Genomic DNA, 576716 nt, shown 5'->3' on the forward strand with positions numbered 1-576716 from the left:
AAAGGCCTGTGATACACAAGTGGAAATGCCATCAGGGTCTCTGGAGCTAGGGAGGGAAAAGTGCTAGAAACATATCCTTTAGTGGTGGAAACTGAAGCCATAGGGTAAATGAGAAAGCACATAAAGGTAAGATACAATGCAAAGAGAAGCAATGTAAAGACAGAACTTTATTGAATATTTAAGGAAAAGAGCCCAAAGAAAATCTATCCTGATCTAGTTCAGACTTCCCTGTTGTAGAAAAATACGTGTGATCTGTACAGAAGAGCCATTAAAGGTTTACAGACTAAGTTTTCATAATCATGGTAAGATAAAGAACTGTTTCAAAGATCAAAAGCAAGACCAATTAAATTCATTCTTCTATACTTTACACTCAAGAAATCTAGGCTATCATAATTTGAGAAAATACTTTAAAATTTTTATTAAAATATGCCTACAGAAGTGCACGTATCATAGAAGTACCATTAGATTATTTTTCATAGACTGAGCACACTCATGTAACCGAACCAAGAGGAAGAAATAGTATATCACCAACACCTCAGATGATGTATTTATCAATTTGAATGTCATGGACATTTGAGTAGCTTCTAAGTTTGGGACTACAAAGGACTGCTAGAAATATCCTAGAACTTAGCTTTTGGTAAATATATATAGAAGTGGACTAGTTGGATCACAGTATTTCCTATGTTTAGCTTTAGTTTTTCAAAGTGGCAGTCCCAGCTTCCACTTAAGCAGAAGTGTGTGAGTTCTAGTTGGACCAAAAGTTTTCAAACAGAGGGAAAACTGTTGCAAAGGAGCTCTTCAATGAGCGGAAAATGCCCAACTCTCAACACTGATTAATTTTTTCTCATTTTAATTTTCTATGGGTGAAAAGACTCGTGATGGAAATAGGAATTACTCTAGTTCTACATATATGCATTTTACTTAATAACTAGTAAGCCACAGCCCCCTGGCCTCTCAACTTAAAGCAGACTTTCTCAAAGTCAAACTCAAATGCTACTACTGTCCATACAGCTTTCCTTATCCTCTCAGCTACAAGTGATGTCCCTTATTAATATGTTTTTTCACTTTATGCTATTAACATCCCAACTTGTATTTTGGTCACATTGTCTTATCTCTTCTGATTAGTGGCTTGAAGGTAAGGACTGTATACGTCATCACTATTCCATCTAGGCTTTTTCCATTTACCCATAGACAGTTTTTCATATACTTGTTCACAGAATAGATAATTTTCACATCTATTGTGAAGAGTCCCACTCATTTATTTCCAGTACCACAATGTGTTATATCCCTTGGCTTTAGGGAACAAATGACTAAAAAAAGACTTGATTTCAGAAAATTAAACATTGAAGCTCATCTCTAACTTACGCCAGGGAGCAGGGAGTGGGAAGGAATTTGGAGGGGAGGCAGAAAGTCAAGCAATTTTTACTGTTCAAAGGAATGTGCAATATGTTCTCTTGGAGCTCTGGGGATTTAAATATCAGGGGGATTGTTGGCAGCTTGGGTTTGCATATGCAGCACTGTTTGGGAATGCTCATATGGTGTGTGATTGTGCTGTGCCTAGAACTGACAGCGCCATCTGTTCCTCACTTTATTGAGCAATGGGAATTAGCCTGCCCTCTCCAAATGAGCACATGTGTGAGTGCACACACACACACACGCATAGCCCCAACCCCCACCCCAGCCTAAACAGAATACTTGATCAACTCTCCATTTCAAGCTTTAATCTCAGCAGGCAATTCAGATGAGTCAGGTATCAGTACGGCCATGGCAAGATCCTACTCTTTCATGGAGAACTGTGAGGTCCAAGTGACAAGGAAACCAGTAATCATCACATGCAAAGCTATTCAGCATGGAAGATGAGTTATAATGACAGATGGTACCAGTCAAAAAAATAGCTCTATGGAAAAAAGCATGCTGACAGGGTACCAGTGTACAAGTTAAACATGGGCAATGTAATAAAATAGCAATAAGAGATGACAGAACAATTTTTTGAGAAATGTTCACAAGAACCGTTTTCTTAAGTGCACCTGTATATCTGTTCTCTATTCATCATTTGGAAACAAAAGTCATTTCCTATCATCATCATCATCAAATAAAATAGATCTCAACATCCACAGATATAGCTGTGTTGAAGGAAATCATGTGCCCTGAACAGAAAGGGAGAAGCTATGTGATTAATGTGCTATAGATGTAGAGAACATATGCCCAGGACTTTCCTGTGATTGTCTCAATTTTATGTAATTTTATTCTTAAAACAGAAAGGACAATGATTGACTAAAGGTATGAGAAATTTTTATACAATTGTGTTTTCACACGAAAGAGTTCACAAATCAAGTTTAGAAAACAAATATCACAATGATGGCCTTGAGAAAAGTATGTTGGCGGCAATGTACGCAGGTGGGTAAAGCAATAATCATTTTCAGCAAGTTGTTAGAGTTAATCTGAAAAAAATAATCCCCATTACAAAATGCAGGGGAAATGCTGGATAAAAAATAACAAGCATTCTATTAAGTGTATTAGCTGAGTTTGTAAGACAGTAAGAATATGGGTCTGAAATGGAAAGGAAACTGAAATCTTTCTGGTAAGCCTCTAAGCTGAGCCTGTGGAAGGCATTTATTTTGGGTAAAGTGGGCGAGTGCTTGTTAGTTTAGGTAACCTAAGAACTTCAGTTTTATACCCATAGAAGATTAGGTCTTGGGTAGCCTGATGTAAAAGTTCAAGTCCAAATGGGGCATTTGCATAGTCTCAAAGTATCTCCCTTCAAATATGCAGCAATTACAAATGGAAAAATAGTTAACATTAGAGTGGAGCAACTTGGCAGACATCATCTAAGCCAAGGTATGATTAACATTGTGAGTAATATAGACACTTGACACGTACCCCCGATAGGATGTTTTAAAAAGGGCCCGTAACTTTTCTAGTATCCTTCCCATTTGTGCATAAATTCAGCATAATCATGAGAAAACAATAAACCCAAACTGAGGAACATTCTACAAAATAACTGAGCAGAACTCTAGGTGAGTGTCAAGGTTATGAAAGACAAGAAAAGGAGGAGGACTTGTCCCAGAGGACTAAGGAGTTATGATAACCAAAACCTAATGTGAGATCTTGGGATGGATCCCAGAACAGAAAAAATGACAGTTGAAAACCTGGTGAAATCTAAGTGATCTTAGTTTATTAACTTTAAAAAGCTAATAGTCTTATAACAAGATATACTTCTTTGTTTTGTTTTGATCAATGTATTGTGGCTAGGTAAGATGTTAACACAACACTGTCTACAGTTATAGAAGATATGAACATAATGGAAGGACATATGGAAACTAGTTTCTGCAATTCTTTATGTCAAAAAAATTAACTGTTTAAAACAAAGGTACCAGTGACCTCATTGTGGCTATAAAGGGGATCAAGAATGAAAGAAAAAAAAAGTCATTAAATCATGGCTAGAAAATTTATTAAATTCAACTCTAATAGTTAAAGAAAACTGCCAACTCATTATAAACAGGATGTGTGGGCACTATGCCCATTCACTCCTTTCCACCTGAAGTCACCCAGTAAGTGACAAGCCACTGCTAATGGCAAGGTAAACCCCAAAAAGAAGCTGTCAGAAGCAGGTGGTTTCAATGTCCCAGGTGGCTTTGAATTTCCTGGAGTCAGCTCCTACCTCTTAACTGTGGGCTGAGCGTTGTGACTTTACAGAAACCATAAAAGTAACAAGGCATTCAACAAAAGCCTGACTGAAGAGACTGGAAAAGTGAGAATGTGGGAACATGTGATTTGAATGAATCAATCTCAACTAACGATACATGCAATCACTGTAAATCAGTTACTCCAGGTTTTATGTTCTTTCATGTCCCTAACAATTTCTTACATTCTGAAAAGTTTGAGGGTGAGTGTGGTAGATCACGCCTGTAATCCCAGCACTTTGGGAGGCCGAGGTGAAAGAGTCGCTTGAAGCCAGGAATTTGAGATCAGCCTGGGAAACAAAGCAAGACATCATCCATGAAAAAAAAACTTTTTAATTAGCCTGGTGCAGTGGCATGTGCCTGCAGTCCCAGCTCCTTGGGAGGCTGAGGTGGGAGGATTGCTTGAACCCTTGAGCCCAGGAGCTTGGGGCTGCAGTCAGCTATGATCATGCTACTGCACTCCAGCCTGGACAACAGACCAAGGCCCTGTATCTAAAACAAGTTTGAGAAATGGTGAATAACATTGTCTGATTGTTCTAGAAAGTGCTACTACTTTCCTTGCAATTTAGGAGTGAAAAAAAATGAGGGCTAGGGATGGAATTTGGAAACAATTTGACCTTTGATTACAAATATAAATAAGTTCTTCACAATTTGATGCAATGGTGTTTAACATGGTGGACACAGATGCAAGGACTGGAATATTTTAAATGTGGAAAAATCATAGAACATACCATTTGGAGCTTGACAGAACTTGAGGTTATCTGGTCCAGCTCCCCACTTTTGATATGAGAAAACTGAGGCTCAGAAGGATGATTGGACTTGTTCAAGACAATACAATGGCCTAGCGGGTCACAGTCTAAATGTCCTTCAACCTCTGCTGTGCTTAAAAGCAAAAGATACAAGTTGCCAGGTGAGAATAATGTGTGGAGATCAAATCTGAAACAGGCTTCAAGATGTAAAATGAAGTGAAAATACAAGTAGTACCTTCACTTTGTTAATACTCAATTACAAAGGAAACCCATCATGTTCACAGGGAAACTCAATTTCTTTTTGAAGATTGTAAAGTTAACTTTTAAGAATACACAGAATATGATCCGATTCACCAAGAACCACACAAGAGACACAATGGAAGGAAATATGATCTTGGGACAAAGGCAAATGGGGATTCCTTGCATGGCCTTTGGTGTTTTGATAGTAGCTATACAGAAGCATTAATGTCCATGCTTTAATGTATGTGAGTTTCTTACCCTAATTTTATACTGTATGTAAATAAATCATGGCTTTTTGGTGATGCAGTAAGCTTTTAAATAACTTATACGTAAGACGTGATATTCTGACAGGATACCTAGACTATGTTCTACAAAACAGTCATACATAAAGTGTAACACAGAATGACACTAAAGTATTGATATGGTTTTGGCGGGGTCCTGACCCAAATCTCTTCTTGTAATTTCTTTAATCCCCATGTCATGGGAGGGACCGGCTGGGAGATAATTGAATCATGGGGGCAGTTACCCCCCATGCTGCTGTTCTCATGATAGTGAGTTCTCATGAGAGCTGATGGTTTATAAGGGGCTTTTCCCCACTTTTGCTTGGCACTTCTTGTGGCCACCATGTGAAGAAGGCTGTGTTTGCTTCTCCTTCTGCCATGATTGTAAGTTTCCTGAGGCCTCCCCCAGCCATGCTAAAACTGTAGGACAAACCTCTACCCTTCATAAATTACCCAGTCTTGGGTATGTCTTTATTAGCAGTATAAGAATGGACTAATACAAGTATGTTGGTAAATCAGACAGAGCGCGAGCGCGAGCGAAACAGCTAACATTCAAGAACCCAGGTTGAAAAAAATACGAAGATAGAATAAAATACACCAAATATTTAAAAAAAAAAAAGCTGGCAGAGAGTCTTATTTCGGAAAGCAGAAACTTTAAAGCAAAAAGCATTAAGAATAAAAAGCTTACTATGTGGCCAGAAAAATAATTCACTAACCATAAAAATAACAATCCTAAACTTCTATGTACATGACACAGCCTCAAACTATAAAACAAATTGATAACATTCCAAAGAAAATCAATGAATTCACATTTCTGCCATTAACTCATGGGGAGCAAAATTTTTTAATATAGAAAATTCAGACAGGTAGTTTTAGCTAGTGACAACAATTAAAGACTCATTCTTTTCATGCATAAAATGAGGCATTTCAAAATTGACCATGCACTTTAGTTATAAGGCAAGTTTCAACATACCAGATGGTCTGTATCAAACATACTACCTTCTCTGTCCACTATGCAATTAAGTTAGAAATCAGTAATGCAAATATAATTAATCATAAATTTAGTAACAAACTTCAAAGACAAATTATGGAAATAAAGCATTTGGAGCTGTATTACAATCAAGACACTACACTCAAAACCGGGATGACCTAACTGAAGTGGTACTTAGAAATTTATAAAATTACAAAATAATTTAAAAATAACAAAGCATGTACTTAAGAAGTTAGATAACAGAATAAACCCAAAAAGTAGAAAAAGAACAAAGGCCAAAATTAATAGAAAGCAACAGATCACAGAATCAACAAAGGCCAAACCTAGTTTTTTGAAAAAGACAGATAACCTCTGGCAATATTCATTTTTTTAAATAAGGGAAATAAGTAATATCAGGAATGAAAAAGAGGCCATGAATAGAGTGTAGCACATACTAAAGAACACCAGAATGAACATTGATGAAGTGGCAAGTTCCTATTCTCTTCTCATCTCTACGGCCTTCAGATTTTCCCCCACTAGTTGCTTTTTTGGCTCACTCTTTCATATTTTGTTCTGCAAAGCTGACCATTCCATTTATTGGATTTAAACTTGCCTAAGTCTACAGGGCCTTGTGCTTGTAGAATGTGTACCTTCCCCGTCAACAGGGTAGTAGAAAATGAGAGAGTGAAGTACTCAATCATATAAACTAAACGAAATCAGAGCTCTCACCCAGCCCCAGTGTACCCCTGGTGTCATCAGATGTGCTGCCTTCCTTTCCCCTATTTCTACCCCTAGTCCTCATTGTCCCATCAGCAATTACTTTCACAGCCCGTTCAAGGTTACTTTTTCTCGAGTCTGGCTCTGTTCTAATCTCTAGGATAGAAATAACAATTTTAGCCATTTTGGAGACCTGAGAAAAATACACTTTTTCTGTGGCTTTGAGGGCTCAGGAACTTATAGCTGTGAACCTAAGATAGTTTCCGCAGAAATTCCTGCCCAACAGAAAAGGCCTACCAGCATTTAACAAGTAAGGTTTGCGGGAGCTAAGAAACTTGCCCCGAGACAGTAGGTATCACAGTTGTAAATCTCAATTTAGGTCTGTCTGAGACAAAATACTGCCTTCCCCGCACCCCCCACCCCCACCCATGTAATTTCCACTGAGGTTAAATCTTGGTTTCCTGTGATGAGTCCTTTCTATCATTATATGCTGTTTATATTTCCCATGCTTCGTGTGAATGCCATTACAACCTCAAAAATGAAACCAACAGAGATCTTTCCGAACTGTACACAAAAGGGAAGGTACTATTTTAAAAAATAAAACCCTAAATGCATAGTGCCCTTATCAGACTCTGAAGATGCAAAATATAAAAACATCCACAGTGTGAGCACATTTTCTCCATAATGATCTGTCTCCTCACTTGAAAAATAAAAGATGGAGAATTGGACCAAATATTAACTCCTTTAGCTCTACTTGACTAATGAACTGAATAGTACACGCACAGACGTTTTTCCCCTTTCAGTGTACCTAAATTAATATTTTCAGGCATCGTGGGAGGAGCTCTTTTGTTCAGGAGCTGATCATTGCCATTTTTGCAAAGCAAATCAACAGCAAAACACCTACAGGTGAGTTTTAAGATATTAAAAAGAACAATTGCTTTTGTTTTACCATGTTTTTGAGGTCAAGTTGATGCGATTTCGTGCAGTTTGAGAGGTTTTTACTAATCACCACTAATATTTTTATTTGTGATGTTTTTATGCCATAAAAATCTGTGCCTAGATATACTTATCTTCAAAGTCTTGGTGTGGAAGAAAAGGAATGGGGTTATTTTAACGATTAAGGTGGGAAGGTATGGGAAGCAAATGAGTATTTCCATCTCCTCTCTCATATGCACTTTCTTTCCCAATTCAGTGGGAGCAGCTTACAGCATAATGAAAACTAAAGCAAGCCCCACTCCTCATTCTGTAGACTCTCCCCTTCCTGCGTCAACTATACTTTCTTTCCAATCGTTAAACTCCATCTTCCACTCAGCAAGTTTTGCCATTTCTCTCCAATCTTAAAAGCAGACACATTTGTGCATTCAACCACGCATCCTTTTCTAGTAAGCTGACACCCCATATCTCCTCTTCTACAAACTTGTTGAAAATTATACTCCTTATCTCTCCTTCACGATACATTTCTCAACACACAGAAAGTTGACTTCAATTTTCTTAAAATTACTAAACTGAATTTGCCTTTACCGTAATTACTGAGGACCTCCTCAATGGTTATTTCATTATTTTGTCTTTCAAATGTTTCCATGCTTGCCGCATTTTCTTTTTGAAATTCTTCTTCTGGCTTTGGTAACTTCTATCATGCTTGTCTTTCCCTGGGTTTCCTGCCATTCTCTATGGCTGCCCCTCAGTCTTCTTTGCTAACACTTTCTTTTAACCCTCCTCTTAAAACTTAATGCTTTTAGGCTTAACTTCTCAGTATTGTTACTGTCTCTGCTTTCTGAGACATCTCACCTACTGACTTAACTTCTGACTTCTACCTAAACAAAGATGTTGTTGGGGTGATCAGACCCAACACCAGGTCGTGGGGGTGACAAAGTCCAGCGGAGTCAAAGGATTGAGGAAAAGAGTGAAAGAAAAAGGTGGGACGCCAGAGGGCCATCGCTATTGTAGAAGCTGCGAAGGCCCCAAAGCCCTGGGAGCCCACGGTATTTATGGGTAATCAACAAAGAAACAGGTGGTGAGAACATGGAGGTCAAAAGGACATGTTGCATTAAGTACATGATTTACAGCTGTGATGGTTTAGCATTTATATGGAACATGTTCTGCTACTTGAGATAATGGGAATAGGAGCCTAGGAGCCTAGGAGGGCTATAAGCAAGGAGCCAGCAAGTCTAGACACATTCCAGAGAACATTAAGCAAGCCCTGCCTCAGTTTCCCTCCCAACATTCAGCTTTTTCCCCAACACATGTGTCCCAAATCCCCATCCTCAGCTGAGACCTTCTTCCTAAGCTCCAGGCTGGGATATACAGCTGCCTGCAAGGCATAAAATCTTGAATAAACCACAATCATCAAGTTCTAATCATGTCCCAAGTTGAGTTTGTTGCTTTTCTCCAAACCTCCTGGAACGTATCTCTTTCCTTTTCTAGAAACCCCAGCCAGAATCTAGAATCATTCTAAACTCTTCACTGTTCATCACTTTACTCATCCAGTTTCATGCAACCTGTCTTATGGATTCTGTAGTTATAATGCTATCCATTTCTAGCTCCTCCTTTACACCCCCTACTGACTTAGCTCATATTCTCTTTATACCTGGCTTTAACTACTTCAGTGATTTGAAGAATCCCTGTCATTTGGTCATCTGTGCCCTTTATCTCCCTTCCCAAACATCCTCCCCACAGTGATCAATCTGACCTTTCCAGAGTGTCATTTATTAAATGACATAAAGGTACATTTAACTTTGATGTTTTAAACCCTGTTTAACTCCTGTCAATGTCTCCCCATTTCAGAAGTCCCTAAACATGAGTTTAGGGATTACTGCTGGGCCGTGTTCAGTAAGCTGATTAGAGGGGTGACATAGATGAGAAGAATATGTATTTTTCAAAAGCTCCCACTATAGGATTCTAACATACAGCCAAGTTTGAAATTCTCAGGGCAAAAGGCCAAACCAAAAATCACATATACTAAGGGGATTAATCACTCTAGATGACACATTCATACTAATTGGGATGTGAGCCAAGTGGTATCCTGTATTTCTCAGGACTGTTGAGGACCTCTGACCAAGAGGTCCAAGCCAAAACTCAACAGGTACAGAGGGCTTCCTATCATTGGGTCCTTGACCCAATGTGCTGCATTAATACCCTGCCCCCTCCAAGCATCCTGTGTTCCAACCCTATGAAGCTGTTACAACTCCTGGCTGGGCTCAGTGGCTCACGCCTGTAATCCCAGCACTTTGGGAGGCCAAGGTGAAAGAGTCGCTTGAAGCCTGGAGTTTGAGTTCAGCCTGGGAAACAAAGCAAGACATCATCCATGAAAAATTTTTTAATTAGCCTGGTGCAGTGTCATGTGCCTATAGTCCCAGCTCCTTGGGAGGCTGAGGTGGGAGGATTGCTTGAACCCTTGAGCCCAGGAGTTTGGGGCTGCAGTCAGCTATGATCATGCTATTGCACTCCAGCCTGCACAACAGACCAAGGCCCTGTATCTAAAATAAACAAGTTTGAGATATGGTGAACATTGAGTGCAAGGAAAGTAGTTGCACTTTCTAGAACAATTTAGCGGTGAAGAAATGAGGGTTAGAGATGGAATTTGGAAACAATTTGACCTGATTATAAATATAAATAAGTTCTTCACAATTTGATGCAATGGTGTTTAACATGGTGGACACAGATGCAAGGACTGGAATATTTTAAATGTGGAAAAAATCATAGAACATACCATTTGGAGCTCGACAGAACTTGAGGTTATCTGGTCTAGCTCCCCACTTTTGATGTGAGAAAACAGGCTCAGAAGGATGAATGGACTTGCTCAAGACAACACAATGGCCTAGCGGGTCACAGTGTAAATGTCCTTCAACCTCGCTGTGCTTCTTAAAAGCAAAGATACAAGTTGCCAGGTGAGAATAATATGTAGACATCAAATCTGAAACAGGCTTCAAGATGTAAAAAAGTAAAAATACTAGTACCTTCACTTTGTTAACTCAATTACAAAGGAAACCCATCATGTTCACAGGGAAACTCAATTTCTTTTTGAAGACTGTAAAGTTAACTTCTAAGAATACACAGAATATGATCAGATTCACCAAGAACCACACAAGAGACACAATGAAAGGAAATATGATCTTGGGACAAAGGCAAATGGGGATTCCTTGCATGGCCTTTGGTGTTTTGATAGTAGCTACACAGAAGCATTAATGTCCATGCTTTAATGTGAGTTTCTTACCCTAATTTTATACTGTATGTAAATAAATCATGGCTTTTTGGTGATGCAGTAAGCTTTTAAATAACTTATACGTAAGACGTGATATTCTGACAGGATACCTAGACTTTATGTTCTACAAAACAGTCATACATAAAGTGTAACACAGAATGACACTAAAGTATTGATATGGTTTTGGCGGGGTCCTGACCCAAATCTCTTCTTGTAATTTCTTTAATCCCCATGTCATGGGAGGGACCGGCTGGGAGATAATTGAATCATGGGGGCAGTTATCCCCCATGCTATTCTCATGATAGTGAGTTCTCATGAGATCTGATGGTTTAATAAGGGGGTTTTTCCCCCCCTTTTGCTTGGCACTTCTCCTTGCTGCCACCATGTGAAGAAGGCTGTGTTTGCTTCTCCTTCTGCCATGATTGTAAGTTTCCTGAGGCCTCCTCAGCCATGCTAAACAGACAATTAAACCTCTATCCTTTATAAATTAGCCAGTCTTGGGTATGTATTAGCAGTATAAGAATGGACTAATATAAGTATGTATGTTGGTAAATCAGAAAGAGAAACACCTAACATTCAAGAACCCAGGTTGAAAAATACAGAAGATAGAACAAAATACACCAAAGAATACTTGAAAAACAAAACAAAACCTGGCAGAGAGTCTTATTTTGGAAAGCACAAACTTTAAAGCAAAAAGCATTAAGAATAAAAAGCTTACCATGTGGCCAGAAAAATAATTAACTATAAAAACAACAATCTTAAACTTCTATGTACGTGATGACACAGCTTTAATATATAAAACAAATTGATGACATTCCAAAGAAAATCAATGAATTCACATTTCTGCCATAACTCATGGGGAGCAAAAGTTTTTAAGAATAGACAATTCAGATACAGTTAGGTAGTTTTATCTAGTGACAAAGTCATCCTTTGATCATGCATGAATGAGGCATTTCAAAATTGACCATGCACTTTAGTTATAAGGCAAGTTTCAATATACCAGATGGTCTGTATAAAACATACTACACCTTCTCTGTCCACTATGCAATTAAGTTAGAAATCAGTAATGCAAAATAAATTCATCGTACTTTGTAAATTTAGTAGCAAACTTCAAGGAAATTATGGAAATAGGAAAGTATTTGGAGCTGGATTACAAATTAAGATACTACACTCAAAACCGGGATGACCTAACTAAAGTGATACTTAGAAGTTTATAAAATTACAAAATAATTAAATGAAGCATGTACTTAAGTTAGAAAAACAATAAGCCCAAAAAGAGTAGAAAAAGAACAAAGGCCAAAATTAATAAAATAGAAAGTAACATCACAGAAAGAATCAAAGGCCAAAACTAGTTTTTTGAAAAAGACGAATAAGATAACCTCTGGCAATATTAATTTTTTTAAATAGAGGAAATCACAAATTAGTATTGGGAATGAAAAAGAGGCCATGAATAGAGTGTAGCACATACTAAAGAACACCAGAATGAACATTGATGATGAAGTGGGAAGTTCCCATCTCTGTGGCCTTCAGATTTTTCCCCACTAGTTGCTTTTTTGGCTCACTCTGATATTTTGTTCTGCAAAGCTGACCATTCCATTTATTAGGTTTAAACTTGCCTAAGTCTACAGGGCCTTGTGCTTGTAGAATCTGTGTACCTTTCCCATCAACAGGGTTGTAGAAAATGAGACTGAAGTACTCATAGAAACTAAACAAAATCAGAGCTCTCACCCAGCCCCAGTGTACCCCTGTGTCATCAGATGTACTGCCTTCCTTTCCCCTATTTCTACCCTAGTCCTTATTGTCCCATCAGCAATTACTTTCACAGCCCGTTGAAGGTTACTTTTTCTCGAGTCTGGCTCTATTCTAATCTCTAGGGGAGAAACAACAATTTTGGCAGTTTTGGAGACCTGAGAAAAATACACTTTTTCCTTTCTGTGGCTTATGGTGAGGGCTCAGGAACTACAGCTGTGAACTAACCTAAGATAGTTTCCGCAGAAATTCCTGCCCAACAGAAAAGGCCTACCAGCATTTTACAAGTAAGGTTTGCGGGAGCTAAGAAACTTGCCCCGAGACAGTAGGTATCACAGTTGTAAATCTCAATTTAGGTCTGTCTGAGACAAAATACTGCCTTCCCCGCACCCCCCACCCCCACCCATGTAATTTCCACTGAGGTTAAATCTTGGTTTCCTGTGATGAGTCCTTTCTATCATTATATGCTATTTATGTTTTCCATGCTTCGTGTGAATGCCATTACAACCTCAAAAATGAAACCAGGAGATGTTTCTGAATAACTGCACACTAAGGAAAGGTACTATTTAAAAAATAAAACCCTAAATACATAAGACTCTGAAGACGCATAATATAAACATCCAGTGTGAGCACATTTTCTCCATAATGATCTGTCTCCTCACTTGACAAAAGATGGAGAATTGGACCAAATACTAACTCCTTTAGCTCTACTTGACTAATGAACTCAATAGTACACGCACAGACGTTTTTCCCCTTTCAGTGTACCTAAATTAATATTTTCAGGCATCGTGGGAGGAGCTTTTGCTCAGGAGCTGATAATTGCCATTTTTGCAAAGCAAATCAACAGCAAAACACCTACAGGTGAGTTTTAAGATATTAAAAGAACAATTGCTTTTGTTTTACCATGTTTTTGAGGTCAAGTTGATGTGATTTTGTGCAGTTTGAGAGGTTTTTACTAATCACCACTAGTATTTTTATTTGTGAAGTTTTTATGCCATAAAAATCTCTGCCTAAATATACTTATCTTTAAAGTTTTGGTGTGGTAAAAAAAGGAATGGGGTTATTTTAACGATTAAGGTGGGAAGGTATGGGAAGCAAATGAGTATTTCCATTTCCTCTCTCATATGCACTTTCTTTCCCAATTCAGTGGGAGCAGCTTACAGCATAATGAAAACTAAAGCAAGCCCCACTCCTCATTCTGTAGACTCTCCCCTTCCTGCGTCAACTATACTTTCTTTCCAATCGTTAAACTCCATCTTCCACTCAGCAAGTTTTGCCATTTCTCTCCAATCTTAAAAGCAGACACATTTGTGCATTCAACCACGCATCCTTTTCTAGTAAGCTGACACCCCATATCTCCTCTTCTACAAACTTGTTGAAAATTATACTCCTTATCTCTCCTTCACCACAATACATTTCTCAACACACAGAAAGTTGACTTCAATTTTCTTAAAATTACTAAACTGAATTTGCCTTTACCGTAATTACTGAGGACCTCCTCAATGGTTATTTCATTATTTTGTCTTTCAAATGTTTCCACGCTTGCCGCATTTTCGTTTTGAAATTCTTCTTCTGGCTTTGGTAACTTCTATCATGCTTGTCTTTCCCTGGGTTTCCTGCCATCTCTATGGCTGCCCCTCAGTCTTCTTTGCTAACACTTTCTTTTAACCCTCCTCTTAAAACTTAATGCTTTTAGGCTTAACTTCTCAGTATTGTTACTGTCTCTGCTTTCTGAGACTTCTCACCTACTGACTTAACTTCTGACTTCTACCTAAACAAAGATGTTGTTGGGGTGATCAGACCCAACACCAGGTCGTGGGGGTGACAAAGTCCAGCGGAGTCAAAGGATTGAGGAAAAGAGTGAGAGAAAATGAGAGAAAAAGGTGGGACGCCAGAGGGCCATCGCTATTGTAGAGGCTGCGAAGGCCCCAAGCCCTGGGAGCCCACGGTATTTATGGGTAATCAACAAAGAAACAGGTGGTGAGAACGTGGAGGTCAAAAGGACATGTTGCATTAAGCACACGATTTACAGCTGTGATGGTTTAGCATTTATATGGAACATGTTCTGCTACTTGAGATAATGGGAATAGGAGCCTAGGAGCCTAGGAGGGCTATAAGCAAGGAGCCAGCAAGTCTAGACACATTCCAGAGGACATTAAGCAAGCCCTACCTCAGTTTCCCTCCCAACATTCAGCTTTTTCCCAACACATGTGTCCCAAATCCCCATCCTCAGCTGAGACCTTCTTCCTGAGCTCCAGGCTGGGATATACAGCTGCCTGCAAGGCATAAAATCTTGAATAAACCACAATCGTCAAGTTCTAATCATGTCCCAAGTTGAGTTTGTTGCTTTTCTCCAAACCTCCTGGAACGTATCTCTTTCCTTTTCTAGGAACCACAGCCAGAATCTAGAATCATTCTAAACTCTTCACTGTTCATCACTTTACTCATCCAGTTTCATGCAACCTGTCTTATGGATTCTGTAGTTATAATGCTATCCATTTCTAGCTCCTCCTTTACACCCCCTACTGACTTAGCTCATATTCTCTTTATACCTGGCTTTAACTACTTCAGTGATTTGAAGAATCCCTGTCATTTGGTCATCTGTGCGCTTTATCTCCCTTCCCAAACATCCTCCCCACAGTGAACAATCTGACCTTTCCAGAGTGTCATTTATTAAATGACATAAAGGTACATTTACTTTGATATTTTAACCCTGTTTAACACCTGTCAATGTCTCCCCACTTCAGAAATCCCTAAACATGAGTTTAGGGATTACTGCTGGGCTGTGTTCAGTAACTGATTAGAGGGGTGACATAGATGAGAAGAATATGTATTTTTCAAAAGCTCCCACTAGAGGATTCTAACATACAAGTTTGAAATTCTCAGGGCAAAAGGCCAAACCAAAATCACATATACTAAGGGGATTAATCACTCTGGATGACACATTCATACTAATTGGGATGTGAGCCAAGTGGTATCCTGTATTTCTCAGGACTATTGAGAATCTCTGACCAAGAGGTCCAAGCTAAAATTCAACAGATACAGAGGGCTTCCTATCATCTGGTCCTTGACTCAATGTGCTGCGTCATCCCCTGCCCCCTCCAAGCATCCTGTGTTCCAACCATATGAAGCTGTTACCACTCCTGGCTGGGCTCAGTGGCTCACACCTGTAATCCCAGCACTTTGGGAGGCTGAGGTTGGTGGAGCACGAGGTTAGGCAGCTTGAGACCAGCCTGGCCAACATGGTGAAACCTCGTCTCTAATAAAAATATAAAAATTAGCCGGGTGTGGTGGCAGGCACCTATAATCCCAGCTACTTAGGAGGCTGAGGCAAGAGAATTGCTTGAATCCGGGAGGTGGAGATTGCAGTGAGCCAAGATGGCGCCATTGCATTCCATCCTGGGTGACAAGAGCAAGACTCCGTTTCAAAAAAAAAAAAATCCCTAAGCTTATTGTGCTGTTTTGTACTGACTGGAAAATTCCTACTCATTCTTTAGACCACTTTGAAGCTGCTTTGCTACACCTTCCTAGGCTCAGGAAATAAAAGTGAATAACTTCTCTTTTATGCCCGTATTATTCCTCGGACATGTTTCTATGCACTTGCACTGCACTTTAACTCTGTATACATTACCCATTAGCCTGTGATAGCCTTAAAGACAGAGATAACATCTCAGACATTTTGGAGGCTCTAGAACCTGAAACATTTGACTCATAAATATTCAATCTATTGAATGAATGTATTCCTCCAAAGAAGATCTCCCCAAAAGATTAAATGCTCAAATATTAGAAAATGAGGTAAATGACAAGGATTCATTCAGTCTTTGATCTAAATTAATTCAATAAGTCAAAAGCTTGATTAGTATCATCTACTAGTTATTCTAGTCCCTAATACTTCCTCTTCATTCTGATGTGCTAATTCATGGGCCATTTGGTGAAGGGCACAGATATATATCCAGTGAGACTCTGGAAAGACCAGTGTTTGCAGTGTTTATTTTTTCAGGGACAAAATGAAATAAACTATCTGAGTGATTTCCATCAATGATCAACTATTAGCTGTTGTGGAACCTATTATATGCCAGGCATTATACTTGGCATTGAACATGCAAAGATGACACAAACAGAACTATGCCCCCCAAATCTATTAGGGTTCCAAAGAGATACTTGATGAATTCTGCCTGAAAGACTGCACATGGTCTATGAATTCATGAAATCTTAGTTTGTGAAAGCCAAAAGGTGACATCTTAGATAATAAATGGCTATTATTCACAACATTTACACAAACAAGATGACAATAATGCATTTGTTAATTGTTCTCAATTTATGGACAGGAGCCCAAGCTGTAGATGGCAATAGTGGCTATTGCAGAAGGCAGTGATGAAGTAATCAGCATAGCCAGGCCTATGTGAAGTTATTTATTGAGAGGTTTAATCATTTATTATATCAGGGAGAGCCTTATGCCTTAATTACAGTTGATAATAGAAAAAAGTATCAACTAGGCCTGGATTTCTGTCATGAAAGGAGAGATTACAAGGTACCTTCTTTATCAGTAGACCTTGTTGACTTTAAGAAAGGCAGACTTTCCTTCAATCTTAGTTTTATGGAAAAATGAAAACATTTAATAATATTTTTATAAAAAGGGGAACCAAAACCTCAGAGATATAAATAAATGATTCAGAGTCACACACTGGCAGTCAATTTCACTTAGACCCTAAGCCCACCCTCTTTTCACCACATCCAAGATTGGATGACCATCCAAATTGACTGGATCCACAATACAAGTGTAGAGTGTTACTGATTCCCCTCAACCAACTGATCCGTTCTGTTCTAAATATGCTGTGGTGCAGCAGACAGCACACCAATCAAACATAGTAATGAATGCTACATGTAAAATGGGTGCATTGCATTTACACTTTTACTGTCTGAAGTAAAATATGAATAACTTGGGAAGAATAGTATTTTAAGGACATCAGGAGAGCTATGGTTTAAAATTTCAGGCAGCTTCAAGAGCGGACAAGCAAATGAAATTTCCCATTTTGATTTCTGTCTTCATGTGGTGGAGCTTGTGACTTGAAAGGTGGAGAAAATGTCAAGAATTTTGGTTATAAACTATTAGGCACGTATCAGCCAGTAGTGGGAATTGCCAGGCTCTAGAGGCAGACAGGCCTTGGCTGAAACCCAGCTCAGTCACTTCCTACTCTTGTAATACTGGCACTCAGTTTCCTATATAAGTGATAATACTAATAGCTGCCTTGGAGGGTGGCTGTCAGGAATAAACAAAATAATGTACCAAGAGGAGCCTGGCATGAAATTCTTAGTGAGGCTCCCACCTTTCTCCTTTCTTTTGTGAGGCCCAAACTATTTGTCAGGTTCAGACTGGTTCCCCAGTCTTCACCCTAAAGCCAATGTTAGAATGAAGTGAGTGAGGCACTCAGCTCAGGCACAAAATTTATGAGAATGCCAAAATGCAGTAATCAAGATAAATAATGCAATATTTTAACAATCAAAATGCCAAAAAAAAAAAAAAAACTATGACGAATACAATTTCAGCAGTTTAAAATTAAGATAGGGTCCAGCCCTTCATTTACATGACTCAACCTCACTTGCCTCACCATAACATTGGCCCTGCCAGATCCTATCTTTATTTACAAGTTTGATATTTTGTTCTTCATGGGTTTCTCACATTGTGATTTTAAAAATCACTTCAGTAAATATTATTCAGATTGATGACTGAGTTTTTTGGTGGGCATTACATTTTATGTCTGAGCCAAGTGTATCACTCACCTCCTCTTAATCTTGAACCTGTTTCTTCCTTCTCCCAGGCCCCAGGTCTCAGGAGCCTTTCCTATCTATCCTCCCCCTAGGAAGCTGGCATTCTAGTCTTAGGGCTCCTCAGTGCTAGACTTGCTGCAGTGGGAGGCAGTCTATCAAGGGCAGGTTCTTTTTGTCTTATGAAGCACTTTGAAGATATAAGGATAAGACAAATGTAAATGGAAGAGGGCCATTTTATCCACTAGGAGACACCCACACAGGGCCAGGAACCATTGAGGTAGAGAGGAGAAAAGTGTGGTGCTGAACAACCTAGTAATTCCACCTCTCACTACCTGTGTAACTTCAGGAAGTTACTTAAGCACTGCCCTGTACTAGCTGTGTCATTTTGGGCAAGCTATTTAAGCTTTCTCCTTACTGGTTTTTTCATCTAGGGCAACCTACTTGAGCTCCTTTACTAAAAATTAAAGATAGCTGTTGTACCAGCTAGATTGCAGGTAGCTAGGTAGCTTATGCAGATGTCAGAACTCTGTGTCCCTTTTCCATCTCCTTTTGATGAGAATGGTAAGTCTCCTTACCCTTGTATGTTCACATAGGAAAAAATTAACCTATTTAAGGTTTGATCCCTGATTTAGCAACAGAGGGATCCTTTGGACCTGAACAACTGGCTACTTAGGTTCTAGGGGAACAGTCTTTCCTCTCTGTTTGCTCCAGCCACTTGTGAGAGTCTTGCCCTTGACACAGCACTGCTCCTCTGTGCTCAGCTCTGTGCAGACTAGAAATCCTGCCCTATAGCTTTTCTATTCTCCACCATTGAAGAATCTTTGAATCCAAGTGCAGTCGTATTAGTTGTGTGTTTACTATGTCATAGTACTAGGTGAGGCATTCGAATGACATCAAAATTCTGTTCTCTGTTATTTTACAAATTTGATAAAAGTTAAGGCCTTACAAAAGCAACTGAGAATAATAAATATACTAAGGTTGAAACTAAGGAATAAATAATTAAGAATGGAGAAAAGAAGAGAGACGTTTTCAAGAAAGATTTCAAAAGCTATTAAAAAATAGTCATGGTCTTGATAGTTCATGACATATCAAATGCCCCAAGAGAACTTTCATTTAAAATTTGCCTTTCATATTTTTCTAAATGGGAAAAGTAGTGTTCATTTTCTTTTTGTGATAATTATAAGCTCTTGTTTCTACATAAATATTCATAGGTCTGATATATCCAAACGAGGCAGGTAATGATTTTTATGTGCATTTTTTCAAATTCATTGAAGATTTACTTTAAATATGATTTCCAGCCGTTTCTTGAGAGTCAGCTGCTTTATTGATGATCTGAAACCTCTTTGTCTTCCTTTTCTCCAGTAGAGTCATACATCATCAGCCCTATTAAGGGCCTGAGAGGCTGAAGACATTCTAGCCCATTTTTTTTGTCCACAGTAAAATTGTCTTCTGCCTTGTGGAGTTATACCCTAGAGGATCCTCTGCATTACAGACTGAAAGGTCCATGTTAAACTGGGAGACAAGGCACAAAGTTGTCTTGAAAATAAATTGTCGCTAACAGCCATAAGTTAAGGAGAATATAAAACACTGTCAGAGCTAAAAGTTGATAAGGTTGATGTTTATTGAGTTATTTCCTACAGAAAGGACAGGAACTTTTTCTAAGCCTATGACTGACAGAGGTGTTTTATATTTTCAGCTTTGACTACCTGCCATTGCTAGTAATAGCTTACTAGTTGGTAAGTAGCTTAGTAGCTTGCCAGTAGTGATAGTTTACTAACTTGGTAAGATCGTGTCACATAATATATAACTGATCATAGAAAACTTTTCCTAGTTCAGATTATTCTTATCTATCATCTTTTCCTGTCTTACATACATGCTCAACCTCTTCCTCATGCCAACCAACCTTACCGTTCCTACCTCTTCCCCATCCATTACGTTTTCTGTTCAAATTTTTTAGCCATATCTGCATTGCTTTTCCTAACACTATACATTCCTTGTTAGTCATATGCACTTCTGTAATCCCTAATCCTTAGTAACTTCTGCTCTTCATGTTCTCTGGGCCACAAACCACAGTGAGAGAAAGCAAGGGAAATAAGAACACTGGACACATTCAGTATTCTTGCTCTCTGATTTCAGTTGGCAATCACTTCATTCGTGTTGCATTTTCTATATGCTCTGTGTAACAGATGTTCAAATCCTCTTTACTTTCTCTTACACCCAACTACTTTTCTCACTTAACAGATGTATTATAGGTCAAAGTAATTTTGCAAGTGTTCTCTCACCTACCATTCCTCCACTGAAAAGTCTCTTTTTTGTTGTTTTCATTCTCCATTCTACAACCTTCTGTTTTAGTTTCGTCCCATTCTTTAAATCATTTGATTAAAAATAAATTTTTAGCCGGGCGCGGTGGCTCAAGCCTGTAATCCCAGCACTTTGGGAGGCCGAGACGGGCAGATCACGAGGTCAGGAGATCGAGACCATCCTGGCTAACACCGTGAAACCCCGTCTCTACTAAAAATACAAAAAACTAGCCGGGCGAGGTGGCGGGCGCCTGTAGTCCCAGCTACTCGGGAGGCTGAGGCAGGAGAATGGCGTAAACCCGGGAGGCGGAGCTTGCAGTGAGCTGAGATCCGGCCACTGAACTCCAGCCTGGGCTACAGAGCAAGACTCTGTCTCAAAAAAAATAATAAATAAATTTTTAGGTTTAATTTACATTCAATAAAAAATGCTCATTCAAGTATACAGTTCAGTGAGCTTTAACAGATGTATATACCCATGAAAATATCACTAAAATAAAAATAATTTTTTCATAACCTGAAAAAAGTTGACACATACCACTCATGATTAATCTCTGACACCCACCATAACTCACACACTGATCTGCTTGTGTCATGAGAGATTAGTTCTGCCTTTCTAGAATTTCATATGAATGAAATATTTGGTAATTTTTCAGATGTTATTTTGTTATTGACTTCTAATCTAATTCTAATTAGATTACAAGCATATTCTGAAAGGTTTCAAATATTTTAAATTTATTGAAACTTGTATTATGTCTCAGCATGTGCTCTATCTTAATGACTATTCCATATGCATTTGAAAAGAATATGTATCCTGCAGTTTCATTCTTCTGCAAGTGGTTAGCCAGTTTTCTCAGCACCATTTAATAAATAGGGTGTCCTTTCTCCATTGTTTACTTTTGTCAACTTTGTTCAAAAATCAGCTGATTATAAATGTGTGGCTTTATTTCAGGGGTCTCTATTCTGTTCCATTGCTCTATGTGTCTATATTTGTACCAATACCATGCTGTTTGGTTAAGGAAAGCCTTGTAGTATTGTTTGAAGTTGGGTAATGTGATGCCTCTGGCTTTATGTTTTTGCTTAAAATTGCTTTGGCTATTCAGGCTCTTTTTCAGTTCCATATAAATTTTAGAACAGTTTTCTAATTCTGTGAAGGATTGTCTTGGTAATCTGATAGAAATAGCTTTGAATCTGGAGATTCCATCGTATAGTATGGACATTTTAACAATATTGATGTTTTCAACCCATGAGCATGGGATGTTTTCCCATTTGTTTGTGTCATCTATGATTTCTTTCAGCCGTGTTTACAGTTCTCCTCATAGAGAGCTTTCACCTCTGTGGTTAGATGTAGTCTTAGGTATTTTATTGTGTGTGGCTATTGTAAGTGGGAGTGTGTTTTTGATTTGACTCTCAGCTTGAATGTTATTATACGTAGAAATTCCACTAGTTTTAGTACGTTGATTTTGTATCCTGAGGTTCTACTGAAGTCATTTATCAGGAAAAGGAGTATTTTGGTGGAATCTTTAGGGTTTTCTAGGTATAGAATCATATCATCAATGAAGAGAGATAATATGACTTTCCCTTGGATGTCTTTTATTTTTCTCTCTTGCCTGATTCCTCTGGCTGGGACCTCCTCCAGTACTATGTCAAATAAGAGTGGTGAGAGTGGACATTCTTGTCTTATATCAGTTCTTAGGGGGAATGTTTCTAGCTTTTGCCCCTTCAGTATGATGTTGGCCATGAGTTTGTCACAGATGACTCTTATTATTTTGAGGTATCTTCCTTTAATGCTTAGCTTGTTGATAGCTTTTATTGTGAAAGGATGTTGGATTTTATCAAAAGTTTTTCTGTGTCTATGGAGATGATCGTGTGGTTTTTATTTTTAATTCTATTTGATGAATCACATTTACTGATTTGCCTATGTTGAACCACCTTTGCATTCTGTGAAAAAAAGTTTAATTTATCATGGTACATTAACTTTTTGATGTGCTGCTGGATTTAGTTTGCTGGTATTTTGTTGAGGATTTTTGTGTCTACGTTCATCAGGGTTACTGGCTTGTGGTTTTCTTGTGCCTTTGACAGATTTTTGGCATAAAGATGATACTGGTTTCATAGAATGAGTTAGAGAAGAGTTCCTCCTCCTCAATTTTTTTGAAATAGTTTCAGTAGGACTGGTACCAGCTCATCTTTATATATCTGGAAGAATTTAGCTGTGAATCCATCTGGTCCAGGGCTTTTTTTGGTTGGTAGTTTTTTTTTTTTTATTGTTGATTCAATTTTCAAACCTGATATTTGTCTGCTCAGGGTTTCAGTTTCTTCCTGGCTCAATCTTGAGGGGTTATGTGTTTCCAGAATGTGCCAATTTCCTCTAGATTTTCTAGTCTGTGTGCATAGAGATGTTCTTAGTAGTCTCTGAGGATTTTTATTTCCATGAAATTGGCTGTAATGTCATCTCAGTCATTTCTGATTGTGCTTATTTGGATCTTCTCTCTTTTTCCTTGTTAATCTGTTTATCAGTCTATCAATTTTGTTTATCCTTTCAAAGACCCAACTTTTTATTTCATTTATCCCTTGTATGGATTTTGGATCTCAATTTCATTTGGTTCTGCTCTGAGTTATCTTGTTCCTTTCTCTAGCTTTGGGTTTAATTTGTTGTTTTTCTGGTTTCTTTAGGTAAAAGGTTGTGTTGTTAATTTGGAATATTTCTATATTATTGATGCTATAGTGATGCATTTAGTGCTATAAGCTTTCAAGATTGCTTTTGCCTACAGTTGGGGCACTGTCCACTCTCATTACTCAATTTTCGCTGTTGGGTCCCTTCCCCCGTCCAGAGTCAGCACTCCAATCTCTGGTCATCTTAGAGGTTTTGGTATATTGTGCCTCTATTTTCATTTGTTTTAAATAATTTTTTGACTTCTGCCTTTATTTTGTTGTGTACCTAAAAGTCATATAGGAGCAAGTTGTTCAGTTTCCACATGTTTATGTGGTTTTGAAAGTTCCTCTTGGTGTTGATTTTTATTTTTACTCCACCGTGGTCCAATAATATGCATAGTATAATTTCATTTTTAAAAATTTACTGATACTTTCTTTATGACAAAGCATGTGGTCAATTTTGGAGTATGTTCCCTGTGTAGATGAGAAGAATGTGTTGGGAGAATGTTCTGTAGATATCTATTAGGTCCAATTGGTCAAGTGTCATATTTAAGTTACAAATTTCTCTTAGTTTTCTGCCTCTATTATCTATCTAATGCTGTCAGTGGGGTATTGAAGTTCCCCACTATTATTGTGGGGTTGATAGTCCTTTCTTAAGTCTTGAAGTAAATGGTTTATAAATATGGGCACTCCAATGTTGAGTGTGTATATATTAGGATAGTTAAGTCTTCTTGTTGAATTGAACCTTTTATCATTATGTAATGCCCTTTGTCTTTTTTCTTTTTAAACTATTCTTGGTTTAAAGTCTACTGTATCTGATACCAAATAGTGATACTTGCTCTTTCTCGTGTTCCACTTGCATTTGCATGATAGTTCTTTCTCCATCCCTTCACTTTGAGCCAATGGGCGTCATTACATATGAGATGGGTCTCTTGAAGACAGCAGAAGGGTGTCTTCTCTATGTCTTTTAAGAGGAATGCTTTGGTTATTTACATTCAAGGTTAATATTGATATGTGAAGTTTTATTTTTGTCATAAGATTAGCTAGTTTCTTTGTAGTCTCTATTGTGTAGTTGCCTTATGCACTCTTTGGGCTATGTGCTTGTGCATGCTTTTGTAGTAGCAAGTATTGCTCTTTCATTTCCACATTTAGAACTCCCTTAAGTATCTGTTGTAGGTCTGGTCTGGTGGTGACAAATTCCTATAGCAATTGTCTATCTGGGAAAGACTGTTTCTCTTTCATTCATGAAGCTTAAATTGGCAGGATATGAAATTCTTTGCTGGCATTTCTATAAGAATGCTAAAAATGGGCCCCCAATCTTTGGCTTTTAAGGTTTCTGCTGAGAAGTATGCTGTTGGTCTGAGGGGGTTCCCTTTGTAAGTGACCTGATCCTTTTCTCCAGCTGCCTTTAAGGCTTTTTCTTTTGCATTGACCTGGGATCATCTGATGACTATGTTCCTGGGGATTGTCATCTTGTATAGTATCTCATAGGAGTTCTTTGGATTTTTTTTTTTTTAAATCTGCATGTTAACCTCTTTAGCAACATTGAGGGAAATTTTCCTGAATTATATCCTCTAATATGTTTTCTAAATTGCTTACTGTCTCTTCTCTCTCAGGAATGCCAATAAGTTGTAGACTTGGTGGCTCTATATAATCCCATATTTCTTGAAGGCTTTATTTTCTAAATTCTCTTTTTCATATTTTTGTCTTGAGTGGGTTGATTCAAAGGACTAGTCTGCAAGCTCTGAAATTCTTTATTCTGCTTGGTCCAGTCTGTTGTTAAGGTTTCCTATTATATTTTGAAATTCCTATAGGGAAATTTTCAATTCCAATAGTTCTGTTTGGTTATTTAATATAGCTACTTTGTCTTTCAAATCTTGGTTCATTTTTCTGGCTTCTTTCTGTTCAACTTTCTATTGGATCTCACTAAATTTCTTTTTCATCGATATTGTGAATTCTATATCTATCATTTCACACATTTCATTCAGGTTTATACATTGCTTGGGAGCTAGTAGAATCCTGTGGACGTGACAAAACACTCTAGCTTTTTGTATTGCCAGAGTTTTTGCGCTGCTTCCTTCTCATCTGAGAGAGATGATGTTTCTTTCGTTTTTTAAAATTTGCTATTGTTTGGATGGAGCTTCTTGATTTTTAAATTCTTCTTTCCCTTGGGGTTATGGCTGTTATGTATATTGTGTCTAATCAATTGGCTTCACTTCTGGGTGCTTTTGGGGTGCCAAGGACCTGTAAAGGTTACTTGGTAGCAGATATGTTTATGCAATGACTCTTTCAGATATTGCTTTTTATAATGATGTAAGTTTATTTGGCAGTATATTTTATGCTGTATTCCAATAGATGGTGCTTAAGAATAAAAGCCAGCAGGTAGGGGAAGGGGTGGAGCCAACAAAGAATTGTGAAAAGTGCCCTCTTCTGGCATGTATTCACCTTGAGAGGGAGAGGAGCCACTGGAGAAGCCTGCAAAGCAGAATTTTTCAGCCCATGTTCCCCAGGCCCAAATGGGGAATGTCCCTGCTGAGCCTGCAACAGCACACTGAGAACGGGGCTTGGGGGGCTAGAGATAAACCCCTCCCCACGTCCATTCCTGGACTTTGGTGGTGCTGCCTTCAGTGGCTGACACTGCATTCATGTTTCCTTTGACCCATGGGGGGGACTTTGGTGGGCTGCATTCTGCACTCCCTTAGGGGCAGTCTGTATTGAGGGTTAGCTTTCCAGGGGAATGGGGTCTGCCTCTCTCCTGCTCTTCAGAGCTGGTGGAGCACTGTCCCCCAACTGACCAAGGGAACAGGCTGGGACACCCAGTAATGACACATGGAGACCAGTTCCAGGTCACAAAACTGTTCCTGGCTGCATGTCTTACTGCCCAGGAGAAACCTCGGCTTCAGCAACTCTCCTTCTGTTCTAGTTGTGTGATGGGAGAGATCCTAATTCCAGTGCCTACAGCTGGGGCACTGTCCACACTCATTACTCAATTTTGGCTGTTGGGTCCCTTCCCCTGTCCAGAGCCAGCACTCCAATCTCTGGTCCGAGACTAAAATGCCAGCTGTAACCACCACGGCCAGGTCACCAAACAATGTCTCTAAAGATTATGCCAGCTGTAGACTTGCAACTGCAGAGGTTGGGCCCCTCTCAGACAAGCAGTATGGGCAAGAATCTGTGAGGAGTGTGGTCCACTTGAGTCTCAGTCTCACTCCAGCCTGTAGCAGAGTGTTGGGCATTATCCTAGGCAGGCGTAGGAGAACCTGGCTTCCCTTCCCTTCCTTGGCTGGGTGGCAGCTGAAGCCACATCAGCCAAAACTCAAGCCAAAGGTGGGGCAGGGCTCAGCATTACAATCTCAAAAATGATACTTTGGGCCTGCAACCAGGTAGGATGAGGCACTGTCTGGGCAAGAAGCATGGGCAAGCAGCTGTGGGGAATGCAGTCCAGCTGTATCTGTCTCACAGCAGCTCATTGCAGAATAGTGGGTATTGTCCACTATATGCATAGGATGGCCTGGCCTCTCTGTCCCTCTTTGGCTGGGTGGCAGCTGCAACTGCATCAGCACAAACTTGGGCCAAGGGTGGGGTGAAGTCCAGCATTAGCCTCTCAAAATAGCACCTTAACCTGGGGCCAGAGTTGTGGCACCACCCAGGCACGAAGCATGGGCAAAAATCTATGTGAGGTGCAGTTCACTCATGTCTCGGTCTCAGCAGCAGCCCCTTGCAGGGTAGCAAGTCTCCTCCTAGGTTGTATAGGCAACCTAGGAGGTTCTCACCTTTTCCTTACTGGAGCAACGCAGCAGCTGAAGCTCTGTCTGCAGATTCCCAGTATCTACGTTCTGAAAATAGTGCCCAGCTGAGGACGCTCCAGACTCGGATGCCTGTGGGATTCTGTGTGGATTCCCTTTATGCAGCAACGTCTCTGCAATATTTAGGCAGCTCTGTATGTCAGGCATGAGGCCCTAGTGGGTTGAGGGTTTCTCCTGTAGCAAAGATCATACAAACTCATTTCAGAGCTCTGGGGATTTCTGTCTGTCTCCCTGTGTCAAGGAGCCTCTCTTGGTGCTGTCAGTTTCCAGCTGGGGAAGCTGCCTCAAACCCCCTCCTTATTTACTTCTAGCACTTCCTGTCTCTACTCCGATGAGCCCAAGTGTTCTCTCCTAGATGATCTGTTCAAAATGTATATACTTATTATTCTGGTTCTTCCCTATGGAGAAGGAACACACTACCTGTGTCTACTCAGCCATCTTGATCCCTCTAAATGAAAAAAAATTTTAATGAAAAAATGTATTTTCCATTTAGCTACAAAATTTACCATTTTGGGTCCTTTTTCGTTTTGTAGAGACAAGTTTTCAACTGATATTATATTCTTTCGGCCTAAAGATCTTTCTTTAATATTTCTTATAGTATAGGTTTGATGGGAATGAATATTCTCAGCTTTTGTTTGAAATGTCTTTATTTTCCTTCACTTAAAAAAAGTTTGCTGGATATAAATTTCTAGGTTGACCAATTTATTTTTCTTTCAGCAAATTTCAGACATTATTATACTGTCTCTTATGACTTGCAGGGAAGATTCCATTCCTTGCCTCTTCCAGCTATTGGTAGCTGCTGGCATTCTGTAGCTTTTCACGGTCAAGTTGACTTCTCTGCTGTCCTGCTTTAGGAAGTATCTTGTAAATCCATTATTTAGATTACAACAACTACCTATTTCTTTTCTTCAAGTAAAATATTTCCCGTCCTTTCAGCTTCACAGAATGTTAGTTGGACACACAAAACTCAGAAGTTAGAAAACAGCTTCATCCCCAAGGTGATTTATGGGGACAAACAATAGGAAAGAAAGTTGCAGATAGCTGTGTAAAATGTAATGTAGGATACAGAATATATTTGAAGTTGCTTTGAAAATTCAATGTTTCAATATGAGAAAGGATTCTTGAGTATATTTAGATGAAGAGAAAGTGAGAGGTAGCATGAAAATCATACATTCACAAAGAAAAATGCAACACAAAAAAAGAAGGCAATGCTGAAAATCACCATATGCATCTGGGTATCACAGTGAAGCCTAGGATACTGCAAAAAGAAACAAACCTAGAAATGGGAAAGAAGAGGGTAAAATAGTGATGGGTGAAGAAAGGCAGTAAGAAAGGAAAAAAGAAGAAAGGAACTAGGTCTCAAGAAACCAGGCTAGGACTAGTGCAGGCTGGTGGGCGGATCCTGCCCACAAGTCTGAAATAGAATCTAAGCTGATAAATTACTCAGATCATTTGACCTGAGAAGTTTAAATTGAATTGATTAAATGATATAGTGAACTATTAAAAGACATGAAACTCAACAAAGAAACTAAGTTATGATACAAGGTAATGAGAGTCATTCACTTAGTCACACTTGACAAGTACTTACTGACCACCTACTATGTGCCAGGCACTGCAGTACTGAACAAAGCAAACTCATCTTGCCCTCATAAAGCTTATATTCCATTGAGGGAAATAGGTGATACACAAATAAAAAAATAAATGAGCAGTGTTAGAAAATTATGAGATATAACAAAAATAAGGCAGAATAAGAGAAGAGAGAATGACAGGAGTCGAAATTTATTTATCAATAGAGCAAATGTTCAAGGTGCACCTCTTTGATGAGCTTGTATCTGAGCAGAACCTGAAAGAATAGAGCCATCCTCAGTATCTGCAGGGGACTGGTTTTAGGAACTCCTTAGGCACCAAAATCCATGTCAAGTCTCTGATATAAAACAGCATAGTATTTGCATGTAACCTATGCACATCTCTGATGCTCAAGTCTCTTGATATAAAATTGCAAAGTATTTGCATGTACATATATGCACATCCTCCTGTATACTTTAAATCTTATCTAGATTGCTTATACCTAATACAATGCAAATGCTATGTAAATAGTTGCTATAGTGTATTTTTTATTTGTCCATTTTTGTTGTATTATTTTTCCCTCAAATATTTTCAATTTGCAGATACAGAACCCATGAATATGGAGGGCCACCTGTATGTGGACTGAGTCACAAAGATTTGGAGCAAAGGTGTTCCAGGTAGAGAGAAGAGCAGCTAGGTAAATAAATGGTGGTACTATTTTGAGATGAGGAAAAGAGATCAAATATCTATTTTGCACATGTTATGCTTGAAATAACCATTACATGTGCAAGTGGAAATGTCAAGGAGGTAATTGTCTATCCAAGTCCATAACCCTGAGGAGCACTTTGAACCACAAGTGTTAGTTTGGGAGTCATTTACATTTGGATGGTAATCTATTTCATCAGACTGATGTGGTGGGATGAGTACAGATAGAGGGCAGGAACAAGCACTGAGTCCTGAGGCACTCCACCATTTAAAAGTCAGGATGAAAGAAGCAACCAAAATGTAAATGACGAGTTGATGGGTGCTAAGGAGTTGATGGGTGCAGCACACCAACATGGCACAAGTATACATATGTAACAAACCTGCACGTTATGCACATGTACCCTAGAACTTAATAATAAAAAATAAACTAATTAAAAAAAAAAAAAAAACAAAGACACTAGGAAAGATTCTGTGAGGTAAGAAGTCCAAAGAATGTGAAACCCTGGAAGCCATGTGAAAAGTGTGTTTCAGGGACATGTAATTTGGAAAACCAGTGTCCTAACTTTATAGTCAATTTTGCAATTTTTACCAGTGAAACTCTCATATTCAAAATAATTCTATTCTGAATTATTATGGAGTGCTAAGATGTAGTGGCTTTCAGAGAGGCATGGGAAAGGAAAAAGGAGAAGTTGATGGAAGTAGCCAGTAATTGTCCATTCTTACACTGCTATAAAGACATACACAAGACTGGGCAATCTATAAAGGAAAGAGGTTTAATTGACTCACAGTTCCACAAGGCTGGGAAGGCCTCAGGAACCTTAATATCATGGCATAAGGTGAAAGAGAAGCAAAGACACATCTTACATGGTGGCAGGTGACAGACAGCAAGCGAGTGAAGGGGGAAGAGCCCCTTATAAAACCATCAGGTCTCATGAGAACTCACTCACAATCATGAGAACAGCATGGGAAAAACCACCCCTAAGATCCGATCACCCCCACCATGTCTCTCTCTCTTGACACATGGGAATTACAATTCAAGATGAGATCTGGATGGGAACACACAGTCAAACCATATCATAACCCAAACAAATGTGCCTGGAAGGGTTCCATTCTAGAAGGGTAATTTCCCCCTTTTGCTTTATTGAGTGTGATTGCAAGTGAGGTCAAAATCCTTTTGGGGTACATAGGATGATACCTCTCTCCTGTGATTCTGCCATACAAACAGTACCATTATTATCATTTTGATCTCTCCTGGAATTTGTTGGTGCAATGAATAGAACTTTAGTTCTACATGTACACTCTGAAACTAGATTGCCTGATTTCAAATCCTTGCTCTTCATTTACTGTTGTTAGACTTTGACCTTAGTCTATCTGTAGCCCAATTCCTTCAGATGTAAAATGAGAATAACGATGACAACTACTCACAGGATAATTTCTCTATGATAATTAAGTAATACACAATGCTTAGAACAGCACCTAGTTCAGAGGAAGTACTATGTACATTGTTATTTAGTTATAACCATATTAACATAATGGACATCTTATAGTCTTACATTGATTACTATAAGTCTTTCGCATTTCATGTTGTCATAATCATTTTCCGAGTGGTTCAATACTCTTCATAATCATTTTTAACGCCCACACACATAAGGGTCAATGTAGAATAAACAGACCATACATTATTCATTGCTGTCTTGTAACACCATGACTTCTAAATTTTTGCTACTTAATTAACAAATATCACAGTTTGAGATATTCCTTAATATAGTCACGTTTGTGCACATATCCCTCTGAGAGAAGCAGACTAGCATAATGGTTGAAGCACAGGCGTTACAAACAGACCACAGGTGGTATGACTCCCAACTCCCCTGTTTACCAGCTGGGGCAAGTTGTTTTCCTTGCTGTGATGCAGTTTTCTTGTCTAATAATGCTTACTTACCTCGAGGCCATGGTGAGGATTTAGCTAATACATGTTAAATGCTTACAGCAGTGCCTGCCAAGTAGAAAGTACCTATTCAATAAATGCCAACTATTATTTCACTTGAAATATTTCTCAAAGCAGATCACTTTGTTGAAGTACAATTATTAGCTCAGAAGTTATTAAATGTTTATAGCTTTTAATACATTACTAAACTAAATCATTAAAAGATTGTATTAATTTATACTAGCAATATTATATAAGAGTACCATTTCAACACATCTTAATCAGCATTCACCACCCAAATTACATTAAAAATAATAATTTAACAATAATTCCTTGTGGATTTTTTTGCATGCACTTTATTATGCAAAGAATTTAATTGCATTTAACTGCCAGTGCCTTATTTTTCTAATCCTTTTATTTGAATTTCCAAAATAGTTACTTGATGCTAGTATGTCATTTCATCCTTTGCTTGTCTTAATTCAAGACCCATTTTACTCAACTTTCATTTTTCTACATCTTGAGGTAGCCTTCTTTCATATACATATATGATCATTTTATTCAGATTTAGGTATGTTTCAAAATACACAAAGTGCTTGGGTACAGCGCAACTCTCTAAAAGATAATGAAAATCTACTTAAGTTCTACACCTACTCTGTGTAAAAAAGGATTGCCCAGAACAGGAAGAAATGTGATATATATGATTAATCATTCATGGATCGCAATCAGTACAATCTGGTTTTTTTTTTGAGACAGAGTCTCACTCTATTGCCCAGGCTGGACTGCAGTGGTGTAATCTCAGCTCACTGTGACCTCCGGCTCCCAGATTCAAATGATTCTCCTACCTCAGCCTACCAAGTAGCTGGGATTATCGGCGTGCACCACCCACCTGGCTAATTTTTTGTATTTTTAGTAGAAAAGGGGTTTCAGCATGTTGACCAGGCTGACCTCAGGGGATCCGCCCGCCTTGGCCTCCCAAAGTGCTGAGACTATAGGTGTAAACCACTATGCCTGGCCTACATAATCTTTTAATCAGGAAAAGTATCACTGAACAAGGTAGTAGGGATGATAGACCACCTGAAGTGACAGAACACTGCTGAAGGGATAGATCTGGGATCCACCCTCAGCTTACTCACTAACTCCTGCCTCTCACATTGCTTGTCTGAAAAATAAAGGGGGTTGGACAAAATAAGAGGTATCTTAAAGACTTCTGCTTGGCTTCATGCTCTTCTTCAAAAGTCCAAATTCCACTTATCATTCCATATTGAACTCAGATGTCCCCTTATGCGTGAAGCCTTTCAATATTCTCCACATTCTCATATTTCCTTTTCTTTGTTCTAATATTCTCAGCCCATACCTCTACCTAAGCACTGCTCAACACTGAAACAGAAATATTTGTCCTCCCTTAAATCACCAAAGGTCCTGAGGGAAGGTACCATATCAGTGCCTGCTATTAAATATGGTACTGGAAGTCCTAGTCAGAGCAATTAGGCAAGAAAAAAATAATAAAAGGTATCCATATTAAAAGGAAGAACTAAAATTATCTCTGTTCACAGATGACATAATCTTACATGTAGAAAACCCTAAAGATTACACACACACACACACACACACAGAATAAACAAATTCAGCAAAGTTGCAGGATACAAAATCAACACAAAAAATTCAGTTGTGCTTCTGTATACTAACAACAAACAATCTGAGATGGAAATTAAGAAAACAATCTCATTCACAATAGCATCAAAAAGAATAAAATACTTCAGAATAAACTCAATAAAGAAGGCAAAAAACTTGCACAAACTATACAACATTGCTACATGGAAACACATTCCATGTTCATTGATTGGAAGACCTAATACTGTTAAAATGTGTGTACTACCCAAAGCAATCTACAGATTCAATGCAATTCCTATCAAAAGCCCAATGGCACTTTTTTTTTTTTTTTTTTTTTTGCAGAAATAGAAACAAAATATTTTAACATTCTTATGGACTCTCAAGAAACCCTGTGTTGCCTATACAACCTTAAAAAAGGTTGAAGATTTTGTACTTCTTAATTTCAAAACATTACTAAGCTATAGTAATCAAAACAATGTGGTATGTCCAAGCACAGTGGCTCACAACTGTAATCCCAACACTTTGGGAGGCCAAGATGGGTGGATCACTTGAGGTCAGGAGTTTCAGACCAGCCTGGCCAACATGGTGAAACTCCATTTCTACTAAAATACAAAAATTAGCCAGGTATGGTGGTGCTCACCGGTAGTCCCAGCTACTCAGGAGGCTAAGGCAGGAGAATTGCTTGCACCTGGGAGGCAGAGATTACAGTAAGCTGAGATCGCACCACTGCACTCCAGCCTGGGTGAGAGCTAGACTCCCATCTCAAAAAACATAAAAAACAAACAAACAAACAAAAAACAATGTGGTACTAGTATAAAGACAGACAAATAGACCAATGGAAAAGAACACTGAGTACAGAAATAAACCTTCACGTATACAGCCAAATAATCTTCAACAAGGGTGCCATGAATACACAGTGGGGAAAAGGACAGCTTCACTGACAAATGGTGCTGAGAAACTGTGTCTCCCACATGCAAAAAAAAATAAAACTGGGCCGGGCGCGGTGGCTCAAGCCTGTAATCCCAGCACTTTGGGAGGCCGAGACAGGCAGATCACGAGGTCAGGAGATCGAGACCATCCTGGCTAACACAGTGAAACCCCGTCTCTACTAAAAATACAAAAAACTTAGCCGGGCGAGGTGGCAGGCGCCTGTAGTCCCAGCTACTCGGGAGGCTGAGGCAGGAGAATGGCGTAAACCCGGGAGGCGGAGCTTGCAGTGAGCTGAGATCCAGCCACTGCACTCCAGCCTGGGTGACAGAGCGAGACTCCATCTCAAAAAAAATAATAATAAAATAAAATAAAACTGGACCTTTACCTTACACCATATACAAAAATTAACTCAAAATGGATTAAAAATATAAACATGAAGACCTAAAACCAGGCCAGGCACAGTGGCTTACACCTGTAATCCCACCACTTTGGGAGCTAAGGCAGGCGGATCACTTGAGCTCACAAGTTTGAGACTAGCCTGGGCAACATGGCAAAACACGGTCTCTACAAAAAAATACAAAAGAAAAAAAAAATTAGCAAGGCATAGTTGTATGTGCCTGTAGTCCCAGCTACTGGTAGGGGTGCTGAGGTGGGAGGATCACCTATGTCTGGAAGGCAGAGGTTGTAGTGAACCTAGATCATATCACTACACTCCAGCCTGGGCAACAGAGCCAGACCCTGTCTCAAAACAAAACAAAAAACAAAAAAAGGCCTAAAACCATAAAACTCCAGAAGAAAACACAGGAGAAAAGCTTTATGACATTGGTTTCACAATGATTTTCTGGATATGACACCAAAAGCACAGGCAACGAAAGCAAAAGTAGACAGAAGGTATGGCATCAAATGTAAAAACTTCTGCACATCAAAGGAAACAATTAACAGAATAAAAATAGGCAACCTATGGAATTAGAGAAACTAATGGCAAATCATGTATCTGATGATAAGCAGTGAATATCCAGAATATACAAAGAACTTTCACAACTAACAAAAAAACAAGTAACCTGATTACAAAGTAGACAAAGGACCTTTATAGATATTTCTCCCAAGAAGACATACGAATGGCCAACAAGCACATGAAAAATACTCAACATTACAAATTATTAGAAAAATGTGAAGCAAAACCACAGTGAGATATCAGGTCATACCCATTAGGATGGCCAGTGTCAAAACCCAGAAAATAATAAATGTTGATGAGAAAGCAGAGAACCCTTGTGCACTACTGGTGAGATTTTAAAACAATGGAGCAGCTGCTGTGGAAAACAGGATGGTGGTTCTTCAGAAACTTAAACATAGAATCACCATGTGATCCAGCAATCCCACTTCTGGGGTATAAATCCAAAAGAAGTGAAAGCAGAATCTTGAAGAAATATTTGCACACCCATGTTCACTGCAGCATTATTCACAATAGCCAAGAGGCAAAAGCAGCCCAAATGTCCGTCGACAGATGAATGGATAAAAAAAATTGGCATGCCTGTACAGTAGAATATTATTCATCTTTTTTAAAATAAGAAAATCCTGTTATATTCTACAACATGGATGAAACTTGTATGCTAAGTGAAATAAGCCAGTCACAAAAGGACAAATACTGTATGATTACACTTATATGTAATATCTAGAGTAGTCAAAATCATGGAAAGAGTAGAATTGTGGCTAACAGGGAATGCAGGGAGGGGGAATAGGGAGTTGTTCTACGAATATGGAGTTTCAGTTTTTAAAGATGAAAGAGTTCTAGCTATCTGCTATACAACAGTGTGAATACTGTTAACATTACTGACCTGTATATTTAAAAATGGTTAAGATGGTAAACTATATATTATTTGGTTTTTGCTAAAATTAAAAATGAAAAATAAAGCCAAAAAATCTCACTGCCTGGCATGGGGCAGCTGTTAACAAAAAACATAAAAGGAATAAACTCTTTCCTCCTCAAGGCTGATAACACGGCTTTACAATCAGATATAAGAAGCGACTACAGAAACAAATAAATGTTTTGTAATTACTCAGGAATAAGGAGTCCAATACTAATCATGACAAAACAAAAACTACCGAAAAAGAGGGAGGAGATTTTGTTCTCAAGTTCAAATTAAAAAAAAAAAAAACTGAATAACTCATTCATAGGCCGATTTGTTCAGTTACCTACATTTTTGTGGCTAACTTAGTCTGGGTGTTACTCAAAATTAGGTCACCTTGTAAAAGCAAAGTGTGTAGAAGACACCACCTTCTCCTAATTTTTTTCTTGGTTAAAATTACCTCCATAAGGACTGAGTAGGTAAAGATTTGTGCTGTTTATAGTCTGGCATGTTAGTTCAGAAACTCAGTTTGGTCTGGATCCAAAATGACTTTTTAGAAATTACTGATCTTCTCCATCTGCTGCCATCCCCTTGGGCTCATATCCACACACACACAAATGTAAAATCCAAACACCCCCCACAACTCCAAATTTCTAAGCATGAAGGTCACATTGGATAATACATTATATTAAGGGGTTGCAGAAGGCAAATTACACAAATGAACAGGGGAATTCAGTGAAAACAAATGATTTATCATCATTACGAAAATCTAGTCACCTACTAAGCATCCAATATAGTAGCCAATAGCCACACGAGACAATTTAATTAGAAATATGGTAGAAAATTCAGTTCCTCAGACACACAGCTACATTTCAAGTGTCCAAAAACCACATGAGCTAGAGGCTACCCTATTGAACAGCAGAGATATAGCATATGACATATATGTATAAGATGAAATATATATCATCATCATCACTTCTATTGGATAGTGTTGAAAACTAGGCATCCAGTCCGTGGTGTGCGTGCCAAATATGAATGCTTACTGAGTTACTGATTTAAAGACCTCGTCCCCTTTTCATGTCATTCTTGACTTTTCATCACATAAAAAAACGAACATTTCTTTCTATTATATTTTTGTTTAAGATGTGTTGTTTTGTTTCACTGACAAGGATCCATGCAATGAAAATAGAAAATATTTTGTGGAGGGAGGAGGACAAGATGTCTGACTTGATGCAACTGGGAAGTGCCTCTCCCACCAAGAGAAACCAAAATATCAGGTAAACCATCACGATCTCTTGAGCGGAAAAACTGAGTGCTGATAGAAGGGTGATATAGACATTGAGGTGGAAGAGGAAGTTGGGAACCCTGCATGGAGTTGCCAAGCACTGGGACCAGCTCCAGGCCTTAAATAGGTCGTGAGGAAGGGGTGAGCGAAGGAACTGCAAGGCAACACTCTCCTGCTGTGGACCTCCAAGATCCTAGCTACAAGAGCTCCCACCACCCTCACAGATATTCGGATTGGCAAGGGGAGCTGCCCAGAGAGTAGACAGAGGCAGAGTTTGAACCTGCATGGAGCCCAGAAGGTTTTGCATGGAGGCAGCTGCAGCAAAACACGACTATCAACAACCATTTCCCTGTGGCTCTAACCTCTGCTGACCACCAAGGCCAGGAGAGAGCAGGACTATCTTTCCCATGAGACCAGGGTGACTCTAATCTGCCACGCCTCTTTCTCTGCCAGTCCCTCCCAAGTCTTCTGGCTGGCTGCTCCCATAAAAGCATACACATAGCACAGCTTCCACTGCCCCTCCTGAGTGCTTTGCTGGTGGCCTAGGAGCACTTCAGCCCCCCTGCACAGCCTGTGCTCAACCCCAAGAGGTCAGAGGACAAAGCCATAGGTCTGGTCCGAATCCCCCAGAGTTCGGACACACAGCTGGGGAATATCCAACCGAGATCTGTGGCCAGAGCTAGATTGGGGTAAGAGCCCCTACTCTCCAAACACTGAGAAATATAAGGTGCGGGTTCGTAGGCCGGAGCAGGAGCAGAACATGCTTCCATCTGCAAGACCAGCCAGGGAAAGGTGTAGCCTGTTGGTCGGCCATAGCCTCTGCCAGAAGGAGCCCCACAACCCAGAAGAACCAACAGCTCAGCAATCTGGGTGCAGATGGAATGGGACAAAACTAGCTGGTCAGGCCAGCTACTAGGATAGACACCGTAAGGAGATCCTATTGTGGAAGCACTAGTGGAATGGTCCCCACAGCCATCTGCTAGGGGAAAAAAACCCAGGCTGCAGTCACCACACCAGCAGCATACCCACAGCAACACTGCCCTGCCCAGGGATCCTCACCCTTGACCTACTGCATCAAGGGGCCACCTGTTGACATATCCCGCAACCTGCTCTGACTCTGCCAAGCACAGAGGACCAGTGGGTCCCCAGGGACCTGTGGGTCTCCTGGTAACCTAAACTTTGGCTTGGGTGACACTAAGGGAAGGGAGAACACAACCTACCAGCACCCCACTTTGGGACTAAGAAAACATGAGCATGGCACCAGTGATTGGAGGGGGCTCTCCAAGACCCAGGAATGGATTTGGTGAGGAGGTTATCTCTTGCCCACCCCGTCTAACTCACCCCAGAGTACTGCTGTGAATGCACCAAAATATAAGAGGCATGTGACTGAGAGCCTATCTACCAGCCCTTACTCTTTTTTAAAAATTATTTTTTTTATTTATCAGCCTACATCATGCTTTTTCTTTTTTAACGATTTTTTTAAATTAAAAATTCTTTCTCTTTGCCCTTACTCTTAAGAGCCACGTACTAGGGCCGGGCACGGTGGCTCAGGCCTGTAATCCCAGCACTTTGGGAGGCCGAGGCGGGTGGATCACGAGGTCAGGAGATCGAGACTATCCTGGCTAACATGGTGAAACCCCGTCTCTACTAAAAATACAAAAAAAACTAGCCGGGCGTGGTGGCGGGCGCCTGTAGTCTCAGCTACTCGGGAGGCTGAGGCGGGAGAATGGCGTGAACCCGGGAGGCGGAGCTTGCAGTGAGCCGAGATCACGCCACTGCACTCCAGCCTGGGAGACACAGCGAGACTCCGTCTCAAAAAAAAAAAAAAAAAAAAAAAAAGAGCCACGTACTAGATCACAGCCTTAATTAAACCACCAAACATAAATTCTTTCACCATACATCACCAGTGGAACCCAATGCAGGAATCTAACCACAAAGAAAGATCCTGCACAGAGCCTTGACCCTCTGAAAGCACTCAGGAATGAAGTCAATCGACTATAGGCAGCATACTCCAGTCAAACCCTCAAGGGAAATAAAGAATATAAAAACAAAAAGCCCCATCCAAACAACAGCCATTTCAAAATGATAAGGCAACACCAGCCCTCTCATATGAGAAAGCATCAGCACAAAAACTCCGATGATTAAAAAAGTCAGTGTCTCCTTACCTCTAAATAACTGCACTAGCTCCCCAGCAATGTCTGGTTCCTAACCAGATTGAAATGGCTAAGAGAGATGACAGACATAGAATTCAGAATCTGTATGGCAAAAAAGCTCAATGAGATACAGGAGAAAGTTTAAACTGAATCCAAGGAAGCCAGCAAAATGGTCCTGGAGAGATGACATAGTAATTTTTAAAGAAAGAAACAAACTGAACTTCTGGAATTTAAAAATTCACTACAAAATTTCATAGTACAGTTGGAAGCCTAAAGAACAGAATAGACCATGCTGAGAAAAGAATCTCTGAGCTCGAAGACCGGTCCTTCAAATCAACTCAGTCAGATAAAAATTTAAAAAAAATTTTTTTTTTTAATGAACAAAACCTGAGAGAAACATGAGATTATGTATCAGGGGAACCACCCCCACAATATTTTAACATAAGTTCTTTTCTATTTCCCTAAGTGTCAGCCGGTCTAAGAAATAAAGGGAAAGAGTACAAAAGAGAGAAATTTTAAAGCTGGGTGTCTGGGGGAGACATCATATGTTGGCAGGTTCCGTGATGGCTCCTGAGCCGTAAAACCAGCAAGTTTTCAATAGCAATTTCCAAAGGGGAGGGAGTGTACGAATAGGGTGTGGGTCACAGAAATCACATGCTTCAAGGGCAACAAAAGATCACAAGGCAGAAGGTCAGGGTGAGATCACAAGGTCAGGGCAAAACTAGAATTGCTAAGGAAGGTCCATGTCCCACTGGACACACATTGTCACTGACAAACATCTTAACAGGGTTCAAGAGCAGAGAACTGGTCTGACTACAATTTGCCAGGCTGGAATTTCCTAATCCTATCAAGCCTGGAGGTGCTGCAGGCCAGGGTGTGTTTCATCCCTTATCTGCAACTGCATAAGGCAGACACCCCAGAGCAGCCATTTCAGAGGCGCCCCCGGGAATGCATTCTTTTCCCAGGGCTATTAATTATTAATATTCCTTACTGGGGAAAGAATTCAGTGATATTTCTCTTAGCTGCTTTTTGGTAATAAGAGAAATATGGCTCTGTCCTGTCCAGCCCACAGGCAGCCAGACTTTAAGGTTATCTCCCTTGTTTCCTGAAAATCGCTGTTATCCTATTCTTAAGGTGCCCAGATTTCATATTGTTCAAACACACATGCTTTACGAACAATTTGTGCAGTTAACGCAGTCATCACAGGGTCCTGAGGCGAGATACATCCTCAGCTTCTGAAGATGACGGGATTAAGAGATTAAAGACAAGCATAGGAAATTATAAGAGTATTGATTGGGGAAGTGATAAATGTCCATGAAATCTTCACAATTTATGTTCTTCTGTCACGGCTTCAGCAGGTCCCTCCGTTTGGGGTCCCTGACTTCCCGCAACATCTATATAAAGAGACCAAACCTACAACTCATTGGCATTCCTGAGAGAGGAAAAGAGAGAGTAAGCAACTTGGAAAATATATTTGAGGATATAGTCCACAGAAATTTCCCCAATCTCACTAGAGAGGTAGACATGCAAATTCCAGAAATCTAGAGAACATCTGCAAAATATTATACAAGACAACCATCCCAAAGACACATAGTCATCAGATTCTCCAAAGTCAACAGGAAAAAAAAAAATCATAAAGGTGGTTAGGGAAAAAGGCCAAGTCACTTACAAAGGGAACCCCATTAGGCTAACAGCAGAGTTCTCAGCAGAAACTTTACAAGCCAGGAGAGACTGGGGATGTATATTCAGCATCCTTAAAGAAAAGAAATTACAACCAAGAATTTTATATCTTGCCAAATTATGCTTCACATGGAAAGGAAAATGAAATCCTTTCCAAACACGCAAACACTAACGGAATTCATTACCAGTAGACCTGCCTTACAAGAAGTACTTAAGGAGAGAGTTCTAAATGTGGAAAGGAAAGAACAATATCTGATACCACAAAAACACACTTAAGTACATAAGCTACAGATCCTACAAAGCAATTACATAATTGAGTCTACAAAACAACCAGTTAATAACAAAATGACAGGATCAAATCCTTACATATCAATATTAACCTTGAACATAAATAGTCTAAATGCCCCATTTAAATGGAACAGACTGGCAAGACCCAACCATCTATCTTCAAGAGACCCATCTCACATGTAACACCCATAGTCTCAAAATAAAGAAATGGAGAAAAATCTATCATGCAAACAGAAAGCAAAAGACAGCAAGGTAACTATTCTTACATAAGACAAAATAAGCTTTAAACAACACAGTCAAAAAGAATAAAGAAGGGCATTACATAATGATAAAAGGTTCAATTCAGTACTACTTAACTATCCTAAATAAATACGCACACAACACTAGAGAATTCAGATTGATAAAACAAGTACTTTTAGAAAGATATCAAATTAATAATCAAACATTGCCCCCAGAGGAACTAGAAAAACAAGAACCTCAATGCTAGCAGAAGAAAACTAAAATCAGAGCAGAACTGAATGAAGTTGAGATGCAAAAATACATACGAAAGATCAATGAAACCAAAAGTTGGTTTTTTGAAAGCATAAACAAGATACCCTGCTATCTAGATTAATAAAAAGAGTAACAATACAAATAAGTAGAATCAGAAAAGACAGACATTACAGCTGATCCCACAGAAATACAAAAGATCCTCAGAGACTAACTACTAAAACATTTCCATGCACTCAAACTAGAAAACCTAGAAGACAGCCTGTGCAACACAGTGAGAACCCATCTTGACAAAATATTAGAAAGTTAGCCTGGCATGGTGGCATGCACCTACAATCCCAGCTACTCAGGAGGCCGATGCAGGAGAATCACTTGAACCTAGGAGGCGGAGGTTGCAATGACCCGAGATTGTGCTGCTGCACTCCAGCCTGAGTGACAGAGCGAGGTTCTGTTTCAAAATAAATAAATAAATAAATGAAAGAAAAGGAAGGAGGGTAGGGAGGAAGGGAGGGAAAGAAGGAGAGAGAAAGAAAGAGAGAAAGGGAGAGAGAAAGAAAGAGAGAAAGAAAAGGAAGAAAGGAAAAGAAAAAAATCTGGAAGCAATGGATAAATTTTTCATTGTTCAAGTTCTATTCAATTCTTAAACACAAAAGGAGCATCTACATGTCATTTAGTGTTTAGAGGATTAATTTATAAACTCATGGATTCCACAGAGTAGTTGATAAAGAAATGACTTAAGAGCCTTTATAAAAAACTTATTTTTCTTATTTGTAAAATAGCAACCAGAAGGTGAAATTGTTTTTTTAAACAATAACAATGACGACAACAAAAAACACCTACTAGGGAGAAAAAAGAATAATTCCCCACTAATACAAATTCATTCTCTATTGTACTAAACTTACACATTCAGATTATAGTTTCACCTTCATTTAAAATAAGTTAATTCACTTCTGGCTGTTAGTTTGAATTACTGAAAAGGTTTAAACTTTTCTTTTTAATTGTGGACAAGTCCAATTAACCAGTAAAAAATTTCCAACAATGCTTGGAAAATATTTCACCCATAAACCAATTTCCTCAAGATGTAAGCAAGTTGTGGAAAAAAGAAAAACAATGAAAATATGGTGAACATGGTAGCTTCAAAAAAAAAAAAAAAAGCAAACTATGAAGCTTAGCCCATGTTTGAGTTCAAGAAATGCTTATAAGCAGAACACTACTGACCTCTTGTGTATCAAGAATGTAACATAACGCAAGTGCCAAAAATGGTACCTCCTAAAACTACTGAAAGACAAGGTTTAAGTAGCTTGTTTTCCCATCCAGGTAGGGAACTATTAGAGCAGAGGATACCTGCCTGAGTGCCTTTATATGTTTGTTGTCTCAAAACTTTTTACTGAATCAATAAAGCTGATTAATTTGATTTTTTTATTGTTGCTGAAAATATATAGCAGATAATGCAACAAATTAAAGTAATACATTTAGGACTTTTAAAAACTCTCATTTATTTTGGTGAGCCTAAAAAGCAAAACTTGGAGAGTTTCCATTTTAGTGCTGACCATCCAATCTGTCCTGTCTTCAAATGCAGAAGTGCTTAAAACCAGCAAAGGCAAAACAAGTTAGGACTTGACTGCCTTAGCCTTACACTACATTGCTTGAAGCAGTCTTTTAATCTGTTAAGTGACCTAAGAACATAATCCCAGCAGTTTGGGAGGCCGAAGCAGAACGGATCATGAGGTCAGGAGATCGAGACCATCCTGGCTAACACGGTGAAAAACCGTCTCTACTAAAAATAAAAAATAAAAAAAATTAGGCGGGCGTGGTGGCGGGCACCTATAGTCCCAGCCACTCTGGAGGCTGAGGCAGGAGAATGGCGTGAACCCGGGAGGCGAAGCTTGCAGTGAGATCACGCCACTGCACTCCAGCCTGGGCGACAGAGCGAGACTCTGTCTCAAAATAATAATAATGATAATAATAATAGTTTATGGTAAATCTTTGTTCGCCATCAGATTTCATCCAAGTTTTCTCTGCTTGATAAATATTCCACTTGTAAGACCGAATCTGATGGTACAGGTAAGGAAAGACATAACTAAGTCTACAGTCTTTGGTTTTCTGGTTTAGAACACTTTCTCCCCTCCCCTACTCCAAGAATAGACCTAAAAAGTAGAAGTATAAAGATGTTCCACTTTTAATGCAGAAATGTAGACAATTAGCTAGTTAGTACTGTCAGTTGCACCCGCCCACCACCTCAAAACAAGCTACATTCTTTAAATGTTGTAAGCAACTTCTAGTCATATTTATGCACATCAGCTTACACCCTAATGTGTGAAAAGCAGGATATTCTTTCAGCATCAACTTGTGATTTCATAATTGTTGAAATTCTTTAAATGAATAAAGAGTTATAGACTGCTTTTGTGAAAATAAAATCAAACTTTAATTGTGGAGCCAGATAATATTGCCTTTTCTTGCCAAAATTTTAATTTATACTTTTTAGTAGAAAACATAACACATTTCTCATTCATTTAACTAATTAATCCAAATGAAAAAAGTGAAGTACTATAATCACAGGTATACTAATAAACACTTTTACAAAGATATTCAGAAACATTTGCAGCAGGTTTTATAAGACTCTGATATAAAACAAAGTAAAATAAAACATTTTGAATTGGCAAAATCAGTTTACCTAGCCTAAACTGCTTCAAAGAGGCATTTGCACTTCTTGTCCTGGCTTCATAAAACAAAGTAAAATAAAACATTTCGAAATTTCAAAATCAGTTTACCTAGCCTAAATTACTTCAAAGAGGCACTTGCACTTCTTGTCCTGGCTTAAAAACAAACGCTGAAATTACTTTCTTTTATCCAAATCAATTGACCATATTAGCTAATCTGCATAAAGTCTATGAGGATATGTTTTGATAAATGCTATAAACACAAAATTAAGACAAATCTGATAGCTATTGTCAGATATATAGCACATTTAGAAGGGCCTTTGTTAATAAAATGCCTCTAATGTATCCAGAGGTATAGATTTCAAAGGGTATCTGTTGCACATCTAATTCTCACAGCATTCATGAAAGAGGAGACAATGATGTTCCCATTTCACTGAAAACTAAGGTGACTTGTTTAGGGTCATATAGTCTGATCAGTGGCACAAAGACATTTATCAAAGGCCTTAGAATACAGAGTACAGGGCTTCCTGTTGGTAGATTTACCTTCTTAACCACACGGAGATGTGATCCAAGCATCAAAACAAGTGTGAGTCCCTTCAGGTCTGGAAAATACTCCAGCCGTAACAGGTGAAGAGCAAAGTCAGCTCAAGATCTGTCATATGCTACACAATTTACAGTAAAACACTGGGAAAAGAGGAAGCTGATGCGAGGAAGAGGGAAGAATGATTTGAAAGATTATAAAATGGCAAAGTTCCTCCAAAACCTATAATAAGCTAAAACAAACTGAAAAAAAAAGGTCTTAGTCGGGAAGCCAATATTCAGACCAAAGGAGGGGGTGGGAGGAGAAGATGTAGAAGGAGGAAAGCAGGAAATTATCCATCTTAACAGCTCAAAGGATTTGGCACATATCTATGTTATCTGAATAATCTTGAAATTTCTTTGAGGTAGACAAATGTTAGGAATAAGTTGAGTTCATGTAAAACAAAAAAAGAAAGAAAGAAAAAGAAAAAAAAAAAGAGAAGGAAGCTCTACAATCCTTGGTTATTTGTAAAAACCTCTTTTAGTAAAGTGCTTAGATGCCAGCCATTTTATTCCAACATTTAAAGGCTGATTGACGTTAAGTATCTTATAGGTAATGGACAAAAGCCAAGTTGGGCTTTAAAACAAGCTTAAAGCCTACCAAACTTTACAGTACGTTTCTAACTTTTTATACCTTCTTTACATGGAAATTATTGTTTTCTCCTCCTTGTCCCTTGGTAAGCTCTTCCTGTTTTCAAGTCTGAGCTCAAATTCACTTCTCCTGCGAAGTATCCACGATTCCCTCAGTCAAATGCAGCGCTCCTACTCCAAAAGTCCCACTGCGCTCCAAGGTCGCTTTTGCTGTGTTGTGACTGTTGGCCCACTTGTCTCCCCACTGGACTGGAAGCTACTCAAAAGGCAACCCTGCTTCTTCATTTTTACGTGGTCAAGACACAGCACTCTGTGGGTACTCAAATTAATCAATAGTTCATCCTATTTACAATCTTTCAAGCAACTCATTTTATGTTAGTTGCACGATCTGGAGGTCTGGAGTTCTTCATATGAAATTTAATAAATTATCCTGCAAGCTCATTTTTATTCCCATTTTTTTTACCCAGGGACAATCAGTCTACCCGGGCAAATAATGAGGTTGCGACCTTAGTCCCTCTTCCCAACCTCATTTTTTAGTTACATTCCTTTCATTAACATGTCCTTATACACTTACAAATAAAACTAAGTCCCAAGAGGGCAACAAAATATATGATTCTTAATGATATAAAAACAAATCTTTCTGATACTGGATCTTTTATACTAGAAAAGTAAATTCTTGTGCTTGAACATCATTTTTAAGCACTTAGTGAATTTGAGAATCTTAACTGCCACTTGAAATATTTGCAGGAAAGAAACATTATGAACCAAATGCAGGAACATAGCTATTCAAAGGGACATATTTTTGTACTTGTTTTGCTCCAATTTCTGCTACATAGACCGCTCCAGTCTTTCTGTCGACTTCCAGGAGATGTGGCAAAACTTGATCTGCTAGTTGGATTGTGCTGATCACAGAACACTCCCCAATGCTTCCCACCGGGGGTGCCGCTACAACTGAGAGCCTGCTAAGATTCAGCTGGGCCACAATCAAGTACTTCCCATCAGGAGTAAATCTAAGGAGAAAGACATTTAACATAATAAATGTCTGTGAAATAAACATAAGGGGTTATTTTTTTTCAACATTTTAATCCCCTACTGTGCCAAACAACAGTAGGCATCTACTTGCTGAATGAATCTTTTAAGGAGAATTTTAATTTAATCTAATTCTGTTTATGAGGGAATAAGATGTCCATGATGGTAAGCAAAGCCAAAGATTAGCTTAAAGTTTTCAAAAGTATCAATATCATAGTCCACAAAATGAAACTAATGAAGAACTGACGTTAGGCTGGTTTTGATTTTTGTCCTGTGTTTAAAAATTTACCAAGTAAAGGCTAGAGGAGAGGTCTAGCATGTTATTTCTTGTGTTCACTTTATCTGGGATCTGAAAATCTCGGATATCAACTTTCTCTGTATATTTCTATTTTCCCCTGATTCAAAATTAACAATAAACATTTTAAACTTTCAGCTAGCTATTCAGAGAAGTGAGATATGTACACTAACTAAAACAAGCATTTGGCAATAAAATGAAACAATTACCTGACTGAAGAAGGTCCCTCTTCTGTGAAACAATTATTCCATGCTCCTAACCACTCCCCAGTGTCTTTATCAAATACTTGGATTCTTTTATTTCCTCGGTCAGCAACCCACACCTGAGAAACACACAAAAAAAGTCAATTGAAAAATATCCATAATATGAGAAAAAGAAAGGGAAAAGAACATTTATTTTCATTAGTTTCACATACAATATCTCATTTAAGAGGATTCCAAAGAAGGTAGTATAAGTCCCATTTTCAGATGAGGAAAAACTAAAGTTCAGAAAGGTTACCTTCTCTGAAGTGAGCTTACAAGTGGGAGAGGCACAACTCAAAGCTGTCTTAACCCAAAGCTTATAATACTCTGTCTACTGTTCTAAATGTGTGAATAACTAAAAAGCTGGAGTACTCTACCATAATGCAGGGGATCAGTAGATAATGAAAAGTGACAACATTCATTCATTCCTTTAACAAGCATTCATTTTTCAATGAGTGCTACTGGCTTGTCAGCTCCTGGGCCAGGCAATGTGACAAAGAAAAGCAGCCTTACTTCTCGAGAGCTCAAGATAGCAGGATGTGAGGTATTCATTCATATTGCAGTATCATTAAACCCATATCTGCTATTACCAAGGTATGTACAGAGTGCTGAACCAACTAAAGAAGCTTGAGATATTTTAGCAACACATAAAGAACAGTAATAGGTTTAATTTAGGTTTGTTATACACTGTAATGGGTTATTAAGGAACTTGTTATAAGACAAGAAGTGAGACGCATTCTAAATGATATTTCATGGCTACAGGCATGCAACTTAAAGCATAAAGGGAAATGGTTTTTGATGACTTATGGCCAGGGTTGTAGAGAGGTATGAAATAATGCACTGGGAGTGGGTCAGTCCCATTTACTTCTACCTCCCTGCTTTTGGTCCTTTGGATTTCTTGGGTTTGTGGATTGAGAGATTATTTCTTCACCAGTAACCCTGACTACAACTTCATCAGTGTGTGTGAATTTTGGTAGCCATTGAATTCATCTCCAATCAGAAACAAATCAAAACTCACTACACCATTTAAGAAACTTTATTAATGCCAAAATAAAGCAATTTCTCAAGGTCTTTTCCTGATCTATGATCCTTTACTAAGGATGGGTTTTCTTAAAGATTTTGAGATTAGTATCCCAGACAAATGACCAAGGAAGAAGTACAGTTTACACCCTAGGATGGAATGATACTTTAGATTGTAGTATTATCTTTCCTGCTCAACATTCAGTGAATTTTGATTATGGGAACTCCTGTTTAACACATAACAAGAAGTCTGGAACTGACTAACCTTTCATATATGGTTGTGGTGATGATTAAATGAGTTAATTATGTAAAATACTCAGAACAGAATTGCTATTGTTATAAAACAATTGTGTATAATTGACACTCTTTATCATTCAGGAATGCCAGAGTACCCCCATCAGATGATTTCCAAGGCCTTTTAGAAGGGTGTTCCTCACCATGATGAATTTACCTGGGTCAAGGTTTCCCAGGCTCTGAAATTTGATTTTTTTTTTTCTTAGCACACAATGAGTCACCCAAGCTCAGAAGGATAATGTGCAAAAGTTTAATTTAAACTTTCCAGTTCCCAATTTACATACAAAGTTCACATGGTTGATTAACGTCTTATGGCAGATCAGAAGATTTAATGATCAAAACATTCTCATTTTTGTCAATCAATTATGATTAGGAAGCCAAGTCATAATTAGAAGTTTGTTTGCTGATCACTGAATCTGCTAATCCAGTAGAAATGGATTAAATGCCTAATGGTATGAAGGCAAGCAGCCTAATGTATCCATTGTGTGTCAAGACATTTAGTCATTTAATAAATAAATATGACTACGATATACTAGGCACTAAGAAATAAAGCAAAAGAGATTCAGTAAGCACTCTCAACAGCCTAACATCTATTAGGGGAGACAGACAAATGATTATAATATAGCATGGTAGTTACTATGATAGGAAGTACAGGCTGCTATGGGAAAAGGAGGAGAAATATACAAATTTTTTGGTGGGGGTTTTGTTGTGAAAAGGTAACCTCAAAGAAGTCAGATCTATGCTTAGAAGTTGAGTCAAGGCAAAAGAGATAGTAGTGAGTAGGGCAGAAAAGAGAAAAATTGATTGAAATTTGTTGGCTAAAGCTTTCTGTTCCCTAAACAAAGTGGAGCTAGTGAGAACAAGAGTTTGCCTAGGTGACTCTTTTTCAAACTTCCAAGATTAACCTCTCCCACTCCACTTTAGATCAGCACTTTTTTTCTTGAGAAGTGAAAAGATATGCAAACACTTTTAGCGGAGTCTTCCCAGTAAGCAGGCAACTTTTTCTTTCAGGCAACTTTATGTTCAGATCCATTATTTGTTCCTTCTATCCTTTTAAATGGTACAGGAAATCCATTGTGCTCATTTCTAAATATTTGGGGAACCCCCTCACTATACGACTCAAACATTTGTAAGGAAGTATGTGTGCACACCCAGCCCCAGAGTAATTACCCAGACATACCCACTAACACACGTCTCCACATGCCCAGACACACATGTATACCACAATCTATATATACATGCCCAGACACAGACACATGCACAAACATATTCAGATGCATAGTCCCAGATACAATGACACTGTATTTTTACCCGACCAGCTGAATCAAGTGTAACACTGTGAGGTATGTTGAACTTAGCAGGCCCTGTCCCATTTTCTCCATGCAGCCAAAGGATCATGAAATCTATAAATGATAAAAATATATAGTCAGAACAACATATAGAATGTCTCATGCATTTGCATATTTTATGAAACAGGTTACAAAGAACTATTTAATTACACCGCTGGTTCACTTGACTATGCTTTCTCAGCTTTCCTGTCTATACGCCCACTTGCCCATCTCTTACAATTAATTTTTTTAAAGTTCCTTCTCTGCTTTAGGCAATTAATCTACTTCTTTAATTATTATCTCCACTTGAATTTTTCATGACTGCTTCAAAATCAGTTTAGGGTTTATGTCATCCTCTCCCTAAAACTGGTTCCCCTTCCCAACTTATCTGTTACTTGATATTAGTATTCCACAGACCTTAGAAATTCACATTATGGGCCGGGCGTGGTGGCTCACGCCTGTAATCCCAGCACTTTGGGAGGCCGAAGTGGGTGGATCACGAGGTCAGGAGATCGAGACCATCCTGGCTAACATGGTGAAAACCCAACTCTACTAAAAAAATTCAAAAAATTAGCCGGGCGTGGTGGGGTCGCCTGTAGTCCCAGCTACTCGAGAGGCTGAAGCAGGAGAATGGCCTGAACCCAGGAGGCGGAGCTTGCAGTTAGCCGAGATCACGCCACTGCACTCCAGCCTGGGCAGCAGAGAGAGACTCCGTCTCAAAAAAAAAAAAAAAAAAAAAAATTCACATTATGATTTTACCATCTATCTCCTTTATTATCCACTATGGTGGGTTCAACTGTAGTCCTTTAAAAACATGTCCAAGTCCTAACTCCTGATACCTGGGAATGTGATGCTATTTGGAAATAGTTTTTGCAGATAAAATTAAATTAGGGATCTCACGAGATCACCCTAGATTTAGGGTGGTCCCTAAATCCTTATTCAGAGAAAGAAGGGAAAGACTGGAGGCACAAAACCACACAGAGAAGAAGGGGCTGCCATGTGAATATGGAGACAGACATCAGAGTTATGCTGCCACAAGCCAAGGAATGCTTGGGCCACCAGAAACTAGAAGCGGCAAGGCAGGGCCTTTAGAATGAGCACGGCCTACCAGATTTCTGACTTCTGGATTCCAAAACTGTGAGAATAAATTTATGTTGTTTAAAGCCATGCAGTTTGTGGCAATTTGCTATGGCAACCACAGGAAACTAATATACCCATATTCAATCTGTCTCCTAGATTTTGTTGTTTCTTTCATTGAAATTTTTGGATTCTTGCTTTATCCTTACCCTATACGTCCCTTTTAACTGTTATCAACCAAATTCAGTTACTAAATGATAAATTGACTACACAGCCTCCAAATGACAGAGCTCACTTGAAATAGATCCTAAAAGAATGTCTTATAAAACCTGCTGCTGTAACATCACTTTCCTACTAAGAAAACCTCAAAAACTTTACAGGCAAAAACATGGCTTTAATAATCCTTAAATAAGACTTCAAAAACATCCCAAATTGTATTTTATGCTGCTGAAAAAGTGCATCTTCACCTTCTTTCCTGCTAATAACGGCCTGTAGACCATGCATGATAAACCCTCCATGAATGTTCCATCCATCCTCCCTTCTCCTCCCACCAAAACCAGTTTAGTTCAATAACTACTTCCTTCATGACATCTGGTTCTATTTCTCCAGGCAATTTAGTTTCTCCTCCTAAGTCGATTTTGCTTTAAGAATCAATACCATAAACCACATTGCATCGTTTCATACATAACAGATCTGCACCTCCTTATACTAGAGAGGACAGAGAAAGGGCACTCAATAAAATGCTTGCAGATTAATCAGCCTGTAGGATACCTGACTCTGGACTTCTAGGTTTCTAATTTCTACACACTTATCTCCTGAGCCCACTAGAAATTCTCATACTGTTGCCAGGTACTTTTGGAGGAATCTCCTGGCCTTTGGTGAAGAAAGTCGGCCTGTTATCAGGATCATTTATTGTGGGCAATCATACATCTGTTTTTCAGTTTTCTGGCAGTAATACACTTAGCTCTTTACACACTGCTTCATACACAACACTTAAAACATTATACCAAGTATCAAACAAATTCAATCCAATTTATAATATTTTTATAATACCATAAACAATTAAGTCATGTACCTTGGGACAGTTTGATCAATCTGTTATTCAATCCTCCATCTCCATCCACAATGTAAATATCTCCTGTGTCCTCTACATATAATTCTGCTGGGTTATCAAACTGCAAAGGATTCAAACCAGTGCCTTTTTTGCCTGGAGTACCCAAGACTTGAACAAGATCACCAAAAGAACTGTATTTTTTAACAGTATGACCAAAGAATCCTATAAAGATAGATATGTACATCTCACAAATAAAACCACTATACAAACATTCGATTTTTCAAGTAAGCTAAGAGCAAAAATTTGATAGAATTAAACAGTAATAAATGGTTGATAGACTTAGGAAATTACATATAACTAATAAGCACTATAGCTTCTTTGTAAATTATAGCCACATTTGATCACGAATTAAAATCTCCATTAGTACAAAATAAGCGGATTCTAAACTCAAATAAATAACATCCCCATAATTGACTCATTATACAGGAAACTCAGAATGTTAACAAAGTATTGGGGCAGCATTTTCTTTTTTAATCTTTTGACCTTGAATAAGCATTGCTTATGAAAGGAAATCAAGAAGAAAATGTAAAGGGAACAACTTATATTTGAAACTGTTACTTCAATCATTCACATACAGATCTTAAATTTCAGTCAGTCAACAAAAACATTCTCTATGGTACAGAATTTTTTTTTTTTTTTTAACTGCATTTTCACCTTGTGGAGACATTCAAAATGCAACCCCTCAACTTTTCTTTGCTAAGAAGAAAATAATCTTTGTAAATCATGAGTATCTTATTTTCTCACGTTAAAATTTCTTTAAGTTAAAATTAACAAGCAAGAGCATAAAGCAGACTATCAATAAGGGAATATCATAAAGCAGTTAACAGAAATCAATTTGAAGGTACATATACCCAATTAATTGATAGGTATTCAAAAGACAAACCGGATACATTGAGCTTACCAGAAAGAAAGTGAATCAGCTTACATTACAATTCTATGTTAAATTATTTATTTATTATTATACTTTTGGACAGTTGAGCTAAAGTTTATAGCAATAAAAAACACATAAGCCTCCAAGTTTCTAAAAACTAGCAAAAAAGACTACCAATAAAAATTTTTTTTTAAAAAAAGGCTAATTTGTAGCCATATTTTTCATTAGAGGAAATTTATTCCTTTGGGAAGTAGGAACATAAAACCGTCTTCAGATCTCTGGGTAGAAAATTAGCTGTAATGCTCTGGGAATCAATGAAGTCTTATTTTTAAAAATCACATGAATAAAATGAACTAAAAGTAATGGTCTTTAACAGTGGATCTTCAGGAAAAAAGTGAAAATAGACCCTCATTACAGTATTACAATTCACTCAGTGATAATCTATAGTTTTTTTTGGTTGAACCAGAATCTTACTATGTGAAACACAGCATGAAATAAACAGGCCATCAGCTGAGGCCCAGAAATCTTATGGGTTCTGAAAACAGCTGCGATAATGGCACTACTTACAGAAACTGAGAACTCATTATCTCTAAAAAATGGTATCTGAATCAGCCAGGACTGTAGCACCAGGATGTCCCTGAATTCAAGAACACAACTGAGCCAAGGAATGCCAGAAATAATGTCTTTATAATCCCATTTCTTCCTGAATTCCTAGGGTAATGCCAGGACATCTCAGGTATTGCTTTAAGCTACAGCCACAGGTGAATTGTTTCTCTGAAAACTTTCTCCATAGCTGCCATTCAGCTGTGCTCACTTTATTTTTCAGCTTTTTTGTACTAAAAATATTTGATGGCAGGAAGATTTCAGACATACTTCAGTCAGTAGAATTTCAAAAACATTAACACCAATTTCTGCAATCTTTGCACTTTGAGCAACCAAACAGTTACGATTTCACAATCTTTTATGAAAGAGAACTGGAAAAGGAAAATAAGAGTCAAGGATTCCAGTCATTGCTTTTAGAGACTGCCACTTTATTTGGCTTCAGTTTAGTTATTTAATCTGAGAAGAGCAACTGATGCTTTAAAGAGGAAAAGTCCCTAGACAAGTTCAAGGAAAGATTATATTAACAGGCTCCTTGTCAAATTTCTTAATTCCACAGAAGCATAATATAAAGTTTGTTAAAAACATGTGATTTCGGCCGGGCGCGGTGGCTCAAGCCTGTAATCCCAGCACTTTGGGAGGCCGAGACGGGCGAATCACGAGGTCAGGAGATCGAGACCATCCTGGCTAACACGGTGAAACCCTGTCTCTACTAAAAAATACAAAAACTAGCCGGGCGAGGTGGCGGGCGCCTGTAGTCCCAGCTACTCGGGAGGCTGAGGCAGGAGAATGGCGTAAACCCGGGAGGCGGAGCTTGCAGTGAGCTGAGATCCGGCCACTGCACTCCAGCCTGGACGACAGAGCCAGACTCCGTCTCAAAAAAAAAAAAAAAAAAAAAAAAATGTGATTTCATGAATCGTTAAAGAAATTACAATTAGATTCAGCAACTCTGATTTTAAACAACACAAACAAGGACATGTGCAAAGATGCGATTTCCAGTAAGATAATTTAATAGATATTAGTATACATACCACTTCCTACATCCGTGATCCAGATGGATTGTTCATATAGAGTACTGGCTGCAAATATACCATGAGGTGTGTCAACTGTATAATTCCAGGCTCGTAGAAAATATCCATCCTCTGTGAACACTAATATCTTTGGGATGTTATCCCCTCTCTGAAGGTATACAAAAAATAACTAGGATCAGTTTTAAGGAAAGGTAATCTGTATCTTGGCGAAGAAAAAAAAAATAACTGAGAATTTTACTAATATTTCAAAAACCACTTTCAAAATCTAACATATCTTTCACATTCGAAACCAAAATACTTGAAACCAACTCAAAAATAAATTGCACAATTAGCATATAAACGCATATGGTCAGTTACTACAGCAAGAGAGGAAGGTTGTTGTTTCGTGTTCCTAATTTTTTTAACTCTCTATTTTACTTACTTGACCTATGTAAACCAATCCGTTGAGGGAGTCAACTGCAACACAAAATGTTGTTCCGGTAAAATATTCTGGGTGCTTAGGCCAATCCACATCCAGCCGGTAAAGACTTTTCTCAGTTCTCCAGGAAACTGCAAAAGTAAAGTTCCTCAAAACCTTAAATAAAATCAGACAATTCAGATTTAGTTTACCCTCTAGGGAAGAAAAAAGGCGGGGGGGGACAGATGGTAACAGGGCTTATTGTTAAGCATGCCTTGACAACTAGAAGTTTGCTGGACTGAAATAATTCCAAAGAAATGGGCTTATGTGCCTGAAGACCAACACGACCACAATAGAAGTCTGCAAATTATTTGAGGGTGTAGTAGGAGTTAGGAAAGAGGAAAATGGCGATGTAAGATACACAGATTTTTAAACTCAAATTTTATAACAGTCAAGGCAGTTCGGACCCAGGTGCAAGCTTTGAGACAAGCTACTGAGGGAACCAGGGCCTGCCACCTCCATCCCACGACCGTGGCGACGCCTCCCAACAGGGCTATCCGCACACCCGACAGTCATTTCCTCACTACCCAACTCACTGGAGAGCCACAAAAACGCGAATGCAAAACCAGAAATGCAAGAAAGACGCCAGCACCGGCTACGCAGACCCAGAATCTCGCCATGACCAGACGGGAAGCCAGGCGAGGGAGGGTCCGCAGGTGTCTGGGGGAGGACCTGACAGCCTCAGGCCCGAACGGTGTGTAGCGGCACAGAGGGTCTGCCCGGGGCCCGAAGACCCTATCTCCGGTTTCCCCTCCCTGGAGGCACGAGCTTTGAGTACGAAAGGGAACAGAGACTAGGGCGAATGAAAATCAAAGAAGACCAGTTCCGGACTTCGTGTGCATTTCGGGGTCCCCGCCCTTATGTCAGGTGCTTCGGGCTCACCCAGTGACCACCCTTTCCCGCCCTCAGGCCAGTCCTCGCCGGTGACTTCCCGTGGCCACCAAAGTATGGGCGCCCGTAGATATGCCTTAATCGCTCGCCTTTTATTCTTTTTAATTCAGACGGCAAAATCAAAAGGTCGCACACTCAAACACGAGGTATAGTGGGGATAACATTCAAAATAATGACAGCTAGGCTTCGGGAAGGATTTTTGCCACATCCTATTCCTACCATCCAGGCATCCGCTATGGATGCCTATGTTCCCACACCAGGACCCCACCTCTGGCTTTCAGGAAAGAGGGGCCCAAGCTGGCGGCGCAGTGTTGAGTTTACTTGGGCGCGACTGGCTTTATAGTAGGTCCCCATGAGCTGGTGGGGGCTGTAGGGGTACCCAGGCAGGGCGCCTGGCGCTGCTGGGGCTGCGTTTTTCCGGAGTCCCCCTATGCGAGGCCGTGCCCCTCTTCGCCCGGCTCCCGGTGCTCTCCAGCCGCCGGCCCGCTCCCGGAAGCCGCAGCAGCTGGTAACAAAGAGCCTGCCGGCCCGCCTGCTGCCAGGGCCGAGGTACCCAGGAGTCGAGCGCAGCGGCTGGGGATGAGCGCGAGCCGGACCATGCGTCCGGGTTCGCGGCGGTGAGGGTCGCGGCCGGCGGCCGAGGCGCAGGTGCGGGTCGAGAGACCGGCGCCTCCCTCCCCGCCGCCCGTGGACTCCGAGTGCAGGTGTTTCTGCTCTGCCGGCCGCTCCACCTGGGCAAGCGGCTTCAAGAGCTACCTGTGGCTGCACCTGGCCCTCAGCTGCAGGGAAACGGCACTCAGCCCCGCCGCGGAGCCCGGGTTTTTCTGCAGAACTCAGGGGACCTGGCTCTTGCCCGAGGTGCCCTGAAGCATTGTGTGAATAAGCTGGGGAAGCCTGACTGGAGTGTTTTTTCTTTTTAATAAAAAAAGTTTTTCTGAATCTCAGTTTTTAGAATTTTTTTTTTGCGAAGTTTGCAATACTCTCTACCTCTTCGCATCCTCTCTTGCTCGTGGAGTCTTTTTCCTCCTCAGCTATAAATATTTTTACTATCGGCGGAGCTGACCAGGGATGAACGTCTTGTAATTGCAAGTATAACTGTTAAAACCACGTCGGGGTAGTAGTCAAGATGGATAAAAAGTCCTTTGAAATGGTGCTGGATGAAATTAGAAAGGTAATTACACTCGATTCCAGGAATTATTTTATGAGATGACTTCTCGTGGTTTAGACTCTCTTTGAGGTACTGTGTGCAGATTGTGCAGCATGAGGATACTAGGATTGCCAAATTGGTTTGAATTCTCACGTGTAATGGAGGAGTTTGTATCTTGATACGTTTCCAATACAGATAGAAATTAAGTTACGTTAACGCCGAATTTGAGACTCAGCGCGGTGTCTCGGGAATGATACTCAGACGGCCCTCCGTTCCAAAGCCTGCTTTACAAATCCTTAATAGCTCTGTACTTTGGGGCAAGTGGCTTAGTATTTTTGAGTTTATTGCCTAATCTTTCAGTAACACACGAGTGACTGAAAACTAGAGGTAATACGCAGAAAGTTTCTTTTATGGTAGTTATTATGATGGGGTTTTCAAATCTAAGCATAAGGTAGAGTGTATTTGTTGCGTTGGCCATGCAAAATTCGTGTCCTGATGTTAAGTGTGGCATTAAGTTTAGAGTCACGTTCTTAGGAACTGGCCGTCAATAACTTGAGGTTCAAATTTTTTTTCTCCCGCTTTCCAAGTTTTTGCTGCTTTTTGAGGCTGTTGTGTGGATCCCATCTCCCAGAGTGAACCAGACAGCAATAATTCTGGAAGGTAGTCTTGAGCCTAACAATATCTCAAGCACAAAAATACCGAAAAGTTACTTATTTTAAAATGTAAGGACTTGGTGCACCATTGTTACATCAACACACGGTGCTTTCCTTCGGCCTTCCGGGCAATTATTCTTCCTCACCTGCATACCTTTACGACCCTTGACTGAAACGGAAGAAATTGTTCCCAGGTGCTCTGGGGCTTATTTCAGTTTACAAAGGTGTTATTAAAATTGTCTCTGGTCTTGCACTTTTACTTTGGTTTTATACAGCTTTTTTCTTTTTTCAAACTGACGTGTTTGAGTTTTCATATTTGATAATACTGAACGTTCTTTTTTGAACAAATTCTGCTTTTGCAAATCCAATGTGTCCAATTAATTTTTGAAACAAAATGTTGGTTTGCTAACTATATGCCTAGGAATTTGTCAGAATTTGTTCGTGAGCTGATTTTTAATTACTTTCCATGAGAAAATAATTGGTGAGTCCAAGTAGACCGGCAGATTTTTACTTTTGGAAGATACAGGGTCTCAGTGTGCATATTCTCTTCCTAGTGTCATAAAAATGTCACAGTAAATTCTAAAGAGGGGAATAGGGAAATTTTCCAGATATGAAAGTCCTGTTCACATGAGATGGCAACTTAAGTCTATATTTCTGGTCAGCAGTTAAAACATGTCTTCTGCTGGCTTTGCGGAATGATTAGATACATCAGCGTTGTCATGGTCTATTAAAATGGAATAAACTATTGGCGTATCTAAATATGAGCATTACTATTGATTTTTTTAAAAATTGCTCTTTGTAAATGTAAGTCAGTTTAAACCAGGTCATCCCTTGGGTATCACAGTGAGTTTATATAACAGATAATACTGGTTGTCATTACTGTCATTTGAAACTAGTGGCATTTAAGAAGCCACTAGCTAGAAGAACTGGGAAAGGGAGTAGAAAGGGGGAAAAAGCAATGCTTAATTGATTACTCAAAAAGGAGGGAGTAATGCTATTACTTAGTGAGCACTTACTTTGTGAGCCTGTTTTTAAGCACTTCTCCAGTCATGATTTATTTTGATTCTCTTTACAATCCACGAGGTGTAGGCACTGTACTTCTTACTTAAAGCTGGCGGCCTACTCTCTGTGAGGTTAACTAGTCAGCTCAAGACTCCCCAGGTGGTAAGTTGGGGGCAGTGGCCGTATTCAAACTATGCTTGCAGAGCACCATGCTGCCCTGCCTGGGTTTACAGCTGGGTCTCTCAGGCATTGATGGAAGAATTGAGATATGACTTGGCATCAGTACAATCCAAGACCTTGTTCAGAAACTTGTATTTGACTGTGTCCGATTATTATATTGATAGTAAAACTCCTAGGAGTACATTATTTAGAATGCCTTTTTCTCCCTTTTCAGTGAATATTGAACTACTGAGCACCCAGGATACTTCAGCTGACTGGTCATAATACTTTTTCCTAGCAGAATGATATATGTGAAAAATATGATTATAATTATTTTGTAGTACAAGCAAAGGGATTCGTTCATTTTTAATGATTAGTGGCTACCGACTTAAGACAGCTGTTTCCATCGCTAAGATGAGCAGATAGCTGCAAGGGGAGCCTATGTGATTTAATGGGCTCTAGATAGTGCTGCATCAAAGCCACCAACTTCTCCCTCACCCACTGACAGATTCCATAAAGGAAAGGAACCATCACTTATTGATTACCTATTACGTGTCACATCTAATGTCTGCTATTATAGTTTTCATGGTAACTCTTTGGGGTTAGTGAATGGTGTTCCCTGTATGAGTGAGGAAACTCAAAGGGAATTCAAATACCTCTCAAAGTCTACACTGCCAGTTTAGTAGCAGGCACAGACTTTGAATTCAGGGCTTCTTGCATTCTTATATCCCTGTAGAAATACTGAGAGCCTCAACTAGACCTTGTCTTATTCTTCCTGTCACTTAGCACATAGATATTCAATAATTGATGAATAACAACATCTGATATGTTTAATCTTAAAAATGACAATGTGATTGGATTTGGAATGTTTTGAAACTCTTTAATTATTTAAGTATTTAGGAATTCTAAATGTAACGCGTACTAATGTTGAATCATGTCTATTACAATTGTATTCCCTTTCCTTGTAGAAGCGGGTAGGGAAGCCCAGCAGATCTTCCTGCTTGCTCAGTGTGTCCCTCACAGTAGGGAACCTGGAAAGGTGGAAGGAAGGGCCTCTCACCACAGTGACCTTAGTTCCTCTGCATGACAGGGCTGAAGTAGACCTGCCCCTGTTGAGTTGCTTAGGCAGTTTTGATAGATACTTATTACTGTGCTGTTTACGTATATTAATGCTGTTTTACTGTGTGTGTGTGTTTTTTTTTTAGGCTGTTTTGACAGAATACAAATTAAAAGCAATTGAATATGTGCATGGATACTTTTCTAGTGAACAGGTATTCCTCATTATTTGTTTAAACAAAGCCTTCTTTTTATACCAATGTTCTGGTTAATGTCTGTCTGCTGGCCGAATTCAGAATTGCTTTTACCTTTTTGCTGTATTTATTCAGGAACTCGAGAAGCTCCCAGTTTTGGCAGAAAACTTCACAGAATTTATAATTCAGGGACTAAGCACCTCTCCACTTTCACCCCAATTCCTATTTTAAAATGATTTTAAATATAGGGTCTTAAAGCAATTCAAAGCGTTTATGGTTCTGGGCACAATATCAAAGATTTAGAAAGTTGTAATGGTAAATTTACCCAAATTTTTATAGTTATATGTAAGACAATTACAAAATTCATCATGTAATATAAAAGAAAATGTGAACAAATAATGAAATGTTTTTATATGAAGCCACTAGATAAAAATTTCAACAGTAAGAAAAATACACAGTGTTATTAATAAATAGTTGCTGTAACTGCCAGAATATTAACATTTTAAGCATGATGGTTTAGTGAAAACTTCATTCCATCTTAGGGGCAGTTTGCTAATTAAAATAAATGTGTGTCACACACACAAGGGGGCATGTTTCTGAGGGATAGTTAGAAAATTCTTGATAGGGAAATCAGGTATAAATATTAATAAGAATGTCTGGAGAACAGCTCGGGGAAAGGATGGACAATAAATTACATATTGAGTTAATAAATGCTCCAATTGAGTTAGTAAATGGTCCAACTTTTCATTGATTTCTCAAGAACTTCAAAACTTGAAAGCATGAATGACCTTAAGCCTGTAGAAGTTCTGCCCACTAAATTCTCAAAAGCTACTTTATGATTTGCATTTATGGTCTTTATGTCAGTTTTTCAGCTTTCCCATTGCTTTACAAAGTTACTTTATGATCTTAAAAATTTAAATGTTTTGGCCAGGCACGGTGGCTCACACCTGTAGTCCCAGCACTTTGGGAGGCCGAGGCAGGCGGATCTCTTGAAGTCAGGAGTTCAAGACCAGACTGGTCAACATGGTGAAACCCCATCTCTACAAAAATACCAAAATGAGCCGGGCGTGATGACTGGTGCCTATAATCGAGAATCACTTGAACCCGGGAGGCAGAGCTTGCAGTGTGCCAAAACCGCACCCTTGCGCTCCAGCCTGGGTGACAGAGCAAAACTCTGTCTCAAAAAAAAAAATTTAAATGTTTTAAAAAGATTTATAATTTCTTACAGCTAATAGCATTTTTTTCTTGTGTGTATGTGATGTACCACCCCGAGTGATGTTTCCACTTTGCTAAAGTCATTGCAAAGTTTATTAAGCCTACTTTCTAAATGAGCTTATTGTATTAAAGATTTTTCTTTGTATCTTAGATGTGGTGGCTTGTAAAATTTTATGGTTGGTAAAATACAGCATTTATTAGATATTAAGAACATTGTTCCCGTCAAAGTTTGAAGGACTTATACTTTTATCAAATTAACTGGAAAGTATACATAATACTTACTTGCTATATATGTCTCTCTTTATAAGGAGTAAAAAAAAATTTTTTTTTTAAGCATATTTTCAGGAACTGTCTTCTTGTATCACTTTTTTCCCCCTTTGGAACGTCTTTGGAGGCAGTGAAACAGGGTGGTGGTGATCATGCTGAGACCTCAGTGTCCTGATCTTTATGCCCTGTGCTCACCTCTTATTGGCTATCTCATAATGCTTCCCTCATTTGTTTGAAGTTCTTAGGTGGTAGTGGGAGCTGGTCTGAGCTGCACAGTCTGAGCTCTCAAGTGATGTATCATTTAGGGGCTGCTGGAGTAATTCATGTTGATTCCTGACATTTTTAAGGGACTAGATTTATGATTTGAGTTTATGCCCTCCAGATTCAAGTTAAAAGACCTACTAGGACTAAAGTTAGTGGACCTACACTAAAACATACCACTGTGCCCTTGTGAATGCTCTTCTCCCCTCACATTGAAAAGTTTTCCATTCACAGCCCATCTTTATATTCCTAAGCCGACATTTGATCTCTGTCTAGTACTTTGAACCATCCTTTTCTTATTAGGATACTTTGTTTTTTCTGTATTGTATATTTTTCTTTCTTTCTAGACCAGTGCTGTCTAGTAGAACTTTTTGTGATGGTAGAAATGTTCTCTCCTGCAGTGTGCATTATTGTAATTATCAGCCTCACGTAGCTCTTGAGCACTTGAAATGTGGCTTGTGTCACTAAGGAACTGAATTTTTAAATTTTATTTGATTGTAAGTGATTTAAGGTTATGTAACCGCATGTCGCTATTCTATTAGCACAGTTTTCAGACTTTAATGCCACCTGTATCACCTGGGCCTGGGCTGCACACATTTAATTATAATGTCAAGTACTGAAATAAATCTTATAGAAATGTTTGCAAACATGCTGTCATTAGAGCTGTTCTTTGTTTTCAGGTGGTTGATTTGCTGAGATATTTTTCCTGGGCCGAGCCCCAGTTGAAGGCAATGAAAGCATTACAGCATGTAAGTAACTTATTTGTTCCTTTAGAACGTAGAATTTAAGTATTTTTAATTCTCCCAGTTGTCTATAGTTGATTTCAGTTGTAATTTATTTGCATTAGAAAAGCAAACTCTAAGCGTTATTGTACTTTGATTGAAAATAGCTATGTTAAAAAATTAACATTTTCCAAACTGTACATTTGAATTGTATGCCACAGTGTCCTGATTGGCAAGTTAGAGGAAAACTTCACCGGCAAGCAAAATATGGGATTTGAATTCTTATTGGTTTTGCACTTCTGTTTTTTTAATATCCATCTTCACCATCTTTCTATTTAGTCTTAGAAAAGTTAGTACTGTCCAAATAAATTTTCAGTGATGATGGAAATTTTTATATCAGCACTGTCCATTATGGTAGCCACTTGAATGTGCCTCATCTGAGGAACTATATTTAATTTTATTTCATTGTAATTAGTTCAAATAGGTACATGTGCTTAGTGGCTACTATATTGGATAGCACAGCTCTAGAACCTAGGTCAGCAGGAGCATCTAGATCACACAGGAGTATCTGCCTGTGTAGGAAGATTTTTGAAGCAATATCAGGCCTGGGTATCTTCAGTGAAATCGATTTACAGATCCTTGACTTTCTAAACTGATGAGCCTAGGAAAGTATCTGGGTCTGTTAGTGCTACTTTGTGACCTCCTCTTTAATATTTGCTTTTTTACTGCTTTACTAAAGAAAGAGTTTCCGCTCCTGTTCTCTGGGGTTGAAGATGTTTCTCCAGGTTCCAAAAGGACAGTGCTTTGCTCTTGAGAGGGAGAGCAAAGCAAAGAGGCTCTATAAGAAATACTGATAAGGGGCTCAGGGTGGTGGCCAAGCCTGTAATCCCAGCACTTTGGGAGGCTGAGGGAGGAGGATCGCTTGAGGCCAGGAGTTCTAGACCAGCCTGGGCAACATAGCGAGACCCTGTCTCTACAAAAATATAAAACTTTAAATTAGCTGGGTGTGGTGGTATGCTCCTGTAGTCCTAATTACCCAGGAGGCTGAGGGAGGGGGAATATTGATGAGGGCTTTGCTTTATTTTATCAGGACAACAAACTCATGACAAAACTCTGAGGCCTGCTTGCCTGTCTCCCTGCCTTAGACTTAAAATTCAGAGGTGAGAAGGGTATCACAGGGACAACTCAATACACTTACTTGAATTAAATTAAGTCTGACCTTTTCTAACAAAGTCAGTCTGATTTGATTGTTTTCTCACTGAAGACTGATTTCACCAATTAGTTTACATGGTAAATATTTCCATAAATTAAATGAGCTGAATTAGTAGTTTCAAAGTTCTCACAGATACATAAATGTATTTAAGAAAATCGACCTTTTATGAGTATTTAAACTTCTGATAAAATTGTTAGGTATCAATTTAAAAATATGCAAAGGGGCATATAGTTTTATCAATTCTTCTGGTAGTGCATAAATAATAGTATGTGAAAACCACTGTTCCAAATTTTAGGAACTCTTGGATATTGATTCTAGCCAGTCTTACTTCTTATGTTGATGTTGCTTTTAATTTTCCTTCACTGTTAACATAAATCTCCAAATTGGCCACATCTTCTGGATGTTCTTCAAAAATAAAGGTACCCTAGTCAAATAATCATGTAACTTTCCACACAATCTTTTTGCATCACAATGCACATTAAATTAAAATAAGACTTAAAGTTCTGCAGTAGAGAAACCTGTTTAACCCAGCTTTTCCCCTACCTTATGTGGCTAGTGTAACCTTTTTTTGAAATACGTTTAACACCATGGAATCACTGATCTGTGGCATACTTAGCCCCCTGAGGAGCATAATAATGTTTTTCTAACCTTTGAAAAATTTAATCTCCCATATGTATGAGTATAACCTTTTTATATAACCTTTCTGAGGAAAGTAATACTTCTAATTTTTTTAATTATGTAAGTGAACACATCGAGAAATGTGGATTAAAAAGAGCTTGTAGGAGAACTTAGATCTTCATTAGATCTTCAGCTGAAATGGTTACATTGATAGGATATGAGTATAATTCATTTATTTTTAGAACTTTCTTTTGAGTAAGTGGTTTTCACCTAAAATGTGATATATTTTATCTAAAATGTTTATATTAAGAGCATTTAACTATACTTCCAGAAAAAGGTAATTTCTGGCATGAAAATTTCACGTGTTAAAAATAAAATTATTTTTTATATTAACAGAAAATGGTGGCTGTCCAGCCGACAGAAGTGGTCAATATACTCAACTGTTTCACTTTCAGTAAAGACAAACTAGTTGCTCTTGAACTGTTAGCCTCGTAAGTATTTCTTTTTCTTTTTACTTCATTGGGAAAAAATGTGGAAGCCTTTTAAGTGTCTAAGTAGTGTGTGTTAATGTGTCAAAATTCTGGTGGTAAAAGGAACTCTAACAAAATACAGTCAGAAGCATAGGGATACATTCTGATTTCCTCATGAGAAAAAGTATCTAGTGTACTTATTACACACATGGTTATAACTTATAAAACGAAGGGGCTTAACAAGATTGTTTGATTTGATTTTTTGTATTTCAGTTATTTGCTTTGCCTTCCTACTCTGAAAAGACAGGAATTTAAGAATTAGAGATTCTTTCACTTACTGACACAATAATTTTTTTTTTTTTTTTTCTGGCAAAGTGCTTATTTTTTCTGAGCCTTATTTGCCTCACTTGTAAAAATAAGACTCTTACCCACTTAATAGGGTAATGAACTCTAAATATCAGAAAGTCTGTGAAAGCACCTACCACAGCATTTGACAGATGACCCTAATGAATGTAAGCTCAAAAAGACAAGGAAAGAACCTACTCCTTTGCGTAACTGAAGAGTGGATAAGTTATTTATTTGTAACACATACATTTTTAAGTCCTTTTTATATTCATAGGTGTCCATGAAGGCACAAAATTAAAATAAAGCACAAGATAAAACTTTATACATTTAGCATAAAATGACTCTTACGCATTTTGCACGTGGGTGGTTTCTCTTGCCATGGCTCTCCTATCACTGAAGAGAGTATATTTTGAAAAAACTCAAAATAGTGATTTTTATTTACAGTATTACTGTTTCACTTTTCAGTAATCAGATAAACCTGTTGTTATATTTATATGTAAACATATTATTTAAATTGAGCTATTAAAAGTAAATAGTCACACTTTTCTGCCTATGTCACGGGGAAAGCTTACTCAGATATGTTTGTGCAGTAAACAAAGATTGCTTACCTCTACGTATGGTCAGGTTTTTAAGCAAAAAGCTAAATTGTGTTTTCTTGGTAGGAACATTATTGATGCACAGAATTCTCGTCCTATTGAAGATTTATTCAGGATAAATATGTCTGAGAAGAAACGATGCAAGAGAATACTTGAACAGGTAGTTTTCTGAAGATTGCCATGTACTTGGTATGCTGGTTTTTCTGAACGTTGAAGGCGAAAAAGCACCTTTCTTCTTACTAACTTTGGTGAATAACTTGAATGCTGTTGTACAATGGGTTAAAAATGAACATCCCTGTGGTCTATGGAGTGGAAATAGAGCTGGTTGACAGGGACAGTCAAGGGGGAAGAGATGGCTTGAGAGTGAGAAGTTGGTTGGCCACTCAGCTTGAACCTCATGGAAATGTTTATGTCTTGGTCCCTTGGTACCTTTGTCATGGCTTCAAGTTTTTGCTTTAAACTTTATTTAGGAACTTAACTTTTCAAAGTTGCTTTGTTATCCAGTTTATTTTAAATCAGATTCATAAGAGATGAATATTAAAGCAAGTTTATTAGTTAAAACTACAGTTTATTAGTTAAAAATCTATAAGAATTGGAGCAATAGTACTTGTCCAACCTTGGAAAACTTGATTTGTCATCTAAGATAGTTACTTCTAAGGTAGGATTTTGATGGCTGGAAGCTGAATTAATTAATTATTATGAGCCTGGCAGTTCGGTTGTATTTAATACTCACAGACTCCTTTAAGCCCAGGGATGGTTTGTGAGCAAATTTGCCTTAGTCATACATTGTTGTAGAAGTGTTAAGATCTGAGCCATGTTTCTTTACTTTAGTAACTTCCTTATCAGTTTTCTTGACTAAAACCTTTAAGGCAACATGGGTATTACTGCTGTAGTTTTCTTTCTTATGAAGTGTTCCGAGCATGTCACTTTCCTTCTCAGAAATTTTCTGGGCCTGAGTGTTATGTGGAATAGGCCCTCTGGTCAATGTAAGTTAGTACAGCTTTTCTACAAGGTAAACTTGAAGAGCCTTTAAAATACTTATACTTTTTGGCCCCAAATTTCTACTTCTAGGAATTTATCTGAAGGAAATGTTGAAATATACAAATTTATATATAAGGGCATTCACCCCGGTATTCTTTATTATAGCCAAAAATTCAGATGATTTCAGGATTGGGGTATTCAGTAGAGGGGCTGAGTTATATAGCTAATTTACATATATGTATTGTGAATGGATTTATACAGCCAATATGTAATACATATAACATTGTACATACTTGGGAATATATATATATACACACACACGCACACAGCTGGATATTTCTATAACATAATACAGATACATTGGAATATGTGTTGCCTAATACAGTGTTTTTTCATTTATGAGTATGTATTGAGCACCAACTCAGTATGTGTTTGGCATCATTTAGAAGCTGAGGATGCAGTAATAAACAGACCTAAATCCCTTCCCTTACTATTTCTCATAAATACGTAACAGTATGTTGAACATTATTACTTGGTTTTTGAACGGTGTTTAGCTCTTTGGACCACCCAATGTCATGTTATTTGTTTATGTTGTCCTCCACTGGGTTGTAAAGAGCAGGGACCATGTTTCTTTCATCTCTGTGTCCTCCTTTCCTCAAATGTAACATGACCTTGGCGTTTGTAGATTTGAACTGTTATTTCTTGATAGTTGAAGAAATGGGACATATTAGATAATAAAGACTTTTTTACACCATTTACAAAATCTGTTGTGAAGACATTCCTTGAGTCTGTTAGTTGCAACATTATTATGTTACCATTTTAATTGTTCCGTTTAAATAAAGTGATTTTACTTATTACTTTTGGTCATATTCACCACTGTAAGTGCTGAATGATGTATGAGCAGATTGCATGTAGTGCTGTTCCTTAACTCATTTTTTTTTTTAGCTGAGCTTCCCAATGTTCAGAATACTTGACTTTAAGAATTTTTTTCTACCCCTCTTCTTTGTTATATTACAGGCTTTTAAGGGGGGCTGCAAAGCTCCTCATGCTATGATATCTTCTTGTGGAACGATCCCAGGAAATCCATATCCCAAAGGAAGACCTAGCCGCATAAATGGCATTTTCCCAGTAAGCATACTTCTATAGCTATATATGAAACTTCCCATGGGTAAGTATGAAGTGTAGAATAAGTTAATAGTATTTAAAGGAAAGGAATTTTATGTCAGTAACTTAATTCCTAGGCCCACCACTGATCAAAAGTTCATGTCTAAACTTCATTAAAGCATTAAAGATATTTATATAAAATCTATAGAACAAGACAAATAGAAGAGAGGATGATTTTGTTTTATTTTTCAAAGTACTTTAGAAGCACTGATTTACATTTAGTAAAGGAACAGTTCTCAAATTCTCAGTATTGTTACAATCTCAGTTTCATTCAGTGAATTGTGTTTGGGAAACTTTGCATGCAGCGTTTCCTTCCTGGAGAATCACACTGCATATAAAGGCTCTGAGAAGTATATAAAAAAGAAACTTGTTTTTATATCATCTAATGTTCCTCGAACCTCTTTGTAAAACAACTTTCTCAAAGAATGTTATATTTCTGTTGCTGCATAACAATCCCACAGCTTAGTGAATTGAAGTAATAAACGTTTATCACCTCCCATGGTTTTTGTGGGTCAGGAATACTGGAGCGCTTAGCTGGGTAGTTCTGGTTCAGGTCTTTTCATGAGGTTACATTCATCTGAAAGTTTGATTGGAGCCCAAGAATAGCGCCTCAAGGTGACTCGTTTGCATGCTTGGCAAGGGAGTGTTGGTGGTTGGCAGGAGTCCTTTGTTGTCCACCACAAGGACTTTTTTGTAATGCTGCTTGGGTGTCCTCATGACATGGCAGCTGGCTTCTACCAGAGCAAGTAATCCAAGCAAGAGAGGACAAATGGAAGCTGCCTGGAAGTCAGATGCCATCCTTTCTGCAATATCCCATGTGTTACACAGGTCAGCCCCATTCACTCTGGGAGGGAATCTGCAAGGGCAGGTAGGAGATGAGGATCGGTCGGGGACATCTTGGGAGTTGGCTCCCACACTAGTATATACCATTTAGCCACACACACTGTTAGGGTGATGGCACACTGCAATAATCTATCGACTTATTCCGATCTGTAAATTTTAGCAGTCTTAAATAAGGTCTCATTTACCCTTGACAATATAAATAATCACACTTAATCTTTATAGAGAACACCATTTTTTCTTATCCACTTTCAACTGTAACATAGGTACTCTTATTCTTTGAGGATTATGCATACTGTGGCATTGGAAGTTAATTTCTGATTGCTCCTTTTTGTGAAGGAAAAAAATTAGAACATACTGTATTCCAAAAAAAAGCAGTAATATAGTAAAACAATGCAGCAGAACAACTATTTACATAGCATCCACATTGTGTTCAGTATTGTAAGTAATCTAGAGATTATTTAAAGTAGATGGGTGGATATGTTTAGGTTATATGCAAATACTGTGCCGTTTTATATAAGAGACTTGAGCATCATGTATTTTGGTATCTATGGGGGAGGCCCTAGAACCAGTCCCTCTGGATACTTGATCTTTTCCTGTCATTCTGTGTTTTTCATGTTCACTTCTGAGTACCTTTGCATGTGATACGAGAGTTCCATAGCATAGGAGGACTGAGGACCTTATCAGGGTCATGCCACCAGGCGGTGCAGAATTGAAATGGGAATGCAAGTCTTTACCCTCTTACCAAGTCCTTTTCTTCAGTGTAATCCAGTGAGGTTGGTTATTGTTATTGGTTTGAGGGGGTTTGTTCTTAATTTTGAATTATCTTTTTTTTTTTTAAATAGGGAACTCCTTTGAAAAAAGATGGTGAAGAATGTACTAATGAAGGCAAAGGAATAGCTGCACGAATTCTTGGACCATCCAAACCAGTATGTTTAGAAAAGGATGAAACAAGCCCCAACTCCTTCCTACTTAGTTTTCTTTTTACTCAAAGCATAAGTTTTATTTTTGTGTTGCAAAGTTTGAAGTATTCTAGAAATTGTAGGAGAGTGAGAGAGTGAATGGTTGAGGGAAATATAAATATTTAACAGTATTAAGAGCCCCTTTGAGGTTAAGCTTTTTATTTTAAAGTAAAATCAGTCAAATTGCTTTCAGTTTTTTCTCAAGACGCGTTCAACTGTTCAGTTGCAGATATGGAGTGTGAAGAGTTTGTTTTAACTCAGTTTGTAGTTTAGCTGAATCAGTGTTAGTGAAACCACAGTGAAGCCAGGAGGTTGAAAGTATTTGCAAGATGGTGATTATAATGATTGCACTGTAAACAGGACAGGAGAAGACAACCCCATGGGTTGAAGGATCTTTGGAGTTGAAGTACTAGAGGCCTGCATACAACCACCTTGCAAAACCTGCCCGTCCACATGACAAGAACTCCAGTGGAGTAGTTTATGGCAGAATAGTCACACATCGTGGTTCTTGCACAAGATTTCAGATAGGGCCACAATTATGGGAGCTGAAAATAATCTGGCTACCTTACCACCAGGAGACCCTTTCCCCTGCCTCGCAGGCATGCACAGGCTCTCTCTGTAGGTAAAAAGTAGAGCATTTATTTAGCTTAGCTTCAGGTACTTCCAGTTTTCTAAAGACCAGTTCTTTGAATGCTTTTTGTTACTTAGATAAGCTCCATCAACTGTAAAATAAGTACTGGTGGATTTATGGATTTCAAAGGGCGGAACAACTAACATCCTGAATTCCTGATTCCAGTCTACATTCTACTAGAGGTGTCAGAATGCCAAATGCTAAAGCAAACAGTGCTTTTTGTCTTCCAAAAGGAGAAAAGAGGGTGGGAATGAGGATGAATTCCTCTCACTGTAGGAGGATGTTGCCACTGGGAGTTCTTGCGTCATTTGAGATTGTAAAACCTAGAAGACTTCTTGTCTTTGTTATGGAGGAGGAAACAGGAATTCTTGGTGTAACTTAGTCTGGGCCTGGGAGGAGTTTGCTGTTTACGATGAGGTCTAACCCCTTATTGGAGATGATTTTTAAAAATAAACACCTTTGTGACCATCTTTGGCAAGATCTACGTTTGGAATTTAATAGCAACCACATTGATTAAAGCAAAGAAATTTCCGTCATTTGTCGTCGCATGTAGTCCAGTAGTTGGTATGCTGGGACATTTTTAGCGTATTGGGACTAAATATTTTGAAAGACAAGTTGCCAAGGAGACGGCTTACTTGGTTTTCTTCTAACTGCTGTGTTTTCCCCCATCTTTTAGCCTCCTTCAACATATAATCCACATAAACCTGTTCCTTACCCAATACCTCCATGCCGACCACATGCAACTATTGCACCAAGTAAGGAGTTCCCTTATTTTTTACTTGTTTTTCTTTTTTGCTGTTTATTTATTAAATTGAAAGTAAGTGCTGGTCTATGTGCTTGGGAAATCTGTAGCACCTCTGATATGCTACTGTGAGCTTAATTATGCCCATAGTTAGCTAGTAGTGTCCTGGCCTCCAACACTGTAGCAGACAGTTTATTTAGGATATTTTCTTTATGATAAATTACAGATTATTTTTAGTCATTCATTATTTATGGGTTTTCACTTTGGTAAATCATCTTGAATTCCTTTTTTGGTAGTTGGTGTTCGGAGGAGTCATTAATGCATTTAACTTAAAAAAGTCAAGTATATGTGTTTGGCAGGAAAGACAAATAATTTAAGTATAGCAGGTTCTGCCTGCCATGCCATTCACTGAGCTTATCCCTGCAATGAGCATGCAGTGGGAAATAGGAATCTCTGGTTGTTTCATTTGGTGTCAGTTTTCACGTAACTCTAGACCTAGACCTCTATCTAAAATCAACTCTATTAAATAGGAGTTTTTATAATGCATAGCTGCATTAATATAGTTTGAACTCCTAGTCACAGAACAATACTAGTCACAGAACAGTGCTAACTTATATTTATTTCTGTTGTGTTTTTATTTTAGGTGCTTATAACCATGCAGGTCTGGTACCATTAGCCAGTGTCATAGCTCCAGGTACGCCCCCTCCACCTCCATATACTCCTAATCCTGTAGGAACAGGTAAAGTCATGTTATTTGGGAGTGTTTAAGTAACTTATTCGTACACAAATGTATACTTGGAAGGGACAGTTGTTTGGCATGACGTAATATTCTGACAGAGGGAACATAAGCTCAGGAGTCTGAAGGATCTGGAAGTGAATCCTTGGTAATATTGGATAGTTTTCGTAGTCTTGATGGACTTCACTTTCTCTATTTGTAGTATAGGATAACATTTTAATAGCATTTATTCAGTAACATATTTAATGAATATTAGATGATCCTATCATGTGCTGTGTGCTGTGGATACAGAGGTGCACAAAGAGTCATGTTTGCAAAGAGTCTAGTGAAAAAATACAGATGAGGAAAGAGAAGGCCATTTCAATATAGTCCACATTATTGGTTCTGAATTGCACATTTTTTATAGTTTAATTTCTCTGAAATTAGAATGTGATTTATAGCAAGTGGCATCTTAGATTCAAAGAGAGAAGTTGGAATGATCAGTGCTGTGATAGGGTTAGAATGCTATAGAAGCTCATAGGAGAGGCATCCAAACCAGCCCTACTAAGGTAAGTGTGAGCTGCTTGCTTAACATACTGCTAAAGGTTGTTGACCCAATAATGAAGCTGCCATTTAATTGAATTAAGTTGAGGAGGAAACGGGTAAAAACAGACTGATAATCAAATATGAGGAATGACAAAGCAACAATGAGGTGGTTTCTCTGTAGTCAGGAACTACCTGGGGCACTTTAAAAATATATCCTTAGTTCCCCACTTGTAGAGATTCTATTCAGTGTATTGTGGTGGGGTTGCCTGGTATTTTTATTTTTTATTTTTAATGATCTGGTGCTTCTTTAAGCAAGTTTGGGAAATGCTAGAATTTGTGCATAGAGAACCCAGAAGAGATCAAAGTATCAACTTTTTTTTAAGGATCTTTATTAAGTGCTAGATTGAAGAGAGCTGGAGGACTTCCTGCCTCCAAACTTTTATTAAGAATCTTTGGACACTAGGGTAGGCACCTTTCTGACTCCGCAAAGGAATTGTCAGAAACTGAAATTGATGGATGAATATGTATGGAGTTGACAGCGAGGTAGCAAAGAGTACTCTGCGCAAAGGCAGTGTGTCACATGCAGATTAGAAGGGTAATTACTTGGGGAGGGGGTGAATTGGGCACCCCGTGCCTGGCAGAGATAGGGCAGGAGCTGGAATTCAGCCCGCTGTAGCCTAAGTTCCACTGCCAGTTGGCATGATTGTCTCCCCATTCACTTTGCTAATGACATAAAGACTCCATTTGAGTGGCCTTGGGCCACCTATGTAAACACCAGCTAGTTATGGGAAAAAGAACTGTTTCTCATGAGTGGTAAAACTTTGACATGCTATGGAGAAGTATCATTGACTTAATGAATGCCACCATTTGGGTAAATTACTCCTACCATGGAGAGGAAGGGGTCATAAAAAACCAGTGAGAAAGGACTGAGAAAGGACTAAAACACTCCAACACTTGCCAGGCCAACCTTTTTCTTTGGGTGTTTTGGTGGTACGGGATATGAAGAATAAATGGTTTCCCGTATGTTGTCAAACTATTCTCCAAAAACCCTATACCAGTTTATACCTGTCCGTAAGAGTATGTGAGAATACAGTTTCTTCACACCCTTTCAACATGGAAGATTTTCAGTTTTTTAACTTTGCCAATCTGGTAGACTAATTTAGCTTACATTTTTGTTTGTGTTTTTTAACAAAAAATTAATTTTTATTTATATCAGTTGTTGTTTTACTCATGAGTTTGTATCTTGCTTAGGAAATTCTTCCTTACCCCAACAATATGAAAATATCATGTATATTCTCTAATTAGTTTTATAGTGATCCTTTTAAATGTATAGCTTTTAGTTCGACCACCCTTCATATTTTTATATGTGTGTGGGGTAGGAATAGAGCTTAATTATCTTCTTGTCCTTCCTAGAGACTTTTATAGTCGCTCGATAGTATATAATTATTTTTTTCTTTACTAGCCAGGAGTGGATTCTGTTGAGTACACTGATGAAAGTTGCAAAACATTTTTTCCAAAATTTATCATTTTAGTTCTTGCCCTTTCTTGTGGTGGTACCTTTTGCCCTTAGAGTTTTGAGTTTTACACTTTTGCCTAGACAAAAACAGGCTGTGAAAGCAAAGCTCCAACCAAGTTGCGTTGGTTAAGATCTTCTTATCCCAAGTAGTTCAGATATTCTAGCTCCTAGAAGATACCTACTCCATCTGGAACTTCATTTCATATAGAGGATGAAATAGAAGTTCATCTTAATTTTCCCCAAATGGTGGCCAGTTGTGCCAGCACCATTGATTAATCTGTCTTCCCCACTAATTTGAAATACCACATTTATCTTAAGTTTCATACACACATAGATATGAGTTCTTTATTAAAATTCCACTGTAGTTTATTTTATGATTATATCATACTAATTTTACTAGCAGATCTGTAGTGTGTTCTAATGTTTCATAAGGCAGGCTCCCCCTTACTTCTTTTTGTATTTTTCTTATCATTAGAAATCTTGCATCTTAACCTTAAAGATCATTTTCTGCAACTTAAAACAACTCTGTGTGTGTGTGTGTGTGTGTGTGTGTGTACAGAGAAAGAGAGAGATACAGTGATTTCAGAAGAACTGGCATTTTTATGATAGTATTACCTTTCAGTTATGTGTGTATATCTTTATATCATGTCAAGCTGGTAGGGTTTTCTTCCCCAGGGTTTATTTTATTCCTTTCAAGAGGATATTGTAGTTTCCTACATGCAGGTTCTATGCCTTAAATTTGTCTATAGAATTTAGAGATATTTTTGGTTACAATTATAAATAGAATGTTTAATTTCTAGGTGCTTATTACTAATTACCCTCTCTAGTTTTTTTTTCTTTTATCTCTTGAGTTTATAAAATAAATATATAAAATAAACTTGTTTATAAAATAAATTATAAAATAATATCAGCTGAGTTATAGTCTTACTATAAAATATTTCTTTGTTTCCTAGGCCTTATTGAGTGATAATATTGTCCTTATTTTTATTTTTACTTCATAAAAAATATTTTGCCTGTACCTTTATTTTAAACTTTTTTCCCCTATGATTTTATTTGGTAGATTGGCTTGGTTTGTAAATTATATATAGCTGAATTTTTATTTTTAAGCCTGTTAGACTTTTAATAGGAATTTGTAATGATAATAAATATTACACGTTTGTTCTTATTTCTTCTATTTTTATTTTCATTATTCTTTTATTCCAGTTTTGTTTTTCTTACCTTTGCTAAATTGTATTCGTCAAATTGCCATTTTTTTTAACAACTGTTTTCTCCTTGACCCCACCTAAACTTAGAAATTTTCTTTAATATTGCCAGCTATTACCTTCTTATTCTTAATGGTTGTCAGTATACACAAACTTAAAACTGTTCTGTATATCATTTTACTTCCATATTCTTTTTGTTTTTGTTTTGTTTTGTTTTGTTTTGTTGAGATGGAGTTTCGCTCTTGTTGCCCAGGCTGGAGTGCAGTGGCACAATCTTGGCTCACCACAATCTCCGCCTCCCAGGTTCAAGCAATTCTCCTGCCTCAGCCTCCTGAGTAGCTGGGATTACAGGCATGTGCCACCATGCCTGGCTAATTTTGTGTGTGTGTGTTTTTAGTAGAGACGGGGTTTCTCCACGTTGGTCAGGCTGGTCCTGAACTCCTGACCTCAGGTGATCCGCCCACCTTAGCCTCCCAAAGTTCTGGGATTACAGGCATGAGCCACCACGCCCAGCCTCTCCTTTCTAAAATAAATTTGTGTGTTTTGTTGGGATACTAGACATTTTTGCTTCTGATACCTAATTTCTTTAAAATTGCTTTTGATCATGACTTGTTACTGTTTCTTCTGTTTGTTTTATTCCTTGTCTTGATATGCCTGTTCTAATTTTCTTTTGGTAGAAAATGACGTTAAGAAATTTTTTCAGAAAGGACACATGTATAGAGTTGGGGATGGAAAATTCAATTCCAGATAATTTTCTTTATTGGGAACTTGGTCTCTTTCTGTAAGCTTACAAAGAATTTTTTTAATCTTTGGATTTCAGAAATTTTACCAGTATGTTGAGGTGTGTATCTTGTCATTAATCTTTTCTGGCACTCTAAGTTCTTTTGATGTGAAAACTCAAGTCTTTAAAGCTTAGGAAAATTTTGTTTTTATTCCTTTAATTGTTGCATTTGCCTTGCTCTTTTCCCCCTCCTCCTGCTACTCTTATTTTACATTTTCTGTATTTGCCTTCTAAGCCTATTACCTATTCATTTATGACATCTTTTCCATTAAAATTTTTTTTTGGCATTCTAAGTGATATTTGTTTCTTATTTCCAACCATTATTTAACTTTTAGTCATTTTATTTCTAATCTTTATTATTCTTTCCATTTATTAATTTGGAATCAGATTTTTATATGTAAAAGGCTTCTCTGCTAATTTCCCAGTAGTTGTGTGTGTGTGTGTGTGTGTGTGTGTGTGTGTGTGTGTGTGTGTGTGTCAGGTTTTAAAGTCCTTTTTCTTTCATTAAATCTCCATTGTTCTGGTGGTTATTCGTTGTCAGCTCAGTCAAGCTCATGAATTCCTTAAACAAGCTGTGGTTTTACTTTGCTCATTATACCAGGACATGGAGGTTTCCTATACACTGTATGCCTGTCACAATATTGGTTTCTTGGGCAGTTTTTGTCAAGCCAGAAGATGGTACATTTTTCTCCCTTTGTATCCTTGGCTAATGGGCTGTTTGGATAGATCCTTTCCCTTGAGGGGTGTGCTTTAGGTTGTCAGTCTCACAGGCTTCAAGTCAGCCTCAACTAGGCTAGTTCCCCATGGCAGTTCCTAATATAGGGCCTTTCCCAGAGCTGAGTACAGCAAATGGGCAGGACAGTTTCTTTCTGTTGGCTTGGGCAATCCACAGTGAATGGCAGTGAATTCTACACTCATTCATCCAGCTGCCACCTTTCCCTTCTCAGCCTTCCCACTCCTGTAGGCACTGGTACTCAGAGGATCTGTCTGTCAGCTCAGCCAATGATAGTGGTCCTCGCTGCACTACAGCTGCAGGGTACACTTTCTCCTGGGTGGCACCCTTAGGCCAGCGTCTTTCCAGAAAGTGTTCTTGAACACTGAGTGTATATGTAAAATTAACAGTGTGTATTTAAAACCTGACAAGCTCAGGTGGAGGTGCTAGGGGAGAAAAGAGCAGTTGCTCAGCTGGTAATCCTCTTACTCTTCAGATAGAGTAGTAAAGTATTAGTAGTAATAATAGTAGAGTTACCACTATTTTTATTTCCTTTCTTTTTCCATATGTATACATTTTTTTCCTAACACGGTATACATATATTTATATCCTGTGTTTTTCTTTGTATCCAAATATCTGTTTATTATGGTGGCAACTATTTGATTAAAGTTTAAAATGAACTTTTATTTATTTTTATATAGAGAATGAAGACCTTTCCAATCAGTCAAAACCTATACAGAATCAAAGTAAGTAACAAATTTGATCCAGAGATAACACATATCTGTCATGATTTGCTCTGTTATTCACTGAGAATAATTTGAGTATATTTGGAATTGTTACGTTTTAGGGAAAGTTTCTGGTTAAAGAATATAATTCATACTTGTTAAAAGTGGTTTACTAGTGTTACATATTATATATATAACATGAAATGCATGTATTAACTGGACTTAAAATTAATCTTAGGACTTTTATACAATTTGCAAAACTTGCAGTGTAATGTAAGTACTACGTAGCATTGCATTCACATTCACTTTACATTCTGTGATACTGGAAACCTCATTTGTTTTTTGATATAAACACATGGGATGATAAAAATCCTTTTTGACAAATGCTAGTTGGATGCTACTTTTAGAGTTCATTATTTCAATAAGTATTATTAAGCATATCTTAATATAGAAAAGAACAAGGGGCACCAAAGCAGAAAATGGAATTGAAAAATGAAAATGAAGTGTGTCCTACATAGTGCCTCCAGATGGCAGCAATGCTGCCGTGTATTTTTTCCCCTAGGTTAGGATCCGTGTGGTCAGGCAGGAGAGACTTTCTTGTATGAGACAAAAACTGACATCAGTTCTTGTGCAGCAAAGTATCACAATAGCCTGACCGTTGTAGTACATAGTTAGGAGTCTCAGTGGGAGAATTCCATTCCCTGAGAACAGTGCCTAGCAGGTGCTTCTCAGCTGGTGGTTTCTAAAGGAGGTCGCAGAGTGGGGTGTAAAGAACACTAAGTGAAACGTCAGGACATCCAGTTTCTTATCCTGCCTCTGCCACCACCTAGTTTTGTGGCCTTGAACAGGAAATTTAACTCCTGTGAAAAGGAGATTGAGGAAACTTCAGCTGTTATGTTCAACTTTATTATTTTATGTTCAGTTGTTTTTGAAGGGAGTAATCAGGTTAGTTGTTGTAAGTACCATTGGCAGGAATAGCATATTTTGTTTTCCTATGTTATATGATGTTAGCATGATTAAGATTTTATTTTTTCCTTTTGGAACTGTATTAAGAAACAGAAATTGGCGCTGTGGCTCATGCCTGTAATCCCAGCACTTTGGGAGGCCGAGGTGGGTGGATCACGAGGTCAGGAGATCGAGACGATGCTGGCTAACACGGTGAAACACCATCTCTACTAAAAATACAAAAAATTAGCCAGGTGTGGTGGCGGGCTCCCATAGTCCCAGCTACTTGGGAGGCTGAGGCAGGAGAATGGCGTGAACCTGGGAGGCGGAGCTTGCAGTAAGCCGAGATCGCGCCACTGCTCTCCGGCCTGGGTGAACAGAGCGAGACGCTGTCTCAAAAAAAAAAAAAAAAAGAAAGAAACTAAGACAAACTAGTATAGCAGGTAAAGATGTGGGTCTGAAAGACCCAGGCTCAAGTCTTGTCAAGTCTTGGCTCCACCATGTAGTATCTGCATGATCTTTTATCCGGTTGCTTAGTCATAGCAAGCCTCAGATAGCCCATCTATAAAATGAGGGTGTTAGTTTCTATCTCAGAGAGTTATTGTGAGGACAAGTGAAATGATGGGCCTAACTTAGCACAGGGCTTGACAGATCGTGTTTTATGGTTAATAACCAAATTAGATGATTGGAAAGTGCTGTTTATTATGGTATGTGGTTGGGATTTTTAAAATTTTTGTTCGTTACATTTTTACCTGCAAGTGCTATGATTAATAATGCATAGCTTTTGCTTTATTAAATAAAAAGATATCCAACAGAGGCTGCTATAAAGAATACTCTAGGATAGCTTGGTTTTACCTTCAGATTTGTCATTAGCTACATGGTCTTCAGCATATAGTTTAATAAATAAGATAGTGAATTCTCAAATGGTACCCAACACCTACAGACTTAAATACCTTTTTGGTACATTTTTTACAAACATTAAGATTAGGATTATTTTCCTTATGCTTCTAGTTCTTAGAAATTAAGTACAAAAAAAGGTACAAATCCATTTTTATAGGTACTGTAAGTTTAAAATGATAGCTAGTCTTATTTTATTGCAACCAAATCACTGCTTACAACCATTAATATGGTGAAGACTTAAGAACTTTGGAGTTTCAGTTTATATACTTAAATATGACTGTCAATTTTCCAATCATATTTTTTTTCTAAGACAACTACAAAATTTGTTCAGCCCAATGTGACGCCCCTTGGCCTTCACGTAGTGCAAATGAATTATGTGTGTGTCATTTACTTCCATTTTCTTCCTAATGTCCCTTCCCATCTATGAGTAGCATAGTGTACTCGTTGACCATGTCAGCTTGCTTATGTCAAAAGAATCTTAATTATACATAAATTTTAAAATGTGTTAATCCGTGAAAATATTTCTCAGTTGGTTATCACTGCAACAGGAACATTCTCTGTTTACAACTGAAACAGAATTTGATGTGGGTACAGTATCAGATGATGGTTGTCTTCAGGACATTAGCTACCTAAGTCATGGTTTCCTTTGACACCAAGATTATCACAGGTGGGGATAGCCATTGAATACATTCAGAGGGGAGCCCACATCATCCCCCAAAATGCTTATTATTTTAGAGTTTATCAGAATAAAAATACTAGAGCAAACTAGAAATAGTGTTGGGAATAGTCCTTGAGTGGGTTTGGGAACTGTAGTTTGGGGGAATTATGATATATCCAGCTCAGCAGACACTCATTAAGTATGCAGGTGCTGTATTCTGTGCTAGGTAATAGGACTATAAAGATGAATTAGACATAGCTTTTGCCCCTAAAGGAGTTGCCAGGTAAAGGTTGGGGTTTAATGTAGTGCAGAGTGGTCAGTATGAGCAACTGTTTGGGGGTTGGGCGGGACCACTGTACAGATTAACAATCTGGAATATTAAATTCAACTCACAGAATGGCAACAGACAGTACTGGAGAGATGGGCATGAATCCTGGAAAGCCTTGTATGGCCCTGCAAGGGAAGCCATGTTCTGAAAGCTCCTATGAGGGGGACTGACTTGTGGTTATTACTCTAGATAAGTAGATTGAATTAGAGGTAAAGTCAGTGCAGCAGCACTAATCACAATGAAAAGAAATGCTTTAATTTTTAAAAAGTGGAAAAATATGAAAGGACACTTTGTAAGCTTCTCAAAACTTCCTGTGATTTGGAGAGCTATTTTGAGCAGAGTCTAGACAACAACTGAATCTGGTTCCAGAGTAAAGATCTGAGAAATGGAACCCAGCAATTTAGACATTACAAGAGCCTATTGTACCTGTCATTTTTTATTTGGTATTTGTTAAATATTACAAAGATGGTTATGCTTTTTAATTTAAAATTTGACGTTTCAGCATGATGATACATTCTTGCCTTTTTTCCCCTTTCCATATAGCATTTTCCACCCCAGCAAGTCAACTCTTTTCTCCTCATGGTTCTAATCCTTCAACACCTGCTGCAACTCCTGTTCCTACTGCATCCCCAGTCAAGGCAATCAATCATCCATCAGCATCAGCAGCTGCCACCGTTTCTGGAATGAACCTGCCGAATACTGTCCTTCCTGTGTTCCCAGGGCAGGTCTCCTCAGCCGTTCACACACCTCAGCCATCAACGCCAAACCCAACAGTTATCAGAACCCCTTCATTGCCTACTGCACCTGTTACATCCATCCACAGTACAACCACCACTCCTGTTCCTTCCATTTTTTCTGGCCTAGTGTCACTGCCAGGTCCTTCTGCCACTCCTACCCCAGGACCTACACCACGGTCCACTCTTGGTTCCAGTGAAACATTTGCTTCTACTTCTGCCCCTTTCACTAGCCTCCCTTTTTCCATCAGCTCTACTGCTGCTTCTACCAGCAACCCAAATTCTGCTTCATTGTCATCAGTTTTTGCAGGGCTCCCTTTGCCCTTACCACCAACATCCCAAGGCCTATCCAACCCAACTCCTGTAATTGCTGGTGGCTCTACTCCCAGCGTTGCCGGTCCACTTGGTGTGAACAGTCCTCTTCTGTCTGCGTTAAAAGGCTTTCTGACATCCAGTGACACCAGTTTAATCAGCTCCTCTGCTTTATCCTCTGCTGTCACAAGTGGGCTGGCTTCACTGTCTTCTCTTACTCTTCAGAACTCTGACTCTTCTGCTTCAGCCCCTAGTAAGTGCTATGCCCCATCGGCCATCCCTCCCCCACAGAGGACTTCCACTCCAGGGTTGGCCCTGTTCCCAGGCCTGCCGTCTCCTGTGGCTAACTCTACTTCCACTCCCCTGACTTTGCCTGTACAGTCTCCTTTAGCCACTGTTGCATCAGCTTCCACATCAGCGCCAGTTAGCTGTGGCTCCTCAGCCCCCCTTTTGCATGGCCCCCACCCAGGTACCTCAGATCTGCATATTTCATCTACCCCTGCTGTAACAACTCTTCCTGTTATGATCAAAACTGAGCCCACGAGTCCTACTCCCTCGGCCTTCAAAGGCCCATCTCATTCTGGGAATCCCTCTCATGGCACTTTAGGTTTGTCAGGGACATTGGGCCGTGCATATACTTCAACATCCGTGCCCATCAGTTTATCTACTTGCCTTAATCCTGCATTGTCAGGTCTCTCCAGCTTGAGTACTCATTTAAATGGTTCAAATACCCTTTCCTCTATTTCCCTTCCACCACATGGTTCCTCCACTCCCATCGCACCAGTATTCACTGCTCTTCCTCCTTTTACTTCTTTGACCAACAATTTTCCTTTAACTGGCAACCCATCTCTTAATCCATCAGTATCTCTCCCAGGGTCATTAATAGCCACCTCATCTACTGCTGCCACCTCCACATCTCTCCCTCATCCCAGCTCAACGGCAGCTGTTCTCTCAGGGCTTTCTGCTTCCGCACCAGTCTCAGCAGCGCCTTTCCCCCTCAACCTGTCTACTGCTGTTCCCTCACTTTTCTCAGTTACTCAAGGACCTCTGTCATCTTCAAATCCCTCCTACCCAGGCTTTTCTGTCTCTAATACCCCAAGCGTTACCCCTGCTCTTCCCTCATTCCCGGGGCTGCAGGCACCATCTACGGTCGCAGCTGTCACACCACTACCTGTGGCTGCCACAGTCCCATCCCCGGCTCCAGTCCTCCCAGGATTCGCCTCAGCATTCAGTTCCAATTTCAACTCCGCTCTTGTTGCACAAGCCGGGTATGTGGATAGTTTGGAAATAGGATAAAATTATTCTTCACCTAACTTGTAGTTCACATTTCATTTCAAGTCATCCAAATGAATGTCAAAATCTAAACGATGTTTTCCTGGGCGGAAACTTTAGCACTCAAAAAAATGTTTTATGAGCCACGTTAAGATAAATATATAAAATATTAATGCCTGTTGACATAGTTTTGGGATTTGTATTTGGTAGTTTTATTAGACAGCAGAAAGGATTATATGCAAAACAGACTTACTGAATTTTGAATAATATACTTCACAGAAAGTAAGTTTCATATCGGTGAATGGCTGATTTTTATGGTCCTTCCAACAGAGGAATAAATTATAATGTTTTTGTTTTGTTTTTAACATTTTAAGATTGTATTTGACAAATATGAAAGCAGTAGCTTTTATGTCTTGTCTGCAGTTAACTTGTTTTTCTGTCAATTGTTTTAGTTTATCATCTGGACTTCAAGCTGCAGGCAGTTCTGTTTTTCCAGGCCTTTTGTCCCTCCCGGGTATCCCTGGGTTTTCTCAGAATCCTTCACAATCATCCTTGCAAGAATTACAGCATAATGCGGCCGCACAGTCAGCATTGTTACAGCAGGTAAGCAGCAATGGCTGGCGTAAATAAAATGGTAACATGTATAACTAACTTCTGTAGTGAGAATGTTGCAGTATCATTTGCGATATCCCAACATCGGCCAAAAAATGGCTGTTAGGGGAATGCATGGAGATTTGATAATTAGTTCTCCCCAAATTTGCAAATTATGCTTGTCTTCTTTCAGGAGAGTTACAAAGGTGGTAGGATATAGACATCTGTATGAATTGTTTTTCCTTTCTGCTTATAGATTTTACTTGATAAAATTTAAGAATCTATTCATGACAGTTAAATGTTAACTTGTCTTCTATAATTTAAGCTAAATAATTGACCATTAAGCACATTATCTGTAGAAAACCTATTGACTTTTGAGAGAATATTAAATATTTTAATGGTGATTCTATGCATCTCCTTCACCTGAAGAAATTTGAACATTTTATTAAAAATTTTAGGTGACTGAGCAGACTTGATTTTGCCTCAGAGTTTTGTCTGTCTTTCCTATCCTGAATATCTCTGTGTGGCATGGGTAGAAGCAAGCGTAGGCTTGAATGAACTTGGCACTCTGCTAAACCACATGCTCTTCTTCCATCAGGTCCATTCAGCTTCGGCTCTGGAAAGCTATCCAGCTCAGCCTGATGGGTTTCCTAGTTATCCTTCGGCGCCAGGAACACCATTTTCTTTGCAACCAAGCCTGTCCCAAAGTGGGTGGCAGTGAATACTTTTAACTTTTATTCTCCTTCAGAGAAACATCAGAATTGCCTAAGAACTGCAGTGAACAATCTGACAAATGTGAAGCTGGCCAAAAGTCAGAAAATGAGAATGAGGATAATCCTGGAGAAATTATGACAACAATTTGAAAATTGTGGTTGCATTTTAAAAAATGGTTTTAAGTATGAACACTCCCCTATGTAAATATGCTGACAATAAATTGTATGGAGAATGGTATTTAAAAAGTGTTTGGAGACTTTTCACCTGTCCTATAAAATTTTGGATTGTGTATGTGATCTACATAGAAAAAGTATTAAAGAGTAGATTGAACTCTTTATAGCCGAATACAGCCTTAAATATGCTTGTATAGCATCCACTGGCAGAAGTAATAGTTGTGCCTCAGACTTAGGGGTTGCATGTGGCCCTGGGGGAGTTACTACCCTTGGTATGCATGAGCGGTTCCTATTAGCATCAGTGGGAACTCAGTACTCTATCTGTATCCACAAAAGGGAACTTGAGACCCACAGTTATTCTTAATTTCTGATATTAACAACCATACATACTGCTGAATTTAACTCAATATATTCAGGTAAGTGGAAGTGGTGCTTAATGTAGTCTTCAGAATGACTTTCAGGTGTTTTCAACTAAAAGTATATATCCAGAACTACATCCTTATCAGAAATACAAGTAAGACTTAGGATAATTTGCCTTCAAAACAGTTCTCCTAATCTCAGCAGTATCCAATGAGTGAAGAACACTTGACTGACTCTTGGGCCACCTCTATTACTTACTGCACTATGGAAGCTCCTGGTGAATGTTTACAATTATGGGATGTAGTATTTCTACTTGTACTTTAAGTCAAATGCTTATATGAAATATGTGACAACAAATAGAGAAGACTGGCTCTGTTAGTAATTATGCAGTATGTACTCTAAGGATTGTGGTAGTATAACGAGCGAATGTCATTAATTTTGGAGTAATAACTGCCACATGTGGGGAGTAGGGGAGTAAGGAGAGTGAATTCCAAACCTGTGATTAAAAGTGTAAACTATAGACTCTACTGTAGTACATTTCAGGATCTAGAAGTTTTACTTTTATAAAGATGGTGTCTGGAAGATGTTGCTAATGTATTTTACTTCAACATAGGGAACAAACTTTTTAAGTATATTAATAAACCTGTATGGTTAGTTTTTAACAATTTTTTAAAATAAACTTTATGGATATGACAAATACTCTGTGTTTTGCTAAGTGCTTGGATAGGCTTTCTAATTTTGTATACGTGCTAGAGTTAATATATTGAACATTTTTATCCAAATTTAGTTTAACTCAGTTTATACTACTGATTGCTCATTCGTTTAAATGATACCCTAATGTAAACGTCATAACCAACACATGAACAGACTGATTTATGTCTTTAAACACACAATGTAAGCTATAGTTTAATCTGATAACGGTTGCTAGAAGTTGCCATTTGTTTTTCTTAAATCTCTACCCATAAAACTTTTTTAAAGATTATATTGTGTTTTTTTATGTGTTGACCATTCATTCAGAAAATATTGAATGAGTAGTCTTGATACAATATGATGCCACTACAAGGTGTATTTCTGCTATCCTATGAGTCCCTTGAGAAGAGGAGCTATATCCTGTTCATCTTATATAGATCCCTGGCCTCACACATAATTGGTCATTCAAAGGTGTATTTAAAGTGAATGTTTTTAGAATCCTCGCACTATTTCCTGGAGGCTAGTTTTATGTGTATGTTTCCCAACTATATGGGATAAGTAACCTAATTCACTTACATCCAAGATGTAAGTCATAATAAGTGGTAAATCTGAATCAAGCATCTACTAGGAATGCTTCTACTACCAAGTGCTAAGAAAACATGAGACATGAGGGGAGTATCTTACTACCTGAGGGAGTCTAGAAAGATTTATCAGTGGCATTAAAGTCTTAAAGAATGAGTAAGAACGTGATTTATAAAGGCACAAAGTATGACAATAGCATAGCAATATAATATATTTGGATGGAGCATAGTAGTTTAAGGATGAAAAGCAAGAGAGGTACCTGATTATGAAAGACCTTTAAACCATGCCAAAACCTGGGGATTTGTTCTGTGGATAGTTTGGAAATGTATTGGAGTGCTTTAGAAAAATCACTTAGGCTGCAGCATGGAGGTTGGATTAGAGGTTATCGGAGAAACCCAAAAATGAAGACTCTGAAGACTGTTCCTCTCCTTTATGTGAAGGCCAGTAGTGTGTTTAAGATTTGCAAAAGCTGTTAGTTAACTCATAAAATTGGTGAACTTTAAGCCTCACCATTTGATTTGCCAGATTAGTTGTATATTTACAAAATATAGTTGGTGTCAGAATTGTAGAAAAGACTTAACTCCAAATTTAATGAGGACTTCAAATTTCTATTGTTTTTAGAGGTGACACAACATATTGGCAAACTGGTCAGTTACAAGGCTAAATATTGAACATTAGCAAGTAAGTTGGGAAGGGTGATCTAAATTGTCCCTGATAAAAACTCCAGCCAAATTAAATTTAAAGGCGTTTAATTGAGCAATGAATGATTTGCAAATTGGGCAGCCCCCAGAATCACAGAACATTCACAGAAACTCAAGTGCAGCCACGTGGTGGAAGAAGATTTATAGACCAAAAAAGGAAACGATGTACAGAAATCGGCAGTGAGATACAGAAACAGCTGGATTGCTTACAGGTTGGTGCCATATTTGAACACAATTCGAACACTCAGCAGTGGTTGAAGTATGGCCGCTGAGGTTGGCCAAGATTCAGTTCCTGTTACAGGCACATACATCTAAATTAGGTTTCCAATTTTGTCTGACTGTTAAGCTAGATTACAGTTCATTCAGAAGGACTCAAATATAGAAGTACGGAGTCCTTCTCAGGCCATATTTAGTTTGCGCTAACATCCCCAAGGTCTTTTCAGTCAGATAAGGCATGATAGTAAGTTTTTAAGTATCTCTGACAAAATTTTATGGTAAGAGCTAGAAGTCAGTGGTGTTTATCACTCCTAATTTGTAGAGAGGGTAATTGGAATAAAACATCCAAAAGACATGAAGAAAGGCACAGACACGTGTAAGAAATAAGTACACGGTAAGACTTTGGTTAGGCTTTCCTGTACAGTAAGTCTTCATTTGGGTCATCAATTGGTTTTTTGGAAACCGACTTTAAGAGAAACAGTGTAACGCAACCAATTTTACCAGAGGCTAATCGATGTAAGCAAAATTAAGTTCCTATGGAATGTTTCTGGTCACAAAAACTGCACCAAATGTCTAAAGACTCACAACAATTCTAATTAGACGTTGAAATAAATATGAGCTAAACATACATTTAAGAAAGAGTAATAAAAACTAGATACCCAATTTTTCGTCAGTGACTGGTGGTGGTCAAGGTGGTGGACTAAGTCAAGGTATAGGCACACCTATCCTTTACAAAGCAAAAATTGTCAGGAACACCTCCTACCACTGCGGAGTTCAAAAACAATCAGAAACACGGCAGGCTCGCTGAGCCCGCTTAGGCACTGCATCATTTATTGTCATGCACTTGCATGATTATCGTGGACTTTACAAACCTTTATTTCACAATTTGTATTCATTGATTTTCCTACGTACTTATTCCAGTTCAGGGTCACTGGTGGCTGGAGCAGATCCCTGCAGCTCAGGATGCAAGGCAGGGACCCATCCTGCACAGGACACCATCCCATCCCAGGGCACACACGCACCCATGCTCACTCAAACTGGGGCAATCTAGACACACGAGTAAACCTAACAGGCACTTTGGGATGTGAAAGAAACCGGAGTATGTGGAGACAGAGATATGTGGAGAATGCAAAACATGCAGACAGAGGCCTCAGCCACTCATAATGAAACAATGTCTAACAAAAGGATGTTATCTGGGGACCTCCTATATTAGTAATCTCAACACTTGTAAATGGAAAGGAAGCTTCCATTTGAATGAATGTTTACAATTATGGGATGTAGTATTTCTATTTGTATTTCACGTCAAATGCTTATATGAAATATGTGACAACAAAGAGAGAAGACTGGCTCTGTTAGTAATTATGCAGTATGTACTCTATTTAAGGATCTGTGGTAGTATAACGAGCGAATGTCATTAACTTTGGAGTAATAACTGCCACATGTGGGGAGTAGGGGAGTAAGGAGAATGAATTCCAAACATGTGATTAAAAGTGTAAACTATAGACTCTACTGTAGTACATTTCAGTAGAAAGTACTAAAGACTTTTCTGAGTCCGGAACTTTCAGGGATGAGTCGTTTTAAGGACACACAAACTCTTCCAATAGAAAGAGAGAGCACTCCTCACGTCTTTCTTAAAGACCAGCTTAACCATGATACCAAAACTCAGATGAAGATAGTAGGAAAAACAGAAAATACATATCAAATTTACTCAAGAGGATAGTACAAAATCACAAATTATTAGCAATACAAGTAGAGCATTTTTTTAAAAAAAGATGACACACTGTGATCAAGTCATGTTTATTTCAGGAGTGCAAGGGTAAAACAACATTAGGAAATCTAAAAGTGCAATTTGCCACATAGAGAAAAAACATTCTCGGTCTATGCATCAAAAACATTAAACATTTGATAAAATTCAACCACCATGATGGCTAAAAACTAAATTAAAAAAAAAAAAAAAAACCCTTAGCAAACTAGGCTAAAAATAACTACCAAGTGAAATAAATCTATAAAAGTATTGATGGCATACTTTATTTTTAATTATGAAGTGCTAGAAATACCCCCTTTAAAATCAGATATCAAGGAAAATAATTGAGCATTGTATTAGACATCCTAGCTAGTAGTAAGGTACAAAAAAATTAATAAAAAGTACAAGGATTGGAAAGGAAGACATAAAGCAGACAATATTCAGAGGCGACAAATTATTTGAATTCATAAAACTTAGTGAGATTCAGATACACTATATTCAAAGGTCAGTTGCATTTTCAAACATGAGCAACAGCATCAATAGCATGTTCTTTTGTTTTTGTTTTTTGAGGCAGAGTCTCACTCTGTCACCTAGGCTGGAGTGTAGTGAAGTGATCAACAGCTCACTGTAGCCTGGACCTCCCTGGGTCAGGTAATCTTCCCACCTCAGCCTCCTGAGCAGCTGGCACTACAGATGCACACCACCATGGCTGGCAAAATTTTTTTTTTTTTTTTTGTAGAGAAGGGGTTTTACCATGTTGCCCAGGCTGGTCTTGAACTCCTGGGCTCAGGCAATCCACTCGCCTTGTCCTTCCAAACTGCTGAGATTACAGGCATGAGCCACCATGCCTGGCCAGTATGTTCTGTTCAAAAAAAGAAAACAGGGACATGTCATTAGTAATAGATCCGACAAAAGATGAGTAACAACTTTTTGGCGAATTTGTTTTTAAACTTTATAAGCATCATTAAAGAAAACCTACTTAAATGGAGAATACACAATGATCATGTTTATGAATCATAACCTTAGAACATAAAATCTCTCAGTCTCCAAATTCCACACAATTCCAATCAAAATCCCAACAATGTTTTAAGAAAGTTTTACAAATTTATCCTAAAATGTATGGGTGACCAAAGGATGAAAAATAGCCAAAATTCTTCTGAAGAGAATGAATGAAGCAGAAGGACTTTCTCTACTAATTATCAAGGCTTGATATTTCAGTCTTTAAGACCTTAGGAAGGGAAGAATTTTTAAACAAGGCACACCAAGCATTAAATATATTGAAATTGTATATATTTGATATCAAGCGCATCATTAAAAAGGTGAAAAAATAAGTGACAACTGGAAAAATATATGTGCCACTTATGTGCTGTCAAGTATCAAGTATTCATAAGTACATACAATGTATAAAGTGTATATATACACCCACACATTGTATAGGTGTGCATATATTTATATACAGGTTGAATATCCCTAATCCAAAAATCAGAAAATCTGAAATCTGAGACATTCCAAAATCCAAAACTTTGAGCACCAACATGACACCACAAGTGCTGATCTCATGGACAGGTCACAGTCAAAATCCAGGCACACAATGCAGTTTATTCAGCATTGGCAAGGGGAAAAAGACCTTCCCAGCTTTTTTTCAGCTACGATGTATCTCTTCCATGCATCCTGAGTCCACACTCAAACAAACCCACAAAGGGTAACAAAAATAGCACACGTGCAGGCCAGACACACTGAAGGCAGGCTCTCCATGATGCCAAAGTCCTATAGACGAAACCAAGTCCTATAGACATGGCTCACTTATTCTCTGCTCTGTGGTGTAAAGGTATCGTTGAAAAGGTCAAAAAGCCCCGTAGACACCCGTATAAGTAATAAGAAAATAAGGAAGCACTTATGTTTATGTATAGTTTGATAGAAAGCCAAGCTGTTGGAGGAACTGGACAGTTGCGATAAGTGTGGGACATCTTTCAGAAGAGTATGTCATTGGAATGACCACCATATATGACTTGAAGAAACAAAAGGATAAACTGTTGAAGTTCTACGCTAAAGGTGATGAACAGAAGTTAATGAAAAATAGAAAAACACTACATACAGCTAAAAATGAAGATCTCAGTTGTGTATTGGAAGAGTTGATTCATCAGTGTTACAGTGAACATATGCTGCTTAATGGTATGCTGATCATGAAATAAGCCAAGATTGATCACGATAAACTGAAAATTGACAGGAACCACGAATACGCAACAGGCTGGTTGCAGAAATTTAACAGAAGACGCGGCATTCCATTTTTAAACCTTTGTGGTGATAAGGCATCTGCTGGTCACAGGTCAGTAAAGAAATTCATTAATGAGTTTGTCAGGGTCATCACCGATGAAAATCTGATGCCAAAACAAGCCTATACTGTTGACGAACATCACTGTTTTGTCCTTACTGCCCTGGAAAGACACTGACTACAGCTGATGAGGCAGCCCCTACAGGCATTAAGGATGCCAAGGACAGAATAGCTGTGCTGGGGTGTGCTAATGCAGCAGACACACATAAGGGTACACATGCTGTGACAGGCAAAAGCCTGCATCCCTGGCTGTTTCCAAGAAATGAATTTCTTACCAGTCCATTATTCTGACAAAAAAAAAAAAAAGGCATGGACAATCAGGGACTGCTTTTCTGACTAGCTTCACAGACATTTCATATCAGCAGCTCTTGTTCACTGCATCCCGCTCATTCTCCAAATGAAATTCTCATCAACAACGTTTATGCCATGTACTTACCCCCAAATGTGACTTCATTAACTCATTAGCCATGTGACCAGAGCATCCTTAGATAAACGAAGAGTGAAAATGGAAACGCTTTCTTGACCAATATGCTAGCAGTAGTGAATGGAGGCATGCGTGTGGAAGGTTTCCAACATGGTTTTGTCATGACAGATATCATATATGCTGTTGCGTTCTCTTGAAACACAGAACTAAGGCCACAGTGGTGCATGCCTGGCACAGCCTCTGGCCTGTGACTCTGTTCAGTGAAGGTGACGAACAAGATGGAGACTTTGAAGGATTCCATATGTCAAATGAGAAAAAAAGTCTGATCTCCTTATATATGCAAAAGAAAAATTCTTTCAGAGTCTATCAACAAACTGGAAGAAATTGATATTAAAGAAGTTTGTACCTTCAATAACGAGGCTCCCGTTTTTTATTCATTGATAGATTGTGAAATAGCCAAAATGGTTTTGAATCAAGGTGATCGTGATACTAGTGATGATGAAGATGATGTTGTTAACACTGCAAAAAAGTGCCTCTAGACAACATGATGAAAATGTGTGATGGGCTTATTGAAGGAGTAGAGCAGCATGCATTCATAACAGCAGGAAATAATGTAAGCTTATAAAATCCAAGAGAGACGTCTAAGACAAAAACCATTGTTTAATGAGGCAGATGACTCTGGAGGAAACAGTTTAAAAGACCTTCCAGCAGGACGCCTCTTCATCCCTAGAGGACCCACTTCCTTGTCCTTCAACTGCTTCTGATGTTTCTTCCCACCAAAAAAAAAAAAAAATACAGTGTATTGTAACCTTTTAATCAAAACACAGAACACAGCATCACAGCTAGAGGCCGAAAGCCTGCCGTTGTTTGTTGTTGCTGCCGTTTAACAGCTGACCCAGGTATTCTGGTGATGCTACTGTGCTGCTGAACACATTGTTTTCACCGTGTTAATGGGTATCATAGTTTTTATTGTTAAGTACTTACGTGTGAATAAGCATAAGAAAATGATCACTTATTGGTAGCAAAGAAATTCAGTTGGGAATGATGATGATGCCAAATAACCACAGTACTGTCCACATGGCTTCAATGTACACTAACTTTGTTCCATATAAAATTATTAAGTCTTGTATCGTTGCCTTCAGGCTATGTGTATAAGGCATACACGAAACATAAATGAATTTAATGCTTAGATTTGGGTGGTGCCAACCCCAAGATATCTCATGTATAAGCAAATATTCTAAAATCCAAAATCTGAAACACTTCTAAGTCCCAAGCATTTTGGATAAGAAGTACTCGACGTGTATATAACAAGCATATATAAGTATATATAAAGGCTACCTATTAAATTAGCAAGAAGAAGTCCAAAATAAGAGCAAAGGACATGTATGTGCAACTCACAAAGGAGAAAACACAAATTTTAAATAACCATGTGAAACTTGTTCTGCCTTATTAAAACTCAGGGAAATCTAAAGTCAGATTATAATGAAATACTATTTTACACTGACCAGATAGTCAAGTATTAACAAGTGCAATCAACAATTTGGAACAAAGGGAATACTTGTACACTACTGGTAAGATTAAATTGATATAAACCAGTTTGGAAAACAATTTTACAAAGTCATTTACAATAATCTTGTAAAGTCAAATATAAAGTATAACAGTTTCATTTCTGGATGTATATATCTGGATTTCAGGGCCTTAGAGAAACTCTTGCATGTATACGCAACCAGAAGGTATGTACAAAACATTCATGATATTATCATTTCTAATAACGAAAACCTAAAAGTATCCTAATAAGTAAGTGAACTGTGGCACATTTACACTTTGATGTATTAAATTGCACTAAAAATTAAAGAGCAACAGCTTCCTGGAACATAATATGGAATGTCAAAAGAAATTGCACAGCACTCATTTTTTTTTTTTTTTTTTTGAAATGAAGTCTCGCTCTGTTGCCAGGCTGGAGTGCTGAGGCATGATCTCAGCTCACTGCAACCTCCGCTTCCTGGATTCAGGTGATTCTCCTGCCTTAGACTCCTGAGTAGCTGGGATTACAGGCACACACCAGCATGCCCAGCTAATTTTTGGATTTTTAGTAGAGACAGGGTGTCACCTTGTTGGCCAGGATGGTCTCGATCTCCTGACCTCGTGATCTGCCCACCTCGGCCTCCCAAAGTGCTTGGATTACAGGCGTGAGCCACCGCACCTGGCCTACATGGGTATTTTTAAACAAGGCAAAAGCAAAACTAAATCATATGTGTTTTAGAAATGTATATATAAAAATTTAAAAGTTCTATTTTAAAAACAAGTGAATAAACAATAAAATTATAAATTGTAGTTTTAGAGAGGTGAGGATGAGACCTAGGAGGAATACGCAAGTAGCTTCAATGGTATTGGTAATATTCTAGTGGTGCTGTTGTGTGGCAACTTGATGCTTATTTACTTTATTCAATAAATACATACCTTTTAAATGTATCAACAGCATTCCATAATACAAATGACTTAATTCAACAGATTTCATTTTAATATATAGAATATTTAATTGGGGGGCGTCCAGGTAGAGATGTTTCATCAGCTGATAGTTAAAAATATTTATTATTCTGAAGCGAGGTCTAAGCCAGAGTTGCAGCTTGGGGAGTTATCACTATAAATAGCTTTACAGATTTAGAGACCGAATTTCTCACTTAAAAATGTGAGAATTTGGCAGGGGGTGGTGGCTCACGCCTGTAATCCCAGCACTTTGGGAGGCTGAGGTGGGTGGATGGCCTGAGGTCAGGAGTTCAAGACCAGTCTGGCCAACATGATGAAACCCCATCTCTACTAAAAATACATAAAAATTAGCCGGGCGTGGTGGCATGCGCCTGTAATCCCAGCTACTTGGGAAGCTGAGGCAGGGGAATTGCTTGAACCAGGAAGGCAGAGGTTTCAGTGAGCCGAGATTGAGCCACTGCACTCCAGTCTGGGGAACGAGACTCCATCTCAAAAAAAAAAAAAAAAAAACTGGGAATTCAAGAATTGAATAAATGAGAATAGATAAGTTAGAATGTATGATGTAGGCCGGGCGTGGTGGCTCAAGCCTGTAATCCCAGCACTTTGGGAGGCCGAGACGGGCGGATCACGAGGTCAGGAGATCGAGACCATCCTGGCTAACCCGGTGAAACCCCGTCTCTACTAAAAAATACAAAAAACTAGCCGGGCGAGGTGGCGGGCGCCTGTAGTCCTAGCTACTCTGGAGGCTGAGGCAGGAGAATGGTCTAAACCCGAGAGGCGGAGCTTGTAGTGAGCTGAGATCTGGCCACTGCACCCCAGCCTGGGCGACAGAGCAAGACTCTGTCTCAAAAAAAAAAAAAAAAAAAAAGAATGTATGATGTATATTAGTAAAAAAAAAAAAAAGTTAATGAGATCAGAGAACTTCAATTTAAAGAAAAGGGCATGTTTTCTTAGGAGATCAGCCACTGTCTTGGAACACCTGGATACATCTTAGCAAGAAAGGATGGTGGGTGATGACTGAAATAAGAAGCTTAGGAAAGGAAACAGGTGGAAGTTTAGAAAAGATTGTCTCAAGAGAGGGTTTGTGCTATAAGATGAACAATCGGGGAAAAGCAAATATGCATACTCAAGGACGGATGTCCTGTATGTCAAGAGTGGGAATAGAATTAGGACTTTTAAAAACATAGCTGTCTTCAGCCAGGGTCATTGGCTCATGCCTGTAATCCCAGCACTTTCGATGGCTGAGTTGGGCGGATCGTTTGAGGCCTGGAGTTCAAGACGAGACTGGGCAACATGGCAAAACCCCGTCTCTACTAAAAACACAAAACTTAGCTGGGCGTGGTGGCGCATGCCTGTAATCCCAGCTACTTGGGAGGCTGAGGCATCAGAGAATCGCTTGACCCCCGGACTGGGGGAGTGGAGGTTGCAGTGAGCCGAGACTGAACCACTGCACTCCAGCCTGGAAGACAGAGTGAGACTCCATCGTAAAAAAAAAAAAAAAAAAAAAAAAAAAGGCCGTCCTCGTCTCAGTACTTTCACTAGTGCAGAAATTGATAGAATGAAAGTGTACAAACACTAAAAAGTCTTCATCCGGAGCATCTTCCAGAAATTCTCGTATCCTCCTTTCCCATGATAAGTGAAAGAACATCCACAGATGATAAGAATTCATCCACTGTGCTTACTAATTTATATTTTACAGTCAAAGAGGGAGGAAACTTGAAAATGAGCTCATGTTTCATTTCCTGAGGCCCTGCTATGAGGATTCAGTTTGTCCGAGGTGCTCCTTGCTTGCTGAAACACTTCTTGCTTTCTAGGCTGAGACCTTTGAAACTTTCTTTAGGAAAAAGAAAAACAGTTGCTTAGTCATCTTCCAAAGGGATGGGCCGTAGTAAGCACTCTTGAGGCTCTTTGTAGCAGCTCCCAGGGAATAATTACTGTTTCTATTGTTTTGAACCTTGCATCTCAGTGACTGGCAGTGCTAGCATAAGTGGGTATTTGGCTAATATGTAGAGAAAATGTATTTAGAAATAAGCTAAACTAGCACCTCCAGAACTCTTTGCTGCAGACTATGGAGAAGCCTCTGATTCAAAGGGAAAGGGGCGTTTAGTTCCAGGCGAAGACTGTCTTTGGCTTAAGTCAGGAGAAATGATGGAGACAGGAAGTTTTTCTGTTGCTCTTTCCATGAGAGGTTAGTTACAAAGTGATGATGTCGTGGTGATAAAGTAGAGGCCAGGAAGAAACAGGATGGAAATTGACTAAATAGAGACCAGGAATGGGCCTTGAGTTTTCAAGTTTGTGGAAAATTATGGTAGCATTAGATCAGAGAGGGAAGAGAGTTGATAAATGTATTGACATACCAAATCAATCTCTCTCAGTCTTCTTTTCACTTGAAATGAGGGGAAAAGGGAGACATTGTGAAAATTAACCCAATATTGCCATTGTAGAGAGAAGTTAACTCAGTCCTTAGAAGTACAGTCCAGCTTCCATTCATGGTAATAATAGTTACCATTTATTCATGTTAGTCATTATTCTGACTATTTTACATGTAATTTTCATAGGATTATCATACAGGCAACTCTGCTTGGTAAATATTATATTACCATCCGCATTTTACAGATGAGAAAAATAAAACACAGAGGTTAAATAGGTTACCCAGCATCACACACTGGTTCATGACAGAGCAAGGTTTTCTTTATATCTAGGCAGTATGAACCCAGAGCCTCTCTCCTGCCCGCTGTGCCTCCGGCAACATTTCTACTTGGAGTTGTAAGCGAGGATATTTAAGGGAGATGCAGAGGAAACTATCCTAGAGCAGACAGTTGCTGACTCTGTGCACACATTACGCGTGTCTGTTTTAATCTGTGTTCTGGTCTCCTTCCCTAAATTTCTAATACTCTGTATTAATTATTGTAATTACAAACTGTGGATGACAGCCATAGTAGTTATTCCAGCAATTTGAGTTTGTGGAGAAGGCAATTAAGATTATCAAGTAGTTGGTATAAATAACCCATAATCTGGAAAATTTTTTTACTTTTGTTTTTTTCTTTTTTGAGTTAGAGTCTCGCTGCGCCACCCAGGCTGGAGTGCAGTGGCGCCGTCTTGACTCACCGCAACCTCTGCCTCCCAAGCTCAATCAATCTTCCCACTTCAACCTCCAGTGTAGCTAGGACTATAGGTGCACACCACCATGCCTGGTTAATTTTTGTATTTTTAGTAGAGACGGGGTTTTACCATGTTGCCCAGGCTGGAAACTGAGACAACTTTTAAGATGAAGTTGCTAAGAAGGAAATAACTAGGTGGTTGGCAAAAGAAAAACTAGAAAAGACAAGATTTGGCCAGGGAGAGATTAGAGTTTTTTACTATTGTTTTGTTTTCACAAAATAATACAATGTAATATAATAAATGCTGTACAATAAATATAATGGTATACAAAAGAAAAACAAGATATATTTGGGATATTGATATGAGAGAAATGAACATCAGAAAATTAGAAAATTGATGTTCTTAGTATTGGAATAACCACAAAATGTTCTGTGGTTCTATGTGGTCTGATGAAAGAAGGAATCCTACTACAGGATCCTGAGGATCTGGATTTGAGAAAGAGCTTTGCCATTTGAGAGCTGTTTTCATTTGTGATTTATATATTCATTCATTCAACAAGTATTGTTGAATATCAGCCATATGCCCACATTGTTCTAATTGTTGCAGGTGCAATGGGAAAGGTTAGACCATGTCACTCTCCTCATGGAAATATATAGTGTAAGGCAGGGGTCAGCAAACTTTTTTTTGTGAAGGAACAAATGTAAATATTTTAGGCCTTACAGCTTTTATGGTCTGTGTCACAACTACTCAAATCCACAGGTGCAATGCAAAAGTGACCACAGACAATACAAAAACGAAAGAGCCGGGCATGGTGGCTCATAGCTACAATCCCGGCAGTTTGGGAGGCCAAGGGTGAAGGATCACTTGAGCCCAGAGTTTGAGGCCAACCTCGGCAACATAGTGAGACCCCATCTCTACAAAAATAAAAAATAAAAATTTGCCAGGTGTGGTGGTGTGCACCTGGAGTCCCACCTATCGAAGAGGCTGAGGTAGGAAGACTGCTTGAGCTCTGCAGGTCGAGGTTGCAGTGAGCTGGGATTATGCCACTACACTCCAGCCTGGGCAACAGAGTGAAACCCTATCTCAAAAAAAAAAAAAAAAAAAAGCAACAAAAGGACATGCTGTGTTCCAATAACACTTTATTTATTTATTTTTTTATTATTGTACTTTAAGTTCACACTTTATGTTTTAAAAACAAGTGGTAGGCCGGGTGCGGTGGCTCAAGCCTGTAATCCCAGCACTTTGGGAGGCCGAGACGGGCGGATCACGAGGTCAGGAGATCGAGACCATCCTGGCGAACACGGTGAAACCCCGTCTCTACTAAAAAATACAAAAAACTAGCCGGGCAAGGTGGCGGGCGCCTGTAGTCCCACCTACTCGGGAGGCTGAGGCAGGAGAATGGCGTAAACCCGGGGGGCGGAGCTTGCAGTGAGCTGAGATCCGGCTACTGCACTCCAGCCCGGGCGACAGAGCCAGACTCCGTCTCAAAAAAAAAAAAAAAAAAAAAAAAAAAACAAGTGGTAGATCAAATTTAGCCAGTAAGCTACAGTTTGTCAATTCTTGGTCTAGAAGAAGAAACAGACACAAGCCAAATAATTAAGCATATGATAACACGTGCAAAGATCCGGTGGCAAGAAGACACATCAAGCTTTGGAGGGACTGATAGGAGACCAATGGAGCTGCTTCAGGGAGAGGCACGTGAGTGAGGCTGGAAAGGGAGGAAGGGGCAGACCAGCAGGGTCTTGTAGGACACTTAGGAGTTTGGTCTTTACAATATTGACAGCTGGCAATCTTGGATTATTTTAAGCAGGATGATGACATGATCAGATTTGAGTTTCAAAAGATCATTCACTGCAGTGTTGAATCGAGAGTTGTGTTAAATTTTCTCATCTGAAACATAAAGATGGATATACTTGCCGTGTGTATTGAACAGGTCATTGTGTAATCAGGGATCACACAAGATTACACAAGGTGCACAGAAGTGTTTTATGAAATATAAATGCTATAGAAAATTACACAGTCATATTTTACAGGAAGCAATACCACCAGATGGTCGTATTCTTTCAAGTTTTCTCTATGAACAAAGGCAATCTGAACTCATAAAAGAAATCTTTTTGTTTATGTTATCAGGCTTCCCTCACCAGGGAAACTACTCCTTAGGGAGTTCACTAAAGAGAAGGAATGTCTTTCACTCTCTCATATTTTCTCCTCTCCCCTCTCCCAAGCACATCTGAGTTGCTGCCTGGACTTCACACTTAGCTCCAAACCCATGAAAACTTGCCAAGTATAAAAGCTCCTCAAGAATCAGATGGATTCTAGGGTGTCTTCACCCGAGAAGCAGGATAAAGAGAACTTCGTGGGTAAGTTCCTTTTTCCTGTCTTAGGCTTGTTTTTCACATCTATGGCAAAGCAGGAGTTGTAGCATTATGGAGAGGTATAGAGTATGAGACATATTTGCAGAAATTGACTTCAATTTCATCTATAGCCCAGGATTTTGAATTCATTGCTTGTGCTGATTCATTTGCTTCTGGAACAGCAGCCTATAACTTGCTTTATTTTTCATTCAATTTTTGATAAAATTGTTGTTTATCTTTGCATTTCTTCTTCTTGTATTAAATAGCAAAGATATGTTGAAGAGGCTGACTTTTCTCCAACTTCAAATATTTTCTGATGATGCTGAGATTAAAAAGAAAAGTTGGTTTGAGCTGCATCATGTTTGATAAATAGAGAGAAGTTGAGAAAAATAAAACTTAACTTATAAGTACCAACTACTATCCTTAATACTAATGACTATTATGTGTTACAAAGCATTTTGCTTGCATTATCTCTTTAAATTTTACAATAATCCTGAGGTAGATCCTCTTAGAATCTCATTTTACAAATGAGAAAACTGAGCCTTGGAAAGTTTAAAAAGTTGCCCAGAAAGTGATTATGATGATGGTGTGTGTGTGTGATGATGGTGTGCGTGTGCATGTGTGTGTGTATGACCTAACCTGTGCTCTATACCTTAAGTTGCCAAAAAGCCATAGTACATGTTAGAAATAGAGAACACATTTGGCATTATTAAAACATAAAAGAAAAAACTAGGCTGCGTGCCCTGGTGCATGCCTGTAACACCAGCACGTTAGGAGGCCAAGGCAGGCAGCTCACTTGAGCTCAGGAGTTCGAGACCAGCCTGGGCAACATGGCAAAACTCCATCTCTACAAAAAATACAAAATTTAGTCAGGTGTGGTGGCACATGTCTGTGGCTAAGTGGGAGACTGAGATGGGAGGATTACTTGAGCCCAGGAGGTTTTGGCTTCAGTGAGCTGAGATTGCACCACTGCATTCCAGCCTGAGTGACAGAGCGAGACCCTGCCTTAAAAAGAAGAAAAATAAAAAGGAATAAAGAAAGAAAGAAAAAGGAAAAAGTATACATTTAGAGACATTTACGTGAATTGGAAACGAAAGTTTTCTTTTGAAGTAGGCATGGAAACCTTGATAAGCTTGAAGGCAGTAAATAACATCTGGAAATGCAAGCGGGAGGTCTCGCTTCCCCTTATTTATCTTTCATGAGACATTTAGTTTCCATTTTAACAGGTCAAGACATCAACTCGGTGGATGGCGTGACTGAAGCTGTATCATCAGTGAGATACTTGAAAGTACTCATGAGTTTTCTTGGTTTCGATTTTTGAATATGAAAAACTGGCACTATCACAGAATGAACAGAATGGGGCTTATATTTTGCAATGTCTGATTTCCTGTGCTTTTGTAGTTTCTTAGGAGAGATGCAGTGTGGACCATTCTCCAAGATTTGTGGACTAAGTTTGCCCTTGCAACTCAGATATATATAAAATATATATATTATACAATATAACATATATTATATAAGATGTATCTTATATAATATATAATACACATGTAATATAGTATATATAATTGTATATTATATACTATTTTATATATAATATAAATATAATATATAATATAATTATATATGCTATAATATAAATAAAATATAAATAAAATATAATAAATATATTTAATAAAATATATACATAATTATATTATATATTAAATAAAATATAATATATAATATATAATATATAATACATAAATAAATAAAATATAATACATAATTATATTATATATTATATATTAAATAAAATATAATACATAATTATATTATATATTAAATAAAATATAATATATAATTATATATTATATATTATATAAATAATTTATATTATATTATATATAATTTATAATATGTACTTATGAATACTTGATACTTGACAGCACATAATGACAAATATATTTTTCCAGTTGTCACTTATTTTTTACCTTTTTAATGATACGTTTGATACTAAATATATAAAATTTCAATATATAATATATAAAATATACGCTATATAATATAGTATATGTAATATATATATTTAAAATCTTTATATATATATTGAGCCAGTGTTATTCAGTCCTGTAAGCATTATAGACATTTCCCTTCACAAATGGTGAGGAAATTATTTAATATGTAAATAACTGAGCCCTTGTTGTCCTTTCCAGCAGGAGCGTTATGTGAGAGTGTGCTGCTGGCACACTTTCTTTCTTTTATGTTTAGAGATGGAGTCTTTCTCTGTCTCTCAGGCTAGAGTGGAGTGGTGCAATCTCAACTCACTGCAACCTCAGCCTCCTGAGTAGCTGGGACTACAGGTACGCACCACCATGCCTGGCTAATTTTTGTATTTTTTTAATAGAAATCTGGTTTCGTCATATTGCCCAGGCTGGTCTCGAACTTTTGGGCTTAAGCGACCCTCCAGCCTCAGCCTCTCAAAGTGCTAGGATTACAGGCATGAGCCACTGGGCCAGGCCTGGACCAGCTTTTGAAAGCCACTTGTGTGCCTCTGTTTCTAACTCCAAGCTCATGACGCCACAAGGGTAGATTAGAATCACCTGAATGGGTAGGTGATATTTACACTGTGGAAATGCTATAAGTTAAGACTTTCTTCCTTTCTCAAGGGCCCAATTTTTAGACATTTATTATCACATCACTACTTAATAGCTTCTGACATTCTCTTCTGCCTCCCCTTTATTCTTTTTTGATTTGTTTTGTTTTCTAAGAGTTAAAGTGAATTGGAATTTAAATCACAGAAATCTTAGAAGTTCTTCTCAAAATTAACATGCAAAAGAATCTTCCTGGGGAGCTCCTTAAAATACAGATTCCTAGTCTCTATCCCCAGAAGTTCTAGTACTTAGTCTATGTCTGTGCTGGGTTTAAGATTTGCACCCACACCAGCTCTTGTGAGCTGGCTTGGCTGCCAGGCTAAGAGAGCATTTTTTGTAGGACTATATTCCTTCTCAGCAATTCTGCACTTTCCTTAAAAGTGTTCCTTAATGCCAGCTGTGTGCATAGAGAAAAAGGAAGGAGGGAAGATGAATTACAGGGGATGAAAAGATAATGTTTACCCCTCGTGTTTTACTTTAGATTTCATCTTTGATAATCAAAGTCCTTCATTCTCTAGAGAGAGAACCAGAAAGCTGCTGAAGTTCTATTTTGCTGACTGTGTCTTCACAGGATTGGAAATGAACACCGAAAGGGAGATAGAATGGTTAACACTCATCCCCAAGCTCAGGAAAGGTGATTGTTCTCATTCCACATACTTTTAATTTTTCCTCTGGGAAGCATTTGGTCTTCCCTGCTCTGATAATGCAAAGCACTTCCTTTTTGTAAAATTTGACATGATTATTTATTTTAAATTTTACTTTTAAAAATGGTAAATATAGGCTGGGTATAGTGGCTTATGCCTGCAATCTCAGCACTTTGGGAGGCCAAGGCAAATGGATCACCTGAAGTCAGGAGTTCGAGACCAGCCTGGCCAATACGGTGAAACCTTGTTTCTACCAAAAGTAAAAAAATTAGCCGGGTGTGGTGGTGCCCGTCTGTTATCCCCGCTAATGGGAGGGAGGAGAATCACTTGAATCCGGGAGGCAGAGATGGCAGTGAGTCAAGATCATGTCCAGGGGCAACAGAGTGAGACTCCATTTCAAAAAAACAAACAAACCAAAAAACAAACAAACAAAAAAACAGGTAAATATATCAAAAACAAAGAAAACTCAGAACAATGAAAAGCACTTATATTTCCATTATTTAGAAATAGATGCTGGGGGATAGAGCGAGACCCTGTTGAAAGAAAGAAAGAAGGAAGGAAGGAAGGAAGGAAAGAAAGGAAGAAAGGAAGGAAGGAAAGAAAGGAAGGAAGGAAAGAAAGGAAGAAAGGAAGAAAGAAAGGAAGGAAAGAAGGGAGGAAGAAAGGAAGGAAGGAAGGAAAAGAAGGAGGAAGGAAGGAAGGAAGGAGGGAGCCATTGATAATATTTTGGTTAATTTTTTTCCAATATTTTTTCTATTCTATACATATACTTCTATATAATTGTGATTCTACTGTCCCTATAATTTTGCATTTTACTATTTGTTTTTTTAACATCATACCATAATTATTTTCTCATGCTTTTATAAACTTAAAAATATATACATAATATGACATTGTGTAGATGTATCATAGTTTGCTTAATTATTCCTCCACTGTTATATTTTCAGGGTAGTTTTCATTTACCACTGTAATAAATAACATTGTAATGGGACTTTGGACATAAACCTCAAGGATGAAGTATTTTTATTTGTTGTTGTTGGCAGTGCTGTTATTTCAAACAGAGAGAACTGAAAGCATGGGAGAATTGGGAGAAAGAAGAATGATGCAAGGAAAACATTTCCCCTTCTCCTTCTCCTTCTTCTTTTTAGACAAAGTCTCGCTCGGTTTCCCAGGTTGGAGTGCAGTAGCACAATCTTGGCTCATTGCAAACTCTGCCTCCCGGTTTCAAGCGATTGTCCCACCTCAGCCTTTTGAGCAGCTGGGATTACAGGCGTGTGCCACCACACCCAGCTAATTTTTGTATTGTTAGTAGAGATGGGGTTTCACCATGTTGGCCAGGCCGGTCTCAGACTCCTGACCTCAGGTAATCCACCTGCCTTGGCCTCCCAAAGTGCTGGGATTACAGGCGTGAGCCACCGTGCCCAGCCCTGTTTTCTTCTAGAAATGATGTGTGAGTGAAGGTACAGTCAGGTAGAATGTATGGAGAAAAATGCAAGGACATATGGTTCTTTGGTTTATTGACTTTTTTGAGAGAAAATGGAATCTTGTCTGATGAACCATGGTTTCTATACAAGGACTTTCCAACAGATCAGGAATTCTCTTATGTTGCTGAACATCGCCCCGATCCTGTACTTCAAAGCACTTAAAAGTATGCCCTGCATCCATTCAGCATCCTCTGTGAAGCAGGAGGTGGAGACAAAAAATAAAATACCTGCTCTCAGAGCACTAAAAAATTATGGGGAAGACACAAAAGTTACTAAAAATTACAAGGTCCTATAAAAAAAGTTATGATAGAGGGTGTACAATCGTGTGCCGCTTAACAATGAGGATCCACTCCGAGAAATACGTTGTCAGGTGATTTCGTCATTGTGAGAACATCATAGAGTGTACCTACACAAACCTCAGTGGTACAGCCTACTGTACTCCTGGGCTATAGGGTACAGCCTATGGCTCCTAGCCTACACACCTGTACAGCATGTCGCTGTACTGAATACTGTAAGCAGTTGTGACACTGTGGTATTTGTATATCTAAACATAGAAAAGGTACAATAAAAATAAGAACACACTATGATAATCTTATGGGACCACCATCGTATATGTGGTCCATCATGGACTGAAACATCATTACGTGGTATGTGACTGTATTACAAACTCAAAAGAGGAGCACCCAAAGGTGAGGGTGACAGAGAAAAATCTTCCTGGAAAAGAAGGGGATGTTTGAGCTGAGCCCTGCTGAGGAAAATGTGGGATGCAGAAGGGGGCTGAGGAACACAAAGACCTGTGCGAAGGGACAAGATGTGTGAGGACCTAGGTTACTTTCTCTACTGCAGCGGGTATTCATGTGATGTTAGCACATAGCTTGACTCCCTCATCTGGATCACCTAGACCCATACTGAAAGACCATCAAAAGTCCTGCTACTTGAAAAACAAATTACGAATGTGCAAAGAGCCCATGTGTGAAGCCTGGGCTCTGAGTGGCAGCCTTGCGGTTGCTCCTGCTTTGGGGTGATGGCGATGGGATTCAGCATCCCATCGCCATCATTGTAGGGGACAATGCCTCCAGGGCATGAAGAGGGACACTCAATGGGGCTTTGATTGTGTTGGCAAGGTGTATATTCTTAAGTCAAATAGTGGGTTTAAGCCTAATAGTGGGTTTAAGCCTTTCTCTGAAGATGATTTTGAGGGCTCCGAATTTAAAGAGGAAAGAGTGGGGTGTTGAGAAGTACACAATTTTCATGTAAGAGAGGAGTAGGGGGGAAATAATCAGTCACTCATGCCTGTGTCTGGCTCAGTGAATCTGAATTTTTATATAAGGTAACAGACAGATAGGGGAAAATTCAGGGAATCTGCTTTTTTTTTTTTTTTTTCCGAGCTGGAGTGCAGTGGCCGGATCTCAGCTCACTGCAAGCTCCGCCTCCCGGGTTCACGCCATTCTCCTGCCTCAGCCTCTGAGTAGCTGGGACTACAGGCGCCCGCCACCACGCCTGGCTAGTTTTCTGTATTTTTAGTAGAGACGGGGTTTCACCGTGTTAGCCAGGATGGTCTCGATTTCCTGACCTCGTGATCCACCCGCCTCGGCCTCCCAAAGTGCTGGAATTACAGGCTTGAGCCACCGCGCCCGGCCAGGGAATCTGCATTTTACATAAGGTAACAAAGATAAATGGGACAGGGGAACAATCAGATATGCATTTGTGCCAGGTGGACAGAGGGGTGATGCATCTGTAAAGATAAGCTATCCATTTACATTGCTATGGTGAATTTTAACAGAAATGCTTTAGGGTAAACATCTTGGAGCTCAGTAGGAATTTCCTTGAGGGCAAAAATATGGGGGAGGGGTGTAGCTTTTCATCTTGTAACCATCTTACTCAGGAACCAAAAAGAGGAGGCAGATTTTTGTGACTCAGTTCCCAGCTTGACGTTTCACTTTGGCTTAAGGAGTTTGGGGTCCCAATATTTATTTTCTTTTCACAAGGTAGTTTCACAACTCAGAGAAAGGTGCCCACTGAAGTTAGACTTTTACTTCCCACAGAAACAGATAGGGGTGCTACTTTCTTTGATGTTTATATTCCAAAGGCTAGCTCCTGAGACCTTGAGAAATTTAGTCGTGGGTTGTGAAACTGGCAAGAGGCTTTTCAAAAGATTTAAATCACAAAGAGGCAGAGAAAGAGTTTATATAAGCTAGTATATCCCATTAATGAAACAATACAAAATAAACATATTTTAAAAACAAAGAAAAAAGAATTTATAATGACAATTTTGTTTTTGTTGTTTTTGTTTTATTTAATTTTTTATTTAAGAAAATGCCCTAAGAAAAGGGAGATTAGGGGCCTAGAGTCAGGAAGAAGCCCATCTAAAGTTTAGTCAAGCTGAGATTCGCTTTAAGGTTTTTTGCCCACTATTATATCTCTGAGATTCATCCATATTTTACATACAGCAGTAGTTTTGTCTTTTTTTCTTGCTAAGTAATATTCCTTTGAATATGAATATACCACAACTTCATTTATCCATTCTACTGTTGATGGATTTGGGCGAACTTCATATCTTGGCTTCTGTGAATAAAATGGCAATGAACATTGTTGAACATATTTTTCACTATCATCAGTAGTCATTGCTCTCAGGTGTTAGTTGGAAATTGAATACTGAGTCATAAAGTAGGTACCTGTTTAGCTTTAGTAGACACTTCCAAATAGTTTTTGAGGTGATTGTATCAACTTAACTTCCAACAGCACATCTGAGCACTCCAGTTGCTCCTCAACTTTGCTAAACATGGTTTTGCCAGTCTTTAATGTTTGCTATTCTGGTAGCTGTGTACTGGAATCTAATGGTGGTTTTGACTTTCATTTTTGTGATGTGTAATGTACATCATCCTATTTTGATTGTTTAAAATCATGTCATAATACTTAAACAGTTATTTCTGCTAAGAAACTAAGACTGTGATAACACAGACTTGAGATAAAATATTGTAGGTAGTATTAATCTAATATTTAAATACTGTTGACCAAGCTGAAGTTGAGAAATAAACAACCAAGTCACCTAGCCTGTTTTATTGAGTATAATTCATTCCTGTTTCTAGTATCATTTAAGTGGGGGTAGTGATACAGAACATTCTCTCCTACTTCCCGGCTCACACACGTAGCCAATCTCGCCTTGAGTGTTTGGCCCTGGTTCTAAAGGGTATTTAAGCCTCCCCTGGTGGAAAGAGCTGTATCTAAGCACCAGGAATAATGCCCTGAGGATGTGCCTCTACCAGTGAACCTTGGCTTTGCCTCACTCCCTAAGTCAGTAAAGGTAGACACCACCACTGTCAGTTTGTGGAATTTGTGGGTGTCACCTTACCTAATGAGAGATTAAGATGATGGAGGCAACACTAAATAAACCATGAAGTTCTCTGGTTGCAAAATGAAGGGTTGGCCTTGGTTACATCTTAAGTCCTTCCAGCTGAAGTTAATGGGTGCCTCTCCTCTTGTCAGTGGCTCTGGGCCTCAGCTTTCATAGCTTATGGCTCTACCTTTTTCTTTGCAGATTGAAAGGAAGGTATTGATGAAATATTTTGCTGCTGTTGTCACAGCTGCACACAGGGGGCAGTCTCCACACGTTTCACCAGCTGCAGACTTCCTAGAAGTAAGTGCAGCAGAGTAATTAACCTGGTATCATATCTGTTTCTGTTGTTTCCGTAACCGCCTGAGGGAAAAAATCCTGCCCTCTGCATAAAGAAACACCACAGCATTGTAGTAGAAAAAGAGTTTAATAGATTGGAACTCTTGGAGGCATGTTTCCCATTTTATTCTCCAGCACAGCCTTCGGCATAGAATTGATAAAATATTTGTTAAATGAATGAAAAAACCAGGGGCAACGTGTTGGGGGCAGCAAAATCCATTTCTCTACTAGGAAGTAGGCATATGATGGTGGCTTTATGGTTATGTGACAGTTGTCCAGAGAATACACACGTTTGTGGATTGGGTTCAAACAGACGATCAAATGTGGTCGTCACTTAGTGACCAACAAAGGTGTTGTGCAGCCCCTTTTTCTTCCATCATCCCCTCAGGGCCTTGTATAGCTTGAAGTAGGGCGATTTCTGAAGATCTTTGTATTTAATAATACAATCCCAGCATATCCCTTCAGTCAGAATTGTGATCTTCAAACACTGTTCTCAGTATAGCATCCTAGTTTCAACTGTGGGAGCGAGTGGGGAGAGAGACAGGCTGCCAGGAAGAGTTGCTCTGTGTGGTCTCATTCCCGGCTGTGCATGCTCCCAAGGCTGAGCTGGGAGCCTGCAGGGAAGGTGACAGCAGCACTCACAGCTCCACTTTAACTGGCAGCTAATGAGACCGCAGGCTCCACCAATTCTGCCAGAAGCCACGGCCTGGGTGATTCTAATGCTCCCGTGTAACTCTTGGAAGAATGGTCACATTCTCTTCTCTTGTCTCTGGCAGCATGTCTATTACCTAATGGAGCTGAGCCTCATGTGCACATGTAATGATGCAAGGGCTTGATGGAACTCTAGAGGCGAGCTTGTAGGTCAGTGCGATTTTCTCCGTGACGAACACTTGCTTATGCAGCTGGTGTTAAAGCTGTGTCTACTTTGGAAATGTCCAGGGCTTGGCTCCGGGCATTAAGCACAGTTGGTGTCCTGTTGGAGCCCCAGCTGCCAGTGCATGCTGTGCTGCTAGTCATAGCCCCAGAACACCCCAAGGTTTCTGAATACCAAATATTGCAGTGCCAGGAGGGAGGAAATACCCCAAACGTGGCAGGAACTGTGCTGCCTTCACAATAGTTTTACCAAGATTTTATAAAGGTGCATATTAGCCCAGTGAGATATGTATAAGCACAGCTATTACAGCTGTGTCTGTATAGGCAAAATTGCAAATAACCTTAATGATAAATAGGAGAATGGTAAGTAAACTGAGACACAGGTGTAAGATGGAATAGTATGCAACAATAAAGAAGAATGAGGTAGATGAGTAGGTAATGCCATAGAAATCTATACATGATATAAAGTAGAAATGTGGGTACAGTGTAATGCCATTTATCACAAAATAAAATTTATAAATCAAAGCCAATATTTTCTGAATGTAGATATATGTATGTAAATACATAGGAGTGGGTCTGTGGAGAATACACACCAAACCAGTAACTATAGAACTTCTCTAGATAAAAGCGGGACTGAGGGAGAGGATGGTTTCGGGGAACTTTAGTTGTGTTGCTTAAATTTTTTTTTTCAATGAGAATGTACATCTGTAGGCTCTGTCATGAATACTAAAAAAGCACTAATAAAATTTGACAAAGATTCTATGAGAATGCATAAAGTGTCTTTCCATCTTGTGTAATGATAGTTTGATTCACCTCCATGTGGGTCCAAAGTTTTGGGAGGTGATATTTTAGAAATTTAAATTTCAGAGTATTCAGGCAAGCCCTTATTGTTCAGAATATATATTTATATGCATTTGGAGCCTATAAAAGGCCATTTGTACTCAAAAGTTTTTAATACGAAATATGTAGCTAAAATGTAGTGATTTTCACCTATCAGAATGTAACGACTGAGAAGGTTGGAATGATTTAAGGAGAACAGGACATGTGTGAATATGCACGTCTATGCTGTTGGTGAGAGTGGAGGTTGGTACAAACTTTTTGAAAGGCATTTATCATCTATCAAAATTGTATGACCTAACACTTCTACTACTAGGGATTTATCCTACACAAGTGCCCCAAAACACACATTTAAAAACATTCATCAAAGCGTTGTTTATAAGAGCAAAAGCCCAGAATTCTCCTAAATATTCATGAATTTGGCTCAGGTCTCAAAAAATTAGTAGCAGTAAAATGGGTAACGGGGGATGGATTTGAGGTAGTGTCATTTAGGTTTAGTGACTTTCTGCAATTGGATAGGGAAGAGGAAATGATGACCTGCCTAACTTGGGCAACAGGGTGGATGGTGAAGGCATTGACTGAGATAGAGACAGTATATGGCGTTTGTGGAATGAGCTGGCTGGGGATATCTAGTCCTAGTGCTTGTGTATGGAGAATATAAATCAGCTGGAGGAGATAATGGGGATGAAAATGGGGGTGGTTGTCAAGCAGAACGGAATAAGGAGGAACAAGGATTTAAAATTAGGTAAAATGGGCCGGGTGCAGTGGCTCATGCCTGTAATCCCACCACTTTGGGAGACCAAGGCAGGAGGATGACTTGAGGTCAGGAGTTCGACACCAGCCTGGCCAACATGGCAAAACCCCTTCTCTACTAAAAATACAAAAATTAGCCACGCGTGATGGCAGGTGCCTGTAATCCCAGCTACTCAGGAGACTGAGGCAGGATAATTGCTTGAACCTGGGAGGTGGAGGTTGCAGTGAGCCGAGATTGCGCCACTGCACTCCAGCCTGGGCGACAGAATGAGACTCTGTCTCAAAAAAATAAAAATAATTAAAGGAGGTAAAATGGTGACTATAAAGAATGCTAAATTAAGAGTCAGCCAGACCTGCTTATTTTACAAACAAGAATCCCTGGCCGGGCGCAGTGGCTCACGCCTGTAATCCCAGCATTTTGGGAGGCCGAGGTGGGTAGATCACGAGGTCAGGAGATCAAGACGATCCTGGCTAACATGGTGAAACCCCGTCTCTACTAAAAAATACAAAAAATTAGCCGGTTGTGGTGGCGGGCGCCTGTAGTCCCAGCTACTTGGGAGGCTGAGGCAGGAGAATGGAGTGAACCTGGGAGGCAGAGCTTGCAGTGAGCCCAGATTGTGCCACTGCACTCCTGCCTGGGTGACAGAGCAAGACTCCGTCTCAGAAAAAAAAAAAAAAAAATCCAGAGACATCAGAAATTATATAATTGATGTAATTAATGCTACAGAGTTTTAGGTGGTTGAAGTAGGATTTTAACTCAGTCTCATCCTATTGCAAAGCAATATTCATAAAGCCAAAATGCACCTGCTGTCATTATGTGTGATTAGCAAGCAGAGATCTTATGTGACGAGCCAATATAACAAAACTTTTATGAAAAGTTAGAAATGGCAAATATCAACATCTGACAACAAGTCCCTGGAATACATATTCATCTGTAAATGGGAATAATAGTAGAATACCTGTTTAAAACTGTAGATGTTAATGTATGCCCCAGGAGCCATATAAAAGTAATCTTATTTAATCCTCATCAAATTCTCTACGGTGGGTAACTTCTAACCCCATTCTACAGATGAAGAAACAGAAACCCGGAGACTGAGTGGTCTTCCATCCTAATGCTTTAGAATTGGTAAGTGACAGAGCTCACATAAAAACTCATACCTCGGGACTTTTCAGGATATTTTTCCATGTGCCACACTGTGTCCCTCTGGGTATAATAGTACCTACCTACCTGCCTTAGAGGGTGCTTTGAATTTTACCTCGAGAATTCACAGGACCCAGACATCTGATGATTCTGGTGTGGATGGTCCAGAGATTATATTTTGAGAACTACGGTTTATGTGTTTTGAGAATAATAAACTATAGCAACCCTATAAAATGTAATAATAATTGTTTCTGCTTATTGTTACGAGATTTTTTCTTGGAAGGAATAAGTTCATTTTAATTTTTAAAAACCTGAATAAACATTTGAGTGTGTGTGTGTGTGTGTGTGTGTAACTACATTCATGGTGTAAATGGATTTAGGTTTCCTATTCAGCCACATCAGGCTTGGCCAGTTGTCTGGATAGGTTCCACACCCATGCAGCTGGGTGGCTTTTTAAAGAACCACATTGATTACAGATTTGCTTCCTTCTCATTTCCTAGGTGTCAACAATAAACGGCTTGGTGTATGCGGCTGGCTCCTGTTTTCCCTCTCTTTCCTGTTGGTGATCATTACCTTCCCCATCTCCATATGGATGTGCTTAAAGGTAACACCCTGGGACATAAACTGGGCTCTCTATATGAACTGACAAACCATTAGGACTAAACGTTCTCCCTTAATCTCCTAGATCATTAAGGAGTATGAACGTGCTGTTGTATTCCGTCTGGGACGCATCCAAGCTGACAAAGCCAAGGGGCCAGGTATGAATGACGCTGTGGCTGCCTCTGACAAAGATCAGGGACACCTAATGCTACTGCTACCACCTTCAATATTTTTCCTGGTGGTGCCTATGAAGAGTCAAAGAACAATTGCTGGAAGCTGGCTCTCTTGCCTTTTGGTACAACAGAAGAATGCCACCTTTTTATGCAAGTTGGTGGGAATAACCACCAGTTTGAGAGTCTGGAAATCTGGCCTGGCTTCCTAATTCTCCCTCTGAGAGATTCAATGAATGTGAGCAAAGGGTGGCTCTGGTTACATTGGCTGAATGTCACTTATTACCAGGACCACCAGGAGAATGTGAGAAGAATAAGAGGGAAAGTAAATGGCCAACGTAGACCATTAAGTTACTCAACGAGAGTATATTGAGAGCTGGTGTTTGATGCTCACTCTTTGAAAAGGACTAAGTGAAAAGCAAAAGGTAATTTCCTCTCATGGCAAGTAGATGCATAGAAAGATAGAGCTGGAAACCATTGTACGATGCCTTTTGCCACATCCCTTGGTTTTGAAATAAAAAACATGAGGCCCACATAAGTTTGATGAATGATCTAAGATTATCCTTGTAGTTAGAAATAAAGATGAGCTTTCAGGCCTTCTAACATCTAGTATAGTATAGTGTTTATTTCCATCCTTTCTTTACCATCTTGAAAAAGAAAATATTCCAAATAGTCATGTTATAAAAGAAGGTGGTTTTATTTGTTGTTTCTTATTTTTGCCAGCGGTTGGGGTGTATACTAAAACTATAAGGTACTAAAACTCCCTGAAGTAAGATATTGATTTAATGCTCGTAACTTCTCTGAGCATATATGTAGTTGAACTATAGGAAATTGCTGACTTTGTTTTGACTCCCAAACATGGCAATTTCATAGGATTAATTCTAATACTCTGGAAATGAGGGGCTACCAAAAGCACTGTCTTAGAAGGCACAGGAAAAGCAATTGTTACTAGCTATATTTCTCTGATAACATTTGCTTTCTGCCCCCATTATGGCTTGTTTGAATAAATTGTTCTCTCTGCCACTGGGAGGTCTCTGGGGTAGGAACTTTCCTAAGCATCGCGATGCTCTGTGTGCTTTGCCCTTGGCCATAAGCCATGGATCTGTTAATATATAAAAAAGTATGGGAAACTTCAAGAGGAGAAACTTGTGAAGGAGGCTTCTTGGCCTTTTTTTTTTTTTTTTTTTTTGAGATGGAGTCTCGCTCTGTTGCCCAGGCTGGAGTGCAGTGGTGTGATCTCAGCTCACTGCAACCTCTGCCTTCCAGGTTCAAGTGATTTTCTCGCCTCAGCCTCCCGAGCAGCTGGGATTACAGGCACCCACTATCATGCCCGGCTAATTTTTGTATTTTTGTAGAGATGGGGTTTCACCATGTTGGCCTGACTGGTCTTGAACTCCTGATTTCAGTTGATCTGCCCATCTCGGCCTCTCAAAGTGCCTGGATTACCGGCATGAGCCACCACACCCAACAACCATTTCAAGCATAATCTTACTTGTCTAATTTCATAAAGGACCTAAAGAAAAAGAAGGTAAAAACTACTTACAGATGTTCTCGTGAGTTTGGCAAAGCAAGAATCATTCAACTGAGTTATAACAGCCCAAGATTAACTTCTTCCTGGTTCTGTTCCACCTGGTGGGGCTAAGATTATAAGTTAAAATAAATTTTGGATCCAAGAGAAGCAGAACAGCCAGAACTTGGAGGCCTCTAGAGAAAAATATGTCACTTTTAAATGAATTTTCCCTGAAGATTTCACCATTAAATGTCTCAGGATAACAACTCTCGTCATACCTGTCTCTGGGGTAATGAGTTACCTCAGAATGTCATAAGGACAAGAGGGAAACAAGCCAAATTGCTAATGGAAAACCTTTCCACTTTTATAAATTGTAAATTATTCTTGAATAATAGCTGATACTTCATGAGCATTTAACACATACCTGGCGCTGTGGTTAGTACTTTATTTCATTATCATGTTGAATCAGGCTTAATCTTCACTACCAGCTTATATCTATTAGGTAACCAAAGTGTTAGGTGAGTTTTCCCTAGTCACAAGGCTACTAGGTAGTAGGGTTGGGACTTAACTCTGTCTAGTTCTCAGGTCCATGATTTTAACCACAGTGACCTGGCACCAAAAATGGCAGTAAGGTTTAGAGGCCAAAAGAAATAAAGCACTTTAGCAGCGTATTTTGCGGACACTGCCACCCCTTTGCGTGGTGTTTGGCTCCAGAACTGGTTTCTGCTGTGAAAACAAACCAATAGTGCAAAGCCTTCTTGATTAATGGAAACAGATTAGTGTCCCCATCTTGCCGACATGCCTTGTGGTTCTAATCTTTGTAACTCTCACAGTAAAGAATGACATTCACCAGGGTAATGTTAAGAGTTCCCAGGGTCCTCTAATGAGCTTTCTTATGCCCATCCTTCCCTGACCCAGCCCCAACTTAATGCCCCACAAATCAGAAAGAAGTAGATGTGTTTACAGCTGGAGAATGCTATTGTACATGAATCAGATCAGGGCTGTGGAGAAACTATTAATTCTGGAATACATTGATTTAGAGGAATGTGAGACCCTGGGAAGATTTTAATTCAATAATCCTTCATTACTATTTAAATTGACTGAGAATGTTGGTAGTCACTGATATTCAAAGTCAAAAGTCTATTACTTGAATCTGTTACGTGAGTATCTTTATTATAAGGAAACTACTTCCCAAAATATTTTTTTGGTGGAGTACTTTAGAGCAAATACAAAATACCAGATCATGTCATTTTACCTGTAAACACTTTAGTCTATGCATCTAGCTGATAAGGACTTTATTAACACCGTGCTGCTGTGGTCTGAGTATTTGTGTCCTCCCAAAATTCATAGGTTGAAGCTAATCACCAGTGTAATGATATTAGGAGATGGGGCCCCTGGGAGGGGTATTAGATCATAAGGGAGTCATCCTCACGAGCGGCCTTGTAAAGGAAGTCTAAGAGACCTGCCTTGTCCCTTTCAGGATACCACATGACCATCTATACACCTGGAAATGAGCCCTCACAAGGCACTGTATCTATATGCACCTTGATCTTGGACTTTCCAGGCTCCAGAACTATATGAAATAAGCTTCTGTTGTTTCTAAGCCACCCAGTTTATGGTATTTTGTTGCAGAAGCCTGAACAGACTAAGACACATGCCATTATCACAACCAGGACAGTGAACTAGAACACCTTAATATCTTCTTCTTTTTTTTTTGAGACAGAATTTCACTCTTGTTGCCCAGGCTGGAGTGCAGTGGCACGATCTCAGCTCACTTCAACGTCTGCCTCCTGGGTTCAAGCGAATCTCCTTCCTCAGCCTCCCGAGTAGCTGGGATTACAGGCACGCATGACCGTGCCCAGCTGATTTTTTAAATTTTTTTTAAAATTTTTAGTAGAGATGGGGTTTTGCCATGTTGGCCAGGCTAGTCTTGAACTCCTGACCTCAGATGATCCACCCGCCCTGGGCTCCCAAAGTGCTGGGATTACAGGCATGAGCCACCATGCCCGGCCTTAACAAATCTTTTAATCTGCATTCTGTGTTCAAATTTCCCACTTGTCCCAAAGGTGCTTTTCACAATTGGTCAGAATATTATTTTCAATTAATGTCAAAGTAAACACTTGGGTAGAAGCAGATTGTTTTAAAAACAAAAACCAAAATTAAATGTCAGGGATCTTTAGCTTCTTACCAAAAGACTTTACTTCCCAGGAAATTACTTTTCCTTAGTCACTGACTTAGAGGATGAAATCATTTTTCTCAGAGTTTCACGTGTTCATACTGAAGATCATCTGAGAAACATGTATCGCCCCATGTAAGTGATGCACCACACTGCTATGAGACTACTTGTAGTTATTTGCAATAGAGCAACATTTTAAACTGATTTTTTTTTTTCTCATAGGTTTGATCCTGGTTCTGCCATGCATAGATGTGTTTGTCAAAGTTGACCTCCGAACAATTACTTGCAACATTCCTCCACAAGAGGTAGTACTGATTAAGGATATGTCGCTCGAAATTAAAGGTGTATTTTCCCTATTGTACGGACAATTACAACTTTATAGTACACTTTTAAACTACAGGAGAGGAGGTGAGCTGAGTACCCCCAGAGACCTACTTGAATTGCCCGTGGTGGTTCCTGAAACTACCAAGAATTTGTTTTGCCAAATGAGAATGAAGCCAAGAGCAAGGAGACTTAGAATTGGCCTGGTGTGAGAAAGCCTGACAGCAGAGAACTAGTCAGCAGGAAAGCTGAGATGGAGAATGACAGAGCAGAAGCTTGAAAGAGACAGACAGACACTGTATAAAACAGCTGAATAGAATCTGACAGAGGGCAGATGGATGGCAGTGGCTGTTTTTGATTCCACTCTCTCTATCACCCTCTCCGAACAATTTTTCATAATATCCACATGAGTACCATTTGCTTTTGACTTTAAATTATTTCTGTGTTTGGGTGCGATAGAGGGGCAGGCATAAGGACAGAGGAGAGGCTGTCAGGGCCCACTCGTGTTTGTATTTCACATAAGTCTTTTTTTTTTTTTTTTTTTTTTGAGACAGAGTTTCATCCTTGTCGCCCAGGCTAGAGTGCAGTGGTGCAATCTCGGCTCATTGCAACCTCCCGGGTTCAAGCGATTCTCCCAAGTAGCTGGGATTATAGATGCCTGTGACCGCACCCAGCTAAGTTTTGTATTTTTAGTGGAGACAGGGTTTCACCAACTTAGCCAGACGGGTCTCTCGAACTCCTGACCTCAGGTAATCCTCCCGCTTCGGCCTCCCAAAGTGCAGTGATAACAGGCCTGAGCCACTGCACCCAGCCCACATAAGTCTTTTAATTCTTGAAGTACTACAAGTAAATGACCAGAACAGTAACTCAGCAATAGGGAAGAGGAACAGAGTTACTAATTATCATGTCACCCTCTCATAACCAAAGTGGTTCAGGTTAGAGGAAAAGAAATGCAGGACCTAGGATATGGGAGGGCAATGGTGATAAGAAGACAGAAAATCCACATTTATAAATATATGTTAGTTTTCTTCTGTCTGGTTCAGGAAACTCAACCAGGACTCAAACATGGTGTCTTCATGTCACTTAGGAACTGCAGAATACTTTTGAATTCAGCCCCGGGTCAGACGTGGTGGCTCAGGCCTGTAATCCCAGCACTTTGGGAGGCTGAGGCAGGCGGATTACTTAAGGTCAGGAGTTCAAGACCAGCCTGGCCAACATGGTGAAGCACCGACTCTACTAAAAATACAAAAATTAGCTGGGCATGGTGGCATGCACCTGTAATCCCAGCTACTCAGGAGACCGAGGCAGGAGAATCAGTTGAATCTGGGAGACGGAGGTTGCAGTGAGCAGAGATTGTGCCACTGCTCCAGTCTGGGTGACGAAGCCAGACTCCGTCTCAAAAAAAAAAAAAAAAAAAAGAGAATTCAGCTGTAGTCAGGAGAGGTTGGGATGCTTAGTGACCTTTAATAGGGACTTTTCTGGCTCTGTAATGGACAGTTCTAGGTTCTGCTTCCCTAGTATACCCAGAAATCTCTCACTTGCTCCAAAACATTCTGTCACATTATTCAGAATGATTGATGCTGAACCTCTCCATAGAGCTGAATCGATTTTTCTTTACATGGTCTCTGGTGCCATCTATGTTTTCTAAGATACACTGCTTCAAGTCTGATAAAAACTGAAAACCAAAGAGTACAGGTATCAGGGAAACAAGTGTTCTACCTCTGCTTAGAAAATTGAAGATAATAGAATGACAGAAGGGCTGTACTGTTACATTTAAAATGGAAGGGCCTGTTCTTAGGATGTCAAGTCAAGGGTTTCTGCCTATAGGATGTAAAGCTTCTTAAAGATGAAGTCACAGGGGTAAGTATAATGACAGCTTTAGAGGAATTGCGTATCAGCTGGGAAGATATTCTGTCCAAGTCAGAACAGGTTTTAGGTGACTATAGCATGAGTTGTCGTTACTGCTCTCCTTCTGTGGAGGATGGCTCTTGGGCTGGCTGTCACTTTGTCAGCAGTGGTGAAAGTCATAAATAAGTGATTTTGCCCTGTTCTTACTCGACAGATCCTCACCAGAGACTCCGTGACTACTCAGGTAGATGGAGTTGTCTATTACAGAGTCTATAGTGCTGTCTCGGCAGTGGCTAATGTCAACAATGTCCATCAAGCAACATTTCTGCTGGCTCAAACCACTCTGAGGAATGTCTTAGGGACACAGACCTTGTCCCAGATTTTAGCTGGACGAGAAGAGATCGCCCATAGCATCCAGGTGAAGATACCATGAGCTAATAGCCTATATCTTTAACTCATTGATTTTAATTATTAGTGATGATGAAATATCAGCAGTTCAAAACATCCCCACCACATGCATGCTTGCACACACTCACACACAGACAACTGCTCTAGAGGTGAGCTTCCGTTGTGATTTCACTCACCTGTTACCACAAGAAATATATTTAAATATCTGAGTGCAAGAAGGCAGTTGCTGAAATTGTGCCCCTTATCCATTTTCTTTGGAATTCAAAATTACGAATTAACATCTTACCAGTAGTCTTTTCTGAAGAAGTTAGAGATCAGATTTATTTTTAGCTTAGATTACTCCAGGAGTGCAGCCATTTCTCAGGTAGCCTATATATTTAAATAGTGTGAAAGTTAAATTCAATTGAGACACCATAGACCTGTCATCTCTAGAAATTCTTACACCATACCATCAATATCACTAACAACATTAATAGTAATGATAATTATAATATCAATGAAGATGTAACAGCTATCGATCTCATCTCTTACACACATGAGTTTATGAACAAGAATACTTCTGTATTTTCTTTTTTTGAGATGGAGTCTCGCTCTGTCGCCCAGGCTGGAGTGCAGTGGCCAGATCTCAGCTCACTGCAAGCTCCGCCTCCTGGGTTTTACGCCATTCTCCTGCCTCAGCCTCCCGAGTAGCTGGGACTACAGGCGCCGGCCACCTCGCCCGGCTAGTTTTTTGTATTTTTTAGTAGAGACGGGGTTTCACCGGGTTAGCCAGGATGGTCTCGATCTCCTGACCTCGTGATCCGCCCGTCTCGGCCTCCCAAAGTGCTGGGATGACAGGCTTGAGCCACCGCGCCCGGCCTATTTTCTTAGATCAATTGGATTCTGAGCTTCTTTTCTGTAAGTTAATTATATAAAGACATTCAACTTTGGTTCTTCTTGGCCTCTCCTCTAGTCCCTGAGGTAGAGGAAAGATCCCAAGCTTTTATGAGGCCGTATGAGTTCTGCATGATAATTCTCCATATTGTTTATATGTGACCCATGAATTTAACAACTCAAAGGTATCCCATCCACAGCCAGGTCACTGACTTCTTGTGAGGTGTCACTATCTCTCAGTGTCCTGCAGGGATCCCAGAAAGGCAAGGGAGGGATCTCTTGCTGTTTGGTAGCAGAGATCTCTGCCCCCACCCCTTTAGGGGAGCTATCCTTCTGATCCTACCATTTCTCAAGACATTCATCTTCTCCAGGATGACCAGCAAGATATCTTCAATGGTTTTAAGCTTTTACAAAGACAAGCGTATCTTTGCATTTATTGCTTCTGCCTCGAAAAATATGCCTTGCTTCTTCTTTAAAGCTGGCCATAGAGCAGAAGTTAAACAGCGTGAGATAAATAATATCTTGAAAAGGACCCAATAATAGTATGCACTGAATCATTGTTAGGTACTGAGAGAGATCTTATATGCATTGTCTCCAAATCTAATAACAGTCCTGAAAGAAAACCTTTTATAGGTAAGAAAACTGAGAGCCAGATAAGTTCAGAAACTGTCCTGATGATTCACAACTGCAAATGGCAGAGCCAAGGCAAAATCCAGGTCTGTCTAAGAAACCCATTCATTGCTGTCTGCTTGATACCAGTGACAAGCAAATTTGGGATATTTGCTCAAATCTAGACGGATCTCATATACCTCCTTGGGAATGGTTTTGGGGTAGATCCTGCTGATGGACACCCACTAAAAGGTCTGCCATGAGATTCACTTTAAAGTCCAGAAAATGATCAATAAGGTTAACTCTTATTCTCTTCCCAAATTGTCTCACTCCAAATGCTGTAAATGCAACAACAACAAAAAAAAGAAAAATGTATCTTGCAAGTATAAAACATAACAGAAACGTACATCATATCACCTGTCTTTCTTATTAGTCTTTTCTTTTGATTTGGAAACAGACTTTACTTGATGATGCCACTGACCTGTGGGGGATCCGGGTGGCCCGAGTGGAAATCAAAGATGTTCGGATTCCCGTGCAGTTGCAGAGATCCATGGCAGCTGAGGCTGAGGCCGCCCGGGAAGCCAGAGCCAAGGTGAGGGCTGTGCAGTTCACACATGGAGGGAGAACCGCCTAGCATTGGGGCCAACAAGGATAGGACTTGAACCGAAGATTGGGTCTCTCAATTATCTTCATAAGAAAGGGGTTTCTTTTCCCAGTTTTACTGAGAATTTTCCCTGAATTAAAAGGTAACCAGCAGCTTACTGCACCTTGAGGAAGTTTGGTAGCAGGTCTTGCGTTAAGAGGACGCTCAGTAACATACTGAGTGACTTAGCCAAGTAGGTCCCAACTCCAGCCGCATGTCAGTGTTCCCTGGGGAGAATTTAACAAAACAAAACAGAATACCAATTTCCAAGCCTTATTCAAACCCAGGCTTGAAGCAGTCTCGTGTGGGCTAAGAAACCTATATTTTCATAAAGCTGGTGACTTAAATGTAGCCAACATGGAACCTGTCTTTTGCGCATCGTTGTTCTTATATATTAAATGTTGCTGGAATAAAAGGGGGCAATTAAATACAATCCAGGTAAGAATTACAAAAGGGAAGTGTACCCTGGCTCTGAATGTCCTTGAATCTGTTGAGATTCTGGCTTTCAGGCCTGTGTGGATGGCTTTCCTGAAGTATCAGAAACCAACTGGGCTTTCAAGCCTGTGGGTATCCTCTTTGGAAACTTACCTGTTAGCTGATGAAGGCGTTTCTTTGACTCATTTCTGACTCATCTCTGGTTTATCTGCTAAGCTCCAGCAGCTTCCAAGAAGGGACTCGGCAACGAGAGAAGAGAGATCACTTTTTCACCTGGGTAGATGGCCACAGATAGGGCAGCTGAATCACTCTTGGACAGTCTGAGAGCTCGAAAGAGTGATGTACTTAAGAGATTGCCAGTGTTACAAGGCTGGCACTTATTGCTACTTGTAATCCAGAGCCAAGAGAACTAGAAACAATTCTCGGTTTGTAAGAATGACACCAAAGTGGCAACAGAATGAACTTAAAAACATCTAAGATAAGTAAAAATGATAAAAACGTCAGTTAGAGGCCTTAAATTTCAGACGTCTCTGAAAATGAACACAGCAAGTAGTGAGGCTCCAAAGTGCTTCAAGGCATTAGTAGGGTAGGTGCCAAGTATTCACTTGTATTCAAGAGAGTACTTTTATTTTTGTTTGACAATAAAATCTAGGGACCTGTCATTTGTAAAATATAACTCCTTGCTTCCTGCAACCTCGTTGAATTTCTCTAATTACGTTAGGAAGTGAAACTCTTATCCTGGCCAAAGAAGTAGATGAAACACATGTGGCAACATGGGGACTGGGGAGAGGGGTATCAATACAGACCCAGAAAAAGAAAGCACTAGTTACAGTGTAAAGTTTTATTTCTGAACGATTTTTTTCTGTCATTTCAGGTCCTTGCAGCTGAAGGAGAAATGAATGCTTCCAAATCTCTGAAGTCAGCCTCCATGGTGCTAGCTGAGTCTCCCATAGCTCTCCAGCTGCGCTACCTGCAGACCTTGAGCACGGTAGCCACCGAGAAGAATTCTACAATTGTGTTTCCTCTGCCCATGAATATACTAGAGGGCATTGGTGGGATCAGCTATGATAATCACAAGAAGCTTCCAAATAAAGCCTGAGGTCCTCTTGCGGTAGCCAGTTATTGCATAGAGAGTGGTGTCTATTCCTATGGAGAAGCCAGCAGTTAGAAACGGAGAGAATTGCAACACTGTTCATGTAACAGTAACTCCACAGATGGAAGAGTATTGGCAGGAAAAAGCTCTAGAGGCTATATGGAGAAAAAAAAAAAAGCAAAAATGAGACCTGTATATTACTTTTATTTTTAAGACCATAATCAACTTTATAATATTCTTATATAATTAATTAGTGGTGGTCTCTGACTTTATAGCAGGAACTTTCTGGTAATATGAGAAGAAATCATTGGGTGACTGTGACTAATGTTTCAGAATTACTTTTTAACTGTTGTATGAAGCGCTCCAGATAATTTATAAAGTAACATAGGCCTCATATTTACACTGTATATTTGCTTTATAACTCCGAAGTAGTTATTTGCTAAAACTCCAATGGTTGCAATCAAACCCCACAATGCTGAAAACAGATTGATTTTGATGTTAAGAACAAAAGAAGTATGGAAACTTCTAGGCTCAGACCTGTCCCCTGTGCCACAAGGCAAACTGCGTTCAGCCCACAGTCCAGGTCTCTTGCCGCATGTCCTACAGGGAGTGGCCAACTCTCCACCTCCCTGCACCATTGTCAGAGGGTGGGACAGGGCACATGAAAGCGGCCAGCTCCTGTCAACTTATTTACTTACAAGGGAGAATGCTTGGAAAGGTTGTGTTGGTTGAAACCACTGAGGAGCCCCACCCTGGGGATTGCATGTTTTCACTCTGTTCTTAGTCCCAGGAGCCACAGGTAATCGAGAATGTTTGTGAACTCTATCCACATCCCCTCCCCCACCTGCCAAATAACCTGTTAAAAACAAAGAAGGCATAGAATAGAAATGAATTGCAAAAGTTACATTGTGGGAGGTTATTTCGTTGCCATGGTGCAATTTCCTTTTGGGATCAGTTTTGAGAAATGGGCTAGAATTTTTAAAAGTTATTATTTTTGGACAGTCTTTGTATTACACTGTGCTCAGCCCTTTAGGGATGCCAAGAAATATCTTTATTTTACAGGTAAGGAAGTGATGTTATGAGGCTAAATCACATGGCCAAGGTTCCTCAGCTAGCGAGTGCTGGGTTAGGATTGAAAACCATGTTTCAATCTAAACTCCTTGCTCCTAAACATCATCAAGTTTTATTTTGAGGAAGTGTGAGCCAAAGGGAGAGAGCACTCTAGTTCCTTTTTGCTTTCAACACCAAACTTTTAGGTTCTGGAAGTCCAGGCACCTACTGTAGTGTCCGGGACTACACGTGCATGCACACATATGTGTATGTGTATGCACACCATTCCTACACGCTTCATGCTCCTTTTCACACTCCACACACACCCTCCATATAACCTCACCATCCTCACATCCTCCACCTCTGCTCCCATCCCTCCCTGTCCTTATCACACACATCCTTTCGACACATAGGCATCAACTACATAGTGCAAAATGGGAATAATGCTCTACCTTTGCTTTTATAACCTTCCCCCAGCCCCCATGAAACCATATGAGTGTTGGACAATCCACAGCTTCTGAATCTAGTACTTGATCCTACTGACTTGATGACTCCAGCACTCATGTTTAACCCACTAAGGCTTATACATTTTCATTATATACTAAGAACTTGCCTTTTAACAGGAACTGAGGACTTAGGAACATCGGCAGAAACCTATAAGACAGGTCATCCACATCAGCTAGAATCTGAGTCCACAAAGTTATGCCATTTAGACACTTAACTGATAGCCCTTACATCTTCAGAACAATGACACAGGTTCAACCCACGCCAGGGCACCTCCTACACTGAGAACCACAGGAGAAGGAGGCCCTGCTTATACAAGGGCAAAAGTCTCTTTTTAGCCTTGTTCCAGAAGTCTAGAGCTGTTCCTTGTTTTGGTTTCAGTGATTAGCCTTAAAAATGCAAATCTTTCCTGGCAATGTACATCAAATTGTAAACTAGTGGTTCTTGCTGAAAGTAAACATCGTCTCACTCATTTAGAACCTCTTTTTTTGAAATGCACAACCTGGTTGCATCCTTGTGGATTGGCAATGGGGGTATGAGAGCGGTATCAGAATATTTGAGGCTGTGGGAGATGCAGTTTGAAAACTTCCAGGAAATTCAAATTATTCCACCCCCTCCAGTACAAAGCTTCATTAATTCTTTAGCATTATAATATATCTTACTGCATTAGTTACTAAAGGCTGACTAAAGAAGGCTCCTGTGAAGGTGAGTATATTTTGGGGCCAATGGTCTGGAGAAGAATCAAGAAATGGTCAGAGTTCTTCTGGAACGAGGATGCCAAGGCTAATATTCAAAACACAGTCATATGCACCTCTAGAATAAGACTAAAGATTTTGTTTGTTTGTTTGTTTTTGTCTGTTTGTTTTCTGGGGGAGGGAAGTTGGAAGGCAAGGTGAGGCCAGAAGGGGGAAAGAGTAGACAACCTCCCTTGCAGAGAGAAGTGTCCATTCTCCTTGTAATGCAGCTCCAGGGCTCACAGTCATCACCATCAATATTGAAGCCGGTGCAGATAATCCCAATCAGGTGGTTTTCCTGTTTTAACAACAGGAATGGTTTGGCATGGCCATAGTGCTGAAGCAGGGTTTGAAGTCCCCAGTCATCACAGACATTGTGCCTTTGTTGCTGGGCCTAGAGGTAATACCAGTGATTCTGGTGCTATTTTAGTGAGTTCAGGCTATAGTAACAAAATCCCATAAATTGGGTAGCTTATAAACTGTCAATTGAAATTTATTTCTCACAGTTCTGGGGACTGGGAAGTCCAAGAATAAAGGTGCAAGCAGATTTGGTGTCCGGTGAGAGACCACTTCATAGACGGGGCCCTCTCCCTGTGTCCTCACTTGGTGGAAGGGGTGAGGGATCTCTCTGTCTCTATGTTATAAAGTCACTAATCCCAATCAGGACAACTCTGCCCTCATGACCTAATCACCTTCCAAAGGCCTTACTTCCTAATATCATCACATTGGGGGTTAGGATTTCAACATATAAATTTTGGGGTGACACAGATGTTCAGACCATAGCAGATGCTTGCAGGTGGAACGCCAGTTGTGGTAAATGCTCATTCCAAGAGCTTCTGAGCTGCCAGAGGACAATGGAAAGGCACTGAGGGATTGAAGAATGGGGGAGATGCTGCAAAGGAAGTCTGGACTGGGGGAAGTGAAACCTGGAGAAGACTTTGAAGGTCATCTACTCCAGTGGTTTCTAACCATTGTGTTAAAAATTAAATAAATATTATTAAATTTATTATTAAACAGCCTTGAAATATTCTTTAAATAAAAATTTAAAGTGAAACCCAATAGTTATATGTCGTATAATACTGTTTTCGGCAATGAAAAACCACAGAAACAATAGCGGTCCCATAAGGTTACAATACTGTAATTTTACTGTACCTTTTCTATGTTTAGATACACAAATACTTACTATTGTGTTACAGCCACATACAGTAACATGCTGTACAGGTTTGTACCTAGGAGCAATAGGCTATGCCATATAGCCTGGGTGTGTAATAGGCAATACCATCTAGGTTTATGTAAGTACATTCTGTGATGTTTGCAGAACAGATTGCCTAATGATGTATTTTTCAGATTGTAACCTGGTCATAAAGGGATACATGAATGTATATACAGTTGACAAAAGGGAGCTCCTCTGGTTGCAGTAGTGAAGGAGAGCATGAGGCTCTATCTGCTGACCTCTTTCTTCCCGCTACTCCCAATTCCCCTTCACAGTGGTCCCTTTTAAAAACTTCTTGGAATCGTTGCATGTAACAGACTAGGAAACAGAGACTCAAAGAAATGAAGCGGCCTGTCTAAGGTCACAGAACCAAGATATGACAGAGTTTTGACCAGTATGGCTCTCAAATCTAAAGCAATGGAGTGGTGGGGAAGACTATTGTTTCCTACTTCACATTGAATGTTGGGTCAATCCAATTTCTAGTGGTTGTTGGCATCACACACACACAGTTCACTAAGTGTATTTGGCTGTTCCCTACTTGGAGGAGGGATCCCCTGATAGGTGATCACTTTCCAGGTCCTAAGTGGGAAATGAGAGAGTGAGGGCCAAGATCCCCCTTCAGCTCTGCTCTTGCAGTTAGCTTTACTTACCTAATGTAGTCTTTGCTCTTTCTCTCCTTCCATCCCTCTCTTAACCCTTCTTTCACAGGATTCCCTGACATTAGAATAGACAAACTTTCACCTCTTTCAAGTCTAGCCCTTAATGTTCTAAAGAGGAAAATAAAGTAATTTAGACAGTCCTTTATAATGGCAATTGCCTGGCTTGGAATGTTATTGTCTTGCTATAAAATCCTGTTTTTTGAATGTCAGATGCACTTTATATTCCTTCCAGAGCATCCTAGTTATGCCTTACTCCCAATTCCATAAAAAATAAATAACTCAAGCATCATATACTCAGAAAGGCAGAAAAGAAATTTTAAATAATTTTAGGATATTTTTCATTCCTAAAAATACTTAACTGTATTATTTTCATTTTTGGGACATAAGCAAGGTAGCCATTATCTTTTGAGCCATATTCATTTTTTTTCCTCAAATGAGGTAAAGAAATGGCCTGTTTTTGCTTCCTTTGGATTGGGTGGATATAGAGATGATATTGATTCTATTTACAAAATTGACCTCTCTCTCTGGCAGGTTTCTTAGAACTCTGTTGCTTATTCGCATGGGATTTTTTTTCTCTTTAAGGACCATTATTTAATATCTAACATAGAATTCAGAGATGAAAGTTGGTTCTCTGTCAGGAAGTACAGCCAGAGAAGACCCCAGGCAGAGACACAGGAATCTTTTGGTATTTTTGAGAAGCCAGCTGGGTCTGAGAGTGGAAGCAAGATGGCTCATATCTTGCCAATCCATCCCCTGTAGTCAACACAATTGAAAAAATAAAGGGGGTTTAGATTTTTTTTTCAGAATACAATATGCCACTTTTCCTTGTCAGAGCTGCGGCCTAGGAAATACACTTCTCCATGTTAATGTACAGTTTCCTCATCTTGGGTCTGTGGATGGATATTATGACCTTCCACTCCCAGGCTGGACATGTTGGTGGAAGTGGGTAAAGTAGCAGCAGAAGCAGCAAATGTCCAAACAAACTAGTTAACTAGTTATTATTGGAACACCTGTGAGCTCTGCAAGTCTGCACACTGACCTCAGAGTTCCCAGGATGCCAGCATACACAGACAGACAAGCTTAGTATTCCCTTGAGTTAACTGTTTTTTTTAAATGCTCTTCATTAGGAAATGATGCTGATCAGCTGGGGCAACCTTCTGGAAGGTGGTGGTGGTGGTGGTGGTGGTGGTGGTGATGGAGGATGTGGAGAGGGGAGGAATGGGTGGAGCCTATCATGGAACTTCTCATTTCTTATATGCTGAGAGTGGGTTCTGAAGATAAAAACCTCTTTCAATCTGTGGGCAGTGTCTTAAGTTCACGAACTGGGTATCTGTATTAGTTTGGGCTCCTTGCAGATCAGACCATGAGCCAAGGATTAGGTCTAAGTTTATTTGAAATGCTATGCCAGGAAGTACTCTGAGGGAATGGGCAAGTGAGCTGGGAAAGGCAGGAAAGTCAAAGAATTTTGTTGTTGAATTTACTGCTATGAACTGATGGGTCTCAATCTCATTGAGGACACTCTGAGAAGCTGTGTGGAACACATCTCAGAATTATCTCATGAAGGGACAAGGAAGCTGTGACATATAGCCACCAAATTCTATTCTTCATTCTCCTGATGGTTGAGAACATCAGGAGAAATTGTGAATGAGTTTGAAATGGGCACCAAAAGATGAATGGAGGTCTCACCTAGCTCATCTAGCCAGGTGAGTTCCACCTTTCATTGTCCTTGAGTTATTTTACAACTCTTTGAGTTGTAGAAAATAGATAGCAATGTAAATGATTTTTGCCCATAGGAATGTAGTGAATACGACTGACTGTTATCCAGTGGATAGTGACCAGTTTTGTACCTGTTATGGTATCAAAACTCATTTTGAGTCTTGGTCCCCAGTGTAATGGCATTGAAGGGTGGTAGGGAACTTTAAGAGGCATTTGGGTCATGAGGGATCAGTTGTTAAGAAGAGATTAATGCAGTTCTTCGGAGGTGAGTTCTTACTATCATGAGACTGAATTAGTTACTGCAAGAGTGGGTTGTTACAAAGAGAGATCGCCCCTTGTGTTTTCTTTCTCTTTTGCAAGCACCTGCTCACCACTCTCACATGTGATCCCACCATGTTATGACACAGCACGTGGCCCTTGTCAGATACAACTGCCCAATCTTGAACTTCACAGCTTCCAGAACTGTAAGAAATAAATTCCTTTTCTTTACAAATTAGCCAGTATCAAGTATTCTGTTATAGCAACATAAAATAGACCAAGATAGCATTTATTTATAAATTCATGCCAGGATTCTCCTTCTAGATATATGTGTGCTATTTTGAGTTCTCCTTTGAGCCAGTTGTAACATCTTAATAGTAGTTCCCTCATCAAGCAATGAGTTAAATAAATATGTAAATACTCATTCATTTTATTTTTGTATGAAAGTCATCATTTTACCTTTTGGGAGAAAATTATCTTTTAACAAGGGTATACTCTTAGGGTTGGTTCTCTGTCAGGAAATGCAGTCAGATAAGACCCCAGGCAGAGATACAGGAATCTTGTGGTGTTTATGAGCAACATCTGCAAGTGACCTTTTGAATATGCCAAGGGGATATGAGTGGGAACCAACAACGTCTGCTATGGAGTCTTAGCAAAACTTCTCAAGAGAGCACCTCCTCCACCTCCCCAGACCCAGATTCATACCTGCTGTGCACCTCCTCTCAACTGTCACTTTTCAGTTAAGTTACCTTGGATCGTGAAATAAAATATTATGATTTTTCAGATGTCTTTCTTAGCCACATACATTTGTGTTGTCAAAAGTAGCAAACCTTTTATGATAGAAAGGCTCCAGAAGGTAAAGGCCATATAAACCAGGTTGTTGTCTGCTCATTGCTGTGCTCCTAATAGCTATAGTGGGTGCTTAATAAGTATTTTTCTAAACACTGTGGCGTGAGGTGATCTCTATCGAGGACAACTGGAAAATTTTGGCTTTTTCTATAAAAAAAGGGAAGTAGAACTCTTCAAAACTGGTGAGTAATATTAAATGGTACATTAGAAGCCCCATGCTAGGTGTGCCTTCTGGAGATATTAAAATTGACTGATGAATTTAGTAAGGATACTGGTAACGCTATTTTCCAGAAATCTTCTGTATCACACATAATCTCATGATAGCAGAATTGCAGTCCACTGAATATTCAGACAAAAACAATCTGATTGGTACTATGACAGGAATGTTTAAAAAGGGACTGGATGGTTAATATAAACAGTGAGTTTCATAGCCATCACTACTGGAAGGGAAAGATGCTGGGAGACAACTTCTCTGGGTTTCCCATGGTTTCCACATGATTAGGGGGAATCGTGTGAGAGTAGAACAGTCCCGAATCAATTGCATAGTCTCCCTAGAAAAGCCCAGCACATCCCTAATCTGTTCCAATCCTTGGGTTGCTGAAGCCAAAAACCACATTTCCTAGATGCCCTTTCAGCTGCCATTACAGATGTTTATCAAATTCATCCAATCAGATGCACAGATGTATGGCCTGAGTTTGGAAGTGAATTAATTGGGAGAATCAGAAGCAGATGACACATCCATTTTACTTGTGACGATCTAGCAGGTGCAGTGTGGCTCTGCATCTGGTAATTTTGGTGGTCTTTTCTTGATTCCTGGATAGAAGCTCAGGTATCATATTGCTGCAGCCAAAAGATGCAGTAGCAGCAACTGTATAGGTTAGTGGTAGGCGAGGGTAAGCTGCTGTAACAAATGAATTTCAGAGGCTTAACACATAAAGATTTTATTCCATTTTTACATAACAGTCCTATGTGGAGGGGCTCAGAAGGGTGGCTCTCCTTGGTCTTTCAGGGACACACATCAGCACATAAAAGGCTTTCCCACCTCTGTGCTCTTTCCCAGTTGGATTTCTATGCCTGAGGTTAATTTGGAAGTCACACGTTTGCCTTTCCTTCTATTTTCTTCTCTTGTCTTCTATTTTTACATGGACATGATTTCAATGATATCTTCTACATATATGATTTATCATTCTTTATATCTTTTAAACTCCAGACGTACATTTGTCACTTTTTGTAACTGAACTCTGTATCTTCCTTTGAAACAGCTTATTCTTTTATATGACACTGCCCTGATTGGAGAATGGGTGCATTTTACTAACCTGGGAACACAATGTATCTCATTTTTTTCTGTACTACTCAGGATAATTAATGCTAACTGGTGCAACTGTAAAACCCCATTATCTCAGTGACCTAAAACAGGAAAGGCTTATTCCTCACCCTTGTGAAGTCTGATTTGGGCCAGGTGGCCCTCCTCTGTTGCAGCAACTCCACCTGGAGCAAATAATCCCCAAAGCTGTTGTGCTGGGAAGAGAGCCGTCGAGGAGCACACGTCACATCCATTCACGGTCCGTTCCCCAGAACCACTGACATGGCTCTACTCTAACTGCAAGAAGGTCTGGGGAGTGGAGGGGACCACACGAAATACTTGGTAAGCACTGACTTTCTGCATCACACTTACTTCTTTAAATCAGATTTATCTAGTCTGGTGGGAAACCTAATCTCAGCCATTATGGGAGAATATTATGTAGAGAACATTATGTTAGTAAGCTATCCGTAAGCCATTTCTTCCATAGGTTCAGTCTGAACTTCCGGGTGTCAAAAAGTGGGGTGGCTTAGTCCCTGTTGTCACAATGTTTCCCACGCTCTTCTGGCAATTTCATGTTGTTGCTGAACACGAGTTGCCAGGATGTGACTGCTGGGCTGGCTGGTGCTCATGGGCTCTAACCCATCTCAAAAGTCCTCCCATGGCTGCTCTCAGCATCCTGTGGCTGTTCTCTGACACAAGGCTATGCATGCAGGCAGGTCCCCAGTCTTTGCCCTGTGCATTCTACTTCTGCAGAAAGCTCAGAATTGCAGTCAGATGCCACATTTCTGCTTTCCTCTAATAGAGCACTCCTCTCCACCCCCCTCTCTCTCTTTCATGGATCAGTCAGACTGATTCCTTTCAGTGAGCTTGTGGGGTTGAGAAAAGATGTGAATAACAATTGCTATATTCCTAAACACTCACCTATCTAGTTTTATTAATGGCTTTGTTTACCCAGCCGCCTAGGCTTCACATGGTATCTATCTTTGATATTTTCCTTTTCCTAGCTTTCCATTCATAATGTCACATCAATTTGGTCTCCAAAACGTCTCTTATTGCTTTTTGCTCGTTCTTTGAAATTGTTTTCTCACCTCTATTACCTCATGTTCCAATGCCCAGCTGTGTGGCAGACACACCTGAATGTGTTTAGAGTTCCAAGCGTGGCCAACCAGGAGATTCATTCCTTACCTATTAGAAATATCTGAGCTCCTGTCTAATCCTATAGGAACACAGGACATACAGGGGATGGAGGTCCTCTGTTTTGGGTTAGATAAAGGTTGCTAGGTGAAAGTTGTTAGGGGGAGACAGCGAGTGGAGATGCTATATAAAATGCATGCTTTTTGCAAGCAGTTGCAGTTCTGCCTAGCCTGTCACTACTGGACCTCCCTGTTAGTAAGCTATCCGTATCCCATGTCTTGTTCGCTGGCTCTGGGTCTCTGGCCTCTTGAACCTGGTGCCTTCCCTACTGAGGTGAAGAGGGGTTCAGCACCACACCACCTAACTGATTTTTCTGACTTCATGCTCTCCTTTTCCAAACTATTTTACACATTATTTCTGGTTATAAAGGTACTATTGTCTTTTAGCATTGTCAGCCATACCTCAATAATTTGGAAAAATACTATTTTATTATATTTTGAACTTGTAAAAGTATGCAAGTGTACCTAAATGTAGAACACCAAAATAAACTCCCATGATCCCATTACCTAGCTCCAACAGTTACCAAATATTGCCTATTTTGTTCTATCTACTCTTCCCCCTTTATTCTGGGGTATTTATAGAAGAGTTTCAGATACTATATTGTTTAACCCACTATGTAACTCTAACCAACAAGAACTAGGTGTTATATATAGTCATATATAATATATAATAGTCATATATAATATATAATATATAAGTCATATATAATATATATTATATATAATGTATATTATATATAGTATATATAATGTATATTATGTATAGTATATATAGTATGTATATTATATATAACTATATAATATATAACTATATAGTTATATAACTATATATAATATGTATTTATCCGATTTAAAACTATTTTTTAATATATATATATATATTTTTTTCCCTGTAGGTTGTTTGAATAAGGATCCAAAATCCTTACAAACAGGATATTTGACAGGCTTAAGTTTCACAACCTATAACATTTTCACATTCCACATTTCTTCCTATGCTGTATGTTTGTTGAAGAAACCACATCTTAGCCCTCTAGAATTCCCTTTTTCTGAACTTGGTTAATGTTGTTTAACATGTTTCTGTATCCTTCCACGTTTCCTGCAAGCTGGTTACTTAGATCTATAAGCTTGCTTTGATGTAGGTTTGATTTTTGGCAAGAGCTTGTATTACTGAGTAGGTCCTCGTGGTGTCACATTGGGGCACACGCATCCGGCTGTCTCACTATGTGATGTTTATTGAGTCTTCAGTTATAAAGTTCCCCTTCATTATTTCTCATAACACTTTAAGCATCTATTTTGCCAGGATATATTATCCTGAGTTGCAAGTTGCTTTTTAAAATTCAGTTTCTGCATTAGCTGAAAATGTTTTATGAAGAAAACTTCTTATCAACTATTTGGTCACTCAACAAAAATTTAAGGGTCTACAATATGTACAATTACTACCAAGCTCAAAAAACCATTTTAAAAACATTGGCCATACCTTATAGCCTGTGATTTTTATTTTTTTAAATTTTTTAAATTTTTTGAGACAGAGTCTGCCTCTGTCACCCAGGCTGGAGTGCAGTGGCATGACCTCGACCCACTGCAACCTCTGCCCCCCGGATTCAAGCAATTCTCCTGCCTCAGCCTCCTGAGTACCTGGGATTACAGTTGCCCACCACTATGCCTGGCTAATTTTTGTATTTTTAGTAGAGATAGGATTTCACCATGTTGGCCGTGGTTGGCCAGGTTGGTTTTGAACTCCTGACCTCAAGTGATCCACCAGCCTTGGCCTCCCAGAGTGCTGGGATTACAGGCATGAGCCACTGGGCCTGGCCAGCCTGTGATTTTTTAAAGCTATTCATAGTCCAGCCACAAACTTCCTTTCTGTCTCATCCCTGATTTCTAAATACACACCTAGTTGATAAGCTGCTCAACACTGATTCTACAGCTTTTAAATTAAGGGCATTATCCAAGCTCTCTTCGTGCAGTCCCAACCTGTTCTTCATTCTCCCCATGATGTCTTGCTTGGTACACCTGCAGCCTCCTCCTCTTTCTCCATGGCCCTGGTGCGGGCTCTGTTTATTAACGACATCTCACACAGCTGTATCTAACTGATACCACTTGAGATCTTACAGAGATTTTCCAATGCTTACCTCTCGTTTCTTTAATTGGACTCTAAGCTCTTTGGAGCCTCAGCGGCCTCTGTCTTACTTATTTCACTATGTGTTCTTCTTTACTATTTCTAGTAGCTTAATATCTCCTGACTGATATCAGCAATGCGGCTGACTGGTGGCAAAAGCAAAACTGGAGAACTGAAGGGCAGGAATCATTTACGTGTGATAATTTCTCTTATAAGATGAATTGGGTTCCTCCTAAATTCATGTTGAAATCTTAATCCCTAGTACCCCAGAATGTGACTGTATTTGGGGATAGGGTTTTTAAATAGGTAATTAAACTAAAATGAGGTCGTACGGACCTTATACAATATGACTGTTGGACCTTCATCCAACATGACTGGTGTCCTTAGAAGAAGAGTAAATCTGAACACTGAGCACAAACCATGGGGCAACCATGTGAGCACATAGCAAGATGGTGGCCATTTGCAAGCCAGGGAGAGGCCTCAGAAGAAATCAAGCCTGCTGACATCTTGGTCTTAGACTTTTACTCTTCGGAATAGTGAGAAAATAAATTTCCACTGTTTATGTTGCCCAGTCTGTGACACGTTGTAATGGTAGCCCCAGCAAACTAATATATTTCCCTTTTAGTGAGTCTAGGCCCAGAGTCTGACAGTGTTCCCTTAGTGCTAATGAGGGAGAGAGGTTTAATAAATACTGATACTTGGGTCCCATTCCTACAGTTTCTGATTTAATCAATATGAGGTGTGACCTGGCACTCCCTAGGTAAGGTTAATAAGCAACCGATGTAGAGAACAATAGCTTTAGAATGATTTTACTGTTTTGCTTCATGTTTAGTGTTTCACAGACTGATGGAAATCTTGCTTTCTTTCCCTCATATGTAGAATTTAGGCAACATGGTTCTTGTAAATTCAGTGTTGAGCCAATGTGATAGGTTGCCAACACGTGGAATCCAACGATGCTACTCAACATCCTGAAATGTGAGAAAGACAGTGAGGCACTAGGCAGGCAAACAACAGAAGGACCATCTCATAGTTAATTTTTTTTCTTTGACATAAGAGGCACAGGTTGTAGTAACAGGAAAAAAAAGTAATTTACAACGAACGTGACAATGTAGTGTCTCATCTGGAGAATTTTCATGCAAATTTACTTCTTCGAATTCAGCCTAATCAAGGGCGCACGCTAGTTGCAAACTATCACTCTGGATTTTCTGGTGTCATTAAAATAGCTTACATTTCTGTATAACAGAATTTCTTGATCTTCTCTAGGTCCTCCAAGACTGTCAAAATGGAATCTATTTCCTTGATCAAACACCATTATAATGTCATTTACTCCCTCTTTTCTATATCTGTTCAAAACCTAAGAAATAAAAGTTTTATTTCTGAAATCAGCTCACAAAATAGTTGAGCCAACCCTGTGGCTTTTTAAAAACTGAGTTGTTAGCTGGGTGCAGTGGCTCACGCCTGTAATCCCAGCACTTTGGGAGGCCAAGGCGGGTGAATCACCTAAGATAAGGAGTTTGAGACCACCCTGGCCAAAATGGCGAAACCCTGTCTCTACTGAAAATACAAAAATTATCCAGGTCTGCACTCCCAGCTACTCAGGAGGCTGAGGCAGGAGAATCACTTGAACCTGGGAGGCGGAGGTTGCAGTGAGCTGAGATCACACCATTGCACTCCAGCCTGGGCAACAAAGCAAGCCTCTGTCTCAAAAAAAACAAGAGTTGTTTGAGGAAATCAAAATATCTCCAGACATATTTGTTTATTCAGTAAAAAACCAGGACTGCTTGACTGTTGCTGGGGAGATTGGAATCTTGGAGAACATGAGAGAAGACTCCAGGTGCTCCACTAGCCAGTGCTACAGAAGAGCATAAACTAACCCCAATACCCTTGCAAAGGTGGGAGACTTCAGTCTTCCCATCTGAACCTGTGGACTTTCTCAATTTTTACTTGAAAGACATGGCACTCAAGTCTTAGGCTGCTCTAGTCCAAGAAAGAGAATACCAATACAAAATATTTCCAGAAGTTTTTCTATCATTTTTGAAAACTGCCAGGATAGAAATTTCTCTGCCAACATAATTTTTGCTTGCTTGCAACTTTGTAATATCTCTATTAGAGAAAGAAAAAAACCTTCCTCAGTGCTCCAAACCATAAGGAAAAATGCTGATTGGATGATATCCCTGCCAATCATCTTAGGTATACATCTTAGGTATACAAGGCAGGCATGCCAAGGGAGAGAAGCAGAGAACAAGTCATGTTGAGAGGGTCTGCCTCTGTGTGTATGTCTATTTGTCTGTCCCTCCAGGTGGTTGTGGGGACAGGGTAGAAGATAGTGGGGTGGTCTGTATTCTGCTGGACCTGTAAATTAAAGAAAACCAACTCACTAGCAGATTGTTGGGGAAAAAAATATTGATTGCAAGAAACATGATTGGTACGTAATGTTGTTTTGGATATGAATTCAAATTGTTTAAAATTCCTCTGTCTCTTGGATGTCTGAACCTTTTATTCTTTGCCTTATGAAAAGAATCTATTAATTAATTAGAGACTTTGGCAAGAAGAGGATCTTTACTGTTCTTTGGCCAAAAATTCATTCATCCAGATTTTCCCCCAAAACATTTGAAAGACCCATCCAGACACCTGTATCTCCTTTGTTCTCCTGAGTCTTGTTTTTATGCTCACAACTCCTAGAGGATCTGTCATGGCCAGACCAATGGGCAAGAGGACTGGACATTGCTGGAACAGATGACTCATTGTTATTCATATACTTTTCCTTTTATCCTTTTCTGAGGGACTTGAGTCCTACTTGAGAGAAGGGAAGAAAGAGTCTAAAATTTGACTGATTTGATTTTGGCTGTGAAAGTCTTTGTTTTTACTACTTTGGTTCTGAGTATAACAAAGTATCTTGGAGTTGACCTAATGGGTCCTAGACATTCTTCTAGAGTCCACTTAACTCTGTCCCCAAGACAGATTGAAAGAGACACAACCATAGGAGTGGAGGATAGAGGTGTCCTGGGTGCAGGTAGCAGAGCTGTGATTCTAGTGGCAGACAGAGAGAGATACACTTTTCTGATTCTCTTCCACCCCTTCAGTCTTGGTTTGATCACATTATAATTCACTCTAAGGCATCCCTCATAGTACAATAGTAACTTAATACAATAGGATAAGTATTTGTATAATTCTGACATAAAGTCTTTCTCCTTCACACTGTAAGCTCATAAGGATAATGGGTACCTGGCTTAATCACCAATGTATCCTAGTACTTAACATAGTGCCTTGTACATAGTAGGTAGCTAGTAAAATACTCATTAAATAAATTTACAAATGCAAAAATTTATAAGCCATTGCAAAGGAATAGTCAGACTAGCAGTTACAACTGTTACAAGTGGTTTCTGACCCCTGCTGCTCTCTCCTGCCGTCAGCCGACGGTGCTGTCTTGGCGGTTATGGTCTTTGCTGTACTTCTTACAAGTTGTGGGCATCTTGTGGTTGTCTAGTGGTGCCCTGCACCACTACTTTTCATCAGGCTGGCTTCAGTAAAATCTATAGGTGTCATTTGAATTCACAAAAATTGATTTCACTTCGAATCACAGAGCAGTTCCAGCATGAACATACAATTTGCTACTGAGAGCCACAGAAACTCAAGTTCTCATGTAACATGTTGGCTTTACATGGATATTGTGTGTTTACTCCTACATTATAAACTGAAGCTGCTATGATGACTACCGATCCTTTTATCTTTTCTAATGTCATATATATATTTTCTTTAGTCATGCAGTTAGACATTTTTGTATTATTGATTTTATTTTGCTACATACCACTCCCCATTTATCCATGAGGGATGTATTCTAAGACAACAGTGGATGCCTGAAATCATGGCTAGTACCAAATCCTATATATACTATGTTTTTTCTTAAACATACATACCTATGATAAATTTTAATTTATAAACTAGGTAAATTTTTATAAATTAAAATTATGGTTAACAGATTAATTATAATAACTAAGAATAAAGTAGAACAATCATAACACTGTTCTAAAATAAAAGTTATGTGAATGTGGTCTTTCTCCCAAAACATATCATTTTACTGTACTCACCCTGCTTTTTGGGATCTGTCAATCTGATAACTGAGATGGCTACTCAGTGACTCATGGGCAGGTAGAGTCTACAGAATAGATATGTTGAACAAAGGAATGATTCATGTCCCAGGTGGGACAGAGCAGGACAGCATATTTCATCATGCTCCCAGAAAGGCATGCAATTTAAAACACGTACATTATTTATTTCTAAAATTTTGCATCTCATATTTTTGGACATTTATTGACCACGTGTAACTGAAGTTGCACAATGCAAAACCTCAAGTAAGGGGTAAGTACTGTATTACAATTGGCTTAAACCAAACTCTGTCCATTTCTTGATGGGTTGGGCAGATGGGAAAAGGGAGCAGGTATCCATGTAGGAGTGTGTTCTCCCAGATCAGCACCATGGGTGAAACTGTGTGAGCTTGGTTCATATTTATGCAGCTTACAGATGTATTTGAAGCTCAATCATACGAATAATGTCAAATCCAACTGCAGTGGCAATTAATACTTTGTCCTCTTTTTGTCAGTATTGATTTTATCTCATTGTATTGGCCTTATTGTAAATGTTTTTGTTATTGTAAGATTTAATCAGTTTTTGGAGGGTGAGAGGTGGGGGCAGTGGAGCATAAAGATATATGAGTACCATACAATAGTTAATCATAAGTCATCAGCAAAGTCATTCCCAATTCCAACCCCTCTAAATGTCGGAGCATTAACGTATGTGTGCAGAAATGGCATCGGACTAGATACTGATTGGCGTACAGCTTGCCAAGGTAAAGGCAGTGCACTTTAAAAAACAGTTAGAGTAACACTTATTGAAGAGAAGAACACCATTTTACAGCAGATTAAGCACACTTAAGAAAGGATCCTAGTTAGAAAAACAATCTCTACACTAAAACAGGATTTGGTCAGCAGCTAACAGAGAGCCCAGCAGACAACGACCAGATGCAACTTGAGCTGCTCTCACTGAGCCATTGTTTGTCAGCGAGTGTGAGCTTTTCTTTACTTCGGTGAGATTCTCTACCTTAGATGAGTGTTCAGCGGAGCATGGTTTCTTTTCTTTTCTTTTTTTTTTCTGACTTCCTTAAACAGAAACTGTGAAAAAAGAGGGCGTACAATCTCTACAGACTGTAGGAACAATTAATTTCAAACAAATAGAAAAAAAAGAACAGAAAAGAATGGCCGTGTTTTCTGGAGGTAACAGAGTTGAAAATAATGCCGTGATAATGAAACAAAAGAACTGTTGAAAGAAGAAAGCTTAAATCTCCATTCTTGGTTTGATATTGATTCACATTTCTTCTTCATCACGTTCATTTATTTGCGTCATTTCTGCCGTGATGAACTCAGTCTTTTCCTTTCTACCACATCAGTTCCTTCCTGAATCTTTGCCAACGGGCCACTGCCCAGTGATAAAAGTTTTATTGCTCAACTCTCATAAACAAGTCATAAAAAACCTCATTTCCATGATTAGCTCTGGAAAATCAGTTGAACCCTAGCCTTCAACTTCACAGGGGTTATGTGTGTCTATTTTATTTCTATAAAGGGGTGGGGGAAATTTAATCCTTGAAAATAGTAATTGAGTAATTTCAACCTAAGATTGTGATCAAATCAGGCCTTCAGGAATGGAGAATAGATACCTGTTTTACTCTTTTCACCAACTGTTACCATGCAAAAGTATCTCATACTTTAGTTGTCTGAGTATTTAAATCCATCCATTAAGCTTAGTTGTTTCTTTTAAATGAAATGAGCAGCTTTAAGGACGGATGTAACTCAGGGTCTAGAAATCTTTTTTTCTTTTTATCCTCCACTTAGGACCAAATCTATGACTTAAGTTGGAATCTTTCTAGATAAAAAGTTAATTCTAAATGTAGCATTAACAGAAGGTCAGAGGCAGTTGGTAGTGTTGATGTGATGTGGGAGTTGAAAAGGTGAAAGTAGTGTTGATTGTGATGGAAATGGTGAAGGGATGTGGTGGGAAGCAGTGTCCATTTGAGGGAGGTGAGGAAGGAGGAAGCTTGGGTCTTCCGATGACAAATTCTATACTCTGCTGTCTTAAAACTTCACTTTGAGTTATTGAATGTTTTAGTCCATTCAGGCTGCTATAGCAGAATATCACAGACTGAATAGATTATAAACTATAGAAATGTATTTCTCACAGTTCTAGAGGCTGGGAAGTGTGAGATCAAGATGCTGGAAGATTCACTGTCTGGTGAACACTCACTTTCTTGCTTCTAGACAGCCATCATTTCACCGCTTCTTCACATGGTAGAAGGGTAAGAAAACTTTCTGGGGTCTCTTTTATAAGGACACTGATCCCATGTATAACGGCTACACCCTCATGACGTAATCACCTCCAAAGAGCCTGCCTCCTAATACCATCACCGTGGGGCTGAGAGTTTCAACATATGAATTTCAGAAAGACACAAATATTGAATCTTTGACATTTAGCTCCTGGCCTCCAAGGATGTACTTTGAAACTACTTTTGCAAAAATTGTAACAGTGAGAAAATTATGACAGTGACAGTGATTTGACCTAACTGACTCCATCTTGCATCCAACCTCCAAGCTATCCTTGTTCATTCTTGGGCATAGGCCAAACTAGCTTTGGGAGAAACTTAGTTTATAGTTTACCTTTGAAACAAAGATAATAACAGCCCTTTCTTGAGACAAACCCCCTTCTTGCCTGCAGACCAGACTGCCTTTGTTGGGATAACAAATTTGCCAGAAGGTTAGAAATTATGATTTAGGAGTCATGCAGCTAGAGGCCACAAGATGCTAAACCTCCCCAATTGCTCCTGGGGATAGCATCATTATTATGTTAAAACCTCAGCTTAGTGCTCAAGATATTTTTCAGATCCTGCACTCAGTGGATCAGCTGGCACCACCCAGATTGATAACCTGACTCATCTGGTCTTGTGGCCCCCCACCCAGGAGCTGGCTCAGCAAAAGAGGACAGCTTTGACTCCCATGATTTCATTTCCAACCCTACCATTCAGAACTCCCCATTCCTGGGCCCTCTACCTGCCAAATTATCATTAAAAGACCTGAGTCCTCAAATTTTCAGGGAGACTGATTTAAGTAATAATAAAACTCCAGTCTCCCATTCCGCTATCTCTGTGAAAATTAAACTCTTTCTCTATTGCAGTTCCTCTGTCTTGATAAGTTGGCTCTATCCAGGCAGCAGGCAAAATGAACCTGTTGGGAGATTACAGTGTCCTTCTAAACATACCAAGTATATTGATTACGTCTCAATTGCCTCAACAGTCTCAACTCCTAGCATCAACTCTAAAATCTGAGATCCAAAGTCTCATATAAATATCTAAATCAGACATGGGTAAGACTCAAGATTCACCTTGAGACAAATCACTCTCCAGCTGCAAATCTATGAAGCAAAATAAGTTTTGCTTTTAAAGTAAAATGGTGATACAGGCACAGGATAGACATTTCTCCTAACATGAAAAACTAGGAAAGAAGAAAGGGGTAATGAATCTCAATGAATCTCAATCAAATTCAAACTACAAGGCAAACTCCATGAGATCATAGGATTGAGAATAATAATAATTTGGTTCAATGCTCTGATATCTAGGCTCACTGGGACAGACATCTCACCTTCTGGATCTACTCTGTGTCTTTCCAAAATTCATATGTTAAAATCTAACCTGAGAAGGAATGAACAAAGGCTGACAGACTTCTTGGATTTCACAGGACAGGCTCACAGAGCTATTTGGCTAGAAACACGTGCTTTTCTTCAAGACAAGGGAAGAATTACCTTGAAGGCAATTCAGAGACCATCACAGCTGCCTCTTTGATTTTAAAAGAGGAGACATTGCCTTACTTTCAACAGGCGAGATGCCTCCACCTGCACATGGGTGCATGCACGCGCGTGTACACACACACACACACACAACCTGTAAAGTTAAAGGCTAGGATTTGATTTTTCCAGTGCTGCAGGTGAGCGAGGAGAGATCTATCCAGCAGGGCTCATGCACCCAGGGAACTGCTGGATGGCGCTGCCTCCACAGCTCTTAACAGAGGTATCTGGCTTGTTGAAAGCAGGTGAGGGCCCCACTTCAGCAGCCAGGCCCAGCCAGACTCGGCTTTGCCCACAAACCCAGCCCAACCTCATGCACCAGAGCCAGACTGCACAAGTCCCTGATGCTTCTCCATGGAGATGGTCTTTGCTTCATTTATGGAATAAGGTGACTCACTTGAGAGTGAGTAGACTCCGAATGCCTCTGAAAGGTGAAACGCTTCAGCCTGGGCCAGGCTGGAAGGCACGAGGGTGTTGAGGAAAGGGGGTGTGTGGTCAGTCCCTCACCTCTGCCGGTTTCCTGGTGCTTGGAGTTAGGTAACAGACGGAGCTGACTGCCTCTGTGGGCTTCGAACCTGGGCTCCCTAAGGACAGGGGTGTTTTGGGGTAGGTTGCATCCAGCAACTCAGGTTAGTCTGGTCTCATTAAGAAATCACTTCAGGGCACAAATACTTCCATGAACCTACTGAGGGCTGCATTCAGCCGTCTGCTCTGCTCTCTGTGAGACAATGAATGTCTGTCTTTCTCTTTCTGGAGAGTGTGAAGTGGGTGAATGGGCTACAGGAGGAGGGAACAAAGCGGTGGACTGAGGACCTGGACAGTGGGCTTCAGGGCACTATACTTGGGAATGGTTTAGTTTTTGGGAAGACGACCTGCTCTGGTTAAAGCCAGCATGGTTCTGAGTTGACATCCTGCCTTCCTATGTTTCATCTTCACTGCCACCTGCCACCTGCCACCTGCCACAGCCCAGCCCAGTGGCCTCCATACTCTGGGGCAAGATCAGCTTGCCCTGAGCACTTGCTGAGATCGGATTCTTCTGCCAAGGGCCCCAGGTTCTCAGCAGATATTTGAAGTGATGGTCTTTGCAGGGATTTGATTAGCTTTGATAGAAATTTAGGGAAGGGAAGTAACAAAGTTCTGAAGCCATGTTATCCCAATTCAGATCCTCCCTTCTCAGTCGGAAGCAAAGAGAGAGTATAAAGAACGGGTTTCCATCTTCCGCATTTCTGGTTCTCTGCCCACCAGGGGTCTCAGGGCAGCTCTGCACAGCCAGGGAGGAGGAAGAATCTCCGACTGCTCTGCCGTCTGTCAGACAATGTAAGCCCGGTGCACACTGGCGGACAGACAACACTACAGTGGGAATGGGGTGATCGGCCTCCCTGGAAACAGCCTCTCTCCCACCCCCCCTCACTCTTTCATGCTTGACGCCTTTGCTTCTACTTCTTTGTGGATCTGCTTAGTGTACAGCCGCGTAAATTCACATAGTGCTGAGTAAGATTGAGATCAGTCAGCTTAACCTGGCCAACTTTTCTCAGGATCTCTCAGAAACTCCCACCCTGGGATGAGAGCTCAGAATGTAAACTGAGTCATTATGGGGGATGAAGATCTGATAGAAACTGTATTTTCCAGGCACGTGTCGGCTCAGGGAGGGAGGCAGCCTCAAAGGAGCCTGCGATGCTACGCAGCCAAGGCCTGCAGAAGATCACACGACGTTATTAAACATGTTGATAAATTCAGTCACACGGCCATTTACACAACCTCTGTGAATTACAGCAGTTCATGAATCAACTTCGTGAAGCTAACCTGGACGTAAAGGAGGAGGCTGTCTATTCTTAATGGAGTGGCAGCCTCCTGGAATAACATTTCAAGTAAATAGCCAGGAACAGAAGCTCCCTTGATGTCATGACAAGACCACTTTATGAGGAGTAATGTATTTGCATTGCAGGGATTCTAGGTGACACACTAAGTGTGCCTCAGACAAGGGTATTGATCACGGGCCTCGGAGGATTGCAGTCCAGTACAAGGACAGCCTGGGAGAAGGGAATCCTCTGCAGACATGTGCTGTGAGTGAGTCAGCAGACACCTAACTATACATTGTTGGAGCTGCCCTGGAGACGAGGACAGCATGCTGTAAGTGGGTGCAGGGAATTCTCTTCCAACATGAGGGTGGTCTATGGTAGGAGGCAGCCAGGTGAGGACGGGGATGGAGAGCATCCCAGGAGTGAAGACATATGTGAAAAGCAAAGTGCAGATAGGCAAAAACTAACAGAAACCCCTGTTTCATTATCATAAAAAAATACCCGAGGCTGGTAATTCAAAAAGAGCCTTATTTGGCTCACTATTCTGAAAGCTGTACTAGCATGGCACCAGCACCGGCCCAGCTTCTGGTGAGGCCCTGGCAACTTGCCACTAACTCCCCAGAATTTCTTCTTAAGCTTCTCTCTGAATAAGTGGTACGGTTCAGAGTAGAGAAGCTCTTAACGAAGTGATCTTTCCAGTGGTCCTTTTCATGGGAGGTAATTCGACAGGTGAATTTGAGCCTCGTTTACACCATACATGGGGCAGAGAAAATAGCCAGAATTAAATAAACTTAACAGCGTCTTCCCCAAAAGAGGATTCATGACAGTAAGTACGTTGATCTCTCTTGAGCTCTTCTCCACTGGCAGCTGGAAAGTCTTTGTAAGGATCCTTCTCCCTGGGCTTCCTTTTGTGTTTTTCCATGCTTCAAGATATGGTGCCCATAGACCTAGCTTCTTGTGATAGGGTGTTTTGTCTTAAACTAAACAGTTTCAACTGTAGTGCAGAGGAAGCTGTGTTGTGTCATAAAAAAATAAGTACAGTAATTTCCCCTTATCCATGGGGGATACTTTCCAAGACCACAGTGAATGCCTGAAACCATGGCTAGTACTGAACCAGAAATATACTGTTTTTTCCTAAACATATATATCTATGATAAAGTTTAATTTATACAGTAGGCACAGAAAGAGATGAACAATAATAACTAATAATGAAATAGAAAAATTGTAACAATATACTGTAATAAAAGTTATATGAATATGGGGTCTCATAATCTCTTATGCTGTAATCTCCCTTCTTGTGATGATGTGAGGTGATACAACGCCTATATGATGAAATGCAGTGAGATGAATGAAGTAGGCGGAGTGATATAGTGTTAGGTTACTACTGACCTTCTGACGTATAGTAACCTGCTTTGGGTGATTGTGGATCATGGAGTCATGATGTTGATGGTTGGATGTCAGGAACAGAGCGGGAGTACAGCATATAAAGTGAGAATACACCGGACAGAGGGAAGATTCACATTCTGGGTGGCATGGAGCAGAATAGCTCAAGATTTCATCAGCTTCTCAGAATGGCACACTATTTAAAATGTATGAATTATTTATTTCTGGAATTTTCCATTTAATATTTTTGGACTGTGGTTGACTGTAACTAAAACCACACAAATCAAAACTGCTGATGTAATACTGTGAAATACATGTTTGTTCTTCAACGCCGTTTCCTGGCATAAAACTCATAAAAACCTTAGAATCTCCAAAATGATGTCTTTTGTATGCTAATTATTGAACGACGGCTGGCAGCACCAGGGTGGGGGTTGGTCACCAGGAAGAAGACCAAGGCATGATTAGAGGGCTGGGACTTTCAGCCTCACCTTCCAGCCTCCTGGGAGGCGAGAAGGGCTGAAGGTTAAGTGGATCACTGATGGCCAGTGATTTAATCAGTCATACGTATATATTGAAGTTTTCATAAAAACCCAAAGGACTGGGTTCAGAAAGCTTCCAGATAGCTGTACACATAGAGATTCCTGGAGGGTGGAGCGCTCAGAGCGGGCATGGAAGCTCCGTGGCTCTTCTCCCATACCTCGTCCTACAGTCTCTTCATCTGTAGTCTTTGTTTTTTGTTATCGTTAGTTTTGTTTTGTTTGTTTTGTTTTGTTTTGTTTTGTTTTGTTTTGTTTTGTTTTAGAAGGAGTTTCACTCTTGTTGCCCAGACTGGAGTGAAATGGTGTGATCTTGGCTCATTGCAACCTCTGCCTCCTGGGTTCAAGTGATTTTTTTGTATTTTTAGTAGAGACGGTGTTTCAGTATGTTAGCCAGGCTGGTCTCAAACTCCTGACCTCAGGTCATCCACCCGCTTCGGCCTCCCAAAGTGCTGGGTTTACAGGCGTGAGCCACCAGGCTTGGCCATCTGTAGTCTTTGTAATTTCCTTTATGATACGCTGGTAAACATGTTTCCCTGAGTTCTCTGAGCTGCTATAGGAAGTTAATCAAACCCAAAGATGGGGTCATAGGAACCCTAACTTGAAGCCAGTCAATCAGAAGCTTTGGAGGCCCCGACTTCAACTGATGGTTGCAGAAGAAGTCATATGAGACTGAGCCTTCAGCCTTTGGGATCTGATGCTGTCTCCAGGTAGATAGCATTGGAATTGAATTGGAGGTCACTCCGTTGCTGTCAGCTGCAGAAATTATTACTTGCTTGTTGGTGGGGAAATACCCCACACCTTTGGTCATAGAAAAGTTTTGAGTTGATGATTGTTGCTGCGCTGTGAGGGCATAGGAAAAACATGTTGAGTGTTTTTTCTACACATGTAGTGGATAAGGGGGGGACTACTGTATACTCTGTCCTAACTGCTCCTAGTTTATTTGTTCAGAAATCATGATCCTTAAGTTTGACATTCTTTGCTTATGATACTGATCCTGCTAATGATAACATTTTCTGTCAGTCTGATATGATTTTGTTAGGATTATGGCTACTGTACAGCCCAGTTCACTGGTAGGTATCACATTTTGATAAATGGTATTTATTAAATAAATAAATACATTTGATAAAGACAAAGAAGGGGAAATAAGCGCTCTTAGTGCATTAATTCCCTACCAATAGTATAGTTAGTAGTAATCCTAGTATAATCTGCAGGTATATCCCAAGGGAATGCTTTGTAAAAAATTGTCAGAGTCCAAAGTTACTAAGTTGTATCTTATCTTTCTTATGAGCAGCAGGGCTAGATAGAAGTTAATCATTGTTATTAATCTCCTCAAAGTGTTTGGTGTTGTTGATTTTTCTATTTTTTGTTTTAATTGGTTTCATCTTTGATGTCTGATATGGTTTGGATGTGTGTCCCCACTCAAATCTCATGTCGATCTATAATCCACAGTGTTAGAGGTGGGGCCTGGAGGGAGGCGATTGGATCTTGGGGGTAGATTTTCCCCTTAGTTCTGCGTCTCTGTGAGTGAGTTCTCACGAGATCTGGTTGTTTTAAAAGTGTGTGGCACCTCCCCACCCCCTGCCTCCTGCTCCAGCCATGTGAAGTGCTGGTGACTCCTTTACCTTCCGCCATGATTATAAGCTTCCTGAGGCCTCCCAGAAGCTGAGTAGATGCCAGCATCACGCTTCCTGTATAGCTTGCAGAACCATGAACCAATTAAACCTTTTTTCTTTATAAATTACCCAGTCTCAGGTATTTCCCTTATCGGTGCAAGAACAGACTAATACAATGTCGTAGTCCTTTTGCCCTGCTGTAAGAAAATACTATAGACTGGGTAGCTTAAAAACAACAGAAATTGATTTCTCACAATTCTGGAAGCTGTGAAGTCCAAGATCAAGGTGCTGTCAAATTTGGTGTCTGGTGAGGGAAACTTCCTGGTTCATAGATGTGTTCTTTTTCCCTATGTTCTCACATGGCAGAAGACATGAAGAAGCTCTCTGGGAATTCTTATATAAGGGCACTAATTCCATTCATGAATGAGGGCTTGGTCCCCATGACCTAGTCACCTCCAAAAACCCTCATCTAGCAATAACATCACCTCCGTGATTAGGTTTTAACACATAAATTTTGGCGGGACACAAACATTCAGACCACGGCAGATGTTAACTATTTTCTTTCCTCTGCTTCCTTTGCATTTCATTTCCTCTTCTTTTTTCTAGTTTCTTAAGGTAGCAGTCCAAGTAATTGATTTGATACTCCTCTAATGCAGGACATTCAGTGATAAACATTTTTATTTAAGTACTGTGTAGTTGCACTCTATGACTTATGATATATTGTGTTTTCAGCATATCGAATGTTCAAAATACTTTCTAATTTCACTTTTTATTACCTCTTCAACCCAGAGTTATTTGGATGTGCATGACTTCGTTTCCAAATAATTAAGTTTTTCCAGGGATGTTTTTGTTATTGATTTCTAATTTGATTGCTTTTCAGTCAGGAACATACTTTGTATAGCTTAAATCCTTTTGACTTCATTCTTTTATTAACATTTATTGTATGATCTAGAATGTGGTCTCTTTTGGTAACTGTTCCATGGGTACTTGAGAAGAATAGCGCTGTTCAAGTCTACTCTGTCTTACTGATTTTCTGCCTCCTTGTTCTATCAGTTCACTAAGGAGTATTGAAATCCTAGACTATACTTGTGAATTTCTTTTTCCAGTTCCGTTCATTCTTTCCTCCCCTATTTTGAAGCTGTCATGTTATTGTATGAATAAACATTTAGAACTGTTATGTTTTTGTTATTATGAAATGACCTTGTTAGTGCTGAAAATGTTTTTGCTATGAAATCTCCTTTGGTACCAATACAGCCACTTCTCCTCCATCTTCTTTTGTTAAGTGTTAGCATGGTATATCTTGTTCCATTCTTTGAACCAATTTGTATCTTTACATTTAAAGTGCATTTTTTATAGGCAGCATATTGTTGGGTCTTGCTTTTTTATCCAGCCTGAGATTCTGCCTTTAATTGAGATTTTTAGAACAGTTTCATTTGTAGTGTGATTACAAGTTAGATTTGTCTGTCATCATGCTGTTCGATTTCTATTAGTGCCAGCATTATCAAATTAGATTTGTCTGTCATCATGCTGTTTGATTTCTATTAGTGCCAGCTCTTTTTTGTTTCCTTTTTCTACGTTCTCTGCTTTTTTCTAGATTAGTCAAGTAATTTTTATGATTTAGTTTTATATTTCTTTTTTGGCTTATAATCTATAGCTCTTTGTGTTTTTTTATTTTATTTTATTTTATTTAAGTACTGCTGTAGCTGCATTCCATAACTTCTGATATGTTGTGTTTTCAGCACATTGGATGTTCAAAATACGTTTTTTTTTTTGGTTTTTTTTTTTTTTTTTTTTTTTTTTTTTTGAGACAGAGTCTCGCTCTATTGCCCAGACTGGAGTGCAGTTGTGTAATCTCGGCTCACTGCAACCTCCACCTCCTGGGTTCAAGTGATTCTCCTGCCTCAACCTCCCGGGTAGCTGGGATTACAGGCATGCACCATCATGCCCAGGTAATTTTTTGTATTTTTAGTAGAGACGGGGTTTCACCATGCTGGCCAGGCTGGTCTCGAACTCCTGACCTTGTGATCTGCCTGCCTTGGCCTCCCAAAGTGCTGGGATTACAGGTGTGAGCCACCATGCCCGACCATTCAAAATGCTTTCTAATTATACTTTTTATTAACTCTTTGACCCCGGGTTATCTGGATGTCTGTTACTTAGTTTGGCTGTCTTAGTGGTTGCTTCATGATTTATAGTATATGATTTTAACTTATCATAGTTCACCTTCAAATACTATTATACCGCATCCTACATAGTATAAGAAAATTACAATAGAATACTTTTACTGCTTCTCTCCCAGCCACCTTGTTTGTGGATCTGTAAAGTTTATAAAGCTTTCGATTGTTTCTTCCTCAATTTTTTTTTTTTTTTTTTCTTCTCTTCCTTTCTGGGGGCTTATAGATTAGCTGCTTGAAGTTTTCTCACAGTTCACTAATGTCTCAACTTTATGAATCTTTTCTTTTGTGATGTCTAATCTGTGCTTATATTTATCCAGTGTAATTTTCATCTCTGACATTGGAGCTTGCATCTCTACAAGTGCAGTTTGATTTTTAAAAGTATATTTTATGGCTCCACTTACCTCATTGAGATTTACTGAGGGATACAGTTGAGTTATTTACAAACAGCTTGATCCTGTCCATTCTTGCTTTTACTATTTGGGCTAATTCCTCGTTCCTGAGGCAAGATCTTTCTGATGATTTATTGTCCTGTGATTTAGGAGTTTTTCCAGCCTGCTCTTGTGAATGGACACCCTTCCTCACATTATGTGAGCACCAGGCACAGTTTCCTTTAGTATTTTTAGATTTTTTTCCCTTGGTGTTGGATAGTTTCCTAGTGCACATGCCGTGTTCAATATTCTGCCAAATACCCAGGAGGGCATCTCTGCATCTCCAGGGTTCTCTCTCTGTACAGACCTCTGTTTTCTCTGCAGCGTTCTGACCTGTGGTTTCTGTCTGCTTTGGTTTGACCAGGCTCTCAGCTTCATCACTGCAACTCAGGGAGACTGCACCTCAGTTTGTTAATTTCTGTGCCATGGTCTGGAAATGTTGTCAAGGCAGAGAGCTGGAGCAATCATAATGCTTCCTTCGTATTTTTTTCCTGTCTTCTGGGGATTATTGTCTTCTTTGCCTGAAACCCACTGCCTTGAAAATTATTTTAAAATATTTTTGTTAGTTTGTTTTTGGTTATTTTAGCTAAGAAGAAAAATCAGTACGTGTTGCTGCATCTCGGCTAGAAGCAAATTGTAATAGATTTTCAGCACATGCCATAGATTGGCTAGAGTCTTTTTTCCCCCTTTGCTTAGTGGCTTTCATCTTATTCTTTACTTCTCAGTGTAGCCATCTCCCTCAGGGAAATCTTTCCAGGGTCCAGCATTGATTAAATTCTCTTATGTCAGCACAGAACTCTGTTATCTTTTTCTGTCTTTGTTCTTCACTACACTATAAGCTAACCAAGAGCAGAAGTTTTGTGTGTTTTAACTGCAGAGCTTAGTATAGAGTCTTTTACATTGTAGGCACTCAATATATATTTGTTCAGTGTATGAAGGAGTGAAAGTTAAAACATGCAGTCCTTCATATTTAAAAAACACTTATACATTTTATTTATTTCTTATAACACTTAAAAAACACTTATACATTTATTTCTACCTTGTTTTCTCCCTGATACAGGCTCTGCTAGCCTGGATGCAGTTTGCCTGTGTGAAAGGTCAGTAGAACTTAAAAATGATCACAGTGAATAATTTACAGTAGAAACTGAAAAAATGATAAATGAGTTTAGTGTACTACAAAAGGAATTATTTGAAACAAAGGAAATTAAATCATAGTTAGAGAGCCAAACTTGAATGGGAACAAAATCTCAGCAATTTGAGGTATGATGTTCTAGTTTAAAAGAAATTTTTGAACTACTTACTTTATAACAACATACATAGGAAAATTTTTGTAATTACTGACTTACCTTTTGGGGTGTAACAGTGGAGAATATCTTTTGGTCTTCTGGAGTGTGAAACTCTTCAAAATAATATAACAAGTTCTTTTTAAAAATTATTATTCTTATTTCTATTTTGTAGAGATGGTGTCTTGCTATGTTGCCTAGGCTGGTCTTGAACTCCTGGGCTCAAGTGATCCTCCTGCCTCAGCCTCCCAAAGTTCTGGGATTATAGTTGGGAGCACCACACCCAGGCCAAATTAATATGATAGGTCTTTAACTGTGAATACCTCTACTATTGTAATTATAATTAATAATATATTATAGTATAATAATTATATTAATATAATGAATTATATTGTAATCATTAAATTCATATTCTTTTAAATCATAATTTTAATGGCTTTATAGAAGTCCATCATATGGAAACCTCATTATTTCTGTAATAAATTCTATGTTTAATTTTTAAATATTTTTGCATTATAATAAGTACTGCGAGGAATATCTGTTATGAAAATCTTTTTCTACATTTCTAGTTATTTACTTTAAATAAATTCTTCAACATGGAATTATTTGGTTAAAGTATAGAAATTTTTAAAAGTGGTCTTTGCTCAATATTTCTAAATTGTTCTTAAGAAGACTTACATTAATTTGTAACTCAACCAGCAGAGTAATCAAAAAAGAAACAAAATGTGTGGGGTAACAGGTATTAGAGCCTTTGGCCTAGTCTTTGGTTATAATAATTTACAGATAAATGTTGGGTGAAAGACATCTGAAGGTGCTATTTATATTACACTGTAAATCATTTTTAGGGGTACCTGCAATATTTCATAAAGATGATAATTTATAAAATTGCTTTTAAACAGTAACTTCTTTTTAGTTCGTTAACTATAAATAATCTGTCCTAATTATAAATGTGTGATAAAAAGGAAATTTTTAATATATAAATTTATAGAATAATAAATTTATCACTTTTCAATAATATTAACTGAAGTTACTAGTAAGGGAAACTCACCAACGGCCTGAATATTCTTTGCTCACCACCTTTCAAGATAGACATCCTTTGGAAGAGGTCGAAGTGAACAATTAGATATCTGAGAACTAGAAAGGAAAAAGATTTAAGAACATAGAAATTTTATTAGGATAATGAGTTAACTGATGAAGTGGCAGATCACAAAATGAACTTTTTATTTTCTCACAAAATGAATTGTAAGATAAGCATATTTAACTGCAGATTTACTTTAAAATAAGAGGAGAAGAAATGCTGATATGTTATATGAAAAAACTAGGGAAGATTTGGGCAGAAAAGAAGAGGAATATAGGGAAGAAGTTGAAGTGAAACAACTTGAACTCAGTCTCAAATGACACTAGACATGGAACGGGAGACTGCAAGAAATAATTCACATCACATACATTAATATTTGTTAAAAATTTCCTATTTCTAACTTTATTTCATCAATATCACTTATAGTATCTTTTTGATTCAATACATATTGTTTAGGTCTAAAACAAACCAAAAATGTTATCTCATCTTAAAAATGAACTATGATATTTATAGCTATAGTTATTTGTTATAAATCTTGGCATCCAAGTAGTGTCTTATTTCAGTACAAAGAACTTCTGAAAATAATGATATCATATTATACACTTACTGACAATTTATTGATACGTATTTCATTCTTAGTGAAATAGTTTAGTGTATTTTCCTCTATCACTGTTTCAAACATGAAGAGGAAACAAAAGTTATTGCAATAGAAAATAATTGCATGATTTTCTAAAAAGAGCTCTACAGATGTCATCTCATTTACCACTGGTGCTTTGAAATAAAAGGCTACTTTTGTTATTTGTATATATATATATATATATATATATTTTTTTTTTTTTTTTTTTTTTTTTTTTTGAGGCGGAGTCTCGCTCTGTCGCCCAGGCTGGAGTGCAGTGGCGCGATCTCGGCTCACTGCAAGCTCCGCCTCCCGGGTTCCCGCCATTCTCCTGCCTCAGCCTCCCGAGTAGCTGGGACTACAGGCGCCGCCACCACGCCCGGCTAATTTTTTTTTGTATTTTTAGTGGAGACGGGGTTTCATTGTGTTAGCCAGGATGGTCTCCATCTCCTGACCTCGTGATCCACCCGTCTCGGCCTCCCAAAGTGTTGGGATTACAGGCTTGAGCCACCGCGCCCGGCCTGTTATTTGTATATTTATTCCACAGAAATAACTTTGATTTGGTGGAGGAACACTACACTAGAGGCAGAGTCAGAAGACTTGGGGAAAATCCTGTAGCTTGCTTACATTTTTAACCTCCTCTTTTCAGAATTGTGATAACTAATGTGATGTATGTATGTAGAAGTACTTGGTAAGATGCCTGGATTTATCATTCATTAATGAATGCAATTATTATGACTGACTATAAAAACATTAGAAAAGTAGAATGTCTATAAAAGCTACTCAGGAAAAAGAAACTTAAATAACTTTGGGAAATTTAACCTGTCCAAATATATGCAGTGCGAGAGCTTTTATTATGGGGTCATGTATAAGTTAGCCATCGGGGTGTAAACCCTGTTTATTTATTTATTTATTTATTTATTTAGAGACAGAGTCTTGCTCTGTTGCCCAGGCTGGAGTGCAGTGGTGCGATCTCGGCTCACTGCAACCTCCACATCCCGGGTTCAAGCGATTCTCCTGCCTCAACTTCCCGAGTAGCTGGGATTACAGGCACCCGCCACCATGCCCAGCTCATTTTTGTATTTTTAGTGGAGACAGGGTTTTGCCACGTTAGCCAAGCTAGTCTTGAACTCCTGACCTCAGGTGATCCGCCCGCCTCGGCCTCCTAAAGTTCTGGTATTACAGGTGTGAGCCACTGTGCCTGACCGGTGTAAACAAATTTTTTTTTTTTTTTTTTTTTTTTTTTTTTTTTTTTTTTTTTTGAGACGAGTCTCACTCTGTCGCCCAGGCTGGAGTGCAGTGGCGTGATCTCGGCTGACTGCAACCTCTGCTGCCTGAGTTCAAGCAATTCTCCTGCCTCAGCCTCCTGAGTAGCTGGGATTACAGGCACCTGCCACCATGCCCGGCTAATTTTTGTAGTTTTTTTTTTTTATTAGAGACGGATTTCACCATGTTGGTCAGGCTGGTGTCGAACTCCTGGCTTCATGACCCACCTGCCTCGGCCTCCCAAAGTACTGGGATTACAGGCGTGAGCCACCGTGCCTGGCCCCAATTTTGTAACATAGTCAAAGTTTTTAATTTTTCATTTGATGCCTTTGGATTTGTTTTAATTCAGGGAGGGGCTTATCCAATTTTGAGATTCTTAACTTCTCTAGTGGTTTCTTTTTTACTTTCACGGATTCATTGTCTTCAAATAAATTTTTGAACTTTTGGTAGTCTATGGTCTATAAGGTTTGAGGTTTTGACCTGACTTTTTCTCCAGTTGGATATCCACTTACGGCAACCCTTTCATTGTATAATTGCACAGGTTATTTTTTAATTTTAGAGGAAATTGTGATATGTTATTTTATTGAGTGCTAGATAAAAGTTTCCTTTGCTTTACTTAGATTTCTCATAGACATGAAGATACGTTGCACGAAAATTGCATGTTGAAGGGAGAAATTGCCACTCTAAGATGTGAAACAGATACGACAAAAACCCAGGAAACAGTAACAAAAACAGTATCCGAGTATAATGGAGAGTGAATGTTTTAACTGGTAAGAGTATATTGCTCAGTTCTGAACTGAAGAAAGAAAAAGAAAACAAGGAAAGACTGGAAACAGAAGTTGAATCCTATCGTTCTACACTGGCTGCTGCTACACCTGATCTTGATAAAGGCAAGATACCAAGAAAACACCTCGAATTTGCTCTCCAGAGTGCAAGAGATGCTTGTTTACAAGGAAAAATAAATTTCCACATGTCTAACCTAAAAAGTAACAATGAAATTCTTTCTCAACAACTTTCTGAAGCTCAAAGTAAATTCAATAACCTAACACTTGAGTTCCATAACATATTCTAATAGCTTTGGTTTCAGAATATCTACAAAGAGATCTACGCCAAACACAGTGTCAGATGAAGGACACCGAACAAATGTATGAAAATGAGCAAGATAAAGTGAGTAATACACTGCAAGCAGGAAGCTGTGGAGGAGAGATTAGCCCAGCTACAAAATGAAAATATGTTGCTTCAACAACAACTAGATGAGGATCACAAGATGCAGATAAGAAAGAAAAGATAATTAATGCTCAAGACCAATTTCTTGGGAATGAAAAGCAACGTTCAACAACAACTAGATGAGGATCACAAGATGCAGATAAGAAAGAAAAGATAATTAATGCTCAAGACCAATTTCTTGGGAACGAAAAGCAACGTTGTTAACTAGAAGATAAATATAAGGAGTTATTAAATGAGTGTGACTATTTAAAAGAAAGACTATATCAATATGATGAAGAGAAAGCAGAAAGAGAACTAAGCATTAAGAAAGATAAATATTTTTCAAACTTCCTGAAGGAAAATTTACAGTCATATTTGCTGGTAGATAAATGTTTAATCTAGTTGAATGTAAAAATAGATGATTAATTTATTGACTGTATTAGCTTAGAAATGCCTTATTTTCAGGAAATAATAGTTAAAGCTGAGAAATTCTTTTGTTTGTTTATTTGTTTTAGACGGAGTCTCACTCGGTCGCCCGGGCTGGAGTGCAGTGGCGTAATCTCGGCTCACTGCAACCTCCGTCTCCTGGGTTCAAGCAATTCTCCTGCCTCAGCCTCCCGAGTAGCTGGGACTACAGGCGCACGCTGCCAGGCCCAGTTAATTTTTTGTATTTTAGTAGAGATGAGGTTTCGCCGTGTTGCCTAGACTGGTCTCAAACTCCTGAGCTCAAGCAATCCACACGCCTCAGTCTCCCAAAGTGCTAGGATTATAGGCGTGAGCCACCGCAACTGGCCCTAAAGCTGAGAGATTCTTTACTTTGAGTAATGACATTATGTCACTTATACAATTTTAAGAGTTTGTTACAAATTATTAATAGGTATAGACTAATATTAGTAATGTAGTCTTATACTGCTAGAATAATTTTAATGCCGTTATGTTGCCACATTTTAAGACTGTAATGTAGTAAATGGAAATGCTCATAATTGAAATGAGTGTTTTGAAATTAAGATTTGATTAAGTGAGTTACTTTGACAGTTAATTCTAGATTTCCCAGATGAACTGAAGTGTATTGTTGTATCTTGTAATACTTTTTCTTCAGTAGCTATTCATACATTTTAGTTGGTATGATTTTATTTTTATTCATGTCAATTTGACTTAAATCTGAAAATATTTCAATCTCAAATTACATGTTGTTATGACCACTCACCTTTTAAAAGGCATCTACTTTTTATTAAGTAACAATTTGGGACAAGTGTGGTGAATTTTAGCAAAACCATATTTGATTTACTTTTCCCACTGGTTTATATAATTTAATATTATTGGAAATAATTTGCTTATCATTTTTATTTTAAGGCTCAATGATCATCATTTGGATATAATTTTGTCCAACAACGGTAAGTGTAGTTATCTGTGATCTTTTGGTTTGGCAGTAGACCCCCCCAGTTTCAGACTAATGAGGGGTGGTGGGATTCACATATAGTAGAAATGCTGTAAGTAGGGGAGAGTCATGGCAGCTGAGGCCAGGGAGGTTACCTAAAGGGCCCCAAAGGCCATTAGAATTTTTCTTTCACTCTATTGGAAGGATTTGGGCAGGCAGTTGAATACGCGAGGACCCCTGAGGTTGATTTGAGCTTCTAATAAAAAAAAGAGGAAAACGTTCCACAGTATAGAATTTACCACCGCCAGTCTTACCCACATATCCGTTTTTCTTTTCTGAGACTTCAGTAGGTTGTTAAGCATTGCTTAATTTAGAATCTAAATTGGAGAGGGAAAGAGGGGGTCAACGTGTGAGAAACTAACTTTTGGGTGCTCTGCTCAGTACCTAGGTATCAGTCACAATCCAAACCTCAGCATCATGCAATATAGCCAAGTAACAAAACTGTACATGTGCCCCTGAATCTAAAATACAAGTTGAAATTATTAAAAAATATTGTCTTCCAATATACAAACATGTACTCTCTCTCCGTTTATTTAAATTTTCTTTGTTTCCTTTCATCTGGGTTTTGTAGTTTTTCCACATATATATCCTGTACATACTTTGTTAGATGTATAATTGTAAGTATTTCATTATTTTTGATGCTGTTGTAAATTGTATTTTTAAAAATTTCACATTCTAATTGCTCTTTACTGATATATATATGAGTAAAATAGACTTTTGCATATTACCTTTGTATTTTGAGACCCTGCCAAACTCACTTATTAGTTCCAGAAGTTTGTATTGTTCTTGTTGCTAGGATTTTCTAGTTGTTGGATAATGTAATCTGTGAATAAAGACAGTTTTATTTTTTAAAAGTCAAGTACGGCAGGGCGCGGTGGCTCACGCCTGTCGTCCTAGCACTTTGGGAGGCCGAGGCGGGCGGATTGCCTGAGCTCAGGAGTTCGAGACCAGTCTGGGCAACACGGCGAAGCCCCGGCTCTACTAAAAATACAAAAAATTAGCGGTGGTGGCGGGCTCCTGCAGTCCCAGTTACTCGGGAGGCTGAGGCAGGAGAATCGCTTGAACCCGGGAGACGGAAGTTGCAATGAGCCGAGATCGCGCCACTGCACTCCAGCCTGGGCGACAAAGCGAGACTCTGTCTCCAAAAAACAAAAACAAAAGAAGAAAAGTACTATTACTCTTGGCACATTCCGGCAGTGGGTAAATTAACTTTCTTTGATTGTGATCTTTGTGTTATCACTAGAGGGCGCCATGAGACAAACTATCCCGTATGGTTTTTTCATTACAAAAGGGGCATCCTTGTGAAATAGGGAATGATTAATGTAAGGATGAAGGGAATTATAATTCACAAACTAGCTAAAAATAACTATGCCCCTTGCTCAGCCTGAAGGGGATGTGTGCAAGACAGAGGGCAGGCCCCACCTCTGATGCCGTGGTTACAATGCTAGGAGCATAATTGCCTTTAAAGTTGGCTTGAGTTCTTTTTAATCACCAACTCAGCTCTCTTGTTCTTCCCTAGAATTGTTGCTCTGAATTTTTCCTCAATGCCAAATGCTTAATTTTTCCCAGGTAATGAGTGAATTGTACAAGGGTGCTGAAAGAAAATGCTTGAAAATATCTTTGAGGGCTAATTTTTAAAATCTCTAAATTGGTTTCCTAAACACAATTATTTTTGGCTTTTTAAAAAAGCTTTAGTTTATTAATTACATATATTTAAGGAGTACAACATGATATATTGACATATTTATACATAATGAAATAATTGTTGTAGTTAAGCAAATTCATCATCTCACATACTGTTTAAATACAAGTATTTTTAAATGACATCCTCAAGAATCTTATAAGCAGAGCCATCCCAGAAGGCATTAAGTGCTACCTGTTAAGACTCAGGCAAGAGAAAAACGTGGGCAAGGTGAGGGGACTGGGAGAAAAGATTGAGGAATTTATTGAGTCAAGACCGGCTCTGAATCAGTTAGTTTTCAGAGTTTTGAAATGCATCTAGAAGATGCCTATGAAACAGTCTTAAAACAGGCAATTCTAGTTCAGTATGGTATTGCATTGAATAGAGATGTATGAGATGCATGGAGTAAGGGGAATTGGGGAGTCATCTGTATGGCTTCTGGAGGAACCTCTGAGTCATGGCCCTGGAAGTGTTAGAGGTAGGTCCTGAGAGTATGTGGGCATTTGCCATGGAAGGTGCCTAGCCCACCATGACTGACTGGGGAAAGCATGGCTAAAGTACCTAGGCATGGGAGAATGCATTCGGAGCACTGAAAGCCATTGGTATGGCTAGAATTTAGGGCAATTCTAACTAAGAGAAAATGGCCAAAATCTCAGTCAAGGTGGCATGTCCATGACTCTTGTGGGGAAACCCAAACAAGGGAGAAAGGGGGTGGTAAGCAGAGGTCCCTGATAGCCCTTCCTTTTTCAGAATACCTAATGATGATTCCACCCTTTAATTGAACACCTGTAAAATTAGAAACCCCAAATTCTGTTGTGCATGACTCATTGTCATGGCACACCTGTCGTCTTCTCCTGTGTGTACTTTCACTTTGCAATAAAAGTTTCTTGAGCCTTTCACTTCATTTTGATTAGTCCCTGAATTCTTACTAGTGATGTTGTCAAGAATCTGTATGCCAGTTGGGGCTGGGGTCTCACAGGTATCTGGAGACCCTCCTGAGCACTCTGGCAACATAATTTCCTGGCTTTGTTATATTTAATTTAGTTTAATTTAATTTTTTTTTTCAGATGGAGTTTCACTCTTATTGCCCAGGCTGGAGTGCAATGGCACAGTCTCGGCTCACTGCAACCACCACCTCCCAGGTTCAAGTGATTCTCCTGCCTCAGCCTCCCAAATAGCTGGGATTGCAGGCGTACGCCACCACACCTGGCTAATTTTGTATTTTTAGTAGAGGTGGGGTTTCTCCATGTTGGTCAGGCTGGTCTCGAACTCCCGACCTCAGGTGATCCGCCTGCCTTGGCCTCCCAGTGTGCTGGGATTATAGACATAAGCCATCATGCCCGGTCTATTTAATTTTTTTTTTTAAAAAGTATAAACAAAGTTGTGGATGTGCTTTCTTTATTAACGTTGGACTTCAAGCTACCTCCACCATCTGAAACATAATCTCAAGCTGGAAATAAACAGGCCATGGAGAAAGCAGCAGCGTTTTTATTTAAAATGTTTAAGTATTTTACTCCATACAGAACTAACAGAACTTTTGTTTTAGTATTATGCATAACATAAAATTAGCAGTTTATTAAGCTTTTCTATTTCCTCTGGCAATATTTATATTCTACTAGGTTATTATTCTACACACTTCAAAAGCCATTAATGGCACCCTTTTCTAACCAAACAGGACAATGATTAATGTCACTAAGACATTTTTCTCTCCTTTTCCTTTCCATAATCTGTGCCAGGTACTGTATTAAGTCACTCAGTAAAAATTCCGAGGATAAAAGTTCTGAATTTCTATTCAGAGAAATGTGAGGAAAATGTGTGATTTAATGGGAAGGTAAGAATAAAATAAAAGAGAATTTTAAAAAGTCATTTAAGCTGGGTGTGGTGGCTCATGCCTCTAATCCCAGCACTTTGGGAAGCCCAGGCAGGCGGATCACGAGGTCAGGAGTTAGAGACCAGCTTGGCCAACGTGGTGAAACTCTGTCTCTACTAAAAATACAAAAATTAGCCAGGCATGATTTTACAGGTGGAGGGCACCTGTAATGCCAGCTACTCGGGAGGCTGAGGCAGGAGAATCGCTTGAACCCAGGAGGCGGAGGTTGTAGTGAGCCGAGATTGCGCCCTTGCCCTCTAGCTTGGGCAACAAGAGCGAAACTCCATCTCAAAAAGAAAAAAAGGTTATATAATAGTTTTAATTTCCCCTTCGTGAATATGGGGAAAACCACCCCAGCCTCCCAACAGCCAGGACAACACTGGAATCATCATCACTCAAGACCCTTTTCCAAAGTTTTTGGGTGCCCCTTCTCAGAGCACCGCCTGTGTTCTGAGTCTGTTTCTTTACCCTCTGAGCTTTTATATCTGATCTGGTGTCTCTTACCCAAAGGCAGTTGCCCTCAGCAACTGGTAAAGTGTTCAAGGGTCAGTGAAAGGTTAAAAAAAAAATGTATGTAGGAGGAGCCCACTCCGGGGTTGGGCAACTACTTCTACCAAAAGAGAAAAAAAAGTCCCCTACTAAAATTTCTTATATAAAAAATATTCTTTATCTAGAGAGTTATTTCTTTAGTATAAAAACAAGCAAGCTGATGAGAAAGGTATTTCATTTTTATCTAGTAAAATGTATGTACTATGAATGCATTTGTGAATGAGGTAAAAGGAAATTAATACAATCTATTACAGATAGGAAGTATAAGAAGAGCTTTTGGGGAAAAGATAACATTACATTAAGAATTTTTAAATTCAAGTTATTTAAAAATGTACATTTTACATAATGTTCATTAATGGTAATGTAAAATTCTTTCAATAAAGGCTTCTCCCTTTATCTAGTATTGAGTTATTACTTTTATAAAATTTTTCTAGTAATGCTATTGTCATGTCACTAATTTTATAAGGCCTGTCTATAATGTTATGATCACAGAAAGATTATGGAAAACTGTCTCTTAAAATATTGCAAAAGCTATTGGCCAAAAAATTGGTAAAGGCATTGTATATCATATTGTCATTATCACCAAAAAGTACTATGTTTAGTAAAGAATTTTAGAACCTTTTCTGGACATTCAGTGAGAGAACACCTTTTGCATAAAAGATTTAAATAAAAACAATCTAGATGGGAACACTTGCAATAGAGTTTGAAGTATCCCCATACAATTTCATAATTAAGTAGAGAACTATAGTTAATCAGATGTTTCAAAAAATGCTGCTACTTTTTGAAAAGCATAAAAGTTACAATTAAAAGGCTATATATTGTTTTCTGTGTTTCTGATTCTAGAAGGTCACGAAACAAAGAAACTAAGTTGGTAAACTGGTTTTAATCTATATTCCTTTTTTCAAGTACATTTTCAAAATCTTTGTTTTCCATATGGAGACAAAGTTTTTTTATTCATATGTAAAAATATTAGTTGTAACGCAGATATAGTAATATTTTTACTTAATATTTTGCCAGTAGACTTTTCACATATTATGTGGCAGTACCACTTTCTTCAGGTACATATTTAAGATTCTATCCTGAAAAGTTCATAACAGGGAATGTATTTAATATCTTAATTTTCCAAAAGAGGAAAATGGAAAGTTTATTTTAAGGAGAAATCTACTAAAGTGGAAAAACTGATTGAACCCTTATAAAGGTCAGAGTTTTGCTAAGAATGAGAAAATAATGCATTTGCTGCAAAATACGACTTGAATTGTGTAACCTTTGTAACTAGTAAAAGAAAACATCACCCTTCTGAAAGATATATATCCCATATTTTTATTAGACTAATGTCAAGAGCATTACACATATATATTCTCTTTTATCTAAACTTAAAATAAGTAGGAATTTTATTTTATTTATGTAGTTAATTTTTCTATTTACGCAATCCTCAAGTTAGGTCTTGTCTCTAAAAGTAAGAAAGATCACATTTTATAAGTGATATATCATTTCCATGATAATTTCTCTTGTTAAACATTATGAATAGTTGGCTTATTTCAGATGCAGCAAGAGTTGACAGAAAATATAACTAGAGAAGTAGAAGAACGTATGTTGCCAAAATTTATTAATTAAATTTAGATTAATTGATTCCTGAAATAAACTATAAATAGCAAGTGGCTTTCCTCTCTATTGTTGTATTACAGTAAGCGTTTTTTCTCATATAAATTTCGTGAAGGACAGGAACACATAAATACTCATAATGGAGAGTATACTTACGCTTCATTAATTCCTCATGTTCCATAGCTTTAAAAAGTCTCAAGAAGTCTATCTCTTTTGTTCTGACTCTACACCGTCTTCCTTTCTGCCATCCCTGGGGAACTGTGAGCTAGCACAGTGAAACTGCACTCCAGAAACAAAGCCTTCATCAACTTCTGAAAGTCATGGTAGTAATTTAAGGCCAAAAGACCAGAGTCATCTAGTAATACTTAGCCAAACAATTAGAGTTCAAAAAAAACAGTTCCTTGACAGGTGATGTTTAAAATCTCCAATTATTTATTTTGTCATTGGTTTACTTTTGCCCTCAGAAAATGCTCTAAGCTGCTTGGCATGCAATGAAAACTCGTACATCAATGTGGTTCTTGTCACATACCCTACTCTACCCCTTTGCTCTAGCATTCAGCCAAACTAGACTGCAAAGAATTCCACAGTGCTCTTTCTCATCTCTCTGCATTTGCTTCTTCCCTCTATGTGCCATATTTTTTCCTTCTCCTTCAGATATCAACCTACATATTGCCTCCATCAAAATGCTGCAATATTGACACGAAACTGGGATAGGTGTCCCTTCTGTGTGTTCCGATAGTGTCCTGTTTTATGCCTGTCATGGTATCTATGATTCTGTAAAGAAATTGCCTGTTTGGCTTTTCAGGTTATAGCATATGATTTTTGAGGAGTGAACTGTTCATCTTCATCTTGTAATTCCAGTGCTTATTGTCACATGGTTGCTGAATACAGGAATGAAGAGTGAGAAAACCAAAAGCTCTGATACTTAACCGCAATGACAATTAATTCAATGCACAACTATGGGCAGATTATATTTAATATTAAACAGTAATTTTGTGTTGTGGTCATACATACATATTTTTCCTTCTCATTAACACAGATAAAGTTCTCTCTTTTACTGACTTACACTTAGTTAACTATGAAATATTTTAGGTAAGGTGCATCATTCTTTTATTCTCTTTCCAGGTGCTGCTGAATTTGAATCTGAGCCTCTATATGAAATGATACTATCCTCTTCTGTAGGATCTACTAATGAGTTACATCTAAATCAAAAGCTAGTTTGAAAAGCATCATGAGAATATGTGCTGATTTTAAGAAAAATTGCATAATCCATTGAGACCCATGGATTGCCTTTAGTTCTTGTGTCTCTCAGACTCCGTCTGGAGCAGCTCCTCAGTTTTCCCTTGACCTTATTACCTTGAATCTTTCAAAGAGTAAAGTCCAGTCATGTAGAATGTTCGTCAATTGGGTGTTTCTGATGTTTCATGGTGATTACATTTAGATCACACTTTAAAAAAAATTCAGCTTTTAGTTCCAGGGAGTCCACGTGTAGCTTTGTTACATGGGATATTGTGTCGTGCTGAGGTATGGGGAACAAAGAGACTTTACATCTTTGGTCAAGTATATCCTGTACAGAAGTGATCCTGTAACAGTCTCATTGCATCTTATCATGTGACCTACAATTTTGATTTGTCCTGTTACTTAGTATCTTGTGGGGAGGTCATTTGAGACTGTGTAAATATCTCTCTTCCTCCTAAAACTTTCACTTTATTCATTTACTTGTATCAATATGGATTCATGGTTTATTTTCTTCAATGGTTTATAATTTGTTAATTGTAAGAAAGCATAGTTTTCTTTTCAGAAATGTTCTATTTTAACAATGTCAGACTTTTTAATACAGTGTCATGACCTCTACTTCTTGGGAGCACTTCCAGCATCAATGGTGGCACTTTGTATGGGTTCCATGGTGTTATTTGAGTTTCACAGTATTGCATTAAAAACAGTGGAAAAGGCCAGGCGTGATAGCTCACGCCTGTAATCCCAGCACTCTCGGAGGCTGAGGCGGGTGGATCACTTGAGGTCAGGAGTTCGAGACGAGCCTGGCCAACAGGGTAAAACCCCGTTTCCACTAAAAATACAAAAAATTAGCTGGGTGTGGTGGCGGGCGCCTGTAATCTGAGCTCCTCAGAAGGCTGAGGCAGGAGAATCACTTGAACCCGGGAGGTAGAGGTTGCAGTTAGCAGATATCACTCTGTTGTACCCCAGCTTGGGTAACAGGAGCAAAACTCAGTCTCAAATACAAAACTAAACAAAAAAATGAAAAATATGCAAGAACCATAAGTCATCACTTTTTACTGTGAAATACAATTTCCTGGACAGATGAACCGCTTCTGTGGAGACGATTAGCATCACAAGGCATTTTAAGGGAATACCTGCAACACTTCAGCTCACTGCAGATGCAATAGGTGGCTATGAAATCGTTCCAATAGTACAGTGCATACTATAGTTAATTTTATGCAGTTATGATTTAATGCTTCATCTTAACATTTGTTTACATTTCTCTCAGCTGTGAATGGTACCATGTACCATATGTGTGTAAATTTTGATAAATTTTAACTTTTTATAATAGATTGTATATATTTTATGGTAGTAATAATAAAATAGATGAGTATCTACATATATTTTTTATGCATTCGTGACATACCTTTTTCTTAATTTGTTTATTTCTAGGCCATGCAGATTCATCTATAAGCTGTTTCAAATGGTCATAAATCTCCAAAAAAATTTCAGTCTATTTATTGAAATAAAAAACTGCTTATAAGTAGACCCATACAGTTCAAACCATGTTGTTCAAGGGTCAACTATATTTGCAAGTTACTTTTCTGAGACAACTTGGCTCCCTTCATCCTTAGAATACAGTAAATCCTCACTTAACATGATCAATAGGTCTTCTTGGGAACTGTCTGACTTTAAGTGAAAGATGTGAAACAAAACCAATTTTACTGTAGGCTAATTGATACAAGCAAGAGATCTGTTCCTATGACATATTTCTGGCCACAAAAATATCACCAAATGTAAATAAAGACCAAAACCACTTGTAATGTTGAACATTAAAATAAATGTTAGCTCCACATACATATAAGGAAGAGTAATAAAAAGATATTATTTACCCGATGATTGGTGAATCAGCGAGTGATGGCAATTGTAGTGGTGGTGAGTGAAATCAAGAAATGAATGTTGGCAAAGTGCAATTTGGAAGGATCACCTCCTACTTCCATACAGTTAAAACCAATTACAAATATGGTAGGCTCATAGAGCACTTTTGTACCACATCATTGTGTATTGCAGCATTTGTAAGGTTATCATAAACTTTACAAATTTTTATTTTACAGTAATTTGCATTCATTTATTTGTTCCTTGTCCAACATGCTTATTCCATTTCAGGGTGGCAGATGACTGGAACCTATCCAGCGACTCAGGGCCCCAGGTGCGAACCGGCTCTGGACACGCTATTGCATGGCACACTCACACACACCCACACTCACTCAGACTGGGACATGTAGACACATCAGTTAACGTAATGTGCCCAGATATGGGATGTGGGAGGAAACAAGGGAACCTGGAGAAAACACACACAGACATGGGGAAAACATGTAAACTCCATACATACAGTGGCTTTGGCTAGGATTTCTTTTTCTCATCAATGTTGTAACAAAATGGCATTATTCCAGGATTTTCTGTATTTAGTTATTTGTTTAACCCCGAGTGTGTAAACAGCCTCTTGTGTCCCTGCCCCTATGCAGGTGCACTCTTGATTCCCAGTTGGGACTATTTTACCTTTCATTGGTTGCCTCTGCCATTTTTCCTCCCAAGTAGATGCCATCTTCACCCGATCCTTCCTCAGACACCCTGTGCCAGGCTGCCCTCTTACGCAGATGACCTACCCTCACCTCCCTTAGGTGCTGAAGACCCATGCTCCATCTGTGTGTGGATGCCTCCTGACATTGTTCAGTCTTTCATACCTCATTTCTTTTGTCCACCTTACAGCCATGCTCTCAATTGACCTCCAGCACTGTGCAGGGTGACACTCTGCCACTAGGGCCCTTCTTATTTCATTCAGGCCCCAATCCCTCACTCTGGATCAACACAACTGCCTGTTTTGTCCCCATACTTGTGAGCTGAAATGTTCAGGAAGAGAAAGGAGGAAAAAACTTCATATACTTTTTATAATCAAAATGTCAAGGTTTACAAAGCAAGGATTTTGATTGGAATTGAATTGAATATATAATTTAGAGAGAAAAGGCTATATTGAGTTTCCCCAAACTATTAATATTTTAATAGTCTATCTTATTAACTCTCAAAGTTAAAAAAATTTCTCATAGAGGTCTTGCATATGTATTTTAGATCCCTAAATATTTGATACATTTTATCCAATTACAAATTTTATCTTTTAATTAATTTATTTTCTGTTTGTTTCTTGCTTATAGAAATAACATTGATATTTTGTATATTGATCTTGAATACTTTAGCTATATTGCTACACTTAGTTATATTTCTTCTTATTTGACTATTTTAGCTATAGATTCTTTTGGATTTTCTATGTACACAGACATATCATCTATAAATTGTAAGTCTTGTATCCTTTCTAATTCCTAGAGTTTTTGTTTCTTTTTATTTTCTACTGCAAGAATACTGTTAACTAAATATAGAGATGGTAGGCATTCATATCTTGTTGAAATGGCAATGGGAAAATAATATTTTTCAGTAAGTATGGAGATGGTGGCCTTTTGTTTTCATGGTAGATATCGTTACTATATTCATTTTCTGTTGCTGCATAACAGATTGCCACAAACATAGCATCTTTAAACAACAAACATTTATTATCTCACAGCTTCCGTAGGTCAGGAGTCTGGGCAGGTCTTCACTTGATCTTTTCCTCAGAATCTTACAAGGTTGTAACCAAGGTGTCAGCTGGGCTGCATTTTCATTTGGAGGCTTGACTGCAGGAGAATCTGCTTCCAAGTTTATTCAGTTTGTTGACAAAATATGTTTCCTTGTGATGGAATGACTGAGGTCCCCAGCCATCTGCTGACCCTTGGCTGACTATCCTAAAGTCCTAGAGGTTGCCTAAAATTCCTAGAAGCTGGTTACAGTTCTTGGCCATGTGGAATTCCTCAACAATTCCTCATCAAGCCAGCAAGAAAAGGCTGTCACCTTAGGGCTTAAATCAGGTTAATCAGGTTCACTCAGGATAATCTTCCTTTTGATTAACTCATAGATTAACTGATTTGGGACCTTAACTACATCTGCAAAATTCTAATAGCCAGAGGCAGTCACAATCAAGAGAGGAGGATTCTATAAGGTGAAAATGCTGAGGGGCAAAACTCATGGATGTTACTATTAAAATTGTAATAATGAAGTTCTCTTCTAATACTAGTTTTCTAGAGTTATTATTATGAATAAATGTTGTGTTTTATCAGGTAGTTATTTTGCATCTAGCAAGATAATCATTTAAAAATTAACTTTTTTTTTTTTTTTTTTTTTTGATGCAAGGTTTTACCCTGTCGTCCAGTCTAAATTGCAGTGGCAGGATCATGGCACACTGCTGCTTCAACCTCCTGGGCTCAAGCAGTTCTCCCATCTTAGCCTCCTGAGTAGCTGGTAAAGTGTGTCTGGGGTAATACCCGAGGTTCATTGTCTCACACCAAGGAAATCAAGGATGTGGACACACAAGGAGTGAGGTTAAGAGTGGATGATTAATAGGCAAAAGAAAGAGAAAAGCTCTCTCCTGTGGAGAGAGGGGTCCTGAGTGGGTCTTCCAGTCTGTGGCAAAATGCAAGAGGTTATGTAGATGAGCTTGAGGAGGCCAGGTGTCTGATTTACATAGGGCACAAATGATTGGTTGGACCAGGTGTGCTATTTGCATAAGGTGTGAAAAACTGGGTAGGGCTAGGTGTGCCATTTGCATAGCATGCAAAAAAGCTGGCTGCCCCACCCTAATATTTTATCATGCAGATGGGTTCTCTATCTAGCTGGTGCCATGTTGCTTGCTTCTTTACTGTACATGTGGTGACAAAAAGGGAAGATGGAGCCTCCATGTTGAACATACCTGACCCTGAGGTAGTACTTCTCTTTTGGCACAGCTGCTGACATTCACCTGTGTAAGCTTCCAGCTTGCTTATCTATGTCTGCAGCTTGATTTTTTAGGCTGCTCTTTGTTAGAAAAGAAATTACTTCGGGGCTGCTTTTTGTTAAAAGGGAAGCCTTGCTGAGGACTCCTTTACCCTTACTATCTCCCTAAATAATTTATTTCTAGCTCCTATATCACTGGGATTATAGGTGTGTGCCACCACACTCAGCTAGTATTTTTGTAGAGACAGGATTTTGCCATGTTGCTCAGGCTGGGAAATCAAGTTGTTAAATGTGCTGAATTGCATTACATTATTTGCTTATGTTAAACCAACTTTGCATTTGTCAGATAAACTGACCTGGATTTGTGATATTATTTTGGTTTTATATACTGCTACTTCTAGTATGTTAATATTCTAGTTAGAACTTTTAAAAAGTCTCTCTTTTTATATAATTATACAAAGAATTTTCAATACTTCAGTTCCATTTGCATTCCTCCAAAATTATATATATTGTTACTCTGTGTTGTAATTCTGTCTTGTAACTTATAAAAACACTAGACATTTTATAATTTTTATATAATATTGTCAATGTTCCCCTAAATTTACCTGTAACACTGGTAATATATACATATTTACAATGTAATACATAATATATATGCTATACTATATATAATATAATATGTAATATATAATATAAAATGTGTAATACATATTTAATCCTGGTAATGAATCTCTGTTTAAAAATCCTTTATTTCTCCTTTCCTTGACACATATTTTCATTAGATGATTCTAGGTTGGTAGCTATTGTCTTTCATCACATGAAAGATACCATTCTACTGATTTTTGGCTTTCATATTAATAATTGCTGTTGAGAAATCAACTTTCTGTATAACTGTTCCTCTGGTAAATGTAACATATTTCCTGCTCTGTCCCTGTGAACCACAATCTTAACTTGGTTAGGGTTCATTTGGCTTCTTGAATCTACTGTTTGGTGTCTCCAGACATACCTAGACTATGTTGATCTCGCCGCCACATTTCTTAACCTCTCATGTTTTCCATGGTTTTGGGCAGCCTATTTTTGTATTCTGAATTATATTTCATTAACTTTCTCTTCTACTGTGCCCAATCTGCTGCCTGACCTGTCCACAGAATTTTAAATTTAGGTTGCATTTTTTTCAAGAACAATTTTTATTAAGACCACTATTAGTAAAAGGTTTCAGTCTTTAAAAATAATCCCAAAATCTGTAAGTAAGAGCAAGTGCTAGGAAATAAACATTAAAGTATAACAGCAAGTAGTGCTCTGATGTGTGTTCTGTTTAACTTTTTATTTCATTAAATCCAGCTTTTCTCCAATTTAGACATTTTTTACAGAGACTGGACCTCACTGTGTTGCCCAGGCTGGTCTCACTCCTGGGCTAAAGTGATTCTCCTGCCTCACCATTGGAATGTGTGGGGATTACAGGTGTGAGCCACTGCATTCAATTGACTTTTTTTATGTTAGTCATTCATAAAATAAGAGTGGCTGTCCCTCTGATTTTTGTTCACGTCACCTTTTAGGCATATTGCATAACATGTCAATATCCCTAAGAGATTACCAGTTGATGGATCCATTTTTACAAAGCAAACAGACGTGGAAATGTTCCTGTCATTAACAGAACTATGACTTAGTTATCTGCTCAGTGGGTTATAGAGAAACAGCACTATTATGTGTAATTAAAACAGAAAAAAAAGAGTCAGATCTTTCCAGGCATGAGTGTGTATTTATAATTTCATGGTAAACACATATACTTCTAAGTGAAGACTTCCCCATATTTATAGTGTTAAAAGTTCTTAAAATAATCCTTTCACAAAAATAAGGCATTATGCTGAAAAAGCATTATTTCTGTGTCAACAGTTATGCCCTTCTGTTTTCATCTACTGTCACCAACTGTCAGCTACTTCTTTAAAGACCAAATATTTGTCAGCAATACCTATACGGGACTCATTGGCTGTCTAGGGGTGGTTTACAGTCTAAACGTCTAACACTGTCAAACAAGAGCTGCATTGTTGTTTCACAAGCCTGAACATGCTGAGCCAGTCCTAGTGTTTTCTGCATATTTTGGCAGATGTTAGAGAGGCAATAATACTGGAACTTCTCTTCCCAGTTGTTCTTGCTTTTGCCACCAGTCTCATAGCACCTGTTATGGTAGTTGCAGCGGTCAGTCAGGGAAGCAATGCCAATGTTAAGATGAACTCCAGATAGCGAAGAGCCCCGTCCATTCAGCAGGAGGGTTTATAATTGCAATGTGGGAAAGGCACTCATGCTGGCAGAACCCATCCTTGCTTCCCAGAGGTCCAAGGTGGCACTTGGGTATGTGTCTATCTGGTGAATACCATTCCTGTGGTCTTCAGGGTGGCCCTGCAATCAGTGGTCTGGGCCTGCTTCTTGCACCTGAAAGCAGAGGCCAGGAAGAGAAGCAGGATGGCAAGTACAGACTACAAGTAGGACCATCTGTGAAGCATGGGGTCCTACTGGGCCCCACTGCTCCCTGGAGCCCTGGGTTGGATTTGTTATCCCAAAGCCCCCAGCACTCTCTAGGCAGCAGCATGGAACTGGGGCTTGGGAGCCACTGCTGTCTCCATTCATGCTTTAGAAGCACTCAAGCTCTACTTCATTCTGCTGTATTTTGTAACAGGAATGCTGTTATTTTTCAAGACTACTACTGAGCTGGGGGAAAGGGGAATGCAAGTTAAAACACAATAAAGTGTGCTGTTCTTCTGGAGAGCTAGCCTTTCATTTATTTATTTATTTATTTTTTGAACACATGTTTCCAGATTACTGTAAGCCTTTGGTTAATTTCCAAAGTTCTGAAAAAGCTGATTCTATCACATTATTTGTCAGATTTTTGTTGCTTTTATGGAGAGGTGAATTTTCAAAGGTTCTTACTCTACTATTTTTACTAATGTCACTCCTCTCTGGTTATTTTAATAGAAATAACATAACTTAATAACTTAATATGCCATGTTTAATGGGTCCCTAAAAGTAATTCTGTGATATATAGAGTTGTTCCATATGGGAAGATACTGAGACAAGATACGAGAAAAAAATTAGAATAAAAATATTGTTATATTAAAATTGTTTCAAATTGTTAAAAGATAATTGTTAAGAGGAAAAATGATTTTATTGTGCTTACGATTCCTGAAGTCCAACATGTTTAATGATGGTGGATGGAGACAGACTAAAATTTTTCATGGCCCCATTCAGTGGAGGATTTGACATTTATCGAAACTGAGAAGTTGCTAACACAGAAAAAACAGAGATGATCTTGGAAAGGAGGAACCATGAAGATCAGCCTTATTCCCTTATAGGTGGCCAATGATCTCTCCACTTTAGTCACGAATCAATATTCCAGTGGCACCCCAAATGAGTTGCTCATCATTTTATCATCTCCACTCCTTGGGATCCAGACACATGTTCACTTTCTCTCCCACTGCCTACAATGCTGTGCCAGCTTCATTTCAGTTTTCACATCAACACTTACTTTAGGGGATGACAGTGGATGAGGTCTGTACATTCATGGTGATCAATAAATAAAGAATGGGATTAGTTTAGAGACAGAGTAATTACAGTGATTGGAAAGATGGAGTCAGTCCTAAATTTAATACATATAATTTGTTTAACAGGTATTGAAGGACTGGCAAAGGTAAAAAGAAATACTAAAACAGCAAAAAATAATCTCAAGTTTCTTCTCTCTATTAGAAACAAGGCTACTGTAAGAGTTAAAGAAAGAGGAAAGAAACATGAAAAGTGGCTCAACAGTCAAAGACAGGTTTATTTTGGAGAATAAACCTGAGGGGCTTCTGGCTGATTTTTGGTCAGGAGTGTTCTCTCTTACAGAGTAAGAGTATTTATTGGTTTTAGGGTGAGAGAGCTTATCACAGGTTTGGAATGTTTTCTGTGTGGGGGAGAAGTTTATGGCAGGGTTGGAATGTCTGGCTGGAGGGGCAGTTATCTTGGGGCTGACATCTTTCCAACCAGAGGGGAAGTTATCTCAAGGCTGGCATGTCTCTGGTAGGGGAGGGGTTTATCTTAGAGTTGGAGTGTTTCTGGTTGGAGATGTCATTTGTGGTTTATGGTCATGCTGATCTTAGCCATTAGGCTGATGCCCTTTGGATTTAGGCAGTTTTTGATTGAGGGGAACTTCAGAATGGCGGTGTTTGTCCAAGATGGCAATGCTCCTGCTCTGTCAGCTACTTCTTAGGATCATCATAAAGATCCAATGAGATAACATGTAGAGCAACTAGCAATGAGATATCACAAAAATATTTACCAAAAAAGGACCATTTTCTCTTCCCAGCATGAATAGATATATATTGCTGTAAATGTATTACTAATTGTTTCTAAATATAGAATACAGTGTCTCACCTGGTCTCCTTACCCTGGGCTGCTCCAGCCAAGAACTATTCTTCTGGTATGAGAAATGCTGCCTTTGTTTACCACTGTGTTCACTAAGCCATGGTATTCTGTAGACTTCCACTTCCACTCCTATTATATTGTGGTGGGAGTAGCAAGTCTCCAGAGATGCAGGAGAGTATTACGTGAGGTAGGTGCTGAGATCTCTTACTTAGAGGGCTGGTTGATGTCACTAGAGCTCAAATTGCTCCTCAATTTTTTCCCATCTCTGTTGTGTATGGTTATTTTAGAGGAAGAATTATAGAGCCAGTAGACATGAGTACGTGGTGAGTCTGAAATCAGGTTCATATGTAGGTTTTTGTTCATATTTTAATTATTTTCACAACAAAATCATCTCTAGGCCCACACATCTCCTAAGTCTAATGAGATTTTATTCAGTTCTATCTGAAAAGGAACTTAGCCTCAGTGTTTTTCTTTTGCTCCCTGTACTTATAACACATAATCTTTCAATAATTCTAGGAAAGTATTAATACTTGAACAATATTCATTACTATCTTAAAGCCTCAGATCATGTTAATCAATTCTCATTTCAGTTTTAAAGCCCTTCAAACAATAGATGCTGCCACTAATTTTGGCCAAAATTTTCCTTCCTTAGTGACAGAAACAGCCCTCACCTAAAACACGGGACTCACCCAAGAAACCTGACTTGAGACATTGGGCTAAACTTTTAAAGATTACCCTTTTACAGACATCAATTCTTTGGTCTTTAGAGATGGCTGTTGTAATCATATTTTGTTCACCAATTACTTTGGGTTTATAAACCGCTGCTTCACAAAAAATTTGTGTCCTCTGCCTGTGATATTGTAGTTTGTGTAGTGCACAAAGATTCAAGACAGAGGATGCACATAAGGACTGAAACAAAAACTTTGAGTGATGTGCTGAAGTGTACATGTTTTGGCTGGTAAGAGTCAATTGTTACATTTCCAGGAATTTTGCAACTAGCTGATGTCACATTGATAACTTGGAATTGATGACGATGGGAGCATTTGCATTAGGAAATCAGCAAAAGCTTATTTTGGACTCTGCTTTCTTCAAAGAGCTGATTGTTAAAATATCCCAGCACAACACTGGCTTGACTTACCAATATGCATTCCCTGTGAAAAGTCCTCTTCCACTTACTAAGTGTGTTAACTGTGTTTCTGATGCTCTGACATCTGGGGCCCTGCTGACCCAGGAGATACTGCCTCTCCCAGGACTAGCCAATTCCTAGAGACAGTAGATGACTAGCCTGTGTGTATGGCTTTCACATGCAAACCAACCCATCCACAGCCCACACTCTAAGCCATTATTCACATGTCCTAATCACCCCAGAACTAGGTACCAAACAGTTAGAGACAGTCCCTATGCCTTAAGGACTGCTGAAATTATTTAAACTAGCCAGTCCTAAGTCTGTTTATCCTGCCTCACGACTCCTGCCTAAGACACCACAATGAAAGGTTTACCCATGCTTTCCCCAGCTCCTCCTGCCACCTGACCAATCCTGAGGCTTCTCCATATGGCCCTCCATGGTGCAGTGTGCCTCCTCCTCTTGCGATCTGTGAGTGTAACATGTTGTGTTTTTAATGGCGATCTTCTCCTCATCTGCTGGCATTGTCATACTCATATAATAATACAATCTACATTTAAAAACACCAAATTATGAGCCTGGGGTCTTCATCTCCATGGATGGGGCTACTTTTTTCCAATTATCTACACAGACGAGGCACCTGTTTTAATGTACACACAAGTGTCTGTAAAAATAACACAGTATGTGGATCATACCAACAGAAAATCATAATGTTATAAAGAAATCTTCTTTGATTCTGGTCACTGCCTTTGGGGTCTTCTTTTATGACACTAGGGAATTACCAGTACCTCCCAATTTAGTGGTCTCTCTTTAAGCCAAGTGGTGGTAGTGGTGGTGTGGAGGGACATGGGAGTCCCATCCTCATCAAACACGTTTGAATCATATCAGGCCATAGCCATGGTGTGTTCTCACGGAGCCTAGATGTGTCTAACTCACTGTCTTTGGAATGGTATCAACTCTGTGGAACACTTGAGGAAATATGCTCACTTCTTTTTTGCGTATAGCCCTTTCAAACATTTTTCCCTGATAGCCACTATGAATGCTTCTGACCTGCCCCAATTTCCTTTAGATTTAATCATGCGCTGTTCAATAACTTTCTCCACCACCCTTTGCCACTTTGCAGTTAGTCACATTTAAATTACTAGGATGCCATCTGAACACCCTGGAATGCTCTTTGGGTTGTTGGGAGTAAGACTTTCAAAGATGACTGTCAAGGTTTTTAGAGGGAAGTTTACTGGCTTGGTTGAAGGGTAGGGAGGAATCAATAGGGTGTAGTCCCAGATCGCCCTGCCTCTGTTCCTGATGAGTCTGTTTTCCTAGTCAGGTTTACCTTGACCAAGTCTGGTTTGTGGGTTTTCCCTTAAATTGGGTGCCTCTGGGTGTGGCTTTGTCTCTCACTGTCAATATTCTTAGGGACTAAATCATGACTCTTGCCTTCTCTGGTTCCCTTCCTCAGACTTCCTGAAGGCCAGGCCCTGTCCCTAGCAGCTTGGACATTTCTTCACCACACCAGCTAATCACCCCAGAACTAGGTACAAGACAACTAGAGACTGTCCCTATGCCCTAGAGACTGCTGAAAGTATTCAAACTAGCCAATCTTAAACCAGTTTATCCTGCCTCATGACTCCTGCCTCAGACACCACAATGAAAGGTCTACCCATGTGTTTTTCTTCCATGGTGAAGATTGGTTGAGCTGCACTTTTCTGTTACAGTGTCAAACTTGCTCTTACAACATAGATGTTTTTCTCTCCCCAGTCTTGAAAGTTCTGGAAGATCTTTGACATAGCAATTATTTTTCTTCCACTTCACCTTCTTTTTTGTATTTTGTACTTTTCTTGGGATATTCTTCAATGTCTTAAACAAGCTGTCTTGGCATTTCCTTTTGGTATTAAACAATGGTGGCCTCATGTTAAAAATCTGACCTCATAACAAATCCATTGATAATTAACTTTGGTGACAAGACTACGTTGGTAGTAAAGACCAGATTAGTTAATTCATCCTCATCAGTGCACTGGGCAGGATTTCCTAAGTATAGCAAGGTCTAGTCACACTGCTTTCTGGGACAAAGAATTGGTCAGTCCAAATATGTTGTTTCCTTAAAATACGCATTGCCCCTGGTGAGCCTCTGGCTACACTCTTTATAACTAGTGGGCAGGTGCCAGGACCCTGAAGGTGGATTCTACTGGGGAGAGGCAAAGTTTTATCATCAGTAGGAGTGGCAGTGGGAGCACAGGTACCAGTCCAGAGAGCTAAGTTCAAGGCTCCAGAACCAGAATGAAAATAACTGACATTCATTGCAGACTATGGAATCTGTGATTTTAGCATAAGAAATTAAGTTATAGAATGCACCAGAATAACTTGGCCATTTGAACATTTATATTCATATGGGCTTTATTTATATTAAACACTTGATATATTTTGAAGGAAAGCAAGTATAGTTATGAAACACAAGTGGCAGCAAGACTTATTGTTGACATGAATTTATGACTGAATAGCTCCAAATTGTTTGCAAAATTAGATTCCCAGGAATAAACGTCAATGTCCACCAATATGTAGTAACTTAGTAAATATATGATAAAACTAGACCTTGAGAGTTTTTGAAAAATTCTCATGGGAAAATAAGAAAGGCTATTAAGTTCTGCAAATAATTCCATTACACACAGATATGTCACTCAGAGGCTAGATAAACATAAATTCACTTAGTGTTATGCAGGGCACTTGGGAAGGAAGCAGGCATGTAATACAATTATAAAACACAAAGCTCCTTGTCCAGGATAGAGTTTTCTTTTGTAGACAAACAGGCTTTAAAAATATCTTGACCAGCCAGGTGTGGTGGCTCACGCCACTGTAATTCCAGCACTTTGGGAGGTGGAGGTGGGTGGATCACCTGAGGTTGGGAATTTGAGATCAACCTGACCAACATGGAGAAACCCCGTCTCTACTAAAAATATAAAAATTAGCTGGGCGTGGTAGCGGGCACCTGTAATCCCAGCTCCTCAGGAGATTGAGGCAGGAGAATCACTTGAACCCGGGAGGCGGAGGTTGTGGTGAACTGAGATTGTGCCATTGCACTCCAGCCTGGGCAACAAGAGCGAAACTCTGTCTCAAAAAAAAAAAAAATATATATATATGTATGTATGTATATGTGTATATATATGTGTGTGTATATATGTGTGTGTATATATATGTATGTGTATATTCATGTGTGTGTGTGTATATATATCTTGCCAACAACTTGAATTTCAATTCCTGAAGTCACAGTGAAAGACTGATTTCTACTACTTTTTGTAATGTGCATAAATGTAGCTTTTACAGAAATTATCTTTTCTTCTTACTCAGTAGTTGCCTTTCTCTATTTTAAGTGATTTTTATTGTAATGCTCTTTACTTTTAATGCTAGCTTTAAAAATTTACATTCTTATTTTTCTTCTTTCTGGAGGTGCAATACTGATAATTCTTTTCTGAGAGGATGATCCAAACATTGGGAAAAATAAATATCCATAGTAGAAATTCACTTAAACTGTGACAATCATGTAATCAGTGTAGGCAACATTTGGCATAGTAAAAGAACATTGTGCATTGAATAATTATAATTTTAAAAACTTCAATACTGTTAACATTTTAACAATTTATTTCAGTTATTTAGTTCATTTTAAGGTATTCAGTCATCCAAAAGAACTGCATACATGTGATCTTTGACTTTTTATTCTTAATTAAACCATCAAAGTAACTTTTTTTACATCTTAAATGTCAACGTTGAACCTCCACTGAGAGAAAAATCAAGGCACAGATTGTCATCATTTTATTCAGTATGATGCTTTTGATCTTTTGCAGGAAGTTCTTTTCTCTTTCATCTGAAAGCCTTAAAATTTTACACAGAAGGGATACTGCACAAATGCTGTGTGGACTTACCAGCTTTCTGATGAATGAGGATGTTAATTACATGTTGAAAGTGGTAATGGTTTTGAAATGAAAAAGGGAGCATTATTGGAAGAATGAAAAATACATCTCAGAGAAAGAAACCTATAGTTCAACAAATAGAAAGAAAGAAAGAAAGAAAGAGAGAGAAAGAAAAGCAAAAGTAGGTGTCCTGGCTGGACCAGCTTTGTTGTTGTCAATTGGTCTTTAGCAAAACAAAATATTGAAAAAACACAGAGCAAACAAATACCAGGGGAAAGAAATTAAATGTGCTTGAAAGATAGGGAAGAAAGATGCTGAACATCTAAGGAACTATTACTGCTGTTTAAAAGTTTGCAAATTTAATGTTCTGATTTTTCTCCTAATAAAATAAATGGAGACATTACTATATTTTATCAACATTAGTTCAGAGAGAGTCAGTTTTCTTTCCTTACAAAGTTTTTGATGTACTCTTCCTGGTGGAAACTACAGAAAAATATCATGTCCTTCTATTTTAAAATGTTTTATCAAAATAGTTACCAAAATCTCAAAGCGTTTTGTTTCTTAGTATCAAAATTTATGGAAAAGGGGAGAAATCGACATTAAGGGATAATTTGAACCTATATATAATGTTTCCTTAAAAATTAAATGTTATTACCATGCAATACTGCAATCAATTCTAGGAAAATACCTCCGGGAAATATATTAACCTCGGAACTAATGTTAAAGAAGCTCCCATGTTTTCACAAATGAGCTTTCTGCTGATCTTTTTGTAAAACTTCATAGAAACTATTTCAGTTAAAATTATGCCTTTAGTGTTATCTCTTTCCTAGAAATGAGAGGTTTGGTTATTTTATATCTGTGTGTGTGCATGTGTGGCTGGGATAGCACTGGGATTTACAGTTTCCTGCTAAATTACATATTTCTGAACCTTGGTAAATTGAACGGGTTGAACATGTGGGTCCCATTTATTTGCCATACTTTAGTGAAGACACTTGTTTTCACCCTTTCATTACTGCTGTCATGTCTAGAAACATGAGTTTCAAAGAATGGCAATGTGCTTGTTTTCTGATTAATACAATTATGAAAATTTCAAATTTGTAAAACATTTACATTTTAAAACATATTATTTTCTTTACTTACTAAAGGACCGAATTGGATTCCAAGTTAATACTAAATAAGTATTTTCAAAAAGCAGAAATAAAATATCCAACTTTTAAAATCTAAATGTCATTATATTTAGCTCTATTATCGGTACTTTAAATAATTTTTAACCTGTGAATATTTTAACTCTCAGCATTGAGATGTATAAGGAAAAGCTCTCTGTGATATTTATAGAGGTCCATTTACATTTTTAATGTTGACTTTGGAGTTGGTACACTGGAAAAGAATTAGAGGTAAGATGACTTGATAAAGACACTTTTTTGCTGCTTATAGAACTAAATCCCTTCATATTGAGCCTAGCGTTGGTCCTTCTTATCATAAATGCTATGCAGTGACTTTGCAGCAGGATGTTAGCTGACCTTCATGCATATTGTTCAAACATTGTGGATTCTTCTGAGAGGGTGGACTTCAGAAGGTGCTAATGCTGCTAACGAGTTGGAAGAAGAGTTTATGTGCTATCTGTTATTCTTGGAATAAAGTGGGCCTATCTTTTACTAAGAGGAAAAGAATATGCAGGGCCACCCACAGCTCTCCAAGTCACTCCCCCAGTGAGGCTTTGCGAAGGTCAATTTTGTTCAGTTACTGGTTTGAATCATTTTGTATAAATCTGTCATCAGAATGACCCATAACATGTAGGGCTCTTTTAGATAAACAAGAGTGGAGTCTGCTGTTGTTATTCTAGAAAGATTTTTTAATTGTGGTTCACGGATATGACTGTTGTGGTTTCGGTTCAGGAGAGAATCTAATGCAAATCCTGCCACGTTAGTCCAAATAAAGAGCTGCATTCAGTTATAGCCTTCCCAAGGACAGAAAGTGGAGCTTGGTTTCTATGCATTCTCTCAGAATAGCCAATCCTAGGTGAGCATCAGTAAATGTTAACTAAGGGGCAAAAATGGGAATAAATAAGATCATCATTAAAATATATATTTCAGTGCTTCATGATTCATATGCTTAGGAGAGCCGCTAGTATAATATTTATTTTTGGTTTTATTTTTACTATATAGCATCAACAAGACCTTGATTGGAGTCAGAAGCCACTGAGTATCTGAGGAGCTATTACTGCTATATCCTGTTCTCTGTGGGAAGTTATTTTATGTGTTTGTTCTGATAGTACCAGGAAAGTTCTCCAAAAACAAAATGCAAACATAAGGTCTATTTTATTTAACAAAAAATTTACCATATTCTTCCCACTAAAAAGAGTTTCAAAAAACAATTAATGTATATTAAATTACATATTTAGTAAATAGATATTAAGAAAAATAATGCAAAATCCCAAGTACTTTGTATTTTAAAAAGCTGTATCTGCCTATTTCCCACAGACTCTCTCTTTTCAAGGGAATAAAGGGAAGGAAAAAGGGAGAGAGGAGAGTAAGAGAATAGAGGACAGAGAAGGATAAATATTTGGTAGGATAGGATAGAAATGTTCTGTATTTTATAAGCTCTCCAATTTATATACAGTAGCCTCATTAGAATATGCATTGTAGAGTCAAATTTGGTATAAAACCAGCCTGACCCAAAGGCTCAAAACAAACATCTTACAGTAACGCTTCACCGATTGCTGTATTCATTGACAGACTCCAAAATTGCACAACAGGCTCGGAAGCTGCTAACTACTAAAATATCAGCAAGTCGATTGAGTATACTTGCTCTAACAGTCTACATCAATTGAACCCAATGGTAAGTTGTGAAAAGTCCACGCACCATTTGAAGTTCCCTAATTCACATTCATTCCCATAAAAATTACGAGGTAACCAAAGAAGTAGCTAAGCATCTGCCAGAAGGTAAAGCAAAGGAAAGGGGAATGATTAAGAAATTACCACTATTTATCTTGCTAAATAAACTCCTGGGCTACACAGAACTTTCTGTTTGTATAAGCCGTTAGTGGGACTTTTGAGATGTAGGTGATATTTTTGTAAATTCCCCAATGAAAGGATACTACAGTCTATTTTTAAAAGACTGAATATGAAGTGCAGAGCTGCCTAAAAGAAAGGCAACTATTGGACACATTACCTCTCTCTCAGTATCAGTGTTGCTTCCTTATCTTGATCAAGAAATGGTTGATACTACAGACACCAAATTAAGATGTGCACATCTGATCTGAGAAGTTTGCCTTTTAAAAATCTGCAGTGACCAAGATGTCCAGTGTGGCCAGCTTATGGCTAGAAGTGAAAGGGGATTCTAACCAGCAATTGAAGGATAATCTGTAGGCATTATTCTTTTTTCCTGACCTTACTTTTCTTTGAAACATGTTTACTAGCTCTTGGAAAGCTGAAGTTTTCCTTTTCTAAGCAAAATGTCTGCCATTTGGTAACAAACACATTGATGCAGAAAGGCAATGAGAGGCTTGCCAAGGAAGCTCACTCAAGTTCCTTGGATTTGTGAGGTGAATGGTAAGCACTGTTACAAATGATATTTTTAAACACTCAGAGGGACCACATTGTACCAGTTCACTGAACTGGGGATGCCAGAGTGATGCCTTCTGGAATCAAAGAAAAATATGATCAATGATTCTGGCCACCTCCAAGACCACTTCTGGAATGACAGTTGCAGAGAGTCCCATCGTTTGGACCAGACGCTGAAGAGAAAGTTAATTAAATGTCCTATAGTCAATTTAAGTTCTAAATGTTATTGTGTGATTATGCTACTCTGAGGGATAACCTCATCTGTCATCTGTCAAAATGTTCTTTTCTTCTATAAAGTATGTATAAGAGGCACTCTGACTATACACATTATATTAATCCATACCACTTTCTCCCTTCAATATTTGTAATCATGTCTCTCATGATCATTTATGGGTTCAATACTGCAAACATCTAGGTTCAGTTCTTAGAGAACATTGTCTTGTAGTGACTCTAATGCTATGGCATTTATTCATCACCAAAATGTCACCAACCTTCTAATTTCCCACAAATGTTGAGCACCAATAAGGTATATTACCATGCAAGAGCTCTGCCATTACTCACTATATGCCCAAACAGAGCAGTATCTCTTAAAAATCTCTTCCAGAATTAACATATTCTTTGGTTTAATTTAAAATTAAATACGCAAACAAAACAAGGAGAGTCTGATGAGAATGAGAAGCTATTCAAATTCAAGTGAGTGAACTTCCTTCCCTCGATCTTTCCTTCCACTGTCTCCCAAGTAGTGGATCAGTTGATTTGTGGGTTGAGCCACCCCTGGTCACAATGCTACGCTGTCTTCACCTATTTGAAAACTTGTCATAATAAACAGTGTGTTCACCAGTTTTCCAGACTAGCAAGGAAAACCTTTCTAGTAATAATCTGTTATACAATGAATAAACAATGTGATAATTGCACCTTCAATATTCACACTGAAATAGCAACAGTAGACTCCTCTTATACTTGTAAGAGAGTCTGTTAGCACCTTTTAATACATTTATCTCCACTGCATAGAGAATATGTCTAAAATGAGGAGTACATTCCTCACCATCTATCCATGGCTCTGTGTACATGTGAGTACATTGTTGCTGCCTTCGGGGCAAGAGAAAAGATGTCTTAATTTGTCCTTTGATGCATAAAAGAGTATGGAGAATTCAAATCAAAGTACATTAGTACAGTCATATTCTCTGAGCAGCTTCATCACAGACATCCTCCATCCTCTATGGTTTACCAGAAGCAGTTAGGGTTCCATGGTGATCTTTTCCGACGCACTTAAGGAAAAGGTGAATTCTACCTGCGGTCATCAAACTTCTGAGCTGTCATTGTGATGGCTCTGTGGGGGCACCATGGGCTCGCTGCTGCTGGAGCCCTTCGGGGCCTCCTTCCCCCTGAAACTTTCCTTGCCCCTGCACATCAGCACTGCAATGACAGTGAAGCAGATGGTGAGTAACCCTACCACGGCGCCTCCCACCACAGTGGCCAGGCTGACTGCAGAGCTGGGGCTGTCGAGCTCCCGGGGGAGGATGCCATCCGGAGGTACTCTCCCCTGGGGGATCTGCCTCTTGGTGCGGTCCAGGGCAATGTGCTGGATGTTTGTTCCCCGATTGTTTTCAGCACCAATCTCCCACGCCAGTGAGGGTGTGCTCCTGATCTCTCTCTTCTTCCGGCTGTTGGTGGTGGCTTGGGGCTTTCCTTGACTCACCAGAGAATGGTACTCCACGCTTCTTTTGCCAATACCTCGATTGGCATTGTCTTTTGATCTCACTGTATAGATCGTATGTATATACCATTCTCGGCCCAGAGCGACCTAGAAAGCACAACTCTATTTGTTAGGAGATACTAGATACCATATCAACCTAATTCACCACTCTTTGCAAGAGAAATTAATGGCAGAGATATTAATCAATGATGATTTATTTTAGTCTGCAGAATTAACTTACTTAATAATTTTGAATGAGTACTAGGTGCAAGGCTCTGTGCAAAGCACTGTATGATACATTCCATGCAACTCTTAAGGGAGTGAATATTTGGTACTTGTTGTCATAGAATGGGAGAGTTCTAAAGACCTATTAATAGGTTATAGAGTCTAGTGTATTCATTAAAAAAAATGAGTAAATAAGAATATACAGCAGCTAACTGAGTTGCCCAATGTTACTCAACTAGTTAGTGGCAGAGGCAGGACTATAGCTCAAATCTTCTGAACCTCGGGACTCCTTTCAACGTGTCTTGCTGCTTATTGCATAAAAGACCATAGGGGAAAAAAAATCAATTTTCAAGCTTTTCTGGGGCTTTGGAAAAGGATGAATTTCCTGATGAGTCTTTGAAGCATGAAGGATTTAGAGAGGTCAGATGCTTTGAGATTTAATGGCAAGAATAAAAATAAAACATATCATACTTCAACTTCTTGTTTGAAAAGATTTGGAATAACAAACACGCTTTCTTAAGATTCCTTCCTCAGGTTGAATGAAAACAACACATTTCTCCAGGCCGTCCTGTCGGGTTAATTTTCAGTAAATATCCTAAAGGGTGCACTTGCTCTGACAGAGATTTACAGCGTAAGCACATCTTGAAATTTGTGGCATTTGTCTGCTCAGTGTTGTGGTGGCTGACTGTGTCCCCATCCACCTTTGATCCCTGAGTTAGGAGTTTGTATCTTGGTTTCTGAAATCCTTGAGAGTGGAGCTGTACACAATTGCTTTCCTGAGTTCAGCAGTTCACACAAGATCACTCTAATTAAGATGTGCGTGAAAAGTTAGCAAGAAGGATGTTTTGAATAAGAAGAGCAGATTACTCAACTGTCAGACACAGATTTACATTCTGGGCTAAATAAGACTCTTCATTACACATAGTCTTAAAATAATATTAATACATTAATAAAAGTGATAAAAGCTATGAAAGCCAGATCTATTGCTAACAAAAATAATAAAAGCTGGGTTTATGGAGTACTCACCATATGCCCAGTAAGTGGCTATGTAGTTTCTATGCCATATCTTGTTCAATGTTCCTGTTAACTGTATGCAATATTACCATTACTGCTATTTACATATGAGACATCTGAGGCATATAAATGTTCCGTAACTTGCATGTGGGTACATAGCCATTACAAATGAGTTTGTTTTTGGCCTACCTGAAAGAGTGGTGTTGAGTCGACTTTAAATCCATCAGATCCAGGCTGATTCACTAAGAGAATGGCTTCGGGGTCATCCACTGCTAGTTTGGCATTAAATAGGACATTTCCAAAACTGGTCGCTTGTGTCTCTGGCTGAGCTTTGTCCTTTAAGCAGTAAGGAAAGTGGTGATTGCTGTAGATAATGCCAGCTTTTGCCAGGACAGCATGTTTCCCTATTTGTTTTGTGCAAGTACAAATTACTATAAAATGTCACCATTTGGTTTACAAAAAATGATCATTTTGTTTGTTTTTCTATTTTTTTTTTTTTTAAGAGATGGGAACCTTCTCTGTCACCCAGGCCAGAGTGCAGTAGCATGATCATAGATTGAACTTCCTGACTTAAGCAAGCTTCCCACCTCAGCCTCCCAAGTAACTGGGACTCCAGGCATGTGCCACGATGCCCGGCTTTTTAAACATTTTTTGTAGAGATGGGGTCTCACTATGTTGTCCAGGCTGGTCTTGAAATCCTGGCTTCAAGTGATCCTTCCATCTTGGCCTCCCAAAGTGCTGAGACTGTAGTATGGCTGCTGTGCCCAGCCTGGTTTTTAAATATAAGACAAGGAGGCTGAACTTTGAAAAATCTGTCTAGCTCATTGTTTGGGTCAAAGCACTTACCACAATTTTAAATCTATATAAGAGTGAAGGAGAGTCGGCTAAGCAGCCATATTCTGCATTAGTTGGATTATATTTGGGAACATAGCCATCAGCTCCAGTGCACAGAAACACCTTCTCAATGCTGCAGTAAAAGGAGTCACCCAGGTTCTGGACAGGATCCACCATGACACGACCGTAAATTATATCACCTGAATTAGAGATGTGGAAATGTTATTTCTGTTATGTGGTAAGGTGTATCAATGTGACACTGTAAACAGGTTATGACAATGAGGACACAGAGATTATTTACTTGCCACTCTCATCTATTATCAAATGTTGAAGGCCTGTTTGTATGAGCTTCAAGATCTGGTGCATTCCCAGGCCTCAGGTAAGACCACTTTGCAGACTAACCACAAGTGACTAAAGATTTGTTGAGTCTCAGATGCTCAGCCGTGAGTGGGAATAATTTCAAAGGTCTGGCCTATAATTTGACATTAATAATACCCCACTGTGATTCAAGTCCAGTTTACAAAAATAAGTTGATAAGATATATACTGATACAATATGGAATAACACTAAGAAAGAAAGTATCAATAAAAAGTCTAATTAACTTTATTTGTTTCTGAAAGAGAGTTTAATGAAACCCCCTGGTGTTCGGTTATTTATTTCCTAACTATTATTGAACCCCTACCAGGCATGCCAGGTGTTTTTGCTAGGTATGTGTGCTAGGTGCTGAATATACACCTTTGAGCAAGGCAGGCACAATCTTCACTTAAGAGGCATTTACAATCTCCTGTAGCTGCAGCATTTAAGTTTATGCAGGTTGAAAAAAACATTCAAGAAAATCATCTAGACTTGTGCCAAAAGTCACTTAGGTAAGACAGCTAGAGATTAGCTTCCTCAGAATAAAAAGATACCCAGTAACATATACCCAATTGCAATGACTTCCCACATCAGCTAGCATGAGTAAAGACTCAGTTACATTCTCAAAACCATGAAAGAAGCTATAATTTCCCCCCTCAAACACAATCCCCAAAAAGCAAAGTGCAAAAGATATACATGACAAATAGAGTATCCCTTTCATTTGTAAAGTGATACCTTCTGCAAAAGCAATATCACTCTCTTGCCCGAATCCCATGGATCCATCAGACAACCAGAGACTCTTCTTAGAGAGCAGGTACATTTGGGTGTTCAAGCTAAACTCAGCAGCCACTGGATCACTGACCTAAAACCAAAGGCAAAAGTCCTTTCATGCATGGGTGGTTCTGATGGTGCGCTAACATACTGTTCACAGATTACACACATTCACTGTACACTGACTGTAGAACACGAAGCACTGCACTGCAATTTTCACAAGCCACCTTAAAGAGCTGTAACATTGCTTTTGTCCTTGAGACGGCGAAACTGGTGGGGTCAAGTCATTTTTTGAATGGGACTAAATAGCATTGCTTGAGCTCATTTCCACTGGTTTATTGGGTATATAAAGGACTTGTAAATATCATTGTCAGTAGAAGGTCAATAGTATAAATTCTTGAAAAGAAGATGCCATCACATTTCTTATAGTACATAATGGCAATGAGGTACTTTGAGGTGGTTTGAGCTACAGGATTTCATTCTCTTTAGAGAAGAACAAGAAAAGAAAGGCAGAAGTGTGGGGAAAATTCTCAAATCTCCAAGACAGCAAACTTCGGGAAGAGACAAGATAAGATCAGATAAGAAAAAAATAACCATTGCATACATTTAAACTCTGAATTTTACATCCTGTGCTAACAACAGATAAAGAGCAAATCTTTCCTCATTCTTTTATCCCTTGCTTCCTTAACTGTCTGATTTCTTTTCTTTTCAGCATGCAAGAATTAAAGTTATTCATGTGTGGATACTTCTTTTTTTAACTATTAAATGAAAAACAAAGTGGGATTCTGCAAGTCATGAGATGATAATTCTATAAGCCACACCTGTTGGAATCGGATGTCAAGGTCAAAGGTGACAGGCTCTCTGGGGTTGCAGGTGACTGGCAGGCGGTATTCCTGATGTGATGGGGCGGTGCATGGCACCAGCTTCACAGTATAGGTGCCTGAGTAGTCACGTACCTTTGAGGAGAAGACATTGATATATTATATTTAAAAATCCGAGGTGTAATCAGACAGCAGCAGCAGAAGAAAATCAATGAAGAGTCTTAGTCACTTACGGCAAAGTCAGAGACAAAGCTCCACTGCTGTACTGGCTGGTTATACGTTGGTTCACTCCTTATGAGGTGGAGGGAAAATGTCAGGCCTGGATGATCAGCTGACATGATCACTGAGTTTGTAAAGGATGCTAGGAAAGTGCCAGTAATGAAAATAATGACATAGTGGTTCAATGAAGAGAGCATAACAGTTTAGAGTTTTTCAAAATACACTATCATACATTATTTGCTTCTGTTCTTATAAGAAGGCTGCAAAGCAGTCGTGGTTGGTATAATTATCCTCCTCTGGCAGATGAAGAAACTGGGCTGTGAGTGACTATGTGACTTTCCAAAGATCACACAGCTAGGATGGGACTTTCTGGTTCCCACGTCAGTGCTGTTTCTGCTCTATGGTTCTGTCAAAAGATAATTGCACAGAAACGCTCAGATTGTTCACAGCTACTTTCTGGGGAGTCAGAGCAGCACAATAAAGGGTGATGTGAAAGCATTTATTGTGCACCGAAGCTATGAGCTGAACTTAAAATAGTCTGTTAGTATCCACACAGCTGGGCAAACCCAATTTATGAATGGAGTCTAATTTTACTTAGATTGCCTGCCATCACGGCTACACAAAGATCCAGTTTATTAGAAAGGTAGGCACGTAGAAGAAAACTGTATAGACCAGAAAATCCTCATTTTCCAGAACTGTCAAATACAATAAAGCAAAACGATTTTTTTGGATTATTTCTTTCTTGTAGCTCAGTTCCATAAAAATACAAAGAAGCCTCTTTCTCTTCCTAATTTTTTTAGCTCTATTCTCTTTTGTTAGAGTTCAAGCCCAGAAAAAGAAAGGATATAAAGATGTTAAGTGAACTATTTTCCCTTTCCCAATCTAACATAAGCTGGCAGAAAAATAGCTTATTTTTTATTTGACTCTCCATATTACTAACATGGAGACAGTCAAATAAAAAATAAGCTCTTTCTAGTGAAATGTCCCTTATTAAAAAAAAAAAAAAAACAAATGAAGTTAGACGTGGCATTTTACCGACTGCTGCTTTATCTGCCTTATTGATATTCAAAGCACGGTGCATCACAGTTAGTAAAATTGCATAGCCAATACTTATTAAACATGATTAACATGTCCAAAACGTAAATATGAAAGTGAAGTACCTCTTCTGACCCTATTAAAAGGGTTTCTCACAGTACCTAGGAAAAAGCTGTGAAAAGAGAACTGCCTGCTGAATGAATCATCTGCAATTCAATTTGCACAATGGAAGCAAAGCAGAGAAAGAAATCATTATTCGTATGCTCTTTAAGGAAAACTTTACTTCAAATGAACTCAATAGGGTTTCCTTTTAATTTTACTCTTATTATTTTGCATTTTCTCTGAGAGTCTGCATAATGATAATTTTGTGGACTATAAGATGAAGCTGAACAATTATCAAGCCCTCATGGGGACAATCGAACATGTACAATTCATTTGAGATTAAGGGCTTCAGTGGTAACAGGGAAGCACGCTGAAATGTGTGAAGATGGAAAGTCTACCTCATTTTTGCGTGATGAGTGGTTGTTAAAAGATAACGGGGCTTACCGGGATGTGACAGCACAAATAAGCCATGGAACTGAGCCTCTGTCTTGAAGTGCACGGCCAAGCGCCCCTCATCACCGATGCGCATGCTGGTTGGATAGAGAGAGCCTATAACGGAAAGAGTACCAAGAATGACAATATATGTAGCCAGACACCTCTTATATACAGATTCCTTCCAAAAAGTAATTCACGTTTGACTTGTCTTTAAGCATTCTGGGCAAAGCGTATTATCAGAAGAATTCTGAATAATGGAGGCAGAAGTATCTTCATTTTCTTTTCTAAGCAGAAAAGGGAGCCAAAATGAATTGTTAAGTAACGTGAGTGAAGTCACTATGAAATACACAGATTAATTAAAATATATCAAGTTTTTTTTAATCTGAATTTACAAAAATGAAGCTGTAAATTGAGAGGCATTACAAAATTGTCAAAATGATGAAGATTCGGACATGTAAATAGAAATAGGTTTGAGTTATCCAGAATTCTTCCTAATTTTATAGACTTAAAGAAAGCTCTGAAGCTTTCCCAAGAAACTTCGCAGTTTGATAAAATTTGGCTCCAGAAATGAGAAGCAAACAAGAGATCCTATGTGGAGGCTGGGAACCACAGAAAAATCCTCATTAAGATTAACTTAAATATACATCTTCTAAAACAAGACATGGACTTAAAACATTTGAAATAATTTGGAATCATAACTCAGGGTGATCATATTACCTGTCACATAGCTCTAAAACAGACACTATTCAAAATGAAACAGGGAGAAAAAAAGACAACAACAAAATGAACAGAGCATAAACAGGTTTTAATCCGCTTAAGAGAGTAGATTTACATTTGAGGTGTACGATTAACTCTGTTTTCCTGCTGGCTGATAAAATGTAGTACTGGCATGACACTGCGGAGGTTTGTGGAATCAGAACAGTAATATATGTCTGAAAAACAAAAAGCATGCATCCTACTAATGGATTTATTAGATTGATGCTTGTGGACTTTGAACTGTGAGCCCAACATGGAGATTGAAACCAAGTTTTGCAAATGCTTGCAAACTCGAGCTAGTGGCATTCACAGAGTTTGCAGATGTTCGGCTAAAGTATCCCAGAGTAACCGAATTTTAAATCAGAAGGAGGTATTAGAAGTTTTGTCTATCATTCAGAAAAAATTAAGTCCCAGAAAGATTAAGCGATACGCTTGAGATCTCACAGCTAGTTAGTTGTAGAGTCATGACTAGAATCCAGGCCACAATTTGTATTTAATTTAAATGCACCTTTTTTTTTCTGAAATAAAAATGTGTAACTTTTTCCCTTGGTCATTTCTTGTTTTCGTCGGAGCTTCCTCTATCCATTTTCTAGAATCCAGAAAAATATATATGTTGCGTTATGTAACACATAAATAATTAATCACTTAAAATAGATCGCAAGGACAAAATATGCATGAAATATATAAAGTTATATTTAATAATTCCATATTACACACAATTTAAAGCCCTAATATGATTTAAAGTTTTTTTGATGAAAAAGGTGAAATTATCTTATTATAGAATAGAAAAAGAAAATCTATTGAAAGTTGTTTGTACTACTTTTAGCAATGGCAAAAAAAAAATCCTCTTAAATAATTTAAATAGGTTACAAAACTATAGAGTGTTCCAAGTCTTCGGAACTCACCTTGAAGTTCAGCCTCTGGGGGGCTGCCAATTCCATCATTCCACAAGATGGCAGTGTCGTACACAAAAGTTAGACGAAGCTCTGACTTCAAGTCAAAATGCTGCCAGCCTCCTACCCCCACTGGGGAATGGAACACGTAGGAAACATACAGAGGGACTCGAAGGGTCACATAGGACTGCACTAGGTTTAGGACCTAAAACAATAAAATTACATCTATCAACACAACTCAGTGTTAACTAAATGAGCCTAATTTTGTACAAGCCATTTTCTCCTTTCGCTTAACTGAAGATTTTGAGTAATCACTGAGAAGAGGAAATGACAGCATTTTATAACACGGGTTTCCCCTCACTTAATTTTGGATCGATTAAATAGTTACTAACTACCTTCATTGGCAACAAAGGATATGTACCAGAAATCCTCAAGACAGTGCATTATTTTGAGCATACTATACTTACAAAATCCTCTTCACTTTAGAGCAGTTTTATGAAGATAGTTTACATACCATATAATTCACCTATTTAAAGTAAACAATTCAATGGTTCTTAGTATATTCAAGGAGTTGTGCAACCAACACAATCAATTTTAGAAGATTTTCATCGCTTCCAAAAGGAAGCTTGTACTTATTGGCAGTCACCTCCTAATCCCTCCTCCCCGCCAGTCCCTGGAAACCACTAGGTCTTTATGTATTTGTCTATCCTGGACATTTCATATAAATGGAATCATACAAAATGTGGTCTTTTGTGATAGATTTCTTTCATTTAGCGTAATGTTTTCAAGGTGCATCCATGTTGGAGCACGTTTCAATACTTCATTCCCCTGTTACTGAATTGCATCCCATTGCATGCACGTATTACATTTCATTTATCTATTTATCACTTCATGGCCATTTGGGTTGTTTCCAGTTTTTGGCTATTATAAAAAATGCTGCTATGAGCTACTTTTTTATTAAGGGACTATGAAACATAGATCTGGAAGCAAATATATTTACTAATGATGTATAACATTTATAATATCTCAAGAGTAATTAGTTGAAATGAAGTGTCTTGCCTTGAATTTTATGTTTTCCTGTTTCTGGTATTTAGTAGATGGGTTGGGAATAGTGGAGGATAAACTAATACTTATTTATTGAGTACTTACCATATTTCAGAAACTGTACTAGTTTCTCAATAAACACTATTTAATATTTTCACTCTTCACCATAATTATATTTATATGTATGGATGGATAGTTGGATGGTCAGTGGATGACAGACAGAAAGAGAAGAAGATAAAATTAAGACTCAAAGGAAAAAGGCAAACGTCCCACAGTATTCTCGAAGCCTCCTGAATGGCTCGGACAAGATCAGAACTCAGCTTCTGGCCCATGTTTTTTCCTATTCTGTCATACTTCATCGTATTCCTAACAAAGATGAAGGCAGTCCTAAGGTCATCTAACAAAGGTTATCATATTTAATTCTCAAAATAGCTCTGCACGATAGTAGGACAAATACAACCAGCCTCTTCTACACAAGAGGAAAGGACTTAGGTCAGATCACACTCTATAGAAGTTTCAGTCAGGCTGTCTGATAATGGTCTAGTTCTTCCACACTGAGCTCACAACAAGAATCACAGGCGTAAGTTAGCAAATAATGTAAACCATGAGAACTATCATTTAGAACATTCTTATGAAGTTAAAAGTAAACTGCTCATGTCACAAAAATGATGACCTGAATCCCTAATAAAAATACATAGAAAAGAACCATCAACCAAACAAGTGATTTTATTTTTAACTGTATAGTATAGTAGCTAGCATTCCCTACTACCTGCTAGCCTGGCCAGCAGGAGAGGTGCTTTGCATTAAAAGTCCTCTGAGACAGTAGTTTCTATGGGCGGCTGTTATTACTTCATTGAACCATTGATTTTGAAGTGCAGTGAAATGGACAGTGATTAAGTCAATCCATAGGCCACTAGTCCTTAAGATTAATATTTTACCTTGCAATTTTAATAAACCATGATTTTAAAAAATAATTAGGCTTTAGGCATAGATTCCCAATTAAACTTTATAGGTGCTAAGAAGAATCTTTTCCAATATTATATTCTATCCATCAAATGTTACTGAGTATGCTATTTTGGAAGGAATTAGTAATATTCACTTCCTATGAATAAGTTACTTGGAGTACAGCTCCCCAACTAATTCTTGTTTGATTTTATTTGGTGTTGTGGTAAACTAGAGTTTGATCATTTTTGGACACAGAATCAGCCTTCCATTGCATTTTCTTCGTACCCAAGGCTAGGTCTTCTTTCTGTCTACTTAGAATCTCTACCTAGAGGAACTGGAGCCTAAATGAAGCTACCTTGACCATCTAGATCACCTACCTTCTTTAAAAGTGAAGAGTGCAAGGCAATCATTCTAACTTTTAGATGTCAACTTAAAAAGCACTTAATTTTCTTTCAGCCTATACCACAGGACTTTTCAAGGCATTTGTTTATACTGAAAGAAATATCTGTCAAATCTTAACGAAACTGAGACACAATGAGTGATTTCATATGTCCTTATTGCTGTTTGAAGTTTCTTCATCAAAAGCAAGCAATACTTTAAATTCCATATTTAAAAGGAAAGTGTAAAATGCAAATATCATGGAAAAAGTAACACACTGTCAAATTTATTTTACTACACACTAGGGTAAGTATATATCTTGCAAAATAATTTAGAGTGGCTTACATGTAAAAGAAAATCAGTGTACAAAGTATAAAACAGTGGGATGGAAAAATGACCTCTTAAGTATATTCCAGCCTCAAAGTTTCATATTCCTAAATCAAATACACAGTAAAAAAGAGGCATAATTATTCCTCAAAGCAACCAAGAAAAAAAATGTGTTCACTTTTCCAAAATTATGCTATGTCTTCTCATAAGTACATTATAATTTCATGTTTTAAGTGAAAACTATGATTGGGGTTGCGTTTCTATAGCTTATTCATGCACATTGAACAATGTTATCAGTCACTGTTTACCTTACAAATGGGAGAGTTAAGATTCTACGTTGCAAAACAGCAAGCCAGGACAATAAAAGGTCAAATGATCTGCAGTTTTCAATTATTTTAAAAAATTGGTTTCAAGAGAAAAGCTACCAAACTATTCGATAGTTCTAAGAACTTAATTTACCTTTAATAACCATTTTGCCTCTAAAGTGTTTTTTATTGTGTAAACAAACAACTTTAAATTTTGTTTATAAAATATGTGTCACACATAAAGGTAGAGTGCAATCATTAATTCATCTCTATTTTGCTTTTCTTGCTATTTATCTGTGTTTATATTTTAGAAACTAATAAAATCATTTTAGAGTCAACTATCATTAGAGAAATTCCAAACTTGTTTTTCTTGGCAAGTAAAATTCTTCACTTTTATGAGTGATGATCTGACTCCTTTGTTGCTCTGTAAGCTTCTTGTCCGGTGTCCTCATGAGTACTTGGTATATTCCCTGGCACAGAGTAGGTGTTCACTGAATATTTCTTTAATGAATGAACATACAAATAAATGAGATGGCAAAATCAGATATAGTTTTAATAACAGCTGAAGCTAGATGTAGTGTAGCTGCATAAAAGTTAATCACACTTCATTGCTGTTAACAGATAACTATCCTGTTAACCAATAAGGTAAATAATCTGAATTGGGAGGTTGGAGAAGGCAGAAAACCCTTACAGAGTGTGTTAGATTTTCATTTACAAAGAAAAATGCAGGAACTTGACAACATTTTATGGTAGTAGCTTTAGCTACTGAGAACACATTTAAAAAATCAATTATCTATCATGTTGTTCCTAGCAAAAGCAATTACCAGTTGATAAAATGTGTTTGCACAGTGATTACCTTGAGCTAAGATGCCAAATTTGGGAAGGACTAGAGGAAGGCAAGTAATGTCTGCTAGGCGCTTGGCCTGGGCTCTGTGGGATTGTTGAGGACAAACAGACCTGGGTCAGTACCGGCTTGCTGTGGGGGCTGTTTACTGAGGTGGTCAATAAAACCACGAAGCCTCTCTGAAGCACATGGAGTCTGTGCTGATGGTTTGCTTTTTATTTTTCTCCATTTTTCCATCCTTAAGGCTGAAATGCAAAAGTTTGGAAGGCCCTCATGACATTCTAAAATAGAGTGTAAAGTAGAATTTACCAAGCATTTACTTTGCTTTCCTTCAGTTGCCATCTCATGAAATATGCTTGCATTCAGCACTGATCTGCCTGTATTCAGACGAAGCTGTAGACCACTGTTGTTAGGACACGGATTTGCACCGTTTTACAAACAGTGGGTGTGGATGTAATCTGGCGTGTATTTTCATGAACGCTGTCAGGCGGCATATTTGTACCAAGAACAAAGGAAAAAGTTCATCTGGGTTTCTTGCAATTGAATCTGTGACCATATCCATTCCTCACATTCACTTTAATGCCCAGATAAGCATTATGATGTGTTTAACAGCATAAGTTTATAAGCTACATGAACCTGGGCTGGTTATTTGAATTCTCTTTGCTTCAGCTTCCTAATCTGTAAACAAACAACAACAACAACAACAAAACAAAGAAAAAAGGCAAAAATAGTACTTATCTCAAAGGGTTGTTCTGAGGCTAGAATGAGTTAAAATATACAAAGTATTTAGAAGAATGGCAGGCACGTAGTAAACGATAAATAAATGTAAGCTATTACAATTATCATTGTCGTTGCTGTTATTGTTAGTACTATTATTAGATATTTTGTTCTCCTCATTATAAGCCAAAGCTAATGGAGGAAAATTAGGGCAATATCTCAGAGGGTTGAATTTCTTCTACTTTAATTTTTATTTCCTTCTCCCTCACCTATGTGTAAATCATATATGTGTGTATGTTGAGGTGAGGGTGTAGGAGAATATCAACAGCAAGGGGAAAAGTAGAAGCTTAACCTCAAGGAAGAAGGTAGAAGAAAATGGGATGGCCATCTGTGATGGTTAATTTTTGGTTTCAGCTTTACCAGATTAAGGGATACTCAGAGAGTGGGTAAAGCATTATTTCTGGGTGTCTCCAAGAGAGTGTTTCCAGAAAAGATTGGCATTTGAATCTGTGGACTGAATAAGGAAGACCCATCCTCACTCAGTGTGGGTGGGCACCACCAAATTGGCTGAGGCCTAGACAGACAAAAAAGGAAAAGAAAAGGACAAAAACAGTACTTATCTCAAAGTATTGCTGTGAATTCTCTCTCTCTCCTGGAGCTGGGACACTCTTCTTTTCCTTCTCTTGCATATCAGAACTCCAAGTTCTCTGGTGTTTAGACTTGGGGACTTTACCTGGGTTCTTAGGCCTTTGGCATCTTGGAGTGGGCCACACCACTGGCTTCCCTGGTTCTCCATCTTGCAGATGGCCTGCCATGGAACTGTTCAGTCTCTACGATCTCTAGAGCTAATTCTCACAAGGAACCCCTTCTCATCTACCTATTCTGTCTCTGGGGAGAACCCTGACTAACACAATATCTCAAGCTTCACTCCAAGAGAGTAAGCAACATGTTTTATTAAATTGTATTACCATTTAATTTACAATAAGGATTTTAGAATTTTATAACAAGATCCTAAAATCGCAATGATTTACTCTGAATCTGGTGATCACTCTGATATTGATCATCATGGTTATGCTATTAAATTTATGTTTAACAATGAAAAGTAGAAGAAGTCTTTCAGAAGGAACTCAAACAAGTTAGCCATCTTCCTTAAGAAAGTAGCGCAAACTATCAAGAACCGAATTATGTTGTAATTCTTATATTGTACTCTCTCCTAATATTATGGAACGTAAGCTTTTCTAACAGGCAAAACTTAACTGAAAACCTACAATTGCTGATTTTCACCTAATGGAGTAGAATCGTTGTCAGCTCCAATAGAGAAGCAGAGTAATGACTTTTCTAGCTGGCAGAAGTCACAGGAAGAAAAAAAAATACTGAACACAAATAATTTGATACAGGAACTGGAATTTTAAAAACTTAGCAAAGTATAGTCACTTTAGCTAATCTAAATTTTATAGTAAGATTTGATTTGAAGAATGAACACAGTAGAGGGCATGCTTTGCCTTCAAAATAAAACAGCCTTGCTACCTTAAAAAAGTGGACAGATATCATAGGATAAAGCTTAGGCAGGCAAGTGCAGGGTTTTTGTTATTGATAGGAAAGGCTACCTGGGTAACAAGTACAAAAGATGGGGAAGTGCTGCCACTTTGTGGAGAAGATAGAAAACATTGTTAAGGGTAAAAACAGACTATGAACTAGATGAGATCCACAGAGAAGCTCAATAGCATGAAGTGATTTTTTTTTTTAATTTTTTAAAAAATTTTTTGAGATGAAGTTTCACTCTTATTGCCCAGGCTGGAGTGCAATAGCGCGATCTCGGCTCACCACAACCTCTGCCTCCCGGTTCAAGCTATTCTCCTTCCTCAGCCTTCTGAACAGCTGGGATTACAGGCATACGCCACCATGCCCAGCTAATGTTTTTTTTTTTTTTTTTTCTTATTTTTTGTTGACAGAGTCTCGTTCTGTAGCCTAGGCTGGAATGCAGTGGTGCAATCTCGGCTCACTGCAACCTCCACCTCTCGGGTTCAAGTGATTCTCCTGCCTCAGCCTCCTGAGTAGCTGGGGTTACAGGCGCCTGCCACCACACCCGGCTAATTTTTGTGTGTTTTTTTAGTAGAGACGGGGTTTCTCCATGTTGGTCAGGCTGCTCTTGAACACCTGACCTCAGGTGATCCGCCGGCCTCGGCCTCCCAAAGTGCTCTGATTACACGCGTGAGCCACCGCGCCTGGTGTATGAAGTGATTTTAAAAGGAATGAGAACTATAATGTAATCCTATTTCTATATCCAATTTTGTTTATGCCAATAGATGCTGTGATGTAAGCAAGAATCTGAGAGAAAAACAACCAGAAAGGAAATAGAAATAATTTAGTAAAGGATTGGAAGCAGCTTTGAAAGGAAGACCTGAAGGAGCTAGAGATACCTGATCTGTAAAGAAAAAGGCTAAGGTAGATTTGTTAACATGAGCCTTTATTTTTCTTATGTGGATTGAATCTTTATTTTTCCATGTTTCTTTCAGGTGGCAAAAACAGGTTAGGAAAGAGGAATCTACAGAATAAACACTTATAAGTGTTTAAGTAACTTGCTCAAAGACATATAACTAGAAAATATCAGAGCCAAATTTTGGTCAGCATTTGCTTGATTCTAATATCCAGATTCCACCATCTTATACTGCCTCTCTATTGCTATTTCTATTGGCATTTTTAGCAATCCCTGCAAGTTACTAAATATTGCTGCTTTTTGACAAGCTGGCCATGGTCATGTCTTACCACCTCTGAGTCCAACTCAACATCAACACCAGCTGAGCTTGTCGAAGTCCACAGCTTTACTCTGGGATTACCTCATACTAGTTATCTAGTTTTTCCTTGCTACTGGTTGTTGTAAATTTCAACACCTTATAAATATAGCACAAAAAATGCAGCGTCACTTTAGCTCAATCTGGAAGGGCATTATATAGTCTGTATACCATTCAACACTTCAATGCATAAACCTACTTATGTAACTCCTTGTTTAGTTCAGGCAAGTTACAGCATTGCTTTTAGTTCAAACACTCAAAACAATTTTAAATCATGCCCTACATATTTTAGGTTCTCTATTGTAACCCTGAAGAAGATCTTGCTTCCTTATCATTTTAACAACTTTGTTGCTGATGATGGGGTAGGGGTGAGGATTGTGTGTGTGTATGAGTATTTTTTGTGTGAATGTCTGTGTAGTATGAAGAAGAATCAGTAACTGTAGAGTGAAAATAAAAACAAGCTTTTAATAAAAACACTTTCGACTATGTTAATAATAGATAAATGAATCAAAAAGCGAGAAAGAGGAGAAAAGCAGAAAGAAAAGAAAGGAGAGTGAAAAAGGAGGCTAGAAGAAGAGAAAATTTTATAAAAGTAAGAGAAGAAGAAAGTTAGAAAAGAGGGAGAAAAATTAGACTGACTCCCAGGATTGCAAAACCTCACTTTAGGTGGCTCATGATACAACATCACAGGCATCTACACATAAACACAAAAAACAGATAGTGTATACTTTGAAGAGAAGTCAGTATTTGTATTTTTATAATATCAGAGTAGATTTTGAGCTTAAGGCAATAATTATACAGCATCCTTTTGACATAGATATAATATCTCTAACCCATTGTCCAAAACGACATATATTCTGGTCCATTGTTCAGAAATAGACATGGATTTTGACACCATGTCAGTTGGCGGTCCCCTGTTGTCAGTAATGACCTACACCACCAAGATGGAAAACTGGAGTTGGGACTTAGTACAAATCTATGTGACAAAACAAACCAATTGGTTTGTCCAGTGACCAAACTCAGGTGTTATAAATCTGTACCTGTCCATCCGTTCCAATGGTGCCACCACAGTCAGCAAGGAGTTCTGACATGTCATAGTAGCTAACGAACTCCCATAAACAGGCCTCTAGGTTCAGGTTCCGGTAGAAGCGTAAGGTATTGGAACCTCTGATAGACAAGCTGTACTGGTAAGGATATGTCTCTCCAATTATTTCCGGATTTTTGGTAGCATCAGTCAAGAAACCATAATGAGTCTTCACTTCAGTATAATCCAGGAGGTTGGAGCACTTGTGGTTTCCAACTCTTGTGCCGTCAGGGCTGAGGGTGAGCTCAAAGTTGGAAAGCTCTCTAGTGGAGATCACAGGGAGCATGCCTATGGTAAATCGAAATCACTGTTAACATTCTTTCAGGTAGCCAAGAACTTTGAACACTTTAAAACTTCTTTATCTCTTGAGAAAACAACTGTCATAAAATACCATCCAGCAGTGATGACCACAGTGGTGTCTAGGCCCAGTGATGTGGCTCACACCTGCAATCCCAGCACTTTGGGAGGTCGAGGTAGATGGATCACCTGAGGTCAGGAGTTCAAGACCAGCCTGGCCAACATGATGAAACCCTGTCTCTACCAAAATTACAATAGCTGGGTGTGGTGGTGGGTGCCTGTAATCCCAGCTACTTGGGAGGCCGAGGCAGGAGAATTGCTTGAACCTGGAAGGCGGAGGTTGCAGTGAGCTGAGATCGTACTACTGAACTCCAGCCTGGACAGCAAGAGTGAAACTCCATCTCAAAAAAACCCCCACAAAAAACAAAAAAATAAAAAAAGTGGTATACTAAGAACCCTGGGGTTCCCCAGGAAAAATTTCAAGAGATCCACGACTTAAAAGCTATTTTCATAATGATACTAAGTTATTATGCGACTTTGCCACTCATATTCTCTCACAAGTGCGGTTTTTCGGAGACTACAAGATATGATAAATTGCAACAGATTGAATGCAGAGGCAGAGAATCCAGTTATCTTCTATTAAGTCAGACATTAATGATATCTTCAAGAATATAAAAGTACCACTCATTATTTTTTTTATAACACAGTTTTTTTAAAGGATGTATTTCATGTTAATATGTAATGTATTTCTTTTTGTTATTTTTAAATAAGTGAATAAATATTTAACAATTCCTCAGTTTTAATTTAAAATCCAATAAATATTTATAGATATCACCCACATAAACAAAATCTCTTTGAGATCTTCAATAATTTCTAAGATGTCCTGGATCATGTTGAAAACTGGCCATGCATGGGGGCTCACGTCTGTAATCCCAGCACTTTGGGAGGCCAAGGCGGGCGGATCACTTGAGTTCAGGAGTTCGAGACCAGCCTGACCAACATGACGAAACCCCATCTCTACTCAAAATACAAAAATTAGCCAGGCATGGTGATGCACGCCTGTAATTCCAGCTACTCAGGAGACTGAGGCACGAGAATCGCTTGAACCCAAGAGGTGGAGGCTGCAGTGAGCTGAGGTCATGCTACTGCACTCTAGCCTGGGTAACAGAGTGAGACTCTGTCTCAAAAAAAAAAAAAAAAAAAAAAAAGGTTGAAAACTACCACCATTATATAAGTACAGGCTAAAGACTGAAAATTTGTTCTGTAAAGGGTCAAATAGTAAATATTTTAGCATTGTGGTCCCTGAGGTCTCTGTTGACTGTTCAGTGCTGCCATCAGAGTGAAAGCCACTACCATGTGAAGGAAAAAACCTAACTGTGTGCAATAAAACTTTATTACGGGCCATGGATTCGAATTTCATACCATCTTTATGTTTCAAAAGTAGACTTCTTGTTTTTCCTTTTTTCCCCCAAACATTTAAAAATATAAAATATATTCCTAGCTTGCAGACCATGTGAAAACAGGGAGCAGACTGTATGTGGCCACAGGCCATAGTGTGCAGAGCCCTGGAATGAGCAATACAGCAAAAGACTATGAACCAGTTCTTCTCTTTGAGCCTTTCCCACCTGTTCCTCTCAGATTCACTCGGAGCAAAACTCCGGCCCCACAGAAGAAGTGGTCAGCCTCAACAGAACACACTTCTGGCAGAGCTGTGGCTACTGAACATTGAACACTGCATTCAGAAAATGCAAAGCCAAGTCCTAGGAGTGGTAGAAGAGACCACTCTTTCTTTTAGGAAATAACTCTTACTGGTCTGTGTTTCCCTGATGGGTCCCTACTCAGCCCTTTGCAGCTCAAGTCACACCTCCACATGGACCTAGAGATTGGGTGGTTCAGGGACCAACATTGTGCTGTAAAGGAAGGAATGCAGATTATTGACCACCTGCCCTTCCAATCCCCAGAAAAATCTCAGGTTGTGATAGGCAGACATAGCAGATGTTCTTGTTCTGGGGGAATAGATTCTACCTTGCAGCTCCTAATCATATTTCCTCTCCCTTAGCTACATAAAATATAACTAACATACCAAGTAATAAAATTAATATGAACAATTTGCTACAAGTGTAAAGTGAATTGAGTGGAAAATAACATGAAAATGCCTTCTGCACATGGTAAAATATTCATGAAGTATGATAAAGTTATTGATACACACATTCTGGTCACAGCTCCCTAGCCAGAGAAAATAAACACAATATATAATACCTGTTAGTTTCATTTTTAAATTGTATTTACATATCTAGGAAATGTCTTAGTTACATGATAAATATTGAGAGAGACATAAAACTCCAGCTATAAAATTGCAACACATGTTGAAGGTAGGCACTAAGATATCAAATATTTTACTGTAACTTCAAGTTTACAATTGAAGATGCATTTGTACTCTTTCATAAAAGCTAGACTACGTACCAGTTTTGTTTTATCATGTCTGGATATGTATTACATCTATCTAATTTTAAAGAACGCTTACATTGCCATAGTTATAAAAACTGTGTAGAACAAAGCTAAAAAAGTTGAAAGAAGCAGAAGGACTTGAAGCTCAAGTTGCAAAGTGAACATTTGTTGAAGCTTGGTTATTTAGAAAATGAAGGAAAATGCACCAGGTAATGAGGAGTCCGAAACAATTCCACAGATTTGCTTACCCAGGTCACCTACCATCTATGTGTGGCATTGTGACAGTGAGCTTGATAAGGCTTGTGTAGTCTGGGTCCTCAGCGCCTGTGTAGCGCAATTTAGCTGAGAACGGCTCTGCCCCAACTACCCCAGGTACATGGGGCTGACAAAGACCTTGAAAAAAAAAAACCATATTTATGCGAAAAGAAGGTAATCAATAATACCTAAAGAATGTTTTAAAAATAGGAGCTATTATTTTTCTATGTACTTTAAACTTCTCTGTGGAGTAGGGCATGGCTAAGAGTTTACATCACGTCATAAGAAATTAGAAGGCCACAGGGTGAGAAGTAATCACAGCAGACAGTTTAGTGGCCACTTGACAATTTAGGGATTGTTCAAACTTTGAGAAAAAATAGTTACCATTCAATGTAACTTAATGTGTGCTGGTTATTCTAAGTCCTGGTCATATTCACAAAACCATTTAAATATAAAGTATCAACAGATACAATAAAAATGATTGAAAGTCAGTAGGATAAAAGTAAATGTAGTTAAACCAAGTAAATTTTACTTTTACTGTAGAATAATATACTTATCATTAGTTATGTTTACATTACTTATAAGTGAACAAAACTAAAACTGCTCATTTTAGAAACAAAAACTAAAGTCTCCTTAAAAATCAGAGAGCAAACTGTGAACAGTAGAGTTTTCTCTATATATGTAATTTTTTACAGTACGTGTATTATACATTATACTCCATTTTATATTCATCTCTCTTTCTCTCTCATATTTCCCAGTGACCTTCAAGAATTTCGACATGAAACTCTTTCTCCAGCATTTCCTTTAAGAAAACAGTGGGTTTTTTATTTGAACATCATGAAAGGGACCAAGATGCTGAATTATAATTTGAAGAGAACTTGGAAAGATACAATTGCTTATCTATTAGTATAAAACAGAGAAAATAGACAAATATTTACTAGGATAGCAATGAAATCAGAGGCAGGCCCCAGCATAGAGGCTGTCTGATTTATGAAAAGAGAGAATCATTTTAAGGCATTATTTAAATATTTGATCCTGAATATACAGTAGTCGCAGATGGGACATATGACCTCTCTTTCTGCAGCAAATTTACTTTTGAATGCAGTATGCAAATGGATGATTTAGAAATAGAATCATATATATGCAACCGTTTTTAAGAAAAATCTCATTAAAAAAATAGTCTGCAGTGAAGGATTTATTTATACAGTGGATTTCCTGTCTTTCCAATGTCGTCCCCAGCCACATCCTATTCTCCATCCCCAATGTGCCTTTGCTCCAGCCTTAAATACAGTCTCTCTTGTAATACCACGGTGTTCATTTGCACATACCCTTCTACCTGGATTGCCCTTTATCTCCCGTCCCCAGCAAAATCCTACTCACCCAACAACCAGCTGAGCTCCCTGCACGGCATGAGCTCTGTTCAGATCTGAGCCTTGTACACCATTTTGCCTTGTCTCCTGCTTTTTCCTCCTCTCCCTCTCGGAAGCTTCCCCATTTCTCTGCTTGCCATTCCCAGAATATCTCACATTCTTTCTTGTTTTTATGAGTTGTTGCTCATGCTTGGTTTCCTCTACTCTTTCCAGATTCAGCTTGAGCCTCCCCTCTTTGATGAGCCTTTCCTGACCCACTCGGGGTAAAACTAATCACTTCTACCTGTGCATTCCTGTGCCCTGTCTAGACTAAAATGTGTCTGCATCTTCAACTGGACCAAGAAATCCTCAAAAGCGGGGATCCTGTCTTCTTTATTTTATTGCCGGCACAAAGCATTGTGTCTGGCATATAATAGGTACTTAAAGGTGGAATGAATATTTTGTTTTGTAATACATAATTTTGTAAAAATGGATTTTAACTTTTAACTACATACAAAATACACGGAATATGTGGGACATTTGGAAGTCTTAATAACCAGAAAGTTGACATTTGTAATATTCCACAGTATTCCAGTGATCTTCAGGGGAAAATGGTAATGACTGACCTTCTTCTCTGCTGATGGTTACAATAGGGCTCATGAGCTCCAGGCCTTCATCCCCGTTGGTGTTCACAGCACGAGCAGCGCACTGCACCCGGGAGCCAGGCTGAAAGTATATAGAGTCCAGCGTGACCATCTTGGATGATGTAAAAAAGGTGTCGAAGTCCACTTCTCTCATCGGGCTGGTCACACCATCAGGGCCCGCAGGTGCACTAGTCAGCCACCGGTACCGGGTCAAAGTGTCATTGATGTTCTCACTTGCACAGATAGAGCCTGTTTTATCGTAGTCTGAATATTTGGGGTTGCAAGCCTGTGGAAAACAAATGACTGTGTTAGGAACAGAGTGTAGAACAGTGTGGAACACATTCTTCTCCCGTTCTCTGTCATCGAGTTTTCACTGCGGATTTCCCCAGTTTCCACATGCTGTTCATACAACTTCCGAATTTTGATTCCCAGCCATGATAGCGTTTATAAATGCTAATCTTGCATTTCAAACAGCTTATTGGATGTCTCTATTTCTAACTTAATACGTGTAAAATTTTTATTTATGCCATAATCTCTTGAATTATCAGGTTTGCCAATTAACCTTATTCTCTCTTTTTTCCTCCCTCCCTTCCTGTCTCTCATCTTACCCCCCTTATCCAGTGAGTCAGGAACTCGGCTGATTATTCTTTTGCAATATTGCTTAAGTTGATGCCTTCCTTTCCATTCCCAGCAGCACTTCTCTGTCTAATTCAGGGTCTTTTCTTCCACTCCGCTGACACACGACTGCCCTGTTAACCTGCCAGCTTAACCCCTCTGATCATTCTTCTGCGTAAGAACTCTTCGCTACCCAACAAATGAAGTCCAAATTTCTTAATATGACATTGAAAACTCCCTATCCTTTGACACCAACTTATCTCTGCCTTGTTGACTCAATTAACATGCATTGTGTACCTTTTATATATAAGTGATTATAGAAGTGCTATTGTGATATAAAAATAAGTAAGTCATAATTTTAGCTCACAAGGAGCTTATAATTTAGAGTCAAGAAAAGGTAAATTTTAGAAGTAGTGATAATTTGCTATTTCTTATGCTATCTGTTTCTAACTGTAGCTCATGTTGCAATCCCTTCTTCCTAGAATGACCTTCCCTTATCAGACTTGCATCCTAAATGATCAGAATTCCACCTGACCATCCCAAATCTCCCCTCATATATGGAGCTGCAGCTCTGACCTCCAATTTGTATCATTTTCATGATAGTGGTTATATCTTGCCTTATATTAGAGTTACCAATTCCTATATTCTTTTCTTCATCTATAAATATCTTGAATGCAGACCTCATATCTTATTTATTTTTCTATTGGTGACAGACTGAGATAACACACTATGTACACACCAGTTAATGAAACTTTGCTGGGTGAAGAAAGAAAAATGGGAGCTTTATTTGATTAGTGTTACATCTGCAAAGTTCAAGGCTTAAACCATGTAGTATTTTTCTACTTTCATTTCTTCATAACAAAGCCGATGCTATATTGATTACACTTTATAATTATTTGAAATAATTATCTCACAATTTTCCTCAATTTTGTGAATCGCCTACTCACTGTGATACAGATGACAGGATAGCCCGACACGGGTCCAGCACTCTCCTTAGCTTTAGAAGTGTCATCATACATCAACAGGGACACAATTTGAGGGACAGAAGGAAAAGTGACATCTGCCATACTGCTCATTTCTTCTATATACACAATGGCTTTGGTCACCTAGAAGGAAAAGATAATTATCACTGATTAGTGAAATATTAAACTTTTGATGCTTCTACCATACAGGACAATACTCATAATCCCTGGCAAACCCATGGCCTCATTATGATGCAAATTGTCATACTCAGAGCCCCTGGAGAGCAACTGGCCCTAAGTGGCCTGATGCACAAGACCTTGGCACCTTGTTCACATCTTATGGTTCCAGGGAGGGCAGCTGAGCCCAGGGCAGTCAATCCAAAGGTTGGCCAGAGGCCCACGAGGTGTTTGGGCTCTAATTTTTCTTTTCTCCAGTTGTGATGACAGTAGCTAAACCTGTCTTGGGGTTGTGAAGGGAAATTTCATGAAGGAGTCAATTCTTTGACAGTGGGAGTAGAGCTGGAGGACATTCTGAAGGAAGGATGATCAGAGAGGTCATGGGATAGTGTGAGCCTGGATGAAGCAGATGCCAGTAATAAGAAATTCTTTAAAGCAGTCAAGGACAGAAGGCACCGCCTGAAACCCAGGCAGGGGAGAATTTGAGTTCCAGACAGACGAGGAATCTATGAACATCTGCTGCTGGGCAAGGTGACAAGAATACCTTGTTGTGAACTTGCCCTGGCTCCCAAATAACCTTCCAATATCTGACTACATAGCATAGTTTCCCAAACTATCTTTACATGTATATTTTTGAAAGAAGCTTTCATCACTGGAAGTAACTTGAGTGAATATTCTTTTTACCCAAAAGAATTTCATACGCTACTACATAAAAGTAATAATAAAAGATTCATCTTATGTGATGAAGACACAAAACTATATTTGATAAAGATTGCCCATACTTGAATTTTAAATAACTTGATAAAAAGCAAGGCACTGTAGTAGAAAAACCATCAAGCAGTCATGATTACAAAATGATAAAAAAAAATTTAAAGAAAAAAGTTTCCCAGCTTGAACTCATACTAAAGTGAAAGAAAAAAGTAATACAGTAAATTTAAGCAAAGACATAAAAAATTAATACATTCCAAAAAGACATGTAGTTTTAAAAATTATTTCCCATGTAAAGGTCAACATTCTGTGGTATTATGTTTATTTTGAGGAAAATCTGGTTAATGAGACAATATAAATTAAGTAAGTATAGACAACAAGATTTAGGACTGAAACATTTTGATCATGAGGCTGTGGACATCAAATTCTGATAAAGCCAGGGGTAACAGATCTTGATTTGGAGGGTTAGCAAACTGCTTTGTGGGTTTGAATATGTTTTATGAGTTGTGGCACTGAATTAATAGTTCCCTCTTTACTCTGAGATGCTACTTTCTCTCTGATGGTTAATCCCAAGGTCAATCAATTGTTACAGACTGACATGGGGAAGGGAAGTGCGCTGGTTTGGAGCTCAGTGACTTCAGTCCTTGAGTTTCAACACACATTTTTCAAAGAAAAAGATAGGAATTTCTTGACTATGATCTAATCAGAAGAAAACATATTTAGGTGGTAAAAAAGGTTATGCATATCTCTTTCATGTAAGGCTTGTACAAAGTCTCCTCATTTTATTGTACACTATGTGATTGCTTTTATGCATTTTCTCTGACAAACTGCTGGCCATGAATTTACATACACATTACATTACTTACCTGAGTCTCTGCTATCATATTTTCATCAGGTTTTAGGTGAACAGTGAAGGCTTCTCTCATCTCTCTCACTCCATCAAAGATAACTTCGATTTCAACCACATGCTGGGTTTCCCCTTCCTTAAACTCAATTTCTACAAATGCAAAATCACAGATTTAAATCGTTTGCATGTGAATATTAGAAATTTTCTATCAAGTCTTTTTTTTTTTGGGGGGTCTGTGGCCTGCAATGAGAAATACATTTTACACTGTGGTCCAGTATTTTTGGGTGTGTGTGTGAAATGAAATCAAATGTTTAACAAACATCACTAATTCTTACTCTATGCATTTTACTTTAATATTTTCTTGTTTCCCAAGACTTTAATTTTTCAATTTTTTTACTTCCATAGGATTTTGGGGGAACAGGTCGTGTTTGGTTGCGTGAATAAGTTCTTGAGTGGTGATTTCTGAGATTTTGTCTCACCCATCACTCGAGCAGTATACACTGTACCCAATTTGCAGTCTTGTACCCCTCACCTCCCTCCCACCCTTTCCCTGGAGTCCCAAAGGTTCATTATATCATTGTTATGCCTTTGCATCCTCATAGCTTAGCTCTCACTTATGAGTGAGAATATACAATGATTGGTTTTCCATTGCTGAGTTACTTCACTTAGAATAACGGTCTCCAGTTCCATCCAGGTTGCTGTGAATGCCTATTTTATCTGAAGGAAAATTTTAATAATAAGACATTGGTTTTTGGCCCACAGTTTGAAAATATGCTGAATTATGGGAGGGACAATCAGTAGTTCTAATATTGGGACATAATCAGAAAAATTAACATCTTATTCTCCAGAATTTCTAAACCAATAGGACTCAAGACAAATGAATATGATCACAGGTATAATAGAGTGTGAATGGGATTTACATTATGTATATATGTAGAAGAGCCAGATAAATAACTGTTGAGTTTTTTATACAATATCAAATTATATTTCAAAAAAACTTCTTTGTGTTTTCAGGGAAACGTAGACAAGTCATTTTAGATAAATGCTAGTGATTGTTTTCCCTTCACCCTGTCCTTTCTCACTAAGAAAGAATTGCTTCATTGTCATGAAAGTTAAATCTAGAATCCTAAAAAAAATCAGAATAATTTTCTTAACCACTCATTTCAAAATTACTAAAAATCATGAAAATTATCAGATTTTATTGAAGTCATAATTAAGCAGTTGATCATACTGTAAAGCATGGATAAACTACTTTGTTGGTTTTACTATACCTTTTGAGATACTGTTTCAAAAGAGAAAATATAAAGCTTATAAAGTATAATTATCCCAATTAGAAGAGTCAACAGATGCCAGTTTCCGATGTAGCTGCAGTTCAGTTATTATAATTCTAAATTACAAATCCTTTAGCGTCTGGAAGAAGAAAATGAATTACCAGTGCATTTTCTTTTTCCTGCTTCAATTTTTAAATTATCAGGTATGAGGAGCAATTTTCTTCCCTTTATCTTTAAATAATTTTCTTTTTCTTTGTAACATTAGTTCTCTGTTTCTAGATACAGCAATTATTTCTACTAGCCTTCACATATTATTTGAGCCCATCAGTCCCAGATTTCTTATACCCTGAGAGAACTTACAGTTCTTGTTCCAGAGAAGAAAATAGCTAATCATTTGCTTGATTTGACCTGTATGATGTGACATTAAAAAATTGGTTTCTAACATTTAAATATCTGGGAATTTCATAGGAAAACAGAGATTTTTGTGTTTTTTTGGCACCTTCCTGCATGGCAGGAGACTATGACCACTAGGCGGAGATAATACAGGCTTTTCTCGGCAAGGAATGGGCTTGCTAGCTTAATCACATTACAATCACTCCATTTTCTCTCATATTTTCCTTGCTTTACTCGTTTTCATTGCTTATCTTAGATGTGTAAACATTCAAGGTTTTGTAATGCCTTGAGTTATACAAACCAAATTTCTTAGAATTTAAAAAATTAAACATTTATTTTAAATATCTGTTATTGTTTTCTGATAGTATACTTGCTGGATGGTGGGCAAGTTTTCTCACTCACATTTATCTTCTTCTGTCACTTTAGACTATTTTAGTACACAAAAAATTTCAACTTTTGTCCTATATCTAATTTTTTTCTGTTTTTTGCAAAGAACTCACTTCAGTTTGAACCTTTACAGGAGAAATTAGAAAACGTTTCAGAAAAATATTCCTTAAATTTTTAGTATAAACATTATAAAACACATGTTGACATTTATTGGATAAAAGAGACCAACAGGTTTATTTAATATTTTAACTTTTTTCTGACTTTACTTTTCAGTTTACTACATAGCTATAATTTTGTTTCTGTTTAGCAAAAGGAATCATTTTACTTTCAAGAAAAACATTTTTTGTTAAAGATCATATTATCAATATTTAGAAGATTCTTCTTTCATGTAAAATCTGCTCATTATAGAAATACATTTTATATTTTATAATTCAGTAGCTAATCAGTTTTGTTTTCTCTTCTCTGGGATTATGTGTGACTTATTTCAAATATATATTATGTTTTACATAGAGAATAATCTGGGGATAACTTTGAAGCTTGTATATTCTTTCCATATAATGGTTACAATTTGATACAAGCTCCTCTGTAGAAGACACCATTTTTTATATTGCCTCACTAACTTTGTTACTGATTCAGGGATACCTATCAGTTGTTTTCTCAGCTTTGTTTGTAAATTAGATAAAGATGAACGCCTGAAGGGCTAAGATCATCAAGAACGAATGACTCTTGATAGGGAGAGGTGGGAAAGTAGAAAACACAGTGAATACTTAGACTCCAAATAATTCATAAATGTAATTTTTGACATAAAGTTACTTTTATTTGCTAAGCAAATAATTCAGAGAGAGAGCAACTGAGAGAGAAGAACTGAGTTTTTTGTTTGTTTGTTTTCTGAGACGGAGTTTTGCTCTTGTCTCTCAGGCTGGAGTGCAATGGTGTGATCTCAGCTCACTACAGTCTCCGCCTCCCAGGTTCAAGCCATTATCCTGCCTCAGGCTCCCAAGTAGCTGGGATTACAGGCACCACCACACCCAGCTAATTTTTGTATTTTTAGTAGAAACAGGGTTTCGTCATGTTGGTCAGGTTGGTCTTGAACTCCTGACCTCAGGAGATCCACCCTCCTCAGCCTCCCAAAGTGCTGGGATTACAGGTGTGAGCCAACGTGCCCAGCTAGAACTGATTTGTTTTAATTACTGATAAAAGTAAATGGCAGGCCGAGTTTGGTGGTTCACGCCTTCAATCCAAGCACTTTGGGAGGCCAAGGTGGGCAGATCACTTGAGACTAGGAGTTTGAGGCCAGCCTGGCCAACATGGTAAAACCCCATCTCTACCAAAAATACAAAAAAATTAGCTGGGCATGGTGGCACATGCCTGTAGTCCCAGCTTCTTGGGAGGCTAAGGTGGGAGGATCGCTTGAACCTAAGACATGAAGATAGCAGTGAGCTGCAAATATGCCACTGCACACTAGCCTGGCCAACAGAGTGAGACTCTGTCTCCAAACAAAAAGAAAAAAAAAAAAGATGGTGACATGGCTCAACATTTGCAAAAAGAGAGGGATGAAAGACATCTGTAAGTGGCTCCTTTTTTGGTTTAGATTTAGATTGCTGGTGTTCTCTAAACCAAAAGAGATTATTATCACCGTTATTATGACACAGAAAAATAAGGGAATTATTATTTAATCTGGTAACCACAATGAAGGTAAAACCAACAGAAAGTCAACTCAAAACAGAAGGTTATCTAGCACATTTACTCAAAATTTCCCTAAGTCCTAACACATATACCCTGTAAGTCAAAAAGAAAAAATCTTGGAAATAAATCCCATTGTGTTTGTTTTACTAAACGATAGAAATTTAAGAGTATGTTTATATTTTAATTGAAACAGCTCAGAAACAGAAAGTCAAATACTGCTCGTTCTCACTTCTAAGTGGTAGCTAAACAATGTGTACATGTGGACATAGAGTGTGGAATGATAAACACTGAAGACCTGGGGAGGGTGGGGGAGTGGCAGGGGGTGCTTACTGAGAAATTACTTAATGGGTACAATGTACATTATTCGGGGGACGGATATACTAAAAGACTAGACTTCACTATGACACAGTATAACCGTGTAACAAAATTGCACTTGTACCCCTTAAAATTACACCCCCCAAAAAAGAGTGTCCTATTTTTATTTCAATTGGATGTTTCCCTTCTTTTCCTTAAGGGCACTGGCACTGGCACACAGAGTTGGCATGATCCATCCATGAGGAGACAGGCCCTGGGAGCCCCGTACCTTCTGACACCGGGTGGTAGTCTTCTCCAGAGGTGGCTGAGCCATCCTTGGTGTGGACTCTCACAATGGAAACCTTCGAAGTGTCTCCTTGGCGAATCACTGGAATTCTTATAACCACCGACTCTCCAGGTTCTTTGGGTTCAGTGACACTAAATTTGGTTTCTCCAAATTTAATAACAGTCTCTAAAATTGCGGGAAACACAGACAAATGACATTATTAGTAAGGGGAATGCTTTTCCTCCATTTCTAATGTTAGTTTCCATGTGGGAGGGGCTTAAGGACTCTTACGCTCCTGGTTTCTCTCTGTCCCCTCACTCAAAATTAGTGATGTGTGTGGAAGGAAAAGCTGGCATATGTTGTCCAACTCCTTCCTGGGATTTAACCAGCCCCCAGAGAGCATGTGCTGCCAGCTGTCTATGTGCCATAAATTACACATGAGCAGGCCAGAAGGTGGCGGGGGAAGGGAGGAAACTGTTGGTCCCCCTGTACCCAAGGGTGTGTATAGAGTAGAGGGCCGGCATGGATGTTTGGGAATTAGTGTTTGGATGTAAGCCATATTCTCCAGCGTCAAAATGATCAGTTTTAATTGTTTATTTTGTTCCCCATTTGTTTGTCTTTTTGCTATTTCTCAACAGATTAAAAATCCTAGTCTGAAAGTAGAGGAGGCGGGGGGATTTTTCTGAGTCACTTAAAACCTTGACTTGGATGGATTTTAGTTCCCAATTTACAGTTGAACACAAAAAAAGATTTCTTACTATCAGCATCATCTCGGATCCTTACGAGAGTTTCGTTTTGTTCACCAACTGCAGCCCCAAAGGGAGAGTTGCTTTGTGGAGTGCCGAGTACCAGGCGGAGTTCCTCCACCTCCTCATAGAGCACGTCGTCCATCAGCTCAAGGATGCAAGGCTTTTCAGTCTCACCTGGAACAACAGTGTCAGCAGGTCAATCACGTCCCATAGGAATGTATCTACAACTAGAATGTGAGCACCATAAGGGCAAGAATGTGGATTTTTCCCGCCATCTCAGTGCAACAAATAGTGTTTGGCAAGTAATAAGCCTTCAGTAGATATTTGCTGAATCAGTGAATACATATTTAAGTATATGCAATGACCAGCCCTTATATGTATGGGGAATTTCTTTGCTTTCTGTCTTTAAGCTCTGCCACTCATCTTAGAAAACAAAGGAAACAGCACAAATGCCACTTTTGTTTATGAATTTTTAGCATTACATTCAGAAAGCAAGATTAGCAGCCTTGTACTGGTTGATCATTGTTAATCTGACCTCAACACCAGTTTGTAGTATTATTAACTTCTGACTTACTAAACAAATCATTGAGCTAAGTTTAATTCCTAGCATTGTAAAATCTGTACATTTCATATGCGTTTGTCCACTGAATAAGTTTTGAAGAAACCATATATCACATCACTGGGAATCAATAAGTTAATGCAGATACAAAAAGGGCATTCATTCAACCTGTTAAAAATTAAGGGCATTCATTCAACCTGTTAAAAATTGATTTCACTTTCCTCATTTAGTGCACATAAAACCATGCCATACGCTTGTTGATATCAAGGAACTTGTATTTCCCTGATACCTATTTCTGAGTAAAAATTCAGCTTCTTCAAATTTCACGAAAAAAGTTTAAGCTCAAGCTTACCAGGGAGGAATGTGATGATGGAGATGTCAGTGTTTGGGCGTTCTTCAAAGTCCATCATCACCTGTGCAGACCCCTGCCGGGTGTAGCATCTCACTGAAGATCTGTACTGGACATCCCCGCTCCTATGGATCATTGTAACTATCTGCCCATCACTTTCGCTGCCAGTATATGTTCGTTCTTTGAATTGCATCTTAGGCACTGCAAAAACAAAGGATCAAAGTGAACGGAAATTTCCTTGTGGAAACTGGCATTTCAGAAGATGTGGTTTAGTGGAAAGAATAATGGAAAATAAGTGAGAAGAACTGGATTCTGTCTCCATTCAGTCACTTGCCAATGTTTTGACCTTGAGCAAATCACTTAAGAGTTTTGATTTCCTTACCTTTGACATTTTGCTCTGCCTGTTTGGTAAAGGAAGGGTATGCAATGAAATGCTAAAAAGTAGATAAAACCACAAACCTTAGATATTTGTATCTACATGTTTCTTAGTCATGAGGCTTTCAGAATTTCCTGATATGAAGAACACTAAATATTGTGCAGATAATTATAAGCATAATTTACTCAGATCATGTGGGAAAGTTGACTGTGTGTGTGTGTGTGTGTGTGTGTGTGTGTGTGTGATTTTTAGGTGACACCTATGCTAGGTTAATTGCGTATAGGCCTCATTGACAATAGGTAAGACTCCTCCAAGCACGGTTGAAATCCTCATGATTGAAGAGTGTTCAGAATTCCCTTGTGATGATGTGCCATGTGTTCAGCAGAGAGTTGTCCCAGAACAGCATTTTTGGCACATTATCAGAGAAACTGTATGAGTGTCTAGGGGAAGGAGATGACAGAAAGTGTCCTGTGCTGTGAAGTGGGGAAAGATCACTGACACTCAGGAGTCTATGCAGTTCCACGTGGTTCCACCCATCTGCCGTGAGGGGAATTCTTGAGGCACAATCAAGATACTGATGATATCACTTTTTTTTTCTTTCAGGTTTGAGAGAAAGAATAAAAGTTTTATTCTGAGACTGTCTAATTCTATCAGAATCATCAGGAGGAGAAAGGTGTGGTCAGTTAGGGTATTTGTATGAGTTGGACTGTGTCCCCCTTAAATTCATATGTTGAAATCCCAACCCCAACACCTGAGGATGTGACCTTATTGGTAAGTTGGGTCTTGACAGACGTAATTAAGTTACAGTGAGGTCTTTAGGGTGGGCTCTAATCCAATATGACTGGTGTTTCATAAAAAGAGGAAAATTAGACAGAGACACATACAGGGAACATGATGTGAAGAGACACAGGGACAACATGGCCATCTTCAAGCCAAGGAGAGAGGCCTGGAACCTCCGTCCCTGACAGTGCTCAGAAGGAAGCGAGCCTGCCAACACCTTAGTTTTGGACTTCTCGTCAACAACTATGAGATAATCAATTTCTGTTATTTAAGCCACCCAGACAGTGGTACTTTGTTATGGAAGCTCTAGCAAACAAACATATATATACACACACACACACACACAAACATGTATATATATATATATATAAAATATATAGTTTATCATCTTGCTTATCATATATATATATAAACCTTAGCTTATGATTTCACTTATCATTGTAAAATTAATAAACACTCACAATCGGAGACAGAGTCATTTATGGAGACTGTGGCTTTGCTGGGCTCGCCAAGGGCTGCCTTCACAGGCATACGAAGCACCAGTTCAAATTTCTCAATTCCCTCCAGCACTGGTTCTCCAAGGTCATCCAGAATGACGACACGAACAGGTTGCATGTTGACTCCAGGTGCAAAATCTAAATTACGGCTGATGCCCACGTAGTCTGTTCCAGCTATGACAGTAACAAAAAAATATTCAGTTGGGGACTAATTAAATTTCAAAAAATTATAAGACATAAATAATGTAATTATATTTATAATTCTTCTTTTAAAAAACAGAGACCAGCATAACCCTACAGAAAAGTACATTTAATACAATGCAAATAGATATCCAGATAGCTACTGTGGTGACAGATCAAAGACCAGCTGCTGAACTTTATCCACGTTTCATGGTTAGCCTTTGGATTAGTTATGTTGGCTTTCTGTGTCATAGTTCCTCTAACTTTAGTTTGAAAATTATCTCATAAAGGTAATAAAAATCAGGCTTAGAAAAATCAGCATATCAATCAAATATATGATCCTCATAAATTACATATGAAATATAGACATTTACAATTTTGTTCACATTGATTAAGTATTTACGTATCTTTGCTGGAGCTGCTGTAGAACATCCTACTTAGGTGTATGGCTGCCTGTCAGTTAAAGCAACACATTTAAGTGGAACCAGCTCTGCCCACACTCCATCCACCTTTGTTCCAGGCAATGAGAGAAGCTTCTACAATTTGATCTTTAATTTAATATTTTTCAGACAAAAGGGGCTATATCTAGTGTTGATACCTCCATTTATATCTAAAGTAGTTAAAAACAAAACTGCCTTTTAATCTGTAGCCACTACATCCTCAAAGACTGACAGTGGTGGGCAATAGGTCGATAATATTGCTTCTTTCTTTGTTTTCATATCTTCCGCTCTTCTGACTCTCATTTTGTATCTACTTTACCTCCAAATGTGCAACTTTACTTGAGCATATCTGTCTTTAATTCATTTTGTAGAATGTCCGTATCTCCTTGTGGTTCTTTTTATATTTTTTTCTTTTCCTCTGCTTCTTCCCCTTTGCTCTTATTTCTCTCTCTCCCTCCCATCATCTCTGATTTGAATATTTCTCTTTAAAATGATTAATTTAGTTAAACAAATGTTTACTGGGCACCTGCTACATGCAAAGCACTATACTGCTTCCACTACATTAAAAAAGTTAAAACCTAAGGGTGACTTTTCAAATGGTATAACCTGTGCTTGCTTTGTGTGATGAATATCTGATGTGTGTATGACATGCGTGTGTGTTCTCATGTGTGTGTACATGAGAAAGTTTGTATTGTTGGTCATTTAGGGAAAAAAAAGGAAATTTTGAATTCTATGCTTGCTGTAAACTTTAAAACCAACTTTTTGGAGATGTAGATCCCGGAATAAAATGCAGATATGTGCTAGTTAGTACATTTTTTATAATGAAGTGTGGAAAAAACCTTTTGGATCTGAAGTATTTATAGGGACTCATGGTTAAAATAAGGAGACAGCCAACTGAAGACACATGCCTGCACAGTACCTAAATGTCATAGGTTTCTGTGGGGATAGATTATGTGCAGCAAGATGATTTTCCTGCCTATAATGCCACAGCATTCAGCAATACTAGTTTTGCTGAGAGTAGAGAACCACTTCATGGAAATATAGGCCTTAGTATATAGATCCTTTGAGTCTTAACGTTTGTAACCTAGCTTCTGATTCATGGCCCTTAAATGTACTTTCCCAAAGTGGTAAATAAAGCCTAGATTTACCTCCTAGAGTAATAATTTCAGCAAAAGCAATACACCCAGCCAAACTGCTTTAATAGAAGTGAGGTATTTCAGCTTTAAACAAATTTGTGCCATGGTCATTGAAAATTGTCTAAAGAGCCGAGCGGGAAACTGCTCACCATCTGCGGAGGGAGGATCCGTTTTCCGAGACCTCACTGTGACACTAGAAGACTTGGACAGGTCCGTGCCTGTTCTCCACACCCGAACTTCCACGTAGCCAGCGCTCTCATCCACGGAGTACTCCACATCGCCGAAGTAGAAGATGGGTTCTGTTAAGAAAGGAACAGAAATCATTTCTGTTATTTTTATTTTTTCCCATCAAACTCTATTGACATGATTCCAAAGAAGAGTGTGCTTACTCTTAGGGACTTCCTTATCATACATTTTTCCTTTTAGTGAGATAACATCTCTTCGATCTGTACTTTTCAGGTCAAAATATTACTGCTTACAATCGAACATACACACAGTAAAGTGTCTAATAAAACATTCTCATCTTGAGGCATAAGTTTGTTTGTCCTTCGTATGTGGGATTATAAGTGTCTTTGGAAGCTTAGTTGGAAAAATAGAACTAAATGAAACAAAGCACATACCTGATATTTTTTTTTTTTTTTTTTTTTTTTTTTTTTTTGAGACGGAGTCTCGCTCTGTCACCCAGGCTGGAGTGCAGTGGCCGGATCTCAGCTCACTGCAAGCTCCGCCTCCCGGGTTTACGCCATTCTCCTGCCTCAGCCCCCTGTGTAGCTGGGACTACAGGCGCCCGCCACCTCGCCCGGCTAGTTTTTTGTATTTTTTTAGTAGAGACGGGGGTTTCACCGTGTTCGCCAGGATGGTCTCGATCTCCTGACCTCGTGATCCGCCCGTCTCGGCCTCCCAAAGTGCTGGGATTACAGGCTTGAGCCACCGCGCCCGGCCTTTTTTTTTTTTTAGTTTGGCCTAGCCACTCATTTTATTATCTCCTACCAAGTTTCCACTCTGGAACAGAGCTATAACTTTTTGCATTATGCCATTTTCTGGCCCATTAGATTTGGGCTTAATTCGGTGTATGTGGGCGTGTTATAATCACAAGTGTTAGAACCTACTGTCATAACTAGACTGAATATATGATTGCTAGTCCTGAAGACTGCAGGGCCTGACTGCAGGTTGCCTGTAGAGTATTGGAGATGCTCTATATTAAGTGAGACTTTACTAAAGAAATAATCTCATATGAAGGGGTTAATATTAATTCTAAACACACATGAAAATGAGGCAGATTCAGTCACTAAACTAGGGCACATGTTTTGGGGTCTTCGTATTTTTTTCCAATACTGGTGATACATTTCAATTGATCTAATCAGTTTCTGTCTGACTCAGCCTGTGACCAATGGTTTACCTTGTGACAGAGCTGCTAGAAGTCCAAAGTTTAGCAGTCAGCTGACCAATGAAAAAACAGAGATTTAATTTGTGATCTTACTGTAAAAAAAATTTATTTTGAATTATATAGAGGCTCACAGGAAGTTGTAAAAGTAGTATATACTTCACTCATTGTGAGCTTATTTTTATAAGCAATTATTAAGAAAGATAAATTATATCACCCAGAATAAAGGTTAATGATAATAGTTACCATGCATGAACAGACACAGGTGAATGTACACACATAAGGTGAACAACTCTTTGACTTGACACATTCTAGTCACCTGGCTCTAGTTTTACAAGATTCAAAAGGACTGCATCTAAAAGAACATGCAACTCACATTACTGTTCCTTAAGAAGGAAGGCCACTAAAAACATGATATCATGTTTCAGAGCAACTAATTGAATTCCCACACATACCAAATTAAGCAAAACTCTACAACAATGGCTCACAAAGCTACTTGGAAAGGCAAAGAAAATTCATTTTGTGCATTGTTCACATTCACTATGATTTATTTTCTTGCCCCAAATAAATTACCCTTTATTTAAACTGGAAAAGTTTGTTTTCTTTGTTTCTTCACATTGTGGGCATGATAAAAATCATACAGCCCCTTCAAATTCTTGAATAGTTCAAAACCAACCTTAGAAATTTTGTTCACATATTTTGGTTCGGAGGGTGATAAATGTCGCTGCAGCATAGTTAACCTCCTTCTTATCCTTTCAACTTGGACGGTGCTAGGGCACATGAGTGTACGTGTACAGACGAAGGTGTTATCTGTTAACCTCTGTCAAAGCAGAACTCGACTACAAGCCAGTACATTCCTGACATTTCCCACACTGAGGCAGGGCACAAAGGTGAAGACAGAGAACTCTGAAAATGCATCTTCTGACCAGATGGCCAAACCGGGCACATCTGTAAGTCTTTTAAAAGGCTTCCATAATTATCACAGAGGCTTGATCACCTGCATCCAACAAGTGATCTCTGTTAGTCTCTTCACATTCCTGACAAACCACATCATCACCCAAATTAGGTTTCTGAGTTATGGGAGAGAGCTGTGAAATGCAGTTAAGGGAGGACCTTTTATTTGACAATGATGCCTCCCCATCTTCCCACCTCCCGAGTCCTCGCAGACACATAACAAAAAAGCAACGTCATAAAATCAGGTGAGTGAATACACAACTGCTAAACACCAAATAAGTTACACATTGGGGACCAAATGGTGTGTTGCATGTTTCAGACTCATTCTGTCAACTCCAAAACACGTAGTTTTCCTTTATAGCTTAATGTGTAGTTTTTATAAGAAAAAATATGGAAGTCTTATGTATGTAGTACTCTGAAAACTTCTAAGTTGTCATTTGAAATGAAGATGAATGAGTTACCATATATGTACAAACACATGTGTTTTATATGTATGTGGGTGTATTTGTGTGAATGTGTATGTGAGCAAGACAGAAAGAGAGAAAGAGGTGGGGGTGGCATGGCACATGTGACAACGTTATGAAAATAAAACGGATATGAATGATGCAAACCACATGATTATGTTGCCTATTGCATAATATATTGTTATCTCCTGGAGAAAGAAAGAGGGAGAATGGAAATGGGATTTTAACCCTAAATCCTTCAACTTTAATACAGTGCTAATAAAAGGAGTTAGAAAAGTTAATCACTTCCTTAAAGCTTTTGATTATGAGTAGATTTATGTATACGATTTTTCTCCCTCTTTGTGCTCCACTCATCATGACTGAAAAACTGAATAATCTGAAAAACTCAAATAATCAATTACAATTACTGAAGTTAAAGTTTGATGTGATTATTATGAGATTAAAACACATTCAATAGTTTCTATAGGAAAAAAACCTCTATCTAGTTTCTTATGCCATTAATTAAAAAGATGTTTAAACATCAGTATATTTTTTCAGTGTTAGATGAGTGAGAACGAAAAAGAAGTAACGATTATGTTTATTTCAATTTCTCAGCATCTTTTCAAAATACCTAAAATTTGAATATTGTTTATAATAATTACCACTGGGAGAAAACCTTATGTAATATGAATGAGTTAAAGACACATTAAGCAGTAAGTTGAGTTATAGATGTCACTTAAGAAAAATAGCAAGATATTCCTGGAACATTTTAATGAGTACTAAGCAAGAGGAAGGAATAAAATAACAAATGGATGTGACTGTCATGCCTTTGAAAGGTATCTATGCAAAATCCAGAATAATTGCTTGTCTCCCAAAAATTACTATGTATGAGTAAGATTTTTAACTCACCTCTTTCTTTGGTAAACTTTTTTCTTTTTTATGGCCTGGAAACTTGGTTTCTTTTAAGAAAATAAATAAACTGAAGATCTTTCTAGATCAGTTATGGAAATACCCCTACCCCATTACAATTTAAAGTAAACTAGAAGTCTATTCAATTCTTTAATTCAGCTCCTAAATACACACTGTGCCTTGTACCATGTTTAAATTCACAGACTTCATGGATAAAACAATCAGTGGAGGATATTATTATCTGGAATAAGAGGATGATCAAAGAAAGCCACACATCTCATAGCCTACACCCACCTAAGACCATAAAACAGTCCTTGTTCATCACTCCACCACCCTCAGATGACACTCCAGAATGCAGAGGAAAGATAAATTTATCCAAATTGACTGTGAGCAGTGCAAGGGAGGTTTTGAATTGGCCTAGTGAGTGTGAAATTCATAAGGGAAGCCAAATTCTACACTCTATCCCTTGAGGTCTTTATACTTTTAAATAAAGGACATAGATCAAGGCATTGACTACAGAAAAGTCTATTTTAGCTCATTAAATATTAATGTGCTTCTCAAGGTTGGGGATACTTTCACTACCTACAGCACAGATAGGATCACATTTATTTCCTACAAATGTAGAAGAGGTGGCCAGGTGAGCCATACAGCACAGATACCTGCAACAAAGACAAAGAGAAACAATTTAAGTTTCTTTCCCTGAGGGAAAAATTTTCCCAGTGTCTAGATGGATGTTTACAATTACATTGTGTCTCCTGAGATGAAACGAAGAGGTGCCAGTAGTAATTGCTATCTGGAGCCAAATCTTATTTACTCACGTGCACATAGACCATCATTCAAGTAAGCTTTGTAGATCTAACCAATGTGTTTGCTTAGAACTGAATGAAGTAAAAGCTTTAATGCTGCCTTTCTGTCGGGTGCTGAAAATAATGCAAAGGAATGGTTTCCAAATGAGATCTTTCTTCTGAGCTGTAATGCCTAATCAATCCACGTGCCCTGGGCACCTCAAGGTGGACTTCTCCATAACGGAATCCACAGGGTCACCTCCACTCCCCTTCCCCGGGTTTCTCTTTGTCTCATTGCCACTAATCTAGCTGCAGGCAGATTAGTAACACCTTCCTTTTGAGTTTTCCCAGCAGCCACTTAACCAGGCTCTTAAGGAAAGTGGTCATCCCTCAAAGCAAATCTCATCATAGTACTCCCTTTGCTGAAAGCCTCTCAACTTTCCTTACTGTTCTTGGGATTATTCACAAGCTACTTAACATGGTTTATAAGACACTGAAACATTTGATCTTGGTTTGCCTTTTCAATCTCATATTAGCCCCTTTTCTAGTAAACAATCCGGTCTTCAATGTGCCCCTCCCAGCCTTTGCTCTATGGCTGCTGCTGCTGCTTTGAATACTCCTCCCTCCTCATCCGGATACCTCCTGCTCTGCTCATCTTCCAGGCTTCTGTTGAGAAGTCACTTCTGCGGGGAGCACCCTGCTTTCCCCTACCAAACAAAGCCCTGGTTCAACTTCCGCTGTCACTGTGAGTATGTCCCCCATGGTCTCTGAGCTCTCTAAGGGGAGGAATCAAGCTTCCTCTATTCAGTGGTACTTCCCTAACACGTAGCTTAATCAATGTAATAGGTGTGCAATCAATATGTGTAGAATGAATTAACATCAGAGTAGAATTATTTATTTGCTACAGCAAATGAATAACTACGTCTGTCTTTGTGGTGGGTGAGTCAGAAGAGGACACTCTTAGCATCAGGCAGTAGCAGTTAAGAAGCCTAAGGAGGAGCCGGTGCTTTTCTTTGCAGTAAAATGACTTTGTAAGGCTGCCCTTTGAATCTGTAAGAAATTCACGGGGAAGGAAAAGTGAATTAAAATGAACTCAAAGAGAAGAGGCTTTTTTTTTTTTTCTTTTCTTTTGAAATACTTTGCCTTCACTGGTTCCCAAATGGGAAGTATACTAGAATTATCCTAGAGAATTTAAAAATACAGATGCTAGGGCCTTATCTCCAACTTTCCAAATCAGAATCTCCAACAGGCACTTCCAGGCACCTGTGTTTGTTTGTTAATAGGTTTTAGTTTTTAGAGCAGTTTTGGGTTCATGGCAAAACTGAGCAGAAGATGCAGAGACCTGCACATGGCCCTTGCCTCCACACAGGCACAGCACTGTTTTTAAAAACCTTCACAGGCAGCTAACTTGCAGTCAGCAATGTGCGTATTGTTTTAGCTCATTTCAGCATCTTTAAAACTAGTCACTTAATTGCTAGATACCACAGTAGTAGTTGTTTTACATTCAGTACCTTACTTCATCCTCACAACCACCCACTGAGGTGTGTACTATATTAATCCCATTTTCACAGATAAGGAAATCAAGAATTGGGGAGATTAAGAGATCTGCCCAAAGTTGTGCTGTACATCAGGGAAATAGTGGAACTAGGATGCATATCTAGATAAAGCCTGTGCCTTTGACTACTATTAAGGCAGGAAAGGAGTCATAAAAGGTTTTCACAAGATTCTTATGGACAAAATTTTTACCTAGAAATTCAATATATGGGGATATGTCATATAGAAATGCTAACCTAAGTGTTCAAAGATGCATACAAAGGATTGCTCATTGTATTTCATTCATCTGTGTTACAGTGCAACTGGAAACAAGCCCAAACTCTATCAGAAAGGGATTAAATTCAGTTCTTTCACAAAATGGACTACCAGACTATAAAGCATACATGTATGTGTGTGTGTGTGTGTATATATATGCGCATATATATACACACATATGTACACATATATATACATATATAGATATAGATATTTATTTTAGTTTTACCCCCCAGGTTAAAAAATATTTGAGATATTGATGCTGTGCGATTCTGTATCTTATGCTCTCTACTCGGCTTCATCAGCAGCAGTGATAGATTAAAATTTAAAGGTAATTTGGGTTGCAGTGAGCCAATATCGCCAATGTGCTCCTTTATTGTGAGATCCTTCTTCCTCGGTTATCCTTGTGTTACTCTATGTTAGCAGCCAACGCTGTTGCACTGCTTCCTTGTGTTGTACATGGAAAAAAAAAAATCATTGTTCTGCAAGCCAGGAGTGCCACTCCCCTCTCAGTCACTTATGAAGTGCCTGACACTGGGGAAATCAACTTCTTTGGTTCTCAGATTTCTGGACTGCAATATCCAATTTGATCTATGTGAAGTCAGATCTCTAAGCTTTCAGGTCCAAGATATTCTTCTTGCCCTTCTCGGACGTTTGTGTTTTTCTTGTTGATATGATACTAGTTGGCAGCTATTTCTTTCATTCAACATTTAATCCAATTGATTCATGCTTACTTCCTGCAGTCTTTACTGGAAGGATAATAGGTGCTTCCTCTCAAGGAAAAATAGGAGTTAGAAAACCATTCTTGTCTTTAAAATGGTTTGTGTTTAAGGAGTAACCAAGAAGATGAAAACATAAGCATTGTGATTTTTATATGACGTCTTATATCAGATAATATTTACTCAGTAACATCCTTGGCTTTAAAGAGAACAACTTGTTTAATCATTTAAATGTGTATTTTCATTTATAGAGAATAAAAACTTGTCTAATATCTTTTTAAAATACGATTTAAAAATAAAGCAAGGCCACCTTCTAGAGTGAAAGGAGCGCAGCCCTGAATCAGGGTGATATGAGTGATGGTCATGGCAGAGCCTGTGAGTGATGGGGTAAAAGGTAGCTCAGAGAGGAGCCTGGGTAATAGAACTGGATAGCTAAATAAATGGTTGACACGGGGAAATGCCAATTTAAGGCTACTGGTGTTCAGGTAAATGTAATGTCACTAAGGAACTGTTCATCATTTTCATTCTAATAGCTGAATGTAAACTGCAGTAGCCAGAACTTTCTAGGGCAATGACAATGCCTCACTGCAGCCTTTAGGTGGAAGGTTAACCACTGCTTTTCAGAGAAGGACCTAGGAAAATTCAAGCAAGCTACAAAGCACTTGTTTTGTTCTTAGATGTTTGACATTCTGTGAATATACTACATGCGGGTTTTTAAAAAATAAATAAGGCTTTATTCTTTGGGGTTAATTTTTTGTATATTATAAAAACAACTAGTGATAGGAAGAATATCAAGAAAGGTAGTCCTGGCCAACCCTCCTGCCTGCATACGTTTAACCATCCATTTATTATCTATTTTTTGAACACCTATTATGGATCAGGCACTGTGCTCCCTACTGGGGATATGATACAGCCCTTGTTTTCGAAGAGTTCTTAGTCTAGTAGTTAAAACAGAAAACAAACACACCATTGCACAATTGTCTTGACAATAATAGTAATGACAGCTAAACACATATTCTAAGTGCTTTACATATATTAACTTATTTATTCTTTATAACAACCCTATGAGGTAGATACTATTATTGAAACCACATTTGAAAAAATTATATCAGTGAGAAAATTATGGCAGTGAGCGAGATCTGATCTAGCCCACGCCCCCCGACCCCCCCGACCTTTTCTTTAGCTTTCAAGCTGCCTGGGTTTAGGCTGGCTAACTTCGGAAGACATTTAGTTTATAGTTTAAATGAAAACAGCCCGTCCCTAAAACTCAGTTCCTTTATGAAGCTAATGCGAGACCACCAGCCTACAGGAGGAGAGGAGCCTGAATTCTGCTAAGGTGCAACTTCCCCAATTACTCCTGCAAATAACATCACTCTTCTATTGTAGATGGGCATTTTGAGATATCCTTTCAGGTTCTGTGCGTATCTAACACCATGGCTCCACCTGGAGCTGTTAACTGGTGGCTCCTATGGCCCCATCCAGAACCAACTCAGCTCAAGAGGACAGCTTCAATTCCCTATCATTTAATCTCTGACCCAACCAATCAGCAGCAAGCGCCCATTGCATAGCCACTCCCACCTTTTCCCTCAAAATACCTTTGGAAAACCCCTAACCTATGAGCCTTTGATGAGATTGATTTGAGTAAGAACTCTGTCTCCTGCATGGCATGGCTGACCTCATGTCAATTAAACTCTTTCTTTACTAAAATGCCATGGTCTTTATTTGTGTACCGAGCAGGAATAATCCATCAGGCTGTTACATTATGAGGACATTGGGGCAGAGAAGGGTTAGATAATTATGCCAAGAATATATATCTTATAAGACAGAGCCAGGATTAGATGTGGGGCAATATGGCTTCATAAGCATATCATGCCTCTCCATGTATGATGTAATTCTAATTGCTTAGATTATGCTACCCAATTTTACTACTTTATGTGACAAAACTCTCTCTTTCTCCTCAATCTTTCTTCCCTACATAAAATCATCATAACATATCTTTCCCACAATATCACCACTCCGTCCACTGCCACAAGCACAAGTATTTGATCTTAAAGTTTCTTTCTTCCTTTCACTTGAATAATAACTTGAAATGCTCTATCCATTATTTTCATATTCTCAGCTCTCAATTAATTTTAAGCTCATTGAAATACAGCCTCATTCTCCAAAACACTCAAGAAATACTTTCTCCAAATTGGCCAGTGCCCTTCTTTTTGCAAAATCCAACTGCATATTACAAATCTTTGTCTTTATCTTTGAAGAATTTAATATTGTGGGCCACACCTTTTTTCTTGCATCTTCATCCTTTTCTTTCCATATTACTACTGTCCCCTGGCTCTTCTCTCATCTCTTATCTGTTGCTCGATTGTGAACGTTTTCTTTTAAAGGAAGAATAAGATGACCATAAAGTTATTACTTTACCTGCACATAGAAAGTGCTCAGTCACCATAAGTTATTATTATCATTTTAATGGTTGGTAGCTGAATTTTGAGGCATTAATATGAGTTAGCCAGCTGATGAATGAGGAGGTAGAGAGGGAGAATTTTTCAAGTAGAAGCAGAAATAGAAACTAAAGATATGTAGATAGCCTCATGTGTTTGGGGGCTGCAGAGTTTGGTGTGTGTATTGTATGCTGCTTGGAATGAGGAGATGGGGCGAACAAGCAAAGCAGGAAGCCATGGCCAGGCCATGCAGGACCTTGTGGTGGGAGCCTTGTCCTAGAAATTAGCAGGTGAGAGGTATGCTCAGTGTTAAAAAAGGGGGGAACATGATGATGAAATATGCATTTAGGGGTCTGGAGGATGAATGGGCTGGCGGAAAGGGGTGGGATTTGAGCAAACTGGAAGCAGGCAGTCTAGTTAGCAAGTGCAAGAATCTAGGCAAGATATGAAGTTCGTTTGGACCAGGTGGTGGCAGTTCAGACAGGGAAAAATAACAAGGGTATAATGTTTAGAGAGATGAAGGAGGTAGAATCAAGGAGTTGGGGTAAGGAGTGAGAGGAAGGAATCCAGTACTGATAGAACCATTCACCAAGATAAGGGATATGGGAGAATAAAACAGGGCAGGGCAAGGACTGAGTGCTCTAATCTATTGAGTTTTTCTCCTGATTTGTTTTGATGCTTTTCAGAATCTAAGGCATTAACTCTGGTAAGATGTGCGTCCACATTACTTTTCTTGCACTGTTTAAGAAGAAGAAGAAAAAAAGAGTTTTCACACATGACACAATCACTGTGTCTTCCATAATTATATCACAGGGTTTGATGAAGCTTCCTTCTTCACAGAGATGTCAAGGGATGTGTTGAACAGAGTCACGAAATTTTCCTCAGAGTGCTAAACTGACATCTTCTACTGCAAAGAGTTTATTTGTCCTCTCAGTATACTGAATTAGATCGAATACATATTACTATTTAGATGTACTGTCATTTTAAAAACTTCAAAATATATGTTGAGGACCAACATCACAGAAAACAGGCATGCTAGGTTTGTTGGGAGGGTAGCGATCCCCTGGAAAGACTTACAAAACTGTACTGCTTTCAACCCGCTATTTAGCGCAGACAGCATTCCACCAGTTTATGAGATGCAGACCATCACGCTAGACCCACAGGCGTAAAGCAACACCTAGACCACTTCTAATTTTATCTTGTATTTATAGGATCATCTTGCAGCACTGAGACTATGAAAGACTGTGTCTTTGGCTTTTTAAAGCCTTCTCTTGCAGGGAGTGTGCTCTCAAAAATTACCCTTCTGAATAAGTGTGATTCTTAAAAACAAAGAAAAAGAAAAAGAAAAAGGAAAGAATGGGCTCCTTGTTGGCATTTTGACCACAGAGCTTCAGCCCTGTAGTGTACTTCCTGGGCCTGTGAAACCCATTGTTTGTGAAACACCCTCAGGGAAATTGAAACTGAGATATAGTTCAGCTCTATAAGGTGTAAAAAGAAAGCTATTTTTTTCCTCTCACAATACCTATATTCTTGCTTTTTGAAAAGATACTCACGAGTAAAGATCTATCAGCTGTTTTATTTCTTTTCACGGGAATGCATTTAAACTCAGGAACTGCTGAATTGTACTGTAACTTGGCTCATCCCAAATAGTGCAGTTGTCTTCACAATAGAGAGACAGTCACAGCCTAAAAAGACATGTGACTCTCAGCATCAGTTTACTGGCTGCCCACTCAATGATTCAGGCTCCTCCATTCTTTGTGCGGAAGAGAACTGGGCTTCCAGGAGCCTGAGGCCAAGCGAGAGAACCTTCTGAAAGCTGTCACTGCATGTGGAGCCTGGACTTATCCTTTGCCTTATTGGAGCTATTTGTCCATTTCCTTCTCGAAGTCTCTATAGATTGGGCTAGTATCTTTCACCACTGTGTCCTTAATGTCCTGGAGACTGCCGGCCACTTAGCAGGGTCCTATAAACAAGTTAAGTGAGGCCAGGACTAATCCTTGTTCCCTCTACCCTCGCACAGCATCTGGAAACATGAGAGATGTTAAGTGTGTGTTTTAAATGAATAAATGTGTGGATTCAATTTATTTCAAATGTCTGTTTCAGAGAGACAGAAAAAAGACCTGTTTCATAGAAAAAAGAGAAAAAAAGATGATTTATTTCTCCAGTAGTATGAAGGAAACGCTTCATCCATAATTTTAAGTGCTTCAAATTGTTACAAATGGCCTAGAGAAAGAAGGCATTTTTAGTTTTAGCTATATGTTTAAAATTTCAGTATAAATTATTATTGTGATTATTTATCACATACTTTACTGGTTTATCAAATAATAGTAGCACTATATTTCACTGGGCAATCTTGTATCTTTCTACGTCAGTATAAGGTTTGGTACATAATTTTAAGGAAGATTTAAGGCCAATTGCAAAAAAAATATGTATACAATTTACAACATAGGAATAAATGAGGGAAAAGAAGATCGGATGTTCAGTCAGATAGGATGAAGACCTATTTCTCAGGGAAAACATAATAGCTATCTGTTCCCTCTGAAAGGTAACATTTATCTACAAAGAGAAGGACGGTTCCCAGAGAACATAGGGACACCAGAAGGACTCCTAATGAGACAACTACTTCTGGCTTTATAAGGAAGCAAACTAACAAGTTTCACATCTTTACAGTGACCACTGGTATATCTATCAATGTCAGAAAATAGTACATCTATTCCAAAATGTTTTCTCAATATTTCATTCTAATACCATACATGGAAATGCTGCCATCTGTGTAGTAATGGAGGTACATGTTTTCAACAGTAGACTATAGGTGCACAGTGTGTTTTCCAGACTTAAAATAGATAAACATAGCCCGGCAAGTCCATGGCAGCATTTCACAGATGCTGGCCTCCCTTTACATCACTGAGGCATGCAGGCCAAGACTTTGAAGGGCTCTGCTTTCAGCCAAGTTGCCATGTTTGGCTTTTCAGCATTTTCTGTACATTTTATGATTTCAATAAAAAGATATGCCAGTCCTGTGTGACCAGCAAATAATTAGGACTTTCTGATCGTAACAATAGTATTTAGTAAGAGATCTTTTCCATGTAATCAACTTTTTATGTCCTTTATTGGTTTTTATTATAAAATTCATTTTAATAGTTTTAAACTTACAAATTCCGAAGCCTAGTATCTGAGAAGTTGCTTCTCAGATTTATGTGATTTTTAACATAACTAAAATGGAATTTTCTATGACTGAGATCTTGAGGTTCCTATAAATGTTTAGTGAACTGCTTCCAGGGTTTTGGTGGTGGTGATAAATCAGAAATATTTATTCCTTGATGTCTATAAGATAGTAATGCATGGCCAGCATTCACTTTTCTGTTTGGAAGAGATGGGAACCAGACAGATAGTGTTACTGGGAAAAAGACAAAACAAACTCAAGACAGTATTTATCCACGAGGACTTGACAAGAGAGCCAAAATGCAATCTTTCAGAAGGACAACCATTTTCACTGGGTGGTTTGCTAGATGATGTGGAAAAAGCAGTCCTATTCCTTGTCCAATTGAAGTACCAGATTGAGACTGCACTATTTAGCTTTCCTAAAGATCTAAGGGGAATTACAATTGACAAAATATCAACAAGGATAATTCATTTACAAGTTATCCTAATATCTATGACATTTCAATGATCAATATTCAGGTGCTGTATGTCTATAAAAGTATATGTAGCTTGTTTCATCTTGTAAACTTTCCTATTAGGATACCTAATAATATCTTTGAGTATTACATTGTAGAATCAGAAGGTCATTGTGTATATTAAATATACATACTGATAGTATAATATGAGGTGCGCTGCATAGTTGTTAATGTCATAGTTTCTTTAGTCAGGCTGGCTAAATGCTTACCGGCTGTTTGACTTTGGGCAAGTTATCTAACCACTCACAGATGCTAAAACCCAGGCATAATACAACTTGGCTCATAATTTGTGTATGTGCCTATGTGTGTTAAATAGTTCAGGTAAAAGATTTAGCACATCTAAGAAGGTGTTCATGTTAGCTATGATTATATAAAAATATATGATATCTATGAAGCCCTAAAAAATAAAGACATGAGTTAATTTAATATTGTGAACAGCATGATCCTAATTGGTATCACAACCTTGATATCCTAAAACCACTCTAGCAGACTACATACTTGTAAATGTACACTCCATGAATTTAAGGGCTCATTTCTGGGTGAACCAGGCCTACGTCCTGGCACAGCTGCCTGTGCTCACTTTCTTGCGGGCAGAAAGGTCATTCTTCAGTGTAAATTAACACAAAATGGTTAGCTTTTCTCATAAAGAAGTTTGGAGTCTTTGCCTTTTCTGGTAATGGTGGTGAAATGTTTTTATGTGACTAGCAGGAGAAATTCAAGTGGCTGCTTGCCAAGCTTGTGTGTGTGCAGTGGAACAAAACTCTTTAACGCTTTTCCTGCAGTGAACAGTGCATTGTATCAACAGTTTCAAAAAGACCAGGCGAGCACACAGCAGCATAGCAGCCAGGGCCTCTGGAGGTTCTGGCCATAACAGGTCGAGTCAAATGGACTCCTATTGCTAACAAACCCACTCGAGCAGTCTCTGATCTTTGCTCATTTGCCTTTTTCTTTGTTTTTAAAATTTGCTTTTTAATTGACACACTGTAATTTCCCATATTTATGAGGTACAATTTGATGTTTTGATATATTTCTGCGTTGTATAATGACCCAATAAGGGTAGTTAGTATATCCAGCACATCATGTATGTCCTCTTTTTGATGAGAACACTGAAAAGCCTTTCTTCCAGCAATTTTTTTTTTTTTTGAGACAGAGCCTTGCTCTGTTACCCAGACTAGAGTGTAGTGGCACTATCTCGGCTCACTGCAACCACCGCCCAGCTAATTTTTGTATTTTTAGTAGACACGGGGTTTTACCATGTTGGCCAGGCTGGTCTCGAACTCCTGACCTCAGATGATCCACCTGCCTTGACCTCCCAAAGTGCTGGGATTACAGGCATGAGCTGCCATGCCTAGTCAGCTTTTTTATAATACATAATATTTTACTGTTAACCATAGTCACCCTACTGTGCAATAGAACACTAGAATTTATTCTTTCTATGTAATTGTAACACGTACCTATGAATCAACCTTTCCCCATCATCCTCTCCTTTCTCCTTTTCCCAATCTCTGATAACCACAGTTCTATTCTCTGCTTCAATGATACCAACTTTTTTTCGTTTGTAGATTCCACATATGAGTGACATCATGTGGTATTTGTCTTTCTGTGTCTGGCTTATTTCACTTAACATGGTGTCCTCGCCGGGCGCGGTGGCTCAAGCCTGTAATCCCAGCACTTTGGGAGGCCGAGACGGGCGGATCATGAGGTCAGGAGATCGAGACCATCCTGGCTAATATGGTGAAACCCCGTCTCTACTAAAAAATACAAAAAACTAGCCGGGCGAAGTGGCGGGTGCCTGTAGTCCCAGCTACTCGGGAGGCTGAGGCAGGAGAATGGCGTGAACCCGAGAGGAGGAGCTTGCAGTGAGCTGAGATCCAGCCACTGCACTCCAGCCTGGGTGACAGAGCGAGACTCCGTCTCAAAAAAAAAAAAAAAAAAAAAAAAAAAAAATGGTGTCCTCCAGGTTCACCCATGTTGTCTCAAATGACAGGATTTCATTATTTTTATGGCTGTATAGTATTCTGTTGGCTATTTATACCACAGTTTTTCATCTATTCATCTTTTGGATACTTAGGTTGAGTCCATATCTTAGCTATAGTAAATAGTGCTGCCATAAACATGGGCATGCAGATACCTCTTCAACATATGGATTTCAAATCTTTTCAGTAAATACTCAACTGTGGGATTGCTGAATAATATGGTAATCCTGTTTCTAGTTAATTGAGGAACTGCCATACTGTATTCCATAATGGCTGTACTAGTTTACAACCCCACCAACAGTATGTCAGCGTTCTCTTTTCTCCACATTCTCATCACATTCTCACATTCTCACATTCTCTTGTCTTTTTTTATAATAGCCATTCTAACTGAAGTGAGATGGTATCTTATTTTGGTTTCGGTTTGTGTTTCTCTGACAGTTAGCAACGTTGAACAGTTTTTTACATACCTGTTTGTCATTTGTATGCATTCTTTTGAAATGGCCTTTTGCCCATTTTTGATTAATATTAACATTATTATTGTTGTTTTGCTGTTAAGTCCCTTATATATTCTAGATATTAACCCGTTGTCACATCTACAGTTTGCAAATATTTTCTCCCATTCTGTAGGTTGTCTCTTCCCTCTCTTAACAGTTTCCATTGCTATGGAAAAGCTTTCTAGTTTGATATAATCCTATTTGCCTATTTTTTCTTTTGTTGACTATCCTTTTGAAGTTTTATCTAAAAAGTCCTTGCCCAGCCCAATGCCCTGATGTATTTCTTCTATGTTTTCTTCTATTAGAGTCAGGTTTTACATTAAGAACTTTAATCCATTTTGAGTTGATTTTTATATATAGTGAGAGATAGGGATCTAGTTTCATTCTTCTGCATGTAGATAAACTAATTTTCCCAGTACCACTTATTGAAGAGACTATCTTTTCCCCAACATGTATTTTTGGTACATTTGTTGAAAATCAGTTGGTTGTAGGTGTGTAAATTTACTTCTGGGTTCTATATTCTGTTCCATTGGTCTATGTGTCTGTTTTTCATGCCAGCACCATGTTGTTTTGTAGTTACTATAGCTTTGTAGTATATTTTGAAGTGAGGTAGTATGAAGCTTCCAGCTTTGTTCTTTTTGCACAGGATTGCTTTGGTTGTTTTGGGGTCTTTTGTACTAGATAAATTTTAGAATTGTTTATTTCTATTTTTGTGAAGAATGTCATTGGTATTTTGATAGGAACTGCATTAAATCTGTACATCACTTTGGGTCGTTTGGCCATTTTATGACGTTAATTCTTACAATCCACAAATATGGGACACCTTTCCACGTATTTGTATTATTTTACATTTCTTTCATCAAAGTTTTATAGTTTCCGTAAAAAGATTTTTCGATTTTTCACCTCCTTAACTAAGTTTATTACTAGGTATCTTTTTTTTGTAGTTGTTGTAAATGAAACTGTTTTCTTGATTTCTTTTTCAGATAGTTGACTATGGGCATATAGAAATGCTACTGATTTTTTATGTTTACTTTGTATACTGCAACTTTACTAAATTTGTTTATTAGTTCTAACAGTTTTTCAATGGAGTCTTCAAGGTTTTCTATATATGAGATCATGTCATCTGCAAACAGTGGCACTTAGCTTCCTCCTTTCAAATTTGAATGCCTTTTATTTCTTTCTCTTGCCTAATTGCTCTGGCTAGGGCTTCATGTAGTACATTAAATAGAAATGGTAAAAGTGGACATCTTTGTCTAGTTCCTGACCTTACAGGATAAGCTTACAATTTTTCCTCATTCTGTATGATGTTAGCTGTGTGTTTGTCATATATGGCTGTTACTGCATTGAGGCAAGTACCATGTGAATCTAATTTGTTGAGCGTTTTAATCATGATAGTAAATTTTATCAAATGTTCTTTCTGCCTCTATTGAAATTATATTTTAAAAAATCATTCTTTCTGTTAATGTGCATATCACATTTATTGGTTTGCAAATGTTAAACCATACATGCATCTCCGGAATAAACTCCACTTGATCATAGTGAATGATTTGTTTAATGTGCTGTTGGATTCAGTTTGCTGGCATCTCATTAAGAATTTTCACATTTATGTTCATTGGTGATCCTAGCCTGTACTTTTTTCTTTGTTGTTGTGTGATTGTTTGATTTTGAAATCAGGGTAATGCTGGCCTCGTAAGATCACTTTTGAAGTATTCCTTCCTCTTCAACTTTTCGGAATAGTTTGAGAAGAACTAGTATTAGCTCTTCATTAAATGTTTGGTAGAATTCAGCTGGGAATCCGTCCAGTCCTGAGCTCTTCTTTGATGGAGGACTTTTTATTACTGATTCAACGTCCTCAGTCATTACTGACCTGCTCAGATTTTCTATTTCTTCACGGTTCAATCTTGACAGGTTGTATGTGTCCAGGAATTTATCCATTTCTTCTACTATAGTTTGGATATGGTTTGTTTGTCCCCACCAAATCTCATGTTGAATTTTGGTTTCAATATCAGAGCTGGGGTCTATGGGAAGTGTTTGGGTTATGGGTACAGATCTCTCATAAATAGATTAATGTCCTCCCTTGGTGAATGTAAGTGAGTTCTCATTTTATTAGTTCCCACCAAAGCTGGTTGTTAAAAAGCTTGGGATCTCTCACTATGGGATCTTGCACATTCTGGCTCCTCTTTACTTTCTGCCATGAGTGAAAGCAGCCTGAGTCCCTCATCAAAAACTGAATAGGTGCTGGCACCATGCTTTTCGTACCTGCAGAACTGTGCATCAAATAGTCCTCATATCCTTATAAATTACCCAGCCTCCAGTAATCCCTTATGGTAGCACAAAATGGACTATGTTATCAAATTTGTTGGCATATAGTTGTTACGGCAGCATCTCATCATCCTTTGTATTTCTGTGGTATCAGCTGTAATATCTCTTGTTTAATATCTGATTTTATTTGTCTTCTTTTATTTCTTAGTCTAGCTAAAGGTTTTTCAAGTTTGTTATTGTTTCAAGAAATTAACTCTTCATTTTGTTGATCTCCTGAAATTTTTTAGCCTCCTTTTTTTTTTTTTTTCCTATTCTGAGATTTGTTTCTTGTCTTCTACAAGGGAACAAAACATTTCTCTAGTAACAGAAACCAAAGAAAAAGGCATGTACCAAATGCCTGAAAAATTCAAAATAATGATCTTAAGGAAACAGCCAGATACAAGGAACCCAGAAAAACAACACAATGAAATAAAAACAATTCATGGGAAGTACAGCAAGATGGTGGAATAGAAGGCTACACTCTTTGTTCCCCCAACCTAGAAACACCAAATTTTAACAACCATGTGTACACAGAAAAGCACCACCACAAGAGCCAAAAGTCAGGCACCAGCTCTGCCGCAACGGGGTAGAAGAACAAGCAGGCCCCTAGGGTCCCTGAGTCAAGGTCTAGGTTCTTGCACAGCACTTCAGGACCTTCCCTAGGCCAGAGGGGAGCCCATTGTCCTGACAGCTGAGTCCTGTGCCTGTCAGCATTCACCACAAGCTAAGAGAAAAGCACTTGGGCTTTATGCGAACATTGGTGGTGGCCTGGTAGAGCTCCCCACTATCAGTGGTGGTGGTGGTCTCAGGGAGAGGCCCCTCTGCCTGTGAAAAGGGGAGAGAAGAGCAGCAAGCACTTTGTATTGTGGTTTGAATATCAGCTTAACTGCAGTAGAATAGAACATCAGGTAAGTTGCTAAGGTTTTTTATTCTAATCCCTGGCTCCCAGACAGCATCCCTGGGGACACATTTGGGGTCTGGGGAAACTTGTCATTCTGAAGTGAAGGGCCTTGGGCAAGGCTCAGTACTGTGTAGGCTTCAGGTCTAACCCAGCATAGTTTCAACAGTGGTGGCCACAGGTGTGCTTGCCTCACCACACCTCCGGTTCCAGGTGGCTCAGCACAGAGACAGAGACTCTATATGTTTGGGAGAAAGTAAGGGAGAAGAACAAGGCCTCTGCCTTGTAATCCATAGAACTGCTCTGGATCTCAACCAAGACCACCAAGGTGCTACCTCCATGAGTCTGCAAAAATCACAGTGTCTTGGGCTTGAGGCCCAAGTGCCTTCGAATGCTTGGAAAGACTTCCAAAGAAGGACAAGCACAAATAAGCCCAGACTGTGAAAACCACAATAAATATCTAACTCTTCAATGCCCAGACACGGACGAGTATCTACAAGCATCAACACCATCCGGGAAAACATGACCTCACCAAATGAACTATATAAAGCACCAGGGACCAATCCTGGAGAAACAGAGATATAAGTCCTCTCAGATAGAAAATTCAAAATAGCTATTTTGAGAAGACTCAAAGAAATTTAAGACAATTTAATTGATAAATGATGCATGTCTTCTGAGTGTTTCGCCAGTCAGCTGTTCTCCCATTAGTTTCCCTTTCCTTGGGCCTCTGTATTCCCAAAGACACAACAATACTGAAGTTAAGCCAATTAATAAGCTTACAATGGCTTCTAAGTATTCAAGCGAAAAGAAGAGTTTCATGTCTCTCACTTTAAATCAAAAGCTAAAAATGATTAACCTTAGTGAGGAAGGCATGTCAAAAACTGAAACCAGCCTCTTGTGCCAAACAGTTATCCAAGTTGTGAATGGAAAGGAATAGTTCTTGAAGGACATTTAAAACGCTATTCCAGTGAACACACAAATGATAAGAAAGTGAAATAGCCATTCTGATGATATGGAGAAAGTTTGAGTGGTTGAGATAGAGTAGGAAACCACCCAAAACATTCCCTTAAGTCAAAGCCTAATTCAGAGCAAGGCCTTAACTCTCTTCAATTCTGAGAGGGGTGAAGAAGCTTCAGAAGAAAAGCTGGGAACTAACAGAGGTTCGTTCACGAGGTTTAGGGAAAGAAGCCGTCTTTAAACCATTAATGTGCAAGGTAAAGCAGCAAGTGCTGATATAGAAGCTGCAGCAAGTTATCCAGAAGATCTCACTAAGATGAAGGATGAAGAGGGCTACACTAAATAACATATTTCCAATGAAGAAAAAAACAGCCTTGTATTTGAAGAAGCAGCCATCTAGGACTTTCACTGCTAAAGAAGAGAATTCAATGGCCGGCTTCAAAGCTTCAATGGAAAGGCTGACTCTCTTGTTCGGGGCTAATGCAGCTGTTAACTTTAGGTTGAAGCCAATGGTTATTTAATCAATCAGAAAATCCTAGGTAATTTAAGAATTATTCTAAATTTACTCTGTGCTCTGTAAATGGAGCAACAAAGCCTGGATGACAGTACATCTGTTTACAGTATAGTTTAATGAATATTTTAAGCCCACCATTGAGACTTACTGCTCAGAAAAAAAGACTGCTTTAAAAATATTACTTCTCATTACGCACTTAGTTACCCAATAGCTCTGATAGAGATATACAATAATATTAATGTTGTTTTCAAATGTGCTAATCCATTCTTCAGCCCATGGATTAAGGAGTCATTTCAACTTTGATGTCTTATTTAAAAAACACATTTTGTAAGGCTATAACTGCCATAGACAGTGATTTCTCTGATAGATCTGGTCAAAATAAGTAGAAAACCCTCTGGAAAAATTCACCATTCTAGATGTCATTAAGAATATATGTAATTTGCTGGGTATGGTGGCTCATGCCTATAATCCCAGCTATAATCCCAGTACTTTGGGAGGCTGAGGTCAGAGGATTGCTTGAGCCCAGGAGTTTGAGAGCAGACTGGGCAACAGAGTGAGATCTTGTCTCTGCAAAGAACCAAACAAACAAACCAAAAACAAAACCAAACCAAACCATATATCTATATGTAAAAAGGTCAAAATATCAACATGAGCAGTAAGTTGAAAAAAGTTTATTCAAACCCTCATGGATGACATTAAGGGTTCAAGACTTCAGTGGAGGAAGTAACTACAGATGTGGTAAAAATAGCAAGAGAACTAGAATTGGAGACTGACAATGTGACTGAATCACTGCAATCTTATCATAAAACTTGAATGGATGAGAAGTTGCTTCCAATGAACAAGCAAAGAAAGTGGTTTCTTGAGATGAAATCTACTCTTGGTAAGGATGCTGTAAACATTGTGCGAATGACAATAAAGCATTTAGTTTATTATATATACTTAGCTGATAAAGCAGTGGCAGAGTTTGAAAGAATTTACTACAATTTTGAATGAAGTTCTACTGTGGGTAAAATGCTATCAAACAGTATCACGAGGTGCAGAGACTTCATTGTTGTCTTATTTTAAGTAATTACCACAACCATCCCAACCTTCTGCAACCCTGATCCATAAGCAGCCATCAACATTGAGACAAGAACCTACACCAGCAAAAAGATAACAAATTACTGAAGGCTCCGACAATCATTAGCATTTTTTGGCAACAAAGTAATTTAAGTAGTTTTTTATTTAAGGTATGAACACTTTTAGACATAATATTATTGCATACTTAATAGACTATTGCATAGTGTAAGCATAACTTTTATATGCCAGGGGAAACCAAAAAGTTTGTGTGACTTGCTTTATTGCAATAGTTGCTTTATTGCAGTAGTCTGGAACCAAACTCTCAACATCTCTGAGGTATTACAGACATAGCAGAAAACTTCCCAAGTTCTAGGAGAGATATGGGTATCCGGCTTCAGGAAGCTCAAATTTGCCTTTATTTTCATCTGTGCACTGCACACTTCCTCCCTTATAAACTGTTCTCCATAAACAGCTGGCCTGGTGGGTTCTGAATCAAAGTTTATAATTAAGTAGAAAGGGCTAAAAATTGGGATTCATGGGGCTGCAGGTCCTCCCACAGGTGAAACACGGAGAAGTGTCTTCTCTGGACCCTCCTACTTGTATTTAGTGAATGACTCACTCACCCTCACAATGCTCATTTTTTTCCTACCCTCTCCCACTCATGTGCTTGTTAAAAGTGAGTGAATCCTGTAATTTTGCAACCTCTCTCCAGAAACTATTACCAAAAAAAAAAAAAAAGATGTGAAATGACTATCAAAAAAGTGGTTTAAATTTACCTGAAAGGAGTTACAAAATGGTGGAATGAAACCACACAACAGTATTTTAATTTCTAGTTATTTTTTAATAGTCAAGATTTAATAACAGTTTATTTAAAAGGGCCTAAAGGTATATTTATTATTTGACAATTCCATTAATGTACTTAATACTGCACATTTCCACAATTTTCTTAATATATACCAAGTGATAATTACTATTTGTAGCTAACAGCCAAAAAATCTATACATTAATATTTAGTAGAAATATAGTCTGGTAACCTTTCATTATTCCTTTTCACATACTCAATTTATTATAACTATAGATAAAATTTTACTGCACAGTAATTGACTCTCTTCACCCTTTCTCCTCTCTCTTGTAGATATCATCTACCCTCCTTATTTCAACTACCATCATCAGACATATGACTTATAAATCTCAGACTTCAGCTTAGTTAGTTCTGTATTTTACTGGCCTATTGCCTGGTTTCACCTGCATGCCCTACAGATAGCTCTATCTTAGTATGTTTAAATAGAATCTCGTCTTCTTCCAACTTTCTTTCCCTAGACTAATTCCCTCTGCTAACCTATGATGGTACCTCAATTTTTTGGACCTTCCACACACGGTCTTTTTTGATCATAGATTTTTTTTGCAATCCCCCTCCTCCTTCCTCCCTCTGTGATGTCCTAGTTATGTCAGGCTTTTCTTAGCAGTGATTCCTTTCCTTTCTAGCCTCACCTCCTTACCCTACATTTGTTTTCACTTACACTGCTACATCATTAATAACCTTGAAACACCACTCCGATTATTTCATTCCCTTGTTCAAAAACATCCAGGTGCTTCCTATCAAATAAATGTGTTTCAACCTTGTTTATCCAGACTCTACTGCCAATGACTCTTATTTTTCTTTTGCTTAGTTTTTAAAGTGCTTTTATACAGATTATATTATTTGATACTAACAAAAAATCCATAAGGTAAGAAATTCAGGTAAAAATATGCTCATGCTTCAAATGAGGAAAATTGGCTAGAGAAGAAAGCTGGATTGGTTAAGAAGAAAGGTTGTTTGATTAGAAATTATTGACTGGAAAATTGCAAAAATTTGTCTACAGCCCAAGACTCTTAATTCACAATTCAAGGAGCTGGGCACTAAACCTTCCTCATAAAAAGGCAGCCTGGCCAAACTGGATGCTCACTGTTCCCAAAAGCCTTTCCCTCCCTCATGCTTTCTCTCATGCAATCTGACAATACTTAGCCTTATTCTCCATTCATCTACATCCTTTTCATCTTTTAAAGGCTTCATCTGTTCTTCCTCTGACTCATAGAATGATTCATACAATTGCTTTTAATCACACTCTGCTCTCTTGGTCTCCTTTTTACTGTTTCAACTTCTTACTAAAATAAATTATTCTTGCTTAGCTTTTTACATACTTAGCTTTTCCTTTCAAACAGATTTTCATTATTGTGAGGTCTTGGCCTATATTTTAAATGTCTTCGTATTCCCCACATATTGTATTTAGTATGTGCAGAGCAAAGATTTGCCACATGCATGTAGTTTTTGACATTGGATTTTTTTTAATGGCAAGATATTTTACATATACTGTTTGATTTGTTTTGATTTTTGTTTTCAGACTATAATATCGACATCATTCTATCTAGGATCCTTCTCGTGTGGAAAAACTGGTAGCATTTTTACTATACAGCGAATCCCTGGAATGCTTTCCACAAAGTTGGCACTTGCTAAACATCGACTGACTTTCACTGAATTGTTAGAATCATCAACTGTATTAAATAGGCTACTAATGGCTACATCGCATTAATATTCTGAGAAATTAAAAACTCATTTTTCTACTTTTTGGTTTTTCATTTCGTTCTAACTCAAGTATACTAAACACAGAATATGACTTTATCAAGTTGTTACTTTAAAGGAATCTGGCCATTTCTTATAATAACTGTTCTGCCGTTACTTTTTGGGAGCTTGCACTAATGCAAATAATTGTATTCAAAACAAAAATGGATAGTGATTAGGTCTTTCAGCTAAGCACAAAGGAATAAAAATATTTCATTCCTTCACCCACCATACCATGATGTATTTTTCTAGCACTAGAAATGTTTTCTTCTCTAAGGTGCTCCTGCTGTTGAGAAAGCTTTTCTGATGTCAGTAAGCTTTTGAACAGCACTGAACTGAGTTACATTTACCATGGAGCTCGCCATGTTGCCTTTTACATGTCCCTGGCTTATATCTCGTATGGTAATTTTTCCAGGGTGGTCCAGGAAGCGAGCCACTTTAGCTAAAACCCCTGCGGGCTGACACACAAAGGCAGAGAATAGATTCAGTTTGAATGTTCCTTAATTACCTTCCTAAGACTGACAGTAAAGATGAGTGAAACATTGTTAACACTGACTTAATACTGACCCTAGTGAACCAATACTGCAGTACTGAATTGTAACATTACCAAAGTACTGAGGATCAAAGACATCTATGTAAGATGTTTAAGGGTATCTGCACAAAATGAGAGCATTGTTCTTAACATCAGTTGTGTTGCTCGTGTGTAAACATCCTGCAGTATAAAAATTTTAGCTGTGTCTTAAAGATGCGACACAGGTTTCATCAAGACATGTTCCTGTACTTCTAGCACCCCTACCCTACTTGTACACAGTTAAGAGTCAGCACAGAGAAAAGCTTTGGCCCCAGCCGGACTTTCCAGACACTGCAGCTAAGAGAATTCACTAGTAATCCAGGGCTTGGTCTTCCACTCTGCAAGCACAAAAACATAATTTCATAATTTTATTGGGAGGTAATACAGCTTTAGAGAACCAATTCACATGTAAAATTTCAGATTTGCCCTGAGTTACAAAGGTATAAGGAGGTCCAGAGTTCAAGAGGGCTGACTAGATGCAGCTAGTACCTGCCTCATCTACGGAAAGGAACCAAAATAGCAAATACTCACACTTTGAATAGACAATCTAAGAGAGCATATTGGGATTCAATAAAGAAGCAATGGGAAGCACCAAAAGCAAAGAAGGAGAGGGAAGCAAGCAACCTGCTCAGCTGGGATTGGCTGGGAGCTGGGAGAACCTCCCACAAGTGGGGAAAGGGTAAGTGACAGACCCCCAGGGCTCCATATTCCCTCTACAGACTTTCATAATCTCAGCTACAGGAGAGCCCCTTGACTTATACGGGGCTTGTGATTGTCATCGGGAGCTGCCTACAGGCTGCACAGGGGCACTGCTCTACAGAGGAAACTCAAGCTGAGTACCACAGGCTTCTGAGCCTTCAGCAGCTACAGCTTGGTGCCATTCTGAGAGCCAAACCCCCAAAGGACTGTGTCTCGCTGGTGCTGCCACTGCTGTTACTGTGCCCAAGATGGGACGGGAGAGGCTGAGCATCTTCACATACCTCCGGGAAAAATCTTACTGCCATTGCTGTGGGCTGTTGTGGGACTGAGGTGCTTTCAAAGTGCACTCCCCACAGCGACCTATCTATTCTGTTCCCACTAAGTATAGCCCTGCCTTCTTGGTGGCAGGCCCACAGGTGGGGATATCCTGAAAGCCCAGCCTCCAAAGGTCTGCCTTATGCCCTGGAGCTGGGGCTGATGTTGCCATTGCTGCTGCTGGACCAAAAAAGGGGAGGAGAGGCTGAGCAGGTAATTGTCACTGTTGCAGGCTGCTGTGGGACTGAGGAGCAAGGAAACCATGTATCCCACAGCTACCTCCTTACTCTGTTCCCACTGAGAGTGGCCCCACTTGCCCTGGTGGCAGGCCCACGATAATGTGCTGCTTCCCACACCTGAGCACTCCTCTGGTGGCGGGGGGACAACCCCACCTCTGTTTATCAAAACTAGCACCTGAACACACTACCAGGGGTCCTGAAGATAAGTCTACCAGCTTGGTCCTGTTCTCTGCATATGTGAATACACCATCCAGGGGTCTGGAAACCATCCAGCCCAGTTTGCCACTGTTGGAGGCTGAATACTCTTGGGATCTGAGGTTGGGGCAAACCAACCTGCCGATATGACCACAGATGACATCTACCCATATGGGTCTGCCCAATCTGTTGCAGCCACCACAACAGACCTCTTGGGTTCCCACATTATATCCAAGGTCCAGAAAACCAAGAACCCTCCCACATGCCTGGCTTACCACTGCCACTGATAGCATCTGAGCAAGCCACATGAAAGTCAATGAACTGGCCCACCATGACCCACTAATACTGATGCCAGCATATACTACCTTGGGGCCCACATACAGGCATGCTAAGCTTACCACTGCCACCACTGGGGCCCAAAGACTGGCCAACCTAGCATCTTAGTTCCCAGAACATCTTCAACACAGCTTCTACTAATAATGATACCCTAGGCCACAGAGAAAATCACAGATACCACTGATGCTATTTACAGTCAGTAAAATCATATGAATATCACACTACTGCATGGACCTAAAATCAAAGGTAATGCACCCTCTCCAACCCAACTCATTTATACATCTTCAAGAAAAAGTCATCGCCTACAAAAGCAAATTCAAAAAATTAGGACCAATAGTTACACCAGATGCACAGATATCAATATAAGGACACAGGAAACATGAAAGAGCAAGGAAAGAAACTTTCAAATAAGCATGATAATTCTCCAATAACAGACCTTAATCAAAACAAAATTCACAAAATCCCAAAGAATTAAAAATGCTAATTTTAATGAAGCTCTGTGAGATACAATATAATTCTGAAAAACAATAGAGAGAAATCAACAAAACAATTCAGGATATAAATGATAATTTTACCAAATAAATAATTTTTTAGATAACCAAACAAATTCTGAAACTGAATAATTCACTGAATGAAATACAAAATACATTCACAAGTTTCAACAATAGAGTAGATCAAGTGGAAGAATCTCAGAACTTGAAGACAGGTCTTTCAAAATAATCCAGTCAGACAAAAAGAAAGAGAATGATCAATGCCTTCATGACATTTAGTACCAAATAAAGCAACCACATATTCAAATTATTGCTGTCTCTGCAGGAAAAGAGAGAATGAAAGGGTTAAAAAACCTACTTAATTGCTGGGTGCGGTGGCTTACGCCTATAATTCCAGCATCTTAGGAGGCTGAGATGGGCAGATCACCTGAGGTCAGGAGTTCGACACTAGGCTGGCCAATATGGTGAAACCTCATTTCTACTAAAAATACAAAAATTAGCTGGGCATGGTGGTGTGCACCTGTAATCCCAGCTACTCGGGAGGCTGAGGCAGGAGAATCATTTCAACCAGGAGGTGGAGTTTGCAGTGAGCCAAGATTGTACCATTGTATTCCAGCCTGGGTAACAAAGTGAGACTCTGTTTCAAAAAACCTACTTAACAGAATAATAGATGAAAATTTCCCAAGTCTAGCAAGAGACCTAGACATTCAGATATAGGAGACCCATATATCCCCAAACAGATATAATGCAGAAAGGTGTTCTCCATAGCACATTATACTCAAAGTGTCTAAAGTCAAAGCAAAAGAGGATCCTAAAAGCAGAAAGAGAAAAGCATCTAGTCATCTATAAGCGAACTCCCATCAGACTAACAATGGATTTCTCAGCAGAAACTTTATGTGCCAGGAGATAATGGTATATTCAAAGTGTTGAAAGAGGAAAAAAAAAAAAAAAAAACTGCCATTCAAGGATACTGTATCTAACTAAATTATCCTTCATAAATGAAGAAGATATAATGTCTTTCCTAGATAAGCAAATGATGGTTAAATTCATAACCACTAGATTGGCCCTACAAGAAATGTTCAAGAGAGCCCTAAACTTGGAAGTGAAAAGATGACATTCACAATCATGAAAACACACAAAACTGTAAAACTCATTGGTAAACTAAACTTACAAATGAGGAGAAGAAAGGACTCAAATGATACCACTACAGTAAAATACCAAACCACAATGACAAACAATAAGAGGGAAAGAAAGTAACAAAGAATATATAAAATAACCAGAAAACAATGAACAATATGACAGTAACAAAGTCTCATATATCAATAATAATTCTGAAAGAAAATTGATTAAATTCTCCACTTGAAAGATACAGACTGGCTGAATGAATAAAGAAAAACAATTCAAATATATGCTGCCTATAAGAAATTAACTTTATCTACAAAGACACAAATAGATTAAAAATACAGTGAGGAAAAAGATATTCCAAGCAAATGGAAACCAAAATAAAATAAGAGTAGCTATATTTTTATTAGATAAAGCAGACTTTAAGTCTAAAACAGTAAAAAAGAAAGAAAAAGAAAATCACTATATACTGATAAAGGGATTAATTCAGTAAGAGAATATAACAATCCAAAATACACATGCACCCAAAACTAGAGCACCAAGATTCATAAAATAAATATTACTAGGCCTAAAGAAAAACAGACAGCAATACAATAATAGCAAGGGACTTCAACACCCCACTCACTAAACAGATCATTGAGACAGAAAATCAACAAAGAAATACTAGTTTTAAACTAGACTACAGAACAAATGATCCTAACAGTTTTTTAAATAACATTTTATCTCACAACTGCAGAATATACATTATTCTCATCATTACGTGAAACATTCTTCAGGATAGACCATATGTTAGGCCACAAAACAAGTCTCAACAAATTTTTTAAAAGAAAAATTTCATCAAGTATCTGCTTGGAATAAAATGAGAAATCAACAAACAAGGGACTTTGGAACCTATACAAATACATGAAAATCAAACAACATGCTTCTGAATGACCATTGCAAGGAAATAATTAAGACAAGAAAAACAATTTCTTGAAACAAATAAAAATGAAAATACATAAACTGTGATACAGCAAAAGCAGCGCTAAGAGGGAAGTTCATAACAATAAATGCCTACATCAAAAATGTAGCAATACTTCAAATAAACAACATAATGATGCACCTCGGGAAACCAAAAAGCAAGAACAAACCAAACCTCAAATTCGTAGAAGGAAAGAAATAATAAAGATCAGAACAGAACTGAAGAAAACAGAGACTAAACACACACACACACACACACACACACACACACACGATCTGTGAAACAAAAAATTGGTTCTTTGAAAAGCTAAACCAAATTGATAAACCTCTAGATAGATTAACCAACAACAGATAGAAGACCCAAATAAACAAAATCAGAAAGGAAGAAGGAAACATTGCAACTGACATGACAGAAATACAAATGACCATCAGAGACTATTATGAACAACTACAGACTAACAAACAAACTGGAAAACCTAGAGGAAATGGATAAATTCCTGAAAACATACAACCTACCAGGATTAAGTCAGAAAGAAATAGAAAATCTGAACAGTTCAATAATGTGTGGCAAGATTGAATCAGTAATAAAAAGTCTCCCAACAAAGAAAAGTTTAGGACTTAATAAATTCACTGCAGAATTCTACCAAATGTAAAAAGAAGAACTTAATAGTAATTCTTCTAAAACTAGTATGGAATATTGATAAAGAAGGAATTCTTCCAAAATCACTATCAGGACAGTATTACCCTGATTTCAAAACCAAACAAGGACACAACGACAACAATAACAACAAAACTACAGGACAATATCCTTGATAAACATAGATGCAAAAATTCTCATACTAGCACGTCAAACCGCACATCAAAAAGATAATACACCGTGATCAAGTGAGATTTAAAACAAGGTTGCAAGGATGGTTCAACATATGCAGATCAATAATCATGATACATCACATCAACAGAATGAAAGACATAAACCATATAATCATCTCAATAGACACAGAAAAGGCATTCGAGAAAATTAAGCTTCCCATCATAATAAAAATGCTCAACAGACTAGGAATGGAAGAAACTTACTTCAAAGTAATAAAGGCCATATATGAAAAACCCACAGCTAGCATCATGTTCAACAGGAAGAAGCTGAAAGCCTTTCCTCTAAGATAAAGATCAAGATAAGGATGCCTGCTTTCACCACTCCTATTCAACAAACTACTGAAAGTCCTACCCAGAGCAATCAGGCAAGAGAAAGAAAGAAAAGGAATTCAAATGCGAAGAAAAGTAAGTCACATTGTCCCTATATTCTTTTTTTTTTTTTTGAGGTGGAGTCTCGCTCTGTCGCCCAGGCTGGAGTGCAGTGGCACGATATCGGCTCACTGCAAGCTCCACCTCTCGGGTTCACGCCATTCTCCCGCCTCAGCCTCCGAGTAGCTGGGACTACAGGCGCCCGCCACCACGCCCGGCTAGTTTTTTGTATTTTTAGTAGAGACGGGGTTTCATCATGTTAGCCAGGATGGTCTCGATCTCCTGACCTCGTGATCCACCCGCCTCGGCCTCCCAAAGTGCTGGGATTACAGGCTTGAGCCACCGCGCCCGGCCAAATTGTCCCTATATTCTGATGACGTTATTTTATATCTAGAAAACCCAAAGACTAATGTTGCTGGCTAAATTGGATATCTATATGCAGAAGAATGAAACTGGACCCCTATCTCTCACCATATACAAAAATCAACTCAAGATGGATTAAAGAATAAAATATAAGACTACTATAAAACTATAAAAACTAAAAACTACTATGAAACTGTAAAACTACTAGGAAAAATGGGGTAAAACTTGGGAACATTTGTCTAGGCAAAGATTTTACAGCTAAAACTTCAAAAGCACAGACAGTGAAATGAAAATAGACAAATGAGGCTAAATTAAATGAAAAAGCCTCTGCACATCAAAGGAAATGATCGACAGAGTGAAGGGATAAACTATTGAATGGGAGAAAATATTTGCAAACTATTTATCTGACAAGGAAGTAAAATTTAAAATATACATGATGTTCAAACAACTCAGCAGTTTAAAAAAAAATACAAATAATCCCATTAAAAACCAGGATAAGGAGATGATAGACATTTCTCAAAAAAAGACATAGATAGCCAATAGGTATATGAAAAAATGCCCAACATCACTAAGCATCAGGGAAATATAAACCAGAATCACAATGAGACAGCATCTTACCCCAGTTAGACTGGCTAATATTAAAAAGACAAAAAATAACAGAAACAGGTGAGGATTCAGACAAAAGAAAACTCACCCCCCTCTTTGTGAAAATGTAAATTAGTACAATCACCATAAAAAACAGTGTGGTAAGCTGGGTGAGGTGGCTTACACCTTTAATACCAGTGCTTTTGAAGGTAAGGTGGGAGGACTGCTTGAGTTAGGAGTTCTAGATCAGCCTGGGCAACATAGAGAGACCTCCATCTCTACAAAAAATTTAAAGAAAACAGCCAGGTGTGGTAGTGTGCACCTGTAGTCCTAACTACTCTGGAGGCTGAGGCAGGAAGATTGCTTGAGTCCAAGAGTTCAAGACTGCAGCTATCATCGCACAACTGCACCCCAGCTTGTGAAACATAGCAAAACTCTACCTCAAAAAAACAAAACAAAAAAAACAAAAACAGAAACAACAAAAAACCCAGAAAAAAACAGTATAGAAATTTTTCAAAAAACTAAAAATAGAACTACCATACTATCCAGCAATCCTAGCACTAGGTATTTATCAAAAGGAAAAGAAACCTATATATCAAAGGAATACCTGCACTTGTGTGTTCATTGCAGAACTATTTATAATAGCAAATATATGGAATCATCCTAAGTGTCCAATGACAGATGAATAAAGAAACTATCATGTATACACACAATGGAATACTATCTGGCCACCAAAAAGAACGAAATCACGTCATTTTTCAGCAACATGGTTGGAACTGGAGGTTATTATGTTAAGTGACATAAGCCAGGCATGGAAAGACAGATGCTGTATGTCCTCCCTTGTAAGTGGGAGCTGAAGAAATCGATCCCCATTGAGATAGAGAATAGAATGACAGACACCAGAGGCTGGGAAGGGTATGTGGATGGGAGTGGGGATAAAGAGAGGTGTGTTTGTGAGTACAAACGTGCAATTATAGAACAAATTAGCCCCAATATTTGATTGTAGACTTGGGTGACTATAGTTAGCAATGATGTATTGTATATTTCAAAGTAGCTGAAAGAGGGGACTAGAGATGTTACCAACACACAGAAATGATAAATACTCAAGGTGATGAATACCCCCCAAATATCCTGATCTGATCATTGCACATTCTATGCATGTAACAAATATTCACATGTACCTTATAAATATGCACATTTTTTGTATCAGTAAAAAAAAAAATTTTTTTTTAAAGTTACAAGGGATTCATTTATCTTTAGTCAGGGAATAGTTGTTTGGTTGATTCCTCATCTAGTATACCTATTACCACAGAACAGAACACAGCAATCAGAAAAAAAAAAAAAATGTTGGAAATCCATATGGGACACTTCATCCAGGGTGTACAAAAGGCTTGAACATTTTCCCTACTCCAACTGTATAATTTTTAGTGACCGAAATATTGGCTACCCTCAGAAACATCTCCTTTTTGACCAGTGTTGATCTATATTTGTTTGGACCATTTTTTTCTAGATTCTAGAAGGGAGACTGATTTCCTCCCTTCAGTGAGGTCATTAGATAATACTTATATTTTAATCCCTTTGAGGAGATTCAGGATTCATTACAGCCTAGTGGTAACGCACATGTTATCTGAGGTAAACAGACCTAAATTTAGGACACATATTCAACACTTCACATTTGTGTGATCTTAAGCAATTTTCTCCAAGTCTCAATTTTTCCATCCATCAAATGGAGATGATACTTACACCTATATCATAAAGTTGCTCTGAGGTTTAACTGGATTATTCATGTAAAGTCCTTAGTACATAGTAAAGTGGTCAAAAGTGGCAGCTGTTAGTATTGTGTGTGTATTATTGCATATGAATGAAATTTGACTTTCTCCCCACTGAACTTGGCATTCTTCTCTCCATGTTGAACTGATGAAACTGCACAGACAGTACTGTATAGCTGGCAAAGTTTTTACCACGTGTAAACAATGTGCATGACAGGCAAAACATCAAGATGTCAATTTCTAAAAAAAAAATGAAGAAAACACAGGTAAAACTAGTATCCCCATTTTAAACCCATGGAAACTGAAGCTTAGACATTAATAAAATTTGACCAAAAAGCTAGTAAGATATGAAGTATACCAACAAAGGTGGTCAAAAAGCAAATTCCTCTAAAATAAAGTTCATCTTTCTTATTATTTCAAAAATTGGTGAAATATTTGCACGTGGGAAAGAAAAATACACCAAATAAGCTGGTTAAAATCTTTTAGTAAGCAACAGTAATAAACAATGACATAGCTTGTCACATGCTGAATAGTGCAGATTTAGGCATGTTTTATAAAACTCAGACACTGAGATGTGTTTGGTTCTTAGATTCTTTTTAGCACCTTCTTTGCTGGGATGGTCATACCCTTAATACTGACTATTCTATTCATCATTTCTCATTTTCTGCTCAGCATACAAGAAGTCTATCACTTTCTTTTAAATGAGAATTGGTGTAAATCCATCCATATTATAAATCATACGAGGTCCACTTTTGCATGTCTCTTAATTTTATCTTTTCCTAAGATTTTTGTCATTATCCAAAGAGAGAACTTGTCACAATGCCTCTAGCACAGAACTGTCTACTGCAGAATTCCTAATCAGGCCTATATCTTCAGTTGCCTATTTGATATCCCACACTTTGAAGTCAAGCAGGCATTTCTTTCATACTAGCATGCCTTAAATAATTTCATTGTTCTTTATTCCTAAGCCCACTCTACCCTTATTCTCCCCATCTCAGTGAACTGTACCACTCTTAACCCAAGAGCTCTAATTAGAAAACAAAGCATCATCCTTCAGTCTTTCCTGTCCAATCAATTACCACGGCATGCCCATTCTTCCTCAGCACTATCTCTCAGATGCCATCTGGTCTCTGCATCCTCCTACAACCACCCTGTTCAGGCCACTGTAACTGATCATCTGTGTTGCTCCAACAGCCACCTGAGCTCTTCAATCTTTTCTTTGCATTGCAGCGAGAGCAGAATGATATTTCCAAAATAGAAATCTAATTTTGTCATTTTACCTAAAACTTTTTAGGTGTCACCTATTTCTATTGCAAGAATGAAACACAACTCCTTTATATGGCCACAGGGCCCTATAAGATTGACTCCTTGCCCTCCTCTCCAAACTCTTGTTATTCACTCATTTGAGCTCTAGTTTTTTGCTGTATCCAAGCTTTCAGTTCCATGGAGGCATCCCATCCACTTAGCCAGCGCACTTGTGAATTTCTCACTTACTTCACACTTTCCTTGCCTCTTCACTGGGATACCTTGGTATCACCTGCAAAGTTCAGCTAGAACATAATATTTTTAAAGAAGTTTTTTCTGAACCTGGTTTGGGAAGGATGTTCTTGTCTTAGTAGAGCACTTATCACATTTATTTTATGCTTGTCTGTTCACTTATCTGTGTACCCCCAAAGTCTGAAAGGTCCATGAATTAAGAGGCCATGGTTCTCTTGTTTGCTGTTGTGTCCTCAGCACCTAGCCAAGTGCAGGCACACAGGTGCTCAATTCACAGTTTTTGCATGAATGAGTGATATAAAATTATCAAAAAATATTTATTGTGAAATAAATCTTTATTAAACTGCAATTCAACATTATCTAGATTCCATCTCATGATTTACTCCAACTAGGAAATCTTTCAAGTGGCAGGTTTCTTCTTTCAAAGAAAAATTTATGCTGTACATTATGAAGTCAAAAACTTCACAGTGTGAATTTATTTCAAATGGAGGGCACCGCTGTATTTGCTTATATTTAATCATTTGATTTCAGCCAAATTTATCGTCTACTTTGCTTTATCGTATCCTTAAAAACCTTGCTATAGTGCCTCCTACATTACAGGACTGCAATGAAAATGGAATGATTAAAAAAAATCCCAAATCAAAGTGTTTTGCATAAATGCATGAATATTAGCTGCCTATAGTTGCAAATGTTGTAGTTTCCCCTTATCTGTGGAGGATACATTTCAAGACGCCCCAGTGGATGACTGAGGACACAGATAGTACCAAACCCTGTAAATACTAATAAATACATACATATAATAAGGTTTAATTTATAAATTTGGCATAGTAAGAGATTAACAACAATTAATAATAAATAACATAGAATAATTAACAACATATTAAAATAAAAGTTATGGAAATGTGGTCTCTCTCTCTCAAAATATCTTATTGTTCTCTACTGTAGTAACTAATAGCATGAAAAGGAAACTGCTGACAAGGAGGGGACAACTGTAAACACTCCAGAGACATTTTGATTCATGGAAAAATTGAAGGGACTTTTTTTTATATATTTTTTGAGACCGAGTCTTGGTCTGTCGCCCAGGCTGGAATGTGGTGGCGTGATCTCAGCTCACTGCAACCTCTGCCTCCCAGGTTCAAGCAATTCTCCTGCCTCAGCCTCCTGAGTAGCTGGGATTACAGGCACCCGCCACCACACCTGGCTAAGTTTTTTGCGTTTTTAGTAGAGATGCAGTTTCACCATGTTGGACAGGCTGGTCTCAAACTCCTGACCTCCAGTGATCTGTCTGCCTCGGCCTCCCAAAGTACTGGGATTACAGGTGTGAGTCACTGTGTCTGGCCTGAAGGGACATTTTTGTTTTCATGGTTCTCTTTGTATTATTTGTGTTAAGTATATGGTAGATGTGGTGATTTCCAACGACAAACAATAAGGACTTCCCATTAAATGACAAAAAATAGGTTTTGCTACAGAATGATAAAAAGTAGATGAAGACATGAGGGAAGAAAGATACTACTGGCAAAGTGCACTCACTCTTTACTTGAAGATACTTTCTGGCATTGAAAGTCCAAGAAAGTGGTAAGATAGAAGCCAAATGAAATAAATATGTTGCTTTTAGCTTTCTGTGCTTGATAGGGCTTGGCTCTGTGTCCCTACCCAAATCTCATCTTGAATTGTACTAATCCCCATGTGACAAGGGCAGGACCAGGTGGAGACAATTGAATCAAGGGGACAGTTTCCCCGTACTGTTCTTGTGAGAGTGAATGAGTTCTCAGGAGATCTGATGGTTTTATAAGGGATTTCCCCCTTCGCTTGGCTCTCACCCTCTCCTGCTGCCCTGGGAGGAGCTGCCTTCTGCCATGATTGTCCTCCCCAGCCATGTGGAACTGTGAGTCAATTAAACTTCTTTTCTTTATAAATTACCCAGTTTCAGTTATTTCTTCATAGCAGTGTGAGAACTGACTAATACAATGCTTTTTGTACTTTTGCATTTATTCTTCATACATGCACTTTTAGGGAAGGTGGCCAAGGTAAGAAAGGGGTGAATAATCAAGATACATGAGAGGTTTTTAAGAAGCAAATTCACATGTGGAAACTGAGTTCCTTGATCTCTCACTTGACCCAATCCTGGCCTAGATTCTTTTTACCTTAGACACCAAAATAGCATATTGACGAGGAGAGCGTTTTTCAGATGCTTTCTATTAAAACATATATTTTTAAACGTGTTGTTGAAGAAGTACTGGATCTATTTTATTCACTGGTTCCAAATTAAATGTGTTGCCTTTCCCCCTTCATTTAATCTCAGTCACTAGCAATCCTTGATGATATATGAGAAAAAACTCTTTCAGTCATCACCCAGTTTTTCCTGCTTTGCCAAGTGCTCTTGTCCTTTTCACATGGGAGCTTGGTTTACAATGGTAATTTTCTGTGCCCCCGACACCTTAATGATAAGATTTCATCTATATGAATGATGCATTGTGGGAAACAATACAATGGGATTAATTAAAATAAGACTTCAAATAATCTATTTTGGGCTTGACTTGGATATGTTTCAGTACAATAAAAGAAAAATGAGATTTGCATAATAATTAAATCATTTTGCCAAAAAGGTCATGTCTAGAAATTAAAGTTTTTAAGAGCAACTTATCTCACAAAATATTAGCTTGGTGCAAAAGTAATTGCTGTTTTTGCCATTACTTTCAATGTATTGAAATTATTTGTATTATTTGTGTTAAGTATATGGTAGATGTCGTGATTTCCAGTGACATTGAAAGTAATGGCAAAAACAGCAATTACTTTTGTACCAACCTAATAAAAAGTGTAGGTGCCCCATCTTTGACTCACCGTGGTATTCCTGACATGAGAACTGATTGTGCAAATGGTAATCTAGTTTAGAAAAGAGTAGTCCATAAGCACCACTGCAGAAAACACTTCTGGACACATGTTATCTTCACTCAATAAAAGCTTTTCTAGTGAATTACAACAGCAGTATTTTGAAGGGCATACTTGAAAACCTTCCTTTCACAAACTCTGCAAATATAACAGAAACTCTTTAAATGGAGGTTTTATAATAAAGAAAGAAATACTCTTACAAGACAGAATTGAAAAAAAACCCAGAGTACTAGTTAAATGAACTAATACTGAGTGGGTTACATTTGATTGCCCATCCAGGGACAGGTGATACAAAGTGGAAATTTGAAACTGAAACCCCAAGAATCAAGTCTGGACACCAGAGGACATGTGTGAGTTAGAATAAAAATCCGTCCTCTTATGGAGCTTGTTGTTTCTGCCTACATTCTGAATGGGGAAAAATGTCTCAATAGGCCTCTCTAATATACAGGTTGGGGGTCCTAATTCATATTATTTGGCATTGGAGCTCCTCAAATAAAAAAAAAATTATATAGAAATTGACCCTAGCAAATATAAAAGCAAAACTGCTCTCAGGGTTTAATCCCTGAACTAGGATTGTATAGGCTTTCTGCATATAAAGTCCCATTGAAAGACAATTCATAAGACAAAATTATTATATGCATGGAAATGTTATACCATAAGCAAGAAGCAGTTGAAGCAAAAAACATAAGATCTGGACCTTAGATCTTCGGTAATAAAACTGTGCAACAAAGATTATAAAATAAGTATCTAAATTATTAAATATGTAAAAAAGAAACTATATGAAGAAAAAAAATAAAGCATGATAGAAAGCCAAAGATAAATATATGGAAAAACTCCACACAGATCTTCTCAAAATGCAAGTATAGTTATCAAAATAAATCTCAGTGGATGAGTTAAGTAGCAAATACATATAGAGAGAGAATTAGCCAACTAGAAGATGAGTCTGAGGGAAGAACAGAAATTAATAAAATAGGAAATAAAAAGAATAGAAGTTTCCAAAAGAAAAGTCAGAACCAAACATAGCTTAAAAAAAATCATATAAAATATACAAACTTCTGGAAAGATAAATTGAAAGAGAAAAGGAAAAGAGAGACAGAGAGGATAGAAGAACATCATTAGTAATAAAATGGAGACATAAAAAGACATGCAATAAAGACTTTTAAGAATTTTATGATAATTATAATAAATTTACACTATTATTTTGAAAATATAGATAATACATACAACTTTCTTAGGAAAAAAATACAGTAATAAAACTTAAGAAGAAATAACCATTTAAGAAAGCCAAACGGCCAAAATCTAGCTACATATATACAGGCAGATTTATAATTTTACCAAACCTACAAAATTAAATTATCTCAATCTTATTTGAAGTTTACAGATTAAAGAAACAAGAAAGATAGTACCTCAACTCAATTAATGAAGTCATTATAAACTTGATTCTATAAACAAACACATTTAAAGCCCCATATACATGCAAAAATACTAAAATGAAACCTGCTTTTTTTTTTGAGACGGAGTCTCGCTCTGTCGCCCAGGCTGGAGTGCAGTGGCCGGATCTCGGCTCACTGCAAGCTCCGCCTCCCGGGTTCACGCCATTCTCCTGTCTCAGCCTCCCAAGTAGCCGGGACTACAGGCGCCCACCACCGCGCCTGGCTAATTTTTTTGTATTTTTTTAGTAGAGACGGGGTTTCACTGTGGTCTGGATCTCCTGACCTCGTGATCTGCCTGCCTTGGCCTCCCAAAGTGCTGGGATTACAGGCGTGAGCCACCGCGCCCGGCCCTAAAATTAAATATTCTGAAATTTAATCCAGCAATTTATAAAATTATGTCATGAACAAGTAAGTTTCTTCAAGCATATATGAGTGGCTTAACACTAGTAAATCTAAAAATGCAATTAATTACACTAACAGATTGAAGGAAAAGATTATGTAATATGTTCAATAAATGCAGAAATTTTTATAATGTTTAATACTTATTCCTGATAAAATCTCTTCTCAAACTAAATGTTTTCTTAACCTGATAAAATGTTACTAGAATCTTATAGTATATATTATTTTAAACGGGGGACCATTATAAGATTTTCCTTTTCAATGAGAAAAAGACAAAAATGCCTGCTCTACTGCTTCCATCCAACATTATACTAATGGGCACAATATGACAAAATAAATATGAAAAATGATGTTAAGAATTGTCAAAGAAAAGACAAACTGTGATGAGTGAATGAAAAGAAATGATTGAGCTCTAAGTGCAGGGCAGGTCCTAGGGACTGTAAGTCAATATTGTCAATTCTATAAAGGGTTGACATTCGATATCGTAGCCATTTCTTAAGTAACAGAAGATCTTCTGAGAGTATTTTTCACTAAAGTGCTATAAATCATCATTTAGTCAGGTAGTCTCTGAAACACTCAACCAACAGGATTCTTTGGGGACGCAACAGTGCATAAGGTACAGTATTAATAGATAAACCACCCCAAACTTATGTCTTACTAAATTTCTTATTGAATGGAATACTAAACTGGGTAACTGCAACTTTAATCTCAGAGTGAAGATTAAGCCTCAAGGTGAGCTTGTGCCATCTGCTATGTTAAGCAGTCCAAGGAAGAATTCCTTCTGGTAGGTCATAATGATCTCACTGCAAGCTTCTGAAGACTTGAAAATATAGCACTCAAAGAGCTGTAAACTGGGTTTATTTTGCTAGTGCTATTTCAAGTAACTGTAAAGAAAGAAAATAACCCTCTAAATGAGTGCCAGCATATGAAAGATGTGGTTTATCCACAGTAGAGGCCCTAATGGGCTTGTCTCATCTCCTCTTTTCAGTACTGTCCTTTTCTTTCTTCTTTAGATATGATGCGCCTTCATTTTCTCTCTTAATTGCTTGGTTTGTCCTGTTCTTACTCCTCAGTCTGTCTTTGATTTGCTCTCATGAGACCCACCCTCCCTGTGTGCCATCTCCTTTGTTCCTCCTCTTTTCTTTCTCCTTTTCGTTACCCTGTGACTGGAATGACCGTTGCATTTTTAAGAAAATAATTGCAATATTTGTTGAATAACATGACTAAATATTGCTCTTAATTAGGAAATAACTTTAATCTTTCTAGACTTCTTAATCATTACACTACCAGAAGAGATTAAACCACACTTACTTATTTTTTTCTTTTTAGTGCATTACTGGCTTTTGATTGGGTAAAGTGGAAAGTGCCTATCTTCCTGATGATGGTAAAGTTTGCTGTCAACACTTTTGGGTTTTGTGCTGAGAAAAGGTGTGGTAGGAGGTTAGGAAAGGTTAAACTGGTGGCAATGGAAACCAAGGTATGGGTAGGATGAGATATGAGGCTGCGGGACCTGTGAGAAGTTTATTATAATCTACATCTGAGATGAAAAGGGTCTGTCTAAACTATAGTAGTGATGTTAGAAGTGGAAGGTAAATGACAGATGGGAGAAAGCAGAGCAGTATGCACAGGACTTTTGATTTACTGAATAGTGGTTGAGTGAATGAAGAAGGAGTGGCAATAATCACCAAAACCATTCCTGACAAACTGCTGGTCTAATGTCTGCATGGTACTCAGTAGCCTCAAAATCAAAGTCCATGGCACCCAGATTTACCAGCCCTGTGTTCTGGGGTAAATAATTTTCTGGGCTTTCACTACCCCACTTATAATGCCACTTGCCCTGTCTACATCAGTGAACTGTGAAGCTCTGATAAGACACTGACAATAGTAAAATGTTCTATGAATATTATATGATGGGATCGTACCAATGGTTCCTCAACTTCATTACCACTAGAGACACGTTTTAAAGGCTGAGTGATAGCATGGAAAGGTTGTGATTTGGGGGCCATGATACTGACTTTGCTGTGGACTAGCTTCATAAGTTCAAGTTAATCAACAAGTCTCTCTAAGTCTCAGTCTTGGCATCTGTAAAATAGGGATAATGGCATCATCCTTCATTTTGCAGATTTAGAGATACATTTGTGAAAATGCCTGGCACTTAATAAATAAGTGTTTTTTTTTCTGTACTTTTATGTTTTTTTTCTGCATGTGCATCCCATATCAATCCATACAGGAAAGATTTTATTTTTTGCCAACAAAACAAACTGAACTAAAGTAAACATGAATTGCGTTTTATATTTTTAAATTAGACCTACCTCTTTCTACCTGTAACAATTGATGGATTATCTAAAGAGCAGATAGGCATTTAGCATGGACTATTAGATTTTTTGGACTGTATTCAAAATATTGGCTCTTTCTTTAAGATAAAATAAAATTTCTGTACTTTAAATACAGAATAGAACTTTTTATTATACTGATAAATTAAGGCAGCAGTTACAAATATTAGAGCAGCTTATACTTACAGGGTATTATATAAATTTAAGGTAGAATCAAGACTTTCAATACCTCTTGATAAAATAATTCCTAATTTTTAGTGTTTTCAAACATTTTCAGTAAATACACAGATGTTGTTATATATTTTACAGAATTGTTAGGATGATAAAGCACAATGATATACAAAGGTAGCAGAAGCTGGGAAGGGAGGAGAGATGGGGGGTCAGGGAAGAGATTAGGTAAAGGACACAAAATGACAGCTAGATAAGAGGAGCAAGTTCTGGTTTTCTACACCCCTGTAGGATGACTCTAGTTCACAATAATACATTATATAGCTTCAACTAGCTACAAGGATATTGAAAGTTCCCAACACAAAGAAATGATACATGTTTAACATGATGGACATGCTAATTATGTTGATCTGATCACTATTTTATATGTCTAAACATCAATATGTGCCCCATGAATATACATAATTATTTGTCAATTCAGAAAACAAAATAAAATAAACCAAAAACAATTTAAAAACCAAAATAAGCTAAACCAAACACAAATGGCAGAAACTAGAAGAAATTTTAACAACATACAGTAAAAGGTATAATATCTATTATTCTCACAGCTACTATAAATCAGTAAGAAAATCAATTTGTATATAGACAATTCAAAGAAATACGAAGATCCAATAAACCTATGCAAAGGTCTTTTTAAAAAAATGTACAGAGGAGCCAGTACCCGTGCCTGGCACAGAGTATAGGCTCATAAGACACATTACCACGTTCACCTGTCACGTGCTTTGCCATTAAACTATCAAAGACCTTTTCTGGTAGATTATTTTCAACTTCCTAAGTTTGATCTTTTGACTGTCTTCCAGCTTCTTTCCAAACTGAAAGAATCATCCCCCAGTGTCTTCCTCTTTCACCTACCAGGAGGAAAATTTCAAGGGGGAAAGAAAACCAGCCCAGGGTTAGGGAGTCCCATCTCTCAGTTTACTGCTCTCTGCTTTACTTACAACAGTACTCGCAATCTTTCCTTTTGCTCTCTCTATCCACATAAAAAAGTACAAACTGTTTCTTGAACTGGGGAGATTAAGATCCTTTTGCTCCCTTCTCTATTTCTACTTCACAACAATTTAGTTTCTCTGGGGAAGAATGATCTAGGATATTCCCTCCCTCCTATTTTGGGGCAGAGTGGCTTGTAGGACTTAATTTTCCATGTGTTTACTAGTTATTCATTCAACAGCCTTGTCCAACAGGTTTCTTTGAAAAAACAGTTTCAAACACTGAGATTCAAGTTACAAAATATAAGCTTTTAAAAGCAAAACAAAACAAAAAACCAAGAAGGAAATAAATTAGATTTCAATTCTTCACCACGAAATGTCAAAAGTTTAATCACCTGATGGTAAATGGCATGGTGAAAGAAACTGCACAGGGGAAAAAAACACACACATAGTTGTGACTTTTGCCCTTTAGAAACATTAAATCAAGGAAGACAAACCGACAGATGCAGCCAACTTTGAAACCTAATCGGATGAAAAAACCAAACATAAAATAAATGTGTATATTATCATTGTTTTAAATTCCCATTTTTTCTGTCTAGAAAGTTGTTCCTCATGTTGTTCTTCCTGGCAAGAAGAATTTTCAAGTAAATTAGTACTCACCATCATCTTTGTCAGGAACGATTGTAACCTGAGCCCCTGGGAACTCTGATCCGATTCTCCCCCCCATGGGCATACTCAGAAGGACATGGAAGGTTTCCTCCTCCTCGTACAAGGAGTCATCAATTACGACTATCCGACACAGTTTCTCCCGTTCATCTTTGTCAAAGTGGACAACACTGGTGTGGTCCTCAGGCCTGGATATGTAATCAGAGTAAGACAACACGGAAGTCGGCACAGTTCCAGTTGCTGTTCCTGGAAGCAGAGAGAATTCAAAAGATTTTTCTGCTGAACATAAGACAAAGATATTTTCATACACAGCATTTTAATGGTCAGTTGTAGACATGAACACCCCTAGAATTGCAATAGTAACTACATACTGTTATGTATGTAGTAACTACATACTGTTCTAGTATCATGAGTTAACTTGAGAGTGACCTCAAACCTATATACCTATAAGGAATATTACATTTCAAGTGTTCTCTCCTGTCTTTCCTGTCAGTGGACTTTAGATCAACACAGTGTTACAGATTAATAGCCCCTACTATTCAAAAGCTTACTATGCACAGGCAAAGTGCCAAGTGCTTCACATACTTGTCTCCTTAATCCTCTCAACCACTCTACCCGGCTTTACACATTTGGTAACTGAGGTTTTCAGAAGTTGAACCACTTGGTCTGGGACCCAGAGTCCAAGGCTGGTCCTGAAGTTGGTTTTTTTTTTTTTTTTTTTGAGTCGGATTTTCGCTCTGTTGCTCAGGCTGGAATGCAATGGCGTGATCTTCGCTCACTGCAACCTCCACCTCCCAGGTTCAAGCAATTCTTCTGCCTTAGCCTCCTGAGTAGCTGGGATTACAGGCGCATGCGCGCCACCATGCCCAGTTAATTTTTGTATTTTTAGTAGAGGCGGGGTTTCACCATGTCGATCAGACTGGTTGTGAACTCCAGACCTTGTGGTCCACCTGACTTGGCCTCCCAAAGCGCTGGGATTACAGGCATGAGCCACCGAGCCCGGACTCTGAAGTTGGCTTTTAATCACTCTTCTGTACTGCCTTTCAAATCATATATCCACGAATGAAAATTTTAGCAAAAGTCTACTCTGATATCAGTATATATAACCATTGGTTTTGCATTTTTAGAAAATCTGCTTATTTCCTAGAAAGGTATTTAGTATATTAGTGAATATTATGTATTAATTTTAATTTTGTATTATATAAAATCACCTTCCATAGGATATTTGCTCATGAGCTAAACAAACATTTTGATATTTCTTTGAAATGAGTTTCAAACTGGTTTTAATTAGTTTCTTTTCCTTGGGCATGCATCATTTTGGCTCTTTTTTTTTTTTTTTTTTAATAGTAACCCATTTCTACTTGAGCAGGCTTGGGTGGGCTTTAGTTCCTTATAATCCAAAAAGCCTTGAGTATTGCGGTAAGTGACCAAGTGAAATCAGAAAGAGGACTCCTCAAAGGAGAAATCCTGAAGAAAGACTTCTAAATAAATCCTTTTCTGTATCTATGGAAAATTGATAAAGTATACCCTTCATGGCAAAGTGTTATGGTTCCAATATGTTAAAAAGGCTTATTTATATCTCTTGGGAGTTATCTTAGTTTTTTGGCAAATCGAGCTACCTTGTTGGGTATAACAGACCACCATTAGCTCCTGGCTCACATCTCCGCTCCTCCGGATGGGAACGAACAGCTCACCAACATCTTCTTCAATGGAGTATTTGGACTGGGGAATAAATACAGTTGATTCTAAAGAGAAAACACAATTGCAGGCATTATTTTTGTCTGAGCTTCTTACCTCTGAAACAATCATACAGAATTAAAATTTATCTAATGATTGATTTTCCCCCCCTTGAATATTCTTTAGAATAATATAGTGAGAGGAAAGGGAGGAAGGAGAGGGGAAAAGAAGTGGGTATAAAGGGTATAGGATCTGGACCAGTGAATTCTGAAATCTAAAAACAAAACCCAACATGGCTTTTATCTCCAGTCATTGCTTGCTTCTAAATGAATAAGTCATGCTGACACAGTTTTTATCTAACTTTGTTCTCTTGGCACACATTAACAGCTTCCAGTGGAGTACAATTTGAGAGTTAGAAATGACCTCAAACATCATCTTGTCCCATCTCCCACTTTGCAGATGAGGAAACTGAGGTTCATGCAGTTGAACTTATTTGCCAATAGCTGGCCAAGGCAGGATTAGAACTCAGATCTTGAAACATCTGTTCTGTTGTTCTTTTCATCCACAGTGTGTTCTTTTTGGACAATTCATGATTAAAATTACAATAATGCATTGTTCAACATTTTAAAAAACGCTGTTCCCTTAGAATTGATAAATCCATTTATCAGCTATAAGGAATATTTCTGTGGCTCCCTTTTACTCCTGGCAGAATAACATATACAACATTACCAATTATTCTTTTTTAACACAGTCAAAGGGCATGCTAAATAATAAAAATGGCATAATTAATTTGTTTTAAAAAATGCAGTTATCATGTAAAATAATAACTACCATTTAGTGCAATGGTTTGACATTGTAAACCCCAAACAGATACTCTGGGATTTGACTGGGAGTCTGTTTCACTGAGAGTCTCATACCCCCACAGAAAACACTTCATGATTATTTTTAAAACAGTTAACCTTATGACTTTTAATGATTATGAAAGATTGCTGGAACGGTAGATACAGCCTTGGAGGTCCCATGCTCCACCCTGCTTCACCCTGTGCTGTGCCCCAGGAGCTGACAAATGAGAACAACACCTAATGTTTCCCTTACATTCCGGCTCCTGGTTGGGTCAGCCAATGGGGAATACAGGAAGGAACTTGGAGGGCAAAAGCAGAGTGGGCCAGGTGTTTATTCCCTTGGTTTCCCTCAGGGTTTCCAGAGCTGGCTGCACACCCTCCACAAAAGGTTAGAGTGCCTGTAGAGGCCTAGCTTGCTCTCTGGCCTCGGCTAGCCTCTCCTGTCCTGTGCCTAGATGTAGTGATAGGGCTGCTCTCATTAGCCTCAAAGCACTTTATCATGCCTAGGTGTTAACGGATCTTTGCCCTCTCCTTTCTAAAAGAGTCATGTGATTCAATTCTTTTTAAATTACTCATTTTGCGTGTGCCATTTGTTTTCTCCTGGGGTTGTGACTGATCTACTAATTTTTAAAATATTCCCATTTTAAGAAATCTGTGAATATAAGATTTTGTAGCTAATTATTTATTTATCAAATATTGATTGAGTGACATTGACTTGCCAGACACTGTGCAGGGGATACAGAAGTAACAAAATCCTTGGCCTCATGGGGTTTTTATTATAGTTGAGGGGTGGGAAGGAGGAAGAAAATATGTATACAAGAAAATAGTATATTAGGGGCAACAAATTACATGAATAAAATAAAATATGCTGAGGGTGACAGGGAAGGCTGTGGCTGGATATGGTGTCTAAGATACACAGGAAAGTTGCAAAAAAAAGTCTCTGGTAGAATTAGAATCTCACTGGAGCTGAGAGTGGAAGGTAGTAATAAAATGTCCTATATGAACAACTTAAGATAATTCCAGGTAAATGGATGGACAAATGAAAAAGGCCTCGGGGCAGGTTGTGCCAAGTGTGTACAAGTAACAGCCAGGAGGCCACTGTGCTTGAAGCAAATTGGGCAAGGAAGAGAGCCTAACATATGAGGCTAGAGAGGTAGTGAAGAAGTGGGTGGTGGGCAGGTCACATGAGCCCTTCAGGACTATTGGAAGATCTTTGGTTTTTACTCAGAGTAAGATACGGAAATAAACAAAGACCAGATGGGAAGAGAACAAGCAAATGCTGTTTATTCAGAACTTCCTTTAGCAGTGGAATCAGCCACTGTCACCTGTGTTTTGATAAAGACTCAAAGACAGGCAGAGAAGCAGGAATGCCTAATAGTGGAAAAAAGGGAAGGCTTCAGGTGTGCCCTCACTGGAGGTTGTTGGCGTGGCGAAGCTCTAGTGGATTAACTAGAAGTTGGGTATCCTATGGTTAGAGGTGCATATTTGGCTCTGTCTGGTTGTTCCAAAATTTGAAGTGGAGACAAAAATTAGGAAAGCCATCATCAGATCCTGACCACTGGGGGCTGATTGCCAAAAAAAGTTGTCTTTGGCTTTCCGGTTGCTGGAGGCTGTGCTGCAGAGTTGTATTTTAATGTGTGGTCTGGCATATGAGACTGAATGTGAGAGACTGAATATGTCTCTAATATTCAGTCCCTCAATATGAAATCATAAGAAGGCTTTGGAGATGGGGTGAAGGGTTCCATAATCTGACATACTTTAAGAACATAAGCTGTGGCTGCTGTAAGATAAAGAGACAGCAGGTCCAAGAGTTGAAGTAAAGAGCCTGATCAGGAGATTTTGCAACCATGCAGGCAAGGGATCAGGGAAGCTTGGACCAGGCAGTGGCAGTGGAGGTGGAATGACAGGGCTGCATGACAGAATATAAAGGTTGAGCCATTTGAGTTTTCTGACGGACCAGGTGTGGTATGTGCAAGAAACAAGAATCAAGGATGACTCCAAGTTTTGTTATCTTAACCAACTGGAAAGACGAAATTGCTGTGTATAGAGGTGAGGAAGATGGTAGGAGAATCAGATTTAGAAGCGGAAATCCACAGTTCCATTCTGAACATATTAAAATTGAGGTTCTTTTTAAATATCCAAGCTGAGATGTCAAATTAGCCATTTGAGTATAGAATCACAGATGTCAGTGGAGAGGTCCGAATGGAAATCTAAACTGAACATGTTGATGGTATGTAGAGCCACGAGTCAGAATAAAATCACACAGAGGAAGATAACAGATAAATAAGAGAATGGATCTAGGGATTCACCATGGGGCACTCAGAAGTCAAGGAGATAAAGAAAACCAAGCAAATGAGGCTGAGAAAAAGTCCTAGCAATGAGGACAACCAGAGGAGTGTGGGCCCCAGAGGCCGGTTACAAAAAGCATATCAAGGAAAGGGGAAGGATCAGTTGTTTCAAAAGCTGCTAACATGTCACATGAGTGAAGAACTGAGAGGGGATCATCAGATTTAGCAAATAAATCTGTCACCAGAAGTTGGTTATTTTCACCAGAACTGTTCCAGTGAAGTAGAGGGTGAATAAACCTTGAACAAGTAGGTTTAAGAGATGTGTGAGGAGAGGAACAGGTGACACCAGGTATAGGCATTTATTTCAAGAAGTTTTGCTTTAAATGGAAACAAGTGACATGGAGAGAAATGTCTATGCTGGTTTTTACTTTTTATTTTTTTTACTCGTGTGTCAGCAATCTTGGTAGCTAGGGACGTCCTCACCATCACTCAGACATAAAAAATATGAACGCTTCACAGATTTGCTTGTCATCCTTGCACAGGGGCCGTGCTAACTCCAATTTCAGTATGTGACCTGCCCAAGTGAATACTTGTTTGTTTTTTTAAAATATTCTTTTTTTTTTTTAGATTTTACTTTAAGTTCTGGGATACATGTGCAGAACGTGTAGGTTTGTTACATAGGTATACATATGCCATGGTGGTTTGCTGCACCCATCAACGCATCATTAGGTTTTAAGCTCCGCATGCATTAGGTATTTGTCCTAATGCTCTCCCTCCCCTTGCCCCCCACCCCCCAACAGGCCCCAGTGTGTGATGTTCCCCTCCCTGTGTCCATGTGTTCTCATTGTCCAACTCCCACTTATGAGTGAGAACGTGCAGTCTTTGGTTTTCTGTTCCTGTGTTAGTTTGCTGAGAATGCTGATTTATTTTTAAGATGAGTTTTAGTAAGAGCAAGAATTACACCTATTATTATGAACTAAGGTTTTTACCGAATACAAAATTTCAGTGTAGAAATTATCATAAGACTTGAGTACAAATAATACACCAAGTATCACTGAAAATTCAAGTCAAATATTCAATTAGTTTCAGTGAGTTTGTTTTCATTAACTTATGGAAATGTGCTCTAGTATCACCTAGATTTTGGTAGTCTTCAGGTCATGGACTCTGTGGCATTAGTATGAAATACTACATAAAGTTTGATTTATTAGGGTTTTTGTTAACTTTTATTTTTTTTAAGTTCAGGGGTACAAGTGCAGGTTTGCTACACAGATAAATGTGTGCCATGATGCCTTGCTGGACAGATGTTAAGCCTAGTACCCATTGGTTATCTTTCCTGATCTTCTCCCTCTGCCCACCCTCCACCCTCTGAAAGGCCCAGCGTATGTTGTTTCCTGATATGTGTCCATCTATTCTCATCCTTTAGGGTTTGTTATGGGCTGAATGTTTGTGTTTGTCCTGTATTATATGTTGAAGCCCTAATCCCCAAGGCAGAGGTATTAGGAGATGCAGCCTTTGGGAGGTACTTTGGTGAGGTCATGAGGGTGGGGCCTTCAGGATGGGATTAGTGTCCTTATAAGAAGAGGAAGACAGAGGTATTTTTCTCTCCAAGAGCATGCGCCAAGGAAATGTCTTATGAAGACTCAGAGAGAAGGTAGCCATTTCCAAGCCAGAAAGAGGCCCCTTACCAGGAAGCAAATCTACCGGTACCTCGGTCTTGGATTCTCCAGCCTCCAGAACTGTGAGAAAGAAATGTCTGTTGTTTAAGCCACCTCAGTCTGTGGCATTTTGTTATAGCAGCCTGAGCTGACTAACACAGCGCTGATTATTCATAAGATTCATTCTATACTTCTAATCTATACTGGCCAGGGTTTTCTTTTCAAATAAGTTATTCAGAAGTGGTCCATGTATGGGATTTTAATTTAATAAGCTTTTTAAATGTTTAAAGCTCAAGCACCTGAGTTTTGATTCTTCCTATACCTTATGACCCACGCAGGTTTGATTAAACAATCCAGGACTTCTTGCCAGTGCCAGTAAGTTTGAATTAGGAATAAAAAAGAAAAGCGAGTGTCTGGGCTGTGCCCTTCGCTCTGGAATTCACTCCTACAGTCAATCTGACAGAGAGTAAATAGGCCCAGTATCAAGTTTAGGTCTTCTGTTGACCTAACTTCTAACAGAAATATGTAGGCTGTGGGAAAAACTGGAAAAGGGTCATCACAGAGACAAAGAAAGGCTTCCCTGATAGACTTTTCAGTTAACATTCCTTTCCAACTTCACATTATAAATACAATGGAAGTGTCTAGGCAGACTGCTTTAAGTAAGCACAGCACTTTAAGTGCAAAATCCCTAAAAGTGGCATTTGTAGACTACCCTTAAAAATTATTAGTTAGTAGGCATGGAGTTCTTATTATTTGCTAAGCTCTATTCTAAACACTTCACATGACTGGCTAGTTTTATCCTTGCAACAACCTTTGAGGTGAGAATTATTATGACTCACTTTACCTCTGAGGACACGGTGTTAAGTGAATAGCTGAAAGTTAGGTTGGTAGGTGGCGATGCTGGGATTTCAACCCAGAAACTCCGTGTCAGAGCCCACCCAGGCTCATAACCACTACACGCTACTGCCTAAGAGAAGACTGCTCAGGGTAGCTAGGTGTGGGAACCTCACTTACACCAGAGAAAATCAAAAGGTTAAATTGAGATGAAAAAGAGCAATACAAAGTACTACTAAGGCAGAGAGATGGCCATTGCAGTAGAATCAGAAAAAAATGAAATTAGAAACAAATATTGTGAGAATTCTTTTTTAAGATCCAGTATTTTCATAGAAATTATATATATACACGATTATATACATACACAATTATGAAAGTATATATAATTTTATAACATATGTCCAATATGCATATTAATAAATCTTCACAAGTACGAAAAAGTATATAATGTATATAGTATATTAGTATGTATACAGAGTATAATGTATGTATATCATAATATAAAAGTACACATGTCAAATCCCATTAACACACTGGATTGGAACTGCAGCTGTCTTTGCGAAGATGTTCACTGAGAGACAAAGTAAGGGCTACATTATAGAAATAGTCAACTCTCAAAGAAGAAAGATGACTGCAGGGTTGTCCTCTCAAATGTTAACAATGGTTACTCCCAAGGGGTAAGGTTGCAAATGACTTTTTGAAATTAAGGGAATAGACCTCTGTTTTTTTTTTCTTTTTAGCAGTTTTAGATTCAGAGATCAACGAATGGACAGTGCATATGGTTCCCATATATCCCTTCACTCTCTCTCATTTTCCACCATTATTAACATCTTGTATTTGTTTTTGACAATGAACATGTGTTACTTTTATACTTTCAGATCGATTTAATTACCCTTTATTTTGAAAGAAAGAGTAAAGTGGATGCATTCTTTATTAGTCCACGTGACTATACTGTAATGAGTACTGCCATTTGTAACTGCAGTTTTTATTTTTAGGTTTTGACTGTGCTACAGCATAGGCAAAACTGATTTCTGTTCTCAGACATAAAGTAGTTGTAGCTTCATTTGAAAGAGAATGTACATTTTGTCCCTTCTCTCAATTATATTTTACAGAGGATAAAAAAATAAACAGACTCTGCTAAATAATGATAGAACAAAATATCTTCTAAAAATCTGCTATAATAGAACAAGAAAGGAAAAGAAAATAGAGTACATGGATGAAGGCATTGATTGTTCCTTGCCTTTAAGAAATTTGTCACATTCAAAAACAACTCAGCAGATATTCCATATTCCAGTGCATTTTCAGGCCACTATGGCGCCCTCAGACTGGCCAACAAGTGGTACTGAATACAGCAGAGTCTGTCATTGATATATTTGAACTTGGACAGCTTTCTTATATTTCTATAGTCTGTTTGTTTTACTCGAAAACAGACATAGTAATACAGACTAATTTTCACAGGAGCTTGAAAAAGAAATACATCAAAGTAATGTAAACATACCCAAACCACATGATAATAAGTGCTATGAGTTCACATCAAGATATCATGAGGTCCAAAAGTTATCCTTTGGTACTATACAAATGTGTTGGTTAAAGTGAATCTTCGGGGTCGGGAGTGGTGGCTTATGCCTATAGTCCCAGCACTTTGGGAGGCCGAGGCAGGCAGATCACTTGAGGTCAGGAGTTCGAGACCAGCCTGGCCAACATGGTGAAACCCCGTTTCTACTAAAAATACAAAAATTAGCTGGGTATGGTGGTGCACACCTGTAATCCCAGCTATTTGGGTGGCTGAGGCAGGAGAATCACTTGAACTGGGGAGGTGGAGGCTGCAGTGAGCCAAGATTGTGCCACTGCATTCCAGCCTGGGTGACAGAGTGAGACTCTATCTCTAAATAAATAAGTAAATGAAGTGAATCTTTTGATAATCTTCGTTTGAATTATTAAATGTTTTTATTTTGTAAATGGAAAAACTTTCAGAAAGTTTTTCATGACTCAAGTTTTATTTTGCACCTTTTTTTTTCGTATCCACTACTCAGTGTCAGAAACTAAGCGCTATACTTTTACCAAGTGTTTGAAATTTTTTGTTTGCCTTAAGATGATGACCCATGCTTCACACTGATAGTTTCTTTTTAAAAAATGGTTGACTCACTAAAGTTGAAGCTCTCACATGCCTGCTTTATCATTTCTCTGTCATCACCTGCAGTGTACTATCATTTCACTAATTCTGGATCTTGAATTTTGGCACATTCATCTAAAAATATCAGCTAGCCAGTGACCTCCTTATGTCAACATTGACAGTGTGTAGAATTTCAAAAATAAGAATGAATGTTTGGGTTTCATATTGTAGTCAGCCTATGTCACCTGAATTCTATCGTATGAAATGGATTTGGCTCATTCAGAATACACATTTTTGCCTTTTCTTTGTACCCATAAATATTAGGTTTTTAACCTTTAATGTTAAGTTCTACATTCCTTTAAAAATGTGTTTATTCTCTATTAAATATTATATAGCATTAACCTGCCATGGGCCCACCAGAAATGATTACAGAGATCAAATATTTAATCTACTAGTTCCTGGCCATATTTTGGTACCATGGAAATATCAGTATGACTCAGTTTCTATCAGAAGTTGGCAGACATTTCAAGTGTACAAACTAAATAATTACACACACTGTTACAGGCTCTAGATACCTTTGCTAAGTATTTGTATTCAAATACCTCTATATTTGAGGTTGTTTTCTCCCAATAAATGTACATAAAACTCCATTTACTCTGACTAGAAATTACAAAGTCAAAAGAGAATGGGATCTTTATATAAAATAAGACGTTTTGGGTCTTGCATATTTTCCCTTAACAAAAATGGAAATGTTTCACATTAACTAATATCTATATGCTTTAAAGAGCAAGGAAAGATAGTGTAATTTCTGACAGCTAGGGAACTTAATACACAGAGTTTAAGAAACTCTATCTTAGAAGCCTTTCCTTCTCTCTCAAGACTGGATACTCCATAGATACTCCTTCTATGGGCTCTAGTTGCTCTTTTATGAGAGGACATAGCATTCTATATTGTTAATTGTAACAATCTAGGGGAATGCAATCACCTAATTATATGATTAACTTCAAGGGTTAGTATGCCTTCTTCTCTACTACCTAGATCCTAGCAGCATTCCTGGCATAGAGTAGATGTTTAATAAGCATTTGTCAAATATACAGATACATAATGCAGGGGCTGACTTGGTCTTAATTATTTTCTTAGAATGCTTAGTTTTATTCACCTATATAATAAATTCGAGGCTTAATATATAATAGAAAGAGAAAAGAGAAGAGCATAAGAAGGGAAGAAGTTACTTTGTTGTTTTCATACACAAGATAAGTAAAACAATGTCACGGTGATAAGTTCACTGATTAATTATGATTTGGGATATTACTTCTTTTCTAACCATGTAAAACGATAGAAGACCATAACTCAGGGGAAAGAAGAGCTCTAGAAGGTGAAACAATATATATATTTGAATATACATTGTTTAGTTTTATTTTATATATATATATATATTTTAAATACTGCCTCTGGCACTTATTAGCTGGGTGACTTGGGGAAAGTAAATTCCTTGACCCTCAGAGATCTTTGTAAATTGATATATAAATCACAGTTATAAACATAAGGTTTAAATGAGATAAGTTTTCAAAGCTCTATTTCTCAGCTTCCTCATCCAGAAAATGAGTTGTGTTTCATGAACTTTAAACCCTTCCCAGTTGGAACTTTCTATGTGCATATTGAAAGAAAGAAGAAGCTGTGTGTGGTGACTGATGCCTGTAATCTCAACATTTTGGGAGGCCAAGGAGGACCACTTGAGGCCAGGAATTCAAGACCAGCCTGGGCAACATAGTGAGACTCCTGTCTCTGCAAAAAAAACAACCAACTAAAAAAAAAAAGAAACAAAACAAAACAAAGAAACACTTATCTGGGCATGGTGGTGTGTACCTCTATTACTAGGTGCTTGGAAGGCTGAGGTGGGAGCATTGCTTGAGCCCAGGAGTTTGGGGATGCAGCGAGCTATGATAGTTCCACTGCACTCAAGCCTAGGCGACAGAGTGAGATACTGTGTCGAAAAAAAGGGGGTGTGGGGTGACTGTAGAATCAATCTCAATGAGTGACTGAACTCACTCTTTACATGAGGGTCAGTTCTATTGATCGCAGAGCCATGGTTCCCAACCAGAGAGCCACAGACACTTGGAGGCATGGGGGCGGGGGGTGGGGTATTACAGTACATCTATGAGGGCACTGAGTATCAGACCAGGTTAGATAAATAAGCAAGCATATAACTGTAGTGGTATTTTTTCAGTGATGTAGATGCTGGCATATTAAATAAAATACAGTCATTTAAAATCTTCACATATATAACAACTATATAATTTTAAAAATATATGGATAGACGGCATTGGAAGAGCATAATTATAAAATGTGAGAAGCCAATACATGTATATGTGTTTGTGTGTGTGTTAAAAAGTTCTGGACTCGGCGCGGTGGCTCATATCTGTAATCCCAGCACTTTGAGAGGCCAAGGCGGGTGGATCACCTGAGATCAGGAGTTCCAGACCAGACTGGCCAACATGGTGAAACCCCGTTTCTACTAAAAATACAAAAATTAGCCAGGCATGGTGGCAAGTGCCTGTAATCCAGGCTACTTGGGAGGATGAGACAGGAGAATCGCTTGAACCCCGGAGGTGGAGGTTGCAGTGAGCCCAGATCGTGCCATTGCACTCCAGCCTGGGCCACGAGAGTGAAACTCCATCAAAAAAAAAAAAAAGTTATTTTTGTCATATAATTTTGGAACTAATGCTCTAAAACTTGCCAAATATAAAATTGAAAGCCTCCAGCTAATAAGTGCCAGAGGCAGTATTTAAAAAATACATATATATGAAAATGTATAATAAAACTAAACAATATATATTCAAATATGTATATTGTTTCCCCCTCTAGAGCTCTTCTTTCCCCTGAGTTTTGGTCTTCTGTCATTTTACATGGTTAGAAAAGAAGTAATTTCCCAAATCATAATTAATCAGTGAACTTATCACCATGACATTGTTTTACTTATCTTGTATATGAAAACAAGTAAAATGCCTAAAATGGTTCATATGTCTACAAGGGACTGAATGAGAGAACATATATAATGTGCTAAACACAGTCTCTATTGCATAGTAACTGCTCAATGGATTTCAGTCGTTACCATTATAAAGTACTGAGGAAAGCATAGACTTACATGTGTTTACATAAACTTGCTAATAAGTAAAACCAGTTCCCAGCCTAAAATAAAGCAGAGTTGGTTATTCCCTCTTCTAAATTTCACAATACTGTTCATACCTTGTTTTATCACATCACATTCTGCTGTGACAAGTTAAAGGGCTCTCTGTCCCATCCCCTGTGGTCTTTGACAGCAGAGATTCTATGCTATTATCTTTGCATTCCCAATATATAGTGCTGAACCCAGCACAAATATGAGCTGGACAAATTTTTAATGCATGAAAACAAAACATCATAACATGTCCTAGAATGAATATGCAGAGGGAGAGCTTGTAGGCATAATGGCTCCTGGGGCAGGTGAATTTATATGCAAAGAGCTGGAGAGACAGTACAAAAGGAAACAAAGTTTTTAAATGGTGGGGAAAGTGATCCTTTGTTAGGAAAAAATATTACTCAATTTCTTAAAATGAAATCTAACATTAGATTTATGATATTAGAAATAAGAATATTTGCATTCTGCTTTATGTTTTATAGAACTCTTTCATAGGAATGCTGTAACATGATAATTATTACTTTTTCAGATTTTGTGCATTAGGAAACTTTATTAAAAGCTATTTTATTTTAGGTCATACAACTAGAAATAGAGTTGGGAAGCAATTTCAGGTCTTACAGTTTCAAGACCCATGGTCTTCAACAAGGCACGGAGCATACCAAGCATTATGGAAGACTTGTCAGTTATCCAAGGATTATCATGACTTGAAATAAACAGGGCTGAATTTTATCTCCAAAATTCTGAAACAACTTAGATGATCAATAAATGAAATGAAATTATGGCAAAGTTTCATTTGGCATAGCCTACACTAAGAAAAGATTATATAAGTGGGGGGCTGTGTATGTGTTTTGTTTCGTTTTTAATATTCTACTGCTTAGATCTATCATGGGTGCTGAGCGTCACTCTGAGCTTATAAATAGGAAGGCAGAAACGAATTCAAGTGTCTTATTTCTTCAAGTAATATGGCAATTGTACTAGTTAGGAAATAAAATATCAAAAAATGGCTTCCAGTTTTAACTAATGAATCCGTTTGTATTAAAGCTGACCTGGGCTTGTTTAAAAGAGAAAAGCTTTATTTTTCAAGCATATGTGCAAAGTTCAAGACCAAAAGAAAGTTTCATTATTTATCTCTGGATAATGTAGATAAAATTAAGTAAATGCTAACTGTTCTTTAATGAAAATTACAAACATAATTGAACTTCATATTTAACTAAAGGCAGAGTTGTTAGTTAAACAAATGATGTCAGAGCTCCAGTTTTCTTATTCACTTTCTTTAATTACGCTTAGTCTTTTAACACAGGGATTTCCACACAGGTCTCTATTTCATGTACTCTGTAGATTGTATCTTTGCAAACCATTTAAGAGTTTTCTGATTGACAAAATAAAGTAGGCTGGAAGTTTAAAAGAAAGTCATGTCTGGCTTCTGACAGGATATTAGCTTTAGATGTTTTGCAGGGTTTGTATAAATGCCAGCCCTCAAAAAGCTATTCAATCTTTTTTTTTTTCTTTTTCTTTTTTTTTTCTTTTTAAAATTTTCTGACTAGATCAAGACAAGCCAGGACTGTAGAAGTATGACAGGGGGAAGAAAAAGGTCAAATTACACACAAAAGCATTAAGGTTCACTTTTGCCAGCATCAGCCAAGGTGTGCATTGACAAGAAAATGTAATCTGACAGAAATTAACAGCAATGATTCAAAACACTGTGTTCACTACAAAATGGGGGTGGGTGGGGTGGGTATTATGCAACAAATGTGGAAACATATGGCCAAATAAAAATTTTTGGCTGGTAAATATATAAAGAAATCTTGAATAATTAAAAGTAATATGGGGAACACATTAATTCAAGAATGATCTCATACTCAAGCCGTTTGTTTCAAAGATACATTAAGACATTTAAAGGACTCCAAAAAGTGATGAATTAATTTAAGAAAAATGACATGAGCAGTATTAAATGATAGAATTATAATAACAGGAAGAACATGTTGGTAATTCTATGGGTAGTTCATTTACTTGGAAAAATATAGCATCCCTGGCTGGGCACAGGGGCTCATACCTGTAATCCCAGTGCTTTGGGAGGCTGAATTGGGAGGATAGCTTGAGGCCAGAAGTTTGACACTAGCCTGGGCAACATAATAAGACCCTGTCTTTACAAACGATTATATATATATACATATATATATAAAATATATAAATAAAATTAAATATAAACATGTAATTATATATATAATAAAATATTTTCTGGTAATATGAAAATTATACTAGCTGGAAAATATATATAATTATATTTATATATACATAAAATCTAGTAATACAATTTATATATAAATATATACTTATATATTATACATATTTTATATATATATAGCATTCTTTCATTACTTTTTAGTTTCCGTCTTCCTGTCAGCATATCTGAGAATAATGAATCATTCATCTAGAAGATTCTCTCTATGGAAATTTCAAACATTGAATTTAAAACTATAAGCTATACCCCTATAAGGTATTTTGTCATAGCAGCCCAACAGCAACAACATAAACCAGTTGACAATGGCTCTTACCATCTCCCGGATCCATGATCTCGACAGTGGCGACTGTGGGGAATTCCAGGGCAGCCAGCACAGGCTCTGAGAGGACCACCTGAAAGGTTTCAGACCGCTCATGCTCCCCATCACTCAGGATCCGCACTCGCCACGTGGCCCTGGTCTGGCCCGGGTTGAACTGCACTTGTTTCTGTGCTTTGCCCTTGAAGTCTCTGTCTTTTTCTGCAGTCCCATCTCTCGTGCCAATACCTTTACAGAAACACAGTATCATTTCCTTAGTTTCATTTCCCCTTGGGTTATTAAGATTTTCCTTGTTAATTTTTTGCATGTCGTTTTATCCTGAAAAGCAAAGTTGATCCTGCTTTGACCTCATGAAATGGAAAACTGGGAATGGGTCTGATGATGAAAGTGTTTCACTGCAGGTGTTGGGTAGTTTGTGATTCTGTTCTGCTTTTGCCTCAATTATGGTTTTGCTATATATGCTTTGGGCTACATTTGGATTAGAACTTCTTGTCAGGCCGGGCGCGGTGGCTCAAGCCTGTAATCCCAGCACTTTGGGAGGCCGAGACGGGCGGATCACGAGGTCAGGAGATCGAGACCATCCTGGCTAACACGGTGAAACCCCGTCTCTACTAAAAAATACAAAAAACTAGCCGGGTGAGGTGGCGGGCGCCTGTAGTCCCAGCTACTCGGGAGGCTGAGGCAGGAGAATGGCGTAAACCCGGGAGGCGGAGCTTGCAGTGAGCCTAGATCTGGCCACTGCACTCCAGCCTGGGCGACAGAGCAAGACTCCGTCTCAAAAAAAAAAAAAAAAAAAAAAAAGAACTTCTTGTCAAACAAGACCAAGTAAATGTATATTCACATTGTACGATATCCTTACTCCTACAAGTTTATGCAATCGTAAAACTCTTCACATTTACTTTTGCATGTGTTGCTGGATATTATATATTAAAAAAAAAAAGAAACATTCTTTAACTATAAAATATAAGCCAATAAGAAACTCCTCCATGAAAGAATTCTCTGACTCACAATCTGTCATAAATGGTCAAGTGGAATAATAAAAAGTGATAGTATTCTCTAAGCACTTAATAGAACTAGGGTCCTTTAAAAAATGTAATTCACTGTTTTTCAACATGGTCACTGACAATTTTTTCTTTCTGGAACACCCAAGAATTCCATGAAATTAAATAAACAGAATTGGAGAGCTAAATATATATGGTTATTATGAGCAGTATGCTTGGCTTACTCTGGTAGTTCATTTCAGTTAGCTGGGAAGGTTGAAGGATCTCTGGGTCTCTAACTACATTGCAAGATGATCTTCATTATTCCCATGCCAGGTACTCGAACTATAGGGTACATTATCCAAAAGCAGTGAAAACATTTAATGTCATAGAAAAATTATAAAATGGCAATGGTACTTGGACTTCTGTATCCTTAAATACAGAACAAGAGCCTCTTAATGAGTCAAGTGAATACAATAATTTTCAAATATATTTCTCTAAACCTGGGCATTTTCAGAGAAGACAGACAGATATAAAAGAGGGAAAAATAAGGCTGGGCATGGTGGCTCAGGATTGTCATCCCAACAGTTTGGAAGGGCGAGGTGGATGGATCACTTGAGCCCAGGAGTTCCAGACCATCCTGGGAAACATGGTGAAACCCCATCTCTACAAAAAAGACAAAAATTAGCTGGGTGTGGTGGCACATGCCTGTAGTCCTCGCTACTGGGGAGGCTGAGGTGGAAGGATCACCTGAGCCCTAGGAGGTCAAGACTGTAGTGAGTTGTGATTATGCCACTGTGCTCCAGCCTGGGTGAGTGAGACCCTGCTTCAAAAATTAAAAATACATGAATACATAAATAAATAAATAAAAGAGGGAAAAATAAAGTCTTGTGACTTAGATTTGTTAAATCTTGAAAATAAGTTATTTGGAAGATTTTGCATTTAATCAAAAATTATATTTTTAAAAACAATTCCTTTTGTTTTTCAAACTAGAAATGAAACTGGACTAAATAAGATCCATTCAACCACAAGTATTCATTGAGTTCTTATTCCATGCCAGCCTCTGTTCTGTGTGCTGGGGCTGTATCAGAGAACAAAACAGACAGAAACCCTTGCCTTCATAATGCTTATATAAGAGTCATTTGAATATGTATCTATATATAGGAATATATCAATAACTGCTATTTTAATCTTAAAATGAAGATGAAAACAAAGATTTTATTAAAAATGTTTCTGTCTTACAGATCTCAGAAAAATAACTGACATAAATATTGCATCATATTTTTCTTTTACAGTAGCAGGTAAAATACAATTTATGTAATGGCAAGAGAAAAAAAGGGCACAGAACCAGGAATTGCAGGGCTGCGTATCTTGCTGAATGCTGTAGACTTCCTGATAGCTCTCTGGTTCCTCGTGCACGCAGAGTTGGTTGTCAACACCTCTTGGATCCACTACAATTCACTGCCAAGATGCTGATGAAAGGAATCATTCTCTCTGAGGTTCCAGAACACATTCTGCTCACTGACCCATCTATCCCCAGTGGCATGACCAGCAAAAATCTGTTAGTCTGCCTCTGATAGCTACTGCTCACTTTTCTGTTTTGTTTTCTTTCATCAGCAATGCATTATTATTATTATTTTTTGAGTTTCAAAAGGGAGTTACAAACAAAAATTGAGTAAGTATGATACAAGGAATGTCTGCTAGTTCCAACTAGTCCTCCTTCCTACATGATAGTCAAGCCATCTAATATTAAATGAGTTGCAATACCATCTGATATTAAATGAGTTGCAATACCATATCCCAATTGTTGCTGCTAAAAACACCTATATTTTTTTTACTTTTGTTATTAAATGAAACTGCAATTGGATCTTTTCCTCTGACATAGAAAAATAACAAAGTGGTTAAACAGGGTATTTGTGGAATGAGAGAATAGATTTTATATCCCATCTCGGCCACAAAACAGTTGTGGGATTGCAGGCAAGTTATTAACTTATCTTAGTGAAGGATTTATGAAGCACTATGGTGCAGTGGTTAAGAACATGGGCCTTTTGCCAAATCTCAGCTCTGCCCCTTACTAGTTGGCTAACTTTGGACATATCACAGCCTCTCTATTTTCTCATCTCATGGTACTCTTCTCATGGAGTTGACCTGGGTAGGGTATTGGGAAGTAGGCCCAGCAAATAACCCAGTAAACATTAGCTATCATTGTTTCTTCATAGTTCACTACCTAACAAAGTCCCTGGTATATAATGAGTACTCAGTAAAACATTTGTTGAGTCAGGGAATAAAGAATTGATACAGGGTGTAAAAGAGATAGATAAAGTGCTTAAGGTACGTATGAAGTACCTTGCCTTTAATAAATACTCAATAACTGGTAGCAATAAGAGCTTTGAAATGCAAATACTAATGTGGAATATAAATACACATTTAGTTTATTAGTGATTATAAAATGAATAATAATCTTTGAGAATATACATCTACAAATTTCATGTAATTCATGATTTCTTAGCTGTACCCAAGTGATACTCTGTCTTTTGCTATAATGCAATCTATGTCATTCTAAACGTCCATAAATAAAAGTAGAGGTTGTATGGGAACAGTTATAAGCAATGTATTCACTGTAGAACTTGTATGAGGCTACCCTTCATTTTAATCTGATTTCCACTCCAGGTCCTAGCATGAATTCTGTTACCATCTTCAATGAATGAGGATATGGGCCACACACAGAAAGCTTCCCAACTTTCTGTCATCCAGGTCACTAAGTAACCATGTGAAGTAAACCAAGTAAAGCCTATGAGTCTTTGTAGAACTGCTGGTATTCCCATATTCATAGAAAATAATAGTTCATTGAAAAAAACACAACAAAAAGAGCTCTTGTTTGACATTTTAGCATCCAGCTTAAGAAAAAAGAGGCGGTGGAGAAAAAAAAATGCAAAAAAAAATTTTTTTTGAAATCTTTTTCTATTGTTAACTTTCCCAGTGCTATCCAGGGGCCTGTTGTGAGTGAAAAATTAAATAAACTCACCAGGAGTGGGAACTCAGGTAAAAAATAGATAAACCTATTCTTAATAATTGGTAAGGTGCTCTGCTTTTTAGTTATGATTTTCCCTATGATTTATTTGCTATATGTTCAGGTACAAAGCAGAGTTAAGACCAACTGGTTCCTGATGATAAGACGGGATGTGTACATGTGCGCAGACAATGTGTTCCTAAACAAGAGCGCACTGAGAGCACTCAGAATATCCTAGGCTAAATACAAAGCATGAGAAGCCAGCCAGGTGGAGGCTCATGCAAAATGAAGATGGAAGCAGAGGCTGAGGGTGAGGCTGTGGGGAGACCAGCCCCCCCTGCAGCCAGAGCAACCTCAAAGACAGGGAGAGTGTCTTGTGAAAACCCGGTCTTCTAAAGTTAAGAGGAAAAAAAAAAGAATTTTTAAAGTGAGGGATAATTAATATTCAGATTCAAAACATGTCAGGGGAAATCAAAAAGAGTGGTGGGGTGTTGGCTGCAGCAAAAGTACAGCAGGGTTGTGGGTGTTGGGGAGGGATGTTGGGGGTGGCAGGATGTGTATTTCTGTGCATAGAGGTCTACTGTTTAAGGCTCTTTAAGTTCATGGACCCGGTAAAATTTCAAAATAGTCATTTGGAGACAAGTATAGGTTTACTAACTTTTTACTTTGCCAACATTTTCCTAGATTCCTACCTTAGTTGATAATCTCACTCATTGAAATCTTCTTTTTTTTTTTTTTTTTTTTGAGACGGAGTCTGGCTCTGTCGCCCAGGCTGGAGCACTGCCAGCTCCGCCTCCCGGGTTTAGGCCATTCTCCTGCCTCAGCCTCCCGAGAATCTGGGACTACAGGCGCCCGTCACCACGCCCGGCTAGTTTTTTGTATTTTTTTTTTTTAGTAGAGACGGGGTTTCACTGTGTTAGCCAGGAGAAATCTTTTTTTATCCCATGCAAATTCCATTGGCCTAGATGTCTATAAAATATATGGTACCAAAACCAATATAATTGCTTCAGGTGCTGCCATTTTTATCAACATATTAAATATTTTATGCCAACCATATTGCTGCTTAAAAGTACCAATATACTGCCAACTTTATTTTATGCTTCTATGAAAATCAAATATGAACTTGGAGTTGAAAAAAGGTTTCATTCGTTTGCTTTTGACTCTCGGTTTTATTTAAACGAAGTAAAGCAGAGGAAAATGATTAGTATTTAACAATTTACTGCTGGTTACAAAGAGAGGACACGACACTCATGTTTCAGAAGACTTTTATCTTATGGATAAATTACAGATTTGCCGAAGCTCATTCTAAGATCCAGTGACGTTTATTTTTATTTCATAACTTATTGTTCCTGCTGATTTTTACATCAGAAAAAGATCACATGTACATAGAAGGGTTGAAGAGATAAGTACCTTGACACAAACCTGTTGCTTGTTTCTTTAGCAGTTAGATAACTTTTAAATCTTTAAGCTTGAAAACGAGATCAGTGAACTAAACTGATATTTTAATCACTGTAGAAGAATTATAAACGTTTGCTAGAAAAATAAAATTTTGAGACAGAAACAAAAAATTAAACTTACTTATAAAAGAAGTTTCTCCCAAGTAGCCTCTACGTTTAAGAACAACATCTAGAAATTTGGAGTCCTCATTGATCAGGTAATATTCCTTTTCAAAGGAGATCCATGCCCAATTCAGACGAAAATGCTGGTTGGTTACCTTGTTTCCACCTTGAAAATAAAAAATTAAAGCCATAAATTAGTGCTTTCTTGAATGAGTGATCTTAAAAATTCCACAGATTAATGAAGCAACATTAACAATCAATACAGCTACTTAGTTTGATGCACAACCCTGGAATATGTACATGGAAATACAGCTTACAGTCTAGGGACTGTTACACATAAATTCTATCGCTGACATAATTCTTCACAAATTCCTTGCTGTTTTAGGAGGGGAAGTAGGTAACGGGTAGGAAGTGCACAACTACCAGAGGCTATTCAGTTTAATCCTAAAACTAAACATCCAACTTGCAGGATAACTCACTTCCCACAAGGTGCCGCTGGAGAGCAAGTTTTCTAATCAGAGGGCTGCAAGGCTCCTTTGTGATGTTCTAAAAAAACACACACTTCACAAATACCTTTTTCTGGTTCACGGAGCAATTGGGTGGAAGGTTTTAATTATAACCACCTAAGGAAAAACAAATATCCCTTCTCCGCCTCCCTTCCCCGCTATATTCCACTCCATTCCTTAGAGCAAACAGACAGTGCTTTTCATTGATTGCCATTCCACTCTGAAGATAAGGTTTTCCCCTCCCATCTTCCCACCAAAATGGAGCTGGCTGCCTATCAGGAGAAAATAAACCTTGTGTGTGATCTTTCTAATGTGAAAGCGACTATGTTGGCTAAATGAAAGGAAAAATAGTTATCAGCTGATCGATCACTCTGCACGCATCCCTCTACTTCTTTTGATCTACACCAATTATTTCAGAGTAAGGTGAGGTTTACAAACAAAGGCATCAGTAATGCCTTTTAAGTCTTTCTGAAAGTGGCTGTGGAAAAAAAAAAAAAAAAAAAAAGCCCAAGTAACAAACACAGCTAGAGGCACAATTTTCATTCTAGTTTCTTCTCTTTGCAGTTCACAAAGAGCTTCACTACAGAAAAGGAAATGAAAGAGGAAAATCTCAAAACTTTAATAGATGCCAAAAAAAATCTACACAAGGGAAAACGTTGAATGAGTGAAGACATGGAAATATGTACATCTTTGCTCGAACTTTTAAAAAATAAAAACTGCAGCTACTTTCAGCTATCAACGTAACGTGTACTAAAGATTAAAGAGAATACCCTGTACAACTGAGATTATGTAGGGAAATTGTTTTCTTGTTTACTGTTGTTTGACTTTCAAATTAGCACAAGCCTTTTGGACAGCTATGTGCCAATGTGTGCAAGGGGCAAAAGATGGTTATATCATTCAATCTTGTAGGTCCTTCTGTGGGATTTTTGCTTTAAAAGAAGCAGAAATGTATTTGCAAGGAACTATTCATTGCAATATTTTCTATAATAACCCCAAACCTTAAAAACCATCTTATAGTATATCAAATCAATAAAATGTTATTCAACTCTTAAACAATAAATATTATTGGAACACCAAAAACACTTAAAAACACCACAACAAATCGTACTGATGCTGTGATCGTAGCTTTGTAAAATGAGGCATGACACAGGTGTAGCTGCTTGGTGTTTTAAATGATGGGATTATGGACTTTCCTATTTTTAGTTAATTTATCAACTATAAAATATAAAGAGATTGGGGTCGGGCATGGTGGCTCACGCCTGTAATCCCAGCACTTTGGGAGGCTGAGGTGGGTAGATCACCTGAGGTCGGGAGATCGAGACCAGCCTGACCAACATGGAGAAACCCCGTCTCTACTAAAAATGCGAAACTAGCCAGGCATGGTGGTGCATGCCTGTAATCCCAGCTGCTTGAGATGCTGAGGCAGGAGAATCGCTTGTACCCGGGAGGCGGAGGTTGGGTGAACCGAGATCTCACTATTGCACTCTAGCCTGGGCAACAAGAGTGAAACTCTGTCTCAAAAAAAAAAAAAAAAAAAAAAAAAAAAAAAAAAAAAAAAAGATTGGAGAGCCGGAATTTTGTGTAAGTTTGTCAGTTTAACAAGGAAACTCATTCCACATTTTGCCCTGATGAAAATTACTATGCCTAACGTCTGCCGCACCCTGAGTGCTGTTCTGGAGAGGAGAGGCCATGGGCTAGGAGGCTCCTCAGAACTGGAGTCCAAGGCCCACCCACATCACTTCTAGCTGCAGTCTGACTCTGACCAAGTTACTTCTCTAGATCTCTCTGTTTCCTTTTCTGGAGAGTCAAGTGAGGGTGATGCTAATTAGCACCTGTGATTTCTTCGACGATTGGCTCAGATAACCCATATACACACACAGTACTCTGAGGTCAATAGTATCATTCAACAAATGCAAGCTCACTCTGCCCTGCCACACCACGCATGCCCAAGCCCACCCTGCAGGCCCACTGCTGGACTACTATTCGTCTGCCTGACACCCACCTGTGCTCATTTCTCCTTTGCCCCGCGTCTTGCCTACAGTTTTGCCCATATCAAGTGGACTTTTCTGTTTTTTTTTTTTTTTTTTTTTTTGAGACAGAGTCTCGCTCTGTCTCCCGGGCTGGAGTACAGTGGCCGGATCTCAGCTCACTGCAAGCTCCGCCTCCCGGGTTCACGCCATTCTCCTGCCTCAGCCTCCCGAGTAGCTGGGACTACAGGCGCCGCCACCTCGCCCGGCTAGTTTTTGTATTTTTTAGTACAGACGGAGTTTCACCGTGTTCGCCAGGATGGTCTCGATCTCCTGACCTCGTGATCTGCCCACCTAAGCCTCCCAAAGTGCTGGGATTACAGGCTTGAGCCACCGCGACCGGCCCAAGTGGACTTTGCAGATTTCCAGGTTCATCCTGACCTACCCTGATTGTTCCCCTTGCGCTCTAATCTGCCCATTTGGAGGTCAAGCCAAGATTCTTGCAGCTCCTGGGATGTGCCACCCTCACTCTTTCCCTCATCCCTGTCCTCTTGCCTAACATGAGGACTGGTATTCTTCCTTGGCTGACACTTCCCACTCCTTATCGCTGCTCTATCCCCCTCCTGCGTGAAGCAGCTGCAGCTGCTCCAGCCCTCTCATCTCTTTGTGATTCTGCAGCTGTTCTCTTATTGATTACTCTGTATAGTTGTGCACTTTAGTGGGTATCCTCTCATATTTAATTGTATGAGTTTACTAATTGTACTAAATTGCACTAATTTACGTCAGGAATTGAGAGTACCCATTCTTTCGTTGTTGCCAATACTTGTTCTCATTGTTTTTAAAAATATTTTTAAGAATTATTGTGCTTATGTTCCATTACTTGGAACATCATCTAGAAAGTAATAGAAAAGATAGAATAATATGCAATTGACTAAATTAGTACATAAACCAGCTCTGATTTCAAAACAAATTATTAGATGAAAACACCTTTATACCACACTCCTGTCCACTTTAAATTGCGGTCCCAGCAAGCCTAGGTTTCATTCCAAACTTCTTGTCATGCTCTCCCAAGCCTTTTCTTGTCCATTCTAACACCCATGTCTTCACATCCCATCACTTCCCCCTAAAGAGAAATATCCAGCATCTCACATCCAACCTCTCACTCTTTTCTGGACAAAGGTGGCTGTTTTTGTATGTGCTGTGTCTTCTGCTCAGGACATCCTCCGTTTTCCTACTCTTCCTGGGAATCCCTCTTCCTCTACATTTTAACAACTCTTAGCTAATTTTAAGATTTGATTCTACCCTTTCCTGAGATATTCCAGAAAATATAATTCTCTTCTAAATATGGCACATTTTAAGAGTATCGAGTCACTGAGGGCTTCTCTCTTCAGTTTTTATAAAACAGCAAGCCTAATGCAAACTCCAGCACTCTCTACCCCTTTATTCTGATGAATTTTTCTCTACAGTACTTTCCAAAATCTTATATCCTATATATATTTACTTTTTTTTTTTTTTTTTGGTCATTTTCTGTGTTCTCCCACTGCAACACGTGATCCAGGAGGTCAGGGAGCTCATTTTACTTATTGTTAGAAAAATGCCTATTGCATCAATTAGAAACTCTAATGTCTGGGTTGAAAGTTCTGTGGTCCTTCATTTATTGAGCAATATAAATTTTCTATGTAAATGTAACATATCTCTTTCATTATTGAATCTTTTTATTTAAAAAACAGTAATTGGTTTAATGATACCCTTTCTAAAATGTTGCATACTTCTTGAAAGACTTTAAGTGATACATAAATGTGAATTATTGGAATTTGTGTTTCTCTAAATGACACTTTCAGGGATTACTGATGACTAATGGGCTATTTAACCCTTCCATTCCCTTTGTGGATGGTTTTAGAGATACCTAATTTCGTCTCTACTTAAACATCTGTAAAAATTATTTCCAGGGTTGTACCTATGTTCTGAAAGGACGAAGGTGCCAGGTTGCTGGTTAATCAGAGGTTTTGAATGACACATAGCTGAACAGTTTGCTAGTATTTCATATGTACAACCACCACCTTGAGATTTTATTTCAAAATACAATGCAGAAAAAATATAAAGAAGCTTTGATTTGTAAGAAAGGGAGATGGTCCAAAGTAACTATTATAGAAAATTTGGAATTCCCACTAAAACTGGAATTTTAAACCAGAGCATATAAATAGATATTTAACTAGAAAATATGAAGTCTATAAAGCTTAACCCTGAATGGAATGAAATACTACGTAACTCTTCTGAACCTTACACATGTGAATCAGATTTGGTTTCAGAATTCATAAAAGCTTAGGTACTCACTTCTTATGCAGGAGGGATATAGAGATTCGAGGAACCAGGCTGTAACTTATTGTAACTCCCTTTACTAAAACTGTGACCTTGTATAATTGAACTCTGTATTTTATTGAAAGAATAGAAAGATACTTTATTGACTAATTTGTTACCTATCACGTAAACTCCTCTAAAACCTCAATTAATGGAAATAATAAACGTTGACACTTAAAAGCTACAGCTTACTGAATGTGAAATTATAGATGAAGTTAAATAATGTTGAAAACTGACACATTTTTACTTAAACAAAATTCGTTGCCTTTCTAAAATAGGTTCTGTCATTTATGATGCACAAGGAGCTAGTCTCAGCACCTCATTTGAAAAAAATTAAAGTCCATGACTCATGTCATAAATCCACACAACAGGTGCCTGACAGCTGATAACCACACTCCCAAATGCCCTGTCTTCAAATCCTGACACCAAAGCCATTAAGGTGTTGATGAAAAGACCTCTTTTGAACTTATCCAGCTGGTCTTCAGACTTCTTCATTTTCTTCAATTCTAACTCAGTAGTTTTTCTTTTTTTAGAATAACAAAGAATATCAAACTCCAATTAGCCCTCCCTAAAAGCTCAGGGCTGCCTGATCTCTCTAAAGACAAAGCATTTCATCTTCAATAATATGAAACTAGTGCCACAATTTTGACTTGTATTTGATAAAGGGGACATGTCCATTTAGCTTTGACAACACATTTCTTCTTGGAGAATCGTTACAAATAGAAAATATTGTTGGTAATTTCTAGCTTGGTAAAATCTCATTTGCCCAGAATAAAGCTCAGCTTCAAAGCTGAACTGAAAATCAACTATATAGAAATTTTTAAAAGCTGGATGTAGTCCTTTAAATCAGCAATAGATATAGATATTTATATGAGAAAAGGTTAAGATAATAATACTATTACCTACTTTACTGGGGAAATCAGATCATTTGATTTTCGTTATTGTTTTAGAGACATGGTCTCATTCTGCTGACCAGGCTCGGGGGCAGTGACACTGTCACAGCTCTCTGCAGCCTCAAACTCCTGGGCTCAAGTGATCCTCCTACCTCAGGCCCCTGAGTAGTTGGGACTATAGGTGCACGGGGCAGATAATTTGATTTTTAAGCAGATTTTTAAGAAGTCTTGTTCTCTTAGACAGTAAGGACAGTGATTAGCAACCACGCAGCTACCATCCGAATCAATGCTAGTAATGATGGTGCAAATCTAAAATCAAAGTTAAAATAAGGGATTAATTTCACTGCCATTTCTGTGATAGGATGATCTTCTCTTGAACTTTGCATTGCCTTAGAATCTTCCATAGGGGAATATCCTTGAGCTTGTGGAATCCTGTTCTCTGGCCCCTAAAGTCAGACTGACTTCACTCTGCTGAAAAGCACCTGGTGCACAGCTGAAGCCGACTTGGCTCTTACCCTGCCCCCAGGGGCTGGCATTCAACCGCAGGAGATGGCACGGGCACCTAGATAATGTGCACAAACTAGAGCCTGGCAAATGCTGTGAGAGGCACTGATAATGAGCTGTGGGAGTTCACAAGAGTGAGGGATTACTGTAGCCCGTGGGGATCAAAGACAAATTCATGGAAGAGATAGTGTTTAAATGGGGGCTTAAGTACAGGGTGGTATTTAGACATTTAGAGAGATGGAGGGGAAGGCGTTCCTGGAAGATTAGGTATAAGAAGAGAGATAAGAAATCCGGTGGAAAAAAAAAGGAACTTCAAAGAATTCAATGTGGTAGGCACTCAGGGCATTTACTCAATATTTATTTCCTTCTCCTCCTATTTAAGAGATTGGATATTAGAGACAAAGAAGGCGAGGTCAAGATACATCTGCAGCCCGCCCTGGATCATCCAGAGGTGACTCAGGCACTGAGGGATGTCAAGCTTTAGACTACTTGATAATTTCAGTATTGATTAGTCCAATAGTAAGGTATTCAAGAATTGCTGCTTATGATAATTGTTATATCGTTTTCTCCCTTCATTCTGAACACTCCCTCCTCACCATTTCCATTGCCTAACACATTCTGAAAATGAGGCAGCACAGCACAGGGGTCAGATCCACAAAGAAATACGGAGATTTGGTAGAGAAATGTAGAGAAAGAGGAATGGGGCCAGGTGTGGTGGCTGGCACTTGTAACCCCAGCACTTTGGGAGGCCTAGGAAGGCAGATCACCTGAGGTCGGGAGTTTGAGAGCCTGAACAGCATGGTGAAACCCTGTCTCTACTAAAAATACAAAAGTTAGCTGGGTTTGGTGGCAGGTGTAATCCCAGCTAATCAGGAGGTTGAGACAGGAGAATTGCTTGAACTTGGGAGGTGGAGGTTGCAGTGAGCCAAGATCACGCCACTGCAATCCAGATTGGGCAACAGAGCGAGACACCATCTCAAAAAAAAAAAAAAAAAAAGAAAAGAAAAAAAAAAAGAGGAGTGGCATGACAAAGACCCAGGAGGTAGAGGGAAATAGGCACAGCACCACGACACACGTTGGTTTCCATTGGACACACACGGCTTGTAGTGATCTTTTGGGCCATTTTTAGGATAGGTATGTACAAACACAAAAGAACAAATGGAGCTATGATATCTTAGAAACTGTCACACAAACTACACTGAATTGAGATCAAGTATGGATTATTTCATACTCTACTCAATATTCTTCTGTAGACAGATAAGAAATGGCCAGACTATATGGAGGTGGAGATGGATGCTGACAAATATATCAATGTTCACCTTACAAGCCAATAGTATCACAATCCACATTACTATGTGTAATTTTATTTCCTGAGGACATGATATGGTTACATATATACCCACCCCAGGTGGGTATCAGCTGATTTTCTCGGGCTATAAAGGAGCCTGTGGAGAGAGAACTCCTGGTAATGAAAATGGATGTCAGGCAAAACAATGGACTCTATACAAAAGTTTAATCATCTGAGTGTAGGGATTCAAAATGTAGTGTAAGTTTTCTCATCTCTAATTCTTGCCCAGGCTCCTGGATGTATTTTTGGATTCCAGGGAAAGAAAGCAGCTGTGGAAATCTAAAGGGATGCTTAATTAGTCTCTTTTTTCACACCAGGGGCCAAGCAGCACACTTTTGGATACCCTTTTCCTTCAATAGAGAATAACAGAAAAGATCACCACACAGCTATGTGGTCCACCCCTGGGGGTTCCTGGGGCCACAGGGAGGGTTCCTCCTATGGAGGAGCTGGGCATAGCTGTGATAGGATTACTAGTAGAGCTGTGCAGATGTTGCTGTGCAGATGTTGAGCAAATGAGCTTACTATGGAGAACACCTATCCTTGGGGCAGAAGTGATATTAAAAATAATCTTGACTGGACGGACGTGGTGGCGGCTTATGCCTGTAATCCCAGCGCTTTGGGGGGCCAAGGTGGGGGGATCACAATGTCAGGAGTTCAAGAGCAGCCTGACCAACATGGTGAAACCCCATCTCTACTAAAAATACAAAAGTTAGCGGGTGTGATGGCGCGTGCCTGTAACCCAGCTACTCAGGAGGCTGAGGCAGAATCACTTGAACCCGGGAGGCGGAGGTTGCAGTGAGCTGAGATCGTACCACTGCATTCCAGCCTGGGTGACAGAGTGAGGCTCCATCTCAAATCATCATCATCATCATCATCATCATCATCATCATCTTGGCCAACCAGTGGCATGGGCTTTGGCCAATCAGAACTGGCATAATATAGGCATTGGACAATCAAAACACACAAAAGAGAAACCATAACACTCACCAAAAACAAGTGGAACTCAAGTGTAGGTATAAGCTGGCTGAATTCAGCTCAGCCTTGGGGACTCTGAAAATGCCTGCAGAGGAGAGCTGGACAGATTGAGGACCATGGTCAGGGTGATTTTGATAATATGCACATTATCTCAATGCATCTCACAGCAACCCTGCAACTTAGGTATTTCCACATTCTATGCATGAGGTAAATCAGTGTCAGATTAAACTAGCCACTTTACGTTCCCAGGGGTGTAGTATGTGGTAGATGTAGCATTCAAGTGCAGCCTGCTAATATTCTTCCTATACTTCCTCTGAGTCTTCAGATGACGACCTTTAGGTGACTATCCTATTTGCAGGCTACTCTAGCTTAATTCTAATTTGCTTAACTTAATTTATAAATTAGTGCTACTGGAAAGAAGCAAAACTGTCATCCGAGTAAGTTTCCCTCTACTATCAGCTCTGATTCTAGTGAATAGTGAGGCCCTCAAATGAGGAGTATTACATGATGAAGCAAAGGGTATGAAAGTTGGTTAACAAATATTTGAGACGGATTTATAAAAAATTAACACAAGCTAGGATTTAAGACCCTCTGGTTTGATGAATGAATTTGGAGCCAAAGTCAAAATCCAGGGAAGTCAGAAGGAAAATCCTCCTTCTAGGCTGAATAATGTGCCTCATCAGGCCACAGCCAGGTTGGAATGGGAATCTGCAAGCCTGAGCCTGCAGGGATCCTCTGCATTTCTCTAAGCACAGCCCCCCTCCCCCAGCTCCATTCAAAAATAAAAATAATAAAATAAAATAAAACAAAAACGATGTGTTTATTTTCATCCCCTGCAATGGAAAGGGAGGAAAAGGAAGGACGAAACATGAATTTACATCCCCTTACCTAGGGTTTAAGCGTATTTCCTTCATCAAACCTGATTTAATTAAGTAACACTGCTTTCTTAATTAGAAGCTTACACTTAGTGGAATGAATGTCTGTACTGTTGATAGGCATGCTTAGGATAAGGAATTCAGGTGTATATCTACAGAGGACAAAGGACAAAGCAAATGCATAATTGCAAGATGAATTCTCATTTACAACATTCAGGTTATTAGATTATCATTTGGGGTCTAAATTTCAAGCTAATTTTGTCATTTTAACACTGTGATGTGAGTGGCTGAGAATTATTTTTTCCTGAACATGCAAGTATAACACTGTATTTTAAATAAGAACACAAACTAACTCAAGAAATTATTATGTGGGTGAATAATACAAACAGATGCCAAGCATTTTAGAGCAGAATGAATGCTGGATTCCATCTTTTCTCACTGCTCCATTTTACCAAGATTCAGAAAGGTTGGGATGTGAATAAGATTACAAAGCATTTTGAATCCCCAGAGATTTCACTCCTGGTTTAGTGATCTTTCCATTTAACAGGCTGTAATCTCAAATACGGTTCTTAAGCATAAGATTATTTTAAAATGTGTTTAAAATTAAATAAAATTATATGTGTATATATAATTTGGGAGGACTTACTTTATTTTCTTTAAAGCAGCCCAGAGACAATTTTTTAAATTATTTTTCACTTGTATAGAAGTTAAAAAAATGTTTTAAATACTATACTGTTACAGAAAAAATTACCGCTTTACTAAGAGTTAAGTTCGTCAAGAAGATCCACACCCTCTTCTTCCTCTGGGGAAGAGAAAAAAATACAAAACAAAACACCTGGTGCAGCAAGATTTCATGCATGCACTGCCTGAAGCTACAAATAAATTTATTAGATCTCTGGCAACACATTCTTAAAATAAACTTAATAGCCTTCAGGTCTCTGTTCAAACCAGAGCATAATTCCTTTTGTGGCGCCAGACTTCTCCCCCCACCCCAAAGGAGACTGAGCTAAAGGAAAGCAGTGGTTCTCTACACTTCTCCACCTTTTTGAGTAACCGGTTTAGCACCATTTAGTTAATTCTCTGTGAAGTGAGGCTGTTTTCTAATTCCTATTTGTATAACAGTACCATACACAGACACTGTCATTACAATTAACATGGATTACAGTCTGAACTGTATCTTGGATTATCTTTTGAAAATGTGGTATATCCACATTAGGAGACAAAAATATATAAAGGGAAAATACAAGTACCTTCGTCTGACAGTTAATAAGAAAACATTTTTTTAATCTGACTTCTTTCCATTATGACCAAAATTTAAATCTGATGGTTAGTATGAAGAGATTGGAGTGGGGTGGGAGAAGAAAAGCCATTCTATGAATTAAAATACTGTGAGTGAATCGTAACTCAGAATCCCAGAAAATTAGATTGAAAATTAGAAATAGGAACTTCCTGAAGATAATTTTAGTTTAATTTGTTATTATTGCTTTTAAAATCTAAGTTAGGAACATGTTCTTAGTTCTATTTGTTTTCAGCAGCAAAATCAAGATTTGGAAGTTTTAAACTACTAGACTTAAAAAGACGTATATTGCATTATACCTGGTTACTTAGATACTGCTCCTGTGAGAAGCTAAACGAGATGTGTCACTGATCTCTGTCAAAAAGGAAGGAGAGAAGGAGGGAAAGAGAAAGCAGGGTGGGAAGTGACAGTGTGGGGGAGACAGACAGAGACAGAGACAAAGAGAGGATGGAGTAAAATAGCATCAATGTCATACATTTGTTTTTCACATTTTCTTTTCATTTATTTCAGATTAGTTTTGCAAAGCTAACTTTGGTGCTTAGCTTTGGTGTAGTATTATTTAATTAGTTGAACCCCTTGGTGATTGCTCTGATCCCTTTAGAACTGTGCCAGAGCTACAAAAGCAGCCCTTCTCATTAATTTCACTATCTCAGATTAATACAAAAGCTGTTCATTTTGTATATTTGGCTGCATAAAGGAAAACACACACACATACACACATACACACAAAGTAAGTAGAAAAACAAGTTGGTGTGGTCTTAGAGCTCCAGTCCTTGTTAGAAAATAAAAGTTAGACAATGTACAGTTTTATTTAATTGATATTTTGGAACGATTTCCATGAAAAGCACATATGTTAGGAAGTATAAAGTTGGTTCACATATAGTCCTTTCTGTGAAATGTAGACTCTAGTAAGGAGGGTAAACCAAATGCTATACATACATTAAATACAACATGTAAGGTGAAAAGCTAAACAGAAATCTCCTGCAGCTCAGAGGAGGGAGGGGAGCACACTGGGTTGGAAAGACCCAATTAAAGGGTTGGCGCAAGGGTTGGTGGATGGAGGATGGGCCCCTCCCACAGGAAGGAACTGCAAGAAAATTGATTCAGGGAAGGACAGGGCAGCATGTGTGTGGGCAGGAATAAGAGTTGAGCTCTGCAGGGTTTGTGAAAGGAAAAGGGGAGGAGGAGATAAGCTGGAAAATCAGGCTGCTCACAAAGGAAACTTGGGGCATAGAGAGACATAATTCGCACCATGCTTTCAGAAATACAGATTTGGAGACAGCAAGTGTTGGCAAAGATGTGGAGTAAAGAGAATTCCTGTACACTGTTGATGGGAATGTAAATCGGTACAGCCATTATGAAAAACAATACAGAAGTTCCTCAAAAAAAAAAAAAAAAAAGATAGAACTGTCATATGATCCAGCAATCCCACTTCTGAGTATATATTCAAAGAATATGAAATCAGGATATTGAAGGAATATCTACATTCCCATGTTCACAGCAGCGTTATTCACAATGGCCAAGACATGGAATCAACCTCAGTGCCTATCCATGGATGAAAAACAAAACAAAACAAAACAAAACTGTGGTAGAATTGTTAGTGGAAATGTAAAGTATAGTGCAGCCACTACAGAAAACAGGATGGCTTTGGGAGGCTCAAAGGCGGGCAGATCGCCTAAGAGTCAGGAGTTCAAGATCGGTCTGGCCAATATGGCAAAATCCCATCTACACTGAAGAGTACAAAAATCAGTCAGGTGTGGTTGTGGGTGCCTGTAATACCAGCTACTTGGGAGGCTGAGGCAGGAGAACAGCTTGAATCTCCGAGGTGGAGGTTGCAGTGAGCTGAGATTGCACCACTGCACTCCAGCCTAGGTGACAGATACTTCATCTCAAAAAAAAAAAAAAGGAAAAAGAAAACAGCGTGGCTAAAAACAGAACTACCATATGACCCCAATTATCCCACTGGTAGGTATATACCCAAAAGAAAGGAAATCAGTGTATTGAAGAGATAGCTGCACTCCCAAGTCTATTGCAGCAATATTCACAATAGCCAAGATAGGGAATCAATTTAAGTGTTCATCTATGGATGAATGGATAAAGAAAACGTGTTCTATATACATAGTAGAGTATCATTCAGCCATAAAAAAGAATGAACTCTTGCCATTTGCAGCAATATGGTTGGTACTGGAAGTCATTATGTTAAGTAAAATAAGCTAGGCACAGAAAAACACATAACACATGAATCTCACTCATAGGTAAGTCTCACTCCCGTTTTTAAAACCATCCTCGTGAGATCCATTCGCTGTCACAAGAACAGCATGGGAAAGACCCGCCCTCAAGATTCAGGTACCTCCCACCTGGTCCCCTCAACAACACGTGGGAATTATGGGAGCTACAAGATGAGGTTTGGGTGGGGACACAAAGCCAAACCATATCAGAGGTACTCAAAGAGTCCATTATTTTGATTAGTAAAAATAAATGATGAATAAATTTTTTGGAGGAGTTTTGGTCCTAAGCCACTATTTAGCCAAAATCCAAATGCATACTATGTACAGGTTAAAGTTAGGCCCTACCCATTTCCTTCTCTCTCTTTCAACTTAGGAAGAAAATGAGGATCAGTGTGACAAAATTTTTCTCCTAGGCCAAGATAAACTACCTTTTGCTGCACTTGGTTAATATATGATGCAGGTGGCATTTTTGAATATGCTGAGGATTTGAGACAATGGTTACTACAGAGAATTCGTATTAATTGCACGCAGAAACTTTTTAAAGAGCAGACTTGGAAAGCGAATACATTGACTTCACAATTATTAATAAGGTCTAAACCAGTAGTTATTGGAAAAAGGGCAATAATTTTGCCCTTTGAGGAATGTCTGGCAATGTCTGGAGACAGTTTTGGTTGTCACAAGTTGGGGGGGAGGGGCAAGGCAGGGGGTGTTACTGACATCTAATGGGTAGGGGTCAGGGAGCTACAGATCCCACAACGCACAGGAGAGTCAGACCCTCCCGCTCAACACACACACAAAGCATTAGAATTATCTGGCCCCAAATGTCAATAGCGCTGGTGTTGAGAAACCGTGGTCTGTACTTGTTATATTGTGGTATATCAACATTTATAACCTAACATGAACATATGATCTGACTTTTCTTGGTAATTCATATTTTCCTATAAATTGAATTGAGAATATATATGATCAAATGATAAAACTGCCTCCTCTTCTTACATAAGTATGCAGAAATTTTCAAGTCCATCATTGATGTGGAAAAGTTGCCTGTAGGAAGTGTTTATTCTCTTGTTGCAGAAAGTAGTTGAGCCAGTAATTTTCCTACTGTCAAAATTTATGGCTAATCCTTTGGGAAGTTAGAGGTGAGGAGGGATCTTGAGCAATGCACCAAACTGTGTCAAAGTTTGATATTGTATGCATGATTTGGATTTCAGTATGAAATCAAATATGTGGGCAATGATTTCCATGTTAGATGTTTTAAGCAGATTAGGCTTCACCAAACCATGTTAGAGCTGAGAGCACAAAACAGAAAGGCTTCCTAAGGTAACTGCAGATAGACAAGGCTGGGCACTGAACACAAATTATCCAGACTTCCGTGTCTTTATTGTAGCTCAAAAGAGAAATACTACATGTTCCCAATGCACACTTGCTTGTGAGTACACACACATGCACCTGCACACACATGCATGCACAGCCTTACCTTGTTCTTACAAAGAACAAAAATGCCTTCCTCTCCAAAAACATAGAACACACAGCATCTTTTACATGTTTCTCCATTGAACAATTTGGGAAAGCACTTCCCCAAATAATTTTTTTTGAATCGTATTTCTCCTGGTAGTTAATAGGTATTACATTTATAAAAAATCACTCTATGTTAACTAAGGGAGAAATAAACTGGATTAAGCTATGTAAACAAAATTCTTACCTGCAGTAATTCCTAGGGACTTTAATATGTGAATATGCACTGAGCAAGTCTAAGGAAGGGATTGGAGCACACAGCATTTCTCAATCTCCTTTCAGCAGGGAACCTGTGTCTCAAGGCATCATGTTAAGACTCTGATCTACAGCACATATTTTGGGACAAGTTAGCTTTGAGTACAAACCATTCAAAACACAGATATGAGCAGAGAGCCTGTGTAGTATCAATCACATGCAGGTCACATAATTTTCATTTGTCATATTTGACAGTAATAGTTAGAAATGCATGTCATGATCTTGAGGAACAAATCCAAATAAAATTTAAAAATTTATTCCCTACCAGCAATACAAATTCTGGTTCATGTCATTTCCATTTCCTAATCCAAATGGCAAAATAAACATGTTAGTTTGTAGAATGCCAAGAAAAATACAAGTTCAGGTAAACACAACTGACTGCTGGTATATTCGTTCCACAGACAGACCACATTTATTGTTGGAACACACGCTTTGCTTTTCTTGCAGCTTAACAGTATAGTGCCCCAGCCCTTTTTTTTAATTAGTCAAATGCGGGATCAGATCTCAGAAGAGACAAAGGTTAGGATTTTGACCAGTTCCAAAAAACACAGCTAAAATCACCAACAATGTACAACAGGCTATGTCGGCCTCCTGTTTTCAGTTGGATCTTACTCCCTGTGGATATTTGAACCCTACGATCTGGCCAGCTCTGATAAGGGATTTAAAGGCTTACTAAGAAGAATGCTTCTGAAGCTATTAAAACAACCAGTATGGGAAGCATGGACTAAGCTGGGTTTTGGAAAGAGGATAATGCTGCAACATAAACTTTAAGGCTGATAAACAGATAAAAATTCTGAAAGCACATTGTTCCCTAGTCTGAACTTCTTCCTCACCCTGATCAGTAACTACTTCCCATGAGAATATCAATAAATACAACAGCTCTGTACTCATCAATTTTAGAAGAAAGTTGATAGACAATTCTGAGTCATTGATTTGCATCTCAACTGATTATGGTAATAATATTAATAAGTTGTATTGGAAAATACCTTTATTGACTGGAGAACCAAACGAGTTAGAAAATGAAAACTAACTAAACTTACTTCTATGTTATTTGTATAGACAAGAAAAAAACACATAAATGTGTGTGTGTGTATATATGTGTGTGTGTATTTGTATGTATATATTATACATATACACACTCACCAGGCACTCTGGAGATTTAGGGCAACAGATAAATACACACACACACACAGACACACACACACACACACACACATATATATATAAAATATACATATCAGCTTTATGCCCTCAAGAAACTGAAACCGAAAATTTGTATAAGAAGAGGAAATGCACACACAGAGAAAACCAGACCATGAGTACCCTTCAAAGAATAATAGAATAACTATTTTTTGGGAATATATAAAATTCTCAGAATGAATTCTTAAGACAGGAAAATCTCATAAATATCTTTTAATACCTTAATGATAACAAAGTGAGTCAGACTGTGGGGAACATCTATATTTCTTCTGTTTCTTACTCTCTTGCCTCCCTTTTGCCAATATAGGGGGCAAGGTAGGCAGCGATTGGGACCTTTTGCCAATATAGGGGGCAAGGTAGGTAGGGATTGGGACTCAAACAAGGAAATACCTGATAGAATGTACAGACGCTGGACTAAATATATTGAAACAAGGGAAACTGGGCTGACCTGCCCAGGCTTGTAAGCAAAGTCTGCACTAGAATATCTGGATGGCTTCGGAAGCTCCAACCCGGCCAGTGTTTGGAACTCTGCACCAGTTTCTACCAAGGACCCAGGAAATGCTGCCAAATTGCCAAAGGTGGTTTCTGTGCACCTTGTGTCTTGGTAAAATCTTCTTCCACACCTTCATTTGTTCCCTGGAAGAGTTAAATCTTCTTTTGGTCATTTAAAGCCCTTACTCCCTACATGGCAGCCATTCAACTCAGCGATTTTACTTCTTCCCTCCTGACTTAAACGACATATCCCCTCACCTGAATGCCATTGGCCAGGTACAGAGCAGCTTGTCTTAATTAGTTATTCAGCCTAAAAAATGCATAAGCTTATCTTTTCAAGGTTTCCTATAAATGAGGCTCTTTGAGACATAAAATATTCTTCTAGTAGAAGAGAAAATTTTAATCATGAGTACTTCAATAATCTTTGCCTACTTTAGACCTTTCCTCTTAGGTAATTTACCCCACAGTCAATTCATAAAATCATATGGTTGGTTCTCTTCCACTCTCTGCCTCCCACCCACTGGCCCTGTCACTTCTAGGGAGAGAGTTTCAGCTTCGAAAAGTGCTTTGGATATTGTGAGTAGGAATGTGGCCATTTTTATGTCTTATGGCAAAATCTTGAGCAGAACCTTACTGCACTTTACACTCAACACACCTATACATCATTACAAATCTTTCATTGGGAAAGGCCAGAGACATATTAATAGTAGCCTCATTGTGTACAGGTTTTCCCTACTTACGAACTTTTTTGCAAGCCTTATCAAAAGGTAAAGTAGGATTGAGATGTTATTATGCAGAAAAAGAGTTCCCGGTTATTGAGCCTATCTTTAGAGTTCCTACTTAGCATAAGTGGTCTAAAGACCAATTTAGGACAGATGAATAGAGACGAATACAACTATAAGATTTCTATAAAAAATGTGCACTTGCAAATCCAATAATGAGTATTTTTCACTGAGTTCCCTGAGGCAGGATTCCCTAATTTATATAATACAGAAATCATAAAAGTAAGAAATGGGATCAAATCCCTCAAATAGAGAAATTACATGCACTAGAAAGGGTATGACATTGGAATGTGAATTTAGCACAGGGAATAAAACAGAGGCTTGGCTGTGAGGAGCTGGGGAAGAAGCAAGGAGAGATGAGGAAGTCAAATACACACAGGGAGAAAATTCCTAACCTTGTCCCTAACAGGCAGGATATTGATAATTACCCAGCACTGACTCTGAGATTTCTGGTTTCAATCAGATTGAAAACCAGAAAGCAGAAGCCAGATTAAAACCAGAAAGCTCACAGAATCAGTGAGCTTGAGATGCTGGAAAAAACAACAACAACAAATGAATGATAGAAGCCAACTGTTTTCTATGGAAAATCTATGGTGATCCCTGAAAATAGTGGATTAGGGTGCCAACCTAGACTTCTTAGGTCAACAGAGGGGGAAAAGGAGGGCATTTTAATAGAAAAGACAAAACCATATAGGAAAAACTGTAATAAACCTGATGTTTTTAGGGAACTAATTAAACAGAACCTCTTTATCTTTATTAGCAATTATACCACAATGAAAAATAAAGAGGCATATGATGAGATGTTACTGAATATACCCATAGCTTTTATTAAGTATGGGATAGAAGTTCAAGTAAAATTTATTTAAAGAAAATGTGTCTCAGGATGGGTTTTGCAGCCTAGCTTGGAACTTCTTTATGAAGACATTTCACAAAATATAAACAGCATGCTCAGCAAAGTTTTTCTTTTTTAGTATATTTATATTATTAAAAAACATACTTCAAAATAATTTTACAATAATTGAATCAGATTAGAATCTGGTTAATTTGTAAATATCCTCAATTTATTTCAGATTCTATTCTATATACTACTTGTGTGTTCCTTACAGTTCTATTTTCCAGTTAGACATTATCTTAATATTTGAGGATTATTGGATCATTCTTCCTAATTAATACTTTAATGTGAAAGAATTCATTTGCTTTAGAGAAAACAAGAACAAGAATGTACATTGTTTGACTTCTAGTGCAAAACAGGTGATTCAGTGAGCTTCAATGTCATGTTAGTTTATAAACCACATAAATAATGGCTTCAATTACTTGTTATTGCATCATGGCCTCTGTGAGTGAAATTACTGTTGAAAAATCTGCCTAATTGCCTGGGTAGGAAAGTGGTACTATTCTCACTAAAGTGTTCACTGTTTTCCATAAAATAACTGGAGCTGGCTGGGCGCGGTGGCTCACACCTGTAATACCAGCACTTTGGGAGGCCACGGCGGGTGGATCACCTGAGGTCAGGAGTTCAAGACCAGCCTGGCCAACATGGTGAAACCCTGTCTCTACTACAAATATAAAACTTGGCCAAGAGTGGTGGCAGGCACCTGTAATCCCAGCTACTCGGGAGACTGAGGCAGGAAAATTGCTTGAACACGGGAGGTAGAGGTTGCAGTGAGCTCACATTGTGCCACTGCATTCCAGCCTGGATTGACAAGAACAAAACTCCATCTCAAAATAATAATAATAATAATAATAATAATAATAATAATAATAATTGGTGCTTTTAAAGTTAAGTAACAAGTTGGAATCATTAAAGGAAAAGCTAAGATTTGCAACCAGCCTGGTCAACATAGTGAGACACCGTCTCTACAAAAAAATTAACTGGGTGTGGTAATGTACACCAGTAGTCCCAACTACTAGGGAGGCTGAGCCAGGAGGATCACTTGAGCTCAGGAGTTGGAGGCTGCTGTGAGCTATGATCCCACCAGTGCATACCAGCCTGGGGGGAAGAACAAGACCCTGTCTCAAAAACAAAACAAAACAAAACAAAGATTTACCAAAAATCTGTAAACTAGAGTAATAACAACAGAATATTTTAGATGCTTTTCTTCTGACTTAACAAATGTTAGTTGTTCATAATCTTAGCTGACACTTTTTAAATTCAAAAATATCTTTGTGTTTATTCATTTTATCTTTTTTCCACCTCTCTCCATTCATTCCCATGAGAATTAGGGGGCTTTGTTTTTATTTATTTCGTTTCAGAAATAGTTTACTGATTCTCATCAATATTTATCTGTAATTATTTCTATAAAACATATATACTTATGAATGTACTTACATATATAATGTACACATAGTCATCTCATTAATCCATTCACCCTACAAATCACTGAGAGTAGATATTATAGGCTTGGAGCTATGCTGATGCTGGGGATGCAGACATAGAAGGCAAGCACATGATAGAGTGGGAGAAATGACAAAGAAAGAGAGCTTTATTGTTCTGTTCAGTAAGGATTAGGCTAGTGGAGAGCAAAGGCTGCTGTAGTGGTTTAGGGGTGGGACACACAGGCTTGATGACTCCAGAACACAATTATCAACAGCTGTTATTATACTGCTCTGTGATCAAGTGATGCCTCTTGGCTTATTGAGAAGTACAAGACTTTCTGTACTTGCACTAAGTAGTCTCCCTCATACCATTTAAGATTCTAGGCTTGTTTTAAAGTAGATTTTTTTCTTTCATCCATTGCTGTGAACTGTTAGCTGTCATGTCTGTTGTTAGTGATCCCTCTTTTGGGAAGCTCTCTATTCCCATCCTAATATTAATCTTGAAATTTGCTGGGGGCCTGAAATAATGAGACAAACTAAATTCTATAGGCTCAGAGTAAGGCAAATACAAGAAATCTTGCCACATACTATACATATATATACATATATATGTGTATGTGTGTGTATGTATATATCTAGCTATATATATTTTAAAATAGCATAATGGTAAGGAATGTACTATACAGAATGAGAAAAACCTGGGTAGAAAACTTACTCAAATATGCCAAGCATAAAGTTGACTTGAGCATCCCTGAGTTGTATATCTCAAGTGTATATTTGGATGCCAGGAGACCCTCACATAGGGGTATGCATGTCAGAAAGGTGGATGAGCTGGAGCATAGATTTAGTTACATCAATTTTGTCCATCAGGAGTTTGTTTTGCTTACATGCGCCTTCTTACCAGTGATCCATATAGAACAGTTTGCCAGGTATGTTGAGTTTTAGACCCATAAAGTGCTAACAGTATTATTGTCCTAGTTCAATGCCTAAATTATTGCAGAAATTCTGGTTCAGACCTTGCTATTGAGCCATCCCAAGCAACAATGGGATTGCTCAATTTGATGATTATTTAATGACTGCAATAATTCAAACATGTTGTTCGTTCTGTAGAATATAGGGAACCAAGTTAACTCCTAATTTAAGTCTCAAAATTTATTGAGAGGACTATTGTAGTGCAGTAAAGACAAGGTTTGAGGCTCATGATTAGAAAAGTACACAAAGGTTACCATTGATAGTTCTACCCCATTTGGAAGCCCCACCAAAAATTACAGTCCAGTAAACAATACAATAGCATAATTCTTCAAGAATAAAGAAAACAGGAAAGAGGACAAATGCGATGTGACATTTGAAATCTGGAAAGCAAATAGACACGTGTAAAAGGTTAAGAATATCAGAGACCGTCACATTTGAAATTATCATTGGGAAAAACCCAGCTACAACCTGATTTGTACCTAAGGACCATAGAAGACCCCAAAATCGATAGTGCCAGGGAGCTCCTCACAGCTAGCTGTTATTTGCCCCCTGTGCCAAATTCACATTCCCTTATGTTTTCTAGTCCATATAATTTCTCTATATGGGGAATCTGATCTCATTCTCACTTTCATAATCCCTGGACCATATAAATTAGGGAATTCTGCCTCACAAAATACAGCAGTAATACTCATTATTAGATATTGCAAGTGCATATTTTTACAGAACCCTTGTAGTTGCATACATCTTTATTCATCTTTTCTAAATTGTTCTTTAAACTATTTTTGATAAATAGGACCTGTAAAGATAGTCTCAATACCTGGTAGAGATACGTAAAACTTGAATAGTTGAAGAACAGTGTAAGGAAGAAATGTTGACAGATGGGAAAATGACTGTCTAATTATTATTGTAATTTAGATGCTACTTTGCCTTCAATAATTTAGATGCTACTTTGCCTTCAGTCATTCAAAACACATGTTCCGTTGTTTACTCATAGTGCTTTTCCAGCCTCTGCTCGACATGTATTTTTTTCATTGTCAATATTTATCAGATGAACGACAAAAAAGTACATGGAAAAGCCTCAGTGCCTCCTTTTTCTCCAGACAAGCATATTACACTTAAGCCACAGATTTACACACTTAGGCTTTGGAAAGTTTTCCACAGGTGTACTGATTAAATGATTCCCACTTTCACACCCTCATAAAAATGCACACCTAGAGCCACAGATTCATAAGGATTACTTTCTATGACTGATGAGAACAGCTGCTTCAACTCAAGTAAGGGAATGAAAACAACACTTTCAAACAGGTAAGAGTCCGGGAGCCCATTAACTAAAGTGCTATTAAAGTTATAACTATCTGCGATTTGTGATGTGTCCGGAAAAAGCTAAAACTAAGTGTCTCTAGCACCTTAATTCGCTCCTTACGATGACTTGCTGGAGTCAACAGCAGTCCACACCTTGAGTTGAGGGCTGTTCTCAATTGTCCCTGTTCATGGCTTTTTGAGAAAAATTTATCGAGCACCCATTTTGTGGTCATTCAGTGACTCACATTAGCTACATACGAAGGTCTTCATTAGGGAGAAATTCTGGTGGTTTGTGACTTGCTGGATATACTGATTTCTTCCATATTTGAAAATATGTTAAGAGAGCACAGGGTACTCCCGGTATCTACTTAACTTCATATTTCTGAATGTCTAACACTGGTTCCCTCACTGACCCCTTCTCGTGCTGAATCGGGCACGCATGAACCTCACTTGCTTCTTGTAGTCATATTGTCTTAAGAGGCAGTGTGTTTCAGTGGAAGAAACATGTGTTTTGCAGGGTTTGAATTCCAGCTCTGCCAATTACTCTGTCTGATGTGAGATATTTATTCTTTGTGCCTTAGTTTCCCACATTGTAACATGGTGATAAATACCTTACAAGGTAAGGATTTAAAATCAATGAGTATAAGGCAAAAGTATACATACTCTAATATTACTATGGACGTTGGTGTGTGGGTCTGTGATCTGCACCTACACAGAGGGCTGCATTGTTGAATAGTCAAACTTATTCTTCACTTTCCAGAAAAAACTATCTTCCTCATCATTATCTGTGAAGAAAAGGAGTCAAGAGTAGTGAGCAAGTCCTGATTCTTATCTTCTTCTAACAGTAACCACTAATAAAAGGGCAAGCTTCCAAATTATTGTTATGAATAAAAGTTTCCTGCAACTTTAATAAACAAGCACACAATTATTTTTTTTAAAGTGATAACATACACTATATTTCTATTTGCAATTAAAATTTTAATTATGATCAACATTAAGTGATGCCCACAGGGCCAACAGCACTGTAGTAAATTTTTCATCATGACAGGTGCTATAATGAAATCAGAGAACAGAATACAGAATGATTTATTTCTTTTCTGATGAGAAATAATGATTGCAAATAATTTCCTTTGTCTCTTTTGTTCTTCCAATGAAGAATATAACAGAGAGAGCAACATGATCATTAAATTCATCTACTAGCTGCAATTAATCACCTCAACAATTAATGTATGTTAAACTTCATTTCAGAAGCTAGAGCTCCTAATAGTGTACATATTGCTAAAGTACTGCTGAAAATGTGCCTGTTCAAAATCTCAGTTTACTATCACTTTCTCATTTTTTCCCTCACTACAAGTCTTTAATGTTTATAAATTGAAGTAACATATACCTCAAACATGAAAATACAGTATAAAATGAAATGTTTTACTAAATAACTTTTTCTCCGCAGCCTATTTGAGCAAACTTATTCTACCACTTACATTACTTATTTATTTAATACAAAACATATTGAGAATATCCTAAAATAGATTATTATGATTCATAACTCAATGTTTCTTTAGAACTTATAAAACACAATGAAAAGTTCTTCTAAAACTATGAAATTTTTGGTTTTGAATGGTTATACAATTTCAAATGGTTGTATTTATTTTAAAGAAACTTAAATGCAAGCCACTCTAAATTAAAAGAAATTATTTTGCTAGCATCAGTAGGCAGTGCTGTTCTCTGAAGGCTCTCATGCCTTAGCTATGTATGTAAATGTGAGGTTCTGATATCAATATCACATGTTCTAAGTTAATGAAAAAAGCAACTTTAAATTATGCCATGTGAGGCCGGGCACAGTGGCTCACGCCTATGATCCCAGCACTTTGGGAGGCCAAGGCAGGTGGATCACCTTGGAGTTCAAGGTCAGGAGTTCAAGACCATCCTGGCTAACACAGTGAAACCCCGTCTCTACTAAAGATACAAAAAATTAGCTGGGCATGGTGGCGGTTGCCTGCCTGTAGTCCCAGCTACTCAGGAGGCTGAGGCAGGAGAATGGTGTGAACCTGGGAGGCAGAGGCTGCAGTGAGCCGAGATCATGCCACTGCACTCCAGCCTGGGCGACAGAGCAAGACTCTGTTTCAAAAAATAAATAAATAAATAAATAAATAAATAAATAAATAAATAAATAAACAAATAAATAAATAAAATAAATTATGCCATGTGTTCTAACTACTTTATCATTATCAGTAAAACAAATTCCAATCATTCACTATAAAACCAAATAATACCGGAAAGGAATCCTCGCTCTTAGAACCATCGTGTAAAATCTCTCTGGGAAGCAGATGATTACTTTTAAGGCTCTCCGTACTGGGTGATGTGAGGGTGGCTCAGGGGCACGTGCTAAAGGAGTGACCACGGAAGAGCCAGTGAAAAAGGGGGAGTTGAGAGGAGACTTCCTGGAGAAGCTGGCAGTTTGGTTGAGTCTTAGAGAGAAGGATGATCACGGTGAGCTCATACTTTCTAGGAAGAACAGTATGGACAAAGGAAGTCAACTATAGGTGGAATGATTGGGCTTCATGAAGAGCCATGTTGGAATGAGGCAGGAACATGCTGAGCATGATACACTGAACTGTTGCTATAGTTTTCTCCTTCCCATGCAAGTCAAAAGGGGACTCTTGGTTCCTTAACACTTTATTGGTATGCCAGTAGGTCTCCTGTCCCATTAAAATTGGGTTTATCGAGGCCACCAAACAAATGTAAGTTATTAAATCCATGGAGCAGTTTCAGGCACTTGTCTTCCTTTATCTTTTTCCAGTATTTTCCTGTTTTTAAAATTATATTCAATCATTTTAAAACTTTCTTAACAAAATAGTGATGATGATGATGATGATGATGATTGCTGCTACTACTCTACCATTTCTGTTTCTACTGATACTGCCTCCACCAACAGCAATTATTGTGTACTTACTGTGGACTGGACATTGCCAAGCATTCTGTATATATGATATTACTTACTTCCCACGTGAATATTCTGAGATAGATACTGTTATCATGCCTATTTTGAAATCAGGAAACGAGGCATTAGGAAAGTTAGTTACCTTCTCGAGTGCAATACAGCTAGTATTTCTGGACCTGAAGTTAAAAACTTCATCTGTCTCACCCCAGAATCTATTATCTTAACAGTGTGACTTTACACTTTTGGGCTTTCCGGATGTTTCATTTCTGTTTCCTTCATGGGCTTCTCTTTCTCAAGGAATCCCTTTGTTATTGTTGGCCTCCAGAGCTCTGCGCTCAGAGATAGGCTGGTCTCATACGCTGCATCTGACTGAATTTATCTATTCTCACGCTCCCGCACCCTCTTGTACATAGATCACTCTAAAATCTGTAGACTCATCCAGACCATTTTTCTCATCTCTAAACCAAGATCAACCCCTTTCCTTTTTTTTTTCTTTTTTTTTTTTTTTTTGAGATGGAGTCTCACTCTGTCGCCCAGGCTGGAATGCAGTGGCATGATCTCAGCTCACTGCAACCTCTACCTCCCAGGTTCAAGCGATTCTCCTGCCTCAACCTCCCAAGTAGCTGGGACCACAGGTGTGTGCCACTATGCCTGGCTAATTTTGTATGTTTTAGTGAGGTGGGGTTTCACCATGTTGCCCAGCCTGCTCTTGAACTCCTGACCTCAAGTGATCCACCCACCTCGGCCTCGCAAAGTGCTGAGATTACAGGTGTGAGCCACTGCTCCCAGCCCCATCATCCCCTTTTCCATTGCACATGTCTGTCTAGATGTCTCGCCAGCACCTGAAAATTACATATGTCCAAAGCTGATCTCCTCATTAGTTTTTCCTGCAAAGCTGTTTCTCCTTTTGTGTTCCACACTGCAGAAAACTGTTTTCTTCCTTTCAGCTACCAGAGCAGAACATGAGGAGTCAAACCTGCTTCTGTCATTCAGTCACTCCCATATCTAATCAGCCACCAAGTCCTCAGCATCTCTGGAATTCACACCCTCTTTTCTTCGCCACAACAGCATCCTTATCTTTCTTCAATGGCTTTCTACCTGGTGTATCTGCCTCCCATTTCATATTCTTCTCTTCACCCCCATCCAACCTCCGATTAACTCCCCAGCAATCTTCCTAAAACTTCCTAAGCTTACATCATACCATTTCCATTTGAAAACCCTTAACTAACTCCATATTGACTTGAGGATAAAGTCTAAAACCTTAGAACACCACATGAAAACCTCATCACTTATTTCTTTACATTCCCAGTCTCATTCCCCTTGGGTGTCTCCACACCAGCCCTTCACTTGAATCACACCAGTCTGTGTATTAGTCCAGATACATGAGGCAGTCTCTCAGGCTTCCATTCAACTCTAATAAGTATTCAATGAAGACCTCATCTATCACATACCGAGCACTGATCGAGGCTGTTTCCTTCACTGCTGTATCCTATTATCTTGTAACATTCTTGACAGTCACTTAGTTTTAATTTACTATTAGTTTCAGCTTACAAGTAATACTTTAGAACTGGTATGTACGTCACAGCTCAAAACAAAGTTTTCCGGTAGTTTTATGGATGGTGGATAATGTCTAGCAACATTCACTTTGCCATCGATTTTAGAGAAATATACTGACATTGTTTTGTTCTTTCCTTTGGATGTCTCAGATGCTATTTGTAATTAAAAGAATCTAAATAATAAAAACATGTGCACTCCATCTATCTAGCATTAAAATAACAAAAGCTTAGAGACCTTCTTGGGTTCCTGATTGTCCAAAAGCTAAATCCGTTGATTGATTTATTCAATTCAACAAACCTTGAAAATTTGCCACATTCAAGGGTCTGTATTAGGGGTGGCAGACACAAAAATGAAGGTGACATAGTCCCTAAAGGGAAGACAGGCCAGAACACACTGCTGAAATCCCCACACATGATACCCTCACAGGATTCTTATGGGTAGGGGCGCATGAAGTCACTTCCCATTAGTCAGTAATGGTTCCCATGATGACAATGTGCTGAATTCGAGTCTCCAAACAGGGAGAAATTCGTTTAAGTAGGGAAAGGGGGTAGGAACATTTGAGCCAGGGAGACTACCAAATGCAAGGCCACTCAAAGTGAGCTTTAAAGAAGAAAACAGAAAGAAAAAAGAAGAAAGCAGAAACAAAAACAAACAGTTTGCACTGGAGTTATGTATCTGTGCATCTTTCACCAAAAGTTAACCCTGTCTGTTGGTTAATTTAAATTTCCATCAAAGGGAAATGTTTACTTTTTAGCATCAATATACATTTCTTTACATGGTGATTTTCACTATTTATTTCAACTAGGACTACCCGTTAATTTTTTCTTTATTTTTCTAATAGATGAGGTTTAACCATGAACTGTGGGTCTGCTTCTTCCACAATCCTCACGTTCAAAACAGTCGTACTATATAAGATCATGCTGCATACCTGACAGTGGATACAGAGAAAATGCCATATTAAATAAACATTTGTGTGTAAAAATAGAAACATTTGGTTGTAAACCATCAAAAAGGTTTCACATGTTAAAATGACATAAAATCTTGTAATGAAATATAAGTACTTTTTTTCTTTTTAAAAATGACACCTATTCCATGGTTACAGAGAGGTTTCGATGATGTGTGGGTTAATAAAATCATGGCACTTTTAAACAAGTTCCCTTCACACGTAAGCCTCTCAACCACGATGACCAGTCATTTGTTTTTAGGTCCATTTGTTTCCTCTTGAAACAATTTTGTAGCTCCCTAAGGCCAGAAAACACATGCCAGTTAGAACCACTTGCTAAAAATCATTCTTACGAATAGGTTACTTTCTAGTTAAAAATTATCTTTCAAGGTTTGAGATACCTTGTATCATTAAGTGAACCTCTGAGGCAAAGAAAAGCTGGTCTGGGCCGGGCGCGGTGGCTCATGCCTGTGATCCCAGCACTTTGGGAGGCCAAGGCGGGCAGATTACGAGGTCAGGAGATCGAGACCATCCTGGCTAACACGGTGAAACCGTCTCTATTAAAAATACAAAAAATAGCCGGGTGAGGTGGCGGGCGCCTGTAGTCCCAGCTACTCAGGGGGCTGAGGCAGGAGAATGGCGTGAACCCGGGAGGCGGTGCTTGCAGTAAGCTGAGATCCTGCCACTGCACTCCAGACTGGGCAACAGAGCGAGATTCCGTCTCAAAAAAAAAGAAAAAAACCCAGAAAAGCTGGTCTGAATAAACAGTGCAATCTAGTCTAGTACTGTGCTACTAGGTCTTAGGGTGGTTAAGATACACTGAAGCCCTTTCACACAGCCTAAACTGGCCTCCCTCCTGGAAGATTATGCTCCTTCTTCTGTCATTGAAGGCTCTTCTGTTTCCTAGAGAAACAGGGATGTCAGCTTTTACGTTAACAGCACCTCTGGGGCTGTGAGGAGTCGTTTGTACTAACTCCTGCTCATTCCCACACTAATTGCCTGGAAATACTGATGGCGATGGCTCCACAGATAGGGGGGCAGGGGAAACAGTCATTATTATTATCTAATCTTGCAGGTACTCCTAACTCCTCCCAAGCTTACCGCCTGGAGCAGATTTCAGACAACAGAACCTCAGGTGCTAGGCCTACTTGAAAAGCCACTCTGTTTTAGGAGTTACAAAAACATTTTTGGACTCCGCATTATTGTATCTTAAGCTTTCAGCAAAAACTAAGTTTTTCTAAGTAGTTCCTGAGTATGCATGTTTTTTTTTTTCAAGTTCTTGCTATAATTTCCTGCTGTGATGATAACAAGTAATTACTATTTCAATAAATGATTTTTTTTTTTTTACTAAGAATAAAAATTGAAACTGAAATGACAAAGGAGTGATTATCTTTTTCACAGATATAATCAGAGAGAACCATAAAAGAGAGCAAATAATTCCTTTCTTTAATGAACTTCACTTTCAAATACAGACATTACTGGCTGTGCATGCTTCTGTCATAGGCTTCTATGTATCTAAACTCAATCACATAATTTCTAACCTAAAAGGGTACATTTATAATTTGGAGTATGAGGATTGTTATAAATGGGATGATTTTAATATTTTCTATATAAGGGTGAAATTCAATTTCTAATCATTAAATACAGCAGGATGATAAAATTCTTCATAAAAGGGACAGTGTCTTGAGGCTGAGGTTTCTTTATATAAATCAACCAAAATGATGTATCACCCCAGATTGAATGCAGAATCAGATATCAGAATTCAGCTGTCCTTTATTACGCCAAACATTAAAGAGATTTCTAAAAATGTAGAGCACTGGTTGGGCGCGGTGGCTCACGCCTGTAGTGCCAGCACTTTGGGAGGCCGAGGTGGGCGGATCAAGAGGTCAGGAGTTTGAGACCAGCCTGGCCAATATGGTGAAACCCCATCTCGAAAAACTAAAAATATAAAAAGTTAGCCGGGTGTGGCATGGTGGTGCAGGCCTCTAGTCCCAGCTACTCGGGAGGTTGAGGCTGGAGAATCAGTTGAACCCAGGAGGTAGAGGTTGCAGTGAGCTGAGATCTTGCCACTGCACTCCAGCCTGGGCAACAGAGTGAGACTCTGTCTCAAAAAAAAAAAAAAAAAAAAAAAAGTATAGCACTGCAATTCTTCTCACTAATATTTTCATTTAGGAACATATAGTTACTGCTAATTAAAATGTTATTTAATATGTCGTGAGCTTGCTGTTATTATATTTAAATGAATCAATGAATGAATGCTTTAAATTTCTTCAGTTTAGATTATGGTATATATCAGCAGATACTTTCCAAATGGAATATCTTTGAGGCCCTCAACAAATTTTTTTAAGAATAGAAAGAGGTTCTAGGTCCAAAAGTCTGAGAACTGCTGCTGTACAATATGTACAAGTAATAATTTATCACAAAAGGGCGCAGGGTTAAGGAAGAAGTCTTTTAACTAGTTATATAGAAAGTATTTCAGAGCTGAAAAAGAAAGAAATACATTTCTTCTGAAAGACTCCTCTGGGCCTTTTCTTTCTTATATTGTCCTATGCTTCCAGACAGGCTTAAAATGTATGTGGAACATGTAAATCTTAGCAAACATGTGATTTTTTTGGGGGGAGGAATGAGATAGGGTAACATGTTATTTTGTTATGTTTCTTTGCTTTTTTTTAAATTTTCCTTTTTCTTTTCCTTTTATTCTTTCTGTGTGTGTGTGTGCAAATCAAAGCCTCTTTAAGACTGGTTCATTTTACCAGTTTTGTCCACTTAACTTTTTTTTTTAAATAAGAATACAGTTAATCATAAGCTGATCTAGTTTATAATGTAAACAATTGCTTTCCTTTCATTAACTTATACCACCTATTAATTGGGCTTCCTAAATATTTGTTTAAGTGAAGTATTTTTTTCTGGCTTATGCTAGAAGATTTATTTTATCATTAATAGGGCATTAAAGACAGTTCTATCTAACACATTTTGTCAAATGCAGGCAGCTTATGTTTCTGTAAAATAAATATCGGCAGTATTTTGCTCAATAGTTTTTGAATAATTGTTTAAAACAGTAAGACAGGCTGGATGTGGTGGCTTATGAATGTAATCCCAGCACTTTGGGAGGCCAAAGCAAGAGGATTGCTTGAGGCCAGGAGTTCAAGACCAGCCTGGGCAATATAGCAAGACCCTGTTCTCAAAATAAAATAAAATATAAAATAAAACAGTAAGACAAAGGAAAGGAATTTGAACTGCTTGCTGTAAATATATATAAAGTTTCTTGACAACGTTTTTAATTGCAAAAACCAAAATCCTCTAGTGCATGTTTTTTCCTAAAATATTCCATTAGTGGTTACTGAGATCTTGTGGGTAAGTTGTAACCAACATTTTAGCCAAAGGAATAAAATAGAAAATGTCAGTTTATGGTCGATAGTCAGGGGAGGTATCATCTCAGGAAACACTGTGTTCTTTTCATTGCTGTTCAATTCTACTTCTATGCACTTGAGCTTTTCTGTGACCCCTCACTTCTCTGCCTTCACTGAATCTTCCCATCATTAGAAACAAAACAAAACAAAACAAAACAAAACAAAACAAAACACTGACTCCGAAGTCAACAGAGGCTGCTCTGTTCCTACTATCTACTTCCCACAAGATGAGTGGTAGGGGCTGGTCTATTTCTTTATTTCTTACTCCTCAGTGCCTCTTAGAAACTGGTGGTTTCATTGCCATCTCTTCAAAAACCTTCACCTCTTTAGATGCCACAGTTTAGTACAGATCTGCAAAATATCCTTCCTTTTTACTTGACGACTCTAGCCGATGGTTTGCAGTTTTCCTCTCACCATCATCTGCTACCGTCCCCTAAGTAACTAAAAAACAACAAACCTCCACAATAAAGTCTCCTTCCCATTATCCATATCAAAGATTATCTTCCGGTATCATTTCCACCCCATCAGTTCTTTCACCATTGTCAGTTACTGAAACAATACCCCAAGAATACAGTAAAATTTCTCACTATTTACCAAGCCAGTGAGACCATGGGCTCCTCCAGGCTCCTAAGCTCTGCAAGAGGTTCCCAGAACCATATAAAATAGTGTTCTCTGCAGATTCTCTATGTAGTCAACATGGAATCTTCACTGGGATTTGGCAATTCTTTTACTAATTTCTTCTTAATTCCCCTTACTACTCTTGTTCGAATGATTTCTTTGAGAACTTAGTCTTCATCAGTTTCTCCTGTGTGCTTCAGTGATGTTCAGAAGGACTGCACAGCTCAGTACACCACACGTAAGCAGTGAAATTTCAACCCAGTTCTCTCTGACTTGTCAATTTTCCCCCCTTACACACCACTTCTGCGTAGGGGCTACACCTTGCTGATTCTGAATCACATATGGAGCTAGTAAAACCCACACAGAACAAGAGTTCAACAGACACTTGAACTGGCATTTAGTATGCTTTGAAAATAATGGCTGTCATAGCTAAAGTAGTTTATTAAGTAAAAATAAATCACAAAATGTAATGAATACACAGCCATGATATTTTACTATTAGCAGCAATTTCTGTTCAATTAGCAACACCCATAGACTAGCGAAGTCCACCCAGAAATTTGGCAAACTCTGACATGAAACCTGAATTGACAAGTTCTGATTTAGATGCAGCCTTAGCATTAAAAATCTAGGAGTGAATAATATTCAAGATTTCAACTTTAAAAGTCTACTAAGACATGACATTTTGTCAGACATAGTTGTATTATTTTAAGAGTATTTTAATGAAGCTTAGACATTATGCATCTTTACTATTAACGTTCTTCCAAATGTAAAGAGAATGTATACTCCTATATTTCATATTTCTCTTGCAAGTTACCAATTTAACTGAACACAAAGTAACTGGTGGTATGGATATTCATTTCCAAGCTCTACGTGACACAACTCAAGGTGAAAATTCAGAATCATCTTTTTTATACCAGGTATCAAATGCTGTTCATTCATGGGATTTCTTTTCACTAGTGGATTTTCTTCTGCTGTGGTTATTTGCTTGGTTTCTGCTGTACACTGATGATAATTATTTTACAGACACCAACAGTGGCAGTTTGACTGAGGCCATTTAACATAAATCATTCTACTTGGGGCAAATATTTGTTTTGTAGCTGGTGCCTACAAAACAAGTTCTAGGAGCACAGGCCTGCCTTTCTCTTCATTTCCAAGTTATTTCTCAGTTGTTTCAAGATGCCGAGTGCAGCATCTTGAAAGCAATACTAATAATGATCTGTGATTATTGAAGAGTTTTACTTTTGTGAAAATCCATAATCCATAGATTGACCAGTCTTTCTTACTTTTCTAGAGCTGTCCCAGTTGATGCTGGTTGTTTTCATGTCCAGTGTGGTTGGTGTCCTGCTTTCTCCCTCAAAACTATCCTAGTTAGATAATAAATTATATTGTCACCTAATGTCTTCAGATAATAAAACAAAAAGCCCATTTATCAAGCTAATGCATTCAACAGAAAACTTGCCTCTTGGCCAAACTTCACTGGTATCTTCTAAATTAAGGAATCCCCAAATAACATCTCTATGCTTTTTTAAAAGCCAATTTATCTAAGAATAACTTTTATTCATTTACTTTGTATGTTTTTGTCATTTTCATTTTCTTGATTGAAAAATAAAGTAGTTTCTAAATAAGACAAAGTCAGTTAATTGGATATTTTATATCTATTTCCTCACAGGCTACATTTTCTAGAAGTTCACATAGACTTCTCAATGTCTGAAGTGTTTTCTTGCCACGGTTACCGGAGAATTTTCAGGTATAAAATTGGGAATGGAGCACTGTTATTTTAAAAGGGCAGACAGAAATTGAACAATGAGCATTAGGCTTTGCCAAAGTGTTTAAATCCAAAATAATTATGAGTTCTTCAGTTTAGATAATATCCATAAGAGCATTAATATTTCTCAGCAAAGAGGACGGTAAGAACTGTGGTGGAAAAAAAAAAAAACTTACAGAAAACAAGGTTCCATAAGAAATTTTTATAGCCTTTTTGATGTAGGTGAGTAAGGCTTTACACTTCAAAAACTTAAAGAATAATACTGTCTTTGAACCTTTTCTTTAATATACAAACAATAATATTTCTGCTGTTTCATTTTATTTTTCACTTATAAAATGAAGGCAATGAGCCTTGTCTAAATGACAAATCACAGTTCAATAAAAGCATGTTAGTCTTGTAAAAATAAAGCTGTGAACACATATCTCAAAACACATAGGTGCAAATAATAGGTTTGGAGGAAGGTGGGAGTGAGGGTGAGCTGCCTGAGGAGGAGGTCAGGTATAATTTTTATTTTCTTGTTGCAAGTCTTTCCAAGAAAGTGCCAAGTCTTAATGAGAATCTCCAGCAATCCAGCATTCCTTCCTAACAGAATGGGACACTGATTCACACTGATAGAACAGCGAAAGCTCTCAGCTCCCTCTATCAAGCGTGTAAGTACTTTAGTAACTGCCATGGTGCCATGTTTGCCTTCCCTGTACATCTTCCATATGGTACGTTCTCAAATTCCATTTGCATTTTTATCACTGAATGATGGTGAACAGACAGAATCACTTTATAAACAAAAAGAAATATAATTTATAAAGAAGCTAAATGTATGACAAATCCCCATACTCTGCTTCTCCTTTTTTAAACAAATGTATCATAAACGTACTGACAGTACAGTGGAAAATAAGAACATTTCAGTTACAGCAAAGGCCGCTTCACATTGCAACTAGACACGGTGCTACCGTGAGATGTGTGTGACAATCGAATTTTTGTTTGTTTAACACTAGCTGAAGGCTGTGCTCTAATTCTGTTTCTAAATTATTGGCCATCATGGGTTCACTCCCATTAGGCACTCCTATACAATTATCCAAATAATTATACAAAAAAGAGAAAATACTCCTCAAATGAAGAATTGTTTTCTCTACTTCATAGAGTGTAGCTTTATTCTGACTATTGTTTCTGTCTTCTTTTTAAAAAATATGGATGAAACCAAGTTAGCCAACATAACATTACTTTATATTTACTGCCAGACCACAGATAAGACTATCATTTCTCCTGATGTTACTAACTTACTCTATGGAACCCACATTTAAATACTCTAATTATGCACCTTAGAAAAGGATATATTTGCTGGGCGCGGTGGCTCACGCCTGTAATCCCAGCACTTTGGGAGGCCGAGGCGGGTGGATCACGAGGTCAGGAGAACGAGACCATCCTGGTTGACACGGTGAAACCCCGTCTCTACTAAAAATGCAAAAAATTAGCCGGGCGTTGTGGCGGGAGCCTGTAGTCCCAGCTACTGGGGAGGCTGAGGCAGGAGAATGGCGTGAACCCGGGAGGAGGAGCTTGCGTGTGAGCCGTACCACACATGCGGTATTTGTTGTACTGCATCACTCACAAACAAATATCATGTCTTTAAAGAAGTATTCTTGGGTTTAAAAAAAGCCGAATGAGAGTTAAATTCAAGTCCTTTTGTAAGACTAAAGATGACAGAAATAAAATTAGCACAAATTCCTAGTTAGATCAAGAATTTAGTGATAATTATGAAAATAAAGAAATCACAATCCTAATGCTATTGCAATAACGAAGATCATATGCTAGTATACCCTTGAGACTATTCCAAATTTACATTCTTTTTAGACAGCAGTGGGGCATTACATCTCAAGAATAACTAAAAGTTCTTATTGATGTTATCGCATAAATAAAACCATTCAGCAAAAGAAAAGCATCATATGCCATAGACACACACAAAAAATCATCATTCTGTCCCATACAGTGAACCACGAGCTATGTTCTTTGAAAGACAAGTTCTATGGGACATTAATTGACATTATTTGAAAAAAAAAATGCTTGTGATCAAATGAGTATGAGAAATGCTGAGTTCAGGATTTCTTTTCTTTGAGACTCTCTGACTACTGTGACTCTCTAGGAGAAGGATAGGAGGCCGAGGTGGGCAGATCACCTGAGGTCAGGAGTTCGAGACCAGCCTGACTAACACGGAGAAACCCCGTTTCTACTAAAAATGCAAAATTAGCTGGGTGTGGGGGCGCATGCCTGTAATCCCAGCTACTTGGGAGGCTGAGGCAGGAGAATGGCTTGCACCCAGGAGGCAGAGGTTGTGGTGAGCCAAGATTGTGTTATTGTACTCCAGCCTGGGCAACAAGAGCAAAACTCCATCTCAGAAAAAAGAGAGAGAGAGAGAGAGAGAAGGGTAAGGTAGGCAGCATTTCCCAACATATTTGACTACGAAATTCTTACTTCATGCAATATTTCATGAGCCTGGTCTTTTGTAGGATATATTCATAAAAATAATAGTGTGGCAGCCAGGTGCGGGTGGCCTACACATATAATCCTAGCACTTTGGGAGGTCGAGGTGGGCAGCTCGCTTAAGCCCATAGTTCTAGACCAGGCTAGGCAACATGGTGCAACACTGTCTCTATAAAAAAAAATACCAAAAATAAAAAAATAGCTGGACATGGTGGTGCACACCTATAGTCCCAGCTACTCTGGTGGCTGAGGTTAGAGGATCAAATGATCCATGATCCATGAGAAGTGGAAGCTGCAGTGAGCCCTGATCACACCACTGCACTCCAGCCTGGGTGACAAGAAAGACCCCATTTAAAAAAGAATAATAATAGTGTGGGGTTCCCTATTGGATGTTTCATTTGTTCCCTGTTCTGAGACCTTCTGAATAACTCAAATGGAGACCAACAAAACTCACACTCATTGTATACTCAGCCCTAGAGTTTTAATCCTGCTCAGTAAAAAATGGTAACACTAGTAGTCCTGTCAATGACAATGCGTGACCTAGTCCTTATCAGAGATTCAGAAAATTACTAGATAGGAAAAAATAAAAGAATGTAAAATACTCTACATTGTTTTTGATATTGGTGTTGTGTGTTGAACAGGGCAAAGCTTAAAACCAAAGACTCTTGTCTTTAATGTACCATTAACTAACTGCATTGATCTAAGTATATCCTAAACCTCTACTTGCCTTATGTTCTTCGTCCAAGAAATGGGCCAACCCATGTCCAGTGTGTACTTGTGAGGTTAAATATAGCTTACCTGAAAGTTCTGGCAATATTAGTGTAGTGTAACTGCCTGCCATCTAAGCCATGCTCAGATTATAAGCTTGGATTAACTTGTAATTATAATCAAAGAGGAATGTAATTCATTTTATGGTTCCGATTTGTTCAATTTTTGCCATTACTAGTATCATATAAGAAAATGATGAAATATTATTGCTAGAAGCAAAACAGAAAAAAAAGCTGAAGAAAGCAAGTTACTGAGAGGCTACACAGCACACAAAGCATGAAGAGATGGCAACACTTATTGGGCAGATACTTGCTACCATTATAATGTACTTGGTGCACATTTATTCACTAGGTGTGTATTGAGAGTTTACTTTGTGTCAAGTGCTATGCCAGGCACTCAATAAAATGAACAATGATAGTCTCTGCCTTCATGCAGCTTGTAATGTTTTATCTATGAAATAAAAATTTTGAAATACATTTGAAGAGCAGAATGTTAATCTAGTTTTTGTTTTGTTTTGTTTTTTGAGATGGAGTCTCACTCTCTCTCATCCAGGTTGGAGTGCAGTGGCACGATCTCAGCTCACTGCAAATTCCACCTCCCATGTTCAAGTGATTCTCCTGCCTCAGCCTCCCAAGTATCTGGGATTACAGGCCTGTGCTACCACACTGTATTTTTGTATTTTTAGTAGAGATGGGGTTTCACCATGTAGATCTGTATTTTAATAGCATTTAAAATAAATAAATAAAACAGTATTGTACCCAGAATTATTCTTTCAGAATTACTTTTATGATGAAATAGTAGCCGGGCGCGGTGGCTCAAGCCTGTAATCCCAGCACTTTGGGAGGCCGAGACGGGTGGATCACGAGGTCAGGAGATCGAGACCATCCTGGCTAACACGATGAAACCCCGTCTCTACTAAAAAATACAAAAAACTAGCCGGGCGAGGTGGCAGGCGCCTGTAGTCCCAGCTACTCGGGAGGCTGAGGTAGGAGAATGGTGTGAACCTGGGAGGCGGAGCTTGCAGTGAGCTGAGATCCGGCCACTGCACTCCAGCCTGGGCGACAGAGCGAGACTCCGTCTCAAAAAAAAAAAAAAAAAAAAGAAATAGTAAAATTTCTACATCCTAGATTCAAATGTAAAAGTTAAATACCTATGAGTTAGAGGCGTTTTGTTGAAATAGATGAGAATCTTTGCTTGAGTGCAACTGAAACTCTACCAACGTTATCAAAAACTACATCCAACAAGCTCTGAAGAATTAAAACAATACTTTCTTTGCACCCTAATTAAATTCAATAAAGAATTTTAGTTTGTCAGACTTGACAATCACCACCCTTCATTTCAACCAATTTAATTAAAGTACCTAGCAACTTGGCAGTTTTACCGATTAACTGAACTACCACTTAACTCTTTTAGAAACAACTATCAGATTCCAAATTAAGGTGCAGCAACAGCTGTAAGTACATTATATTCATAATGGGTAAACATTTTTATTTCCTCCACCCACAATCATATGTCTATGTGAAAATAGCATATAAGAGCAGTTTGGGCACCAGGACCGGGTTGGGGAGACAGCAGCTGCAACTTCTTTGTCTATGCTCCTCCCTGTGCCATAATCATTAGTAGTGAAGGAAACAAACACAATAAAAAGAAATAATATTTTCTGGCCTCCCCTTTGAATGCACTTTTCAACATTTTTCCAAGGGTATCTGGAAGAGTGACAGAGTAGTTCTCAACCTGCCCTCACTCCTACACTCTTCCCCTAAGCCACACGCAGGATAGACTCCATTTACAAATTTGTGCTTCTGGCCTCGTATTAATTATATTTTCATATTTTCTGTATTTCTGATGCTCTGGCATCTGCAGCCTTGCTGACTCAAGAGGAACTGCTCTTCTTAACGCTAGCTAATTCCTAGAGATTAGCAAGCTGCTTCTCTAGGAGCATGCCCTCCACAGGCAAACTATCTGTTCTAGAGCACATATTCCAAACCGCCTCCTCTATCTGGCTCTGACATTCCAGGAGGCAATACATTCCTCTGCCCTAATCATCTCAGGGCCCGGTACCAGATAATTACAGATAGGGCCTCTACCCAGGAGCCTGCTGAAATTACTAAAAACGAGCCAGTCATCGGTCTGCTTACCCTGCCTCACTTCACACAGAAACCACAATAAAAGTTACTGTCCAGGCTTTTCTCTCGCCCCCTTCTTCCGAACCAACTCCAGTGCCTCTCCATGGAGCCCTGCACGGCACAGTGTACCCCCTCACCTTGGGAACTCTGAGTAACAAACATCTTTTCAATGGCAATTTGTCCTGATCTGTTGGCTTCAAGATACCCGAATAATAAAACCTCCACTTTAAAACAGGCTCAGATTTTTTGAGTCCTACATCTCCATCTGAAATTGCATCGTTGCCACCTCACTTACAGACATCACCACCTTGACATGCCTAAAGCAAAACTTTTCATTTCCCCAAAATCACATCCCCCATGTCAGTAAAAATGCTTGCATTCATCCAATCACTTGAACTTGAAAACTTTCCAATCCAGATCTGCAAAAGTACATTACATTATCTCTTCCCTTGCTTGAAAACTTTAAGTGGAGCCACAGTCCTGAGGAGGAACAAATGAGTCTGAATGATGGGCTTCCACTCAGTTCCTCCACTTTCTCTCCAGGTTACTTTACTTCAGCCGCACTGGATTTTTCTCAGCTCTGAATCAGTAAAGCTCTTTCCTACCTCAGACCTTGGCACAAAGAACCTACATTGTTCCTTTCAGGTGCCCACTTTCTCCCTGGTCTTTCCAGGGTAAACTGTTTTTCATTCATCAGGGCTCAGCTTGAACACGGTGCAACTGGCGCTTTCTTTGGCCATGCTTTGGGTAGGTTAAGCCTCCTCTACATGTACTCATTTTTCCATTATTAGCAACCAACTTGTTTGTTTCCTTTTGTGTTTTAAACCACTCATTATGGCTGATAACCACCTAAAAACTTACCTGTTTACTTGTCTACTACTTGTTTTCCCATGTATGTAAAGTATTATGAAGGCAGAGAGGCCACTTTTTCTTCATTGTTCTAAATCCTGCACCTAGCACTGCACTTGACACAAAATTGGCAGATAATGAGCAATGAATGAATAAATGAATGATGAATAAATTTCTGTGTATGCACTCCTATTTGCACATACAGATTACTGGCTATGGCCTATACAGCATAGGCCGGGAATTATGTACAATTCTTCAAAGTCCTACCTCTAGCTTTACCTCTTTCTTTCCTTCCCTAAAAGGCAAGTTTCAAAACAAATATAATTTACATTTAAAATATTCCATTCCAGGACATATTTTCTTTTTCCCTAGCAACATCCCTGGCTATGGGTATAAAGTCTGTTACCCAAGTATGTTTATCATACAACTTCCTGGTTCCTGGATGGACACATGATCTTAGCTACTATAATTAAGGTAAATCTCAGAATTTTCTGAGAGCTACTGCAGCAAAAGTCTGGCTCTTCCCACTAGACTTGACTGTAACTGACGTGGGGCTAGCATGTTACAGTTATAGCTAACCATACTTCTTGCTACCATACTGCTCTAGAGAATGACACTAATGAACAAAGTGGAACCAAACAAAGAAACAGAAAGGCCCCAGGTTCTCATAATGGTAGTTCTAACCACCCCTGAAATCAGCATCCTTGGCTTCCAGTAAATTTACTTTTTCGCTTAAACAAATTTCAATTTTTTTATATAACTTTCACAGAAAGAACCCTAGTTGACATCAATGAGTGCTAATGTTACTAATGCTACTATTACCAAGATAGTTTGTATTTTACATAAGAATTGCTTTAAAATCTTTAGTTCCTTAAATAATATCTTACAAATGATAGTGATAAGCATATCTACATTTTGGGCTTTGAAATCCAATACCACATCCCTGGTGTGAATTCTAATTCTGTCATATACTTGCTGTGAAATATTGTTTAAGTTACCTCATCTTTCCAAATTTCTGTGTCTTTAAACTACAAAATATTTCACCTTAAAATGTACTAATTTTATATCAGAATGAAGTGAGAAAACGCATTAGGCTCCTGGCAGACATTAAACCAGGGTTAGTTTCCCACTATTCTCAGATCTGACTTTCTGTCCGCTGCCCATTCCTCCTTGCTGTACCAAGGTACGTTGCCATCCCCAACTAGTTTTAGATGCAAGAAAACACATAGGATAGAAGGAGTAACAATCTGAGGGACCATCCGAGAGCCTGGATGTGCTGGGTCACCTGACTCGCAAAGGACTGAATCTAAAGGCAATACAAGTCTAACTCCAGAACGCTTGCATTGTAGTGAACCCACTGTAGCAGAGCCAGGAAGAACACGGGCTGCAGAGTCAGGGCACTCTTAGCTTGCATCCTTCCTCTGCTACTTACTGTATGACCCTGGGCCAGTTATTTAGTTGTGCCTGTTTCCTAACCTGTAAGAATGAGGATAAATGACAGAATCTCCTCTTAGGAGAGTAATGACAACTAAATAAGCTATAAACCATAAAGCTCTTGGAGCAGTGCCTAGATTCCACGTTTAAAGGAAGCGATTTCAGTGATTATTTTATAAATGGTAAATAGCTAGTACCATTCTTGACGTATAGTCATGAAGTAAATTTGTTTCATACAGTGCATGCTTTAGGACATTAGGAATTAGTTCTCTCATGGAGGTTCAGAAGGAATAGATATAGAGATAACTCAATAAATATTAGCAATTATTGGAGTTCTCTCATGGAGATAATGAAGAGACAATTACATCATGCCCCCGCAACAGCAAGGAGCCTAAAAATCTTTTCCACACATTTCTCAACCAAAAGTTCTTGTTCCCCATGCAGCCCTAGTTTAAAAGCCCAGTTGCTAGCTTAGCTAACAAAGGGAACTTTCTGCATATAAGCAGGGGCAAGGGAAAGTGTACACATACTCTTAAAATACTGTTAATTGTGTATTTTAAAAATTAATCTTATCATATTTGACAAAATGAAAAACCGATGTACATACTAACATGTTTAAGATGAATAAACAAATTAACATAGACATATTCCCACAGACATCTCCGCTGGTTTATTTATTTATTTATTTTTTAAGATGGCGCATGCTCTGTTGCACAGGCTGGAGTGCAGTGGCCCAATCTCAGCTCACTGCAACCTCCACCTCCCAGGTTCAAGTGATTCTCCAGCCTCAGCCTCCCAAGTAGCTGGGATTACAGGCATGCACCACCACACGCAGCTAATTTTTGTATTTGTTTTTAGTAGAGATGGGGTTTCACCATGTTGACCAGGCTGTCCTCGAACTCCTTACTTCAAGTGATCCTCCTGCCTCAGCTATCCAAAGTGCTGGGATTATAGGCAGGAGCCACTGCACCTGGCTGCCAGCTGGGTTTTGAATACCTCAAGGTTTGAATATTGAACACTTTGACCAAAAATTTTTCTGCAAAACTCTTCAACAGGTTATCAGACATGAGTAATATAAAGTACTTAAAATCTTATATTTGATATTAACTCTGGGCCATAGATTGAATCTCTGAGGTCAGGTGGACAGGCAGTAGGATGAAAAAAAAAAGTTACCAGCTACACACTGTGCTGGATTATTTTTATCTTTATACCATCTTGTTAGAACAGTGGTTCTCAAAATATGCCTCCAACGTAAATAGCATTGACATGGCCTGAATCCCATCCAGACGTACTGAATTAGATACTCTGGGGTGGGGCCCCTCAATCTGTGTTATAAGACGCCATCCAGGTTATTCTGATGCATGCTAAAATTTGATAACCACTGTTCGAGAAAGGTAGATTTAGCTTAGTCAGTGAAATCTGTACAAAAAAAAAAAAAAAAAAAAAAAAAAAGAGGTCAGACGTCCAGGCAGGATTAAGGATTTACTCTCTTAAATCCAGTGTTTTTCAGTCTTGCCTGCAAATTAAAATTACTTGAGTTTGTTTAAAATATATATATATGTATATATATGTGTGTGTATATATATGTGTATGTGTATATATGTGTGTGTGTGTGTATATATGTATTGGGCTGGACGAAATAGCTCATGCCTATAATCCCAGCACTTTGGGAAACCGAGGCAGGAGAATTGCTTGAGTCCAGGAGTTCCAGACTAGCCTGGGCAACAGAGGGAGACCCCATCTCTATATTAATTTTTTTGTTTTTTAAAAAGGAAGGGCTAACGGAGACCTCATCTCTATAAATAATTGAAAAGGTTAATCAGGTATGGTGTTGCACGCCTGGCTACTGGCGTTCAGCTACTAGGGAGGCGGAGGCAGGAAGATCTCTTGAGCCCAGGAGTTCAAGGTTACAGGGAGCTATGATTGTGCCACTGCACTCCAGCCTGGGCAACAGAGTGAGACACTAGCTCTAAAAAGAAATAACAACAAGAATCAATGTTTGTGTCCCAGCACCAGAGATTCAGATTACTGGGGCTGTCTTGGGCTTTGAGATTTTTAAAAACTCTGCAGGGACTCTGATATCTGACCAGGGCTGAGAACTTATTCTCTTTAAGCAGTAAGTAGTATACAGGAAGGACAGAAGCAGCCATCATCTCCAAATACTATATTATCAGGAGTTTAATTTCTGGGATTAGTAGATTTTAGCACTATCAAGAGTTAATGAACCTATTTTCTCCCATTACAATGCAAGGGTAAATATTACTTAATTGGCTCATCAAAAAGAAATTTGGCAAATTTCATTGAATTGGATTCATCCGTGCTTAAACATAGCCTCAGAAACAAGACCTATGAAATAGCTAGCGTATGCCTAGCCCGGCCAACTGCTCTTTCTCATAAAACTCATTATTAAACTGCCTTTTGGGTCAGTATCAACAGGGGATCATGGATATACCCAGCTGTGGTCTGTACAGGTTCTGGAACTATTCGGCATTGAGGGTCAGCTTGCTACTGTTGTAAAACAAATGCGCCCACTGACTGCAGCTACATGTCTGGCGCTGTGTCCCCCTCCCTGGGTGGCTGCCTCTGCCACTGCTGTGCTACCTCTGCTCTGCTGTCCTCACTCATGGCTGCCTCTTTGACTCTCTCTCTGTTCCTGACCCTACCTATGTTCTCTATGACTGTCCTGTCTCTGATGTCTTGTCGGTTTACATCACTCTCCTCAAGTTCCAGGGACATCTGGACTTAGTTTCAATGTCACTGCCAGCTGACAATAATTTTTTTTTCTGGCCCTACCAAATACACAATTTCTTTTTTAAAAATTTCAATTATTTATTTTTTATATTTTATTTTGAGTTTGAGGGTACGTGTGCAGGATGTGTAGGTTTGTTACATACGTAAACGTGTGCCACGGTGGTTTGCTGCACCTATCAACCCATCACCTAGGTATTAAGCCCAGCAAGCATTAGCTATTTTTCCTGATGCGCTCTCCCTCCCCCAACCAAATACACAATTTCTTTAATCTTCATAGTGTCTCTTTTCATCAAACTCATGCTCAGAAATAGCCATCTATTTCCACTTCTGATAATATCCTGAACAATATAAAATCCATGTTGAGGAGAGTAAAAATACATCTTAGAAATAGAACTTGTTGTTTTGAACTCCAACCCTCTGGACATCCTGACATCTCCCTCCTCACCAGTGAGGTTGAGAGGACGCATCCTGTCTAGATTCAGTCTTTCCCCCTCCCTTTTGAGCCTGGTTGCTGTGTTCTGGTTTCTTTAGACTCTGCCATTTTGCCTCATAATGTACTTGTAAAACGCTTCTCAGCATCTTCAATTGACCACTCAGTTGGACCAAGGAGTTTAGCTTTCTGCCCCTTCTCTGTGGACCAGAAACATGCCCTTGCCCTGGTCCAGCTCTAGGCTCTCAGGAATCCTGCCTGATACCTGATTTTATAAGGGTGTGTGATTCCTGCTACGTTACCTTTAGTTCATTTAGATCACTCTGGTCTGAGTTTGTAAACCCAGGCTTTTGTATGTCAGAATGTATCCAGAGTCAGAGATGCAATTAGAATCTGTCTGCCCATGTGTGAGTTCTATAGCTTTAAGTAATGTGGCTGGCATATTCTATGAAGTCAATAAAAATGTGTAAAATTGAACTGGCTACATTTAGTGTCAGTCTCTGTAGATAAACCTCTATCCCATTCTAGTTTCTATCCCATTCTAGTTGATACAGTACTAACTGATTTTCTTTAAACTCTCAAGTAACAACAAGATAGTAGTAAATAAGGATTAGTAATTCAGAAAACAGATAAAAGGAAAGTTACAGTGCCATTTGTTGTACGCCTAAATTAGAGGGAAATCCCACAGCTTAGACTAGCTCTGGGCCAAATGACATAGTAGGCTAGAAGGAAAATTGGCACTGTTACACTTCCCTTTCAATGACCTTCTTTGCTATCCTCTTCCCTCATTTCCTTTCCCTGAAATGTTCTTTGTGTACTTAATATGCTGTGGGTAAACCTTCTCCAGAGGACCTGTAATGTCAGAATTTTACTTAGGGATTCTTGAAGACTTTTGCATATGAACCTCAAAGAAACTAACCAATGATGGAATATATTGTGATAGGCAGCAGGTTAGATATTTTTGCAAAGAAGAACCTGTCTTTTCACAGAAGAACCTGTCTGTAAATTTCACCAACAGGTAGACAAACCTAGAATTGACTCAAAATTTGAATCATATCCAACAAGTAGGGTGACTCTGGTTGGTAGAATAACGGCTTCCCCAAAATGTACATGTTCTGACCCATGGAATATGTGAATATGTTAGTTTACACAGCAAAAAGTAATTAAGCTTGAAAATGGAATTAAGTTTGCTAATCAACTGACCTCAAGATGAAACGATTATCCTAGGCTCTCTGGGTAAGCCCAACAGAATCACAAGGATCCTTTTAAGGGGAAGAAGGAGAAAGTCAGCATAGAGAAAGACTTAAAGATGATATGCTGCTGGCCAGGTGCGGTGGCTCACGCCTGTAATCCCAGCACTTTGGGAGGCCAAGGCGGGTGGATCACCTGAGGTAAGGGGTTCGGGACCAGCCTGGACAACATGGCAAAATCCTGTCTCTATTAAAAGTACAAAAATTAGCCAGGTATGGTGGTTCATGCCTGTCATCCCAGCTACTCGAGAGGCTGAGGCAGGAGAATTGCTTGAATCTAGCAGGCAGAGGTTTCAGTGAGCAGAGACTGTGCCATTGTACTCCATCATAGGCAACAAAAGCGGAATTCCATCTCAAAAAATAAAATATAAAATAAAATAAAATAAATATGAGATGCTGCTGGCTTTGAAGCTGGAGGAAGGGGCTATGAGCCAAGGAAAGCAGCCAGCCTCTAAGAGCTGGGAAAGCCAAGAAAACAGATTCTCCTCTTGGGCTTCCAGACAAACACAGCCCTGACTACAACCTGACTTAAGCTTAGACTCAGTTGGAACTTCTGACCTCCAAACTGTAAGATAATAAGTTTGTGTTGTTTTAAGTCAGTAAATTTGTGATAATTTGTTATAGCAGCAATAGGAAATTAATATAGTAACTCTGAGAAATTTAATTCTTTAAGACTCAATTTCTTCCTAAGTAAAATGAGAATACCAGAAACCACTGACTGTTCCTATAATAATCAAATGACTGACCTGGGTAAAGTTTGTGTCACATATGAAGTATTTAATACACGTTGTTTCCTATCTCTGCCCTCTGTTTTCTGGCCCACCTACTAACCTGCCACCATAAATCTTGCTGTGATGTCCACATTCAAAACCGGAGGTATGTAATTAAGAGATAATTGTTTAATAAATATTACAGAATTATCTCTTAAAATATTAGAGTAATTTTTTATAGTGAAAGACAAAGAGAGAGGGAGAAACTGGTAGAATGAGAGCCATTAGTAAATACTACAGAAACATTGTTTACATACAGCTTATTGCTGGAGGATGTAAATTGACTTCTGAGCTAGTAAATGCTCTGAATAAGGATTCCAGGAATTCCAAGTTCAAAAGATCAGGCCAAACCACGCTTTATTTTCATTAATAATAAAAGGAAGAAGGAATTGTAAAGGGGGTCTTAGTCCCATCAATTCTTAAAAGCAGCAAGAATGCAGCTTGATTTCACCTGTTCACAGTAGAAGAAGGCAAATGGATGGGTCCAGAAACACCTTTTCACCCCTGGAGTAGGGTTGTCATAATTAATAATGCTAACCAGATAAGATTCATTTAATAGCTCATCTCTTAAACGTACAGACTTTTTTTTTAAATACTGCAGTTTTAAAAATAAGTTATAGAATGTAGTCATACAGTGGAATACAAAGCAATCATTAGAAACAACTGTAGATCTATATTCTTTGATCTAGAAAGGTGTTCAGAACATGCTATGAAATGTGAAAGCCAGGCTTCAGATGAGTATATGTTAAATGATGTGTTTTTGGGTAAAACACATCATATGAAAAAAGACACAGCTAATGGCTAATTGTGATTCTCTCTAGTTGGTTATTTTTAGTTTTGTACTTGCTATTTCTCTTATAATGAGCATGTATACTTGTGTAAAAAGAAAACCTGAAATAAACCTCGTTGGTGAAAACTCACCGTAATAGTCTTTCGGGTATGAAACGGCAATGTTTTCTAGGAAAACATTCATGTTTATCAAGATGAGGACTTCACCATCTGTATCTGAAAGTCATTTTGTCAAGTGAACCTTGAATCATGGAAACTTAGAACAAATATGTAGCCAAGCCTCTTACCTCTTGTGCATTTGCTTTGTTATTTTCAATTAAAACCGCGAATGGTGGCTCATGCCTGTAATCCCAGCACTTCGGGAGGCCAAGGTGGGCGGATCACTTGAGATCAAGAGTTCAAGACCAGCCTGGCCAACATGGTGAAACCCTGACTCTACTAAAAACACAAAAATTAGCTTGGGCATGGTGATGTGTGCCTGTAATCCCAGCTACTTGGGAGGCTGAGCCAAGAGAATCACTTGAACGTGGGAGGTAGAGGTTTTAGTGAGCTGAGTTTGTGCCACTGCACTCCAGCCTGGGCAACAGAGCAAAACATAGTCTCAAAAAAAAAAAAAAAAAAAAAAAGTACTTAAGCAAAATTCTAATCAGCCTGCATCCAGCTTTCCCACAGGCCAAAACATTTACTGCATATCTTGGCGGTTCCACAGCATTAGCACTGCATATTCTCAACTTTAACCTTCTGTACCTTTCCATGTGGAAAGAACCTTTTTCTGTTTTTCTAGGGACTCATTCATCCCAGTGGGGCAGGACATGGGAAGAGGAAAGAGTAACATCTCCCTATTGTTCCCCTAAACTATTTTAAAACAAAATAAATCGGTTTTGAAGCCCTTAACCATGGTTATTCAGTCTTGACTTGAATACTTCTAGTGACAGGAAGATTCTTATCACATGGCAGCTCACTCAGTGTCAGACAGCACTTGTTAGAGTTTCTGCTTCATGGTTAGTCAAATCATCTCTTTCTCTTTCTTCCAGTCAGTGATCTTGGTTCCAAATGAAGGTATTTATAAGCATTTATAGCATAAGCTTTCTATACCTGGATGCACAGCATTGGGAAAAAATAAAAAGGACATCTCACTCAAATTTTTGTCTAATGTGTGTACACATACACACCTATGTAAAGTGTGTGTGCCTGTGCACATGTGTGTTTTGGGAAGATAAGAAAGAGCAGGCCAGGCGCGGTGGCTCATGTCTTTAATCCCAGCACTTTGGGAGGCCAAAGCGGGCAGATTACCTGAGGTCAGGAGTTCGAGACCAACCTGACCAACATGGTAAAACCCAGTCTCTCCTAAAACTACAAAACTTAGCTGGGTGTGGTGGCACACACCTGTAATCCCAGCTACTTGGGAGGTTGAGGGAGGAGACTTGCTTGAGCCACGGAGACAGAGGTTGCAGTGAGCTGAGATCGTGCCACTGCACTCCAGCCTGGCCAACAGAGCAAGACTCTGTCTCAGAAATATAAAGAAAGAAAGAAAAAAAGAGCAGAGGTAATTACTGAGCCAACAAGGTGGTGGTAGGTATGAGGAAAGGGAATGGGAAAGAAAGATATAGAAGAAGGTTTAAGCTGAGAATATGCTGTGCTGATGCTAAGGAACCACCAATATATGCAGTAAAGGTTCTGGGGTGTGGGAAAGCTGGATGCAGGCTGATTAGAATTTTGCATAAGTACCTATTTTGAAATGAAAATAGCAAAGCACACTGCAGGAACTGGTAGCAGGACAGACCACAGGAAAACAGTGAAAATCAGCAGTGAAGAAAAGGTAGTAGACCTCTGTAAAGATCTTTGTCTTGGGTGAGAAAAGAAAGCTTCTAAATAGCTGATCTATGTAGAAAGAGCTCTCTTCTAGGTTTTTTTAGGGACTGATTCATCCCAGTGAGGCAGGACATGGAAGGGGAAGAGTCACATCTCCCTAGTGTTCCCTTTAACTGTTTTAAAGTAAAATAAATCATTTGCCTTCTTGCTTATACTCTGTCTTAAATCAACTCTTCATTTACTAGGCAACTTTGGAACTCAAAAAATTCTAAGTACAAATTATTTCAAGAAATAATTTATATTCATATAGCACTTTATAATTTATGGCAAATTTTCATTTATGTTATTTCATTTAAGCTTAGACTGAGGTTAAATTAATTTTCTTTCACAAAAAGGCATTCTTATTCATACATGGAATACTGGAGACCAGAAAAATTAACAGATTTGACCAAAGTGACAGCAAATAAATGGCCGAGGCAGGATTTCTATCATTCCCTGATAAAACGATCATTCTAGATCCTGAATTCTCTCCATCAATCTTTAAATACAAATCTCTCTAAGACAATTAATAGGGCCATTATATACATCTATATAGCACTATTTTGTAAAAAGCATTGCCTTCTAAATTTAAAAAAAAAAACCAACTGGGTGCATTAGAAGTGATTGTTGGATAGATTAAAAATCTGATTAGGATCTACAAACAGATCAGGTCTGATAGGCCTTGTATGTAGAGCTCTGTATCAGCCAGCAAAGGCCATGTGCGTCTCCTTCTGCTCCTCGGCACTATCGGTCAAGCCTTCCAACATTATCTGGGGAGACAGTCCACTTTTCATTTATTTGGGAAGGGCAAAGGAATCCTTTCTGCATCTCATCCACCCTTCCCTATTTTTTGAATTATTTCCTTTGGTACGTAGTGACTATTTAAATGATCGAAATGTGATGGGATTTCCGGTGTACAGGGTTTTTTTTCCCTCTATTGCATTGGTTATCTATGTCTCTTATAGAAGCCACTTGACAAAACACATTTAAATAAATATGATGTCAAAATTTTACAAATGAGGCCATAAAATCTACAAAAATAATTTTTAAGTTTTTTTTTTTTTTTTTTTTGAGACAGAGTCTCACTCTTGTCACCCAGGCTGGAGTGCAATGGCACGATCTTGGCTCACTGTAACCTCCACCTCCCAGGTTAAAGAGATTCTCTTGCCTTAGCCTCCTGGGTAGCTGGGATTACAGGTGCCCACTACCACGCCCAGCTAATTTTTAAATTTTTTTTATTTTTAGTAGAGAGGGGGTTTCACCATGTTGGCGAGGCTGGTCTCTAACTCCTGACCTCAGGTGATCTGCCTGCCTTGGCCTCCCAAAAGTGCTGAGATTACAGGTTTCAGCTACCGCGCTGGGCCAATTTTTAAGTAATTTTTTAAAAATTAAGTTTTTTTAAACCAAAAGCTATATAAATATATCATGTACAACATGATATGTACATATATATACATTGTGAAATGACCAAATTTGTGTATGTTGAAGCATATATACATTATGGAATAATAAAATCTAGCTGATTAACATTTGCATTGCCTCACATAATTATCATTTCTGTGGTCAGAACAGCTTACATACACTCTCTTAGTAATCTTTAAGAATACAATATATGTCACTAACTATAGTCACCATGTCATATAGTTTTAAACTTACTCTTCTATCTAAAATTTTGTATCCTTTCGCCAACATCCCCCTCCCCCAACCTTTGCTCAGTCTCATGACTTTTGTACATTTGAAAGGAATACGTTAAATTTGACAGGATACAATTGAATGTTTTTGATCAACAAATTATAACTTCACTTTCAGAAGTATTTGATGTCTATACATTTGATGTCATTTTAAATGGGTTCTTGTAGCCCCATGCCCTGTGGTCACATCCCTTAACTCAAGATTCTAATTTCATTTCAACCACTGATTAATAACAGGCTTAATACAGCATTCACACAGATATCTTTAGTGAGCAAGTTCACTCATTTGAATATGTGACTGATCAGCCACCACGTGCATGGCACGGTGCTTTACACTGCTCAGCACACAAATACGACTGTGACAAGGCTTCTGTCCCTAAACAGTTTATCGCTAGAACCACAATGCCAACAACTCAAAGCTGGTCGGGTTATAATCAATTCAATTAGAGTACCATGGATCCTGGCTTCCAAGCAGTAGTATTATTGATGCTATAGCCTCCACAGTTCTTTGATGTTGGAGGCTGTCTCCTGCATTGTGAGATGCTCAGAGGCATCTCTGGCTTCTCTACCTACTGGATATCAGTAGCATTCTATCCTTTTCCCCCAAGTGGGTAAGTCAAAAATGCCTCCAGTCATTGTCAAATATCTTGGGAGGGACAGCTGAGAACCATTGGTTTAGATACAGAAGAAAATAAAGCTTGCTTTGGGATAAAAAAATACAACAAGATTTCATGGAATTTAATGTGTATGAGTGGTGTTTTAAAAGTAAGTAGAGGAACATGAAATTGTACTTTGGAGAAGGGATAGCATGAATATGTATGTTGACTTGTGAAATAAGCACCATAGGTGAAATCCATTTGAGAGAGAATATGGATAATTCACAGGAGATAAAAATGGAGCAAACTGTTAAGGCCATAGAATGGCTGATCTTAAATGCATGAGCTAGAGTAATAAATACATAACACAATCTAGTCAGTAGGTAAAGCAAGAAAATCAAAGCTTTTTCAGTAGGTGATGAAAAATGATGCCATAGAATAATATATCCATAATAAGAGTATGCATTATAGATTCATTAGGTTATGTGTATATGTTCACATTCTTGTGCCATATAGTCCTTGTCACATTCCTGAGACACTGCTACATTATGTTTTCAGGTTTACAGATGAGGAAACAAAAGCTCTGGGAGGCTAAGTGACCTGCCTGATGTCACTCTGTTGATAAGTGGCAAAAACTGAGCATTAGACTTATTTTCTCAGTTTAAATCCAGGGTTCTCATTCTCTCAACTGCAAAGACTCCTCTGTGAAGCACTGTGGAGGAATCTGAGGCTGGGGAGACAGGAGAGAGAACAATACTTAGAAAAGTACTGGATTAATAATTCAGTAACTCAAGCTACTAGGGTGATGCCCAGAAAAGTTAGGTAAAAGAAGATCAAATTAGATATAAATGAAAAATAGCAGGTTGTGAGGACTATTTGGACAGAGGATGGGGGAGGAGGATTACAAGATGTTTAGACGGTTGAACGAACAGACATACCACTGAAAGAAATGGGGATGACAGAAGAATCACATCTGATACAGGCACTTAATTGCTATGAGAATTAAATGCTGAATCATGTTACTATCTAGGAGTAAGTCAGAATGTAATAAAATATTTTCAGCCTTTTTAAATATTATTTCCTAAGAGGCTAATTTTGGCACTAGTACCAGGAAAATTTTATTGACTTATTAAAGTATGAAACTGGTTCCCAAATAGTAATACACTGGAATCCCACGGGAAAAGTTTGTGTGTGTATTTGTGTGTGTGAGAGAGAAAGAAAGAAAAAGAACAAGAAAGACAGAAAGAAAGAAGAAAAGAAAAAGAAAAAAAGAGAGGAAGGAAGGAAGAAAGAGGAAGAAAGAAAGGAAGGAAGGAAAGAAGGAAGGAAGGAAGGAAGGAAAGAAGAAAGAAAGAAAGAAAGAAAGAAAGAAGGAAAGAAAAAAGAGAAAGAAAGAAAGAAAATGTGTACGTATATCTGCCCGCCTTAGGGCAACTGACAGGAAAAAAATTGAAATGTATACAAAATGCTTTCTATATTCTAACTAATAAATATATTAAATGATCATTAAAATACTTGAAGGGTCTATGTAATATATTGTCCTTGAGGAAGAAAGAAGAATATAGCAAAACTTGTATTTAGCTATTTTGGTAGATTCTAAGGCAGCCTAATCAGTTAGATCTACTGCTTATATTAAGGAAACTTGGGCTTGGTGATACAATCACTATGAAATAAGCAACTACCTAACAAGGCGGAATCATATTTTTCTAGAATATTGCAGAAGAGCCCTTAGCCACATCCAGTGTATACACCACATGCTTCCGCTCTGTTCTGTTGCATCTAGTTCTTCAACTCTCAGGTGCCGGGCGCGGAGGTTTACGCCTGTAATCCCAACACTTTGGTAGGCCGAGGCGGGCGGATCACCAGGAACACGGTGAAACCCCGTCTCTACTAAAATTACAAAAATTAGCTAGGCACGGCAGAAGGCGCCTGTAATCCCAGCTACTAGAGATGCTGAGGCAGGAGAATCACTTGAACCCGGGAGCGGAGGTTGCAGTGAGCCGGGATCGCTCCACTGCACTCCAGCCTGGGCAACAGAGCGAGACTCCCTCTCAAAAAAAAAAAAAAAAAAAAAAATTATCAGTCTCAGAAACCCACAAGATAAGCCACTGCATTTAAAACGGTTTGTGGTCACTCTCAATGCTTGAGGATATTAATAACAAAGTGTTGAACACATTTTTAATCCAGGTTTTTAAATTTACATAAACTCAGTTCACTTCAGTTTTTCCATAGAAAAAATTTCTTTAAAAATCCTACAATGCTTTGAAATTTTTTGGGAAGTAGTAAGACTATTTTAAAAACTATCTATGCATGAATATAATACACTTATGATCAAAGACATTAAAACTTGAGGAATCTTCTATTTGTAAAAAAAATCCCATTCCCTGAAATATCAAAAATCAAATGCTGTATGGTATCTAGAATTCTAAAGACTCTATAACACATGGTTTTCACTATATTCACTATGTGTGTTCATACAGTGAATATTTAAACAACATGGTAAAAAATATAGACCCCTAAGACAGCATCTTAAAACAAGCGATTCAGTAATATTTCCAGATAGGTTTACTTTACGACATCATTTAGTAACATCACTTATTTTTTTAATCTAGTATAAAATGCTTTGCTAGTCCACTTTATCTCTTAGTGCTACCTTTGTCTTACATTAAATGAAACAGACATGAATTGCCATTTAACTGACTCTCTAATGTTTACTTTTACTACATACATACTGGCTGGAGGTGAAGATGGGGAAGGGAAGGGAAAGGGAACTGGTGGTTGTCTCAGTTTTATCAAAGTGATGCGGAGACATGGGAGAGTAAAGTGAGTCCATTACGACGAGGGTATAAACTCACTCCATTCTCAACAGCATCCAGAACATAAATCAAGAAGGTACAATATGCTTACTACATGAACCAAGTCAAAGAAATGGCAGCATCTACAAATGCTAGAATATCTGGAAGTGAAATCTCTATGCTAGAAACATACCTAGGGGTGTACAAATAAGGAGAGCAACTTCATTTACAAAGAGGAAGAGTTTGATGTCATCATAAAAGTATATGCAAACAACTGCAGGAAAGTATATGTCCATATACACCTATGTGTCCTTGAAAGATATAGAAAGTAAGCACAAGCTTCCATTTATTTTTACACTATTTTTAACTGGTAAGCCTATTCCGTTTTTCTTTAGATCCTTCTCTTGACTTCTGAAGTTACTCCACGTGCAACTTTAAGAGAAAATAGAAATCAACAATTCACCTGTGCTTTACATTTATTTATGACTCACTCCACACATATTTATTGACCTCCCACTAAGTGCCATGTGGTGACTAAGGCGACTCAGCACTGAAGAAGAAACACAAATATGAATGAAACAGCTCTTGCAGTTGGAAAGCTTTGTAAACACGAATGTATATAAGGAGTTCCAGTACAGAGTTTCAGTACACCAACTGTTAAAGTGAAATGCATCTCGACTGGTTAATAGATAAGCAGAAAGTTTAATCAAAACTTGGCAGAGCCAGGGTTCAAGGCCAAACTGCCTACAGCTCACTTCTCATTGGTCCTGAAGTACATAGATTCACCTGCTTAAAATTTGCATTCCAGTGAATAATTTTTGTGACTTCATCTATAAATAGAGATACTGAATATATAAGTCTCATATATTTTTTAAGTCTTAGAAATAGTTTGAATGTAATTGCTTTCATTCAGGAAAAGCTGAGTAGATTTAGCACCATGACCAGTATCACTGATGCTTTTTGTGTTTTTGTTTTGTTTTGTTTTGTGACAGAGTCTCACTCACTCTTGTCACCCAGGCTGGAGTGCAGTGGCACGACCTCAGCTCACTGCAACCTCTGCCTCCTGGGTTCAAGTCATTCTCCTGCCTCAGCCTCCTGAGTAGCTGGGATTACAGGTGTGTGCCATCATGCCTGGCTAATCTGTGTGTGTGTGTGTGTGTGTGTGTGTGTATGTATTTTTAGTAGAGCAATGTTTTCACCATTTGGCCAGGCTGGTCTCGAACTCCTGACCACAAGTGATCCACCCACCTCAACCTCCCAAAGTACTGGGATTATAAGCATGAGCCACCGCGCCCGGCCATCACTGATGTTAACAGCAATTTTCTACCAATTGGGACTATAAGTCACTTAATAATAACCAGTTTAAAGGTAAAGTCATTAGAAGGGTTTGGTACAGTACTTGTGCCAAATCATAGCCCTATGAAACTATCCTTCAGCTTGTGAAAGCCACTTTAAACAAAAGATGACATCAGAATAAAAGATTTTTAAATTATCAGTGTGATTTGAGGAGCAATTTGTACCATGATATAGCACTTATAAGCATTTTCATATAACATAGGGATATGTACCTATGTAGTATATTCTACTGCATAATATTCTAACAACCTTTTACATTATATTATATATGATTAAATATTTGTTCTGCCCTGTACATCACTTGGTAAGCAATCATGTATTTGTGTACATGTATGTATCTATATATTTACATAGTTTTATGTACATATATAATATTTTACAATTGGCATAATGATTTACATTATTATATAAATCAATATACATCAACGTTCTGAATCTAGCTTTGAGATCAAAATATGAGTAGTTATGGGAAACACAGAGGAGGTGTCTGACCCTGAGGATAGGGGTAGAAGGCATCAGGAAGAAAATGTGCTATATCTACTGAATCTCATGCAGAGGCAGGGGATTGAGGAAGACAGGAAAGTGTGCATGAAGTAGCATGGCATGTGCAGGAATCCTGAGTAGGCAGCGTGATTGCACTGGGTCAGACCTGCACAGTTTGTACAATATGAGAAGAGTCTGTGTGTTAGTCCTGTGTCTAACACACAAGAGACTGGGTGCGGTGGCTCACGCCTATAATCCCAGCACTTTGGGAGGCAGAGGCAGGTGGATCACCTGAGGTCAGGAGTTCAAGACGAGCCTGGCCAATATGATGAAATCCTGACTGTACTAAAACTACAAAAATTATCTGGGTGTGGTGGCGAGCACCTGTAATCCCAGCTACTCAGGAGGTTGAGGCAGGAGAATTGCTTGGACCTGGGAGGCGGAGTTTGCAGTGAGCTGAGATAGCACCATTGCATTCCAGCCTGGGCAACAAAAGAGAAATTCTGTCTCAAAAACAAAACAAAACAAAACAAAACAAAACATTGAGAGTTATAAAGTAGAGACAACATCAAATTTGCACTTTAGAAAATTATGGCAGAAGAAGGGAGGAAAGACTTTTTTTAAAGGTTATTTATTTATTTATTTATTTATTGAGACAGAGTCTCACTCTGTCACCCAGGCTGGGGTGCAGTGGCACAATCTCAGCTCACTGCAACCTCCACCTCCTGGGTTCAGGCGATTCTCCTGCCTCAGCCTCCCAAGTAGCTGGGATTACAGGCATACGCTACCAGGCCCGCTAATTTTTGTATTTTTAGTAGAGATAGGGTTTTACCATGTTGTCCAGGCTGGTCTCGAACCCCTGACCTCACATGATCTGCCCTCCTTGGCCTTCCAAGGCACTGGGATCGTAGGCATGAGCCACTGCGCCCGGTCTAAAATCACATTTGTATTTTCAGGTAATTTTGGAAACAGGCTGTATCCAGGTCAGAGGGGAAGGCAACAAGAGACAAAGAGATCCATTATAATAGCATTGGAAGAATTTTTTTCCCTCACTCAATAAATATTTATTGTGCTCAGGCACTGAGGGTACATCAACGAGAAACAGATAAAAATCCTGGCTCTCATGGACAGCATATGATATTATAGTGGGGGTAAATGGCTAACATGAATATAGCACTTACTTTGTGTCTATGATTATTTTAAGCAGTTTACATCTGTTACGTCATTTAAGATAAACTTCAATATGGTTCTGAAGGAACCAATGGCTATGGAGAATGGGTAGGAATCTTACTCAACAGAAATTCAGGAACCAGGGAAAGCTGGCTGGATTTAGCACCTGGGAGGACATGGATGGTGAAACAAAATGACCCTGAGGTTTAGGTGGCAAGAAGAAATTAAGAAAACAATTTCCTAAAGGATTAAATGTAGCCTACCTTTCTTAATTTTATAGCAGTGATGCAATGCACTTAATTTTTGGCTATTTCTGCATAAAATCAAGTAAAGCAAGAGAAGAATTACGGGGACACGAAATGGTTCTTTTCTTTCTTGGGGATTTCTAAAGTCTACCAACCAGTTTCACAAGTTTATTTTCAATTTCTGAAGTGGCACTCTTGAACTATGCTTAAAAACACTGTTTTTAGTGTTCTCAACTCGTGCCTCTAACAGCTGGATAAGTAGAGTTAAAGGTAGTAGGTGGCACATTACCAAGATGAAATGATTAAACCTTCCTGTGCTAAAGAATCCAGCAGAGGAATGGAGAGCAGGCGCTTCTTCTCTCTCAGCCTGCAATAATGTAGTCAGAGCTCCCTGGGAACAGAAAGAGGACAATTGTGTCCTCACTTCCTTCATCAAAAGCTACTGTGAAGGCTGCTATTTTCTAAGCTTAGCATGAAATTAACATGAAGAAAAAGATGTTCTAAGTTGAAAACCAAATATAGCTATATAATTTTATTCCCTAATCTTTTTCTTTTAATTTATTTGTTCCAAGAATACTAATACTCTGCAAAAAATGAATCCTATCTAATGGTAATTAGCTATAACTGAATAATTCATTCTGGAAACTTCTCTCCTAAAAATGTAAGAATTCTAAGTGTAAAACTTATGAAGGTACACTGTTTCTTTAACATTATATTTCCTCGATGAAACATTGCTTATATGCAGCTACTTGGCAATTTTTTTTTAATTATAAAGGGGCAGAACCAGACTAACAAATTAATAATCTTAGTAAACTTGCACTAACTGTTCTGAAACAGAATTTTAAGGAAAACGTTTTCTTCTCATTTATACAAACATTTTTGCTCTTAGAAAATGTACATTATGAAATCAATCCACATTTGTGAAGCAAGAACAAAAGTACCTATACTTTATTCATGTGTGTGATTCATGCATTCATCACTGTGTCACAAAGTTAAACTTCAATGAATCTTACTTTTCCTTATTTGCAATGAGGATTAAGTATGACATTTGTCCCTTTGAACTCATTGGGATATTGCAGAAAGGTACAAGGCTTTAATACTTATCAGGTAGAAAGTTTGTGATTGTAGCTGTGAAATAACATGTATTCATTACCCAATCATTACTTACAAAAATATTAAAATTACAAGATTCTGAAAAGCACATAGTTTTCCTCTAATCTCAGGAAAAGTAGGAGTTTACATTTTCATAAAATAAAATCAAGAAGTACTCTTTTACTACAAATTGTTTCCATAAGCAACTTTGAGCTTCTGAAGGAACTTGTTAGGAGTATCTACATACACACAACACTCATTTTCCAATGACCCCAATAAGGAATTTCAAGTTCCTTAATGCCTAAATTTACTAGTTTTACAAGCTCTTCTCAGTGCCTAAATTTACTAGTTTTCTCAAAGGTACGTTTATTTAGTTGCTTTTTTCTCTATGTTATTGACTAAATGGGGCATCTGGCCACTGGGGTGACTATGTCATTCTCTATATAGCAAAGCACATTTAGGCAATTCCAATACCTGAATAAACATGGCACTTAGTCAATCTCTCCAACCATTTATGGCTCAGTGTCTTAGAGATCTGCAATCAAAACTATCCTTTGAACCTCATGTTTGCTAAACCCAGATGTTTCGAAGGGTTATAGTTTGATCAAATCAACATACTGTATTAACCTTCAAGCCTATGAAGTTTACACTTCAACCCTTAAAAAGGAGAAATATAACATGCAGGCGGAGCTTCAGAAATACAGTGGGTTTTAAAAATGTTCTGTTATTTGGCCATAGCGAAAACTCCTTTGTTAGTATTTTCGTAATGAAAGTATTTGTTAAACTCCTTACAACCTGTGAAATGGCTTTGGAAGCCTCCTTAGCATTGAAACGCTGCACTACAGAAGGGCGCACCAGGTTTTGACTTTCCATCCCTGTGTATTTCCCCATCTCTCTACCAACACCAAATGAACAGTCTAACTGTATAGACAGCCACTGTGAGAAAGACGGGGGAAAGGAAGAAGAAAGGAAGAAAAGAAGAATGGGAGGGAGGGGAAATAAACAAAGACAAAGAACAGAATAACTCCGGAAGCCCTCAGAGTAGTAGCTACAGTAGCAGCAGCTACCTGCACAGTTGTTACTATGTGACAGGAACTGTGCTGCATGAATGACCTTATTTTCGTGAATTATCTACTTAATCTTTAAAAGCACCCTATTAGCTAGGTACTATTATTATCCCAACTTTATAAATGAAACGGAGGCTCAGAAAGTCTCAGTCCCTTGGCTCAGAGTCACATCACCAATTATGGTAAGAGGCACAACCGGTATTTGTTCCAGCTCTCACTCCTAAAGCTGTGCTTCTAACTGTGATGGAAGAAAAGATAAGCAAGATCAAAAGGCCGGCCTTCCTGTATACACATTTCAAAGAAGTAAGAGGTCTCATAATTAATATGTTTCTAATGTCCTCTTAATTTCCTCCCTTGAACCTAGCCCATGCCCCTCTAGTCTATTTCATCTCCATAAATGGCAGCACCATTCTCTGCTGGCTATAAAACCCAGAATCATGCTTACGGTCTCCTTTTTTCTTACCCTATACTCCAACCCACCAGGAAGTCTTACAGATTTGGATCCAACATTATATTCCTTATTCTTCCCATATGACATCTGTCTTTCTGCATCAGTCTCATGTCAATCTTCCTGTTTCCCCTTGCTGCCCTCCTATAGATCCTCTACAGCTGCAAGAATCATTTTCCTAAAACACAAATTGGAACACAATGCTCCCTTGCTTTAAAATGATTTAGTTGGTGATATGGTGATATGGTTTGGCTCTGTGTCCCCACCCAAATCTCATTTCGAATTGGAATTCCCACGTGTCGAGGGAGAAGCCTGGTGAGAGGTGATTGGATCATGGGGGCAGTTTCCCCCATGCGGTTCACATAATAGTTAATGAGTTCTCATGAGATCTAATGGTTTAAAAGTGTGGCACCTCCCTTCACTCACTCTCTCGCCTGCTTTGAAGAACGTACTTGCTTCTCTTTCATCTTCTGCCATGATTGTAAGTTTCCTGAGGCCTCCCCAGTCATGCATAACTGTGGGTCCATTAAACCTTTTTTTTCATAAATTAGTCAATCTCAGGTAGTTCTTTAGACCAGTGTGAAAACTGATTAATACAGGTGGGTTCTCTTTTCTTTAGCACAAAATACTTCCCTGGGAATACAAGGCTCTGCATCATTGGGCTTTGATCTAGCTCTCCAGCCTCATCTTGTTACCCTCTCTGGTTTGTTCATGGAGCTGCAGCATGCTGGTGCTCTTCTGGTGACTTGAACACACAAAGTTCAGTCCCTTTACACATGCTTCTGCTGCCACCTGGAAAGTTTCTTCTTCCCTTCTTCTAGTGGCAGCTTCATCCTGTCCTAAGTCTATACTTAAATACCACCTTACAGGTGCCTTTCCTGACAGCTGTACCTCTATCTGTGGCTTAATTATAACTGTCAGAATGCTTTAAACAAAGTTTAACTCATTTGTCTACTGTTTTATCCTAAGGATGAATCTCAGGTCAAAGATCATGACTGTAATATTCATCATTGTTTTCCCAGATCCCAATGGACACCTGAAACATGGTGAGTGGGTGCTCCAAAAATATTTGTTGCGTAATTCAATAAATAAATGTACAGGGAATCTTGTTTTAGCAAATAGGAGTCATCATAGAAACTTTGACCCTTCTTTTACATTGCATTCTGGTTATCTGTTGCATTATCTTAGGTTCTAGCAAATACAGAATAATTACAATTACCACTGTGTGCTTCTCCTTTGAAAGCAACTTTCCATTTCTCCCAGCCATCAGAGCAAATGTAAAGAGATAGACAGAGATACTATCAAATTATTAACGTATACCACAAATAAATATTTGATTTGAGATTATGGTACTTTAATCACCTATGAAAGATTTGCTTAGTGTTTAAAGGGTGACTATCTTTTGTTCTGAGTAATATGAAATCATGTGAAATGTCTAGAAATGTTCCTAACAAGAACTCATTGTCACCCAAAGGTTTAACAATTTAAAAAAATGTCCTCTGAACTAAAACCAATGAAAACAGTATATTCATATTATGTATAATTTTGGAATGAATCTAAAGAATAATAATAAATAAAATTGAGTTTTACTTTTCTATCTAAAAGGTATAAAAACTTGACTTTATACTTTCCTGTCTACAAGGTTTAACTTCGTTCTTGCACACAGTACAGGTACCTTAATAGAATCATGCTTTTAAAGGTAGGGATCTGGCCTAGAAACACCCTGATGACTTGATCTGTTGTGAACTGCTCAATGAAGAGTGAAAGGCTTACAGACGTTCAGCCACAGTAGCCAACACTCCTTCCCAAGATCTGTATTCTAGTAGACCTTGTGCTCTCTTACAAATTAAAAATATTTGTATCAGTGCCTGACATTACTTCACCATCTTATTATAACTCCCTGAGGCACTAGCATCTTTCCTCTGGTTCTCATGTCACTAGCAATTAATTTTATTGCCAAGAATGCTTGCTTTTTTCTCTGAGCTGAATATGTCTGTATAATCTTTTAATGCTTGTACTCAGACCTCTCTTTTCTACTTACTCTGTTTCTATTTTTCCAGCCCTTGATTTACCTTCCAGCTAATTATCAGTAATTATTTTGCCTTCAACCCCAAAGTTGTTGGTCATTTTCAAGCAAAAACTTGTACTCCTTCTATTAAAAATGAAAGGCTTCTGGTAGTCTCTTTGTGTTTGAGGAGTCAATCATCAAATATGGCACAATTCAAAAGCCTTGACCTTAAATGACATTTCATATATAGAAATGACTTTGCAGCTTCTACTATGTCAAGATACTATTTATAATATCCTTCAATAGCATATGAATCAAGGATCTTGGGGGATGGAAAATTGGGCACCAAAGGCATAATCAAAGACAGCAGCAAAAATATGTCTGGCTGTGGCCCAGATAACACTATAAGGGCCAACACAGATATTATGTCTGCCGCCCCAGTTTCAATGCCAAACTCAGCAGGCAGAACTCACTGAGACTGCGTGCCTATGTCATATGAGAGGTTTCAAATAAGGAAGCAGCAAGCTGGTTTTCATAATGAATACAAATGTAAGACTCCTCCTACCCAATATGTCCAGCCAGATGATCATGTATTCTAATTTTTTCTTAAGCCCATCAAGAAACAAGCTGGATCTGATGCTGAGGCTTTGAGACTTAAAACAAAGAAATAAAAAGTTTACACGAGGACTTTTTAATGAAAACTAGAGGTACTTTTTGCTAATATTGTCTTCTGCTTCTCCATCTGTCCTAATGTTATCTCATACCACACAAGAAAATACTGGGGTAACTGAAAATACAGTAGTGGTGCTGCTGGCTTGAAAATTTTAGTGACTTATAGGAAATCCTATTTCCTTTTAGATTTTAAATTGTATAATTATTTAATCATAAACTGACAAGTTTTTTTTTTTTTTTTCTGAAAAGGCTTCTTTAAGAATAATACAAGCTCTGAACTGGTGGTTAATACTTCAATCTTAAGTACATTTCACTGAAGATTTCAAAGGAATTTTCACAGCAGTTGATTTAGTTAATTTCATGCATTTAAAAATGTGAAAGCTTCACTAAAAAACTTTCCTGGTGCCGTAGGGATTTAAATTAATGCTAGGATAGGACAACGTTCTAAAGGAATGCAAAGGGTCTACCGGGAATTGTTTATAGGAGTTTTTCTTATAATACTATTTAATTGATCTTTATATCAAAAGAGAGCAATTGTTTTTCTCCTGTTTATCCATTCATTTATTTTAATATTTGGTAAGTATTTACACCTTGTGCTCAACCTTGGCACTGAGGTACAAAGATTAATGATACCTTTTTTGATATGAAGGAATTTCTTCCTTACTAGTGGAGGTTTTCACATTAGCAAATAATCATAATATGAATTTTTACTGTAAATAAAGTTGGGGATAAAAGCATAAAAAAGAGTGAGGCTAATTTTGTCACTGTGATGTTGGGAGCAACTTTGGAGAGGAAATGATATTTGAGCCTAGTGTTGAAGAGTGATTAACAATCATTAGGGTTGAGGGTGGGGCGTGCCTGGAATAGTTATGGGAGACTAGCTTTCACATCACAATAAGGTGCTAGAAGGGCCTGACAACGCACTTTCATGCTAGAATACTTTATAGAAAAATTACAGAGAGTTGAACACTGAGAAAGAATCAGATAAAAATGTTTGACTACAAAAAGGATAAAAGAATAAATGTTTTATTTCCCCCCAACAAAATTCCAGAGTACTAGATCTGGAATTAGAATTCAAAGAGGTAATCAACAAAGGAAAATGGATTTCCCAGGTCTGTATTATTATAAGTTACCTTCAGGAGGATATAAAGCGTGAAAACCGAAAGAAATGGAAGACAGTTAGCTAAATCCATAGGCAGGTGCTACACATATATACACCAGCGCATTAGATGAAGCCACAGATAGCGGGAATATATTCTTGAACTTCAGAGTTTGACCTTATACTTTGTAACGATGCATTCACTTATGGTGACTGGCCCAGAACACCTGGGTGAGTGCCTTATTCTGATATCACACTTTCATGCTCTTTACTAGTATTCCAATAAACATACTGCATCATAAAATAATCATTTTAAGAATTACACTATGAAAATAACTATTGGGTACTAGACTTAGTACCTGGGTCACAAAATAACCCACACAACAACCCCCGCTTGACATGACTTTATGTATATAACAAACCTCCACATGTACCTCTGAACCTAAAACAAAGGTTTTTAAAAAGAGAATTATACTATGATACCAAGAAAGAGTACTACAAAGTTTAGGGCTCTACAACTTTTAAAGCATTTTAAAATAAAAATGCACACTTTAGAAAACACAAAGCTCTTTGTCTATCCCAAAAGCAGATCCCACTCAGACTTCACTCACATCTATTAAACATTCCTAGAAAGTTGGTCAAGTTTCTAGACAAAGTTCAAGAGTCCCCCCCTCTTATCCCTATCCTGAATAAGTGTGGAAGTTATCGCTTATTATTGTTTGAGGAAAGAATTTGAGATTGAAAGCAGCCTCTAGTTGCCCAGCTGTGTAGCTTGAAGGAGGACAGTTACTTATTTTGCTGACTCAGTTTCCTCATCTGCCAAATAGAAATCATACTAAGTGTTTTTTTGCTGTGTTTTTGTTGCTCACAGAGATGTTACGAAGGCAAAATCGCATAAGTAACAATAAATAACATAGAAGGTTTAAAATCTAATTGAAAGAACCCTAAGATACAAGGATCTGTGTATGTGTGCGGACATGTGCTATATCAACCAACATGTATTAACTTCAAATACAGTAGACTTCCCCTGAGGTAAAGACCCTGATGTTATCTATTGCTCAGATAGTGCTCTCTTCTTTCATTTGGTAAAAGTCCCAAAGCACTCCAAAACTTCAAAGGTAGTAACTCTTTCCCAAGCATAGTCCTTTTAGGAATGGGTAGTAACTAATCCATTACTACATCGTAACGGAAGAATCCTGTGGCAAGCCAGATTCCCATGGTAACACAATTAAATCTGAAACAGGAGGTCTCAGCCTTCTGTTCTTCTCAATCTCTTCTCCTACTCTAAATCCCTTACATTGAATTATGTTTTATTTTTAAGGTTATTCAAGGATTATGGTTGCCCCACTAATTTCCTTAGATAGTTACTGTTATAAAACCAATCACGTTGATTTGAAGAAGATGCATTTATCAGATTGGAAAGCAAGCTGGACATACAGAGTCCTCAATTTTATGCCATTGTGCCCTGACTTGCTTCCCAGGGGTGAAATACTCACAATTTTCATATTTTATCGGGATGACTTATAGATATGCCTACTATCACTGTATAGAGTAGACGACAATAAATCACTACAGCTAATTAGGTTTAAACAGTATTGCACTTCTATTCAAGCATTAGAACATTTATAAGGCAATGCAAAAATCCTAAAAAACATTTAAGAATCAGATTAAAACAATTTAGAGATATGAATGTGACTTTTTAATCTTGCAGGTCTCTGTGTTTATTCTGTCAAAGGACAGTTTTCTTATATCAGGGGAATTAAAGTAAATTCTATTCAACAGCTTGCCAAAATCTGCCTGAGCTCCATAGGTAATGTTATGCCAGTAAAGAGGAAGAGTGTAAGAAAGAAAATCTGAAATTTTTATCTCTCACGTGAAACTGTCTCTCTAAAAAGACTCCTAAAATGATACGTTCCTACTTCCATAAAGACAATCTTTAGAGGCCTTGCCACATTTTCAGCAAATTCAAACATAAACCCAGCCTCTTCAGCTAGGCATTCTTCACTTAATATTTTGCATTTAATATTTTGAAATATGATACTATAGAATGTTTTCCAAAATTGGAATAGAGACCAAAATTTTAAAGTAAAGGCTACCATTCCACCCAGCTAAGGTAAAATAATGTGTGTGTGTGTTTGTGTATGAGCAAAAAAAAGCAAAATATTTTACTAAAAAGTACAGGATATTTTAGTGTAATCACAGCCATTGAATTTGAAACTTTTTTTGGTAATTTTACAGAAAGTCACACTTTCGCTACTGAGGTTTATTGTCATCTTAAGAGATAAACTTGGTGTTTTAAACCAATAATTTAAAATTGGTGTTTTAAACCAATAATTTCATCCTTAAATTTTGATATAAGTTACACAGATTTGGATTATTTCAAGGTCTCAACAGTTAGTTACAATAGAATTTCCCATTTGAGCAGCAAGGTTCAAGAAGTTTTTTTTTTCAGAACTTTGTTTTATGCTAGGATCCCTTTCATCAACATATAGAATACTAAACTATGATTTGGTTACTCAAAAAAATGAAGGCACTCACATGATTGACTCTCTGATTTATAGTAGGAATCAAACATTTGAACCCAACTTAACACATTTTTTTTGCCTCTCTGGCACACACTCAACAGTTGACATTTTTCAGAACTGTGATCATGTTGTGTCCAGTGATATTTGAAACAAATCATATGTAATGCTTCAAAAAACATGGAGAGTAAGGATGCAGTCTTTTTGAGATAGACGACATAATAGTGTGCCATTTTTAAAAAGCATCATAGGGAAACATAACAGAGTATGAATTATTTTTCTCCTCCCTCTTTCTTCTTTCTCACATATCCCCTCAGTTCTGGTGTCCTGTTCACACAACACGTGTACTTGGGGAGGTTATTTTGCTTCCCAAGAAAACATGCAAGAACAAAAACATCTTTATTAGCAATTTGAAAGTGACCAGTTTTTCTACTCATCCACAGGGTTAGGAAGACAAGAGATCCAAAGCTGAATGAAGTATAAGTGGCAGGCAGTTCTGGGGGAGTAATGAGAATAATATCGCCCAAGAGACTTAGCTCAAAAGTCATATCCTATACTCTGAAGTATTTTTTGCACTTAACCAAGAAAAATTTTTGGCTGGACTAGGTCACAAAATCCCTCAAACTAAGAAAATCATTATAAGTCCTGAGATTGGTGAGATAAAACAGACATTAATTTACTACTGATTTCTTGGTGAATGCAACACGTTATTCATCAGTATTAGCCCACACAGAACCCATGAGCAAATTAGGAAAAAACAGCTCCTTTGGGCAGCTATACCTGGGTGAGCATATGGCCATGAGTGGAACCACAGCTGAATTCCAACATCCTCTTACTGACTCAAGTAGGCGAACTCATGCAGGGTGTAACCTAAACAACTAGACATGGAGATCCTATTTATACAGATTTCTTTCTTCAGTGCTTTACAAATAGTAAGACAAAAGTAATATAACTAGAACTTCTATCTATAGCCATCACATAGTAGGGTTGTGTCATAGTGAGACTGTAAAATTGTCTACAGCAAATACCAGGTTAAATTTAGGTGATCATGAAATGCTCCTTGATAAAGACTTCTTGTAATAATGTCATCAAAGAGCAACCAAGAAAAGTCTCTCTCCTTGCTGTCACTCCCAGGAGAGGGGAATACTTACCACCATCTTCAACTGCAAAATAGAACATATCACTTGTGGCATTAGCCCCTTCTCTTAAGACATAGCATATTTTCATGTCATCAATGTCAGCTAGAAAATAACCAAAAAACAAGATGATTAATTACCAGAGTAAAATTGATGATTCATTATGGTAAATTGTATTGACTATTAGTTTTCCTATAAACATGTTTAAATTCCTTTTTCCTCAGAAACAGTGCTGTTTCATTTCTCAGATCTCTAAGCCCCTAGATTTCAGCTGTCCCATGGAAACCTGATCCCTTACACAGATAAATAGAGTGGAAGAGTTAGTTTACAATAATAGCAAGGTGTTGCCCCTCCCAGTGGTATTTGCATGTTCATGCACCAAAGGAATGACTATCTAAATATGGAATGTCAGGCACCATGACAGGTGGAAAGCAAGATATTTTGAGGCATGGCAGATTTCCTGGCACTCTTGAAATCACATCCTTTGCCTCCCTGTAGGGAACTGGCCCGCAGAGGACAGAGCTTTGCTCCCTGACTCTGGCTAACTTTTCTCACTTTTTGTGCTGTAGCAGGCTATTTTTTAGCTCTCCAAAGTTTGAGAGAAAAAAATAGGATGATATTTTCAAAACATCACATACATTGAAATAACTGATGACTCCCCGTTGAGAACAAAAAACATCTAATAAAAGTGGAAACAGGCCAGACACGGTGGCTCATGCCTGTAATCCCAGCACTTTGGGATGCTGAGGTGGGTGGATCATATGAGGTCAGGGTTCGAGACCAGCCTGGCCAACATGGTGAAACCCTGTCTCTATTAAAAATTAGCCGGGCAGTAGTGGTGCATGTCTGTAATCCCAGCTACTCATGAGGCTGAGGCAGGAGAATCGCTTGAGCCTGGGAGGTGGAGGTTGCAGTGAGCTGAGATTGCACCACTGCACTGTAGTCTGGGCAAGAGAGTGAGACCCTGTCTCAAAAAAAAAAAAAAAAAGTGGAAACCTTTTTTCATAGCAGAAAGTTATATCGCCTCAGAAATGTTCCTTATGTTACTTCCTACTCTATCAAATTCACGTGCATACGTTTGTTTTCATTACGAAGACACAATTTTTAAACTTATTCATCCATCTCACCAGTTCCTTTCCTTAATGATGCCACACATACAACATAATAAAAAAATATCATTTTGTTCTGTGATACTTGTAATAGATCATTAATTGATCTGGACTTTTCTAAGACTACATAAAGTCAAGATCATGGCTAAAAATAGCTATGACAATGATAGGTAATATTTATCTGTCTAGTGTGCGTTCTATGGTTTTCCATCTCCTAAAAGCTCTAGTAAGTTCATGCTATGGAATTCAAAGGCTTATATAGAAGACAATGGCTTTACGAAATGTTAATCTCAAGTAAGGCAAGGCATTACTTGAGATTAACGCCACAAATTTCTATAGCTCCACTTTACAGATGTAAAATGTGTGCTCTACCCTGGCTCATAAAGTTTTGAAAGGTAAGTCATTATTAGGAATACTTGCAGAAGGGAAAATCTGATTTTATAGTTAATGGTACCTTCCTGCTAATAGAGGTATTTGGAGGTAAAACATGCCTAAGACGTTTGATTTCCCTTAGCACTTCATTTCTCTTTTAAAACAAAATAGTTAATATAGAGATGGGGGCTCACTATGTTGTCCAGGCTGGCCTCAAGCAATCCTCTCACATCGGCCTCCCAAAGTGCTAGGACTATAGGTGTGAGCCACCGAGCCGGGTCCCACCTTTCTAACTCTACTGTAACTTTCCACACTTTCTGCCTAGCTTCACTTTTATCTTTCTGTATGGTTATCTTTTCCAGTAGACTAAAAACCTCTGGGATTTTTTTTTTTTTCCTATCTTAACTTCCCACAGTTCTTTGCTTAGGATATTACAGTAGCAAAGGCACAAATGTTTCTCAATTTAAAATGAAAGGGCTGAGTGGTAGATCACACTTGTATCTCTACCTTTGTATGTATGATGTTTCTGCCAGGGTAAGGACTGAAGCCTCTGCACAATTCTTTGCCTATTTACTCCTATAATTCTTAATTTTATAACCTTCACTTTATCAGTAAAAAAAAAAAAAAAGCAGTAAACTCTGCCGACAACACATTTTTACCACAAGAACCACGACCTCTGGCCATGTGGAGAAGACCCTCTTCCAATGTTCCCACCCCTTCAAATTGCATAAGAAAATCTAAAGTCTCTACCAGGAGAAAAGGCTCTGTTTAGCATGCCCAGCATCTGTATCAATGTTTTCTTAAGCAAAATTTTAATCGTTAAGGAATAGTTTCAAAGAAATAAATCCTCACTTTGAAACAGAATTTTAAGAACTTTTTAAAACTTTTTTCAGATAAAGAGAACATAAATGCAACTATATGGCACTCTGGTACCCAAATTTCCCTCCAAGCAGGGCATGTGTTATTGATTAGTTGGAACATACTAAAACCTTTTATATTTTTCATATAACTAATTAATAATTCATGGTTCAAAAAGGAGCCTCTAAAAAAAGTAAGTAAAGACTTTCATTAGCATATTGGTATTCCAAAAGCACCTCTACAAATAACATAAACATACCATAAATGTATATAATGCCTAGCTTTCTTAAGACACAAAAGTAGTAGACAGATAATCTGATAGCCAAAATGTAATCTTTTTGAAGCAAATATCTACGAATTATCTAGGTTTTCTTCTAGTTGCTAAATATACATTAAATTTATTTCAGTTTATCTACAAAACTATTCCGTGAGTTTTTTGTTTGTTTGTTTTTAATTCTAAGTTCATTAACATGTCAGGCAACCACATCTGGTTCAAACTCTTTGAAGACATTTCCGCTTTCCTGAAACTGATTTATAAATTATCCCACAGAATATATCACTATATACTCATTGTAGGGAAGAAAAATCGAGGTACTCGAGACATGCAATTTAGATCTGGATTGGGGGAAACAGGGGCAACTTGGGAAAGAGGTGAAGTTTGAAATAAATAAATGATATCCATAATTTACCTCATCATACGTTGTTAACTTTTCATCAATTTGATAACTTTTAGAAAGGAATTAATTTTTTTCTTCTGGGAACCATTTAGTCATTCAATTTAGGGATAACCTTCTCTGGCCACCTGTGCTAAATTGACCTAATTCGATGCATTGAAAATCCATCAAAATATAGGTTTACCTTATCCCTTCATGATAAAGTAAAAACAAAAACAAATAAAAGGACTGCATAGTCTTCACTCTAAGCACTGCTTTCATTTGTCCTACTGGAAGAAGAGCCATGGTAGCTTTCTGATGGCGCTTTCTCCATTTTTTAAATCACTTATCTAATCTCCATAAATAACAGCTATGAATCAAACTCTAGCCTTGACTTGTTCGAATGAGTGCTGTGTGATTAAATACCAACAGCTTCCCTAGTCAATATTTTGGTTTGTATTGGAATGTGCTAATTTTCCTTAAAAATTCTTAAAAAGTCACATCACATAATAAGCATAACTTCTCTACATTTACAAAGATGATAAAAATTAATCATGGTGACTCAAAGTCAGTAAGAGACAGAACAACTGCCTATAATGAAATAGCATAATTTTTAGAGTTCAAAATTTCAGAAATAATATTCTAATATTGTGAGCTGTTGGACTGAGTCCACAGAATTTAAATTAATTCATTTGCCTGTCTCCATCAAAATAGTTCTTTTAAAAAATCTCTAAATCAGATTTCTTTTTCAGGTCAGAGGAGTAATTTGAAGAACCATTTTCTATTATCTAATATATTCCTTTCATTCTCTTCCCTTTCCATGAAAATAAACCAGTGTAAGATGGCATGGCATCGCTAGCCTCAGAAAGCCTTCACATAAAAGTTTCCTACTGGTCTGGCATGACACTTGGCACTTTGAGGTTTTCCTGTCCCTGCAGGCCCTGGGATACATTCAGGCTTTTAGCCAAGAATCAGGAGGTTGGAGTGTGGAGCTATTTGCCAGCACCTAAAAGAGAGAAGCAGTTCACTTTAACACTGCATTTTGCTACATCCATGTTTATTAAAGCATTTGTTATCTATGAGTACAACACAGTTGCAGGAAAAGAACACCCCCATTGGGATGCCCTGGGGTTAAGCTCCATCTCTACCCATGGATCCCACATAGGAAAGATCTAGTGTCCATTCTGACATTGTGAGATTTTCATGAAAGCAACCCAAATCCCGCTGTAATGAAAGTTGCACGTTCTACAGAACAGAGTCCCGACTCCCAAGCCAGTATAGTGAATGGGCTTCTCCCTTCCCCCATTAAATGCATAGGACACTTGTCCTTTCTGCCCCAGATTGTGTCCACCCACAAAGGAAATTCAGATTAGAAACACCCTGTTGCCTAAAGACCACAGGTGCCGGAGGCAACTGTTTTTTGTTACTGTGTTTGTAACGGGTCGGAGAGGGGTTCACAATGATGAAATAATTTCCCCCTTCTACTGTTAATCTTGTTTACATATCTTCATGTTCCCAATAATGAATTAGATGTATATTTTGGTGATGAATATATTGTTATTTTATACATCTTTAAGTATACTTTCCTTTTCCATGTATAGCCTAGTAGCATGCCCTGTACATATATGTCACTGTTATAACTCTAGATAGGTGTTTATCACTTATGTCTCCGGATGAGTATTTGCCTGAGTCATGAAATATTATTAAAAATTTTAAAAATCGAAAAAGTAAATAAATGTAAACAAATCTTTTAGTTACAAAGTTCCTAACAACCAAAACTGTGTCAGAGCAATGCCCTTAAAATTTAATCAAAGTAACCTAAGTTTGAAGGCTTCTTTGGAATAGTAATTGATAATGACAGCACTGTGAATAAACAGTATTTAGAATGCACATCCTTCATTAAGGTACCAAAATGCTTCATGAACCACCTGCAGGATACAACACAGAGGATGCTCAGAGGATAGATATGGCAAATGGAACAGAATTGGAAAGCCTGCTTCAATTTTAATTCACCAAAGTTCGCCCCCTGCTTCAGCAGCATATTCTTGCCACTTTCAAAATACATCAGTACTCCCTCTAATGAAGGTCACTGCGATGGGAGGTAGGACAAGAAGGGAGCCGTCCTCCCAGGGAAGTGAGTCCCTGTATTCTCCCCATCCCCTTTGTTTCCTTCCCTTCTCTTGGACTCTAATTTGATGCTCTGTTTGTGAGGCTTTCAGGGAAGCCATATTCTCAGGAAGCAAGACCTGGAATGTCCTTTGATAACCAAGAAAAGAAACATGAAACATACCTTGTGTGAACTGTGCAATGCTGTGGTTGCCTTTGTCCAGGTTGAGGAGATATCCATGTTGAGGGGCCTCTGTCACAATAAACCTAAGAGAAATGTGTAGGCTGTCTCTGTCCTCCACTTTCAATATTTTGCTTGTGATCATGAACCCCAAGTGACCAGTGGCTAGAGTGCGAAGTGTAGAGGCCCCCTTATTCACTGCGATTTGGGGGACACTGTTGTCAACAGCCAAGACCTGGATCTTCATCACTTGGGGTCTCCTTGTTTCAAATACTGTATCGGGAAAAACAAAGAAGTCTGTATGTGTGCCATCAGTCACTGTGAAGGAGAAGCTATCTTCGCTTGACTCGGTGCCATCATGTTTGTAGCTGATTAAGTTTTCATTCAAGTCTTGCTTGGTAAAAACCATGACAGGTCTGGTATTGTTGAATAGGAGATGGCCATGAATAGGCACCTGGGTGATAGTGAATTTCAGGAGTTTGTCAGGAGTATCTCTGTCTTCGACAGTGAGCTCAAAAGGAGTAATCAGCTTGTTTTCACTTTCACTGACGACCAGGTTGTGGATGGTGACCACTGGCTTTTTATTATCCACATCGCTAATGGAGATACGGAATGTCCGAAAGACAGGGTTACGTCCATCGGTGACTTGAAACTCGAAACTGTCCATTTTCACTTCATCATCAGCTGTGTGGATGTAGTAGATTTTGTTTCCAGCCAGTTGCAGCTGAGTGAAAGATGTGATGGACACTCCAGGCTGATCTGTGCACTCCAGGTGACCTCGCATGGGGGCCCTGGTGATGGTAAAAACCAAGTTTTCATCAGGACTGTTCAAGTCACTAGTGCTTAGTAGGTCTGTTGTGAGAGTGACCTTGCCACCTTCTTTCAAGGACACTCCCTTACTTATCACATCAGGGAAGACAATGTCAATGCTCCCTATGGACACATAAAAGTAACGATCTATGAGGGGATTTATTCCATCAGTCACGTCAAATTTAATTAGGTCCCGAATGCCCTCTCGCCCCAAATGGACATACTGAATTAAATTTCTGTCTACTTCATCCTGGGTAAAATTCATGCCCAGTGTGATATTTTCAAAGGCACCAGTAGGTTTTCGTCTCTGTAATAAGCCATGTCGTGGCCCATAACGAATAATATAAACCAAAGATTTGTCTTCTGAATCTAAATCTGTTGCCATTAATATTTTGTTGTTGATAATCTTGGTATCCCCAATTTCTATTTCTAGTCCATTATTGATAGTCATTCTGGGCGTCTCATCATCAACAGGGATAACTATAATGAGGACCATCTTTTCCACAGAGTGCTTCCCATCTGTTAGTTTAATCATAAAACTGTCTTCCTGGGTCTCAGAGTCATCATGCTCGTAAATAATGCTGGAACTCTCTATGATCTGGTCCAAGGTGAAGCTTTCGACCAAAACCGTGCCATTAATTAGCTGATTCATGATGTGACCATGAGTGGGGAATTGGGTAATAGTGAAAGTTAAATCATCCAGGGGAACATCAGCATCAGCAGCATTGAGAATGGGTGTATCAATTACCAGACTCATGCCTTCCATCACCATAAATTCTCTCATAAACATCTCTGGCTGTTCGTCATTGGTGGGAATGATTACAATGGGGAAGAACTGTCTCTCTGAAAAGTTAATGCCATCAGAACAACGAAAGATAAATCGGTCCTCCACAGGTTCCACCCCCTTATGGACACTCTGGACATAGTTTATGTGGCCCTGCCTGAGATCTTTCAAATTGAAAGCACTTATGGCAATCCCTGCTCTTGACTTCTCAGAGCCTGGTGCTGGAGAAATGTTTTCAACATAACCTGAAGTAGGTTGAATAACTATAGTACACAAGATGTCATCATTCAGGGAATCTATATCTTCAGCACTTATATGCATTGACGTTATAACACTTTTATCACCTTCCATTACTATCAACTGTTCACCTACAGAGATTTCCGGGGCCTGGCTATCAACAGGCAGGATGGTCACCCACATAGTAACTCCTTGGATAGTATTGCCACCAATTCTCCATTCTTGAGACATATCTGACAGACTCAGGTTAAAAGAATCCGCTTTAGGCAATAGGCCTATCTCTCCACTGGTGTGGGTATATACAACAGAGCCCTCCAAGATGTCCCTTTGAGTAAACTGCTCTGCTGGAATGCCATTGACCAAGATTTCCCCATACAAAGGTGGATCTTCCAAGAGGAAAGTCAACATCAAGTCATCACTTTCCTCATTGGTCCCCTTAATAACATTGGCGGTGACTTCAGTAGCCCCATTTTCTAAGACATCTAGATAGGACTCCAGAGTGCCAGTAGGATGACTCAGTACAGGCACTTCATCGTCCACTGGCCGGACATTCACTCTGAGAGTGATGGGCACCACATGATGTCTGTCGCTGACTTCCAAGGAGCAGCTATCAGTCAGGGACTTGTCCCCATTATGGGCATAGGAAACTCGGCCCTGTTTTATGTCCTCCAAGTGGAAGAGACCTCCTACGTGCAGGATCTGTCCAGACACTCTCATGTGGCCGTGTTTGGGTGCCTGCGTGAGGGTGAAAGAGATATGGGCAACGTCAGTGTCTACATCATTCACGTGCAACTCTGTCTCACTCAGGATGTGGTGACCCTTCTCCTGAATAGTGAAGCCGGTGTTGAGGATCTCAGGTGGCTGGTTGTCCACGGGCTGCAAGTAAAGAGTAAAGGTGCCTGGAGCCACATTCCCAGCTCGGTCTTCCACCTGGAACTGGAACTGGGCCACTCGAGTAGCCACACCTAATTCTTGACCTGGGGGTCTGTAAGCAATTTTATGATGATTGATCTGGGCTTGGGTAAAATGGGTCACCACGACTGAGGGGTTGTCAGTCAGGACCAAGGTACCCAGTGGGGCTGGTGAGTGGTTTTCATCTGTGTCTGTGGGGGGCTGAGTCACTGTGTAACGCAGTTCTCGGTCATCTGTGTCTAGGTCAGTGTAGCGCAGCCACTTCTTCCTCAGTGGTGTGAGCTGGGATTCCTGTACCACCATACGAAGGGGACAGCCACTGCCCAGCTCTGGAGGCAGGCGATCTACAGGATGGATACGTATCACAAACCGCTGTAGCCCGGACTGATTAGGAGGGTCATGGTTATCCTGGACTCTAAATGTGAACTGGTCTGTGACTGGCCCAGTACTATGGGGCCCGGAGTGTCTATAGAACAGCCTGCCCTCTGTTATGTCCTGCTGCTGCCACTCTGTCACTGTTCGCTCATAAAATGCTCCCTCCTTCCTCCAAAGGCCCCTGAGAAGCTCCTGCTTCTCATGGGGAGGGTGAGCTTGGCGGAGAAGCAGATGTCCCGTAGTTAAGAAGGGTGACTCCAGCACAAAAAGCAGCAGAGAATCATCTGAATCCATGTCAGTTGCACTCAGGGAAAGGGGCAGGATGGGCACTGTTTCACCCTCTGCCAGTGTCAGCCCCGTGTTGGCATTGAGAACAGGTGGCTGGTCATCCACAGGCACTAAGGTGATGGGGAACAGAAACTGTACCTGGTGCCTGCCTCCTCCATCCACCATGCGAAGCACCAGGTTGTCGCTAAGTGAGCCGTCTTTGTCATCATGCTGGTAGACCACCTGGCCAGCTGCCAGCTCAGCCACTGTAAAGCTCTTGGGAGCAGAGCTGCCACTGGGAGCACCCAGAAGGACAAGGTGACCATGCCGGAGCCCAGCCACCACCTCTAGCCGCACTGCTTCTAGGTCATCCTCATCGCTGATGACCAAGTTTTGGGGACCACTGCCTGCAGGGCCTGTGAGGGGCCGAGACTGACCCTCATAGAGAATAAGACCAGTATTCCGGGTGACCACCGGAGCCATTGTGTTCATGGGCTTCACCACTACCATAAAGGCAAAAGGGTCTGAAGCTGCTCCTTCTAGATCCACTACCTCCAATTCCAGTTCAAAGAGACGCTCCTGGTCAGAGTCTTCAGAGGGGGGCTGGTAGGCAATCTTCAGGAGCCGCAGATCCCTCTGAGTGAAGGAGGAAAGGGGCAGGCTGCGATCATCGGTGCTCACCAAGTAGCCCTGGCCAGGCTGGAATGGAGAAGTAAGGTTGAAGATCAACAGGTCAGGGGGAGACTCAGCATCCTCGGCTGCCAGCATGTCTGGGGTCAGGGCCGTCAGCACAAACTGATCCACCTCCATCATCATCATGGCCACGAAACTGGGCTTGGGTGCCGTGTTCTCGGCCCCTCCTCGGATCCTCACCAGAACCTGGAAGTGCTCGCGTTTCAAAGCAGGGCTGCCCACAGGAGCCCCTCGTGAACGAAGCTCCACCACCATGGGCATCCAGTCCCTGTTTGGTGAGCGACTGGCGGCTGTGTGGCGATAGCGCACGCCTAGTTCCTGGAAAGCTTTGCAGTCCATCAGGAGAGGCTCCGGAGCGCCTCCCTCTCTGGCTCCTCCGGGGACCTGCGGGTAGTGGAGGAGCTCTCCATAGCGAGGCAGCGCGCCCAAGCCGGACAGGATGCCTACGCGGCACTCCTCTGTCTCAGGCTGGTAGGCGAACTCCAGGCTCCGCGCGTCCAAGGCATTGCTGGTCCCCAGCAGTTCTTCCACTACCAGAGGCAAATTCCGAGTCACAACCTCCAGCTGGGTGAAGACCACCTCCACCTCCAGTACCAGTGGTAGCACTACCGCCCCTCCGGGCGCGTCGTAGCGCAGCTGCAGCCGGACGCGGTCCCGAGACGGGCTGCGCGCGCCCAGGTGAGAGTAGCGCACCTCGCCAGGGCCGAAGTCGCACGGGAAGCGCTTGGGACTCAGGCGGCCCGGTCGCTGGGCCAGTGCGTCGTTGTCTAGTACCGAAACCGCGCAGCGGTCCCCGGGCTGCACCTGCAACACCAGGTCATGCAGGGGATCCAGCCAGACTTCACGGCCGAAAGGCACCCGGAGTCCGCGGTTCGCCAGCACTATGGCCTCCTCAGCAGGGACCCCTGCAGCCCCCGCGAGACCAGGGGACAGCAGCGCCCTGCCAAAGGCAGCGGGCTGTGCCGGGACGCGGCTTACCAGTGACAGGAGAAGCAGCAGCAGCAGCAGCAGCAGCCTGGGCGGCGGTGGCGGTCCTGGCTGTAAGCTGGTGGAGTTGCCTGTCCGGCGTGAGGATAACCCGGGAGTCCCGGCTGCGTGCATGGTCCGGGTGTTGGGGCTTGGACAGGTCAGCCTGAGAGCATGCGAAGTCAGTCCCCGGGCAGACAACAAGAGACACCGCCGGGAAGTGCCAGGAACTCCGCGCGCTGCCTACGGGGTCCTCCTGTAGCCGGGGCTGGGCCAGAAGGATGGCAAAGTTGCGCGGCGCCGTCCGGGCTGGAGCCGCAGCCGAGGAGCCTAAGTCTTCCTAGCCGGTCCAGTTCCGCCGCTCGCGACTCTGTCGCGCGGAGTACTGAATTCCTCCACTTCTACTTTCCAGGTCCCGGGACCCTGGGCTTTGAGGGAAATCCCTCCCCTCGCACCCCCTTGCTCCAGTCCTCCCAGGAGGCCAATCGTTGGTCGGGGGAGGAGGCGCGGAGCTGAGGGTTGGGTAGTAATTTCTGCCAATCAGGTCTTAGAGGCCAAGGCGGGGAAACTGCCTGGAGGGGAGGAGATAGAGGCGCAACAGGTTGTCTTGGAAGTGAGGGGAGAAGTGGTCCGGAGTTGCCCACCCCTGCTTGCGTTTCGCTCTGGGCTGCTATTAATAGATCTGGTACTCCAGCAGAGAAGCCGGAACACACTGCTCTCCTGCATTCACTTCATCTGCCGGCGACCAAGGGTTACCCATTTTAGCCACCCCCCACTCCTCAGCCCTATTCAGTGAAATACCGCGCAGGGCATGGCCATTTCTCGAGGAAACTTGCACAACCAGGGGAAAGTTAGACGCAATGCTTTTTGAGTTTGAAGCGAAACCCAGAACGTCTGAGAAGAAATTCTGGGGCATATTTGCAAAAGAATAGCTGGAATTAAAAGCCATAGCTAGACCAGGTTGCACTCCAGCCCAGCCCCCTTCGGGGCGCCCCCACGCTGCCTTCTCCTCGTAAATTACAATGGGCACAGTCCTCCGATTGGTGAGTTTTTAACAAGCCCCTCCTTTGCAACCAAGGTTCACAGAGTAAAAGGAAAAAAGAGGATTTGGAATGCGTGAGAAATGCAGTCTGATCAGAATCGCTAGTCTTGCACCAAAGAATAAATTCTAGGGAATGTGGCCCCAGGCTTTCCCAAATCCGACTCTGTTAGGGTAGCTGTCATTAAAGACGTTCCTGTTCTCTTCGCAGTAATTAGACCAAGCACAAACTAAACCTACTTGTCAGCATCACATTTCTTTGCATGCCACGAAAATTGATAAATATCCGGAGGGCACACTAAACTAGTTTAGCTCCCATTTCAGCCAGCAGGTTTTGAAGTCAGAGCTTGAGCTCTTCCTGCCCCCTTGTGTTTGTTTGGTTTCAGTAGTGTGTAGATTCCCTTTCTAACAGGTTTTCTATCAACTCCCCTCCCCCCTCAAAAAAGACTCCTTATAATTTAAACTTAACCATTTTCGGATTGGCTCCTCAGCAATCATAGTCAGAATGTTTTATTTAGGATAGTATTATTTTTTTCTCCACTAATGCAAATCTGATTGCTAACAGGAGCATAGAATTGGAGTAATAGTCATAATTGCCCTTTTCCTGCTCCAAGGGATTTTGAACTTGGAAAAGAGAGAAATATAAGAAACTCTCAATGCCTTTTTACTTTTCAGTCTAAATTGAAGCTAGAAGGTGCCTATGGGAGTAATTTCTGTAAGAAATGCCTATCCTTTTAACCCTTTGTGTTTTCAGCTTGAGCTCCTTCAGATCAGGATTTTGATCCTTGCTTGACATAGTTGCAGCTATTTTCCAGGCTGCAGCACAAACTCTGTACGTAAGTATGGCTGGGAGATGCCAGATTCCTCTCCATGAAACCTACTGAGTGGTGTCTGTCTCCAGGAGTCAAAGACAGGAAGTTCTGAAATCTTTCAAAAAGAAGCAAGAGATCAATTTAAAGGAGTCACTCATCCAAGCAAATGTGCAAGCAAGCAAACAGGTAACATTTAGTTAATTAAATATTAATTAAGATTATTCTGTGTGCTCTGCATTGTTGGAGGGGCTTTTAACTACTACTTAGAAATTGATGGATACGTTTCACAATTTATTACAAAATGAGCATCCAGGAACATAGAAGGGATGTGGCCTTTACTTTAAATACATCAGAAAATCCGCCATATAACTCTTTACCAATTTCCTGTTTGCTTTGTCCTTATTATTTTATAATTTATTATGATTATTTATTATTGCATACAGAATTCAAATTACGGAAACATGGGGGGAAATTCTGCTATTCCCTGTTCCAAATTAGAACAAATAAGATGCCAATTAAACTAGAAAACCAATTTCAGAACACGGCTGTTTTTATAGTATATTTCAAATTCTGGTGGTGTGTTTGTATGGAAAAATGTCGTCTGGAAGCAAAGTGGCCCTTACCCAGCCATTGTGACCCTGGGTAAATTCTGAGCAGAACCAGACTAACAGCTTGACCCTTGATGCTTCTTAGTGGCTCCAGGGTTTTCCTTTCTTCCTTTTAAAGTCCAGCTCTGTTTGACTTGCAAGCAATGATAAGATCAGCATTTGAAGTATGGTAGTGTGCCTCAAGGGCAGAGTTCAATATTTTGTTTCATGGTAAGAAAAATACAGGACCACATTTATTTTTACATAGCCTAAGGAAATCAATAAACTATAATCTTTCTGACTTTTTAATTTAGTCTGCCTTGATTGAAGTGATAGAATGATTCTTTAGAGATCATTATTATTTTTTGGTAAATGTCTTAGTTATTTGTTTTGTAAATCAAATAGAAGGTAACACAGACTATCATTTGCCTAAATATATTTTGCATTGATGATCATTGATAAAACAGTGAGATGTCAAATTTTCATTTGTGAGCAAGCATTATTGATGAAGATCATCTCTGTTTAGGGTCATAGCTCAGTGTTAAAACATATGAACGCTTAAAATAGCAAGAATTATTATTTTACAGTCAGCATTCTCAATATCACTCAATATCATGACGAATAAGTTAGCAAATGTGATTTTTTTTTTTTAACAAAATTTGAGCTTTTCACTTCTTACTTTCTTAAACCTTATAATGCTTCCAATACATACCATGGGCAAAACATTCCTGAAAATGCATTCTTAAATTTGTTTACTACTTTAAAGTCACACCAAAATGTTTTCTCATATCAACTTAAAGTTAAAATTATTGATTGCTAAAACTCACAGACTAACATTAAGCACTAGAGAACTTGTTTTCTAAAATAAAGGAAGCAATGTAATTAATTTGTGATTCAGGCAAGATATTTAGGTGGAAATACGATGGTAGGTCTAGGACTGGAGATCAGACTGGAACTAAAAACACATCTAGTTAAATTTTGAGAATTATAGTTTTCATTATATAGTTTATTTCATTTTCCTTATGCTTCTCCACTGGATCATAATTTTCTAATAGAGAAGATTGCCTCATAGACACTTTAAAAATACTTACAGATGAATTATTGAAGCTTCTTGTGAAACATCCTTATTCATTCTCAACAAATGTTTATTCTTCAATGGCATCAAAACCATAGTTTGACTATAAGCACAAAACTTCACCGATTTCAGAGCAGCACTGAGGGATGAGGACAAACAGATACGGACTCCTTAACCAAGAGCTGCGTTCCAGTAGTGGTTCCGACATCCACTAAACTGTGACTTGTAGCAACCCTCTTTATGTTTTCCAACTATAGTCTTCTCAACTGTAGAACAAGAGAATCAGTCTTTGTGGACAAATTCCCTTTTGGTTTTAATACGCTTGTGGCATAAGACCAAATTTATGGACGACCTGCTATTTTGCTTCCTCATGTCCCTTGGCCATTGACTATAGGTCTCATTCTTGCCAGAAAGACTATTAATAAAAATATGTCACTGCTACTAGGTCAGAAAATGTAGAACTCAATTTCATGCCCCTTGCCAATGGCTCAATTGTTTCTGCCTAAAATATACAGAACAACATTTGTATTAATTGACATAAACAGCTTAAATACAACATCTCTAAGTAATTATTTTTAAATGAAAAATAAAATTGAAATAAAAGTCTAGAAATGCAAAACTTAATTAAACTCATCATAAGTATAGGTGAATTTTCAAAGTGGATTTATTATTGAGTGACACATGGCTTTACAAGTGCCCAGACTTTCCAGACAAAGCTATGTTCAGATGGGAGTCTATCTGGGTAAGAAGAAAGAGCACTGGACTAGAAACCAGAAAATCTGTTTTGAAACTGGCCATTCCGTTTGCTTGCTTGAAGCTCAGGACCAATTACTATAATCATCTCTGAAAATGTGTAATTGAGGAGAAGGTCATTTATATGCAAATATAAAATGTATATGTATTTATGTTGAGGTATATATGCAAAGTGGAAATGAGGAGAAAGGATCATTGTTTTCAAACATGTTTCTCTCTTTTCTCTCTCTCTTTCTCTGTGTGTGTATTTTCTAGATTTATTTCTTATTATTTAAATTAAAGATTAGAATGTTTCATTATAATAAATGATAATATACCTATCAATTATATCTATTAGTTGTTATTAGTTTTCATTTCTTATCTGTATTTCCATTCTTTCTAGTTGCTTCATCTTTGATTACAATTATGCTTAATTTTTCTCATCTGTAGAATAGCAATCTCCCTTAACAAAGATAGCCCCTCAATCTTTGCACACATCTCTGTTTGTCAGAATCCTGTGAATAATCTATATCTGCTTCTTCAACTTTTTCATCAAACTGACTCATGAACCTTCTATAAGGTGATGCTCACGTCACAAGTTACCTTGACCACAACTCCTATCTCTCTCTCCAGTCCATCAAGTTTGGGAAAATCTGTTTCCACAGTGTATCTTACAACTGTCTTGTCTTTCCACTACTGTCTGTCATTATCCTAGCTCAGTTCACCATTATTTTTCATCCAAGTTTCTTTGAATTATAGCCTCTCATTGCTTATTGAATGAAACTCATTCTCTTCATCTTTACATTCCATAACTCATTCTCTTCATCTTTGCATTCCATACTAAACTACAGATTTTTTTTGTGAACACACTGACTGTCTTGCTTCTAGACCTTTCCTCATCTCACATGTTTTTACCTTTAATTTTTGGTTCACTCTGCTCTTCTATTTTTTTTTTTTCTGTAACATGATCCCTGTCTGTCCTTGGGAATCAGTCAGCCTTACAGACCATTTATTACTTCCTTATTTCATATTAGAGGAAACAGAGACAAGGAGGTTAAGACCTGGGAATTGAGCTGGAAAGAATGAGAGATTCCTGATTCCAAGGACTGGTGTCTATATCCTTCATTATGGACAGTTTGACCTGCAAGGATGATGTCGGATCCTTCCTTTTCCATGGAATCTTTGTCATCTATGCACTTTAACACAAACTGTGCAACTTTTAATTGTTTCTCACCACCTTCTTCCTTTTGCACCAACTCCATTGTATATTTCTCATGTGAGGCCACTCTCTGCTACCATAAGCTGTGTTACACTTGCCTGTGTTCTTGTGCCCTTTACTACTTTGAAAGCATCTTGAGCTTACAGACTGCATCTTGCTCATCCTTTAACTCCATAAAATCCTTAATAAATACAGGTCACATTAAATTCGATTACAGTTTATTCTTTCTCCAGTACTTTCAGTTTAAATAAAACTCAGTCAGATCTCACAACAGCTTTGTGAGGGAACCAAGCATATTATTCAGTTTTCTTAGTAACAATCAACAGAAACTGACTTTGGCTGAATTAAGCAATAGAGAAATGAAAATATATTGAATAGTTCCCATAATTCCTGGAAAGACTCAGGATCTGGGAAGATTGAGCATAAAGATCAAAACAAATGAACAGGAACCAAAAGCTGAGGCCACTCCAAGTAATGGCCTGGTGGGTACTGCACTGTGGTCTCTGCTGGACACTGGGCCCTACAGTGACACCCCTACTCTGGCCAGCACCTGATAGGAGTCAGCAGCCCTGAAGCCTCTGTCTGTCTCTGTTGCTCTTGGACTCTGTATGTCACTGCAGCCACTGACCAAATAAACCTTTCTCTGTCACTGGGTATTCAAAAGTCTAAGTAGGATGGTATTATTCAAGCTTAAGTCATAGGCCTATGCCCTGGTTGCCCAAGACACAGGGGAATGAGGAGTGAGTGTTGGCCTGTTAGACTCCTAGTGTTGAGTGGCTCCCCTACCACTAAGAATCCTGCTATGGCAGTTTCTCACCTCATGGTGGAGGAGAGGTTTACATTCAGGGGAGCTCAACAAAACCAAGGCTCATTGTAACAGGACAGGTATAAGCATTAGCATTTTATATTTGAGGAAACTGAGACATCACAGTGTTCAGTAATTTTTACAAGTTTGCATAAGTGTGGATGAAGTTAGAATTAAATAAATTAGTTAGATAAAATTAAAGGAATTGGAATTTAAGTAATCTAACTACTACTACTTTGCTGCTGGTCTATTCTTTCTTTTCCAAAATTATATGACAAAAATAACTTTTTCTTTTTTTGAGATGAAGTCCCGCTCTGTCGCCAGGCTGGAGTGCAGTGGTGCAATCTCAGCTCACTGCAACCTCCGCTTCTTGGGTTCAAGCAATTCTCCTGCCTCAGCCTCCCGAGTAGCTGGGACTACAGGCACACGCCACCATGCCCAGCTAATTTTGGTATTTTTAGTAGAGACAGTGTTTCACCATGTTGACCATGATGGTCTCGATTTCTTGACCTTGTGATCCACCCACCTTGGTCTCCCAAATTGCTGGGATTACAGATGTAAGCCACCGCACCTGGCCTGTTCTTTCTTTTACATCCTGAAATATACCAGTTTTTACTTTCAAGAAAATTTGGCGAATCCTTCCTACTCTTTTCTTATGCAGAGAAGGGGTGACTGAGGACTTGGGCAAGGAGAAAGGTTCCTTGTAGCCTTATCTTCTGACAGGCTTTGGAGGTGAGAATTACAGGATGTGCACAATTGGGAACCTACTCTATCTACACAGTTGTGAAAACCCTTCATATTGAGGAAAGTCATAAAGGGAAGAGGGAAGAGAGGAAGGCCGGGTCATCATGGCTGCAGAGATCTGAGCTGAGCCAGCAATAAACACTCAGTTGGCCCGAGTTTCAGCATGAAAGACTTGACTTGCTTCCCTTTAAAATAGTTAAGTTTTCCCAAACGTCTGACGATGCCATTTGTTAAGATCTTTTTGAAGCCAATGATCCTGGGGCATTAATATTCCTGGATTTTTCACCTGTAAGTTTTCAAACAAAACTTAGTACAAAGGAAAATTTAAACACAGTTTAAACAAGAGACCACCACTCAGCTGAGCCCAGAAAAACTAAACAAAGAACAAATAAGGAAAAAAAGTCATCTTACCGAAATTTACATTACAAATTTTTTAAATGATGAGATAATTTCTGTGGGTTCCTTGCAGCAATCCTATTTTTGAGTCTTATTAACAGGCCTCCACTGTAATACCCATAATGTCCTTGGGAAATGCAATGTGGAATTTGACAAAAGACCCTCTGAGGTAGAATGTTCTCTCCTTTCTACTTCTAACTTCAATGAAGTTTTGTAAAGCAGAGTAATCTAAGGGATATGACTTACATTTAGAAAGGAAATTGAATTTTAATATGAGGCTAATAGTGCACATACTTTTAGAGAGAAAAAACTCTTATTTTACAGTTTCAGAAGATAATTATAAAGCTCTAACACAAAGAAACAATTGCAGATTTATTGTCAAATTATGGTTTAAGACGAATCAGTTATTGAAGATAACTTCATTGGTAAATTACTGAAAAAGTCCCCAAAATATTATTTTTTCCATTTTTTTGTTTATGAATTAACCTCTAGATTATCAGTAATTTTCCAGCCCTCTCCCAGAAAGATGCCTCTATATATATAACTATATATAGTACATATTTTATATATAGTATATATTTTTATATATAGCATATATTTTATACTACACATAGTACATATAGTATATATATTATATAGTATATATTTTATATATACTATATATAGTTTTTTGAGACAGAGTTTCATTGTGTTATACTCTATATAGTATATACTGTATATATATAGTGTACATATATAGTATATATAGGTTTTTCTGTCTCAAAATCTATATATAATATATGTATATATATTCATTATATTGGTATGTATATATTTAAGATGATAATTATGTGAGAAAAAAACACAGAAAATTTATATTAAGTATATATTCCTATGATTACAATATATGAATTATGAGATATAAACAAGAAAGGGAAGAATAGGCAAAAAGAAAAAAAATCATTGGCCTGTACTAATGGTTTTGTGCATAACTTTTTTTTCTTTTTAGTTACCACATTTGTTAGATTTATAACAAAACATGTTTTAAAATTAAAGAGTTAAAAGTCATATGCTGATAAGGGCATTATGCTGGTAAGTCCACAATGGACTGCATATATGATGGTAGTCCCATAAGATTATAATACCTTATTTTTATTGCACCTTTTCTGTGGTTAGATGTGTTTACATACACAAATACTTTCATTGTGTTATAATTACCTATAGTATTCAGTACGGTAACATGCTATACAGGTTTGTAGCCTAGGAACAATGGGCTATACCATATAGCACAGGTGTGGAGTAGGCTATAACACCTGGGTTTATGTGAATACAGTATAATATTTGCACAATGATGAAATCGCCTATCAATGCATTTATTAGAACGTATTCTCGTCATTAAGGAATGCATGACTATATTTAGATTTGTCTTAAAAAGCTGCACAAAATGCTCTTGAAAGGTGAGTGGAAGACCCACCCTAGAACTGAATTCGTATAGTTCAACAGATTTAAACACGATTGCTTAAGACAGATATTGATCATGCTACAAACTATTTCTTTCTCTCCCTTCTTTTAAGACATTGGGTCCCACTTTAAGAGCAATAGTTATGATAAAACCTCATATGCAATGTGCTTTATCAATGAGCTAGGTTTTGATACTTTGTTGCCAGAAAAGTACACATTTTCTCGCCTATTATAAAGCATTAGGTGGGCTACTTCTATCACATTTATAAACCTTTAGTGTTAGGAGAGTAAATAACTTGTCATTGAGGGCACAAAATAAAACATCATTAGTATTGCTTCATAGCAAATATCAATGTTTGTGCATCTTTATTCAATGGATATATTTATATGAATAAGATTTTTCAATCAAAAGTACATTCAAAATAATGTTATTTATTGGGATTTAAAAAACTCCAGAGAATAATATATATGTGGCACACTATCTTAGCTGGGCATGGTGGCGGGTACCTGTAATTCCAGCTACTAGGGAGCCTGAGGCAAGAGAATTGCTTGAACCCGGGAGGTGGAGGTTGCAGTGAGCCAAGATTGTGCCATTGCACTCCAGCCTGGGCAACAAGAGTGAAACTCTGTCTCAAAAAAAAAAAAATTAAATAAATAAATAAATAAATAAATAAAAAGAGGTATTGGAAATAATTTTCAGATTGCTAATACAATTATTTGGTGATATCTAAAAATAAGTACAAGAAGGGTTTACTACATTTCCTTTCTCTTCCTTGCTTTATATGCATTTATTGGATGTGTGACCTTAGGAAAGTTACTTAATTTCTGACCTTCATATTCCTGGATTTTTAAAAATGATTTTTAATAGAACAAGATATGTAATCATAACCCTATGTTAAGAATTAATATGTTCAGGCCGGGCGCGGTGGCTCAAGCCTGTAATCCCAGCACTTTGGGAGGCCGAGATGGGCGGATTACGAGGTCAGGAGATCGAGAGACCATCCTGGCTAACACGGTGAAACCCCGTCTGTATTAAAAAAAATATAAAAAACTAGCCGGGCGAGGTGGCGGGCGCCTGTAGTCCCAGCTACTCCGGAGGCTGAGGCAGGAGAATGGCGCAAACCCGGGAGGTGGAGCTTGCAGTGAGCTGAGATCCGGCCACTGCCCTCCAGCCTGGGCGACAGAGGGAGAATCTATCTCAAAAAAAAAAAAAAAAAAAAAAAAGAATTAATATGTTCATGTTTATATTTTGTTTTCAAATGTGAGCTATAAAACATAACATAAATATCCCAAGATTTTGAATAAATATCTGTCTTTTTTCCAAAAAATTCATACTGAATTTGAATTATTTAATAAATTAACAACCAATTTGCAATATTTAAATGTGTAGATTACAATGCACTATTAAGTTTTTTTTTTTTTTTTTTTTGAGACGGAGTCTCGCTCTGTCGCCCAGGCTGGAGTGCAGTGGCCGGATCTCAGCTCACTGCAAGCTCCGCCTCCCAGGTTTACGCCATTCTCCTGCCTCAGCCTCCCGAGTAGCTGGGACTACAGGCGCCCGCCACCTCGCCCGGCTAGTTTTTTGTATTTTTAGTAGAGACGGGGTTTCACCATGTTAGCCAGGATGGTCTCAATCTCCTGACCTTGTGATCCGCCCGTCTCGGCCTCCCAAAGTGCTGGGATTACAGGCTTGAGCCACCGCGCCCGGCCTTAAGTTTTTAATTAAAATTGTTCCATGAAGATTTGTTATTGAAAATTTTAAACTCTGGTTTAATTCAGCTTTGTCAAAATATGCGGATATATTGGTCACAGTTCTCTAGAGTGACAGAACCAACAGATCGTTCGATGGATCTATCTATCTATCTATCTATCTATCTATCTATCTATCTATCATCTATCTATCTATCTATCTATCTATCTATCTATCATCTATCTATCTAAATACAGGTATTTATATCTTCTGTGTCTGAATGCCTGAGAACCAAAAGAGCCAATGGTATGCGTTTCCTTTGAAGTGCAGGAAAAAAAATATTATCTTAGCTCAAAAACAGGAAGAGAGTGAATTCTCCCTTATTCCACTTTTTGTTCTATTCAGACCTTCAATGAATTGGATAAAGCCCACTCATACTAGAGAGGGCAATTTCCTCCACTCAGTCTACTGATTTCGTTATTAATCTCTTCTAGAAACACTCTCACAAGCACATCTATAATAATTTTCAAACAAATATCTGGGTACCTCATGGCTTAGCCAAGATGACACATAAAATTAACTATTACAAGCCCACCCTTTGTCATCTTGGTATCCATTCACATCTCCTTAAACCATATATAATCTCCAAATGAAGAAAATAACAAGACTATAATTCTACTTAACATGGTACATGTATCCTGTGTACAACCAAAAACTCATTAACCCTTTCCTTAGAAGAGGTGGTAAAGTCCATGAATGATGTAAAATTAACAATACTTAAATATTATGATATAAAATCGAGCTATCTTATATTACATGGTGAGGAAATAAGAGAGGAAAGAAAAAGAGACTTGCTACGTATAAACACATTCAGACATATTTATAACAAAATAAGGAAGAAATACCAGTGACAATCCTGACTTCTGTAATTGGTCACATGGTCATAGATGGTATTGACACCTGTCTTTTTTTTTAACTATCTATTTTGTATTCCTCAGCCAGTCATGATTCTTTGCCTGATGGAATAACTCAAACTTTCATTCTAAAGCATCTGGGTCATTAGTAATCCTGTGTGGATTGGTGGTTGTAGTTTTCCATTGACCTCAATCATAGGGTATAGTAATAATAACAGATGCCCTAAGGGATCTTCTGTATTCCAGACATACTCTTCCTTAACTCCGTTGTGAAGTGGTAGTCCAATTTCCCTTCGGTAGTCAAGATCAGTCATCCCATCAACACAGTAATTTCTACTTTGCCTGTTGATTCAGAGGCATGAGAAGTTCAAAGTGGCCAGGTGGCAGTCTTTTTTTTTTTTTTTTTTTTTTTTTTGAGACGGAGTCTGGCTCTGTCACCCAGGCTGGAGTGCAGTGGCGCGATCTCGGCTCACTGCAAGCTCCGCCTCCCGGGTTTACGCCATTCTCCTGCCTCAGCCTCCCGAGTAGCTGGGACTACAGGCGCCCGCCACCTCGCCCGGCTAGGTTTTTTTTTTGTATTTTTTAGTAGAGACGGGGTTTCACCATGTTAGCCAGGATGGTCTCGATCTCCTGACCTCGTGATCCGCCCGTCTCGGCCTCCCAAAGTGCTGGGATTACAGGCTTGAGCCACCGCGCCCGGCCTTGGTGGCAGTCTTAATTTCCTCTTCAATGGGATCATTATCTCTCCCAGTGGAAGCTTCTTCCAATCAGAACTAAGACCTCTAGGCCAGCAGAGCCTAAGATCCTGGGAACAAAGAGCAAAAATTTGACTAGTGGGTCACTAGTTTCAATAGTGAGTGATACCACTTTTATTTCTATCCTTTGATTCCTGGACTTGAATTCTTGAATCTTGACTATCACAGAGCTCTTCAAGGATGCTGGAGCACCACTCACAGACTTATTTCTCACATTATTGGTTAAAGGTATGACTTTGTCAGTGTGGGTGAGTAGCTCTTAAATGACCAATCCACTCTAATAGTGTGATCTCCTGATGTTTTTGAATCACTTCCTCTGTGTTAAACCAAGGCACATCAAGCATTTTTAGTTTACTCACTGTGGGCTGCCTTTTGGTTCATGTTTCAGCCACTCAACCAAACGAACTGTTAGAGCCCTTTCTAGCTTCCTAGTATGCAACATTAAATGCAGAATCTCTACTTAGTGAGCCATTATCAACACATTTGGCTTGATCCAACTTCATATTCCTTCCACCGTTATCTGACACCATTTTTATGCATTCCCACACATGTTCCCTGGATTTCTGTCTGTATAAAATGGAAAATCCACTTAGTTATTTTGGAGTGCAGCGCATCTCCTCATGGGTCACACTTTGTACTTCACCTTTAGGGCAGAAAATAGATTTCACAAGGAATAGAAGTGGAACTAGTAGGGCTTTAGTATACAGGAACCATAAGTCCAAATACATGAAACTCAACATGACCATAAGCAAGAAACTTTGACCCCAATTTTTTCCCAAAGAGCACACATTCATATAAATGTATACACACCCACATCTACTGAACTGTCATTAAAGGAAGGCAGGCTATAATTTTATAATTTTATAAAAAGGCTGTTAAGTTTCTTTGATCTATTCCTGGTAAAAAGCTATTACCCTGAAAGACATTCATACGGAATTCTGGTTATAGATCATAGCTGTAATGTCTTAAACACCAATGAACATTTTTTCCAACTTTTACACTGTTATTTTAGATTTTGAAATAAAATAACGTTTTTAAATGTGTACCTTGCCACTTAAATCATAAAAGCAACCTTCTTCTTTTAATTATGTAGCTAAACAAATATTTTTTGACATAGTGATGCTTACTCTTTCTAATTCCTCAAGATTTCTTCTTGTTGATGTCTATCTGGCTGTGTATTTGAGTATAGCTTTAGAGTGTGGGTGGATGGATTTTGTAAAAATATCCATTTAAGTTAGATGAATCTTAACTCAGGAAAAAATAACATATCATTGGGTTGTGTATTCTATCTAGAAAAACATGGCTTTTATTGGGTATGCTGTTAGAGGTATATGATGTAAAAGAAATTGCCATTTTACCTTCAGCCATGATGGGATATTTGACTCCAGCTACTTACTGTCTGTGTTCCCCAGAGCATGTAGCTTACGATATTCACATTATTATTATATTCCCAGACATGCTACTGGGGGTGCTTCAAAATAATGCCTTAGATGCTGGGTCTGCTACAATGGTCCCTGTAGGAGAGCATTACAAAAATAATAGAAAAAGATACATATGTGCATATAAAATCTATAAACATATTATACAATAGAAATAGTAAAACGTTAATAAAACCTTTCTTACTTTGAGATGGTATTACTCTGATGTCACCTGGGAATTTATGTGACTGAAAGTGCTTGTGTGTTATAACTATAAATATCAACATATTTTGGGAAGTGTTCTGGATAATATTAGATAGGGGGAAACCAGACTATTAAAAGAGCTAATTAATGTCTCTAAATAAAAATTTATTCTAAATATGGCTTCTTTCTTGAAGTATGTTACAAGTCCTAAGACTGGTGATGTGAATTTAAAAAACGATTGAGATATCAGAATTCATTTGACTCCTCCAATATAACACAATTATTATTTTTCCAATGTCACTGAAAAGCCATATTAGGTTTCAGTAATACAAAAATCTGGAGAAGTGGTGGCTCTGATTTACTAACTTTTTACAAACTAGAAACAAAAATCAGGCAATCCAGCAGAGGCATATAAAATGCGATATTCCACTTTGCTGATCGCATTCTGCATCGGTGACTCATTGGCAGAATCATACATTACACGTATAACGCTAATCAGCTAGAGCAGGGATTCTGTGCTCCAGGCTTATTCCTTCAGAGGCTGACTTGAGTTATAGGCAGTGCCCAGGGCACACTGACTTTATGAGACACTGAATGCATCACAGTGCGGTGGCTTCTTCTGGGAGAATAAGAGGCATTGAGATCCTTAGGTAAAAAGGTGACTGATCCTTCTTAAAGGAATGAGAAACCAATAGCGAAAAAACAATGTGGTAAATATTATTAAAAGGCTATGTCCTGGGTGCAGTGGATGAACAGTAGAGGGAAACATCCTCTCTACCTGTAGGGAGAGCCAGAGAAGGTTTCACAGGGAAGACAAAAACTCAACTGAGCCTTAAGGAAGGGAATCATACACAGTCATCAAGGAGATAGATAGGAAGGGCATCTCATTGCTGAACCTGAGGTCTCCCTGACCAATTCACATACTTGGTGCTGGAGCTTAGCTGGATACCTGCCCCGCTGAGCCTCTGCTCACAGAAATACCTTAGAGTATGTTCTCAGTGTCCCCTTAAATCAATGCAGCTGGTGCCTTCTCTCTCCCTTCTCCTTTATTGACATTCTGCTTTAAGCTTTGTTCACTCTACCCAAGCTTTTTTGCTTAGTGTTGCTCATGTTCTGTCTAGCCTGATCCCCCGCCTATGAGCTATTTTTGACAATGGATTTCTTTTCACTTTTCCAGTCTCAAGAATAAGAGTTTGTGATAATTGTCACTGTCAGAAAAACCCATGGTGACAGGTACATTGTGACTTGAAAAAACACTATAATATATAGGGAGAAATGTGTTACATTGAGGTAGAAGTATTTATGCATTCAATAAAATTAATAGGTACAGACTTCTGTACTCTAACAGAGTGCAATTGTTGAAACAGTCTTTACTACAGAGTCAACTGTGAATTCTTTCTTTGAAAATACCTTTTTCATCCCCCACAGTTTGGAATATTGTTCAAAAGCTCTAATGAGTGACTCTTCTGTGTCAGACACTGTTCTTTCTGCAAAAGTATAAAGTTACTTAATTGACTCCCTCCTTTGCTTCTTGCACTAACTCAGTTGTTCTCAACCAGGGCAATTTTGGCCTCCAACAGATATTTGGCAAGGTTTGGAGATATTTCTGGTTCTCACAATTGGTGGGGGAATGCTACTGCTCTCTAGTGGGTAGAACCCAGGGATGCGACAAACCTCCTCCAATGCACAGGGTATCTCCTGAATAACCAGGAATTTTCTAATCCTAAATGGCAGTACTGGCACAGTTGAGAAACTCTGTCCTAACTTTGTATAGAGAATGCTGCTTTTGCTTTGTACAGATCTCCAAGGCACACCCATCTCCCAGCTGTTGTGAGCATTGGCTGATAAACATTCACACCTTCTCCTTTCTCAGAGAATTACCCCTATCCAGTCAGGATCCCCCTTGATAGAGTGGTTAAGACTCTCAACAGACCAAAGCCACCATCAGACCAAAGCCAATGAGATCAACTCTGTGGGGTAATTCATACTTCAGAGCTTTCCTGTGGGATCACATCGAAGCCAGTCTCTATTTGAGACTATATTCTTGCTTAATACTCCCCCTGAACTTTGCTGCTTCTGTCGCTTCCAATTTTCTGAGCTCTTCCTCAATAAATTGCCTGAGCAAGGATCCCGATCTTGGGCTCTGCTTCCATGAAACCCAATCTGAGACAACTTGACTTGAATAAATTAAATGCTAAAACATGGCTTCCTCACTCTCCACTCCACATTGCGGGGTGATGGATTCCAGACCTTGACAGTAGCCTGATTTTCTTCAGGTCCCACCTGATGAAGGGTAAAAATTAGATTATTTTGCATTGAGACACTATTGTCTCTGAATCAGTTCCTCTCTCATAAACCTGTCCACATCCTCTAGAAAGCCAGAAAAGGATCCCATTAAAATTTATCACTATTTTGAGAATCTTTGCCAGTGTCTCATGTATAATCCCAATCTCTGTGTAATGGATCTTTTCGTGACATTTGCTATCAGAGTACCATTGCCTAGAACCTTTAGACGCCAATATGATTCTGTCTTTTACCGAGCCACTCACCTATCCACCCATTCACCCATTCACCCATTCAGCCTCCCACTCACCCATCTGTGTATCCATATATCCATCCATCCATCCCTGCATGCACTCACGTATTTATTCAGCAAATGTGATGAGTGTATTTTCTGTGTAAGGCAGCAGGAATGCAACAGTAGCAAAGACAAAGTCGGCCTCTGCCTTCCTGAAGCCTATTGCTCTGTGGTAGACACTGATTTAAAAAAAGACGTCACTGTAACATAGACTGTCAAAGGATTTTGAGGTGACCACTTAGTAAATGAAACAAAACCCAGAAAGAAAAGTTTATTGTTTACTGTGATAAAGGAGAACTACCTTGGTCAGGTTCAGTCTCTCTCTGAGGAACAGATGTTTGTACCATTTCAGGGAAGAAGGGAGGGAGTTAAGAGTTTGACAGATTTTCAGAAGTGGGTTGACATCATCTGTCGAGACATAGTTATCCAGATGAGGCTACCTTGGATGGGTTGACACGCAGAGGCAAGTTTAAGAGACTGAGTCTGAGTCTGTTCCTGCCTGGCTGATTCCTGGTACGTAAGGAGCTCTTACTGACTGCTGACTTGCAAAATAAAGTGTGTTCCCTGGGGCGAGTTGTCATTGATTAAACTGAATTTAAAGGAGTTCTGGTGGCTACTCTTTCCATGGCTACAGAACAACCAATCTCTTCCTAGGAATATAGATTGTTTAAATAGTTGTCAAATAAGATTTACCCATGATGGGCTATTTTTTCCGCCCTGGCTTTTGTGCTTCCTGTGTCTTGGTTACTAATACAGAATTAACACAAACATTTGAGAAGAATCTACTTTTGATTTCCTCTAAAATCTCTCTGTACAATCAGCTTAAGAAATCAGTTTTTAGACTAGATTAATCAGTTTTTAGTAGAAGATTATTGTAATCTAAATGTGCTGGATTTTAGATGGATTGTATATGAATACCTTTTCTAAAATTGGGCATTTTTCCCCCAGGCAGCTTTATTAAGATATCATTCACTAATACAAATTATACACATTTAAGGTTTACCACATGATGTTTTGATACATGTATACATTGTAAAATGATTAAATCAAGTAAATTAACATATCCATCACCTCATACTTTTTGGTAGTGAGAACATTCATTTTATTTCATTTTTTTCCTTTCATATCTAGTGCTGCAGATGTAGTGAGAACATTTAAAATCTACTCTTGGCCAGGCTTGGTGGTGCGTGCCTGTAATCCCAGGTACTCAAGAGGCTGAGGCAGGAGAATTGCTTGAACCCGGGAGGTGGAGGTCGCAGTGAGCTGAGATGGCACCACTGCACTCCAGCCTGGGCAACAGTGCAAGACTCCACACCCCACCACCCTCCCCCCACCAAAAAAAAAAAAACTACTCTCCTAGCAACCTTCACATTATTAACTATAGTCACCATGCTGTACAAGCGACCTCCAGAACTTCTTCCTTTTGTTTAGCTGAAACTTTGGCCCTTTGACCAACATCTCCACAACTCTCCCAGTGTCTCCTAACCCCCATATCAGTCTCTGGTACTCTGGTAACCACCATTCTGCTCTCTGTTTCTACAAATTTGACTTTTTTAGGTTATACATATAAATGAGATCCTGCAGGATTTGTCTTTCTATGCCTGATTTTTTTCACTTAGCATAGTATCCCCCAGGTATATTCATGTTGTTGCAAATGACATGATTGTATTGTTTTGTGTGGCTGAATAGTACTCTCTCTCTCTCTTTGTCTCCATCTATCTATATGTCATCTATCTATCTACCTATCTATCTATCTGCCACATTTTCTTAATCCATTCATTCACTGATAGACACTTAGGCTGATTCCGCATCTTGGCTATTGTGAATAATGCTGCAATAAAAATGGGAATGAAGATACCTCTTTGACATACTGGTTTTATATTATTTGGATGTATGCCCAGAAACGGGATTGCTGAATCATATAGTAGTTGTATTTTCAATTCTTTGAGAAATCTTTATACCGTATTCCCTAATGGCTAGACCAATTTCCATTCCCATCAGCAGTGTACAAGAATTCTCTTTTATGCACATCATTACCAACACTTTTTTTTTTTTTAAGTAATAACCATTCTCAACAGGTGCGAGATGGTATTTCATTGTGGTTTTAATTTGCATTTCCCTGATGAATAGCATTGTTGAGCATTTTTTCATATATATGTTGGCCATTTGTATGTCTTCTTATGAGAAATGTCTGTTCAGGTGCTTTGTCCATTTTTAAATGGGGTTTTTTTGGGGGGGCTATTTAGTTGTTTGAGTTCCTTATATGTTTTGGTTATTAACTCCTTATCATCTGGATGTATGGCTTCCAAATATTTTCTCCCATTGTGTAAGTTGACTCTTCACTCTGTTGAGTTTTTTGTTGTTGTTGTTAGTTAGTTATTTTTCTGTGCAGGAGATTTAAGTTTGATGTAATCCCACTTCTCTATTTTCGCTTCTGTTGCCTGTACTTTTGGGGTCATATCTGAAAATATTATTGCCTAGAACTTTCTCCTTATATTTTCCACTGGTAGTTTTACAATTTTAGGCTTTACATGTAAGTCTTTAATCCATTTTGAGTTGAGTTCTGTATATGGTGTGAGATAAGGTTTCAGTTTAATTCTTCTGCATGTAAATATTCAGTTTTTTCAACACCATTTATTGAAGAGACTGCTCTTTTCCCCATTGTGTGTTTTTGGCAGCTTTATCAAAGATTAATTGACCTTGAATGTGTGAGTTTATCTTTGAACTTTTTATTCTGTTCCATTGGTCTACAGGCTTGTTATTATGCCAATACCATGAAGTTTTGGCTACTACAGCGTTGTACTATATTTTCAAATAAGGCAGTGTGATACCTCCAGCTTTGCTATTTTTGCTTAAGATTGCTTTGGCTATTTGGCCTCTTTTGTGATTTCATATAAACTTTAGGATTGATTTCTCTATTTCTGTGAAAAATACCATTGGCATTTTTATAGGGATTGCATTGAATCTACAAATCACTTTGGGTAGAATGAACATTTTAACAATATAATTATTCTAATCCATTAACATGAGATATCTTTCCATTATTTGTAACTTCTTCTATTTTTTTCATCAATGTTTTATAGTTTTAAGTATATGGATCTTTTACTTCATTGGTTAAATTTATTCCCAAGTATTTTTTTTCTTGATGCTATTGTAGATGGGACAATTTCTTCATTTCTTTTTTGGACCATTCTTTGCTAGTGTGTAGAAATGCTACTGATTTTTGTATTTTGATTTTGTATCCTGCAACTTTACTAAATTTATGTATTAGCTTTACAGTTTTTCTGACACAGTTTGTAGGTTTTTATATACAACACCATGTCATCAGCAAATAGGTATAATTTTACTTTTATCTATTTGGATACCTTTTTCTTTGTTTTTTTTTTTTTTCTTGCCTAAATGTTCTGGCTAGAACTTCCAGGACTATAGTGAATAGAAGTGGCAAGAGTGGACATCCTCGTCTTCTTCTTGATGTTAGAGAAATGGTTTCCAACTTTTTGCACTGAATTTGAAGTTTGCTGTGGACTTGTCACATATGGACTTTATTATGTGGAGGTAGATTCCATGTATAAGTAGATTGTTGGGAGTGTTTATCATGAAAGAATGTTAAATTGTGTTAAATGCTTTTTCTGCATCTCTTGAGAGGATCATGCGTTTTTATTCTTCATTTGATTAATGTGGTATATCACATTTATAGATTTGCATTATGTTGAACCATCCTTGTATCACAGTTATAAATATCACTTGATCATGGTGTGTGATTTTTTTAATGTGCTGTTGAATTTAGTTTGCTAGTATTTTGTTGAAAATTTTTGCATCTATGTTCATCAGTAATATTGGTCTGTAATTTTCTTTTTTTGTAGCGTCAATATCTTCTCTGGCTTCGATATCAGGGTAATGCTGGGTTTGTAAAATGAGTTTGAAAGTGTTCCCTCCTCTTTAATTTTTTGGAAAGAGTTTAAGAAGGATTGACACTAATTCTTCTTTAAATATTTAGTAGAATTCACCAATGAAGCCATGGGGTCCTAGACTTTTCTTTGTTTGGAGGTTTTTATTTTTTATTGAGATGAAGTCTCACTCTGTCGCCCAGTCTGGAGTGCCTCTCAAGTAGCTGGGATTACAAGCATGTGACAGCATGCTTGGCTAAATTTTGTACTTTTAGTAGAGGCAGGGTTTCACCATGTTGGCCAGGTTGTTCTTGAATTCCTGACCTGAGGTGATCTGCCTGCTTTAGCCTTTCAAAGTGCTGGGATTACAAGCATGAGCCACCATGCTAGGCCTTGTTTGGAGGTTTTTGATTGCTTATTTAATATTCTTACTTGTTATTGGTCTGTCTGGATTTTCTATTTATTCATGATTCAGTCTCAGTAGGTTGTATGTCTTTAAGAATGTACTCATTTCTTCTATATTATCCAATGTGTTGGTGTAGAATTGTTCATAGTAGTCTATTATGGTCCTTTGTATTCTATGGTGACAGTCGTAGTATCTCCTTTTTCATATTTAATTTTATTTATTTGTCTTCTCTCCTTTTTTATTATTTAGCTAAAAGTTTGTTGATTTCATTTGTCTTTTCAAAAAGCCAACTGTTAGTTTCATTGATCTTTTTAATTTTTTCTAGTCTTAAGATATTAAGCTCATCATTGAATATAAACTATTATGATTCAGTTTGCAAACTTACATAATGCATCGTCATTCAGGATGCAAATATACATAATAGAAACTTGACTATATAGGTAATGTCACTGAAAATAGAGAGTCACAGTCATGTACTGTTAGATACACTACCAGAGAAGGAGAGAAATCCAGGAGTTTTTTAGAAGAAAATATTTTATAAAATATTGTGAGCAAAGCTTTGACTTCTACAAAACAAGAGCTGAAGATACAGGAAAGGAAAGGGTAAGGTGCCTATCAATGAAAATAAATTTGTTCCTCTTCCTGAAAAATTGGCAAATATTTAGTGATAATATGGTGTTGCCCAGAGCTAACTCATTGCCATTTTTATTCTATTTGCATGCACAATGATTTGTATATGATAAGTATCCTTATTTAAAAGCTCTGAGTGTTTTTAAAGTACCATAGACTTGAAAAGGCAATTGCTATTTTTATTTATGTTTTAGTTCATGGAAAGACAATGCTATCATAAGACAAGAGGTGGAAATTATCATTTTGCCGTGCATTTTGCTGCTGCCTGCTTGCTAGTCATCCTCCCTCTCTTTTTCTCTCCATTTTTAATGCCTATCTCTGTCTCTTTGTCTTCTTGTCTGTCAGACTCTTAACATTTCCACGCCATTCTTTTCCAAAAGCAGAACAAGGCCAGAGAGTAGTGCTTAGCTATTCAGTGTTTTGATTTTTTTTTCTTTTCATAGTTCTAATAAGTTTACTTATTTGGATAACATGATTGAAGTGTGTATGATCAGCTTTCTATTCAAGAGAACCTACTGCAGGGAGAAGAGGTGGTTCACAGCTTCCTGCTGCCATCCCTCTGGACCTACCCCATGCCAGGCCATGCTGCCTGGGGCTGCTCCCAGCCGATAACTCAGTTAATTCCTGCCAGATTTGGGATTCCTCTTACAGACAACGTTTTGCTAAGGGACTCTTCATTGGCCTGGTTAAAATTTTTTTTAGAACTTTGCTGTGATCTGAACTTCTTCCTACCCAATCTTTCTGTACTGGCTTTCATATCTGATGGAACTGCATTGAGGTCTGAAAGCCCTCTGCCATTTTTTGGCTCTCCCAAAATCCTTAATAGGTTTCCCCTACTGTGTCTTTTGTTTGTCTAATGCTGTCTTGTCATTTCTTGGAAGACCTGAGGTAATGTGTGTTCCCCAGTTGTAGCTACAGTGATGTGTAGCTACATTATCAGCAAACCCAAACCCTGATTATGTTCTGTATTAGTGAGTTTTTATGCTGCTGATAAAGACATACTGAAACTGGGTAATTTATACAGGAAAAGGGGCTTATTGGACTTACAGATCCATGTGGCTGGGGAAGCCTCACAATCTTGGAGGAAGGCAAGGAGGAGCAAATCATTTCTTATGTGGATGGCAGCTGGCAAAGAGAGAGATTGTGCAGGAAATCTCCACCTTATAAAGACATCAGATCTCCTGAGACTTAGTCACTATCTCAAGAACAGCACAGAAAAGACCTACTCCCATGATTCAATTACCTCCCACAGCACGTGGGAATGCAAGATGAGGTTTGAGGGGAGGACACAGCCAGACCATATCATTCCACTCTTGGACCCTCCCAAATCTCCACAGTCCACAGTTCAAAGTCTCACCTGAGAAAAGGCAAGTCCCTTCTGCCTTGAGCCTGTACAATCAAAAGCAAGTTAATTACTTCCTAGATACAATGGGGGTACAGGCATTGGGTAAATACAGGCATTGCAAATAGGAGGAATTGGCCAAAACAGAGGGGTACAGGCCACCTGAAAGTCCAAAATCCAGCAGGGCAGTCAAATCTTAAAAGTCCAAAATGACCTCCTTTGACTCTATGTCTCACATCCAGGTAATGCTGATGCAAGAGGAGGGCTCCCACAGTTTTGGGCAGCTCCACCCCTGAGGCTTTGCAGGGTACAGCCTCCTTCCTGGCTACTTTCATGGGCTGGTGATGAGTGTCTGTGCCTTTTCCAGGTGCATGGTGAAAGCTGTTCGTGGATCTATCATTCTGGGGTTTGGAAGACCCCTCTTCTCACAGCTCCACTAGGTGTTGCCCCAGTAGGGGCTCTGTGTAGGAGCTCCAACCAGACATTTCCCTCCTGCACTGCCCTAGCAGAGGTTCTCCATGAGGGCCCCACCCCTGCAGCAAACTTCTGCCTGGGCATCCAGGCATTTCCATACGTCCTCTGAAATCTGGGAGGAGATTCCCAAATCCCAGATCTTGACTTTTGTGTAGTCACAGGCTCAACATCACATGGAAGCTGCCAAGGCTTAGGGCTTGAGGCTTGAGTCTTGCACCCTCTGAAACCACAGCCTGAGCTCTACACTGGCCCCTTTCAGCCATGGCTGGAGTGGCTGGGACACGGGGCACCAAATCCTCAGCATGGGGACCCTGGGTCTAGCCCATGAAACCTTTTTTTGCTCCTAGGCCTCCCACCTTGTGATGGGAGGGGCTGCCATGAAGATCTCTAACATGTCCTGGAGACATTTTCCCCATTGTCTTGGGGATTAAAATTTGGCTCATTACATATGCAAATTTCTGCAGCTGGCTTGGATTTCTCCTCAGAAAATGGGATTTTCTTTTCTATCACATTGTCAGGCTGCAAATTTTTCAAACTCTTATGCTCTGTTTCCCTTTTAAAATGAATGACTTTAACACACCCAAGTCACCTCTTGAATGCTGTGCTGCCTAGAAATTTCTTCCACCAGATACCCTAAATCATCTCTCAAGTTCAGAGTTACACAAATCTCCAGGGCAGGGCCAAAAATGCTGCCAGTCTCTTTGCTAAAACATAACAAGTTCTCTCTTTGCCTGCTGCCATCCAAGTAAGATGTAACTTGCACTTTCTTGTCTTTCACTGTGATTGTGAGGCTTCCCCAGCCACGTGGAACCGTACATCCAACAAACCCTTTTTCCTGTATGAATTACCTAGTGTCAGGTATGTCTTTATCAGCAGCATGAAAACGGACCAATACAGTGAATTGGTATCAGTAGAGTGGAGCAATGGTGAAAAGATACCTGAAAATGTTGAAGCAACTTTGGAACTGGGTAACAGGCAGAGATTGGAAGAGTTTGGAGGGCTTAGAAGAAGATAGGAAATGTGGGAAAGTTTGGAACTCCCTAGAAATTTGATGACTTATTTTGAACAAAATGCTGATAATTATATGGACAATGGCAGCAGGCAAAGAGAGAACTTGTGCAGGGAAACTCCACCCTATAAAGTCATCAGATCTCATGAGACTTATTCACTATTATGAGAACAGCATGGGAAAGACCTCCCCTCATGATTCAATTACCTCCTACTGGACCCCTCCCACAACATGTGGGAATTTAAGATGAGATTTCAGTGGGGACATAGCCAAATTGTATCATGTGCTTACCATTTTTACTGCTGCTCTAAGGATATGCTGAAGATGGCAACACTACTCCTCCTGTCCCCTTGGTATCTACAGTCTAAGTTCTGCTAAAATCCAAATCTATTCATCCAATATGGGGACATGGGAGGGCCACCTGGGGCTGAGCCATCAACCCCAAGTGAGATGTCATAAAGGAAGCATCAGCAGTTAGTGGACGCCAGTACAACCATCACGGGGAGTGGGGAGAAGGACTCACTCTTTGACATATCAAGCAACAGTGACAGTGGAGGGTGTCTGCAAATTTGGGGTGGTGACTTTTTTGGGGGAGAGGAAAGGTTACTGTTCTGTAATTCTACGTGATCCCCTAGGTCAGCATGGCAGTAACACAATTTATAATTATATGATCCTTTGACTCTATACTTGCCTTGCCAATATTTATACACCTAATACTTTCCTCATATTTCTAAACAAAATAAACATTTAAAAATTTCTGAATAGACCTTGTTGTGATAACCTGGTTATTAATTTTTATGGCAGAAATTAATGGCTATTTTTATGTAGTGTTAACCTCTGTGACAATTTTATCAAGGCTATTAGCTCCTTTATAGTAAACTGCATGTCTGCATGTTCATCCAAATTTTGTTTTCAGTTCTAGGGACTTGAGGGATACGAACTTTGCAGGTTCATCCAATCATTCCAGGAGTTCGTGGATCTAAGATTGAGAACACCTGTTCTGCAAAAATTAAAAAAATTAACATTATTTTTATTTCAACTGATTCTCTTCTGTTTCTGTACAGAAAATTTTGAATTTTAATACTATTAAACCAAGGTTGATCAAGCTCAGACCATTTTTTACTAAACAGCATTTGATTCTGTGGGTGGTACTCAATGCCAAATCTGTTTGCCCTGTCATTCAGCTTTAGTTGATCTGATGTAAACATTCAAATAGAAATTAAAAGTGTGAAAATAGTGTGTGGAAATAACATAGGCTTCTTTGACAAAAAGTACTTTTTTTTTTTTTTGCTCAACTTGTGTTAACTTGGTGTTTTCACTGATTTACTCCGTGACTGTGGGCAAATCAGTTCACTTCAGGCCTGCTGCTTTTCCTATGAAATGGGAAAACCTTCCCTCTCTATAACCCAGTGATTGGCACTGTGTGTCTGTCTTTGGCTCTCAAGGGTTTGAAGATTCTAAGATTTCTGGGACTACTGCAGGCAAAATACCAATCACACATATTTGACATAATTCACTCTTAGGCCGATTTTATTATGCAAACACTAAAATAACACAACATCAAGTTTGAACATGTAGAGTGTAGTTACTGTCTCTCTACTCCTGCATGTCTCCTTTAATCTGAAGAAAAGCAGTACTGACAGTTTGAAAAGCAGATATATGTTTCTAGAGACAGACAAAATGCAGTTGTCCCACACGCTGTGTGAGGTACAGTAGATGCTTGATTAATTTTGGGTTTGTGGCTGGTTAGCTAGTTGCAAAACCAGTTCTTGGTTCCCGGGATCAATCTTTAGTTTGTGTCATTCATTCATTCATTCATTCATTCATTCGTTCAGGTGTGTTAGGCTCTGAGCTCATATTGTTGAATTAAAATAAAACAAAACCAAACAAAGCAAAGCAAATAGGCTCTGCCACAGTAGACCTTCCAATTTAGTGCAAGACAAATAATAAACAAGCACATTGCAAATTTTATCAGCATCATGAAAGAAACAAGATGCCCACAGTAACCTAATGTTCATGACTTTACTAAAATTTCTCCTATTTGTAGTGTTAAAGTGCAATGACACATTGAGATTTAATAACAGACTCTATAATCCAAATAGAAAAAAAAAAACGTTTATTTTGCACAGTGGTCATTTCATGGAATTAACAAAGACAGGATCGTTTTTGCTGCTGTTTGGGGAACCAGCACTTTAGAAAAATTGTAGACTCTATATAGCATCACAGGAAGTGACAACTTTGATATTAGTGACTAGAGGGAGGAGTGGCTGGAGCTCAAGGAATGCAGTGAGGAGAGGTCAACATTTCCGAGGAGAAATTGCAAGTTGACTAAATAAGGGAAGGGTCATAATAAGAAGAGGATTTTGGGAAAAGGCATTTATGTGAAAAGATTTGAGAGAAATTGGGTAGCTGAATTATTGTGCACTTTAAGTAACTGAGAAAAGTTACTGATTACCTTTAAATTTCTCAGTGTTGGTTTTGGTTGGCATTACTTATGGGAAAACTGAAACATGAAAACAGAGGGTGGCAGGTAAGGGAAGAAATTCCAATGTATTGAGCACTGCTTGTTTAATGTTCATATGATAGTCCGTATGCTAGTCCAAACTTTATTATGTAAAAGGTTAGTCTGATCATTTCAAAAGATGTTCTTTAGTTCACCAGCGCATTATATAGTTAACATAACAGCCATGCTGCCTGTGCTGGCAATGTGTGTAGAAGTATGTGTGTGTGTTTCTGTGTGTATGTGTGCATGTTTCACACATTTAAACTCTTCCCGAGAGAGGATTTTCGTCTGTTTGTTTTGCTTTGTCTTTTTTTTTTTTCCAGAAAAGTGATTGGCATTTAGTAGATGCTCAATAAATATTTGTTGAATTAAAGAACCATGTTCAGCTTTATTACCAAATTTTTTAAATTGACTTCATGATGTCCTGAGTTAACACAAAATACAAAAAACCAAAATAAAACCTTATTGGTATAATTAGTGAGAAGTACCAATATAATCCCATTCCCACCTAGAGCAGCTAAATCCTGATATTCTGGAAAACTAAACAGCTTTCCTAACAGAACAGTGCTGAAATACAGCTTATTCCTAATTGTGCCTTCCAGGTGGTACATGGACTGCAGGGAAATTCAGCATCTTTTTTCAGAAAGGAAGGGAATATAAGGTGTATATAGTGGAAGTATATGGGTAGAAGGCAAGTAAGGGAGTGTGTAATGTGCTATATATATAAAGGCTACCGCTTCCAAAGGGTATAGGGCAGCGTGAGATGAAGGGATCATTTACAGTCAGTCCTGCCATTCTATCTACTGGCCATACGCACATCTGGGAAACAGGGCAATTGTTTCTCAGAACCTTATTCTATTTTGGGCAGTGGAAATGTTTTGCATGCTTTTAGAAGCTAAAATCCCATCTACCTCCTCCTGACTCCTATTCTTACCTTGCACGCTCATTCAGAGCTGGGACACCTCAGGGGAAGGTGACGTTGTCTCAATGTCTTATTAAAAAACGTGCACTCTGGATTTCTTTAGGAAAAGAAGGGAATACTCTTTAGAGTAGGGAAACTACCTCTCAGGGCTTGCATCACGGGAACTAAATATTAAATCGATAGAAAAGACACAAAAATCCTATACATCATTAAGGCAAAAACTAAGTTTCCCTCATCCCTCTTGTTCAACTTTTTGTTCCTAGAACCTAAAATAGTGTTAGATACGTGATGTGTGCTCAAAAGTTTGTGAATGAAGAATTTTACTCCATAGTTTCCACTCAAGTCCTTGAGTGCTGGTGGGGATGGGGGTTAGGTACATAATATTGAACATTTCTCATGTAAAATGGCCAGCAAATGCTGAAAAACAATATCATGTGCCTTAAAAAAGGCCTCTAAAATGGCAAGTCACATATAAATGTTAGAATTTTAATCCAGACTTGATGCTTACAATAAAAAATGTATTTTCTGTATGTCCCTTTTGGGAGAAAAGCTTCCCACCTAGTTTTAACATGAAGACAGAATTGGCTCAATGGTTACTTCCAGAGAGGAAAGGGTTAAAATTGCTTCTGTCTGAGTTTTTCTGTGTCAGCTTTCTTTTTATCTCTACTGGAAGAGTTACTGCCTATAAGCAGCTGGGGTCCTGCCCAAGTCTTCAGTTCAATGATTCATATGAACTCTCATAGTAAGAAGAGGGTTTGGAACTGATTTTGTAATCAGGCTTTTTTCTTTACTAAGCATGGTTGGCAGATAGAACACAGCGCTTAGAATAAAAGGACAGTGGAAACTTCTGCCCCCTGTTTTCTTCTTCCAAAGAGAAAAGAAAGAAAAATATTGCATGCCTATTTTTTAAAGCATATTTTCAGAGCCCCTTACAGAAGAGGTCAGAACATGTGAGGCTATTTTATTTTATTTTAAAAGTCTCTTCTGTAATCTATTCACTGATGAAAAGCATAGCTCAGGAAAAGATGCTGAGAGTTTCCAGACTTGGAAAGTCTGGATGAATGAAGATTTAAAAGAGGGCAATTAGTGTGCTTGTTAGTGCATATTTTTTCCAGTTGCCACCTCCATCCTCACCTGGTTTTCATGTTTCGTGAAGGTCATAAAACATGATAAAACCTCAATTTTTTTTATTATTGTTAAAATTCTAGATAGCTCTGCAGATAAGTTTTTAGGAAAAGGAGAATCTGTATTCTTGGATAATCCTGCTTTTCTTTAGGGTGTATTCTAAGGACACACAAAATGGACTTTTATCCCAAGTTTGAGTTTAAATGTCTAGGTTCTGTGTGAGTCTCAAATACCTTGGATTATATATATGTGTGTGTGTGTATATATATATATATATATTCTTCTGGCTTCCTGGAGACAAAATAATGAGTACACAAAGAGAATGATTTAAGTTGTTTTATATTATTATATGTTGTCTTTCTCTTTTCAAACATAATTTATTTTTTATGTTCATATTGATTTCTATATTCTTCATTTTATTATAGTAATATCATCTATGGATGCAAAAGTACAGTATTATGGTGACTTCTGAAATCTCACAAAAAACAAAGATTACTTAAAATATTCCATTTTCAAAGATAAATATTCAGTCCTTTTAAGTTTCTCTTTTGTCTCTAGCTAGCCTTGCCTTTCAAAGACTTTTGAATGAAACCAATTATAGTGCTATGTCATATCCATGGCAGCCTGGCTCTGAAGCACGCTGTAACTTCAGCAGCTGCCAGCCAGGGCAAGAATTCAATCATATGCAGGTCTAGAGACAGTGGGAATATGAATATTGTAGGTTTCTCTACTACTTTAGTTCCAATTAAAGCTCTTACAGGGATAGGGAGACTTTAGATTCAAGTTTAACAAGAGCAAAGATGGATAGTAGGTTCTAAGTGTAGTAAGTTAGATTTCAGCCCAGGGCTTCAACCCAGAGTGGGAAATGGACAGACGATTAAGCAGAAGCTCAGACATATAAGCAGGGTGCATATGGAAGGGTTGTGTGTGTATGTGTGTGTGTGCGTGTGTGTCGTAGCAGGGGAGCAGATTGGAGAGGAAGGTTGTAGGTGAGAGACACACACATGTTTAGGCAGCAAAATTTAATTATAACCTGCTACTATACAGTAATGTACCTGAGCCTATTGGAATGCAGACTGCCATGGCGAGGACTGGCTCAGTATCTGAGCTGAGCAAAGCCTGAAGGTTTAATAAAGGTAATAGCTGCAGATGAGAGGAGCTGAAGAAGTTAGGCACAACTGGCCCATCTTGGAAGCAACCCACGTCAAAGCCTATGACCTAAGAGTGTGTGTCTTCAATGCATATGAAAATGACCTTTCTCCACTCATCATCAGTTTTAATAGCCTTCAACCCACCCCACACAATCAAGTCATATATAAATATTGTAACTGTTCCTAGTGTAATAGAACATAAAACATGCTAGTGCGTGAAACAGAGAAACCCACATTTGGTTGTATTAGTTTTGTGACAGTGTAAAGGGCACAGGATTTTCATCAGTATAGAAGCTAAGTCATTATATACCACGAATGCCATCTCATAGAGATGCTACTGTTACTTCGGCTCATGTTCTGCTAATTATGAAGACTCCTTTATGTATATTGGATATTGTTGTTTATACTTTTTGATACTCCTGACAAATCCAGTATGCTCCAAAGAAAACAGAGCTCTACTTTTTGACAGAGACTTCTGATTGTCACAAATTCCATTTTCTCTTCTTGGTCTGGTAGAGAAAACACATTTCATCGCATCCCTTGAAGTTATGTTGGTGCAGTGTGACCGACTTTGGCTAAAGGATGTGGGCAGAAGTGGTGTACATAATTTCCAACCCGGGAATAAGACCCCATATGAGACCCTCCTCATTTTCTCCCATGTGTGAATGTCAAAAAATGAAAGAGACTTGGGTCACTGAGCCAATATAACTACTATGTGGTTAAGAAATAGACTTTTGTGGGATAAACTACTCGGATTTGGTTGGCTTAGCCTATCCTAGAGTCAAGAGGGGTAACCTCACCTTTTAATGGGGAGATATGCAAATTTTTCAGAGATCCACACATAAGAAAAACCATGACAGAGAAGGGGCAGTTATACATTATTCTTTGAGATTAACTGGAAAACAAGAGATCTGAATCTTAAAACCAAATGCTAATAGCTTCCATTTCCCTAGTTCATTATTTATTTATTTTTGCACAACATATTACCCCAAACATAGTGGCTATAAATAACAAACATTTGGTATTACTAGTTTCCTCTTTTTTTTTTTTGAGGAGGAGTCTCGCACTGTCACCCGGGCTGTAGTGCAATGGCGTGATCTTGGCTCACTGCAACCTCCACCTCCTGGGTTCAAGTGATTCTCCTGCCTCAGCCTCTCGAGCAGCTGGGATTACAGGAGCCCGCCACCACACCCGGCTAATTTTTTGTATTTTTAGTAGAGACGGGGTTTCACTGTGTTGGCCAAGCTGGTCTCTAACTCCTTACCTTGTGATCTGCTCACCTTGGCCTCCCAAAGTGCTGGGATTATAGGCATGAGCCACCAGCTATTACTAGTTTCTGTGAGTCAGTATCTGGCAATGGGTTAGCTAGATAGTTTCAGCTCAGGGTCTCAAATGGAATTACAATTTAAATGCCAGTCAGGGCTGCAGTCACCTAGGGGGCTTCACTGAGGCTAGAGGATCCGATTTCACAGAAGGTTCACTTACATGGCTGCTGGATGGAGGTCCTAGTTTATCACCAATGGAACCTAGGACCATTACATCATTGCAGCGAATTTCATCCACAGTGGGAAGCCACCATGTCTTTTATAAACTACTCTTAGAAGTGACATATCATACACCATACAATTCTGACTCTAACTTCCTTGAGTTTGGTTGAATTTCACAGGTTAAGGGCAGAGTCTTTTACAAGGCTGTCCTCAACTTCAGATACCAGCTGTAAGCTTCAGGGAATCCCAGGCCATCTGTACCTCTGATCAACCGCCTACCAATTTGTGGGTTCTCACTATTTCCTCAAGTTCAGTTATTTGCTAGAAGGACTCGCAGAGCTCAGGACAGCACTTTACTTGTGATCACAGTTTTATTATAAAAAATACAACTTGGAATCAATCAAATGAAGAGACAGATAGGGCAACATGTGGAAGAGTCCAAAATGCAAAGCTCCCAAGTCCTCAGGACATGTCACTCTACAGCACATCATTGTGTATCCCTAACCAGCAAGCTCACCTGAGTTTTCTTGGTCTCCAGGGTTTTAATTACTAGGGTTTCATTATAAAGGTTTGGTTGATTGAATCATTAATGACTAAATTACATCTCAACCTTCCTTTTCCTCCCAGGAGTTCAGATTGATATTGTATGACTTATAGTCCCAACTCTCTAATCACATGGTTGGTTTTTCTGGCATAGTCATCCCTCATCATGAACCTATCTAGGAGCCTACCATGAGATACCTTGTGAGTGTAGGCTCCGGTGTGGTCTGAATGAATAGCAGGCACTCCAATCACTTGGGAATTTCCAAGGGTTTAGAACTCCTTCCAAGGAACCAGAGATAAAGGCCAGAGAAGTTCTTTATTATACAATACCATACTTCTGCCATATTCTGTTTTCATACAGACCAACTCTGATACAACTGGGGGAGGCAACTATACAAGAGTGCAAACACAAAAAGTCAGGGGTCATTGGAGCCATCTTAGTGGCTGCCTACTATGCTTATATAAACAAAATCAAAATATCCAGAGATTAAACATGGATTTCTTACATAGTACTATTGGAATTATTAAATCATTTCCACATAGTAGCTATTCAATAAATAATTTGGGGTGTAACTTGCAATATTAATACAAAATTAAAATATAATTATTTTCATTTTGAGAAATGAATTATAATATTTAGTTGAAAATTATCATTAAATCCACTTAGTTCAAAAATGCCAGTACTTAGGAAAGAATTAAAGGAAATGTGAATTTCTACTGATTGGGCAAATTTTTAAAACTAATATTTCATTGAATACAAATCAGAGAAAAAAGTACTTAGCAAGAAAACTTTGTAATCCATTCCAAGATAATGACAGGGAAACAAAGACTATAATTGATAAGAACGCAAAACAAAAATAAAATAACACAAATAAACCAGAATCTTTACTTTCATTTGCCCTATTTTTAGATCAATATTACTAAGTTAAGGAAAATTATTCTGCTTAATGCCATCAATTTTCTTTCCTTTCTAATTTGGCAGAGAAATTAACTTTAAGTATAATCTTTGCACTTAATTGCAAAGTAAAAAAAAAAAAAAGTTAAAGAAAGTTTAAGAACAACTAGAACTAATCTTTAACCAAAGTTAAAATAGCAACTCAGTCATGTGGCTCAATAATTAATGAATGCAGTACATTTAAATAACTGTGTTATCTATTTCTTAATCATGAATTTAAACCAAATGACCTTGGATGCTATCATATCACATACTTAGAAAATTTAACTAAGTGAATTTAAACCAAATGACCTTGGATGCTATCATATCACATACTTAGAAAATTTAACTAAGTATGTCTTGTCTGAAAATTAAACATGCAGATTTAACATACTTTATTCCATATTCACATTTTTTTTAGTCATCTGAACTAAATCTTTTCTCACTGGAGCTTAATGGTACAAACCTTTGTTTAATTCTGTTGACTCGTTTTCTTTTTTTTTTTTTTTTTTTTGAGACGGAGTCTCACGCTGTTGCCCAGGCTGGAGTGCAGTGGCGCGATCTCGGCTCACTGCAAGCTCCGCCTCCCGGGTTCCCGCCATTCTCCTGCCTCAGCCTCCTGAGTAGCTGGGACTACAGGCGCCCGCCACCGCGCCCGGCTAATTTTTTGTATTTTTAGTAGAGACGGGGTTTCACCGTGGTCTCGATCTCCTGACCTTGTGATCCGCCCGCCTCGGCCTCCCAAAGTGCTGGGATTACAGGACTCGTTTTCAATAAATAGCCTTTAAAAATGTCCTAAAGAACCGGAAAAGAGTATGCTCTTTTGCAGAAGTTATTTCTTACATTTACCTTTTTAAACGAATAGCAGAAGTATTTTAAAGTGAAAACAGCATTTTTTTGCTTTTTGCTTGGTTCAGTAAAAGAAAATACACAACAAAATAGGAATTTCTCAAGAAGTACAACTTTATGATTTTGGGTTTCTTTTTTAAGAGAGTTATTTAAAAACATAACCTAGCTTGTTTTTAAATCAGCTTGGATTGAATCTTGGCAATTACATGGCACCACAGATGAAACATGGATAGAGAACCTTAGGGGACCAGTGGGGCTTATAAGAATCATTTTTATTTATCTATAAGAAGACAAAGACCAAGGGTATGTTAAAGTAAATCAAGCAGACAGTGGGAAAAAAAAAAAAAAGGCTATTATGACTTGATGACAAAGAGTCATTTTCTTGCTTGGATATTCAGATAACAGATTATGAGGTCCCATGAAAACAGGATTCATGAATCAAAGCTTCTCAGTTTAACTGTAGTCACTGAGCTGTTTGGATTTAGTAGATTCTGAGATATATTGCTATACATCTCTCCAATATTTTATTGCTAGAGATATACAGAAATTCAAGTCTAGTCCAAGAATTTTAAAATCTGTGAAAAAAATCTCTGAATCTTTCATCAGTTTCCATTCTGATGAAATCTAAGAGTCTGCCTTGAAGATAGATTGGTGTACAAGTGCATGATCTCACAAATAGCAGTAGTGTTGATAGGAAGTAGAGCAGATCTGAAAACTTCTTTAAAAGACATCTCATCTCTGGGCAGGAGGGTTACGTTCAGAAGGGTGATTTAAAGGAAGGTTTCTGGGCCAGAGCTCAGACAGATCATTTAAAAAAATTATAATAAGCAGCAGCAACCATATTTTGATCACCTACTATGGATAAGGCTGTATGCTCTGCTTAATAAAGAAATAAAATACATCATTTTTTACTTTCAAGATATTTAAACAGTATGTGGAAGGATGTCTCATTAGTAAGAATATTTAAAAGTGAAGTGAAGGACAGTGGGCATGTCAGTAGACTGTGTGAGATTAAAGTTTGTGTAAGTCTACAAGCAGAGGGATTTCTGAAGTAAGGAAGGAGAGTTCTCTAAATAAAGAGGGGACAGACAGATAATGTTTATGCCAGTTTGATTGGAACAGAGAACTCTGAAGATGAGTAGGGCCAAGACTGCAAAGGTAGATTTAGGGGCCAATTGTATAAGATGTGAACAAAAAGTGAAGGAAAAGTCTTGTTAACTTTAGACTGGAGTTCTCAAAGGTGAGTATTTCAGAAAGATTAATAAGTTGTGAACTTCAGAACCAACTGCAAGCAGAGAAATAGAAGTGCAGAAAACAGGAGGTTACTGAAGTACCAAAAGAATCTGAAATTTTAAGAAGGAAATCATAGGAAATTGCTGATATTTGACCATTTTTGACCCATGTACATAGACATTTCATATGGTTCTATCTAATAAGGTGAAGGATCACTAAAATTTAATATCTAAAGAAAATATATGTAGGTAACTTGGAAAAAGATGTTACCACAAACAGAGATAAGAAAAATTAGGGCCAGGCACGATGGCTCACGCCTGTAATTCCAGCACTTTGGGAGGTCAAGGTGGGGAGAGGATCTCTGAAGTGTAGAAGTTTGAGATGAGCCTGGGTAACATGCGAAGACCCCTGTCAAAAAAAAAAAAAAAGAAAGAAAGATAGGAAGGAAGGAAGGAAGAAAGGAAGGAAGGAAGGAAGGAAGGAAGGAAGGAAGGAAGGAAGGAAAGAAGAAAACATTAGCCGGGCGTAGTTGTGTGTGCCTGTAGTCCCAGCTACTCAGGAGCCTGAGGTGGGAGGATTGCTTGAGCCTGGGAGGCAGAGGTTACAGTGAGCCAAGATTGCACCACTGCCCTCAAGCCTGAGCAACAGAGTGAGATCCTGTCTCCCCTGCCCCTCTTCCCCTCTCCCCCCAAAAAAGGAAAGGAAACAAAAGTTAGGGAAGGAAAGCCGAGTGGTAGATGAGACCAAGTTGAAGAGTTCAATTTTAAATATATTGTATTTTAAGAGACAAGTAGAAATGTCTGTTAGTGGCTAAAGATGCAGGACTGGAGTTCAGGCAAAGTCAAGAACGAAAATGTGGACTTGCAAATTCACCCTACAGGAAGGAGCCTGTGAAGTCAGGAGAAGGAACAGGATCTCTGAGTAAGGGAGAATAGGGTGAGAAAATAATAAGCCAAAATTGACAAATGGGATCTAATTAAACTAAAGAGCTTCTGCACAGCAAAAGAAACTACCATCAGAGTGAACAGGCAACCTACAGAATGGGAGAAAATTTTTGCAATCTATTCATCTGACAAAGGGCTAACATCCAGAACCTACAAAGAACTCAAACAAATTTACAAGAAAAAAACAAACAACCCCATCAAAAAGTGGGCAAAGGATATGAACAGACACTTCTCAAAAGAAGACATTTATGTAGCCAGCATGACATTTGGCTGATATTTATGCAGACACATGAAAAAATGCTCATCATCACTCGCCATCAGAGAAATGCAAATCAAAACCACAATGAGATACCATCTCACACCAGTTAGAATGACAATCATTAAAAAATCAAGAAACAACAGGTGCTGGAGAGGATATGGAGAAATAGGAACACTTTTACACTGTTGGTGGGATTGTAAACTGGTTCAACCATTGTGGAAAACAGTGTGGTGATTCCTCAAGGATCTAGAACTAGAAATACAATTTGACTCAGCCATCTCATTACTGGGTATATACCCAAAGGATTATAAATCATGCTGCTATAAAGACACATGCACATGTATGTTTATTGTGGCACTATTCACAATAGCAAAGACTTGGAATCAACCCAAATGTCCATCAGTGACAGACTGGATTAAGAAAATATGGCACATATACACCATGGAATACTATGTAGCCATAAAAAAGGATGAGTTTGTGTCCTTTGTAGGGATATGGATGCAACTGGAAACCATCATTCTCAGCAAACTATCGCAAGAACAGAAAACCAAACACCACATGTTCTCACTCATAGGTGGGAATTGAACAATGAGATCACTTGGACACAGGAAGGGGAACATCACATACTGGGGCTTATTGTGGGGAGCGGGGAGTGGGGAGGGATAGCATTAGGAGATATACCTAATGTAAATGACGAGTTAATGGGTGCAGCACACCAACATGGCACATGTATACATATGTAACAAACCTGCACTTGTTGTGCACATGTACCCTAGAACTTGAAGTATTAAAAAAGAAAAAAAAGATCAATGGAACTCATTTAAAAGTGAGGGGGCAGACGGTGTAGTCTCAGGAAATGGAAGAGGAAATGGAGTAATTCAGTGGATACACATAGTGTGGAGTGAACACCAGCCATTGGACTGAATGATCGGGAGATGATTCATAATCTGGAGAAGCCAGTTCAGTGGTACAGAGAGGGTGAAGCCAGACTGTTTAGGAGAAAGGAGGCCATGGATAAAGATTTTCGTGGCTTTCTTCATAGAAGAAGAGGACAATACTGTGCTCTAAGTTTGTCCAGTTAATAGAAGTAAAGTGCAGTGCACTTCATGACTTCCATTCCCAAAGAAGGATGAGGGATTATCTCTTTAGTTTTGTGCATGTTTAGACTTCTCCATGACACCCAAAGTCTTTTCCCTTATATTCCCTTACATTCCCTTAGAATGTAAATATATAAAACTGTCTTAAAGAGGTTTCAACTACAATTAAGAATAAGAGCCATGTTTATCATTTTGGTGTTCACTGTGTTCCTGTGAATTCCCACCCTAACCTGAGCGCCAGGCTTGATGCGTTCACACCCACACACAGGGCCTGTGGGGCGGTTTGCATGGGGTGAGACTGCCAGCGACCTTGATCAACGGTGGAGATAAGTCAGCTAGGGGCTGGCACATGCAGCTGTGGCCTGCAGGGAGCTCCTTCTTGTTCCAGGTTTTTCTTTAACCAGAGCAGCAGAACTTTAGTCAAATGCCATCCATTGCAGTAACTGATAGCTTAAAAAAAAATGGTAATTGTTAGCTTAAAAAAAACTTTCATAAATCTGGAGAGGAGAAAAGGAAACTTTATTTTTTATAAAGGATTACAATCTGTAAGGTGGCCATTCTGCAGGCTGGTAAGTGTGTCTCCAGAGGAAACTAGAGATAGGCATTTTGAAGGAGGGGGAGTTGGGGGTAGGAGTTTTATGTTGAAGGGGTTGACTAAACATATTTAAACGGTCATCAAAAGAGTTATGAATATTTATGAATGTGGCCTTGACACACGTTTATTGAATAAATATGTAACATATGACCTATGTTTTCTTTGGGATGGAGACCTATTATCTAAATGTGTTATAATTGGGTTCTAGATATTAAAAGGTCTTTTTAGGACACGAAGGCACACAAGTGTGTAATCTCTGTAAACCAGCCAGAACTAGTCTACAGTTGCTGCATTTGTTATTAGGAGAAAGTTATTGAAATGAGTCTCTTGTGTAATTAGAACTGTAGTTACAGCTAATAGAACAGGGGTTTAGTTAGTATCTTGAGGAGCTATAAATTGCTTAAAATTGCTTATTTTGAGGCTAATGTTTAGTTATTAGAGAAAAAGAAAATTTTTGGCAGTTAGAACATAGTTTATTTTTTAAGTGTAGGGAATATATGACTTAATCCTTGCCTAGCCTGGCCTTCAGTTTTGTCTATAATTTAGTATTTTATTGTCACAAAGAGTCTGTTTTGTTAGTTTATGATTTTCATTTTAACACTAATGTTGGTTGTGTCTAAACTATAAAGGGAAAGGGGTACAACAAGGCTTGTCTGATCTCTTATCTCATTATGGTTGGGAACTACGTTTGAAGGTTTGGGGGCGTCTGTTTGGCCAAGGGGTATCTGTTTAATTGATTGGGGGCTCAGGATTTTATTTTAAGTTTACACTACCATGACTCAATAAATGGTCTTATTAATTCCAATTTATACAATTTCTTTTGAAGTCATTCTCGTATTTTTGTTTCCATGGTTGTTATTTCCATTTTTATCTTATATATATTTTTTTATTGGGTTGAGTTGTTGAAAACTACTTTGAAAAGATTCATCACAGGAGAAACTACATCAGCACCATGTGAAAATTACAAATAAAACTTACCGTAATCTGAAGAATGTAATAAGAAGACATTTTTTATGAGAAAAAAGTTAATCAGATCACATTCACATTGTCATATTCAACTGCACATTGAATCTTGATTTGAGTCATTGAAATATTTCAGAGATTATAATGCTAAAGAACATTTTCCTAAATTATTTTCTTCTTAACTTTGATATGGTTACATTTGTAGCTGTAGTATTGAACTAGACTTTTAATTTAGACTCAAATTAAACTTTAATATTGCATTAGTAGAGAAGTTTTCTCTAGCAGACAGCATACAGAAATAGGATTCTATATACTTTTGCTATTTTATGTGTAATGCCCATTGTTAAACCTATACACTAGATGTCTATACACCCTGCCTGCTGTGATGTACACTGTCAGGGAAGTGTCTTAGGAAAAGCATGCACCAGAGCTGGGAGGAGTGGAAGAAAGACAGAAGAACATTCTACTAAGTGCTTATATTAATTCCTTTTTGTTTTTTTAGACGGAGTCTCTCTCGCCAGGCTGGAGTGCAGTGGCACGATCCTGGCTCACTGCAACCTCCAACTCCCCAGTTCAAGTGATTCTCCTGCCTCAGCCTCCCGAGTAGCTAGGATTACAGGCACGCACTGCCACGCCCAGCTAATTTTTGTATTTTTAGTAGAGACGGGGTTTCACCATGTTGGCCAGGATGGTCTCGATCCCCTGACCTTGTGATCTACTTGCCTTGGCCTCCCAAAGTGCTGGGATTACAGGCATGATTAATTGCATTTTTAAAGACAGTTTGTTTTCAAAGTTCTTTGTAGTTATTTCTGATTTTCCAGGAAGTTACTGCTAATCCCTCAATATTGCCAGCATTTCTTATTCCCAATAGGTTTATTCATTTGTTAGCTTCATTGATGAATGCAGAAAGTGCTGCATGAAGAACACAGATTGAACATTTTCTTCACATAAAAATGAAAGAATTAAGGACATGACATTTTACCATGAATAAAAGCGTTAGAGTCTACTGTTGTGAAGAGAAATAGGGAAGCAGAGTTCAGACATGAAAAAATTGCCTCTGGTCCTCGAAGAATTAATCTGATGGCCTACCCAGGACACGTCAGTATACCCCAAAGTCACAGTAATATATATCCAGAAAAATGCAGTTTAAAATGAACAGAAAACGAACATAGTTTCTATACCTTTCAATAGCAGAATATATGGTCTCTAATCATAACTGTGCCATTCAGCCAGTAGAATCCACTGAGTGCCAGACGCTGTTCTGGGCACTGAGGATGTGGAAGTGGGAAGTCTCTGTTCTTATGGGATGTAACATATGTACCTCTATCGCTCCTGCTCTGTGCCAAGCTCTGTGCAAAGACTGTGGTATGGAGTGGCATGGTTTTTAGCCTTAACATGAAAGCCTCAGAAGAAGACAGACCCTTAAATCCTCAAATACAAACAACAATACAATGTACTAAGTAGAAAATCCCTTTGTCAGATAATAAGTTATTGGAGGGTGAGATTTATTATAGGAAGAGTACTGACTTAGGTAAAGCTAGTGAAAATGCTTTAGCTAAAAGCATGGATGCTCAGAAAATATACATGGCACAAGAAATTAAACTTAACTCTTTTTGTTGCCTCAGTCTGGGGGTTGACAAAGCCAAGAACAGTGGGTGGCAAGTACCCTTGCATAGTAAAAACCTTGTTAAAGCATCTATGCAGGACTTTAATTTATACTTCCCATTGGATAGTGTTGGTCCAGCCATTCTGAATCAATCCATTCTTTTATTTATTTGTTCTGTGTTTAAAGAAGCCCTTTAGAATAACGAATAGAGAACTTAGTTTTACAGCCCTTGATTGTAGAAATATTTTTCTGCTCATGGTGCAAATGTCAAGTAAATAGTGTCTTTTAACAGTATTGCTGTGACAATGATTAGTTTCACTTCATTGTTTTGTACATAACCAAGGTGCTACTTATTGCCAGAAAAGAGGTTGGTAAACCATGTAGTCTACTCTTTATTACTAGGTCATGCTGTTTTGTTCATGTAGTCATTCACCAATCTCTTTAGCTGGGCATAAACGTCTCCCAGAGTTTTTGCAGTGTGTATCAAAGAGGAGGCCTAGCATCATAAAACTGTTTCTCCGACCTTTCCTTCAGCATACTTCAAACAATTCCTTTAAACCACGTTTGATGTATTATTTTGGTAAAGTTTCACAAACCAAATAAAAATACAACTATGCTAATTTTACAAAGGCATTCGTAGTCATTACTTAGTCCTCACAATTATTTTAGAAAACAAAACATGTGTCTTAGTTACAAGAAACAGCTGCCACCCAAAAAGGGGAGGTGCTGCTTTGAGCTCTTGGCATGAGATCAAGGTTTTCATTTTTTTTTCCCCAGCTTTCCTCATGGAATTAAAACAACAGGATGAAAAGTATTGTAAAATAAATATTTTTCATTACATTTGAAATTGATGTACTAGTACAAATCCACAGACAAATGTTTATTTGGTCAGTGTTACCTTTGGTTTTTTATTTTGTACAAGGTGCTTTTGACTGGGATTGCTTCTAATGTACAATATCTGGTCTAGGTGAGGGATAGTCGAGTCTGCAAGGTTAAAGGAGAGCCATTCATAACCTAAGACAACTCAAAAAGTAGTCTTTGTACTCTCTAGAATGGAAGTTCTCAAGCTGTGGTTCATGTACCACTGAGGTTCCTTGACACTGTTCCAAAGGGTATGCAAGGTCAAAGCTATTTTCATAACAACACTAGGATGTTATTTGCCTCCTGCAATGTGTTGGCATTTGTACTGAGGGGGCAAAAGTAATGGAGGGCGAAACCCCTGGTGCCTTAGCATAGATCAACACAGTGCAGCAAATTATACTAGTAGTCATTATATAGATATATATTTTCACCACAATCACATTTGCAGTTAAGAATATTATTAATGAAGCAGTATAAAATATTAATTTTGCTAAGTCTCAATGTTTCAGATTATTTATCATGTAGGGCAAATGTGAAGTATGCAGAAAGCATTTTGCTCCATACTAAACTGTGAAGGGTGTCTTGAGAAAAAGTATTTGTGCAGTTCTTTGAGTTGCAAGCTTATTTCATGAAACATCATTTTTTTAATTGAAAGAATGACTGGCAGGCAAACTATGGTTATTCAGACTTGAATATTTTATAGATATTTTCTTGAAAATAAAGAAAATGAGACTATCACTTTATACAAAACAACTGGCAGTATTTGTTGTCAACGATAGAATTTGAGATTTCAAAAAAAATGGCATTTTGAAAAGTTTGTAAATAACAAATGTAATTGTTTGATGTTGAATAATGAAATGCGTTTTGTAATTGTTTGATGTTGAATAATGAAATTAGTTGCTCATTGCAACTAATCTTTAAGAGGCTACACCTTACTGCATTTTGGTGTTATATTGAAGATCATTTGCAATTAAGCTACTAAAATACTCTTACCTTTTCCAACTACAAATCTATTTGAGGCCTGATTTTCTTCATATGCTTTAACCCAACAACAGACCACAATAGATTGAATGTAGAAGCAAATGTAAAATTCAGCTGTCTTCTATTATACTAGACATTGAAATATTTGACAGAAATGTAAAATCATGCCAGTTTTCTCACTGTTTTTTGTTTTGGAAAATACAGTTATTTTTCACGGAACATGTTACTTATGTTAACATTAATGGGTTATTTTTGTTATTTTTAAGGGAATAGATATATCTTTAAAATTTGTCATATTTAACTTCTAATATGGTATTAAAAAAAAAACTACATATACAAAAGATCTTTGAGGTCCTCTTTAAGAGCATGAAGAGGCCATGGGGCAAAAACATCAGAGAACTGCTGTTTTTTGTTTTTTTTTTAACAGTATTATGTGGGAACAACCAGGAGTAAAATTAAAAATGGAACAACACAAAACAAATAATGCAATGGAAAAAATTGGGAGGAATCATTGTCTGGTGACATGTCAAGTTTGTGTAAGTGACTGGAGCATTTACTAATACATCGTTTTGGCTTTTGTGAAGGGAATTACTGACATCTTAAGGTAAAATTTAGATTGTAGAGATATTAGTGTATTTTTCAGGGGCATAATTTAAGTGAGCCACTGTAGCATAGCATGATATTGTGGAATTTGGAGTAGGAGAGCCTGAATTTGCATGCCTGCTTCACCATACAACAGCTGTGCTGTCACTGGACAAATTACATTATTTTTCCATGTCTCAGTTTCTTTATTTGTAAAACAGGAATAAGAATATTACTTAAATTACTTCTTATCTGACTAAATTGTTATATGGATTGAATGAGATGAGTAAGTAGAAGTATGACTGTATCATAGTCATTATTTATAAAATATGAAATAAATATAAAATATTTTTGACATTTATGAAATCCATTATTCTGCTTCTTCCCATCTCATGTCTTTTCCCACTTCCAGTATTCCCCTGCCTATTTTCAGTACCTAATATTTTAGTTGATCACTTAACTGACAACATTGATCCCTTCTCCTAAAATGCTGAAACATTTCTTTTCTAATGCATCCTAAGCGGGCAGGTAAGTGCAGCATAGGACGTGTTTTGTATGTCAGTAACTAATGGGAGTGTCCAACATGCTGATTTCAATAAAGCAACACCATGTGAAATATGCCTAAGAAAATAACATACACATCAAACTAATAAGCAGGGAGAACATACTTAATACTTAAATCTTTAATTTTTTGTAATGTTCCTAAATCTTTACAAATAGGTTAGGGCCTTGAGACATTTTTCTTGGGTTAGAGAATTTTTGGAAATGTTCCAGGATTTATAATACTAGAAGAGGAAAATTCTTCAGCAGTGGCAAGGATGAAGAGATTAACATAACAAATAGGGATTTTGTAATGAAGGTTTTTCATGGTAGGGTTTACATTAAAGTAACTTGGTGCGTGTTTACCATTTTTGTGTCTTTACTCAGTGTTATTTTAGCAGGCCTTGAAGGGATTAAGGGTCTTGATTGGAAGAAATAAACACATTGCTTTCTTTTACACCAGGGAAGGTATTAGGAGAGAAAATAATCAGAGGAAAGAATCTTTATAAAATTGACCTTTTGACATCAGTCTGTCAATTTGTCTAGATTCACAGAATTTGTCTGAAACTAACCTTTCATGCCCAACATCTTCTGCTACTTTACAGAAAGGAAGAAAGAATGAGATTCTAAACATTGTGAGAAGAACATAACTGACTTCGGAGATTGATAGTAGAATCTGGGTCAGTTCATTCCACAGGCAGGTCGCATTAACACCCATTCAATCCCATAAAGACAAAAAGAGTCTTTAATAAAGTATGGTAGCCACACAGATCTTGTTGGCTAAATGCAGATGCAGATAAACATTTATTATTTTATGCTAGTAATACATCAAAAGTCATAGGCCTATTTCAAAGAGTTCTGTGTCCCCAACACATAATTCTGTCAAGGGAACATTTTCTTAGATGTTAGACCACTCCTAGATTTCTAAGTAGGAAAACATTAGTATATTCCAATGCCCATTATTTAATCATATCTGAATTCTGGAGAATCAACAATCTTGCCTTAGGTTTAACAACAGTTTAGTTAATTTTCCCACTGTCCAGTTGATAAAAGAATGAGACAAAATTGTATGAGATTTATTATCTAACTTTTTCTCTAAGGATTCTAAAATATTTTATTGTTAATTGATTATTCTACAGAAGCATGGAGTTTTAAATTCCTTTTGCTTGAGTTTTACTCCTTACCTTCATTTTCCTATTTTAATTCTCATCTCTCCTTTGTTTCTTATTCCTTTTTCTTGTATAATTTTCTTTGTTAATTTCCCTCTTCTCTCTTTATATTCATTATTTAAACTTCTCCAATTTTACCCTCTATTTTTGTACCAAATTGCTAGCCAATTTTTTTCTTTCTTTTCCTCTAATCTACCCATTATAAAAGTACAAGTGGTAGTTAGTTTAGGTACAGAAATACATTACAAAGACAATTTAGGATGTCTTCCTCTATATTACAAATGAGAGAGACATGTTTTAAGTTTGGGAGAATATTATAAGAAGTTTCATTTGAGAGTCAATGGAAGAAAATTTCTTTCAGGATATGAATAAAGGTAATTTTTAAAATTTTTCTAACATTTCTCAATAGCATAAGCATTTGAATGCTGATATTCATTTTGTATTTGAGAATTTAATAAGCAAATAGTCAAAACTTAGTCATAGGGTATTTATATTCCTAGCAACTAATGAGTATTCAATAAATGTTTGAACTGAATTGTTTGTTGAAGTAAGAAAAGAAATTCCACATTGGCAGTTCTCAAGTACGCTGCTATATTGAGGCTCTAGTTGAAGTTCAAATGCAGATACTGAAGCTCAAATGGAATGACTAATGGCTCTCATTGTATAAATAAATAAGCTAGGAATGCCAAACTATTACTTTAGGTACATGCCTAGAAACCTATGAAGGTAATAGCCTGAAAAGGCTCTATTGCTATTTTCTTGGCTGTTGTTTGTATGTTACATCAGATGAGTTAAAGAGCATTTTCCCGGTTATAATTTTCTGATGACAAAACATTCGTTTAAAATGTTTCATTTCATTTAAAATATTTAAAATGTTTGAATATGTATTTTTATCTCCTTGCTAATGACAGCTCTTTGTAGCTGTTTTAAGTAAGTTTATTTTTAAAAATTTCCATTTTCTCAGGCCATTTCTGCTCTAGGATGGGATTATAGCAAACTATTTGCCACTGAAAATGATGGGCTGAGATAGAAGTTTTATAAAACAGCAAGTTGACATTAACATTTGTAATATATGTATGGCATCAGAAACAGTTCAATCAGAGAAACAGAATCAGAGAATCAGTAGGAGATATATATTAAGATGTTTGTCATAAGGAACTGGCTATGTGACTGTAGGTGGTTGGTTAGGCAAGTCCAACATCCATTGGGCAGGCTGCCAGGAAGTGCAGACTGGAACTTGGGAGTTGAAGCTGCCATCCATAGCTTCAAGTGGAATTTCTTCTTTAGGGAAGCCTCAGCTTTGCTTTTATCGACTTTCAACTGATTGACTCAGGGCCACCCAAGTTATTTAGGATTATGTCCCTTACTTAAAGTCAACTAATTATGGACTTTAATCGCATCTACAAAATATCTTCATAGCAATGACTAGATTGTTGTTTGATTGATAGCTAGGAATGGTAGCCTAGTCAAGTAGACATATCAAAGGACCATTACACCCAGACACACTTCAGATTACATTTAGTAATTTCTCTCCCCCAATTGTTTAGTGCCTTTTAGTGTTTTGTTTTGCTCTGTTTTTCTATGTTGAGTTGATTTAAATAAAACACAGGCCTCTTTTCCAGAAAAGCTTATTTTTTCCAGTTAAAGACAATTGTTGAAAGCCTGATTATTCCACTCGTAATACAGTTAGATAACATGATCATTAGTTTAGAACATCATTAACTCCCTACTGAAGCCTTATATCCTATTAGGCATTTTCAAGTTGAGCTGAATAGAGAGTCATGTCCTTCTTGGGCCTTATAATCTAAGAAAAAAGTATAAATAAATACCTAAAGTTAATAAAGAAATAAAATATATCTCATGTTTTTATAAAAGGCCTATGTAGTTTTTTGAAGCATAAAGACTTGTATTTATTATACATTCCTAGGAAGCATCTTGATTTTACATTATAAGTGACCATTTAAAATCAATCAGTCCTCAAGCTACCTTTAGTGAAGATTTATAATGTACAGAACTTGCCTCAAGACATTTGGGAATTTACAGACTAACTGGGAGAGACAGATCATATTCATTTGAAAGAGAAATAAGAACGAATTCAAAGGCATATGCATGCAAACAAATACAAGAACAGGTTTCCTGTGTCAGTATGAGGTAGTATTTGCAGCACTGTGGTAAGAGTTGAATGGCATGACACTAAGTAATGCAAATAGACTCAGAGGTTTTTTGTTTGTTTTCTTCTATAAAGCATGTCATCCTCATTGCAACCCTGGAAGGGTTTATCATAAACATTATTACATCCATTAGTGGCAAGAACTATGCAAGAGCAGAAGCCCAAAACACTCATCCACGATCAATGTCAGCTAATCATATACAAAATCAGCACAAAAACCTTCTACACCAGTAGCATTTGCACCACATTTTATTTGAAATGAGAATATGAGACAGTCTTATTCAGCAGTTACACAATGGATCCATAGTCTATTTCAATTCAAGTAAACACCTTTTATTAGCGCAATTACTAATGCCCAATGCTTCACAAATTACACTCTGTTTAGTATTTAATTTGCTCTCAACAGCCTCAATACACACACACACACACACACACACAAACACACACGCTCCTTTGACCATATCTTTCATGTCTTCCCAATGTTTTCTATATCTTCTTTCTTCCTCAGGACTCTGTTGAAAACTCATTTTTTTTTTCATGAAGTATATATAATGAAGTCTGTGTATACCTTTGCTGTATTTTGTACTTTTTTTTTTTTTTTTTTTTTGGAGAGGGTCTTGCTCTGTAACCCAGGCTCTAAGGCAGTGGATAGATCTTGGCTCACTGCAATCTTCACCTCCTGGGCTCAAGCAATCCCCTCACCTCAGCCTCCTGAGTAGCTGGGACCACAGGCATGTTCTGTCAAGCCTGCCTATTGATTATTATTATTATCTTTTATAGAGACAACGTTTTGCCATGTTGTCTAGGCTTGTCTTCAACTCCTAGGCTCAAGCGATGCGCCTACCTTGGCCTCCCAAGTGCTGGAATTACAGGCGTGAGCCACAGCACTCAGCCGACACTGTTTTATGATTTTCATATTTGGTATTGATTCTACTTTGGATTTTTGCTTCATTCACATAAATACAGTTATATAAATTCTTCCTCCAATAAAAATGCTTAATGATGTTTTCAGTGATGATAATGTTTTGGCATCTATTTATTGCTAAAATTACTACTCTATATGCAGGAAAACTGTTACAGAATTTAAATTGTTAGCTTATGTATTGCATGTATATGTATCTAAACACCATTCTCTTTGGGTGGGGACTGGACTTCCTGTCTACTTGGGAATGCAGGTTATAAAATTAAAGTATAGAAATGAAGACAGCAGTAATGATGAATACCAGTTTCTATACATGGAGGGAAAAGAAAAGTTTTCGGAGTGATCAAAATATTTGATTGTTTTCAGTGTGGGTCACATGTATGTATTATTAATCAAAACTCATCAAACACTACATTTGGAATTTTCTATTTCACAACGTGTAAATTATATCTTATAAAAATTTGCAAGTAAAGAAGAGTGGGATGCTGGAAGAGCTCAATAGGAAAGGAGGAAAATCTTACACAAATGTGTATTGTTGAGCTGTTCCCAGTCTTGCTGTGGACTAAATTTAGAGAAACACTAGAGAGGGATTTTGAGATCATAGTGGTATGACTTCTCTGTCTTCAGCCTACCATGCTAGCAGGATTTTTGTTCTGCCCTAAATTTTGTCTCACTCTTGTCAATAGCAGTATTAAGAAGAGTTATTTCAGTAGAAGAAATATAGCCAGAATATAATGGAGGACTAAAAACTGGGTCCAGTTTTGATTTTAGGAATATGTTTATTTCATAAACAATATTTTTCCAAAGTATGATATCTACTTAACCCCATATAAATTTAATGAAACATACATTTATAGTCAGAAAGTATCTTTATACAATATGCTTTTCTTAAATTTGAAAATGTTTTTATTAATTTTTGAAACTAGGTCAGAGAAATGTTTGCCAGGAATTCCTATAGCTAGAAGATATCATTATTCTTTATTCTTCTGCCTAGAATACCCTTCTCACTTGTCTTTTTGGTGAACTCTTAATCATTCTTAAAAACACATAAAATATTACTTTTTCTATAAATATTCTACATTTTCTCTGAGGTAGTCACATCTTCTTTGCTCCTAAATAATTCACCCATCTTTCCAACAGTACACATGTCATATTGTAGTGCAATTACCTTGGCCACCTTTGCTTCCCCAGTTAAACAACAAATTCTCAAATGTAGACTCTATTTTGCTTACCTTTTGGATTACTACAAATCCATGTATTATGCTAGGCAGAGGATAGACACTTTAAAATATTTGTTGAATACGTGAATTATTCAGTGAAAAACGTATTAAGAATAATTTTTATACTCTCCATTAGCGTATTGGCCAAAATAGAATTCCTTAAAATAATACATGTTTGTGATAAAGCATGGTATAAAAGCAGGAAGTAGATGTTTGGCTCTTGATTCAGATTATAAATGAGCTATTGATAGATGATTCAGCCCAAACATATTCATTTCTCATGGTATAAATATATCCTTGAACAATTTTTCATCCTGTTTTCCTGCCATTCTCCTCCCTGAATTTTGTGCTCTAAATCACCAGACTCCATTCAGCAGGCTCCTGTTTATTTCCAATTTTTGGCTTGCTTTTTTGCACTTAGGAAACTCCCATCTACTCTTTAACACTAAGTCAAATGTCTTCTGTTTTATAAATCCTTCCTAGTCTTCCCTTTAATAGTTATCTTCCTCTTACTCTATTATCCAATAGTTTTGAATGTATTTCTTTTTAGTTTATTTTTATTTTTTTGAAACAGAGTCCCGCTCTGTCGCCCAGGCTGGAGTGCAGTAGCATGATCTCGGCTCACTGCAACCTCCGCCTCCCAGGTTCAAGCGATTCTCCTGCCTCAGCTTCCTGGGTAGCTGGATCTACAGGTGTGTGCCACCATACCAGGCTAATTTTTTGTATTTTTAGTAGAGATGGGGTTTCACCATGTTAGCCAGGATGGTCTCAATCTCCTGACTTTCTGATCTGCCTACATTGGCCTCCCAAAGTGCTGGGATTACAGGCTTGAGCCACCGCGCCCAGCCTACACTCTTATGATTGAGTTAAAGAAAGACATTTACTCAGTGGCAAGTTTACATTCAGCATTTCAAAGAACTCTTCCCCCACCCCACTTTTGTTTTCAAATAATAACCCCCCAAATCAGAAACGTTACCTTTATCATGAATGTTTTGGACTTTCCTCTAATGTAGACGTCATGTTTGAGTATTGTCTACAACTCTTATAGGTATATATGTTCTTTTAAAAAACTTCTCTTGCCAACTTTTTAAAAATTAGCCTTTGTTAGAAAAAAATTGGGTTCTGGTCAGGTGCAGTGGCTCATGCCTGTAATCAAGCACTTTGGGAGTCGAGGAGGGTGGATCACCTGAGGCCAGGAATTCGAGATGCACCATCATGCCTGGCCAATGTGGCAAAACCTCGTCTCTACTAAAAAAATACAAAAATTAGCTGGGTGTTGTACCAGGCGCCTGTAATCCCAGCTACTTGGGGGGCTGAGGCTTCAGCCTGGGAAGCAGAGGTTGCCTTGAGCAGAGATTGTGCCATTGCACTCCAGCCTAGCAAGACTCCATCTCAAAAACAAAACAAAACAAAACAAACAAACAGGAAAATAAGTGAGTTCTATTCTCTCTCTCTCTCTCTCTGAATCTCAGGAAGAAAGGAAAGCATACCATGGTTTTATCTTGTAAGTTCACAACACAGAACTGTGTTGAAAATAATTTAATATATCTGCCACGACATGGTCTTTTTTTTGAGACAGAGTCTTGCTCTGTCACCCAGGTGAGAGTGCAGCTCACTGCAGCCTCCACCTCCCAGGTTCAAGTGATTTGCCTCCCTCAGCCTCCCGAGTAGCTGGGATTACAGGCATACATCATCAAGCCTGGCTACTTTTTGTATTTTTAGTAGAGACGAGGCTTTATCATGTTGGCCAGGCTGGTCTTGAATTCTCGACCTCAAGTGATCCTCCCACCTTGACCTCCCAAAGTGCTGAGACTACAGGCATCAGCCACCACGCCTGGCAGCCACCACAAGGCCTTTGAACGCTTGGAGTGATGAAATCTGTTGGATTTAAAGAAAAAAAATTTATCTAAAAAAAGGTGAGGTTAACTTTTGTATGAAAAGCTCAAGAACAGTTAGCTTTTGATTCTGTAAATCTTGGATGCTGAGAGTAGAATCAAGAGTTTTGGGATGGCGTTGGCTAATCTGTTGTCAATAGGTTAATTCCTTTAGGTTAAATAAGTTCATGTCTCCATGTTCCATAATGTACACGTTAGTCTGGATAAACATTTGTCCAATACAGATTTCCATGATGATGGAAATGTTCTATGTCAGAGCTGTCAATAGCTACACGAGATTATTGAGCATTTGATATGTTGCCAGTGTGACTGAGGAACTGAATTTTCCATTTATTTTTTATTAATTTAAATTTAAATAGCCATATGTGATTGGTGGTTACCATATTGGACAGCATAACTGTTGAAAGGCCATTATTAAGGAAAAGGCCCAGTGCATCCGTGAAAATTAGTGTATGCTATGCATCCACTAGAGGGTAGTAATAGCAAAAAACAGGCTTCTATATTTGCACAAACAAATAATTTACAGAAATAGTACCTTCATTCTTTCTACAGTCAGGAATGTAGCAGTTTGAAATAGCAAAAATTGCCATAAAGTAAAGAAATTAAATGGGATTTCTTATTACTTACTTGGAGCAAAATATTAAGAAATATCAAAATGTGCCTAGGATTTCAATTTGCTTTAAAGTGATTGAGGACCCTTGCGAATAAAAACTGTGGATTACCATTCATGGGAGTATGGTGAAGTAGTGGTTAACTTGAAAGAATCTACCTTATTGATACCAAACTTGCAACATATTTACCTGTTTATCACTTGTGAACTGTGATCATTCAAGGTGACACATGAAAGTGAAAGAGCTCATACCTACTTTCCATGCCTTTGAATATTTCATCTGTTTGTCATTCTGTGAAAGATACACAATGTGAAAGCGGCAGCAACCTATATGATGGTTATATAATTTCTTGTTAAAACTCTTAGCAAATCATGCGGAGTAGGTGGTCAAGACTTTAAGTTAGGTGTCTAGTTTAGCCAGTTTGCTCATAAGAAAAGCAAATCAGAGCCCAAACACTCTCCTGTAAAGGTATTAAAGATCAGGATCAGAACAGAAGTGAGTGTGGAGAGGATGCAGTGAAAAGTGCTACCCTTTTGCAAAAAGTGACCCATAGAATCTGCGACAGATTTTTCTTTTTTAATGAAAATAGCATTGTTGGCCATGTGCAGTGGCTCACGCCTGTAATCCCAGCACTTTGGGAGGCCTAGGTGGGTGGATCACCTGAGGTCAGGAGTTCAAGACCAGCCTGGACAACATGGCAAAACCCTGTCTCTACTAAAAATACAAAAATTAGCCAGGCATAGTGGCATGTGCCTGTAATCCCAGCTACTCAGGGGACTGAGGCAGGAGGATTGCTTGAACCCAGGAGGCAGAGCAGAGGTTGCAGTGAGCCGAGATGGCACCACTGCACTCCAGCCTGAGTGACAGAGCGAGACTCTGTCTCAAAAAAAAAAAAAAAAAAAAACAGAAAACTTTCTGTTTTTGTAGCTCATAAAATGAGGGTGGTAGTAGTACCTATCTCACAGTGATCTTCAAGCAATTCAGTGAGTTAATACATGTATGTGCTTACAATAGTGTCTGGCACATAGTAGGCAAGGACTCGACAGGTATTTACTACTGTTAGTGTTGTTCTTTTCCTCCTTACATTTAAGGACTATGCAGACCATTCTCTATTATCCAGGAATTGGTGGGAATATTTTTGACTCTTCTCTTCGCTGTCTCTATCCAATTGTTCATCAAGCCCTGCCCTTTAATCCTCTGCAATTTATAAGTTTTCTTAGATTCTAGGATTATTTCTAAATTGAAAATGTACTTTCTTTACATATTATGATTAAGAATGTTGATAACCCATGTACGGTAATACCCCTTCTCCTTTTCTCTTTTGTTCTTAAATCTGTTCATATGTTTTCAAATTAATCCTGCCTGGAGTGCAGATGAATTCTCACCTCCCTGTGATTCATTGTCATTGCTCCATCCTGAGACTCCAGCATACACTGTTGACATATGGATATCTTCAGTTTACAAAGAATCCCAGAACATAAGATAATATACAAATTGCAGAGGATAAATCTCCAGCATTTTTTCAACAAAACCACTCACTTTATTTCAAAACATTAAAAATAGAAATAACTTGGTTAGAAATTAAAATAAGATAACAAGTACACAATTAAAAGTAAATCCCCCGTTGTAACTTGAAGTTTCTTTTTAAGGACAATTATTGTTATCAGCTTCCTCCTCTTCTTTAGAAATAGTCTGTCCATGTACAGGCATGTGTAACTCTGTTCTTTTGTATTCCAGTGAGAGCAACCTGTATATAATATTTTGCACCTTAATTTTAATTGTTTATTTTGTATTTTAAAGTAATTTTTATTGTAACCAATACTGTAAAGGTAAATGGCTTTAAAAGTCAATTAGTTCTACAAGAGGTAAAACTAAAATAGTAATTAACTCCCCTGCTTCTGATTCTTAATGCCCAGGGGCAGGTGGCTTTTTAAAAAATTTACCTCCATGTTTATGAATATAATGTTTCTATTGTTATTTCTAAGTTTTCAGTTTCAAGTGTAAATTGTACATTTTTTGAGACATTGCATATCTGAAAAGTCCTTAATTGTGCTTTCCTAGTGGAGTGACAATTGTGATGGTTGGAAATAATTTTCTGTCTGATATTTTAAAGCCTTGCTCCATTGTCTTCCAGCTTCCAATTGTTCCGAAACCTGGTGGCGCTTTGATCCTCCACTCTTTGATTTCGATCATTATTTTTCTGTCAGTAATTTTTGTAATTATCTCTTTGTGAACAGAGTTCTGGAATTTTTCTGATGCTGTGATTTCATGAAGGTCTTTTATTGTTTTGGAAAATCGGTTTTTTCTGGTCTGGAAACTCATGCTTAGGCCTGGGAAATCGTATCATCTCTCTACTTGTGTTCTTTGTTTTTCTGGCAGTCTCTTAGGTAAATATTGATCTCCAATCTTCTTCAGTACTTTATATATTTTTCTTTTTGTATTTTCTTCTACTTTCGGAAAAAGTTCTTCAATTTTATGTTCCAGCTCCTTTTTTTTTTTTTTTTTTTTTTTTTGTGTGTGTGTGTGTGTGGCATTTTCTGTTCCTGCTATAATATGTTCAAATTCTTTGAGTTCTTTTATGTTATCAAAATGCTTCTTTTAAAAATACCATTCTATTTTAGGTTCAGAATGCATTTTTTTTTTTACATCTTTGAAGGACTAATTAGAGTTTTGAGAAGTTTGCTTCTATGACTTGCCTTTTCTCTGTTCTTTCCTTGATTATTTTGGCCTTTGTATTTCATGTTAGAAACTGATTAGAAGCTCTGTGTGTGTGTGCGCGTGCGCGCACATGCGCATGTTGGTGGGGGTTGAGGGGGTTTCTCAGGTGGTAGTTCTCACTGTAGGATAATCTGGCTAGGTTATTTTGTTGCAGAAGCCCTCAAGAGTCAGTATGTGTATATCTTTTCTCTTGGCTTGGTTGGTTTCCCCAGAAAGGAACTCTTTATTCTTCCTGGAAAGATATGGAGTATGAGGCAGATAGTGTTTTCTCCGTTGACTTGGTAACATAGTAGGAGATTTTCCTTGTCATTATGTAGGTTTTCACTGACTCTCCAACTGTCAGCAAGCTAACTCCATGGCCAGCTGAGCCTGGGATTCGGCAGCATGTTGCTCCTAACTCAGTCTTTCTGGAAGGCCATGGAATCTTCTGCCTGGGGTGATGTGAGGCAGTTACCTGGCGGGGTGGGGTAAGATACAGGATTTGGGAGGTGAATTGCTGCTAACATGAACATTTAGCCCAAATGCTACCTCATTTTCAAAGGTACATGGTAGTTTCCATTTCTGTCCTTTGTGGGGTTTCAACAACTCAGATGGTTTTGCTGCTGGCTTTTCTGTGCAGCTGGCTCAAGTCCTGGCTTCCTCTAGTTTGTCAGGTTAGTTACCTCCATTTATCTGCTTTCCAGCTTCCAAAATCTGGCTGTAGCCACATCTTTGTCTATATTTCCTTGGGTATATTTATGCTTAAAAAAATCCCTTGACTGCCATTTTAGTGCAGTTTCAGGAGGGAATAGAGGGAAGCACAGGTGCAATCTCCTACCTTTCTCTCCCATACTGGCCATAGTCATTCAGTTACCCCCATAGATTATCTCATCTGACCCCTGTCTGGGCTTTAACTGCATTGAGTCTGTATTTTTGTCATCATTTCTCAGCTCCCTGCTTACAATTTTGTTTATTTGTTTCATTGTTTACATGATCCTTCCTCAAGTGTTGTTGGAAATATGCTGTTTCTTTTAGGATGTCTCTAGGGGCTGCTAATTAACTTAAAAAGTAAAATTCTACCTAGTGAGCTCAAACTGTATAATCCATGCTTCTTCTGTGTACTTTGGCTTCTTGTCATAAAACAAACAAACAAAAACCAAGGTGATTAATTGCAATATCCTAGAGGGAAAGGCTGTGATGTCAGAGTATACTTCTCCTCTCATCATCTGTTCTGTATAGTATTTGTGCTCAGACACATGAACTTTTGTAATTCTGTCACCTAAATTATGTTTAGGTGACACAAATGGCTAACCAAAACTTAAATTGGTTTAAATGTTCATTTTGCATTTTGGAAATCACAGTTGCAGAATAATTTCCATTGACTATTTTTATGCCTTGAATAGAAATTAAACAAATTTATTAACATCCAAGAACCTTAAAGAAACTAAAATTTGGTTAAATTTTTACCTTTTAAAGTATTTTATATTTATTTAGAGACTAATAAATCCATATCAGATGTGTAATATCTAACTGTAGTTGTGAGAATAATTTAATAACAATGTACAGATTAAAGGCTTCCTCAACTCCAAATTTAATACACTAAAATTATTTTTTACAGGCAGTATGTTCACAGTAGCAATATGTATTAAAATAAGTGATATTTTTATACGTATAGGTTTTGCTTCATGTGAAATTACACTTAAACTTTTCCAAAATAAAAATAACCGGTGAATCTATGAAACGTATGTTCACTCAGTCTTGTCAGAGTACACACAAATATTATTTACCAAATACCTGGTAGTAACTATTCTGAAAATGGATTTCCTGTATTACAAATGCCTTCAGCATTCTCAACCACAAAAGTCTACAATGGTCTCCTAGTGGGAAGTTAAAGTTTAATCAGTCTTTGTTGATAACATGCATTGATGGAGAGTGGTCTGACCTGCTCAACTTGTTTTAAATGACATACGTTTCAGAACAGACTCAGTTCAGCCAGACATCACCGGTTTCCCAAAGTGCTGGATGCACACTGGCAGGTTCTCCTATTCACTAGCCACCTGTGCTTTCAAGGGGACCCATCTGAACAATGTTTAAGTCCTTTTAACAAAGTTTATGTTGATATCTGTGAAGTTTAAATGTATTATAAAGTTTAAGGTCAGAAAATTGTACAATTATAAATCCTTATACATCCTGGGCTTTTGGATTTTAAATGATTTCCAGAGCTTTATTTTAACAATTACACTTATGAAAAAAATTAGTTTTGTCTGATTCTCTTTATGTTTCTGACATAGCACCATTTAGACAGCCTTGTAAATTAGGGAGAGGGGAAATTCTGACTAATAAATGCTGAAAAAACAATAAAAACAAGAGCAGTGGGGCATGTCACTATAGAACAAACATAAATGAGCTCAAAGATCTTGGCTATCAGTTCATCATATATTGTTGCTTGTTCTGCACATTATAAAGTGGCTTTTGTCAAGGTTGTTTAAACAAGGAGCTATTGATCTCTTCGGCCGAATTAACATTTAAAAGAATTTAATTGAGCAATGAAGGATTTGTGAATCAGGCAGTCCCCCAGAATCACAGCAGATTCACAGAGACTCCAGGGCAGCCACATGGTGGAAGGAAATGTATAGACAAGGAAAGGGAAATGATGGGAAGAAATTGGCAGTGAGGTTCAGAAACAGTTGGATTGGTTACAGACTGGCACTTGCCTTATTTGAACACAGTTTGAACACTTAGCAGTCTATAAGGGGTTGAAGTATGGCTGCTGGGATTGGCCAAGACTCAGTTGTTGTTACAGGCATACTCCTAAGTTAAGTTTTCAATCTCGTCTGACTATTAAGCTAGGTTACACTTTATCCACAAGGACTCAAATATAGAAGTATGGAATTCTTCTTGGGCCATATGTAGCTTGCTTTAACAATTACTAATTTTTGCACAAGATTATGTCTAAATTTTTAAAAGAATTCATATAACGTACACAATTTTAAAAGATTCTATAGAAGCTTATGGCAAAACTTCCATAATGATTCCCCGAGAATGCTGAGATGCACAAGAGATTTACTTAATGTCAGGACACGTGCACATCAACGAATCACTGCAAAAGACAACAGATACTGAGCACCACTTTGTATTAAGTGGTGGAGATCTCTAAGGGGAATGAAGAAGTAGCTCTTTCCTTGTCAAGTCTACACAAAGCAAGACTTAGACATAAGAGAAAGAATAAGGTTGCCCTTATTTCTAGATCACATCTTGCTTCCAGGTTTGCTCCCAAGAGGAAGAGGCATGGCATGCCTGATTTATTCTTACTAAATGTATCAATCTGATAAGTCACTGCACTTGTATGTGACTGAGCAATGGCATGTAGAAAACCCAGAAGTCCTTAGGATACTTTCCCTAACACCAGGCATTATGGGTGCCACACTCTCCCAACTCTAGCTCCACCTTAATTATTTATAATGAGCATCCACTGCATGCTTGTTTGGGCTCTTTCTAGGGGACCAGTAAAGAGCCATCCACTTAGTGTTTCTAAAGCTTTGCCACACATATAGTATTGGGATTGAAAATATCCTGACGTATGTGTGTTGTCTTTCTCATCCATAACCAGAAATGTGCAATAATCTTGAGAGGGTCCTACACCTTCCTTAGATCCTCTAAGGGGTATGTGATCCAACAGGTTAGGAACCACTGCCCTCTAGAGAATGCAGTAGATTCCTGACCTCTTGCTTGATGTTTAAACACAGCTGTCTGCTGTCTCTAAGAATGCTGATTGATTTGCTGCAATCATTTCACATGAGTGTCCTGGAATGATTCTAGCTCAGTCCACTTTCATCACTCAGATGGCCCCACAGATCTCTTATGTCTGCAGAGAAAAATTGATAAATCTACTACTGTGTCCTGGTTGGGTCTTGTCTCAGATTGATTTTTCATCTGGGGAATGTATGTGGAGGGGCTTCTCCAAGTTTTTGGCAACTTTCTGTGAAATTCTTCTTTTAAGGTGTTATGTCCTTGATCCCATGCCCAGTCTACATATTTGGATTCTTCAGTCTAATGGGATTGAGGGTAGGGGGTGGGAATGTGGGAGAAAAGATGACCTACTAGATGAGGCACTTTTACATGAGTTTTATATTCAACAAATATTTCTTGGGCACCTGCTATGTGCCAGACACTGCCCCAGGCCATAGGGGCTTTAAGGTGATTAAGACATGAAGCTGGCATTCAATTTCATAAGGGAGTAGATTATAGACATTATCTAATTTTTCATGTTCTCATATGGGGCAAAACCAAGTCCATCATATATTCCCACTAAATGCAGACTCCAACAGAAAGAAAAAGAAAGAAAAAACTGAAATATTTCAACATTTAGGAAATGATTTTATCTATAAATGCTCAACATGGATAAAATCTTTCAAACTAGAGTCTGAAAATCTTATTTCCCTTCAGAGGAACCACTGTATGGGTAACAAATAGAACTAAACTGAAACAAGTGTTCTCAGAATTATAGGGGCTGGTTCAAATGATATCCATTTTTGAAAACAGCATGAACAAGACACTCCCCCTTCTGAATCTGCTTGACATATTTTGCTTGAGCAAGGGGAACTCCAGACACCATAAAATTCCCATCTTGTTTCCCAACATATCTTCCTGAGTTGGGACCCAAACCAATGCCCATTTTGTCGTCCCTCCTACCATTCTTTCATCTAAAATAAAATAATTTTCAACTTCTTTAAGTCTTTTGCTTTCTGTGTCACCATCTGGGAACCTTAAACATTGGCCATCCTTAAGTCTCCATCATGTTAATATCTCCCTCCCTTTGCACTTTTTAGCCTTTCTACAGTTTGAAGGCTTTAAGTGACACTAAATGGTCTCTATAAGTGAAATAAATCAAATTTATTCCAGAATCACTTTGGGGCAAGTCATGTTTGCCATGAAAAGTGCAAGGTGGTGGGAACAGGCAGTGAATCAAGGAAACATGGCCCCTGTGGTTGTGGAACTTCATCTAGTGGAATAGACAGTAAACACTGAAAAGCATACACGCATGGCCATAGTGACAAGCCCAATAAAGGAAATGCACAGAGTACTACAAGAATGCAACACTATGTGAACAAATTCAGGTTGGAGAATCAGGCACGCTCCTTCTGCAGAAACGATGCTTCAGTTAGGATCTGAAAGATAGCAAAAGACCATCTGCCTTGATGAGGTATTAATAACATGACAAGGGTCGGCAAAGCCTGAGTCCTGTCGTCTCGCCTTCCTCCCATACAGCATGAGCTTCACCACTCGCTCCACCTTCTCTACCAACTACCGGTCCCTGGGCTCTGTCCAGGCGCCCAGCTACGGCGCCTGGCCGGTCAGCAGCGCGGCCAGTGTCTATGCAGGCGCTGGTGGTTCTGGTTCCCGGATCTCCGTGTCCCGCTCCACCAGCTTCCGGGGCGGCATGGGGTCCGGGGGCCTGGCCTCAGGGATGGCCGGGGGTCTGGCAGGAATGGGAGGCATCCAGAACGAGAAGGAGACCATGCAAAGCCTGAACGACCGCCTGGCCTCTTACCTGGACGGAGTGAGGAGCCTGGAGACCGAGAACCGGAGGCTGGAGAGCAAAATCCGGGAGCACTTGGAGAAGAAGGGACCCCAGGTCAGAGACTGGAGCCATTACTTCAAGATCATCGAGGACCTGAGGGCTCAGATCTTCGCAAATACTGTGGACAATGCCCGCATCGTTCTGCAGATTGACAATGCCCGTCTTGCTGCTGATGACTTTAGAGTCAAGTATGAGACAGAGCTGGCCATGCGCCAGTCTGTGGAGAACGACATCCATGGGCTCCGCAAGGTCAGTGATGACACCAATGTCACTCGACTGCAGCTGGAGACAGAGATTGAGGCTCTCAAGGAGGAGCTGCTTTTCATGAAGAAGAACCACGAAGAGGAAGTAAAAGGCCTACAAGCCCAGATTGCCAGCTCTGGGTTGACCGTGGAGGTAGATGCCCCCAAATCTCAGGACCTCGCCAAGATCATGGCAGACATCCGGGCCCAATATGACGAGCTGGCTCGGAAGAACCGAGAGGAGCTAGACAAGTACTGGTCTCAGCAGATTGAGGAGAGCACCACAGTGGTCACCACACAGTCCGCCGAGGTTGGAGCTGCTGAGACGATGCTCACAGAGCTGAGACGTACAGTCCAGTCCTTGGAGATCGACCTGGACTCCATGAGAAATCTGAAGGCCAGCTTGGAGAACAGCCTGAGGGAGGTGGAGGCCCACTACGCCCTACAGATGGAGCAGCTCAATGGGATCCTGCTGCACCTGGAGTCAGAGCTGGCACAGACCCGGGCAGAGGGACAGCGACAGGCCCAGGAGTATGAGGCCCTGTTGAATATCAAGGTCAAGCTGGAAGCTGAGATCGCCACCTACCGCCGCCTGCTGGAAGATGGCGAGGAATTCAATCTTGGTGATGCCTTGGACAGCAGCAACTCCATGCAAACCATCCAAAAGACCACCACCCACCGGATAGTGGATGGCAAAGTGGTGTCTGAGACCAACGGCACCAAAGTTCTGAGGCATTAAGCCAGCAGAAGCAGGGTACCCTTTGGGGAGCAGGAGGCCAATAAAAAGTTCAGAGTTAAAAAAAAAAAAAATGACAAGAAGTGTGCATTATGAGTACATTAATGAGTACATTGTACTCATGGAACATTTTATCTTCATAGGAAGCCAAGTATTAAAATAATGTTTTTGATGCAGACCTTCTTTAAAATTACGTGAAAAAATTCGACTTCAATTAAAGTGACAATAGGACGATTAGTAATCACTTGAATTTTCTGATTAAAATAATGTCATCTGCCACTATCATGAGCCTCACTGCTCACGTCATCTGAACATATCAGTTCAGATAGTATTATAAATAAGGAAAGCATTTCTCTGTTACACTGATGATGCCTGATTTAAGCTCAGTGTTTCTGGTGGTGTGCATGGCCTTTACAGTGCACGTGCCTTAGTCTTATTTCTGCCAGAAACATCCTTGTATTGTCCTCCACTGTGGCACAGCCTGTATATTTTATGTTGAGGATAAAATACAACAGGTGGCCTATTTGAACATTCTGATTATGTCCCCATTACAAAATAGTTCACGACAACCTAAAAAATTAGTAGCAGTGAGGCAGCGACCAGATATCTGATGTCCCAGGGATAATGGGACCATAACCGGGGGTGGTTTGAGCTGACTACCAGCATTTTGGGATGCAAGTTAGGAAGCACTTAGGATGACTCTAGGATGGCACAAAGAATAGGTGCAATGTGCTTCACAAATAAATTCTCATTCCGAGGTCTGCTCTTTCTTGCTTTCCATTCAAAAGCCATCAACCATGGCATTCCCACCTTCTAGTTTACATCTGCCTTAAATTTCTATCTTCCATTTGGTCTCATTTATTCTCCATTTTTCTTCCAGCATCTTCATGGCTTTAAAAGCAGATTCCTTTACCTTGATTTTGATTTTCTGAAATATCTGTCAAAAAATGTATCATTCCTCGAAAATAATGCGTGGAATAATATTTATAGCATAGCATGTAATTATAAATGTCTTAAATAGAATATATTAATTTGGATTTAATTTGGAGAATGTTAAATCTTACTTTTTGAGTTTAGTAGCACTTGGAAAATATAAGTTCCTGACTTGAACTGCTAAATTAGATACTATGTTTTAAAAACAACATTTTGCTTATTTACTTATTTATTTACCCCTGAAAACAGGTGAAAGGCAGTAAATTGTAGTTCTTAGCAACATTAAATTTGGAATCAGATGGACCTTGGCTCAAATAAAAGAGGATAAGGATCTTTACCTTATGAGTTTATCGTGGTGACCAAATCATATGACACTCCCAGCATTTATAGGGCTTTGGGGTCAGGGCACAAATGGAGACCCACATCTTATTGTCTAGATATTTAAAAGTTAGATATAACACTAACCACTATTAAATTAAAATGTGCTCTACCCTCTGCCTTCACAAATACATCTTCATAATGACAATATTAACAAAAATACATAAACCTATGTTTTGTACATGACTAAAAATTGCCAAAATGTTAGACAGCTGAGTTTATCATTATATATCTGGAAGTTTTACTGATGGACCAGTGAGGTTTAGGTGAATAATAAGACAAATAAGACAAACACACACATAATTTATAGTGATTGTTTATTCTATATATATATAGAGAGAGAATATATATATAGAATAAATAATATATATAGAATAAATAATAAATATATATATTTGAGATGGAGTCTTGCTCTGTCACGCAGGCTGGAGTGCAATGGCATGATCTCGGCTCACTGCTATCTCTGCCTCCTGGGTTCAAGCGATTCTCCTGCCTCAGCCTCCCCAGTAGCTGGGATTACAGACACTAACCACCATGCCCAGCTAATTTTTATATTTTTAGTAGAGACGGGGTTTCATCATGTTGGCCAGGCTGGTTTCGAACTCCTGACCTTGTGATCTGCCTCCCTCGGCCTCCCAAAGTGCTGGGATTGCAGGCTTGAGCCACCACACCCAGCCTAGAATTTAGTTTTGGTGCCACTTTAGCAAAATCACTATGTTGTAATCAACTTTTTCATTCACTGTACATTGTGTTCTATTATCAGTAATGATTTAAGGAGTTAAAAAAACCATATTTCTAGCCAAACAATAAATATTTATGTAGTTTTTTTTTTCTTACTAAAATGTAAGTTTTATTTAGGTTTTGAGAGAGGTTATTTTTCTTTTAAAAGTCAGCACTATTGGCTGAACACAGTGGCTCATGCCTGTCACCCCAGCAATTTGGGAGGCTGAGGTGGGCGGATCACTTGAAGCCAGGAGTTCGAGACCAGCCTGGTCAACATGGTGAAACTCCATCTCTACTAAAAAAAAAAAAAAAATACAAAATACAAAAATTAGCCGGACGTGGTGGTGCATGCCTCTAATTCCAGCTACTTGGGAGGCTGAGGTATGAGAATTACCTGAACCCCAGAGGCAGAGGTTGCAGTGAGCTGAGATCTGGCCATTGCACCCCAGCCGGGGTGACGGAGTGAAACTCTGTCTAAAATATATATATATGTGTGTGTGTGTGTGTATATATATATGTGTGTGTATATATATGTATATCTATAAAGTCAACATTATTTCATAAAATTCAAAGATAAATTTCAAAGGTAAATACAAACTACAGTTAATAAATATCAAGTACTTAAGTAAAAATTATTAAGTGTAGCTAAAGTTAAAATATTTTTGAATATGTAATTACATCTTATTAGAATTTTCTTTGCAATTCCAGTGTTCAGTGGTGTCCAGATGACAATTCGTAGAGTAAGTGGTGTGTTGGACTGTTTGTGTATATTTCTTACCCTGCTTAGCCATGTTACACTGGCAGCTTGAAATCAGTCATGGCAGAAGTATTTAAACTACGAAAATTGGTCAACACTACAGTTCAGACTTTTCCCCCCAGAGAATTGGCTTTTAAATATTTGCCAACACACTACTGAGTATTATGTTTCACCCAAGAGAAGCCTATGATGTGATCAGAACTTTTCAGAGAGAAGAAATTATCAATTGAATCAAATGCTGCCGGAAGGTTGAATGTGATGAGGGAAAGAACCATATCTATAAATGTGTTAACAGGGAAATTATTGGTTCTTTGTCAAGAGAGTTTAAATGGGGAGGTGACAAGGAAAGGCAGACTGGTCTGTTTGAAGACCAATGGGAAGTAAAGAAGTGTAAATCTGAGGTATAAGTATTTTAAGAAGTGTGGCTCCAAGGGTAGCAGAAAATTGGGATGGTAAATGGAGAACAGTTACAGTTCATTTAAGGTGACTCATCATTGACAAGATATATTATTTCCCCTTAATGAGAATTAAGGACTTAGGTTATTTAAAAGTGTTCATTAAAATCAATGTTACAAAATCTTCTTATGGGAATAGCTTTCTATAGCATACATAACATTGTGTTACTTCGATCCAGAAGACCTAGAAGGTGGGGATTATATTCAAAATATTTATATAACATTAAAAATTGTTTGAAAGTACAAAGAATAATTTTGCTTTAGCTGAAATTGAGTTACATAGCTCTTTAATTATACATTCATGATGATCGGCATTAGAGAGATGGGTTTGGAATTAAACTGTGCCAAATTAACAAGCAGCTGTGTCTATTAAAACTAAAAACTGAGCCAGTATCTTTGCAATATTGTTAAATAATAATCATATTGTATCTGAAGGTTTAAAATAATTAATAACATTTTGAAGATAATAGTTAATATTTATTGGGTCTTACTATTGCCCGATCTGTGACAAGCACATGTATCATCTCAGTTTCTCTTCACAGAATCATCTCCAAGGTGTTATGAAGTAGGAACTGTTACCTCTCCCCACTTTATGGGTGATTAGATAATTTAAGTAACTTGATTAGGTTTATAGAGATGAAGTTTGAACTCCAGCAGTTTTACTGGTTCCAGGTGGTTCAGAAAACAGCATTTCTTTTTTAGGTCAAGGAATTGGCTATAAATTTCCCCCTGCTATAGATCATGAGGTTCCTCAGTATAGAAATGGATTCTTTTTCTTCCTGGCACTGTGTCACTTAGCAGCACAGCGTCTATACACAGCATGTGCTTAACAAACATATATCGCACTGGAGAGTTAGTTCAGTGATAGAAACTGCCTCGATTTTAAAAATTATTTCCACAGAAAATATAGGATTTAGATAGTATTAATCTTAAACAGCAAAGTCAACATTCAGAAAAATCTGAATGAAGTTCTAAATCTTCAAGAATGTTGTTATTGTAGCCTACCTGGGAACTTGGCCTAAAATCTCAGTTCTACCCCTATCACTCTTGTCTGAATATTACTGCCTTGTTGCAAAGGTGCGTTGCTGGAGATTTGTCTTCTCATATGTAATCCATTGGCAAGTGAGATTTTTTTTTAAAGACTCAGCATTACTTGAAATCAAAGACAAAAGGGTGACAGTAATGAGTTTAAGAGAACGACTATGTATACTCATGCATTCATGGCATCTGTGTGCATTAATTTTCAGTACGATTTATCTTAAGTGAAAAAAAGATAAGTATCATATTTGATCCAAAATATTTTCTTTGAGTAAAAAGAAAGACTCTAAGATTAATTTTTAAAAACTGTGGTAGATGAATAGAAAATATGAAGCGAGAAATCAGTTAGATGGGCTCCATTTATTCATCAGTTAAGTTTGATACATCATTTATTACAGTATTTACTCCTGACATCAAGGAAATTTTAGTGATGACTTAGATTGCCATGCATCCTTGTGTTAACAGGATGACTTGGGGCTTCTGTGATAATTATAAAGTGAGGGTAGTACCTATGAAACCTACAAGGGAAGTCTGGGACTACGTCAGAGAAAGTAGCATTTGTGGAACTTTTGAGCCAGATACCACTAACATAAACTGTTCCTTTTCATTTTATTTAAGAGTGTTTCAAAAAGTCCATAGATTTAGCACTTGGCACAAATATGGATGTTCATTTTGGTTGCAAGGACTAACAAATCTCTGTGGCTAACAGGAGAAAGGGTTCTTAGGAATGCAAGAATAATAACTGTTTTATGAGACCCTTCTCAACAGTTTCTATGTCATCTCTCCTTCTGCCTTAAACATGACTCAGCTTTGTTAGATTCTGCATCTCTGGGGTCATGTCATTTCCTCTCAGCTGTCAGAGCAAAGAGATCATTCTCTGCTCCATCCATATTTTCTCTACCTATAGCATCTCTTCTTAATAATTCAGCTCATTCATAATTATTACATAACATAACCTTTCTTTCCTCATAATTCTTTAGTTTCTCTTCTAGTTACTAATGGCCCAATTCTTTTAGTATGTCTCTATCTGAATTTCCAAGAGGAAACAATCTCACTGACCTAGCTCTTTCTTACTTGCGTAGGGTGTTTTGAACTCAGGTCACTTCGTTATCATTGGCAAGCCTGTAGATTAACCGTTTTATGTTAGATATCTAACCCTGATTTAATAGTTATAATAGAACCTTGAGAGGGTGCCAAAATTTTAACTGGGAAACAATAATCTTTATTTATTTTAATTAATTAATTTATTTTTAGGACGGTGTTGCTCTGTGGTCCAGGCTGGAGTGCAGTAGTGTCGTCTCAGCTCACTGCAACTTCCACCTCCCGGGTTCAAGTGATTCTCCTGCCTCAGCCTCCTGAATAGCTGGGATTACAAGTGCATGCCCCTATAGCCGGCTACTTTTTGTATTTTTAGTGTAGACAGGGTTTTGCTTTGTTGGCCAGGTTGGTCTGGAACTCAAGAGGTCTGTCTGCCTCAAGCGATCTGCCCACCTTGGCCTCCCAAAGAGCTGGGATTACAAGTATAAACCACCACGCCTGGCTGAAAGCAACAGTCTTTTAGTAAATGGTTCTAGGAAAACTGGGCTACTACATGCAAAAGAATAGAGTTGGACCCTTACCTCATATCATCTATAAAAATTAACTCAAAATGAATTAAAGGCTCAAGTGTACAAGATAAGATGATAAAACTCTTAGAAGAAAATAGAGGCATAGATATTTGTGACCCTGGATTAAACAATTGTTTCTTACATATGACGCTGAAAGTATAAGCCAAAAAAAGATATACTGAACACTATGAATATTAAAATCTATATATCTATATAAAATGTATATATCTGTATAAAATATCTATATATAAAATATATACTATAAACTCTAAAAATAAAATATAAAATATAAATCCTCCTAGTATGCCCATAATAAAAAAGTGTCAGTGAGGATGTGGAGCTATTGGAGCCTTCACGCACTGCTGGTGGGAGTGTAAAATGATGCTGCAACCATTTTTTTTTTTTTTTTTTTGAGACAGGGTCTCACTCTGTCACCCAAGCTGGAGTACAGTGGCACGACCTCGGCTCACTGCAACCTCCGCCTCCCAGGTTCAAGCGATTCTCATGTGTCAGCCTCCTGAGTAATTCTGAGCTGGAATTACAGGTGCACGTCACCGCATCTGGCTCATTTTTTTTTGTATTTTCATAGAGATAGGATTTCACCATGTTGACCAGGCTGGTCTTGGACTCCTGACCTCATATGATCCATCTGCCTCGGCCTCCCAAAGTGGTGGCAGCCACCAGCCTTACAGGTGTAAGCCACTGTGCCCGGCCTGATGCAGCCACTTTGGAAAAAATTTCGGCAATTTCACAGATGTTAAATATAAAGGTACCGTATGATCCAGCAACACCCGTTGTAGATATATATCCAAGAGAAAGGAAAACAACTTCCACACAAAAATTTGTACATGAGTGTTCATAGTAGCAATAATCATAATAGCCTAAAAGTGGAAACAATCCAAATGTCCATCAACTGGTTAATGGATAAGTAAAAGGTGGCATATTTATACAAAGGAATATTTTTCAGCAATAAAAGCAAGTGAAAAACTGACACATCCTACAGCATGGACAGACCTTGAAAACATCATTCTAAGTGAAAGAAGCCAGTCACCAAGGATGATATAATTGTATAATTCCACTTACATAAAATGTCCCAAATAGGCCAACATATAAAGATGGGAAAAAGAATAGTGGTTGCCTAGTCCTGGAGGAGATGGGAAGGTGTATTGAGAGTGACAACTTAAGGGTGTGGTGTTTCCTTTTGGGGTAATGAAAACAGTCTAAATTTGGCCAGGTGCGGTGGCTCATGCCTGTAATCCCAGCACTTTGAGAGACTGAGGTGGGTGGATTACTTGAGGTCAGGAGTTTGAGACCAGCCTGGCCAACATGGTAAAACCCCATCTCTACTAAAAGTACAAAAATTAATCAGGTGTGGTAGCAGGTGCCTGTAATCCCAGCTACTTGGGAGGCTGAGCCAGGAGAATTGCTTGAACCTGGGAGGTGAAGGTTGCAGTGAGTCAAGATCAAGCCACTGAATTCCAGCCTGGACAACAGAGTTAGTGTGATGGTTAATACTGAGTGTCAACTTGATTGGATTGAAGGATACAAAGTATTGATCCTGGGTGTGTCTGTGAGGGTGTTGCCAAAGGAGATTAACGTTTGGTTTAGTGAGCTGGGAAAGGCAGACCCACCCTCAATCTGGGTGGACACAATCTAATCAGCTGCCAGCACAACTAGAATATAAGCAGGCAGAAAAATGTGAAAGGAGAGACTGGCTTAGCCTCCCAGCCTACATCTTTCTCCTGTGCTGGATGCTTCCTTCCCTGGAATATTGGACTCCAAATTCTTCAGTTTTGGAAGTTGGTCTAGCTCTCCTTGCTCCTCAGCCTACAGATGACCTATTGTGGGACCTCATGAGCATATGAGTTAATACTTAATAAACTTCCCTATATATATCTAGGACTAATGGAATAGATATATATATATATTCCATTAGTTCTGTCCCTCTAGAAAACCCTGACTAATACAGTAAGACTCTGTCTTAAAAAAAAAAAAAAAAGATTTAAAAAAATAGTCTAAATTTGATTGTGGTGATGGTTGCATACCGCTGTGAACATGCTAAAAACCATTGATGTATATACTTCAAATGAGTAAAACATATGGTATACATGTTATATCTCAATGAAACTGTTTTTTAATCACAATCAATAATATATTTACTAATGATTATCTTTAAATCTGTGTTTCCTCTAGTTGCCAACACAAATTCAGTCACACAGGCTAGAAACTTGAAGTGTATCTTAATGCATTTTCTCTCATACATCCTCCACTTCGATTTAGACACATCTATTTGATTTCTTCTTTTATTTTATATTTCCCTAACATCACTAAATTATTTATCTATTTTTTTTCCTACTGCTTGAATTCAAGCTGTGATATATTCTTTCCCTCTGGATTGCTGCCTCCTTCTTCAGTCTGTTTTCTATGTCTCTAATCTGGGCCTCCTCCACGCTACAGCAATGATAATCTTTCTAAATCAGCATGGTTATGTCTGTAGTAACTGTTTAACATGTGTCAGTGATGCTTTTTAGCTTTCCGTACAAAGTTCAAAATTCCTGAGCTTAGCGTGCATGACTCTTCAAGAACTGGCAATGCCAATCTCCCCACTTCCCCAAGCCAACCCATTTCTCCAGCCAGATGAATCTACTTAAGGTATCTTGAACTTGCAATTCTATTTTAAATCTACAGCTCCTGGCATATTTACAAAATCAGTACATCTCTGTTGAATAAATAGGTAAAATAAATAAGAATTCATTACAAATATAAATATTACTATGTTCACTCAACTATTCATTCATTAGCAACTCTTCTATTAGTTATTTGATGTCTAGAGACTGTAGGTTCCAGCTCCAGAAAGAACAAAATCAAGCATCATGTGGTTTAAGCATATAACAAAATCAAGCATTGAGTGAGTTGCTTGTGTGCATTTATGTGTGTTTTGTGTGTGTGTGTGTCATCATGAGGTAGGCATATATGGGTTCCGGGAAGAAAAAGGAAGAGTTATTGAGAACACAAATGTAAGCAGGATTAACAGTTGTCATGGGTGGAAGAGGGAAACTATGTACCACCCAGAAGCCATTCCTCTCTGAGCTTCAAACAGAGCCCAGGGTATTGTCAATAGTCTGCAAATATTCAATGCCCAAGGAAAAAATTATTATCACACTAAGATAATTTGCATTGTACTAGAACATTTTTCAGTTGCTTGGGGTGGTGCCTTGTGAAACTAATCCTTCTAATCTCCTAGGTGTTTCTATTATCAGCAACACAGATCTTTAGCTTATGTAATAACCGGTTCGTTTGAGCCATATCTGGAGCAATGTCCAGATTTACTTTCTGTTCATTGATTCAGTTTTATTCCTTTAAGCTATAGTAATAACTAATCCTTGAGTAGTTCCAGGAGTGACTCATTCTGGTTAGGCCACCGAGATTGGTACTGATTTTTGATAAATGGAATTTCAGATTATGACAATCTCAGTATGTATAAAACCCCAAGTCATTTCAGAAGTGTCATTTAAATATTTCCATGAATTTAACTGAAACGGAAGGTTGTTAATTATCTCCTGCTTTTGATGAGGGGCAGATGATCACAAAGTTGTAGTGATCACTCTGTTTATTTTGTATAGTTGTATACACTTTTCTTGAAGGCTTATAAATCTCTGAAATTGAGAGACATCTGGTAAAACGTAGTTATACAATGTAAACACAGAAATAATATAAAAAACTAGGCAATTGAATAGGAGAAAATGTTATTCTAGGCACTCAATTTGCCTTTTCTACAATTATCAGAAATTGAGACAAAAGGTATTCTTTTGCACAATTCCCTGAAGGCCAAAAAAACAGGGATTCTCCTGTAGCATTATAGTAAGAAAACAAATGTTAGAGCTAAAGCCTCCCCACCCTATTTCTTGCGGTCCTCATGCATTAATACATGACTTCAAGGCAAATTAAAAACAAAATAGAACACTTGAGCAACTGTCTTTCTTTTCAATGGGAGTGTTTTCGAGTGTCTAAAGAGAGAATCACCCTGAGACACTGAGCCTCTATAATTAGGATGGATATGTCAACAGCAAGTATCTAATAATCTCTACTCCTATCACATGAGAGTAAGGTTTTTCCAAAACATTCCAGAGCTTTTATGTTATCTTAGTGCTCTCAGCATGAAAACACATATAGGTACACACACACACGTAAGCAAACACACACTTTCTGACACATACAACTTGTGCACACACACAGTCACACACGATGCTTCCGTTATAAAGTAATACTTTTTTCTCCTAGCAAGTTCACAGAAGTAAGATAAAGTAATATTTCTTGAAGCCACATTTGAAAGAACTGTCCCTGCCTTTCCTCTCTCTGGATGTCTTAGGAAAGTCCAAAGAAACTATGACATCAAGAAACAATCATGACCTGATTTGACTGTTTTGAAAAAGTAAACTCTTCAAAAATTTGTAATGGTTTATTTAATTTTCATCATTCAAATCTACTGAATACCTTGAAATATACTGAATATGAAATTGTGGTATGGGAGTTTCCTGTTTTAAAAATTTTTAATTAAATTTTAAATTCAACATATTATTACTCCTGGACACATCACTTTAATTATTTATTAAACATAGATATAATTAGCTTGAGAAAGTACTTTCCCTTTTTTTTTTCCTTTGGCAGGGAACCAATGGAGAAAAATCCATGTACTCAGTCCAACTTAAAAATTAGGGCAGTTTTTATACTATGTAAAACTGGTACTTCCAGATTCCAGCTGCATAGATGAGTTGCAAAGCAATAAACCAAATGATTAAAAGAAATGATCTGATTCAGTCCCAGCAACAGAAATTTGTCCTATTCATAACATTTTAAATTTTCACTGATTTTTTTTTCTTTTTGTGTCTTGATGCTCTCTGTTAAAATGAGCCTTTAAATATCAATCATTTTTAACTTTCTCATTTATTTCTCTCCTGAATTTCACAATTGTGAAATTGATGCACATTTTCCTAATATTTTTAAATGCTCTTATAGTTATCTTTGTGTATCACTTTCTACATAGAGATATCAAACTACTAACAAATGTCATCCACTCATCCTTCCACCATTCCACTGTCATCCAGCATTCACTGCGTGCCACTCACTGTTGTGTGCTGGAGACAGAAGGAAGTATGAGATCCCTTGTGGGGGCTAATGTAAACACAGTCCCGCATAATGCTATTTGTAAATGGTAACAGATTTATGGGTAAAGTATAATGTAACACAGAAATGACAACATATTCTTGCCATTCTCAACACATTCAAATTTATTTTTGTTTCTTATAGCTTGCATCACTGTTTAACATAATGATTATTAAAACATTTTAATTGTCTCTCCCGTAGTAAAATAGTAACTAACTCCATGAGAGTAGAATGAAGTCTCTTTTTATGTTAATAATTGTTACAGCCTCAGTTCCTAGAAGAATGCCTATCATACAGTGGTTGTACAACAAAGACTTGTTGGATAAGCGAACTAATTATAACTATCTGTCGCTTGGCACATAAGCCACAGCTGGTCAGGTCGCTTATAGATGCCATGAAATACACATAAGTATCAAGCATCTGATCCCATTCAGGAGCAACTGTGTCACACGTCATGGATCAGGTGTGAGTGGATTAGAGACACCATCCACGGCAGTTTAGAAAATAGGGTTTCTACCGCCGGGCGCGGTGGCTCACGCCTGTAATCCCAGCACTTTGGGAGGCCGAGGCGGGCGGATCACGAGGTCAGGAGATCGAGACCATCCTGGCTAACACGGTGAAACCCCGTCTCTACTAAAAATGCAAAAAATTAGCCGGGCGAGGCGGCGGGCGCCTGTAGTCCCAGCTACTCGGGAGGCTGAGGCAGGAGAATGGCGTGAACCCGGGAGGCGGAGCTTGCAGTGAGCCGAGATCGCGCCATTGCACTCCAGCCTGGGCGACTAAGCGAGACTCTGTCTCAAAAAAAAAAAAAAAAAAAAAAAGAAAATAGGGTTTCTTCTCAAGTCCTGTGCAACAAGAAAAGCCATGAAAATAAATAACCATGAAGTTATTCACATAAAATAGAAGCTATAACTGTATATGGTGATAGCACTGTATTGTAGTTAATGCTTTCAATTGCTTTAGTCAGTGAATACCATATAAATGGAGAGAAAAATGTTTCTTTATGTATCTTATAAAATAATAAATATACTGTGCATTCAAAACTGGAAACAGCCTACTCCTATTTATTAATTACTATTCCTAAATGTATTACTTTCACCCCCGACTAAAGAATCAAAAACACTATGAGAGGCCTAGTCGTTTTTCTTTTTTTTTTTTTTTTTTTTTTTTTTTTTTTTTGAGACGGAGTCTCGCTGTGTCGCCCAGGCTGGAGTGCAGTGGCGCGATCTCGGCTCACTGCAAGCTCCGCCTCCCGGGTTCACGCCATTCTCCTGCCTCAGCCTCCCGAGTAGCTGGGACTACAGGCGCCCACAACCGCACCCGGCTAATTTTTTGTATTTTTAGTAGAGACGGGGTTTCACCGTGGTCTCGATCTCCTGACCTTGTGATCCGCCCGCCTCGGCCTCCCAAAGTGCTGGGATTACAGGCGTGAGCCACCGCGCCCGGCCGAGGCCTAGTCGTTTTTCAAAGTACAGATGAAAAGAGAGAGAAAGAGACAGACAGGGGGAGAGGGAGAGAGAGAGAGAGAGAGAGAGAGAGAGAGAGAGAGAGAGAAACTGAGAGAGAGACTCAGAGAGCCAAAGGTCCAAGCATGCCTCAGTAAAGAGAAAGTTCAGATGAAGTCACGAAAGTTTTTAAACTGCTGAGACATGTATACAGCCAGAATCTATGTACTACTGGCACCGATGCGCAGGAGATTATACACACCTTCCCTGTATCCAGACCCTCAGTGCCTATCAGGAACGTCTCTGTGACCATGAATCAAAACCACTGGCTCAGGAAAATGACTATCATATATATATATTGGCCAGCACACTTACAAATATGAATATTAATCACAAAGAGCATAGGACTCACGGTTACACCAAGCATACGTAAACATAAACTAGTTCAAAACAGTTCTCTAAATTAACATGACATTCTTCAACTAAAATTAGGCCTGTGGGCATTTAGAGGAATTTAGAGTAAGATGATAGATCAAGTACCTCAAGGAAATTCACAAGGAAGTGCATTACATACAATGAATGAGCCCTTGTTGAGTGACACATGATCATTTTTAAGTTTTATACACTGGTACGCAAATGACTGTTTGCAATCACTCAAATTATTTGAAAAAAATTAAATTGAAACTTTGATACAAGTAGATTGGGGAGTCTTTTGGGGACTTAAATTGAACACATTTCTAAATTATCACAGAGTCAGTGAATATTATATATGTGAAACATTTAACATGGAAAATGATACATAAATATAATTACATAAATATAAATTGTAAGATATATAGACATGCATGAATACACAAATACGCATAGTTCTGTATCTATATCCATTAAATGAGTATTTTTTAAAGAATTTTTTTTTGTTCTTGTTAGGCACAGTGGCTCCTACCTGTAATCCCAGCACTTTGGGAGGCTGAGGCAGGAGGATCCCTTGAGCCCAGGAGTTTGAGACTAGTCTGGGCAACAAAGCAAGACCCCGTCTCTACAAAAAAATGAAAACATTAGCCAGGCTAATTTTGTGATGATATGTGCCTGCAGCCCCAGCTACTCAGGAGGCTGAGATAGGAGGATTACTAGACTCCAGGAATTTGAGGCTCTGATGAGCCGTGATCATGCCACTGCATTCCAGCCTGGGTGACAGAACAAGATTCTGCCTCTAAAGAAAAAAAAAAAAAATCTGTGACAAGTGCTGTATAACGTACTAGAGAAACACTGATAAACAAGATAGACAGTTCTTGTATTATATGAAATTTTTCATACAATAAAATTTCAGACTATATTGCATATCATAGTTCAGTGTATGTATACACATACATGTACATATATGTGTACATATATGTATATATGAAATGTGTATATGCATATGTATGTACATATACATATATGTATACATGTATATGTATGTATATGTATTTGTATGTATACTTTTAGTTTAGCATAATTTCAGATTTAGAGAAAAATTATGAAGATAGAGTGTCTATGTATTCCCACTCAACTTCCCCTATTATTAACATTTAACATGAGTTTGGTGTATTTGTTACAATTAATGAACCAATATTGACACACTATTATAAACTAAATTCAACACTGTACTTTATTCAGGCTCCCATCCAGGATAGCACATTACATTAGTTGTCATGTCTTCTTTGGCTCCTATTGGCTCTGACAGTTTCTCAGAATTATCTTATTTTTGACAATCTTGCTTGTTTTCAGGAGTACGGCTCAGAAGCTTTGTATAATGTCCCTCAACTGGACTTTGTGTGATGTTTTTCTTGTGATTAGACCTGACTTATGTGTTCTTGGGAGAAAGACCACTGAGGTAAAGTGCCATTCGCATCACATCATATCAAGTGTACATACAATTAAGGTGACTTACCACTGTTGATGTTAACCTTGATTACCTGACTGAGATAGTTTTTGGTCACGTTTCTCCCCTGGAAAGTTATTCTTTTTCCTCTTTTCACACTCTATTCTTTGAAAGGAAATCACTATGCTTAGCCTACCCATAAGGAGTGGGGAATTATGTTCCACCACTTTAAGAGCAGACTGTCTGTAAGATTCTTTTGCATAGTACATTTGTCTATTCTTCCCCCACTTATTTATTCTTAATCATTTATATTACTGTGAACTCATGGGTATTTATTTATTTCATACTTTGGGTTATAGTTCAATGCTACTTAATTTTTCTGCTCCAATTGTTCCAGCTTTGGTCATTGATAGATCTTTCAGCTGACTTCTGTGCCCCTTTGTCATACCTCCATAATTTTTTGTTAACACTTCCTTCTAACACTACTCCGGCCTGATCTTGTGTACTTTTGCCCCAATCCTCAAATCAGCATCACTCTAAGAAACCCTGGTTCCTTTTTTTGGAGAATAATGTAAGAAACTTGGAGCCAGACATAGGTATGCTCTTTGCTACCGAAGTATCATTAATTTTAGGGCTGATGAAAAATGAAAATATATGTGTGCATACCAACCTCTCTCTCTCTCTGTGTGTGTGTATGTGGGTATATATATATGTCATCATCATATCCCCAGAAATCTCAAATGTTGTTGTCTAGCTAGTTCCTATACAGAAGAGAAGATTTTGAACGTCCTCACTACAACAAATGATACATGTTTAAGGTAATAAATTTATAATTTTTTAAAAGAAAATTTAAATTTTAAAAATTTACTGAGCATACATTTGTCTTAGTATGTCTCAAAATGAATTGTTTCTTCATTATTCTGAATTATCAGGAAATATCTTCGTGACACAGAGTATGGCATTTAATATTCCACACATTTTGTCAGGACATAGTACACATTGTGAAGACGAGCAATGCATGTAGTAGCTGTCTCCTTCAATGTTTCTTCTTTAAGAAAGGAAAGTGGTTGCAAGTTTGCTTTGCTCTCCACTATCTACTTAGTATAACTCTGTTCAGAACAAAAGACAACAGGAACAAACACTTTACATTACTTAAAATCTTTTTTTTCTACACAAAGCTGGCACAGTGAAGGTTCTCAATTCACATTTGCTGTATTCTTCAATTGCACGAGTGAATGAATGAATAAGTTCCTCAGAAACCTACTATTGTAAGTATATTGCCATTGCCAGGGAAGAGTTCAAAGAACTAAGCCTTGACTTTAGGCTTGACTTAAAAAAGTATTTCATGCTCTTCTCTTATCCTTTGCCATTCACCTTTGTGTGTCCTACAGAAATTATTGCTTTGAGTGAGACAGCCAATGCATTTCATACTGTGAACTGTGAAGTTGTTGCAGTTTCAGTGGATTTTCATTATAACCATCACGTCTAGATACATACACCAAAGAAAGCCAGTTTGGGCCATACGAGCACTGTACTCTTGTCAGACTTAAATAAATAGATTTCCTGAGACTATGATGTGCCGGTAGGAGGTCCTGACCTTCCACTAACGGGTCTTTTCATAATAGAACCCCAGTGGAAATCATCAAGTATATGAGTGTCAATGATCTCCCAATGGCTGAAGCATGGAAGAGACTGTCTTCTTCGTGAAGGCATGCCAGTTGGTGGAGCTCCACAGAGAAGTCTGCCTGGCAAATAGATATTGAGTTCTTCTACAACCAAGCCAAATCCCACTGCTTCCAAAAAATACTTTGAGAAGAAAAGTCAGTAGATCATCTCATATGCACCTGCAACTTCTCGTGTCAGAAAAGAACTACAGGTGGAACCCACTTTTATCATTTCAAAGATGAATATTTATAGAAGGTGATAAATCTAATACATTGGTATTCACAAATATTATTATAAATGTATATTGCACAGCCTAGTAAATCTAGTAAACAATAATATAGTACATTTCAAAATTGCAAAGAAATTAAATTTCAAATGTTTTCACCACAAAAATGATGTATGTGAGATGATTGTTATGTTAATTCACTTGATTTAATTATTCTATATTGCATTCTTAGATTATATGATTATATCTTCTACCCCTTAAGTATATGCAAATATAATTTGTCAATTATAATTATATAACTAAAGACATTTTCAAAAATTTAAAAGTATTACTCTAAATGTTTTGTTTTTGTAGTATTGGCTAAGGCTTTTCAAATTTGGTTTGTTGCTAATATATGAGAGTCATGTACTGGTAAAATGTTGTTGTCTAGCTAGTTCCTATATAGAAGAGAGGATTTTGAAAGTTCTCACTACAACAAATGATAAATGTTTAAGGTAACAAATTTTCTAATTACACCGATTTGATCATTGCACAAGGTATACACACATGGAAACACCACATTGTGCTCCATAAATATGTACAATTATTTTTGTCAATTAAAAATAAAATAAAACTTAAACAGACGAATAACTCACTTGAGTACTTCTAAGATCCTGTCTTCAGTAGAAAACGGAAACATTCTTCCTTCTGAGTCTTAGTGGAACTTTTATGTATACCAAAGTAGTATCACAAGCATTGAAAGTGTCTGACCAATGGTCCTAAAATATTCCTCTTGAATTCCTAGTACTAAAGGACGTTGTCTTTTAAGGTAACAAAGATTGTAGTTCTAGATTATTAGCATCAGCAGTCTAAGTTAACTCTTGCGGTGGATGTTTGTGTGCTTGAAACAAAGGGTAATCATGTTTTAAAATATCACTGCCAGTGGCAAAATGACTTAACTGATTGTGAATGATCCTTGTCCCTGAGATTTGTAGTTTATGTAGTTATTGTGCTCTCAAATTCAATATCAATTTATTCAATATAACAATTTTTAAACATATTTTTAAAACTTCATCTCTTCCCTTGCTCCTGGGACAGCTCAGTACAGGAAGGTAAGGGCCCTGCTCTTCCTTGTCTTCATCCAGGAACACAGACTGCCCCTTCCTGTGACTCTGCACTCTCCAGACCCTCAAATCCTTACTGGTTATCTGGAGGATGGGGAAAAGATGTAGAGGCTCTCACCAAGGTTTTAGAGCCATGTGATTGTCATCATCATATCCCTAGAAATCTAATCACGTGATTCATACTTTCTAAAATTTGAGAACAGTCCTCATTTAGTATTGGATAGAATTATGCCCCCCAAAGTTCATATGTTGAAGGCCTAACCCCAATGTGACTCTATTTGGAAATAGAGCCCTTAAGGAGGTATTTAAGGTTAAATCACATGAGAAGGATGTGACTCTAATCCAATAGGATCGGTGCCCTTGTAAGAAGAGAAAGAGATGCCAGGGGTGTGCACAGAAGAAACACCATGGGAGGACACAGCGAGAATGCAACCATCCAAAAGCCAGGGAGAAAAACTTCAGGAAAAACAAAAACTAGCTGATGCCTTGGTCTTGGACGTCCAGGCTCCAGAACTTTGAGAGACAAACTTCTGTTGGTTAAGTCACTCAGTCTGTATATTTTGTTATGGCAGCCCGCGTTTGCTAATATATTTTGTTATACTTGGAAACATGTTGGAAAACTCTTTGAGATTTCCCTTACCTATTTTGTAAATTCACCTCTTTCCTTTTATTCCCACTATCACTATCTTATTTATGATGCTTATGCCATATCTGTCCTATCTCCAACCTGGTACCCTCCCAATCAATGCAAGGCTGCCAGAAGCACCTGTCTAAAATGTGTATGCAAGCATGTGACCTTACAGTATGAAATCTTTCAGAGGCTAACCAAGCCTTTAAACAAAATCCAAATAACCAAGCATAGGTACGATGAACTTATTGTGAAATATTTGCCTATCCAGCTATCATCTCTTACCATCTGCCACCCAATTTCCGCAAAAGGCCGTGTGCCAGCCCCGTAGATTGCCTAAAATTCTCTGAACGCAGTCACTATTTCTGACCTTCCAGATTTCACCTTCGTCATGGAAAACTCTCACCACTTAACTAGCTTCTACTGGTCCCAAGGCTCAACTTAGCTTAAATCTCCTGGCCTATTATCCCTGATTTTCCTATATCCCAAGATTCTCCTTTCTTTGTGATTCAGTAGCAAACTCTCCCTGCAAACTCTTCTCTAACACTGGCCATATTTCTGTAGTGATTTTAGCTGCTTTTCTCATGAGATATGGCCTTTATAAAAGCAAGGATTCTGTCTTTCAGAATAAACATCGAATACATGTTTTTTTGCCCGTATGCATGAATGAATCCAAGATCCAATTTATTTCTGCATTCATGGCTTTCAATCAAATGACAGAAATTCACTACAGAAATGGAAATATAACTTCACTACATTGTCAGGATAAATTCATTCAAATGTCCAGCAGTTTTTTTTCAGGTGTCTTTAGTTGGATTTCAGAACCACAAAAAGAGATTTATCACGGCCTGCTTTCCTTGGAGCATGAAAGTTCATGTTTATGTTGAAAGTTGCTATATCATTTTCTTTGAAGAAGCAACCCTAATGTTTGCATCTTTTAGCCAACTCTGTGAATGGGAAAAGTAGGACTGTGTGGTCTCTGTCTTTAAAGAAGGTGGGTGGTGTGTTTTGTTAAACAACGTATCCACCCCCACCCACTGGGGTCAACCACAATTCAACAGTGATGGAGATTTCTAGACCACCTGGGTTTAGTAGTCATGCCCTATTCTTTTTGACTAGGGAGACCTAGAAAGGAGAAATCAGTGAACCAAGTGCATGGAAATAGTCCAAAGGAACAAATAAATATTAGAAACAGGTGTGAGATATTTCCTGGGGAAAATGATGCATTAATTTATTCTGACTGGCAGTGAACCATGCCATATTTCCTGAAGAATTAGCTACCTGAAAACATTTTCACAAAGGAGTTAAGTATAAACATGTTTTTTCTTTTTTCATTTCAAGCCAAGTTCTTCAAAGCTCATACATCTGCATAAAAAAACTTTTAGGCAATTATGAAACTGCCAAAAATGTTTTATTCCTCCTCTATTTCCCACTGATAATGTATCCTTTAAGCATAACTAAATATATGAAGCACGTTTTTATCATAAGGAAAGCTTATAATCTGTGTTTTATACTTGTCCCATATTCTAGTCTTATAGCAAAATGTCACGGCATCTTGATGTTTAGTTTTATGTATTTTTATGTCCTGCCTCTTTCACAGAAGGATTAGAGGTTTTGGCATTGAGGATGTTACTTGTTGAATACCTTAGTTTGAATGGCATCACGTTTTACCAAAAAAAAAGTTACTTGACTTCCTGAGGTTATCGGGATGTTTGATATTATCTATAGGAAATTGGGTTGCTACTATAGAATGGTTTGAACAAGAGAGCAGCACATAAAGATTGAAATTTATATCTGCGTCCAGACTCTGCACCAAATTCCATATGGATATATCCAAATGCTCATTTGGCATCTCTACTTACGTGTCTAATGTGTCTAGAGCAAAACTATTTCTCCCACCATTCCTTTCTGCTCCCTTTGCTGAAGCCACAGTGGCCTCCATGCTGTCTCCTGGACCTGCCAAGCAACTTCTTAACTCAGGGCCTGGAATGCTCTTCTCAAGTCTATCAGCTAGAGTTGAATGAGAGAGAACCTATAGGACATAAAACTATTTATTACCAGGGATTGGCACTTGAGGGGCTTGGCTAAGCCAATCTGAACATTGTAGGGCAGGCAGGTGGCCAGGGAAGGAGCATGATAAGCGTGGTGGAATTCCACTGGCATGGGCTGAAGAGCTGTTGTTTATGGGCAGAATTTTTTTTCTCTCTCTGGGAAGTCTCAGTCCTACTTTGAAGGCCTTTCAACTAATTAAGTTGAGCCCACCATTATTTTCCAGGATAATATGCCTTATTAAAATCAACTAACTAGGGAGTTTAATTAATGTGCAAAGTAACTTCACAGCAACACCTAGATTGGCGTTTGAGTAACTGGGAACTGGAGCTTTGCCAAACTGACACCTCAAAAAAGCCATCGCAGTCAGATATCCCTGTGGCCTTTTCTCTTACTTCCTTCAAATTATGGGTCACATCTTACCTTAGAGGAATCTCCCCTGACCATAGTCTGCTGATATCACATCACTCTCCCACAGGGAGCTTAGGGGCAACTCCCACCCCATTCTCATTATCCTACCGTTTTCTTTCTCAATCCCTACCTTTCATTTTATATACTTGTTTATTCTTTTTATACCCTTATAGAATGCAAACTCCATCAGAATTCTTTTTAATATTTTCCCTGTTTTATTTTATTGCTCTATCCTCTGTGTTCAGAGCCTGGGGCAGGGTAGGTATTTGATAAAAATAAAGTGGATAAACTACAGTTATGAATGATATATAGAAAAGGACACTCATTTAAAAGTGTGAATTTTGAAGATGGTTATTGCTTCCTTCAAATCTCCCTATTCCTTTGGGAAATCAGAATCAGAAAGTTCAAAATACAATGACATTAACAAAAATAATTTTCTCCTATTGATAAACACACACACAGACACACACACACACACAGAGACACACGCACACTCTCTCTCTCTCTCTTTTTCTCTCTGTCTCTCTCTCTTTCACTGATGCCCCAAAAGACCTGGATTAAGAATGTTGTGGATATTTGGTTTTATGCAGAAATATCCATGACACTACAGTAGGTAATAGTTGCCCCCCAGCATATAATCTGGACTTTACTAAGACTAAGTAAGTTTAGTTATTTTAAACCAGGAAGAGTAATGTTAGTAGTTTTTTCCCTTTTATTTCTGACATTTTGCCCAACGACACATTTTTGTGAATCCCTGTAGGTCAAAGGGGTTCTTTCACTCCAGCTGTGTCTTAAAACTTCTCTGAGGTTTCCTGAAATCAAATCTCCATTCCACTCACCAGACATCTACGGCCCATTTGCTTGTTAGTATCCTGACTGCATCCCCAAACTTCCAAATTGTATATAAATTCTTCTCAAGTTCTGAGATATGTAAAGGCAGCAGGGCTTCTTTTTCTTTGCTTCTCTTGGCTATTTTTTTTTTTTTACTTCCCGAGAGCATCATTGGTAGCCTTTTCCTACAGGTCGTCTTCCAACTGCTATGATGCTTTCATGACCCTGGCTATTAAGGGCAGCTATGAAAGGAGTCAATGTTATTCTGATCATTTGTCTAATCATTCCGTTTACTAGACTCTGAATCGTTCTGAAGATGAGCACCCATGTCTGTACAGCTAAGTGGAGGTCAGGTGCAGTTTCTCATGTAATCATTACGATAGTATTTTATGCAATATGCCAAAGCATTCCGTGTACACTTTACTTTCTTGAGCATTCTTAACTGTACTGTGTTCTGGAAGAGGGCAAAGATTTACTTTCGTTGAAAGCTGACTAGTAATGCTGATTAGGAGAATGGTAGAGGAGACTCTGACTCTGCTTGTGACCCTGGAAATAAACGCTGCTTCATTCATCTATGCAGTCACCTATTACACTGCTCCAAACGAATACACATTTAAAGGAATGGCAGAGACACACAAAGATTTCAAACAGTCTGTGTCTTCATCCTCTGGCCTGTGTTTTCAAATGTCAGACTGGCGTCTCTCACACAAGAAAGCTCAAATACAAGAGTGAAAACTGGTCAGACACCCTCCCCCTGTCTACTTTCCAAAGTATATGAAATGACTTATTTGCTGATGAAATTTTTATTTTATTTTCATGTGTGGTTTGACATTCATAAAGAGGCTTTTAGAACATTGCTGTAGTGACAAGAAATAAAAATTAACTGCTGAGTATGTATCAACTTTCTTACATCTGAGTCTTGTTCATGTCGGTAGCAAAGTAAAAAGCAAGATGGTAACTGCTCCATTTTAGTTAACTATTATAGACACCAAACCTTGTTTAAGTAGGATTACTTTTTTAAATTTACAACTATCTCTATGCCTTCTAAAATGTAATATAGTGAATTAACTAACCTAACTAACCACTATGGTTTGAATGTGTCCTCCAAAGTTCAGGTGTTGGAAACTTAGTCCATGTATTAGGCCATTCTTGGATTGTTATAAAAAAATACCTGAGATTGGGTAATTTTTTAGTTTTTATTTATTTATTTATTTATTTATTTATTTATTTATTTTGAGATGGAATCTGTCACCCAGGCTGGAGTGCAGTTGCATGATCTCGGCTCACTACAACCTCTGCCTCCCAGGTTCAAGCAATTCTCCTGCCTTGGCCTCCTGAGTAGCTGGGATAATAGGTGCCCACCACCACGCCTGGCTAATTCTTGTGTATTTAGTTAAAATGGGGTTTTACCATGTTGGCCAGGCTGGGTCGAGCACAGTAGCTCCTGCCTATAATCCCAGCACTTTGAAAGGCCAAGGTGGGTGGATCATTTGAGATCAGGAGTTCTAGATTGGGTAATTTATAAAGACAAGAAATTTAATTGGCTCAAGGTTCTGCAGACTTTATAGCGAGCATGGCACTGGCATCTGCTCAACTTCTGGGGCGGCCTTGGGAAGCTTCTGACTATGGTGGAAGGCAAAGGGGGAGCAGGCACATCACATGGCATAAAGCAGGAGTGGGATCGGGGGCAGGTGCCATACACTTTAAACAACGGGGTCTCTTGAGAGCTCTCTTACTACTGGGAGGACAGCATCAAGCTATGGGGATCTTCCCTCATGACCCAAATGCTCCCTACCAAGCCCCACTTCCCAAATTGGGGATAACGTTTTAATATGACATTTGGGTGGGGACAAATAAACTGTGTCAGTCTCCAGTACAGCAGTGTTCAGCGTTGGGACATATAAGAGGTGGTTAGGCCATGAGGCCTCTGCCTTCGTAACTGAATTACTGCCATTAACAAGGGAGTAAGTGCCTGATAAAAAGGATGAGTTTGGCTCTATTTCCACTCTGTCCCATGCTCTCACTTCTGCCTTCTGTCAGATGCCGGTGCCGTGCTTGCACTTCCCAGCCTTCAGAGCTATGAACCAAATAAACCTTAATTCTTCGTTATTTGCCAGTCTGTGGTATTATGTTATAGCAACAGAAAATGGACTAACACTCTGACTATCTTGGTTTTGATGATTTAGGGACCAGGTTCATGTTTCTGAATTTCGAATATTCTCTTTAACTACATTGCAAGATTATTTTAGTGTAAAATTAAAGATAAAGCTCTACTAGAAAGAAAATTATAGCATCTCTGCTGGCTAGTAGACATGATTATTCAAATAGGTGACCTGTTAAGACTACTAATTTTTGATTTTCTTGTTTTCATGACTTAGACAAAATTGTTAAAATAAATTATTGTTTTTTTAACTGCGATTCAAAATAACCAGGCAGGAGATATCCACATTGCAGCATCATTAAATTGCCCATTGTTTGCAAATTTTGCCACATGGCCATCGTTATCTCATTAGGGAATCCTTTTACCCCTTCCTCCAAGGTCAGTGATTTCTCTGGCAGTGTCTCCACAGACATTTACGTATTCTACTTTTGAATTAGATCACTCCAAATGTCTACAGCCACACCTATACAATGTTTATTTGCTGTGTCCGATCTGCTTTCAAACCCCAAATTGTATACAGATCTTTCTTGGGTTGTGAGAGGTAGAAGGGAATTAGTTTTTTTTCTCCATGATTCCTATCTTCTCTCTTAGGACTTGATTTTCTCTCTCCGCTTGGAACAGTCTCATCCTAGGTTCCTCTCTTATCTTCTTCAGCCTTTGTCCGAATATCACCTTACCAGTGAAACTGTCACCTTCCATTCTATTTTAAATTTTAAACCCTTCCTAATTTATAAAGTTCAAAAATTAAAAAAAAACAAAAACAAATTTCATTATGGCTTGGATGCAAATAAAAATAAACCTGTATCAAAGATTCATTAAGTGCACTAATTAATGGGGTATGCTAGTTAATTAACAAGATCTTATTAATCAATAAGATGTTCTGAGCAGTTCAAAAGGGAATCTCAAAAATCTGAATATATGTGTAAATGTGTGTTTGTATGTATAGACATACGTATATACATACAGTTAGTAGGGCCAAAATGAAATAAGTAATGGATGCAAAACTAGTACATATTCTCTAGGGCAATAAAATGTTTGGGGTGGTCTTTTCTACAAGAGAGGAATCAATTGGAACTCTACCAGATAAAATTCATTTGCACTTTAAATAACACTAATTATTTTCACTACTATGATTTTTCTATAAGTTAATTTCTAGGGGCCAGGTACGGTGGCTCACGCCTGTAATCCCAGCACTTCGGGAGGCCAAGGCAGGTAGATCACCTGAGGTCAGGAGTTCGAGACCAGCCTAGTCAACATGGTGAAACCCCGTCTCTACTAAAACTACAAAAATTAGGTGGGCGTGGTGACACATGCTTATAATCCCAGCTACTTGGGAGGCTGAGACAGGAGAATCACTTGAACACAGGAGGCAGAGATTACGGTGAGCCAAGATCACCCCATTGCACTTCAGCCTGGGCAATAAGAGTGAAACTTCATCTCAAAAAAAAAAAAAAAAGAAAAAAAGAAAAAGAAAAAAAAAGTTAATTTCTAGCCCTACAGAGATATAAAATGTCCATTCAATTAAAAAAACCCAGAAGTTCACATTCTGATATTTTCAGGGCTTGGGGCTAGCATACAAAGGAAAACCTAAGCCTCTAGTGCTTCTTACTTCAGTTTCCTCGGATCGTATTACAGAGATAGATGCCTGCAGAAACCCCAGTCTTTGGGCCTCCACATGGGCACATACCTTTGATTCTGCAGACTACTTGCCCAGACAGGAGGTGCATGGCCAGTGACAGAACAGGTGTTTCTAAAATGGAGAGTCCAGAGCAGGAACCCAGTTGGCCAGGTCTAGTAACTGTAATGGCCCTCTAACATGTGGCATGTTTACTTATTTATTTGTTCACTGTCATCCCTCACTACCTGTGGTCAAGAATTGTGTTTTCTGTTTCATTTACAACTACAATTCCAGCTTCTGGAAAAATATTTTACACAAAGCAAGTATCAATAAATATGGTTGAATTAAATAGTGCCTGTTACACAGATCATATTCACAAACAGAAAATGCAGGGAAGAATGATAGTTTGAACATCACCACAGTCAATTTTAGAACAATATAAATGTTTTTAAATAGGTTTTTAAAAAAAAACTGAAAAACATATCTTCAATAGTTCTGCTACTGAACATATTGATAGAAAAATTACCATTTTGTAAAATAAACTTTGTGTCGGTATAATAATTGCCAAAAGCCTAAAGTTTGTGACTTATCTTATTCATAAATTTTCTGAGAAATGAAAATTACATGAAAAAAAAGAAACATCTAAAGCTTCAGATGACCCAGTTTGAGGTATTTTGCGGTCTATTGTATCTTCACAGTCCTAAGGCAATCATTCCTATGTGGCTCCCTTAGATGCTGTTTCAAGGGCTGTGAGATAATGTCATGGAGTTATTACTTTACATTTTCTTGAACACTTTTATGATTTTTAAGTCATACCAAATAAAAAATAAAAACTATATTTAATAAATTTGAATTTTTATTAAACATTTTAAATTATGCTTTTAAAAATGGACAAGGAAATTCCAGAATATCAGGATACAATTTTTGATAATATCCACCCAATGTCCTTATTTCCTGTAGCTATGCTTTTTGTCCCTTGATTATCCTGTGCCTCTCCCCCCACTGAAAGTGCAGTATTCATTCTTTCAGAAAACCCTAGACAAAAAGAGAAATTCCTTTGAGTTTTAAAATAAGTACAATGTTTTTAGCTCTTTAGAAAATCATAGTCCAAAAACAAGCGCTTTTGATTTGTAAAATTCTGACTTTGTTGAGTGAGGAAATGATCATTTTCTTTAAAATCTTGAAAGCCAAGCTTAGAACACCAGAGGGCAGATGTTTTTACTAAGAACCACGGAGTAAGTTGGACGAGTCACTAAGTCAATTGCTTTCTGAAAGGCAGAGGGGAGCCCTTCTTAAGACTAGGGGAGGAATTGGGAGGGACAGTAGAGCCAAAGACTTGAATCTTCTGTCTCAGATTTGAAATTGCGGGAAGTAGGGTTGGGACACTGGGATAGATTCTGGTGGGTGGGTTAAGAGTCACAAGCTTGTGCCACTCCTGCCAGAATGCTGCTCTGAAAGTGTGCAAGCCTTTCAGACAATGACATAGCATTCATTGGAACGGGGATGGGGACCCCAAGGCACTGAGGCACAATTCAGAGGAAGGGTGCGTATGTGGCTGAGTGTGTGGGGCAGAGCAGCTGAACATCTGCTTTCTGAAGTGCAGAGGCTATTAGAGGCCCAGTGTGTTGGAAGAGGCCCCAGGGGTGGGAAGCTACTGCTGAGGAGAATGGCCATCTCCACACTCATGAGCATGACGTCCCCACCTAGTGTTCACAAAAGCTGCAGGGCTGCCAGACCCTCAGTTGCATGCATGTGGGACTTAGAAGAAATGTGTTCAAAATGTTGGTGAGGCTATAATTTCTGGCAATAAGCTCATTATTTAAATTCTCTAAACATACCTCTTTTAACTTCAAATATGGGGCTAAACTGTCTTCCTTATAGGATTGTTTGGAGGCTTAAGTGTGGAGTGTGTGTGTGTGTGTGTGTGTGTGTGTGTGTGTGAAAGTGTTTAGCACTGTGCTAGATGCATAATAGGCACATCATAATTAGAATCCAGGTCTACACCTATGGTTTGCTCCAACCACATCACAGTGAGAAAAGGCAAATGTGGTTTAAAACACACAAAAATTAAGCCATCCAATACGTTCTTTACCACAGACGTGAAAAGAAGCATCATGCATGCATTTAACCCTTCTTTTCTCTTTCCCTTTCCTTTTCCCTCTTCCTGTGGTGAAAGTGAAAATGAAATCTACAGTGGCTATAATTTAGTGAATGCTTAGATCTTTGATTTCACAGAAATGGGCAATTGAGCCTTGAAATAGGTATGAGTGGCTATAAAAAATCAGACAAAGGATTATCTTTTATTAAAAAGCAATAAAAGTAAAAAAAGTAATAAAAGTGTAAGGGTCATTATTAATGCATGCAGTTGCCTATTCTGTCATCAAAAACATCTTTACATCATAGATATAGAAATTAGAATAGTCTACTGCGTAGCTGCAGTGGCAGCTGTCCTGTTGTGGCCTCCTTTGTTTCAAATGCAAGTTTGAGAAAAGTGTATTTTTGACAAGACGTTTTAACAGTGTGCCTAAGAACCACTAATCCATCATCTGGGTGCCTAAGACCAAATAACACAAAACTCTCCTCATAGCTAAACTACAGCAGTCATTAGCAAATCAAAACCAAATGACTTGGAAATGGAGATGGAGGAAATGAATTTTTTTTAAATCAATGATATGATTTAATAATGAAGAGAATGGTAGAGGAGGAGTCATACAATTTATAATTAATCTTACTTTGTTATTAGTTTATTTTTTAAAAACTTGCAATAACATCCCTACCTCATTTAGAAAATTTTTTTTTATGTAACCTCACCTAATTTTAACCCTATCTTTATTCAGGATTTTAAAAAAACATTTATGTGCATAGTTTATAATATTATCTACGGAACCTCACTCTGTTACTATGTTGCTTGGCAAATATGCCCTTTAGTTATTTCATAGATGTATTTCTTTTCAGTTCTTTTTCACTGTAAGCTTCATGAAGACAGGAATAGTACATTACTTTCCCTTTTTCATTTCTTTGGTGTGTATTTATACTTAATCGACATTTTATTCACAGTATAATCCAAAATTAAGTCATATGTAAGGTATAATTCTATTCAAAAGGGTATGAATATATTTTGAATATATTATACTTTTATAATAAGCCTCATTCATATTTATTGAGTACTGAAGATGTATAGGTCATCTGTTAGCTTTACTTAAAAATTATTTTAATGTACCTTCAAAGAATAATGCAAAGTCATTGGGACAAATTTCAAATATTATGAACAAATAAGAAAAAAGTTAAAATTGCTTCTCCAATACCACTTTTTGCTTCGTAGTTGGGTGTACATTCAGACTTGTTTTCTTTTCTCTTTTCTTATATCGACCTAAAACTCTTCAATGTCCTCCCATGTGCTTTTTCAACTTGCTCTGTAAAAACTCACTGGATGACATCCTCATTTCCAGGACCTCTTTTAGTTCAGTTTCATAAAGCATTGACAAAACTGGAATTAAATTCAAACATAATTGTGTAGTATTGTATTCCTAACCATTTGTCTACTTAACATTTTCCTTTGACCCTTTTAGATGACAGTAAAATCAGTTGAAATCATCTGTTTAAAGAGAATGGGAAAATGAATGTCATTTTATAATTGTAGCAACAGTAATTTATTTATTTCTATGCTTGAAATGCATTGTTTGGAAGCTGCTTCTCACTTTTCTAATAACTCTGTCTTTATTATCAGAACAAGGGCAACAATAGAGTCACTAGTTGCAAATAAGCCCAGTAGCCATCTGGCCTTCTCAGTCATCCAATGTTGGAATCCATTTTACAGAACTGGCCACTGGGTTATTGTAAACCTTCTTTGAACTTCTGTAGTAAGGGGGAATTACCTTCTACAGCAACCCTTCCTTTTTCAGAGAAATCCAACATTTAATTTGTCAGGTTTAAATAATTTTTTTTATACTTAGTGTTCTTTTACTTAGAACTTTTATCCATTGAGTTTATTTTAAATCCAATGGGTAAAGTTTAAGTATTAGACAAATATAATCTTCCTTTTTGAGTGACACTTTAACATAATCATCTTCTCTCTCCTGAATATTCATTTTTTCCAACATAAACCTCCCCAGTTACTTCAACACTTCTCTATTTCATATAGTTTCATATTTCTTCACCAACCTGGTGATTTGCTTCTGGTTATATTTCGATTTGATCAGTTTCTTCTTAAATATAATGCCTGGAACTGAAGATAATAGTCCTGATAAATTGAAATAGAACAAAAATTTCCTTTGCATGTTTTACTTGAAACTCCTAATTCATTACAGAATAATTTTATCATAGATATTTAAGATTTAGATTTAATTCACTTCACATAATGTGGGTACCTTCCTTTAATCATTCATTTCAGACATTACTTTGTGACAATAGAGTCTTTCTCATTTAGAAAGATCCTATAATCCAGGTAAGGTGATCACATTGAGAGATAGTTAAAGTAAAAGTAAAAATGCGCGGCTCCCTATCTGGCTTTCCCATGTAGAGGCATCTGCTTCTCTTACAACATCAAAGGAAACACTGAAATGTGAGGGTTAGATATGAAGCTGCCAAATGTTTGATGAGTTGCATTTCTTTAATTTCAATGGAAGGAATAACGTGGGAGTGTGAGAGTTCGTGCTCCAAAGCTGGATTGTAGCACCACACAGCAGAATGAGTGGGGAAGCGGGTTCTGATAATGTGAGAATTTTAGTGTCAGTGCCTTTTGTCTCATGCATCCTGAGATACCACATTTCTCTATAAGAAGATAGTGAAATAACACTGATAACGATTGAGCCAGAGACACTGTGGACAAAATAGATTAAAAAAAAAAAAAAAAACCTCAGCTATTACTGAAGGCTATGGAATCTTTACTAATTCATGTTGAACTTGAGTTGCACATTCCTCTTTCCTTCTACTTTTCAATAATTTGTAGGTAAATATTCAGGACTCCTAGTGTCAAAATTGTGATTAGTACTGAAATCCTAATTTTTTTTCTAATTGAAAGTATAGTTTAACAGAGATCATATTTGGTATTTGGAATTAGCAGTTAACACTTTGAATCCTTCATCACCATAGTTTCCAAGTTAAATAGATTATTATAGATCATGGTATTTGAGTTAATGGTCTTTTATTGTGGGGTAAACGTTCTTGGTAGAATTACGTGTTTGTCCTGCACTGTGAGATTTTAAAGACTTTTAGATCCAGGGAATAAAAGTGAAGATTGTTTGTTAAAACTGAGTTATCACTTTGAGACTCTGTGTCAGAAGCAGACTGAAAGCACACCGTTCCTTAAGCGGAGACACAATGTATGAGATAGGCAGGTTTGATTCAAGGCTGAGTGCCTCTGTTTATTTAAATTCATTCAAAGGGATGAAGTGACCTCAGCTAAAAAGAGAGGCAGATGTGGAGAAGGAATTTAAGCAGGAGCTTCATTAATTCAATAAATCTGCATTGAGATGTACTGCGTCCCAGGAAGTAAGTGAGGTTTGGGCTCCTGCCATTGAGGAACCCAGAGTGAAATAAGGAAAGCAGGACAATAAGACTGATCTGAAATATAAGTTCCATATTTGAGCATGAGCACAGCACTGGCGGAGAGCTAAAGGACTGTGAAACTGGGGTATGACCCCTAAACTGTCTGCATTTGTTTCCTCATCTGGCTTCCTACACTCACATCGAAGTTGTGTGTGGAGTTGGTTAAAAGTGTGTGTATTAGGAGTTGGTGAAAGTGCTTTGCAAAACGTATAATATCATTATATAAACAAAATAGAATGCCTGGTAGAAATTTAATAATCAAAAGACATAAATATTCAAAATAAGGCATATATAATAATTATGATGGAGACATTTGGAAAGGCTTAAGAGAAGCTGAACTTGGAAGATTAAATACAATTTTGGAGGAAGATAAGATAATTCATGCAGAATGAACTCTGGGATCAGGAAATGAAAGTGGAGGGTGTATTCCAGAAAAGGCAGGTGTGACTAGAGTCTTTGTTGTGTAGAAGACAGGAGATATAGAAATAAGTCTGGGAGTTGAGGTTGATATCTGATTACAAGAGTCTGGATATCCACACTAATGAGTCATACATCACTTTGTAACAAACAAAGGACTATTTCTGAGCCAAGACCATGACAGCATCAGGTCTGTGCTTTACTGGTAGTGTGGATGGTGGCTGGGACAGGGTAGAGAGCCCGTCCTGAGAGACAGGCAAATCTTAATAAAGTAGTAACAAATAGCTAAAGCGTAGCGTGTAACAATGTGGATTAAAGAATAAGACAGGGCCAGTGTGGTGGCTCACGCCCGTAATCCCTGCGGTGGCTCACGCCTGTAATCCCAGCACTTTGGGAGGCTGAAGAGGGTGGATCACTAAGGTCAGGAGTACAACACCAGCCTGACCAACATGGTGAAACCCTGCCTCCACTAAAAACACAAAGAATTAGCTGGGCGTGGTGACAGGTGCCTGTAATCCCAGCTGCTTGGGAAGCTGGGGCAGGAGAATGGCCTGAACTCGGGTGGTGGAGGTTGCAGTGAGTCGAGATCACGCCACTGCACTCCAGCCTGGGCTACAAGAGTGAGACTCCATCGCAAACAAACAAACAAACAAAGAATAAGACAGGTAGAACTGATTGACTGGGTTTTTGGTTCAAATGAAGACAGAAGAGAAGGAATTAAAGATGATTTGGTAGTTCTCTGCTTGATGGGAGTGGAGTATGGAAGTGTCATGAGTTGACATAGGACACCCTGTGGGGTGAGGAGAAGGGTTGAGGATGAGAGAGAAAGTTTCTGAAGTGCAGGGATTGTATTTTATTCATCATTCTATCATCAACATAGTCCAGTGCCTGGCGTATATGTAGTACTATAATTTCCTTGAAGATAGCCGTAAATAAATGCATGAGGGAGGAAGGAGATCAGCATAGTTTGGTACATGTTGAGTTTGGGCTTCCATCCATGTGAAATTCTCTCTCCTCTTAACTTCCTCAAACTCCCATAATGTATATTTTTAATATCTTTCTCAAGCATTTACCTTAGCTATCTCAGCTTTATAGCTACTAGTAATTGGCCTTATCCCTTTGACAAGACTATAAATACCCGGGGGTCAGGGTCTATTCTGATTTACGGCTATATGCAGTATAGTGTTTTATAAATAAGTGTCTAGAAAATAGATGACAGATTGAGTATGAAGCTTAGAGAGAGATGTTTTACATCTTTGATTTCTCCATGTGTTCCTTAAACTTAGCAGTGCTTTAATAATAGTTGATGATTTATTTGGTGTGGTTCACACCGACCTTACTAACCAATTTAGCAAGCAGTCTTACAATTTATTGTTAATCTGTACAGGAATATGTATAAGAACTACTCTGCTAATTACTGCTAATTCATAGGAGTTAATGCCCTATATGCCCTCCTAAAATCTCTGAGCAGGTTATTAGTGGGCGTTATTAAAAAAATGTTTTTAAGAACATTTCTTGTTTAAAACTCAGCTCATAATTAGGAGACTTCAGAAAGGAGACAAACACAAACCAAAATGAATTCTGCCTGAATTTCATGTTATGTTATTATCTTTGGAGCTGACCTCATCTTGACACCTTCAGAGAAGCTGGTACTGCCAGATTCTGTTAAACAAGGTGACTTTGATAAAGGCCATTCCTCCCTTTACGCCTCAAAATTGACCTGAGCAAAGAAATCATCCAGAAATACGATGACAAAAAGCTTAGCTCGTAAATCTAATAGACATTTTGTCATGAACGCGAAGTCCATACTGAAAACGACTTCTTCTCAAATCCTAAAAACAAAATTACTCATTCATTTAGTGATTTAAACTTATAATTCTCATAGTAAGAGGTGATGTCAATTCAAAATCACTTGTTTTTCACTGTATAAATTTACATTTTTAAAGTGGTTTGTAAACTAGAAACTTCTACGATTCAGATTGCTGCAGTAGTCTGTAGGTTTGTGATATCAATTACGTCAACACCATAAAAGCAAACTTATGCCAGGGAATGATGTTTTAAGGTGATCCTAGTGATCATCCTTCCACACAGGCCCTCATCTTGCCCTTATTTAAGTGGGAGGAGTCTGGGTGAAGCAGTTTAGACAAGTTGCCCAAGCTGAAATTTAGCAACGGGGCTGAGGTTTAGAACAACAAGTTTCTCTCGTTGGAGATTATGTATTTATCTCATAGAATCATAATATTTGAGACAGTGAAGATTTTTATTTAATTAATTAATTAATTTTTTTTTTTTTTTGAGATGGAGTTTCACTCTTGTTGCCCAGGCTGGAGTGCAATGGCATGATCTCGGCTCACTGCAACCTCTGCCTCCAGTGTTCAAGCGATTCTCCTGCCTCAGCCACCCGAGTAGTTGAGATTACAGGCATATGCCACCACACCAGGCTAATTTTGTATTTCTAGTAGAGACAGAGTCTCTCTATATTGATCAGGCTAGTCTCGAACTCCCGACCTCAGGTGATCTGCCTTCCTCAGTCTCCCAAATTACTGGGATTACAGGCATGAGGCATGGCACACAGCCTGATTTTTATTTAAATATTGAAAATATTATATAAATTGACATACTTTATTTGGTTTTCTAAAAAAGTATACCTTTTTTTTTCTTTCTACTTTTAGGTTGAGGGGTACATGTGCAAGTTTGTCACATGAGCAAATTACATGCTGCTGATGCATATTAATGATCTCATTACCCACATAGTGAGCCTAGTACTGCATAAGAATCCTTCCAACCCATGCCTCCACTCCACCCTCCTCTCTCAAACAGTCCCCAGTGGCTATTGTTCCCAGCTTTGTGTCCATGTGTTTTCTATGTTTAACTCCCACTTATGAATGAGAACATGTGGTATTAGGTTTTCTGTTCCTACCTTAGTTAGCTTAGGATAATGGCCTCTAGCTGCATTCATGTGGCTGCAAAGGACATGATTTCATTCTTTTTTATGGGTGCATAGTATTCCATGGTGTATATGACAACATTTTCTTTATTCAGTCCACCATTGATGGGCATCTTGGTTGATTCCATGTCTTTGCTATTGTGAATAGTGCTGCAATGAACATATGTGTGCATGCCTTTTTGGTAGAATGACTTATTTTCCTTTGGGTATATACTCAGGCATGGGATTGCTGGGTCTAATGGTAGTTGTTTTAAGTTTTTTGAGAAATCTCCACACTGATTGCTGCAGTGACTGAGCTAATTTACATTCCCACCCACAGTGCATAAATGTTCCCTTTTCTCTGCAACTTCGCCAGTATTTGTTGTTTCTTGACCTTTTAATAATAGCCATTCTTGCTGGTGTGAGATGGTATCTCATGTGGTTTTGATTTGCATTTCTTGAATGATTAGTAATAATGAGCATTTTAAAATATGTTTGTTGGTGCGTGTATGCCTTCTTTTGAGAAGTGTCTGTTCCTGTCCTTTCCTTATTTTTTAATGGGGTTATTTGATTTTTGTTTGTTGAATTAAGTTACTTCTAGATTTTGGATACTAGATCTTTATTGGATGCATAGTTTGTGAATATTTTCTCCCATTCTGTAGGTTGTCTGTTCACCTTGTTGATAGTTTCTTTGCTGTACAAAAGCTCTTTAATTTAATTAAGTCTCACTTGACAATTTTTGTTTTGTTGCAATTGTTTTTGGGGACTTAGTCATAAATTATTTGCCAAGACTGATGTCCAGAATGGTATTTCCTAGGTTTTCTTCTAGGGTGTTTTAGTGTTTCAGATCTTACAGCTAAGTGTTTAAACCATCTTGAGTTAATTTTATATATGGTGAAAGAAAGAAGTCCAGAGTTAAGTAAAAGGCTTCCTTCATACCTTCCCTGTGCAGACCTGCAATGAGTTATTTCTCCAAGGAACCTTGGTTTATTTCAAGGAGTGGTGTAATAGCTATGGAAATGGATCATTCAGATCTTCTTCTGTGGAAAGCATAATTGACTGACAGCACCAGAAGCTGCTTTTCTGTATCCACCATCAAACTCATGCAGAGCCTACAGTTCCTATGGTTGCATGCAGCCATAACTGAGCATAGCGAGGCTATAAAGAGAGGCTCATTCTAGAAAGATGCAGGACTTCTACATCCGGGCTCTCATTTGGCCCAGCTGAACTTTTCTCAGAAATGTTCAGCAGCCTGACACACTTTCTCCCTACCCTCTTTTCTTCTCTTCCTTCCTCCTTCCACAGATGTCAGGTTTGCACCTTCATCTGAGGACTCTCTCTACCTTCTTCTGCTCCTTCTCCTAACAAACCTCTTGCACATGGAATCCAGTTTCGGTGTCTGCTTCACAGTGGACTTGAACTAATGCAGATAACAATTACAAACAAAAATCTGGGTGCTAGGGATACTCATTGCCACTGATGTGTCACTGCTTCCAGGATCTTTCTGTGGATGGAGCCAAGAGATCTACTTTTCAAAAAATATGAGCTTATATTGCTATTTTCAATTAAAATTTAACAATACAGTTTTACTTCTAAACTTCTTTGAATCTTCTTTCTCTTAACACTGGAAATCAAGATTTCTAATAATATTAAGATATTTACTTATTTCCTTTATTCTATACTATGCTGCAACTATAATTTTTTAAAAAATCACAATACCAATAGCACCACTATCGCTAAATAGACAGAGTCAAGTTTAGGACTTCTTTGCAATTATTATTGTGCTCAGAATATTTTCCCCTAGAGACCTGCAGGGTACTATGTTCAAAAGTTTCCTATAATTCTTTTCTCTGCATTAATGTTAACAATGCTATATACAGATAGGCTCATTTCTTTTCATTTGTATTGTTTTAGAGTTTTTCTTTTTGATTTAATATAAATGTTTTAATATATAAATCATATAAATAGTTAAAAAGTCCAAATTATACTACATTAAAAAGTATATCAAAAGGTATACTTTAAAAAGATTTTATTTCATTCCTTATTTTCTCTATCAGGTTCCTATCTACATCCTATAGTTAACCATTTTCATTAATTTCTATGTTTGCTACCTGTGCTTCCTTTAACAAAATGAAGCAAACTTTATATGTACATATAGGCATATGCTTGCATTTAATAAATATAAAATTTTTATTTCCCTTTCAGTCTCACATGAAATGAAGCCTACTAAATATAATTAATAATGTCTTCCTAAAAATGCTCCATTATCTCTCTTAGAGACTCTCCCTTTTCTTTCATATGGCTGCATACAACTTTGCTCCTGTATGTATGATAATTTATTCAAACCACACTGCTCTCATAATGATCCTTAATAAATGAACTTATACATAAGTGTTTCAGGTTTGTAAAGTTCAAGGTAGACTCCCAAAAATGGTATTACTTGGCTAATGGGTATATGTATATATAATTTTCTTAAACTATTACAAAAATCCCCTCCGTAGGGTTTGTATCATTTTGTATCTCCCGTTGCATATAGTAATTCTAATGCCTCATCACCGAGTCTATTATCAAGTTTCTCAATATTTGTAATCTAATAGGTGAGAGTATCATAGTATAGTGGTATTAGCAATTTCCTGATTACTAGATAGGTACTTTTTCCCCATATGTACAGGGATTTTTGCTTTTATTTTTCCATGAACCATCTGTCCATTTCTTTTGCCCATTTACTAAAAATTGTAATATTCTTTTCTATTTTTTATTTAGTTGTGTGCCACATAGCAATGTTTGGTCAGTGATGGACTATATAAATGAAAGTGATTTCATAAGATTATAATGGAGCTGAAAAATTCCTAGCACTTAGCGATGTAAAGTTATAGTAAAACACATTACCTTTTCTATGTGAAGATCTGTTTAGACACACAAATACTTACCATCCTGTTACAATTGCCTACAGTATTCAGCATAATAACATGCCCTACAGGTTTGTAGCCCAGGAGCAATAGGCTATACCATACAGCCTAGCTGTGAAGTAGGCCATACCATAGGTTTGCACAAGTATACCCTATGATGTTCACACAATGATGAAATCACCTTATGATGCGTTTCTTAGAATATACCCCTGTCATTAAGCATTAAGGGACACATGACTACAGTTATTTCTCTCATTTAATCTCAGGTATATTAGCCCCTTTTTCTTCCTAATGAAAACTGCAAAAAAAAAAAAAAAAAAAAAAAAACCCTGAAAATATAGACTTAATTTGTCAATTACATTTTCACATTTTATCATAAAGTCAAATGCGTTTTTTTTTATGTTTTCTCATTTTTTAGGTATGTATATATATGATTTCACTTTTTTACACTTACAGCTCTAAGGTAAGGAGTTTATTCTTGTGAATAGTGTGAGATAGAAATATAATTTAGCTTTCTCCAAATGGCTCTTTAGTTGATCCAACATCAGTTATTAATAAATCATTTTTTTCCCAGTGATTTGTGATTACATATATAGTAAAAGACTATCCTAAATTATCTGGATGTGCCCAATCATATCACAGGAATTCTTAAAAGCGGAGAACCCTTTCTGGCTATAGTCAGAGAAAGATGTGATGATAGAATAAGGGTCAAGGAGATGCTGTGTTGCTGGCTTAAAGATGGAGAAAGAGGTCCATGAGCCAAGGAATATAGCAGCCTCCAGAGGCTGGAAAGGACAAGGAAATGTGTCCTTCCGTAGAGCCTCCAGGAAGAGATGCAGCCGTGGCTAGACCTTCATTTGGTCCAGTGAGATGTGTGTTGGACTTCCTGATCTACAGAGCTGTATGATAATACATTTGTGTTGGTGTAAGCCACTAGGTTTGTGGTAATTTGTTAGAGCAGCAATCGGAAACCAACAGTGTCTACGTATATTTTGAGAATTTTTGGTTTTTCTCCATTGGTCTATCTGTTTATTCATGTGTAGTACCTTACTATTTTAATGGTAGACTTTGTGGCATGTTGTTATATGTGACTTAATTCTTTAAACCTAAGACAATATTTTAGTTCAACTAGAATTTATTATAACAACAGTGAACTCTAGTGTAGGTTGACTTCATGTTATTGATTCATAATATCATGGTCAACTGAAATATTTTGAAGTTAATAATGTGTATGTCTAACACTAAACCTGAGAGAGCAATTGTTTAATGTCTGAGCACCAAATATGTAACCTACATCTTTGAGAAATGTTATGGGAGAATAGAGTATCAAGGAAAGTCAGAGTTAGGTACAGGAAAAAGACACAAATGTCCAGAATTCACGAATTAAATAAATTTAAAGAAGTTGAACATCTGTTTCAGATCCTATGTTGAAGATGAAATGGTACATGCCTCATAACCCTTGCTTTTAAGAAGTTCACCGTCCAGTGGGGACACAGGCAATTTCAGTGCAGTGTGATTAGTGACTGGATGGGGAGGAGGCTTAGAGAAGGCAATGTCTGTGACTGAATAGGCATTGCCAGACAATAGTAGAAAGGGAAGGTACTGGGAAGAAGGAAAAGTGAAACTTTATGTGTTATAATAAAGAGATCAGGAGCCCCTGGGAAAAGGAAAAGGTAAAACTTGAAGGGCTGGTTTGGCAGGTTAGTGGATGTGGACTTAAACCTGAAGACAAAGGGAAGAAAGAATAAGGAACCCACCAAGAAGATATCTAAGAGGATAAAAAGAAAACCAAAGTACCAGGTGGCTCTGACATCAAGGGAGAGAGAATGGTCAAGAGTGTCACACATTTCAGAAAGGCAAAGTAAACTAAAGAGCATTTATTTATTTATTTATTTATTTATTTATTTATTTAGTCTATTGGCTAAAGCAACAAGAGAGCCCTGGAAATCTTGGTGTATAATGACATAATAGAGTGGTGGGAAGGGAAGCACACAAGGCTGAGAAGTAAATGGGAGGTGAGAAAGTGGATTAAAAAGAAAAGATACTCACTGGAATGGAAAGTACAGCCAGAGAGGTTTTTTTGTTTGTACTGAGAGAAATTGAGAATGTTTTCATGCTTGTTAAATGGAACCAGTGGGAAGCAAGAGGTTGAGAGTAAAGGAGAGAGCAGTCTGGAAGAAATTGCAAAGCCAAGCACTAGTGGAAACATAGAAGCATCTTCAGTAGGGTGGGGGTGCGAATCCTTTCCTCTAGAAGAAAGAAAGAAAAGATGGGTAGTTTGTATATCTTACATGGCAAAAAATGTGAAGAATTATCTCTGTAATGAGTTTCCTTTTCTTTGAGATTAGGATTTGAGGCCATGTGCTTAGATTGGGATCTGGCAAATAGTAGGTGTTCAATAAATATTTATCAAATAAATAAATAAAATGTGGGAGAGGAGAAGATGGTTAGCTAGTAAGTTCTAGAAAGTTAAACAACATTGGGGGAACATTTCTAGAGAAAAGAAGAACTTCCTGGGAGAGGAAAGGATGGTAACTAAAGGCCTGGGTCAGATAAGTACCCTACCCCCACGGATAAGGAGAAAAACTCTCCTGAGAGGACATTGTGTGATTATTTTCCAGGCTGTTCCTGGGAGGCTTGAGATTGGCAGTGGGGGTCTCACAAGCATCTATGAATGGGAGTAGGGCAAGAGAGTTGGAGAAAGTGGCAAGCCAGTGAAAAAAGTAATTGCTCTAGAATCCAGGTTGAATTGAAGAAAGTAAAGATAGGATATTAGAACTTTTCAGAGAGGTAGCTTGCAAAAATTTTCTCCCATCCTAAAGGGAACTTAAAGAAATTTACAAGAAAAAAAAAAAAAACCAAAAAACAAAACAAACAACCCCATAAAAGAGTGGGCGAAGGATCTGAAAAGACACTTCTCAAAAGAAGACATTTATGTGGCCAACAACATATGATATAAAAGCTCATCATCACTGGTCATTAGAGAAATGCAAATAAAAACCACAATGAGATACATCTCATGCCAGTTAGAATGGCGATTCTTAAAAAGTCAGGAAACAACAGATGCTGGCGAGGCTGTGGAGAAATAGGAACAACTTTACACTGTTGATAAATTAGTTCAACCATTGTGGAAGACAGTGTGGTGATTCCTCAAGGATGTAGAACCAGAAATACTATTTGACCCGGCAATCCCGTTACTGGGTATATACCCAAAGGATTATAAATCATTCTACTATAAAGACACATGTACATGTATGTTTATTGCAGCACTATTTATAATAGCAAAGACTTGGAACCAACCCAAATGCCCATCACTGATAGAGTGGATAAAGAAAATGTGGCACATATATACCATGGAACCATGGAATACTATGCAGCCATAAAAAAGAATGAGTTAATATCCTTTGCAGGGACCTGGATGAAGCTGTAAGCCATCATTCTCAGCAAATTAATACAGGAACAGAAAACCAAACACCGCATGTTCTCACTCATAAGTGGGAGTTGAACAATGAGAACACATGGACACAGGGAGGGGAACATCACACACCAGGGCCTGTTGGGGGGTGGGGGACAAGGGGAGAGAGAGCATTAGGACAAATACCTAATGCATGCAGGGCTTAAAACTCGATGACCAGTTGATAGGTGCAGTAAACCATCATGGCACATGTATACCTATGTAACAAACCTGAACATTCTGCACATGTATCCCAGAGCTTAAAGTAAAATTTAAAAAAAATAAAAGAAAGTAAAGATGGGTACCTACTCTTAGGTTTGGAGATAGCAAAATCAGAGGCGTTGAAGTGGTGGAAGAATTGGTATAGTGTGAATACTTGAGTCGAGATAGTCATGATTGTAGCAGGTTGTCATTAGTCTGGATTTGAGAATTATGAAGAGCCATTCTGGAAGATAAGTCAGCTGGCTTAGGGCTGTGATCAGTGATACCTGTAATGGAATGGGGGACGGAGGTGATGACTCTTGGAGGTCAAAAGACTGGCTTTCTGGGACCATATGGGTTGCCACTGATGATGTCATTGGCCAGATGATAACAGGGGTTGGGTAGAAAGACAATACAGCAGGTATAGGAGTCTTGAATGAAGTGCTGCGTGTGGAGGGGTGTGAGGAGGTGGTAGTGAGACTGATTGGCTAATAGAAATACTTAGTCCAATTACAAACATTTGTGGCTTATCTTTAATCTAAAATCCAAAAGCCTGAAATTTCAAGTCTTGGCACATATCTGAAAATAAATGATCTCATATAACTGACATATAATTAGAAAACGTTTCCCGAAATTTAAAACCTTGCCACCAATTTGTTCTCTAGTTGCTATCGCTCATTTGTCTGAAAAATAAAATCAGAAAAAAACGTCCTCTGAAAGTTGAGTGAAGTATTTGCTTTCTGCACAAAACCAGGGCTAACTGGTTTTGTCTGGGTACAAGGTGGAGTTTTAACTTTTTATGCATGAATGTAAGCAAAATATAACAAAGACACATTTGCATCCATTGGTAATTGTGAGAGCTTCTTTTAACTGCTCTTTCCAATGAAGCAGCCATCACAAAGTTCAGTGCTTTTTATTTTTTTCTGCGTCCATTTGAAACATGGTTGATTTGCTTAGTTTGGAAACTGAGTTTCTTGTATAAGAAAGTGTTCGTTTATCAGAAAATAGGAATCTAGAATTTATCTGAACCTGGTTGAAGTTTTTAAAAGTTATGGACAAAATCTTGGGAAATATGTAATGAAGAATGATTATTTTTCTTAAGGTTTTAGAAAGTGTAAGGGCAAAGGCCATAGAAAGAAGTATATACAGAAGACAGAAAGAAAAATATAAAAAGCAGTTGGGGGGGGAGCGGGTACAAGACAAAGAAATATTGAGGCCTTGAGTAAAGTTGAGGCATGTTTGTTGTTATGGAATGGAAATTAGATTTTGTTGAGTGCAAATGTTGGCTTTGATACTTTCTCACCATGAGATATTGAAAAAAAATTGTATAACTTCTCTGAGCCTCACTTTCCTAATCTGTGAAGTAGGTATAACAATACAAATGACTAGAATTATTGCGAAAATTAAAGCAGATGCCTTTACATAAAGGGCCTAGTGTTGAGTCTGATATATTGGAGAAGCTCAGTAGTGGTTTCTTTCCCTCTAGGAAAGTTTTATTTAAGGTCATCAGAAGGCTGTTAGTTTTTCACTGGCATCTAGCTATCTGTTCATTTTTAATTGTTATTCTAATTTATGTTAAATTTGGTCAATTTTCTGTGAAGAGAGACCATAATGATCACATCAGGTGTAGCAAACTGAGTCTCATTCCTTCTTATTTTCAAATGCTGTATATACAACAGCCCTGGCTTGAACCAGCCCCACACTATCACTGTGCTAGTGATAGGCAGGTGGAGCCCAGTGCCCGGCCGAAGTGCTTTGCTTTCGCATTTTGCTGATATCCTGATTAGTCAGCACACATTCCTGCCCAATCTCGTTGGAGATTTGAATTACACATTGTTTGTTAAACCTGACGCTTGGCCAAAGAGGTACTTAATGGCACCTATGAAAGAACTAACGATCAAATGACACAACCTTGCCAAAGCATCTTTATCTTTTTGGTGAGTGATATTTTAAGCCTAGATATGCTTCTGGTTCCTTTGAAGAACTTGTACTCCATATAGAGTTTGCCTAAAATGACCATGTTTGAAGACTATGAATACTAGCTGGAAAGCTGAGGTTGCTTCATGTTGCTACCTTCCAGCCGAAGGGGAAGGGGGCTTACTTTGAAGTTGGGAATAAGTGCTGGTTGTTGATAGCTGGTCTCTGCACAGAGTGTTCCAGAAAAACCCTACTTCAAATTCCATTTCTTAAGATGTCAGTGAAACATATACTTTTATACTCTGCTATACTTATTTTATACTTAACAAAAAATCCAATTATGTATTTTTAAAGTGTCATAGAGAGAAACTATAATTAGGTATATGATATCATTTGTATTTTTCCAGTTTATTACATTCTCAGAAATGCATCACTAGGGGATTTGGTCTTTGTGAGAACATCACGGAGTGTACTTACACAAACCTAGGTGGTATAGCCTACTACACACCTAGGCTATGTGGAATAGCCTATTGCTTCTAAGGAGCAAATCTGTAGTGCATGTTACTTTACTGAACACCGTAGGCAATCGTAACGCAGTGTAAAAATTTTTATATCTAAACATAGAAAAGGTACAGTTAAAATATAAAAGGTAAAACATGGCACACCTGCGTAGAGCACTTACCATGAATGGAGCTTCCAGGAGAGTGGGGGTTGCTCTGGGTGAGTCAGTGAGTAAGGAGTGAAGAGTGTGAAGACCTAGGCCATTACGTACACTACCGTAGGCTCTATGAACACTGTTCACTTAGGCTACCTGAAATTTATTCAACACAAAAATATTTTTCTTTCTCCAAAAGTAAATTAGCTTGAGCTTACTATAACGTTTTAACCTGATGAGCTTTTGAATTTTTAAAGAATGTTTAAACTTTTCTGTCGTAATGCTTAGCTTAAAACACACATACAGTTGTATAAAAATTCTTTCTTTATATTCTCGTCCTATACATTTTCTTCTATTTTTAAGCCTTTATGATTGTTTACTTCTTAAACTTTTCTTACTAAACACCGAAACACAAATGCACGCATAAGCCTAGGCCTATACAGGGTCAGGGCCGTCAATCTCACTGTCTTCCGCCTCTACACCTTGTCCCACTGGAAGTTCTGCAGGGGCAGTGACACCCATGGAGCTGTCATCGCCTATGGTAACAATGCCTTCTTCTGGATACCTCCTGAAAGAACTGCCTGAAGCCATTTGATGCTTTTTTTATAATTAGAAGGAGTACATGCTAAAATAATGACTAAAAAGCATAATACAGGAAATACATAAACCATTAACATAGTCATTTATCAGCATTATCAAGTATCATGTATTGTGCATAGTTGTATGAGCTATGCTTTTATACCATTGACAGCACAATAGGTTTGTTTACACCAGTAACACCACAAACACATGAGTAATGTATTATGCCACTACATTAGAACAGCTACTACGTCACTAAGCGATAGGAGTTTTTCAGTCTTGTAGGGCCACTGTCATACATGCGGTAGCTTTTATTTATTTATTTATTTATTTATTTATTATTTATTATTATTATTTGAGTCTGAGTCTCACTCTGTCACCAGACTGGAGTGCAGTGGTGCAATCTCGACTCACTGCAACCTCTGCCTCCTGGGTTCAAGTGATTCTGCTGCCTCAGCCTCCTGAGTAGCTGGGACAACAGGCGCATACCACCACGCCCAGCTAATTTTTGTATTTTTGGTAGAGACGAGGTTTCACCATTTTGGCCAGGATGGTGTCAATCTCCTGACCTTGTGATCTGCCTGTCTCGGCCTCCTAAAATGCTGGGATTACAGGTGTGAGCCACAGCGCCCGGCCCGTGGTTCTTGTTTGACCAAAACGTCATTATGCCACACATGGCTGTGTATTAAAATGCATGCAGGAGAAAATTCAACTTCAATAATGTTGATGAAGTAAGTAGTCCACATACTTCAAAGAAAAAATAGACAAGCAAACAAACAAATACAAAAATAAATAGGCAAGAGCCCCGATCTCCTAGTTTATAGTCTGGTGAGGGAACAAAGACGTGCAGGAACACAAAACAAAATTCAAGAAGAAATGTCTCCGAGCTATATAGGTAGCATTAAAGACAGATGATTAAGTTCTTAATTTCCCCTGTGGGAACCAAGGAAAGCAAGCAGGAAGAGGTGAAATGTAAAGGAAAAGTTCGGTTTCATATATAGGAGGTCATGCGTCATATGGGCAGTGAAGAGGGGACAATATTCTAGGTAGAGGGGGGAAAAGTCCAAAGAACATGTGGTCTTGAGAATATCAAGTAGTTAAGCAAGGCTGTGAATAATGAAGGTTAATTGAGACAGAGAAATGGAAGATAAGTACTATATAAATATTAAGATAAGATTGACAAATCATTTTTTAAGGTCTTAATTTCTAAATGGCTGATCTTTTATGACGACCAGTAGAGGGGCTTCTCTGAGTAGACAGTGTTAGGGGAAGGCCTCTGTGGTTAAAGGACATATGCTTTCTATACTGTAAATATGTAGGCGGCTGCCCCCACCCACCTTTTTTTTAAGAGAAATTGATGTGAAGGTTGCCCTACTTAAAATCCTTGTAAACTTGCTTGTGTGCTTTTATTTTTGCTTTTAAGTAATGAACTAGGGCATTCCCTAGGTTAAGAATTAATGAGCCACTGTATTTCTTATAAATATACTTTTTAGCTTTACAGCTTGATCTTGAGATCAATTGGGAATATAAAATGTATGTTGTGTGTACATATGTGATATTGTTGGAATGCTGTTGTAATCACATCAATGCCAAATTAGCATTGGGCTGCACTGTTTTTGAGTCCCATAGCATGCAGTGCTATCCCTTAGGCCACAATTTAATCCAAAAAAAGAGTTAACTTTTAAAAATATTTTAGTCTGCCCAATAATATGCTAAGAATTTTATATGCAGTGTTGCATTCAAGTCTCACAATTATCCTCTCATTTAAAATTGTTGTTATATAAGTATTATGTATTCTTCTCACTTTACAAATGGAGAAATTAAAGCATTGACAGGTTGAGTATATGGCCAATGTCACACAGCTGGGATGAAACACAGCTGGGATTAAAACTCAAGTTTTTCTAACTCTAAAAGCATAGTCTTAACTATTATGTAGTGTGAAATTTTACTGTAACTTTTAGATGAAAAGATAGCCACAAGAGGTGATTCTTTTCCCCGTTACAACATCATAACCAGTGGTCAGAACTGAAACTCACTTCCAGGCTGCCTGACTCCAGACGCCACGTTCTTTACATGATGTGCCACATAAATGCATGGACAGCACAAGGAATAAACAAACCCATAATTCAACAAGCAAAAGCTATACAAAATATGTTTCTTTTATCCTGAGTTCTCTCAATGGATGGACCTAGTCATAAATAAACTCTAAGATAATTATATTAGTCAGTGATACTCTTTATGAATGTGATAATATACTAAAATTATTCATAATCCCCCCATTTTCTATTTAGAAATTGTATTCTCAGAAAATCACCTGTATTTTAATCAATATGTACATTCAAGTGATTCCAAGTAAAGTTGCAAAAAATATTTTCAAAAAAATCGACAGCTATAATATTTATATGGAGCCAGGCATGGTAGTGCACTCCTCTAGTCTCAGCTACTCAAGAGGCTGTGGCAAGAGGATTGTTTGACGCCAGTAGTTTGAAATCAGCCTTGGGCAACATAGCAAGCCCTCAACTCAAAAAAATAAAAAAAAAATGAAATTTCAAAGGACCATAAAGAAAAAGATGAATACACTAAATAAGTATAAAATGTGAATATATGTTATAATAATCAAGACATAATAAAATATGATATGTAAAATAGTGTAATTTTATTCTGATTAAACAAATAAACTGGAAGACTTACTATGAAATCCACAAAATTTTTCAAACTTAACAGATGACAAAACTGGATTTCAATTTTGTATCATTTTACTTTCGTTTCTTTTTTTTTTTTTTTTTTCGGTTTAAAAAACAAACACCTATGATAGAATGTCCATTGCTGGTAGTGTTAAGACTAGCTTGTTACAGACCATTTCTTTCCACTGGGAAAAACTAGAAAACCTCAGTAAAATATATTTTTCAAAATCTTGTGCAGCTATCTGATCCTACAGGGAGCAAATATGTTGCCTTAGGCAATTAAGGCATGAATCCTCAGTCAAATCTTCCACGGCCAAAAATGCAAGTTTTATTTTGGATAATCTAAAACCCAGCCATTTTGGCAGAGTAGAAACCATTTGAGCTTCTTTTTGAAGTTGGCTTTTTAAAATTTTAGAGACTCTTCCTGAAGTACAATCAGCACTTGGTTAAAGTCAAGGAAACACAAATACGCTATTTTCATTCTCATTCAAAACTTCTGTATAACTAAAAATATTTTATTTGGTTTGGCTCTGTGTTCCCATTCAAATCTCACCTTCAATTGTAATAATCCCCACATGTCAAGGGCCAGACCAGGTGGAGATAATTAAATCACGAGGGTGTTTTTCCCCCTACTGTTCTTGTGATAGTGAGTGAGTTCTTACGAGATCTGATGGTTTTATAAAGGGCTTTTCTTTTTGCTCGACTCTCATTCTTTCTCCTGCTGCCCTGTGAAGAAGTGCCTTCCGTCATGATTGTAAGTTTCCTGAGGCCTCTCAGTCGTGTGGAACTGTGAGTCAATTAAACCTCTTTTCTTTATTAAAAAAAAAAAAAGAAATTGTATTCTCAATGATTTCTCTTTTAATCTTGTGTTGCATTCTCATTGAGAAAGCTTGTAAGATGAAAACTTGAAAAGCAAATCGTTAGTGTAGATATCAGAGATATAAAATATATTTAATGATTGGATAATGTATTTGTACATTCTTTAATGGGGATTGTTTCTGTAAATATCAGAATAAGGAAGCAATATGACACCTCAACTATTCCAGGCATTGGAAAAGCAGCAAGATAAAAATAAAGAAGAATAGTCAATCATGTTTGGAGGCTTATAAATTTAATATCATTGATATATCACTGTTGTTCCATAGAGCTAATTTAAGTGGGTAATACTGATCACTGGTGATTATACTTGTTATTCAAGACCCTAGTCTGTTTATGTTTTAAAAAGATCTTTTGAATAAGAGACATCCGTAAAGATATATTAACAATAGCTACAACTTAATGTAGAGTTTAATATATGCCAGGCACTACTGCAAGCCCTTTTATAATAATATATCGAATCCATTTAAGAACTGCATGAGGTAGGTATTATTATTTCTGTTTTACAAATGGAGAAACTGAAACAAAGAGAAATTAGCTTCACCAAAATCACATCTATAGAAAAATGGAGGTGCTAGGATTTTTGGAGGATTCCAAAATGGAGGACACACAGAATTTGGCTCTAGACTACAGGTTCTTAATCATTTTGTGTTTTTCCAGTAAATGGCAGTGTGGTTAAAAAAGTCAGATTCAAGTTTGACAACTTGTTCAAACCAAACTAAAAAACAAATTAAATAATGTCTTGTTTCTAAATAGAATTTATATGAAAGCACAATAACATATTACCTTGCTGAAGTATTACTAAACACACACACACACACTACTCTCAATGTATGATTTTATTATAAAATATTTATTTGAGTACTACCCATTCTCGGTGGTATTATAGAACAGTTTTCTTTCTATTACTTCTTATAAAAAGATACCATAGATAAGAAGTCAATGTAAAATTTACACAGCAACTCAAGTGTTTAACTCAGAAATTTAACATTCTCATGAGTTAAATTTGCACAGATGGCAGAAAAAGGCCATCTGGTCACTTAAATACATCTTTTTCTACTTAAAACCATTTTTCACGTACTTTGTCAATAACTCGGGACTCTCTTCTCAAGGGCTTTCCTTTCTCCTTTCTGTGGAAGGAAAAAATGTTGGGAAGCACTGTGGTAGCTGCTGTGAAGTGTCTGTGTCATCATTTCTCTTACTACTGAGATGTATCTCTCACGTGGGCTTTTCTGTTGGTCTGTGTTCTGACAGCATGTGCTGCCGCTCTCCTAGGACTCACATGTCCTTGGGAACTGCATCACTCTCTGGTAGCTCTGGTCCCATTCTTAGCCCCTCATGTTGGTCCTGACTTCCGTACCTTTCTTGCCTGCAATCCACCTTCTCTCAATCAAAGGCCACTGTTATCTCTTTCATGGCTCCTGCCGTAGCATGCAGGCGGCTCTGGATCTCTTCCCTGTCCTATAGGCAGGCAAACTAAGAGCACCACCTCCAGCCCTCTCTCTACTGGCCTCTTGAAAGGATGCAACTAGGTAACTTCTAATTGTAGTATGGGCATGGCCCCATACAAATCACCATGGGAATTTGAGGGTCGTATTAAAGCAGGACAGAAGAACTCCCAAGATCACTGGATATTTGTAGAAAATAGTTTTACAAGTTTGTCATTTGTCTATCTTTGCTTGTGTCAATCTCTATTCCCTCTACTATTTCATGTTTTTTCTTTATTCAAGTACACTTCTTGCCTTTCTTAGAAACATGTCATCTGTTGTATTTCAGAATCTGTTACTAAGGTAAAATTACATATGGGTTATAACAGAAACTCTGAATCCAAGCTGCCAGTGTGCAAATCCCAGTTCCATGACAATAATTCCATACACTTGGGTTAATTCCTTAATATGTCTGAGCCTCAGTTTCTTCCTATATAAAATGAAACTAGTAATGGTTATAAGGTTGTTGTGAAGATGAAATAAGTTAATCTATGAAGCACACTGAGCAGAACCTGGCACACTATCAAATGTATCAGAAATGTTAACATCATTGAATATAATGTTCCCTCTTTTTGGAGTGGTATTTTCCTTTTTTCTTTCTGTCTTTAAGATACACTTCAGTCTCTTTCAGTCTCTCTCTCTCTCTCTTTTTTTTTTTAGACAAAGTCTTGCTCTGTCACCCAGGCTGGAGTGCAGTGGTGCGATCTCAGTTCACTGCAACCACCACCACCCAAGTTCAAGCGACTCTTTTGCCTCAGCCTTCCGAGTAGAGAGGATTACAGGTGCACACCACCATGCCCTGCTAATTTTTATATTGGTAGAGACAGGGTTTCACCATTGTGGCCAGGCTGGTCTCAAACTCCTGACCTCCAGCAATCTTCCCGCCTCTGCCTCCCATAGTGCTGGGATTACAGGCATGAGTCACTGTGCCCGGCACACCTCAGTCTTTAAGATACATCTTAATCTCATATTTTTTCAGAAGACTGTCATGAATTATACCTAAAGTTATTATATTATGGCCCCATAAATATATAGCCCATAATATTATCTGGTATTTGTCATAGTTTATTCTAGTTGTTATTTTACTTATCTCCTTCATTAAGCTGACATAGTTGAAAACATCATATTTATCTACATGTTTTCAGCATTCTGCACAAAGAATAGCAAATAATAGGCACTCATGAATATTTACTTCTTAATGTATAAATGAGGTGAATTTCTCTGGCCTTCCTTCAGTTGAAAGTAATAAGCACTCTCTTCTGTGGGTTCTACACATGCATTCTTGGAGGCATTGTCTCTGGGATGGGTAAGCAATGTGCCAACAGCTGGATATAATCTATCCTGTCCCCTCCTCCAACCTCTCCTAATACGAGCCTTCCCCTCGCCCACTCTGCCCTACCAGAGTCACCTGTTCCTTGAAAATCCAGGCACCTTTCTCAGAGCCTTGGCGTTTTTTTCTTCTTCCTGCTTGAGATGCTTTTCTCTCAGGTATCTTCATGGTTTGCTCTTACGTTTGACCCAGTTAGCTACTTGAGTGTCACAAAATTAGAGAGGTCTTCCCTGGCCACTTTACAGGAGATAGCACCTCTTCTCTACCCTTGCCAGAGACAACCCTCAAGTGTCATACTCTGCTTAATTATTTCTCCAGAGCATTTAACCTATCACTTGATACGCTGGTTTATAGTCTATCTGCTTCCACCAGAATGTACGCTTCCTGATGCCAAGAATGTTGTCTGCTTTATTCATAGCTGTATCCTCAGCACTTAGAATGGTGCCCAGCAGATAGATGTTAAATGAACAGAGAGATGAAAGAATGAATGAAAAGTGAATGAATGAAACAAGAGATGTAGATTGAGAGGATCCGACCATTTCTCCTATCTGAGATACCTTCGTGAGCACCTGGCTTGCTACAGTCCTGCAGCAAGCCCTTAACTGTCTCCTTAGCACTGTGTCCTTATTCACAACTGAAATTTGAGGGCTAAACATTGGGTACATATAGACATAAAGATGGAAACAACAGATACTTGGAAATATAAGAAGGAGGAGGAAGGGGGGTGGGCAAGAGTTGATAAACTGACGTTGGGTACTATGTTCACTGCCTGGGTGACGCATTCATTTGTACTCCAAACCTCAGCAACAGGCAATATACCTTTGTAACAAACCTGCACATGCACCCCCGATTCTAAAATAAAAACTGAAAAAAGATTATAGTAAAGGAGGGACACCTTATCTCTGCTTTGTGTGTCTGAGCTTGTCTTCTCCCCAGCGCCCTTCTGTGATCTGTGGGGACACTGTGCTTCGTATCGCTCCTCTAATTCTTTCTCCCACCAGATGGCACTATGCCTTCAATATTTAAAGCTACAGATACGGTGAACTCAGTTTTCTTTATTCTTCTCCAAGCAATGTGGACCTCTGTACTTAATAAATGGGTTCCAGTTCCAAGATACGAAAATGTTAATGACATATGCTGAACTAACGGTCCCAACTGCCACTCCTCTAAAATAAAAAGCAGCTGAGCTATATTATGTCTTATGAAATATTTATAACTGCCGAACACAAAAGCAGTACGAACATTGGTTTATACAGCAAAAGCCCAAAGAAACTCTATTTAAGTGAAGATTAACGTGGAAATGTTATCACATTCTCACACTGCAAAATGAAAGTGATATAGAGGTGATAAATGTGTATAGACGTGGTGTACACATATGCACATGTTATACATTTTACATGATAAAATATACCAGCTGAATTTGTCTAAGGAAGCTGCTAAAGTAGGATTTGATGCGAACGATTTGTGGAACTTACATTGTGGAGCAGCCCAACTGTTAGAACATTTCATGGAAGTTCTATATTGATGGAAGAGAAATTTCTAATTATTTCTCCTAAATAAGGAGAGAGGCGCATTAGGTGTGGGATTTTGCTGTTCCCGTTCAAGTTTGTACAGATATACAGAAGGTATATAGAAATCAACATGATTATTTTCCTTTATTCACATATAATTGTAAATAACATGGGTAAGTTTCTGAATCTTTTATTTACTTAAAAATGTTTTTAAAGTAGTTGGAATGGTTACTAGGTTTTAATATAATAACATATTCTGCAGTCAGCAATTTGAAAATCTTTGAGAAGTTTAAAAAATATCTGGCTTACAATCTTCTCATTGAGGTATAAAATCAGCGCTTCTTGGAACCTTTAAGTTGTGTTTTATCTGATTGTTATTCTCAGATCTACAGTGTTTTAAAAGGCAAGACTTTGGTTCCTTATATATCTCTCTATCAGCTTCCCTCCGTGCATATTTGGCTCATGAATGTATGAAATACTTTGGACATATTTCTATTAAATATGATTGCTTTCCTGGGGAAAAATACATTATAGTTCTCTTTTATTTAGATTAATAAGAGTTTTAGGTTAATCTGTTGTGAATCCTCTGCAAATCAGATTCTTGATAGTTAATAATATTTCATCCTTGTATATTTAAAATCAATTCACATATTAACTTAAAGATGAGAAAGAGAACTAAATCAGCAATACTGTTATGAAATAATGCGTAAATGTGCATGTATGGCTGCTTTAAGTTTAGTTTATAAAGTTTTAAAAAATGAAAATTGGCATTTTTTTACAAAGAATAATGGATTTTTTTTCACATGTAAAAACATTTATTATTATTATTTTTTTCATTCCAACTTTTACTTTAGGATCAAGGGGTACCTGTGCAGTGTTGTTACAGGGGTAAATTGCATGTCTCAGGGATTTGGTATACAAATAATTGTGTCACCCAGGAAATCGACATAATACCCAATAGGTCATTTTCAATCCTCACCATCCTCTCAGTCTTTGCCTCAAATAGACTCCAGTGTCTATTGTTCCCTTCTTTGTGTCCATGTGTGATGGTTAATACTGAGTGTCAACTTGATAGGATTAAAGGATACAGAGTATTGATCCTGGGTGTGTCTGTGAGGGTGTTACCAAAGGAGAGTAACATTTGAGTCAGTGGGCTGGGGAAGGCAGACCCACCCCTAATCTAGTGGGTACAGTCTAATCAGCTCTCCGAGAATATAAAGCAAGCAGAAAAACGTGAAAGGCGAGACTGGCCTAGCCTCCCAGCCTACATCTTTCTCCTGTGCTGGATGCTTCCTGGCCTCCAACATAGGACTCCAAGTTCTCTGGTTTTGAGACTCGGACTGAGTCTCCTTGCTCCTCAGCTTGCAGACAGTCTATTGTGGGACCTCATTTTTGTGTAAGTTAATACTTAATAAACCCCCTTTATCTATCTATCTATCTATCTATCTATCTATCTATCTATCTATCTATCTCCTATTAGTTCTGTCCCTCTAGAGAACCCTGACACACCATGTATACTCAATGTTTATCTCCCACTTACAAGTGAGAACATGTGGTATTTTGTTTTCTTTTCATGTGTTAGTTCGCTTAGGATTATGGTCTCCAGTTCCATCCATGTTGCTGCAAAGGCCATGCAGAAAATAATGTTAATGACATTTAACCTCCCAACATGTATCTCTTCTCTTTCTTTTTCTTTGGAAAAATGTTTGTTTGTTTTTGAGAGACAGGGTCTCTGTCATCTAGGCTGAAGTGATAACTCCCTGAAGCCTAGAACTTCTTGGGCTCAAGTCATCCTCCCACCTCTGCCTCTGGAGTAGCTGGGACTTCAGGCATGCGCCACCATGCACAGCTTGTTCTCTTTGATAGCACTTATTGTGTAAGCCATGCATGCTGGCCCTTGATTATTCTATATTATCATTGCATTTTACAATAAGGCTTTACCCATGATATTATATTATGTGTGGATATACTTACATATCACTTTTTTAATGCTGAGCATTTTGTCTTAGTCCATTTAGTGTTGCTATAACCTAAATACCTGCAACTGGGTAATTTATAAAGGTCAGAGGTCTATTTGGCTTATGATTCTGCTGGCTAGAAGATTGGGCATTTGATGAAAGCTCCAGGCTGCTTCCATGGCATGACAGGAAGCAAGAGAGAGGGGAGGTGCCAAGCTCTTTTTTAACTACCAGCTCTCGAGGGAACTGATAGATCGAGAACCCACTCCTGTTTATGAGGGATCCACCTCCATGACCTAAACACCTCCATGTAGGCCTCACCTCCAACCCTGGGGATCAAATTTCAACATGAGGTATGAAGACGTCAAATATCCAAACCATAACAGAATCACTATTATTTGTAGATTATGAAGCATTCCTATTAGGAATAATTAGAAAGGAGAAAGCTGTACATTGAGAGAGTAAAAAGAAAGTAAAGAAGATGGCAGGGGGCTAGGTGCAGTGTGACTCACCTCTGTCTGTTACCCTAGCACTTTGGGAAGCTGAGGCGGGCAGATAATTTGAGGTCAGAAGTTTGAGACCAGCGTGTCCAACATGGTGAAACCCTGTCTCTAGTAAGAATACCAAACAAACAAACAAAACATTTAGCTGGCTATGGTGGTGCATGCCTGCAATCCCAGCTACTCAGGAGACTGAGGTGGGAGGATTGCTTGAACCCTGGAGGCGGAGGTTGCAGTGAGCCGAGATCATGCCACTGCATGCCAGCCTGGGCGACAGAGTGAGACTCCGTCTTCAACAACAACAACAACAACAACAACACAATGGTAGGGAACAAGTAGAGGATTTAGCAATGAAGCCTTGTGGATATTAAATAACAAAATACAGAACAGATGAGACCTTTGGGTCCAGGTCTTAAGAATAAACTCTGTTGGTGTCTAGAGGAGAGAAGGAGCTGAGGAAATATATATCAAAAAGGCTCACCCAGGCAGATTCTGACAAGAGTGTTTTGGAGAAACGCGCTCAGCCTTTTGGCTAAGATCAAGTGAAGAGTAGTTTGGCTAAGATCAAGTGAAGAGTAGTAGTGCAAACGTAGGAAATTTAGCTCCTATGCTATAAAATAGGAAACACATTGAACATATGTATAGACAATTATCCAAATAGTGTATTAGCAACAATAAAAGAAAATTAATTTACAATCACCTGAACAGTTAAGGGGTAAGAGCAATTAGCTTTGATTAATTAGAAACCTACTAAGCTCAGTGTTTTTGCCAAGTCTATAAACTCTACTTGAAATAAACAACTTGTAACCTTTGGTTCAATTTAGAATCATACATGTTAGGCACAAGAAGTTGAGTGGAAATCCTCAAGGAGAAAAATTTAAAACGGCATGAAGACTGTCTCACGATGATACAGTGCAGCCTAATGCAACCCTAATGCATGGTCAGAAGACCCCCTCGCAAGGACATTTAATTGACTGATCCTTTGATAGGAGATTAGTTTTCCTTGAACCAATAGAAATCTGATGGATTCTCAAACCTGGTCTCACGGACATAGTAAGAAAACAGCTTATTACTACATTATATTCATGCAGTGAAAAAGATTACCATAATATAATAAAATTTAAAATTCTTCCATTTAGAACTGAACTTGGTGTTGCTGGAGCAGCAATTTATAAAAATGATAATTGACTTTTGTCAGCTTTGGAAAATGGGATAGTTACACTAAAAACTTGGGGTCGAAATACTCTAAAGGAGCTTCAAGTGTTCCAGTGTCAGAAAATAAATCTATTTTTAAGAACATTTTTAATTTTTCAGGGTGAAAAATTTTGGGGAGATTTTAAATTCTCTGTAGGACAGAAATACACTTAATCACTGGAGAGTATTTGTGCTGATAACTTATTAAAGAATGGTGAACGTTTTTCTTCTGTGTCATGTTGCTGGCACTGTAGCATATGGGTTCAACTCTGATGTAATGGCCATTATAAAATTACGTTCTGTGAACTTAGCTGAACGTTATAAAAGAACGTAGGTACTACAACATGACAATTAGAATAGGAACAACTCAGCATTCTCTGTTACATGAGGAATCAAAGAGAAGTTAGAATTCTGCAACCCAGAAGACGACCCTCACCAGAAGCTGACTGTGCTGACACTCTGATCTAGGACTTCCAGCCTCCAGAACTGCAGAACATCACCCCCTGTTATTCATGCACCATCTCCACTTTATTGGAAATGTGCTTGACCAGCAATGGAAAAGAAAGAACGTAGTGTGGTTTTGTTTGTTGTGGGACTCAGGCTTTCTCTGAGCACTGCATAAGTACATGGGTCATGGGAAGAGGGTCTGATAGAGAATGTGACTCAGTTGAATCAGTTTGGCTGAAGAGATGTAACAAATCATAGACATAAAGTCAACACCCTTCCTATTTTACAAAGGAGAAAACCAAAGTTCTGTAAGTGCTATTGGGTCTGAGGACCCGATAGCCATGGCAAAGTCTAGTTTCAACTCTGCTAGTATTGGACAGCTCTGGTGAGCCCGCTTCAGTAACGGCTGTCATGCCACTTTATTTCTAAAGCTTTGACCTCTCCATGCCCCTTAGTTCTTATGAAGATTGAAGTCAACAGAAAAAGAAAGGGAATAAAAGAATATTGTTCCTTGACCCTTTGGATTATCTTTCAGGTGAAATAATTAAGAGTCATTCATAACAGTTGGTGAAGATGTCTGTATGTCTGTATCTTACTAGTCCCAAGAAGATATATAGACAGAAAGAGAAAGTGACAGAAAGTTTTCAGTGAGACTTCTCTAGTACTATATTCCATTGATCTAACTTGAGTAGAATAGCTGTGTTCCTAGTTGACCATGTACAAACAACATCCCAGAGAATATTGGTTTCTAGGAAAGGAACTCTATACACCTTTCTCCTCACTTAACCTCAACCTCTTTTGTCTTCCTACCTGCCTAATTTCACTAGGAAGAGATCTAGATGTCAGAACATGGGCTGATTGGATATATTTTCTAAGAATAAAATTTTAGGAGGAGAATTATTAATATATCTATGCTAATTAAACACATCCACTTACTTGTTTTTCTGGTGCTCTTGAGTATAGTCTTTTATAGACTTTGAGCTGTGAATAGACAAAGAAGATCATTTGTCCAGCTTTGGTTTTAGTTTTTCTAGGATTGCATTGCACAAGGCTTTTCCCAGGGTGCATCCTAGCAGCTTAGCTCTTCAAACCTCAGCTTGGTATGTGGGGCTGCTGTTCAGCACATAATAAAAATTTAGTTGTTTTGTCATCTGGACCTGCATCGTTCTTGAGTGAATGGTTGTCTAGGTGGTTCTGAAACTCTTGACTTCCCTATGATCTTGCCACTGTCATAATAACACATCTTTATTCTACCCTCATTTAATTGTTTGCAATGATAAGGCCAATTGATACGTTTCTTGATATCTGGTAGGCACCTGAGAATACACTCAAATACGTACAAAGCTTCTTACCTGGAATGAGGCCTTTTGGGGGTAATAATATTACACTATGATTCAACACTTTAGAGCCCTGATAATCTTTCTGTCTGAATATTAGTGTGGACCCCAACAATATTTGAGGACAATCCTGGCTTTGCCTCTGAATGCTCTCCCATCCCAAAATTTGCATGGGTGGCTTTCGAATCAGATGCGTGCCTTTGTTAGACTGTTTCAACCCTTGCAAAAGAATGTCAATGCTATACGCAGCTTTTCTGGCTCTTTAAGCATGCATTATATGCTTAGCCAGCAATTTAAATAGTTGTATTTGGGCCAGTTTTTCTAGCGATCAATGCTTAATATGTCCTTAATTAATACCAAAGGCTCAACTAAGAGAATTAGTATTTATGGGAGACTAAAGAAAAAGCAGACCTCCAATTACACTAAAATAAAATTTTAAAGACTTAATATTGTATTTAATTAAAAATTGTTTTCAAGCAAACTTCAAGCAGGCCTCTGAGGATTAAAAGTTGGTTGCTTTCTGCCTGGAAGCCAAGATCCTCCACTAGAACACATTTTGAAAACCATTGCTGTAGTGACTCTCAATTTTCTCGTTGGGTTGTTCAGAACAACAGACTGCTACGAAGCTGGACAAAATTGTTCTGGCTTCCTGTTGAACAGCTTTTATTGAACTACACATTGCCAAGATTATATTGGTTTACACTGAGAGATAAGAAACAGTCTTGTTTTTGTTGTTGAAATTCCTATGCTTTATATTGCATGGCTTGTTATGCATTAGGACCTCAGGTTTAGATTTCTTTCCATTCTTGTTACAGGAAAGAGTTTGTTTATATCGTATGGATTCTGTAGATTACATCACTGATTATATCTCTGGAAGGCGTAGAGGCATATTTCCGATGCTTCTGCAAAACCTAAGTAGGACTTGATGGTTTGTAGTAACCTCACTTTTGACTATAATATGTCCTTGATGTTTTCCTTTTGTTTCTGTAGGTTTTTCAATTTTTGCTGAGCTACTTTTTAATGCAGTCATGAACTGCATGATGATATTTGATAAGTGATGGTAGTCCCATTATAATACTATATTTTCACTGTAGTATTTTAATTTTAGATATGTTTAGATACACAAATGCTTAGCATGCTGTTACAATTATCTATAGTGTTCAGTAACATGCTTTATGTATACAGTAACCTGTATACAGTAACATGCTATACAGGTTTATAGCCAGGGAGCATCGGCTGTATCATATAACCTAAGGGTGTAGTGGACTATACCTTCTAGATTTGTGTGAACATACTCTATAATGTTCACACAACAACAAAATCCCCTAACCACACATTTATTGGAAGGTATCCTCATCATTAAGTGATGCATGACTTTTTTATGTGTTAGAGTCGGTTTCCAGTGTTTTCAGTCATACTACCCTGAATCATACAATATGATCTGAGTATGTGTGTGTTTATACATATACATATGTTTGCACACACATATGTATGTTATACACATTGACTAAATATACACATGTATTATATACACAGTACATTCATTTATATAAATCTATACAGATGTTTATATACAAAGAAAAGTTCAAAACATTAATCATTGTAACCTCTGGTAATAACATTATAGATATGCTTGGTACACTGTTTTATGTTTCCTAAATTGCATTCAATGACATATTTTATTTTAAATCAGAAAAAGTTAAAATTATATAAATTTAAATAATACATAATTTAAAGTTTTGTATACTATAGGGAAAGAGTAAACAGCATTTTTCTAGATAGTTATCCAATCTCTCAGAATTATTTTTGAAAAAATCCATCATTTCTCTATTAATATAAAATGCCACTTTTATTACAGACTAATTTCCTATCATTTGTCAGATGCTAGGCATTATCTAGTCCAGCATTGATTCCCTGTTTCCTTCTTAGAAATATAACTGTTTTTAGCTAGGCAAATATGTAAAATGAAACTATGATTTCCCTGCCTTCCTTACAGCAAGATGTGGTCACATGTCTAGGTTCTGGCCAATGAAATGCTATCAGGATTACCAAGTGGGTCACAGGGGAAGGCTGATTAAAGGGAACTCATTCATTGAAGAGGAATTCCTTTTTTACTCCTTTGGCTTTCATTTTCCTTCTGCCCTGCAGTGTGGAAGTGATACATGGATTCCAGCAAATATATCAGACTAAAACATAACCCAGAGGATAGAAACCACACTTAGGATGGAACTATGCACCAAAAATATCCAGGTGAAAAGCCTCAGTTATTGATGAACTTGAAGCTGTCTTGCCAGCCCTAAACTATCCGCCTCCATCTACTCATACCTTTGTTCTTTGGAATTTTTCTTTTATTTCCAGCCTTTGAACTTCTTCCAATCAGTTTGGACTATCTTATTTTAATTATTGAAGCACGTTAATGCATCTTAATAATTGGAAGTGTACGTTCCTTTAAATTTATTTTGAAGGTTTAAGCCCTATTTTTTTCAATTAAACAAGCTTCAATAACGTTTTTGTATTCACAAGACATTTTCCAGCGATTTTTATTATAATTATATTACATTTAGGCCGTATTCATTACAGAGGACAAGTATGTTTACACCATTAAGTTCTGCTCCAGTGTTACAGTATGTGTCTTCATTTGCTAGTCTTTTTTTAATGCTCCAAAAAACTTTTTGTAGTTTACTTTGTCTGGATTCTTTTTCAAACGTTATTATCGGTACATAGGACACTGTGAAGTTTGGAAATCGGATGTTTTTCTGAGTTCATTTTTGAGTTTTAATCATGTTTTTGTTGGTTTTCTTAGGTTTCCTTAGTAGACAATAACATAATGTGAAAATTATGATAATTTTACCACTTTTTCTGCTATTTATTTGCCTGGATTATTTATTATTATTGCATGGATTATAATGTCTTGATAATACACATTTAATAAGACTGGTAAAAGAAATATACTCCTAATGTTTCTGACTTTAAAAGCAGTTGTAGTTTTTCACCATCAAGCTTTATCTTGGTTTTGATAAAATTTTTATTATGTTGGAGATTGTTCTGTACTATACTACCATGTCTTCATTTGTGTTGATATTAAAAGAAAAATATTCTATAATACGATCATTAGCATTCTCATGGAACTTCTATTAGATGGATTTTTTTGAGAATTAAAAAAATATATTTATGAAGTAAAGATCTGGCCCATTCAGATATCTATCTTTTTTTTCACCTTTTATTTTAGTTTCAGGGGGTAGATGTGAAGGTTTGTTACATGGGTAATTATATATTGGTGGGATTTGGTGTACAAATGATCCTGTCACACAGGTAGTAAGCATGGGACCCAACAGGAAACTTTTCAACCCTTACCACCACCTCACCCTCCCCCATCCGGTGGTCTCTAGTGTTTATTGTTCCCATCTCTATATCCTTGTGCACTGAATTTTTAGCTCCCACTTATAAGTCAGAATATGTGATATTTGGTTTTCCATTCCTGTGTTAATTTGCTTAGGATAATGACCTCCAGCTGCATCCATATTACTGTAAAGAACATGATTTCATTCTTTTTATGGCTGCATAGTATTCCATGGTGTATATGACCACATTTTCTTTATCCAGTCCACCACTGATGGGCATCTCGGTTGATTCCATGTGTTTGCTATTGTAAATAGTGCTGTGATGAACGTACACATGCATGTGTCTTTTTGGTAGAACAATTTATTTTCCTTTTGGCTCTATACCCAGTATTGGCATTGCTGGGTCAAATGTTAGCTCTGCTTCAACATTTTTCTTGAGAAATCTCCATACTACTTTTCACAGTGGTTGAAGTAATTTATATCTCCACCAACCAAAGCACCACCTTTTTATATCTCCACCACCAAAAGTAGTAGATATAAATTATATCCATTACCAGAAGTAATTTATAAATTACCAGAATATAAGTAATTTATAAATTACCAGTATATAAATTACCAGAAGTAATTTATATCTCCACCACCAAAGCATTCCCTTTTCTCCACAACCTTGCCAACATCTGTTATTTTCTGACATTTAAATACTAGCCTTTCTGACTCGTGCGATATGGTATCTCTTTGAGCTTTTGATTTGCATTTCTCTGATGATTAGTGATGTTGAGCATTTTTTCATATATTTTTTGGACACATGTATATTTCCTTTTGAGAAATTTCTGTTCATGCTCTTTGCCTATTTTTTAAAGGGGTTACTTGTTTATTCTTGATGAATTAAGTTCCTTTTAGATTCTATATGTTAGACCTTTGTTGAATGCACAGTTTGAAAATATCTTCTCCCATTCTGTAGGATGTCTGTTTAATCTGTTGATAATTTTTTTTTTTTTTTTTTGCGGTGCAGAAGCTCTTTAGTTTAATTAGGTCCCAGTTGTCAATTTTTGTTGTTGCAATTGCTTTTGGGGACTTTGTCATAAATTCTTTGCCAAGTCTCATGTCCAGAATGATATTTACTAGTTTTTTTCTATGACTTTTATGATTTTGGGTATTACATGTAAGTCTTTAATCCATCTTGATTTAATTTCTGCATAGATCTAGTCAGTTTTTCCAACACAATTTATTGAATAGGGAGTCCTTTCCCCATTGCTTCTTATTGTTGACTTTGTCAAAGATCAGATGGTTTTAGGTGTTCACCTTTATTTCTCAGTTCTCTAATTTGTTCCATTGGTCTATGTTGTCTGTTTTTGTACCAGTACCGTGCTATATTGGTTACTGTATCCTTGTAGTGTAGTTTGAAGTTTGGTAGTGTGACACCTCTAGCTTTGTTCTTTTACATAGGCATGTTTTTGATATTCAGGCCTTTTTTCGGTTTCATATACATTTTGGAATAGTATTTTAAAATCATGTGAAAAATGTAATTGGCAGTTTGATAGGAATAGCATTGAATCTGTAGATTGCGTTGGGCAATATGGCAATTTTAACAATATTGATTCTTCCAATGTATGAGCATAAGATTACTTTCCATTTGTTTTTATCATCTGTGATTTCTTCAGCAGTTTTATAGTTCACCATGTAGAGATCTTTCACCTCCTTGGTTAGATGTATTCCTAGTTTTTTTTTTTTTTTTTCTGATTATTTTAAATGGGATTGAATTCCTGATTTGGCTCTCAGATTGAATGTTATTGGCGTGTCAAGATACTACTGATTTTTGTACATCAATTTTGTATCCTGAAACTTTACTGAAAATGTGTATACATTCTAGGAACATTTTGTAGGAGTCTTTAGGATTTTGTAGATATGGTATAGAATCATATCATCAGTGAAGAGTGATAATTTGACTTCTTCTTTTCCTATTTGGGTGCCTTTTATTTCTTATTTCTTTCTCTTGCCTGATTGCTTTGGCTAGGACTTCCAGTACTACATTAAATAGGAATGGTGAGAGTGGGCATCATTGTCTTGTTCTAGTTCTTAAGAGAAATGGTTCCAGCTTTTTCCTGTTCAGTATGATGTTGGCTAGATAACTCATTATTTTGGGGTATGTTTCTTCCTTGCCTATTGTGTTGAGGGTTTTTATTATGAAAGAATGTTGGATTTTATCAAAAACTTTTTCAGCAGCTTTTGAGATTATCAGCTGGTTTTGTTTTTAATTCTGTTGATATCATGAATCACATTTATTGATTTATGTATGTTGGACCAGCCCATCATCCCAGGAATAAAGCCTACTTGATTGTTGTGAATAAACTTTTTGATATGCTGCTGGATTTGGTTTGTTAATATTTTGTTGAGGATTTTTGCATCTTTGGTCATTAGGGATATTGGCCTGTAGTTTCATTTTATTCATTGTGTCTTTGCCAGATTTTTGTATCACAACGATGACGTCTTTGTAGAATGTGTTAAGGAGGAGTCTCTCCTCCTATATATTTTGGGACTGTTTTAGTAGCATTGTGACCAGCTCTTCTTCGTATGTCTTACAGAATTCAGCTGTGAATCCATCTGATCCAGGGCTTTTTTTGATTGGTACATTTTTTATTATGGATTCAATTATGAAATTTAATATTGATGTGTTCAGGGCTTTGATTTCTTTCTGACTCAGATTTGGGAGGTTGTGTGTTTCTGGAAATTTATCCATTTCCTCTAAATTTTCCAATTTGTGTGCACAGGGGTCTTCATAATTGTCTCTTAGGGTTTTTTGTATTTCTGTGGGGTCAGCTGTAAATTGTTTGTCATTCCTGAGTGCACTTATTTGGATTTTCTTCTTCTTTGTTAATCTAGCTAGCAGTCTATCAATCTTGTTTATGCTTTCAAACTACCAGCTATTGGCTTTGCCAATTCTTTTTATGAATTTTTTGCTCATAGTTTTGTTCAGTTATGCTCTGATTTGGTTATTTCTTTCCTTCTTCTAGCTTTGGGGTTACTTTTTTGTTTTTCTCATTCTTCTAGGTGTGATGTTAGATTGTTAATTTGAGATCTTTCTAATGGCTTGACATAGGCATTTAGCACTATAAACTTTCTTCTTAAAACTGCTTTAGCCGTATACCAGAGATTTTGGTATGTTGTGTCTGTTTTCATTTATTTCAAAGACTTTTAAAATTGCTGTCTTAATTTTATTGTTTATATCGAAGTCATTCAGAAGCAAATGTTTAATTGCCATGTAATTGTGTGGTTTTTCAGAGATCTTCTTGGTATTGATTAGCAGTTGTGTGTGTGTGTGTGTGTGTGTGTGTGTGTGTGTGTGTGTGTGTGTGTTTGGTAGGACAGGGTTTTGCTATGTTGGCCAGGCTGGTCTCAAACTCCTGACCTTAAGTGATCTGCTCACCTTGGCCTACCAAAGTGTTGGGATTACAGACATGAGCCACCGTGCCTGACCTTGATTTGTATTTTTATTCCACTGTGGTCCGAAAGTATGGTTGGTATGATTTTGATTTCTTTAAATTTATTGAGACTTGCTTCATGGCCAAGCATGTGGTCAATCTTAGAGTATGTTTTGTGTGCCGATGAGAAGAACATATATTCTGTGGTTGATGGGTAGAGTGTTCTGTAGATATCTGTTAGGTCCAATTGGTCAAGTATCCAACTTAAGTCCAGAATCCCTTTGTTAGTTTTCTGCCTGAGTAATCTAACACTGTCGGTGGGGCATTGAAATCCCCCACTATTATTGTGTGGATGTCTACAATTTTTTGTAGTTGTAGAAGTATTTGTTTTGTGTATCTGGTTGCTTCAATGTTGAGTGTTTTTATATTTAGGATAGTTAGGTCATCTTGTAGGACTTAACCCTTCATCATTATGTAGTGCCATTCTTTGTTCTTTTTTTACTCTTGTTAGTTTAAAGTCAATTCTATCTGACATGAGAATAACTACCCTCACTCCTTTATTTTCTGTTTGTATGACAGATCTTCCTCCAACCTTTACCTTGAGTCTATGGTTGTCATTACATGTGACATGGATCTCTTAAAAATTGGACATGAATGGGTCTTTTTTTTTTTTTTTAATTTACCTTACCATCCTACGCCTTTTAAGTAAGGCATTTAGACTGTTTACATTCAAAAAATTTGACGCTATCATGAAGTTTTTTGTTGGTTGTTTTGCAGTCTGTATTGTGCAGTTGCTTTAAAGGGTCTGTGGGCTGTGTACTTAGGTGTGGTTTTGTGGTAACAGGTATTGTTTTTCATCTCCATATTCATAACTCTTCTAAGGATCTCTTGTGAGACTGTTTTAGTGGTGATGAATTCCCTTAGCAATTCTTTGGCTGAAAAAGATTGTATTTCTCCTTCACGTATGAAGCTTAGTATGACGGGGTGTGAAATTCTCAGTCAGAGTTTCTTTTCTTTGAGATGCTGAAAATAGACCCCTAATCTCTTCTAGCAGGTAGGGTTTCTGAAGGGTAGTTTTTCTTAGCCTGTTGGGGTTCCTTTTCTATGTGATCTGACCTTTTTCTATAGCTGCATTTAAGATTTTTTTCTTTAGCATTAACATTTAACTTGAGGTTCATCATTCAAGCACAATAAACCATCACTAAATATTCTTGAACACTGGCTCCATTGGGTAACAATCTATGCTGCCATTCTTTAATTGTGTAGCATGTATGATATCTAAATCTCTAGGCCCTTGCAGAATGATGATATTGTTTACTGGAAACACTAATAACAAATAACTTTAATTTTATTTTGTATTTTTCATTGTAAAAATTGATTAACATATGTAGTAATCTCAGACTCTTTTACTCAAACTTTTTAAAACGATTGATGCAATTGTATTCTCATAAGTTTTGGAGGCTTCTGTTGCCAAAAGACAAAAACCAAAGGCATAGGAATGTTAAATAATATATATTTATTTTCATATGCTGGTCCAAATAACTGGATCAAATCCTTTCTAAAATAGTAGTTATGCAGCATTTCAATCTTTATAATACATACATTTATAGTATTAAAAAATCCCTATAGTATTATTCCATTTCAACGCTCTGCTACAAATCTTTTTCCATTTATTTGGTATATAATTTTTGGATAATAGACCTATTCTTTCCTGATTATTTTTGTTCAGACTATAGTTTTAATGCATATAATTCTGCATGTCTTCATCATAATCATTATTTCTAGCATTGGTATTCACTCACTGGCATGTCATGTCTATGTAAAGGCTAAACCATTTCTCATTTTTCTCCTGGAAAATATTCTTTTTTTCTTATTTCTTTGTTTAAAGTAGAAGTTTTAATTGTGTCTGGGTAAATTGCCACAGTTCCAGTGACAGCTTTGGAGCCTCTGATTAACAGTCATTTACTTACAGAGAAGCTCTGTTCTCTCTAAACCAGTTTAGGTGCCTGAGGCCTTTTGGTATTAATGGTCTCTACTGCTGCAGCCACAGAAATGCCTGTGATTAAAGTAATTACTAGTTCTTTAGCTGTTCATTAAAGCAATCCTGTAAAAAATTTGTTTGAATTACTAGGTAGTGACTTATCTATGCATTACACAAGCTCAAGACAATATGACTTATTCATATCAGCACAAAAGAGATAGGAGAGACAGAACACAGCCCCAGAGTACAGCACCTAAACAGGGCAGAGGCAGAGAAAATGTACTAGTGTCACAGTTGACACTAGGTTCTAAGACCTAGAAGGGTAGCCACTGGCCAAAGACTAAGGGTAGTAATGGAATTTTCAGTCAGGCATTTTGTTATTTACTGAATATTTTTCAAAGTCCATTATGTCCCATACTCTATTCTGTAGGTCATAGACGAAAAATCAGTCTCCTGGGGAAGCTCACAGTCTGATTGGGAAAGGAGACCTATAAAGAAACAATTACAATACAGCACTCAAAATGCTACAGGGGGCAGAGCTTCTATAGAAAGTGGAAGAGAATGTCTAAATTCAGTGGCCAAAAGTCAGCAATCTCCTGAGTATTTATCTCCTAGTTAATCTGTCATGACCCATTATGTTAATAGTCAGACTATAGTTGGGAGATTGACTTCAATTCTGGAAAAGACGCAGGTGTGAAGAGTCTGACAAGTATTTCACATAAATTGAATCATATCATTGCTTTAATTTTAATATTGAGTGAGAAAAAATACCAAATCGACTAATACAAGTTTGCTATTCCCACAGAATGTTTGGGCACAATAGACCCACCAAAAGTTTTCCCAAGAATGAATGAGTCCTAAGATTCCTTAAGATCCCAGTTGCAACATTCTTCAAACAATAGTTATTGATTAGTGTAAACAACTCCTCATCTGCACTCTGAATTATAAGGGATTCTGATTTGAACCATTCAGATTGAGCCTATAGATTTGCTGTAAAACATGAGACTGTGCTCTAAAGATGTTTCATCATAGCTTATATATCATTTTTTTCTTTGTCAGAAGTGAAGGCAAGGCTGAATAATTATCATGTTTATATTTAAATTCAGAAATATTACTTTCTCTATCATTATGAAACTGCTGGTTTAACATATTTATTAATGATTTCACCCCAAAGACACTTCAAAACAAATTATTGCCATTTGGTTAGTTTTAATCTTCCAAGATAATGACATATATGTTCTGCCATAATTTTTCTTTAAAAGTTGCCAATCTGACTCTTATTTTGTATGAAACTGAAGCGTAGAACATTGCATAGTTTTCACAAAATATTCAAAAATAATTAACTGGCTAAGTATAGAGAATATTATTTCTTTTTATATAAAAGTTTATCAACTTTGACACTATTAACATTTTGGACAGGAGATCTCTTTGTTGTTGGGGACCTTCCTGTGCCTTGTAGAATGTTTACAGGCATCCCTGGCTTCTACAAACTAGATGCCAGTAGCAGGTCCCCCTTCCCAACACACCCCTGAAGTCAGTACAATAAAAATATTTCCAAACACTGCTTCATATTTTAGAATTTTAATAGTTATATAACATTATATTATTTGCTCCATACATACATTTCCTAAAATATTTCTCAGCTCCTTTTCTAAAGCACGACTCGATTTCCTTGAGATGAAGGACATTTAAAGATGTCATCAAACCTCATCAGTGGGGGATATTTTAAGAACAGCGACCAATATTATTACCCTGGAGACACTTAATTCTATCACCCTTCACTAACCACCACAAAAATAAACAACATAATTAAAAACAAATCCAGACCTATTGAGAAGACTCATTGCTTTTATAGAATTATTACTAAAGCTTGATTTCTTTTTCCAAAATGAACAAATCAATCAATCAAATGCATTGGAGATATTGTTGTGTTCACCAAAGGGACTGTTTTTTGTTTTTTGTTTTTTAAATGAACAAATCAATCAACCAATACATTGGAGATATTGTTATGTTCACCAAAGGAACTGTAAATGACAAATCCACCTGAAACCCCTGAGAAGCACTGAATATACTAACTTGCCTCTTTTCATCAGCAATATGTTTAAGATAAGCAATCAATGTATAGAATACATTTCATGGTATCACATCTCATTTTTATTCTTCCTCATAGGGTTGATTTTGTTATGACAAAATAACATCATTCTTCATGTACATAAGTGCACTGCTCAGCTTCCAGAATAGTGCTTGGCACTCAGTAAATATTTGTTAACTTAATGACTGCATGGTCACAAGATGCCGTGGCATTACCAAGTTCTCTTTAACAGCAAAATTTAAGTCTTTTATTGACTAATTTGAATATAAATGATTTGCAAGATTTTCTATTTCAGTCTTTGTAGTAGATGTCTTGGTGCACAGCCTTTGTGAAGTATTCATTTCCCCAGGAGCCAGTAATTCTGACTGCTGAGGGCTCATAGCTGAAAACTTCCTAGGAATTACCCTCCGTCAATAGAAGCTGGAGGCAGCCTGTCTCCAATGGTGGTTGATTTAGTAATACATTTTGGACATCTCTGAAGGGTTATCCTAGCTCCAGTGTTCTCTGTGGGAAAGATGAAAAGTTGTTTCAATTGCATAACAGTTCAACTTCTTCCTCTGCCCACTCCCCAACAGATGCTCTTCCCCTAGCAGTCCCCAGAAAGCTTTCTGTATACAAACATCCATCCCAAGGTCTGCTCCCCTGGAGACCTGATACACAGCAGTTGGTGCCAGGGGCACTCCACAAAAGAATAATCTAAAAAGGGAATTTGAACAGAGTAACCCATGACCTATTGAGAATGATCGTTGATAATAGGTGGAGTGAGGACAGGGCCTGGTGTGTGCTGTGGCAATGCAGTTGATAAAATTCTCACCAATGCTGAACTGGGATGAGCTAGTGTTGTTCTCAGTGGTGCGATACTGCTCCCCTCTCTGGGAACACTTGTCAAAGCCTGAGACAATTCTGATAGAGATGATGTATGTGTGTTGAGGGAGAGGGGATGATGATGTTACTGGCATCTAGCAGGTCGTATCCAGGGATGGTGCTAAACAGAACGGACCCCTGCCCCTGACAAGAAAAAAAATAACCTGTCAAAATGGCAGTAGGGTTGAGGATACAAACAAAACACAAACAAGTTATGGTGAAGGGAATACACTAGCTGATGCAGTCTTTCAGGTGTTGGAGAGGCTAGGGGAGATTAGTAAGTATGAAAACAATTGAATGAGATGGTTCTTACTGTGAAAGATAGAGGGTAACTAATCACCAATTTAAAACAGAGTGTGAAAGTCAAGGGCCCCTTGGTGGCACATCCCTACAGAAAATCCTGGGCATGAGGCCCAATGCTTAATTATAAGAGTAGTTGAACTGCAGTGAAGTTTGAATCCTCAACCTAAACAAGACGATTCTGTCAAGATTAGAGCTGAGATTGGGAGGAGTGAAACCTCAAACTTGGGATGTGACATTTCAGTCGACTCACTTGAAAACCTTGCAACCCAGGTTAACCTCTACCGCTTCTCGTCTGCATAACTTTCCCCATCCCCAACCCTGCTTGAAGATAATACAGAATACTCTGCCTTTCCAGACCAGGTGTGCTGCCCCTAGAGGATTGACTTCTACCTCCCCTCTTGACAACCAGACCAATGGCTAGGGCCAAGTAACAGTAGAACCCATTCAACCAAGTGCTGGGCTTGGCGAGAGGGAAAAGGAACTCTATCTCAAACGTGAACGGAGGAGTATATGTGGATTTAATCCAGAGGGTGCTGAAGCAAGGGGGATAGAATATGAAGTTGGGTAAGGGAAAGTTTATAGAAATAAAATTACTCTAAATGCTCTAAAAAGGACCTCAGGAACGGTACTAATCCAATACTAGGTTGTCTCTTGGAAACTTGGAAAGTGAAGGCCCATGCTAAGTAAAGCAGGAATGCTAGAACTGCCGTTGTAGATGATGGATGAAGGGACCAAAAGGCTCAGAGAACTGGAAGGGCCAGAGTAGATACACTGCATGAGGCCTCCATCAATGTGGGCTCCTATCATCTCAATTTTACTGGGAAGTCCAGTTCTATAATAACATCTCTGATCATCAGCCCTGTCCTAGAGGAGACCACTGCCACTGAGCTCTTCCACAATGTTGAGACCCCTTCCACCTTATTACTTCTTAAGTAGTGTCTTCTGGGCTGGCTGTGTTTCCTGACCTAACGTACTCGGATCCCAAATCTCATATTTTTTCCTCTACACTTAGCTGCTCCTTAAGTAATAACAACAACAAAAAAACCAAACACACACACACACACACACACACACACACATCAATGAGTTTCTCATCCTATGTTGCCTAAAGGAGCCTAACCCTGAGGCCATCATGGTACCCAGAGCACAGGAATTCCTACCCCAAGTAGATCCAGGCCTCCTCTCCATTGCTACATCAATAGAGAAACATGCTCCTGTAGTTTCCATTTTGAGGGGGAAAATCTTCCCCTTGCTCTCACATTCTTTCTTAGATACCCAAATTTCTCGGTACCCCATATTTCTGGGTGCTCACCTGACCTACTTTGCTTAACTTCTAAGATCAAATAAGAGTGAACACTTCAGGATGTTAATCTTTTATACATATTTGAAATGTCATGTTATTGAATTGATCCCAATATACTGACACAAGCTATTAGAAATTAAACTTGGGGGTTAAACATTATAAAAAGTTATAGCAACATAACTGGCTTTTATTGGAAAACAACCATACCATAACTTTCAGTATATTTGTAAGTCTTTGAATTCTTGTTTTATACTTTTGTTGTAGAAGGTCATCTCTATATGGATTTTTAAGGGAGTTTCTTACAGCTTATTAGAAAATGTTTTTATTTGATATGGCCTTATTGAAATTTGAGATGACATCTCTTGACAACACCACATAGCACTCTGCTCTTCCTCCTTTTTTCCCCCTAAAGCCCACCAAAAATGAATAGAATTCACACATTTCCCTTAAGTAAACATATTTGAGCCAGAAAATATTTTGCATGTCAGGTGAAAGATGTATTTTATCTGATTCTATTTCTTTTCAGTAGAGCTTCATGAGTGTCTGGAACAAAATGTTTTCAATCTTGATGTGTGAGCTCTCTTTGAGAGATTCTATGAAGCGAAGCAAAGCAAAAAGCAACCAGATGCTTGACACGTATAATTGAATGTAATATATTGCAATTATATTATACATTATATTCTCCAGATGAGAAGGAATAGCCTGTAAGAACATCCAAACTCAATAAAACTGGGTAGAGTGAATAACTCAAAAATTTCCAAAAAAAAAACCTTAAAGAAATAGATTAGTCTAATGAATACATGACAATAAGAAAACATTATGAAACATTATATTATGGGGAAAGGAGCTAGAAGCAGTAAACGATAAATGTGATTATGTAACATAATGAAGCAATAAAAGTCTGAATCAAGCGATAGACAGAGAATATTTGAAAACGTGGGTGTCAACTGTTTATGGTGCAACACAGACAATATTATTTAATGCAATACTGTACATATATTTAAGCAGAAATTTTATTCCACTTATGAGCATCGTGTGCCAATTTTTGATGTATTTCAATTATTTCATGTGCAATAAGAGATGAGATATGATTACCAGTTTCTACTTTCTTAGTTAACCTCAAGATTTGCATAGGATATATTCACTCACATAGAAATCCGACTGCTACTTTTGTGAATGAGTTTGATTCAATTAACACTTCAGATCTTCCAAGAATTATATCAATACATATTTGTTATTTATTTACTAATTAGTAAGTATTAGTAATTATAATTTAGTAATAATACATTCATATAATTATTCAAGCCTATAAAACGAGTTTTGACTTCATAGCTATGTCTTTAATTTCCGGAAACACCCAAAACGTAGCCTCCTTTTTTGATACAGTCTTTCCTGAAAATCTGTGCATAATGAAAATAAATGACAATATATGAAGAGCCCAAGAGAAAAGAACAATGAGAATTTCCTCATTCTTATCCTTTTTACCTTGAAGGTCAGCTTTTCTTTTTTCCTCTCTATATCTTTTTTACAGTACAAATTTTTATTCTTGATCCTTTTAGAAATATTCCATCTCCTACCAAGGAGGGCATGGTTTATTCTTTCAATCTGGTTGACTTCTTTCCACCAGGATGATTGATGAACACCCAATAACCTACAATAATCCACTTTTATAGTGCAGCTGCCAAAACTTAGGTTAATTAGGCAAGAATAACTCATTGAATTGGAGAGATAGTGTAACAGAATGCCCAGGTGGGCTTTTCCAAATTCTAGCAAACATTCCATGGTGTGTTTGTCAATTCAAATCCAAAAGAATTGTTCTATGGGAATACAGTTATCCAAGTTCACTCCAATTTGAGGTTTTTCCACCAGGTAAAATGACAAAATACCTTGCCACTCGTCTTGTTGCCTGCCAGTCTACTGAAGATAACTCCTGAGTAAGCATGCACGAGTGTGCACAGGACTTATACACACAGATCCTTCAAAACATTTTAGAAAATGCATACAAGATAAATATATACTTGAAGAAAAAAAAAATCTCTAAATACTTCCCCATCCATAATGGAAGTGACATTTTATGTTATACACTGAACCTAGACTAGCTAAAAAAAAAAAAAACCCATTAAGGTATGTTCACAGGATGGTTTGTTTAATTTTTGTTAAATAAAAGTACTCTCTATCCCATATATATACCTTCAGTAGGATAAAGAACTTACAGAAGCTTTGAAATTATGTATTATTTTAATGATATAACAAATACTTATTGCATTTATTCTAAAAAACAGATTTGCCTGTGTTCATTATACACCAGATCATCTGCATTTGTTTTACATACATTATTCCACTTAATAGTCACACTATGTCTAAAAGTACCACTATTATCACTGTTTTACATATGTGAAAACTAAAGTGCCTAGATGTAAAATAATGTTCACAAGGTCACACACATAATAAGTGATAAAGGATTCTTGTATACCCCTTACCCAGATTTCCAAGCTGTTAATAGTTTATGATATTTGTCTTATTCTCTCTATAAAAATATTATTATTATATATACTATACATTTCATAGAAAGTCATTTTCTGACATAGTGTCATAGTATCTCTATATACACCAGAGAATATTTCCTAAAAATAACAATACCAGCCTGTACATTTTCAGGAAAATAAGGAAATAAATGTTGATTCAATACTTTAAAACAATGGATAAGTCTCATTCAATTGTCTCCAATTTCCCTATCAATGTCTTTTGTACTACCCGCTTATTTGTGGTGTACGATTCAATGTAGAGTCAAAAATGGCCCCTAATTGCCATGTCTCTTTATTAGCCATCAATTTGAAACATCTTCTTGGTTATGCTTTTCTTCCGTGACCACAGCAGTTTTAAAGAATATGTTTTAGTTTGTTGCAAAATAATCTCAATTTGGATTTTTCTTTTGTTTCCTTGTCATTACATTCAGGTTACACATTTTTGACAAAATATTACAAGGGATGCTGTGTTTTTTCAGTGCATGGTATTATTTGTGGGTACATGACAACAATCTCATAATTGGAGATGTTGGATTGTATAATTTAGTTGTGATGGTATTCACAGGATGGTTCATTATAAGCTAATTTATCAGTGTTTGTATTTATTAAAAAGTAAGGGGATAGTTCTGACATGTAAAGAACATGGAAGACGTCACTTTGATCCTCACAAGGAAAATGCTGAACAAACTGAAACTCAACTGTTATTACATCCACCAGAAATTGGAAGTTACAGGGAAAATCACCACCCTGAAATTTGGAAAGATAGGTTAATATAGAGAATCAAAGTGAAGATTAGTTCACCAGCAAGGAATGCAACTTGTATTCAATGTTATTCCAAAGGTCCTAGCTAGTTCAATAAAAAAGAGAAGGATATAAGAGATATATACGTATATATTGAGAAATAAGTAGTAACATTGTCTTTGTTTGCAGATGATATGCTTGTCTATGCAGAAAATCCCAAATAATCAATAGAACTAGAGCTAATACATGATTACAGCTAGGTTGCGGGATACAAGGTTATTATGCAAAAGCTCAGCAGCTTTCCTATGCACTAACAACAGGTGGGATTTAAAATTAACAACACTATGCATTATCCTCCAAATAGTGAAATACTTAGCTCTAAATCTAACAACACATGTACAAGTTCTAAGGAGAAAATCTATAAAACCATGATGATAGTAATCAAACAAGATCTACCTAAATGGAGAAATATTCCATGTTCATGAAATATCCATGGTGTAGAAGCATTCAGTGTTATCAAGATGTCAACTTCTCCCAACATAATCTATAGATACAATGTGATCAAAACTCCAACAAGTTATTTTGTGGCTATCAACAAACTAGATCTAAAGTTTATATGGAGAGTCAAAGACCTAGAATAACAAACTCAATATTGAAAAAGAAGACCAAAGTTGAAGGACTGACATTTCCTGACTTTGAGACTTACTATAAGGCAACGGTTATCAGGAAAGTGTGATATTAGCTAAAGAATAGACAAGTAGACGGTACTTGTCTATTGTAACGGAATAGAGATCCTGAAAGTGAACTCACACAAATATGTTCAACTGATCTTTGACAGAGGGGCAAAGGCAATTCCATGGAGAAAAGGTAGTTTTTTCAAACAGTAATGCTAGACACATTGGACATTTATATGCAAACACATGCACCCATGCGCACACCCATACCCACACCCATACACACATACACGCACATTTTTATTTTTCACAAAATTAACTTGAAATGAATCATAGACTTAAATATAAATTGAAAAACTATAAAACTAGTAAAATAAAATATAGGATAAAATCTAGATAACTTTGGTTTTATGATGAGTTTTTAAATACAAAAACAAAAAGACAATCATTGAAAGAAAAAAATAAGTTGAAGTTTGTTAAAAGTAAAGATTTCTGCTCTGTAAAAGATACTCTTAAGAGAATGAAAAGAGAAAACAGATCCTGGGACAAAATATTTGTAAAAAATATTTTTGATAAAATACTGTTATCCAAAATGTACAAAGAGTTCTTAAAGCTCAACAGCAAGAAAACACAAAACTGAATTTAAAAATGAGAAAAATGTCTTCTCTTTATCTAACAAGAAAAGTAGATGGCAAGTAAACATATTTAAAAATGCTCACAATCATATGTAATTAGGGAATTACAAATTAAAACAGTGAGGTACCGCTACACACCTTTTAAGCTAATTAAAATTTAAAAAATGGATAGCATCAAATGCTATAGAGAATGTGGAGCTCTAGCAACTCTAATTGCTAGTAGGAATATAAAATGGTACTTTAAGAGATAGTTTGGAAGTTTCTTACGAAGGCAAACAAGATCTTACATATTACCCAGTGATCCTGCTCTTACAGTTTACCCAACTGAATTGAAAACATGCTTACTCAAAAACCTGCACCTGTTTACAGCTATAATCTTAATCACCAAACCTGGAAGTAACCAAAATGTCTCTTTCTTTCTTTCCCTTTCTTTCTTTTCTTCCCTCCCTCCGTCCCTCCGTCCCTCCGTCCCTCCGTCCGTCCCTCCCTCCCTCCCTCCCTCCCTCCCTCCTTCCTTCCTTCCTTCCTTCCTCCCTCTCTCCTTTCTCTTTCTTTCTTTTCTTTATCTCTCTCTTTCTCTCTCTTTCTTTCTCCCCTCCGTCCCTCCCTCCCTCCCTCTCTCTCTTCTCTCTGTCTCTGTCTCTCTCTCTCTTTCTTTCTTTCTTTTGAGTTTTGCTCTCGTTCTCCAGGCTAGAGTGAAATGGTGCGATCTCGGCTCACAGCAACCTCCATCTCCCGGGTTCAAGCAATTCTACGGCCTCAGCCTCCCGACTAGCTGGGATTACAGGCATGCGCCACCATGCCCAGCTAATTTTGTATTTTTAGTGGAGATGGGTTTTTGCCATGTTGGTCAGGCTGCTCTCGAACTCCTGACCTCAGGTGATCTGCCCGCCTTAGTCTTCCAAAGTGCTGGGATTACAGGCGTGAGCCACCAAGCCCAGCCCAAAACGTCTTTCAGTAGGTGAATGCGTAAAAATACATGGTACATCTGTAACACAGAATATTATTCTGTAATATTCATGGTACAGAATATTATTCAAGCACAAAAAGAAGTAGTTTCCAAAGCCATGAAAAGAAATGGAGGGACCTCACAAGCATGTTGCTAAGTGAAAGAAGCCAGTCTGAAAAGACTAAGTCCTCTGGAAAATTCTGCAGGGAAAAAAAACTGTGAAGACAGTAAAAAGGTCAATAGTTGTCAGGGGTCCTGGGTACTGAGGGTGGTGGGAGGAGTGAATACATGAAACACAGGAGATTTCTAGGGCAGTGAGACTATTCCATATGATACTGTAATGAGATATACAGCACATATATTTGTCAAAACCCATGGAACTGAGAAATACAAACAGCAAAACTTAATGTAAACTATACACTTTAGCTAATAATTATGTATAAGTGGTGATATATGAATTGTAACAAATGTACCACATTGTGACGAGATTTTAATAATAGGAGAGACTGTGTGCATGGAAGGGGTATATTTAAGAACTCTGCATTATCTGCTCAACATTTTTGTAAATCTAAAATTCTTAAAAGTAAAGTTATTGATTTAAAAAAGCTACATAAACAATTGAAATTTAACAATGACAATTTCATTGACACCATTTTGATTTTTGATTTCATATTGCCCATAACCTTTAAGAAACAAACACATATTAAGTTTTGCTATTAGAACATAGGTAGTAGCCAGGGAGTCATTACAGCAGGCCGTGGGTGAGACCCAGTGCTGGGCTGACTTCAGGTCTTATCCAGTGCAGTCATAGTGGTGATGGCCATAGGGTTGCTTGTGTTACTCCATTCCCATCTATAAGTGGCCCAGAACAGAGAAAGAGACTATATTTGGGAGAAAGTAAGAGAAGAGAACAAGAGTCTCTGCCTAGTAATCAAGATAATTCTCCTGGATCTTGCCCCAGACCATCAGGGTGGTGCCTCTATGAGTCTGCAAGAACCACAGTAGTACTGGGCTTGGGGTGCTCCCTAAAACAGATACAGCTTAGATCATAGCACCTGAGTCCTTTCAAATATCCGGAAAGCCTTTCCAAAAGGGATGGCTACAAATAAACCAAGATAGTGAAGGCTACAATAAATACCTAAATATCTAGCTCTTCAATGCCCAGACACCCCAAAACATCTACTAGCATCAACACCATCCAGTAAACCACGAATTTACCTGATTAATTAAATTAGGCACCAGGGACAAATCCCGGAGAGATAGAGATATGTGACCTTTCAGACAGAGAATTTAAAATAGCTGTGTTGAGGAAACTCAGAGAAATTCAATATAACACAGAGAAGGAATTCAGAATTCTGTCAGATAAATTTAACAAAGAGGTTAAAAAATAAAAATCAAGCAGAAATTCTGGAGCTGAAAAATGCAATTGGGGTATTGAAGAAGACATTAGAGTTTTTAAAAATCAGAATTAATCAAGCAGAAGAAAGAATTAGTGAATTTGAAGACAGGATATTTGAAAATATATGAAAGAGGAGGAGACAAAAGAAAAGAGATTAAAAAACATTGAAACATGCCTAGAGGATCTAGGAAATCGCCTCAAAATGGCAAATCAAAGAGTTATTGACCTTAAAGGAAAGTAGAGAAAGACATAGGGGTAGAAAATTTATTCAAAAGGTTAACAGAGAACTTGCCCAAACTATAAAAATATATCAATATCCAAGTACAAGAAGGTTATAGAAAACCAAGCAGATTTAACCCAAAGAAGGCTACCTCAAGGCATTTAATAACCAAACTCCCAAAGGTAAAAGATAAAGATAATATCCTGAAAGCAACAAGAGAAAAGAAACAAATAACATACAATGGAGCTCCAATATGTCTTGTAGCAGACTTTTCAGTGGGAACCTTACAGGCCAGGAGAAAGTGGCATCACATATTTAAAATGAAAAATCATTCAAACATGAAGGAGAAATAAACACTTTTCTCAAACAAACAAACAAAAACTGAGCAATTTCAATACCAGACCTGTCCTACAAGAAATTCTAAAGGTAGTACTTCAATCATAAAGGAGAGGACATTAATGAGCAATAATCACCTGAAGGTGTAAAACTCACTGGTAATAGTAAGCACATAGAAAAACACAGAATATTATAACACTGTAACTGTGGTGTGTAAACTACTCTTATCCTAAGTAGAAAGACTAAATGATGAGAGAACCAAAAATAAGAACTACAAATTTTCAAGGCATAGTCAGTACAATAAAATATAAATAGAAACAACAAATTGTTAAGAAGGGGAAAGAAGTTAAGGTGTAGAGTTTTAATTAGGTTGCATTTTGCTTGTTTCTTCACTTATTTCTGCAAATAGGATTATGGTGTTATCAGGTAAAAATAATGGGTTATAAGATTTTATTTGCAAGCCTCATAATGACCTCAAATTAAAAAACATAACAATAGGCACAGAAAATGAAAAGCAAGAAACTAAATCATATCACCAGAGAAAGTCACCTTCACTACAGGAAGACAGGAAGGAAAGAAAGAAGGAAGAGCAGACCACAACACAACTAGAACACAAATAACAAAATAACAGGAGTAAGTACCTACTTATCAATAATAGCATTGAATATAAATGGACTAAACTGTCCAATCAAAAGACAAAAAGTGGCTGAATGGATGAAAAAAACCACGACCAACTGATCTGTTGCCTACAAGAAACACACTTCACCTATAAAAACACATAGACTGAAAATAAAGGGATGGAAAAATATATTTCAGGCCAATGAAAACCAAAAAATAGCAGGAGTTGCTAGACTTACATCAGACAAAATAGATTTCATGACAAACATGTAAGAAGAGACAAAGAAGGTCACTATATAATGATAAATGGGTCAATTCAGCAAGATGATAAAACAATTTTATATGTGCACTCCAACCACTCAGATATACATACATATATGTAGAAAACATTAATTAGAGTTAAAAAGAGAGATGGGTCCCAATACAATGATAGCTGAAGACTTTAACACTCCCCTTTCAGCGATGGACAGATCTTTCAGACAGAAAGTCAGCAAAGAGACATTGAACTTCATCTGCACTATAGACCAAATGGATGTAATAGTTATCTACAGAGCACTTCATCCAAGAGCTGCAGATTTCACATTCTTTTCCTCAGCACATGGATCTTTCTGAAGGATAGACCATATCTTAGGTCACAAAAGAAGTCTTAAAACATTCACTCCTGTAATTCCAGCTACTTGGGAGGCCGAGGCAGAAGAATTGCTTGCTGGGAGGCGGAGGTTGCAGTGAGCCAAGATCATGACACTGTACTCTAGTCTGGGTGACGGAGCAATACTCATCTCAAAAAAAAAAAAGAAAAAAAAAATTCATTCAAAAAAATTGAAATAGTATCAAGCATCTTCTCTGAGAGCAATCAATGGAATAAAACTAGAAATCAATAACAAAAGGAATTTTGGAAGCTATACAAATACATGAAAATTAAACAATATGCTCCTGAATGAACAGTGGGTTAATGAAGAAATTCAGAAAGAAACTGAAAAATGTCTTGAAACAAATGACAACAGAAATACAATATACCAAAACCTATGGGATACAGCAAAATCAGTACTAAGAGGTGTTTTTCTTCCTTTTTCTGTCTTTCCTTTCTTTTCTTTTTTTTCTTTTGAGACTGGGTCCTGCTCTGTTGCCTGTCACCTGTCACCCAGGCCTGAGTGCAATGGTGTGATCTCGGCTCAATGCAACCTCCACCTCCTGGGTTCAAGTGATTCTCCTGACCTCAGGTGATCTGCCCAACTCAGCCTCCCAAAGTGCTAGGATTATAGGTGTGAGCCACTGCACCTGGCCCAGTACTAAGAGGGAATTGTATGGCTATAAGCACCTAGGTCAAAAAAGGGGAAAAACTTCAAATAAATAATCTAACAATTCATCTTGAAGAACTGGAAAAGCAAGAGCAAACCAAACCCAAAATTAGTAGAAGAAAAGAAATCATAAAGATTAGAGAAGAAATTTTAAAAATTGAAATAAAAACAATACAAAAGATCAATGAAACAAAAAAGTTTTTTAAGTTAAACAAAATTAGCAAACCTTTAGCCAGACTAAGATAATAAATCCAAATAAATAAAATCAGAAGTTAAAAAGGAGACATTACAACTGATACTGCAGAAATTCAAAGGGTCATTAGTGGCTGCTATGAATAACTATATGATAATAGATTGGAATATCTAGAAGAAATGGACAAATTCCTAGACATATACAACCTACCAACATTGAACCAGGAAGAAATAAAAAATCTGAACAGACTAATAAGTAATAAGATCAAAGCTGTAATAAAAAGTCTCCCAGTAAAGAAAAGCCCAGGACCTGATGGCTTCACTGTTGAATTCTACCAAACGTTTAAAGAAGAACTAATACCAATCCTATTCAAATTATTCCAACAAATAGAGGGGAGGGGAATACTTCCAAACTCATTCTATGAGGCCAGTATTACCCTGAAACCTAAATCAGACAAAGACACATCAAAAACAAAACAAAACAAAACAAAAAAAACCCACCCCCCCCCCAAAACACTGCAGGCCAATATCTCTGATGAGTATTGATGCAAAAAAAAAAAAAAAAAGTCTAATAATCTGATCAAATATCTGAATACATATTTCTCAACAAAAGATATACAAATGGCAAACAGGCATATGAAAAGAAAGGACATCAGTATATTGAAGAGATGTCCGCACTTCTAATGTTTGTGGCAGCACTGTTTACACCTGTACACTGTTGCTGGGAATGTGAATTGGTACGACCATTATGGAGAACAATTTGGAGGTTTCTTGAAAAACTAAGAATTGAGCTACCATATGATCCAGCAATCCCACTGCTGGGTATATACCCAAAAGAAAGGACATCAGTATATTGAAGAGATGTCTGCACTTCTAATGTTTGTGGCAGCACTGTTTATAATACCTAAGATTTGGAATCAATCTAAGTGTTCATCAAGAGATGAATGGATAAAGAAAATGTGGTACATTTAATCCTCATGTTAATAAGATTTCCAAAAAATGAAGCAATGTTAATCTTCTTGCTAATTTTTGAAAGAATATTTTAATTAAAATTGTTATTTATGTAAGTATATAATGCACTTATTTTAATCTTTAAATCAATAAAGTATTTTTAGTAAGTGGGGAGCTACTTTGCAAATATGTAAGTATTGTTTAGGTAAATATTGTTTCTTATCAGAATTTCACTTATTTTTAAAAACATCTATTGATAATCATATCCCAAATCACTTTTTACTGCAGCGGTTGCCAAATGGTGATATTCTAAACTCATAATTCTTTCTACATTTATTGCTTATGTTTTATTATAATGTAGAGCAGTCCCTTCTCTCCAATTTATTTCTCATTCATTCATTCATTTCTGTATTTATATCAGCATTGACTGATGGATTCTTATTTTACTCCATGGGTTATATTTTATTCTTATCATTATTTATTTGCTGCTCTAATTGTCCCAAGTTTGGACAGTAAGAGCCCCTTCAGGATGACTCCTCTGCTCTTTTGACATATCCATATATTCTTTGATTCCTTCTTCTCATTGTGATACTGCAAAATGTTCCAGTCCCATCTTACACATTCCCTGCTCTGGAATCACCCATTTTCCCATGGAGTCTTGGTTTTATTTAGTGGAGAACAGTATTTAGAATCCAAGATCTGGGTGCCAAGCATGTTTCTTGCTACTAGGCTTCCAGACCTTCTCAGCAGGAAGAACTAGGAACACACACACACACACACACACACACACACACACACACACACACACGCGTGTGCGAATGTGTAGGCCCATATAATCTGCATCTCTGTACCCATTCATCTATACATGTTTAAAAACCAAGAGTTTACAGTTTCCAACTCAATACTTCAGGATTTATTTTCACCTTCCTCCTTTCTATATTTATAGTTCCCCAAGTAGTAAGAATTCAAGATCCTGTAATTATCAATATATTCACTTAATTTTTATATCTTTCATATAACCATTTAACCACATGGGTCTTCTCCTCCCCCTCAACCCAAGCTTCAGTTCCTCTGGTTATAGGTTATTCTAACATGATTAAAGTCCCTCTTTCCTACTATACACTGTCATATTAAAGGGAACAGTAAAATAGTTTATTCTTTTGTTCAGAATAATATCCAGGGGTATAATGTACGTTACCTGTGCAGGGTCAGCTGTCTAATTTTGCCAGGCCCAGTTCATAATGGAAATGCAGGACCTCAGCAGGGACAGGGAAGTCAATCTCTCCTTCCTATCAGCTGTCATCCCAACCCACAGCTGACAGGGTGACCCTGCAAGAAATGGCAAACCTCTGCACTGGCATCCACTTAGTACCTGGATCAGTTGTGAAAGATACGTTTGCCCCCAGGAAACATGCTGTGGCACTGTCAACCCAGGCACGGGATGATGAGCCCCATGCTCCTTCTCTAGATTCTGCAGGGAACACACAGAGACCTTGACTTTCCCCAAGACCCCTGTCTTGGCCTCCAGCGAGGTGGAGGTCAAGAGGATGTAGGCCGTTTTCAACCGATGTGACCTGGTTACTGCCCTAGGTATAGGGGTCAGGGGTCAAAGAGTGGGATCAAGAAAGGGAGTCAGGGCATGTCCCAAGGCCACAGAGGATGGGGGTTGGGCTGCCCAGAGCTCCTCCCATGGAGTCATGGAGGTGGCTGGAGGCAGCAGCATGTGTGGGCTGAGGTCCCTAGTCCCTGGCACATGCTCCACTGAGCCGTTGGACTTCACTTACAAAACATAAACTCAAAGATAACACTGTTAAACATTTCAAGACAGCGACCAGAGAGTATTCAACTCCAACTGTTCAAGTGTAAGGCCTTCTAAAGTGGGGTCTTGTGCAATCGTACCAGACACGTCCATGAAGTCAGCCCTGTACTTATTATACAGTGACTGTGTTAAGGGGACTCTTCTTTGCCCAGGCCCCTCGAGACAGAATGGTGGTGGTAGTGTGGTCCATGGGGACTTTTAAGAAGGAGTGAGTGGAAACAAAGGGAAGTAGAACCCTGTGGCATGAGCAATGGGGTAGATGGACAAGAGATATTATCAATCAAGAACTCCCTGAGAGAAAATACCAGGTCCTGCTATCATGCGGCGGAACTCAGAGTACCAGGCTTTGTAGTATTTATGGAAATGTGACTGGAATTTAATCAAAGGATGTTCAAACTGAAAGGGTGGTGACACTTGTACCTCAGTCTTTCCCACTGGTTTATTAGCTCAACAGCAATTGATACCTGCAAAGTTTGGCTTTTGTCTCGGAAATCCCTGCTATGTGCTTGTCACAGGAGAGGCGCTCAACAAATGTCAGCTGAATGAATCAATAGAACCCACATAAGTTCAAACATCACATTTAAGGTAATTCAGTCTAGTTAATATTCTACTTGGTTGAACTCTTAGTATTATGAAAATATTCTTTCTTCCTTGCTAAATTATGGAGCTCAGTAAAATCATGCAGGTTGATTTAGGAAGAGAATCATTATTTTTAGTATGTTTTTTTCTAGGAGGTAATTTCTTCTGAGAATCAAAAATTAAAACAAATATGCAAGTCACATTTTAAGACACCCATTAGCTTTTGAGGTGGCCAGGTACACACAAAAAAAGTGAATGCTACACTAACAAAATAAGCAGGAATCAGCACCCACCGTTATTTAATGTCAAACTATGTGATGCTTTATGTTAATTTATCCAGGGACAGAAGTCTTTATGGAGAATTTGGTAAGTAACTTTCTCATGCCCTATTTGCAGTAATAGAATAGGAGTACACTGTGAACATGAAGAACCTCTGCTTCAATACTGGGTCCCTGGAGCCTGCACACTGTCCAAAGGTCCTATGTGACAACACTGTCCAAAATGCATTCCTCTCTCTGACTCATTTCTTAATTCTCCACCTCGAGGAGAATAACGTGGAGATACTAGAAGAGAATGTCAAGAAAATACATTTTTGCATTCCGTCGTTTTTTGCATGTCTTCTGGGACCCCACCTTTGAGGTAAATAGAAGTGACCAGGACACTTCATTGAGTGCACCTCTCTCAGGCCTTTCTAGACTCAGATAAAATTGGTCCTAGGAAAAATCCTCTCAGTGATCTCAGTAGGTCCTTTCTCTCTCTGTATCCTAACTTGGACATCTAGTGTTTTAATGACTTTCTATTATATCTCATCCAAAGAGGTTCTCAAGGTATAGTGGATAAAGCATTTAACCAGAGTTGGAAGGCCTATTCAAGGTCATATTCTATAGCTTACTGGTAATATATAACCTTAAGAAAATCATATTTTCTGAGTTTCTATTTCATCATCTTTAAAATTTGTATATTTGTATTGTCTTGTGAATTATATATGTTTACAGCGTAAAATCTTTTCAAACATGAACTATTCAAACATTTTAGAAACGTACTGAGTGATCAAGGGGGGATTAGGCTTGAGGAGTTAGCTTTTTCATTTTCATATTAAATTTAATAGAGAATTTAATATGAAAAGGTTGTCTTTGTTATATTTGTCTTTTGGGCAAATAATAAACATATCTTGGTAGAATTCAGCAAGTAAAGTGTGTTTATGCAGGTGTACATATTTGATAAGAAGAGTTGTGAAAGGAGACGTTGAACAATATGTGTTGCAGCCTTCTGTTCTCATTCTTTAAGCCTCTCTTGCTCTTAAAGTTTCAGACTCTGAGTCATGCATGTCGATTTTTAAAAAATCAACACTTTCATGATGTAACTAAACTACAGTGAGAGAACTGAGGAATTCACAACCACCAGCCAGTGCTCTCAGTTCGTCTGTTTTGAACTTGATTGACTCAGCAATTATGCTTTGATGTGGTAAAAAGGATATTGGGCAGCTGGGATAGATGTGAAATAACTAATTTAACAATGAACTGAGTATGAAAATTTCTGTCTTCCCTAGTGCTAGCCTATATTGATTATGTCTGAGGCTTTTCTGTCGTGAGTCTTAAAACCAAAACATTCTTTAATACCTATATGAATATCAAAAGGCTGATGAAAGACCCAAATACAATAGTAATAGCATAAAATATTACATTTGTCTAAATGATGATGTGGTATGTAAATAACCTGTTTCAAATTGAGAAAAAATGTCAGGGCAGATTATTTGAACTATTTAAAAGTGTGGAACAATACTTGATCAAAAAACACATCACAAGAAAACCTCATAATTTCCTGATTGATGTTCCATAAAATCGCCTAAGTTTGTGTCTCTTGAAATAGTTATGAACTTGTGGAAAGACATTTCTACTCCCATTAGAGAAAAAGTCAACCTTAAACTTTAAATTAAATGCTAAATTATCATCGATTTACCAGCCATACCTAACCCAATGAAGTAGTCTATTATCTATGTGCCTGCAAAAACATTTACATTGCTTTAAAGACATTTTAATTTCTCTAGTAGCTCGAGGAAGAGACTTAGAAGGTAATACTTGGAATTAATTGATTTGCTCAAGGTATGTGTCAGCAAAGAAGATAGCACACTTAAAGGGGGATAATTAAGGATAGTTAATAAAGAAACCATTTCCAAAGGCATGAGCTTGGCTAAGGAAACCGGCAAAGGATGGCACACCACAGGACTAGCAATAGCAGGAAGCTCTTTCCATCTTAGATCTGAAGAGGAATGGATATTAGAACCCGGAAAGAAATGCTGCCATTGCTTTAGAAGTAGCGGTGGTCATAGCAGGAGGATGCCAAAACGGTGATTCAACGTTTGATAGAATGACACACCGTTGCCAACCTGTAGCCTGGCAAGGGTTAGCCAGGGAATAAATACTCTGATCACATTCTCCTTCCACATGTAGATCTGCTGCTATGCCTTTCCATAGGCCAAATCCAATGGAGGTCAGAGGGAGCCTGTGCAGTTCAAGTTTTCCTTCCCAGGTCGCAGAGCAAGTTGGAGAAAAATAGAGTGTGAATATGGAGGGAAAATAGAAAATCTCTTGCATGCTCAACATTCATTTCGTCAAAAATGTTTTACCTTACAACAAATTTAAATCGTCCCTGAGGCATACTCCCCTTCAAGAAAAATATACTCAGTCACGACTGAAGACACATAACTTCCATTCTTCATGCTGAATATTTCAGCTGCATTTATTGTTTTCCTACATGAGGCATAGGTAATGCTGGACTTGCTCCAAGTTTTCTAAAGCAATTTCTTGAAGCAGTCAGTTTTAAGAAAAGTTGTCACTATCACACACTTGATGACATTTCATAGCATAAAATATACCTATGGATTTCCTAGGGATTCATTTTTTCTGTTATTTTTTCAAAAGATTGCATTCACTAGCTTACACATATATTAAACTGGGGTGTGGGTTATTTTTGTGGGGACTGAGAGATGCTCTGGTTTTGCAGAATGATAGTTGACTTAGGCCAGGTGCGGTGGCTCACGCCTGTCTTCCCAGCACTTTGGGAAGCTGAGGCGGGTGGATCACGAGGTCAGTTGATCGAGACCGTCCTGGCTAACACAGTGAAACCCTGTCTCTACTAAAAATACAAAAAAAAAAAAAAAAAAAAAATTAGCTAGGTGTGGTGGCTGGCGCCTGTAGTCCCAGCTACTCGGGAGGCTGAGACCGTATAATGGTGTAAACCCAGGAGGTGGAGCTTGCAGTGAGCCAAGATCGCGCCACTGCACTCCAGCCTGGGAGACACAACAAGACTCCATCTCAAAAAAAAAAAAAAAAAGAGAGAGAATGATAGTTGACTTATAAACACGTGTATATTAAATCATGCATTTGTTTAGATGAGTTTAAAAGGTTAATTGCCTTTGAGGATTTGCTGTTGTTTTCACTTGTTGAAAACAATTTTGTGAATACATTAATTTTAAGGGTATATGCAGATGGTATGAACAGAAAAAATTAGCTACCCACTAATGAATTTGTAGGTGAAAACATCTTAGATAGGTGCTCTAAAACGAGGAAACGGACGTGATGAATTACTTGAACATGTAAAGAGAAAACACACTATGGCATTCCACTCAATAAATCCCAGTACAATGTATTAGATTTATTTCCGTCTATTCTGTCTGAATCCATTTAAATCTTTTAGACTGCTTTGTAACTAATACACAGCAGTGACAAAAAAGAAGCTCATTTCCCCTTTTCATACACACCTAAATTCATTGCCATTTTCTCCTTGGTCCTTGAGGAGTGACTAGCAGCAGTAATTGTTTTCATTTTTTCCTATCTGAGAATGTGTTTTTGTTTTCCTTTACACTCTGATGCGGAAATCACTGCTTCTGTGCACTTGTGGATGTGCTAGCAATAAATATAATTTAACAAAATGCTGAACTGAAAATTAACTAGAAAATAACACATGAAGTCATTTGCATTAAATGTAAATTAGGTAAGAATGAAAACTGAAATGATGGATTTTGTGTATTTCTTTTTTTTTTTCTTTGAGATGGAGTCTCGCTCTGTCACCCAAGCAGGAGTGCAGTGATGCGATCTCGGCTCACTGCAACCTCTGTCTCCTGGGTTCAAGGAGTTCTCTGCCTCAGCCTCCCGAGCAGCTGAGATTACAGGTGCCCATCACCACGCCCGGCTGATTTTTGTATTTTTAGTAGAGATGGTGGTTTCACTATTTTGGCCAGGCTGGTATTGAACTCCTGACCTTGTGATCCACCCCCCTCGGCCTAACTCATCTTAAGTTCATGGTGGAGTCTACGTTTTTGCTTCATAGATGATAAATTCATAAGTTTGGGGTAGACAACAGTTTTTTTAAAACATCTCTAATAGGCATTTCGCTGAAGGTTATAAAGGAATCTTACCATAATCTCAAAACACAATACATCTAAAATATTAGAAATGATTTTTAAAAGATAAAGATAAGTGTACTGTAGTCTGAAAAATGAAATAATATTGTCTTAATAAAAATTACCTATATTTAAATATTTTGGTGGGCTCTTAAATTCATGGGATAGAATATATTCTCCATTGAACCCATCATTAATGAGTCAATCAACCATAAATTAACCATTAGTTTGTCTTTTAAGCAGAATGCTATATCTCACTTATGTATGTAGCAGGTTGATAATTTAATATATATTACTATGTGTAGAAAAACATTAACTTAAAGACATAAGGTTTCATAAAAATAAAATAATAAAATTTGTCACATTATCATAATCAATAATTATTTGGAATAACTATTATTTACTTTAAACTTACGTAAGAAATACTGTGCAATAATAATTTAAAGAATATTGGCCGGGCACGGTGGCTCACGCCTATAATCTCAGCACTTTGGGAGGCCAAGGCAGAGAGATCACGAGGTCAGGAGTTCGACATCAGCCTGGCCAACGTGGCGAAACCCTGTTTCTACTAAAAATACAAAAAACTAGCTGGTCATAGTGGTGGGTGCCTGTAATCCCAGGTACTTGGGAGGCTGAGGCAGGAGAATCACTTGAACCCAGGAGGCAGAAGTTGCAATGAGCTGAGATTGCACCACTGTACTCGAACCTGGGCAACAGAGCGAAACTTTGCCTCAAAATAATAATAATAATAATTTAAAGAATATTAACGCTAGAATTAATAATATATGGATTAAATTCTAGCTTTAACACTTACCACCTGTGGGAGTTTGGCTTATTTCCATTTTCTTAGTCTTTTTTCTCATCTGTAGCTCATGTGGGTTTTGTGAGGATTAAATGAGATAATATAATGCCTCCGAGAAGGCCTGCAATGAAGTAGAGATGCAATAAATTTTAGTTCAGTGTTTTTCACTTTACTTTTTGCTTTTTTGTTTTCTTTTTTTTTTTTAAATTTGAGACAGAGTCTTGCTCTGTCGCCCAGGCTGGAGTGCACTGGTGCGATGTTGGCTCACTGCAACCACTGCCTCTCAGGTTCAAGCAATTCTCCTGCCTCAGCCTCCTGAGTAGCTGGGATTACAGGTACATGCCACCATGCCTGGCTAACTTTTGTATTTTTAGTAGAGATGGAGTTTCACCACGTTGGCCAGGCTGGGTTTGAACTCCTGATCTCGTAATCTGTCCTCCTCGGCCTCCCAAAGTGCTGGGATTACAGGTGTGAGCCACCACGCCTGGCCACTTTTTGCTTTCTTTAAATTTGAAAGCCATGGAAAAGTGTAAAAGCAAGTTTAGATTTTAAAAGCTACTAAAAAAGAGTAGCTATTATGGAAGCATCAGAATAGCTACTCTTTGCATGTGTGCCATGCACCTTCTAAGTATCATACAATACAAATTTATAGTCATAGTTATTATTCTGTCTTATAGATGAGGAATATGAACCACAAAGATGTTAAGGAGCTATCCTTACCTAGAGTAGAAGGGATAAGGAGTCTACATTTACATAAATATTGTCTGGTTTCAGTACTAAACATTTCAAAATGTAGGGTCCTGCTTTGGTGAAAGTCATAGCCATGTTTACGGTATCCACTGGATGGTCACTTTTCCATATCAAAGTTCCAGTTGTTAGTCTAGCATGCTAATGACATCTTGGCCTTCTGAAAATTGCTATTGGTCACTGGCAGGGAGAATGGGCTCTATGTGTACTTGCAGGCTACTGTTGCTATAGCAACCTGTTTCTGCAAAGCTTCTGCCATTGCCTCCTTAGAGTACCTAGAGCTCCATTTTCAACCTAACTAAGCGTGTCTGTGACTGTAACACTGATAGGTCATTTTATTATGTACCTGTTAATTCTTGTAGAGTAGCAAGTTCCATTCAACCTCTAAAATGCTTCCTGAATCTGTTTATTCTATTCCTCACATAGCCAGCTCCTCCCATTTATCCTGTAACTGCTCCCTTTTTCTTCAAATCTCTTCCCTTGCCCTCTAATTTATCCTCCTGCTTCTACCAGCATTATCTTTCCAAAATAGAGCTTGGGGTTTTTCAGCATCTCCCTGTTTTCAAATACCTACTATGGGATGATGTCCAAATGTCTTGATATGACAAAGTAACCTAAAATAAATTAGAAGTACAGAGAGGTGATGTATTAGTAATAAACAAGGATGCCTAGAATAGTAATGTTGAACTGCAACTTGATTTATTTGACATTATAGATATTACTAATCCAAAAGAAGATAAAATGATGGTCTTGAAATAAATTGTTTATCTTGGGCAATAAAAAATAAGTAACTATGAGTGTTGAACTGTAAATTATATTCATGGATTATTCCTACCTCAGTACTTTGTGTAGTATGGTTAGTTTTTAAAATATTTATCTTGAGGGGAAGTACACACAACAAACTTAAGGACTTCGTTTCCAGGAGAAAAACTGAGCAAATAATACAATGTAACTAATGAGTTTATCATACATGCATTTTTAATAGATAAATAATTTAAGCAAGTTACATGTTTTAAATACCATTTCAGTTAGAAATTGTAATTAGGTAGTTGAGAGGAGTTTTTATACCTTTGGAAAGTGCTTCGACAACTTTATACAACCCACACTCCAACTCTGGCTGTGAAATTTTTGCTCAGTTTGAATTCTCCATCCTTAGAACAAGTAATTATGATAAAATGAAAAAAGAAAACCCTGCACCCCATCATGTTCTTAGCAAAACTACATAGCATAAACTCATGCTACAGGGTTCCAAATAGTCCAAGCTATTTTAGAACAACAGTGTCTATTTTTCATTTTGAATTACTGCAATTTCAGTAGCAGCTGTTGCACTGAAAATTATAATGGTCAACATTTAATCAACACAGTGTTTTTTTCCTTTCATCAATCAATCATTTGCTTCAGTTAGCAGAAAAATCTCAAACTTTTCGTTCCTAGTTATACTTTAAAAGCTTCATTATAATCTGGCCCAACCTACTGATCTCCCATTATTTCCCACTACTTCCTAACATGCAATCTGGGCTCTGTTTCAACAGTTTCCTAACTAACACACCAGCCTCCCTATTCCTCCCGTTACTTCACACTTCTAAAAAACCATCTGTTTTTCCCCTACTCTGTACAAACACTGTCTTTTTTGATATCAAGAGCTAGTCTCACCTTCTCAAGAAAGTTATCTTTGCTTATGTTCATGTAGCTTTATATGATTTCCCCATCACTAGACTTCCATAAACCTCTGAATTTCATCTCTTAATTGCACAGTACTTGTCTTGTTGCCCCACTTTGATTGCAAATTTAATGAAGCAAAAATCAGATTTCAAGTTTTTCTGGTTCCTTTGCAAAATATAACAGTGTTTCTACACAAGAAATATCTTGGTATGTCCTTGTGTGCTAATAGAGCAACATTCATTGCTCTTTCTTCTGAGTTTCTGTAATATTTTACATTAACAGCATCTTATTCTCAGAGTCAAGCCCTTGAACAAAGATACTTGCATATGTCTCGGCCTTCTGTACGCAACTTGAGTTTTCTCAGTCATTGCCATCATTCTTTAGGTATCTCCTCTGTATTATGCAGTGTGCTAAAGCCACTGGAGAAAACAAAATGTGTAAACTTCTGCCATTAAGGAACTCACGGTCTAGTGACCTTCTGGGGACCTAAGACCTTCACATGAGGTGGGATTGGGGCTGCAGCAGTCTCGGGGAATTCATAGAGGAGATCCACTGATCTTGCTCAGCACGGGAAGGACAGAATGGTTGATCTGGGTATTAAAACAGGAGCAAGACTTTGCCAGTGGAAGAGGCACTCTGGGTAAGCCTATTTAAGTAGCAGTAGCAGCTCATGAAAACTCACATATATAAAAGAAACAAAGCATGGTGTAAGTTTAGGGAACAACAGCAGTAGGATGAGAAGACAGGGTAGTAGTGAAAGAAAAGGTTGAAGAGGTGGGTTGAGACTGGGCACAATGGCTCAAGCCTATAATCCCAGCATTTTGGGAGGGTGAAGCACAAGAATCACTTGAACCCAGGAGTTTGAGACCAACCTGGGCAACATAGTGAGACCCTGTCTCTAGAAAAAATAATAAAAAATAATTATCCAGGCACGGCGGCACACGCCTGTAGTCCTAGCTACTCGAAAGGCCGAGGCAGGAGGGTGCTTGAATCTAGGAGTTCAAGATTACAGTGAGCTATTATTGCATCACTAATACTCAGCCTGAGAAACAGAATGAGACCCTGTCAAAAAAAAGAAGGAAGGAGGGAGGGATGGAAGGAAGGAAGGAAGGAGGGAGGGAGGGAAGGAAGGAAGGAAGGAAGGGAGGGAGGAAGGAAGGGAGGGAGGGAGGGAGGGAGGGAGAGATGAAGGAAGGAAGGAAGGAAGGAAGGAAGGAAGCAAGCAAGCAAGCAGGGTGGGGTAGAATCAGAAATATTGATAACTGATGAGGATATTCTGATCAAGGCATTCTCCAATTTGGCTATATATTATTGCTTGGAAAACTAAAAATTATATATAGACCTAGGATTACAACTCAGACCTGGCAGGTGATCAGAATCATCAAGGGTGAACAAAGAGTAAATGGCACCATAGTATCATAACATTTTTCAAGAGATTGATAGACATTTAAATGACTCTTTTCCTTCTTCTTAGTATTTTGGCATTGAGCAATTTTAATTTCCAATGCCCTTACCCAATTCCCTTCTTAAAATGTCATCTTTATGCATCTATTTATAATACATCTATAAAATGTAAAATATATGATGATGATACATGTTTTTGAGCCCTTGATACAGGATGCTTTACAAATATTACCTGTTTCCATACATCCCCTCTATAATCATACCAATGATGATTAATGGAGCCCTGAGAGGTTAATTAACCTGAGCTAGGATATGAATCCAACCACCCTGACTGAATAGCCGAAGTGGTAAACCACTATTACATACAGCCACCCTGCCAAGTGCAGAGCAGGTGTTGTCACCACTCCAGGCCGTGGACAGACGTTCCAAGTTGTAACCACCTGTGGGGTATTCAAGCCTAGGGAGGTCATCTGAAATAACACAAAGGGAGAGGGACAAAAATTAAAGACACACACACAAAAGAAGTTGCTTTTAGCTCTATGTACTCTTCCATTTGGATAAGCAACTCCTAACCATTTCTTTGTGCTGAATCTGATAGAAAGCTGAGTACATATAAAAAAATCCCTCTCTCAGAATGGGAGACTTTGACACCAGATAAGGAATCTCCAAGTCAGGTGCTAGCTAGGGGTGCTGCAGAATTCAGCCTCAGGACTCTCTGAGCAGGTTTTCACTGAGGGTTTGTCAATAAAATGTTTGCTGATTCAACTTGTATGGGATCACTTCATGTTTGAGAATATTTCTATATCACATCTCTATGTCATTATTTACACCTATGATATTTTTCCCTTTGCTAATCAAGAGGTGTCCATTTATGGAATAGCCAGATACAGCCATTTCTAAAAGCAAATGTATTTCTATTATATTTTTGTTTCTTATAGTTCCTTTTTGCTCATTTTTTTCTGATTTGACTATCAAATATTATTCACTATATACAGTACTTTAATTTGTTGATGTGGGTGAGAAAAGTTAAAACATTGCTTGTAAAATAGGGGGTTTGATTTATCACTAGAATTTGAAGTTCAGAAAGAGATGAGTCAGCATTTTTCTTTGGTTGTTTATTTTTTAAGATAATGCATGCAATGGTTATAAGTAAACTCAGAAAGAAGCACACACTATTAAATGGGCATTTTAAAAATATTTTGGAATTTTGGCTCAGATATGTAAATGGTTGAGGAAAAGCATTTTTACTTTGAAATGTTCTAAAATTAACATTCTGATATGCTGTTTCAGATGAATTACTAAAATAAATATAAAATTTGAAAAGTGTGTTTTAATGTGTTATTAAAGTCAAATGATGATAATAGTAGAAAATAAAATTTCACTCCTAACTTACATTTAGTATTTTTATACTAAAATTTCCCTTCAGATGACCAATATGAACTACAATAAAATATTCAATATGGTTAACAAATCAGTGATAGGAAACTGGCAATTTTATTCATCCAAGTAGTAGTCTTTAACTTACAGAAATTATAATTTAACAAAAGTTGACAACACATTGATTTAATTTATATTTTTCTTTTAATGTATTACGTTAAAATATAATTTAGTATTTTTGGAAACAACAGGGTTTACTGAATGGTCATTACAAACATATTCTGTCTGTGAATTTGCATATCTAAAGAGATAAAAGACAAAGGTCATTAGAAGAAGTTTCTAATTTGATAAACTTGAAGTTAAAAGAGTTTTTTTTTAAAATGTAAACAGAATCATTAGAAAGACGCTATTTCTTCTGATTAATATTGCCTCATTTCTCAGCCTGCCCAGTACTTTTCAATATGGTTGCTTTTCCTCCACAGTAACAAGATGTTTGGCTGGGCACGTGGCCACTCAAAATGAAGACTTCATTCTTGGCCTGCCTTGCAGGAAGATATGGCCATGTGACTGAGATCTGGCCTATGGAATGTGAATAGAAATATATTGCACCTCCTCTTTCCTTCTTTGTCTATTCATTTTTTCTAGTTTCTTGGAACTTGGATCAGCTGCTGAAACTCCATATCATATTATGAGGGGAAAGGCCATAGTCCACTAGAGTTACTGGTATAGAAAGCTGGAAAAAGCCTGGGTCCCCAAGGAATTTTTTGAGCAATGCTATCATGTCACTCCTGGATTGCCTACCTACAAGACATTTTTAAATGTGAGATAAATAAACCTTCATATTTTTCATCAACTATTTTTTTCTTCTTTTACTTGAAGCAGTATTTTATTCTAACTAGAACAAATTAAGAACTAAAATTTAGTAAACCTAAAGTATTTCATTGCATCAAAAAACTTATGAAATAATTTAACACCGTAATTATCGGACATAAATAGATAAGCTAACAAAAGGATATGTAGGATGACAAAATGAACTCATCCAGCAGTTTCAAAAATCATTTTAGTCTTTAATTTTTTAAAATTGTACTATGCTATACATAGAATATAATACACATAATTGCACTTGTACAATTTTTTAAAATTAGGATGAAATGAGCACCTCTATGACCACTGCTAAAATTAACAAGTATAGAGCACCCACTTTCAGTATATTTAGAGCCTCTATGTACTCCTCACTAACACATCCCTCTCCTTGGTCTATATCCCAAATGCAACTGCTTCCCCAGCTTTTTGTTCATCAGTCACATATGCTGCAATGTGTTTTTATCTGCAAGTAACATCCGAAAAATTTGCTTAGAATTCGTTGTTTTTAGCATGACATAAATTGAATCATGTCAGTGCTTTAATTTTAATGTTGAAAGAGAAAAAATACAACATTGACTAATTCAAGTTTGCTATTCCCACAGAATGTTTGGGCACTGCAGACCCACCAAACCTTTTCCCAAGAATGAATGAGTCTTAAGATTCCTTAAGATCCCAGTTGCAACATTCTTCAAATAATAGTTATTGATTAGTGTAAACAACTCCTCACCTGCACTCTGAATTATAAGGGATTCTGAGTTGACCCATTTAGACTGAGCCTGTAGATTTGCTGTAAAACGTGAGAGTGTGCTCTAAAGACATTTCACCATAGCTCATATATCATTTTTTTTCCTTTGTCAGAATTGAAGGCAAGGTTGAATAATGATAATCATGTTTATATTTTAATCCAGAAATATTACTTTCTCTATCTTATGGAACTAGTGGTTTAACATATTTATTAATGATTTCACCCAAAAGACACTTCCAAACAGAAATTATTGCTATTTAGTTACAGTCTTCCAAGATAAAGACATACATGTTCTGCCATAATTTTTTTCTAATTTTTGCACTCATTTGTATCTTTCTTAATTGCCTAATTAAGAGTGGAACACAGGTTTTATAAGTTGAATCATTGCTGAGATACCTTATGTTTACAATATTGTAAGTGTGTGCATATGAATTTCTAATCTGTGTCAGGTCATAATCATTTCAGTTTCAATGAATTAGGAGTGACAGCTGCTTAGGAGACAACTTGTTTCTATTACAGCTAGCATATTTGTCATTAGAGTAAGCATCTCTTTGGCAGTTTATTTTGTATTGTTAATAATTATCATTATTTTGACTATGGGGCATTTAATTTCCACATTTAACATTTGGTACTGTTATGTAAGTAACTGACTCATAAAATAAAATCCAAACCGTCAACATTTTTGCAATCATAGGCAGGACAAGTAAGCAAATTAGATGAATATAAGACCTAAATTAATGGGCATGTGAATCATACAGAATTTATTAATAAGAATGCAGATGAATTACAGCACTTCATTCTATACTGATGCTGAGAGTTCGTTCGACTTATTATGGTAGTTACAAAAATATCCTTTCTCTTTTTTATTAAAAATGAGGATATCGACTATTTTATTTATTTTAATGATGTCTATGCCGGGAGTAAGAAAATATGTATAAAATATGGTACACATGGTGATGACTGAGGGCGGAAACATGATTATCATTGGCTGCAACATATCCATTGTAGTCCCAGCAATCTTGATCTGACATATTATAAGCTTCAAATGGCTACAAGTTACAAACCACTTAGTTTGGGTTATTCTAATGAGTCATCAGCCACAGACAATCAGATGTCCCCTTTTCTGTGTAGATCCCTAATATTCTAAAAGCCTGAGAGCTTCTATGCAGCATTCATTATCCTTCCCACATTTGAATGACATAAATTGATCACAGAAATATCCTGTGATGTACCCTAAGAGAAAGAGTCCTCCTATCACACACCCTGGGTTTGAACCCAAACTCTGTCATTTATTTTAAAAAGCCGTGTGATCTTCAGATATTTGTTTAAGTTCTTCATGCCTCAGTCTTTTCATCAGCAAAATGGGAAAAAATAGTAATATTTGATAGGATTTGCTGTGAGGATGAAATGAGAAAACACATTCTAAGCCCTTAGAAAAAAGCTCAGCACATCATAAGCACTAACAAAAGTCAGGTTTATTATCATCCTAAGTGACACTTATAATTTGCTGATAAGTAAATGAGTCTAGAGACATTTTACTTAAAATACCAAAGAAAATCACGAGCAGATGTGGGTACAAGTGCCCCAGAGTCCATGGTCTTAAATTGGCACCTTCTCTGTCTTATTTCTGAGAACAAAATTTTAAATTCCTCACAATACCAAGAATTATGGCATTGAACATCTAAAAATTGAGCTGTATCCATATTTTGCTCATTAGGATCAGAAATAAATATTTCTGCGCTAACAATTTTTTAGAGTGCTAGGACAGACCTATGTCTTAGTCAATTCTGTACACACAGGATTAGCGTATCTTACAGATAGTGGGTGCTCAAAAAATGTTGGTTGAATGGGTAATTTCTTAGTTTTGGTCTGTGTGCTCTGCAAGATGATTCCTGAACTGAAGGCATTCTCAGTCCTCATCCCATTGTCCCGCAGTTGATTAGGTCAAGCTCTATGTATGCAGAAAATGGTCATAATTTTTACATTTCTTATTCTCATCTATACCAAAATCCTGAATTTCTCTATGAATATCATGTAATTTCTGCTTATTCTATAAAGTAAGTATAAAAAATGAATACTTTGTCAATGAAATAAATAGCAGAATTTAATGACATTAAAAGGTTGCTTTGGAGACCACATTTATTATCCTATGTGTCCAATAGAGTGTGCTGGTGTACTATGTAACAGTAGAGGTTTCGGGCAATGGTAGTGCATTAGATTTATTTTGACTATTTGGTTTGCTTAACACAGTTAAATTAAAGAATGAGACTACATCCCTTAATTAAAACAAAATGTCTGCCAATTTAGTGTACCATGTGAATATTTACAAAAAGAGAAAATGAAAATGATAATTGAGTTTTCCTTTTCAGATGGTCTCGTGATTCAACATCCTACCTCATGGATATAAAATTGTAACACTTCTGGTTTACGTATACTAAAACTGTATACTCTGCTTAGTTATGTCTAATAATTTGAGCTTTTCAAATTTAAAAAAAGTGCCTTATATTTTGCATAGGTTATAACTCATGAACTCATCATATGTCTGTTGATTTTATTCAACAATAATAAAACCCTTGCCAGGGATATGATTATAAGAGTATATTAATGCATTTAATCCATTATTTATTTTTCAAATTTAACCTGAAGTGGCATACAAAACTGTCATCAGCAAGCAAAAAAATCAAGATGAACAGAAATCATACTAAAAATACTCCCAAGTGATTAATATCTAGTCATATTTTATTTTTCATGGAATAGTTAAGCATTTAGACAAATTAATGCTCCAGTTGCAGTTTAGGAGCAAGTATCTTTGTGATTTCATTTTTCTTGCATTATGTGTGTGTGTGCATGTGTGTGTCCCATGGGAAACTGGCCAAGAACATGGCTAAATAAGAATCCATGTTTATGCTACTTGGGAAACTGGGTAGTCTGGCAGTGTATTGGCATTTTTGATTCCATACAATATGGCAAGAATTTTCAACTCAGATGCTGTAGTAGACATTTGTCATTTTTTTTTGACTGCTCAGTATTTGAATTCTCTATATATATTTGGAATAGTGTTAAGAGATCTTCTGAGTTTTATAGGGAACAGAATCAACCTTATATTATAGAAACAGAAAATTAGAGATGCTAATTTTGCCATCCTTCTTTACACTAGGCATTGAAACTCTAACAATCACATTCACCTGTTCCACAAATGGAACTGGGGGCTCTTTGGGGCCAGAGAAGCATAAAGTCGTGAGTCTACGTTACCATGATAGTTCTCAGAGCATCAGGGCCCACAATGCAAACTGAAATATTTGTTTCCTCATCAGATAAATTATGTGTATGATTTAGGCTTTTGTTCTCAGCTATGTAACATAAAGCATATGTTACGAGGCCTCCTGCTGATTCTGTAAAATGCCGATTGTTTTCCAACTCACATCAAAGTCAAATTCTGTTGTTATTCAATAACACACAACGGTGAGATACTTGTGATTTCGAAGTTATACTTCTTAGCAAAAGAAATTTAAAGCTTACTCCCAACATTACTGTAGAATGTAGAATTTTAATGAATTGTGCAAATCAAAGGGGAACAGCCCAGATACCAGGTTGTTCAGAAGAGACACAACTTTGAGCAGCCAGTGGCAGAGCATTGTCATGTGGCGATTAAAGCAGGTAATGAATGCTGGATGGAATCAAAGTATGCAAATCTCTACAGCAGATTCTTAAAGTGATTGAGCAAGTTCATGAGCAGAGTCTGAGAGGAAAGACCTCGAAATAAAAAAGCAACAGTCAGCAAAGATAATGTGGGACAAGACTAAGATACATACAAAATCTTTAGCAGAGCTAATTAGATAAGAAAAAGAGAAATGTAAATAAACATAAAACATTTTCTTTTCACCTATTACTTGATGAGAAAATATAAAATTTTACATCAAAATCTTACAAAATCATATATAATTTTATTGAACTTCTTTTAAGTGTGAAATGTAGTTTTCATTAGTTTATATTGATTTTATTAATTGAATATCAATTCTATTAATTCTATAACTGATCTCGAACACAGTGCATCTAAAAGCAAATGAATGAACAAATCAAAGGAAAGAAAGGAAAAGAAAGAAGGAAGGAAGAAAGGAAGGAGAGAGGGAGGGAGGGATGGAGGGAAGAAGAAAGAAACAACAATAGCAACTATCATTCTCATGCTTTGTAGATTGTTCAGGAATGAGTGGACGCCCCTGAGAATTTTCCTCTTTCTTTGGGCAGTGCCTACAGCTTCTTGCACACAGTATTTGCCATGAGGTGCAGGAGTGTGGATTTTGTCTTGGAGAATCCTCCTTCTTTTACAATGCAAAGCATTCTGATTGGCTCACCCAAACTGGTCCCAGGTGTTTCCTAATACACCTCAGTCTTATTTTTGAACTGTATAGTGCTTCTGTTTGAGATTTCTGTTCATTGAATCTGATTTGAAAATGAGTATCCTTCTAGCTTCCCTAGAATCTCATTTCCTTTTTTCAATAAATAAAACCTAATTTCAAGGGAGGTGCTTGGGTTCCATGTTGCTCATTGGTTGATTTACTGTAGACACTGCGTTGGTTTTATTTAAGTAACAGTGAAATTTTCCAGCCATGGCTCCTACCACAGTTATTTATAAGTATAATATCTCTATATAGGTATTTCCTATCCTGCATTCAAAGATGATCTGTGGAGTGCTGACATTCAGAGGATAGAATGGATAGGGTTTGCTGAACAATTAAAAAGAATGAGAAAGACTGGGAAATCTGGTATGATTCTGGTTTAGACAACATTCTCTGAGATGAATACATAGAATAAAAGAGTAGGTTTGTTGGGAAAGATGATATGTTCAGTTTTGGATGTATTTGGTTTGAGGTGCCTGATGGAGTGTCAATATGAAGAAGCCAACAAGGTGTTTGGATGCGAAATAGTTTATGGTGGAAAGAAGATAGAGTATGAGATCAGGCTGACTGCTGTTCAAATATTTGCTTGGCAACTTTCTAGCTGCAGAACCCCAAATGTATAACAAACATCTGCATTTGATTCTCTCACTGAAGAATGGGAATAATAGCACTTGCAGGTAAATTCCCAGTGTTACTTACCTCTGCTGAGTTCATCTTTTAGTGGCTGAAAACTGATTACACAGACAATGAAAATGGAAGAATGGAAAAATGAGATAAAATGTTCCTTCCTTTGGAGTTTCTTATAAATGCACCTTCTTCTTAACTATTAACTGTCTTCATTGTACTTTGGAGTTTCCATTCCCTCTGATGGCGAGGAAAAAAAAGTTAAATAAGTTATTAAAATGTAACAATCTCCCCAAATTTAAAACTGCCTCCTCATAGTAACTATTAAGTCAATTTGAAGAATTTGAAGTTTAAACTCTCTCTTCTAGCTTTTTTTCTCCCTGCAAAACACTTTTTTTTGCCTCCCCATCCAACTTCCTAAGAGGACATCTGAGTGCGGAGGAATGTGGTATTCTCATCCAAGAGGAGACTGCGGTGAAGATAAGGGCTCGAGAAAGAAATGCTCTGTTGTCAGCTCTGCCAACAGCAAGTGATATACGGTTAGGACTGGAAACCCGAATGAGCAGTGTAGAGTCTCAGCCATCCCACTGCGCTAGCATCCACTGTTGAATTCTATGTTTGCTGATCTTTGCCTTAGGTATGAATTCTAAACTAGTAGTTTCCCCTGTCCAGATCCCTGACTTCTGGGGTCCATAGATGCTCTTACTCACCTGTACTCTTTTCCAGGACTCATAAAGCCTCCTACATGTCATCCAGAGATTGTAGGAGGGGCTATGTCTGCTGGGGCACAGTCTCAAGCCCATCTATCGTGTCTTTCTGTCACTTTGTATTTGTGGTAACACACAGTATGCTGAAAAAATAAAGAAATTAGAACGCAGGACCAGATATTATTGGATTTTTCTCCAATTTATTTAGTCCCCTTCTTCCTTTCCCTCTCTCTCCCCTCTCTGTCTCTCTCTCTTTCTCTCTCTCTCTCACACACACACACACACACACACACACACACACACACACACACACTCTCAAATAATCCTCTTCCCCACATTCCCACCCTCCATTCTCTCCATTTTTGTCCCAGTTTAGGGATGAAGGCACTAGATATTTCTTATGACTCAGGTAGCATCTTCACCCACGGTAAGGGCCCACGCAAATCTCCCTGCTCTCCAACGGGAAACCTTCCCATGAAGGAAAACTTGCATGCCTTTCTGTCTGGAACCTTCCTTACATCACTATTTTTCCCCACTCTATGGGCTTTTTTATTCTAGAAAATTATCTTTCCCAACTTTCCCTAGGAACATATATTTCATGGATTTGCCTGATGGTAAGAAAAATAAAAAAATGTATTTCCAAGAGGGAGATGATATTGGGGGATTTTTAAAAATTTATCATCCCTGTTAGATAAAATTGGACAAAGTATACACAGACTGAAGATATAACAGAGATATTGCAAAGAGGTTTCAGGTTGCATGCTTGCTTATGACTGATTTTCTGAACTTCTGTGTTGAGAGGTCTTTGAAGACCACAGCTGACTTGGCAGAAAATATTCACGATTGATTAGCCATGTCCACTATGAAAGTGGGTGAGACGGGTTGCATCGTAGGTTGCACATAATTGCCATCACGGATATAGTGAAAAGGTCATGGAATTTGGGGTCAAATAGATCTGACTTATATTCTATCTTTTCAGCTTGTTTTCTGTTAAATGAACTTATATTCTTAGATATTAATTGCTTTTTGAAATATATGTGAATTCTTTTTAATTTTATATTTTATATTCACACACTCTAGAAGCCTTTAAAAAATTACATCTTGGCTTTGTGCATCTCACAGTTTCAAATGAGATATATTTCTTTTAAAAACAAAATACGTTTTGATATCTTGATTCAAAGGTATTTTATCTAGTGTCCATTGGAGTTAATTCTACTAGCAAGCTGCTCCTATTTCATAGGAAATTATTGAATTTTATTTCCATAAAATTCAAGTTATGATGACAAAAAAGGGACATTTTATGTGCCTACAGTAAAAATTTGTTTTCTGTTTTATTGTACCCTGGGAAAATATTCTATCAGGACAAAATTTGAAATAACCAATTCATTTGAACAAATAGTATAAGATTTATTTTTCCCTCTGGACAATTTCTTGTTATTTGTTTATATTATTTCTGTACTTTATCTATATTTTTATTTATGTTAGATAATATGTAAATTTTACCTATAAAATGGGAAGTACTGGCTATAGTACCTTCACACTCCATTAGGATTACTAACATATGAATATGCATAACCAAAACAGATGTTTTGTGTGTTTTACCAACTAAACTATGTCTGGGGCCACATTCTTCAATCCATGGGAAGATTCAAATAATGCTAAACTGGTTTGATTATTTTTGTCAAGAAGAGGACATAAAAGGCGGGCTGGCAGAGGCAGGGAGTGGAATGGGTTCCCAGTAGGTGCTAACCATTTATTGCTCTAACTGTGCTGCTGGGACAAGGGAAATAAGGAGAGGGAGATGAGGCCTAGAGAAGTGGTGCCCAGGAACATGAGGAGCTGTCACAATCTGTCAGTGGTATACCTGGGTTTCTAGGAGGACGTGGTAGAACAGAAGATGCCTGTGGATTAAGGTGTCTTGCCAGCACACAGAGACCACATTCACATGCAGAACGACATTCACATGCAGAACATCAGAGGTTTTAAAAAGTCAACATTTAGGTGCTGGGAGCACAAAAGAGCAAACAGCCTGGACCTGCCTAGGAAGAAGAGGCTCTGATCTTCACCAGAAAGGTCCACAAGCTTGCCACTTAGCAGAAGGAAAACAGTCTCTCAGGAGGACTCATCTTTCTCCCAACCACAGGCACTTTTGCCCTAGTGGACTCCTTTATCCATGCAAAAATATTAGAAAATATATTTTGTGACTACACTGATAGAAAGGTAAAAATAATACAGGCTGGATTCATGGTTACCTATTCATTATTCTTATATTGGTTTTACTTCCTATTTTAATTTTTTTTTTAAAGCATGTTTTGTGGGTCTCTAAAGATATTGCAGGTCTTGGGCCCTGAGCATACTGTGTATAATGGGAAAGTCACCTTGCCACCCAGGTCGATAATGTGTACTTGGGACCAGAAAGGAGGAGAGGGGAAATACCTCTTAAAAAAGGAATTTGCAAGATACAGCTATAATTTGGACATTTGCTGAGGTTTTAGTAACTAATTAAACTAATTAACTAATTAACTAAACTGAGGACATTTAAGTTATTGTAACTTTGTTACCTATTATTTATATTCAAAAATTTTAATTAAGTTTTTTGAAAATTCAGAAGATTTTAATAAAGGAGTTTCAACTATATTTATTAACATGATTGAAGTCCAATCAATTGAGTCCAAACTATTGAGTTACATTTGTTCTAGGTAATGTTCTGCATTATCTAGAATACATCATGGGTTATATCACTATTCATTGAGCAGAATGTTATAAGGTAGAGAAATTATACAACCAAATGGTCAAGTTAGTTTTTACATCAAACTGCCTATTAAAGAATTTGTACCAAAATCTCAATTTTTTGACCTTTGGTTATATATTTCAACAACGGAAGAGAATGAATTATGTTTACAAAATCCTGAGAGAGCTCTGTGTTTGCGAAAATTATTATTATCGGTTGTTTAATAATTTTGTGACAGAATCGAGAAAGTATTTAAAATGAGGTAATAAATTGTGATCAAATACTGTATTTGTTAGTTTTTGACATGTTAAAACCACTCCAAAACTTAGTGACTTACAATAACAATTTTTTTAGCTCAGACTTTGCAGGGTTGAGCTCAGTTGGGCAGTTCATCTGTTCTGAGACAGCCTGGTCTGATCTTGTCCAAATTACCGTGTTTCTGCAGTCAGCTGATGGGTTGCCTAAGAACAGCGAGTCTATGATGGGCTCAGCAGGGATAGCTGGGAAAATTGGAGCCTCTCCTCACAGGGTCTCTCATCTTGTGCAGGCCAGCCGGGGCTTGTTCCCATGGCAGTGCAAGGTTCTGAAAGAGCGTGGGTGCATGCAAAGCCTTTTGTGTTCTGGGGTTGGAACTTGCACACATTGCCTCCTCTACATTCTATTAGCTAAAGCAAGTAACAATATGATCCCTGATTCAGATTACATTTCATTTCTGATGAGCGAAGCTACAAAGTGACTCTGCAAAGGGCCGTGAATGCAGAGAAGAGAATAACAAGAAATCTACCACAGATGTTACCATTAGATTTGCCCATGACATGGTTAAAATGTAATTGACTATCTCCATTAGACTTGTTCTTTTTTTCTTCCAGATGAGGAAATTAAAGGGGTCAATATATCTCCATCTTTTGAAGGAGTTGAGTGAAAATACACATAGACCTAGCCACAGGTCTCATAGACCACCAGGGCCATTTGTTACTCCCAGCAAACTTTGCCAGGTCCTCTGTGCAGGATGACCAGAATGTTTGAAACAACTCCATATTTAGCAAAAGGCTGACTGCAGAGAAAGTAGGATCTGAATAATTTTGGCATTGGCATAAACAGGGAAGGAAGAATTTTTTCTTAACGTCAAAAGAGAATAAAGCCCTTTGACAGATATCTAGCACTTAAAGTTTTGAAATTTCTCATTCATTATTTTTGTTTGTTTGTTTGTTTGTTTGTTTTGAGACAGAGTCTCACTCTGTCACTCAGGCTGGAGTGCAGTGGCGTGATCTCGGCTCACTGCAAGCTCTGCCTCCCGGGTTCACGCCATTTTCCTGCCTCAGCCTCCTGAGTAGCTAGGACTACAGGCACCCGCCACCACGCCGGCTAATTTTTTTGTATTTTTAGTAGAGACGGGGTTTCACCATGTTAGCCAGGATGGTCTCGATCTCCTGACCTCGTGATCCACCCACCTCGACCTCCCAAAGTGCTGGGATTACAGGAATGAGCCACCGCGCCTGGCCCATTGTTCTTAAAAGAATCAAAATAAGGTATAACTTTGAGAAGCTATTCATTTCTAAATTTGGCAAGTTTCCAATGACCTTGACTTAGAAAATTTGTGGCCCCTTAGATTTATTTCTGAACTCCTGTTTTCCTTCAATGTAAACCAAAATGTAAGCTCTTTGAGGGCAATCATGTTGCTTATCAAGTTTATCAATATTAAGTTTGTCTCTACAGTTCAGTTGTCTGGAATAGTGCTTGAGATGACAGGTGCTAAAAAAAATAGTTTGTTAAATGCACTGATGATTGAAAGGCACTTCTCTTTGCACCTCAGCAAGCTGATATTATCCATACTTTCATTATATGACAAGATTCAACATCACTCAAATGAAAGTGTAAAGGGCTGAAAAGTAGCTTAAGATAATATCCTTCCTAAGGGTATATTATTTGCCTTGCTACTGCAGTATGTTATTTTGTTTCTAATGAAAAGTATAAAACATTTTAAAATCATAAAGATGCTAAACTTTTAATTATAAGGAAACACTGCATATGTGTGTATTTATTATCTGAAAGCATAAGTGCAGAATGGTTCCCAAATGTTAAAAGCAGGTGGGAGTGGGGAAGAGAGAAATTTTGATAATGGTATTGTTTTTCTCCTCTCAATAAAAAGATGATTAGAGTTAGATAAAAATATGTTTTCTGGTTGTCATCTTAGAATAGAGACACAGAACACAAAAGCATTGGTAAGCCTAATTTATTGATAATTTTCTCATGAATTTAAAGCAAAACTCAAGCACAAAATATTTGTATTCTATCTCTGGCATTGCAGTGTTTGCTATTAACTTCTTGTGAAAAGCTGCAGAGAGAGATTTGAGATTCTTGTTTGACTCATGGGTTCCTCTTCTGAGTTCTGAAAGACAGGTGACCGTTTTCCCCAAATCCATATTTTCAAGCAGAATATAAAATAAATCAGTGTTCAGATGTTTAGGGCAAGAGGAAATTTACATATTTTTTTTACTGAGATAAAAACATTTTTATAAAGCCAAAATGTTTTGCATTTAATTTTTAAAATCACAGCTGGCTGTCTATGTTACCACAAACCCCTAGTGGCTTTTTCCTTGCCCTATCATATGTGCACAGTGATACCCAGATACACTACAACTATGTAGTGTATCTACATGTAGTGTGTATCTACATGTAGTGTGTATCTACATGTAGTGTGTATCTACATGTAGGTTTTACTGTTTGAAGTCAGATTGTTAATTTTTCCAAAATCAAGCCTCCCTTTAATCACTGTTTCTCTTTTGAGTTGTTGAGTGTTTTTTAATTATTATGATTGGTAAGCCCTATTAGTGCTTATTAAGTTAAACGGTCTTTCAGCTTTGAAAACATAGCTTTGATTTTTCAAATCATATACAGAAAAAGATAAACAAAGGGGAATTTGGTAAAATTTATGACAACTGTCAAAAGTCTCTATTATGGATATTTTTAATACTCAATTGAAATGACTTTTTTTTTTAAGTTTATGTAACTAAATATTGAGATGGAAAAGTGTCAAGCAACTTTTTGACTAAAGGCATCTTTCTATGACATTAAAGTTTGTAAAAGTAAGTTTCAGGTCCAAATAAATCTCATGGTTGACAAATGTTAGGCAGAAAATGCTCACATTTTCTGATTTGGCTGAGAAATTATAGCAGTTCTTTTTGTTTGTTTGTTTTAGCCCATTGCACTCAGCTGATATTGCCACTGTCCTTAGAAGTATGCTCAGAGGTCCCAGCATCTCATGGCCAAACTATGGGACACAACAGTATACCTGGCCACTGTTTCTTCTTTTTCTCCTGGCCCTTTGCCTCATTCATTTATTCCAAATATTTGTTGAATTTTAACTATTTACCAAACACGAGGTGTCCTTTAAGGCTTGGCTAAATTGTCACTTGCTTGGTAAAGTTTTATGTGACCTCCCCGAAAAGGAGTAGGGGAGGAAGGGGGTTGGAAACTAGAGTTTGGGTACCTGGACTGTGATTTTTAGATGACCTGGAGGACTGTCTGCATTGCATTGCGCATCTAGAAATATGTCCTTCCATTGTTTTCCCTTGAAGGCTCATTACTTGTATATAGCATCTCCTTAAGAAAGAAGAGATGCAAAAGAAAGAGGAGTAGAAAACAACAGTTTAAGAATTTAAAAATATACTTTTCTGGGTTCTCATTCAATAAAATGAATGTGTGCCTATAAACAAATTAGATATACTAGTATCAGAAATATAACACTTGTATGCTTAAAGATTTTTAAGGCACCTTCTATATATCCTATATTATTTTATTTTTGTTATCCTTAGCATTTTGGTAAGTGTCTTTAAAATATTTTAGCCTATTCTAATGAACTGAGAGAAAAAAATCTGTTTTTGCTCCAACTTGTGTTGAAAGATCATGACAATTACCATTACTGGGTTACAAACAAACTGAAAACGTAGTGGTATAAAAACCACCATTTTATCATGCTTTGATGTTATAGTTTAAGAATCCAAACAAGGTGGGAATGGCTTGTCTCTCTTGTATGATGCCTGGGCCCTCAGCTGGAAAGACATGAAGGCTGAGGGTGACAACTAAAGGCCAGCAGGGAAGGGGCTCAAATCAGCTGCAGGCGCCTGGTACCTCAGCCCAAGCATGATGCCTGTGCAGAGATGATGAAAAGGCAGAACTCGGCTGGGTCAGAGCCTGGGACACCTGCACATGCTTTGGGCTTCTTATAGCACCAAGCTGGGTTCTCAGAAATAGTGTTCCAGGAAACATCTGGAGGATGAATGTTCCAAGAGAACCAGGCAGAAATGGTATGCCTTCTACATGTTGCTTCCATTTAATTGGCTGTAGTTACAGTCCTTCCAGAGGAGTGTCAAGGAATGTGAAGATACGCATCAGAGCTGCATTAACTGCATTAGGGTTGTGTTACTGCAGCCATGGAACACGTAAGGGAGGTGCAGGGGATGCAGAAGTTGAAAAGAGAACCCAAAAAAGAAAAGGGAAAAGTAAATGGGAAAGAGGATGTAATTTCTTTCACAGCTGCTTGTTTCTGGCAAATGAGTCTCCATTTGAAGTGCTTACTGCTTAAACTTTGGTTAGGTTTATGTTTTGCTATCTCTGTTCAGTTGATTAGTCAAATGGAAATAACTATTTTTTGCCTCTTTCCACTCCTACCCCTTCCAAACTAATTCTTCGAGGGTTTCCATTACTTATGATATAGTCTGGATGTTTGTCCCCTTCAAATCTCATGTTGAAATGTGATCTCTAGTGTTGGAGATGAAGCCCAGTGGTGAAGTGTTTGAATCATGGGGGTGGATCCCTCATTAATGGTTTTGAAGCGGCCTCACTGTCTGGGGTGACTCCCAAGGCTCCTTGTCTCATAGCCACGGAGATCAAGGATGCAGACACACAAAGGGTAAGGTTAGAAGCGGAAGTTTAATAGGTGAAAGAAAGAATAGCTCGCTACTACAGAAAGGGGGCCCGGAAAAATGGGCTGCTGATCTGTGGTGAAATGCAGGGGAGTTTATAGATGAGCTAGTGGGGAGGCCCTGTCTGATCTACATAGGGCACAAAAAGCCAGTTAGGACCGGGTGTGCCATCTGCATAGGGTGTGAATTGCTGGCAGCCCCCACCCCAATCTTTTATTATGCAGGTGGGTTCTCTGCCTGAGCTTCTCCATGTTGCCCATTTCTTTCTTACTATATACATGCAAACGAAAAAGGGAAGGTGGAGCCCCTATGGTGGACATGCCTCCTCCTATGCAAGCTTCCAGCTTCCTTATCTATGCTTGCAGCTCCATCTTTCAGGCTGCTCTTTGTTAGAAAAGAAACGATTTCTTGGCTGCTTTTCATTAAAAGAGAAGTTCTGCCAAGGACTCTTCTGCCCTCACTATCTGCCTAAATGATTTCTTTCTGTCTCCTGTATCAGTTTGGTGCCCTCCCCATGGTAATGAATGAGCTCTGGCTCTGTAAGTCATCACAAGATCTGGTGGTTAAAACCAGAGACTTCCTCTGCTCTTTCTTGTTCCCTGTCTTGCCATGTGACACACCTGTTTCCCCTTTGCCTTCTGCCGTGAGTGGAAGCCTCCTGACGTCCTCACCAGAAACAAATGCTGGTTCTATGCTTTTTGTACAGTCTGCAGACCCATGAGCCAAAATAGACCCTTTTTCTTTAAAAATTACCTAGTCTCAGTTGTTCCTTTGTATCAGTGTAAGAGGGACTAATACAACCTGTTACATTGCTTACTCAGTTCCCAGTGTTCAAAATCATCTCAGACTCTTTCCCCTCCCTTGTACTCAGGGCTGGGTCCATGGACTGGGACCTGTGCAGTCCCATAGACCCCAGGCTGAGAAGGTCCTATCCCCACATGTGGTTTAATGCTCTGCACTCAACATCTGGACACTCTTCATTTCATCTTTGCAATTAATGTTTTGTAAGTGAAGTCTGATGGGACGAAGAGCAAGTGCAGGAGCAGAGTAGAGGAGAGATGTCAGGCGGTAGGGCTGTGGCCCAGCAGCAGCTGGGGGAACAGGGGCAGCACACACAGCAGCTGTTCTTTTGGGCAGGCACGGGCATGCCTTGGGGAAGTCTGTGGGCTAGGAGGCTCTGAGGACATGGCTTGGTAGTACGTGGGCCCAAATTGGTGATAGCAGCAGCAGAAGTGACCATGACTAGGAGAGGAAAGAGACTTCACATGGAGGAAAGGCCAGGCTCTGCAGTAAGAGGCCAGTTTACCCTCTGGCTCCAGCACCTGTCATTGTAGTGTGTGTGCAAATGTTAATTCTCCAGCCAGAGTGCTGGGACAGGAACTGATGCAATCAAGGAGTAAACTTTCAGTAAATATTACAGAATAACTATGTACACATGGACATTGCAATAAAGCGTATCTGGAAATGATTAGAATTCTATAAGAATTTAAATCTCTGGTTTTGTAAAGTGCTACAACATTGAAAAATAAATATCCACAGACTTAGAAATGAAATTAAATTCAAATATCACCACATCCAATGGAAAAGAACTTATTTTCAATAAAACTTCAAATGAAAAATTATTAATAAGAAAGATGATTTTAGACATTTTTCTTATAATTGAAAATATGGTGATAAAATACATAAACAGCTGTTTTCAATGATACACAAATAACAAAGCTATTTTAATAACTTATCCACATAACCTCCACAAGTTACAGGACATGTCAGAGAAACACTAAAATGCTATTGTATAAATTTACATTTTAAAATGAATTTACATTTTAAAATTATACAAAATTGATTTGTGTGGAGTTAAATTTTTTTAGAAAAAATTGTTCCATGACCTCAACTCTAGCTGTAATTAAAAATAAATTTAGTAATAATTTATCAGTAATTTATCTTAATATTTTTCTAGCTTATAAAATGCCCTTAACAGTTTCAATAACATTTACATCAGCAAAAAGACCTTTTTCAAAATTAAAAATTATCAAAAAATTATTTGAGATCTTGCATTTACCAGGAGCAACTGTTGTCACTTTCAATTATTTAACTGAAAACAAAATATTTTGAATTAAAAGTATATAATTTGATGACATAATAAGTCACTGCAGAAAAGTCCAAAAAAATTGTGCTACATCAACGTATCACATTAATATTGTTATTGGTTGTGTTAAATAAAATTATGATGCCAAAATATTATCTTTCTGCAATTTTGAAGTTTATGTTTTTACTTACCTCTATTACCCCCTCTTATAATGTGTAAGTAATCATATTTTAAAGGAATAAGCTTTATATTTTAATACCTTTAATGGTACTTTTTTCCTGCCTTTTGAAAAAGGAGCTCTACCTTTTTTCAGTTTTCAGATCATTTATTTGCACTGGGCTTTGCAAATTTTGTAGCCAGCCTTGCTTGTATCCCATTAATATAATCAGTTTCCACATTACAGTTGTAGAACATGACCTCTTAAAACCTTTCTCTCTTCCTTCCCCTCTGTTCCTACTGAATTGATAATCACTCCATCACACAGATGAGTGTAATAGTTGCCTAAGAATTTCTCCAGCTTCCAATCTTCTGTCTGCCTAAGTCACACTGTTTCTAAATCATGTCTCTGATTATCTTATTTCCCTGGCCAAGAGTTGTAGCACTTTCCTTTGCCCAATAAATAAATTAGAACCCTTTGCCTAATTAGCTAAGGTCCTCTAATGATCTGCCTTCATTTGACCTTGGAAATCCTTTCTTCTATGAGTTATCTTCAAGAAATCTGTAGGCCAGTCAAACATAGCTGTTATTCTTCAGACTCACCAATCTTTTCCCATTTTCAATTTCTGCTGCTGAGCTGTGCATATTATATATGTTCAAAAGTCAGAATAAATGCATGGATGAATAAATAATCACAACCATACTTTAGGAAGAAGTTGCTGTGAATCTCTGAAGAGTCTTTTTCAGTATGCTTAAATTGTCTCCAAAACACTATGAGAAATTAATCCAACTTTAAAACAGGAGTTCACCAAGCACAGAGGAGGATGCCTTTAATGAGCAATTATTACAAAAGGTAGTAAGATCCCATTTTAGTGGGCTGAACCAGTTTTGCTGAGTGAGTTCAGCTTTTTCATAATTCTGAAGCTAGTATTTTCCATTCTGTGGTCCCAAATACAGATAGGATAACCTGCATTTAAATATGCCAGGTAAAATGCTTGCTTCTTACCAAACTGTAATCACTTCTCTCTAGTATTTTCTACCACTTCTCTGTGGTCCAAAATCTATATTATCAATCTCAGTTGTCCTGCTAGATTTTAGTCTGTGATTTTCAACTGTCTTTTTTCACTACTCTGAATTGCCTCAAACCCATGAAAGCAATAAAGAAAAAGGCCAGCGAGAACTTAAAGAAGAGAGCTGATGTGATCAAGAACTATTTATGGAGAAAATGATGTTTGGTCTGAGACCTAAAAAGTGGGTAAGATTTTAACAAGACAGGTGAAAGGGTAAAATCATGAGATAGCAACCAAGATTTGCCATGGTCTGAAATATGGCCAGAGGTCCAGTCTTTTGAGATGGTTAAATGTATATTAAAGGAGCAATTGCCTGGAAGAGCAAATTAGGAAGACATAAATCATGAAAGAATTTAGATGTCATGCTTAGAAGTCTATTATTCATTCTGTAGTCATGGTAAAATTTGGAAAGTTTTGAACGAAGTGATGCCATAGTCAGAAATATTTTGGTGGAAATATTCTGACAGCAGTATATACGATGGATTGCAAGGTGAGGGAAGTAGGGTGTCCTTGTATATTTATTAATTATTTCTTTAATTTTCACAGCTCTGTTACTGCTTTTAAGTTCAGCATTATTTTCTTACTAAAACATCGCAGGAGGCATCAATTTGAAGGGATAGCTTTCCCAGGAGTCTTATAATTTTTCCCAGATAATATAGCAAATAATAAACTCAGAATGAATGACTTCAATAGGAACACTAAATTAGCCACAGGAAAGCATCCAGTCTAGTGAGTCTGTAAATGGAACATACAGGCTTTCAAAAGGAGACTTCTGGAGATGATTTCCTTAGGTTCTTAAAATTTCCAAATGATAGGACGTCTGTATTAAACCATAACATAATCTATTCAACATAGAGGCCATGACAGTACATTCAGAAAGTATTCGGAAGACAGAAGCCATTCGGCAATGAATGTGAACAGGCTAAGAGTGGTAGGAGAGAGCATCAGGCCACTTATAACATGTGTTTGTATTTCAGCTTCTTACCTCCGGCTAGAGAGAAATTTTATCAGTCGGTATTTGGTTTCAAAAAAAGAAACTACTCAGTGTTTCAAGGAATACATGATTTATTTCAGGTGGTTTCAAAGCCCCTGGAAGAAATACAGCTGTCATACTTAGGTAAGCTCAATTGTAGGTCCTAGTTTTGTGGCAAGCATTCAAAGAATCAGGAAGTTACTATGCTGCCAGGTCAGGATCTGAAGGAAACACTGTATGGTCACAGCTGCCTGCACCACCAGGTCAGGTTCTTTGTATGGGAATACCTGGAAACTGTTGAAAAACCTCAGGACTCTCAGGGACAGGAACCTGTCTGCCAGTAGTGAAGGAGAATGGTGGTTTCTGCTTCTCTCCTGTCTTCCCTGGATGCTTGATCTGTTTTTTCAAACTAGCACTCACTCCGTACCCCTTTATGCTCTCTGCAATATTACAGAGACTGGAGCCTAGGAACATCATTTGCAGTACATATACACCATGGACTATTACACAGCTATAAAAAAGAATGAGATCCTGTTCTTTGCAGGAACATGGATGGAGCCAGAGGCCATTACCCTTAGCAAACTAACACAAGAACAGAAAACCAAATACTGCATGTTCTCACTTGTAAGTGAGAGTTAAATGATGAGGATCGATGGATACACAGAGGGGAACAACACTCAGTGGGGCCTATTGGAGGGTGGAGGGTGGGAGGAGGGAGAAGATTAGGAAAAATTACTAATGGGTACTAGGCTTAATACCTGGGCGATGAAATAATCTGTACAACAAACCCCCATGACACAAGTTTACCTATGTAACAACCCTGCCCATGTACCCCTGAACTTAAAATAAAACTTAAAAAAATCTGCATAAAGCTAACCTCCAAAATCAAGCTAGTAAGGAATAATAATCTTTGACTACAGGGCATTGTATATGACAGTGGTTCAGAATTGTTTTTTGAACTAGGGCTAGAACTTGCTTGCAGATGGCCATGTCTATTTTATAGCAACACAGAAAGAAGACAAACACACACTCTGGGAAAGGGTTTCCCTAAAATATCCTCTTAACCCAAGCTTCCATTAGAAAGTCAGAAGTTTTATGATCTAGTATGGAATTTCATAAGGGTTAGGAACCTTTCTCTCAGTAAGATAAAAGCATGCACAAATGGGCCCTTATTAAGCTAATCTATTCATGTGATTATTAATTTATTCAGCTAATAATTATTGAGCATCTATTATGTCCCAGATATGGATAATAAAAATGGAAAACATTAATGGCCATATTATCTGAATATAGTATTATTTACTTCATCATTTTTCTACTTTTAGACACTTAAAGAGTTTTCATTTATCCTCTATTATAAATACAACTCTAATGAAGAACTTTGCATGTAAATCTTTGTCTTTCTTTCTGATGATTTCTTAATGCCTTTACTGATGATTATTTGATTCAAAGGAATAAAAATGTGTTCAAGTAAAGAGGTAGTTTCAATAAAGGCACAAGGGATGTGGATTGTTGTGCACAGGACCTAGTGTAATATTTTTCATGAAACATAAAAAAGACCTTCAAGGAAGATGGAAACGTTGTTCCAGGCACTTGCTAGGAATATAGTGGTGAATAAATGAGACATCTCTATTTCCCTAGAGCTGTCAGCTTAGCCTTTGAGTCCTCACTCTTTCCATTCATGCTTATCTGGAGCTTCTGTGGCCTCCATCCACTTCTTTCCTGCCTTCTTTGGGACTTCACTCCATCAGTTATATACATTTTTTTCCTATTTTCCTAGCATTTTCTCTCCACTTTTTCTTCCACCTACAAGTTATTAGAAAGATCAAGTTTTTCCACTTTAAATCACAATCCTTCCATAGATCTCATGCCCCCTTATAGAGTCTATTTTATTCTCTCCTTCCCTTCTCAGCTAAACCTAATTTCTCCTGCTCGTAGTTTCCACTTTCTCATTTCCCACTCACTATATAATCAATAACAATCTGCTTCATATATTCAATACTCCAGTGAAGCTGCATTGGTAGAGGTCACACATGACTCTAATAATCATAGTTGCAATAAACACTCTTTATCACTGTCTTTCCAGATCTCTCTGTTATATATGACACAGCTGACTGGCTATATTGTAATGCTCGACTCTTTTAAATGACAAAAATCTATTCTGGTTTTCCTTTTTTTGATCTGGTTGCTGCTTCTCAGTCTTTTTTAATGGGCTCTTTATTTACTTCCTTCTCCTAAAAATTGGCCTTTCCCAGGGTTTTCTCCTTGACCCATTTCACTGTCTCCATATATCACCTAACATAATCTAGATTGCCTTCAGTGAGTTAATATACACCATAAAATTGTAAATTGCAGAATTCTTCATATGTGTAAATGCTTTCTGGGGATGAGGTTCATAGCTTTCATTATAGTCTCAACATGATTCACCAAAAGTCAATTTAAAATCCACTGAATGCTGTGCTATATATTATCTATCAGTTCTTGTTATTTTGTGATATCGCCAAAATCCACCTAAGCTCCTCTCTGAGTTTTAGGTTCAATTGAATCTGTTCACTTTGCCAGTAATGAATTTTCTTACTCCTTATTATACTTTTCAAGGAATTTATTTCCTCATTCCCTTATACCTTTTAGTTCCTGCTCACTTTCCATAAACCAGCACAGGTCTCATCCTCTCCAAGGTATACCAGCTCAGGTATCATCCAAAAAATCCAGAAAAAAAAAAAAACCCATGTTTTAACTATCTCTTTTCTGGTAACAAACTATAGTTAATAGTTTTAAAAAGTCAAAAAAAAAAATCCCGCTGTGTAATAGTGGATCACCTTTCTTCCTTTTTCCTTCCTTTGTGCCTCTTTTCTCATTTTCTCCCTTCTTTGCACTGCTGGATCCAACTATCTGACTGGCATTAAATTATATTTTTCCATAACATACACACTTATGTAAAACATTCATGTAAGAATAAATGGTATTTTTTGTGTGCTCCCATACTGCTTTGTTGTGGAACTGCATGGCAATTGCCTATTATTATGTCAACCTTCCCTAATGGCAAATATTTTACTTAAAGCCTTGGGCAGTGTCTTATTCCTCATTAAAATTCCAGTGATCAATGAATACTATTTAACGATGAAACCAAGCCTGACTTCTTTTGCTCTTTTATTGTGTTTTTCAAATTGTACAGAAAATCTTTTTTACATGACATGGCATTACTTTCACTATTGCCTATTTTATGATATCAGGTTTTTTTTTTTAATTCAAAAGAAATCACTAGTTTGTTTCAACTTTGACATGTAAAGGACTTGAAAGGCATCTCCCCATCACTTTAAAACAAACAAACAAACAAAAAAACTAAAAAAAAAAAAACCTCTTTGACTTTAGGTAATGACTTTTCTTGGACTCATTAGAGAATTGAGTTCACAGGACAAACTGCCACCCCCCAAATCTGGAAAGAAAGACAAATATAGAGAGTCAAAGCTGAATACAGAGAATGACAGCTAAATTTGGCTTATGTAGAGTAGATATCATAGCAGATATAAACTGGAAGAAACATTTAAATGGTAATTTTGGTAAATTGCTGGAGACCGAGTGTGGGCTAAGTGTGAGAACTCTTGGCACAGCCTCATGGAAGCCACCCAGATTCTGATGGTAAAGATCCAAGAATGATACCCCATATTTTTGACAGGTAGAAGAGAAAAGTAACCATATCAAAAATGCACAAAACATTTCCTATAACAAAGGCCTATTCTTCAAGAAAAAACTTTACCAGATCTTTATCAAATAAGAGCAAAGGGTATTGTCCAACTCCAGTATCCTGTCTCACCTAAGGGGAGGAACAGAAAAGCTAAGAAACAATTGGGAAAGTAATGAGCCAGGAACATGTGACCACTAAAAGGCTGAGACTTAATTGTTAGGTTATTGAGGGCTCCCTCCGTCATACTGAGGGCTCCCTCCATCATACCTTACAACCACATCAATCAGGTTCCAGTGTAGTAACAGTGGACTACAATGGAAAGAGCCGCAAGGTGCATACTCTGCTTAAGAATTAGTTCTTAGGGAAACCCAAAGACCTGAAGGTAACCAAAAACAAGCATATCAGGAGAAACTGAGCTCTCTGGCACTTGCAGCTATAACAATCATTAAATATACCTAACTCTTAGCCATATTAACATCAAACCTGAGAATAAAGGCTTATTTACTGCATTTCCTATTACCAGATAAACTGTGTCCAGCCTTGAACAAAAATTATAAAGCATGCTAAAAGGCAAATGAAAAAGCAGCCTGAAGAGGCAAAGCAAGCTTTAATACCAGATAATGTGCATTTTAGAATTAATATAACTAATAGATTAAGAGCTCTAATAAAAAGTAGGCAACATGCAGGAAAAAAAAGCACAAGATGGATAAAGTTAGCAGAAAGACGAATACTTTAAGAGAGAATAAGAGTAAATGCTAGAAATTATAAACACTATATTAAAAAATATGTTTGATGGGTTCATCCAGTGATTAGGCAGGGCCAAGGAAAGAAGGTGAGAGCTTGAAAATAGATCAGCAGAAATTTTCCAAAGTAAAATGCAAAGAGAAAAAAATAAATTTTAAAATCAGAACAAAACATCTTGAATTCTGGTATAATTTTATAAAGTATAACATATGCATAATGTGAGTAATAGGAGAAGAAAGAAAGTAGAAGAAATATTTAAAGTAATAATAGATGAGAATATTCTGAAATTAATTATAGATACCAAACCACAAATTTAGGAGGTGCAAAGAACACAAAGCAGGTGAATACCAAAATAGTTACCCACAGCCAAATTGTATTCAAATTACAGAACACTGAAGACAAAAAATCTTTAAAGAAGCCTGAAAAAAAAGGCCATATTACTTATATTGGAAACAAATAAGAATTATGCAGACTTCTCATCAGAAACCATGCAAAGAAGAAGAGAATGAAATGAAATATTTAAAGTAGTTAAAGAAAAAAACACACAGCAACTTAAAATTCTAGTATTGAAATTATTCTTGAGAAGTTTCTCTAACAAATATAAGTTGAAAAAATCCATCGCAGTAGACATACCCTGCAAGAAATGTTAAATGAAATTTGCGGGAGTAATAAAAATTATATAGGTCAGAAATTCATATATACATAACAAAAGAGTGTCATAAAATTAATCAATACAAATTAATTCTTTTCTTTTTGTTATTATTTAATCTAATAGTTATAAAAATTAATAATGGTAAAAATATATTGAGTGATTATAGCTTAAGAATAATTGAAATGAATATAGCAATGTTACAAAGAATGGAGGGAAGAAATTTGTAATATTCTTTTATAAACCACCTGCACTACCTGTGAAGTGGTACAGTGTTACCTGAAAGTGGATGTAGGTTATTTTAAAACATATATTCCAAGGTATAGGGGAAACATTAAGTGTTTTCTAAAAAAAATATATAACATATGCTAAGAGGGGAAAAGATGACATTATACAAAACAATTAAATTATCTGATTCAATTAAACCAGAGAAAGCAGGAAAATAAAAACAAAACAAAAATACAGCAAATAGATAACATTTACAAATATGATAAATATTAATCTAACTATATGAATAACAGTTTAAATGTGAATGATCTAACAAACTCAAAAGCAGAAATAATGAGAGTCACTAGAAATATAAGACCCAACCCTATGTTATCGACAGGAAGTCTACTTTAAAAATAAAGACACAAGTAGGTCAAAAGGATTGACAAAGCTGTACTGTATTAACACGAATCAAAAGAAAGCTGGATTAGCTGTATTAATTTCAGGCAAAGCAGACTTCAGAACAAGGAAAATTTTCAGGAATTAAGAAATGAATTACATAATGATAAAAGGATTGATTCAAGAAGACATAAAAATCCTTAACATGTGTGCACCTGAAAACAGAGTACCAAATTCATGAGGCAAAAATGAATAGAATTGCAAGGACAACCTGCTATTATAGCTATTATAGAGACTGCAACTTGCCTCTTTTAGTATTTGCTAGATCCAACAGGCAGATCACTGCTAAGGAGGTAGTTGAAATGAACAGTACCATGAAATAAGTTGATCTACTTAGTATTTACAGAATACTTCATTCAATAGCAGCAGAAAACACATTATTTCAATTTTCCATTGAATATTCACGAAGATAGACCACATTCTTTTACCACAAATACACTTTAACAAAAAGAATAGATACCATGCAAAATGCATTCTTAGGCCACAATAAAATTATATTAGAAACAATAACGGAAAGATATGTGGAAAATCCTGCAAATATGTGAAGATTAAGCAATACACTTCTAAATAACAGGTTGATCAAGGTAAAACTCTCAAAAGAAAATTTTAAAATATTTTGAATTACACAAAAATAAAAATATGACCTTAAATGTTGTGGGATACAGCAAAAGCAATGCCTAGATGGAAATATATAGCATTAAATTCATATATGAGAAAAGAAGAAAGATCCAAAATTAATTATCTAAGCTTCCACCTAGGAAACTGAAAATAAAGAACAAGTTAATCCTAAAGCAAGAGAAAAAGTAATAAAATTTGGAGTAGAAATCAATGAAGTTTAAACAGAAAGCCAATACAGAAATTCAACAAAGTAAAAAGGTGGCTCTTTGGAAATATCAATAAAATTAATAAGCCTCTATCCAGGCTGACTAGAAAAAAAAAAAGAGAGAGAGGACAAAAACTATTGATACTGAAAATAAAAACAGAAGTTATCAATACTGATTTCTTAACCATTAAAAGGACAATAAAGTACTATTATAAACAACTTTATGACAACAATGTTGGTAACTTATTTGAAATGGGCCAACTCCTTGAAAAAACAAACTACCAAAGCTCAACACAGCTGAAATAGACATACGGAATAGGCTTGTATCTTTTAAAGAAATTGATTGATAAATTATAATCTTAAAAAAAAAAACAAAGCACCAATCTGGATGGCTTCATTGGTGATTTATCCCAACAATTTAAAGAAGAAATGATAGAAATACTTTCCAGTCTCTTCCAGAAACGAGGAAATGCTTGTTAACGTATTCAATAAGGCCAACATTACCCTAATACCAGAGCCAGGTAAAGACATTACAAGAAAAGAAAACTAAATCAATATATCTCCTGAACATATATGTAGAAAAACTTCAAGGACACTATTAGCATATAAAAATGTACCACACCAAGTACGTAAAAATCAGTGTTATCAATACCTATGAAATACCTTCTTTCTATAGTAAAAAGGTTAGTGTAACGTTAATATTGTAAATCACAAGAAAAATTAAAATCTCATTGTATTCAACAGTTTTCATCATATATGCTCAACATATTTTTCAGTATTTACAGCATGAACCTGCAGACACTCATATATATTTAATATTCATAAATGGTGATTACATGGCTCTTGAATAAATGAAATTCAACCACTCTGATTTTATTTACTAATCTCCAGTAGGTAACTTGATGAACAGCAAACCACTCTAAATCTAAAATCCAAACCAAGATACAGGAAAAGCTAAAGAAAAGAATGGTACAAAATTGAATAAAATCTTTCTATATTACTGAGAATTGGTGATCCTAGTTATGAAACACTTATTTTCGTGCTGCATCTACCTATTTGTCAAAGCTACTTGTCTCAAAGTAGCAGATGAAAATAATTAAACTACCCATTTCACTGTGCTCAGTTTATTCAGTCATTATGGATGTCCCAAAAGCTGAATGAGTTTTATCATGAAACACTTCATTTGTAAAAATGGTCAACAAATTAATGATTATTAAAAAAAACTTTTCTCAGAAATTATATAATTGAGGCAATAATGACATGCTTTTTTTTTTTTTTGGAGACAGAGTCTTGCTGTCGCCCAGGCTGGAGTGCAGTGGTACAATCTCGGCTCATTGCAAGCTCCGCCTCCTGGCTTCATGCCATTCTCCTGCCTCAGTCTCCCTGTAGCTGAGACTACAGGTGCCCGCCACCAAGCCTGGCTAATTTTTTTTTTTTGTATATTTAGTGGAGACAGAGTTTCACCGTGTTAGTCAGGATGGTCTCGATCTCCTGACCTCGTGATCCGCCCGCCTCAGCCTCCCAAAGTGCTGGGATTACAGGTGTGAGCCACCGTGCCTGGCCATGACATGCTTTTCTATTTGCTGATTTTTTCAATTGCCCTCTGCTTAGCTCAAATTCCTTGGTGCAGCTAAACTCGTAACTCAAACATTTCTTCCTTCCTTAATTGCTTCAAGTTGCATCTGAGGCTACGTTGTGAAGAAGCATCATGCTGACACTGTCAACCCCACATAACTTAAAGGAGCAAATTATCAGGGTTGTTTTTTCCCCCCCCCCCCAGCTATCTATTTAGTCACCAGTATGTCAGAGAGGCAGTGTCTGCTTTTAGGACACTTATGTCTTGTTTGATGTATCTGCCATTTGTCAGCGCAGCCAACTGAGAGTGCCTAAGCTTTAACTGACTGTATTAAACACACTTTAAAATAAATAATACATTTTTGAAAAGTTAAACTTAAGAGTCATTTATGATTTTTATTAGACATCTTCATTGACATGCCATTTTATGTCTTTAAAATATGCTTCCATTTGTTAATGAAATATTAAAATGTATATTTTCTCTTTTATATAAATGATAACATACACTTTAATACACTCAAATAGTTCATGGAAAAAATACCTTGATGGAAAGAATAAGAACTATGTCTATTTCAGACAAAATTTATTTGAATTTAATAGGAAGAAAGCTCGATAGAAAGAATACAAATCATAATGACTCTGTATTAGTCTGTTCCCACACTGCTATAAGAAATGCCTGAGATGGGTAATTTATTAATATAAAGGAAAGAGGTTTAATTAGCTCACAGTTCTGCAGACTGTACAGGAAGCATGATGCTGGCATCTGCTCAGCTTCTGGGGAGGCTTCAGGAAACTTACAATCATAGCAGAAGATGAAGGGAAAGCAGTCATGTCTTACATAGCTGGAACAGGAGCAAGAGAGAGGGAGGGGGAGTTGCTACACACTTTAAAACAACCTGATCTCCTGACAACTCACTCACTCACTGTCACGAGAACAGCAACCAGGGGATGGTGCTAACCTATTCATGAGATCTCTGCCCCCATGATCTAATGAACACCCACCAGGCCCCACCTCCAACACTGGGGATTACAATTTGACATGAGATTTGGTGGGAACACAGATCCAAACCATATCAGATTCTTTTAGATTAAATTTATTTAAATGTAAGCTGAGCCAACTCCTTTAAGTATTACAATGTAAGGTTTTAATGACATAGTACCTAATTGTAATTGACTTCATTCTTTCTCTCTCTTCTATCTCCCTTGTTTTCCCTCTCTCTCTTTCTCTGTATTCTTGGCTAAAGCTTGAGGATGTAGTAAAATGAATAGGATGTCATTTGTCTATTTGGGTAGAATGACTGCAACTATCTGCAGGGATGATGCCTTCATAGGGCTCTGTATACTCAGGCTTAAATTTGTCTTTCAGAATCACAGTAGCAGCTCACTCATTTTCAATAGACATCTTAGAGCTCTTCACCAGCCCCACTGGAGATGGTAACCTGCCTGAAATTCATTAAGGAAATGCCAATCCTGAGGTGCCTCTTTCTAGAAGTCTTGTTTGTTTGTTTCTGCATGGAGGCATTATCTACTGATCTTATACTTACATTTAATTCTTGTTAAATTTATTTTATTCTATTTAGCCCCCTTTAATATGCTATCTCAGAGGAATTTATGTCTTTTTTATTTATTACATCATCTCTCTAGTAACTTAGTTATTATTTACTTATATATTCTCTAACCTTATTTAATGAAATGTCTAGGATAGTTTCAGAAAAGAAAAGGCATGCATTTTAGAGTCATTGCATTGTTTTCCTCTCAGAAGGCAATTGGTAGACATTGTATTCACCATAACCTCCCTATTGTTAACTCCTTCAGGACAGGTTCTGAATTCCATTCTTCATTATGTTCCCAGAATGTAGTACAGTGCATATCATATTTAGTGGTCATTAAATGTATTTTAATTAATTGGGCCATGTTATCAAATCACTAATACAGCAGTAATAAAAGATGGCAATATAAGCCCTACTTGAAGAGAGAACTCAACATATATAGAGGTGAGCATTGGACTGATTTTCTTTTTTGACCAAAAAATAAAAGTTCAGGAATAGCATAGTTCCAGATTTAGACATTATATTAAAATGAATGGGGACAGTTGGTGATTTTATTTGGGAAACAATTGATAAATTAATCTAATTCAACACTAGTCCATATGTGATGTAAAAGGTACCATATGCATAGTTTGCACCTTTGAAAAACTATGCAGCTGTTCAGTCGTCATAATGATAGGGGGTTTGCATATGGTCCTTCATTCTTTCAAGGTAATTCGCAGCTCCATTATGAATCAATGCATACAATATATTGAATCATTTTACCAAGACAGTGATATGCTCAATTAACAGAATAAAAGTTAACCAAAAGACCAAGATCATGGGTATGGCTGTCTCAAGTCCGAAATAAGTTTATTCCAGCTGAAAAAATGATCACTTTACATTAATACATTCATTAATACATTCACGATATCATGGAACCTACGAAGACTGGAATGCCACTTCCTAAAGTTCAGTCATTTGGGGAACACTCCCTCCCTCCCTCCCTTCCTTCCTTCCTCTCTCTCTTTCTCTCTTTCTCTCTTCCTTTCTTCCTTTCTTTCTTTCTTCTTTTTTGACAGAATCTTGCTGTATAGCCCAGCCCGTAATACAGTGGGGTGATCTCGGCTCACTGCCACCTCTGCCCTCCAGGTCCCAGTTCAAGCAATTCTCCTGCCTCAGCCTCCCATGCATTCTTATTAAAATGTCTGTCTGTATGTGCATAACCCTGTCAAGAAGTAATATTTGCAATTTATTATTTTACTGCATATTTTTCTATAAAAAAAGAAAATACTATATAGATGGAGTGGATGTCACTTTTGTCCTTCAGGACCAGTTCTTTTCAATTTCCCAAAAATAACTCCTGTTATGAATTTAGCACCCATTGAGTGAGCCATCCCTATTGATACATATAGACACAGATTGTTCATTTTATCCATTCTCCTATTTGTAGACATAGCTTGTTCTCACTTTTTTTAAGTTTCAAGAACTGCTACAATGAATAGTTCCATAAATGTCTCCTGTTATACACAAGCAGCCTTTTCAAATGTGCTAAACACTGAAAAATTGTTCCAAAGTGGTTGTACCCAATTACCTCCCACCTGCAATGTATGAGATTTCCTTTTTCTCTAAAACTTCATCAAAAAGTAGTGTTAACAGCATTTTAAAAATATTTTTTGTATATCAATCTGATTATTGTGCAATGGTATTTCATTGTTTTTAAGATTTTCATTTCTTCAATTACTAGTAATGCAACTCTATTTTCATATACATATTAGCCATTGCATTTCCTTTTTTCTAAATTGCCTTTTCAAATGGTTTATTTTTCCATTAGGCAATTGTTTTCCACCTTGATTTTTAATTGATTCTTGTCTACACTACATGTTGCAGATATCTTTTCTCAGAATATAACTTGTCATTTTACTTGCTTTATGCCTTTTTTGGCAAAAACATGTATATATTTTTCCATAGTCAAACATTTGTTTGTGCTGTGTTTTTCTTCATGACTTGTATTTCTAGGTCCTTATCTAGGGAATCTTTCCTACTCCAGGGTCATAAATATAATCTTTATTTTATTGCAACAGTTTTAAAGTTTATTTTCACATTTAAGAATTTGACCTCCTATGATTTTTCTTATGTTTGGTGTGAAACAAAGTTATATGTGTATATGTGTGTGTATATATATTTATATAATAAAGCCAGTCACCTTAACATTTATTAAATGGCTTATCCTTCGCTGATGATTAAAATAATTCCTCAGTCATACATCAAATTCCTCATATAAAATATCTGGCATTGGGCTCTCTAATGCTTTCCATTTTTAATTAAACCTACACTGATAAAATACTGTATTAATTATTATAGATATATACAAACACTTGGGGAGGGCAAATCTCTTATGTTTATTTTTCTTCAAATTGATTTTTATGCTTTTATTCTTCTGTATGCATTTTAGAACCAGTTTCCTTATTTTCAGGAAATATCCTGTAGACCTGTTGATTGGTAGGTTTCCTTACATCTATAGATATTTTGATGAGAAGCAACATTTGAAAATTACTGCTGCGCCTTCTCATCTTTGAACTTACCCAGTTACATAAAATGCAGTGGTGAACAAAGAAGGATCAGACCAATCATTCTTCTGGTGAAGTTTGTGATCAAAAGGGAGGAGACAAACAAGGAAGCAATCAATGTATGGAACATGAGTTGGCGAATGGTGCTACAGAGAAACAGCCTAAGAAAGTGGACAGAGGATGCCAGGACAGAAAACAGCACTTTATGTGGGAAAGTAATTAGGGATGGCCTCACTGATCGTGTGACATTTGAACAGAGACCCAAGGAAGTCAGGAGTGTTTTGGGGACAGGCGTTTTGAATAGAGGGAACCACCACTGCCAAGACTCTGAGACCCTAAGGTGGAAATTTCCTGGTTCTAGGAAGAGCAAAAAGGCTGAAAGATTGCAGCAGGGTGAAGGGAGATGCAAACAAATGGTAGCTCAATGGGTGAGGTCAGAACTGCAGTAGGGACTAGACCAGGGACCTCTTAGAAAGCCGTTATGGACCCTGGCTTTATTCTGAATGAGAAACGAAGACTGGCAAACTTTGGATGGATCTAGCCTGTACTGTAAAAGGATTGCTGTGCCGCTGCTGGTGATGAGAACACACTGCAGAGGGGCACAGGCAGAAGGAAAGAGACTAACTGTGAAAGTAGCCCACTGGTGACTTCATTTTATGTCCTTCAATAACAATTTCATAAAAAATCCTAATGTTCTCCTACAACTTACGCTAGATACTGTGCTTATAAACAAGATCTTTGTTTACAGTATATTTTCCATTTTGTTACAGCTGTTGTACGGAAATACGCTTAAAAAAAAAAAGAAAAGTTAACCTTGTAACCTGTAAGATTACTCGGCTCTTTTTATTTGCTCTAACAGATCATAAATTTTTCTCAGCTTTTTCAGGTCATCACAGCTTCTGGAAATAATAATGATCACTTACTTAGTATCTTAGACATCTTCTTTCTCTTCCTTTTGCATTTCACTTTGTATTAGTGTCAGTATTTTCCTTTTTTTGTGTGGTTGTTTTATTTTTGTCTTTGTCTTACTTAGGTCCTCTGTTAATTTGACAAAATTGTGACCTTTTAAAGTTTCACTGATAATTATGCAGTTTGTTTCAAATTTTTAATAATTATCTTTTACCAGATTGAAGAAGTTCTTTCATCCTAATTTAATAAGAGAAAGTATCATAGGCAAATGTGAAATTTCATCAAATACTGTTTTTACACCTTTTGATGTGTTTATATTTTTTTCTGTTATAATTTGTCATTGTAGTGAATTACATTGATTTCTTTTTCTGATAATGAACCATTCTCATATTCCTAGGATAAATCTACTTGGCAATAGTGTATATTTTAGTGTACTGTTTTGTGTGTTTTTTAAAAGGAATTTTAGTTAATATATTTGTATTTATGTTTATAAATTAGATTTGACTGCAGTTTTCTTTACTTGTTTCATCCTTGTTTAATTTTCATATCAAGTTCATACTTGCTTTATGAAATGAGTTAAGTTGATGACATCTAAAAAATACTTAAAAGAGATCTGTAAAGAGTAGAAATATTTTGCACCTTCAAGGACTGGCAATATTTATTTCGGATATTGTCTGGACCAAAGAAATTGATAATTTTTCTTTTCTTTTTTGTCTTGTCTTTTTTCTTTTCTTTCTTTTTTTTTTTTTTTTTTTGAGACAGATTCACTCTGTCACCCAGGCTGGAGTGCAGTGGCACATAATTTGAGCTCACTGAAACCTCCGCCTCCTGAGTTCAAGCAGTTCTTTGCCTCAGCCTCCTCAGTAGCTAGGACTACAGGTGCACCACCACACCCAGCTAATTTTTGTATTTTTAGTGGAGATGGGGTTTCACCTTGCTAGCCAGGCTGGTCTGGAATTCCTGACCTCAAGTGATCCACCTGCCTTTGCCTCCCAAAGTTCTGGGAATTCAGCTGTGAGCCATCGTGCCTAGCCAAATTGAAAATTTTTCTGTATTAGAATTGAGAATCCTTCGAAAGACACAAAAAAGAAAGTGAAACAGCAAGCCAAAGATTAAGAGATGATATCTGCAACATGTGTAACTGATACGGAACAATATCTAGAAAATACATGAAATACTTCTTTAAAATTAAATTGAAAAGGTAATACAAGACATTAATAAAATCCAATACATTAATATAACAATGTAATATAAGAGCAGACACTTTACAACAGAGGAAATCCAAATAGTCATTAAACATAAAGAGATGCTGAACTTATTAGTAATCAATAAAATGCCAATTATTACCACAATGATACCACTATACCCCATCAGGTTGAGAAAATGTAATAGTCTGGCAATACTAAAGTTTGGGGGCGGGGGAAACAGAAATTTTCACACACTACTTTTTGGAGTGTGAATTGTCAAAACTATTTTGGCAAACAAAACTATGTATTCCAGTCCTAGGTACTGAATTTGTGGACATATATAACCAGAATAATACATATTTTTATGTATAATGTGCCTAGCAGCATTATTCTCAGTAGCCCCTAAACTGGAAACAAACCAAATGTCCATCAATAGCAGAATGCACAAGTAAATTAGGGCATTTTTCTATAATAGCATGATAGAAAGCAATGAAAATAAATGAGCTATGGTGACTCACAACTAGATGGCTGAATTTTAAATATGCAGTGTTGGGAGAAAGAAACCAGACACAAAAAAAAGTGCATAGATTATAAATTCACTTATATAATATTCAAATACAGCCATAACTAAATGTATTCTGTTGTGCCAATTTATTATTGCTGTGTGACTAATTCCCCCAAAATGGTGTGGCATATTTTATTATTTTATTGAGTTTGTGGGATTAGGGATAATGGCTTCTCTCTACCTCATAATGTTCAGGGCTTCAGTTTGGGAGACTTGCATAGCTGGAGTGTCTCAAACGAGTAGGAGCTGGAACCAACAGAAGGTTCTTCCTCCACATCTCCACCTGGGCTCCACTGGACTCTTGGTCACAGTGCCTACAAGCAACCCACCATGTTGACTGGACTTCTCACAGCATGAAGACGGTTTCTGAGAGGGCGTTTATGGAGAGTGGGCAATTGAGGAGACTTGGGCAAAGGCTGCGTAATGTTGAAAATCATATAGTGTCACTTCTGCCATACTGTACCAGCCAAAGAGGTCACAACCCTGTCAGATTCAAAAAGAAGGGATAGAAGCAAAATTCTCAGTACAGAGTGTGTCAGAGGATCTGACAATTCCAATAAAAAGTCTCCATCCCACATTGGATCCCCATCTCATTCTTCCTTCTTGAAGGCAAATGTTATTACTAGTTTTTTTTTTTTTTTTAGTTATTCCATTATCTGTTCATTCAAATATGTATTATATCATTTTTCTTACCTAAATAGTATTATATGTACTTCCATGCCTTGTTTTGTCTCCCATTATTACTGGGTTTAAACACTTGCAAATATCCCTTTTTAACCAAAATATCTTAGTATTCCACCAGTTAATAGAATCAAGCTAAACTTTAGTAACTTTATTTTCATGGTATTAATTTTAATTACCATCTACATATGGTAAAGAATAATTCCTTTATAATATATTTAGGTAAAATTTAAAAATTTGAGTCCATTTAAAGAAAAAACATAAAAGTCCGAAGGACATTCCAATCAAGATGGCCCTAGAATCACTGAAAGAATCATTAAATAATAGAGTCAGGCTGCACACAGTGGCTCATGCCTGAAATTCAGCACTTTGGGAGGCCAAGGCAGGAGGATTGCTTGAACCCAGGAGTTCAAGACAAGCCTGGGCAACATAGGGAGACTCTGTCTCTACAAAAAATTTAAAAATTAGCCAGGCATAGCAGTGTATACCTGTGCTGCAAGCTACTTGGGAGGTTGAGGTAGGAGGATCACTTGGGCCCAGGAGACTGAAGTTGCAGTGAGTCGTGATCATACCACTGCACTCAACCTGGGCAACAGAACAAGACTCTGCCTCAAAAAACAAAAAAAAAAAAAACAAAAAAAAAAAGGGGGGGGGAGATCTAATAAGCAATTATGAAAGAATGAATACAAGTGAACTGAGAGGATGTGCACTGCAAAAACAAACCTATACACTGTAGTGAATTATACACTGTAGATAGTACTTTTACTATGATTAGTTTTGTTTTTGTAAGATTTGGAATTAAATTTATGTAAGACAATAATGTGGAATTCAAAAGGGAAAAGCATAAAGGAGTAGCTAAAACATGGTAAGTTACTTATTTTCTGGAGAGAAGGATAAGGATACTGAAAACCTCATAAAGTTCTTAAAAATTAATATTTAACAGCAAAACAAGCTGTAAATTTAGGCTCAAAATTAGCAAAGCATAGGAGAAGGCTGGTAGAACAAAACAACTATTAATACAATGCAAGAAGAAGGAAAAATGAGACAAAGAAATAAGATAAAAAAGGCCTAGCATACAAAAACTACCAGATATACACAAGCAACATCAGTGTGCTCTTCTAAACATTGTTGTAATTGTAAAGCATTGCTCCAGATTCTTTGACACACTCCATATTGAGAATTTTGCTTATATTCCTTCTTTTCTAACCTGACAGGGTTGTGACCTCTTTGACTGGTACAGTATGGCAGAAGTGACACTATATTATTTTCAAGTTTATGCAGCCTTTGCCCAAGTCTCCTCAATTGCCCACTCTCCATAAATGCTCTCTCAGAAATAGTCTTCTTGCTGTGAGAAGTCCAGTCAACATGGTGGGTTGCTTGTAGGCACTGTGACCAAGAGTCCCAGTGGAGCCCAGGTGGAGAAATAGGGGAAGAATCTTCTGTTGGTTCCAGCTCCTACCTGTTTGAGACATTCTAGCCATGCAAGTCTCCCAAACTGAAGCCCTGAACGTTATGAGGTAGAGAGAAGCCATAATGTAAACAATATATTTACATTACCTGTCCAAAATTACATTAAGTTACAAACAGGAAAAAGAAATTAGCATCAAACTAAGATGTTTATTGGCTTAATAAGGGAGTAGTGAAAAAGAATTGGACACTTAGTACATTTCTCACTGTGATTCAATCCTATTTAATATTGTGTCTATGCACCATCTAAAATGATCTCGTGGTCAATGACAAATAGCCCACATTTCAGAAAACACTGTAGTAGTGAAAAAAATTTATTCAAAATTAACATTATTTTGCTCAAATAAAATATGCTTCTCTGTAAGTGGCTCACGTACAAGAAATATTTCCCATTGAGAGGATCTAGCCCGTTGAGAATGCAATTATTCTGAAGATAGAGATGAATTCAAAATATTTAGAAACGCTTGGCAAGAGTAATGCGAGAAGGACTATGAATCTTCCTGAAATCTTTTTCACCATAACTTTGACCATTTTCTCTTAGAATTTGTGATGTCTTTGGGAGGCCGAGGTGGGCAGATCACGAGGTCAGGAGATCGAGACCATCCTGGCAAACACGGTGAAACCCTGACTCTACTAAAAATACAAAAAAAAAAAAAAAAAAAAAAAATTAGCCGGGCATGGTGGTGGGCGCCTGTAGCCCAAGCTTCTCGGGAGGCTGAGGCAGGAGAATGGCAGGAACCCGGGAGGCGGAGCTTGCAGTGAGCTGAGATCCGGCCACTGCACTCCAGCCTGGGCGACAGAGCGAGACTCCGTCTCAAAAAACAAAAAAAGAATTTGTTATGTCTGTGAAAAATGCTGTACATTTTCTTAAGGGATTTTTGGTTGAATTCATATCTAAAGATGACTGAACTGGCTACAATCTAAAGACTGATAATAAAACATCCTAATGATCTTCAGGAGATGAAATGTCCTCTTTTCTTTTTTACTAAATGAATATAGCCATTCAATAAAAAATTGATTAAAAGCATTGGTAAAATATTCCAGTTTCCTTTCTCTTTTAAAATATAATTTATTTTACTCAGACTTACATTGTTTTTTATTACTCATATCTACTTTAGCAACACTTATTTAAAATATTCAATTTGCCTTCTCTTTCAAATTGACTTTCCGAGAGCTTTTGGTACTATGAACTCATTGTATGGTGAAATGTAGTCTGAAATAAGTCTCCTGATATTTTGCTTTAATTAGACAAGTAAATGCTAAAAGCTATGGCATAAAAGGCATCATTTGATGAGGTTCATGAATCCGAAGAAAGTCATTTTCTACAAAATGTGCCACAGATCCAGCTCTGCTGGCATCCAGTTCTATGTCTCAACTTTATATCTTTTCTTGCATTCACTGTTAGCTGTCCACAGACTCAAAGAATATTAGAACCTCAGAGATCACTTATTTTTTCCCTCTCATGTATAGAGACCCACAAAGGTTAAGTCACTTACTCAAAGTTACAGCGAGTCAATGGCAGAAATGAGAAAACTCATTATTTCCCACGACACTAAGCTCCTGGAACATGAGCAGTGCTCTGGCAGAGTACAGACGTCCTTTTGGAATGCTTCCAAATTCAATGTTCTCTAAGCTGTTCTTTCCAACCATTTCCACATCATAACACACAAAGAAAATGATATAATATTTGTAGAGTACGCTGAGGTATAGAGATAAGCCTGTTTTCAGAGGCAACTGGCCTAGAGGGACCACAAAGGAATTGCTGTTCCCATACACCTGGAACCGATTTTCCAGGGCAAGGAGGCAGGAAGCCTTGCTCTGATTGAGGCTATACCTGACTTCCATGTATCTCTGCTAACCCATTTACCATGTTGAGGATGAGTACCCTGGAATTAGTTCCCAAGGGGTTTAGGAAGGGAACGGGGGAAAAAGAAGGCCTATGTAGTTAGTAATACCAAGACGTTCTGGGGTTAGTAAATATCAGGCCACAAACACATTTTCTTTATTCATCTTTTTCTTTCCACTTTCAGAAAACTTCATCAAACAAAGGAGAAAGGCTCTCCATCCTGTTGCTTGCATATAGCAAGGCAACATTCACCAGACACTATGCAGATCTTTCCTCTGAGACTTAGAACTGACATAATCTTTAGTGTCTTTAAGCTTTTTATTTTTACTTTTTAATGTTTTGTCATTTTACCTTTTTAAAAATTAGCAAGTACATGATAATTTCTATCTAAATGTTTGGGTCTGTTAGCTTACAGGTAGGGAAAACATAAGTATAAATGAAGAAAAGGCAAATGTATGTATTTAGTGCTAGTTGGTTTATTTTCTATTAAAAAATGCCTATTCATTTTAGAAATATAGACAAGTAAAGGGGAGATGACTGATTAATCATTTCCCCGATACAAATGTAATTAGCATATCAAATATTTTTCTCGTTCTTTCACTATTTATGTGCATATTTTTAAAGTAAACCTGCCATTTAAAAATCTTTTACATAATGATTTATAAGCTGCTTTTTTATGCCTTGTGAATATCTTTTCAGATTATTAGTTATTCTTGTGAGCACAGTGATTCTCAGTATTTTTTTTCTGTTCCATGTCTCCTGAAGATATCAAAACACTCCTATGAGTAACACTGGATGACTACAATAGAGTTTTTTAGGGGGGAAGGCAAACTCCCTCAACTTCCACATGGAATGCCAAAATCTGAAAATAAGAATATGAGGTGCCTAAGAGAGGTAGTCACCTATCCACCATGACATGTAAAATCATAAAAATAGATTTTCTTGGTTAATGCTTATAAGATTTCTTTCGCTGTTTCCTCTAAACGGCTTTGACAAAGTTATGCCCACTTACGTATCTTATATATAAATATATATTATATATGAATTTATCTTATATAGAAACATTATATAGATTTTTATATATTTATATTATATATAAATATATATGTATTTATAGTCATATATATTTCATAGAAAAGCAATTTTTAAATCAAAGCCTTTCCTTACCTGTTACTCTCAAAAAGCTGATGACTGACTTAAGTTTGTTTATGTAGATTGATTTCAAATTGAAGATTAGCAAACAAAAATGCATAGTGATTTATACTTAGAACATGTAAAATAAAGCATAGTAGCTATTTATATACCTATTCCCTATTCTCAAGAAGTTTACAGTGATATCAAATAGGATATTCTGACTGCAGTAAAAAAAGTCACAATTCAAAATGTCTTCCCCCGAACAACCTTCATCTCATGTAACAAGAGGCCAAGATGACCCAGGCATGGCAGTCAAGACTCTGACTCGGCTTCCCTGTGGTTCTCTTCACTCAGCCTCCCTAGCTTGGCAGTAAGGTGGCTGCAGTAAGCCCAGAGGTCAAATGCAGACAAAGCCACATGTAGAGGAAGAAAGGGGCTGAATCTTCTTGTCTTTCTTTCTTAGCCGCGAGCAAGGCTTAACTCAAACCACTGCTCTTCCCCTTGTTCATGGGCCAGTCATCAGTCTATTCCTAAGTTAACTCCTGGCAAGGGGTATCGAATTGCCAGGACACCTGAGATTTCTTTGGAGTGAAGCAGATACTGGAGAGCCCTCGCCAGAACAACCTATTTGGGAAGTTGAAGAAAACACACATGGAATGAAATGAAAGGCAGTATGTGATTAATAATGGGGATGCCTAAACCTGGCTAGTAATCAGAATTTTAAATAAATATTTAATAAGTACATCATCCTCTTAAAAACATGATTCAGTACGTTTGGGGGTGAGACCAGATATTTTTATTTTCTCAATCCCCAGATGACTCTGATTCTATATTATAATACAATAGCTATTCCACACCGTAGTAGTTCTTTCAGCTCCTTAAAGAAGCATGCCTATGTCATACAAGAGAGAAATTCTCACATTAAAAAGGGGAAAAAAAATAACAACAAATATTCCAGGGTAGAATGCCATGCTTTCAGGCACAGTGGTGCATAAACATTACCAGCCACAAGGTGATCCTGGATATACTGCCAATTTCTCTTGAGTTCTCTGTCCTGGCCCAGAGATCAGCTCCCTTTATCACTCTCTGCAGGGTTTCTGGTCCTCTTCTCTATGTAATCCCCCTCCATCTGGTTGCCAACCTCTAGCTAAAGTTCGTGCCCCTACTGGCAGCCTGTTTTCACAAATCCTTAATTCTTGCTCTCTGGAGGCAGTGCTCATCTTGTCTGTGTATTAGAATCACCAGGAGAGCTTTTAAATATGGGCTGTAGACTTCCTGTTTCCGCTCTAACATGCAAAGAATTTAACAGTCAGCACTGCTATCTTTACAACAAGAAAAAGAGGTAAAAATGGAACATCGGTGACTTTCCTTGGATCCATCAGAGAACTGAGGTTGCTGCACAAACTACCATCCCAAAACCTGAAGAGAGGGGCACATCCACGGAGATGCAGCAACTCAGATCTCCTTTTCCAAAAACCGCTGGAGCTATCAGTCGATAGGAAAAGGTAATTTGGATGGACTCCTGGAGGCTGAGTGTGGACTAGCATAAGACTGAGTCATTTCTGGAGCTGCAGTCTGAATGAGGTACCACACTTTCATGGGCTTTTTCTCTAGAAAGCCCACCAGGTTCTCATAGTGCAGATCACAGTAGGATACTTAAATGTCTCTGACAGAGGAGAGAAACCACTGGGAAACGCTCCCAAAGATTTACCCATTAAAAAGGCCTACTCTCGGCCGGGCGCAGTGGCTCACGCCTGTAATCCTGGCACCTTGGGAGGCCGAGGAGGGCGGATCACGAGGTCAGGAGATCGAGACCATCCTGGCTAATATGGTGAAACCCAGTCTCTACTAAAAAAAAAAAAAAAAATTAGTCCGGCGTAGTGGCGGCGGCGCCTGTGGTCCCAGCTACTCCGGAGGCTGAGGCAGGAGAATGGCGTGAACCCGGGAGGCGGAGCTTGCAGTGAGCGGAGATTACGCCACTGCACTCCAGCCTGGGCGACAGAGGGAGACTCTGTCTCAAAAAAAAAAAAAAAAAAAAAAAAAAAAAAAAGCCTTCTCTCCACAGCAAAGGACTTTGCTAGGGCATAATTCTGAAATTTTATCTCAGCTGAGGAGAGGAATTCTTCCCTACTTCATCCTCCTCTAGCCTTTCTGTATCACTTAAAAGTGATACCTTCCACACAGCCAACTAATCAAACAAGAAATACATAGTAATTATATACATATAATACATAGTTAATAGGCTCAGGACTTCATGGAAATAGATAAAAATTCTGCTGCCAGGGAAGAGACTGGGTGTTGAAAGGAGAAATCCTATACCATAAGAGAAGAACAGAAGCATCATAGCCCCAACGTAGAAGCCCACTAAAACACTGAGTCAAAGGAATGTTGTAGAACGATTCTTCTTCCCTACCCTTTACCACCACAACAAAAGAAGCCCAGTATAATAACAGTGGATTGCAGCTGAAAGAACTGCAAGACATAGATTCTTTCTGAGGAGCAAGAGACAATGAGCTCCTGTACTAAGAGGAAGACAAAAACTAGGACACCAGACGAATCTGGAGCTTCAGATACCTATAACTACAGCAAACAGCAAACACAGCCCAGCTCCTAGTCAGATTAGCATAAATCTGGATATTAAGTTGTGAAGAGACAAAGTCATCAGAACCAGGCTCAGATATGATGCAGATACTGGAATTATCAGACAGGAAATTACTAATAACTATGATTTAAAATGTCAAGGGTACTAGTGAGAACAGTAGACAACATGTTAGAACAGATGGGTAATGCAGACAGAGAGATGGAAGTGATAGGAAAGAATCAGATAGGAATGCTAGAATTTATTCATTTTTAATAGCAAAAAAAGAAGAATGCCTTCAATAGGCAAATCTGTAAACTTGATATAGTCAAGGAAAGAATCAGTGAACTTAAAGATAAGTCAGAGGAAATCTTCCCAGCCTGACATGCAAAATAATAATAATAATAATTAAAACCAAAGGCCCACAAAACAGAACATCCAAAAACTGTGGATATTGAAACTATATTGAAAACATATTTTTCTCCAGCTCACATAGACCACATGCTGGGCCACAAAACAAGCCTTATTCCATTTAAAGGATGGAAATCATGTTTTTAGAATACTATGGAATTAAACTGGAAATCAACAACAGAAATATATTAATAGCTGTAAAATCCTCAAATATTTGGTAATTAAACAGCACATTTTTAAGTAACTCGTGGATTAAAGAAGCCTCAAGATAAGTTAAAAATATTTTAAACTAAATGTAAATATAAAATGAAATGTCACAAATAGTTGGATGTAGATAAAGTAATGCTTAGAAGGGAATTTATAGCATAAAATGTATGTATTAGAAAATAATAAAAATTAAAACCCCATAACCTAAGGTCTCAGCTTAGGAAAGTAGAAAAAGAAAGGCTAACTATACCTAAAACAAGAAAAAGAAATAAATTAGTAAAAATTAGAGCAGAATTCAACAAATTGGAAATCAGGCAGCCATATCAAAAATCAACAAACTCAAAAGTCGATTTGTTGAAAAGATCAATAAAAATTTATAAACCTGTGGCCAGGCTAACCAAGGAAAAGCAGAAGAAAAAATTACCCATATCAAATATGATAGAGGAGCCATGACTGCTGATCCCATGACTATTTAAAGGATAATAAGCAAATACTAAAAAAAACTCTTGTCCAACAGATTTGATAACCTACTTAAGTAGACAAAATTTTCGAATGATACAAACCATCAAAATTCACCCAGGGAAATGAAAATAGACAGAGAAGCCCTGTATCTATTAAGTAAATTGACTCAATAATTAAAACTTACCAAAAAAAAGAAAGAACCAGGCCCAGGTGGTTTTATTGGTGAATGTTACCAAACATTCAAAGAGAAATTATACGATTTTCTACAATTTCTTCATAATGTAGAAATAGAAGGAACACTTCTTATCTCATTTTATTAAACTAACATTACCTTAATGTCAACATAAGGAACTGCAAGAAAATAAAACTACAGACCAGCATGTCTTATAAATGAAGATGCCATTGTTAATCAAATAGTAGCCGATTGAATCCAGCAATATACAAAAAGGTTAATACAGCAAAACCAAGTGGTTTATTCCAACAATGCAATATTGGTTCCAACTTTCACAAAGCAATTAATATCATTTATCATATCAACAGAATGAATGGGAGAAACCATGTGATCATATCAATGGATTCAGAAAAAGCAATCAACAAAGTTCAACACCCATTCATAATAAAACTCTCAAAATCATAGGAAAAAAAGAGAAATCCTTAACTTAGTAAAGGGAAAAACTAAAACTCCTAGAGCTAACATCATATTTAATATGAGACTGAATTAATTCCCCCTAAGATTAGGAAAAAGGCAAGGATGTCCTCATTCATCATCCCTATTTATCATCATTCTGTAAGTCCTAAAGAATAAAATGAGAAAAAAAAAGAAATATATACATATTGTAATTTGCAAGTGACATGATTATCTAAATAGAAAACTCAAAATACAAATGTATGAAATAACTTCGCTATGGCTTACCTAAGTAAATCCAGAAATGAATGGTGACTGCAAAACCAAAACAAAAGGAACTAATTATTAGTTCTGTATTCTATTTGGTAAAGCTGTTTCCCAGGTTGACAATTCTCAAACCACTATACATGTATAGTACAATGGAACATGTAAAAATAGTGGGAGGCTGGTGAGAACCAGGTTTCTCACTGTTGGAACGGGAGGTTCTAGGCAGGTAAGGGCGAAGGCTACTATAATCCATGTGGTATGGATGATACTTGGAGCCATCAGTATGAGCTCATGTCTAGCTTTGTATACATATAGGGGGATACATGTAGCAATATTTATAGATAGGTGTATATTTGCCGGTTAGTATACACACATGTATTTCCTTGTTCTCTCAGCTGAGAAAGTTCAGAAGCAATGCCATCTCAGTAGCCATGACTATACCCAGCTCACAAATTAATTTTTAAATACCATTCTCAAATAAAACTAGAGCTTCCTGAGGAAATGGATGAGTCTAGGATTGGGATAAGGAATACATGAGATGAGTCTGGAACATCTTGTAGCAAAAGAAAATAAGAAAGTGCTTGAAAAACATGATGATAAAAGTATGTCAAAAGGACACACGAGTCATTTGAAAGAGATCCTGCTAGCCAAATCTAGAACAATTTGAGCAACAAAATAAAGTAGCATTAAATGATAACCCAAAGTATAAGATAAATATCCATGAGTCCACACTGATGTAAACAAGGTATTGAATAAATAAATAATGAAAAAGAATACATTTCCTGTGTAGAATAATTCCTAATAAGTTATGCGGTTGTTACTTCCTCAAGGAGATGAGGCATAACTCCCCACCCCCTAAGTGTGGGCTAGATATAATGGCTCCTTTCCAAGGAGCATGAAAGAGAGGAGAAGCCTGTCAAATGCCATGTGATCAGTACTGATAAGCCCCTCGGGTTGCAAGTACCCTTGATATGATGTGATGAGTGTGGCACTTTGCTGTGGTCTTCCTCCTCAGAATCACATAACCCCATAAAAACATCAGACAAATCTAATCTAGATTGGATCCCAGAACAGAAAAAGAACATTAGGTAAAAATGAAACAAACCTGAATAAAGTATGGATTTTAGTTAGAAATAGTGAATTAATATTGTTTTACTGTTTGTGACTCACGTTGCATACTAATGTAAGATGCAAATAACAAGGGCAGCTGGATGTGGGATTTATGGGAACTCTGTACTATCTCTGCAACTTTTCTGTAAACCTAAAACTAGTCTAAAATATGAAATTTACTATATTATTATTTATGTATAATATATACAAAATTATTTATAATTATGTCCATTGCTGCCATAAACAAATTACCACAAAGTTAGAAGCTTAAACAACATAATTTGATATTATCTGGCATGGGGCTCACTGGACTAAAATCAAGATAACAAGAGGATTATGTTCATCTCTGTTGACTTTAGAGTAGAATTTGTTTCCTAGTTTTTCCCAGTTGTTAGCAGAATTCAGTTCCTTTCCATTGTAGGACTGATACTCCTATTTATTTGGTTGATATCAGCTGAGGGCTATTCCCAGTCTTTGAGGTGCTCCATATTCCTTGTCTCATGGGCCTTCTCTCCTCTTCAAAGCCAGTAATTGTAGGTTGAGTTGCTCAAACTCAAATCTTTCCTTTCTTCTGGCCCATCCCTGACTGTAGCCAGGAAGTGGTCTTTGATTTTAAGTGCTCCTGTGATTGGATTGGGCCTAGTGATCTTGTGTCTCAAGATCTGTTACCTGAACCACATCTGCAAAGTCCTATAACATTGGCAGATTCTGGAGATTAGAAAAGGAACACATTTTGGGGCCAAAATTTTGCCTATCATGTGTATTTTAAAAAATTGACTTATGCTCAGAATCTACCTCCAAATTAATTAGATCATCATCTCTTGGCGTGAAACCTATAGACCTCGGCAATTTCTGAAAAGTACCCAGAAAATTCCAATATGTACATAGATTTTAGAACCTCTGTTCTAGAAGTCAGCAGGAGTGTCATTCTCATGGGCACTAGCAATAGAACCTCATCCCTCCCTTCAACTGTAAAGCTAGTTTGGATAGCATAGTCGCCACATACATACCTGGCATCTTAAGTCATCAATCAACATTTCTGATTACTGAATATGGGGATCTCTTCGATGAAAAGCCAGTGAGAAATGATCTTTACAATTCTTATCTTAAAAATTTTAATTAACTTTGTTTCTAAAAGGATAAATGTAGGCCTCGTGTATATTATACTCATAATATAATAGTGTCTTCTAAAAACTTGTATACAACGGAGCTGACAACCACATACTCATTAAACCTCAGCCATCCTCTGGGGAGAGAACTGGCTCATTTCTCTTGGTTTCTTGCATACAAACGTAACGGAAATTCTGAAATACTGTTCTGGGCTGAATCACTGAGACTCGTGGATATGGCTGTTTTGACAAACGCTTTTACTTTAGTGGTACTCTAGAGATTGAGATTTGAAGCTATATTTTTTTCTCTCTCTCACAGGATCTCTTACTCTGGTAAGAGATCCTGTGAGAAATCTCTGGTAAAACTTAGTACTTTCTCTGGTAAAACTTAGTACTTTCAGACACAAGCCAGATTTAATTAAAGGGTGGAATTAAATGCAGTTGAGTCTTACATCCAAAAACCACTCCCCTTTTACTTGTTTGAGCATAAAGCAAAGAGAATAATAATGTACATGGAATTTTCAGAGTGAGAAGAAAATGAATTAATTTTTCTTTATATCCTGAACTTTCACTGCTCATTTCTTAATCTTCAACTACTTAGATTTTGATTAAAAAAAAAAAAAAACTCTGTAAATGTATGAATTCTGTCAGGGTGCCAGGCCTCTTTGCCATGAGATTGTTTAAAGAAAAAAATATCTCTTCCAAACAAGAAATACAATAATATGAATGAAAGGTAACTTACCTTTGTTTAGTATCTACTAATGTTAAATGCATATCTTATTCATCATATGCTAAATGCATATCTTATTCATTACTAATGCTAAATGCATATCTTATCATCTAAATGCCATATCAAAATATATAGAAAATATATGACTACACTCATTACTATCACATCAGTCCATATCATTATCATCTCACTCCTATACTACTGCATAAGCCTCCTAATTTTTTCAGGGCTTCCATTCTTGTAGCCCTACAGTAAGTTCTCCACAGAGCAGCAAAGGTAACCCTTTTAAAAACTAAAGTTAATTACGTCACCTTCCTGCTCAGAGTATTCTAATGACTTCCCATTACTCTAAGATAAAATCTAAGGTTTTTACCTTGGTGTGATGGGCAAAATACTAAAATAGCTCTCAAGATACCCACCCCGGTGTACCTATCTTTTATAATTCCCTTCCTTTAACAGTGAGTGGGGCCCATGAATATGATATAATTGGCAGTCACTCTTTTGATTAGGTTACATTATATTGCAAAGGTGAAGGGATTTTGCAAATATTGTTGAGATCCCAGGTCAGTTGATTTTAAGTTTAATGGAAAGGTAACTATCCTGGAATGCTTGACTTAGATGAAATCCATTGGAAGAGAGACTGGAGGCTTCCTGAAAATAGCTTCCTGTGCCTGCCTTAAAGAAACAGGCATTTTGTTAATTAGTTACTGAGTGGGCCACATGGCCAGTGCCTGAGAGCAACATCCAGAAGCTGAGAACTAACAAGAAAATGGGGTATTCAGTCGTACACTTTCAAGAAAACAAATTCTGTCAACAACCTGAATAAATCTGGAAGTGAACTCTTAATCAGTTGAGCCTCCAGATGAGGATGCAGCCAGGCCAACACCTTGAGTGCAGCCTCATGAGACCCTGGGCAGAGGACCCAGTTAAGCTGTGTTTGGATTTATTATCCATGGAAACTGTAAGATAATAAGTGTACGTCATTTTAAGCCACTAAGTGTGAGATAATTTGTTACATAATAACAAATGCACTTGGCCTACATATGCTGCCACCATCCTGTTCACGCTATCCATCGCCATCACTCAGTATGTTTCAACTACCCTGACTTTCTTGTCAATGCCTGCACACACCAGTGTGATTCTACTTCAGGGACTTGGCGCTTGTTCTTCCCTCTGCCTCACCTCTGTAGAGAGTTCTTCTTGACCACCTTGTCTAAACAAGATTTCAACCATGATCTATCCTCTTCCTTGACTTTAATTTTCTTGTTAATTCTTATTGCTACTTAATATTATATATTAATTTATCTTTTAAATTTCTGTATTCACCCACCAGAATGTAATCTCCATGAGGACAGTGACTTTGTATCTTTATATCCAAATTTTATTATCTTCGAACAGGCCCTGAACCATGTCTAGAACAGTGGCTGCTACAGAGAAGGTGCTCAAAAATATTTTTCAAATGAATATATTTTATAGGTTAAAGTCAATAAACAATATATAGTAAGGTTAGCATTTGAACAACGACCTCTCCAACCTGAATGAAAGCCTATTCACTTTCAAATACAAAATTCAGGAGCTAAAGAAAAAAAGATAGTGTGGTTTTATGCAAAATGTTTCTTGATGATCTCTGACACAAAAATGTTTGATCTTTTTGGGTTTATCATTTTGATCTGGCGTTTCTCTAAAAATATACTAACTTGGCTGAAAGTGTCCTTAAATATCCTTTTACTCTAAATTTTTAATTTTACTGGTGAAGACATGAAAATCTAGGGATATTTAGTTACTTATCCAGTATCATATTTTTAGATAGAGAAATCATGGAAGTCAGAGAAATGTTCTATCTTAAAACAATTTTTGTTTTAAAACAAAGTGATCACAAACATTTAATATTTTGCTAAATGGTACAATAATGCAAGAATCATAGAAATTGGTGCTGGAAATGAGGAGTTGGGGAATGAGAGGAAGGAGTCTCCAACGTGACTGAATCATGCTCATCAGATTATGTGGTTTTACTTTGCCTTTTTGGAATAGCTTAAAAGCAAAATAATGTTTCATCTCCTTTTTCACAAAGAAAAAAGTTTTGTAATATCAAATGAAATAATACAACTTCAAATCAAAGTAATATTTATTTTCAACACTGATTAAAATAAGAGGTTTCCTCCGGTTGAGAAAATAACCCTCATTACGGGCAATTTTTGTTCCAAAATTCATTTGCTATGAAAAAGATGAAGGCTCCACCCCCGTGCAACTACCTAGAACCAGAGAACACTCAACAGAAATTCCGAAATCAGTCAAACAAATCATGGCACTTTTGGCTTTAAAACTAGAGTAGCTACCAAAGATATTTGTTTAAGTCCCAAGCTGTAATTTAGAACCAACAAACACAATCTCTGTCCCTGCATAGTTGCTTATATGTAAGAAGAACAGCTGAAGATTTGTCCTACCATGAATAGCACCATGGCACGTTAAGGTTTTGCTGCTAATTGCCCTGATCTTGATAAGAGCAGCCAAAGTAGAAAAATAATAACTACAGCATGAAAAAAGTATGTAGGTCTACAGAACAGATGCATGTTTCTCTTGTTGACCAAGGGATGTCATAAAGTAGATGCTAGGAACTTGAGGAGTGCTGTGGTTCGAATGTATCCCTCAAAATTCATGTGTTGGAACCAATCCCTAATGAAACAGTGTTGGGAGGTGGGGTCTAATGAGATGTGTTTAGGTCATGAGGGCTTCACCCTCATGGATTAATGCTGATTAAAAAAGGGCTCGGGGTCGTGAGTTCAACCTCTTCCTCTCTCACTTTCTCTCTGTCTGGCATGCCCTTCTGCCTTCTGGCCCTCGGCAGATGCCTTTTGATCTCAGACTTCACAGTCTCTGGAGCCATAAGCCAAATAAGTATATGTAGATTTTAAATTCCTCAGCCTCAGGAATTCTGTTACAGCAGCATAAAACAGACTAAAAGAGTGTTTCAGAATCTGCCTGTTATGGTGACCTCTTTGATGAGACAATATTTACTTGTAAGCTTTCAAGAAAGTAGGACTACTACTATTTATTTATTTATAATACAAACACTTAACCCATTTCAATTTATTCTTTTAATAAATTTCTAACTGCAAAATATAGTATTGCTAATTGTACGTGAACTATTGTACAACAGATCTTTGAAACTTACTCATCTTGTGTGACTGAATTTGCTACCCATTTAACAGCAGCTCCCCATCTCCCCCTCACTCCCAACCCCCGGCAACCACCATTTTACCCTGTTCCTTTGAGTTTGACTATTTTAGTTACTTTATATAAATGGAGTCATGTACTATTTGTCTTTTGTGGCTGGCTTATTTTACTTAGCATGTGCAAATCAAAACTGTAATGAGATAGTACTTCATACCTGTTAGGACAGCTATTATCCAAAAAGCAAGACATAACAATGTTAGTGAGCATGTGGAGAAATTGGGACCCTTGCACACTCTTGGAGGGAATGTAAAATGGTGCGGCCACTATGAAAAACAGCATAGCAGATCCTCAAAAAACTAAAAATAGAGCTACTATATGATCCAGCAACCCTACTCCTGGTGTATACCCAAAGGAAAGGAAATCAGTATATCGAAGAGATATCTGCACTCTCATGTTTGTTGCAGCTGTGTTTATAATAGCCAAAATATGGAATCAACCTGTGTCCACTGACAGAAGAAAACATAAACAAAATGAGGCATAATATACATATACATGTATATTACAGTCTGTTCCTTTGACGTCGACTATTTTAGATACTTTATATGAGTGATACTTCATACATATGTGTATATGTGTGTGTGTGTATATATATATATATGATGAAATATTACTAAGCCTTAAAAAGAATAAAATCCTGCCACATATGAGAACACGGATAAACTTGGGAGGCATAATTTCTTTTTGTTGAATGTGAAGGCACTGTTAAAAGCAGTGGTGTACTAGAGCTGGCTCATACCATCTCCAAAGAGCCAATTAGCATGTCTCTACCTCTGAATTCAGTGATGTCACATTGGCGCTTGAAACTGAGTCGGGAGCAGGAAAGGGGGAAGATTTGCACTATAGAAATTGGCAAACGCTATAATTTTGAGATTTTTTTTTTCTGGTTATCATTTTACAAGGATTCCTCTGGTTCTAAGCCTTCTTTGCATATTATTTTATGTAGTTCGAATTGAAAACATATTGCCATTTTTCATATTTTGAAAAGAAAGTGAGGCAGATGAGGCAGAGAACCTGAGAAAGGCAGACAGGGTCACATAGTTATTACCCAGTAGAGCCAGGGTTCCAGTTCAGGCACTCCGAATCCAGACCTTTCACTACATTCCACTGCCTCCACAAATGACAGTAAAAGATCAGAAATTAGAGAGCTTTCACTTCCTCTGGATCTCAGTATATGACCTAATGTTAGTCATGCTGAATAAGGGGGTAGCCTCTAGCCTTCCAGATTGCCTTAGGTGCTTGAATGTGAAAGAATTGCCCTCACTCTTAGATTGAAAGCATTAACAAAACAGAGCAGCCCTCTATTTACAGCCAGCCCTTAGTAACACCAATTGATAACTGTCCCAGTGTGGGAATTCCTCCAACATTTGTCCTAATTAAGTCAGAATCCAGGGCCCACAAAAACATTCCAACACAACCTCCATTACACATGTCTGGAACATTTGTAGACAAATTTCATTGTGGACAAAATCTATGTATGGAAATACAAATGTCAATAACCAAGCAAGCATAAGAATCAAAAATGACAATTTTTGACAGGGGATGATTAGTCATTTGGTTCTCCTCAGTAACAATTACAAGCTGAAATCTGAGCAGGTATATTAGGGTCCCAAAGTCCTTTCTTCGGGAGTTAGAAAGTCATGGTTTATATTTCATCTGCTTCTCGCAAGACAATAAAGTTATCACAAAGGGAGATAAAAGGGATCCGAGATCCCACTTAATAATTTTCTTCAGAACCAGCACTCAACAAGTGTTTGTTAGATGACTGAATTAATTATAAATCTATAAGAATTCAAAATGTACTTTTTCCTCAAAGATGGCATGTTTTAATTTTTTGCTATAATTCTGCAATCATATTATAGGCAGCTCCCATAGATTTTTAAATTAAATGCAATTAATCAACTATAATGCTTCTGCTTGTATGGTTGTTCACTCATTTAATATTATTAGTAAAATGGGTATATGGTGAAGGGAATTTCAGATAAATTGTTTCAGGATGATTATAATATTTTTTCATCCAGTTTTAAAATTCAATGAAGTAATCAATTTTTTTCTATCAGTATAAATAGTCCAAAGCTCACGGATATTTACTGTGTTTCCATAATTTTCAATGTAATACTTCGGTTGTATTGTAGAAAGATAAGATTTCCAATATTCAGAATCTTTTTGTTGGTTCCCTGGTTCACAGTAAAGTGCTATAATATAGAAAAGCCCACACAGAGGCACCAGAAGCCTTAACCAGTTTTTGTACCCTCCTTGATGGTTAACTTTACGTGTTGAATTGGCTAGTCTATGATTCCCGGTTGCTTGGCCAAACATCAGTTTAGATATTGCTATGAAGTTATTTTTTAGATGTGATTAGCAATTAAATTAGTAACCTCCAACTGAAGCAGATTCCTCTCCATCATGTGGATGAGTCTCATCCAGTCAGTTGGAGGCCTTAAGAAAAAAGACTGAGGCCCCCAAGAGGAAGGAATTCTACCTTCCAGACTACATTTGAATTCAAGACTGCAATATCACCCCTTGCTGGAACTTTCTGCCAGCCCGCCCTGTGAATTTTTAACTTGCCAGTCTCCACCATTGCATGAGCCAATTCTTGTTTCTTTTTTTTCTTTTTTCTTTTTTTGAGGCGGAGTCTCACTCTGTCACTAGGCTGGAGTGCAGTGGCATGATCTCAGTTCACTGCAACCTCCACCTCCTGGGTTCAAGCGATCCTCCTGCTTCAGCCTCCAGAGTAGCTGGGGCTACAGGCGCGCACCACCACACCCAACTGATTTTTTGCATTTTTAGTAGAGACGGGGTTTCACCATGTTGGCCAAGATGGTCTCGAACTCCTGACCTTGTGATCTGTCTGCCTCAGCCTCCCAAAGTGCTGGGATTACAGGTGTGAGCCACTGCGCCCAGCTAAGCTAATTCTTAAAAACAATTATCTAATCTAACTGTACACATTTCATTGGCTATTTCTCTGGAGAATGCTAATACAACCTCCGTTTCTTACAATGTAAAAACAAAAAGCAATTCTGCATTATTTCTTTTTCTCTCCACTTCTTATGATTCTGAAAGTTTAAGGAATCACATGTCCAGCCTCTATGACCACAGGTGTGGGCCTGTGACTTAGGTGGGACAACCAGGAGTCTGGAATTTCAAGACTCAAGCAGTGAGAAGAGCCATTTTCCGATAGCAGCTGCCTACAAAGACTGTTGTTCTTTCAGCCGGGATTCTGGAAACTGTTCTCTGTCTTGTCCCTCCTAAGGCTAGCTGTCTAGCTTTTCTTTTATCATTCTGTGAGATATTCAGGATTTCAGAAGAAATGGAATCTTTTTACTTTTACTTTTATTTCAGTTTGCCAGAAGTCAGCTTCTATAGATAGCAAACAAACAAAAAAACCCTCTAATTTATATGGAAATGGATATGAGGATGTTTGAAAGCAAGACCATCATAATCAGACTGTCCTGGATTTTCATCCCACTTACTGCCAGTAGGACTCGAAGCACCATATTTTAATTCCTCTATTGCTGCATAACAAATGATCACAAATTTAGTGGCTTAAAAAAACATCCATTTATTATCTCAGAGTTTCTGAATGTCATTTATCTAGATGCGAGTTAGCTGAGTCCTCTTTGAAGGGTCTGACCAGGGGGATATCAAGATGTTTCCTGATTTTGGTGGTTCCTTAGAAGAGGATCCTGAGTTTCAGTTGGGAAGCTCAAGGCAGAATTCATTCTTTTGCAGTTGTATGACAGAGGTCTCTGCCATTTTGCAGGCTGCCATTCAGAGACTGACGGCTCTGGTTTTCTACAGGGGGCTCCCAGGTGCTGGGGGTGTGACCCCCATCCACAGGTCCTCTCACACCACCAATCTCTCTGACAAGATATGCACTTTTTTTTTTCATATAAATACCTAAAGAAATTTTGTCTAAGACTAGAGTATCCCTTTTTATCGTTGTTCTTAACTAAATTAGGATGAAATCATTGCATATTCTTTTTGGTCCAGATCTCCGGGTCTATTTATCAAAGTAAAAAGTCTGGTTGTGTGACAGGACCTGTGCATAGGGGTCACACACCCAGGATCTAAGGGCTTACTGAGTAGATCAAGCTCACCCGATCTTCCTTTTGATTAATTCAAAATCAACCAACAACAATGGGAGGGGTTTACCATTCAGATGTACTGATTCTAGCCATGCTGAAGGAGAGGGGAATTACGTACAACATAAGGGGTGAAAAGCGTGTACATAAAAGGGTAGGATGCTTAGAGGCTCCGTTAGGATTCTGCCTACTACAAGCACATTTCTCTAGGCGTTTGCTTTCTTTCATGGAACGAGGAAAATAATTTCTATTTTTACTGCTGTTGTAAAGATGAAGTAAAATAATGTATGTAAATGGATTAGTAAGAGCTCAGTTCATAGTAAGCATTCAGTAAATAGAAACTGTTATTAATGATGAGTCTCAGTGCAGTGGCTCAAGCTTGTAATCTCAGTGCTTTGGGAGGCTGAGGCAGAAGGATCGCTTGAGCCTAAGAGTTTGAGGCTGCAGTGAGCCAAGACTGAGCCACTACACTCCAGCCTGGGTGAGGAGGTGAGACCATGTCTCTAATAAATTTAATTAATTAATTAATTAATTACATATCAATAATGTTCATTGAATTGAATAAGATGTCTATATTGCATATTAAAAAGTCTGATCCCATTGAAAGTTTAAATGAGTTTTAAGAAAATAAATTTAAAATATTTGATATAACTTTTTGTGAAAATTCTCTTAATACATTAAAATCCAGATAATCTGTAAAATGTGTTTTCTTCTATGATTTGATCCCCAGTATAACATTATAAAAGCATACAAGTATGATTTATTCCTTTACTCTCATTTCTTAACACATTTGTTGATAGATTGTAATAGATCGCAATATAACAAAAAATGTAGTGAATCATTTTCTTATACAAAACAAATTTTTTTCCTTAAGATTTTTGTTTGGCTACAAACATCATTCTCCTCTATATGCAGGATTTGTGCTCAAAATCTCTTAAAAGTAAAAGTATTCTGCTACTTTACTCAATACGTGTTAACTTCTCTCCTGATTTTTTCAAGTTACACTGATTTCCCCCCATTTATTGTTCTTGTCAAGACCGTCATACTTCAATTTGTTTTCTGCTTCTGTTGCTAAGAAACAAAGTTGCCTCTTTATGTAGGGTCCCCATGTGCCAGCTTTGCTAATCAGTTAGAAATACATTTTCTTTGGGAATTATTTTCTGGATAATAACGTTTACTCTTGATGTTGGCTGACCATTGATGTGACGACAGTATTTTTGTTATTGCCACTAAGCTACAGTACAAGAAGCTATACACTTACCAGATGTTAGCTTCAGCAAAAAAGCCAATGACTTTACTGCTCCACTAAGAACCAACCATTTGCACAGGATTTAGGCTTTTAAAATTTTCTACAGGGCGGGCGTCTGTAGTCCCAGCTACTCGGGAGGCTGAGGCAGGAGAATGGCATGAACCCGGGAGGCGGAGCTTGAAGTGAGCCGAGATGGCGCCACTGCACTCCAGCCTGGGCAACACAGACTCTGTCTAAAACAACAACAACAACAACAACAACAACAACAACAAAATTTCTACATAATGACTATTTTGTAAATTCTTTCATCCAAGAATTTGATTTGATTCAACACAAAGAAATGAAATAAGTATTACCTTTTCATTGAAGATATAAATGTGTTTCTAGGGACATTCTTTTTCCTCTGAAACTATTTATTCTTTCAGGCAGTGCAAGAATTCTCTGATAACACAGAATTCACAATGGATGAGCATTTTCCCCCCAGTCAGAGGTGTTATCCATGTTATCCATGGTCAAGTGGAACTACCCTGAACTGTGTTTAAGGACACCTTGGACTATTCCCGATTGCATGTCCTATCTGTCCAGTTGCTCAGCCTCTAGAAGTACTGGTTTCCCCCAAATGAAAATAACAACAGGCTTCTACAAAATAGCGTACTTGAAATCTCTTTGAAAATAGATGCCCCATATAAACAATATAGGCACAATTGTGATAGTATTATACTGGGCTAGAGAAGGAAATAATTCTAAGATTCTTCTGTGTTTCCTTTTCTAAGGAAAATAACAAAATACATGTCTTGAAGTAAGCACTTAGTGATTTAAATGTTGAAATAAATACCTCTGTAATTCTATTTGGTGCTAGAGGGTGCGAAATAATTAGAAGTGCATCTACTTAAAGTGATCCTGTGAGGGTTTTGCATGTGAAACAAGTCATATGGTGGCCTCCAGAGTTTCTGTAAAGTTCACTCACGGGGCTTTAATTCTGTTACTGGGATTTAAAATTCTCTCTTGACTAAAAGACCAAAAATCTTCCAGTATTTCTTGTTTTCCTAAGATAGAGCTGAGAACATGTGGCTTATCAATCCTAGGTATTATGAATAATGCAGGTATTAGGTAACAATAAGCTTATGTTTGCAGAGTACTGGAGATTTGGAGATAAAAGCCATTTTGAGCTCAATGTTTCATTGCCCTTCTGGCCTAAAAACAAACAGGCTTAATTAATCAATTGAAATTTGCTTGAAACAGTTATATCCTGAATTCTTATGAAAGCTAGAAATTTTGTTTGGAAATGGCCTATGTAAAAGAACATTTTAGTGTTAACAAGAATTCACTGTACATGATGGGTGACAGTAGATGCATGTTGAATGAAAGAACAATTAAATATAAATAAATAATTTAGATTTTTACTGAGAGAAAAAATAGTTTTGTATAATAAAACAGGTCAGACTGAGAAAAAGATATATATGCAGTTAGCTTATCTGAGCTGTGATCTCCACTGGGAGCAGTAGGGGAGCAGAAATGTGAGAAAAAGAAGAGAAGCCAGCCAATGGCAGAGTAAGCACCTGGGGCTCAATTCTGATAAGGAATTCTGGGAGACTATGTTTACACATGAGGATGAAGATGCTGGGTATGTATCTACCAACTACATATCATATTAGCTGCTCCCAAGGACATGAATTCCTGGCACATCTAGGCAGCCCTTTACATGGGTTACATGGTGGGACAGGCTCTTGTGACCACAGTAATCCTCAAGCACAAACTTGCAGGTGCTTGCAATAGGAAGCCCTAGATGGTAGGGAAATGGTGTATGCTGAGGGCTCTGGGCAGAGCACACTGTTGATACCTGCACATTTGTTCATATTATCAACTAATGAAATTTGTCTAATACTAGAGTGTCTCTTTTTATTGTTGTTATTTAAATATGAAGAAACTATTGAATATTCTTTTTGGTAAAGATCTCCAGGTCTCTTTAACAAAACTTGTTGCTATGATTTGCCAACATTATGTGTTAAATAAACATTTATTGAACACCTTCTATTTGGAAATAATTCTGCTATTACTTGGGAAATAAAAATAAATAAGATAGTGCTTCAGCTCTGAAGCAGGGAATCATACTTGTAAACACATAGTTTCTAATAAAATGTTGAAGGTCCACATGATAATTTGTGTCAACTACTGTTGGAGATGATATCCTTTATTTCCTTTATCCTTCTGAATAAAAGTGTTCTTCCCAAATGTATTGCTATTCAAATTCCATTTTATAGGAAACTGAAGTCATTGTCATCACTGATTCATCTGTCATAAGGAATAAAGCATTAAAATTAGCATTAAGGTGGCCAGGCGCGGTGGCTCACGCCTGTAATCCCAGCACTTTGTGAGGCCGAGCCAGACGGATCACCTGAGGTCGGGAGTTTGAGACCAGCCTGGCCAACATGGAGAAACCCTGTCTCTACTAAAAATACAAAAATTAGCCGGGCATGGTGGCAGGTGACTATAATCCCAGCTACTTGGGAGGCTGAGGTAGGAGAACTGCTTGAACCCGAGGGTGGAGTTTGCAGTGAGCCAAGATTGCGCCACTGCACTCTAGCCTGGTCAACAGAGCGAAACTTCACCTCAAAAAAAAAAAAAAAAAAAAAAAAAAAAGATGTGATTTTCAATAAGTTTTCAGAGAAATTAACTTCAGAATGAAAAAATAAATAACTCAATTATTTCTTTATATTATTGAAACTTTCTATTCCTCTAGATTTACTGCATATTTGCATGATTATATACAATAATTGTAACTTAGTGGAGGAAAGTAAGACGTATGTAAAGAGGTTGAGGGACTATATTGTTATTATTATTATTATTATTATTTTTCAGAGGGGTATCTTGCTCTGTCACCCAGGCTGGAGTGCAGTGGCACAGTCTCGACTCACTGCAACCTCCACCTCCAGAGTTGAAGCAATTCTGTCTCAGCCGCCTGAGCAGCTGAGATTACAGGCCTGCATTAACACCCCCAGTTAAATTTTTATATTTTTAGTGGGGATGGGTTTTCACCACGTTGACCAGGCTATCCTTGAACTCCTGACTTCAAATGATCCACCTACCTCAGCCTCCCAAAGTGCTGGGATTACAGGCATGAGCCACCATGCCTGTCTGAGGGACTATATTCACTAGCAAATTCTTTTTGGAAAGATTCAATCTTAAGAGAAACAGTTCATACCTAGGCCCAGGTTACTTTTGATTTTTTTTTCGAAATGAGAAGGTTGTGTGTATTTGCTGTTGGACCCTGGGGGATAGATAATCAAGGCCTTGTTATTGCCTAGGTCATCATTTTGCACCATAAGAGACAAAGACAATCAAAGTGACCTGAGGAGTTTTGTTCTCCATCTATATGCTACCTTTTGGTAAGATCTAAAGGTTAACAGCTTTGTCCACAAGTATGCCTTCTCCTTGTAATTGGGCAGTGGAGAGCCAGCATCACCAAACACAAGACAGCCCATCTGAACTTGTTAGAGCTGGTCTGATACATGAGGGATGGCGACTATAAAGACTGACATAGAAGTACCAAATGGGACCTCCAAGACCAAGTGGGGAGCAAAGTCCATTTCATTATAGACTGCGTTCCATCAACTGAGAAGTCAAAGGAAAGGACACACTTTTTGCTTTTAGATGTGTTGATTTTTCTCTCTTCTTTCTCTGCTTAAGTAACTGCTATGTTCAGAAATGTTAGCAACAATCAAATTCCAGTTATGACAGGTAACAAATGCCATTTCCTTCTCTCTTAGTTGCCCACTGAATTGTTACTTTTCATTCCATCAGCTAACGGCTTAAAAAGGTAAGTTAGGCCGGAGGCGGTGGCTCACACCTATAATCCCAGCACTTCGGGAGGCTGAGGCAGATGGATCATTTGAGGCTGGGAGTTCGAGACCAGCCTGGCCAACATGGTGAAACCCCATCCCTAATAAAAATACAAAAAATTAGCCAGGTGTAGGTGGTGGGCGCCTGTAATCCCAGCAACTTGGGTGGCTGAGGCAGGAGAATTGGATACGGAGGTTGCAGTGAGCCGAGATGGCACCATTGCACTCCAACCTGGGCGACAAAAGCAAAACTCTGTCTCAAAACAAACAAACAAACAAACAAAAAAAAAAAAACGGTAAGTTAGTCCACTAACTAATGCTAATTTTAGATAAAGCAAATACTAACTGAAAAGAAATCAATCAATGTCTGATGGAATCAATTTTATAGTACATTTATGCATTCTCCATTATTTCTCCACAAGCCATTACAAGGTGATCCCTTCATACTTCACACATAAGATATTTTCCAGTGTTAACCAATGGAATAAAAGGAAATGAAAAGACTAACTTGAGATCCAATGAGATTTCTTTTTATGGTGCATTTGAAATGTAATTAAACCAAACTTATTTTATTTATTAAATTTTTCCTTATAAAGACTTTTCAAAAATAAAAGTTCCATGTATTTTAAAAATCAGACCTGTTTTCTAAAACAGAACAGGTTATATGTCATATTACATTTTATTTATGATTTTTCTGGCATATTGTCATGGTAACGTTGTTTTCTTATATGGAAATGCTAACTTTGAGCAAATAAATTATACCAAATGCTTTCTTCCTAAGCAATAGAAAAATCCTCTTTACCGCCTTGGGAAATTCTGAGAGAATTTAGAAACAAATGTTATTCATCCGTTTATCATATTTTAGGAGACAGAAGATTTATAAGAGTATGAAATAAAATAAATGTTACTTTTAGAAAATTTGCAGTAGTTGGATAAGCAAGTTTCTTTATATGACATATTTTACATACATTTTAATTATATATCACCTATAATTTTGTAACTTTTTAAACAGCAAGTCAAAGTTGAAAATTATACAATTTTTTAAGTTTTAATTACAGAGGTATAGTAAATTAGTTGCTTACACTTTTAATTGCAATATTTTAATTTACTACAGACATTTTATTTAATAATGTACTATGTAAAATAACCTGCATATTTACACAAAAACTATTTTCATATTTCCTATTTTCAATTATTTTTAATGTGAAGTTAATGGTAAGAAAGGGGAGGGGAATATGTATCTTTAAATGCTTTAAGCTTAGGATAGAAAAACAAAATAATCTCACAGATAATAGGTTTCAACAGGCAGCTCTTTATAAAACGTTTACGATTCCTAGAAAATACTTAAGATTGTGCCTTTATTTTTCCAGATACACACTATCTTCCCTTTGCCAGCATTTGTACAAAATATACATTCATTCATTCAACAAATCTTTCTTGATCATTTACTTTATATCAGACGCATGCTTTAAAAAAGCATAAAGGGTAAAAGAGAAGACTAAATATTCCACCTTAATCAATCTTTGATTCATATGATACACACAAAATTTTAGTGATACAATAAACAAAAAAGAGATAAATGGCAAACTCTTTGATACTCTAAAATTCTAATTTTTAGTCTAAAGTAAGATTTCCAAACAGTATTCTCTGTATTTCTCTGTCTCTCTCTTTATCCTCTTTCTCTCTCTGAGCCTTTATAAAATTCTTACGAAAAGGCTTTTTTAGTGTCAGACTTTGCCTGGGTTAAAATCCTAGATCTACCACTTACTAGTCAAGGGACTCTGGGCAATAAGTGAATTTCCAAATTGTATTTTTCGGGTTGTATGTTTCAAAGTTGACCACAACATTGTCGCCCATTCTGTAAATTATTTCACAATTTGACTTTGCTACTCCCTGTCAAGATGTGGAGATTAATTCTTCTCCACTTGAAAACTGGGCTGGCCTTATGACTTACTTACATCCAAGAGAATGTGGTGGAAGTGATGGTGCATGGATTCGGAGGCAAGGTGAGAAATGCTCATGCAGCTCTGCCTGGTTGTCTTGGGACAGTCATTCTGGGGAAACCCAGCTGCTATAAAAGCAGTGCGAGTACCCCGAGACTGCCAGAATTCAGAGACTAAGTTTGGTCACTCTGGTTGACAGTTACAACTGAGGCCAGTCTTCCATCCATCCCAGAAATGGCAGTGGAGTTGTGCTGAGCTTTCCAAATCCGTGAACCATAGGAGCAAAAATAAATGACCCTGTCAACAGTGCAAGGAGTAGAAAAATCACCCAGCCCAGTCCTGTCCAAATTCTTATTCCACAGAACCTATGAGATATAATAAAATAGTTTCCATTTTGTGGCAAGTTTTTTGGGGTAATTTGTTATATAGCAATCGTAACTGCAACAATACTAATACTGGTGTGCGTTACTTGTTGCGATATACATAGGGACTAAATTATTTAGGATGGAAAATTTTAAAGTAGAAAGCATTTCAATTAGTCCTTTGAGGGATATGACTCATTCAATGGAAGAGTAGCAGACTAACTCTAAGACTAAGACAACAATACTTCACATCTTTTATCACTTAGACATTCCTGGGGAAGAAGATAAATATACGTGTTGTATCTTATCTGGAGAATAGGTTTCATATTTTCATTGTCCTAATAAAATATTTCAAAATATTTTTCTAGTTTTTAATATAGACATTTTCAGGTGAGAGCTTACTATGTATAGAAAAGTTTGTGATGCTTATATATTTTTCTCCTTGTCAAGATGTGGAGATTAATGTGGGGATAGGAGACTAAAAAGGAAAGCATACCAAATATTGGTTGAAATTGAAAGTAGCTGTAGGACAATTTCCCCAGATTTCAGGAATAATGCATACTTTCCTTGTTTTTGTTTTTCTTTAAGAATTTGGGTCTATTTCTACTATGAATTAGATGTAACACAGGAGTATTTACAGATTCTTCATAAAAGACTTTAAAATAAAGGAGATCTTTGCATTTCAATAATCACTTTCCATTAAATTAATCCATTTTTTGTGTGATTCTTCCTTCATTAATAGTATTAAAAGTTGTTACGTGTCATAGAAATTGTAAGAAAACATACATAAAGCACACATAAACAATGATAAGAACGACTGTGATTAAGAACAATTCCCTCATTGGGACTATATAGCTATCACAATTCTCTCAATTAACCAGGTAAAATGCTATGATCTGATGTTTCTTTGAAAGGATTAATAGGCAAAATCTTTAAATTTTTAAAACTTGAAAGTAAATAAGACAAAGAATGTCACTGAGTAACTAAAAAGGAAAGCATTTGCTAATGCAAACAGCATGAAGGCGGAGCCTGAACACCTAGCGAGCAGCACTGTGTCAGGAGCTGAAGAAAGTATTCAGTGTTGACCCGCTTATTTGTACATGTTGAAGTCAATTAACATTCTATGAAAAGTACAGATGTAGAAATAAAGAAATCCTAAGGTGCCTTTAGGAACTATGCAGAAGAAAATTATAAGCTTGTGATTCATCCATGTGAAATGTAATTGATGACGGAAAAGATAAGCTAGACGAGAAAATAAACAGAAGCATCAAGGTAGTGTTGAGAAATGATCCCGTGGACCCCATGTGACAGGCTGAGGAGGCGTAAGTGGTGGCAGAGCTTCAGGTCTTACAAAGTCCACACAGTCAGCCTCATCCAAAGTGAGGGTACCATCAGCCCAGTCACAGATTCCTTCACTGTGGTTCTAGTGTCACGATTTTTGTTTTTATAATCAAAGAATCCCACTTTAGAAAATTTTCTCCTGTTTACTTATTTATTTCTGACTTGGGGATAGGAGACTAAAGAAGAGCAGAGTTCAGGCATTCCACACTTGCTGCAAGCCATAGTACCTCGTTTGGAGCAAAGTAGTGCTAGTATTTATTGACTTTAGAGTCAACATTCACTAAAACATTAAAGACTGGAGGGGAAAAAGTAATCTAATTGGATGAAATGCAAATAAACTGGCATCTTAAGGAATTATATAAACGATCCAAATTAGATTAGAAATATATAAACTCTCTGAGAAACAAGCAATGCTAGAGAGATTGCTTGTCTTGCATGCTTGTGTTGGCTATAGCAACCAAACTTTGGGCTACAAAATTAGAAATATATCTCTTTGCTGGTTCTTTAATTAACTAAAGTGAAAGACTCCTCAAAAAATCCAACAGATATTGTCTAACTTGCTGACTTCTTTCTTGACAGATTTTCATGTAAACTCAAGCTGGAAAGATGATTTTTCCCTCTTTTTAGATATAATAATAGATTTTATAATATTTCCTTCTGGTACTTCATAAGAATCAACGACTGACTATCTTTTTCAACACGGTTCTTTAATGACATAGGTATAATTTAAAATCTTTTTAACAGAAAAATTTCAATCTGATTAAATTCCCTAACATTTTGTAACTGTGTCTCATAACCGGTATATGTTTAACTAATGGAACACAATTACTGTTAATATGACCTGCTGGTTACTGAGATGAGGGGAAAAATGTATTTAGAAATACTTTTCACCCCACCAATAACTGTAAGAAGTATGAAACCAACTTTAATTGGCTACTGTAATAAAAGTATTTGATCTACTATGATAAAATTAGTTTAGAAACCAAACCAGGAGATGCAGAAAATTGAATATGGTGAAAAGGGTTTGAAGAGACACCTTCTCAAAATACTGTCTACTGAAAAGCAAATGAACAATTACCCCATTTTTCAAGAATCAGAAATCAGGAAAGAGAAAAGATCATGTCATTACATGGTAACTATTTTACTTCTTTGCTTGTAATATTTCTTAGAAGATGGTCTAAAAATGAAGTAGAGCAGATAGAATTAAAATGTGTAGTTCTTCTCCTATCATATTTTGGAGATACGTTTAGTTTAAAATAGAATATAAACTTGAAACAAGAGAATCATTCAATTTTCCAAATCAATAAAGACTGAAACTCTAGGTAAAAAATTAATGGTGAGTATATTTTATTAGTCTATTAGAAGAAAATAGCTCTGTATCAATTCTTTCTAAGGGTTTATGATCTTGACTTTGCCTTTGATATAGTTAAATGTAAAGTTATCATTTTACTACTTTTGTCCATTTTTATAACTGAAGAAAGTCAATGACAAGGGCAATCATATTTGTTGCTAGTATTTCTTTTGGAGATCGCTAATAATCAGTTAGTCCAAAGGTAGATCACTTTGTCAGAGCCACAAAGCAAATATGTAACCTAGGTAATAAATAAATAACCTGCTTATTTATTGTAGGAGATTGAAAAATTTGGGTAAATCTATGAATAACATGATTTATACTCTTAGACTTGGCCAAATTTTCTGGTCACGCTGATTAAATTTTTAAACAGTGAATTATATTAGCAAGATTATTGGTACGACTCCTTTAAGAATACATGAGACTGGCACTAGTTTTTAAATATTTCATCAAATAAACTATTTAAAATACATGTTGATTTACTGTATTTTGTGATTTATTTGTAGAAATGTGACAATGTTGGGTTGTTACATGTCCAAAAGAATAGATATGATGATCAATTATTTTCATTTTACAAATAACATTGTATGTTCCAGAAAAAAAGGGATAGACATATATTTTCCTTTTTCTTCCACTAAGTCCAAATTAAAACTTTATAGATTACACATTTTTAAAAAGCATAAGAAACCTCTGAAAGGTAGAGAGAAGATGGTGAACCAACCAAATATCTTGCAATATGAGGAGACAGTGGTGAGTTCTCTGGGTTTTCTTTTAACCTCAGGTACCCCAGATTTGGAGCTGAATAAATTGGCAACCTGGAAATGCCAAAGGATGTAGACAAAACAACAACAGCGTGACTTGACCTCTGGAAATCATGGGTCAGAAAAGGGACAAACAAGCAGGACAGAAAACTTTTAGCAGTAACTTCTCTACTGCAGGCAGGGAACGCACAAAACTGTGGCCCAACCCAATCCATACAAGCAAAGGCTGTGGGAGACCTAAGTTTACCTCCTCACCAGGCTGCAAAGAAGGGCGCCATCTGTTAGGTGGTGTCAGGGAAGGCCAAGTAGAAAGGCAGAACTTTCATCCTCACTGGCTAGTGATGAGGTCTTGCCTCTGGTGGAGTCAGCGGAGACCACATGAAAAGCCTGCATTTCTACTTCCACTTCACTATACACGGACGCATGCTCTGCATCTCTGATAAGCTGGCATCAGAGGAGACATGCTAGAGAATGAGAACAATCACCTAGTGGTAACCACACCATGCCTGCTGCTATGTCAGTGGTGATCATGTGGGAAACTGGAAACGCCGCTCCCACTCTAAAGTAGTGAGAAGTCTTCCTTATCTGGGTATCAATGGAGGCTAAGTGGGAGAACTGAACTACCTCTTTCTCCCTGTGGATACCTATTTTATGGTCTCAGATAAAGTTAGTTGTATCAGAAGGTTTAAATAGGATCTACAGTATCA

General features: G+C 38.0%; 4 protein-coding genes, 3 long non-coding RNA genes and 2 pseudogenes across 13 annotated transcripts in view; 5 read left to right on the forward strand and 4 right to left on the reverse strand.

Annotated features, from left to right (window-relative positions):
- The first annotated feature begins 7091 nt into the window (after positions 1 to 7091).
- Positions 7092 to 42751, forward strand: LOC139359126 (uncharacterized). The gene is made up of 3 exons (XR_011614884.1): positions 7092 to 7546; positions 13374 to 13451; positions 29283 to 42751. It is a non-coding gene; the product is annotated as an uncharacterized lncRNA (long non-coding RNA).
- Positions 42752 to 43993: 1242 nt separating this feature from the next.
- Positions 43994 to 55706, reverse strand: LOC105491761 (NHL repeat containing 3). Its single transcript, XM_011758431.3, has 7 exons — positions 55317 to 55706; positions 54745 to 54897; positions 54324 to 54471; positions 51783 to 51983; positions 49614 to 49705; positions 46956 to 47068; positions 43994 to 46432 (listed from the first exon to the last, which is right to left on the reverse strand). Exons 1-7 carry the CDS (start codon positions 55398 to 55400, stop codon positions 46180 to 46182), a joined length of 1044 nt encoding a protein of 347 aa, XP_011756733.1. The 5' UTR covers positions 55401 to 55706; the 3' UTR covers positions 43994 to 46179.
- A 243-nt stretch (positions 55707 to 55949) lies between these two features.
- On the forward strand, positions 55950 to 83805 carry LOC105491760 (proline and serine rich 1). 2 transcript variants are annotated; one of them, XM_011758428.3, is made up of 13 exons: positions 55950 to 56842; positions 59838 to 59903; positions 62306 to 62374; positions 64575 to 64669; positions 65656 to 65749; positions 67588 to 67698; positions 69420 to 69503; positions 70844 to 70922; positions 71553 to 71648; positions 77083 to 77127; positions 80481 to 82251; positions 82708 to 82858; positions 83445 to 83805. In XM_011758428.3, the coding sequence occupies exons 1-13, from the start codon at positions 56798 to 56800 to the stop codon at positions 83565 to 83567; spliced, it is 2829 nt and encodes a 942-aa protein (XP_011756730.1). In that variant the 5' UTR covers positions 55950 to 56797; the 3' UTR covers positions 83568 to 83805. The 2 variants fall into 2 exon arrangements, with proteins under 2 accessions (XP_011756730.1, XP_011756731.1); XM_011758429.3 differs by having other exon boundaries at positions 55985 to 56842; positions 71553 to 71603.
- A 14716-nt stretch (positions 83806 to 98521) lies between these two features.
- LOC105463816 (stomatin like 3) lies at positions 98522 to 122350 on the forward strand. Its single transcript, XM_071081700.1, has 7 exons — positions 98522 to 98731; positions 111261 to 111364; positions 111446 to 111518; positions 115439 to 115521; positions 117600 to 117803; positions 119733 to 119867; positions 121228 to 122350. Exons 1-7 carry the CDS (start codon positions 98680 to 98682, stop codon positions 121450 to 121452), a joined length of 876 nt encoding a protein of 291 aa, XP_070937801.1. The 5' UTR covers positions 98522 to 98679; the 3' UTR covers positions 121453 to 122350.
- Positions 122351 to 133902: 11552 nt separating this feature from the next.
- LOC105491762 (FRAS1 related extracellular matrix 2) lies at positions 133903 to 357279 on the reverse strand. 2 transcript variants are annotated; one of them, XR_011614885.1, is made up of 25 exons: positions 351815 to 357279; positions 346548 to 346637; positions 279666 to 279812; positions 274095 to 274325; positions 260572 to 260697; positions 258947 to 259198; positions 215931 to 216080; positions 213990 to 214199; positions 212376 to 212573; positions 211474 to 211638; positions 210719 to 210901; positions 206418 to 206548; positions 204652 to 204810; positions 203072 to 203375; positions 201103 to 201234; positions 198053 to 198384; positions 189673 to 189865; positions 188021 to 188125; positions 186454 to 186581; positions 186221 to 186355; positions 185364 to 185490; positions 184287 to 184474; positions 183630 to 183776; positions 151196 to 151281; positions 133903 to 134012 (listed from the first exon to the last, which is right to left on the reverse strand). XR_011614885.1 is itself a non-coding variant. In XM_071081459.1 (24 exons), the coding sequence occupies exons 1-24, from the start codon at positions 356988 to 356990 to the stop codon at positions 181806 to 181808; spliced, it is 9513 nt and encodes a 3170-aa protein (XP_070937560.1). In that variant the 5' UTR covers positions 356991 to 357279; the 3' UTR covers positions 175508 to 181805. The 2 variants fall into 2 exon arrangements, 1 of the variants encoding a protein (XP_070937560.1); XM_071081459.1 differs by lacking the exons at positions 133903 to 134012; positions 151196 to 151281 and adding an exon at positions 175508 to 182309.
- Positions 264257 to 264421, reverse strand: LOC112428468 (U6 spliceosomal RNA; annotated as a pseudogene).
- Positions 357280 to 394482: 37203 nt separating the features above from the next.
- LOC105486054 (uncharacterized) lies at positions 394483 to 496573 on the forward strand. Of its 5 annotated transcripts, none has more exons than XR_011614890.1 (4): positions 394483 to 394627; positions 431696 to 432607; positions 432968 to 433665; positions 492978 to 496573. It is a non-coding gene; the product is annotated as an uncharacterized lncRNA (long non-coding RNA). The 5 variants fall into 5 exon arrangements; XR_011614888.1 differs by lacking the exon at positions 492978 to 496573 and having other exon boundaries at positions 432968 to 433057; positions 433181 to 439910; XR_011614889.1 differs by lacking the exon at positions 492978 to 496573 and having other exon boundaries at positions 431696 to 431801; positions 432544 to 432607; positions 432968 to 439910.
- On the forward strand, positions 415218 to 417492 carry LOC139359127 (keratin, type I cytoskeletal 18 pseudogene; annotated as a pseudogene).
- The window catches only part of LOC112427438 (uncharacterized), a 160963-nt gene continuing 69014 nt past the window's right edge, over positions 484768 to 576716 (reverse strand). The window contains exons 2-4 of the long non-coding RNA XR_011614891.1: positions 518384 to 518523; positions 517749 to 517913; positions 484768 to 485747 (exon numbers count right to left, since the gene is read on the reverse strand). This is a non-coding gene — a long non-coding RNA (uncharacterized lncRNA). The remainder of the gene's footprint in view (positions 485748 to 517748; positions 517914 to 518383; positions 518524 to 576716) is intronic.

The sequence above is a fragment of the Macaca nemestrina genome, chromosome 16 (assembly GCF_043159975.1).
Source record: "Macaca nemestrina isolate mMacNem1 chromosome 16, mMacNem.hap1, whole genome shotgun sequence".
Taxonomy (NCBI): domain Eukaryota; kingdom Metazoa; phylum Chordata; class Mammalia; order Primates; family Cercopithecidae; genus Macaca; species Macaca nemestrina.

What these genes read in the sequence shown, in the direction of transcription:
- LOC105491761 (XM_011758431.3), bottom strand. Translation starts at nt 55,400, where the DNA reads ATGGCGAGATTCTGGGTCTGCGTAGCCGGTGCTGGCGTCTTTCTTGCA. An exon ending in ATTGATCAAACTGTCCCAAG is followed by an intron (nt 49,706 to 51,782) that starts GTACATGACTTA and finishes TATCATTTATAG; the next exon opens with ATTTCATGATCCTTTGGCTG. An exon ending in CACTTGATTCAGCTGGTCGG is followed by an intron (nt 47,069 to 49,613) that starts GTAAAAATACAG and finishes TGTGTTTCTCAG; the next exon opens with GTGTGGGTTGCTGACCGAGG.
- LOC105491760 (XM_011758428.3), top strand. Translation starts at nt 56,798, where the DNA reads ATGGATAAAAAGTCCTTTGAAATGGTGCTGGATGAAATTAGAAAG. An exon ending in TTCTTGGACCATCCAAACCA is followed by an intron (nt 69,504 to 70,843) that starts GTATGTTTAGAA and finishes CCCATCTTTTAG; the next exon opens with CCTCCTTCAACATATAATCC. An exon ending in AAAACCTATACAGAATCAAA is followed by an intron (nt 77,128 to 80,480) that starts GTAAGTAACAAA and finishes CTTTCCATATAG; the next exon opens with CATTTTCCACCCCAGCAAGT.
- LOC105463816 (XM_071081700.1), top strand. Translation starts at nt 98,680, where the DNA reads ATGGATTCTAGGGTGTCTTCACCCGAGAAGCAGGATAAAGAGAACTTC. An exon ending in CCATATGGATGTGCTTAAAG is followed by an intron (nt 111,365 to 111,445) that starts GTAACACCCTGG and finishes TTAATCTCCTAG; the next exon opens with ATCATTAAGGAGTATGAACG. An exon ending in AGATCGCCCATAGCATCCAG is followed by an intron (nt 117,804 to 119,732) that starts GTGAAGATACCA and finishes ATTTGGAAACAG; the next exon opens with ACTTTACTTGATGATGCCAC.
- LOC105491762 (XM_071081459.1), bottom strand. Translation starts at nt 356,990, where the DNA reads ATGCACGCAGCCGGGACTCCCGGGTTATCCTCACGCCGGACAGGCAAC. An exon ending in GATCATGGATCCGGGAGATG is followed by an intron (nt 260,698 to 274,094) that starts GTAAGAGCCATT and finishes TTTTCTCTTTAG; the next exon opens with AATCAACTGTATTTATTCCC. An exon ending in AACCATCAGCAGAGAAGAAG is followed by an intron (nt 201,235 to 203,071) that starts GTCAGTCATTAC and finishes TTTTTTTTCAAG; the next exon opens with GTCTTTGTCAGCCCCATGTA.